Below are 560,324 nucleotides of genomic sequence, written 5' to 3' on the forward strand. Positions count from 1 at the left end.
CTGCTCCCCATCAGAACAGTACGGCCAGGTGCTGCAAGGGTTGCCTTCAGGGCCCCCCCTCTCCAGCCCTGTTTCCTTCCCAGGTCCCCAGCTGGCCCCTGGAAGCCCCGACCCTGGTTCCGAGGCTCACGGGGACCTCTCCCTCACTTGCAGAGCAGTATCATCTTGAGGATTAAATGAGCTAGTGCTGTAGCACAGTGACAGGTACCCCGCCCGTCAGGGCCATCACCCTGGCAGGCCTGGGGAGCCCACGGGAACCAGACCAAGCCCAATCCTGGCGTTTGGGGCCTTCCCCCTTGGTGTGGCACTCCCCACAGCTCCCAGCTGTGCAAACAGCCCTAATCCCCGGCCACCTTTGGTATTATTTTTGGCTGGGCCCCCTTCATCAGCCCTTCCAGCTCAGATCCACCCTGTTGGCCACTGCCCACTGGGGGTCACCCTCTATTCTGGCCCAGACTCTGGCTTTCCCAGGGGGGGTAGGTCTGGCCTCTGGCCTCCGGGAGTGGAGTCTGGGTGGGGGCAGCACTCACTTCCTGCTAGAGCAGGCCAGGCAGGACAGTCCCTCATGCCCTGGAGCACGGAACAGACTGGCCCCACCAGAGTGCCCAGGACGCAGTGCCTGCTGAGGCTGTGGGCTGCAGCTTCTGTGGGGCTTCTGTTCTCACATTTCAGACTCTCCCACACCCTCTACTTATAACTTGAACAGGTCGGGTTAGTTTGGTGGGTCTCAGTCTTTCCATCCGTAAAATGGGGTAAATAACTCCCATTCCCAGCAGCTACTGTCTGGATCACGCATGCAATGCAAGGATGAATGTTTTGTAAATTATCAGCTTATTTTCCAAATGTTTGGGCCTCTTTGGGTCCAGGACACATCTTCAGGGCAATCAGCCTTGACAGGCTGTGGTGGGAAGGCTCCTCCTCCACGGTGGAGGGCAGAGGGCGGCATTCCTGGCAGCCAGTGTGCATGGGGGCAGGTGTCTCCCCACCCCACCCAACATTGTGCCGGCATCAGGTCGTATGGCTGACTTCATGGGAAGGAAGCCTGGAGAGATAAGCAGACGGCCATCCCAGTAAACAAGTCCGCGAGCTCCTGGGACACAAGCAAAGTAGGTCGGAGGCCACAGAGGAGATAGTGCTAGGAGGTGCGGCCGGTGCCAGGTCCTTGCTGGTGGCCAGGAGGGGTCAGCAGGTCTCAGGCACGGACGACCCGGTGGGCGGAATCCTCACGGGCGTTGGGTGGCAATGCTGTGGGCCTAGATAGGATCTCGGCACAGGGGAGTGCGTGTGGGCCCCTGCTGGGCAGGATGTCTGGCCTAGACAAGCTGGCCAGATTTGGGCTGCAGCCCAAGCCTGCAGACTGGCCATGGGGCAGGGGCAGGTGGCAGGGCAGAGTCTGACCGATTCGAGCTCCGGGCTGCTGGCTGAGTTCGTGCGCTCTGGCTTAGCTGGCATCCGGGGCATGTCTAGCCCCTGCGGAGGGCTGGGGTTAGCTGTGCACACGCCGGGCCAGGCACAGGCTGGGGCACCAACACTGCAGCACCCCAGGTGGGACTGGGGCCATACACGGGGCAGCCTGATGCAAGCCTCATGGGGTGAGCTGCCTGGGGTCTCCGTGGCACTAAAAGAGGGATGTGGGGTGCAGGAGAAGCTGAGTGGAGGTTTCCCAGGCAGAACTTACGGGAAGGGCATTTGGCCAAGGCCCAGCATTAGAAAGGCATGGCTGCCAGGACAGAGGTGAGTGAGGCGGCCGGGCAGCCATCACGGGAGCTGTGAGCTCAGCCTGAGTACAGAGGGCTGGGTCGCCCTGGCCTTTTGGAGGCTCATGTTGGCTGTTCTGCTTGTTGCCTTCACAGCTAGCCCCTGAAGCCCCCACCAACGCTTGGCACACAGCAGGGTCCTGGCAGTGTGCTCGGATAGGGTTTGACACCCCCCGGCCCCAACCCTCTCCCCATCCAGCCAGCTGCAGGAAGCACACGGCCTGACAGCGTGGCCTGTATTTCATTTCCTTCTTCCCCTGAGCATATGTGAGGGGCCCTGCATTGGCCAGGCCCCTCCTCGGCCAGGCCTGGAGCCACAGGCCCCCCCAGTGTGGAAGGCCACTGTATTACTCCACTGAGGCCGCAAGCCACCCCAGTCCACGTGGCTTAAACAAGAGAGGCTTATTTTCTCACAGTTCTAGTTTGGAGGCAAGGTCAAAGTGCTGGCATGCTGGTTTCTGCTGGGGTCTCCCACCTTGGCTTAGAGACCGCTCCCCTCTCACTGCCTCTTCATATGCTTGACCCTCTCCTGGTCTCTCTGTGTGTCCAAATCTCCTGTCGTAAACACACCGGTCCGATCGGGTTACGGCCCGCCCATCCACCCTCATTCTACCTTAACCGCTTCTTTGAAGGCTCTGCCTCCAAGTGCAGCCACCACACCTGAGCTCCCTCCTTGCGGCCTCATCAGTGCTTTGGCATTGATGCTACGGTCTCCCCCACAGAGGTGGGGTGTGAGTCCTTTCTGGGTTCCCACTCCGGCTATAGCCTTTATGAGCTGCTGTGCGGCATTAAAGGATCTCTAGATGAATAACCTGGGAGGGGCAGAAGGAGCCAAGCCCAGGGAAACCACAGGAGGCGCCCCGGCAGGGAGGCTGGCATTTCTGAGGCCCTGCCCCCCCCACCCGCACTTTCCTGCCATGCTCCTTCTCCGTGCTGCAGTGCTGAAACCAGCCCCCGGCAGGCGCTGACGCAAGACTTCCAAGGAAGTTTTGTACCCACACTTCCCGGGCCTCAGAACACCAGCCCAGCCGTGGGAGGGAGGCAGGGCAGGCCTTCCTTTGTCCTCCCCCCCTGGGCTGGAGATCAGGGATGGCTTGCCCGAGGGCGGGGTTCGGACTCACACCCAGCCTTCTGCCCTCTCCTCTCTCTCCCTGCACCACGCCTGAACAGGGGCTGGACTCCTGGTGAGGAGTGCATCGCAGGGAGCTGGTAGGGTAAGGCCTGTATTTGTGGCTACCCAGTGCCAAGCACAGGCATGGGGCCCGCCCTTCTGCCATCTGCAGGGGAGGTTCCTGCGGGAGGAGTCACGGAGAAGCAGGGCTGGACAGGGAGAGCTGAGGGGGAGGCAGATGGCTCACTTGGGCCCCTGCAGTTGGACCTCTGTCACTTCTGAGCCCTGTGCCTTTAGACAAGTTACTCAGCTTCCCTGAGCTGCAGCTTCTTCATTGATAAATCGGGGACAGATGCAGTCATGGGCCAAGTACTGGAGTGCTTCCTATGCACTGGGACTATTTTCAGCGTTAGAGCTACAGGATAGACATGTCCATGTCCTCCTGGAGCTGGGTGGGGAGGGGCAGACATGCTCTGAGTGCAGGGCTGGAGCCCTGCTGGGGTGGGCTGCCATGGTCCATTTAGCTGGGAGGTCAGGGAAGGCCCCCCATATGGCTGAACTGGGCCTCTGATGAGGAAAAGAATCTGGGGCACAGGAGTCAGAACAGCACCTCCCTCTCCTTGGGCCGACTCAGGAGGGGAGGGTTCAGCTGCCTGTGCCCCCCCCCTTGCTTGATCCCAGGCCCCTAGGAGGAAGACCTCCTCCAGCAAGCCTTCCCCGCCACCAGCCCGCAGGCACCCCCCTCCCCTCAGGCTGGCCATGAGTGCCTGGGGTAGGGGTTGCAGGGGCTCTGGGACCCCTAGCTGCTCTCTGAAGTCCCCAACCCAGGCAGGACACATAGTCCAGTAGGCAGTAAAGGACGGCTGGACGCTGATAGCCCTGTGAGCACGACATGCCTCTTCAGGGGCAAATCTCTCTTCAGCCTGGGTGTGCAGGGCACAGGGGGCCCCTTAACCCAGACTGCCCGCTTCCAATGCTTGTCCCATCGCTTCCTTACTGAGTCCCCAGTGCCTAAAACTGCTCCCCTCAGCAACGTGGGGAGGGCGGCACCTGCCCCCCCCCCCGGGGGCCTGTAAGCAGAGGACCCTATGGTAGTTTGGGGGGGGTGGGCAATGGGGCCCGCACAGGCTATGGGTGCCTGTCCAGGCCTTCGAGCTTACTTCTGAGACGAAGGCAGGGCCAGCCCAGCTCTGGAGAGGACATCTAGCCGCCCATCGGCGCCGCACCTGGATTGGCATAGGTGCCCCTCGCCCACCTGGAGGGCCGGGCCTGCCCGCCACCCCCGCAGACCGCCCAGGCAGCATTTCTGGGCCACCTGCCACCCCGACACCACCTGTCATTACGACCCACCAAGGAGGCCTTACTGAGCTCCAGGCCCGGCAACTGTGACCCGGTCCCTAAGACCAGGGGCGAGGGGAGGCCACCCCCTCCTGGGCCTGCGCCCTCAGGACGATCCCGGGACAGCGCCCCGGGTCCGCGCGGCCCGACTCCTGCCCCCTCCTCGCACCCCTAGAGCCCCCTCCTGGGTCCCACGCCCGCCCCCTTGTCTCCCCCCAGCCGGCCCCTCCTCGGTCGCCCCCAGCCCTGCCGCTCCCGGCCCCCCTCCCCCGCCCCGCTCGCGCTCCGGCCCCCTCCTCAACCCCACCCCCGCGCCGGCCCCCTCCGCGTCCCCCGCGGCCGCCCTGCGTACGGGGTGACGCAGCGCCGCCCGCCCCGCCCGCCCCGCGCGCCCCGCCCGCCCCGCGCGCCCCGCGCGCCCCGCCCGCCCCGCGCCGCCGCCGCCGCCGCCGCCGCCGCCGCTGCCGCCGCCGCCGCCGCCCGGGCTCTGGGGGCAGCTAACGGTCCCGCGCCCCTCGGCGTCCGCGCCGGCGCCCCGCGCCCCCGCCCCGTGCCGCGCCAGGCCGAGCAGGCGGCGCCGGCGGGCGATGGGGGCGGCGGAGCCGCTGCGCTCGGTGCTGTGGGTGAAGCGGCAGCGCTGCGCCGTGAGCCTGGACCCCGCGCGGGCGCTGCTGCGCTGGTGGCGGAGTCCGGGGCCCGGAGCCGGCGCCCCCGGCGCGGGTGAGTGTGGCCGCGGCTCGCGGGCTCGGCCGGGGAGCCGGGGAGCCGGGGAGGGGGCACGGACGCGGCCCGGCACCCGGGGGCGGGGGGTGTGTGCGCTCCGGGAACCCGGTGACAAAGGGCGAGTCGGGGCGGTGCGGGCGGGGAGGGCCGGAGATCCGGCGCCCGCGGTCCCCTGCGCGGATGCGCCCCGGGCGGGCGAGGCTCGGGCCGGGCGGTGTCGCCTGGTCGCCGCTGCATCGCGCAGACCGGCCCCCGGGGACCTGAAGGGCACCTTCTGGATGAGATTGGTCACGGATGGATGCCGAGGGGTGCGGGCGCCCTGCACTCGGTTTCGGTTTAAACCAAGTACGGACGCTTTTCTTTAGCGGGGGCCCCAAACCGAGAGGCAGCCTGCAGGGTAGGGGATTCCTGTTGTAAAGAGGAGCGAGGGGCTCTCGACCTTCCGTCTGGGATGTGCTGGGGGGGCGGGGGCCGTGGGGAGTTGATTTTGGTACAACAGGCTGGACACATGACCTTCAGAGGCCCTCCGGACTCGAAGAAGTGTAATTTGGGTAAAAATGGAAAGGGGGACACACCCGGCCCAAGGGACATTCTCTCCCCAAGGAGAAGGGGCCAGGGGCTCCTGGGCAGAGCTGTCTGCTGGCAGAGGGGTGGGAGGAGGCTGATGAAGGAGATGTCCTTTGATCCTGGGGTGGAGGGAGGAGAATTGCCCAAGGGGGGGGTTGGACAGTGGGAAAGGGAAGAGGCTTCCAAGGCAGAGGAAGCCCCGGGCTGACCAGTGTGGGCGTGTTTCACTTCATTCATTTGTCTTGTGCAAGTTTTTATAGAGGGCCTGTTGGGGAGGGTGGGTGGTATCCTAGCCTTGGCCCAGTGCTCATGGCAGAGTCCCTGCCGAAATGGATCATTTTCCCTGGAAGGGAGACAGAGGGGTACACGTGCAGAGACATGTATGTCTGAGGAGAACACCGTGACAGGTGGAGGCAGGTGGCTGTGGTCCAGGGGCAGCCAGCAGCCCTCCCTTAGGTGGCCACATTTGACTGCAGACCTGGAGGGACCATGCACAAGGGGAGAGGTGGTGCAGGTGGGGAGCACCGCAACGGCCCTAAGACCAGCCAGGAGGTGGGGGAGAGGAAATGGGGCCCTGTGGATCCCCAGGGGCTGAGGTGGGACTTCTCTTTTCCTGTGAGTGCTTGGGAGCCCCCAGGAGGGCTTTATCCAGCTCAGCCTTTCTAAAGGATCCCTGCAGAGTGAACCGAGTAGGTGCAAGGGAGTGCAGTGGGGAGGCTGCTGACCCGGTCGGGGCAGGGGCAGGAGTAGGGGTGAGCTGGCAGGGTCTGCATAAAATGCAGAAGCTGAGCGAGGAGAGCATGGTCCAGGTTTGCAGTCCATTGAAGTCACGACAGGAGACTTGGGGATTTAATGTTTTAATTATCGGGGGTGGGTGTTGCAGAGGTTGGAATTCTCTCCTGGGCAGAGTTTGGGATGCCTTTTAGATGCCTTGGGGATGGTCAGGGTGCTGCAGGAGCTTCCTGACGCTGAGGATGTGAGGCTCAGAAGGTTGGAGAAGGGGTGGGCAGAGCTGAAACGTAGGCGGGGCCAAGATCAAGGGTGGCCTCCGACCCAAGACCAGCACTTGGTTTCCGGCTTCTGCAGAGAGCCTGTCTGTGGCATGGTGGCTGAGAGTCTACTCCTGTGTGATCTTACTGAGGTCCCTTTGGGAGAAATGTCTTGCCTCAGATCTCATCCTCGGGCCCCCTCGCACCACCCACCAGGGCCCTCTGTCTCGCTCTAGCTCTCTCACGCTGCGCTGAGTGGTGCCTGGCCTGGCCCCAAGGGCTTTGAGCTGTTCTGTCCATCTCAGGGCTCCAGGATGGGGCTCTCCCATGCAGCCATGCTGCTGCTGTTCTGTGTCCTATCCGCACATGACCCCTGCGGGGTAGCTGTTCCCACACTTTACTGCTGGGGAGACTCAGCTACGGAGAGTTTAAGTCACTGCCCGACCCGTGGTCCAGCTGCGAGCTTGGTGGGTCCCAAGCCAGCCAGTGGCAGTGTGGCCTCCTGTGGGCCTCAGCACCCCACCCCCGTGGGTTGTCCAGGTGGGAAGTCCCTCAGTGCCTGCTTTCAGTGTGGGCACCCTCTGCTGGCTCCCAGTGGTTTCTGGTCACCAGACGCAGGGGGTTGTGGGCCTGCTTGCTTCTGCTGGTGCTCACAGCCACGGCCGCCAGTCCTCTTTCTTGGGATGGTGGTTGTTTGGCTTTTATACACCGTGGAGGCACTTCAGTGGGGGCTCAGCCAGAGCTTCTCAACCAAGAGCTTGGTTCCCTCCCTGGAGAGGCCGGGGGCTGTGCAGCCTGGGCCGGTGGGCCTCCTCCCGGAAGGGTCCTGTTCTCGTCACGCTGTGTGCTTCCCAGCATGTGCAGAGCACGGTGAGTGGCGCAGAGGGCTGCACCAGCTCTTTGGGGTTTCCCCATTACTTGGCACCCCCAAAAGGAAGCAGGCCCGTGGAACATGATTGCATGCTGGAGATCAGGAGGGTTAGCAGCACCCACGTGGACTGGCCCACGGGACATTTCATTCAGTTCGCTCCCAGGGACAGATGGGGAAGGAGTGCGTTGGGCATGCCGCAGCAGGGGGTCAGAGAAGGGGATCAGGGCCACTGTGTGCACTGGGCGGGGTGCGGCCGCTCGGGTTATGTCACCTGACCCTCCTGTGTCTCGAGAATATCACTGCCGTTTTCAGACACAGAAACTGGAATTGCTCACAGAGGCAAAAGATGTGCCCAGGGGAGCTGTTCTTTAATCCAAGCCTGTGTTCTGCGGGTCACTGTGCCGGGAACGTGGCTCGGTGTTGGAGAGCCAAGTTAGGACGAGGAATTGGGAGGGGCAGGGTTTTCTGGTCCCAGAGAGGGCCACCCTGCCCCTAAAGATGCAGTGAGAGCCAGTGCCCCTGGGTGCCGGCCTGGTCGGAAGTGAAGCCGACCGAAAACAGGAAACCCCACAGAGGTGTCCTGGCTCAAAGTGGGTCATGCTGAACTTGAAACAGACTGTAGCTATATGACGTTATACCCTCAGACTCTGAATGTGTTCTTTTAGGGTCGGGGCTGGCAGGGGTGTGTGCGTCTGTGCGTGTGTCCGGGGTGGAGGGGGGGGGGGTAGACACTGCGGCCCAGGCTCCACCGTCGAAGGAGAGCCCTCCCCTTCCTTCCACCAGCCCCACCTGGAATGCCCCACCGCTGGTGGGGAGCTCCTTGGCCAGGTCACGGCTGTATTTATAAACAGTGTGTCTAACACCACCGGTGCAGTGCCAAGCCAAGTGTAGGCAAACCACAGATAACTTACAGAAAATTTAAAATCTAGAAAACACAGAAAAGCAGGTACATAGAATTCACCCTTAGTCTCACCCTTAAGCAGTGAATACTATTTGGTGTTTTTGCCTATGTAAACATGCATGAAGGAAGAGTTAGGGAAATATACTGCAGAATGTTTTCCAGGGTACTATTTACTCACTTAAAACGTGACTTTTTAACATCAGTTTTATCGTCTGATGTCTGGCGTTGGCTCAGGTCATGATCCCAAGGTCCTGCCCTGCATCAGGCTCCCTGCTCAGCAGGGAGTCTGTTTGTCCCTCTTCCTCTGCCCCTCCCTGCAGCTTGTGTGTGCACATGGGCACGCGTGCTCGCGATCTCTCTCTCTCTCAAATAGATAAAATCTTCAAAAAATAAAGTCAGCGTTACTGAGGTATAATTTGCAGGCAGTAAAATCCACACATTTTAAGGGTATAGTTTGGTGAATTTTGATAAATATATGCACCTGCCCAAGCAACGCCCCGTCAAAATATAGGACATTCCGATCAGCCCAGAACTTTCTCCCGAGCTCCATCCCTCCGTCTCTGCGTCTCTGCATGGCTCCACCACCAGGAATAGAGTCGACCTCTAATAGAATTTCCTCTAAGTGCAATCATGCAGTACATGCTCTTGTCTCTGGCTTCTTTATCTCACTTAATCTTTCTGCAATTCATCATGTATCAGTGGTTGGTTCTTCCTTGTCACAAAGTAATACTGCATTGTATGAGAAAACCAGTTTGTTTATCCATTCACTTGATGGACTTCAGGACCATTTCCAGTGTTTGGCTGTATGAATAAAGATACTGATCATTTGTGTACAAGTCCTTTTGGGGGCATATGCTTTCTTTTCTCTTGAATGCATATTTAGGAGTCGAAAGCTAGCATAAGAAAGCTCATGTCTTTTTTTTTAAAGATTTTATTTATTTATTTGACAGAGAGAGTGAGAGAGCACAGTAGAGGGAACAGTAGAGGGAGAGGGAGAAGCAGGCTCTCCACCAAGCAGGGAGCCCAATGCGGGGCTCGATCCCAGGACCCTGGGATCATGACCTGAGCCGAAGGCAGATGTTCAACCATCTGAGCCACCCAGGCGCCCCCAGAAAGCTCATGTCTTAAGACGTGATTTTTCTCGGTTGTGCAATCTTTTATTACATGAACACTACAAATGCCTTTTTTATTTATTGATGATATAAAAGTTCCTCAAAATCAGAATTGGATGGACTGAAGATTTTCATGTAAAGATAAATTAGTACAAGAAAACAGGATAATTGATAATTTTGGACTATGGGAAGACCTCACTAACCAAGATGGAATCCATACAAAAAGAAAAATCTAGATTATTTCAATAAATAAAAATCTAACAGTTTTTTTTTGGTAAGACTCCATAATTTTAAAGATGATGGGAGTGATATTTGCAACAGATATGACAGTCAAAGGATTAAAATTAAGAAAACATTTTGGACACAGAAAAATGGATTTAGGGGCACCTAGGTGGCACAGTTAGTTATGTGTCTGACCCTTGATTTCTGCTCAGGTCGTGTTCTCAGGGTCGTGGGATCTAGCCCCTCATAAGGCTCTGCACTGGGCGTGGAGCCTGCTTAAGATTCTCTCTCTCTCTCCCCCCCTCTGCCCCGCCCCCCTCCCTGCACACAGATGCTCTCTTTCAAAACAAAATTGATTTTAAAAATCCACTGCAAAGAATACGTACAGGCTGTTGACAGAAGAACACAATTCAAGGATGGGTGATGAGTGTCTGGGGAGACCCTGAAACCAAAGCAGCGTGGAGAGCGGAGCAGCTTGCGACAAGCTGGTTTGGGACATTAATCTGGCAATATTTTGACAGTGTTTTTTAAAAAAGGGTCTATCATTTGACCCATCGACCCTGTTTGATCCTCTGTGTCAAGGAAGAACACTGGTATCTAGGAAGGGTCTTTCGCGGTTTAGAAGGGCATCGTCCGTGTGTTTGTTAAGACACTCTGCTACCACGATCGTGTTTGCTTTCGCCCCTCGCCCGATTTCTGCTGCTTCTCTACCAGCCCAGACTTTGGCATGTGGGCTGTCTTACGGAATGTGGTCGGTTTCTGCCTTCGGCATGTGTTTCTTGAACGCGTAGATTGGGCCAGAATAAGGCGCTCTTCGCTCTTAGGGTCATGGGCTGACTTCACGGGCAGAGTATCAGCACCATGTGGGCCTATGGCTTTTGCTCTGCTTCGTGACTTCTCTTGAGCTTTGGTTCCAAGTCTCGAACGACACCTGATTCCGCGCTGGATTTGGCCAGCCTCTCAGCCTCGACCGGTCAGCGGTGGCTTCTCCGCTTCACTCCTGGGCCTGGGTACCCCCTGCCGGCTCTGCTTCTCCCGCGGCCTGCCCCCGGGTCATGGCGCACGCCTCTTGTCGCCATCCCCCACGCACGTGCTTCTCCTTCTCCGCACACGGCTTCTGATGCCTTCTGCCACCGCCCGCCTCTGGGCCGCCCCTTTCCATCTTTCTCCTTCTCTGTCGCCTCCTCAGAACAGTCCTGTGACGACTGAACCCTGGTTGTGGGATCAGAAGTCCGGAGAGCACCCTGAGCCCTTCTAGAGCGGCCCCGCACAGGAAGGAGCCCGCAAGGTGCAGCGGCACTGAGGCTCTGCTAGAAAGTTCTTCCACACGCGCCACTCGCCAGCCCCACAGGCGTCCTGTTGCAGGTGCGTGGCTTGCACTCAGCCTCTGTGATCTGGCCCCATGGTAGCTGCCCCACCTGCTGCCTTCTGATTCAGCTCAGTTTCCCTGCTGGACGCTTTTCCTCCTGTCCCAAGTTCGAATCCTACCCTCCTTCCAGGTTCAGCCCTGCTGGGGCTTTGCCCTTCAGCAGCCTTCTTCCTCTGAGTTTTGTATAGCTCTGTTTCTCTCTGCTTTGTGTTGTGACTTCTGCTTTTTAAATTTTTGAATGTGTTTGTCTTCTCTACCCTGCATTCTCTCAGAGGGCAGACTCCACTGTCAGCTCGTCCCCATTCTCCGGAGCTCCCCCACCAAGCAGCAAGGGGAGAAGGCATGAGGCATTGCAGGTCCCACGGCCCCTGCAGGGGAGGGCAGTGGGAGGAGCGTCCAGGGATCTCTTGCTCTGTTTGTTGTTAAGCACCCTTGCTTTTCTCTGAAAGGGCATGGGTTTGAAACCATCAGGAGTGACTAGTTTGTGCAAAGCCCACAAATTCTCCACAGTCCCAAAGAGTAACACCGCAGATCCTAAAGTGCCGCGTACCCAACGCCCATCCAAGGTGACCCGTGGAAGTCTTATTAATGCCCCATTCTGAAGCCGCAAGTAATGCAGATAGTCGGACTATATAAAGCTCTGACCTGCATGTTCTGATAGGGAGGAATCTCAGTACATCTGAATAGGGAATAAATGGCAATCCTATCTACCTTCTCCAGAAAAGAAGAGAATCTCTCCAGATTTGCATAAGAGCCCTTGTAGTAAGACGCGCTCAGCCTCTGAGGTCTTAGCAGATGCCGGAAAGAGTAGACACTCCTGTGGTGCTGCCTTGGGCACTTGCCACCGTTATTATCAGATTCCCTGATTTAGCAGTAGCCCAGCATGGTCAGAAACATTGTGATTTTTCTGAGGTTATTCAAGATTAACTTTTATTTGTAATTCTAAAACATGCCTCCAAACATTTTCTTAAAGGCCAGATAGCAAATATTTTAGGCTTTGTGGGTAACAATTCCTCAACTCTGCTGTTTTAGCATAAAAGCAGCTACAGACAGTATGTAAATGAATTCATGAGGCTGTGTGCCAATAAAACTTTATTTATAAAAGCAGACAGCTGGCTAGATTTGGCCTGCAGCTTGCTGACCCTGCTCTAAATCATTATTTGTGAAGAGGGAATAACCATGTGATGTATTGTAAAAGCAGCTAATCCAGATGACTAAAAATATTTTGACCTTCAAAACAAGCAAGCAAACAAATCTGGTCATCTGGAAAAACTGACACTGCAATTTGGGAAACACACCCATTTAGATTCTGGTCCCATCATGCATTGGTCTGTAAGTAGAAAGCCCATCCTCCCTCTGAGGGATAGCATATCCATTTGCAGACTGGGCTCAGGCATCAGAATTGGTCCAATTCCTTTCTCTCTGACCAGTTTCACACAAACCTGTCTATATCCCCCAGTATGTGAAGTAACTTAAGAACAGAAGGAACGTGTTGAACTGATGTAGCCTATAGTGGTGTATGTTTCATAGTCACTTGATATTCTATTGTTCTTGGAGAAATGTGATGGATCCTGTTGGCTGATGATGGTGTTGGTTCTTAATATCCTGTTGATCTGTGTAGTTGTTCTATTGATTATTGAAGTCTCCAACTATAATTGTGGACTTCTCTATTTTGCCTTGTAGTTCTATAAATTTTTGCTTTATGTATTTTCCTGCTCTGTTGTTTGATGCATACATGTTCAGGATTGCTATGTCTTCATTTGGGGTTCACCCTTTTTCATTATGTAATGTCCGTCTCTGTCTCTGGTAGTTTTCTTTGTTCTGAGGACTGCTTTATCTGTTAACAAGCCACTCTTCCTTCCTTCCTTCCTTCCTTCCTTCCAGAGAGAGCAAACACGCACACATAAGCACACATACACAAGTGGAGGGGGAGGGACAGAATGAGAGGGAGAGCGAGAATCTCAAGCAGACTCTGAGCTAAGTGCAGAGCCTGACAAGGGGCTCGATCTCACGACCCTGAGATCATGACCTGAGCTGAAATCAAGAGTTAGAAGCTTAACCATCTGACCACCGAGGCACCCGAACTCTTGCTTTCTTCTGATTAATGTTTGTGTGACATGTCTTTTCCATCCTTTTACTTTCTACCTGTTCCATTGTTAGATTTGAAGTGAATTTAGACCACATATGGTTGATCATGTTTTTAAATCTCCGTCTTCTTTTTTCCTTACCATCACTTGCCTCCTGAGCACACAGAAGGCTCAGACTTTGACCCAGCACATCAGGCCACACCACTGGGTGCGGGAAGGGGGTGTGCAGCGGTCCGCTCCTGGCCTATCCCATCTGCTCCCTCTTGCACAGGGCTCCGGTGTGTGACATTGTGTCATGGAATAGAACTGTGCCCTTGATCGTGAACTTGTTTTTGTTCTGGTCCTGTGTCGGACCTCCTGGGTGTCTGTGGAGGCCCTGCGGAATGGCCTGCTCCAACCGTCTTGACCCCAGCCCGTGTGTGTGTGTGTGTGTGTGTGTGTGTGTGTGTGTGTGTGTGTGTGTATTCACGCCCACGTACCATCCTTATGACATACAGAGTCCCTCTCCTGTTGGACACAAGGCCACTGTGGGCACTCAGGTTCGTCCAGGAACTTGGAGCAGGAAAGCTGATTGTCGGCAGGCACTGTTTCTCATCTGAGTCATGACTGTGGAGCAAGTTCAGTCTGATCAGGTCATGACGAGCATGGAAGGGCATACTGCAGGGACCTGACACGGGAGACAGCAGAAGGCAGAGCGCTTGCAGCTGTCCCTGGCTGGCTCTGCCCACATTGCTGTGGAGCCAGGTCTCCCCGGCATCACCTGTGGCTTTGCTGGACTGTGGTGGCCATTTGGTCCTCACCTTTATCGGAGGGTTAATTGCTGGGCAGCACAAGTCCCCCTCCTTGTGAAGGGGAGCACAGGGGAAGTGCACCCGTTGTCAGCAAAGCGCTCGCACTTTCAGCTGAGATTTGGTTGCAACATTTCAGACCCTTTTTGGGAAGGACTTTATTACATGAGAACATTTTTCCGAGTTTGTATTAATTGTAATATTTGAACCAGTACCAGTGGCCCTTAAAATGGATTGCTTCATTGTTATTACAAGATGTCACCATGAGCTTGAACACACAGAGATGTGTCCAAGTCCGGCTGAGGTCTGCTAGGGAGAGCGGGGGGATACTTGTGGCAGCCACACGTCTGGCTCACGTGAGCTGCATTCTAAGAAGAAGGATTCTTTATAAAATGTACAAAACCTAACAAAATGACCTACCCTAGTGTAGTATTTATAAGGATATTCTAACAAATGAAAGTTTAAGTCCTTCGAAATTAAAGATGCTTGAACACAGTGTGCTGAACTTGCTGCTTGATTATTGTTTAAAAAAGAGTATTTTCACCAATTTCTGAATGGTTTGTGGCTGTTCACGTGCACCCCTTGTGGCCTGTCTCGGGCTCTGGGGTTGAGGTGGGGGGCCCTTCGGGACCGGGCATTGCGGGGACGGCGGAGAGGAACATGTTTTGGTCGATTTGCCAGTCAGTTCTGGGCCTGCTGCTCACCGTCTGGGGCTTGGACGAGTTGTCTGACTTCCCAGAGAAGTGGGGATGTGTGAAGTCTCCTGTTGAGTCCATCTGTAAGGCAAGGATCACACTTACCCCTCACGGTGTCGTGAGGATTATCTGCACTTATAAATTTAGCACAGACCTGCACTCACAACGGCCGGTATTGTTACTGCTGTTACGTGCATCCCACAGCGGGAGCGCACCAGGCCCCTGTGAGGTGGTGGCCCGTGGGGACACAGAGGCAGGTCCATCCTCGGGGCCCTGTGACCTAGCAGGGAGGCAGAACAATGGCTGGGTGTGTGCCTGTGTGTGCGTGTGCGCAGTGATAACAGACAGGGCAGGGGCGCTGGTGGCGGGGTGCTGAGCGGGCAGAGTTTGGGCTGGAAAGTGGGGGAGACCCTGGGTGTGTGTGTGTGTTGTATGTGTGTGCGTGTGTCTGGCAGTCTGTCTGAGGGACAGCGGCAGTCTCCATGTGAGTCTGAGTAGAACGGACTTGACGTCCCAAGCAAGTTATGTGTGCGTTACACACGTAAACCTGTAAACCAGTAAAACCCAATCAGTTCATTCCGTGCTACTTTGGAATTCATAACGCGTTAGATAAGTGGTAGAATTTATTGTTGATGAGGAGGAGTGAGTATCCTATCTTGAGGTTGGTTTATAACATGTTTAATAGTATAAAATAAAAATATCAAATAAGTATTCAAAATGTATGGTTTTCTTTTTCTCATTTGGTTGAACATGTGCCTCTTCTCCTGTATTTTTCTTTCTTTCTTTCTTCTTTTTAAAGATTTTATTTATTTGACAGAGACACAGCGAGAGAGGGAACACAAGCAGGGGGAGTGGGAGAGGGAGAGCCAGGCCCCGCGGAGCAGGGAGCCCGATGCGGGGCTCGATCCCAGGACCCTGGGACCATGACCTGAGCCGAAGGCAGACGCTAAACGACTGAGCCACCCAGGCGCCCCACTTTATTTTGAATTGGCTCAGTTTTTACTGCATTGCAAAAGTTGATGCTACTTAAAATTTCCATCGTAAACTTCGACAACATGACCCTACTAGACTAGGGCCCACGTCCTGACGATGCGGGACGGACGGGCTGTTTCTTGTCCCAGGTACGAGAGGACGAAAGGAAGAACACACTTGTAGCAGAACGCGTGTGTTTTCCTCACACGGTTGTGATTTCTCCTACCTCGTACATGGGCTGTGTCTTCAAACCCAGCGCTGCCCTGGGCGCTCCCTGCCCAGAAACTGGTGGTGACCGTCTGGGTGTCAGGACCCACCACCCCATCTCCCCATTTTATTCTTTGAACACAAATAGCTCTTCCTGTACTTGGACTGTTTTTCTTTTTAAATACTCTTACTCTGGAAGCAGAGGGAGAGTCTGTTGTCGTTAATACAAGCTTCTCTTTAGTTCTGTGTTTATGACCAACTTCGCCTGAACATCTGTTTCTCAAAATCTGTAATATCTGTAGAGAGTAATAAAACAGTCTGTTTCTGCTGGATTCCAAATCAAGTCTTTTCAAGACCAGAAATAACTGCAACCATAGCAGCCTGAAGAGAAAGAACAGCTAGGGGGAGGTCTCCAGCATTCCCTGACGTGCGTGCAGGGCCCCTGCAGGGGGAACCAGGTAGAGGTGTGTCTGCCTCCTACCTACCCCTGCACACACGTGAGGTCGCGTGCCGCGCTTCTGTCGGGGCAGGATGATGTGTTTCGTAAGTATTGAAGACTGGCTCAGCGTGTTGGTTGGGCCAAGCCCATGATGGGATGCTAATTCCTGGAGCTTCACTGACTTACCTGGCAAGTGTAGACATCTTCTCAAACGCCAGGCTTTGAGTTGCTGTGCACGGCCCTGAGCTCAGGTGTCCCCAGTGTAGCAGGCCCAGGGAGAGTGCGTCCTTTGTTTAAAACTTTTTTGTCTGGTGGCATAGCAACACATTCTTAGGAAGTTCAGTGTGAGAAGACAGGAAAATATTTTCGTGGAAGTTACGTCAAAGCCTCATGAGTGGGTCGGTTTTCTCGATGGTTTTGTGGGACATTCTGTCACCCTCTGAAGCACGAGGCTGTGAGGTGAGCCAAGGCGAGGAGGCCTGGGGACGCTCTAGTGAAGGGACAGAGCTGGGCTGGTGGCACGAGGTGGCCAAAGCCAGTGTGTCCCGTAGAGCAAGTCCTGTGTGTGTGTGTGACAGCCCAGTGTCCCCCAGGGGTGGAGAGCAGGTGGACAATGAGGGCCAGAGGTCAGGGTAATGCACAGGTGACCTCCCAGCAGGGTCCGCTCTACCTGGATCACGCAGCAGGGCAGCGTTTTGCCTCCCCCAGCTGCGTGGGCACGCACACGCACGCACGCACACGAACACGCACATGCACACATACGCATGCACACGAACACACGCACATGAACACGCACATGCACACGAACACACATGCACATATACACGCATGCATGCACACACATGTACACATACACACACGCGCGCACATACACGAACACAAACATGCACACATACGCGTGCACATGCACACGAACACATGCACACATACACGCACATGCACACACGCGCGCGTGCACACATGCACACGAGCACACATGCACACGAACACGCACACATGCACACGAACACGCACATGCACACATACGCACACGAACTCGCACATGCACACATACGCGCGCACGCATGCACACGAACACGCACGTGCACACATACACATGCACACGAACACGCACATGCACACATATGTGTGCACACATGCACATGCACGCATACGCACACGAACATGCACATGCACACATACGCGAGCACACGTGCACACGAACACGCACGTGCACACATACGCGCACACGCATGGACACAAACATGCACGTGCACGCGAATTCACATGCATGCACACGAACACGCACATGCACACGAACATGCACATGCACACATACGCACATGAAAACACGCACACGCGCACGCAGAGCCCAGAGAGTTCCCACAGGGCCTCCGGAGCAGGAAGAACGGGCAGGGTGGTCTGTGTTGGCAGACAGGCTGCTGGGAGGGGGTCAGGTGGCACTCGGGACATACGATGCATCCATTGTTCTCTCTAATCTTGTGAGGAGACCCCCCCCCATGGCACCCCATTCAAGCCCACCCACGGAGGCAGGGCTCCGCCAGCCTGGGAACCGTCCCTGAATTGGGAAGAGCTGGCCCTCCCTGGGCGCCCAGGTGGCTGCGGACTCGTGCGATCTTACCTGAGCTGAGAGGAGACGGCGCGAGCCCACTTCCTCTTTCCTGCAGCCCCGGAGCGGGGACCGGGAGGACTGTCACGCGGTTGTGGCCGGCCTCCAGCAGCCGGGTCAGGTCGCGCCCCCCGTCTGTCCTGTTAGGGGGGTGGCGCTCACCCCGATGGACTTCCTTTCCCTGCTCAGGAAGTTTTGCATCACCACTAAAAAGATCATTTCAGCATGGTAACTGAGTATCAGAGAGAGGTTTCACAAACGTACCGGTAACACCACGACATTCCTACAGGGCTGTTTTATGATTTGGCTGAGCTCTGGATGAAAATCTCCAAGTTCTGCTGGACGCATCGGTGCTTATTTATTCTGACAGTCGTTCTGAGTGTTTGCTGTTTCGGGGCAGCACGTGGGCGCCAGGACGAGAACCGGGGGAGGTCCGGGGGGCGGCTGCCACTGGGGCCTGCAGGCTTTGCCAGGAAGGCGGGTGGTGGGAGGGGCTCGTACAGCCCCCCAGCCCCCGAGTCTGGGGTGTTGATTAACCTGCGTGGTGAGCGGCAAAAGATTCAAACAGAGCGATGCCACATCCACATTTGTGTCTTTGTGCACTCGGGGGGCGGGGGGGTCAGGCTGGGAGCCACCCCGAGGCAGGGAAGGAGTCAGGCAGGACTCCTGGGTAGCTGGGCAAATGAGCACGAGGATGGAGCACTCTTTGCAGGCTGGGGATCAGCAGGGAAGGAAGCTTCTGGAAAGGGGCAGCAAACCAGAAAAGATAGGTTTAGATTTAGAAGGTTGGGTGTGAGGCACCCATGGGGACAGACACACACATACAGCAGACCCACCTTTCCCCTGTGCCCCCAAGACTGGCCTTAGTTTCCTTCTGTGTTTTCTGTGTAAAGAACAGGTTGCTAAGCATAGCGACCCCCTAGGGCAATGGTTTTCTGCTGGGGACGGTGCCCCCAGGAGACACTGGCCAATGTCCGGCAATGTTGGGGGTGCCCCCGGCATTCGTGGCTGGAGCCCAGGGATGCTGCCCAAATCCAGCAATGGCCAGGATGGCCCCACCACGAAGAGGTGCCCATGGTTCCAGTGAGAAGCCCCGGTCTCAGGGAGTTTTGTGGTTTGCAGCATCTTTCTGTCCGTTGGAGAAACCTGTCTAGTCCAGAAGCATACTTCACTAGGAGGTTTTTGAAGATTTTTATTTTTTATTTATTTATTTGAGAGAGAGAGAATGAGAGATAGAGAGCACGAGAGGGAAGAGGGTCAGAGGGAGAAGCAGACTCTCCGCTGAGCAGGGAGCCCCGATGCGGGACTCGATCCCGGGACTCCAGGATCATGACCTGAGACGAAGGCAGTCGCTTAACCTACTGAGCCACCCAGGCGCCCCCTAGGAGGTTTTTGAAAAGAGGTGTCAGGTTGTTACTTTTATAACGTAGTAGGTGACTCCTGTGAGCCTTGGCCGCTGCTCCCTCTGCAGACGGGGCCGCGATCAGCTCCAAGAAGGCAGTGATGCGGAGTAAGATCCGAGGGTGATTTCACCGGAAAGATGCGTCGTGCGTCAGCAAGGAAAGCACAGACTCTGGCCCGGGTCAGGGCGACTGCGCCCCTGATGGCGGGGCTCGGCCGGGGGGCAGCCTGCAGGACGGACCAGCACGTGCCCTGGGCCCCCGCATCCACGTCTGGGGAGCCCTGTCCAATGACGTGGCCACCAGCCAGGTCCAGTGTGGCCTGGAAGTAACCTTTCCTCACAACAGGACATCTGACCTCTCAGCTCCCTGCCTGCTCTTTTCCAGAAGACCGGTCGTCTCTTCCTAGTCTCACACGCAGTGTGAGGTCATGCAAAATGCAGGCAAATGTTAGAGAAATGCTAATATCATGTAGAAAATGGAAGTGCCTCCAAATTTCCACTGTTAACTCTTTGCAAGACACTCCTCCGTTTTCTGTACACGCACTAATGTACTGTTGTTCCTGCTTGTGCTTGGCGTGTTTGCACAACACGCTGTCCTTCCCGGAGGCCCCTCCAGGCCAGCACGAGGAGGCGGGCACAGGGCAGTTGCACTTTACCCTTGGAGGACCTCAAGCGGTCCCCACTGCTGCCCCCAGACCCTGGCCTCGGAGGAGACTGATGGAAGCCAGGTAACATGTTCTGTGTCCTGCAGGGGCTTGCTGTCCGTCTCCTCAGATTCTTGGTGGAGCTCTTTGCCTCCTAATTAGAGAGGAGAGTTTTGACAAATAGGGCCTTCTGCTCATGATTTGCACACGTGCAGTGAACTAGAAAAGAAAGGAGTGCCTGGCCCTGAAGCCTCCGCGTCCGCTTCCCCGCCTGCATCCCCATCCCCATCCGAGCCCCGTCCACCAAGCTTCCTGTGCTCCTGGGGCAGCCCCCAGGCCAGGCCCGGCCCTCTCTTCCTGACATTCCTCAGACGGTAGGGACTACTTCCCTGCTCATCTGGATCCTTCTTTAGAGAAGACAGTTCCCACTTCCTGCACGTGGGGAATACCACGTCCCGCTTCCACGTGTTTGTCTTGTTCTCACCCGAGGACAGAGGACGCGCTGGGGAGGCGGACTGGCGACAGACACGAAGCTCCGTCCCCGAGCCCCTCCCTTGTGCTGTGTCCCTTGTTCTGTCCCTTACATTTCTGTTACGCAGGAGCAGACCCGCATCAGCCCAGGCCTCCCGCTGCCTCCCTCTGCCCAGAGCCCCCTGAGCCCACCTGCAGGAGAGCTCCACCGGCCTCCAAGTCACAAGCCCTCTGTCCCTCTGCCCCGTACCCTTCCACCCCTGTCCCTCGGCTTCTGCTCTCTCCCAGGCCAGCTTCTGAGCAGCCTGTCCTGGCCTCAGCGCCGTCTCCGCTCAGACCCTGAGCCCCCCCACCCCCAGCCCCTCACTGCGCACCGTCACCCCAACATCGCCTCCACGCACTCCCTCTGCGGCGGGAACAGCGTCCAGCGCCCGGTGGGTGCCCCAGTGAGCAGGGGCTGTGGGGCTTTCAGACGCGGCCCTGGCTGCGTGCAGTGTCATGGGTGAGCCTGTGTGTGGGACTTGGGGACCACAGCACTGGGCGCGTGGCACCGGGGAGCAGGGCGCGGGGCCTCCTGACATCTCCCGTATCCTCCTTCGGTTCTTCGAGTTTGTCAAACCAAATTAGCAAGATTGGGAATTACTAATTTATAGGCTCTCTCAAGTGGGTTATCCCGTGAGTCATGTGTAACTTCTGATTTAATAGCATAATATGACTATTGTGTTAGTCTCTTGTGCAGTTTCTTAAAGCAGTCCATCGTTTTGTTTGAATATTGAGAAGCACATCACTCCTAATTATTGTGCGCACTTAGCTTATTGTAATAACCTGGCTGTTTCTTATCAGACAGGCCCAAGTGTACTGATTGCCCCGGGGTGCAGGAGATCCTGACATTTATTCTCAGGGGTCTGAGATCACCATGTGAGCGTGTGATCCTGAATCAGATCCCTGACTCGTCCCGCCGTGAGCCCGGCCCTGCTCGGTGCCCCAGACGCAGACACCGGACAGCTCTTCCCCAGGAGACGGGGCAGAGGGCCAGGAAACGCTGGTGCAGACTCGGTGGGGCTCCAAGGAGGCAGGCCGGTGCCCCACGAATTGAGGATGTTGGGGGGGCAGGCTGTGGGATGGGAGCTGGTGGCGGGGAGCCCGCGTGGCTGCCCTGAGCAGAGGCTGCTACGGGGGGAGAAGGCAGGGCGCCCTGGAGGGAGCCCTCGGTGACCGGCTTCCCCGAGGGCCCTGAGCCACCCCTCCCCAGCCTTCCCCTGCCCCCCGCCCCGGCGCGCTGGAGCCCACGCTGTCCTGAGACCCACTTCTGGTTCCTCTGCAAGAGTATCCCTGCCCCTTGCTCCTGGCCAGTATGACCCCATTGGGCACCGCACCCTCCCCGCCTTCCAAGGCTCCTTGGAGGCCCACACCCCTCCAGGTCTTACGTGACCTCCGCAGGTAGTGACTTCCAGACCACGTGAAGCTGCCGAGGTCACAGCAGTGGGTTTCTTCGAGCTGTTACTAAAGCAGAGCACTTCAGCTCCATGGCAGGTCTTAGAGCCAACCTGGGACCAAACCACAACGTACAATGCTCTTCTATGTAAAAATAGATCGTAAATCCTAACAGCAGTTCGCGGACACGCTTCCAGAACGTAGCCTGTGCAGACGGGGGCTCGCTGCCCTGGGTCTCCGCTTCCCGGCCCTCGGCCCTGTTGGTGCCTGGCTTGCCTGTGCCATCCGGGCAGTTCCGCGGAGTGGCATCCTCCTGGGCTTCCCGCGGTGGGCATCGGCCGCTGTCCGCCCCCAGGCCCACACAGGGCTTCCCACCCACCCCTGGCCTCCAGCTCGGTGGGGCCCTGGCTCTCCGGGGCTCACGCGGTCCTGGGTCCTCCTTGTCCCAACGGCTCGCCATGTTCTTCCTTCCCACTTGGATTCCTGAGCCAGACTAAGGACAGACACTGTGTCTTGAACACCTCTGCCCAAATTTAGCACAGTAGCTGGCCTGGAAAAGTCAGCTGAGCAGATCATTGGAAAAGTTGGCAGTCTACATTTGGTGACTCTGTTGGATAAACCGTCCCATCTTCTGATAACACTGAGTTTCCCAAGTGTATTTATCTCTGAATTTAAAAACTGCATATGATTTTCTTTGTACTTTTGGATGTCTAATGAGAATATTAAAGCAGAACGGTCCCAGCCTTTTGGAACGGACTTCTTGTACTTACGTGAATTCTATGAAATTCATCTGATGTGAGGATGTGGTCTTTACAGATGCGTGCTCTCTGCCTATTTCTGAGATTATCACCGTGGAAGAAACAGACACTCATGGGAAACGCTCCAGCAGTGGAAAATGGCAGAAGATGGAAAAGCCCTTCGCTTTCACAGGTGAGGGCACGGACTCCCTCCCGTCTTCACCAATTTCACGCAGTGGAAAGGTGACATTTTTGCCACTTGTTTGACAAGCTCAGTGTCTCTTTTTTTTTTTTTTTATCTTTTAAGAAACTGCCTTACGTAATTTTTTCCAAGATCGTCTTTTAGTTAATGTTTTGATCATCTCGTTTCGTACTTTCTTTGTTTTTTCTTTTTTATGTGGGTTAAAAGGACTGAGAAGTAGGTCTTTTTCCTAATGCCTTGGAAGTGGCTCACCAGCCAGGAGGCGGGAGCGGCACGGGGCCCCACACGAGCACGTGGGGTGCGAGACTGCGCCCTGACCCGCCCACGCTCTGTCTTGCAGTGCACTGTGTGAAGCGAGCCCGCCGCCACCGCTGGAAGTGGGCGCAGGTCACTTTCTGCTGTGCCGAGGAGCCGCTGTGTCACCTGTGGCTGCACGCCCTCCAGGAGCTGCTGGGGAAGCTCAGTACGTGCGCTTGTGTACCCCCAAACCCAGAGCCGCCGCCATCGAAGCTGTTTCCCCACCTTGGGCACAGCTTTCCTGTAACCGAGTGTGGCGGTCAATCGGTGTGACTTTTAAAAATTGACCAAATACCAGTTAGAGGAGCAGCCTAGTGTCGTGGGCTGTCCCCCACGTGGCCTCCCAGGGCCGGGGCGCCTTCACTGACTGGCTGCGAGACGGGGCGTGGGTGCCTTGGCCTGCTGAGCCTCGGTTTCTGCTTGTGGGCAGCGGGCATGGTGATCCCTGCATTGCAGGTGAATGCGGGGCATAAACCAGGTAGTGGGGACGCACCTCCCACATCTGGGGTGGGCCCCGACATCTGAAACGCCGACGGGTTGCTGGGTGACGAGAGTCTGTCTCCCTCTCCTGTTTCGTGCTGTTCGGTTATAATCTCTATACATAATCCGGTCAACTCGGTACTGGCTTTAACCACAGAATACAAACAGCGTGGGTGGAGGGTGGTTTTTGGTCTTTTTAAGTTAATTTGGCATCTGGATCAAACAAGTGAGGGACAGTTTATTTGAAGATGGTGTGGCCCACATACGAGCTTCAGAGAGACTTCCTCCCCGAGAAGCCTCCTGCATCTGACCGTCTCATCCTGCGGGACGCGGCGCATGCCCCCGACGGATCCTTACGGGCCGCGCTCCAGGGCCCCTGTCCTGCCTGTCCTCTCTGTTTCTCTGGACTCCTCCTCCTTGTCCTCAGCGGCTCCTTTCCTGCGTTCTCCGCCCCCCTCCCCCCAATCCTCCCGCTTTCTTGAGACTTTGCGTCTCTAGATTAGGGCTGATTCTGTAGGTTCTCCTAGAGGAAGGGCTCTGGACCTGCACCCCCCCATGAAAAGCTGGGGGGTTATTTTCTGCAGAACTCGTACGAAAGCCTCCAGTTACCAGCTGCCCCAGGCCCCTTGTATCTGCAGGTATTCGAGGATTCTGTTAGTTCAGCTGCTCCGTGATTTTAACTCTAACTGTGTTGTCTGTTTTATTCTCCCGGAAGTAGCACAGACTCCAGGAAGTGCCCACATCCCGTGCGTGCGGCTTGGGGAGCTCACCCACCCAGCGCTCCCGTGTAACCAGCATCCAGGTCCCGAACCAGAACCCTGCCAGCCCCCCAGGGCCCCTCGAGCCCCTGCAGCCACTCCCCCGTGGGCTGATCACTGCCAGCTTCATTTCGTGCTTCATAGACATCAGATTATACCGCAGAAGCCCCTGTGTCTGGCTTTTTGGCTCAGCGTTGATGTTTGCGAGGCTAACCCACGTCGGGGTGTGTGGTGTCCACTGCTCATCCGGCTGGCGGCACGGTCCTCCACCTGCAACCATGGATTTCTCCACTGTACTGCTGAAGGTCACTGGGCTAGCTCCTGGATGTGGGCAGACAATGCCGTCCTGAACATTCTGGCGCCTGCCTCGTGCTGGGCACTACTGGCCTTTCCCTTGGCTGTGTACGTGGGAGAGGGATTTCCACGGGGGCACGTGTTCGGCCGCAGTAGACACCGTCAGACTGTCTTCCAGACTGCGGTGCCAGCAACACCCCCCCAGCAGAACATCAGAGTCCTGGTTGCCCCCATCTTTTCCACACCCTAAAAATTATAGCTGTTTGGATGAGTGTCAGGAGTCTTGCACTAGGGTATTAATTTGCATTTCCCTGATAGCTGCTGGAGGTGAGAAATACGTTCCTATGTTTATGGGCCACTTGGAAATCCTCTTTTGTAAGGAGTCCATTTAAGTCTTTTGTCCATTTTTCTGTTGGGTGGTCCATCTTTTCTTCATGTCATGTAGATACTCTTTGCGTATTGTGGATCTAGATCTTTCATTGGATTTATGAATGACAGATACCTTCTCGTTCTGTGGTTTGCCTTTTTACGCTTATTGGTGTCTGCTGATGAACAGACGTCCTCGATTTTAATGTAGTCCTATTTCTCTCTTTTTTTCTCTATGGTTCCTTCGGATCCTATTCGACGTCTTTGTCCAGGGCCCTAAAGATATTTTCTCCTCAAGGGTTTGTTTTACCTTTCACGTTTAGACCTAAGGTCCGTTTGGAGTTGGTTTTTGTGTGTAAGGTGAGTGGTCGAGGCTCATTTAAACACAGGTCTGGGCTCGACGCCCCGGCTGGTGGGCCGGCCCTCTCCCCGCACACGCCGACCTTCACTTCTTGCTTCTGTGTCGCACTTGGATTGAATTTCCCTCTGTATCCAATGACTTCGCTAAACTCACTTACTAATTTTAATGGACTGATGATTCTTTTGGATTTGCTTTGAGCAGAATCATGTCACCTGTGAATAATGGCACACCCCTGTTCCATTCATCTTAGTTTTTTTACTCTTTTCTCTTACGCTTCTCCCCTGGGGCGGGTCCCAGTGGGGAGGATCATCTCAGTCCAGCTCTCCGGGGCAGTTTCCAACATTTCACTGTCAAGAATGATGTTTCTTGGGTTTTTAAAAGATTTTTTTAAAAAAACATTAAGGGTCATCTGGTTGGCTGAGTCGGCAGAGCAGTTGACTCTTAATCATAGGGTGGCGGGTTCAAGCCCCATGACAGGCATAGAGATTACTTAAAAGATAAAAATAAAAAGTTAAAAGTCAGGGAAAAAACATATTAGGGAAGTTCGTCTCTAATTCCTAGCTGTCTAGACTTTGTGTTTTCTTAAACCATGGCTGATTGAGTTTGATAGATGGTTTTTCTGCATCTCTGGAGGTGCCTCTGTGATTGCCTTCTTTTTGAGTTACTGTGTTAAGGACATTGGTTTCTCTTGTATAAAAGCCTATGGATTCCTATGAAATCCACTTGAACGAGACCTGCTAACTCTTTTTATATGTTTCTGGAGTTGACTTGCTGATACTTTGCTCGGGATTTCTACACCTTGGCTCAGGGGAGAAGTGGAACCATGCGTGAGTCTCTTGACTGGTTTTGCTGTCAAGCGTTGGTGGCCCCATGCAGGGAGCTGAGAAGCGTTCCTTCCTTCTGTTCTGTGGAAGTGTTTACGTGACATTGGGGCTGTGGTTTTCCCTGAGTCCTTGGAAGCATTCACTGTGAAACCATCTGGGCCTGGGGTTTCTTTGTGAGAAGGTTTTCACTAATGACTTCGGTTTCTTCATTAAATATCAGACTATTCAGATTTTCTATTGCTTCTGCCAGGTTTGGTAAGTTGTATTTTTTGACAAGATTTGTCCATTCATCCAAGTTTATAAATTCATTATTAAGAAGTCCTTTCACTTCCCTTGTAGTATGTGCAAACTCTGGGGTAACGTCCCCTTTCTTATTCTTGATGATTAGCAATTTGTCTCTTCTCCTTAGTTCTGTAGCATCTTTATTAGGGAATTGTCAATTTTATGAATCTTTTTACTTTTACTTTTTGAAAGATTTTATTTATTTGTCAGAGAGAGAGAGAGGCAGGCAGTGGGAGAAGCAGGCTCCCCGCTGAGCAGGGAGCCCGATGTGGGGCTCGATCCCAGGACCCTGGGATCATGACCTGAGCCGAAGGCAGACACTCAACCGACTGAGCCACCCAGGCGCCCCATTTTTATGAGTCTTCTTAAAGAACCAACTTTCGGCTTTGTTGATTTTCTCTACTGTACGTTCCTCCCGGTATTTTATTATGAAGGTTTTCAAGCATCTGGAAAAAGTGCAAGAATTGAATAATAAACAGGCACATACCCACCGCATAGATGTGCAGTGGTTCACGGATTTCGAGCTGTGCTTTGCCAGCGTCTGTGTATCTGTCCATTAGTTCACTGTATTCTCTGCTGAGTTTCAGAGTAAGTGACAGACGTGGGGCACTTTAAACACTTCGGCGGGCACCTCGTGAATTAGAGATCAGCATGTGTGTACCATTCTGAGCTAGAATCCCCATACGGTGGAGCGGACAGATCGTGAGTTTAAATCAATGGTATCGGAACATGCAGACACACAGCTGTCGTCGCCCAAAGCCCTATGAGACATAGATCACCCCAGAGTTTTCTCGTGCTCCTTCCTGTCGGTGCAGAGACAGCCACCACGCAGATGGAATGACATCACGGGGGCCCCTTCGAGTAGGGCTGTAGGCTCTCCACGTGATGGCATTGACAGGGCCCCACGTTGGTTAGTATACCAGTAGTCGGGGCTTTTTTGTTGCCGAGTAGTATTCCATTGCGTAGCTGGACAGCATCTGGTGTGTCAGCAGCCAGCTGATGGACACGTAGGGCGTTTTCTCTCGGGGCTGTCTCGAACAGTACTGTTGTGAACTTCCGTGTGCAGAATTTTGTGTGGACTTAGGTTTTCCATTTTTTGGAGTATATACTTTCTTGCTACTTTTATTGATTTGTTGGTTAAGTTTGTTTTTGAGTGTCAGAATCTATTTGAACTGACCCCAACAACGATGTTGGGAGTTGCTATACAAACATAGTTGTGAGCCAGGTGAGGAGGCTCTCTGGACGGGACTGAAGCCAGGGGCTGACGGGCTGTCTGTGTCTCACTGTCCATCTGTCCGTCCTCTCTGTCTCCCCTAATGGGCCCTTCTGTACATCTGTTTCTTCTTGTTCTCTGCAGACTCACCTTCCTTTACTTTCCAGAAGTCACATTTTATAGGACTCTTCATCAGGAGACCGTGTCTATCTCGGTCAGAATTCTGAATTCTTGGGGATTTGCAGATACACAACGCTCCTGCCCATTCTGATAGGCTGTCACTTTTCTCTTTTCATAGATTAGGAAACTCTTCAGCATGGTTCTTTAACTTAAAGATACTTTTTTCAGGCAATACTAAGCAGAGTTCTCAAACCATAGTCATTAGATATTCTTCAGTAACACAGTCCTTCCTGTTGATATTTGTTGCATTCACTGTGATTTACACATCGTTGTTTTATAGCATCGAGACCAAAGCATTTACTGGTGTTTATTAATCCGTTCGGAGGGAAAGGACAAGGCAAGCGGATCTATGAAAGGAAAGTGGCACCGTTGTTTACGTTAGCCTCCATCACCACCGAAATAATTGGTAAGGTATAAATTCTGTTAAATATATGGAGTAAGTGTGAGAATGATACAAGTGTGGTTACTAGACGAGATTTTTATCTTACAGGTTATTTTAAAGAAAGTAAAATGTGTTGTTTTATATACCAGAACAAGAACAATACAAAATAAAGAATGTATACTTTTCTAGCCAGGTCTTAGCGTAAACAAAAAGCATTCGAGGGGTGCCTGGGTGGCTCAGTCCTTAAGCGTCTGCCTTCGGCTCAGGTCATGGTCCCAGGGTCCTGGGATCGAGCCCCACATCGGGCTCCCTGCTCAGAGGGAAGCCTGCTTCTCCCTCTCCCACTCCCCCTGCTTGTGTTCCCTCTCTCGCTGTGTCTCTCTCTGTCAAATAAATAAATAAAATCTTAAAAAAAAAAAAAAACACTCGAGAGAAACACTAAGAAGATGAAAGGGTAAAGATCAGGGACAGAAAATTCTTGCAAGAAGAGATACAAGCAATTTATAAGGCTTAGAAAGGATTTCACCAATAAGTGACACCTGAAGAAACGTAATGTGGTGCCGTGTTTGTGGCACCAAGTTTTTAGCACAAATTCTCAAAGCCGGGCGGGGCTCGGGGACGCTGTTCTCCTCCCCCGACCCCGTGCCCTGAGGTCTGTACACACTTCCTGAGGGGCCACCAGCAGTGTGGGCAAAGAGCCTTAAAAATGTGGGGTGTTCGCCTAATATCCCAGTTTCTCACTCTTTCCTGGGGTGACAATCAGGTGTACAGGGTGATGCGCGCAGAGGTGCGCGGCCACATTTTATAATAGCAAATGTTGAAACAACGTGAGCGCCCACTGGCAGGAAACGTGGGGCTACAGTTGTGCCCCTGTGAGTCCGAAGGGACAGCACGTGGACCTTTAACGTGGTCTTTCCAGAGAACTTTTCACTGAAAAAAAGTGGCTGTGATAAAAGCTGGGAAGTCAGGGGTACAAGACTCCACGCACAGTAGCTTTTCTGTTCTGTTTTTGTTTCTTACGTTGAATACACAGCCTGTGGACTCACGTTTTCTTTTTCTTACACCTTGGGATATTCTAAAGTTGAATTTTTTTAAGTTTTATTTTATTTTAATTCAATTAATTAAAATTTTCAGCATAACTGGGATAATAAGAAACTATAAGATGGAAGACATAATCTCTTTCCAAAAAGTTACCGTGTGTTGGCAATTAGATGCCAAGTACGTGACATCTTACCCTGAGCATGTCACCTTCCACTGAGGTCAGTGTCCCCTTTCTGTAAGAGCGACTTCTTGCAGGAAATCCTCCTGAAGATGTTATAGGACCTCATGTGAAAGGAAGTGTTTGCTTGCTTTTTGTTTTAAATTGGATTCTCAGATTTGAATGTAAGCTCTACAACGTAATGTTATTCTTCCCCACAGTAACTGAACGTGCAAACCAGGCCAAGGAGAGTTTATATGAGATCAACATAGACAAATACGATGGGTGAGTACAGTTCCTTTCATCTTGACTCCTACATAGTGGACGCTAATCAGGCTTTACCCATCTTAGCGTTGTTCACTCCCTGTCCTTAGTTTTGTTCCTAATTGTCATCGGAGAAAATGAGAAACAGCAGAAAGTTCCGTCACACCCCCTTCTACGACTTAGAGACAACCACTGACCGTTTCCTTTTCTGTCTTCCTACCTATGAATCTTCTCTGGATCATTTGAAAGTCCATTACGGACGTGATTCCCTTTGTCCCTAAATAGTTGAGTGCACATTTCCTAGAAACAAGGCTATTCTCTTACAGAACCAAATACCATGATGACCCGGGAAACCACATGACACCAGGCTCTTAGCTGCTTGCTGTCCCGTTTCGGGCCCCGCCTTGTCCCCTCTTCCTTTACAGCAGGAGACCTGCCTAGCCCTCGGGCTCTTGTGAGCACTCTAGTCTCAGATCTGGAGCCGTTCCTCAGCCTTTCTTGGTGCGGCTGAGGTTTCGGGAGCATAGACCAGGAGTGCGTCGTGCCCCTCGGTTTGGGTGTGTCTGATGTCTCCTCTTGGTCGGCCCCGGTTGTGCGTGCTTGGCCGTGTGCCACGGGGCGGGGGGCTGCTGCGTGCAGGGCTGCGTCTGTGCCGTGTCTGTCTCTGCTGGCGTGTCAGCCCCTGGAGCGCCAGCGTCCTGGGCCCTGTGCTTAGCTCTCCCCCAGCACCGGGCACAGGCCTAGCGCGTGGCAGGTGCTCGACGAATGAGCGCCCGAGACCTGGGGAAGGGTGGCTGCCTCCTCAGTGGTGAGGACCCAGGGGTGCTCACAGACCGGTGCCGAGGATCAGGTGTGTTGGAAGGGCCCTTCTGAAGGCCATGGGGCGAGTACCGATGCGGTGGGATGGGGCCCGGAACGGCTGCGGGAGGCTGGGCGCTGTAGGCAAAGCCGGCTGGACAGCAGCAGATGACACACGCGGAGGGGGTGGTCTCCAGGACGTCTGGGGGAGAACTGACTGGTCCCGGTGATGGAATCCTACAGGAGACACGCAGGGACTCGTAACCCAAGTGACAGTGACGTTACCAAGCCACGAGATAAGGAGCTGCAGTCGGGTTTGGAGACCGTGGTGCAGCCAGCGTGGGGAGCGTGAGCTGAGGGCTCGGCGGGGCGGGTCAGCCCCCGGAGTCCAGGCAGCGTGAAGGTTAAGGGCGCGGGGCTGCCTGCCAGAGTCTGGCTGGTGGAGGGCCGTGGAGGGAGAGGTCTGTTCTGCTTTTGTCTTGTCGGCTTATTTCTTAGCGCTGTGGCCTGAGGGGAAGCACCTGGCTTGCAGACTGAGGAGGAGGGCCTTCTCCGTGAGGAGCGGGGCCCCAGGGGAGAGTGCAGCATTGTGGGGGGATTGTGGGGGTAGCAGAGGGACCCTAACAGCCCGTGTCCCTCTGCAGAATCGTCTGCGTCGGTGGAGACGGCATGTTCAGCGAGGTCTTGCACGGCCTGATTGGAAGGACGCAGCAGAACGCCGGCGTGGACCAGAACCAGCCCAGGGCAGCGCTGGTGCCCAGCCCGCTCAGGATTGGCATCATCCCTGCAGGTAGGGGCGCCGCCTCCCCCCCTTCCCTGGGGGCATCAAGCTTGGTTTTCCTTCAGGTTCATTTTGTTGCTGAAACGGTGATTTTTATCACCACACGGGTGCAGACTTGGTTGAGACAGTTTACGAGCAAGTAAAGGACCCCGGATGTGTGTTTGAGGGGTTCCTGTCCCGCTTCCCACAGGCACTGAGAAGCCGGCAGCTGGGGGACTGTCTGCTCTCAAAGGACTGACCAGTTGGCGGGGGTGGGGGGCTGGGGGGCAGGGGACCCCAGAGCACGATCGAGAAGGAAGGAAGCCAGGGAAGCAGGTGGTTTTCTGGAAGTGGCTTGTAGCCCAGACCGCGGTGTGGGGCATGGGAGCTGGTGGGGGGGCTCATGCACTGGGGCGGGGCGCCCTCCTATATAAGATGGGGAGGGATGGGGACCAGGGGCTGTTCACCCCGTGGGCTCCTGGGCTGTGTCCCAGAGAGGTCTGGCTCAGTGTGTTGTTTTGTTTTGTTTTGTTTCAGATTGATTTATTTATTTGAGGGTTGGGGGGAGGAGGGGCAGAGAGAGGGAGAGAGAATCTCAGGCTGACTCCTCACCAAGATTGGAGCCCGACGTGGGGCTTGATCCCATGGCCCTGAGATCACAACCTGAGCCGGAACCGAGAGTCAGGCGCCCAGTGGACTGAGCACCCCCAGCCGCCCCTGGCTCAGCATGTTTTGTGTCTGTAGGAGGTGCCTGGTTCTTTGAAAAATTACCGTGTTGAGCTAAGTAAAGCCTGTGCATTGTTGGTTCGAGGCTTCGCAAGCAGTGCCACAGGGAGGCGGCGCCTCTGCCCAGCACCCCGGGTCTGCCCCCGAGCGACAGTGACACAGGCCAGGCAAAAATCCCACATGGCGCATCATGTCACGCCGTTTACAACCACTGTGAAGGCGTTGCCGTCGTGGTGCTGCTTTATGGACCAAGATGAGCGTCACAAGGCCCCCGAGGGACCGCTCTGCCCCGCCCCACAGTCAGGAGAAGGCTTTTCCCGACGGAATGACGTTGTTTATACAGTAGACGTATTTATTCTTGGTTGGTTACAGCTCACAGCCTCTTTCCCAAGTTAGGCTTCTGTCTTTTGAGTTTGCATGTGGTCTGTTCCGGACGACATGAATTTTATTTTTCTACCGGCTGAACTACTTTTCCGTGATGTCTTTTATGGCCATTGGCCCACAGTAGCGCTGATGCTTACAGCCCTAAGCTGTTAACGTTCAGAAGCGCAGCGTAGGAGCTGCTGCAGCTCCCACACGTCGGCAGGGTCGTGGGGACGGGCGGAGTGCGTGCTGTGGGTGTTCGGGGCCCTGGGGTTCGGCGGAGGACAAGATGGGCGTGGCCTCTGCCCACACAGGAGGCCCCCACCGCACAGGAAACGTGGGCACAGAAGGGTTTTCCATGGCGGGCATGCTGTGGAGGAAATGGGTTCAGGGACAGTGGCCAGGAGGGGCTTCCCTGTGGGGAGCCCAGGGCCCTTCCTGAGAGGCGACAGGTGAGGGGCCGGCCGTGCACGGACGTGGGTATGCCGAGGGTCAGCTGGGGCAGGGCTGTGTGCCCAGGAAAGGGGCCCGCTGGCAGGGGTGTGCCAGGAGTGGAGTCACCGAGGGGCCTGCACAAGGACCCGGCTCGAGAGGGAGGATGTCGTAGAGGCCAGTGGGCAGTGTTATCTGAATGGGCTGGAAGACCACCCCCTGCGCTCTGTTCTGGGCGGCGGTGCCCGAGCCCCGGGGAAGACACCAGTGCTTGGGCCGGTGGCCGTGTGGTCGGCTGTGACGCGGGCATAGCTTTGCAGCAGAGCCAACAGGCATCGGATGGACGCATAAGGATGAAGGAGGCAGCAGGGTGACCCTGTGATGTTGGCCTTGGTAACCCGGGGGCACGAAGACAAGGCATCGGGGTGGGGGCAAGAGTTCTCATGGAGACTGGAGACGGGGCTCCTTGGGGGCCATGGGGCCAACACTCGGCAGTAGATGGCCAGCGCTGCGGGGGAGCCGGCTGCGGGGTTCTAGCCGGTGTGTGGCAGCCTCGGGGTGGCTGGGATGGTCCGAGACAGAGTGTGTCAGAGACCAACTCGCTGCTCCAGTGCTGATGCTTTGTAAATTCCAGTCTCTTACCACTTGAGGATTTAGAGGAAGGAGCCAGGCCACAGAAGGAAGGGGGCCCTCTGTCCTTGTTTCCGTGGGCACACCAGAGCCCCCGCGCCTCTGCGGACTTCGTTGTGGAACCCCATCCTGTCGCCTGGTCTGAGCCAGACTTTGCGTTTCCAGCTGGGGCTTCCTCTTGGTCAAAGCCTTGGCCACACAGATGTCTGAGGAAATGCCCGGCGAGTTAGGTCACATCCGAGGGATGAGCTGTTGAAGCACACTCAAAGTTAAAAGGATGGAACAGTGTTTGGGGGACTTGTCTGCTGCCACCCGGGTCTCTCCACCTGCGCCAGGCTGGCCTCTTCAAAACGGCAGGTGCCAAGAGCTGAAGCCTCCCTGGAGCTCGGGCAGGTCACTCGTTCAGTCAGTGATCACACACGCTCGCAACACAGGCTTCCCAGCCCCGCTGTGGGCCCCAGAGTGAGTGAGGCGGGGCCCCCAGGGTGCAGGGAGGCCAACTGTGGGTACAGAACGCAGAGAGCCGAGCAGTGCGGGGTGGGGGGGGCATGCCATTGCAGACAGGGTGCTCTGGGAAGCCTCTTGGGGTGACACTGGTCCAGGGCCCAGAGTGCGGTGAGGACAGGCCTGCCTTTGGGCAGCAGTGGTCCTTGCAGGGGCCCCAGGGCAGGATGAGCCTGGCTCTGGCCAGGAGGCGTGAGCGGGGAGCAAGAGGTGGGGCGCAGGGGGAGCTGCAGGCAGAGGGCGGTGGCCCCAAGGAGGCTCCTGCGGAGGGAGTAAGCTGAGTGATGACCTCCTTTAAAAATCTGACTTTTCAGCAAAACCATCCCCGAAACCTGTCAGAAGCACAGGTCGCCTGCCTGTCCAGGGGCAGGGCCCTGGGAAATCCTGGAACGCAAGTACACGGGGGCCACACCCCAGCCCGGCCAGGGCCTGGATGCCTGACCAGGAAGGCCGGGCGCCTCGCCCTGTCCCGTCCACACCTCCGTGGATGAGACGCCTGCAGCAGCTTGGGAACGGCGCGGTGCCACCCCGGAGATGGGTCATCGCCACAGCCCACTTTGCCGTGGCTCTGCCGGGCGCCCCAGCACGCGCACACCTGAGCCCTGGGGAGTTCCATCCCGAGACTCCGCTCCCGTCGTGTGGTGTCCGGCCCGGCGAGGCCTCGGGCGTCTAGACCGCGGGGTGGGATTAGGGACCAGACGCTCGCTGCTTCGTGCTTACTGGGCTCCTTGCGGAGTTCCTGCTGGGGGTGCAGTCCCGTCTCTGGGAATGCAGGCGAGTCTGGGAGTCCGGGCCGGCGTGCCGGCAAAGTAAACAAGGCTTGGGGCATGCAAGGGGAGCAAGTGGGCTCCGCGGACATTCCGGAAGGTTCTGACGATGGGAAGAACTACCTGAGGGCATAGTTCAGAGTCATTAAATAGCTCTTTCAGAGTTTGTTCTCTTAGAAATGTTCATGCTGGTTATCCAGGTACCCTTCGTTACAAAGATGAGGGTGTGGGAGACTCTGAAACCACACGGGTTCTTAGATGCTGTTGCTGTGAATTTTTAATATTTTAAGACTTACTCCTATGGTCTTAAATGTTTATTTAAAAATGTTTACTTTTTGGCTCATTTTTGGAATGAGATACTATTGAAGTCTTCAGGTTAAGATTAACAAAAAAAGAAAAAAAAAACCCATATTAAAAACATACGTGTGTGTTTATATAACTTACCAGCAATCAGAAGCCATACGGGCACTTGGATGAAATAAGAGCCTCCACTCTGATGACAAACTGGACCGGGTTCTGTTACTCTGAGACACAACACAGGGTGCTTGCAATCCAGCACGTCTGTGGGGAACCACGAGTTTTCCGGCTTCAGGGAACATCACTTATGACGGGAGAATCAATTGATTGTTTGGGGGCCCGAGGGCGGGGCATCTGGGCCCTGCCGACGGGCAGGCTTCTGTGCCTGTTAACTCCGGTTATTCCCTGATGGGTCTGGGTCTGTGGCAATACGGTGCAATTCTAGATCCTGTCACGCACTTTACTCTTGGGAAATCCACGGTAGGCTTTTTCACCCAGTTAGCAGACGTGTTAAAATTCAGATTGCTCAGCCCCATCCCAGACCTGTTGAATCAGAATCTCGGGGGAGTTGGGGTTCAGGAACCTGTGATAAATAAGAGCCCAGGAGATTCTCTGCCCACTCAGGCTGACAACAGTCACCTGGATTATGCCCCAGTTAGAAGCAGGACAGACGTAGGGATGGTCCGTAGCATCATCACCATGACCCGGGGATCCTGGCACCAGCTGGGTTCCCTGAGGTTACCCTCAGTCTACGCACGAGCATGTCAGTGGGAGGCGTGTGCTCGCTGAGCTCCGTGGGGTCCCCTCCAGTCTGTTAGGTGGCAGCTGCCATGCATCTTTGAGCAGTGATGGGCCCCAGAGCATTCTGTGGATCAGGCTGCCGGTGTCGGGGTGCAGGCTGTGGACCAGGGCCGCCGGTGTCGGGGCGCGGGCTTCCACGGGGCTTTTTCTGGGACGTCCACGGGTTGTTCTTGTTCTGCACCCACATTCCTGCTGGTGATGACTCTGCATATGCCCGTGGGTCCTGTGGCCGCTGGTGTGTGAAGGGGGGACATAGACGCCACGCAGAGTGCGGAGCGACGCCCTGGCCGCCGCCACTGCCCACACGTCTCGGGCTCCGCTCCCCAAGACGGGGCAGCAGTGTCTGAAAGCTCGGTGAGGAGTTAGTGGGATTACTGCAGGCAGTCTCCACATGTCTGATGAATTAATCTCCATTTGTCCAGTATTCACTTTGTTTGGCTCGTGTTTAGTCCTTGTGTCCTTACTCCAGGGCCAAAAGGAAGAGCGGGTCACTCCGTTGGAAAACCTGCTGCAATTTTAAATTATTATCATGATGTCCAAGACCTTCCTTTCCTTTTTCCTTCTTTAGGGTCAACAGACTGTGTGTGTTTTTCGACGGTGGGCACAAACGATGCGGAGACGTCCGCTCTGCACATCATCGTGGGTAGGTCCCTGTCCGTGGCACTGGCCGTGTGAGCAGTGCGGACCTCCCTGGGCCTCCTGCCAGCTGGGCTCCCTGGGCCCTGGTTCCTTGCCACCTCCCATCTCGTCCTGTCTTCCCGTGGCCGTTGCGGGGGATGCTTCATCAGCACAGACCCTGCTCAGCGCCGTCTGGGGCCCCCGCTCTGCAGCCACACCCTGTGACCTGACCAGCTGCCTCAGTGTCCCCGTGTGCGGGCCAGGCCGACCCTCTGGCCCCAACATGCCCCACACTCGCCCGGTGCTCTGTTCTCTGGAGCTGTGTCCAGGGCACGGCCCCCGTCCCCATCAGGACAGGCTTGCCCAGGCCCGAATCCATGGCACCTGCGACACCCCTTCCATGTGGCATTTACCGGGCACCTGCGCGCTCAGCCCCAAGGGCGGGAGGCCACCTGTGTTGCTAGTTGCTGGCTCAGAAAGTCAGGAATGGCCACGGCCCCTGCTCCATAAGCACGTGGCTCCCTCCTTGTCCCCAGCGACAGTGCTTCTTCCTTGTGACCGGAGCCATTCAAGTGCTGCTGATGAGTCACGCAGCGATGATTGCCAGTTTTAGAACGTGGGTGCCTTTTCTTCCTTTCGCGGCACGGCACGCGCTCCGTGGGGCCGTGGGTGTTCTGTCCCGACAGGACAGCTTTCCAAACCTGTTTTGGGAATGTTCGTGAAATTCTGTCATTTGAATGAAGAGCAGGCACCCGGCCCCCCGGGGCACAGCCCCCTGCCTCCCTCCCGTGTTAATCATCTGCGTCGGCACGTGCCCACCAGGCCCCGTCGGGGCGGGAGGAGGTGCGGCGCGGGAGTGGACAGGGGACCGCTTCTCTCCGCAGGGGACTCGTTGCCCATGGACGTGTCCTCCGTGCATCACAACAGCACGCTGCTGCGATACTCTGTGTCCCTGCTGGGGTACGGCTTCTACGGGGACATCATCAAGGACAGCGAGAAGAAGCGGTGGATGGGTCTCATCAGATATGACTTCTCAGGTAACTCACAGTAACGCTCCCGTCACCCGGGTCTCGGAGCACGCTGCTGGCGTGTCCTGGGGTCCCGTGGCCGGGAGGTGCCGCTGGGCTGATGGCTTTGCACTCTGCTTTCAGGTTTGAAGACCTTTCTCTCCCATCACTGCTACGAGGGGACGGTGTCTTTCCTGCCAGCACGGCACACGGTGGGGTCTCCGAGGGACAGGAAGCCCTGCCGGGCAGGGTAAGCGCATTCTCCCGCGTGTCTGCTGCTCGTGCCGTGAACGAAAGCCGGGCTCTTTGGGGCTGTGCTCCTGCCGCGGACGCGGGGCATCTTCGGTGTTGATGGGAGAACGTGGTTCTCGCGTGCCCAGCGATGGCCTAGCTCGGTGCGGGTTCACGTGCACCCGTGTGCGTCCCTCGTGGAAGTGAAGGATTTGAGACCATAAATCGGAACGGTTAGAGGCAGGAGCTGTTTTACCGTCGTGTTGCTAAGCTGAGCTGCTGAGCTAATCTCACCGGCGTGGGGACAGTGAGGGAGTCCAGTGGTGCCCAGGGCCGCAGGACGCTCCCAGCCGTCTACTTGCTTGTCAGCGACTAGAACAGAGCCACAGCATCACTTGGCCTGTGGATTTTGTACCCTTCTTGGCCTTGACTCCTGCCGGAGCGCCGCTCACTGGGGGGCCAAGCCGACCTGGCTTCATGGCCTCGTAGGACTCTCTGTTCTTGTGATGCTTACACGTGTGAGAGCAGGGCTCGCGGACATGTGTAGTTGTTACAAGATCTAATTTGGAAAATTCAAGTTGGTGTGCAAAGGAAGTATTGTTAGCTAAGCCTCTGAAACCGAGCTTGCTGTCACATGGGAATTACCGCAGTCCCGTGTCCGCGCCGAGCGTCCGCGGCCCGCGGTCCCGTCTGCGCTCCGCAGGGAGGGTCGGTCCTTGTCTGTCTTTCAGATGCTTTGTGTGCAGACAGAGCAAGCAGCAGCTGGAGGAGGAGCAGAAGAAGTCGTTGTACGGCTTAGCGAACACGGGTAACGTCTCAGAAAACACAGTCGTGAGCGTGTGCAGAACTGCGCGCTTTTGAATCTTGGAGGACATCGCGTCTTCCCGCGGCCGGTCTCTCCCTCCGCCGGTGCCGCACGGCGCATCCCTTTCTCCTGAGCTCCCGGCGGCAGCAGATGGTTGCCATTTGCCAGCCTTTGGGGAGGCGCAGATGGCAGGGGACGCCGCTTTTGGGGCGCCAGCCGGGCCCCCGTCCCCCACGAAGCTCTGCCCGGGGCCCAGCGAGCGCCCCTGCCACCCGCTCACACGCGGGCCTTTGGGCTTGGCCCGGCACTCCCGAGGGAATTGGCGCCCCCAAACCGCTCCTGATGGGCACTGAGAGCTCCACAGCATGTTCACGTCACAACATACCATTCCTCTTATTTCCAACCATTTAAAAATGTGAAAATGACTCTTAGCTCACAGGCCACACAAAATCAGGGGCAGGCCAGACTGGGCGACCCCTGTTCTAAATTGTCCAAAAGTGCCCACGGGGACCAGCGCAACAGCTCTGCCTTTGGGAGGCAGCCCTCTGGGCCCGGCGGTCGGCACAGGATTCTTTGTGCTGCTGCTGGGGGGTCAGTTGCGTGGGGAACTTGTGGGGATGGTCTCGGGACGCCCGGCGCGTCTAACGTCCCATCTGCAACGCCCCTTTCTGCTTCAGAGGAGGTGGAAGAGTGGAAGGTGGTCTGTGGGAAGTTCCTGGCCATCAACGCCACCAACATGTCCTGTGCTTGTCCCCGGAGCCCCCGGGGCCTCTCCCCGGCCGCCCACTTGGGGGACGGGTCTTCCGACCTCATCCTTATCCGGAAATGCTCCCGTTTCAACTTTCTGAGGTTTCTCGTCAGGCACACCAACCAGTACGACCAGGTGAGTGGCGGGCTCGTGCCGCGCCCCATGGTGGCCAGTGGGGTCCGTGGCCCTGTCCCCGCTCGCGGTGCGCTGGGAGCGGCTTCCCGGGCCGGGCCTCACCTACCGGAAGCGCCTAGTCTCAGGGCCTCCTGGTGAAGGCTCGCTAGCAATACATAGTCTCCTCCAGCAAACGTGTCCGTAGTCGCGGGCACCCTTGTCCACACAGCGGAAGACCCCACGTCTCACGGCATCGAGAGGCCCGGAGCTGTGGGTCCGTCTCTGATTTTACCCAGATTTGTGGGTTGTTTTTCGTTTTGGGGTTTTTTTTTTTACTTAAATTGTATTTAAGGTCTAGTCTTAATGGTGTTTTTATGTGGCTTTTAAAATAGTGCTTGTGAAAAAGGTAAAGAATTCTACAAGTTATTGCTAGGGAACCACCAGAATTCTTTTTTTTTTTTTTTTTTTAAGATTTATTTATCTTTTAGAGAGAGCGGGGGGAGGGGCAGAGCCCGACGTAAGGCTCAGTCCCACGACCCTGAGGTCGTGACCTGAGATGAAGCCAAGAGTCGGACGCTCAACCGACGGAGCCGCCCGGGCGCCCCTGCCGGGACTCTTCAGAAAGCGCTCGTGGCTGTGGACGCAGCCGTGGTCGCTGCCCACGGCCCGGCCTCCCCGGCTCAGCGCCTCTAAGAACACGACCCCCTGCTGTGTCTCTCGGTAGTTTGACTTCGCTTTCGTGGAAGTTTATCGAGTCAGGAAATTCCAGTTTCTGTCGAAGCAGCCGGAGGACGAGGAAGGCGGCCTCAGGGAGCGGGGGAAGACGCGGTTCGGGCCCATGTGCAGCGACACGCCCGCCTGCTGCGGCACCGCGTCCAGCAGCTCCTGGAACTGCGACGGGGAGCTCCTGAGCAGCTCCTCCATCGAGGTCAGGTGCGCGCCCGAGGTGCCTCCCGCGGCCCCGTGAGCCCCGCGGCCCCCGGCCCAGGAGCGCGCTCTGGGGCTCAGCCCCCGGCGCACCGCCGTCTCGCTCGCTCGGGATACTGGGCTACCACCACGCGGGTCACAACACGACGTACTCGTTAGACAGACAAGCCGGCCACCTTGGCAGACCCTTCCTGGGTCCCACGTCACCGAGTCCACCGACAGCCCCTCGGGGCCTCAGGGAGCCCCACCTGTGGCCGGAGCTGGGGGTCGGCTCGCGGGGCGGGGGGTCCTCTCCAGACCCACAGGCATCAGAAGACAAGAGGTGGCCACGAGGCCGCAGGAAAACCTGCCAGGACAGTTGTGTATGCAGGGGTTCAGCTTCTGCAATTTCACAAGTTAAAGACATGGAATCATTTTTAGTCGTGGCTTAAGGATTTACTTAAAAAGTAGGTTATTTTGAAGATTAGGAACAGCGTTCTTTTGTCAAGTATACTCTTAGGTATCTTGATAATACTACCATGCCTTAACCGGCGAGTGGCTTAGTTAGGGGGTTTTTCTTACTGAACGTCGTGGAGGAGGCTGCAACGGCATTAATTAAGGGGGACAGTGGCCCTGCCGGTGGGCTGGTGGCCATGCGGACCACTGAGCCCCTCGGCTCTCGTCCTCATGCTTGTGGGAGGCAGGGTCTCCAGGGCACCTTGGCCATGCCTCGGGCCCCCGGGCCAGGGCTGGGGTGGAGCCCACTCGTCCTGGGTGACCAGACATCCTGCACATCCCGTATGAAGGGGGTCACCCCCGTGGAGCCCTCCCCGCTGCCCTGAAAGCTTGGAATATGGTCATCTAGAGGCTTGTCACGCTGCTGAAGGGCGGGTGCTGGATATGGAACCGCGTCTGCAGGGCCCTCAGCTCCCTTTACAAAACAGGCTTCTCAAGAGCGTGGGTAAGTCACTCTGCGCCCCTGACCTGTCCCTGCGGGGTCAGGCCCAGAGCCGGCCATGAGGAGACCCCCACCCTCCCCCAGCCTTGACCAGCTGTGGGGCCAAGGGTTAGGGGGCACTGGGGGTCACACATGGCCCTTTGTCTCTGCAGGGTCCACTGCCAGCTCGTTCGCCTCTTTGCACGGGGCATCGAGGAGGGTCCTAAGGAAGAACCGGACAGCTGAGCCGCCCTCGCGCATCACCTGCCTTGCTGTGCTTGGGAAGCATGAACGTTATTTAAGAAAATTTCTGCAGAACAATTACATTGATATATACATTTAAATTTAGAAATTTATTTTTGATAGTTAGATCTTGATTTTAGACAGAATACCTTTGTCAACAATTTCGTGAACATACCTGGCATTTTCAGCTCTCTGTGAACCTGTGGGTTGCGTTTCACATAACTTATTCTCAGCAAACGGCACTTGTCGGTTTGGGGTCGCTGCCTTCTTAGATTTTATGCCAACGGCGCAGTTTTGAAGGGCCCATCTGTGGCTCTACCGCAGTCATTTTAGGGACAGTGGATGTGAGGTCACAGCGTCTGGACAGGAGGTATCTAGCAGCTCACTGATCCACTTTGCAGGACTTACGCGAAGGTTTTGGAAAATACTGGATTGCCTTCAAGTTATCTTCACCTTAACTTGTGCTTGGAACGCGCTTACTGGATCCGGCGCATCCTGGGCGGCTTCGGTGACCTCGGAGCGGGACCATTTTAGGGAGAAGGACTCTACTGACAGGGGGGACGCTGTTTCTTTCAAATCCCACCAGCCCTTGCTTTCATCGTGCTAGTGCTTCTGGGACAATCCAGCTGGTAGCAAGAACAATCATGAGCTCTGGACCTGGCACCTATTTTAAATGTAGAGTACTGATGCTTCGTAGCGACCCAGTGGGTGACAGGTGGGCTTCGTGGGGAAGCGGAAGGAAGCGGGTGTGCAGGACGTACAAATTCACTTCGTGAATTCTGTGTTCACTTCAAACCCGAGTGCCCGAGCCCCGTTGGGGGTGGGGGTCCCGAGTTCCCGGGGCCCCTTGGGTGCAGGCCCCAAGTTTACATACGTGGTCCAGACTTGTGCTTTTCTTCACACTTGATTCTATATATTTATTGAAAATGATGTCCTTTTCAACCCGAAGACTGTACAGTGTCTCCGTGGTTAGTGCCGTAGATGTCTGCTGATGTGCTGGAGCCGCAGTGGCCAGGGGGTTCCCTGTAGCTGTGACCCCCGGTCCCTGGGGCGGCCCTCGTCTGCGCTCTGGCCTCATTTTCTTTGTACTCACACTTAGGTATACGGAAGATGCATCGAAAATAGCTCTATTTTAAACACAAGCTGCAGCCTGAACTCTGGTTTGCAGAGACAGGAAGCCTGACTGTTACAGGTCATTTACACGCCGTTGTGCGAGGAGCAGCTGGTCCTGTTGGCATCAACAGGCATCATACATTTTTAGAATTCACTTGCAGCGTTTGTATTTTGAAGTATACATGAAATCTCCTATTTTATCATTCAGTCCCATCCAGGTCAGACAAAAGGGCAGCTTTAACAGTGGTTTTTTCAATAGACCATATCATCAAGTAGTTGTACACACGGCAGGGTCTGCTAAGTCGTGGGTGGTGCAGAGTCTGGGTACGGAAAGTAAAGCTACACTGGCCGTTTGTGAGTCTCAGTGCTCGCTGCTGGTTGGAAGAAACCAAAGAAGGACGGGCGGCTCCGTGCGGGAGCAGCGGCCGCACATCAGGGCCCGGCCGGCCAGAGCCACGCTGTGGAATGTGCTCCTTCGCAAGGTTCCCCAAAACAGTACTGGTCTGTCCTAAAACCCACTGCCAATTTTAGAAAAACAGTCCAGGCCACGGTAAGCATTCTCTGTTCCCCGAGAGAGCCGGCCCCGCCCTGGGCTTCCCGCACGGCTGCCCGACGTCCAGAACCGCAGGCCTTGGGGCTCTTCTCAGGGCACGTGTGATCGTCGGAACCCCCGAGAGCTCTCGATGATCCGCACACAGGACACGAGGACCGTTCGGACATTCCCACCTGGGCGAGAGGCGCCCATCTCCAGGAAGGCCCCACAACACCCGGGCTCCAGGGGCTTGGGGGGGGGGGGGAACGGAACTGATGGTGGGTTAGTGAAAACTTAGGCTCATTTAGAAGGTTAGTCTATGTTTTAACATCCTTTGTGACTTATTGGTGCAAAAACACCATGGCAGCCATTACGCTCTGACTCTATTCCTGCTTAATTCCTCACCAAGTGAGCACCTGGCGCGCAGTGCCTTGCGGCTCGCTGGGCGGGCGCTGCGACTGTTCTGGTACAATCCTGTGTAACCGGCAAGTACGGACTGAAAGGGTGGCTTCATTTTCTTGTAATCTTGCTGGTTTCAAGATTGGAAAATGGCATATTTGCTCTGATTTGTTTGGGAAGACAAAAATAAAGTTACTTTGGGCAGAGTTTCTTTTTCACTTTGATAAATTCTTGTTCAAAGTAGAGCATGTTTTGTGAAAACACATGCACATTTTTTTTTAAAGATTTTATTTATTTATTTGACACAAAGAGATAGAAGGAACACAAGCAGGGGGAGCGGCAGAGGGAGAGAGAGAAGCAGCCTCCCCACTGAGCAGGGAGCCGACACAGGACTCGATCCCAGGACTCCAGGATCATGACCTGAGCCGAAGGCAGCCGCTCACCCGACTGAGCCACCCAGGCGCCCCATATGCCCATTTTTTTATTACTTTTTTGAGAGCAAGCAGGTGCATGTGAGCAGGGGGAGGGGGAGAGGGAGCATCCCAGGCAGACTCCCTGCTGAGCACGGAGCCCAGCCGACCACAGGCTCAATCCCACAACCCTGAGATCATGACCTGAGCCGAAATCAAGAGGCGGACGCCCCATCGACCGAGCCACCCAGGCGCCCCCACCTTTTTAACAATTGAAAGAACAAGAATAAAACGAACGATGTGTAGCTACCACCCAAAGAGATGGAACTTCACCCCAAAGTCCGTGTTCCCCTTGGGGGGGGACCCCCGTTTCCAGTGTATGATTCCCTTGTTTATCCATATGACGGGGTCAGAACAGCTCACCCTGAAATAGGCCACTTTGGCATAAGGATTGTTTTAAGCGGCAGACTGTCAAGAAGCAGCAAATGCAGGAGGCGCCCTCTGCCCCCCACCCCGTCTGCTGAAAAGCAGGACGTGAACTTCCCCTTGAGAAGGTGTGTCTTCCTCTCTAGCGCCAGGAGCTGAACCGCCTCCACCACTGGGACGGTCGGCGCCGAGATGGGTCTGCACAACCCTTAACCTTCCATCACTTCCCCACATGAAATTACCCAATAATGTCCTGTTACCTTAGAAGTCCAAACCCCTTTTCCTTTGTCTTGTCACATCTTGACAATTTGCCCTTTTGTTAAAATGGTGCATAAGCCCCAGGGTCTAACTGCTTCTTTGGGTTTTCCGATCTTTTTCTATAAATGTCTCCATGTACAAAAAATAAGCTATTAGCATCAAATAATTGTTTGCCTTTTCTCCTGTTCGCCTGCCTGCTTACTCGGCGGGCCACAGCCCCCAAGCCCAAGCGGGCACAAGAAAGGTGCTTTCTTTCCCTACACACCGACATTCCCTGCAACGTTCAGTCTTATTCCGCAGGTTTTGCTCTTCACCTGAAAGGAGTCACACTGTGTGTCATTTTCTGGAACTTGCTTCTTAATTCTGCACGTCTGAGAAGACGTTTCCATCATGAAGCTGAACTTTCCAGTCTAGGAACACTGCATACATTCCCACTTGTAAGTCCTCACTCAGGTCTTTCGAACAGTTTTTTTTTTTTTTAATATTTTATTTATTTATTTGACAGAGAGAGAGGGAGACAGCGAGAGAGGGAACACAAGCAGGGGGAGCGGGAGAGGGAGAAGCAGGCTTCCCGCGGAGCAGGGAGCCAGACGTGGGGCTCAATCCCAGGACCCCGGGATCATGACCTGAGCCGAAGGCACACACTTAACGATTGAGCCACCCAGGTGGTTTTATAATTTTCCCACAATCTCTGAATTGTTTAGATATATTCCTAAAAACTGTATTTTGCGACTATTCTAAAATTTTGTTTTTACATAGAAATGTGATTTTTAAATTTTTTTTAGTGTATCATCTGGTATCCAGAAAACACGCCTCTTACTATGAAAACTTACCTATATGGGATGCCTGGGTGGCTCAGTTGGTGAAGGGTCTGCCTTCGGCTCAGGTCGTGGTCCCGGGGTCCTGGGATCAAACCCCGTGTCGGGCTCCCTGCTCATTGGGGCGGGGGGGGGTCTGCTTCTCACCCCCCGCCCCTCCCCCGTCCCCACTTGTGCTCTCTCCGTCAAATAAATAAAATCTTAAAAAAAAAAAACACCTTACCTCCAGATCTGGGGGTTTTCTACTGTACCATCATCTACAAGTAGGAATAGTTGAGTAGCTCCCTTTAGGACCTTACCCATTTCATCTCCCCCCATCTGTGCCAGCAAGCGCTGACTCCCAGTACAGAAGGGACAACAGTGTCTCTAAAGGAGCAGGGCCCAGGGTGCCCGCCCCCCACCTCTGCCGCCCACATGCTGGGAGCCCTGCACCCCCAGCACGATGCCAGCCCGTGACGGAGGAGGTGCCGGGACCCTGCAGGAGAGGGGCGGGCTTCCCAGCTCCGGCGTGTGGAGGGGGAGCAGATTTCAGCAGCCGGGCAGGGGCTCGGTCTCCCCAAGAATAAAGGCCCAAGTACCATAGGCCACCAAGGCGCTTCCTTTGGTTTCACGGACGCCCCAGGGGGAAGCCAAGAGCTTCAGCTGTTGCACTGCTGTAAACGCACAAACTAAAAATATATAGACTGCCAACAATACCGATTCTACCAAAATACAGTCCCCAAGTAGTTCTTACAATAGCAATTAGACTTATTTGTGCTACTTTACTGACACATTAAATACAGGCAAACCGGGAGCCCCATCCGCAAGGGTGGGCAGGGAGGGGCCCGTGCTGCCCACACCCTGAGCTCCGACCCCTCCTCACCCGTGTCCATCCCCAGAGCAGGCGTCCCTGCAGGGCCAGGAGCTCGCACGCCTGTCTTCTGGGGCTGTGCTGCAGAGGGGCTCGTCATCAGGAGAGTCGGGGTGGGGGGGTGCAACAGTCCCGAGAGTGTTCACTGGGTGCCCGGTCCCCCAGGGACCACTGGCCCGTCACAGCAACGTCCCAGCCCCTACGACAGTGCCTGCAATGGATGGGTGGGTGGCCGGGTGGATGGACAGATGAAAAGACAAACGGAGGAATGGATGAACAGGTGCACGGATGCAGTATTCAAAGGCCACACTTCTGAGCGCAGGGCTGGCCCACCAGACCTGGTTTCTGTTCAGCTCAGCTCACTTCGTGGGACCTGGGTGGGGCTCCTGTGGGCTCGGGGTGCAGGAGGCTGGGTGCCCTTAGCTGTGCCCAGCTCAGCTCCACGCAGGACTAGTGGTTTCAGACGTCAGCAGGTTCCTGCATCCCTCTGTCCCCACTGTCAGTGTCTAGACCCGCTGAGCCACGGGTGCCACCGGGGACCCCTCTGCCCAGACCCCAGGGGGAGGGCTGCAGGTAGCACCTGGTCCCAGAGACGCCCACCACTCCCTGGGAAGTCATGCCCAGGTGGGGCCAGGACCTGCACCCCAACCCCAAGGACCCTTTCCCAGGCTCCTCCATATCCCAGCAGAGTGATGGCCCCACGGCCTGGCCACCCAGCACCAGGCCCTGGATGCCCCAACCTGGCCCTCCAGTCTTCAGGAACCGGGGCCCCTGCCTCCCCTCGATGTTCATGCCCCCCCCACCCCGCTTCATGGCCCCACCCCACAGCACACCCCCCCCGGCACCCACCTCACCCCTCACCCAGACAGCGTTGGAGCCCAGAACCCCGCTACCCTCCAAGCCCTGGCGGCCACGGGGGTCCTGGGCCACCGGGAGGGGTGCCCGCCTGCCCCACTCAGCTGCCTGCGACGCACAGGGGCCTTGCCCTGGAGGCCGAGCGCCCCCACCCTCCCTGAGCACAAAGCATTTCAGATTTATTTAAATAAAAATTATAATTTATACAAGACTTCTTTAAACAAACAAAGTTTTCTTAAAAAAATGTTATGGGGGTTTTTCATCGGTTCTTCATACAGTACAATCCTTTTGTTGAACAAAAGTGACAGCAGTAACGATTATTTACAGATCCAAAATAGACTCAAGCTTCGGACATAAAAAATGTGACATTCATTCTAGTTCAGTGATTAGTCATAGAAATTAAATATCTGCCCAGATTTACACCATTTGATAGAAACTCCGGGCTCTCTCTGCTGGGCCGCCGGGAGCCCGCGCAGCTGCGCTCTCCCCAAGGGCCCGGCCACTGGCGCACGACCCCCCAGGGCCCCCGCGGCCGCGCCCCGCACGTGGTCAGTTTTCATCTCCCTTTCTCCTCAGAAGGGACTCGAACCAAACCACCCGCTCTGCTGAGGAGGGCGAGCCCCACCACACCGACCCCTTGGCGGCCCCAGGGAGGGGTGTAAGTGGCACCCACGGGCGTCACCCTGAAGCCTGTCCCCGGGGGCCGCTCAGGGCCCACCCCACCTCGCCTCAGGCACCAAGGGAGGTTCCCCAGGGGTGCTTGAGGCCTCCGCGGGGCCCCCGGGAGCCGGTTTGCCTGCACCCATGGTGGGAGCCAAAGCCAAGACTTAAGAGTGGGTTCTGCCTTCAGTTTGACGGAAGGCCGGCCCGCAGGATCTTGCGAACACCAGCGCCAGCCGGACCGCGGTGGTGGGTGCCGCAGGTGCCCTCCGATCTCACCGACCGGGTGGGGTGTGTGCTTCATCAGGCTGGTCGGCGCGGCTCCCCAGGAGCGCGGCCCGGGCCCTGGCATGTGGCCCCCATGGCCCCCCATGAAGGGGGACGTGAGCAATGCCACCAGACTCACCCAAACCAGCAAATTAGGATTGGAGCCAAGGTAAAAATTACATCTGAAAAATGATACAAAAATAAGAAAAACAGCTTGCTCTCTGTAAAAAATAGAATCTTCTGTTTCTTCAAAAAACAACAATCTCCGTGACACCCAAAGGACTCAGGACAAGCCGAGGAACTGGAGTGATGGAGTTGGAAGTGTGCTGACCAGGAGGGCGATCACGCTGACCGCCACAATCTCAGCCTGTCCTTCACAGAGGTCACAGGCCTGTCCCCAAGTGAACCCAGCCTGCAGACGGCAGCCTCCAGCCTCAGCCACAAGTGCACTGGTGTCCCGGGCAGGGCCCAGACTGGTGCTAGGTGCAGGGAGGGGGGCAGCTCGCTCCCACCCCAGGGTGTTGCTGGCACAGGGGTGGGCCTGCCAAGACCCTGTCAGACGTCAGGGGTGCGGACCGTCCGGCCCCAAGCCTCTGGGCTCCGCTCACGGTCACTCCCCGCAGCCGGTGACCTCCCGAGCACCCCCCTGCGCAGCAACCACGGGCAGACCGGCTGCAAGCCTGGCCCACCGTGTGTCCAGGCCACTCCCACCCCAGGCCCCAGGGCCCCCTCCCTCACCAACACAGGTGGCTTCTGCCGCGAGGCCAGCGCCAGCCATGCTGCGGTTGATTTCCATCTGAGAGCAACCCAAGTTCAGAGTGCCCCCCAAAGCCTTGGTAGATGGTCTACGGGGCTTTCCAAAGAGCAGAGTGTGAAAAAGATGTGCTTCTACCTGCGCACCACTCCACGGCCGCAGGGGCCGCCGACTCCGGGCCTCCTGGCGGCTGGTGAGGCCGAGATGGCCGCTGGCCTTCGTGGCGGGTGGGGCCCAGCCCAGCCCGCCTCCCGGCCCCCGCCCCCTGCGGACGGTCAGCACAGAGCCGGAGCCAGATCGAGCCACGCCCCTGCCCCGCCCCCCCCCCCCCCCCCCCCCGGCCCCCAACACGCAGCAGGAGGCCTCGCTAGAGGAAGGAGGAGACCCACTGGCCGGTTCAGGGCGGTTGGTGAAGGCGCCTCTGAGTCGCTCATCACCGACATCCTTCACACCCGGGAAGAGGGACCACCAATGCTCCTCAGCTACGCCTTCGGTGTGGAGCTTCGGCCTCTGGAGGGCTGGGTGCGCGGCTGGGGCGGGCGTGTCCTGTGTGTCCTCCCTTCCGCTGGCCTCCGAGGGTCCCCTGCCCTCCGTGTCCACGTGGCCGTGAGACGCGCCTCACCCGTGAGATGGGCGGGCACCGCCTGAGGGCCCCAACCCCTGCGTGAAGGGGTCCGTGAAACGCGGGGTGAACACAATAAAAACCACAGATCGAGGGGAATTATTGCAAAAGATCAGGAGGATGTCCAATTGTTTTTCCACTATCAAATTGTTTAAAAAAAAAACAACAAAAAAACCAAAACCAAAACAAAACCCTTCCAGCATCGTCCCGGGAGAATCAACACTAGCTGTCGCTGCCAGATGCCGCGGCCGCCGTGATTTTCATGTACTGGCTGAAAATGGTCTCGAACGCCTCGTCTCTATGCACCATGGCCCCGAACACCAGCGGCTGGCGGGTGGAGATGCCGTGGGTGACCCCGCGCAGCCAGGAGGGCGTGAGGACAAGACGCCCTGACACGCAGGCCTTGCCCGGCCCCAGGCCAGGTCCGAGCGGAGCCCCACAGGGTCCGGTGCCCAAGGGCAGACCCCCCCCCCCCCCCCACGGAGGCCAAGCCCCCCGGCCCCACCCACCTCCCCGCAGGCCTCAGCCCAGAACCTGACCCGGACTCGCAGTGGCAGGAGGCTCTGGTGGCCACAGCGAAGGAAAGAGGAAGAGAGGGGGCCCCTCGGGTCCCCAGCCGGTCGGTGGCTCCATGTGCCCCAGGATTTAGAGCCACACCCCCGGCCACCCTGCCATCTCCCCGGATTCCCGCCCAGCACTTACTTTCTGGGTTGAGGGCGTCGACACAGCGATCCCCATGCCCGAGCCCGGGAGGACAGAGAGGACCTTGTACTAAGGGACACGACAGCACACGGTCAGCCTGGGCCCCTCCCGGGATCAGGGCCAGGCCTGTCCCCAGGCCCCAGGCCACTCTCCCAGGGGCCCACAGCCAGCCAGCCCCACAGAGTCCCGCCTTCGTGACCACGAGAGGACAGACTCACTTCCCGACCAAGACACCAGACCTACCCCTTCCCCATCCCATCCTCTCCCAGCAGGCCTGAGTGAGACGGGGTCTCCCCGAGGGGCAGTGCGCGTCGGGGGGCGCCTCCTGTCCTAATGGCTGCACATCTCTCTGTGGGGGGAGCTGGGGCCCACCCCCGGCCCGGGCTAGCCTGTACCCGGACGCTCAGACCCCGGAGGCAGGGAGCAGGCGGACCCGGCCACCCTTTCCCAAGTGTGTGTGCCAAGCCCTCCTCTGGGTACCGCACATGCCCTGCCCGCTCCATGTGACCACACTCGAGGAACATGGGCTAAGGACACACCCGAGGTGGGGGGGGGGAGCGTCTCAGGGCCGAGGGGCGGATACACAGTGGTGAGGGGGCCCAGGCGCCTGGGCGGGCCCACCTTGCTCTGCTCCCCCCTTCCCCCTCTGTGGGAAGGCACCTGGCGCTGACCCGTGAGGACGTGGGGCGGCCCGTGCTACACAGACACTGACGGGAGCCAGGGGGCTCTGCATGGAAGCCTTCTAGAAGGGGAGCCCTGACGTGGGTACCCCAGTGTCTCCAAACGGCATCACTCCCTCACTGTGAACACATCTGACTTCCAACTGAAGCCCATCAGCTCCGTGGCCCTGTGGCCCCTCTCCTCCGGAATCCTGAAGGCGTCACGGAGAAGGGGAGGGGGGGCCCACACTGACCTTCTGGATGTCTGTGATGTCCACCAGTTTGATGACCTTGTTTCTCTTGGAAGAACCGGATTTGGAGCTTTCGAAGCACAAGTAACTACGAGAGGAGAGAGGGCAGAGGCATGATCCAGCCATGGCACAGGGACGCCAGCCCGGGCTGCGGCCACCACGGTCCCCTGTGGGGCGGGCAGCGGCCCCGAGCAGAGAGCCCCTCCCACCTGTCACCACGCACTGGCTTTTTACAAAGGATTTCAGTCTGAGAGAGGGTTTTATCGCTTCTAGAGCTGACTCCACGGCCTACACCACATCTGACTCGTGTCCGCAGGCGTCACACATCCTGGGGCGTCCAGCGAGAGCCAGGACCGTCCCTGAGGCCCGTCCCTTCAGCAGGAGCGGCAGGGGCGGCGCGGCCCGCGGAGGCACTCACTTCTCCGTCACGTACAGAACGCCATTGCGGATGTAGTCGGTGGGCATCTTGCGGTCGCGGTTTATCAGGCAGCAGCGCCAGCCATTCTCACACACTAGCAGGGACAGAGGCGACCCATCAGCCCGGGCTCCTCAGAGATGCACCAACACGCTCCCCACCCCCCGATAAAACCCGCGGGAGGAAGGCAGGGCGCCTTCCGCCTTCCTGGAAAGCTGGGGTTTGCTCCGGCGCGTGAGTCGGCGGGGACTTTCGTCCCCTCAAAGGAGAAGCACATGGCTCCGGTTGCGCAAATGGACTGAACCGCGGCCATGACAGGGACGCATTTGCACGCCCTCGGTCAGCAGGAGGGGGGGCAGGACGAGGTCAAAGCTTAGCTCTTTGCGGCTTCCTTCTGCGGCCCGCCAGGCGGTTGGAAGAGCCCAGCTCCCTGGGCGCCCAGCTGCCATCCACCAGGTCACGGCCGGGTGCGCGGGGGCCGCACCTGCTCGTGCGAGGCCCCAGCTGGGGAGCAGCTCTGAGCCGCGCTCTGCGGGACCCTCTGAATTCCTGCAGCGCAACCATCCACTGCAGAAGGATGGGTCCCCCCGAGCGGCCCAGGAGCACACCCGGCTCCTCCCGCCTGCCTGCCCAGAGCCGGCCCCTGCCGCCGGGCCCAGCATAGGGGCGAGCCTCCCACCCGGCCAGGGCGGGCCACAGACTCCGCGCACACGTACCCGGCAGCGGTCGCTCATTTTCCGTCAAGTTAAAGATCTCGTGGAAATTGCCTTTCTTGGTACCGTGGAAGCGGCCAGTGTCTTCATCCTTGTTGAGGCTGGCGGGCGCGCTGGAGACGTAGCTTCGGGAGGAGGCCGTCTGTAGCTGCCAAGAGCACGCGTGTTGCCATCAGCCACGCCAGCCAGGGGTGGGGGGCAGGGGGCCGTGTGCGTCCTCGCCCAACTGTTCACACAGACGAGTGACGCACGGATGCCCAGATGCGGTGTGCGGACCCCTACGAGCCCCTGCCGGGGGCCACTCCTCACCCCACGAGCCCCGCTTCCTCTGGCGCACGGAAGCCTCACAGCAGACGGGAGGGCCCCTCTTCCCCCAGCAGCGTCCCCACCCCAAATGGCCGTTCCGGAGCCTGCACCCCGGACCCTGGGCCGCCAGGTGCTCGGCACAGAGGCCATTGCAGGCAGTTCCGAAATCGGAACTGGCCGGGACGTGGGCCTCGGAAAGTGACATTGAAAGGTCAGAGTCACAACGCAGCAATGCATAGCATCAGGTCCCCGTGGAGAAGAGGCTTCCACACGGACACCCTACCATGTCATGGCCTGACACCTGACCAGAGAGGAGACAACAGACACACCGTGACCAAGACAGGCGACGAATGGGTCCACGTGGTGCGAGCTCACACAGTGGCTGAGCCGAGCTGCGAGCACACACCCCTTGGCGGGGTCTCCCTCGCCCGCCGCCCCCTGGGCTGCCCACGGCCTCTCTCCCCTTCAGTCTCTCCTGAGTCTGGCCAACACTAAGTGGTCTTAACGCCCCGGAAGGCCCTGTCCCGACCACCCCTCCCGCGCCCTCAGGGAGCCAGGCTGTCCACCTCTGCACCGCCTCCCTCAGGCCCACCTCCACCTGCGTGACCAGAGCCCACCTGCTGGCTCACAGAGACCCTGCTGATGAGTGTGGGCTTCCAATAAGCTTTGTTGTCCCAGAACCTGGGGAGCCTGACCCACACCTGACCCAGAGCTTCCCTCCCATCACCGGGTCACTGGACACCCTCTCCCGAGACGACACTCACACAACACAGCAATCTAATGTCACCTCCTTCAGGAAGCCTTTCCGGACCTCCCCAAGGGTCCTACAGGAACCCAGAACCTCCTGCGCTCATCTGAGACCCTGAGGAGAACACCTAGGCCAGCTTGTTCTCTATGTCCGGGTTTGCGGCCCAGGGCCCGGTAACCACCCACAAAGGCCTTCCACCATGAATAAAATACAGGCCCAGTACCAGCCTGTGGGCACGAGGTAGGCCCGAGCCTCAGAGCCGGGGAACAGAGGGCCGGATGGTAGCTCCCAGGGCTCCCTCAAGGCCCCCAAGCTCTGGGCAGTCATGGCCAGCACTCCACGCCCTGCCTGCCCTTGGCCTGGGGGCCAGCATGGCTCGGGCAAGTCCGTGGGAAGGTCTGAGGGGCTTTGAGGCGGGACGAGGCCTCCAGCCTGGCTTGTAAGCACTGCATGGCCTTCCCCAGTGGCCACCTTGCGCCCGGGGCTGCTGGGCCCTCCGAAACAGCAGTGCCAGGCAATGGGGAAATCCTCGCCGCACTGTGTCTGTTTCAAGGGCCCCACAAAATCGGAAAGACACCAGCTTCCCCACGCACTGGGAGCAGCAAGTGTGGGCCTGGGGGCCACTGCCCCAACCTGAGGCCAGCCTACCCGGCGCGACACGGCGGTGCTGGAGCGCTCCTTGAGCTGGGGGTCCGTGGGCAGGCTCCTCCAGATGATGTAGGGGGTGTCATATTTGGCTCGCAGTCTCGGGCAGCGTTTGAAGATAAAGTCAATGAGGAAAAACTTGATCCCAGCGTAGAGCCCTGGGGACAAGAGCAACAGTCCTGTTCTGCCCAGGGCACACAGCCAGCCTCCCTGAACCCGGGTGTGGCCAGCGCAGGGCAGGGGAAGCAAGAGGGTGAGGCGACCCAGGCAACGGGGGGGGTCCACTTACATGTCTCACCACCCAGGACCCTCAGGTGGCTCCTGTTGATCACACCAACCTCGCAAACAAGCCCACCACTTACCACCCCCCCAGGATGACATGAAGGAAAGCGTGAGAGACCCACCCCCAGCCTGCTGCCCTCTGAACTGATGGGCCGGGAGCCGTCACGGCCGGGGCCCCCCCCCCAACCCTGGGTCAGAGAGCTCGTGTGCCAGCCTGGGCCCCCCGAGAAACAGGATGAGGGCATTTCACTTTGGTTGGTGTCAGTCCTTTCCCCCAAGGCCACGCTGTCTGCCAGCCACTTGTCCTGGCAAGGTGTGCAGGGGGAGGGCCAACCGAGGCCCCAGCTGCATGCCAGGGGTGGTGGGCAGGTGGGGACAGCCCCCACGCTGTGCGACCCCCGAGCACAAGGTCCTAGCTCAGATTAGCCCTCCACCCTCGCCCCCACCCATGCAGTCCCCTGTGCCTGCTCCAGGCTGGGGACACCGAGGCCCCACAGTGGGTCATTACTCGGGGTCTGGCCTGGAGAGAAGGGTGCAGCTTCCTGGGATAGGTGACCACGTGGGTTGGGGCAGCCACAGGACCATGGCCTTGGCCTCAGGGCAGCCTCCACACCTGCTCACGCCTTCTCCCTACCCTGTAGAAGCCCCAGACAGGGGTTCAGTACAGCGGTTCCACGAACCCATGGGGGAGTTCAAGTCATCCTGCCACCCCATGGCTTGAAATACAGGCAAAGGCCACGTCCCGCACATTCAGACCTGTGGCCGGCGGCTCCCTGAATTCTGCATGCTCCCCACCCCCGAATTAGCTCTGAACACCCCGCCCCCAGGCTGCCCCTCCCATTCCCTGTGGGCCCCGGATGGCAACATCACCTACGAGCCCTTCAGGGCAAACCCTGAGCCCTCCAACTGTCTGGTCCATCCACGACTGGGGGGGGGGTCGGGCTCCAACCACAACCCAGGGCCCCCACCAGCCCACCCACCGGCCTGCCTCACGCCCCTCACTGCCCTGCCCACCCCACCCCGACCAAGGGCTGTTCCTGACCTGCCCGAAGCAGACTCCGCAAACCTCAACCTCTGCTCGGACCTCACCCCGCAGAATTGAGGCCACCGCCCCCCGTGACATCTCCACCGCTACGTCACTCCTCCCTCGGCCTGACCCCTCACAGCCCGAGCGGGCTGGCTGTCGTCCGTACCCAACGCCTACCAGCCCCTCTGCTTTGGCGGAAAAGCGGGGAGTCTCTTGGAAGCGGAGGATGAGCTTGTTCGAGGTGTGCGCTAAGCCGGCCTCCGGACGCCTGTGCGTCTGCGGACATTCTGGTGGGAAGCAGGCCGGGACCCCCGCCTCACTCCCTCGCCTGTGCGGCAGCCCTGGCCCGGGGCGCGGCGCCTCTTACCCACGGCCAGTCCCACCAGGCGGTAGGGGAAGAAGCAGGAAGCGAGGAAGGCCGCCCACAGCGCGACGTACAGCTTCTGCGTGATCTCAGGCTGGACCCACATGAACAGGCTGGAAGGGAGGGGGGGGGCTCAGCCGGGGACGGGGCCGCACCCCTGACACCGCGGGCTGGGGGGTCAAGGACTTACTTCTTGATCTTCTCCAGGATGTCGGCCATCTTGCCGAAGAGGTTCTGTGTGTAGAAACCGCAGTCACCACAGGCCCCGGGACCACGGTCCACACGGTGACAATGTCAGGGGGCCAGAGGTGCCGCCGTGAGGCCACAGCTGGTGGGGGGGGGGGAGCGGTGGGCACAGAGCCCCGCTGTCCTGCCCAGCCACTCGCAGGCTGAGGGCGGGGTGGTGGGTCCCCACGAAGCCCAGGGAACTGCACGCATGCTGGACCCAGGCTGTGCCCCTCCCAGCAGCTGGCTCGGCCCCGGCTCGGCAGGTCTCCCCACCCTCCAGGGTGCCAGCCGTCGGCCTAGACCCTCCCGCCAATTGGAGCCGTCCTGGGTGCTGCCAAGGGATCGACGGGCAGGCTGATGGCCGATCAGCTGACAAGAGACAAGCCAGGCCTGGGGTTTGGGGGCCAGGGCTGGCGCAGAGACGTCCCCGGGCCGGAGCCCAAGAGCAGCACCTGGGCTTTCTGGGCGACATCCAGCACGAGCTGGAACTTCTCAGACACAGTCAAGTCTTCCTTTGGAGGCTCCTGCAGCCAAAGCGGAGAGAGAATTTCCACCAGAATTTAGCAGCCTCGCAGCCCCAGGAGCAGGTCGCTGTGCTCCCCCCCCCCCCGCCCCACAGCAGGGGCCGGCTGTCCCAGCGGACGCCCCCCTGGTGCCTGAGAGGGTGGGTGGGCAGTGGCAGCCCCCAAGCCAGCGGGGAGTCACGCTTCAATGGCTCATCTGCAAAGGTGCGTCCGAGACCATGTAGCCCTCTACCCCTCACTTTGCATGTAGAGAAAATGAGGCAGAAGGGGGGCGTGACCTCCTCCTGTTTGAGTTCATTCAACGAGAACCTCCCAAGGGCCTCCTGGGTGCTGGGGCCCAGCGGACCGCAGCTGAGCCCTGCACTACTCACCCTCCGGTCCCGGAGGCCCCCGGGTGCCCCCCGCAGCATATCATCCCCACTGGGAGGGAGGACAGGCCAGGGCACGGCGACCTGCTTCCCCTGCAGCCCAGCTGGGGCCAGCAAGGGGCACTGGGGGTGTCAGCCGGCAGGGGGTCAGAGTGTGGCCGTCCAGGGCTCCGTGCTGGGGGGCGGCTGGCCTTCTGCTCCCTGACTCTACTTGCCAGGCAGGGCTCCCCCGGGCACCCACCCAGCTGCATCCAGATGCTCGGGGAGGCTGACCGGGTGAAGACAGAGACCTTCACCCTCCCAGGACTTACCACTGGTTCAGAGACTTCAGGCACGATGCTCCACTGTATCCTCCAGCCCCTGCAAGGAGACCGTCACACTCCTTTCACAGAGGGACGACATCGAATCCCCAGCCCTGTGCCCCCGACGGGAAGGAGCGCAGGACAGAAGGGGCTTCAGAACCCCTCTGTTTGCAGCCAAGACCTCCAGGGCTGCTCCCTGGCTCTTGAGGATGGACAGTTCAAGGTCACCCTCACGGGCCCCTCCCCTGGGGGCCCAGAGGTGGAACAGATAGGTCTTTCAAAAGAACTCAGCAAAATAGTAATGGCGAGTACTTTCACTAATCACACCTGGTCTGGGCACAGATAACCCCTTCCTGGGTATGTAAAGATATTCTTCCCTACAAAAAACATTTTCAAATGAAGCAACTTAAGCAGGCAGAAAAACGCACCCAGGAAAATTGTATGTTAACAGTGTGACCTGGGGAACAGCTGAGTACAAAGCGGACTGCAGGAGGGGCGCCTAGGTGGCTGAGTCGGTTAAGTGTCCGTCTTCAGTTCAGGTCACGATCTGAGGGTCCTGGGATCCAGCCCTGTGTCGGGCTCCCTGCTCAGCAGGAGTCTGCTTCTCCCTCTGCCTCCGCCCCTTCCCCTGCTTATGCTCATTCTCTCTCTAATGAATGAATAAATAAAATCTTAAAAAAAAAAAAAATCGGACTGCTGGGGCCCTCCTCAGGCCTGCCGTGGGGCCGAAGTTCACTGCTGGTGCAGCCGCGGGTGCAGACAGACCAGGCAGCTGGGGACGAGGGGTTCTCCACAGAGACCCCCGGAGGGTGCTCACAGAGCACGGAGAAAATGCTGCTTGGGCTTGGTGATTTCAAGGACGCTCCCTCTGAATCCCAGGGCCTCCCAGGGCACAAAGACTCTGCAGCCCCAGCAAGCCGAGGAACAGGAGCGGCTGGGGTGACCCCCTGCAGGTGCACATGGGCCTCTGAGACAAACAGCCGCTGGGGAGTCTGATGACCACCCACTGCTGGCTCCCGCAGACCAGTGGGGGTGGGCATCCTCCTGGGGGCTCGGGAGCCTAGCCTATCAGAGGACCGCTCCCCAAACCCCCGTGTGAGAGGCAGCCCCGGCTCAGGAGTGCCACGGCTGTGTGTGTAGTAGGGAGACAGCCCTGCAGCATAAGCAGGACAAAGCAGCTCACCTACCTGGCTATGAGGTAATTGAGGGATAACCTCAAAATTGCTAGAAACAAGAACATGGGGATGGCCCAGCCATGCCACACGGCATTCATGTACACCTGTGGGTTCGCAGAGAAAGCCGGGGGGAGAGAGACAGTCAGGCAGCCTGACAGGCCACATCCCTCCCCGTTCCCCTCCGCCCCCCGCCCTCCGCCCCACCAGGCAGTCCAGCCATGCTGGGAGGTGGGGAGCCCAGGCCCCCAGCGTCTTCGCAAAGGAGGGAACGCATGACAGAGAAGCCCTGGGAGGAGCTGCTCTGGGAGTTTAGGGAGGGGGCCACCCCAGGGAGGCAGCCACTGGATGTGGCCTGGAAAGGGCAGAGGAGAACAGAGGCCCCTGCCAGCCCCAGGGGCGGCTCCCGTGTGCTGGAGCCCGCAGCACCACCAGGACTCAGCACAGCTGAGCAAGGTGACCGACCGCCGGCTGAGAAGCCCCTACGTGCCGTGTGCCAGGCTAAGTGCGGCTCGGGCCCCTTCCCTCAGGGCCCACCAGCCTGGCACAGAACTGCCGGCATGGAGCAGACGCTCAAAAAGGGGCAGAGAAGGGAATGCAGTGGGGTTCAGGCCGAGGCCTGGAAGGTGGGTCTGAATGGTGGGCACATCCCTTGGCGAGGACAGGCAGGACCCAGGTACCCAAGGCCTCAGGGAGCAGAGGGCTCCTGAAGGGTGAAGGTGGGGCCTCCGGGGGTAAGGGCGGGGCCTCCGGGGTGAAGGCGGGGCCCCGGGGTGAGGGCGGGGCCCCGGGGTGAAGGCGGGGCTGGGGCCAGGCCACTGAGTCCTGCTCTAAGTGTGTGCAAAATGCCCGTCTCCCCCTGGGGCTGGAGCCAGGCTGGGGGCTCTAGGGTGGTCTCAGAACCTCCAGAATGCAGAAATGGGGACTTTGGGAGCTGTGGTCACCCCTCTCTGGCCTCAGGTCCTGGCAGGCAGGTGGGCAGCCTGTGTCCTCCTCCCAGTAACAAGAGGGTCTCCCTGTGCGGGGCTGGGGATGGCGGCCACGGGACCATCCAGGCAGAGCAGCGCCGTCTGTCTTCCCCAGAGCACACCCCGATGCCGGGCACTGCTCTCCCACCCTTCCCCAGGACTGCTGGCTCGCAGAGGCTCAGCTCGGCCTCCAGGCCACGGGGCGCTTGCAGGAGCCTCCCCCAGGCACCCAGTGGGAGGAGCGCACACAAGCCCCCCCACGGTCCTCTCCCTGACTCGTCCAGCAAGGCGGACTAAAGCGCGGACAGAGGCCTGTTCCTGAGAACGCTGCCATGGGGCTGTATGCAGACACGGGCCGGCCCCCGGAGCGCCCAGTGCCCTTGCCTGTTCCTTGCAGCAACCCCTCGACTGGGTAGCGACACGGTACCCACTTTCCAGACAGAAGCTAAGGTGCGTGTGTCCCCAGGAACTACCAGGGTACACGGGGGCACTCACGGTGAAGGCAATGGCAGACGTGTAGACGGAGTACCAGTCGGATAAGGCAGAGAGGTTCTTCACGAAGCTGGTGACGGGCTTGGCGCCGCGCTCTAGGGACAGAACAGACCACGATGAGGCCAGCGCTCGGGCACACCCGGAGGGCAGGGGGGGCAGGAGCGGGGGTGGGGGAGGCACCAAACGAGCAAAGGGAGCCCCGAATGACTCAGGCTCCTCGTGTGCCTGACCCTCTGCTGGCACTCCCCAGCCACACCGGGTGCTACGCGCCGTCCACTGTCGCCGTGGGGACACGCCAGCTATCTGCTCCCTGCCCCCCATGCCTGAGCCGCAGACACAAGAAAGGGGAAGCTGGGGCGGGGGTCCTCGGCATCGCCTGGGCTCCGGCAAGTATCTGGGAAAGCACCACCTTCACGGGGTCTCCCAGGCCTGGAGGGAAACTGAGCCCCCGGCTCGGGGCCGGGCGGGCAGTGCTGGCCCCATCCTGTCCTGCTCAGGATGGACAGGGCAGGGCCCTGGACACGCTCCCAGCGGGAGCCTTCCTCCTCAGAACTCCCCGGGAAGCCCTGTCTGAAAAGATGTCCCGTTGAGCTCAGGACTGCAGAGCCCCCCCCCCGCCCCCCGCCCACACGCTCGCGGCTCAGGGGTCCCCCCAGCTCCCACGGCCGCTCACAGACGCGCTAGGGACTCACTTAGTCGTCTCATGTTTTCCGTCAACCTAAGAGAGGGAGAGAGAGAGGTGAGCACCAGCTCCTGAGCCCCGCGTCCCTGCTGCCCCCACCACGGAGCTCTGCTGGCACGTGGGGAGCAAAGCGCGACCGGAGACGCAGGGGCCACGCCAGGGGCCATGTCGCCACTGCTCCCTAACTTGGGGCAGGGGGTCCTCACCTACAGAACCGTCCCTGGTCTCCTGCCCACGTCCCCTGAACCTGAGTCCCCCAGAGCCTACAACACGGCCTGGCACAGGGAGCTGTTCACTGAGAGGGTGTGGGACCCACGAGGAAGGCCTGGGCCGTGGGCGTTGAGCCCCCAGACCACCGTCCCCACACGGCGTCGGTCACAAAGCACAAGCAGGAGCGCTGAGCGGGGGCACACAGCAGTGCCGCCAGCCACGGAGCCCTGCCAGCTGCCCTCCCCGCCCCAAGGAGGCCCCTCCCCCAGGAAGGTGGCTCGGCCGGCCCCAGGAGCAACCCTGGCCGCAGCCACTTGGACACTCAGACACGGGCCTGGCTCTGACGTCCCGGTGGCCGCCCCCCCCCAAGCTCCGCGAGGGCCCCCACCTCCGGGCGCTGAGGGGCTCCTCCGTCTCCACGGTGCTCTCCTCGGGCTGGAACCGGAAATCCTCCACGTACTCCCCAAACTTCTCGTAGAACCACTTCTGGACACGGGGGCACAGCCCCTGGCTGCGCCGGTCTGTGGGGATGAGGGTCCCGGTGAAGCCAGGAGGGTGGGGGCAAACGAGCACTGACGGAGGGGTGCGAACACGTGCTCCCTGACACGGAGCCTGAACCACTTCCACGGCGCGGCCCGGCAGTCACCGCAGACCACACGGGGTCTCCGTGGTCACACCCACGCCGAGCTGCCCTCCGCCGGATCCCAGGCCCTGGGGTCTGTGTCACCCTCCCTTTCTCTGGCGGGGGGGCTCACTCCCGCGAACCCCGCGGGAACAAGAGGAACAGCCAGTGGGCATGTGTGCCGCAGGCTGTGTCCTGGTGGGGGCCCCAGTGAAGGAAGTGGCCTCTGCTCACCACAGCCAAGACCTTCCGAGAGGGACCCGCATCACAGACTCAGAGCAGGTGCTCTGCAGGGTACGGCGTCGCCCGCAGGGGGCGCTGCCCGCCACGAGTAAGGAGAGGGAGGGCACAGAGGTGGTCACGTGCTGGTGCTCGCCAAGGGGCTGAGGTTTGTGCACACAGAGCCGAAGAGGCAGACCTCTCAAGGAGGGAAGGAACAGGGAGGGCCTGGGGGCTGCTCACCCCTACCTGGGGCGCGAATGTTTTCAGCGCGGGGCTGGGCAGGGGTGGGCAGTCACCTCGATGGCCGCAAAGCAGCCGTGGACAGGACGGAATCTAACAGGGCTGCCCATGCTCCCATGAAACCACACTATGGATGCTGAAACGTGAAACCCATATCCTTTTGATTTCCTCCGACCATTCAGAAATGTAAAAACATTTAAACACGTGAAGTCAGACAGGGCTGCAGTCTGCTTCGCCCCAGGTCTAGGCCAGGCGTGCTGCCTGAGCAGACAGGCTCCAGGCACCACGGACCCCCTCGGCCGCCCACCCTGGCTGCAGGGTGGGGAGCATCGCACAGAGCACCCGTCCTCTCCCTCGGCCCATGCAGAGCTGACCGCACCAGTGACCACCGCTACAGAAAGGACCTCAGCCTGGGCACCCGGAGAGCTGGGGTCTTCCACCCTCCATTCCTCTGACACCTCCCACGTGTGCAGGAGACTCATCAATCAGGGGGCACAGCGGGGGCCTTGGGGTCTCTTGTGCTGCTCCTGGCATGGATCCTGGGTCTGGGGCATGGAGCCCATGACCCGAGGGGCACAGCTGCCAATCCCTCACCTGCACCGGCCGGCCTGCTGGTCCCGCACCGGGGTCCCCAGGAAGGGGCCACCTCCCCCTGTGGAAGGCAGGACCTGCCTGCGGTCCAAGCTGGGCCTCCATGTGGCAGGTGCCCCTTGAAGAGGCTTCGCCTCCTGGGTCTCAGTTTCCTCACCTGTGTATGAGACGGGCTTAATCCTAAGGCCCTTCTTGTGTAGCTATGAGCTCCCGGCACAGGCAGGGGGTGCTCGCGAGGGGTTAGCCTGTGGGAACGAGCCCTCGGTCGGGAGACGGGAAGGCCAGGCCCACCACAGGTCGGGGCCCCTAGAGAGCTGGACAGAAAATCCAATTTTGCTGCCAGGACAGCTCTAGGAAGGGCAGACGGGGGAGTAAGACAAAGAGCAGGCGCAGGGTGACAGGGAAAGGTGCAGAGAAAGGGGTTGTGCGTCCTGACCCGGGGAGGTCCAGGGCACATCCTGACCACGGATGGCGACCCCCACTGCCCACTCGTCCCTTGTCAGGACCGCCAGTCTCTGGACACGGGCCACCAGGTCAGTAGCCACCAAGCCAATGTGACGAGGGACACTACGTCTCTGTCGGGAAGGTCTGCAAAGGGGGCCGTGCGGTCTTCTTACGGGAAAATAAAACCACGTCTCGCTGAACGACTGTGTTCGCTGTGACAGCTCGCCGACTCACAGCTGCAGACGCCTGTGCCAGCCCGACGGGCGCTGGACCAGCACGCACCCCACCGCCCGGCCCGGCTGCCCGCGGGGCCTACCTGCTCCGTTGTTGGCCTGGGCCTGCCCCTTCAGAGGCTGCTGGGCTGTCTGCTCCTCAGATCTTAAAGACAGGGAAGAAGAAGCAAGAATCCCGTTACTTCCAAAAACACTGTGAGTGCAGGCTGTGGAAGGTGCTAGCATTCACAGGGAGCCTGCCGCCCACGAGTGTTTGCTTCAGCTCACGGGGCCCCCTCTGGGGGCTCAGTGCTCCGACACTGCTCACGGGGCAGGCCAGGCAGCTCAGAGCTGCATTCACGGTGGGCACGCTCTCTTCTGATTTTTTTTAATAACCAAATAAAAAAATCTCATAAATGTACCACTCTTTCCTCTCCTATGAACACATCTGCTTCTTCATTGTTAAGTTCAGAACAGTCCTTATACTAACTAACCAGCCTGTTGATAAAAAGATGCTCATCAGTGGACACGTTCAGCAAGCAGCACTCAAGACCACAGGCTGGGTGACCCCTTGTGCTGGACAGCTGTGCCCAGGTCCCAGCTCGGCCCATGCCAGCCACCTGCCTGGCTTCCTGCCCCTATGGCCCAGCCACCACAGACCACAGCACTCACCGGTCTCAGAGCGCTCTCCTGGAGTTTCTGTCCACCTGCCAGGCCCCAACTATTGAACCGGCTTTCAGCTACAGAGCCTGATACAGCTGGCCCAGCCCCCGGCCCCTGGGTGGAGCTTTGGCCAGGCCACATCTCATGCCACAGCCGACCCTCCTGCCTTGTTCTGCACTGGCCCGGGCCACGGACGCACCACACTGTTCCTGGGGCTCCCAGTCCAGCAGGGACCCCAGGATGCGGGAAAAGCGGTGCCGCAGGTAAACCTCAGCAGGGTCTTGCAGGGCCACAGAAGACTCTTCCAGGACACAGATGGCAGGGCTGGGAGACCCCTGGCCCGAGCGCACCCTCAAGTGCAGTGAGGGAGGGGGCGAGGTTTCTGCTCTACTCACACAGCGGGATTTCATGCCACCCTTCTGCGAGCCAACCTGATTTGCAGGCCTGAAACCCGTGACTGTCACCTAGAGCACGGAAGCCAAGCTGGGGACAAGCAGGGTGGGCGAGCCTGCAGCCTCACTAAGCAATGGACGGGGAAGACAACACAGACGTGGAGTCCTGGAAAAGGGCGCCACGGGCCAGGGGGAGGGGGCCAGGACTCCACGCCCGCCCCTCCCTGTGGCCAGGCTGCCCAAGCAACTGTCCACACCCAGAGCGACCACCGGCAAGTGGGGGTTTACTGGGAACAGGAGAGGGGCCCAGGGCACACAGGAGATGCCAGGACCCAGCTGAGTGCCTCCCATTCCCAGGCAGGAGTCACGGCCTCCGGACCAGGATGTCTGTGCCCAGCTTGGAGGTTCTGGAAGATACAGCCCACCTGAGAAGCACTAACAAACTGGCCCCACAACCCAAGCCTGGGGCTTGGGCACCAAGAGGATTCGCATGCCTGAGGGACACAAGTGGGGGCTTCCTGGGGTCCTGTGCTTGTTACTGTTTGGTGTGCACGGTCACTGGCTGTGTTTTTTCTAACACAATTCCTACTAGAGACACACAAGTATTTAGACCTTCTTGGGCTGCAAGCTGCCTTCGGGGAAGGAAGTCTGCAGGACCTGTACCCCCTTCCCATCATCCCAAATACGGAATGTGTAAGTGCCTGTTCCATGTGCTGAACAGAGGAGACAGACAGGCAGCAGGGCAGACGGTGCGCCAGGACATTCCAGCCCACGACACTCGGGGCGTGCAGTCCCAACTGCAGCTCCCGAGGAGGCAGGAAGTGAGCAGGGTGACCTCACTGAATCAGAAAAAAGGGGCCTTGTATTTCCAACAACTGGATTCTCTGAAATGTTTCTCAACAACCTACGCTAATGTTCAACGATCAACCAAACAAGCCTGGAGTGGAATGTGCCTGAATTGCTTTTTAAAAGTCGGATTTTCTGGCCTACAGTCACCCGAGGCCAGAGGGCACCGAAGCCTGCAAGGAGCATGATGCCAGGGCCGGGCGCCGGGGTCACTCTGCCCCCGACCCCTCTCCCCGGGCTGGGGGCACTAGATTGTCACCAGGGTCCCTTTCATCCCACACCGTGGCCCCCAGTGAGGTTCAGTGCAGTGTGCCAGCTGAGCCCAGGAGCGGGACGGGCAGAGGGGCGGTGGCAGGCACGGCCCGACCACAGATGGTTAAGTCAGAAGGGCGGTGTTTCCATGCTGCTTTTGGACCCCTAATGAGAAAAGGCCTTTGCCTACTAACAGATAAGCTCCAATCAAGATGATTTTCCGGGAATTTTCTTTAAAACCAAAACAAAGGTTTACATAAACTCTAATGACCACGTTTCAATTCTGCAGCTCACCTGCAGCTTGGGGGGGGGGGGGGGGTGTGTGCATATGTGTGTGTGTGTGTGCATGTGAAAGGGGTCCCCCTCCATATGCTCACCTGCCGGGGACAGCCCACGGCCACCCCAGACAGACATCAAGGTGACAAAGGAAGAGGTCATCACTTGCATGGAACCTGCTTCTCCCTGTACTTTCCCCTTCAGGTCTCCATTTCGAGAAGGTTCCTAAACCCCACCCCACGTACAGCAGGGAGCAGCCCCACAGTGTGCCCCAGGACCTTCAGCTTCCTCAGTCCTGGCCTGTTCCTTTACTGTGACCACCCAGCTGGTCCCTCTGCATCCTCAGAACTGGAAGGGGCTTTGGAGTGAGGAGGCTGGGCTGGGCAGGAGGGTGAGAAGCAGAAGGCGTGGGCCCTGGCACAGAGAGAGGTCAGCTCAGGGCGAGCACCTCTCAACACCAGAGGGGATGTGCCACCTCTGGCCAAGGGCTCTGGGCAAAGCTGGACAGAATCACACATCGGCACCGGACAGAGCGACTTCTGTGGGGGACACGGTGCTGAGACATGCCACGGAAGGCTGGCCGTGGCTGGCGGGTGGAGAAGGCACCCACAGCCGGCCACACACCTGGGACAGCGCCAGTCCCTGGATCTCTCAGCATCCGTGGGTCAGGTCCCCGGCTGCACCCCTTTGCATAATGAAAACATCCACAGATTTCCACGTGTGAAGGATCATCAGGTAATGTGCGGGTTGAGGCCCATGTGCTGGGGTCTGGAAAGGGCTGCCGGCCTCGTAGCCGGGGAGGAACGTCAAAGTAGGGTGCGTCCCTCCCCTACCAAGTTCAAGGCCCCCACATGGAGTCCCAGAGAACCCCACAACAGCCCTGAGGGGACAGGCTGCCCAAAAGCACACAGGAGTCGTCAAAAATGCCTCCAGAGCACGAAATAAAAGAGCCCTCCTCCAAAGAGAACCAGATGTCACCAGCTGCCGGGGCTGACAACCACGGGTAAGACCTGACAGGAAGCCAGCGTCTGGCCGTGAAACAAGGAGGCACTTCCTTTCCACCAACTGAACCCCATGCATCGAGGCGCCAGAGTGTGGGTGTCCTCAGAGCCAGAGCCGGAGACTACACTGGAAAGTAACAGTGCCCTCGTCCACCGCACAGAGAAACCAGCTCTGGCTGGGCTGTCCCAGCAGTGGCCTCGTCTGCCGGGCCACCAGCCTGCAGGCTGTGTGGACGGACAGGGAGCCCCCTGGGGGTTCTACCAGGGCAGGGAGAGCACGGCTCTCAGAACCTACTAATACCCTGCGGGAAGGACCCGCTCCTCACCGGCAGCACCGTGAGGCAGCGGCCCAGCTCGTGCCGGCAGAGGCGTGGGGTGCAAGAGGCGGCCACACACGGGGACAGCTCCATCCCACAGCAGGGCCCACGTCATGCCCTCCAGAAGCTGGGGCGGCAGCTGCCACTCCCCAGGAAGGAGGGACCCTGCGGGGAGGAGGGTGACCATTTGTGGTGGGCGACCCCGGGGGTAACTGCGTGCGGCGGGATGGCACAAGAGGGGGTGCCTGCATCCTGTGGGGGGCTGGCAGGCAAGGAAGTGCCTGAGCGGGCAGTGGGGGCCTTGGGCCCCCCCTCACCTGGCCTTCAGCACTTCCTGGACCTTCTGCTCCAGCTCTATCCGCCGCTGCCGCTCCCGGTCCAGCTCCTGTCGAAGCATCTCTGAGTTGGTTTCTTCTCTCAGCTTCCGGAGCTCCTCCTCTGTAGGGGACAGAACCGCCAGGTGACCTGCGCTCCGCTCCGCTCTGCCCCTCCAGCGGCACAGGTGCCGAGGGCAGGCTTGGTGTTCAGAGCACTTGGACAGAGGGCGCTGTCTGCACCTGCTGGGCTGTAGCAGCTCTCTTGCTCCTCTCTGGGGGGACACCTGCAGGGAGACTATTAATCGGGGCTCCTCTTACACGGTGGGGGTGAGGGCTGGGGCGAAGCAACAGTGAGGAGTCCTGTCCTAAACAAAACGGGTGCAGGTCACGTGCATGAAAGGCATCTCACCACATCACTGCCACCACCAGGATGCCCCAGAGAAAGGGATCCTGGTGGCACCTGGTCACCCAGTGGACATCGCCGGGACACACATCCGCACCAGGTGTGGTCCACAGGCCTCAGCCACAGAGCCGAGCCCCTGCCAGGGGCAGATGGACAGCTCCCACCACCCGGGTGCTGATGACCCAGGAGCACAGTGGGAGGGCAGGCAGGGGGCTCCTGCAGTCCGAGTGGGGACCTGGATGGGACAAATATCAAGACGACAGATCCCTGGGGAAAGCAGGTGGCAGGCTCAGCAACAGCCTTGCAGAGGCCCTGAGACAGGAGGGCCCTGGGAGCTGAGGGGAGGAGTCACAGATGAGAGGGGGTGGGGGGCGGGACGTGCAGAGCCAGAAGGACCTGACGTTTACTCCAGGAGAGGTGGAAACCAAGGGACACACAGTTGTAGTTTTTAACTGTAATATGTGATACTGATGGTCCCCAAAGAGGTCCCAACCTAATTCCGGGGACCTGGGGCTGTGTCCCCTGCATGGACAAAGCGACCCTGCAGACGTGATCAAGCAAAGGACCTTGAGACGGGGGGCTATCCTGGTTACATCCAGGCCCAGCGTAATCACCATTATGTAAACTCCTCAGACGAGGCAGGAGGGTCAGAGGTCAGGGAGAGGAGAGACTTGTAGGTGCCAGGCTGCTGGCCTCGAGGGTAGCAGAAGGGGCCCGCAGCCCAGGATCGCGGGCGGCTTCTCGAAGCCAGACAAGTCAAGGAGACAGATTCTCCCTGAGATCCTCCAGGGGGGACAAAGCCCTGCCAACATGTGACCCTCAATACGCGGGACTTCTGGCCTCCGGAATTGTAAGAAAATAAACACACTATTTTAAGGCCCTCGGTTTCTGGTGCAACAGCAAGAAAGAACTCCCACAGAGTGGAGCCCACACGGGGGCTCAGGTCTAAGTGGATGCCTCACTGCATTTGCACACACTGGACACCCAGATCCAGAGACAGCACACTGCAGGCCACGCAGAGGCCCCTACGCCTTCCATCTGACTCCAGCCTCCGTCCATCCCGGGGGTGACCACCAGTTAGCATCTGCGCGCAAGTGAGGGCTCCCGTTTCTGACACCGTATATAGTGAAGGTGGGTATATCTTAGTTTGTGCGGCCAGCACAAAATACCACGGACTGGGGGGACCCGAACAGCAGACCCTGATTCCTCCCAGTTCCGGAGGCTGCAAGTCAGGGGTCAGGGGGCTGGCCAAGCCTGGTGCGCGCTGCTTTGTGACGGCCTCACGCGGCAGGGAGAAAGGGCTCGGGTGTCCCCTCCTCTTCTCCTGAGGGCACTCACCCCATCCTGGGGGCCCCACCCTCACGACCTTGTCTAACCTTGATCACCTCCCGGGGTCCCCACCTCCTAACCCCCCATATGCTTTTGAGGGCACACAGACATCCGGTCCACAGCAGGGCCTGAGCTCAGGGGGCCGGCCCCAGCCAGGCTCTTTGCTGGGACACCGTGCTGACAGGCAAACTGCCTGCCCCACTTCAGCCTTTCTTGGGTGTCCCCACACTGCCCAGCCAGCCTTCCTGCTCACCCTGCAGCCCATCCACACCGCAAAGCCCACACACACACTATTCCACGCAGCTCTTACGTGACCCAAGGGCCGCTCCGAGGCTCCGACCAAGCAGCTGTGCTGGGGGACGCGGTAGCCGCAAGCAGGCCCTGCCTACCGCACCGTTCCTAAGGCGCGAACCCTGGTCAGTGGGCACCGCCCAGGGGCACAGGACCCTGGCTGTCCTTGCAGGCAGATCCTTTGCCCCCGCCACTTGGTCACCCCACACTCAGGGAATGACAGCTGGCTGCGGGCAACTTTTTCAATTCTCAAGGACTATGCTGAGTCCTCTGCAAACCCAATTACCGAACGTTTATATCAAGATAAAATGCAATGGGGTCCATCTGGAAATCCTAGGCCATCTCCTCCGGGCCTAAGGCTCCTGTAGATGGGAACCCAAGTCACACTGGGAATGGCTCTGTCTTGTTTCTAAACCGGGCACGCAGTGGACCCGCTCTCGTCACAGCCCGACGACGACATGGGGCTCACCCCCTCTCTGCTCTGCCCCCCATCCCGCACCTTCTGGATGTCAGCCCTGACTTCTGAAGGTTCTCTATCATCTCCTGGAGGGGTCACCACCCACGGGGAACAGATGGACCATGAAAGCGTAAGGGGCAGAGAGCCGGCTGCCTCACTGGGCTGGGCTAGGCTCCCCATGTCCAAATAGGACACAGGTACCTGGTGAGACGCCCCGACTACCCTGCAGGGAGAGGCAGGTGCAGGGGGGATGCGGCCACAGCAGCGCCGGATACGTGCCACGGCCCAGCCATGAACCCCCACGGAGAGTAACACAGCCTGAACAGACACCTCTCCACACTGGCAGGGCTGCCGAGGGCCAAGACTGTGGACCAGCCTCCTCCACAAGCATCTGTCGGAAGCTGATGATCGCATTTCCCCTTTTTAGCAAACAAAGTCGCCAAATGAATCTGCGGGGACTGGCCCACTGGGGCCCAGGCGGGACTGAAGCAGGCTGTCAAGCCCCGGGTGGCCACAGTCAGCGGTCACCCGTGACAGATCTGCGTCCCGCCGCTCCACAGCCTCGTGCACCGGGACGCTTGTGATGAACAAGCGACCCAAACAAAGCCCCACCCTCCCAGGGACGTGGGCAGTAAGGACAGCTGGCTTGGAGGGAGCCCTGCTGGCTGGGAACCTTCTCTCTAGGGTGGGGGCAGGGAGGTGCTCGGGGGGACCCAGCAGCTTCCTTTCTGGTCCTGGCTGCCTCATCAGACCTGGGGACACAGGGCTGAGCCCGAGCCCCCGAAATTCAGGCCAAGGTCAGTCCGGCAGCCAGAGGCCCCAGACACAGACGGGCTTACAGCACGACTGGGCGTGAGCAGCAGGTCTCCCTGTCCAGACAGCACAGGGGGAGGCTGAGAGGCCCAAGGTCAGAAGATCCTCCTGCCTCAAGAGAGCCTGCACAGCCCAGGCCACACCACCTGCCTGGAGAGGTCGTGGCTTGCTGAGTTTTGTCACTAACCAGTGAGAAGCACTGAGGGTTGCTGAGTGCTGGCATCCACTGGCTCAGTAAATATTTGGAGTGCTCAGGGCCCTCCTGTGCACCCACCCTGCGGGGACCCACCCCGCTCTGGGCACCTGCACCCCAGCATCCTCCAGCACCCTGCTGACCCTGCGGGGGGCCTCTTCCGGAGACTCATCGGGAGAAGGCCCTCTCCAAACAGGGGGCCTGGAGGATGCCATGCCAAGCCCACAGGGAACGGTTCCTCCTGGCTCCCACAGCATGGTTTCCCCCCGAGATCCCCTCCATCCTGGGGTGAAGCAGGGTGGCCTCCCATGGCCACGTTTCCCCTGGGGCACTGAACAGGGTCCATAAGGGGCCATGTAAAGGGGAGATCTGAGAGGAGGGGGTGGCCTCTGCCCAGTTAGACCCAGAAACAGAGCCCAACCGGCCAGGCAGCAAGGGAAGGGTGGCCAGGGAGGCAGGTGACAGGAAGGGCTGCGGGAAGCCCGGCCAAGGCCCCCCAGCCCTGCTGACAGAGCTGTGTGCCCCCACCCCTCTCACGGTAGCCAGCCAGGCTCCTTTACGGCTAAGGGGACCTGTGTCAGGCACGCCACCACACAAGCTGGGATGTCCTGCAACTACCCCCAAACCCATGTATTCTGCTGGTCTCTGCTCCTACCCTGATTCCCAGCTGCCCCCTAACATCCTCAAATCTAGCTCCAAACGGCAGTCAGAGGTTCCTCTGAAAGCCTAAGTCAGAATCTGCGGCTGTCTTGCCTCAAAGTCAGCAGCGGCTTGTGATGAAATCCAACCACTCAGCAAGTGTCCCCACTCCACCTCACCAGCTGTGTCTCCCTCTGTTCTTCCTTCATCTTTGCCGCCGGGACCTCCTTTTAGGGCTTCAAATGCCCACGGTCTGACTGCCCCAGGACCTTTGTACGTGCTGATGCCCCTCCCCCATTTTCCCTGAGGAACCTCCCTGATGCTCCCCACAAACTGAACGTAGCATCTTGTCACGTTCTCTCATGGGTCTTGCTCTTTCCTGTCGGGGACCTCATGGGTCCTCCTCAGGGTGCTGAAAGGGCATTCTAGAGGTGACACAGGTCTACAGGGAAAGGCTCAGCAAACATGAACACTGTGAGTCTACATTCATCTGCAGGCGCCACTGACGCAGGCCCAGAGCCCCCATTTGCTTTACTGTCTATGGCAGCCCAGGACCCAGCCTGGCCCCAGGAGCAGCCCCTGAAAACATGGGGAACGGTCAGCAGGTGAGCAAGGACAGTGCACCAGGTTGTCACGCAACACGCCCGGCGGCCAGAGCAGAGGACTGGCCCTGAGCTGGACGGCGAGATGCCGGTGGCGGGGAAAGGGGTCGGCATCTGAAGGACCTCTGCACCCAGCCCCCATGGTTCAGGCCTCAGCCTTCCCCAGCCTGTGCCAGGGCCCCTGGGGACTCTGATCCTGACAAGTCCCCGCCTGTGATGCTCCTCGCATGCACAGCGTCTGCTGGGAGGCAGCAGGCGTACTCCGGAGATGAGGGACCCACAGCCCTAACATACTGTCAGCCCAAGAGCCCCAGCCCCTGCGGGGCCTTCCACTCAGCCCCCTGCGGGGCCCAGCTGCCTGGAGGGGTCACCCGCTCGCACACAACTTCCTCAGCAAACGCTCACGGGGCAAGTATCATGCACTGGGCCCTGTCAAGCAGGAGCACTGCCTGGCAGAGCAGCCACACCCTGGCCCAGGCAGACATCCCGGCGCGCCCCTGTGAACACAGCTCTGTGTATACCGGCCCCAGGGGGCGAGCCTGGACACAGCTCCCGCTGGATCCTGGGCCCCCTGGGAGGCGGGTCTCCTGTCCTGACACAGGCGGGGCCCTGGGACCCTCTTCCAAAAGGGCAGGCACCCCCTGGCAGTGGGAAATCTCTGTCCTCCTGGGTGGACATCTCTGTCACCCCTGCAGGGTGACGCTCCACCTCCTCCCATGGGACTCCTTTCTGCTCAGTTTGACCCTCCTGTGGTGGGCCTGGCATAAGCAGGTGCTCAGCCGAGACTCACTGGAGTAGCCCGTGGATGAACCTCAGAGTGAGCCTCACAGTGACCTGTCAACCAATTGCTCGTGGGCGGACAGCCCTGTAAAGGGGTGGGAGCACTCCTCTCCCAAGGGGGTGGTTACGGCTCGGTCAGGTGCCCTGGGGATGGGCTCTGTGAGCCACCTCACGAGGACCGGGCTCAGGTGAATGTGCAGCCAGCCAAGGTGGCTTCCATCTCACTGTCTGCTTCATGTGGGGACGGTGGGGGGCGGCGGGGGGCGGTGGGGGTCAGTGGGGACGGTGGGGGGCGGCGGGGGGCGGTGGGGGTCAGTGGGGACGGTGGGGGGCGGCGGGGGGCGGTGGGGGTCAGTGGGGACGGTGGGGGGCGGCGGGGGGCGGTGGCTGCCTTCGTGGGGAAAAGAGAGGTGAGGCGCTTCATGTTACAACAGCCTTGCTCCTGGGCGCCCCGGCTGGGGGCTCTGGTGCTTCCCCGTCCGCTCCTCTGAGGGCCAACACCCACACGCAACCCCAGAGCCTCCGTGGATCTCAGCTCCGTCTGAAGGTCAAGGCAGCCCCAGACGCCTCCTCCGTCACAGACCCTCGGCCCCCCCGCCAGCATCGGCGAGAAGCCACACTTTCCTTAACGTGGCCACCCCCAAACTCCCTTCCCCGTGACGCTCACCTGCGAGAGCTCCGCGTGCGGCCGGGTTCCACCACGTGGCGGCCTCCAGCCCGGCCCATGGGAACACGTGTGGACACACAGAGCCCCTCCCCGAGCCCCCCGCGGGGGCGCTGAGCAGGCAGGCTCTCAACCGCAGGCAATGTCAGAGACGCGGGGGCCCAGGCGGCCAGGAGCCGTGTCCCCTTGACCGGGGCCTCCCCGACGATGCCCCCCGGCCCGCCCAGCCCTTCCCCCGGTGGAGGCCGGCACCTCAGCCCCGGAGCTGCCCCCCCACGCACCGGCCGGAGCAGAGACGGACGCCCTCCTTCCCCCCCCAGACCCCCCCCCCCGCCCTCACCCCCGTGCCCCCGCCACGAAGCCCACCCACCAGCCAGAGCCAACCCGAGGCCGCAGCCCTGCAAACGTGCTCGTCCCCCTTCCGGGCGAAGCCGCAAGGAGACTTCCTCCTTTTCCGGAGTCTCCTTTCCTGGTGGCACAGCCAGCCCCAGAAATAAAACCAACTGGCATTTCTGGCCGGTTCCCTCCAGAGATGAGTTCTCGCTTTTGCTGAGCAAACGGCTCGAGGCCAACGCCTCCCTCCCCAAAGCCTGGGACCCCCTGACTCGACCCAGTGACAGGCATCCTGCCCGCTCCCCTCGCGGTGACGTGTTTAGTCATCGTGGTGCACGGAGCACAGGATGAGGCAGCACACGGCCCGGTCGTCGATGTCTCTCTCCTCTGACGCGGGAACAGGGGGGCCCACTTCCTGCTGAGCAGAAACTGCGCAGCTAGTCATTCAAAAGGTGGCCGGTCCCACCGACCTCCCACCCACGGGGGCAGGGACACGACAGGGACGGGGCGGGAGGGGGGCGGGAGGGGGAGGGGGATGGGGATGGGAGGGGGAGGGGACTGGAGGGGGGCGGGAGGGGGGCGGGGAAGGGGGGGGCGGGGATGGGAGGGGGAGGGGGACGGGAGGGGGATGGGGAAGGGAGGGGGCGGGGGCGGGAGGGGGAGGGGGCGGGAGGGGGAAGGGAGGGGGAGGGGGACGGGATGGGACGTGGAGCTGTGGCGGTCGCCCCTGACCTCCGGGGCTCTTCCCGACCACTCCCGCCGCAACACTCTGACCTCAGAGCCCAGGCTCCCCGCTCTCCAGCGGTCACCAGCCTTCTTCCTGCAGAGCCTGGGCCTGGACACTCCGCTGCCAGAGCGCCGGGCTCCCCGTCCCAGCTCAGGACCGCCTCGCGCCCTGAGCGCTCACAGATGCCGTGACGCGGGCCAGGCAGAGCAGCGCCCACCCCACGGCCTGCCTGGGACCGCGTGCACGCCCTGCTCCCTGGGTCGGGGGGCCCAGGGCATCTCCAACAGGGGGCGGGGGGTGGGGGGCGGCAATAAAGCGGCTCAAAGAGCCCCCATATTAATTCCCTATTGCTGCTGTAAAAAAAAATACAACACAGTGGCTTAAATCAACCCAAATTTATTATCTTAACAGTTCTAGAGATCAGAAGGCCTAAAACCAAGGTGTGAGCAGGGCTGGCTCCTTCTAGGAATATTCCAGGGAGAGTCTGTTTGCTGCTTTTCCCCACTTCTAGCAGCGCTGCCCTCCTCGGCTGGTGACCCCCAGCCACGATGACTCCACAGTCACATCTCTGACCCTCGGCAACCCCCTCCTCGCACTCACGGTAAAGCCAGGAGAACTCCCCGCTCAGATCCTCAGCTCAGTTACAAGTCCTTTGTGCCAAGCAAGCTGACCACAGTCAGTCACAGGTTCTGGTGACCAGGTCGCTGACACTTTCGGGGGGGCCAGGATTCTGCCCCCCACATTCCTCCCTGAGACAAGACTCTGCATCCACGGAGGCCGTGCTGGCCCCAGGAGAGGGTGATGAGCCCCTCCGCCCACCTGGCCCAGAGAGGGCCTTCTTGCCCCTGGGAATCCACCAGCTCTCGGGCTGTTCTGAGCCCCTCTGTGCCTCCACGTGGGGCAGGCTGCACCCAGCCTGCCTCCTGGGCCCAGGACACCCACTTGTCCACATGTACCAGCAGCTAAGTGACAGGCGGGGTCCCCAGCACTGGGAGCCCTGGGTGGTCCCATCAGACCACCAAGTCACAGCCCCGCAGGGCGGAAAGGCCGCTGCATGAGCGCTCACCAGGCCAGCCCAGGGCGCACAGCGAGGTTCCCAGCACAATGACTCACTCCCTTTCAAGGACGGGTGTGGCCGTGAGGGCCCTGCGGCCTCTGCTGACCTGGCATAGACAGCCAGGGGCAGTCGGAAGCCTGTGGGAGACTGCAGAAGCCAAAATGCCTGCCTGAGGAATGAGTCTGAACCCCCAAACCTTCTAGGATCCGAGGGCGCCCCTGGGAGAGAGAATCAGCACTGTAATTCATTAATTTCCTCCCTGAGCTCCTGTTGAACGGGATTGCCAGGTATGTGGCACCGAGGGAAACCAGGGCCGGCTCTCCGGGCACACAGCCTCTCGCCACCCACCTCCCACCAGAGCAGCTGGGCAGCAGACTTTCTTTTTTCCCTTTTTCTTTTTTTTTTTTTTTAAGATTTATTTATTCATTTTAGAAAGAGAGAGAAAGGGAGCACAGATGCATGTTGGGGGGAGGCGCAGAGGGGGAGGGAGAGGGACAAGCAGTCCCCACGCCGGTGAGGAGCCTGACACGGGGCTCCATCCCAGGACCCAGAGATCACCACCTGAGCCGAAATCAACAGTCTGACGCTCAACCCCTCAAGCGCCCCCGTCTTGACTGTCTAATAGGGCTTGGTGTCCTCATCCAAAATGCCCCCTTCCTGCAGCCCAGGGTCCCGCTCATGGAGGAGCTTTCAGGGACCCTAACAAGGAGAACACCATCAGGTCGTGCTCGCAGCCCATTTCCTCACAGAGACCGCGGACCACTGCTTTCGAAGGGACACGGCAAACGAGCCACAGCCACGGAGCCCCGCGAAGAGGCAAACAGCAGCGCTCTGTGGCAAAGCGAGCCATCCAGGATTCACCTGTGCGCCCCAGCCGGCTGGCCTGCCCCGGTCGGAAAGAAGGGCAGGGTCGGCACGCTCACCGGTCACTCCGGGCACCTCGTCTACCACCAGCCCACCACCACCCTGGCTTAGAGGGAGAAAGACGGGACGGTGTGGCTCATGCCCACCGCACGCCCAGACAGCACGGGCACCAGCCCAACCCAGCACCCCAGCCACCAGGGAAGTCACTGGGAGGAAGAAACCAGCTTCCAGGCTATTTTTAAACCTGTAAAAGTAGAACTCTTCAAGCAGGAGTCCTCTTGGCACATAATTCAACAGGCCCAGCCACAGCCAAAAATAAAAATCAAGTGATAATCCTTAAATAAAACGCCTTCCCACCGGCCGGGCCTGCAAACACAGGGACCACTGGAAAAGCTAAGCTGTTTCTGCCACCCGGCCAGGTGCGAAGCCAACACACCTGGGGGCCCCAGGCTCCACCCCCTCACCTCCCTCCCCAGGCGCCGCCTACCAGCCCAATTCACCCCTCTGGCCATCGCCAGGGGCCTTTCTAGAAGCCAGGACCACGTGCTCCCCACTGCGACAAGTTACCAGGTTCTAAGGCAAGGGCACAGCTTTACTTTCAGCGACCAGTGAAGAAGCGGCCACGACAGCTCCCTCCCCCCACCCTCGGCCACTCTTTGAAGAAAAACGGTTCCTGATGGGCAATGCCTGGCTTCTATGTAAACTTCCACCCGCACATTCTCCCTGATGCTGGCTTCCCTCCTGCTATGCTCCTCACCACCGCGGACGGAAACAGCACTGCCTCAAACACCTCACCCCTTCAAGATGGCCTGCTGAGATACCGGCCTCTCATGGTGTTTGCAGGGTGTCTTAGGAAACCGACTGGGGTCTGGGTGAACAAGTAGTGCGTTACAAGTTTTTCCATGTAAACTAATAAGAAACAGGATCCCAGCCTATCCCAGGAACCGACAGCCCTTCAGCAGAGATGGTGTGCTTCATCTGGCCGCCCACGGTCTGGACTCTGGGACCCTGGGCCCAGTTCTGGAACAGAGCATGTGTGAGCGCCCAGTCCCCCCCATTCACAGTCCCTCTCTCTTTCCAACCCAGCACTTAGTGCCAGCAGCTGAGCCCTCCAGGCCCCTGTCTGTCCCCACAGCAATGAGCTATGTTTAGCTAAGCACCTGCTCCCCACGCAGTACTGGGTGGGGGCAGCAAGGGACTCTGCTCCCCAGCAAGGTGAGACCAGGCCGAGTCTCTAAGTGGGAGAGCTCACTGGACAGCAAATGTGGCACACACAAAACATGTGCTTATGGACCAAACACCCAACAAGACGGGAGCAAGAAAGGACGTATTTAGAGGATCAGAGCTCAGGTAGGTACCCAGTAGGACCTTGAAGGATGTGCAGAAGCATGCTCAATAAAAGGAGCAGTCCATTTGTTCATCCATCCATCTACTTGCCCACCCATTGAGTCATCTATCCATCTACCCCCACCCACCCACTCACCTACCCACTGACCCATCCACCCATCCATCCCCCACCCACCCAGCCACAGATAACGTCCACTGAGCACCCGCTGCCTGACCGCAGGCCTAAGCTGTGGGAATGTATACATAAGGCAGCAGCGACCTTCATCTTCACATGAGAATCTAGCTCAGGAGAGGAGATGAAATGTGGATAAGGAAGAGCCCCCTTACAGGGCTGGAAAGTTGGGGCAACCCCACAGCACAGGACAGCCCATCTCTGCCAGGTGGGCCTCATGCACACCGACAAGGGTCTTAGCAGGAGGGGACTGGCTGGCAGGCGGCAGAGGATGGCCCTGTGCACACAGAGCTCAGGTGTGCCACCTGTAAGTGGGGATCCCATCCTCACAGCGCAGGGAACCGGTGAGGTGTTCAGGGGGCGGATGCAGAGCATCAGCGAGACAGGTCCCAGAGCTCAGTGCGGCTCCTGACTTAACACTCCCCATGGAGCTCAGTTCTGTCATCTTCCAAGGGGCCCATCAGAAGACACTGCCAGACCCCGGACACGGAGCCATCTAACACACAGGCAGGCGTGTGCTAGCTTCCTCCCCGACTTCACCCCTCACCCCAAGACACCTGCAGCCCTCGGGAGCAGGCCTGGCGCTGGCAGGATGCAGGGGTCTCCCCCCTGAAGTGTGAGCTGGGCAGGCGGGGTGCCCGGCTGGCGCTGGGACGACACAGCCTGGGGTGGTGAGCTGGCCTCTCCATGCTCGGCATCCGCAATGAATAATTAAAGGACACATTCTCACCCGGCAAAGGAAGGGATCTAGAAATTTGGAATTCTGGCCCGCCCAGTGGGTCGTTCAAGTCATTTTCTTCGGGGCCAATTCCGTTTCTTCCGAAATAAAGCTTATCTGATCCGCACATCCAGTCTCACCTCTGTTACCTGTCTTCACCTTCTGCTTAACATCAACAAATTAACAGCAGGAACAGAGCCAAACAAATAAGCAGCCAGACCCCAGATGGACATCTGCAGGCCGAGATCACCCTGCCGCCCGCAGGCCTTGAATGGCCGTCTCACCTCGTCTGGACGCCCGCCCCCCAGCAGCAGGCCGCGGCAGCTCCCTGGGCCCTCCTGTCTGTAGGTGACTTTGTCTGTGAGAAAGCTCTTCCTCACCCTGAATCACCCGTACTGGCTGCTCAGAAACTTCCCTTCACTCCAGGGCCCTCCTGCTAAGTCTAGGCATTCAGAGACCTGCTGCGGGCCACAGGAGTGGATTGCTCGCCTCCCTGGCCAGGCTCTCTGGGAAACCCTCTCACGCAGGTAGCAGAGAGCTACGCTGACCCGCCACGTATCAGGGCAGGAAAGGGAGCTCCCAGCAGCACGGGGGCTCATAAGCAAGGGGCACCCTCTCCCCGAGAATGTTCTTCAAGAATTACTACCTCTGCTGTCCGCCCACCTGTGTCCACCAGGAACCCACACGCGCCTGGCGCCAGGTGGGTGTCGGTGGCCCAGTGAGGACGGTCCCTACCCCGAGGGCTCAAGACCCCAGAGTGTGGCCCCCTGGGACAGCACCTTCTAGCATGTCCAGGGAGGATTCCATGGGCCTTTACCTCAACACGGGAAGAAGAAACTGCCCGGCAACACAGAACCTGCACTCAGGTAAGGGAGCCTCAGGCTCAGCCTGGCCACCAGGATGACCCGGAATCAAGGCCCCATAAGCCCTTCCTCCAAGATCCAAATTCCACACCAAGTCACTTCTGGGGAGAGCCTGTGTGTGCTGCTCACCATGCTGGAGAACCTCCTTACCCAGCAGGAGACGGAGAAATGCACAGAAACGGGAACAGTGCGCATGAGCTCAGAAAGCGGCAGCTGCTCAATGAAAAGGTATGATGCTTTGAACTCGTTTATGGGCCTCTTTAACAGATTCGGGCTCCTGCCTCCCATCACGAGCCAGAACGTGCTTCCATCTCACGTTGCCCATCCCGCGTCATTCCTCACAGGAACATTTGTACTGTTCAATATTTCATGGTGAAGCGAGCCGCTGCACACTTGGGCTATTTCCTCCTCCCCACGAAGAATAATCATCTGCTTTCGGAGAGAAAGTACTACAGGTAATTGAATGGAATTTTAACACTGAGCACTGGGGCATTTCACAGATGGAGGGACTGAGGGCTCAAAGGGGTGAACGTCCCCAGCTGACCGCTCCCCGGTGGACAGCAAAGCTGCCCCTTGCCCACGTCAGCACCTCTCCTGCAGACCTGGAGCAGGCAGGGCGGCCACGCCGGCGCACGGAGGCCGGGTCAACAGCAACCACAACAACTCTGGGTGTCAAGAACGCTGCAGATCCTTTCCTACACACTATGCTCCCCTGGCTACCAAGACGGAAGCAGCAGTGGAGAAAGACAGGCTCTCCTGGGCCGCTCGGGGTCTAAGAACAGGCCCAGCCTGGGCACCCACGGCGCAGTCCCGGGAGAACCACCTGTTACCACGTTAAGTGGCTGGCGGCAATGGATTCACCGTCACAGGACGCAGGTGGGTTAAACCGTGCATACGGGATCCACATGGCAGACAGGATACGGAACACGTCGAAGGACCGTCTGGAGGGACCTCCGGGAGGCAATGTAAGTGTGGAGAAAGTGAGACCAGGACAAGATTTATCTAAGGGGGAAGGTAAGAACAAATGTACAAATTTGCTTCTACAAAAGAGTCAGGGAAGGATAAACTGCAAAATCAAAAGACAACTGGTTGTCCAGAGAGAAGGAATGAAGGTATTCAGGAAGACAAACTCCATTTCTCTGACTATACCCTGACTTTGCAACCACGTAAATAATTGTAGGGGCGCCTGGGTGGCTCGTTCTGTTAAGTGGCTGCCTTTAGCTCAGGTCATGATCGCGGGGTTCCTGGGATCAAGCCCCATGTCGGGCTCCCTGCTCAACGGGGAGCCTGCTTCTCCCTCTCCCTCTCCCTCTGCCCCAACCCCTGCTCATGCGTGCACACTCTCTCTCTCTCTCAAATAAAAATTAAAAAAAAAAAAGAAAAAAAGAAAAGAACTCTTTACAATACATGTCAACAGGACGAAATGACATCGTGCACCTCCTGACGGAGGCACTGAGGCTACAGCATCACTCCTGTGACGTTCCTTATCTGATCTCCCCATGGGGACGTCAGACACACCCAAACCGAGGGACCTGCACTCTTGGAGAACGTCAACATCCCTGCTCGGTGACAGGAGCCTGAGAACACAGGACACCTGCATGTAACGTGTGACCGGGGACCTTCTGCTAGAAATTCCAGGACACGACTGCACGCGTTGCAGTCTCAGGTTAGATAACTGTCTGGCATCCACGTTCATTCCGGAGAGTGATACCTGGACTGTTAGGTGAGAGAATATGCTCGCTTCTCAGGAAACACACAGAAGCAGGCAGAGCCCAAGGGACATCGTGTCCGCAGACGACCACAAACAGGGTCAGAAAATAAAACACACAGGTGGACGGAAGGAAGGGTACGAGGCCGACAGGCAGACAAACGTGGTAAGATGCTACCCTTGGGAACACTCTAGCTGAAGACTAGCTTGGCATTCTTCTTGGCACCCTCCTGTGAATCTGAAATTGGGTCAAAAGAAAAAGTGAACCGGAAACAGAAGTGATCTCTCAAGATCTCAAGCGACAAGAAACACACAGCAAGTCTGTACTGAGCTGGTGACGTAGCCGCAAAGGGGAAAACTCAGTCGCATCACCGTACGACCCTCGTGGGATCGGTTCCCCTGAGCGCAGAGGAACCAGCGAACACAGCGGGGCCGTGCGGGGGCCGCATCCCGAGGCCGCTGCGTGTGTGACCTGGGGATAAAACAAACGAGGCCTTGCCCGTGTCACTCACGAGAACCAGGATGGGCAGCAGGAGAGGCTCAGAGAACAGTCTGATGAGGTCAGGTGAAGCCCTCGGGGTTTGAGAGCAGGGGGCTTGAAGAGAAAACACACCCCGACGCTCACGGCAGCCACACAAGGGCCCACTGCCAGATGGACAGAGGGACACGGTGTGGCCCGTCTGCACAGCAGAAGGAAGGAGAGGTTCACACCTACCACGACCCAATGAACCCGGAGGACACTGCTCTGTGAGGCCAACCCAACACAAAAAACACAAATACCATAAGGTTCCACTTACACGAGGCCCCTGGAGGAGTGAGATTCACGGAGACGGATGGTGGTGCCAGGGGAGGGGGACCTGTGGTTTCACAGGAACAGGGTTTCAGCTTCACGAGATGGCCACACAGTGGTGACGGCGTCACAACACCGTGAACAGGTCAACGCCACTGAAGGGCACACACCAAAATGATTAAGATGGCAAATTTTAGATCGCCTGTATACTTTATCATTATTTTTTTTAAAAGAAAAAAAACCAAAAACCCCATGGTCTTGGATGTGAATTCAAACTATCTGGATGAACTCGGGATGCCCTACCTCTGCCCGCTGGAAAGGTCTAGAAACACTGACAGCAGTGAGTACCCCCAGAATCCTTATTTATCTTCTAAAAACCACTTTCGACCAACAGGAGCCAGGGGAAATGGCTAATTCCAGGACAGGGGCAGGAAATGTTTAAGAAGAACCTGGCCGGGGGTGGGGGCTGGGGGAGGACCTGGGTGGCTCAGTTGGTTGAGCATTAGACCCCTGATTTCGGCTCAGGTCATGATCTGAGGGTCCTGTGACCGAGCCCCGCACCGGGCTCCACACTCAATGGGGAGTCTGCTTGGGATTCTCTCCCTTTGCCCCTCCCCCACCTCCACATGCACGCACTCTCGCCCCCCAATAAATAAATCTTAAAAAAAAAAAAAGGAAGAAGAGCCCAGAGTGTCTTGTCTCACCAGAAAGCAAGGGATTGCTCACAGAGGACTGGCTCATGTCAAAGGGACTCAGAAGCAAACTGGAGGAGGCCCCCGCCGCCCAGAAGTGGGTCTACCTAGCACCAAGGGGGCAGTGGCCACAGCAACTAAGACACATCAGCTATGTTCAAGGCCACGATCTCGTGATGACACCAAAAAGCTCAGCACCCTCACTGGTCACCTTTGGAGGATGCTGAGTACGGAATCGGCTCCTGATTTTGGAAACCGGACAATAAAGGGAAAAATTCAAGCCTGTGTCCTGCCTCCGCTCTAGGAGCCATCCCTCGAGCAACCAAGTAGTTAGGTTTTCAGAAATAGGTCAGTGAGCAAATGGAGAAAGAATGGAGGAGTGGGAAATTATCGTTCTGTAACCTCCAGCGGGACGACGGACTGAAGCCACGTGACCAAGGACGGAAACCACCGCAGGGAAGCCACCACCGAGGGAGTCCTCCCAGGGAGCGCTCTGTGGGGAGCCCACGGGGTCGCCCCCGAACAAGGTCCGGGGTGGAGTTGCCCCCAGGGCGGGCCTGGTTTCCTCCACGAAGAGCAAGGGACACAGAGAACCAGCACCAGAGAGAGCCTGCAGAGGGCACCAGCCACTCGACGTGGGGCCTCGGGGGCTGCTCTGGGAGGTGCAAAAAAAAGGAGACAATTGGGGAAATCTGAGCTCCGGCTGCAGGTCTGAAGATTCGAAAGGACTTGATGTTTTCAGCTGTGATATCAGACGCGTGGCGTTCATTTTTAAAACACCACGAGCTGCCAACTGAAACGTACAGATGAAGGACAGGAGGCTGGCAGGACCGGCTTCCCACGCCGGGGTGGTGGGGGCCACCTGCCCGCCGCCGGCCACCGCCTGCCAGAGCTGACCGTGAGCATGTGAGACACTCTGCTTCTGTATCTGCTTGAAACGTTCCGTAGTTTAAAAGAATGCCCGTCACTGCCACTTGTCATAATTGCACCTCACGCTTCTACAACATGAGCTGCCCAAGAGTAAAAGAGACGCTCCTTGATGTAATATATGGTGATTAACACAACAATAAAAAATTAAAAAAGAAAAAGAGAGACGCTCCTTTGGTAAAACACTGAGGACAGACCACGAGGACGGACCGAGGACGACAGCCGCGCAGCGCCGTGGGGGGTGGATGCTTCTGTTCAACGCAGAAAGGGTCGGCCCAGAGAGTCGCCCCTGCAGGCCCCAGCGATCCTGCCTGCCCGTCCGCCTGGTGGGTACCTGCGCCCCGCCTGCCCCGCCTCTGCCGGGTAACCTGTGCTCCCGGGGGCCTGCTGCCCCCCTCCCCGGCTAGGGCTCCCCGGTCAGACATGGACAGCACTTGGCTCTGCTGCTTCATCAAGCCCCCATGAAACCACCCGTATTTGGCCACTTGATCCACAAAGGCAACTGCACGAGGCTCCACCAGCCGATGCCTCAGGCAGGGTCTGTCCAGCTCTGTCCGTACTGGCCAGGCAACCAGTGGGGCAGCCTGCCCCTCTGTTCATGCAGAGCCTCCCCACGGGACCTCAGCACAGGCCAAGGTCACAGGCACCAGGTCACCAGGACCTAATCAGGCGGGCCCATCACCGCCTGTAGCCCCGGGCTCACCCAGCCCGGCCCTGCCTGTCCGAGCTGCCCGGCGACGACCTTAGACTCGAGCGGAGACCGAGTCGCTCCACAGCACTGTCCTCAGAACCACGGGTGCTCAGGCCCAGCTGGCAGGGGGAAGACACCACACAGAGTCGATGACCCTGTACACACATACGTGCACACACGCTGGTGCCGAGGGGAGCGTGGTGCACACACGCTGGTGCCGAGGGGAGCGTGGACAGGCTAGAGGCGTTCTGAGGGAAGGCAGGGCTGCACCCCCCGGGTGGCAGGACACTGTGCAGAAATGCCGGGACAGCCAGGTCCCCTGCTTCCCAGGAGAGAAAGGCAGGGCCAGCCCCCAAGGCTCCCCACCACGGCACAGACACCCGCTGTCACGTGCAGGTGAAGGGCCCCACATAGCTGCAGGGCTGGGGGGCCCATGGCTGGAGCCCCGAAAACCCCGAGTGCGTGGACGAGGGGGGTGGCTCCCGGAGGGACACGGAGGGAGTGGTGTCTGTGGGCCCTTCCTCCTGGCCCCGCAGCTCTGGGCCGGCTCTGGACACGCGGGGCCAGGAGGCTGCTTCTCTCTTCTTGTGTCACCCCAGCAGCTCTGCTCTGGCCCTGGTGTCAGTTGTGGAAGCTCCGCATGACGCAGCGGGGCACGCGTGCGGGCGCCACAGCAATCCGCCTGCTCTAAACCCCTTCCCGGCAGGGGGGCTGTCTCTGCGGCTCTGGTCCAGAGAGCAGGGCAGAGGGTGAGAGAGCCAAGGCCGGAGTCAGATGAGGTCACCTCCACGAGGAGCTGGCAGACCCCCCACGGCAGTCTCTACCATTTGCACCCAAGAGGCCAAAACCACAGCGGCAGGGAACGGCCCACATACCAACGCGGACAGCCACCCAACGAGGAAGCCCTCGGGCTCACCCTCCCTCCTTGATGCGAAACTAAACAGAACACAGTATGAAAGCCAACTGCCGGAAATGCAACACCCCAGATCCACCAGAAGCAGCAAAATCCCTGCCTCCCGGGGGACAGCCTCCCTTACCCCAGAGTAAAGACCTTGCAGCATGCGGACGAGAGCGCTGGTCTTGGTGGAGCGGCACAGGGAGCTTCCGCTGAGGACGTCATACGGGGGCCACACGTGTCCGCAGCACGAGTGAGCCCAGTGACAGCCAGCACGTGGCTTCACCAGCCCCAACACCCTGCTGCACGTCTGCGGGATGGCATTCCCCCCGTCACCCCACCCAGGGGTACTCACGTAAGAAGTGTTTTTCCAATAAGGCGATTTCCAGATGACCTTTGATCTCATTTAATCGATCAAACTCTGTCCGGTTAAAGTCCTGGACTCCTGCAGCCATGATGAGGGTCCCCGGACCAGCCTACAAGAGGAACACCAAGAGCTCAGAGGAGCCACCTCCAAGCACCCCGCTTCTCAGAGGCGAGCCCCAAGGACCCCTCCTTGGCAAGGGCTGGGCCCACAGAGCCCCTGCTGGGCAAGGAAGGCGCCGTTCTGCCGGAAGCCCGCATCAGTTCACCTCGGCCTCGCCTGCCACTGGAAGGGACATCTCGGACAACATGGACATCCCTGGAGCCCAGCGAGGTCAGCTTAAATTAAAGCCAGAAGCGCGACGCTAAGTCTCTTGATACTCACACCAGTCTCAGGCTGAGGAGGGAAGGCAACCATCCAAACCTGCGCTGGCCCCCCAGGAGGAGGGTGAGCCCAGACGCAGGCCCTGTCCCCCTCGCAGCCTGGAGCCGGACTGACACGACGCCAGGCAGCCGGGGAGGGCATGTCCGCAGGCCAGGCTGCGTAAATCTGAAGGAGCAGTGGCTCCCTGACGTGAGCAAACTCCAAACGGGGCCTGTCCTGTTGCACAGAGGGCTAAGTAAAACCACCGCCTGACGTCCGAGGGGTGCAGGGCAGGCTCCGGTTACCGCTGCCCGCTGCCGCCCGCCCAGGGCCTTGGCACAGGCAGCCGCTTGCGTCCGGTGGACAGGAGGGGAAGGGGTGCGGCACAGGCCAGCACTGCCACGCCTGCCCAGGCGCACACACCGGACACTCCCACGGCCACCCCACAGCTGCACGCTCATGCTGAGCTAGCGAGAAGGGGCACCCGTGTGCCTCCCCAAGCGACAAGGGGGATCTGACTCCCAGTCTGGGTTTCCATGACCCCCCCTGCAGGCCAGGTGAGGGTAGAAGGGGACACACAGCCCAGAGAGGGTGCAGGACAGACCCCTGCACATACACGTGTCGCCTGCTCTGAGGCCACATCTCAGGAAGGAGGAGCGGACGTCGGGAAGCCAGCAGGTTCTGGGAAGACCCTCTGGCCTGTGGCTGCCCGGACCCTTGCCCTGTTGGACTCTGAGCTCCTCTGGCTGCTGGGGCGAGTTCCCATGTTTCCCTGCAGCCCTGGGGGCCAGGCAGCAGTGGGCACAGGGACTGGGGGAGTGGGGTGGAAGGCAGGCGAATTCTACCTGCCCTGCCACGGGGCAGATGGCACATGCTAGACCCAATCCCCCTGCGCACAAACTCATCCCTCCCCTGTCCATCCCCCACCTTGACGACCAAGGCGGTGGCCACACGGCCGGGGGCAGAGACTGGCCAGGAAAGGCGGCTCTGCATGGACGTGGAGGCAGAACACTCAACCTCCGTTACAACTGCCAACTCCTCTCCAAAAGCAGGCAGGACGCCCCCCAGTTCACGGGGCCATGTCTGAATGCACGAGTCCAAGTCTCTAGGATGCTGGAACAAAGTCCATCTGGAACTTGCCCTAGAGCGTCAAGAATCCCTGCAGAGTCCCCCTGGATGGGGGTTCAGGGTTCTGGGTGCTTGGTGCTGAAGGCAGCTCTGAGCCAGAGCCCCGTGGACCGCAGGGAGGCGGAGGGGCTGCTCCAGGGTGCAGACCAGCTAGCAGGGAGCACCGATGGGGATGGCGGCACCCCGGAATTCTGAGGTCTGAGCCCCTCTGTGAGCCCCTCGGGTCCCATCAGTTGAGCAAACCCCCAAGGCCACAGCACCACCATAAAGCCACGCAAGTGGTGGCCTTAGAATGGTGGCCTCCAACTCCCCACCTCTCGGGCTCCCCTGCAGCCCCTCAGGGCAGGACCTCCTGCCCCTCGAGGAGTCTGCCCCTCGGCGCCCCCGTGCACGGGGCCACTTGTCTGTCCCCAGCTCCAGGGCTCTGGTGCCCTCCCTGTCACACCTCTCCTCACTGGCCTGTCGGTGACCCACCCGGTCGGCCCTGGCCTCCGTCCCCCTCCTCATCTGCCGCGGCCCTCCCCACCCCCAGCCACACCCTGAAGCTGGGTATCACCCCAGCTGCGGCACCCTCCCCCCACACATCCCCCCGTCTTGGGCCTCCTCAAGCCCGTCTGCCAGCCCAGGACCCCTCCCCTGCCCACGCCCTTCCCCCCACCCGCTGCGCCCACTCATCTCTGCCCAGGACCCAGAGACCAGCCAGTCACGAACCAACAGGTACCACAGGACCGTCTCGTAGGTCGCTGGACCAGTCGGTCCACAGAGATGGAAAGTAGGTGTGGGCACCAGGGGCTGGGGGACGGTGTGGGGGTCAGCGTTTAATGGAGAAGGGGCTTCTGTTGGCGCTGAGGACGATGTTCTGGAGACGGATAGGGGTGTCGGTCGTATGACACTGTGAATGCACTTAATGCCCTGTACACGTACCAGTGGCCAAAACGGTGAGTTTTAGCTATATTTTACCACAATAAACAAGAAATAAAGTAAAAAAAACCCAAAGCCTAAGCACAAAGATGACCAGCCTCCCTCCCAGGAACAACCAGGAATCACAGCCATGCTCTTCACCCGCTGGGCCGGCAGAGCAGAAAGCCGTGGGGATGACACCCCGGGCCGTGGCAGGGCGGGCAGGTGACCTGGTAACAGCCACCAGGACAACAGACAGCACGGGCCCAGCATGCCCACCCCAGGGATGTGGGCCAGGGGAGAGGGTCCCTCAGTGGGGAGTGGTCAACGCATCGACCGCACATTCCAGCGCCGCCACCACTCAGACCTCCCTGCAGCCTCAGACCCGACCTCAGTGGGGCACGGGCATGGCCCTGCAGACCCTCTGGACCTTCAGCCACCATCCCCACGCAGGGGGCTGCGCTCCAGGGCAAGTCCAGGTTTCTGCTGAGACAGCACCCACAGCAAAGTGGCTGCCGCGGAGTCCTAGAGGGATGGACAGACAGAGCATGGCGCCAGATGAGTCCACTGCAGGATCCCTGTCACACCCCGCAGTGAGCTCCATGTGGGGATTCACGCTCCTCAGAAGCCATGGCACACTCAGCCCAAGGACCACCACGGAGAACCGCGGCTCATGGTGCCCCTGGCTGCCACCGGCCCGTGGCGCTCTGCAACACACCGTGCCCTGGGAGACCCAGCAGCAGGGCTCCGCACCCCCCCAGACCCCGAGGCTGGAGGACCAGCCCACCTGTGCCAGGGGACAGCAGCCAACGCCCAGGCAGGCTCCGCTCCCACCTTTGCAGCGCCCGACCCACCTGATCGGGCAGCCTGGCTCCTAGGAGGCAGTGCCAGTAAATTATTCATTCTTGCCAGGAGCAAACTCGTAGTCCCTGTTCTAAGGCATTAATAATATAAGAAACCAGAGAAGGCGAGCGCTCACAGGCCACACCAGGGAAGAAAAGCTGGCTCGGGTGCTCAGAGAGGAAACCAATGGACCACCGACTTCGGTCATCCACACCGGGTAAGATGGCTCTGGGCTTCTTCACTGGCAAAGGGGAACACTCGGGCAGCTGTGCCCACAATGGTGAGCCTTGCAATCACATCTGGCCAGAGAGCCTGCCCCGCCCCTGCCCCACTCCCGGGTGAAGAGGCACAAGCTTCCGGAAGGCAGGGCCCACTCCAGCCCGGTCCCCACCACAGCCACGCTGCCTAGCTGAGGTGCTCAATGGATATTTGCTGCCCCGTTAAAAAGAGCCCTGCAGACCGGCCCACAGGGGCCAGCTCTGTCTCCACATGGCATGATGAGGGCCCAGCCCGGCCTCAGCCAGCTGCCAAGGGCTCTGTGCATGACTCCCCCACGAGAAGTCTGCCAAGGAGGAAGGAAAAGAAATCCAGTGGCTGGACAGAGGCTCTGTGATCCTCGATCAGGGGGACAAGCACCTGCCAGTGAGGTCCGGTGGGGAGCAAGGCAAGGACAGAGGGGAAGCCGGACCAGGCGGGACAGGGCTGCCAGGTCCACGCTCAGCTTGACCATCTGAGGACGGGGGACGGCCCCTCGCCCACTCGGGGCCGAGGCCCAACAGAGGAGGAAGACATTCCCACTGCTGAGGCCCGCACGGCACACTCACAGGGTCCCTCAGCTCCTCGCTGTCCCGGGTCGAGGTCCGAGGTATTTTCAGGGGCACTTCATCTCCACATTCGGTGTCTGAGGCATTTGGAGACTCTGCTAGATCGAGGAAGTCATCTCTCTTGTGACCTCTGAACCTGATTTTGTCCAGCCTCTTTAGCATGTTCAGCACTGAGCCCCTCTGCTTTACCTTAACATGACGGTCGGGGTCCCTGCAAGAGAAGAAAAGAAGAGGCTCGGTCACTCGGTCACTCGCCCACTGGCCACCCGTCCCCATGGCGCACCCACCCGCCCGAGCACACGGTTCTCCTACACACACTTTGGTCCTGTGGCCGAGCCCTGCCCTCAGGAAGTGGCCAGGCTGGCTTTTCAAGGAAAACTCGGGGCCCACTGGCTCCCACCTGGCACCCACCAGCCTGGGCCCCTCCACCACTCCCCCTCCGCTGGCCAAGCTCCTGCCCCTGGCCCCACCCAAGTCACCTCCCCCCATGTGCGCCACAAGGCAGAAGGAAGCCAAGTCAGCAGGACCTTCCCGGCCATAAAGACGGCCAGCCTAGTGCACGGGGAGGCCAGAGAGCCTGGGGAAAAAGCTAGGGCAGAAAAGCTTCAAAGAAAAGGGGAGGGCGACCGACCACTGCTCAGAAGCCCCCTAACAAGCCAACCGTCAAGGGCACAGTCAAGGCTGTAGCTCTGCACACTGCTCAGACAGCAGCCAACGCCCAGAAACCGCTGGAATGCTCGGCATTAGGGTGTCTCAGTGGATCCCTTCTGAACCCAGCAGTGCCCTGGCTTCGCGTCCCCTGACTCGGCCTGGTCCCCCTCCCGGGGACACAACCCAGCCTGCTCTGTCTGTCCAAAGCAGCTCCCTGCTCGCCCGACCAGCCCTCACTCAGCTTGCTGAGGTCCTGCTCAGAGAGGTCTTCCCACACACGGGCTGGCCAGGAGCCCAGCGCTCGCCCGCCTGCTGGCCCGGCACAGCCCCAGACCACGGGCACAGAAGGAAGGCTGCCTGCCTGCTCCCTCCAGCCCAAAACCACTGCAGCAAAGACCTGGCGTGGGTCACAGGGAGGGGAGGGGGGGACACGCGGGAGCGCAAACATGAATGCTCACCCAGAGACGGACATGGAGTGAGGTGCCCCGTATCTCCGCACCGGCCTGGCCAGGAGAGGCCAGCCGACCCCCCCAAAGTGCCCAGAGACGGGCATGGAGTGAGGTGCCCCGTATCTCCGCACCGGCCTGGCCAGGAGAGGCCAGCCGACCCCCCCAAAGTGCTCAGAGACGGACATGGAGTGAGGTGCCCCGTATCTCCGCACCAGCCTGGCCAGGAGAGGCCAGCCGACCCCCCCAAGCCCCGGGGCAGAGTATGAGTGGCTCGTCTGCACGCCCAGCCAACCTCACTCCGCAGTCTACAGCGGAAGCCACAAACCGCACCCAGAGCCCCAGGCACATAGCCCCTGGGCCTAGGGCTGCACGTCGGGGTCTCCCACAAGCCCCAGCCCCCCAACTTCTACAAGTGGCCCTGGGTCCCTGCAGGAGGGTGGGGACTCCGGACACAACAGGGCTCAAAGCCTGCTCTGCTGCTTACCACCTTTCCTGGCCTCGGCTTCCGCCTCTGAAGGACCACCACCCGTAAGGCCAGTGTTCTGGGCGCTCCAGATGACGCACACCAGGAGCCTGACACTGGCCCCAGTAAACACACAAGCATCTCCACGCAAGGCAGGGAGGGGGCTGCACAGGATGGAATCCGTCAACTTGGCCCTAACTGTCCCAGTTGGGATGTCTCAGGGAAAACCACAAAATCAGGGAAAAGTACTTCCTGTTTGGGACTGTGCAGTCACAAAAACTCTCAAAGGACTCTCAAATCACGGCGCAGGGTGTCTGCCCCACCCTGTAAGGTGGGGGCCCCCCACCTCCGCCCCCCTCAGCAAGTGTTCCTGCCCCAAGCAGTGATGCCAAGAGGGGGACTCCTAGGTCTCCAGCCAGATGGACCAGAACGCGCTCTGGTCTACGAGAACAGAAGGCTGTGGGGCACGTGGAGGGAGGAGCTGCAGGGGCTCCCGGGGCAGGTGCTTCTCCGAGCTCGCTTGAAGCACTACAGGGTGGCCCGGTGTAGCCCTGGTGGCAAATACGACAGGACACCCAACGCCCAATGCCCCCAAGACCCAGGAAAGCCCAGAAGTGCATGATGCCGAGGGGGGCTGTGGGGGGCCGGGGTGGCCTCAGGGGGAGGGCTGGGGTGGCCGTGCAGGGCTGTGGTGGGCCATGGGCAGTCTTGGGGGGCTGTGAGGGGCCGGGGTAGCCTCAGGGAGGCCAGGGTGGCCGTGGGCAGCCGTGGGGGGCGGTGGGGGGCCAGGGCAGCAGGCTGCTTGCATGTGCGCGGGGGTGCGGGCCGGCCACCTGGAAAAACAGCTGCTGTGAGCTCCACATAGATGAAACGGATAAGAAAACTTAAAAAGAAAAAAAAAAAAAAAGAAAGAAAAGACACCTAAAGAAAAGAGAACTTTGTGCCGACCAAGTCCCCAGAGCGGGGTAACAGTCTGTTTAAGAGAAATGACAAAAATAATCACAGCATGAAAGAGTAACAGTCAAGTGGACAGAAGCAAACTTCCACTTGTTTTTTTATAGACTTATTTATTTATTTGAGAGGAGAGAGAGAGCATGCGCATGAGCAAGGGGGAGGGGTGGAGGGAGAGGGAGAAGCAGGCTTCCGGCTGAGCAGGGAGCCCGACGCGGGTCTCAATCCCAGGACCCCCATGGCCTGAGCCGAAGGCAGACGCTCAACCAACGGAGCCACCCAGGTGCCCCAAACTCCCACTTACTAAAAACAAATGCAGCGCCACCAGGGTGTGGCCAATGTGGTCCATGAAGGACTCTCTTCGCTCTGAGACTGCTCCAGTAGTGGGCAAAAGCTACAGGACCCCAGGGCACAGGTAGGCGAATTCCCTGAGCACAGGAATTCGCAGCCAGAGGAAATCTACCCACCACTCGAGCACAAACCTCCAACTTCCCTAAAATGGAAATACAAGCCAGTCCGCATGGCAGAAGGCAGCGGGAACCGTGAACGCAGACGCCCTCGGAGCCGGCGATTCTGCCTCTTGAGCGCGAACCCAACACGTGGGGAGTGTGTCGCCCCCACGGCGGGATGGGACCCAGCAGCACGGCACACGAGCCGGCCACCCCTATACGGGCAGGCACGGCATGCTGAGCATCACGTGGCCTCACACAGGACCCCGGCCCCGAGTGACAAAGGCTGCCGCCCCACGCACCATGATGGCAAACAGGTATCCAGAAAGACCAAAGGTGACACAGGCCCCTGCATGGGGTGGTTTGTAAAACTCTCTCCAGATGTCCTATAATGCGTTCCTACTGCTTTTTTAAACTACGAAAATAAAAACCTGGGTACGGGAAGTACAGCAACATAAAACCTATTTCCTTTCATTTCCAAAAAGACCCAAGGGATTCCTTGGCATCCGGCATCAGAGGAACGTGGGGTGGAGGGGGTGGGCCAGGCAGGGACCACAGCTCGGGAGCGGGGACACCTAGCTGACTTGTGCCCAGAGCAAAGGGCTCAGGGCTGGCCTCACACCAGCCAAGCTCTACACCTCCTGCAAGGCTCTGGCTGGGTGGGTTCTCACCGTCTGGGATTCTCTACAGGCCCTGGAGCTGGGGCTGCCTTCCTTCCCAGTTCAGCTCCAGCAAGCCAATGAGGTGGCAGCAGCAGGATAGGGGACAAAGCACCAAGTGTCCAGCCCTGCACCATCAGAACGCAATGCACGCCTTGGTGAGCCAGGGGCGCGTCCCTCCAGCCGCCAGCTCACCCCAACCCTGGACTCCTCCTGCCGGCTACTCACGTCAGCCTGCGGTGGGGGGTCCAGACACAGCCCACCAGAGCGAGGGGCTCCCAGAGGCCCAGCCTGTCCCTGTCCCCCCTGCTGCCCCAGGCTCCCTGGGCCCCTCAAAAGGATGAACTATCCACGCTGCTGTCAGCTCAGGACCAGACACCAGGACTCCCCACCCACCCTACCTGAGGATGGGTCCAGGCTGCGAGGGTCCAGGCCTGCGCTGGGCCGGGTGTGGCGCATCCTACAACAGAACTACCACATCTTGATTACATCTGCAAAGTCTCTGTTCCAAGTAAGGTCACGTTCACAAAATCTGGGTGGACGGGAATTTGGGGAGGTTCATCCCCCATCTGTCAGATGGAGATGGAGGGCAGTACGGACCATTGTCTCAGACACAGAAGAGACCGGATCTCGGACACCAAGTGCGACCCAGAGCAAAGCTTTCCATGCGGAGCCCATGTCCAGTGGGTGCCCTCTCGACAAATCCTACCTTCACCTTGCATTCTGGTTGCGGCTGCCATGCGTCCCCTGGGCCCCACCAGCCCCCCACTCCCCAACCCTACCTCCTCAGACGCCCTCCACAAGCACCCAGAGGCCCAGCCCAGGCGGCTCAGGGCAGCTCCCGTAAGCCCCCCACCCCAAGGGGAACCAGCCGCTCAGCGCGATCTGCCACCAGCCGGCCCTGCCGCTGTCGGAGGGAACCCCCTCCCCGTACCTCCACGTGGAAGCAGACGCTCGGGGAAAGGCCCCCTGGCCGTGGTTATTCCAGATCCCTGCTCAGAGCCAGGGCCTTCTGCAGGACTCAAGGGGACCATGTGCGATGGGGGCACCTGGTGCTGTGGCACGGGGTGCAGGGGCTCGCCTGGCTCCAGGCAGCGCCCGCCAGGCTCCGCGTCCCCTGCACGCAGGACTGAGTCCAGCAGAGCTGGCCTGGGGACACAAAGCACGCTGCTCTGGAAACCCGCTGAATGGCTTCTGGACACACAAAGGCAGCAGTGTCTAGGGAAACTGGACTTGGAAACCACAAAGGGCTTTATCTCCCTTCCCAGCCAAGATTTTTTAAAAGAGTGGTTCCTGGTCTCCAGCGCTTGCAGCGCCCCAGCCAATCTGCCTCGACCCGCAGCGCACACCACTCCCCGGCCTGCCTTCATCTCCCGATATCTGTGGCTCTCCTGCTCATCTGAGGACAAACAGTGTCCACTTTCCCACAGGATGCCGGCCCGTCCTAACCTTCTTCCTGGGGAGTCACAGACACTGAGAACGGCGCGCCTCCCCCCTCCCCCCAGGCCAGTCCCAGAGACGGCCAGGTCCTCTCCATCCTCCGGGAAGACAGCCCCGGACCCCGCAGTCAGAGTGGCTGGGATGGCAGCTACAGACTCTGAGGCTCTGCAGGGCCAACAGGAGGGACGGGGAGGAGGCGCAGACTCGGGTGTCCTAACCAACGCCCCAAAGGCCTTGCCCCCAGAACCCCAGTGCACACGCAACTCCCATCCAGCCCTGCGGGGCTCCGTGCTGGGCACTCCCTGGGAGCAGTCTGACACTGGAGACCATTGACCCTGTCCCCAACCCCATGCCAGGCTCAAGACATGGCTGACAGCGGATGACCCCCAGGTTTCCCCAAACACAAGGCTTGTGTGGGATCCACTTCTCTCACCCCAGATTCACAGCTCAGTCCTGCCAGACTTGGCACAGGCAGCAGGACCCCAAATGCTCCCAGCATCCACACCCAGATGTCCTGCTCCCGACCTAGCACCTGCTGGCTTCCCTGGGAGTTCTGCTCTGGCCGGCTGGACATCTCATTGGTAGCTTGGTTCTGCCTGGCTTAGCGCGGAGCTGGAGTCTCAGTGCGCCCTCCCGCTGGATGGCATGTGTATCCACCAGCTGCCCAAGCCACAGCCCTTGAAGGAGCCCTCAATCACAGGATCACTCCACGACCACCCGCAGCAAGCACGGCCACCCTCTCCGAACCAGGCCCCACACCGGTCTGCCTCTCCGCCCTGACCCCACCCTCCTGCCCAGCTGGGCCTGGGGCGGAGGGGCCCACAGCACTTCATGGAGCCCCTTCTCCATGTGGCAGGAAACCAGACCTCCCAGCGCTTCCCCTGTCCAGTCCCTGGGGGTCCTCTGGCCACCGCGTATGCTCCTACCGTGGGGCCCAGCACCTCTGGTTCTGGGGTGTCTCCCATCCCGGAGCCTTTTTCTCCAAGTACCCCACCTTGAAAGCCATTCCTGGAACTTCCAGCTAACTCCCTTGTTTGGGATTTGGGCCCCCAGCCCCATGCTGTAAGAACACGGGCCCCAAGGGCGGAGGCAGCCGTGGCTCTTCAGGTGATGCCCCAGTAGGCCTGGCCCATGCTGGGGTCACAAACCCTCCTCCGGCCAACGAAGGAATGATGCATAAAGGCGGGGCCATGCTGAGCGGTGGAGCAGCAGGAAATCCTGGGCCCTACACCGGCTCCAGGCCACCCAGCCACAGCTGCAAAGGGCTGTCCTCCCAGAGAGCCCTCAGAGCAAAGGGCCATCCACGGACTTTGCTCAGGAGCCCTGCTGAGGTTTGCAGTCCCTAAATCCATAAACACTTGTGGAAAACTTAACGCCAAGTTTTCAACAACCTGGGGTGTTTCTCTGGGGGTGGGGGGGGGGAGGCTTGAATTTCTTCCCGTGGACAAGGATCTTCAGGGGCTGTCTGTCCCACAAAGGTCAAGCCAAAGCCCCCAGTGCAGTGAGCCAGGGAGGATAATGAAGGCCCAGGTCCCACGAGCTCAGTGACTCTGACCGACGGTCCGGGTGGCCCTGGAAAGCCAGAGAAGACTGGGAGAGCTGGGAGGGCCCGGTGTGAGCTGCCACCCCCTTTTCTGTGACCTGGGATCACGCCCCCGGGCCGGAGAGCTCAGGACCGCACAGGGAGCGGCCCCGGGGACCCGTGTGCAGAGACATAGGTGGAACAGCGACTGCAAACCGCACAGATATACAGCCGCACGCACACGCTCACAAACACCAGTAAAACGTGCAGCACACTTCGGGGGAAAGCCGAGCGGCCGGTGCGGCTCACAGATGCTCTGACTTCTCCTGAGCACCCCCCTCCCTCGTCCAGCACGGTCCTAACAGAAGACGAGTACGGCGCAGGCAGGAACACCGGCCGACATTCTGTTCCGTGAACAAGACAAGGTGCACGTGGGAGGCACGCATCAGAGCCCCGCGCTGGTCGCGGACGGGGGACGCCCCTGCCGAAGGGCAGGGCAGCTGAGAGTGGAGGAGTGTTGCCTCGGCTTTTCTGTGCCCCTCACGGTGAGTGGCCTCCACACGTCCCACACGTGGCTTTTCCATCGCTGGATTAAGCCAAGATAATCAACAAAAAGAGAAGCGAAGCCCCGATTCGTAGCATCTGCCCGTTTCTGTGGCGTGGCTGCTCCCACCATGGCCATTCTCAAGCCACCAAAGAGACGTGCAGGCGTGGGCGCGTGATTGGGGCCGACGCAGTGGCCGCCGTGACCCAGGATTTCCACCTTCCAGACACAACAGACGCAAGCCACCTCGCGATCATAAAAGTAGTGACGTAATTCAGAAGGGAGAGCTTTCCAGTGAATGCCTTTGCTGCGACTTCACCTAACTGTAAGTTTACAGACTTTCATTTTTATTACTGGCCAGCTCCCCAAATCCCTGCCAATGTTAGCGGTGCCCGTGAGCTGGTCCGAGCTGGTTCCAGGACACCGGCCCTGCTCCCTCCCCTCACACTGCACAGCCGCACGAGAACGGGGCTCAGGAAACACCGGGGAGCCCAGCGCTCCCACTCCCCCTTCTTCCCCCGCAGGGCTCAGGGACAGAGGCCCGAAACAGGAGCCAAGGTCAAAATGCAAAATTCAAGCCCCTGAGGGGGCCAAAGGGAGCAAAGACAGCCCTGGGAGGTGGGACCCAGACAGCGTGGTCACTGGGCCTGCACCCCGCCCACCGTCCTCACCGCCCCAGCCCCTCAGGTCCCCAGAGGAAGTGCCAAGATTCTCCCGCCCCCCTGAGCCCCGGGCCCCCGCCAGGGACATTCCTGCTGTCTGAGGCATTCCCAGCCACCGAGTGACCACTTCACTCTTCCCCCCTCTGGCTCGGCACCACCCGCCCACCCAGCCAAGCGGCTCGCACCGTCCGTGAGGTCAGCCCCACTCGGGCGTCCTGCAGCACGATGGTCCACGCAACAACCACAGCTGAGGGGGCACAGTCAGGGGACGTGCGCCTGTCCGGGGCAATTCCCACCGGAGAACCCACTGGGAGCGGACTGTGTGCTGAGCTCAGACCCGAGCCACCTCTCCTCACCATCCAGGCGTGAGTGCAGTGGTCCTGAGCGCCCAGAGCAAGACGCTACCTGCCACGTTGTGTGACCTTGTGTGGGTCACACACCCCCTTCCCCTGTGCCCGGTCTCTGGTTCTGAGAGCATGTTGACGGTAGCCCCTCATTCAGCTGTGCGTGGAATGACCCTATGGTCATCACCTGGCGAGCAACAATGAGAGCAAAACCCCAGATCCTGCTTTCCAAAACCACATTCAACAAATGTCACTCTCCCTGCACGCTGTCACTTTACCTGGGGCGCGGTGGTGACATCACTGCTTGACAGATGGGGGAAGCCACAGTAAGGGGGTCCAGGACACCTGAGACCCCCGCCCCCCTCCCAGCCATCAGCAGCTTCCAAACCCTCCACAGGCGGGAAAGGAAGGGCCAGCGGGTGAGCGGAGCCTGCAGGCAGTGGGAAGCAAGGGCCATAGTGCCCAAAACACCAAGGGAGGGTTCAGACCAGACCCCGGGCGGGGGGGGGGGGGGGGGCAGGCAGCCGATTCGGAGAGGACACAGCACCCCCCGGCCAGCACTCCAGCACCAAGGTTCAGCCCTGCCACCTGCCCTGCACAAACCAGGCCCGTGCCCTTTGACCCCCAGCTGGAGACCAGCCCCAAGGATCAACAGTGAGTTCTACAGAAGCAGGCCAGCCAGGCCCAGCCCAGCCCTCCTGGTCCTTGAAGTGGCATTAAAGAAGAGCAGTACCTGTCACAGGTGTGAGCCCGGCCCACCTGAGGACTTGTCTCCAGGCCCCTGGGCCTCAGCACAGACACACACTTGGAGAGGAAACCCCAGGCGGGGGCTGGGAGCACCTGCTCCGGAGTGCTCACCAGGCCCCAACACAGGAGAGGACAAACCCCCAGCACTGTGCTTTCCCTATCCCCAGGCCTCCTGTGCACCCCAAAACCTGTGCAGGGCCCCAAATCGCAGGCAAGAGTGACAAGCTCCCGCATCCCAGGTGTCCTATGTCCTGGTCACAATGCTGTTAAACCAAATGACAGAAGGGGAAACTGAGGCTTGGGGAAGCAGCATAAGAGAGAAGTGGCACATCAGAAACAGAAGCCAACATCACTGGACTCCAGAGCCCGTGGTTGCCCTAACCCCAGCAGACCCAGCCATCCCACCCTCCCTAGCACATGCCTCTATTAATACATCCCTCACTGTATGACAGCTCCCAGGCCCCTCTGCCTAGCATATTGAGTAGTGAGCCTGGCAGAGTGGCCACACTGATGTTTATTTAAACAAAACAAAGCTAGCAAGAAAATCTAACGTTTAGGAGCAGGTAGACAAAAACCTCTGTGTCACGTTAGCAAATAGAATAAGCTACTAGAAACGCACACAAATTCATTTCAATTTCTCTCCATCACTCTTTACAACAAGGACCTGAGAAGATCCAGCCAATGAGACAGCTGGTAGGAAGCACCTTCCAAATTCCGGGCACTAGGCATGACTTCGTGCCATGGCCCTGGCCCAAGTTCCTGAAAGCAGAAAGGGGCGTGGCTCGCAGCTGTCTGAAAACAGGCTGCTCTCCAAAGGCACTGCACCATTATGACACTGCAACAGGCGAGGCGCCGGGCCGGGCGAGCCTGTTCTGCAAGGGGCCACGTCGGAAATGTCGGGCTTGGCGGGCCACACGGCCCATCCTAACTTCTCAGCTCTGCTGTACCACAAAATGGGCGTGGCTGTGGGCAAATAAAACAGTATTTACAAAAGCAGGTGGCAATGTGCTAGGTTTGGCCCGTGTGCCATGCTCTACTGCCCCTGGTCTTACGGCGACAGATGCCTAGCTGAACAAGAGCTCTCAGAAAGGTCACAGTACTTAACTGGCCCACTAACAGGGAACCTGGGCCCTCGCTAAGCACCGGGGTCCCAATGCCAGTGGCCTGAGCATCACACGCTTGTGCGTGGACCTCACCCCCATCCAGTCTTCTTAAGGAAAGGGGTGAGGGGCAAGGTGCTCTCCATGGCGAGGGTGGGGCAGCCTGGACAGTCTCTAGGCTCCCTGGGGCCAGAAGGATCTCGGTGAGGGAAACCGACCCGTCTCCGTCCACCTGAGTCGTGGGCCAGGGGCTTCTCCCCACATCCCTCATATCCCATTTGAGGCAGGGAAGCTGGAAGGAGAGGAGCTGTGAATAGCCACGGGTGGAAGGCACTGCCCACCCGGAAGGGCCACCCTTTGGCTCTCATTCAGGGTAGTGTCCCTTGCTCTGCAGGGACAAAGAGCACAATGAAAAAGCCCTCATGACACCAGGAGCCAGCCCCGGGCCCCACCCCCTGACTGGAACACCCCAATCTACGTTCCGTGGCTGAGCACTGCCCCCCTCCCCAGGGCCACTCAGCTCAATCACCCCAGACCCAACACAACCCGGTCACCTGGCTGTCACCTGGCCGTCACCTGCTCCCGGCAGCCAGTCAAGGAATGGGTGGGTGAGGTGCATTTTAAAGACCTTCCGGGACCCCGGGCAAATCCAGCACCAGGTAAGCCCACAGCTTTAAACAGCCCCTTAGGTGAAAAGAGCTCCTGTGTGCCGCCAAACCACCTGCCCGGAGGCCACTTTGTTTCTGTTTTATCTCAGCCCAGCCCAGGCCCAGGGCTCTCCTGCCAGGCCTCTCCCCACCCCAGGCCAGGCCCCAGGATATTTACAGGCCCTCCGCTGGGTGTCAAGCATCACAGGCCACAAAGGTTTTCCGTGTTTAAAACAACACACAACGAGGAGGAGGTGGAACCCACATTTCCTGCTCAGCAGGCCAAGAAAGGAACACAACCCAAGCCAGGACAAGGCGTGACAGCAGAGGGGCCGGCTGGACGGCGCTCGGCAGCCCTCCCTCCATGGGCCTCTGCTACAAAACTCACATCCAGCGTAAAAGAGAAACAAAAACAAAAACAAAAACAAAAAAAACCCGGAACCCTCAAAGTTGTCTTTGCACCTGCCACCCGGATAACCACTGACCTCCAATGTGGCCGCCGGACAGTCTGGTCTTTACTCGGGCTGTCCTGGCTGGCCTGGCGGCAGGTGGGCTCTGCAGGCGGAACGAGCCATCTACACATCGGCTCCAGCACATGGCCGTGGGGACTCGGGCTGCACACCCTCACTGTACAGCAGGGGTCATGCGGCAGAGGCTACGGAGGCAGGGGTGCAACTCATGCACCGCACCCTCAGGAGTCACAGTGACAAGCGATCCGGTCAACGGGTGTTTAATGAGCACCTACTAAGTACCAGACGCAGTGCGGGAATGCAGAGGAGGCACACTGACGGCCCAGGCGCTTCCTAACCACGGAGAGGAGGAGCCGGGTGATTAGGGGACAGGGGGCCACGGGCCAGGGCAGACCACTCTGAGCTGCAGGAGCCAGCCGCGGGCTGCAGAGGGAGACACCCCAGGGAAAGGGAGCAGCACGGAGCCTCACAGCAAGACGGGCAGAGGAACTGGTAGGGCCATGGGAAGCAGTGGAGGCCAGGCAGGGGCTTGGTCCACTCTGGGGGCGCGCCCGGGGAGGCCCACCTGCAGCAGCTGCACGGAGAGCCACACTGACATGGCCCACGGCTTCACACCTCCCCGTCCCCCCCATCCAATCCCCGCCTGCCCGCCTCTGGGAGGCTGAAGTCCTGGCTCCTGCACACCTGTCTCTGGGCCAGGCCAGCACGAAGGACTCCGTCAACATCAGCTGCTGGGACTCTGGGGTCCTGCCTGCTACAGAGAGGAGGGCGCTGAGGTTCAGAGGGACTCGCAGGCATGACGGGGTGGAAGATCGTGTCCAGGCCACTGTAAGGTCCCCGTCACTCCTGCACTGCCCCCCTCCCCTAGGACGGCTCACGGACCTGCCTGGGGAACGAGGGCGGCCTGGCTCAGAGCAGTCCATTTGCCAGATTCCCAAGGAAACACTCGGCCCAATTTCCAGCACCCACGGCCAGAAAATAAACACAGGGCTACCAGAGGACCCAGCAACCCCGCTTCTGGGGATACACCCAAAGTACCGACACCTGGGGCTCAAAGAGGGATGGATGGATGGATGGACAAACAAAATGTGGTCCTCGCATACAACGGCGTATCATTCAGCATCAAGAACATCGGGAATTCTGACCGGGGCTACAACACGGATGAACCTGGAGTACGCTGTGCCCAGTGAAAGAAGCCAGTCACAAAGGGACCAATTCTGCATGATTCCACTTAGATGGTCCCCAGGAGGGTCACATCCACAGAGACAGAAAGCCCATGGTGGGCACCAGGGGCGGGAGGAGGGGGACGGAGAGTCAGTGCTCCACGGGGACAGAGTTTCAGTTGGGGAAGATGACAGAATTCTGGAGACGGATGGTATGATGGGCTCACACAACATAAACGTATCTAATACCACCAAACTGCATACTCAACAATGCTTAAGATGGTTTTACGTCATATAGCTTTTATCACATTTACAAAACATATTATACACATCATGTTGTGTATATCTCATCATGGTTACATATACACAAAGAGAGACAGCCTGAGCAAAACTCTCTAAAATAATCTATAAACCCAATGTGATTCCCCTAAAAAAACTAGAAAATGATTTTAGAGAAAGCAAAACAAGCTAAGTCTAAGGTTTATAGGGAAAAACAAACAAGCCAAATAACCTGGAAAATTCTGGACAGCAAAAGTGATGAGGGGTGACGAGCCCTATCACGTAGCAGAACATGGTGCAGCTACAAGCCATTCTGCAGACGTGGGGATGGCGCGTGAACAGACAGCAGGGCCACGGAACAAACTAGAATGTACAGAAGCAGACCCAGCCCCCGTCGGGATCAAAGTGGCATTTCACAGCAGAGGGGAAGAGACACACTGATATCTGGTTAGTTGTGCGGAAAAAGGTAAGGTTGGAGCCACACCTCACACCTTCCCAAAAGACACTGGAAGTAGCCTGGGGGCCACATGGGAGGGTCCAAGACCTCAGACCAGACTGGGCCTTTCCAAGCAAGACATGAAGCATGATAAGAACACAGATTACTTTCAAAACAAATTTTTGCAAGGTAAAAACCTCCATCAGTAGTCAAACAAATGATAATCTAGGAGAAAATGTTCAGCACAGACTACAAAGGATTAATCTGTCCGACGTTCATAAACAGCCCAGTAGAAAAATGGGCAAAAGATGCAGACAGCTCCCAAAAAAGGCAAACAGTTCTTAAACATATGGAAAGACAATTAATCTTCACTTAATAAAGACAGAAATACAAATTGAAATTACACTGAGAGCCCCTTTCCCTAGCAGACCGGCAGACACGTAGCACGTGGGCGTGAGGACAAGGAAAAAGGGTCCCCTGCTTGGAGAGCGGCGCCCAGGGCCATTTTGCAACATCCAGTAACGGTACTATTTCATTTCCAGGAACCTCTCACGCTTGCAAAATGATGTATAGGCAAGGTCATTTCACGGCCATGTTGTTTTTGTAATAGCAAAAAGAGGCTGGGTGCACCCTCATGTCCACCCATGGGCGACAGTCACACAGGAGAGCCCCCACAGTCTGAACAAGAAGTGAGGACCCCCCCACCCCCCACCCTGCTGGAGACCTCGCAACCTGGGCTGACTGCTACCTGCCAGTGCGTGCAAGCCAGCAGCCATGGAGGACTAGAGCGGAGGAAGTAGGGAGGGGGAAGGGGAGGAGGCAGCGAGGGGGAGGAGGCACCGGAGACCCATCCTAAGCTTCAACCCCTTTTGAATCCTGAATGTGTTGACTATTCCGTAGCAAACGTTTTAAAATTAAACGTTTTAAATAAAAGATAAGATTTTTTTTTTGATAAGAAGGATTTTAAATAAAGCAGAAAAAATGGGAAAAAGGACCTTCATTCACCACTTCAGGGAAATCTCTCCCAAGGCCAAACCTGCGGCTCTCATAGTGTGGGCCAGGAACCCCTTCTGGGAGACCCACAAGGTCAAAACTAAGGCTCGTTTGCTTTCCCACGCTTGCTCTCACGCCACGGCGGCCGGGACAGGACCCAGCACCCCAGCTGTGTGCGACCACAGCCCGCCTGCGGCGGCCTGCAAAACAGGCAACACTCCCTTCACTCATTTCTTTTTTATCTGGGGAGGGAGGTGCAGGGAATGATTTTTAAAAAATAAAATATGCTCCTTATGTGAATACGTGATGGGTTTATGGTTGGCAGTTTTTGATAAATTAATAAATATTTTTAAATGTCTCAGTTTAACTTTCTAATCCGGTAAAGAGCAACAGAGACAACCCTCACACATAAGGGCCCTCTGGTGACCTCATGAACTAAAGATATAAAGGGGTCCTGAGATCAACTCTGAGACCAGGCAGCCTACCCCAGTGATTCTGGAGAAGGGGTACGGGGCCAGGCCAGTGGGCCCACGGCTCCCCCTGACCCCGGTCTAGGCCTTGGGGGTGGCAGCTGGGCCCCGGCTGGGAGCTGTGTCCACAGACACAACCAGAGTGGTCCTTGGGCAGGTGTGCAGCAGGCTGGGCCGCAGGCCTGGCAGGGGCGGGGGGCAAGGCCTGAGCGCTGCCTGCTCTGGGTCACCAGGTGCGCAAGAGGAACCTCAGGGGGGCAGGGCAGAGCGCCCTCACCTGACAGGTAAGGAGACGTGGCACAGAGCCGGGAAGCAGGGGTGAGGCAATGCCCCTGTGCCCAGCCAGGCCAGCGGCTACACCTCCCTCCTTCTCCACTTCCACCTCTTGCTCAGGCAAGAGGAGGTCCCCAAGCACACCCCCATTTCGCCACCCCCTCTGCTTACACACACCCTCCCTGTCTCTGGGTACCATGCACCTTTCAGGGGCCACAGAAGCTTCCTGCTCCAGGAAGCCCTCCTTATGTCCTTGTCCACAGGTGTCTCTCAGTTCGTGCACACCCCACCCCGGGGCACCTGGGCTGCCACATCAGAGTGTGCATGCACGCACCTACCCACCGTGCCTCTGCAGCCCCGTGCACACGGCCTCTGTGGTTCTCAGGCCTCAGCAGCCCGTCTCCCGACCCCCCACACTTGGAGTGCAGCTCAGCAGGCAAATCGATGCCTTTTTGGTAACAGGACTGCGTGAGTCCGGAGCACACAGGTGCTCCACTTACCAGAGCAGAAAAGGCCCAAGCGTCTCGCTCAAAGTTTCATCAAAGTTGGACCCAAAAAAGGCCCAACGCCAAATCCTTAACCGGCTAAAAAAAACAACGCAACTAATCAGAACATGCCACCTTCTGCACTGAGAAGGGAACGTGTGCGAACAGAGGACCTATACAAACCCACATTCCATGCAAACCTGCCCTCAAAGATGCCACCACCCTGTTTCTGTCCTCACGGAAACGTTGCGGGCACGTCACCTAAACCATGAGGCAGACGTCACTCAGCAAGTCCCCTGGACCCAAGGACGGCCCCAGCTCACCACATCATCTCATGCCCACAGGCCGCAAGGCTCCAGGGAACCAGCACGCGGTCTCTGCCGCAGCCTGGACCGCACCGTGTGTCCACACCTGGCCTGGCGGCCGGCACCCAGCTCTGCGATCCCGCCGGAGCCACCTCCCAGCGCTCGTCCCAGCCAAGGGGTCTGAAGGTCTGGCTGTGGATTCCCAGGGGAGGGCAGGACGCACCAAAAGCAGGCGTGGAGACCTGGCTTAACCAGACTGACAGGTTGGCACAGCCAGAAGGGTGGTTTCCCATCCCGCCCGGGGACGGCAGCTGAGTCCATCCCACAGCCTCGAGATGCTGCAGCGTGGAGACCTTGGGGACGGTAGGAAAGACCCAAGAGGACAACAGAGGTCACCTGTTCGGGCCTGATCCCCAAATTCCAAAAGGAAACAAGATTCCATCAACTGGTTCACTGAGCAGACAGACCGTGGGCAGCGCCCACCAAGCACAGCACACCGTCCTGCCCGGGGGAGGCCCGGCTCCACCCACACACAGATGGTCAGAGTCCCTCACCTGTCACACAGGTGACCCCACAGGAAAGACTACCTGCATCGGTCCTCCCGAGCACAGCCACGCCTGCGGAAACCGCTGGCTCTGGCCTCACTGGGGCCACCTCACCGGTAAGACTCCAAGCCTGGGTCTCCCTGCGGGGAGCTGGGCCCCTCCCCCACGTCCTCCCCGCCAGTTCAGGGGGAAGCTGCAGTTACATAGCCCTGACCTCCCCTCAGAGCGCTTCACCTGCACACAACGATCCCACCTCCATCCACAAACTGCCTCTGGATAAAGCAGATCCACCCGGTATGGTGGGTCAGCCCTTGGAGCGAGGAGAGCACGGCGGTGGCCGGCCCCTCTCTCCGGGACAGCAGGCTCGTGCTGACCCACTTCGAGGACCCTCACTGGCTCCCACTCCTTTCCAGCTCCCTGGGAGAGCCCATCAAGGGGGCAGAGGAGGAAAGAGTGCCACCCGTACGGACAGGAGAGCCGGAGGACCCAGCTCGCTGCTGTGGACGTCATCCTCGGTCCCCACCCCGTGGGACAGGGAGGCACCTGCCTGCGGAGTGCGGCTCGAAGGTTCCTGTGCACTTGCTTCTCGGACTCGCTGATCCTCGATGACTTAGAGGACGGTCACTGGAGCATCATGGGCTGTGGGGTGGGCACAGGGAGGGTGCAGGGGTGTCAAGGCAGGAAAGGGGTCCCTGTGGGATGGACTCAGCTGTTGTCCCGGGCGGGATGGCCGACCCTGGCTGAGGGCTGAGATGCCTGACAGGAGCCTGTTTCCCTCTCAAGGTTCTGCACTTGGGGACCCCAGCGCCTCCAGCACAGCCAGACGTCTGGGGCACTGCCACACTTGCCCAGAGCCCAACCAGCTCCTCCCCGGGACTACAAGATGAGGGGCCCCAGGGTGCGGAAACCCCTTAATAAAGGCGGACTCACAGCCCAGGACACCGAGGTCAGAAGGGGCAGCCCCCTCCCAGGCGACTGCATGAAACCCGGTCCCAGTGGCCAGCTTCTGCCACACCGCCTCTGCGCTTGTTCTGGAAACCCGAGGCGCTCAGTTCCCCCCTGCACCTCACTTCCCAGGAGGCTGCCAATACCCTGCACGAGGCTGTGGGCTGCAGGGCGCCTTCTGCTGGGCCTGGTCTGCGGGCTGCAGGCCGCAAGCGGGTGCAGAAGCCCCTTCCCTCGATGCTTCGCCTCATGGCGGCCCCCTCCGGGCCCCAGGGCTCCCTGTGCTGCCCCTCCCACACCCCCCCCTGGGGTCACGGGGTGGGCTCCGACCTTTCCCTCCACGCCAGGGCGGCCCCAGCCTCCATCCACCTCCAGCCCCTACCTGCTCCCAGCCGCGGGTGCCCCTCTCCCATCCCGGGCCACTTCCCCACTTGAGACTCTTCTGGAAAGACCTGCCCTCCCTGGGCCTCACCCCACAGAGGTTCCTCACCTCCCACCTCCCTCACCCCAGCTCCGCTCGGCCCCACCCCCCAGCACACCTGGGTGCTTTCATGCCTGCCCTGGCTTAGAATGCTCAGTACCGCCTCCCCGCCTCCCACCCTCTCAGTCCACCCGGACCGCTTCTCCCAGTCCTTCCAGATTCAATCACACAAAGAGGGGCAGGGAGGCGGGACCCTCCGGGGCCGAGGTCAGGCCCTACAGATGAGGGGCAGTGGCAAGACAGTGTGGTGTCAGCCCAAGAGAGGCCTACACCAGGAAACGAGGAACGAACGCCGTGCAGGGAGCTGGCGCCCGCGGCTGGGAGAACACCAGTGACACGGGGTCGTCATCACGGTCCCGGCTTCCCTCCCTTCCCCAGGACGCTGGCAAGAACGGAGTGAACAGACAGGGTCCTGCACGAAGGCTGACCGCAGCACCTGCGACCCGAGGGCGGGGCGTTCTCTGGCTCCACACGCCTGAAGCCCAAAGCGAGAAAAAGACTCGGCCCGTGCGTCTCCCCTCTTAAAAGTCTCCCCCAGCCCCACGCACGCTGCCGCGGACACTCGGCCCCACACCTGCCTCCCCACCAAAGGGCGCACCACCGGGAGGGCGCTGCTGGTACCAACCCCCCTCCTCGTCCCAACGCCTCACCCCAAGCCTGCCACAGCCAAGAGCACCTGCTGGCAAGCGTCCGGCTTCAACCGAGGTTTAGGGGGAAAAGCGGGGCCGGTGGGAAGCCAGCCACGGTTCAGCAGCCAGAATTCACGAGGCCTCCGGAAACGTTCCCGTCAAGTTTACCTTCCTGCGGCTGGTGAATGAGAGGGTCTGCAAACGGGACAACCGTCAACAAGGCCTCCAGGTTGCTTACGCAGACGTGCGATTTTCAAGCCTTTGAGAGAACAGTGTAGACGAAATCAATTCCTTTGATGTTTTTGTTAAAATGGCTTCTTTTTTTTTTACAAAACCTACACGGGGAAGGTTCTCATTTAGGTTACGCTAGTGCACAAAAATAATCACGGAGTAAGGTTTATATCTCCTAATTATACAGAATTTAGGACAAAATACTCGTGTTAGTGATTCTGAAATACTTTATAAATAGGTCACACTAGGCTCTTTGATTGCCAGGATGCCTGCAGCTCACGCAGCAGAGCCCAGCCTCCATGCACAGAGGGACCAGCGGCAGCAGGGGGTCCCCACGCACGGGAGGCTCGGGATTCAGGGACTCTAGGGATGGAAATCCTGCCTCGGATTCGGGCGTCCTGCAGGTGTGGCAGATGTGGTCCCACCCCAACCCCATCCAATCACAATCGGAATGGGAAAAAGATGCGGAGAGACCAGGAACCCGGTCGTGAGGGAGAGCGAGGGATAAGGGAGGCCGCGGCTGAGCTTTCGTGCGAGGACTCGGTGCCGACACCCACCAAGCTATGTTCCATCACACGGTTAAGCAGTCAATTGTTTAAAAAGACACACACCTGCCTAACTTAAAAAGGAAGCTGATCTGTCACGTGAGTCAGCTGGGGGGGGGCGCGGTCCCAGTGCACTGCCCGACCCGGCCCGGGGAGGATGGACTCGGGTGACAGGCATCACCTCCTCAAACACGCCCAAATGCCCTCGGCCAAGTGACGGGGATGCTCCCTGCACGCCTGGGGGGCCTGCAACTACGGGCAACGGCACCTGATACTTCCCATCCCTCCGTGGGCCAGGGCTAACTGTACAGTGCAGGCGGGCGGGACATAGACCTTTCTGGGGCGTGGAACCTGGGTCAAAGGTACAACTCTGGCAGCACGCGCCTCCTCCGGACTGGGTAAATGTTGGTAAACCAACAGTCCATTTTCTGATGCAGCGGCAAGGTTAATTTTTTTAGGTCTGGGATGAGAGAACGTTAAGATAGAGCGGGATTTCGCAGTCATGTGCTAGGAAGAGGGAGGGCACAGTTACCTGCCTCGTGGCCTGTGGGTTCTGGGCACCCGGCTCCCTTTCTGGGACCCGCGCCTTCTCCAGCCGTGTCTCTAAACTGGAAACCTCAGCTCCTGTCCTCAGACAGACGCTGCAGGCTCTCCCTCCCTCCCTTCAGACCTAGCCCTGCCCGGCCCTGGCCCCTCTCTCCTGAGCGCTTGGCCTACACTTGGTTCCAGCCCAGGCTTCCCCTCCTCCCCTCACCCTGCCAAGCCGCATGAGCAACCAGCACCCACCGCCTCAGCATCCACAGCAGCTGCCTCAGGCCTGGGTCACACACACACAGACGGCACCACCTCCTCGGACGGGCACCCCCACCACCCCCGGCACCTCCTCAGCTCTCTGCCAGAAGACAAGGTGTCCTGCAGCGCCTGGGGGACACACAGCCAGCAGACAGAAAGGCCTGCACTCAGGGCTGCACCAGCCACACTCCGGGCCCGAGGCCTGTTCGGGCCACCATGGCTAATGTAGACATGCAGGGCCCTGGTTGACAGTGGCCTCTGGAATCACCCAGCCTCACATGTCTCTGGCTGTGTGATCTTTTCTGAGACACCTCACCTCTCTGCGCCAGGCTCACCGCTCTCCCACGGGGCCATTATCGATGGAGACCACGGGTATGAAGCCTGGGCCACCCGGGGTGCCTCCAGGATCACTGTCCCCATCATCAGGCGGCATTTCTGTGGGAGCCTTCTGCTGTTCTTTCCTTTATGGTTCCTGCCCCACCCCCAGCGAGGTCCTGCCCCTCTCAGTAGGTTGTGACGGACGCCAGGGGGAGGGGCAGCCCAGATCATGGAGGCCTCCGTGGCCCCACCCCACCACGCCCCACCACGCCTCTGCTCCAGGCACCGCCCACTGGGCTGGCTTAGCCTGCAGAGCTCAGGGCAAGAGGGCGCCAGACCCTGAGCAGCACCCTCCTGCAGATGCCCCCTGCGCCCCGCCCCCAGGCTCCGAGGGGCAGACAGGAAGGGCAGGTCACCGCAGAGAGCACCAGCTTTGGGCCCCTTGCCGCTCCAGCTCTCACCGGCCACGTGCGGCAGGCACCTGCCCGAGCCTGCCTTCAGGCCAGCGGGAGAGACCACCCCCTCCCACCCACCGAGTGCCGGGTGGTGGTGCTGGGGGGGACCGTTGGGGGCTGGCTAGGTGGGTCGGGGAGGAATCTGACACCCGAGCCTCCCTGAGAAGGCTGGGGAGGTGGAGGGAGGCCTGAGGTCTGTGCAGAGCGAGGGGGGCCTTCGTGCACACATGCATGAAAGGGGCGAGTCACCCCAAAAGCAGAATTTAGGGTCTACATGAGGCCCATAAGGGGTAGCAAAGAGGACAATTTCAACCCTGTAAAACCCCTAAGTGGACACAAAAGGTGTAGTGGGTGGGACACAGATAAGGGCACAGGCCCTGGGGGCAGCAGAGGGGCTTAGCCACTTACAGGACCTCTCCAACCCCCACTGAACTCATCTGCAAAGTGGGGACGATGAAGACCCCCCCGCTTTGTTGTGGAGGGTGGCACCCACCCGCTCACCCTCTCCTGGGGGACCCTCAGGCAGCCCTCCCCAGGCCCCCCAACCCCCGTTCAGACCACCCCCCAGCATGCCGTCCATGCTTGAGCCACGTGAAGTGGGGCCCCTAGCATCCAAAGCTCCTTCCCTAAGAGGCTTTCCCAAAAACGACAGCGACCCTGGGGGGGAGGGCAGGGGGGCAAGGACGCTGAGACCAGGGCTGTAGCTCCAGAAGGATTCCTCCCTGGAGCACTCCTCGCTCATCGAACACCCGTGTGCACTGATGCAGCACCTGCTGTGTACCCAGCCCCTGCCCAGCTCGACAGACCCCTGTGGTCCCTGCCCTGGGTCAGCAGGAACTCTGCTTTAGAGGAGAGGCTCAGTCACCAGACCCACGCCTCCTAGCGAAGCCATGATCCAGGGAAAGACTTTAGCACCAGCTGGGCCTGGGCCACATCTAGGCTCTGCCAGTCTGTCCCCTACGTCTTGGGATGAGAAAGGCCCAGCCCATGTGACAGCGGTGTGGGGTTCAGCAGCCTGACAGAAGACCCCAGGGAGAGGAAAGGGCCACTTTAAGAACTCCAGCCACCTGTTTCCCCACAGGGGAGCATCTGAAGACTCCCCAGGCCCCCAGTGCAGCAGGGAGCTATGTGGCTATGGAAGACCCGGGATGGAGCTTTTCAAAGATGAGAAACTGGCTGGTGAGAGGCCACGGCTCCCCTTCCCTGGGCTCCATGCGGCCTGGCCCCCAGCATGAATCCCAGTTCTCCCAAGAACCAGTCGGGCTGCCTCACACAAACACTAGCAGACCTCAGCACCCAGGCGGCCCACCGACTCCCTCTGGACGCTGTGCCTTCCACACACACTGCGGAGATGCCCAGCGGCCCCTGCCGCTCCCCCCGTCGGAGGGGGTGGCGATGCCAGGCAGTCCTGAGAATTCCACCCCCACTTCTGTGCTTGCCCTGGTCAGACTGTTGGGACTGATCTCCCAGAGGCCCTCCCCCCCCAGCCAGCGATGGTGCTAAGTGTGGCTGAGAGCTGCCTGCGCCACTCCTGACCGGCACGGACCCCTTGCCTCCACGATCTCCCAGCAGGGGCTCGACCTTGGGACACAGGCGGGCAGGCAGGACACAGGCAGCAGGAGCAGGCTGGCCCCTCCAGCCCTGCCTCCCTCCCAGTCCTCACTCCAATCCCGCCAGGAGCTCCGCCCAGCCTGGATGCCCAGGGCTTTCTGGTGGTTGACTCACAGCTCACTTCCTCTCCCCCAAACACGCTCAGTAGCCACCGAATCACTTATCTGCAGCCCCCACTGTGCGGCAGGCTGGGCTCCAGGGACCAGTGAACCCCACGCCTTCGGGTCTACCTTCTGATCCAGCACCTGTGGGTCCCTACCGCTTTCCCGCCTCCTCCACACCAACCCGCCCACCGCCCCTTTCACGCGCGCGCACGTGCACACGCGCACACACTTAGATGCTTACACCTTATTTTAACTTCCTCACGGAATACTTCTGATGTGATTCACACATCTCCCTGCGTTCTTAAGCACTGGCTGCTGAACAAAGTACTCCTTTTCCTTCTGATCTGGGATGTGCCCAGCATACCCGCTATACGCTCAACCCATCTGGCAGGACGGGGCAGGGCCCGGCAGCATGCACCGCTGCCCCCTGCCCCCATGCAGCAGGCCACACACTTTCTTCTCTGCAAGGAACTAGAAAGGGGCTACAGCACAGGACCTGAGGCCAGCCCAGGACCCCCAGGACATGCCCAGAGGGGCCTCGAAGGGGCGCACAGCACAGCCTCAACCCCCTGGAGCCAGTGGGCAGCGTCGCTTGGGCCAGCTAGGCACCCCTCCACCCCACCCCACACAGGAACCTCATAGTTCTGCTTCTGGGATGCAGGGCCTGAGGTGGTTCACGCCCCTCACTGCCACAGCGCACACCCACTGGCGTGTAACCCTTTTGTGGGAACCCTGTGGATGGTTCGTCAGCCTGGTTCTTCTAACAGTGAGAGTCTGAGTTCGGTGATATGAAAGATCTGTGTTTCTCACTATTGAAGTTGCTTCAGCATCTTAAATGCCAAACTCCCCAGCCGGGGGCCGACACTGACCCGCATCCTCCGGTCTCTGCCACGGAGCATCCTCAGAGTGGGGGAAGCCCTCCGCTCCCATCCCCTCTGCTGTGGGCAGGGGGCTGTGGCCAGGCCGGCCTTCACTGGTCCCGCCACGCTCACCCCAGTGGTGCAGCTCAGGCTCCCCTCCAGGCAGACAGAGGCCACCCCATACCACGGTCACCAGGCAGCCACGCCGGGCAGCCATGACCCCCAAGCGATTCCAGTCACCCCAGAGCTCGGCCACCATCGCCAGGCCAGCATCACCCCGAAGCCGTCTGTCACACGGGACCTAGCAGACCCCAAATCTCAACCCGGAAAGAAGGAGTGATGCGGGTGCAGCACAGCAAGGTCCTGGGGTGGGGGCACCCAGTGGGGGAGCCAGGCGAGCAGGCAAACAGGCGGCAGAGGGTGGCACGCTGGTCCCCCATCAGGTCCCAAGAGCCTCACTCTCAGGAAGGGCCCCTCAGGGACAACAGCACCCCCAGCCCCACAGAGCCCCCGCTCACTGAGGCCCTGGCCTGTTCCACCAGCTTCCTCAGCTCCCCACCGCCCCCCGCGCCCACGGGACCACAGCGGGGAGACAAGAGCTCTGAGGAGGCCCAGCCGGGGGGCACAGGCAGCCAGCCACACAGCCCACAGCACCCCGACAGGACCCAGGACATGGCAGGGGTACAGGCACACATTGGCTGGGTCTCTAGGAGCCTTGCACAGGAGCTGGCCTTCGGGAAGCTGACCCCGCAGGTGCCCACGCCACCAGAGCTGGTCCAGGGAAGGGCAGAGTGGAGGCTGGAGGCCTAGCCCGGCCTGCTGCCCCTCCTCAGGCTAACCCCCCTGAGTCCTGCCAAATGGGCCCCTGTGGTCTCTTCTCTCGCCCCTCCGGGGTCCTCCCTGACCCCCAGGCAGGGCCGGCTGCTCTGTCCCACAGCCCCTACCTCTGTCGTCCCTCCCGCCTGGCCTGGTCCCCCTCCCACCATGCGCTCCATCATCAGGCCCTGCTGCCCAGCGCCCGGCACAGAGCAGGTCCTCATCAACCAGGTGAGGACAGACGGGGCTCCCAGCGCCCGCACAGAGACCAGACGCAGGCCGGGTGGGCGGGCCGGAGACACCCCTGGCCCCTCGGCAGGAGCTCACCCAAAAGCAAGAAAACAAGACCAGCTCCTCTCGGAGCCAGACCCCACTGCATGGGACAGAGCACTGTGACGGTGCAAACAGGACGGTGGGCACGGCACCCCCACCCAACCGTGCGCCCGCTCCAAGCAGCGGTCCTCGCTGGTGCCCAACTCGCCCCCTATCCTTCCCACCGTCCTGCCCCACTTTCCCTCAGCAGGGACAGCTGGCTGCTCCCCTTTTCAGAAACCTCCCCCCCGGGGCGCCTGGGTGGCTCAGTTGGTTCAGTGACTGCCTTCGGCTCAGGTCATGATCCTGGAGTCCCGGGATCGAGCCCCGCATCGGGCTCCCTGCTCGGCGGGAAGTCTGCTTCTCCCTCTCCCACTCCCCCTGCTTGTGTTCTCTCTCTCGCTGTGTCTCTCTCTGTCAAATAAATAAATAAAATTAAAAAAAAAAAAAGAAACCTCCCCCCCCAACCCGTGGCTGCACTCGGGCCTCCCCAGCCCGGGGACCCCGGTGCCAACCCCTGCCCAGCCCCTGGGGCCTGCAGACCGTGTGCAGGCCCCCAACTTCGGGGCACCTTCTCTGCCTCCCAGCCTCCCGCCTGGCTCCGAAGCCTCCAGCGGAAGCCCTCCTCCCTGCCAACAGGACCCACACGTGCCGCACAGACCCCACACGGAAATGGAAGCCAACACACAGCCTTGCTTCTCTCCTTTCCAGAAAGGAAACTGGTCTCAGGGCACGGCTGGGCTCCACAGAGCCGCGTGCGGACCTGTGCTCTCCTTTCAAGGGCTACCCCCTGCTCAGGTGTGAGTTCAGAGGTGGGGAGACGCCAGGCCCCGCCGGGATCGTAGTCCAAGATGTATCCGAAGAGTCTGCTCGCAGTCTTTCTCCTCATGCTGCGGAGGCCAGACCTCTGGGGCGTGTTCAAAGTCAGCCCCGCTTTCACATTTCAAAGGGATGCCAAGTCTGTGCCCATCCCTGGGGGGCTCCCCCCGCCCCGCTCTCCTCCTTCCCTCTCCCCGCAGGCCACAGGCCTTCTTGGAGATGTGACGCCCCGTAAACCCCTGCGGCCGGAGCTCTGACAGCACGCCAGGGCCCCGCAGAGTGAGAGGGACTGGACACGCATGCTGCGTCCAGGCCCATAAAGCGGCTTCCCGCAGCCAGGGTAACAACGGTGACCCCGCTCTGCGCGCACACCGGAATGGAACAATTACGGAAATGGATGGCAAACGGGGAGCCCGTTTCCCACTGCAGGATAGGAATTTATTGATCAGCGAGAGGCGGAGGCCAGATCCACGTGGTAGCGAGCAGACTGTATCATCAGGATGAACTCATTTCACTTAACACGGACACAGATGGTTACTCACAGAAGTCGTCAGCGATGCGGGGAGCCCCATGGTTAGAATACTCGAGTGTGTCTCCCACTCCGCCAGATGACAGTGCGCCTGGCACCCCGACCCCAGCACCCAACCCCGGGTCCTAACCCACCACGCTCCAGGAGGAGCAGCCGCGCTGGGGCAGGACGTGGGAAGGTGAGCCTGGAGCCGCCTGCAGGGCCGGAGAGCGGGACGCACTCACCCCCCACCAGGATAGGGGCCAGAGCTGGAACAAGACCTCCAACAGGATAAATAGCTCTAACACTGAATCAGACAGGAATCCGTGCTGATATAGGAAAGACTGAATACATTAGTAAACGGGGAGAAGACAAGGCTCCCACACAGAAGAATTCCAAATAAAGTAGGAAGAAACTCTGCCCTGGAGGAGCCGGGGCAGGACCCCCACTTGGCGTGTGCCGGGCACACAGGCTCCCCTCAGAGGGCAGCGCGGACGGGAAGGGGGGGGCTTCGCGGTGGAGAAGCCTGACCGGCCCCGCGACCGCGGCCGACACCGTGCGGGTCAGTGAGGCTGAGAGCAGGTGCCCCGACGCGGCGGGCTGAGGGGGCGCTGCCCCTGTGGGCTTCCTCCCAACCCCGCGACCCCGGTCCAACCCCCGAGGAAAACATCCAAATTCCAACAGAGGAATTCCAGTTGTCTAAACAAATTCCAGTGCAGAGGGACCCTATCATATATCTAATACTTCTCCAGGCTGTCGGGGTCTTCAGAAACAAGAAAAGTCTGAGAAACCGTCCCAGCCCAGAGGAGCCTCTGGAGACGTGACAAGTCATGTATACGAGCCCAGATGGGGTCCTGGGATAGAAAAAAGATTTTAGGTTAAAACTAAGGATATCTGAGTAAACCCGGACTTGAGTTAATAATGTGTCCACACTGGTTCACCAATTTTAACAATGTTTCACACTAACAAGATATTAACAACAGAAGAACCTGCAGAACCAGTGAGTATGTAGAAATATCTGCCTTATCTGTGCAATTTTTCTGTATATCCAACACTGATCTAAAAAACACAGTCTATTAAAAAGCAAACAAACAGGCATGCCACGCGGCGGGAGGTGGGGCGGGGCCGGCGGGGCCTCCGGGCTCATGGCAGCTCGGCCCCAGCATCCCGACACCCACAGCCAGACCAGCCCTGCCCTGGAGGCGCTCCAGAGGACACAAACAGTGAAGTTTCAAAAGCAAGTGAGCGCACAATCATCATCCAGGAACAGAAACAGTGGGGAAGTCAGGGAGAGAGCCTCATGGACCCACCCCCACCAAACCCCCTACCTGCAACCATTCACCCCCAGACGCTGTCCCCAAAGAGGCCAGCAGAAAATGAAAAGCAAGGCCCCTGCCCTCCGGCAGCTCAGAAGGCAGGTGGGTAACCAGGCAAGCCCGGGCAGGGTGACCAGCACAAGGGCATGGTGGCCCATGAGGTCTAACCCTGTGGGAAGGGGAAAGCCAGGAAGGCTTCCTGGAGATGGCAGGTATGTGAATGGCTCGAGGTCCCTGCACACAGTGGGTACGCCAGAGCGACCGAAGGGACTGCTATGAGCTCAGACCCTGGTGCCTGGAGAGGCAAGGTGAGCCCACGAAGCCTGTAAGAAAGGTGGTCCCGGGCCCTGTGGTGCCAGGGAAAAGACCACACTTCAGAGAAGGCCCCCACAGCTACACACTGCCACACAGATGAAACATCCTGCTCAGTGCGCAGACCCCACGCAGGAGGCAGGGATGAGGAGGGACACAGGGTTTCTTTCTGGGGGGACGGAAATGTTCTAAAATCTGATTGTGGTGACGGCTGCACAATTTTGTGAATATGCTAAAACTCCGTGAATTGCACACTTTCAATGGGCGGATTGTACGACATGTAAATTATGACTCAAAAGATATTTTAAAAACAGCCGCCTCTCTGCCTGCCCGACCCTGCCCCCTCCCTGTGGAAGCCCCGCCTCCCCCAATCCCACAGCTCCCCCAGCCAGGCTCCCCGGAGAGCTGGAGCGCCCCCACCCCAGGGCAGAGCACGGCACCCCAGCCTGCAGGGACTGAGGACAGGGATCCCATCCCTTCCTTCCTTTCCCTAAGTCTTAACAGACCTGGGAGCCCAAGCAGAGAGGGCCAGGAGAGGCCCGGGAGGGGTGAGGTGGGGGAAGGGGTGGAGGGAAGGGTGCACTTCTCTAACCAGGGCTCAGAGGCCGCCCTGCCTGGGGGGAAGGGAGCAGAGATGTGCCAGACACAGGGCTCTGGCAGCCCTGCAGCCTCCGCGGGCAGAAGAGGGCGGGGAGGGAGGGAGAAGGGGGGGACGGGTGGGTGAGAACGGGGGCTGCACGCCTCTCCGTCCCAGGAGGTGCTGGGGCACAGGATGGGCTCAGATGGGCCCCCCACCTGCACTCCACGTTGGCAGCACTGGGGAGGGCCTCCTGCCTCCTCACGCCATGTGCTCATCCCCAGACAGCGCCAAGCCCCTGCTGCCCACAGGAGGACGGGCTAGCAGCAGAGTGCTTTCCACTGAGGGTGGGGAACCCGACCAAGAGAGGGGGAGCTGTTTCCCCCCCACTTCTGGGGCCCTCAATGGTGCCCAGCACATTTGGTGTCTCCCACCCACAGCTTAACCTGGGTTTGGTGGCACAGAGGAGCTCTGGGGAGAGCCCCCTTCCCCATCCCTCCTTCCGGAGGAACAGGTAAGAACTCACTGAGCGCAGGGCTTTACGGTTTCCAAGCACCCCCACTTCAGAGGGGGTGCAATATGGCCCCCAGTGTCACGTATCTTTCTCCCCAGATCCGGGACGGAGCCCTGAGACAGCCAGATGCCCTGACTCCAACCACGGCCACTCACCACCAGTCCGTGCTGGGGATGGCGAGCACCTGCCCACTTGCTCCACCATCTTCCCCATACCCCCCTCCCTCCTCCTCGGAGAAGCTGGCCAGACCTTTCTGTGGATGGCAGAGTGCTCTCAAACCTCTGGCTTCCGCATCCTACACCAAGACCCTTATTTACAGGTGACCAAACCGAGGCCCAGAGAGGTTAAGCATCTTGCCCAAGAACACACAGCGGCAAGATCATGTTTTCTCCACCTAACCCCCCTGCTACCAGTTAGGAACAGAGACCACCGGTTCACGGCTGGCTCTGCCACTCACCAGCTTGTGGCCTCAGGGACATTACTTAACTTCTCGGAGCTGGGGCTTCCTCATCTGTGCGATGGAGCTAATAATAGCCCCTACCTCCAGTTGTTACAAAGATCAATCATATAAAGTGCTTAGAAGGCTGTCAGGCCCAGGGTAAGGGACGCTCTCACTACTGCCGCATGTTTGATAGCAGAAAGACTTCCTACCACGACTCTACTTTTACTGTTCACATCTCTCTCACAAGCCCCCAGAAATGTTCCTGAACTTTCCACAGGGGTTATCGGGGAGGCAGTGAGGTCAAGAACACAGCCTTAGGGGCCAAATAACCCAAGTTCCAATCCCAGCCCTGCTACTTCAGTAATGGGAGCATAGGCCAGCCCGCCTCTCTGTGCCTCAGTTTCTCTCAGTGGGAAGCGGCACAATGTGTGGAGAACACCTGTCCCATGTCTGACGCTACACTGAGTGATTTCCGTCACTATTACTAAAGTTTCTTTGAATGGCCGGTACTTCCTGTCTTCCAGTGGAACCGCAGGGGGACTTCGGTCCCAGGGCTCAAACAAAATCACAACCCGGTTAGAACTCAGATGCCCGACAATCTCAACAACAGCCCTCAGGAGGCGGCGGTCATCAGCGGAGGAGGGGCCCAGAGTCTCCCCCAGCCGCCCCACCCCCACCCCGTGCGGGTCACACGCAGACACCAAAGGCCGAAAGAACACCGTTTTCTCTAATCAGGGAACCCTCCTTCTCTTGCTCCATCTCTGTAAGAAAAGTCGGAGCGACCTGCCTTCGAAGTTCTCAAGTTAAGCGATTACGTTTCTTGACCCCGCCAGCCAACTCCAAACCCGGGCAGGGTTGTGCCTTCAACACGCGCTGTTCACTAAATGACCATCATCTTCAGGGACCCAGGCCTCCTCCGAGCCCGCCCACCAACCGGACTGTTGGGGACTTGAACTCTTACCCCCTCTACGTGGGGTATTTTCAGGATTGTGCCCGGGATGAAGACTCAACCAGAGTCCCCACTGCCATGCCACCAAAAAAGCCACGGAAAAAAACCAGCCTGAACCCACAGCAGTGCCGAAGAGCCTCCGAGTCAGCTTCCAGTCCCCCCGCCCCAGAGGCCTTCCTCCAAGTGCCATGGGAGTGGACACCTTCTCCCGGAGCGGCTTCCCACAGACACCCCTGTCTGGGCTGAGCAAACAGAAGCCGCTCCCCAGCAAGGACATCTGTATTCCTCCTACTACTCACTTCCACAGCCCACGTCTCATCTCCCCCAATTCATTTCCAAATTCTTTAAGAGCAGGGACGCACTGCTACAAAGCCCAACGCGGTCAGAGCTCCCACGGGGCAGCAAGCACGCACGGAAATGGTCCCCCGTCCTCCCAGCAACAGGTGCCGCAGCGACGGGAAGGGAAGGAGGTGGAAGCTCAGAGACAGGGTGACCAGGCCACACAGCCGGCCACCGGTGACTTCCTTCCTAGCCAGCACACGCTTTGCACTAACAGGTGCTCCAGAAACGCTCATCAAGTCCCCAGCACGGCTGCTAGGCAGGACCCCCCCATCCTGACGCACAGAGAGCCAAACACCAGAGGTGAGGGGCCGGGGGAAACATGCCAGCGCCCCAAAAGGGCCACCCCCGGAAAGGGGCAGCTGGCTGGAGCCAGGCCACGCCAGGATGGGAACGCCATCCCTCACACAGCCCGGGCAGCTCCAGCTTCCGGAGGGAAACACCCAAACCACAAAACAGGGAAAGCTGGAAGGGGTCCACGGCGGGTACCGAGGGCACGACCACGGGTCACACCACGGACCCATCAAGGGGGCCCCTCTGTTCTCCGATTACACAGATCCCATCAGGAGCGGCCCGGGTTCGGTGCTGGCATCTCTGTCACATCTGTAACATAGCTGTCACACAGGGAGGGTGGGCTGGGGGCTCGCGGCCTCCCCTGGCAACATGGTTCGCTGGGATCTAACAGCACTTTGTCTCATCGTGCCTGAACCACGATTCTATTCTGTTCTGTCGTAGAGCAAAAACGGTGATTCAGGAGAAACAGGCCTGATTCTCCTCCTCGTTTCCAGTCGGTGAAGGTGAGGCCTAGGGAGCACAGGGAGTGGGGGTCACCCAGAGCTGGCAACCACTGGTCTCCGGACACCCACTCCGGGCTGGACTTGACAGATAAGAGTAGGGCACGGAGGGGGGCCTTGCAGGCTGGCGGCCTGGGGAGAGACCAGCCTGGTTCCTGCTCCAGGAGGGGTCCCTCGCCCACCTCTACAGAAGACACAGAATAAACAGGCTGCCAGGGCCAGAGCCAAGCAGACCACAAGTTTAAGACTTTCCCAGCCAGTTTCCAGGAAATGCCCTTCCTGAGTGCAAACACACAGACATCACAAGGACAGGCCCTGTCCGTCCCCAGGCCGCACCACCGGGGCAGCCACACCCCACACCCCATCAGCCAGGGCAGCTGAGAGGGAAGAAGGGCAGAGGAGGTGTGGCGCCCACCCTCAGGCCCTGCGGACCCCCTACCTCCCAGTCCCCAGGACCAAAGTGGCACCCCCAACGGCCTGCCACGAGTCCAACACTGCCAGACTCTGGAGGTTCAAGGCCCCTGCCCCATGGTCACAAAGTGCTAAAGCAGGACCAACACCATGGCCAAGACAGGGAGAAGGCCAGCCAGGTCAGGCCCCCTACCCGGGCCAGGCAGAGGGTTTTTGAGGGTCTGCAGCAGGGAGGTGGGGCAGGTTTCCCTCGGTCCCTGATCCAAGTGTCCCAGCTAACAATGGTGGGATGTGCTTTCATCCCAGCGCAGGGCAGGGGAAAGAGTGTCTCCCAGCCAGCTGGGAGATATGTCCTCAGATGTGCCTGGGACACAAGTGGGGCAGTCAGGGAAACTGGCTGCCTGGGTGCAGAGGACACCGCCAGCCTCACCGGGGTGTTCTGATCTCTGCCCTGGGCGTGCCTGGCCAGTGGGAGGCCTACATAACCTCAGTTAATACTCTTACCAGCCTCCCTTCCCTTTACTGGGGGGGAAACGGAGGCTGAACGCCTCCCTGCCCAAGGTCACAGAGCAGAGGCACAACAGAGAAAAGACTCCAAAGTTCTCTCTTAACCAGCGCGTAGCCCTGCCCCTGCCCATCCTGCCAGGCCCAGACTTAAAACAAACCCCCCGAGCTGGGTCACTATGGGGCCTGGGACCCAACAGCCACAATTTGCGTGTGTGGGAGAGGCTCAGAACTCTGTATTTCCTCCCCAACCTGCATAGGGAAGGCAAGAAGAAAGAGATTCCCATTCTGCAAAAGATCTCCCCCAAAATGGATTTTCCCTGCCTCTGGAAATTCAGGGCTGGCAACAACCCCAAGAGCAACCTGGCTTCAGGGGACGGCGACGGAGGTCCCCAACGCTGGGGCCCGCGGCTCCTCCCACCACAGAGCCACTGTCAGGGGCAGGGGCGCCCGCCCACCTGTCTCTGGCTCTCCTTCCTCCCCAACTGTAGGCCTGGACAGGGGTGCTGGCTCTGCTCTGGGCAGGTGGGGGCCCTAGGCTGGGGGCTGCCACACTCCACTCCACCTCCTGGCCTGCAGGCGGCCCTGGGTCCCGGCAGAGCCCCACTACTAGAAGTCACAAACAAAGGGAGAGCAGACAGGGCAGAAAAACGGGTGCAGGAAGGGGCGAGTGGCTACAACTTTTTGGCGGGGTCGTTTCTAGGGTCGCGGGCTCCCTCCTCCTCTCCTGTATCCCCAGGGATCGGGTTCCAGGACGACGTTCGCCGAGCCGCTGTCCCCACCTAGCTTCGGCGACCCCCAACTCGGCAACCAGTAGCACCCCAGCCCGGGCCCCGCGTCCCCGGGACGTCCTCCTCTCCCAGGCCGGTCGGGCGCCAGGGACCGCGGGGCGCGCGCTGGAAGGGAGGGGGGGGGTGGCCGTGACGCGCGCTCCGGCCCCGCGCGGGACCTGGGGGCGTGTGTGCAGGGCGCGCCCGCGCGGGGCCCTTCTAGGAGGGCCGCTGGCCCCCGGCACGGGAATGAGCGTGGCCGAGCGCGCCGGGTCGCGGCTCGGCCGGCCAGTGCCGGGATCGTGTCCGTGTGCCCGCGAGGTCCGTGTGGGCGTCCGCGCGCGCGCCGCTTACCCTGCGCGGAGATCGGGGCCAACTCTCATTCACCCGCTGCCGCGGCGCCCCCTTCGCCAGCCGCCCGGCCGCGCTGCACCTGCCGCCCGCCCGGGAGCCCAGCGAGGCCGGGGAGCCCGGAGGAGGCGGCCCCGCGGGTCCGGGCCACGAGCGCGGAGGCGGCGGCGGCGGCGGCGGCGCCAGGTCGCGCGCTCGCGTCCCGTTGCGCGGAGTCTGCGCGCCCCAGGCCCGGCCTGCGCAGCCGCCGCCCCGCCCCGCGCCCCGCCCCGCACGCCGCCCCGCCCCGCGCCTGGCCCCGCCCCGCGCCGCGCGCCGCCCCGCCCTCCCGGCGCGGCGGGCTCCAGAGCCCGCGGGGGGCGCGCCTGTCCCGGCGGGGCCGCGCGCGCGCGCGCGCTCAGTCACGCGGCGCCACCTTTGTTTGGGTGGCCCACGTGCGTCCCCGCCACCTGCACCCACGCGCACGCGCAGCGGCTCCTCCGCGCGGAGGCCCGCCAGTCGCGGCCGCGGCCAGGCGTTCCCGCGCTTCCGTCGCGGCGAAAGTCTCGGGTACAGCCACGCACAAGTACGCACGCTGCTGTCACCTCGCCCGCGGCCCACACGCTGGACAGCCAGGGGACGCGCCGGGACCGCCAGTGGTTCCGAGATGGTGACTGCTGCCAGTGGCGACCCGCATCCCATAGGCATACGCCTTTCCCGTGACCGCCACTGCTTGCCCACGGTTGGGGTGGGTGGGTACGTACCCCCTCTGGACTCCAAACACCTGGCAGGGGCTCCCCCTATGCTCAGCCGTGCTGCCTAGCCTCAGGATCTGGGCCTCGGGGCTCGTCCCCACTTTCTCCTTGTCATTGAAGGGAGCTGGCCGCCTCCTCTCCACACTACTGCATCTCTCCGGGCACCATACAATGGGGCAGGGCAGCAGAAGAGGGGTTCCACTCTAAGCGCTCCTGCCCCTGGGTCTGGGACACCACCACCACCCCCTCCCCCCCAAGCGCTCCTGCCGCCAGGTCCTCCAGGACCAGAGGCTACCTAACTCACAGGACGGTGCTGAATGGACAGATGGAGGAAAATACCCCTCAGAACCCAGGCCCTTATCCTGGGCTGGGGGTACCCACTATCGGCTCCCCACCCAGGTCTGACCAGGACATGGCTACCGGAGATTGGGCTGGGAGGGTGGGGGGAACCCAGAGAATATAGAAAGCCTGAAGGCTGTCACCCAGCCTCCTCGGCATCCCCTGCCCAGCTGGGTCCTCTGGGCTCGGCCCTGCCTGTCCCGCCTGCTGTCTGCCAAGTGTGTTCCCAGCCCACTCTCCCTGCTCTGCAGAATCCTACAACCGTGGGAGTTCTGCAGGCGCCTCCCACTCAACAAATCCAGAACTGAACTCCCCTCTACCCTCCTGCCCCAACCCACCCCCAGCCTCCCTGCCATCTGGGAAAGTCCTATCCATTCCTTCAGGGGCCCTAGGTCCCTGAAGCACTCCCTGGGGCAAGATTTGGGGCCCCCTTTTTTGTCCTTCCCCAGCGTTCTCTGCCTGGGGAGGCAGCCCTGATGGGCCAGGGTCAGAGGCAAGCATTCAGGTGAGCTCCTAGCAGGAGACGGTTCGTCTCTGTGACTCAGTCTCCTTTCTGCACAATAGGGAACCAAATGACTTCAGACTAAGGGAGCTAACATAACCCGCATGGCCCAGCTCCAAAGCCCCCAGCTCCACAGTGCACCCCTTGACCAGCCTGGCCCGAAACAGTCCTGGCCTCCCGTGCACCCAGAGCTCCCAGGAGGCCCCACCTAGTACCTGCCACCCCCTGCCTCCATCACTGTGATTGTTTGCAGTGTTATTGGTTATGTTCTTGCCTCCCCGAACTCTCCCCACGGCCCAGCGGGGGAAAGACCCAGATTATTTATGTGGGAGCCACCCCTCCCGCTCCCCCCACCCCGCCCTCACCTCAGGACCTTGGCCAGGCTAAGTATAGTTGTCAGGACCTTTTTGTTCACAAATGACAGACATCCACCTCCAATTAGCCCAAGAGGGCACCTATTTGCTCATGAAAGTGGCAAGCACAGCTGCACGTGACAGCTTGCCACCCTAGCATGGCACAGAGCAGGTGCCCAAAGAATGTGTTTTGAAGGCGTGGACCGGGTTGGGGGGAGCAGGCAGGGGCTGGAGGGGGCCTGGGGAGAAGGGAAGTGGTTGAACCAGACTCTGCTGGGTCCGCCCCAGGATCCCTCACGTCCAGGGCACCCGACAGACCAAGGCCAGATGTGGTCCCACCCGGTGGATGGGCCCAGACCAGATACCCCTCGAAGCAGGTGCTCGATACGGCAGGACGCTGCCCTGCTCGACGGCTCCTCAGAGCTATCCTATCACCTCATTTCCAAGCGGGGACTGCTCCAGGCTCACCTGCGTCCAGCCCCCAAATTAATAGGCTGAAGCCTTAACCCCCAGTAACCTCAGAATACGACAGTGTTCGGAGACAGGGCCTTTATCGAGGTGATTGTGTTCAAATGAGCTCCTTAGGATGGGCCCTAAGCCGGTCTGGCTGGGGGCCTTACAAGAGGAGGAGGTAGGACACAGACCCACACGGAGGGACCACCGTGTGAGGAGAGGGGGAGAGGACAGCCGTCTGCACGCCCGGGACAGGGGCTCGGGAGGAGCCAGCCCACCTTGTTCTCAGATTCTCAGCCTCGGGAACCGGGCGGAAATAAATCTCTGTCGTCCCCGCCTCCCCTCCTTCCCCGTCTGTGGTATTTACGCTGAGCCAAGTCCCACAAGGACCAGGCTCAGAGCAGCCTCCTGGCCCCTCGGGGCCACACCGCAGGTGGTGGGCGAGGTCACCACTAGCTCCCCACCCCTCTGCTCAAATGAGTGGGCGTTGCCAAATTCTGAGTTGTGTTGGCAGCTCTGAGAAGGCGGCCTGGAGTCCCCCGACCAGCCTGGAGCCAGCCGAACCCGCAGAACCGGTCTCCTGGCCTCAGAGCCCCAAAGAGCATCCAGGGGGCAAGATGGCTGGACTCAAGGGAGCCCCTGGGTGATGAGCAAAAGCAGGGGATGTTGGTGGCCAAGCAAAGGCATGCAGAAAGAAGTCAGGGGGGGGGGGGCCTGGGCAACTTGCCTCAGACCCCGCCGTGCCGTTTCCCACTCCCCTGCGCCCTCGGCACCCCCAGAGCACCCTCCCCGGACCCCTCCATCCTCAGGCCTTCTCCCACCCTTGCCTCCGCCCTGTGCTCTGTGCCTGGCAGCACTCTCCCCGGGGGGTTGGCCGGACACCCCCCACGCCAGGCCCCACACCTGGCCTCGCCCCTGGGCCCGCAGGTGGGGCCCCGAGTCCTCACTTCAGAGCCGCCTCGCCCCACCCCGACCTCCACACCAAGGCAGGTGGGACCCATAGACTCCCCGCCAGGCCCACCCGCCCCCACGGCCACCCCAGCTTCTCTGACCCAAAGTCCTCGTGCCCACCTCCTTGCCAGGCCACCTGCGGGCACACAGCCCCCCCCACCCAAGGCCTCTTCTTCAGGGGTGCGCTCAAGTGCCGCCCCCTCTCTGAGGCCCACCCCGCCCTCCTCTCCTTTTCTTTTCCTCCGGGCACCAAGGACTTCATCATACACACCAAGGGATGCTCCTGGTCAGCCAACCGGGAGCCTCGCCTCCCCCCATTCCATCTCAGCACCAAGACCAGCACGTGGCCTCGGCCTCTGAGACGGCCTCTCTTGCCAACCTGCGCTCTGCCTGAGGACAGGGACCATGGCTGACCCCCTCCAGCCTCCCAGCCTAGGGCCTGGCCCACAGCAGGGCCGTAGTACCCCTCTCTGCCAGCCTGGGGGTGGTGGTTCTCCTCTGGCCCACTTCCCTCTCATACTCCCGTGGATGGGCTCTTTTCAGGCACACCCATGTTCAAGTGCCCTGTCTTTTAGGAAGCCCTCCCTGCCTGCTCCTTTTCTCGGAGCTCCTGTGGGGCCACTTGTCCATCCTGGACTTCTCTAGAAGAGCCGGCCTGCCGAGAGGTCCCTCCCGGCCAGAGCCCACTGCCACTGGGGACTCCTCTGTTCCCTTCCTCCCAGCCACCCTCCCCCCAGATACCCGACCCTTTGGCCTTGGATACCAGTATCAGAGCTGCTGCCCCACCTTGGACCCTGAGCACTGACTCTGGCCCTCAAACATCTCTCTTGGGCTCTCTCCCCACCAGCTTCTGGTTCTGACCTGTGGCCCCAGCCCCATGAGACCGTGAGGGCCCTGCCCAGAGAAGGTTGGGACCACGCTCCACGTGCTCTTGACTCTGTGTCCTTGGACACACCACCTAACCCTCTGAGCCTCAGTTTCCTCATCTGTAAAGGGAAGAGTAAGATGCCCACCACCAGGCTGTGGCCACCACCACCAGAGAGGCAAGAGGCAGCCTGTAGGGGAGGCCAAGGGTGGGCGAGGCCTCCAAGGAAGGGTCTGCAACGGGATATACTGTGCCTGCCTGCCGGTCCAGGGGGATGAAGGTCTGATGGTTCCGCGTGTCCCATGGGAATCGACACGTGTTTATACTTCAGTACACGGGAGAGCCTTGCACATAGTAGGCACTGAGCAGATGTGGTATGGATGAGCAGTCAGGTGACCCCCAGAAACTGTCTTTACATGTTTCCTTGACTTTAAAATGCTGTTGAGGGGCACCCGGGAGGCTCAGTCGGTTAAGCGTCTGCCTCCGGCTCAGGTCATGATCCCAGGGTCCTGGGATCGAGCCCCGCATCGGGCTTCCTGCTCAGCGGGAAGCCTGCTTCTCCCTCTCCCTTTCCCACTCTCCCTGCTTGCGTTCCCCAAATAAATAAATAAAATCTTTAAAAAAAATAAAATGCTGTTGTGTAAGATGCACCATCAACTTAATGACAGCTTTTCGGGAAAAAATGGACCACCCACCGCTGTATCAGACGCGCTCCTCCGGTAAGAGCTGCATCAGCGTCTCAGCACAGGTGAAGATGGGAACAAATGAGCGTCTCTGAGTGGAATTAGCACAGAGCTAAACGCAAGGTGTGAAGGGCTTTTCTCGGCTTGTGGCCCTGGGGAGATTGTGTTCTCTGCAGAGGGGGGGGCCCTGAATACACGGCTCCTTAGCAGGGCTTAGCCAGGCCCTGGGGAGGCGACAGAGCACCCCCCCCCCACCCCCAGCCACTGGCCTGAGACAGACACAGGGGCTTGCTGCACAAACTTGGGCTTCTGGCTTCTGAGACTAGCGGAGCGTGCCACCTCGTGGCAGCAGGCGGCAGTGCAGGGTCCGGGCGCCTCGCCCCCTGGGCCGGCCCTGGAGGTCCGCCCAGCCCCCGCCCCGCCCAATCCTCGCCCAGGGGCCCTGCGTGGGCAGGGTCTCCCTCCTTAGCGGCCCCGCCTTCTGCCTCCTAGTGGAAGAAGGCTGGGTCAGCTAATCTGGATCCGGACTCTGTCTTACCGGCTGTGCGACCCCGGCAAGCCCCTCCCCACTCTGTGTGCCTCCGTTTCCCTACCTTTCAGGGTGCTGGTTAGGCCTCGTTCCTTCTCACCCCTCACCTACTCCGCAGCCATGCGGGGTCCCCCCATGGAGGGACTGTCAAGGGTAGACTGGAGGAGAGTGACGGTCGGACCCTACCCAAGTTTGTTATAAGAACAGGAGAGTAAGGTAGAGAGTTAGGATCCTATGGACCAGCTCTGTCTGATAGAACTTTCTAGAATGACGGAAATACTGTATATTTGCACAGTCCGGTAGTTATGGAGCACTTGAAATGTGGCTAGTGGCCCTAGGCAGTGGGACAGCACTGTATGGAATATGAAAGTGTGTCAGAAAGACGTGCCCGCAGAGCCAAAGAAAACTGGAGCCTCGTACTTCCGATCAAGGCCGGGTGATGACGAAAATGATAGAAATCACAAAAGAACGACATCATTCAGAATTAGGAAAGCTCAGAAAATCCATGATTAGAGAGGAAAAGAATCGTTGAGCGTGAAGTGTGTGGAGAATAATTAGAAAAAAATGAGAACGTAAATTCCAGGAACGAAGACAAAACTGACAGGGAATCAACACAGCTGGCAGGAGATGAAAAGTAGGCAACTTTTTCAAATCACAAAGAAATGAGACAAAGAGAGAGAGAGATTAGGGATTAGAGGAAAGCGAGCATGGAAGGCAGGCAGGAAAGATCTAGCACAGGACTGATGATAGCGTTCCTGCCCAGAAAGCCGGGTCAGTGGGCCAGAGCCAACACCGAAACTGTAATTCAAGAAGGCATTCCCGAAATTTAAAACAAATGAACAGCTGTGAAATTACATGTTGGAAGAACATACCCCACGCTAGGAAAATGGGCCTGGAATGACTAACTCTGAGATGTAGGGGAGTGAAGCCACTGAATTTTAAAGAAAAAGAGAATAAAATCCTTTGGACGCCCAGGTGAGAAAGTTCCCGTCCCAAGAAAAAATAGCGGATCGCCACGGACTGCTGACGGCCGTGCTTTGTGCCAGAAGGCGTAGTTCCCAGGTCCAAGGAGAGAAAATGCGCGCCCGGAATATTGTGTCCGGCCGAACGGCGGCAGAGACACTGCTCTTGCTGAGGGTGGGCTTCGACGAGCCTTTACTGAGGTTATAGCTACTGGGGAGCGAGCATCGGGAGGTGGGGGTGGGCACAGCAAGGTAAGGCTTCGCGGTGAGCGCTGAGTGTGTTTTATCTGCAAAGTTAAACATAACTGGATGGTTCCTGGGGAAGAGCAGGGCGAGGGTGTGAAAGGTGGGGTCAGCTTCCCGCTTACCTTGCGGGTGTTAACTGGACGTAAAAATATGATTTTGAATCAGATTATGGAGAAAAGGAAGAAAAGAGAAGAGGATCCAAGGTCACCAACTAATTTCGTTATTGTCTTTGCTGGGAGACCAACAGACAACTGAAGAAGAAGGAGGGGGGAGGGCGGGAGAGGAGGAGGGGGGAGGGAGAGGAGGAAGTGGGGAGGGAGAGGAGGAGGTGGGGAGGGAGAGGAGGAGGTGGGGAGGGAGAGGAGGAAGTGGGGAGGGAGAGGAGGAGGGGGGAGGGAGAGGAGGAAGTGGGGAGAGGAGGGAGTGGGGAGGGAGAGGAGGAGGGGGGGAGGGAGAGGAGGAAGTGGGGAGGGAGCGGAGGAGGGGGAGGGAGAGGAGGAAGTGGGGAGGGAGAGGAGGAGGGGGGAGGGAGAGGGGGAAGTGGGGAGGGAGAGGAGGAGGGGGGAGGGAGAGGAGGAGGGGGGAGGGAGAGGAGGAAGTGGGGAGGGAGAAGAGGAGGGGGAGGGAGAGGAGGAAGTGGGGAGGGAGAGGAGGAGGGGGGAGGGAGAGGAGGAAGTGGGGAGGGAGAGGAGGAAGTGGGGAGGGAGAGGAGGAAGTGGGGAGGGAGAGGAGGGAGTGGGGAGGGAGAGGAGGAGGGGGGAGGGAGAGGAGGAGGGGGGAGGGAGAGGAGGAAGGAGGGAGAGGAGGAGGGGGGAGGGAGAGGAGGAAGTGGGGAGGGAGAGGAGGAAGTGGGGAGGGAGAGGAGGAGGTGGGGAGGGAGAGGAGGAGGGGGGAGGGAGAGGAGGAAGTGGGGAGGGAGAGGAGGAGGTGGGGAGGGAGAGGAGGAAGTGGGGAGGGAGAGGAGGGAGTGGGGAGGGAGAGGAGGAGGGGGGAGGGAGAGGAGGAAGTGGGGAGGGAGAGGAGGAGGGGGAGGGAGAGGAGGAAGTGGGGAGGGAGAGGAGGAGGGGGGAGGGAGAGGAGGAAGTGGGGAGGGAGAGGAGGGAGTGGGGAGGGAGAGGAGGAGGGGGGAGGGAGAGGAGGAAGGAGGGAGAGGAGGAGGGGGGAGGGAGAGGAGGAGGGGGGAGGGAGAGGAGGAAGTGGGGAGGGAGAGGAGGAGGTGGGGAGGGAGAGGAGGAGGTGGGGAGGGAGAGGAGGAGGAGGGAGGGAGAGGAGGAAGTGGGGAGGGAGAGGAGGAGGGGGGAGGGAGAGGAGGAGGGGGGAGGGAGAGGAGGAGGGGGGAGGGAGAGGAGGAGGTGGGGAGGGAGAGGAGGAAGTGGGGAGGGAGAGGAGGAGGTGGGGAGGGAGAGCAGGAGGGGGGAGGGAGAGGAGGAAGTGGGGAGGGAGAGGAGGAGGGGGGAGGGAGAGGAGGAAGTGGGGAGGGAGAGGAGGAAGTGGGGAGGGAGAGGAGGAAGTGGGGAGGGAGAGGAGGGAGTGGGGAGGGAGAGGAGGAGGGGGGAGGGAGAGGAGGAAGGAGGGAGAGGAGGAAGGAGGGAGAGGAGGAGGGGGAGGGAGAGGAGGAGGGGGGAGGGAGAGGAGGAAGGAGGGAGAGGAGGAGGGAGGGAGAGGAGGAGGGGGAGGGAGAGGAGGAGGGGGGAGGGAGAGGAGGGAGGAGGGCGAGAAGGAGGTAGGGGCGGATGGACGGGAGGAGAGAAGTAGGGAGGGAGGGAAAAAGAAAAGAAGGAAGAAAGGCAGGCAGACAATGGACCAAGGATATTATATAAAGGTTTAAACGTAAAGTAATTACATGTATAAAGCATAATAAAAAGAGTAAATAAAACTACCTGGGGAAAGACAATCATTTATCTAAAAAAGTGAGCGGTACAAACATTATTTTTTAAATATTCTTAAAAAATTAAAAAGTAATTCAAAAAAATGTTTAAACAGTTACCTCAAAGAAGAGAGAAATAACAGGATACTTCTTTGAAAATACTTTGGCAGGGGCGCCTGGGTGGCTCAGTCGTTAAGTGTCTGCCTTGGGCTCAGGTCATGATCCCGGGGCCCTGGGATCGAGCCCCACATCGGGCTCCCTGCTCAGTGGGAAGCCTGCTTCTCCCTCTCCCACTCCCCCTGCTTGTGTTCCCTCTCTCGCTGTTGTCTCTGTCAAATAAATAAATAAAATCTTAAAAAAAATAAAAAAAACAAAATGCTTAAAAAAAAAAGATGTGTGGCTGTTCCAAATTAATCAACATTTAAAAAAAAAAAGAAAATACTTGGGCAGATCAATTGGAGAAATGATGTTAAATTTTTAAAAATCCTAAAAACAAAAAATGAAATAAATGAACCTAAATTGTGTATTTAGATGGCAACATAACCATACAGAGGAGAGGTATTCCAGGTAACCTTAAATACAGTAATTTGTCTGCACATGTCTGGTGGTCTGTAGCTTAAGGACAAAAAGAAGTACAAAATATTTAACTCCTTTCAAGGATCATGTTGGTGCTGTTGTTGGTATTGGGTATTGTTTTTCTGAGATGGTTGTGTACGCAGGGTGGAATAAAGCACACGAGAGATTATTTTCTCCATGTGCTATTTGTAGTTCAGGTGAGAGGAGATAGAGGTCAATGAGTTGAAGTAAAAATGCTCTAGTCCAGACTCTAAGTAGGAAGTGTCAGTGTAGACTCAGGGTGTTTGTCTGCTCTGTCCAGTGGAAATGCCTTAGAAACAAGGATCAGTCCCCTGGAAATGAGCACCCGTAGTGGGATATTTGTGGTCTCTAATTTCCCCTAAAAGGAACCAGAACTTCTTGGAGAAAGGCTGGTTCCAGGTGTGGGATGGGAAATGTACAAGGTGAGCCTGGAACATCTTGTCACACCCAAAAAAGCAAGAAGCTGTCACAGACCACTGGGGTCATGTCAGAACCACCCAGATGCCACAGAACAGTCTCGCACTGACCGGGGATGGGAAAATTAGAACACCAGTAAAGATTGTAACTGCACTGGACTGAAGCACACTCTATATACTCAAATCCATCAGTTCATAATGATGCCAAAAAAAAGTCGACAGTCACAGGATACTAGGGAATCAACTCATTATTTTGAAACTTGTAAGTAAAGGAGAGGAGTCAACCATTTATCCTACCTTTCCTATGTGATCTGTAACTTAGGGTGATCAAATAGTTGATAAGGGGAAGTTTCTCTTGACAGGATTTCAGCCAGTGATTGAAGCAGCAGTGGTAGAATTGGAGTATCACCATTTTGCACCTGCTGGTAGATGAAGGGGTCCAGGGCAGTGATGGGCAATGACCAGCAGTGGATCCTAAACCACAAAAAGAGAGAAATCTGACATTATGGTTACTTCTAACGGAAAACTCACTCCCCTCCCCAGGAAGTCATCTTGCCAAAAAAATACTGAAGCTGAAGCCCCTAAATCTGTCCATTATGGTGGCCAATACCCCCCCACACAGCTATTTACATTAAAATTAAAATTAATTAAAATGAAAATAAATGAAGAATTTGGTTCTTCAGTTGAACTAGCCATATACCGCAGGTGGTGGGATGTAGGGGGTCAGGGTGGTGTCCCCCTCAAAGTGTTCCCTGCTTCTCCCAGAGGCAGCTGACCCCATCCCTCTCACACGGGTTCAAGTACAACCCTGAAAGGGGCATGCCCAGAAAGAGAGCGGAACCTTCTCCTGGTGCACAGGAAGGTCTGTCCAGAGGCTTTCTTTTCTTTTCTTTTCTTTCTAAATAACATTTTCCAGAAAAGTTAGATTTACAGAAGAATTGCCACAATTCTTCAGAGTTGCCTTATACCCACCCCCCAAGTCCCCCAGTTGTCATCCTAGTGCATTTCTTACAACACGCGAATCAGTGTCAATACATCAGTATTAACTAAAGTCCATGCCTTATTCAGACTGACTTATTTTCCGAGACCCCACCTGGGACACTGTATGGCATTCATTGTCGTGTTTCCTTGGGCTTCTCTGGGCTGTCACTGCCTCTTCATTCCTTGTTTCTGCCGATCTTGATGGATTTGAGGAGGACTGGGCATTTTTGTAGAGGTCCCTTGACTGGGATTTGTCTGATATTTTTCTCGGGGTTGGACTGGGGTCACGGGTCTGGGGAGGAAGACCGCAGAGGCCAAGTGCCCCTCCTCATCTCGCCCCTTTAGGCACATGCTGTCAGCCTGATGGATCCCCATGACATTGACCTCGATCACTTGACTGAGGGTCCCTTTTTCAGGATTCTCCCATGTAATTTTCCCACTTTCATTCTGTACCCTTTGGGAGGAAGTTGTGATAGTGACATTGGTCTTTTTAAATTTTTCTTTATGTAAAACACCATGAGAACTTAATTTTATTACTTTATGCAGCTAACATTTGCTTAAATTTACCCACCCATTTATATAATTTTATGGTCGTGATATATGCATAGCAAAATTTACCATTATAACCATGTCTAGGTGTACAATTCGGCAACCCTAAGCCCATTCGCGCTGTTTTCATCTTGCAGAAATTAAACTGTCCGCAGCAGACACTCACTCCCATGCCCCTCCCCCAGCCCCTGACAGCCATCATCTATGGTCTGTCTTTATGATTCAGACAACTCTAAGTAACTCATGTAAGGCACAAAAGGACTGGCTTACTTCACTGAGCATGTCCTCGGGGTTCATCCATGTTGTAGCAGGTGTCAAAATTTCCTCCCTTGTAAAGGCTGAATCATATTTCATTGTATGGATGGACCACATTTGGTTTATCCATTCATGGACACTTGGATTGTGTCCACCTTTCAGCTATTGTGAATAACGCTATCAATGTACAAATATGGGTGTACAAATATCTCTTCAAGTCCCTGCTTTCAGTTCTCTTGGGTGTATACCTAGGAGTGGTTTTGCTGGATTATACAGGAATCCTATATTTAACCCTTTGAGGAACTGCCAAACTGTTTTCCACACCGGAGGCACCATTTTACGTTCCCACCAGCGATGCACAAGTGTTCCAGTTTCCCCGTGTTCTTGCTGATGGAATGCTATTTTCCGTTGCTGTTTTTAAAATAATAGACATCCGTGGGGCACCTGGGTGGCTCAGTCAGTCGGGCGTCTGACTCCTGATTTCAGCTCAGGTCATGATCTCAGGGTCATGAGGTTGATCCCCCACATGGGACTCCGTGCTGGGCGTGGAATCTGCTTAAGATTCTCTTTCTCCCTCTCCCTCCGCCCCCCCACCCTGCTCGTGTGCCCTCTCTCTCAAAAATAAAATAAAATAAAATAAAAAAGTAAAATAAAATAAAATAATAGCCATCCTAAAGAGTGTGAAGTTGTATGCCTTTACAAATTTTTTTAAATTTATCATTTTTCAAGTGAGTGGTATGGACTGAACTTTGTGTGCCCCCTAAATTCATATGGTGAACCCCTCACACCCAATGTGATGGTGTTTGGAGGTGCAGCCCATGATGGGATTAGTGCCCTATAAGATGTGTGAGAGAGAGAGAGGAGAGAGATCTTTCTGTCACTGGTTTGTAAGCACAAAGGAAGGGCCACGTGAGGACACTGCCTGAAGGCGGCCCAAGGAGAGAGCTCTCACCAGGAACTGAATCAGCAGCACCCTGGTCTCAGACTTCCAGCCTCCAGAACTGTGTGAAACAAACGTCTGCTGTTTAAGGCCCCCGCCCCCATCCCCTCAGACTGTGGTATTTCTCATGGCAGCCAAGCTGACTGAGATAGTAGGTAATATATTCACATGGTTCAATATTCAAAAGGCACAAAAGGCATCTGGGGAAGCCACCTCGTTCTCAGCCCCAGCCATTCGCACCCCTGCAGGGAGGTAACATTTGAACCGAGACCCCGTAATGAGACAATCAGTGAGAAAAGTGTTCTAGGCAGAAGGAAGAGCCCGTGCAAAGGCCCTGAGGTGGGAAAGACGTTCAGGGAGCTGAAAGGTGGCCCAGCGACTGGAGACAGGTGACCAAGGTGAGCCCAGGTGGCTCGATGGGGACAGAACCTTGCAGGGGCTTTGGAGGCAGACTGGAGTCTGATTCCTGGTCCATCAGCTACCATGGCACAAGACCTTTCTCTCTCTCTGTGCCTCCTTCCTCATTTGTAAAATCAGGATAGTGATTGTGCCTACCTCACGGGGTGGTGAGTATAAAGCCCTTAGAACAGTGCCTGGTATGGTCAGCATCTACCCTCGAGGGCCCTGGTCATCCCCAAGCACGTACACGGGCCAGGATGCAGGGGTGACAAGAGGCCTGTCTTGCTGTCTCCCTTGTCTCCCTTCCCCGATGGGCCAGAGCTGCGTCCACACCCTCCGGGGCCAATCACAGCCCAGAGGACACACGAAGCAGGAGGCAGGCAGTCCGCTCTGGCCTGCCCTGTGATGAGCAGCTTGGTCAGGACGCCAAGCACCCACCCCACACACACTGCCTGGCTCCACTGAACCATTTTCCAGCAGACTTGTCCAATGAAGGAAGCAGCAGGTCGTCTACACACATTCCGGCATGAGCTCCTGCAGCGCTGGGACCAGGTGCTCTGGGCACAGCTCTGAGGAGGCTGAAGCCCCGCCCCGCACCCCCCCCCCCCCACCCAGGACTGGGCTTCTGTATGGAAGGAGGAGGGCAGGTGGTTGCAAATCTGGGGCAGGTCAAGGAGGGCAGGGTTGCTTTTTTTTTTTTTAAGATTTTATTTATTTATCTGAGAGAGAGAGTGAGACAGAGAGAGAGAGAGCCTGAGAGGGGGGGAGGGTCCGAGGGAGAAGCAGACTCCCTGCCGAGCAGGGAGCCCGATGCGGGACTCGATCCCAGGACTCCAGGATCATGACCTGAGCCGAAGGCAGTCGCTTAACCAACTGAGCCACCCAGGCATCCCAGGGTTGCGTTTTTTTAAAAATCACTCTGGCTGCTGGAGAAGAAGAGATTGGAGGGACCAGGGCAGGGGCCCCACCCTGGACGAGGGACCAGCTGGAAAATTCCAGCATTATCCACGGCAGGGACGGTGGCCTGGACCAACGCAGCAACTTTGGGGATGGAGAGAACTGGAAAGACCCACAGTGCAGGCCTGAAGGTGGAGTCCATGGGTCCGTGGTGGACAGGAGGCGGCTGGGGGTGCAGGAGACTGCACCATCCACGGGCCCAGGAAGGGGGCCAGGTCTCAAAAGCCTTTCAGGAAGCTCAGCTCTGCCCATCCCCACCCCCAACGTCCAGCTGTCACCAGGACCCCGGTCAGGCCGTGTCAGCCTCCCCCAGCAGCCAGCACCAACCCCCTGAAGGACTGAGCCCACCCTGGTCACGTCAGTGCCTGGCCGGAAAGCCTCCACGGCCTTGGAGAGACCATCTAAGCTAATTGAGGGACTCTCCCACCTCACCTAGTGTCCAGTGTGAGAGGAACTCTGGGGTCAAGGAGACGCCTCCTGCAGTGGGCTGTGTGCCAGGAGTTCGTTCCCCACGCCCCACAAAACCCGTACAACCCACAGCCTCCGTGGGTGCGGGAAGTGGGTTTGTGTGGAGGGGGAGTGTGTGCGGGGGCGGGGGCCTGGCCTCAGAGCATCCCGACGTGACAGCTAGGAAAGGCACGGGGAGAACGGGGCCAGTGCCCTTTGTTCATGTCAACCTCACGGACTTGGGGCGGGCCTGTCATCTTCCCATCACAAGGAGGGGAGCCAGGGCTCCCAGGGGTGAAGCTATGTGCCCAGGCCACAGCCACCGGCATGGCCTGGGCCCTGAGGGGGCTGCTCCATTCCCCGAGCCTGCCCAAAGCCCCGGGGCCTCTCAAAGTCCCCTAACACCCCCAGCTCCCTAAATTCACGAAGATTTCCCATGGTCTCGCAAGATTCCCAGGTCCCCCAAGGCCCTCAAAGACCCTCAAGGCCCCCCCACGCTCCAAGACCCCCACGACCCCCAAGGCCCCTAAAGACCCATCAAAGACCCTCCATGGCTCCTCAATGCCCCCAGGCCATTCAGAGCCCCCCCACCAGCCCCCTGAGGACCCAAAGGTTTCCCAAGGTCTTCCAAGGCCCCCAGGACCCCCCCAGGTCCCCCAGGCCCCAGATCCCCAAGGTCTCCCAAGGTCCCCTAGGCCCTCCCAGTTCCCTCAAGACTTCCCCCAGGCCTCAGGCCTCCCTCTGCCATCCCCAACCCTCCAGGAGACTCCCTCCGCATTCGCCTTTTTCTGGGCCATCCAGCTGGGGTCCCCAGGGGGTGAAGCCAATTGGTCAGCTGCTCACTCTACTGTCAGCCATTGGTCCTGGGCTGACCTATGGGGTGCCCCCTCTGGGTCATGTGACCGCGGGCACAGTCACGTGGTGCCAGACATGGCTGCCTGCAGCTCTGCTGCCGGCGAGGCCGCAGGAGGTGTCTCACAGGGTCCTGAGACGCCTGCTGCCCTGGGCCCCCCGCTCGGGCATCAGAGGCCTCGCCCAAGGAGGAACACAGCGCTGGGTGCCGTGCAGAGGGCTGAGGGCCGGGTCTGAGTCCCTGAACAGGCTCCCAGGCCCTCCTGGAGCCCCGCCCCACAGCCTGCCCTGCCCATCAGTGTGGGAGCCAGCACCCCACCCACATACCCTTCCCCGGGCCGGGGTCTCTCTCAGACCTGTAGCAGAGCCAGGGCGCAGCCCTGCGTCCTCTCCATCCGCCCTGGTCTGGAGGCCCAGGGCCCTGCGCAACCAGCCTCTCTCCAGCTCCTGTTCCGGCGCCCAGAGGCTGAACCCATCAACCAATACTGGCAGAAACACACCCACAGACCGTGACCCCAGCTCCCCACCGTTGCCCTCAGGTTGTCGCCAAGAGAAGGGAGGAGGGGCCCAGAAGGGCTCTGCCTCTGTGGGGAAGGAGCTTGCCTGCAGCCTCCAAAGCAGCCTGGTGAACAGACGAGTGATGCTCGAGATCTGAGGTCCCAGGCTCCCGTTTTAAGGAGGGAAGAGCCACACAAGGGGGCAAGAGGGTTTGGGCACTGGCAGCAAGTGCCTTGGCTTTCCTGGTCCTCAGCGGACTCGCTGCACACGTGGGGCGATAAGATGACGGGTAGTGGCCGTGGGGCTCAGAACAGGGACTCGGAGAGGCGCTGCCTGGGCTCAGGTCCTGGATCTGCTGCCTACAGGCTGTGTGATTCTGGGCAAGTTACTAGCCTGCTGGTGCCTGAGTTTCCTCACCTGTTAACTAGGGATCAAACATAACACACCACCAAGCATCATTATGAGGAGTCAGTGAGTTAGTATTTATAAAGATTTAAAACAGTGCCTGGCACATGGTGAGTGCAATGTGAATGGAAACTCAAAATTTCATCCAACTATTCATTGTTCATTTAGCAAACATGTACCCATCAGGTGTTCATCCTAGGTCCTGGCTGGACCCTGGGTTGGCAAAGATGAACCAAAGGAAAATACAATGAATGTACCAGTAACTACATACCACAATAGCCTGGAACTGGCAATCTGTGAGGGGTCCCGGGTTCAAAGGGATGTGAGAGTCAGGATGGAGCCCTTCTGGGGTGGTCAGGGAGGGCTTCTTGGAAGAGGGGGCATTTAGGTGGGGCATGGAGGCATGGGCTGGCTATGGGACAGACAGAGCATGGGCAGCCCACTGATTGCTGGTTGGTCCGCAGACGTCTGAACTGTGCTGGCTGCTAAGTCGGCTGGGACCAAGGGCCTGAAATGACTTTATTGCACAGCTCGGTGGACCCTTAAATGCACTTGGTTGGGTGACCTGCATATTGCACCTGCCTGGCGCTTCCCCCAAGGGGCATCCGCGGCCCTGGCCAAGCTGGGGCCTGGGGACGGACAGGTGTGGGCTAAACGACTTCCCCACTCGGCTCCTCTCACATACCTTGGCTGAATCCTGAGGTTGGGGTTTTGCACACCAACACTACCCATGAGGCAAGGCCCCTGGAGGCCTGGCCTGCCCCACCCCCATGCAGTGCTTCTGAGGCGTCATCCCCTTAAGAGACCTCCAGCCCTTGCCAAGGCCCAAGGCCATAATAAGGTGCTGTTAAGAGCCAACTTGGGAGCCTGGGGCCTGCCTGGGCAGAGATTTGGCCCAGGAGCCAGTGAGCTGCCCTGACTCCCAGGAAGACCGGCAACACCCACACCAACCTGCCTGGGCACACCGCTCTCCTGACAGCTCACTATGACACAGCCATCAAGGCCTGGCCCAGCCAGGGACGGGAGGAGACTCACACAGCACGTGCATGTGTGTGTGTGTATTTGTGTGTATATTTGTGCGTGTTTGTGCACATGGGCTTAAGACGGGAAGGTTTGGTCCGCCCTCTGTGCATGCCCCAGCCCTTTGGGTGTCCCCTGCCACAAGTTTGGGTCCCCTTTCCTCTCCATGCCCCCTTTCTCGCTGGCACTGGGCTGCGGGCAGTTCCTGGGAGCCCCTGGTCCCCGGGGGGAGGTGCAGGCGGGTGGAAGGAAGGCAGCCCGAAGCCCTGGGCGTGCACCCTTGTTCCTCTGTTAACTGCCGCTGATCCTCTCTGGCACAAACCGGACAAGGACAAGTCATCTGGCCCTCGCGGTGGGGAGGGGAGTGGGGGCTTCCAGCTGCTGGGTTTGCCACTTGGCAGCCTCCCTGCCTTCCTGTGGGAAACCAGAGCTAAACCTGACCAGAGACACTTGAGTCTAGTCCACACAGAACCTGCAGCAGGTAAGCCGTGCGTGGGCAATCTCACCACGCTGGCCATTTGCCAAACTTTCCGAGGGGTCCTGGGCTCCGGAGTGGTCCCGGGTGGCAGGGAGAGAGGGGCTTCGAGCCAGTGCCCACTGCGTGTCCCTTGGCAGGCTGCCTGGCCTCTGTGAACCCCTTTCCACGTGGGTGAGGCTCCCCACCAGGCAGGGTCATCAAGGTAATGGAGCTGAGCCGTGGTGAGTTCTTAGCGAGAGTTGGCAAAAGCCAAATCAGACACGCTTCCGGTGGAAGAGACAGAGATGGAATCCCTCCCTGGGTGCACAGCCGCGGAGCCCGTGGAACTGGAACCCAGATCCAGGCTGCTTCTGCCAAGTCCAGTTCTCCGCCCGCCACCGCCACGCTGGTCTCCCGGAGGAGCTATGTTGCACCGTGGGCTCTAGAGCAACATGCTAATCAAAGGAGGGACTCTCAAATGCCATAATTTTTGTCCATGGAAAGACAAGAGAGCAGAACGCTCCCGGGACAGGTCACCTCCTCCCTGCTCCAAGGAAACTCCTGGCTGGGGCTTTGGGATGCGCCACCTCTCACCTGTGCCAGCCTGGTGGCTCCTGTACCAATGTGAGCACCACCCTGTCAGCCCGGGCTGTGCCGTCTGCCCCGGCACTCCCTGGGTACCTCCTCACCAGGGGCAGCTGGTCTTTTTTTTTTTTTTTTTTTTTACTTTAAATTCAATTAGCCCACATAGAGTGTATCCTTAGTCTCAGATGTAGAGGTCAGCGATTCATCAGTTGCGTAGAACACCCAGTGCTCATCACATCACGTGCTCTCCTTCATGCCCATCACCCGGGTACCCCACCCCCTACCCACCTCCCCTCCAGCAACCCTCAGTTCGTTTTCCGGACTCCAGAGTCTCTCATGGTTTGTCTCCCTCTCTGATTTCTTCCCATTCAGTTTTCCCTCCCTTCCCCTGTGGTCCTCCGAGCTGTTCCTTATGGTCCACATATGAGTGAAACCGTATGATAATTGTCTTTCTCTGCTTGACTTATTTCACTCAGCATAATACCCTCCAGGTCCATCCACATCAATGTAAATGGTGGGTATTCATCATTTCTGATGGCTGAGTAATGTTCCATTGTACATATGAACCACATCTTTATCCATTTGTCTGTTGAAGGACATCTCAACTCCTTCCACAGTTTGGCTACTGTGGACCTTGCTGCTATGAACATTGGGGTCCAGGTGCCCCTTTCGGGTCACTACATTTGTATCTTTGGGGTAACCCAATAGTGCAATTGCTGGGTTGTTTTAGGATATTGAGGTATGTTCCCTCTATCCCTACACTGTGGAGAGTTTTAATTAAGAAAGGATGCTGTATTTTGTCAAATGCTTTTTCTGCATGGGTTGAGAGGATCATATGGTTCTTGTCCTTTTATTAATGCAACGTATCACATTTATCGATTTGTGAATGTTGAACCAGCCTTGCAGCCCAGGAATAAATCCCACTTGGTCGTGGTGAATAATCCTTTTAATGTACAGTTGGATCCTATTGGCTAGTATCTTGGTGAGAATTTTGGCATCCATGTTCATCAGGGATATTGGTCTGTCATTCTCCTTTTTGAAGGGGCCTTTGTCTGGTTTGGGGATCAAGATAATGCTGGCATGGGCATCTGGTCTTGTCCATGCATCTCCTCCCCAACCCTTGCTACTCTCCCAGCCACCCCTGACCATGTCCCTCTACAGCTTAAAATCCACATCACCTGTAGCGTAAAGGCTAGATCCCTTAACCCATCCCCTGCCTACCTGGGGCCTCACCCCCAACCCCTGCCCCCCACATCTCACCCTCAGTAATACCGAACTGCTTATACTCTCCACCCGCCCCAACACACACACACACACACACACACACACACACACACACACACACACACACAGTGTTCTGTTCCTCTATTATGCTTTGGCACAAGTTGTTGCCTCCAGCTAGAATTCCACATTCCCATCTAGCTGGTGAACTCCTACTCACACTTCAAAACCCGTCTACCCCGGAAAGCTTTCTCAGACACCTTTCTCCCTCACCATGGGGAGACAAAACTTTCTCTTTGGAGTGACCCTGTCCTTTGGTTTTATCCCACAGTATTTTGACGAGTATGTGTTAAGTAGGCTGAACTTGGTGAGAACAGGCCAGCACATCTGATTAAACGGGCCCCACATCCAGCACAGAGCTGGGCATGGAGAGGCGCTCAGCAGTGGTGTGTGGCCCAGATGAAAGGCAGAACCCTGGGGCACCTGGGTGGCTCAGTCGTTAGGCGTCTGCCTTCGGCTCAGGTCATGGTCCCAGGGTCCTGGGATCGAGCCCCGCATCGGGCTCCCTGCTCCACGGGGAAGCCTGCTTCTCCCTCTCCCGCTCCCCCTGCTTGTGTTCCCTCTCTCGCTGTGTCTCTCTGTCAGATAAATAAATAAAATCTTAAAAAAAAAAAAAAAAGAAAAGAAAGGCAGGATCCTCCCCTGAGTCTTGGCTGCGGGAAACATCTCTGTAGAAGTGTGGTGAAGGTTTGAGGGTCCCGGCGGAATCTCTCAGAGGGCCAGCCTTCCCCTGCTCCTGGCCTCCACTCTGGAGCAAAGGCCTCCTTTCTCTTCCAGGAACACCCTGGTCAGACGTGACTGCTGATGAAGGGATGCTTCGGGCTTCTGCGGACATCACGGCCCCATTCTTTGGCGTTGATGGGCTGTGTGAGCAGGGCTTCCCTGCAGAAGCCCCCAGCTCAACCCCCACCACCCTTGATCATCTGGGTGGGTCCAATATAATCGGATCCTTAACGCTGGAAGGGGGAAGCAGGAGAGTTGGCTTCAGAGCGCCGCGATGTGAGAAGGGCCACTGTGGGCTCTGAACCCGGAGGAAGGGCCACGAGCCACGAGCCACGGGAGGCAGGCAGCCTCAAGAAGTTGGGCAAGGCAAGAGAATGGGTTCTCCCCTGGAGCCTCCAGGAAGGATGCGGTGCTGCTGACATTTTGATTTAACCCGCAGGAGAGTACGTGTGTTGTTTTAAGCCATGGAGTTTGTGGGATGCTGTTACATCAGCCGCAGGATATGGGTACAGCCCATTTCACAGAGGAGCAGACTGAGGCCCAGAGAGGAGAAGGGGCTTGCCCAAGGCCACAGCCTGTGGCACTGCCAGGCCTCTGACTCACAGCCCGGTGCTGCTGGCCCTGCCCACTCTCCTCGAGTGACAGGGCACAGCCCCCAGCAAATACTCGCTGTCGATTCTGCACAAGTGTGAGGCTGGAAAAAGCATGCCACGTTCATTTTTCTGGGTGCACCAGCACATGAGCGAATTTGGTGGACAGAGATGCATATGTGCCTTGAGACCTGCAAAGCAACCAATTAACCAATTTTGGCAAAAGTTGGAACTTGCAGGAACCGAGGGCTCTGCCAACAGCCCCTGCTTGTCCTCCCGACCCCCTGCAGCAGGCGGCGGCCAGCCATGGATGTCGACGAGAGCTGCTATCCTTAGCTTCGTGGGCGCCCAGACCACGCACCTCCCCAGGGCACCTCCTGTGTCCGGAGCCAAGCCTGGTGGCTCTTGCCTATTTATGGTGTTCTCACCCATCTCTTTTCCTTTTGATCAGGGCAGGGTCTGCTCTCCTTGACGAGTTGCAGGTCTCAGCATGCACACCAAGTTCCAACAATGCATGACTCATCACCCCTGCCCCTGAGAGGGCCCTCCCCTGTCAGCAGGGCTGGTGGGGCCCCGGGGCTCCCCTGTTGCCTGGGTGGGACCCAGGTCCCCGGGCTGTGTCCCTGCATCCCCCAGATGACTCCCAGAGCCTCCAGGACCTCAGGCCAGCTTTTTCCCTAGGGATCTCGGTTGACCCCTCTATGAAAAGAGAGTTTCCCTTGGATGAGGGAATGCCTTTTCTCCCTGGCAGGTCTGGGGACCAGGAGCCCATTGGCACTGGTGGCTCCTCAGGGCTGGTACCTCTTGCCTTAAGGCCACATGGGCCTTTTTTTTTTTTTTTTAAGATTTTATTTATTTATTTGTCAGAGAGAGAGAGAACACACAAGCAGGGAGAGTGTCAGGCAGAAGGAGAAGCAGACTCCCCGCCGAGCAAGAAGCCCCATGCAGGACTCTATCCCAGGATGCTGGGATCACGGCCTGAGCCGAAGGCAGATGTCTAACTGACTGAACCACCCAGGCGTCCCTGAAGCCACATGGGTCTTAGATCCCCCCCACCAGGTGCCAGATGGCCGAAGTTCCCATGCTTCCTGGAATTTGGGATTTCCTTGGAGACCGGATGACCCCGCCCCCAGGCTCTGTCGGCACAAGAGGTGGGGGGTTCCTTCAGACTCAGGGTCAGGTTTCTCTGCTCCATGTTCTGCCCCAGCATCCCAGAGTGGCCGGCTCCCTCCCCTGGCCTCTGAGCAACTGTCCTTCCCTCCTCCTCTGGGGAACCAGAGCCAGGAGGCCTGTGTAGTGTTCCCAACACGTGCACGTGGCAGGCGGCTGGACTCTGGTGTTGAGTGCTAAGGAGCTGGGGTGAGCAGACAATCATTCCATCATGACAATGGCAAAAATAGCACCGGTCTTTCAGTCACTGCTCACAGGAGCTGGTCCCTCCCGGGTGGAATGTCCCTCCCTGCTGTATGCTTTTGTCTCTCAGACGAGGACATAGGACACCAAGGTCCCTCCCGGGGAGGGGACTCATGCAGGAAGAGGCAAAGCGACAGGGTTAGCTCCCAGGCTTTGCCGTCCCGGTGTGGAAAGCTTCCTTTTCATTTTTTTCTTTTTTAATTTTTAAGAAGATACAATTGGGATTTGGGGACTTTCTTTACTTCGTCTGTAAAGTTCCTGTAGAGTCACTGATGAAATCATGCTTGCTCACGGTCACATGCTCATCTTCCCTGCACCCTGGGAATGTTTTGCAAGCTGAGCAAGAGAAATAAACAAGGAGGGGTGCCTCCCAGATCACTCTCTTCCCTCCAAGAGGGACATGGGGAGATAGAAGCTTCCTGAGGGAGACATGGGGGCCTTTTCCATCTCTGCCTCCCCACAGCCCCAGGGGGTGCTGCACACAGTGCTTCTCACTTAAACACTGGATCCTGCACATGCGGACCCTCTGTTGACAAAAAGGCTTCAAGGAAGAAGGCCCCGGGGTGTGCTCCCCAGGTGAGTCGGGGAAGGAGACCCTGGCGGGGGGGGTGGGGGGGAGGAGTGGGAGGAGCCCTGTTGCTGGGCTCTGTCGCCCGGGGGGGGGGCGGACCTTGATGGTTCTATGTCCCACAACCCCACTTTTACTCCAAGGGCAAGTCCTGCTCACTCCCTCCCAAAGCTCAGCCCAGCTCTGATGACTTCTCCCACCTCCACGGCCACACCAGTCCCATCAGGATGCCTGGACTGTGGCCCTGGCCTTCCAAACCCACCTCCGATCAGCCCGGGTGACGGTGGGAAGGCAAAGATCTGCATCACTGCATCTCCTGTACTCGCTGCCTGAGGTCTTCCCATCAGACGCACAAGAAAAACCCAAGTCCTGGCTGGGGTCCACGTGAGCCCCTGCCACTCACTGTCCTCCACCCCCGTGGCCTCAGACACCCCTAGCACACACACACCTGCCTCAGGCCCTTTGCACTTGTTATCGGTCCTGCCTGGAATGTGCCTCTCCCAGATGTTCCCCAGGCCTGTTTGTCACCTGGCCGGGAGGCTTTCGCAGATCACCTCACCTCAAAGAGCTCTCCCATCACTTTGTCCCCATTACTCCACTTCATTTTCTTTAAAAAAATAAAGAATAATTTCAAAACAGATTTTGTGTGCAATTTAAAAAAATTTATTTGTTTTTTTTAAGATTTTATTTACTTATTAGACAGCGAGAGAGACAGAGCAGAAGCAGTGGGGACTGGCCGAGGGAGAGGGAGAAGCAGGAAGCCCAATGCGAGACTCGATCCTAGGACGCTGCGATCATGACCTCAGCTGAAGGCAGATGCTTCACCAACGGACCCACCCGGGTGCCCCTGTGTGCAATTTCTTTAGGGAGAAATGTCTTGCCTTTTCTTCCTCCTTTTAAAAGGAAGGGAGGGTATTCAAAAAAGTCAAAAAGTGGAAACAAACCACATACCCATCAGGTGATGAATGGCTACACAAACATGGTGTATTCGTACAACAGGGTATCATACAGCCATAAAAGGAACAAAGTCCTGATTTGTGGAGGATCCTTGAAAACATGCTGCTTAGTGAAAGGAGCCAGCCACAAAAGGCCACAGATTGTAGGGTCCCATTTATAGGAGATGTCCACTTATAGCAGAGGCAGAGAGTAGACAAGTGGTTACAGGGAGGTGGGGGGGAGACTGCTAATGGTATGAGCTTCTTTTCAGGGCGATGACAACGTTCTGGAATTTGACAGTGGTGCTGGTTGCACAACTTTGCAAATATACTAAAAAACACTGAGTCGTATACCTTAAAATGGGTGAATTTTATGCTGTGTAAAATATATCCTTTTCTTAAAAAGACTTTATTTTATTTATTTGTCAGAGAGAGAGAGAGAGAGCACGAGCAGGGGGAGCGGCAAAGGCAGAGGGAGAAGCAGGCTCCCCACTGAGCAGGGAGCCCAACGCGGGACTCGATCCCAGGACCCAGAGGTCATGACCTGAGCCGAAGGCAGCTGCCCAGGCGTCCCTGTGTAAAATATATCCTTAAAAAAAGAAGGGAGATATGCAGAGGGAAAAAGAATCAAGGAAGACGATGTGCTTCCCCACACTGGCTTCGAGATGTGGGTGTGGGGGGGCAGGAAATGACAGAATTAAGTACCTCCACACTGTGCGGGCCAGCCAAGTGCTGAGTCTTCGGGGCGGCACCGGCATCCCCCCCTCCCACCACCGAAGCAGTCTCGGCTCAGCTCCATCACTCCCTTCTGAGGCCTTCCTCGGTCCTTGGGAAGCCCCCTCGGGCCCTCTCCCTTCCCTTGCAGGGGCTCGGACTGGATTGTCCCTTCCTGGTCTGCCAGCTCAGGTCATTCTCTGGGGCTTGGTGACCAGATCAGACCCGAGGTGTTTGAGTTTGAATTCCAGCACCTGCACCGCGCCCCCCAGCCGCATGTGCCATGCGCTCTGAGCCTCAGTTTACCACGTGTCCAGCAGAGGGGGAGGGGCCCCCCCTAGCCTGCGGAGAGCCTCAGGAGCCCCAGCTTGGCCGTGTGGTCAGGAGGCTGTGTGGCCCAGCAGGGGCTGCGTGCTCCCCGGGCTGCAGCAGCTGTGTGCGCACCGGTGCCCACACTCGGGCCTGTTGCCATCTGGCCATCTGCTCCCTGAGGGCGCTTGCTGGGCCCCTGTGCAGGGAGGGAGGCGGTGGGGCAGCGACTGTGCTCGGCCACTAGAGGCCAGTGCAGCCCGAGGGGGGCCAGGTGAGCCTGCCAGGACTGGCTCAGGGCTCTCAGGGCCAAGGGTGGGGCCGAGCAGCCCGGACCATGTGCCCACCACCCTGTGCTCATGGTACTTCCAGTCAGCCTGGAGCCTGGGACTGCAGGGCCTGCCCAGCCAGCTTGCAGAGGCTTCCAGAACCTTCCTGGAGCTGAGGCCTGGCCAGGGACAGGCCTGGTGCAGACTGGTCAGGTGCTGGCCTCTCAGGGAGCACCTGAGGGAGTCAAGCTCCCAGGAGGGACCCTCACCTAGGGGCCCCAAGGGCCCCAAATCCCAGTCCAAGGGCCTGGGAGCCTGAAACAAACTGCAGCATTTCTATTTAGAAGGTTCTGGCAACTTGCAACCAGGACAACAATTTGATTTTTTGTCATAAGGATATCTGGGTCGTTCAGGGAAGCGCTAGTACATGAAAGTTCTTGACTAGGTTCCAAATCCCCTTCACCCTCCTGCTTCTACCAACATTCTGATTCAGTCAAGGTCTCCTCTTTGTTCCCTGTTTTGACTTTTGGGATTTCCCACCAGTCAAACCCCACAAAAGGCGAGGGCCACTTGGGGGGGGCGTTGGAAGAGGGGCTTGACCAACTGTTTGTAAGAGGTTTTTCCCTCTGAATTCCAAAAAACAGAGCAAAGTGGGGGGTCCCAGCTTTTCGGCTCTCCCCACTGGGGTGTTTCTTTGATCTCCTCACCACTTAAAGGTTGGCTTAGGGATTTTTTTGTGCAAGGAACAGATTCTGGAAGTCACATGAGTTCTGGTTTGAGCCCCTAGCAAAAAATGTTTCGAGATGCTTTTTTTTTTCATTTTTTTTTTAGATGCTTTTGAGAACATGAACAACACTAGAGATCCACAGCTTCTGCCTTAAAAAAAAATTTTTTTAAAGATTTTATTTATTTATTTGAGAGAGAGAGAATGAGAGATAGAGAGCACGAGAGGGAAGAGGGTCAGAGGGAGAAGCAGACTCTCTGCTGAGCAGGGAGCCCGATGTGGGACTCGATCCCAGGACTCCGGGATCATGACCTGAGCCGAAGGCAGTTGCTTAACCAACTGAGCCACCCAGGCGCCCCCCAATTTTTTTTTTTTTTAAAGACTCACTTTGGTGGCTCAGTTGGTTAAGCAGCTGCCTGCGGCTCAGGTCATGATCCCAGGGTCCCGGGATCGAGTCCTGCATCGGGTACCTTGCTCAGCGGGGAGTATGCTTCTCCCTCTCCTTCTGCGGCTCCCCCTGCTTGTGCTCTCTCGCTTTTCTCTGTCAAATAAATACGTAAAATATCTTTAAAAAAAAAAAAGTGTAGAGCACTCACTTCCCGTGCAGCAGTGCAGGGGTGTGTGCAAAATATAAACGTCAATTACATTCCCTGCGCCCCTGAGCCTGAGGAGGGGCGGCCGCCCCAGGCACAGGCACCATTGCTAACCTCCAAGCTCCTCCCGCTCAGGTGTGACCCCCCTGCCAGCCCCAGAGGGGCCCCAGAGTCAATGAGTGGGCGCTTGGTCCGCAGAGATGGTGGGCATGTGGGGGAAGGGAGGAGAGTGCTTAGAGCCACCCCCTGGGGGAAGGGCAGGTGAGCTGGACACAGCCCCACAGGTGGTGCCAGACAGGCGACTTGGGAGCCCCTCCCAGGCACCTGCCTTCCCCGACCCCAGCGAAGGGGGATTTCTGTGAACACAGAGTGGACTGGAACAGGGGCTGAGCACAGACAGCCCCGCCGTGCCCCACCCCCACCCCGCCCAGGGAAACTGGATGAAAGTCCCAGTCTCTGCCTCTCCATGAGCAGGCACATGGGCATGCAGCCTTCAGCTCACGATTGCAGCCATGAGCACTGAGACAGTGATGAAACAGTCATGACCCATGACCTCGTGCTCAGTGACAATGACACAGTAGCAGGAAAGGTTAGCCCCCTGGTAGATCTGCACCCAAACCAGGCCTGTGCCAGTCTCTTTATGCAGTCTTTTTTTTTTTTTTTTCCTTTTTACGTAATCTCTACACCCAACGTGGGGCTTGAACTCACGACCCCGAGATCAAGAGTTGCACACTCCACTGACTGAGCCGGCCCGGGGCCCCTCTGCGGCCTTAATAATCCTGCAACAACACTAGGAATCTAGACTACTCTTGTCTCCAGTATCTCCTCCAGACTTAGGCCCTGGTGAAGGTCACACAACTACTTAGTGGCAGAACTGGAACGTGACCCCTGCAAGGCGCCAGCCCTTTGAGATGTATGCTGTTCTGCTCACGCAGCTGGAGTCCCTGCGTCAGGGCCGGAGCTGGAGCCGTTTTTACCCCCATCCCCACTCTTTCATGCTGTGGGCACTGCACGCGTGCACATAGGACGGTGCATCAAGCATGTGTGCAGAGTTCAGTGTATGATCATAAAGCCAACACTCCACGAACCCTTGTGTGCCCTGCTCCCCAGCGCTTCTCCTGACCTGGCTCAGGTCACCCCCTTGCAGTTCCCGAATCTTTCGCCTGTTGGTGTGCATTACTAAACATACAGTTTGGGCCTGCTTGGGACCCGTATGTGACTGGAACAGCGGCGTCTCTCGGCCTTTCCCGGGACATCACGTTAGGGAGATCTGTCCATGCGTTCCTTCCTTCCCCGTCCCTGGGACCAGGAAGTGGCACAGAGCAGTCCCTGCGGTTACCTTGCAGCCTGCAGGTGTCTTATTCCAGGAAGGCATGCCCACACCCAAACTCCTTCACTGCATTTGAATTTTCAAAAACCAGCAAGCACAGTGCAACAGAACCTTTTGTTTATATGAACCCAACCCAACCTGTTTAAAGTCCCATTGAGAGAGAGGCACTCTGGAGTTCTCTCAGCCCAAGTCCCCCTGCTCTCCCCTCACCCTGGCCTTGGAGCTTTCCACTGCAAAGCTCTAGCCTCCAGGTCCTCACTGCACTCCCCACCCTCAAACTCCTGCCCTTTGATCCTCCCCATCTGAGAGGAAGGACAGACCCAGGATGTCCTGGACATTCACACTTGAAGGATGAACTTTTCTCCTTCCTCCCCCTCCCTCCACGCACACATTTCCCCCAAAGGGCTTGCCAGTGGAAACTCCCAGATTAAAAGATTCTAAAGCAAATCTACATTTAAGGCTAATAAGCTCTTTAAGTCTTGCTAATGGGAAGAAAATGCTCATATTTGCCTTTGGCCTAAAGACACTGTAATAGGTAACTTTGAGCAATATTGTTTGAGTTAATTTTTTGCCGCCCCCCACCCCCGTCTGCACTCAGCTCGGAAATGCAGCGGCAGGAACCTCCCGGGTCCAAAGGACCTGCTTGAACATCTCTCACCCCTATCTTTCTACCGGACCAACCCGGTGGAGCCTTCCGGGATAAAGAGACTCCACTTGACGGGGCCGAGGGGCTGGAGAGGGGTCCTGGAGCCCCGAGCTCTACCGAGGGCAAGGGCATCTTCCCAGCCGGGGGTGGCACAGTCCTAAGGCCCCTCGGGAGGTGGGGTGTCGTACAGTCCTAACCCCCGTCCTCCAAGCCGTGCTCCGCAGGAGGGGGGTCCGCTTAGTATAAAGCTCCCACCCCCATCTGTTTCCCGCAGAAGGCTGAGGTGCGGAGGTCAGTTTCAAAGCCCCCCCCCCCCCCGCCCCGGTCTTCCCCGCAGGCGGTGAAAGGGGCGCTGCCACACTTCCTAAGTCTCCCGCAGGTGGCTCTCCGCTCCCGGCCGCCGCGCTTCGGGAGGAGCCGGGAGGCCCTGGGACCCGGACCGCGCGTCCACGAACGCTCCGGCTGGTCGCCTCCAATGTCCCCACTCCAAATCCCAAATGTCAACCCAGGCTGTTTTCCTTTTCGTTTCTTGAAACCCGGTGGGACCCGATCCGGTTAGTTGCCGATTGCGTTTCAAAGTTTTGTCGGGGTGAAGCATTTTAGCCTCCCGCGTCGTGTTGTGAATGTGTAACCTTCCTCCAGCCGTTGCCGCAGTCCCCGACCCGGGGCGGGCAATCAGGCCCCCTCCCGGGCACTTCAGCACCCGCCCTCTTCCCCCCCCCCACCCCCCGGGTCCAACCTGCGCGGCGGCCCGGGCGGCGCTCTCCGCGGATCAGTTCTGCCCGCCTGGTGGTGGGTGGGGGGGGTTTCGGGCCGCGCCCCGCCCGGGACCAGCAGAGCCAACGCCCCACTGGTAGCGGCCGCCGGGGGGCCCCCCTGCCCCGCCTTTCCCGGCCCGGCTCCCTCGGCCCCGCCCCCCGGGGAGGTCCGGTGGGGAGGCCGCAGGGGAGTGGGCCCAGCCTCCAGCCCCCGCCCCGGCTGCGCCCCCGCGTCTCCATAGCGATCCTCCCGGCGCGCACCTCCGGGCAGGCTCCCCCCGGGGCTGAACAATACGCGGCTGGGCCGGGGGCGGGGCCCAGCTGGGCCGGGGGCGGGGAGAGCGCGGGCAGAGGGGGCGCCGGCCGAGCGCACCGCCCAGGCAGCAGCCGGCCGCCCGGGTCCCAGCGGCGCGGTGCGGCCCAGCTCGCTACGGGTGCGCTGCCCCCGCCCTGCTCCGGGCCCGCCCCGCTTCCCACGCCGCCCGGCTGAGCCCGCGCGGGAACCACCTGGAACCGCCGGGAGCCGCCGCCGCCGCAGGTTGATGCGCGGCGCCCTCCCGGGACGCGCAGAGGAGCCATCTTGAAACCAACTTCGCAAACTTTCGCAAAGTGCTCTCGAAGTGGAAGCTGCGGGGGAGACCGGGAGCGCGGCCCCCGGTGTCCCCGCCGGGGCCCCCGGGGAGGCAGGGCGCGGGCCGCCCCGAGGGCCCGGCGCGGGGCGCGCAGGAGCCCTCCCCCGGCCGCGCCGGGTGGATGCGGAGCCGCGCCGGGTGCATGGATTGTGCTCGGGCGCCCAGCTCGGGCTCGGGCTCGGGCTCCGGGCCATGGCGCCGCCGCCGCCTCCCGTGTTGCCCGCGCTGCTGCTCTTGGCTACGGCTGCCGCCCTACCCGCGCTGGGGCTGCGGGCGGCCGCCTGGGAGCTGCGCGTGCCCGGCGGCGCCCGCACCTTTGCCCTCGGGCCAGGCTGGACCTACGCGCTGGACGCCGCGCGCACGCCCCGGGAGCTGCGGGAGCTGCTGGACGTGAGCCGAGACGGGCGACTGGCGGGGCGGCGGCGCGGGCCGGGCGCGGGGCCCCGGGGCTGCGTGCGCCTGGGGGGCCGCCCGCTGCCGCTGCTCGTCCGCCTGGCGGCCCGCGGCGCCCCGACGGCGCTGAGCCTCCGCCTGAGGGTGCGCGCGCCTGGCCCCGGTTGCGGCGCCCGGGTCCGGCGCCGACGTGCCACCAGCGCGGAGCTGCGGGCGCGGGCTGTGCTCACGGTGTCGGGGCCCGGCGCAGTGCTCTGCTTCCCGGCCCCGGGCGGCGGCGACAGTGGCGGGGCCCCGCTGCACTCGGCGCTCGCGGCCCTGACCACCTTCCCCGCCTGTAGCTGCCCGCCGTACCCCGGATCCCGCTGCCCACGCCGATCCGTTTGCCTGCCGCCCGGGGGCTCGGCCCGCCTGCGCCAGCTGTGCGCCCTGCGGCGCGGGGCCGGCGCCATCCAGGTGGAGCTGGCGCTGGAGGCGGCCGCGGGGACGCCCTCCCCGACGTTGTCGCTGTCGCAGTCGCCGCCGACTCAGCCCCAGGCCGGGGCCGTGCCGGCGCGGCGGGCTCGGCGGGGCGCTGGCGGCAGCACGACCCCTCAGTTCCCGCTGCCTAGCTACCAAGTATCTGTGCCCGAGAACGAGCCGGCGGGCACCACGGTCATCGAGCTGCGCGCTCACGACCCGGACGAGGGCGAGGCGGGGCGCCTGAGCTACCAGATGGAGGCACTGTTCGATGAGCGCTCCAATGGCTACTTCCTCATCGACACCGCCACCGGCGCGGTGAGCACGGCCCGCGCACTGGACCGCGAGACCAAGGACACGCATGTGCTCAAGGTGAGCGCTGTGGACCATGGCTCACCGCGGCGCTCGGCCGCCACCTACCTCACCGTCACAGTGAGCGACACCAACGACCACAGTCCGGTCTTCGAGCAGTCCGAGTACCGTGAGCGCGTGCGTGAGAACCTCGAGGTGGGCTACGAGGTGCTGACCATCCGTGCCACCGATGGCGACGCGCCCTCCAACGCCAACATGCGCTACCGCCTGCTGGAGGGCGCGGGTGGCGTTTTCGAGATCGACGCCCGCTCGGGCGTGGTGCGCACCCGGGCGGCGGTGGACCGGGAGGGAGCCGCTGCCTACCAGCTGCTGGTGGAGGCCAACGACCAGGGCCGCAACCCGGGCCCGCTCAGCGCCACCGCTACCGTCCACATAGTGGTGGAGGATGAGAATGACAACTACCCCCAGTTCAGCGAGAAGCGCTACCTGGTGCAGGTGCCCGAGGATGTGGCAGTCAACACACCTGTGCTGCGAGTGCAGGCCACGGATCGAGACCAGGGGCAGAACGCGGCCGTCCATTACAGCATCGTCAGCGGGAACCTGAAGGGGCAGTTCTACCTGCATTCTTTGAGCGGCAGCCTGGACGTGATCAACCCACTGGACTTTGAGGCCATCAGGGAGTATACGCTCCGCATCAAGGCCCAGGATGGGGGCCGGCCTCCACTCATCAATTCCTCGGGACTGGTCTTGGTGCAGGTGCTGGACGTGAACGACAATGCCCCCATCTTTGTGAGCAGCCCCTTCCAGGCAGCTGTGCTGGAAAACGTGCCTCTCGGCCACTCCGTGCTGCACATTCAGGCGGTGGACGCAGACGCAGGTGAGAACGCCCGACTGCGCTATCGCCTGGTGGACACCGTGTCGACCTCCCTGGGCGGTGGCGGTCCTGTGTCCCAGGACCCTGCCTCTCCCCCGGACTTCCCTTTCCAGATCCACAACAGCTCTGGCTGGATCACCGTGTGCGCGGAGCTGGACCGCGAGGAGGTGGAGCACTATAGCTTCGGGGTGGAGGCGGTGGACCATGGCTCGCCGGCCATGAGCTCCTCGGCCAGCGTGTCCATCACGGTGCTGGACGTAAATGACAACGACCCGGTGTTCACGCAGCCCGTGTACGAGCTGCGTCTGAATGAGGACGCCGCGGTGGGGAGCAGCGTGCTGACCCTGCGGGCGCGCGACCGGGACGCCAACAGCGTGATCACCTACCAGCTCACCGGCGGCAACACCCGCAACCGCTTTGCCCTCAGCAGCCAGAGTGGTGGTGGCCTCATAACCCTGGCGCTGCCGCTGGACTACAAGCAGGAGCGGCAGTACGTGCTGGCGGTGACCGCGTCCGACGGCACCCGCTCGCACACCGCGCAGGTCTTCATCAATGTCACCGACGCCAATACCCACCGGCCAGTCTTCCAGAGCTCACACTACACCGTGAGTGTCAGTGAGGACCGGCCGGTGGGCACCTCCATTGCCACCATCAGTGCCACCGATGAGGACACAGGTGAAAACGCACGCATCACCTACGTGCTGGAGGACCCTGTTCCACAGTTCCGCATCGACCCAGACACTGGCACCATCTACACCATGACTGAGCTGGACTATGAGGACCAAGCCGCCTACACGCTGGCCATCACCGCTCGGGACAATGGCATCCCTCAAAAGTCCGACACCACCTCCCTGGAGATCCTCATCCTCGATGCCAACGACAACGCACCCCGCTTCCTGCGGGACTTCTACCAGGGTTCCGTCTTTGAGGATGCGCCACCGTCCACCAGCGTCCTCCAGGTCTCTGCCACAGATCGGGACTCAGGTCCCAACGGCCGTCTGCTGTACACCTTCCAGGGTGGGGACGACGGTGATGGGGACTTCTACATCGAGCCCACGTCCGGCGTGATCCGTACTCAGCGCCGGCTCGACCGGGAGAATGTGGCCGTGTACAGCCTCCGGGCCCTGGCTGTGGACCGGGGGAGCCCCACACCCCTCAGTGTCTCGGTGGACATCCAGGTGAGCGTCTTGGACATTAATGACAACCCCCCAGTGTTTGAGAGGGACGAGCTGGAGCTGTTTGTGGAGGAGAACAGCCCTGTGGGGTCCGTGGTGGCAAGGATTCGTGCCAATGACCCCGATGAAGGCCCCAATGCCCAGATCATGTATCAGATCGTGGAGGGCAATGTGCCCGAGGTCTTCCAGCTGGACCTGCTGAGCGGTGACCTGCGTGCCCTGGCTGAGCTGGACTTCGAGGTCCGGCGGGATTACGTGCTGGTGGTGCAGGCCACCTCGGCCCCGCTGGTGAGCCGGGCCACCGTGCACATCCGCCTCCTGGACCAGAATGACAACCCGCCCGTGCTGCCCGACTTCCAGATCCTCTTCAACAACTACGTCACCAATAAGTCCAACAGTTTCCCCACGGGCGTGATCGGCCGCATTCCGGCGCACGACCCTGACCTCTCAGACAGCCTCAACTACACCTTCCTGCAGGGCAATGAGCTCCAGCTGCTGCTGCTGGACCCCGCCACGGGCGAGCTGCAGCTCAGCCGGGACCTGGACAACAATCGCCCGCTGGAGGCGCTCATGGAGGTGTCTGTTTCTGGTGAGTGGCCGCCCGGAGAGCCGCAGGGACCTGCTGGGGGCCTGCCCAACGTGCCGGGGCGCATTTGGGCAAGGCCCAGGCAACTGTTTGGGGATCCGTGGCCTCCAGTTGGATGGTTGGTGCCGTGAGCCGGGGGCGTGCTCCCCACCTAGGCCAAGGGAGTGGGAGGGGTATGACACTGCTTCCGTCAGCACTTTTGCTGGGAGCAGGCCTGGGCTGCTTCAAGTTCAAGACTGGGGCGTTTTTTTGGCGCTTTCCTCAGCGGGCTGTGCTCCCGATTGTGCTATTAAAAGTTGGTCTCCCGGGTTATCTGAGTTGTCTGGTTTGCCTGGCGATGCTCTCAGTCAGCCCTCTGCCTGTCTGGAAAGATCAAAGGTCACTGCCCACCCCGTGTGCTGGATGGAAATTGCTGGATGGTTCCCTGAGTCACCCTGTAATATGGCTGGAGTTCGGTCCTGTGGTGTCTCTTTTCTGTCTCCTCCAGATAATAACAATCCGACTTATGTGTGCTCGTCTGTCGGGGAGCTCTTTGAAAAGCATAGCCTCGTTTGATCTTGGCTTCTGCTCCTGGACACGGGCTTATAATTTGGGTGTTACTTAGAGGCCTGCCCAGTTTGGTGGTGGAGCCAGTGTGGGAATCCAGCTGGCCCGTTCTGGGGCTGGAGGTGAGCAGAAGAGCGAGGAGGTCTCAGCTCAGCCAGCCAAACGCTTGGCAGCAAAGTGTTGGTGCTCCATGCTGCCGACCCCCGAGTGCCGGACAGGGCCTGCAGGGCCAGGGAGAGGGGACAAATAGGGGGTGTGGGAATTGGGAGACACAGTGGCTCCTTAAGGGGGCCTACCTGTGGACAGGGTCGGCTGGTGCAGACAGGTGACCTTAATCATGAGACCAAACTATCACCAAGAAAGGCAATGTTTCGGTTGACGTATTTAAACAATAAATTATCACAACACAGTATCACTGTGGGAGCCCTGCAAGAATTAAAACATAAATTCTCTGATTTGTTTTGTTTTCACGGTTGGTTATCAGTCGTTATATGCCAAGGGTTGGGTAGCAAACAGGTTCCTGTTTCAGCTGTTTGCTTATAAGATCCGGAACTTACAGGTCCAGTTTTGAAGTGATGCAATCCTTCACCAAGGGTTTTGGCAGCGTAGTCTGTCTGCAGGTGAATATTTTAGGTTTTGTGAAGTTGTGAATATGCGTGGGGAATACGGAAGAGGCCCTTAGGGGAAATTGTTAACCAGGGTTATGGGTATTCCAGGCAATGACCAGTTACCAAAAAAAGTCTCTTTCCTAAATTCCCATTTGCATTTGCTTAATTTTGTTTCCTCATACTGCTTTATCTGCTAGATACAACAGCATGGGAAACAGCCCGTGCAGAAACGACGTGGCAACATCGTGGGGTTTTGATTGCACAGGGGCCACACGGGGCTTTAGTGGGAACCGTGCGTGTGGAAGCAAGGATGTTGTGTGCGCCTGAGGCATCAGGAATGTGGGCCCCCCTGTGGCAGCCGGATAACAGGGCTTAGGGTGGATTTCATTCACCAGAGGGTAGTTAACTGAGAGATGGCTTGCCCACCTGGAGGGCTCTGGGCTGGGCCCACAGTCGAAGGTGGGCTGGGGATCCATGCTACATATAGGGGACTGTCTCGATGGTCTCAGTGACCCAGGGCCAGGCTCCAATCCTGCGGCGACATAATGCTTCCGCCACTCAGGCACTGGGCCTCCTGTGGGGATCCCGCCAGGAATAGATGGTTCCTTTTCCTTGGGCTCTGATCGGAGAGCAGGCAGTTTTAAAAACTCTAGCACTTACACAGACACTTAGGTGAGCAGTGTTAGGCTTCTTGCCTCCAGGAAGATTCCCGAGGAGTGCGTTGCTGCATTGACTATTCCGGTGCTCAGTCCGCGCTGGGGTCTGAAGTGGGCACCTTGGGGTGCACTATGACCCTCAGACCACTTGACTGCTGCTGAGTGCTCAGGCGAAGCCCATGGCTGGAAACTCAAATCTGTGATTCCAAATAGCAGAGCATTGCGTAGAAACAGAACAGAACAGAAAGATCAGTCTTTGAATGAACCCAGGTGGATTCTTAGGTTTTGTAAAGGAACAATGGAGAAAGCTGTTGTTTGGGACTCACACACCCTGTTTTCATTGAAGTGTTATTGGCTTTTCGGAATTTACAGCCATGCCCTAAAGCCTCTGATGCATTATTACCGCCCTCGAGGTGCTGGACGGAGGGGTTCTGTGAGAGCCAGACCTGTGGGAGCCAGGCCGGTGGTGGGAAGGGCTGCGTGCCCCCAGCAGAGGAGCCTGCTGGGAAGGTGCACAAGGGGGAGGGCCTGAGATGGCCAGGCAGGGGGGAGGGCCTGCAGGAGGGAGGGCTGTGCCGGGGAGGGGGGGTGGTAGGGGGTGGGGGTGGTGGGGTGGTGGGGGGTGGTGGTGGTGGTGGGAAGGGCTTTGCAAGGGGGAGGGCCTGCAGGGGGAAGGGCTGTGTAGGGGGGGAGGGCCTGCAGGGGGAAGGGCTGTGCGGGGGGGGGGGCTGTGCAGGGGGGAGGGCCTGCAGGGGGGAGGGCTGTGCAGAAGGGAGGGCTGTGCAGGGGGGAGGGCCTGCAGAGGGTGTGGCTCCAGGAGAGAGCAGCTGAGGGAGGGGCCGGGGGACTGGGAGGGCCTTTCCTTTTGCCAGGCCAGGGGTTTTAGTTGGCAGGAGCACTTGGACTGTAAGTAGATAGTACTGATGATTTTACATAGCCGTGGGGAACAGAACACCGTTTGAAAATGTTTTTGAATTCAGAAATAGTCACATTCAAATAACTGCCATTTTTGGAGGACATCCAGCATCCAGCCATACAAAATGCTCATTTTCTATGCGACGGTTTTTGAATGAGATTTAAAATTCTGTGACTGAGACCTTTTTATGGATGTTGTATAAAAGCCGTGTTTGCGTTTTTCAAAGTGGTATGGCCGCCGACCTAGTGGGACCCTTCAAGCACCAAATGCTTTTCTCTAATCTTTCTAGATGTCAGTTTTTAGTAACATCGTCATTTTTAATCCAGCTTGAACATGTGTGTGCCTGTGGGGTTAGGGCCTTACGGCGTGCATTACAGAACGTGGCACTTGGTGGCAAACGACCCCGCGTTTGTGGGCATTGCCGACTGGTGGATGTGGGAATGTCAGCATGTGTGGGGTAAGAACGACCAGTCGGCGAGTGGCTCCGACACGTCGGAAAACAGTGCAACGCGGTGAAATGAGATTGAACAACCTCGGGGCGCCTGGGTGGCTTAGTCGGTTGAGCCTCAGACTCCTGATCTCAGCTCAGGTCTTGATCTCGGGGTCTTGAGATCAAGCCCCGCGTCGGGCTCCTTGCTGGGTGTGGAGCCTACTTAAAAAAAAAATAAAAAAAGATTGAGCAAGCTTTCAGTGATTTACCTTGGTGGGGAGTGTATGGCATAAAGCCGCCTAGGCCTGATGAAGCTTTAGAAAGTATTTGCCTTGTTAAATACAGGATATCGTGCGGACTTTTCCACAGGTGATTGCAGACGAGGAAGTAAGGGGTTGGCCGCCGTACCAGGCAGCACCTGGATGCTTGGTGTTAGAGTTCGTCCCAGATCTCACGGGAGAAAAGGGTCGACCAGCTGAAGCCTTTGAAGCTGTTGAGCTGGATTCTCCTGTGACGCCCAATGCCCCGGGAGAGTTCGGTGCTTCTCACAGCTGGTTAGCATCGAAGGGCTTTCCGTACTCTGGGGGTAGTCACTTGCTAGCACACTTTCAGGAACACTGGCTCCGAACCTAAAAGTGTATTTATTGTTTCACTGAGCACCTACTCTGTGCCAGGCCCTAGAGAGCCAGTGTGGCCCTGTTCTCCCGGAAGTTGGCCGGGGACAGAGGATCGGATGAACGCGGAACACAGAAACTGAGATGGAGGGGAGGGAGGTGCAGGCGGAGGGGGGTGTGGGGACTCCCGGTCATGCGCACGAAGCGCCTTCCTGGGTGGGGGGGCGGGTGTGGTGGAAAGCCCCTGACCTGCAGAGGGCTGACTCTGGAGGCTTTGGTGACCTTTCTGGGAGATTTGGGGGAGAAGCGGGCGTGTCTGAGCTGCCGATGGGGAGGTGGCTCTAGGCGGTGAGCTGGGAGGGTGGAGGGAAGCGTGGGGGTGGCCGAGGAGCGTGGGTGGACAAGGTAGGGTCTGTGAGCTTAGACGGTGGGATGTGGGGGCGATGGTGGGCTTGATCGGCCCATGTGCTCCGTCCACCGGGGCCTCCCCAGGCACTGCCTGTCTGCACGTGGCATGATCCTCCAGGGGTACACCAGGCCCCCCGGGGCCTGACGGCAGCTGCTTGTGGGGGCAGTGCTGGGATCTGAACTGGCATGGTGGCTTCCAAGCCATGTTCTCTCAGAATACACCGGCTCCAGGAGCATGAGAATGAGGTGAGGGAGGGACACTCACTGAGCCAGGGGTCCTTGCAGGGGAGTCTGGCCTTGGGGGCGGGGGAAGACCAGGAGACGATGCGGCTGGGGCACCTTTGACCTTTGTCACTTCGGACACGCAGGTCTGGGCAGGAGAGGCCAGCTGGAGTCCTGGCCAGAGGTGGTCAGCAGGGCCTCAGGGGTGACAGAGAGAGGACAGTCGTGGCAGGGGGTGCTCAGTGACCCGTCCGCAGGGGTGTGAGGGCATTCGGGCAGGGGGTGCGTATGACGGGAATGGGACGCAGGTGCAGCCTCGAGGAGCCATGGCCCAAGTGGCCCGTGGGCAGGGACGGATCAGCATCAGAGCTAGAGCAGGCATAACTGCACGTGAGGGAAGAGCTGGAGGGTCTGGGGCTCTGGGGACTGAGGGTCCCGAAGTGGGTCACCCGTGGGGGTCGGGGAGCCTGGGGGACAGAGATATGGCTCGAATTAACCAAAGGGAGGTCCTTGGTGGCCTCCATGAGAGCCCGAGTGGTGGGGCGCTGGGCGGCCCCTCTGAGGAGCAGAGGAGAGGCTCACAGGGGTGAGGGAGCAGGGCCGAGGGCAGGGGGTTGGCCACGGGGACGTGGAGCCTGCACTGGCCCAGGCTGGGTTGAGGGCTGGGAGGACTTGGCGGGGTAACACGCACCACCACACTGGCCGTGCGGTCCCTCCACCTGCCTGCGTGGGCATTCACCTAGTGGGGGCGCTAGCACCTTCCGGGGGCACCGGCACTGAGGGAGACGCCTCGATGGCAATGCAGTGCCCGCTGTGGCCATGCTGAGTGTGGACAGGGCTGCCCGGGAGGGTCGCTTCTACTTCTCTTTGACTCACAGGACCTGTGATGGGGGAGCAGGGGGTCAGGGGGCTGGGGCAGCCCGCCTTAGCACTGGTTACCGGGCGACATGAAGTCTCCTGGTGGTCCCACCTACCACCTAGAGCCACAGGGAGACTCTTTAAATGTGGGAAGAGCCACAGGCAGGTAGGCCCTCGGAAGGAGGACGGGGGATGCAGAGCTCATGTTTGGAAGTCGACTGACATTGTGGTTTGTTGGTGACGCCCAGGCTCCATCCAGGACCCGGTGCCCCTGTTGGACAGCCCGCTCGGGGCCGGGCGGGCGCACACACCTGCCCCTGGTGACGCCCGAGAGCAGAAACCTGTGCAGGAACCAGGTTGGTGGGACGGGGGCTGCCTGGGCCTGGCAGCCACGGCTGTGCCCCGCGGAGCGTGTTGTGTGGCACAGGGCCACGGGCCTCCACCCTGCCAGCACTCGGATGCAAACAGAAGTAGATTTTATCGTGTGGGGCAGAGCATATGGAAAATATTCCTGAATTTGGCATGATTCTTCTCCGCTTCACAGCCTAGAGGGTCATAGTTTTCTGGTGTTTCTTCTTGTCCTGTAAACTGAACATGCAGGTTTGTATGAAAGCCAGAGGATTCCTGGATCCCAAAGGGATGGAGTGAATGACCTCCCGCTTTCTGCGGTTTGTTTTGGGAGGCTCACTGGGGTGACCTGAGGATGCGTGGCATGGTTGGGGTCCCACATTGTCAGGGTCAGGGAACTGGCCTTGAGTTGATGATGGGGACCCCCTCTGCTTTTCCCCTGTGAGCCTGAGCCTCGTACACAGTAGGTGCTCTGCAGTGGCTGTGGGTTATTTATGGACTGAGCCAGAGGGGCCTAGGGGGAGGGTCCCCCTGCAGAGACCGCAGTGGCTCTTCTGCCCTCTGTCGGGACCGGGGGAGGAACACAGAAGACAGGTTACCCCCACCCACCACTTTGGGTTCCTCTGTGCCTTGCCTGGGGCTTGGCCCTGGGGGAAAGGTCTACTCCCATGGCTGATTCTCGTGCTTTTGCTTCAGGTAAGGACTTGTGGATACCTTGGTAATCGGTTCCCCTTTTTGGGTGTGAACATTCCAGAGCTGGGAAAAGCCTGTCGCCAGCCCTTCATCATTCTATCACTCCAGCGAGCGTCCCCTGACGTCCTGGAGATGGGCCATGATTCTTTCTTAAACACGCACACAGAAATGTGTGCACGTGCCCACATGCATGCACACACACATGTGGACACACATGCACGGCACAAGGCACACATATGCACAAACACACACACGTGCACACAGAGACACATGCACACACGTGGACATGCACACGGACACAGGTACACATGCATACATGCACATACACACACACGTGGACACACATGCACACAGACACAGGTACACATGCACACACGTGGACACATTCACACGGACACGGGTACACATACACATGCGCACACATGCACACGGACACAGGTACACATGCACACACACGTGGACACACATGCACACGGACACGGGTACACATACACATGCGCACACATGCACACGGACACAGGTACACATGCACACACACGTGGACACACATGCACACGGATGCAGGTACACGTGCACACAGACACATGCACAAACACGCACACATGCACACACATGTGGACACATGCACATGGACACATGTACACATGCACACACACGTGCACACAGGCACGCACACATGCACACACATGGACACGCACATGGACACAGGTACACATGCATACATGCACAAACATGCACACATGGATAATGCACACACATGCACACACGTGGACACACATGCACACGGAAACAGGTACGCACACACGCACACACATGCACACAGACACAGGTACGCATACATGTAGAAACACACACATGCAAACACGTGTACACATATACACACGACAGGTACACATACACACACAAATACACAAGTACGCATGTGTATACACACACACACACACGCACAAATAATACACAGACACACACACACAGTTTAACCGACTACCTTGGAGGCAGACCGTGTAGCATACGCTTTCCATCCAGCCACCCCGACCTGACACACCGTGTCCACCTTTGCAGTCGCGGTGGGGTCACGGCTGGTCTGGTGATCCCTTGGGGCCGGGGCCGGGGCCGTGGTGCCGGGCTTGAGAGTGTACCGTGGACCATGGGCCTCCCGTGAAAGGGGTTGCGCTAGCCTTTAGTTTACGGGTCAGCCACCAGATATCGAGACAACAAGTGTTCCAGGTGCCTGGCCGGTCCTCCACAGTGGCCGCTGGGATAGACCCCGTGGCGACTTTGCCACAGCTGCGTCCACGGTGCGCCATCGGGGGAGGTGCACAGCAGGCGAGCCCTGGTCTGCTGTGCTTTCTGCACTAATCTGTGGGACAGGGAATGGTCCCTCCACCTTCCAGGTGGGAAACGGGTGGGAAAGGACACACCACCTGCTTTGTCGTTGTGTGGAAATGTTAGAGGGGACACGAGCTGGCCAAGCCCCCGTCCCTGCCACCCCCGTGTCAGATTTTCAGGCCTGGCCCCCAGTAGCTGCGAATGATGGTGCCGGTTTGCTCTCTTGGGGTGTTTGGATTGTTCCCGACCCCCCAAGGTGGCCCAGGGGAGGGGGGCTTCCTGGCCTTGAGGGGCCTTGCTGGCTTCCCGGGTCCTAACCTCCTCTCCCCCTCCCCACAGGGCACTCCCCGCAAGGACATGGAGCAGGGGCTCTGTGCCTCAGTTTCCCCTGGCACAGACTAGCAGACGCCATCTGCGGGTGTGGTGAGGGTGCCCTGGGTCTGCTTGTGTACTCCGGACGTGGCAGGAGTAGCTGGCCTTCTGTTCCCTTTCCTGTGGCCTGACTTTTCCCTCCGGCTCTTGGTTGAGCAGCTGCGAGGGGCGAGGGCGGCCTCCTGTACTGCCTGGGGGAGGCTGTTCCTCCTCCGTGTCCGTCTGTCTGTCCTTCCTGCCTCTCCTCTTGCTTCCCACACGCCGGATGGTGGGGGAGGTCTGTCTGCTTTGGAGGGGGAGGCAGGCGACTCAGGAGAGGGGCTTGGTGCTGTGACCCTCCCCCACCTACCCTGACCCCGGAGGCAGAGGCCATGGGTCTGGCAGGACGTTGGGACCCCAGAGCCTTGGTCTAGGGCTTCAAGCGCCTGTGAAACCTTGAGGGGACAGTGTGGTCCAGCGGTGGGTGGCCTCCTGTCAGTGGGCCTCCTGCGCTCAGGAGGCAAGAGCTGTGTGAGTCCAGCCGAGTCCCTGAGCGGTTGTGGACCAGCCGCGGGGCCCTGAGCTGCTGAGTCCCAGCCCCGCGCCGTCGTCCGGCCGCCCCTCCCCTGCCGTCTCGTGTCTGCTGAGAGTGCCCAAACTTTTGGTCCCTCCACCCCTCCGGTCTTCTCCTCTGCCCGCCTCCTTCTCTCCCCTGGGGCTTGGAGGCCAGGGGGTCAGTGCCTGACCTCTGCAGACCTGGGAGGAGACTGGCAGCCTCTGAGGCAGGACGACGCCCCGAGCGGTGGCCGTCTAAGAGCCTGTCACCCCGCTGCCTGGGTCTGTGTGCCCCCTCCCCAGAGTCCGCCTCGTCATCTTGCTGGAAACCTGAGAGTCCCTATTTCCTAGGCAAAGACACAGAGGCTGCAGAGCTCCCAGTGGTAGGTCCCAGTCTATAACCACGGGGACCCCGCTGCCGGCCAGTGGCCAAGGCCTACGAGGAGGAGCTGTGTGTGACACTAGCCCTGGGGACCCAGGTCTGGGGATCACCCAGAACAGGAGGGCTGTGCGTCACGTGGGCATCATGCCTGATTCCATGGCAGCACTCTGGTGAGCAGGGGTGCAGCCGCTGCACAATGAGGGAAAAGGGGGTCCTGGCCACTGTCCCTGAGTCTTTGAGGGCCTCCTGTGGTGGAGCTGTGGAGCGCAGGACCCACGTGCATCAGGTGCATGGAGGGACCTGAGCCAGTGCAGTGGTCAGGGTCAGAGGCAGCGGGGAGGTGGACAGCATTTCGGAGCTCATGCTGAACTGGCTGACACGCCCTTGGGGGCCCTCCAGCTTCAAGAGTACAGATTCTCCTGGCCAGGGACTGACCGACCTTCCTTCCTTCCTTCTCTCCTTTCCTCCCTCTATCCAATAATCAAGATTTTTCCTTCTTTTTCAATAGTCTGTTTTCACTTCCAGTTCTGTTTGGTTTTTTGTTTTTTTCTAATTTAAAATCTATCTAATCTAAGTGATACTCGGTTAGGGTAAACCTCGAGCAGCTAGTTCAAACAGAGTCATGTGCTATTTTAGCATTCAGAGATAAGAACTCTCTTGCAGGGCAATAAACTTTTATCAGCGAGTTGACTGTTGAAGGACCGTGGTCACAGAGTGAAGCTGTTCTGCGGGGCAGCCCCACTTTGGAGCCAGCCATGCTCGGCTGTGGTCTCTGCAGTCGTCCCTTGCTGCGCTCTGACGCCTCGCCGGTGTTGGACAGAGCATGGGGTTTCCCTGGCAGTGAAGCCCAGATGGCACCCTGAGTGCTGATTGCTAACGCTGGTCAGGTCAGCCCCCTCTGGGCCTTGGTGTCCCCACTGGAACGAGGTGTTGGGATGGCCATCGCCCAGGACCCCTGTCCTGACTCCAACCCTGGAATCACGCTGTCGGTGAAGGATCAGAAGAGCAGAGACCCAGCGTGAGGGTCTGGCTGTGTTTGGGAAACCTTTTTTTTTGTCACGAACACTGAAGGTGCTGAGAAATTACTTCATTTAAAAGCTGTTATGAAGTATTTGCGAATCACATATCTGGTAATGGGTTACTATCTAGAATATGTAAAGAACTTCCGCAACTCGACAGTGGAGAAATAAAGAATCCAATTAAAAAATAGACAAAGGACTCGATTAGACATTTTTCCAGTGAAGACGTACGCACGGCCAACAGACACATGAAAAGATGCTCCACATCACTCAGCCTCAGGAACAGGCCAATCAGAACCGCAACGAGATATCATCCTACACCTTTAGGATGGCTGTTATAAAAACAAGAAGAGTAGAAAGTAAGACATGGCTGCAATAGGGAAGAATTGGACCCTCATGCCCTGTGGGTGGGAAGGAAAAATGGTGCAGCCACTGTGGAAAACAGTACGGCGGTTCCTCAAAGAATTAAACCTGGAATTAAACCTAAATCCTATTAGGATCCAGGAGTCCCACTTCTGGGGATAGACGCAGAAGTAAAAAGCAGGGCCTGGACCAGATACTTGCATCCTCATGCTCACGGCGGCGGGTTCACGATAATCAAGAGGGGGAGGCCCCCCGGTGTCCACGGGCGGATGACTGGGTAAGCTGTGGCGGTGTATCCATGCAGTGGGATTTTATTCAGCCTTGAAAGGGAGGAAGATTGGGGCCCGTGTTACAACATGGGTGAAAACTTAGGACCTTGTGCTCTGTGAATAAGCCAGACACGAGAGGACCCACGTGGTAGGAGACAATGAAGATCCCAGGGTAGTGGCGCTCGTGGAGACCCAAAGTAGGATGGCAGTTGCCAGGCCTGGGGGGAGGGGGGCACTGAGTGCCTAAAGGGGGCAGGGTTTTAGTTCTGCAAGATGAAGAGAGTCTGGAGACCCATGGGGGTGATGGTTGTGCAGCAGCGGGGATGTGCTTAATGCCACTAAACTGTACACTTAAACATGTTGACGTGTTAAATTTTGTGTGTATTTTACCGCACACACACACACACACACACACACACACACACACACACAAGCTAGTAAAACTCAACTGTTCTGACCACTCCGGTGCTGGACGTGTGGGAGCAGGCGCCGCTTGCTGTGGTTTCAGGCGCTGTTTCCACCGGAGCTGAGCAGCCCCACCCGGCCCCCTTTTGTCCTGTCCCCGTTCTGTGCATTTCTGAATTCTCCGCTGGTGTCCTGACGTCGTCCACAGCCAGGGGGGTGGGCACTTTAGTCTGATTTTTGTGTCTGAACATGTGTGAAATCTCTCTGGTGTTTGTGTGCTGGAAGCTACAGGATGAACATGTACCTTGTTTTAAAAGCCCTGGGTGAGAGGAAGGGTCCTCGGGGTGCTGGGTGCAGCCCAGCCTCGGGGGGAGATAGATGGGCTGGGGGCTGGGGATTCAGGCCCGCCCCCACTGCCTGGGGAGAGGAGGACTGTGAGGGTGTGCGCCGGACTGCTGTGCGTCCTTGCACATGGGGGGCCCTCTGCTCTCACCACCAGCCTCACCACGTGACCGGGTCTTGGGTCTTGGGTTCAGTACCACTTGGTCCATGTGCAGGTTTAGGCGTATTTATTGGCATTTTAACATGTTTGAGCAACTGGGCTTGATCTTTCTCCTCTTTCATTTTTTTTTAAAGGATTTATTTATTTGGCAGGGAGAGACATGGTGAGAGAGGGAACACAGGCAGGGGGGAGTGGGAGAGGGAGAGGGAGAAGCAGGCTTCCCGCCGAGCAGGGAGCCCGGTGCGGGGCTCGATCCCAGGACCCCAGGGTCATGACTTGAGCCGAAGGCAGACACTCAACCAACCGAGCCACCCAGGCGCCCCTCTCCTCGTTCGTTTTTATCAAGGTGAAACTCACCACGTTAAAGCGTATAGTTCTGTAGGCATTTGGTGCATTCACTGCTCCCACCTCTGTCCCCTAGAGCCCTTTCGTCACCCCAGAGGAGACCCTGGACCCATCCCAGTCACGCCCCAGCCCCTGGGAAGGAGCAGCAGTCAGCTTTCGGTCTCCGTGGCTGTCGGAGCGGCAGAATCGCTCCCCCCGTGCGGGCTCCCGTGTCTGGCTGCTTTCGCCGAGCGCCTCGCCTGCAGGCTCACCCGCCTGGTGGCCTGCATCAGTGCCTCATCCCCTGCCTGTCGGCTCTTTGGGGCGAGCAACCTGGGACGCCCCGCTGGAGCCACCACAGCCACCAGACTGCCACGGATAGGTCACTAGAGGTAGTAGAGCAACCTCGGAAAACTGGAATATTCCATGGGAAAGGTGGGGGGGGCAGTCATTTGGGAGCACCGGACACAGTGTTAGCTCCGAGGATGATGCCCTGAGAGGTGAGGAGCCACGCGAGGGTCACAAACATGCACTCCCTTTGTCTGTAACTTTATAGCTCCTGGGAGTTCCGGGGTCTTCTGTGACTCAGCCCTGTTTTCAAGTCACCGGTGCCACCTCCGTGAGAGAGTGGGGTCACCAAAGGAGGTACCCGGATCAGGACAGGTAGCAGCCCCAGTCCCACAGGCCCGGGTTTATGGGATGCAGGGGGAGGTGACTTCTACGTAAGCACAGCAGTGAACGTTGCAGGTTGGGGAGACTTAGGGAGCTCAGGAGCGAGCAGGGTCGTGGGTCAAACTGAAGGGTGGGGCCAAGGGGCTGAGTGCTGGTGAGTGACCCCAGTCAGGGGCTTGGAAGCTACAGCTTCTTGCGGAGGTAGGTGAGGCCTTCTCAGGAACGGATTGAGCTCATTGGTGCTGAGCAGAATTATCCCGGGGCCTCAGGCGCTGGAGTCTGCAAGGCGGTAGGGTCAGGGGTCCTCCGAGTTCTGAGGCAGAGATGAGGGCAGTGTCTTGGGATTGCTTTTGGCTGTGCTTTGTGAGATCCCTGCTGGGCCCATCCTCTGCCTCTTGTGCTGATTCTGGAGCTTGTGTGCAGAGAGGGTTTGAATTTCGGGTTTGTTGCCCTGCGCAACGTGAAAACGTGGAACACAAGCTCCCTCTCTGTGCACTTCCCGGAAGGTTCTGCTTCCCCTACAGATCTTTACAGGCTTCCACCTGGGCTCAGTCCAGGCTTCGAGGGAGCCGGAGGAGCTGCGAGGGAACGGAGGGGAGGTTTGGTGAGGGGCCAGGCCCAGTTCTGTTTGGCCCCGTCCCTCAAGGCGACAGGCTTGCTGCGTCAGCTTCCTGGGGCTGTAACATAGCACCCCAAACCAGTAGCTCAAGACAACAGAAATTTACTCTCTCACCGCTCAGGAGGCCAGAAATCTGAAATCAAGGTGTCGGCAGGGCAGCCTTCAGAGGGAAGGCTCTAGGGGAGGCTCCTTCCTGCCTCTTCCAGCTCCCGGTGGCCCCAGGATCCTTGGCTTGCTCAGGCTCACCTCAGCTAGGCTTCCGTTGTCACCTGGCCTTCTCCCTGCGTGTGGCCTGTGCGCTTTCCCTTGTGTAAGGACACCAGTCCTGCAGAATTAAGGGCCCACCCTACTGCTCTCCAACCCCATCTTAATTGATCTCTCTCTTCTTCTTCTTAAGTAGGCTCCATGCCAAGCGTGGAGCCCAACGCGGGGCTTGAACTCACGACCCTGTGATCAAGACCTGAGCTGAGATCAAGAGTCAGACGCTTAACTGACTGAGCCACCCTCCCGCCCCCTTAATTTATATCTTCATTACATCTGCAAAGGCCCTATTTCCAAATTGGGTCGCACTCACAAGTACTGGGGGTTAGGACTTCAACATCTGTTTTTGGGGCCCACAGTTCAACCCACTGCAGCACCTGCCTTCATGTTCAGGCACATAGCTTGTGTTCGGTGGGATGACGGAGCTCTGCTTTGCCAATGGGACCCACAGCTTGGCCGCCGGAGCGGTCTCCCCCGCCTGTGATGCCACGTGACCCATCGGGTTCCTGCCCCTTTGCCCTCTTCTCTCCTGGGACTCCTCCCAGGAGACTGAGCAGTGCACCGGGTAGGGCTCCCGACTGCCCGCATCACTTGGGGGATGAGGGGGCATTGGCTGAGTGCTCTTGCCTCCGGGCATCACGTAGGAAGCAGCAGGGTGCGGAGCGTGTGTGCAGAAATAAACAGCAGCACAGAGGTGCGTGGGGCAGGTAGCAGGGTCTGAGGTGACCGCACACCCTGCCTCACCCTTTACGCCTCGACGCTACGTGACACAGCGGGGGGGGAGGCGCCTTTGCAACTTAGCTCTCTCCCCTAAGCATGGAAAATTCTCTAATGTGTAATTCAACGTTCCCCAAATCTTCAAAGAGGAAAGAATGGAAAATATTAAGGTTTATTGTTCTGAGCGGTTTCCTACGCATCCGGCACGCGGCCGTCGGGGGTCAGGGGCGTGAGCGTGTGTGTGAGCGTGTGTGTGTGTGTGTGTGTGTGTGTGCAGGGCAGGAAGCCCAGCGATGAGTTAGAGTGTGTTGACCAGGGCGCCGCGCCGTGCAGCAAATACGCCCGAGAAAGCAGGCAGGGGCTGGGCCCGGGGGCCGGGGTGGGGGGCGCACGTCAGCGGCTGGGCTCTGCACCCGGACAGCGCCGCTTTTCGCCAGGTAGAAAGTGACCAGTGCTAGGGGAGTCTGTCTGTGGGGAGAACCAGGCGGGGCGGCCCCGGAGGCAGGAAGCCGGGGCCTCAGGGCCGGCACAGCTGTCCGAGAGGCCCCGGTTTGGCCTGGGAAATCCATCGTGTTTGTGGCAGGGATTCTGTTTCCCCTCCTCTTGTTTGTGCTGCCCGTTGGCCTGGCGTTTTTTGACCCAACAGTGAAGTTGGAACAGTGTGAAAGTGGGCCCAGCTCCTTTCCCTGCAGCCGGGGGAACTGAGGCCGGGGAGCCCCCGGAGGGGTTGTCCCCCGTCTGTGCAATGGCCCATCCAGAGCGGGCCTGCCTCGGCCAGGACACTGGATTCTTCCACAGAAACAGCATCCCCGCCTCTGAGCTCCTGGAAGCTGACAACCCCAGCCTCCGAGTCTCCCTTATAACCGCTGCTTAGAAAACCCGAAAAGAGCGTCTTGTGGCGTGCCTGGCCGCAACACGGGTTTCGGTGGGAGCCCGGGGCTCGGGGGCAGGTGGATTTGGGAAGCAGGGAGGGACGTGAGGTGGTTAGCGCACAGCTTCCCGTCCCGGCCCTCGGGGTGTTGCCTGTGTTCCGAAGAGTTGTTTTTAACGCCGCGCCGCTGCGTGCAAACTGGTGGGAGCCCGAGAGAGGGGGCTCTGCTGCCCCGGAGCCGAAGGAGCACGCGGGCGGGAGGTGGCTGGGAAACCCCCGGGGGGTGTTGATGGGCCCAGAAGGGGCTCTGAACCTGTGTCCTGCCCTGTTTGGTTTGACGAGATCAGACCGGGGCCGCGGGCCTGTGGCGTTCTGTGGGTCGGCTCTGCAGCACTCTCATGGGAAGCGTCGTTAACGGACCCCTCAGCCGCCTGCGTTTCCGATTCCTGAGGGCAGGCTTGTTCCCTTGTGCTCGAGACAGGCCACTGCACACACACGAAATGCACCCACTTCGCCGTCTCCAGGTGGACAAGCCGGTGGCGTTTAGGACATTCACACAACCTGCACCCCCATTGGTGCTGTTAAGTTCCAGAACGGTTTCCTCACTACCCCCTTGTCTGCTTTTTGGTTTACTTTGTTGTTATTTGAAGAGATATGGTCAAAGGACAGAACTTATCTGTGCCAACAGATCGGGATGGGTTGCTGTCAGCAGCGTGGTGGGTGCCTGTCTGGCGGGAAGGGAGACGGGTGTCCCCCCTCATCCTCAGGGGGCGTGGGGTGGTGCGTGCCAGGATGGGGGAGGAGGGGCGGCTGGAGGGGCCGGCTGTAGCCGAGGGCCAGGTAGTTCTGTCTGTCTGCACAGGGCCTGAGCCTGGAGCTTCTGCCTCGAGAGCCGGAAACACAACCTTAGGGTCTTTGCCTCCATCCCTTGCGTCCGGCCCCTCAGCCGGCACTGGAGTTGCTGGCTGTCCCTGTTTGCGGGGGCCCCGAGGGGCCTCAGACTGTGGAACTGCAGTTCTGAGATGGGGAAGGGCCTCGGCAAAGCAGGCCGGGTGGGTTTCCTCGCTGTTATCTCGCTGGACGGTCCCTTTCACCTGATGCCCTGGACTCCATCAGAGCCTTGGGCCTTCAGCCCAGGTGCCCCCAGCTGGTGCTGACCGGGCCCCTTCCTGAACTGCCAGACTGTCCGTGTGACCCCTAAGTGTGGCTCCACCCTCATCTTCTTCACCTCTGGCCCCTCCACCTGAACTGGACAGATATGTCTGGGCCTGGGGTTCTAGTCAACCTTCACACCCTCTTCCTAAATGGAATTCTGCCCCCCCCACCCCCCCAGTATCTCACTTCCCCCAGCGGCTCTGACAGCACCAGCTTGGAGACTTGGTCCCAAGGTGGTGGTGTGTCCCAGTGAGTTCCTGCACTAAGAGCCCCCTGGGTCGCCTGGGACCCTTCCCTCGGGGTGCTTGTTCATGGGATGGATGCCTGGTGGCAGCATGGCACTCAGGGTGCTGGCCCAGCTGCTCCTGCAGCCACCTCGTTGTCTAGTGTGCAGCCCCGGGCCCCGCTGTCCCCATCGCCCCACGTCAAGGCCTTGCAGCCTGCTCTAAGCCAGGTGTCCTTCCTGTGACCTTCTGGCAGCCGTCAGCGTCCTAGAGCTTGGCCCATGTGCCCACTGGCTTGCTCAGGAACACCTAAGCGCTCTGCACAGGGGGGTGAGGCCAGGCGGGGTGAGCGGACGTGCAGAGGGGAGGGTTGAGTACTTCACCCGGGACAGTCTGACTCTCCGAGGCATTCCCGATACTCTCCTGCTTTTCAGAAACTAGCTTTCTGAACCAGATGAACCAGGCAGCGTCCGCTGGGGAAACAGAGCCACCCGAAGGCTTTCAAGCAGAAAGGAATCTGAGGGCAAAGGAATCAGGAGGGAATTGGGGCTGGATGGGCAAAAGGAGTGCCTGCTCCCACGTCTCTCCCCCCAGTCTCCAGCTCTGTGCTCTGGGCACGGGTGCTGTCACCCTCTCTGGGCTGTCCGTGCCCCCCAGGGCTTGGACTAAGTCAGCAGAACTCTGCGAAATCCGAGATAGAAATGAATCTGCTGCACCTCGGTGCCCTGGGGGTGGCGGGGGCAGGGCTCCGGCGGGAGCTCACGGGCAAATGTTGGCATTCATGGAGATGCAGAGCCGAGAGCTAAGTGTGGAGCTGCCTGTGTGAGCCCCCCATCCCATGGGGTCGGGCATGTAACAGTGACCCCGAGCTCTGAAGGTGACACGGGCTCTGGGTGTGGGACTTGAGCGGGTGCCAGGAGGCCCAGAGCGGACCGGGGTGCTCACCTGCCAGGCTCGGGGTGCTGCGCGTGCAGGCAGGCATCCCTGGGTGGGCGGGGCCTCCAGGCTTTTCCTGCAGGGGCTTGCACTTGCCGGAGGCGTGGGGAGGACTCAGGTGGTGATGCCGGGGCCGCGGCTCGTTTTGCCGCACAGCCGAGCTGTGAGCCGGGCTCCTCGCCGCAGCTCTGATCCCCGCGAGGCAGAGGGACTTTGCAGGTCCTGCCGCTCTTGACGCTGGGAGGGGAACGTGGGAGGGAGCGGCAGGGCAAGTGGCCATCGTCCTGCCTCCCTGCGGGGATCTGGTGATGACCGATGCCCGTGTGGTGTCCTCGAGCCATATGTCCCCCCAGGACTGGTTCTCACTGACTCGTAGCCCGAGAGGCAGGGCCTCAGGCCCCCGGGATCAGAACGTGGGTTGGGCCTCAGAGATGGGACCCCGGGGGCCTGTTTCAGGGCAGGGGCTTCTGTGTCACACAGGTGAGCAGTTCACATGTGGCTTAACTAGTACAGGCAGGAGCCTCCCTGGCTGGCCCCTGGCACTGTTGTCTTGGGGGTCTTGGTCCCCCCCCCCCGCCCCCGGGTGGGGCAGGGGCCCTTCTGGGTAGGGGCCGGTGCGCAGTCAAGGTTAGAGGCAGTTCCATTCTCAGGGACTTACGTTTGTTGGCGGCTGGGAGGTGCGAGTAAGATGGAGGAGCCCGGGGGATCGCCAGGAGAAGCTCTTAAGTAGGACATTTGCAAGGCCTTTCTGTGGCTTTCAGTCCCCGGGCCCCTGTTGGAGGGGGCATTCGTTGAGAGGTCTGTGCGGGGTGAGTGCGGGCGGGACGGACTGATGGAAGTGCGCTCCAGGCCGTGGCCTCCCGGCTGGTGCGCAGGGGGTGAGGGCCAAACAGAGCAGCCCCCTAGGCAGGGTCTCATTACGGCAAATATGAAGCCCCCCCAGCCCCCCCGATCTTTGCTCCCGATGATTACGGGAGAGGGTGTGGCTGCAAGTGCTCAAACTGGAACTGTAGTGAGTTAGGATCACCTCCATGTCCTCGTAGACGTCTCTGGGGAACTGCTTCAGCCCTGTCAGTGTGGAGCCGGGTGCGGGCTGACCGGGCTTCCCAAGAAACCTGACTCAGGACCCTCCGTGGGGGAATGGTTTTGAACGTGGATTTTAGCTCCTTGCCAATTTACAGACCTTTTGGCCTGCAGGGATCGTGCACACAGTTTCCCTTGTACCGTCTGATTTACGGAGGATTACAATCAGCAGTGAGACCCTGCGGTTCCCCGGAGGCAGGGGGCCCCGGGCTCAGGGCGGGGATGTGCCAGCTCGGGGACCTCAGGACGGAAATGACTTGTCCTTCCCCAAAGGCAGCAGGATGCCAAGCATGTCATGGCAGAAAGAGCTGATGTTGGGAAGAAAAGGGGAGGAATCCGTCACTCCACAGTTATGTGGTCCGGGCAAGGGGACGCGTTCATTCAATGCCTGGGCTGAGTTTCAAGAAGGGAGGCGGGTAATTGGATCTAATTATCCGGAGACGCTCGCCGGGCTGGCAGCGCCTGGACACTGAGGGCGCCCGGGGCCCCCTGACCCTCCGCCTGCCTACCTGCTCTTTCCGCTCCCTCTGCCCTGCACCCTCAGTGTCACCCCCAGGCAGCCCCATCATGCCTCAGGGGTCCTGGGGGACCGTGGCCCCACAGGGTGTCAACCGCTCCCTGGGTGTCTCAGGCCCTGGCATCTCCTGGCTCTCGGTGCTGCAGAGGCCCAGCCCGAGGTGAAGACATGGTCAGTGTATTTTGAATGAATGATTGAAAGCATGCCGAAGAGAGCACAGTTCATACTGTGTTATAGAGTAGAATGAAAGGAAAGATTAACTCCGGGTCCTGCTTGCCTGGGGGAGCCGTGACACTGTGACCAACGGTGGGTTCCGTGGACTCTCAGAGCCTGGGAGGGGCCTGGGGGGAGGCCCCTTGGCCGCATGGTCTTGTGGTTTCTGCCCCACCTTCAGTGCCCCGGGTGAAAACAAAACCAGAAAAACTGCCGAGCGGACATTCCCTGAAGAAGGCCGGCACCGTCTGGTTTTAGTTTTTTAATAAAGCTTTCTTAGGGAGTATTAATAGAAGTTGCTTTTCAGAATCAAAAACATGTTAGGTTCATTCACAACGAGAACCATGCTCATTCTAGAAAATTCTGGCAGTACAGAAGAGCGTAAATACGGAGAAAGCAGGAAATCACCCCAGAGCAAGTCCTCACTGACGTTTTGGTTTAAATCACAGTTTTTCCACTGCTTGTTCGGACCTTTCCCGCCGCCGAGTGCTGCCAGGAGGAAGGTGGCTTTCCTGCTTCTCAGAAAGTGACCGTGGGGCTCATCCTGGACGGGCCACATGCCTCCCTCCGGGCCCTGGAGGGCAGGGCTGTCATGGCGACGGCACTCCCTGAGCTTTCGGGAGGCACCTCTGGGGCCGGTACACTGAAGGGCCGTTCTTTTGTCCCGGGACAGTGGGGACCTGAAGGACCATTTGTGTGTCCAGCTCACTTGAATTACCTTGGAGGGATGCCCCGGGAAGGGGAGCTGCCATCCCCTTGGGATGAGCCCAGCAGCCAAGGGGTCTCTTCCGTAAGTGTTCGGCCTTGGATCCCTCGCTTTGAAACAGTCATCGGGTTGTTTCACACCTGAACCCCTTAGCTTTTGTGGCTTCACCTTAATGGACGGACCAGAGGTAGACTCTGAGGACAGCCGCCCAGAGGCCCGTCCCCGCGTGCTGGACGGTTCAGGGCCAAGCCTGGCTCACTGCTTCACCAGCCAGCTCCTGTGCATCTCTGGGTCCTGTCACCAACTGCCCTGGAAGGGACACATTCCCTCTCCTGGGCTCTCTCTGCTCCCTGGCCCGTGTGCTGCACATGAAGAGGGGCCTTCTGGAGGAGGTGGCAAGCTCCGTGCCCCCTGAGAGGGATGTTGTCGGGGCTGAATGGAAGAGAGAAGGGCTCCGGGCTCCTTCATGCCTCCTTGGATGGGCCCAACAGCTTGCTGTGTGCGGGTGAGGACCAGCCCTTGTCTGGGGCTGCCCCTGGGCCGTCCCCTGGTCAGCCCCCGAAGGTGGCCCTTCCTCAGAGGGCTTTCCCTGAGCGGGCTCCCTGAGGCCAGCCCCTCCCCAGGAGCCACAGAGTCCCTTCTCCTCGTCTCTGTCCGTCCCCCAGAGCCGGCCTGCCCCCTGGACCCTGTTGACATTTGTGGCTGGGACGGTCCCTGTGGTGGGTTGTCCCGAGATGGTAGGATGTGGAGCAGCATTCCCGGCCTCCACCCACTATGTACCAGTCGCTACCCCCCGAGTCGTGACAACCAAACATGTCTCCAGATGTCACCACGTGTCCCCAGCCCCCCAACACCAAGATGACTTGAGCCGGGCTGCCCGTCCAGAGGGCCGGCTCCAAGTCTGTCGCCCTGTGACTCCTCTGTACCTGGCATAGCCTCCAGCACTGGGGGGCCCCCGGGAAACCTGCGGGGGTCACGGTGTGTGCGGTCTGGTGGGTTTGGCCTGGGACTGGTTGCCTTAAGACAGTGGAGCATGGTAAAGGCACCAAAGAGAGGTGCAGCCCGGGTCCCGGGTCCCGGGTCCCAGTTGGAGACACTGGCTCAGCCCCTCCCCACCTGGCTGTATGATTTGGGGTGCCCATCACCCTCTCATCAGTAAGGGAGTGTGATGAGTGCCACTGTGCGGACATCCTGGGTACATGGATCCTGCAGGTCCTGCCCCCCCTGTGCCCCCGACTCGTCCCTGTGATGGTGGACAGCCTGGCTGTCTTCGGACTCCCAGGACCCAGCCCGGAGGCTGTGCTGCCCCGGTGGGGTGTCTGCAGCTTCCTGGCCCCCAGCCCCTCCTCACCCACTGCAGGTCCTGGGGGGCACTGCTGACGGAGCAGGGCTGGCAGGGGGGTGCCAGACGCAGGGACAGGGCACCCGGGAGCTGTTTCACATTAGGATGATGCCTTTAAAATGGCACAAAGAAGACGCTGGACACTGTGCTGTCCTGCCTGGACAGAGGCTGTGGTGGCAAAAGTGACGGGAAATGAAACCGGGAGAGCCCGGGTGTTCTGGAGCCTTCCGGGGACACAGAGGTTGTCTTCGCGCTCTCCGTGGCTGGTGTGGCAGCCTGAGGCAGCTGACGCCTGGCAGGCCTGCCCTGAGGTCGCCTCCGGGTCCCAGGTCCCCAGACGCGGTCCCGGAGCACACTCAAACGGCAGGGTCTTCCCAGCATGCCCCATGGGGCATGTGCTATTTATAGATTGTGGAGCATACTCAGTCCTAGGATCAGCCAAACCGAGGCTCATGTGGATCCTTGCAGGGAAGCAAGCTCTGGAAACAGGGCCAGTGGGAGAGACCCAAGCAGGCAGCCACGGTGGGGCAGGGGGGCCGCGGTGAGGGGCATCGGGGACACTCGGAATTTGGCAAGTAAGCGATATGCTTTAGGGGGGAGAGGGGCCCGTGCATGTGAGAAATGCCACACGACGAAGGCTCTTCCAGGACGGCTTGGAGGGGCTGCGACACCAAGCAGGTGACAGGTCTGACCCGATAGGTGCCCCCTGCCCAGCTCCCCCTGCACGGGCACTTGTAAGCACATGCCCTGCACCTGAGGAGGTGCACCTGGCTTGCCTGCTAGAAGCTTCTCTCCAGGAGGCTAGTCAGCTCCCAAGGTCAGCTCGTGCTGCGTCTGGAGCTGCAGAGGTGACATTCGGGCGAGAGTGGGGTGGAAGGGTCTGTGGTCAGGGGCTGAGAATGATTTCCGTGTTGGGGCTGTCGCCTCGACAAATGCCCGTGGAGCACCGTGGGTGTCTGGGCAGAGGAGGTGGAGGGCTCTGCCCCTGAGCTTCCTTTCTCCTCCTGGAAGTGGGGGGGGGGGGATGAGGGTAGGCCACATGCAGCGGGGATTCTGCACCACATGTGGGTATCATGACTATGGGGGCCAGGCCCCCCAGCATGGTTGTTCTAAGGGGCCCACAGCCAGGGGACTGGTAGACAAATGGACATAGCTCAAGACAGTGTGTTGAGGTGGAAGGCAGGTACTAGGGGGTGAGCGTGTTCATTTCTCCATTGGGTCAGCCTGCACATCTTTATTGATGTGCCAGGCTGTGTTCTGTCCTGAGGACCGGGCAGAGACTGGAACAGGTAGCACACCCCCTCACGGCGCTTACCCTACAGTGCAGACGCGCCCGACTGAACGGGGGCACCCAGCACTTCGGGGCAGGGTGGGGTGCCAGGGGGCACAGCCAGCCTGTTTGGGGGCAGGGAGGGCCCAGAATGCAGCCTCTGAGGCCTGGGTGGAGGGCTTGGAGTGGGGAGGAGGGTCAGGCACAGGTCATTTGGGCTGAAGGGCAGTGAGTGGCCTGGTTGGGGGGGACGTGGGAGGAGCGACTGGCGGGGGTCTACACTCCTGCTACAGGCTGTGTTGGGGGCCGTGGGGACCCAGCTTGTGCGAGTGGGGGCCGCTGCAGCCCCCCCAACCTGGGGCCACTCAGGAGGCTGGTGAAGTCAGCCCTGCGCTCCGTGTTGGGTGGCAGGGTCAGCGTAGGGACCCCTCCCCACCGCCTCAGTGCGAATTTGCCCACCTACGGGGAGGTGACTCCTGGTCTCCCCCCAAACTGCAGCGGGCACTGGGGAGCTGGACAGAGGCCCCCCGACAGGCCTTTCCAGGGCCCCTGGTTGCTGCCCTGAGGGTCTCCATTGGCGCAGAGTTTCCGGTGTTTGGAAGACGTGCTCAGTGTGCGTGTGCACGGTGCATCCAAGTGGAGCAGACGACTGAGCGGGAAGCCCCCCGCCCAGCCTCTGTTCCCTGTTACCGGGCATCTTGCGCAGAGATCTTGGCGTCTGTCTGCACGTGGACGGCGGCACAGAGATCTGAAAGTCAGAACACAACTCCTGGTTGTGGCCAGTCTGTGCGTTGTCAGCTTGGCGCGGCTGCGACACTTCACGGGGAGCTGTGCGCCCTGAAGGCTGTTCCAGATCCTAAATGTCGCGTGTTCTAGGGACATCCTCCCTGAGGCAGTGGTCTTGGAAGAGGGTGAGAATTCCAGGGGGTCGGACACCTGTCTGCACTTGCTGGGCTTGGGTGGGGCGTGGGACAGAAGGGGTTGGCTGGCCCCTGGTCAGCGGGACCCCCAGTGGTCTCAGATCTGGGAAGGGAAGGGTTGAGCTGGGGTCTGAAAAACGGAGGGGAGCAAAGGTGTCTGAGGAGGAAGGATGGGCTTCCTCCCTGGAGCCGCCGGGCTGTTGGGACTGCTGCTCTTTCAGGTGCCAGGTGCTCAGAGGCACTGCCCCGGCGGAAGCTTATCAGACCTTCCAGAACCAGCCGTTGGCGACGTCTTTTTGCGGGGAGGGGAAGGGTGGGTGACAGAGATTCATTTTACTTTTAAAAAATTCTTAAGAATCTTACTAATCAAAAAAGTAAAATGACCTGTGAAAATTCAGATGATCAGAAATGCAGAGTAGAAAACCAACATTTTCTGCGTGTCCTCCATACGTTTTTCTCCAGGTATAAACGTGTAGTATTTCTGCATTTCCCCCGTGCACCCCCAAGCACAGCTTGCTTTGTAAATGAGCCAGTGGACCTTCCATCCCAGCGTAAGTATGAGGATCCACCCTGTTCTTAATCCTTGTGACAGTTGCCATTGTGTCAGTAGAATGTGTTGTTTTCAGCCAATTCTCACTTACTGTATATTTGTGTCGGGATTCCCCTTTCCTCTAAGACTGTTGCAGCAAACATTAGCGTGGCGTGTGTGTTTTTAAGTTTGAGGTTATCCTGAATAATAAATTTCTAGACATGAAATTATTGGTGCCAAAGTTCTGCTCACTGTATTCTGATAACCTTGGTCAAATTGCCTTTGGAAAGTTTGTACTGATTTATACCAGAATGAGCAGTGTTTGAATATCATCATTGCAAAGGGAAGTCTTTCTTATCTTTTCTAATCTTACGGGTAAAAAACGAATGTCTTTTCTTGACTTGTGTCCTTCTTTAGGGAAAGGGGGCAGTGTTTCATGTTCATCCATCCTCCCTAATCCTTCTGAGAATTGCCAGTTTATTTTCGCAGTTACATTGCTGCTCTTTTGATTTACAGGCACTCTTTGTAGATTTAAAATATATCTACAAGTACATGGATTTATATTGACTTACATTTACTCTTTATTTATGATACATCTTTATATTTTTTAACTTATTGCAACTATTTTTTTTTTTGCAATTTTGTATTTTTCTTGTAACTGATGGTATCTTTTCAACCCGACCATGTGGGTCTTAATGTTTTTGTTGTAAATCCAGTCATTTTCATTTATGGCTTCTGCATGCCCTGGGACAATGTGCACAACCTCTCTGGGCCCCAGTTTCTGTTTTTTAGAACTGCCGACCCCATAGGGTTGCTTGAGGATTAGATGAAGGAATGATAACGATGTCCAGCCATCAACCCCTCGCCTGGCCTCTGGCCCCTTGGTTGCTCCTTGTTAGGGAACTGACCGCTGCCGCCGCTGGTCGAGTTCTCTCCGGCAGTGACCACTGGTGGCCCCGCCATCATGGGGTGATGGGGGGACAGGGAGCTTCCGGCTGACTCCCTACCTGGACAGATAGCCACTAGGAAGCAGACAAAGTCTGGTCGTGGCTCCTGGCCTGAGCCTCAGTGTCCTCTAGCTGCCCAGTGGCATCTGGCACGAAAGGGCCACTAGAAGCAGATGGTGAATCATCTAGCACATTTCTCTGGCTGACCTCCTGACAGCAGAAAGCCCCAGTGACTGATTAAATACCACCAGGCCACGGGCAGGTGGGATTCGTGGGGTCAGGGCTCCGTTCCAGGTGTGCAGGCTCTGAGCCTGCTGGGTTCTTCGGTCCTATCCCTGCGAGGGTCAGAGGCTGCTGGGTGTTGTTAGTAGCGCTGGTACATCCAGAGCCACTATGTCACCAGGAAAGAGCCTCTCAGGGACAGAGACGGGAGAGTGTCCTGGAGTGGCCTCTGGAGTGGCAGGTCCAGTGAGAGTCCTTCGGACGCTAACCACGTGCCCTGGGGTGCAGGTTTCCCGGGGAGCTCCGAGAAAGGTACCTAACCTAAGCGCTCCGGGTGTGAGTGTCCACGCAGGTCACACTCCACGCCAAGTATGTGAACGTCACTCCTCCCTGTCCTACCTCCGACGGAGCGTGCGTTCTGTCAGAAACATCTCCCTCCTGATTTGTTGTTGTTCGGTACTTAAAGTTAAGGGGGGGCAGTCAGAGAGAGGCAGGAGAAGGAGGAGATGGACATGGGGTTCTCATGTCACTTACCTCGTGACCTTGGGCTTGTCACATAACCTCTCAGAACCTTGATTTTCTTGTGTGACAAATGGGGACCGTGGTTCTTACTTCACAGGTGTTTGCAAAGCATCTAGCAAAGTATTGGCCATGCCCCATGCCGTCAGGGCTCCGGGAGAGTCACCCTTGTCATTAGTGATTTCTAGAGCTTATTGCCCAATAAAACATCCTGTTTTCTATGAGTGCTTTTCTGCATCGTGATAGAACATGTCAGGAGCTTGCCCTCCTCCTTCAGCGTAGAGGCGAGTCCCAAACCGCTCTGACTCTGTGTGCCTTCACCGGTGCTTCTCCGAAGGATGATGACCAGATGATTTGATTTTACCTTCTCTCCAAGTCAAGGAAGCTCCCAGTTATGCCGCAGGGGGCTTAAGAAATATTCAGTAATTCTTTCTGGGCAGCTAGTCCCTGAGTTAATGGAAAGAGGCATTCAGTTATTTCTCATTGGCGATGTTCAAACATCAAAGGGTGATGTTGGTTTCAACATGACATTTCTGGGGCGCCTGAGTGGCTCAGTCGGGGGAGTGATTCAGAGTGGTGAGTTCAAGCCCTGCAGTGAGCCTGGAGCCCACTTAAAAAAATAATTAAAAAAATAATAATAAAATAACGTTTCAGTTCTGCCTTTGTAGAGAGTCGTAAACGGTTGGCGGTGTTAGGTATGTGGCCCGGGAAGGCCTGGTGATTGGGCTCTGACCGGCCCCCATGCCTGGCGAGCACATGGGGCCACTTGGCCTGTGTCACGCATGGTAGCTGCTGGGGCTCCGGGTGACCCTGCTTCCCCGGCCAGTTTCCAGTCTCTCCGACACCCAGCGAGGGGCCTGTTGGGGCGTTCCATTGTGCATTTGAATGCCTACGGGTCGCCTGGAATATAGACCAGGGGATGGTTCTAAAATACACTTCCAGAAAAGGACAGGGCGCCTGCAGAGTCATTGTTGTAAATTCCCCCAAAGATCAAGAAGCCCAGGTGTGGGCCACCAGGGCCTCTCTTCTTTTGTGACAAGTTATGGCGTCATTTACACCCCCTTTGGAAGTGGGAGCCCGCCTCACTTTGCCAGTGGCCTTTGTGCCGGGCTCCCATTCAGCCCGCCCAGCCATCTGAATAGGCACTGAGCCGTGGCTGTCATTGTCCCCGGGGTTACTCATCAACGCGGGGCTGCCCGTTTCCGTGGTTACCGCCGAGCTGTGAATGTGACCCCAGCCTTGGGGGAGGGGCCAGGGCCGCCATATAAAAGGGCACCTCCAGCCAGAGTTGAAACCCTGCACCGGGTTTTGCTGCTGTGATCTGAGAACTCCCTTGTGTCCCCTACATCCCTCGGGGGGCCGTGAGCCCAGCTTTCCCGTTAGAGCAGCACTGTGGGCCTGGGCAAGGGGGTGGCCCTGAGGAGAGGGAGCAGGGCTTTGCTCTAGGAGGGGCTTCAGCCATGGCACCTGGCGGCCTGGGGGTCTGGGAGGCGAAAGCAGAGGGGGGGCCAGGCGATGGGCCAGGGGCGCAGGGGGTGCTGACTCGCCCGGCTTGAGAGTTCCCGTGTAAGGAACACCCCGTGCTTGTGCTTGGGGGGGTCGACGGCGGCCCCGGCGGGCTGTGTCCCCGTTCTTGCTGTTGTAACGAAGGCGTGAGTATCCTTGGACAGCAGTCTTTGCGAGGGCTTCCTGAAAATAGACACATACAAGTGGGTTCACTGTTCGGAGCGTATGGGATGTTTACATTTTGATCAGATCACCAAATTGTCTTCTAAAAACACTTCTAAAGACTTCTAAATTCTTGCCACAGAGGCTTGCTAGTGTGTGTATCCCCCAGACTTGATGTTGTTGCTGCCTGAGATGTTTGCCCATCTGCTGGGTGAAATAAAATAACCCACTGTTCCGTTTTTACCTTTCTCAGATTCCTTTGAAGGGGGGCTTCTTTTCTAACGTGTGTGTCGGTCATTGGCGTTTCTTCTGTGGCCTGTTCCTGGTCTTTTTCTAGGTGGTTTCTGGTTGGGGTTGAGCATTCCAGCCCTAGGGTCACAGAATTGTCCCACATGTTCAGTGTTTTGCAGTCTTATCTCCCTGTCACGCCTGGCTCTGTTGTGGGTGAGATGGTGTGAAGCGAATGATGTTTTTCCCAACTCTCTCAACACCTTTATTTGCGGACCGCACACCCCTCCCCTTTACCACAAATGGCAGCGCCCCCGCGGCGTCCCACGTAGCTGTTCCTACCCCGCACCACCACGCTGTTTGAAGTACAGGTGCATCATAGCATGTTCCGAAAGCCGGCTGTTTTTTCCATAATTTTCTTGGCCATGCTTATGGATTTTCTTTTTTTTTTTAAAGATTTTATTTATTTATTTATTTGTGAGAGAGAGAGTGTGTGAGAGAGAGAGCCTGAGTAGGGGGGAGGGATAGAGGGAGAGGGAGAAGCAGACTCCCCGCCGAGCGGGGTCCCAGGACCCTGGGATCGTGACCTGAGCCGAAGGCAGACGCTTAACCCACTGAGCCACCCGGGTGCCCCGTATTTTCCCGTTTACGTGAACTTAATACTTTGTAAAAGTCTTTTGAATTAAAAAAGAATCCCCAGGAAAGTTTTTAAAAGAGATTTATTTATTTATTTGAGAGAGAGAGCATGGGCAGGGGGAGGGGCAGAGAGAATCTCAAGCAGATTCTCTGCTGAGCGTGAAGCCCAATGCAGGGCTCGATCTCAGGACCTTGAGATCGTGACCTGAGCCGAAATCAAGAGTCTGATGCTTAACCAACTGAGCCACCCAGGGGCCTCTCCCCTGGGAATTCTGGTGAGAATCACATTATGTTTATGGATGATTTTGCACCGTGGGTTGAAGAGTGATCCTCCCAAAAGATACATGTATCTAGAACCTGTGGATGTGACCTTACTTGGAAAAGGGTCTGTGCAGAGATAGTTAAGCCAAGGATTGCAAGAGGAGATTTTCTTGACTTAGGGTGGGCCCTAAATCCAGTGACAAGTCCTGAGAAGAGGAGGGGAGGGGGCACAGAGGGAGGAAGGACCTGTGAGGGCAAACTCAGGGATTGGGTGGTGCAGTGCCAACCCGAGGAACCCAAGGATTGCCAGCCACCACCGGAGCTGGGAAGAGGCAGGGAGCAGATTCTCCTTCGAGCCTCCAGAAGGAGCCAGTGCTGCCAAGCTAGCGCCTGGATTTCAGACTTCTGGCCTCGTTGGCTGTGAGAGAATAATTTTCCATTGTGTTATGCCACCTCTAGGAATCCAATACACCGTGGAACAAAGTGGTTTCTTTACAATGTTTTTCTTTTTAGAAACCTGGCACATTTCTTCATTCCTTAACATCTTTCGTTGTGGTAAAACAAACCATGGTTTCCGCATATGTATTTCATTTTAGGTTCATTTCTAGGGATTTTATGGGTTTTGCTGCCTTTGCGATAAGGACTCTCTTATTTTCAGTTGCACTTTCTGACTGGCTTTTGCTGGGTGTTGAAAAGTAATGGAACTTTTGTCTTGTGATTTTGCAACCGACCACCTACTCAAGCTCTCTTGTCAAATCAAATAATTTCTTATTTGATTTCTCTAGGAGAGCCGTCATGTTGGCTCCATGTAATATAGGTCTTGTTCCTTTCTTTCAGCTCTTTTATGCCCTCCCCCCTTTTCTCCTGTCTCCTTTCATGGTCAAGTAGCCTTTACCCTCTCAGATCCTGTGCAGACCCCGCTTGTTTGTTCACAAGCAGGTTAGGACCTCCTGGCGTGAAGTCCAATAGCGACCTCATGAGCAGAGAGAGACGTGCTGATGCTAGTTTTTGGTGATTGGTTAGCTCAGTTCTGGCAGCTTGTGAAAATTTAGGTTATTCATTTTCTCAGTCAGTATTCATTTAGTTTCTACTGTTTGCCAGACTTTGTTTTAGATGCCAGATATGCAACATTGTATTAGAAATCTTAGCCAAGGCAATAAGACAAGAAAAAGAAAAACCAGATAAAAACATAATACTGCTTTATTATAAATGATAACACTGCTCTTATACACAGATGATATGGTTACATACAAGGAAAACCTAAAAGAATATGCAAATAAATGATAAAATTAATAAGTGAGTTCAGCAGGATTGCTGGATACTTGGATAATATGCAAAATTAAATGTGTTTGTGTGTACCAGCAATAAATAGAAAATGAAATGACATGTATTATTTTCAGTAGCATGAAAAGATCAAATAACCAAAAATAAATCTAATAAGATTAAAATGTTGTTGTGAGAAATTCAGGAAGACTTGAATAAATTGGGGCGGGGGGAGTGGTTAGGCATTTTCATGGATTAGAAGTCTTAATATCATAAAGATGTCGTTTCCCCCCAGACAGTTGTACTGGTTTAGTGCGGTACTAACCAAAACCCATTTAAGTTTTATATGTAAGTAAAATTGTATGTAAATTTTACATGTAAATAAAATTGGCTGAGAAGAGCCAAGGCAATCTTGAAGAAAAACAAGGTGGGGGGACCTGGTCTGCTGGATGCCAAGGCTTATTAGAAAGTCCCTGTAGTTAACAGAGTCTGTCAGTGGCCAAGGATAGCCAGATCAGCTAGCAGAGTTGACTAGAGAGCCCAGAAAACAGACTCCACTGTTTAAAAGCACAACTGATTGGGGTTAATTGGTAGAGCAGGTGAATCTTGATCTCAGGGTTGTGAGTTCAAGCCCCATGTTGGGCATGGAGCCTACTTAAAAAAGAAAAAAATCAAAAACAAAAACCACAGCTGATCAAGTAATAAGGAATAAATGAAGAAATCAGAGTTGAATTACCAATGTCCTCCAGCATGGAGTATCTTCGGAGGGGTCTTTTTTCAGAGCCCCCCTCACTCCCATCCCGCACGTGTGCGCTCTCCCGCAAAGGCAGCTCTGGAAACGGGCACCACTCCTGCTCGCAGGTCCTCTCCCTCATAACCAAGATGCAGCTGGAAGATGGAAGAGTCCCCTCGAATGTAACTTGAGAGGACTGTGGGGTATGGGTTTCCACGTGCGGGTGTCAGATTCCATGCTGTTCTGCCAAAGGAGCCCTGCGTGGGAGAGAGAAGGCGCACCACCCTGCTCTGTGCTGTGCCGACCTTGGGGGAGCTGCACAGACCTGCAGAGCCAGTCCCCACTTGGACTGGCGGGCCCCACACCTGCAGGCGAGGGGCCCTTGTGGTGGTCATGCATGGCTCTCCCAGGCTCCCAGGCACCCAGATGTCAGAAGATCACCCCCAGTCCAGGTTACTGCTCTGTCCCATAACAGGTGCTGGGGCCTAACAAAGTCTCTAGAGGAGCCACCCCCTTGGGGTCCTGAGAGTGTGTACACGGGGGGGGAAGGCTTCTGCGTGGATATGGTGCCCAGCAGGCCTGACTGGCTGCAAAGCAGGATTTGGTTCAGTCTGTTTTCTTATATACTTTTCTCTCTGCCAGAGAAAATTTAAAGATTTTCCATGTTCACTTTGCCTTTTAATCCTTCCTCCTGTTACCAAAAGCCCGATTCTAATGTGGAAGAAAATACATCGATGTAAGAACAACACAAACTGTTGGTTTTGAAAACCAAAGGGTCAGTTGTAGGGAAGAGAGAAAGGAAGGAGGTAATTTTTTTCCCTGGTTGGAGTTAAGCCAGGAAGACTGGGGAGTTAGAACAGGACTGTGGTTTTGAGTGAAAATTACTTAAGCTCCTTGTTGCTTGTTTATATAAACACAACAGACCCATTAACTGAGACCACTAATGGCGGACACATTTATTTAAGTTTTTAAAGATTTTATTTATTTATTTGACAGAGAGAGACACAGCGAGAGCGGGAACACAAGCAGGGGGAGTGGGAGAGGGAGAAGCAGGCTCCCCGCCGAGCAGGGAGCCCGATGCGGGGCTCAATCCCAGGACCCTGGGACCATGACCTGAGCCGAAGGCAGACGCTTCACGACTGAGCCACCCAGGCGCCCCTGGCAGACACGTTTTAAAGTAGAATTTTATAATGGAAAGTGGAACTTGTGTTTTGCAACAAGGCTAGCCTGTGAGCATGGAGATCTCTGGCAGCACCTGGCATGCTGGTTGGCTTCATTCCTGGAATGAACGGGGGGTGCGTGCACGCCAGGATCTGCCTGGAGCCTGGGAAGTGCCTGGAGTGGACATCCAGCTCTGGCCTTCACGTGTTGCAGCGTGTCCCAGCGTCCCCTTCTCCTCCCTTCTGCCTTCGGAGTTGTTCAACATAGCCTCTCACAACTCACAGACACTGTGACGGCCTTGCCTTACTTGCTTGCGACTATTAACAAAATAGAGTGACTTAGTATTTTTTTTCTCCTTTTCTCCTCTTTTACAAGAAAAACATCTTTAAAAAAACTTTTCTGGCTGGGTTTCTTCACTGCTCCTCAAATGGGGGCGATTTTGCCACCTGGGAGACGTTTGGTGGTGGCTGGAGACATTTTGGCTGTCACGGGATGGTGGTGGTGGTGTGCGTGCGTGCGTGTGCACCTGCTTCAGACATCTCATGGACAGAGGCCAGGGATGCTGCTCAGTGTCCTTCAGTGCAGAGGACAGCCCCATGCAGCAAAGAATGATCCAGTCCGAAGGTCCAGAGTGCTAAGGCAGAGAAGCCCTGCTTTGGAAGATCCACGGAGCGTGATTTTCAGCAGAACCCCTTCCCGTGCCTGGAGTGTGTCTTGATCCAGTGGTGTCAGGCTTGCCCAAGGAGCAAACTCCCTGCGTGCGAGAGGCAGCGGGCTTGGTGGGCAGGGGGCCCCTGGATGGATGTGGGTTTGCATTTTGGCGTGTCACTGACCAGCCCGGTGATCTCATTTAACCTGCTGACCCTCGGAGGCCTGGTCTCCAAAACAGGGGAATGGAGGCTGCCCGGCAGGACACAGCCTGCAGGACAAGGATGGAGCATGGAGCTGGGTTGGGCCAGGCTGGGCGCTCACGGTGGGTGGGGCTGTCGACGGGAACAGCAGGGAGACGGCAAACGGGACCCGAGGAGGAGCAGAGGCAGCGCCTGCAGGACATTGATGTGGATTCTTCTGTTGTTTACAAGTGAACCCCAGCCCCCCCACATCTGCAGGTTGCAGCTGGTGCCACGTGAGGGGGGCAGTGTTTTGCCTCCAGGTCACGTTTCAGAGGTGTATTGTGAGTAGATGGTCATGACCCTAGAGTGCCCAGGCGAGTGTCTTTGCTTTGTCTGTCATTGTGACGTCAAACCTTTAGATGGGCAGAGAACAGGAACCTGTGGACAGAGGTGGCCACAGGTGTCCCCACCTGTTTCTGGAGCCCAGCTTGGCTCAAAGCTCCTGTCTCGACAGACGTGAGTTCGTGTGGGGACCCTGTGGGTCTGAGGGCACATGCCACGCAAACTCGGGGCGCTCTGTGCTTGTGCAGGGCGGGTCTCGGAGACTGTCTCACACGGCCAGCTCAGCCCTGCTGGGCATGAGGCCGAGCCCACGAGGGCAAGGAGGAGCCTGCTCTCACGCTGACCAGGCCGGGCAGCGCTAGTCTGGGCTGTGCTTCTGGGTCCGAGACCTTGCTGTCCTTGGAACCTGGAGGCCAGAGAGTGTAGGAAACACTGGCATTTTCCTGGACAGCCCGAAAGCTGTTCTCAGGCGCTTGTGAGAGAGTAACCTAGGCCTGCTCCAAGCGCTGGCCTCTGTGGGCCTGTAGAGGCCTGGGCTGGGGACCATCTCTGAGGGTGGGGAGGCTGGGGCTGCAGAGGTCCCTCAGCAGCTGAGCAGTGGCTGCCCCCTCTTTGGAAAGGGTGGGACAGCCCCTCGGCTCCAGCAGAGGCCGGGGTGCCGGCGCTCGGCCTTTCCTGCCGTCAGTACGCCCTTCATGGTGGTGGTGATGGTGGGCAAGCCGGGCCTCGGGTTAAGAGTCACCAGCACCAGGTCAGACAGCATGCCGCCCACCCCCACCAGCGGGCGGGGAAGAAGACCCCCAGATAATTACTGGCTTGCACTTTTGGTGTGACAACTTGAGGAATTGGGTACAACAGCAATGGGCTGGTTAAGAATTCTGAGCAAAGAGAAAGCACTCAGGCCTCCCTGAGACTGTTCCAAACGGAAGACTGTTACTTGCTTTGGAAGAACCCAAATCCTGGCCATTCTTATTTAGGTCAGCGTATAACCAGCAGGAAAGTGGCCTGGCCCTGCTGTGGGGTGTGGGTCCTGCTGGGGATCTGAGCTGAGTTATCCCCCCCAAGCCACTGTGACCCCAGGTGTCACATGCTAGGAAGTGCCACCGAAGTGTAAAGGAGTAGCCTCCCCTCTGCAGCAGCAAAGGCTGTTCCTGGAAACTGTCCTGCTGTGGGACTGGGGGAGCCGCTGTTCCTTCTGTGTCCTTCGGTGAGGCGTGTGGGGCTGCCCCAGGAGTCTCACCCCCGTGCCAGGTGCAGCCACATTTGCACACCTGCCCTTCTGAAAAGCTGCCTGTGGGGGTGGGGACTCGGGCAATTAAAGTCACGTCCCCCTAATGGCCCCACCTGGTCCACACGTGTGCGCACGCGCACACACACACACACGCAGGCAGGGGCACATGCACACACACGGACACACATGATTCACTGGTGCCTCTCTGGATGCTCCACCTGCTGCATTTTCTGTCTGCCACACTTTGGTCCTGTAGGTGACTGGCACGGGCAGAGGCTCAGGGCAGGAAAGGTTGGGCAGCCATGACCCGCCCAACACCTGGTGCTTCAGCCTCCCAGGCCATGCTCGTGTCCCTGCCGCTCACCCCGTCGAGGCCACCTAGGGAGCCGGGCCTGTGGTGTAGCTCTGCTGTGAGTGCCTCTGGGACAGAGCACTTTGTGAGTGAGAATGACAGTGTGGAGGAGAGGGGTGTCAGGGTGCTGGGGGGCAGGGTGTCCAGGTGCTGGGGGGAGGGGGAGGGGTGTCCAGGTGCAGTGACATACGGGGACGGATACCAGCCCTGGGTGTGTGGTGACCACAGGGCCTCACCCAGCTGCTGGTCCTGCCTACAGTGCCCTGTCTTCCTGCAGCTGAAGCTCAGGGGGGGCCCTCCCCCACAGCCCTCCTCCTCCCTCCCCCCAGCGCCCTGACACCCCTCCCTCTCCCCCCAGCACCCTGATATCCTCCCCCTCTCCCAGCACCTGGACACCCTCCCCCACCCCTAGCACCCTGACACCCTGCCCCCAGCACCCTGACACCCTGCCCCCCCAGCACCCTGACACCCTGCCCCCCCAGCACCCTGACACCCCTCCCCCTCCCCCCAGCACCCTGACATCCTCCCCCTCCCCCCAGCACCCTGACACCCCTCCCCCTCTCCCAGCACCCGGACACCCTCCCCACTCCCCCAGCACCTGGACACTCTCCCCCTCCCCCAGCACCTGGACACTCTCCCCCTCCCCCAGCACCTGGACACCCCTCCCCCACCCCTAGCACCTGGACACCCCTCTCCTCCACACTGTCATTCTCACTCTGAACACTCCCCCATGGCACTTTCCACTCCCTGTCTGTGGCCCCAGCTATCACCCCTACCAGGCTAAGAGGGCAGCACTGGTGTTTTCCTCTTGGCAGTCCTGGATCTGGGCCTGGCACACAGACAGCTGCAAATATTTGTTGAATTAATGAGCGACAACAATTTTAATTAGTTAATTTGAGTTTAGGTTGCAGATTAGGATCTTTAAAAAGGTTTATTATACCAAATAATTCCTAATTATAATTGAATTTGTGAATGTAGTTGCTTGGTAATTCCTGAGTGAACTTCTATATCCTTTTCAGGACCCTTGGGGTACCGTATGAGGGAAGTCCACTTTGTTACTTGTAAGTCATCTTTTAATCACTTAATAACAGGATATCTGATATTAGATTAATCTCTTCATCTGCTCAGACCCACGCTAAAGGCGCCAGAGCAAACTTGGAACTGGCGTTCTCCTGCCGAACCTCGGACGTGTGAGTGTGTCTATGAGTGTATCGTGTGTGAGTGTGTAGTGTGTGTGTGGGATGTGGATGTGTGTGTAGTGTGTAACATGTATGTGTGTAGTGCATGGACATGTGTCTGCATGAAGCGTGAGTGTGTAGTGTGTGTGCAGTGTGAGTGTGCAGCATGAGTGTGTAGTGTGAGTGAGTGTATGGTGTGTAAGCGTGTATGTGAGTGTGTTAGAGCATGTGTATATGAGAGCGTGACGGAGGCATGGTGTGGAGGAGGGGCAGGGCTGCATACAGTAGGTGTTCAGTGGACAGCCTGCAAGGATTGGGAGCAGAGGTGAGACCCGCCGGCCTCGAGGGAATGGGGCTGACAGGTAGGGGTGGGGAACTTTGGGCCCCGGTGCCTCTCCACGAACATTGCTCCCGGGCCGTGTCCCGATGCGTGGCTCTGGGAAGTCTGTGCTCCACGAGAGCATCCTGAGAGCATAGTCCAGGGCCGGCGTTGCGAGGAAGGCCAGCTGTGGTTCCGTGTTCTCCCTCTGTCCGGAGGTGGCCCTCACTGCTCCGGTTCCAGCCATTCCCCAGACTGTTGGGCCACGTGTTCGCCCCGGGATTGCGCGGAGCCTGTCGAGCCCCCGCGGCGCAGATGTGGCTGGAAGTGGACGGGGAGCCGGGCCAGCCTTCGGGCCTGGAGACGCTCAGACACAGGGCATGTCACGAAACCAGTGTGTCAGCTGGCCCGGTGTGACTTTCGGCTTCCCTTGAGACGTTCCCTCCCCTCGAGGCTCCCCTGACCTGAGTCTGATCCTGAGCCCTCTGCCCGCGCAGCCTGCTCGCGCACCGGCCTCACCCCGTCCAAATGGAGCTCTGAGTCTTCCTTGGATCTGCTTCCTCACCACCTTCCGAATAGGCCTCCAGCTCATTAATTTCAGGGGCAGGGAGTTCGGGGGGCCGCTAACAAAGGCCGCGGAGGGGGACCCACCAAGCGAGCGAATAGGAGGAAGGAGGCTTGTCTCCCACCAGAACCAAATGCGAGGTGGGAAAGACATCTTTGTCCTGCCCTGTGAATACTGGAGACTAATTTCACCATCTGGATGGAGGGGAAGGAGGCCCAAAAGAAGTCATTAAAAGACTCAACTGAAGAAACACACGTAGGACATAATGAAGACAAGAAGAAAGGCTGCTAACGGCCCGTTTTCTGTGTTTGCTGAAAGATTCATGTCCACCGGGAGGGTTGGTGTGACGTCTCTCCTGCGTCCTCCACAAGAGTCGCTGGCTACCAGTCTAAACCACGGCGTCCTACCGTCATGCTAAAGCAGACTCTTGAAATTCAGGATAGGAATTTCCTTAGCCAATATTTAACCAGGAAAAAAAAATCCTTGCTCTTCTGTTCTCAGCCCTTGTGATGTAAGTTGCAAATTAATAGACGTCTGGGCCAATATTTGATCTTTTCTCCACAAGAAAATGATTTGTCAGCTCTTCACTCAACTGGAGGGAAGGGTCCCTGGAAGTAGCAAAGATGATGTGCTGCTGTTGGTGGGTGGCTGTCCCCACTGAGGGCGGGTGGCCAGGCTGGCTGTTCGGTCCCCCAGGCAGCATGTTGGGGGAGGGCGCACAGCAGGCACTCACTGCAGCATCTCCCATGGGGGGGGACACTGCGAGCAGTACCCCCCCCCCCCGGGCCTGGCCGGAGCATGGGTAGCAGGGAGTGGCCACAGGGCTTCTCAGTGTGTGAGGGCAGTTGCCCTCGGCCCCCAGGGAGGCCTGAGCTGGCCCCTGCCCTCTGACTTGAGGAGCTAACCCATCAAAAGGTCAGGGGTTTAATATAGACTTGCAGTGCTATTTGCATTTCAAAAGAGGTGTCAGTAAAATGATTCTGGAAGGGACTTCAGGGCCCCTGAGCAGGGAGACATTTGGGGGCCAAGAGGGTGGCCCTTCTAGTCCCTGTCAGATGCTGTGCAGGCTCTTAAGGAAGGCTAACCCTATGGCAGGCCGCTGCTACCCTAGGCTGGGCAGGACGGAGGGCCTTGTGCCCTGCAGGGGCTGAGCAGCCAGGGTGGGAGGGCCGTGTATATTCTAGTTCCCCTGACCAGCTCCCCACCACCTCAGCTGGCCCACCAGTACCTCCCTTTCTCTTCTCCCATACCCCTGGACTTCTGGACTGAAGGCCCTCAGGGGCTCTTCCCCACAGGTGTGTCAGTGCTGGGTCGACTCTGGAAACTGCAGGCACATCAGAGCTAGACCAGGGTCTGGGAGCCCACAGGTGCATCAGAGCAGGGCCAGGGTCTGGGAGCCCACAGGTGGGTCAGAGCTGGGCCGGGTCTGGGAGCCCACAGGTGCATCAGAGCAGGGCCAGGGTCTGGGAGCCCACAGGTGGGTCAGAGCTGGGCCAGGGTCTGAGAGCCCACAGGTGCATCAGAGCAGGGCCAGGGTCTGGGAGCCCACAGGTGCGTCAGAGCAGAGCCAGGGTCTGGGAGCCCACAGGTGGGTCAGAGTGGGGCCAGGGTCTGGGAGCCCACAGGTGCGTCAGAGCGGGGCCAGGGTCTGGGAGCCCACAGGTGCGTCAGAGCGGGGCCAGGGTCTGGGAGCCCACAGGTGCGTCAGAGCGGGCCCAGGGTCTGGGAGCCCACAGGTGCGTCAGAGCGGGGCCAGGGTCTGGGAGCCCACAGGTGCGTCAGAGCGGGCCCAGGGTCTGGGAGCCCACAGGTGCGTCAGAGCGGGGCCAGGGTCTGGGAGCCCACAGGTGCGTCAGAGCGGGGCCAGGGTCTGGGAGCCCACAGGTGCGTCAGAGCGGGGCCGGGTCTGGGAGGCTGGGGTGTTCTGACTTCTGTCTTGCTGTGGGCTCCCTGTGCTCACTTGTCCTTACCTGGAAGCAAAGGAAGGAGTATCTGATGCTGTTGATTCCACTTGCCTTTGTTGTTTGCACATTTGCTCTTGAATAGGTACAAATTATTGGTATTAGACATCCTTACAGTTCCCTCTCCTCATTAAGCCTCTGCAGTTAATAATTATTTTCTCTCTGTAAAGTGTTGGTGTAAAACAGCAGGTAGACACATGGAGGCTGCCAGGTCTCTTCCCTGTGCCATGGCAGGAAGATTGCAACCTGCATCCCCATCACTGCAAGGCTGTGTGCCCTGGGCACAGTCCCTGAGCCTCTCTGGGCTCCCTGTCCCTCGGCCTTGGGGGAGTGGAATCTATCAGTGTGTGGCTCTGGGGGAGCAGGAGATCCCATCACCCTGGTTTTACTGGGGGGGAACTGAGGCACGGGGAGATTCAGGAACCTGCCCAGGGTCACAGAGGTGAGTGGCAGAGCAGGATTGTCTCAACAGTGAGTGTCTGCGAGTGCCAGGCAGATGCGTGGGGCCTTTCCTGACCAGCTATTTGTGACCCAGGCGTCACGTGGCAGCACTCTGCCCTCCTCTGTTGGTTGAAGCCGTCGAAGCCCACCTGGACTCAAAAGGGAAAGGACCCAGGTCTCGCCTGTCCATGGGGGTCGTCACAGTACCTGTGGCCATTTTTTTAAACCACCACACTCTTGAAGCCATCAAGCCCCAGACAGGGAAAACCTCACGTCCTTTCTGAGCTTCCTGTCTCTGGGAACAGTGTCCGCATTCAAGCCAGAAACCCTTCTGCCTCTTTCCTTTTGTGCTTAATCCTCCACGCCACCCCCTTCCCATCTAAGGAATTTTTATTGTTCCGGAAGAGTTCAGATATGATGTGGAAATGAGATAAAATGCATGTATGTGTTATATAAAGGACAGCAACGAACGTGTGTTACATATCTGATTGCGGGATCTACGGCTTTGTACGGCCATACACATGCCATATTTCAGATTCGAAATCCCAGAGCCATCTGATCCCAAGGGTTTCAGATAAAGGATTCTGGACCTGTCTCGTTCTGTTCTGGCCATTTCTGGCATTTGTACAAATGGGACCATCCTGTATGTCCTCATCTACAGCCACCTTTTTCCCTTAGCGCCCATATTGGTGTCCCCAGTTGTGGTCGGGTCATTTTCACTGTTGCATTGTGTTCCATCCTGTGGACATACGGTTGTTAGTCCATCTGTTCAGCAGCTCAGGTATTCTTGGGTGCATCTCCTGGCCCGTGAGACTACGTCTCCTCCTGATGTGTATTCCCATCGGGCGTAGGAATGTTACCCACTCTTAGCTAACTTCCAGTGTTCTGCAGGGTGATTGGACCAGTTGCTCTTCCTTCCAGCAATGGAACAAGCCTTCCTGTCCTTGCTTATCCTTGTCATTGTCATCACTTGTTGGCGCCTGGCTTCTTAATTTTCGCCAATCTGGTGGGTGTAAAATTGTATCTCGTGGTTTCAGTTGGCATTTCTCAAATTACTAATGATATTGAGCATCTTTTTATTTGTTTCAGCGTCAGATATGTTCCAGTTTGTGGCTTGTCTCGTTGTTCATTTTTAAAATGAGGTTTCTAGAAAAGTACTCGTATTTACTGTTGAAATTATACATTTTCCTTTTAGGTTGTGTTTTATGTGTCCTAAGGAATCCTTACCGACCTCAAGATCATCAACATAATTTTGTAGGATCTCTTCTAAAATTGGTTTTGCCTTCACACCTAAGTCTTTAATTCACTGGGATTTATTTTTGTGTTCGGTGTGAGGTAGGGATCCAATTTCATCTTGTCCTCCATATAGATAAGCAATGGTCTCAGGACCCTTGATGGAATAGTTCCACGTTCCCTGCCACCAGCTCTACCTGTCAGGTTTGCATGTGCATGCAGTTCTGTTCTGGGCTCTCTGCTGTTGATAGGTCTGTTGGTTTGCTCTGTGCCCATACTCTGGTTGCTGTAGATGAAGCCAACTCCTGCGTCTCATAGACCTTGACCCCTCCCTTTCTTCAGGAGCACCCTGGGCTGTTCCTGGCCTGTCCCTCTTCCATGTAGATTAGTCTGTGAAGGACCCTGTAGAGATTTTTGGTAGGAATGGCTGTGCATTTACAGTTTCAGAACTGCTACATTTTCCACCTTGGCTCTCCATATCAGTGATTGTCGGTAGTTCTTTATTTCTGTCAATAATATTTTGCAAATGTCTATTTTTATTTATAAAGGGCTTCTATGTCAGTTATTAGATTTATTCTTTTTTTTTAAAAGATTTTATTTATTTTAGCGAGAGCTTGAGAGAGAGCACGTATGGGCAGGTGCGCATGAGTGGGGCGGGGCGAGGCAGAGGGAGAGAGAGAATCTCAGGCAGACTCTGCATTGAGCAAGGAGCCCAACGCAGAACTCGATCCCATGACACTGAGATCATGACCTGAGCTGAAATCAAGAGTCGGACGCTTAACTGACTGAGCCACCCAGGCTCTCCATGTTATTAGATTTATTCTTAAGTGAAATGTATTTTTGCTGCTCTTATAAAAGACATATTAAAAGTTATATTTTGTGAGGCTGGCGTAAGGAGTGCATTTGATTTCTCTGCATTGCTCTTCTCTCTAGCTGCTTGCTGAGTGCGCCTGTGCGTTCGGACAGGTTGTCTGTAGAGCCTTTGGGGTTTTCTATGCTGACAGTCGTATCTGTGAATAATGATGTTGTGTCTTCCTCTTTTCCATTCATTCATTCATTCATCATATCATTCATTCTTTCTCCTGCGCTGACCTCAGCCTCCAGTACAGTGTGGGATGGGAATGTTGATGGTGGGTACCACTGTTGAGTGTCTTATTTGTTGTTGGGCTCTTGTGGATGCCCTTCATTGGTTTAAGGAAGTCTCTTTTGTGTTTGTCAAGAGTCTTTATTATGACGGGTTACAGAATTTTATTGAATCTTTTCCTCTACTTACTGAGATGCAAATATGTTTTCTAAAAAAGTTGTGGTGTTGCCTTAACACCTTCTTTCTAGTGCTAAATTCCTGAGATAAACCCAGTTTGGTCTGGATAGCTCGCCTTGTCTTATATATTATTAGATTTATTGACCTTTTCCTTTTTTAAGGAGGTGTTGGTTTGTGTTTAAGAGAAAGTTGGCCTGTAATTCTTCTTCCTCACGCTCTCCTTGTCTGATTTTGGCGTCCCGGTTGTGGTAACCTCACAGAATGAGGTAATAGTTTTCTGTTGCTGCTGTCACAAATCACCACGGACTTGGACTTGGGGGCTTGAGACAAACCCAGGTTTCTTCTCATGCAGTTCAGGAGTTGAAGGTCCTGCGTGGGCCTCCCTGGGGTGGAACTGAGGCGTGGCAGAGCTGTGTCTCGAGGCCCTGGGGGAGCCAGTTTCCCAGCCTTTCCAGCACCTGCAGGCACCCGAGTTCCTGGGCTGGTGGCCCCTTCCTTCCTCTCCACAGCCAGTGGGCCCTCTCTCTGAGCCTGCTCTGTCCACAGCTCCCTCTCCACCTGTAAGGGCCCGGTGATTACATTGGGCCCACCCGGAAAATCTGTGCTGCTTCCCCTATTTTAAGGTCTGCTGATCAGCAACCTTAACCTTTGCCACGTAGCATAGCATTCTGGCAGGTTCCAGGCTTTCGGACCAAGCCTCTTGGGTAGGGGGCATGATTTTGCCTGCCACACGTGGCCTTGGTAAGATTTCTGTAAGTGCCCAGTGGCAGCAAGAAGTGTCCTGCCCATCTGTCCCTTGGAGCCGCCACCAGCGTCCACATCTGCTGCCCAGAGGCAGCTTTGGCTCCTGCGTCTTTCAAACCTCCCAGGAGACTGTGGGCGGTGTGTGCTTGCTGCTCGGCCATCAGAGGACGTTTTCCCCCAGATGAGGCGCCTGGTTGGGGAGCATGAGGCTTCTAGAGCCAGGCCCAGATTGTGGTCCCCCCACCACCCTGGGCAGCCGCTATGGCCTTCCCGTTCCGGAGGGACTGCGGGGCTTGGGGCGCCTTAAACTTGGTCACCAGTGGTTCCCAGGGCAGTCCGAATTTCAGAGGCACTGCTGGTGAGCGTGAGGGTCAAGGGTCAAACGCGAGTCCAGCACAGTGTATTGGGGAAATAGAAACTTCCAATGTTAAATGATGCTAAGGGAGCATTCTTAAGCTAATACGTGCATGTGTGCGTGGGCAGAGCTTCAGCTCAGGAGAGGTGCAAAGAAGGAGGGAGGAATGGTGCATGCGTGCACTCACCCATGTTACCCACCTGCAGGGAGGCCGAGGGTCACCCACCGCTGACCATCCAGGTGGCTGGAGGAGGAACTTGAGGTGGGTGGTGGATGGCACAGAGCCTGGGATGTTCCAGACTGTCCCTCCCAAGTCTGTGGGCTAGCGGTGGGCTGCGCAGGCCCCTGGGCTCCACGGCGAGCAGGCTGGGTTGCGCTGGTGTGTTTGTTAGAAATCTTGTCTTTAAGGCTCACAGCTCTCTTGGGCTGACAGCCGCTCCTTGACGTGTCCAGGGCTGGAGAATATGGGGGTGTCCCTGGGCATGTGTCAGGGACCGTGTTGTCTTGCTGGAGGGTGTCGTTTGAGAACAAGGTAAGGCTCCCTAGCTCTTTCAGATCCAGTCTGGTGTTTTGCCTCAGGGAACTTTGCGGGTTTTCCTAGGACGGGGCACAAGGGTGGTCTTTCTGGCTCCCCAGGGAAGAGTGAGGCTGGACCGGCTTCCTCCTGGCCCCGTTGTCAGAGGGAGGCCCCGGGCCGGCCCGGCAGCCGCACCCACAGAGCACTAAGCCCCGAGCCCAGCCGCTTCCTCGCCAGAAGAAGAATCCAGAAACATTTATGTGGCTTCCTCAAGCGGGCTTGTTGACGGGGGATGACCTGTCCCCGGCGGACGTCCACAGTGTCTGGAGCGCTCATGGTTGGGGCAGCTGGGTGGGGTGCTGCGGGCACTGGCGGTGGAAGCCGTGTGCCCAGGGCGGCCCTGGGCCCCTGGGTCAGGGCACGGCGGCCGTGAAGCTTGCCTGGGGGCTGGAGCCCCTGCATTGCTCCTTCTCTCCTGGTCCCAAAACTTCCTGCTTCAGGCTGGGCGACCACCACACATCCCAGCCAGGGGTTCAGTGTCACCAGACTTCTAGATCTTGTCCAGCAGAGATTCCTATGCATCATGCGGTCGGTCCTTGAAATACAGCAGGGACAAGAGATGTTTCCTGGGGAAACTCAGTGTGATTCCTGTGAAGCTCGAGAAGCCTTACCACCCCTGTGAACGCCCCCTGGGGGAGGCTCCTATCCGTCAGTAACCCAGCAGTTCCACGGGAGAGGGCTCCTTCCAGCCAGTGGGCCCGGGGCGGCTTCCCCTCTCCTCCAGGTCCTCACGGCCCTCCGCGCATCTCCGACTCTGTCCATGGCATGGCTTTAGGAAAGTGTTCTTAAAATGTCTTTTAAAATATTTTTTCCCCCTTTGGGTGACGTCATGCAAAATAAAGCAGATTTTCATTGAGTCCTTAACTCTTCTTTCCTCTTGTTTTCATGGAGGTGAAATTCACACAATATAAAAGTATCCATTTCAGAGGCACAGCCATAAAAGTGTCCATTTCGGAGCGCTAGTATGCCCGCAGAGCCTTAATACGGCCGCCTTCACCTCATTCCACATGTTTCCTCACCCCAGAGGAGGCCCGTGCCCATCCAGCACTCACGGCCTGTTCCTTTGGCAACCCCATGTTTGGTTTCTGCTTCTATGGAACCCCCTGTTCTGGACATTTCATATAAATAACATCATGCAATACGAGCCTTTGCTGTCTGACTTTTTCACTGTGTCTTTGAGGCTTACCCATGTTGTAGCATGAATCTGTTCTTCATGCCTGGTTAGGGCCAATTAGTATTGCACTGTAGGGATGGACCACACTGTGCTTATCCACTCCTCTTTTGATGGATGCTTGGGTTTCCGCTTTTTGGCTCTTGTGAATAATGCTCTTACTCGTGTACTGTCTTTTTGTGTAGATTTTCGTTTTCAGGTCTTTTGAATTCTGCCAGGGAGTGGAATTCTGGGTCATCTGTTAATTCTGTTGAACTTTTTGGGGAACTAACCCTTAACTCTTAACTGGAAGTTCTTGATCTTGACAAGAATGCACTTGCTCAGAGTCTCAGCCCACGGCTTCTGTAGCCCAGGCTTCCCGTGGGGTCATGGGGCCTGTTAGGATTTCACCTTCTGGAGGGTTCCATCAGCATAGACGTGGTGAGCGAGCTCAGGGTTGGGGAGGGGTTGTGAGCTGCGGCAAGGAGCGGTCAGTGGGGCGTGGGCTCACAGATGGGCTCGGCTGAAGGAGGGGACCAGAGGAAGGGGCGAAGGGGGAGCCCAAAGTCATTTCAGGTGAAGGCAGAGTGGGCTGGGGGACGCCCGTGGTTAACGGGGTGGTTAACGGGGAGGGTGCACGCTGTGACCAGGGGCCGGGCTTGGAGCCCTGCAAGAGTGTGGCTGCCCCCCAGGTAGGAGTCCAGAGATGAGCCCCAGGGGCTGTGGGGCAGGGGCTGTGAAGACCCGCCTCCAGCAGTTGGAGGGAAGGTTCCAGTGGTGGATTTATAGAGTGAGGAGGACTGGGATTGCAGAGGAGAAACCCAGGTGTGGGCTGCCTTGGGAGGTCATGAGAGACTCTCCCTGTTGTCAGGCCAAGGTCACATGGGGCGGGAGGAGGGGGCTGCTGGCTCTGCCCTCTTTGACCTCCAGCCCCTGGTGCCAGGCAGGGGCGCATCGGCTGCTTCAGTGCCTTGCAAGTTCACTGCCAACCCTTGGACGTGTTGAGAGCACGTGTGAGCGGCGTGCGGGTGTTGGTGGGACACCTGAAGGCCTCTCCTCCGTGGACGGGGCAGGGGTGCAGCAGCTTCGCTGGTCGAGTGCACGCTGGGTCTGACACACCCTGTTCCCACGCAGTGAGCCCACATCCCTAGATGCAGGTTCTAGGTTTGGCTTTTGTTGCCCCAAGAGGAGAAGCCAGACGCCCTCCAGGTAGCAGATCAAAACAACACACCTGTTGTCTGCACTCAATGTGGCCTCAAAGAAACAACAAACCCCACAGAGGAACGGCCGAAAACCCCTTCAAAGTCCCCGGGCTTTGGGTGGGAGCCCCAAGCAGGCCCTGCCTGCCTGTTTTGAGGCCGCAGGAGGGGCGGGATGAGGGACAGGTGAGCAGCCTTTGTCTCAAAGAAAGCGCCCTGGGGATTCAGCCACTGCTGGTATCACGGTCAGGCCTGGCAGGCTATTGCCGGTACCAACTGGAGGTGTCTCCCTGTCTCCCTGAGACCCTGGGGTGCATTGGGGTGAGGTGGCAGAGAACCATGACAAGTGGCCTTGTCCCCTCCTGGCACCGGCTTGGTCTTTAGCTGCTTGTCCCCAGCGCCCCAGGCGTTCAGAAACTGCCCTCTCCTCCCCTGTGTGCTTGGCAGACCCTCCTAGGCCAGGTCCACGGTCCTCTGGGCCCTCCATGCACCGTCCGATGGGCTGGAGCCCTGCCATTTGCTGCCCGAGTGACCTCGGCTGGGCTTGTCGGTCAGCCTCTCTGTTCCTCAGGGTCCTCATCTGTGGAGGGCCAGCAGGGGTGGTGCCAGGGAGAACGTTGGCGTTGAGTCACTGAAGGCAGCCGTGGAGCCTGTGGGCAGGCCACACCGTGAGGATGTTTCTCCTGCATCCACCCCCCACCATGAGCCCGGAGGCCAGCAGCGTTGAAGACCTCTATGTGCCTCTGGAGCTTTGTCTCCCCGCCCCCCCCCCCCCCCCCCCCCGCCCCATACATTGCCATCTGTCCTGGATGGACGAACATGCCCTCAAGTTCACGTTCACCTGGAACCCCCGAATGCCAGGTTATCTGGAGATAGGGTCTGTGCAGATGTGAGCAAGGTAAGCTTTGAGATGAGCTCATCCTGTATTGGAGTGGGCCCCAACCCAACGACTGGTGTCCTTTTAAGAGGGGAATTTGGACACAGACACACATGGGGAGAAGGCCCCTAGACGACCAGGCAGAGATGGGAGAGATGTACCTGCAAGCCAAGGTTTGCCCGCAGCCGCCGGCCACTGGGAGAGAGCTGTGGGACAAACTCTCCGTTGGAGCTCCAGGTGGAAACCACCCTGGGACACCTGATCTCAGACTTCTGGCCTCCAGACCGAGAGGATTAATGTTGGCTAAGCTGCCCAGCCCGTGTGCTTTGTTACGGCAGCCCCAGGACCCTGACACACCCTCCCGCCCATGACGTGCCAGGCCTCGCCTCTGTTTTGCTTTTTTTTTTTTTAAGACTTTATTCATTTATTTTGAGAGAGAACAGAGGGAGAGCACAAGCAGGGAGAGGGAGAGGGGACAAGCAGACTCCTGGCTCAGCACAGAGCCCCAGGACCCTGGGATCATGACCTGAGCCGAAGGCAGACACTTAGCCATCTGAGCCGCCCAGGTACCCCTGTTTTTTGCTTTTAGTGCCAGGAAGGAGTTTCCTCTCCAACTGAGTGACGACCACCATCCCTCCATGGATACCCCACCTCCCTGCTGCCTCCTAGGGTCGTGTTGGCACCAGGTCTTGCAGATGTGGCTCTGTCCCCTGTCCCCTGCAGCCTCCCGGCTCCTTGGAGACCACAGTGTGACCTCTCGCTGCAGTGTCCCAGGGGTGGGCCCCCCACAGGGGGCAAGGTCGTGGAGGGTGGCTTCCACGAAGACCCGCGGAGCAATACCTCACTTGTATTATCTGTGGCTTTGCGGGAAGCACCTGCTGGTGGGCGTCCCGCCGCCATGGCACATTCTGCCATCTGTTCTGTTTCCTCCTTTGACTTGGGGACAGCGAGGTGACTCACCTCTGCTGAGGAAAGCAGTGGGAATCGCACTGGCCTGATTTGGGGGCGCGCAAACCTGGCTCGTAGCTGTTGTTTACAGCCGCAGAAGAAATGCCTGCCCAGAGGCTGGGGAGAGCCCCAGGCAAGCTCCGCGTCTTCCGGAATGCAAACGGGCTTCTCAGTGATAAACCCGCTGGGTGAAGTAAAATGGTACAGGAAAGTATAGAGAGGAAAGTAAAAGGCACCTAATATCAGCACCCTGACAGCCATCCTCAAAACTGTCAAGGTCATCAAGACCACTTTCTAAATTCGGCCCTGCCAGCTTTTCTTGAGGACGAGATGGAAAAGCCGCAGAGCGCTCGGTGCCCGGCCCCCTGAGCTGGGCTGCTGTCAGTGTGGGGCGGACCCGGGCCCCCTCCGGCTGTCAAATGGGGGATGCCGGTTTTCTCAGAATCTGAGGGTCTCAGGTCTGCCGTGGTCGTCAGATGGAGCACCCGGAAATACCGTGACTTGGGGAGCAGTTACATTTTCTTTCTTTCTTTCTTTCTTTTTTTTTTTTTTAAAGATTTTATTTATTTGACAGAGAGAGACACAGCGAGAGAGGGAACACAAGCAGGGGGAGGGGCAGAGGGAGAGGGAGAAGCAGGCTTCCCGCCGAGCAGGGAGCCCGATGCGGGGCTCGATCCCAGGACCCCGGGATCATGACCTGAGCCGAAGGCAGATGCTTAACGACTGAGCCACACAGGGGCCCCAGCAGTTACATTTTCTTGTTGTTTGGGCAAGTTTTGTGACTCAGGGTCCCTCCCGAAGGGGCTCGTGGTGCTCCAGTGCCCAAGAGAAACAGTTCCAGTGTCCACAAACTTCGGTGCTTCTGTCCCCCGTGATTCTGGGCTTTGTGGGGACTGTGCTGGGGCCACAGTGACAAGGTGGCCCCCGGGTTTTGTCGTGTGACTTGCCCTTTCAGTGATCCCGGTTTTCCAGAAATAAGTGGGGAAGGGTCCACCTGTGGCTTCTGCGCCCTGGGGGAGCACCCCCAGGCTGTGAGCTACGAGAGGGTGGGAGGGGCCCCCCCCAGGGCTCACTGGCCTGCACAGATGGCTCTGTGCCCCATGGACCTGGGGGTGCATTTTGGGGGGCACAGGCAGGGAGCAGGTTGGGGGAGCAGATGGGGAGGATTGGGCAGAGCTGCAGGGACGCAGAATCTATGTTGAGCCAGAAGGATGTGAACTTCGCCAGGTTTTTCTCAGGGTCCCGTAGCACATTTGGGGTGAGGCCTGGGCGGCAGGTGAAGGCCCCCTGGGTGGGGTGGCTGCACCTGTCAGGGGTGCTGGGCAGGCTAATGGTGCCACCCCAGAGCCACCCTGGGGAGAGCCCCTGTGGCCAGCCCTTGGACAGCTCCTCTGATTCTGGGCTCAGAACCGATGGTGCGCCCAGCGTCATAACCAAAATATTCCACTCTTTCTGGTCTCACAATCCTAAGTACCTCGATTCATGGTTTGCTTACCTGTGTTGGTGGAGGTGCATCCTGTCTTGTGGGTGTCTTTCTAAAGCGGCATTTGCTGAGCGTCTCCTATGTGCCAGGCACATAGGCATGCATAGCTTACAGCCAAGGAAAGAAAAACCATCACCGTAGTATAGACCAAGGCCGTACCTGGACGGCACCATCCTGGACACTGTGGGGTCTGAGCGGGGCTGGGGTTGGGTGGAATCAGAGTGGATCTCCCGGTGTCTGGAACAGGTGTGGAGGTGGTAAATGAGGCTCGGTGTCCCCATGGGTCTGGAGCAAAGTGTGTGCGGTGGGGGACTCGGGTGGCTCAGGGCTGGGTTGCGGGTGGTCCTGGGATGTCCTGCCGAGCGGTTGGGGGTCCGTGGGGTTCTTTTGAGCAAGACAGACTCAATGGGAGCTGTGTTTTGGGAAGCCGGGTGTGGAGGGAGAACGGGGGCTGGAAAGCAGGGGTCAGGGGGCTGGTCACTGGTGGGGTAGGGTGTGGGGCTTGGGGGTGCTCAGGCTCACTTCTGCCATGCTGAGTGCCCCCGAGGCCGTTCCCCCAGGTGGGGCTGGTGGGGCCCAGGAGACCCCGAGTGACCCTGACCCTCTTTGTGTCCCCAGATGGCATCCATAGCGTGGCCGCGCTCTGCACCCTGCGGGTCACCATCATCACGGACGACATGCTGACCAATAGCATCACTGTCCGCCTGGAGAACATGTCGCAGGAGAAGTTCCTCTCCCCTCTGCTGTCCCTCTTCGTGGAAGGGGTGGCCACGGTGCTGTCCACCACCAAGGACGACGTCTTCGTCTTCAACATCCAGAATGACACGGACGTCCGCGCCAACATCCTGAACGTGACCTTCTCGGCCTTGCTCCCTGGCGGCGTCCGCGACAAGTTCTTCCCGTCGGAGGACCTGCAGGAGCAGATCTACCTGAACCGGACGCTGCTGACGGCCGTGTCCACCCAGCGCGTGCTGCCCTTCGACGACAACATCTGTTTGCGGGAGCCCTGTGAGAACTACATGAAGTGTGTGTCCGTGCTCAAGTTCGACAGCTCGGCGCCCTTCATCAGCTCCACCACCGTGCTCTTCCGGCCCATCCACCCCATCACCGGGCTGCGCTGCCGCTGCCCGCCGGGCTTCACGGGCGACTACTGCGAGACCGAGATCGACCTGTGCTACTCCAGTCCCTGCGGCGCCCACGGCCGCTGCCACAGCCGCGAGGGTGGCTACACCTGCGAGTGTCCGGAGGACTTCACCGGTACGTGCCGGGGGCTCCCGGGGCCGGGCGGCGGGCAGGCCTTCTCTGTGGGGTGCCAGGCCGCGGTCCGCACGCTGGGGCTCTGACCGGACTTCTCCGTCCACTTCCCTGCCTGGGGAGGTGGCCAGGGGCCAGGCGCGGGCCCGGTGCGGCGTGGCGCCTCGTGTGATGCGGTGGCAGCATCCACTTAGTGGCACGCGGGCAGGAGGCGGGTTTCCCACCAAGGCCCCGAGGTTGCGGTGGACCCCAGGTGATTGGAGTCACTCTCTTTTTTTTTTTTTTTGTTTTAAGATTTTATTTATTTATTTGTCAGAGAGAGAGAAGGAGCATGAGCAGGGGGAGGGGCAGGCAGAGACTGAGGGAGACGCAGGCTCCCTGCTCAGCAGGGAGCCCGATGTGGGACTCGATCCCAGGACCCCGGGATCATGACCTGGGCCGCAGGTAGATGCTTAACCGACTGAGCCACCCAGCCGTCCCTGGAGTCACCCTCTTGATGAGGAAGATTGTAGCGTGAGAGCCACCCAAAAACCCACTTGCGTGAAGCAACATGCACTCCTTTAAAGTGGCTTCAAATTGGAAGGACTTTATTCCGGCTTTCAGGTTTCATTGGTTATGTAAACGGCGTCACCGGGGTCGAGTGCTGAGCCGTTAATCGTTTGGGTCTGGAAAGACGGTGTTCGTTTTTCATGCCCCGTTGTCCCTGTAGAGATGACTCGCTTTCTCTGCCTTGAAGGTACACTTGCCTTGAGACATCCTGAATAGTCGCAAAGATGAATTGCTCCAAGGGCAGCCAACGATTGTCTTTGCAAACATGTAGGCAGAGCGGGATAGAAATGCACGACCTTGCCTTGGCCATCCATCGCGGCTTACGTAAGATTATGGCCCGTTTGAGAAACAGATTTCTAGCGGCCTGATGGTGAGCAGCCTGGCATTTGGGAAAGCCGTTTGGGATCATGTGGGACCTCACTCATACCGGAGGTGGCTTTGCGATTCTAATATGGACCGTGGCCTCGCCTATCCTGTTTAGTATCAACAGCCGAGAAGCCGTTCTCTGCTTGTGTGGGACAGGACACAGTTCACCGGGCTTAGAACAGGGGCTTACGGTATTAGCTGGTATTTATGAAGGAGGAAGCGAGAGTAACCCGGGGGTGGGGGAGGCACAGAGAGCGGAAAACGGCTGTGCCCGGTGCTCTGCATCAGAAGAGGAGGGAGAGAGGACGTTTGGCAGCCGGAGGAGATGGGCGTGCGCGCCCCGGCGTGCGGGGTCTGAGCCCCCGCCTGGCTGTAATCGGTGGTACAGCACGGTGGGAAAGGCACCTGCTTGCCCGCCTCATGTCCTCCCCTCGCCTGCCCATCTTGGCTGGCTGTCCCTCTGTCTGTCCCGTCGGGGTCCCGAGGTGTCTCCCCCGTTGTCTCTCTGGGTGTTAGCCCCGAACTCCTGGCCACGCTGGGGTGTGGTGGTGAGTGGGGAAGGAAGGCTAGGGAGAACCCTGGGCCCCCCGGTTCCTGCCGACGTTGTCGGGACTCTGGTTGTGCTGTGAGGCCTGGACCGAGCGCCCCTCTCCCCCACTCCTCCCTGCCCTGGGTTGTCGTGGAGCCCCGTGGAGCTTCACCACATGGTGGTGGCAGGTGCCTGCCTCTCCGCCCCCGTTCACTGTGGTGAGCTGGCCTCTCAGCCTCTTCTGAAGTGGCTGACGCGGTGTGCCAGTGGCTGGTGATGGGGAAGCCTGGACGTAAGCGTGGGGCCATGTCTGGGCTGGGTAAACTGAGGCTGCTAGGGACCTGTGGACCCCCAAGTCCCTCCTCAGAGGGTCTGACCCGCTGGGTGGAAGGGCCTTCCAAAGTTCGTAGATTTCGTTTTCATCACGGGAGTCATTGCTACAGAAGTAAGGACCGGGAATGGCCCGGTGTGTCATTGCCAGGAGGCCCGCTGAGATGCCGTGATTGGCAGTGGCCTCGTTTGAGGGTCTCTGGCCCTCAAATCATCACATGGGCTTCCCTCAGAGATAAGACGGGCTCAGGCTGGTTGTTCTCGGTCCCCCTTCCTCTGGGTCTCCCTTTCTCCCTTTGAACCCTCCTTCTCTTGCGGGCGGTAATTGCGCTCATTTGCTGGCGCTGAAGGCAGCCCTGTCATCGCGAGGGTTTCATTACCTGCTCCCCGGTAAGCTGAGCCCCGGCCGCGGCGGGGAAGCTGGAAGCAGCCCAAGGCCCCCGGAAGACCCCAACTTCCCGTGCCGCCGCCGGACAGGAGATGGGCTGGGCAAGGGAGGGTGTCAGTTAATCTCAGGAGAAGCTCCATGAGTTTGGGGAGGACACCCCTGGCAGCTCTCCTGCGTTATTCTTCGATGCACGCTGGCCCCAGAGCAGCGGCCAGGCCCCGGGGACGGATGCACCGTCGTCATGGGGGAGGGCGGCCCCACTCCCAGAAGAGCAGGACAGAATGGCTGAAGTTGTCGTGGACGCTGCCTCCTGGGTTCCTCCTGAGCCCGGCAGATGCCACCGAACGAGCTGTCCCCTGCTCCGGGAAGGTTCCGGAAGGGTTCCCAACTTCCTCGGTGCCGTGCTTATGTGTTGGTTGCTCTGCGGTCACTTTGGGTGTAGATCCCCTTATTTCTGTGCCTCTCAGGACAGCAGTAACTTGCGGCCAAGAGTCACGCGCCTCCGGTGTGCCGTGCTGTTCCAGGTGACCCCACGTGTGGTGCCCCAATCCCCGCATCAGCAACAGGCCCCGTTTATGAGCGGGGAGACTGCGGTGCAGCACGGTACAGCGTCTAGCCCAGTGGCTCTAAACGAGGTGATTCTGCCCCCGGGGACATCTGGCGCTACCTGAGGACATTTTTAAAAATATTTTATTTATTTATTTGAGAGAGAGAGAGAGAGAGAGCACGCGCGCACGTGAGTGGGGGGAGGGGGGCAGAGGGAGAGAGAATCCCAAGCAGACTCTGTCCTGAGCCTGGAGCCCTGTGTGGGTCTCCGTCCCACGACCCTGAGATCATGATCTGAGCCGAAATCAAAAGAACACTCGACGTACTGAGCCACCCAGGCGCCCACCCGAGGACACTTTTGGTGCTGGGGGGTGGACGCCAGGCATGCTGCCCGGCGCCCACAGCGCCCAGGACGGCCCCACACAGAGAGCCGGCCTGCCAGCGAGTGTGTGCAGGAGTGGAGGAGTCCGCTGACGCCGGCCGCGTGGTGAGGCAGGACTCCGGCCCAGTGCTCTGCTTCTGGGCTCCGGCTCGCCCACCCGGTGGACTCGTCGGGGGCAGCACGGCCGGGCCGCCCCATTTCGCTGCTGACCTGGCCCTTCCTGCAGGTGTGTCCCAGCTTCTTGCAGGAAGCGTGATGGCGGTGGAGTGCGGTGACACTGATTGGGCCAGCCGCTGAGAGCTGTCACCCCACTGCCCGAGGGGCCGGCAGGATGCTGTTCCTTCCCGGAGACACTGGACCTGATTGAACCAGGGCCTGACTCCAAATCGCGGTGCTGTTGCCTCTGCGTCTGTTCCCTCACCTGCTAACGTAGTGGCGCTCGCCGACGGCGGCGGAACCCTCTCCTGTGTCTCCGACAGCCCCATGAGGTGGGGACAGTTGTCACCCAGTTTTCCAGAACACCAAGGGGCAGAGCTGGGTGGGGGGACCAGGGATCTCGGGCAGGCCAGGCTCGTCCTCCCTGGGCTCACAGGAGACACCCCCCCCGCGCCCCCCATGGCTCATCGGCAGCCATGTCCTGACGATTGTGCCTTTATGTCCTGTGTCCCCTTCTCAGCCCTGCTTCTCCCGCCCTGCCAGTCGCTAGTCGTGGAGTGCCCGGACAGGCCGGTTACAGGTGCCCTGGTCACGTCGACGCCACTTAAGGTTCCTAGGGCCCCGCTGCTCTCGTGCATGGTCTCCGACGGCCCTTTGCTGGCCTTCCGGAAACATGCTGTTCTCACTGCAGGCCCTGTGTGTGGAGTGCACCTTCCCCTGACGTCTTCCCCCATCTGTGCCCCCTCATCACAGCCCCCGCCCCGCCATGTCTGCTTGGTGCAGTCTGCTCCCTCCTCGGTGCTGGGCACACAGAAGGTGCTTAATCAGTGCTGGTGCACAGATGATGGAGTCAGGGGTGACCCGGCCTGGCCCGTTCATCCACGTAGGCCAGAGAAGACATCCTGGGGTCCCTTCTGTATTGTGCTCAAAGCAGTATCTTTGCTACTTTTGTCACTGAGCTGGGGGGGACAGGAGAGTCCCTTCTTGGGTCGGGGGGAGGGTCTGAGGTATTTATGACTCTGTCCTGCTGGTGTGGCGGCTGGCCAAGCTCCTGCTCTCACCGCAGAACCACGTGCTAATGCATATGCTCCCAGGCTTCTCCCGCACGAGCTTCTTGTGGAGAACTGCGAGGTGATTTATCGTCCCAGATGAACGTCTGCCCGCAGGGTGCATTCCTGAGAACGCGGCAACTTTGATATCACGGGGGGGGGGGGGGGGGGGGGGCGGGGGCAAGGGTCTCCTGGATGTTCAGCACTCCGCCTGTCGGAGGGGAGGCCTGGTGGTGGCCGCGCCTGGACCAGGACCGCCGGGGTGCTCCCCCACCCCTGATCGCTCTGGCCGGGTCTTCTGTTTAGGGTCCTGTTTATTCTGGAGCATATGATTTTAGATCCCTGGGCTGCTTGCCTGGATTCAGAGTGTGTTTCAACGAATCCTGGAGAAGAGCCCTACCTCTGAGCATGAAGCCCGTGGCTGTCCCTGGGCTCCGATGTCCATGCTGTGGACACTGCCTCACAGTGGGGGCTCCTCATCTGAGATTTAGACTGGTCTGGGGGTCAGTGGGTCAGCAGCCACTTAGGAGAGTCTCAGTGATGCTGGCTCTTTGTGCTAACTGCCCCGGGGTGGAATGTCTCAGTTGTCCTGCGTGAGGGCCTTCCAGGGACCCTGACTGTCCCCCATGGTGGCCTCCCCAGGGCTGGGGGCCCTGTCCCCTATGGGGAGCTGTCCAGGGCCAGGACATTCTGTGTAAGTTCAGGGCCAGAGAAACTGTTGGTATAAAAACCTAAACATCTTTTCTGCTAAGAAAAATGTTTAAAATCAATTCTGGCACTTCTTGGATTCTGTTGTTAAAAAAGCGCACGTTACTCCAACCGCACGTTTTATCTTGAATTCTGTTGTCAGAGTCATGATACTGCCATCACCATGCGATACATGAATGTGCCACGTGGTCCCACCCCGACTCCGTGGGAGGCTGTGGCCGTCCACTGCGCCGCGAGGAGCATCCACACAGCGCAGGGGAGGGGGTCGCCGGCGCCAGCCGCAGTCCGCGGGATTAGAGGCCCCCTTCGAAGTGGTCATCAGCAAGGCGGGTTTGGGCCCAACGCCAGAGGGTTCATTGTCACTCAGGGAAAATCGTGGCCTAGCCCTAAGGAAATCTCAGAGCAAAAACGGAGTCCTTCCTGAGGAAAAGGTGCTTTTTTGGGTAGTTGGGGTCGCTGAGAGGGCTGTGCCCATGAGCTCCTCGCCCTCCCGTAGGTCTGGCCCTTTCTCCAGGTCCTGGGTGTGGCTACCCAGCTTTTCTTTCATCTGTTATTGCACTTCTGGGCGACTTCGTCCTCCATAAAGTCGTGCCCTGGGACCCCGGTGTGGGGAGATTCTGCCAGGAATCTCCACAAAATTTGTAGCGTCCTGTCCCAGGCCCCGTGGCCGTGGGGGGCGAGGACCATCCTCAGGCCCACCCTGCCTTCCTCCTTGGGCTCCTGTTGGCTTCCTGGGGGGGTGGCCGCACAGAGGAGCTCACCCCGGGGGGCTGGGAACCGCAGAAACACGTTGTCGCGCGGTCGTGCCGGCCCCAAGTCCGGCACCGAGGTGGGGGCCGGCCCGCACTCCCTCTGGAGGCTCCGGGGGAGGGTCCTTCCTGCCTCTTCCCTTCTGGCGCCCCAGGTGGTCCTCGGCATTCCCTAAACTTGTAGATGGCGCCTCTCCCTGGCCTTCCGCCTGTGTGTGCTGGGTCTGTGCCCCAGTTGCCCGCCCTTTGAAGGACAGCAGTCCTTGGGTGAGGATCCTCCCTCGTCTAGTGTAAGCTCGTTTTAACTTGATCGCGTCTGCAAGAACCTATTTGCAAATAAGATCACAGTCACAGGTGCCTGGGGGTCAGGACTCAAACCTATGATTTTGGGGGGGGGGCGGAATCCCACATGCTTCAGGGCTGCTGGTGATCGGCAGTTGGTGGCCCCTTCTTGTCAACCTGCTTGTCAAGAGTCCCCTGGGGCCAGAGGACCCTCCTGGGTGGGAGACTGGCTCCTGTGGTTTGTTTTCCTCTTAGAGACCTAATAAGCCCGAGAGCCCAGGAGACACAGTCCCTCCTGCCCAGCCTCCAGGTGGGTAGGTGAGCCGGGCGTGGGGCACGAGCTGGAGAGGAGCAGAAGTGGAAACCAGCATGTCCAACTGCGGCTAGCGACGTGGCCCGAGGACGTGCCTCCTGCAGGCCCAGCCCCCCTGTGCCATCACACTGCGCCGTGGGAGGGGGACGAGGCTCTGGGAGCGCAGAGGCTGGGCTCACCCATTCGCCCCTCAGCCAGGGTCCCGCAGCTGCTGCCCCAGGTCCCACAAACAAGTGGCTTAAACGGCACGGGTTTATTCTCTCGGGGTTCCTTCTGGGGGCCGGGGGGAGAATCTCCTTTTCCAGCATCTAGAGGCTGCCTGGACTCCTTGGCCCCTTCCTCAGCTTGCTCCAAGCCCCGCCTCCGTCATTCCAGCTCCTGCCACTGGCCCTGGGCCCTCTGACCCCTCCCTCTCGTGGGGACCCTTGTGATCACCACAGCCCCCCCTGTGATCCAGCATGGCCTCCCCGCTCAAGCTCCCCATCTGAACCACACCTGCAACGCCCCTTTGCAGTGTGAGGTCACATATCCTCAGGCTTCAGGGGTAGGATGTGGATATCTTTTTTTTTTTTGTTAAGATGTATTTATTTGAGAGAACGCACTCACACGTGAGCAGGGAGAGGGGCAGAGGGAAAAGGGGAGAGAGTAGCAGCCTCCTCGATGAGAACGGAGCCTGATGCGGGGCTCGATCTCACGACCCTGAGATCATGACCTGAGCCGAAATCAAGAGTCGGATGCTTGGGGGCGCCTGGGTGGCTCAGTCAGTGGAGTGTCTGCCTTCGGCTCAGGTCATGATCTCAGGGTCCTGGGATCGAGCCCCGCATCGGGCTCCCTGCTCAGTGGGAGTCTGCTTGTCCCTCTCCTTCTGCCTGCCGTGCCCCCTGCTTATGCACTCTGTCTCTCTGTCAAATAAATAAATAAAACCTTAAAAAAAAAAAAAGAGTCGGGTGCTCAACCGACTGAGCCACCCAGGCACCCCAGGAGGTGGACACCTTTGGGGGTCCATCGTTGTGCTGACCATACCCCTGCCCCCCAGCAGCACCTGGCACCACTTGGCCCTCAGCAGACGTTTGTGGCAGGGATGAGTAGGTGAGGCCTTTGCCATGGCGCCCCCGTGGCTGCTGGCTGGCCCTGCTGTCTCTCTGGACATGCGGCATTGGCCGAGGGCCATCGGGAGTTGCTGGGAAGTCTGGTTTGCGTTCCTGACCCGAGTGTGGCAACCCCAGACGTCCCCGGGGAGAGTGGTTTCTGGTGGCAGCCACTGCCCGTAGCCCACAGCTGAGCCCTTTCCCTGGGGTGGACAGACAGCCGGCTCTCTGCTGTGCCCCCTGCGGGGTCTGCAGGGCCGGATGGTAAGTAAGGCAGGACTCATCACGGAGCCGCTGAGCACAGCTGGAGGGAGGGAGTCTGTGCTAACCAGGACGGTCGGGCTCTTCTGCTGGCTCCGAGCCACGACTCAGTGGGTTCTTTCTGGACATCGGTCTGTCCCAAGGAACTGTCCCACCTCCCCAGCACCCTGCAGGAAGTGGAATTCGAACCATCTGGGGGCTGAGCGGCTGTGTGTATGGACAACTGAGGTTTCCCTCAGCATTCCAGCTGAGTTTGGACACGTTTGCTGTTTGAGAACTGGCACGGTTTCCCTACAAACTGATAAAGCGGGGGGACCCCCCTCCCAGCCTTGAGGCGTGCGGAGGCCAGCTTTACCTTCCACCACCAGGTTCTGCCCCCTGGTCAGCAGGACTGTGCCTGAGCGTCAGCCGTCCCTCCGTCCCTCCTTCTGCCCCGCCCTCACCCACTCACCACTCTGCCTGGGCAGGCCCTGTGCCTCTGTCCCCCTCGGGTGCAGGGCCCCACCCGCCCCACCTGCATGCCTTCTCTCGAGGGGACCGCCCCACGCCCAACCTCACTCCCGTCCTCGGACGTCCCTGTGTGTCATTAGCGCTAAATCATAGTCCTGTGTCCGAGATGTCATCTTGGAGCTGGTTCTTAAGACATCGCAGACAGACGCCCTGGCCACAAGGCTGTCTCAGGGCCTCCCCTAACAACCTCTTCCGAAGCTGGGGGCCTCCCAAGACGATGTTTCCAGGCCCAGCACCACCCCAGCACCCAGAGAGGGGCAGCTGCGGACGCCCAGATGGGCACACGGGGAGCCCCGGAGGCCCCACCACAGGGACTGTGGCTTCTCAGTGTGTGAACGTCCCTGGGGTGCTGTGAAGGCTGTGTCCCACCAGGACCGGGGGAGGTTGTCTGGGCCCCAAGCTGCCTGAGTGAGGACCCTCATTCCAGGGGTCCTGACACCTTCAAAGCTGCCACCAGTCTCCTTCTGAGCCCACATTCCTGGCCCAGCGCTTGACTCGGAAGGACCATGACTTTGCTTCAGGGGGCTTGGAAGTGCCTTGTTGAAGGGGCCAGGATGGGGATCTGGCACTCAGGTCCTGGTGGTCAGCTCAGCTGACCCCGGTCACCATGTGCGGGCATCCAGCGCCCTCTGCTTGGCCTCCCACACCAGTCTGGGCAGCCCAGCTCCGTGAAGTTCACATGTGTTCCTTCAGCACCTCCTGGGGCCTCAGCCACTGCCAGCGAGGGCCACCACAAGGGCCTGGGGGGCAGAGGGCACTCTGTGTTCAGCAGCTCCTTGCCCACTGAGACTCAGGGAGATGCTGAAAGGTTCACGGGGCTGCACTGTTCTCTGGGGACCAGAATCTGGCCGGTCCCCTTGGTGTGATTAGGATTGGCTCAGGGCGTTTCCCTGGGGGCCTTAAAGCAGCAGGAATGCATTCTCACCATTTTAGAGGCCAGAATTCTGAAATCAAGGTGTCACGTCCCTCTGACGACTCTGGGGAGGGTCCTTCCTTGTCTCCTGCAGCTCCTGGTGGCCTCGGGTGGCCCTGGGTTTGTGGCCACAGCCCTGGAGTCTGCCTTCGTCCTCACATGTGTGCAAAGGACATGGGATACCTGCGGTTTTCTTATCTCAGGAGCCTTAATTTGATCGCACATCTGCCATGTGAAGCAATGTTCACAGGTTCTAGGAATCAGGACATGGACATAACTTTCGGGGGCCACTGTTTAGCTGACTTCAGGGTCACTTACTTCCTGTGTCCCCCCATCCCCTCGTGGGCATGAGGAGAGGGAGGGTGGGGAGAGCACCCCTTTACTGAAAGGAGGGGTCCTCAAGTGTGGCCCGCAGCTGGGACTGGCTGGGCCGTGTGCTGCTGGAACCCTTCTGTTTTAAGCATGAGGAGTTTGAATTGCACACTGATTATTCCGGTTAGCCGGGTTTCAGCCCTCAGATGTGTAGGTGACTCCGGTAAGCAAAGCCAAAGCTGTGGATAAGCCAGAATCGTTTTTCTTTCCTGCTGGAATGCAGTTTTTTATTTATATTTTAAAAAATGGGTGTGTCTGGGGTTCTGGGAAATTATTTCAAAGACAATAATGAAGTCATTTGAGAAGGCCCAGAGAAGGCCCAACCCGGACAAGCCTGCAGTGGTCTGGGGTTCCGGCTTTCCCTCCCTCCCGGAGGGGGGGCCTGGGGGGGCAGCAGGTGTCCAGGCTCTCTGCAGAGGCCTTTTCTGGCAGCCTTGCCCCATGGGGGAGGAGGCTCCAGGGCAGAGCCGGTCACCGCGCGGTGAGAAAAGTCAAACAGCGGAGGGGGCGGGGGGGGAGGGCTGTGGGGGGCGAGAGGTGGATGGATGAGACCTCCAGTCTCAAGAAGTCAGTTAATAACGGCGGAGTCAGCAGGAACAGCGGGCCGGGTGCTCAGCTGAGAGCTTTACAGAATCAGCTCATTTCAGCTTGACACCTGCCCCCCAGGGGCTAGGGATCGCTCCAGGGCAAGAAATGGAAATCCTGCCTTCAGAGAGGGATTGACAGCAGGGGAAACTAAGGCACTGGTCAGGAGCTTGCTGGGGAAAGGTCTGTCCCTGGCAGGGGCGGTTGGTGGAGGGCAGTGCCAAGGCCCCGGGTGGGCGGAAGGAGGGATGGGCAAATTTTCCCAGGGTTTAAGCATTTCGGACGTACCCTCCCCTTTTCAGACACCCTGAAGCGTCCCTTGTCCCTTGTTCTCTCTGCTCCTGGGAGTGAAGCTTCTGACATGAACCACGCTGTTGTGTCATGTCTGTTTTGTTAAGATGCACGACCCCTTTCGGTAACCTGGTCTCCACTGCGAGGACGGGTCGATGGCCTTGGGGTTGGCTTCAGGTTCTGTGTCCTGGTGTCTGAGGACCTGCCTCTGAGGCTGTCCTGGGTTGGAGAGTCTGGGCCCTGCACCCTCTCCTGAAGCTCTGTCCTCTGCATGCCTTGCTGATCTGCAGTTCTGCCTCAACTTCAGGCTTCCAGAGTTCCTTTTACGCTTCATACCCGATGCCTTCTCCCCTGGCTGCCTTTGGAAGTCCTCGTATTTCTAGGTCAAAGCCCTTAGCTAGATCTTAGGACTAGAAGGGGATTGTCATTTTGTCTATAGAACAACGTAAGTCGTCCGATTTGTACACGCCCTTGCCCTCGTGGGGCCATGCCCAGCCCTCCTCCAGTCCCGAGGGTCTCCGTCTGGCTGCACCCCCCTTTCCTGGCTGGCTGGGACCCTGTCGTCTCTCTGTCTCCGGCCCGGAGCCGCCCCGGGTCAAGTTCGGAATCCGGCTCGTGGCAGGTGCTGGTCCGGGTTCCCATCAGCATCTCCCTGCATCCGGCCCTGCCTCTCCGCTCCTGTCCTGACGTGACCGTCACACGCATGTATGCACACACACTGTCCACATCACGCACATGGCACACACGTATACACATACACACGCATCACACTCGCACACATCACACGCCACCCACACCTATGCAGTGCACACATACACATATGCGCACCACACACACACACACACACCACACTCACACTCACACTCACACCCCACTCCTATGTCATCTGTTTCCCCGTCTTGCTCGCCCGCTGGTTCTCTATATAGTGAGGCCGAGGTGCCTGGCTACCCCTTCCTCATTTACAGACCTCCTGCCCAACCGTGGTGTCCCAATGCCCAGGACCGGGCCCTCCTGTCCTCTGTTTGGGCCCTTTCTGGGGCTAAGTGGTCACCCTGCCCCTCGCACCATGACCCCCTGACACTTGGACAGAGCCCAGCTCAGAGGCTCCCGCACCTGGGCACCATCTCTTCCTTGCATTTGCCTTATCTTTAAGGAATTTTTTTGTTACGTACAAAAAATGTTATGTTTTATACCCTGTGCCAGGCGTGGCCTCAGTTTCCCCATCTGCAAGATGGTGTCACAGAAGAGTCCCCATACCTGGTGCTGTGGAGTTTAGAGCAGTAAGGAAGCAAGTGAGGGGCTTGGCCGGGCCCCCACACCCTGCCCTCCATAACCCTGTGTTCCTAGCTGTCACCTTGCAGGTGAGCCCTGGCCTTCAGCCCTTTCAGGCTGGGGCTTCTCCAGGGGATTCAGCCCCCTCAGACGGAGGGCCTGTGGCTCTGACACCGAGGGCTGGGGGCCCTGGGCAGGCAGGCACGCAGTGTGCCCTCACTCCCAGCCTCAAGCCTGGTGCGGGACAGGTATCCCATCGGGGGCGTGTGCATGAGGCCATGGGGCTGGAGGGACCTTGACTCCTGGGAGCTTTGGTTTCATAGTTAAGAATGGTTTCGGGTGGTGGGGTGTCCTTTCCAAAATTTCTGCTTGGGGTTCTGCATTTGTGGCTGTGACCAGGAGGCTGAGCCCTGTGTCCCTTCCCTGTAGGGGGCTTGTGGTGCCGTGCATGTGCAGCTATCTGTTTGCTCAGGTGAACCTGATCCTTGGCGTGGGGGTGGGGCTGGCAGTCGTCTTGGGAGGGGTTGCACAGGAGGAGGAGGAGGGAGGATCGCCCCAGAGTTGGAATGGCCCAGAACAAGCATTTGACTCTAAGCAGGATGTTGGGATGTGAGAAGCCCACACTTCGTTTGAGAATTCCCAGAAAAGGGAAGGTGAAGTTAACTCTGGATAGGAAACGCATCTGAGAACACTTGGATTTCATCTTAATAGTTGTTTCTTATAAGAGCTGTATCAAAAGTTAAAGATACGGGGCTCACTAAATTCAATCCATCTTCATTACCTAAAGTAAGATGATTTTTAGCATTAAAAACCATCTTATCGCATCTCTTCCGAGCTCAGTAATGTCAAGTTGGTAGCTTGAAGTTGGCCGTGGGGGGAGTGTGCACACCGTGGAAATGGGAAAATGCTACAAATCAGGGCTCCCCCGACCCAGGGCTGGCTCCTAGGACTGGCCAGCACCCCACTGCGTGGGACAGACCGAACACTCAAGAGTTCTCACTGGTCTCTTCTAGAAAAGGCGTGTTTAGCTATAAAAGTAATTCTTTGTTCATTACGTCAGCATCTTCCCAACACGGTTTGAATCAAATACGTGAACTATGTAAAGTTTTATAATTTTGTGCAAGCATTAATCACTGGTTTGGACCCGGGGAAATCCTGGAATTTCATGACTTCACTTCAGGAGCATTTGCCGCATACCTGCTGCATGAGGGGCATTCGTCGGGCGCCCCCCCTCTGTGTCTGGCACCCTCTCTGTGCTGGACATTCTTAGGCTTGGCTCCAGCAGCCCCTGTCCCCACCCTGGAGCCAGAACACACTCTCTAGAGGGAAGCTTCTGGGCCCTTTAGTGTCTGTTGTGGGACCCTGGTCCTGGTCAGGCGTGTGGGTGAAGTTTGCTAAGGGCAACATGCCTGAGACGGGGCTGCATCCAGGCCCAGGGAAGCCACCCACGGAGGCCAGAAGAGAGGCCAGGCCCCAAGGAAGACGGTCACTGTTGGGTTATGCCCAATGAGAATGTTGGGGCCCCCTGCATTAACCTGTTGCATCCCCTGACAGCCCTGTGAGGAGGGAGATCATGTGGCCAGAGTGTGGGGCGTGCAGTGGGCGGGTGTGGTGTGCACGGGGGCTGGGGGTGTGGCTAAGGGCCAGGCCCCGGGGCCGAGTGGGGTCTTCACGGAGCCGGTACCTGGCAAGGCCAGCATTCTGAAAAGCTCTCTCTGGTGTTCTGTGAAGCACAAGCAGGTTTGTAAGCCAGTGGGTGGCGGGCCTGGGTTCAGGGTGTCCATGGCGAGGTTGCTGTTTGTGCAGATGGGGCTGCATAGCCGGGGGTGTGGGCAGCCGTGGAGACGAGCGACACAGGACCCCAGGAGGTGGCTGGGGGGTATGGATGGGGATGAGGGGGATGGAAGGGGGTGGCTCTGGGCTCTGGGGCTTGCCTGTCCCGGACAGAGGGTGCAACCTTCCCCAAGGAAGGGGACCCTGAGGAGAACAGCTTTGGCAAAAGGAGGATGGGGTTTGAGGTCTGGGCAGTGGTTGGGTAGGTTGGGGGGGGCCCAGAGGAGAGCGCCTGAGGCCTGGCCGTGGGGGCGGGGCACCGGCCCCAGCTGGCCCGGGTGCTCCACCCCTCGCTGGCCTTCGGACCGGGTTGGGGAAGAGCGCTCCTGAGGGTGGAGACACGAGAGAGTTGCTCAGAAGCCGGAGGTGCAGCCCCACAGGGTCGGATGCTCTTCCCTCGGCACTACACACGGAGGCCAAAATCTACTGTGCTCGTAATTTTAGGACAAACACGGAGAACTGCTGTAGTAGGTTAAGTAGTGTCCCCCCTCAAATTCGTGTCCAGAACCTCAGGATGTGTCCTCATTTCAAAATAGGGTCTTTTGAGTTGTATTAGTTGAGGCTCTCAGGATGAAATCATCCTGGGTTTGGGGTCTGCCCTAAATCCGATGATTGGGCGTCCTTGTAGGAGAAAGGGGGGGTGGGATTTAGGACACAGGGCAGATGTGCAGGTGAAGATGGAAACAGACACTGGAGGACCTGACCACAAGCCTAGGAGCACCGGGAGCCACAGGAGTCAGAAGGTGCTAGAAGAATTGGGACCCTCCCCTGGAGCCTCAGAGGAAACCAGCCCTGCCCACACATTAATTCTGAACTTTTGGCCTCCAGAGCTATGAGAGAATATAGTTTCTGTTGTTTTAAGCCACTGAATTTGTTGCGATTTGTTGCAGCAGCTCTAGGAGACGAATCGTATTGGAAATTAAAAAAAAAACAACCACCCAAAAACTTTACAGTTCAAACAAACAGCTCCATGGAGACTTAGCTTTATTTACAGCTTATTTAAAATAGCATGATCTACAAGGAGAGGGATGGGGATAACCCCCTGGTATCTGTCTCGACTTTTCTGTGGACGGCCGGATGGTCCGAACCCGCGAGTCGCCACGTGGCTATCCTTCCTGCTCCTCCTGAGGAAGGAGGTTTCCGGGCAGCCACGGAGAACTGCTCTGGAAGCAGGACTACTGGGCAGCAGAGTCAGAGGTCTTCCAGAACGGCGTAGCTCTCTGGCTGGGTGCGGGGGGCCTTCTGTCCCTGGGCCGCGGAGGACGTTGGGAGGCCGGGTGAAGGGTGAGGGCCCTCGGGTGATGGTGACGGGGGGCGCGGCCTGAGGGCAGACCTCCGTGGTGCACGGCCACGCCGAGCTCGGGAGGGGCTGTGGCAGCCAGGGGGGCGTGGGCTTCACACTCACCCAGGTGAACGTGGGAGCGCCTGGACCAAGGCCCGCGTGGCTGATTCTGGAGCAGCTCGGGGCGGAGCGCGGTGGGAAGGGCCGTGCCAGGCCTCCCTTTGTTTGCCGTCACGATTTGGGGAGCACACCCCGCCCTGTCCCCTCGCGGCGCCTCTGTTCTGGAATACACTGTGCTTGGCCACCGACATGCCCACCTGGAACTCGGAGAGCAAACACTCCCAGATGTCACCCACATTTCTAGAGCGGAGATTAGAGAATTTGAAGTGTATGAAGGACAAACACGCTGTAAGCTGAGCATTGAAAGTGAACGCAGAGAATTTAAGAAGGCCGCAGGCCATCCACCTGGAGGAGGCCGGGAACACTGCTTCGCCAGTGTGCGGGTGTGAGTGTGGGGGGGACGGTGTGTGTGCGTGAGGGTGTGTGTACGAGCAGGTGTGCGACTGTGTGGATACATGTGGGGTGCACACGTGTGTGCATGGGTGTGTATCTGCATGTGTACGAGGGCACACGTGCGTGAAGTTGTGAGGGTGTGTAAGCACACGTGAGGCGCAGATGCATGAGGTTATGAGTGTGCACACGTGTGAGGGCCTGCGTGTGTGCACAGGTGTGTTAGCACGTGTGAAGTCAGTGTGCGTGTGCGAGGACACGTGCACGGGTGTGTGAGTGCGTGTGTGAGGCGGCACACATGTGTGTACGGGTGTGTGAGTGTGTGCGTGAGGGTGCGCGCGCGTGCGCAGTTATGAGTGTGCATGTGTGAGGGTATGTGTGCGCACTCGTGAGCGTGTGTGCACGAGCACAAGCCTGTCTGGCACCTGGCGGAGCCCCGCACTTTTACCAGGAGTCGGCTGGGGGACATCAGTTTCCATCGAGGGTGGCGCCGCAAGGGGGTCTGGGCGGGTCGGTGGAGAAGCTCTTTTCCTTTCACTTCGGAGCTGGGTGCAAACCAAGCCTCTCTGTGAACACTCGCCTGGGGGGCAGCCCCTGGCGGGGAACAGGTGGTTGGGCTGCCCGGGGCTTCTAGCCTCAGCCTGCCCAATGAGGCTGGAGGGGTGGGCTCAGCCCTGGGGGTGGGTGGGGGCGTCCCTGGCCTGCTGTGGCCCCTGCACGGTCATGGGACTCGGTGAGACGTCAGCAGCGTGGAGCCCCCCTCCCCTGTTCTTGACGGGGCTCAGACTGGAGTCACCTTTGCTGAGCGAGTTGTACTTTCTTGGGCTGTTGCAACCACGGACGAAGATTGGGGGATACGGCGGGGAAGGAGAGGGAAAGCGCACATTTTTCAGGAGTACCATTTGCTTCCAATGTTAATCACAGGTTTGTTTCGCCTGTGCCCCCAAAATAAGCTCCTTTGGAGCGTTCCGTCAGGTGACCCAAAGGCTTTCCTTACAGTGGTCAGTGACCTGCGCGTTTGAGTCGCGTCCCTGAGAAACGCTCCGAGTCTCCACGACGATCTGCCTTCTCGGGAGCCGCGCCTGGGGGGTGGGGTTGGGGGTTGGGGTGCAGGGCTGTCCCTCGGAGGCAACAGGGTCCCCTGCTGACTCGTGTCCCCGCTTCACTGATGGCCAGCGCTGGGCCGTCTCCTTGCTGACCGGTCGCGGGCTGTGGGCGGTCCCAGCAAGGGCGGCTTCTCGGGCTGAGGGCTTTGGGGGGAGGACCTGGGTGCAGAGTTCCGGCTATGAGCCGTCGGCACCCGGCACACCGGGGCCTCGGTAGGATCGGTGTCCTCACACGCAGAGACACGAGAGAGCTCGACCCGCACACACACACCGGCGACGGGCCGCGTGAGCTCCCGGACACAGCGCTCTCGGCAGGCGCTCGGTTCACGGCACCTTGATCGTGGACTTCCAGCCTCCGGAACTGTGAGAAACAAGTGTCTATTGTTCAAAGCCACCGGGTCTGCGGTATTTTGTTCGTTGGCCTGGCCAGCTGAGACGAGGCTGGAAGCCGCTGCCACGTGAAGGCTGCTGTCTGCGGGCACCGCGGCTCCTGTGAGGCATCTGGGGAGTTCTGTGTCCCGCACCTCGTCCTAGCGGCCTCGTACTAACCCGAGGGGACTAGCGTCACCGAAGGGAAGTTGATAACTGTGACCGCACGCGGATGGAACGTTTCTTTCTTTTTTTTTTTTTAAGATTTTATTTATTTAATTGACAGAGAGAGAGACAGCGAGAGAGGGAACACAAGCAGCGGGAGTGGGAGAGGGAGAAGCAGGCTTCCTGCCGAGCAGGGAGCCCGATGCGGGGCTCGATCCCAGGACCCCGGGATCATGACCTGAGCCGAAGGCAGTCGCTTAACCAGCTGAGTCACCTAGGCGCCCCGGATGGAACGTTTCTGTGTGGCCACAAATGCATAAACAGAGGTGAACCTCAAGCAAATGGACGTTGCCAATAAAATGCAAACAGTTTGATGCTGACCCTCCCCTAAAATAAATGCACATAGAACCCCTCTGTCGTTGGCCCGAAATGGAAACGCTTGGAGAGTGCTCACACCTGGTAATGGTGGAGGGCGTGTACGTTCTGCCTCCTTTCGTGGACGGCAGTTTGGAAATATTTATCAAAATCTAGACTGTGTCCCGTCTTTCTCAGGAGGCATGCTCCTAACACACAGCATGGATGCATACTGGAAGTAGTTTGCAATAGAAGAAGCTATAGAGGCGCCTGGGTGGCTCAGTCGGTTAGGCATCTACGTTCAGCTCGGGTCATAATCTCAGGGTCCTGGGATCGAGCCCTGCTCAGTGGGGAGTCTGCTTCTCCCTCTCCCTGCTTTGTGCTCACTCTCTCTCTCTCCCTCTCAAATAAATAAATAAAATCTTTAAAAAAAAGAAGAAGCCATAAACAGCGTACGTGCACTTTGACAGTAGAGCTGATGGGTCCTCCCATGAGATACTGTGCAGCCGTTAGCAGGGGCAGAAGCCCGGGTGCTGCCGGAAGGATCTCCAAGGAAAGCCCTGAGCAGAGTGGACAGAGGCCGGCCAGCGCGAGCCGGGCATCCAGCATCCCTGACTTGTCCCTGGGGGGTGTGCAGGAGACCACTGATGGCTTTCACTCTCTGTGCCATGTTTTTGTACAGTGATTTTTTTTTTTTTTAGACATGAATGTCATACTTATATTTTAAAAGGTATTCATTTAAAAATCTGTAACTGGCAAAGAGTGTTGGTAGGAGCTGGGGAGTTTCTGGTCATTAGAAGCTCCCGTCGGTCGGCGGGCGTTGGGCGTTGCTGGTAGCGTCCACACCGTGTGGCAGAGGCAGGCCTGGGCCATGGGGCCGCCAGCCCTGTACCGGGCAGCAAGGATTGCCCAGGCAAAGTGCTGCTGGCTGCCACAGAGGCCAGCTCAGGATGGACCTGTGTCTCCCTGAGTGTGTCCCCCCGTTGGTGAGCACGGGGATCCTCCCAACAGACAGGGTCTGACAGGCCTCCAGGGTGGAGGCAGTCTCTCTGGGGAAGCTTCCAGAACCCTGCTGTCACTGAGGTTTAGACTTCTGCCCTTGGAGAGCTCCAGGGCCAGTGGGAAGGCCGGACAGGTTACAAACACACAGGGACCCAGCGTTGGCCAGGCTGCAGGGGGCTCTGCGTGAGAAGCAGCGGGGGCAGCCCAGGTGCATGCAGGAGGCTCCGCGTGCTCCCCAGTCTGCCCCCGTTCGGACTGCAGAGCCGCCACCCCGGCACGGGTGTGTGTGGGGGGCGTGAGGACCCCTGTCAATCTCCTCATTTCCGGGTGATTCTCTCCTAAGAGAGAGGTGTTCACGGCTGCACGTGACGCTGCCCCCCAGAGCGTGGGGACCCCAGCAGGGCTGGGATGGGGACAGGCCCCCTGCGGAGGAACCCCCGGGGGTGCCACTACTCTGGACGACTGTGACACGGTCCTGGGAAGGCCCAGATCCTGCAGCGTCTACATTGCACCTTGACCCTCAGCCCAACCTTGCAGCACCTTCAGGCGGTGGCACTGGCGGCTCGGGTTCCAGGGTTCAGGGTAATGTTCCCCCGTCTCTGTCTTGTCCTCCAGGAGAGCACTGCGAGGTGAACACGCGCTCGGGCCGCTGCGCCCACGGGGTCTGCAAAAACGGGGGCACCTGCGTGAACCTGCTCATCGGTGGCTTCCACTGTGTGTGCCCTCCTGGCGAGTTCGAGAGGCCCTACTGCGAGGTGACCACGAGGAGCTTTCCGCCCCGGTCCTTTGTCACCTTCCGAGGCCTGAGGCAGCGCTTTCACTTCACCATCTCCCTCACGTGAGTGTGGTCCCGCGCGTTCCTGCCACGGCTCCTGCCGCTAGAGCATCGCAGGTCCCTGCACCATGTCTCTCCAGGTGCCCTCAGCAGTTCTGAGGCTCGGGTCACTGGGAGGCCACGGCTGGTCAGGGCTGGCTGTAGGACTGGCTAGCTGATCTGGGAGGCCCCCTGCAGGTCGGCAACAGGGGGGGGCCCTGGCTCAGAAATGAAGACTTTCAGGACGGCGGCAGCGGAGGGTTGACCCCCGTGTGGGCCCCTGACGACGGCCCAGGTCACTCGCCGTGAAGCCAGCCCTCACCCTTTGGGTCCTGCCCACTTGCTGACACCCCGGTGGCTGGAAGTGGAGGGCGCAGGGGCCCGCAGGCTTGGCGCCAGGCGGGGGACTCAGCTTGGCTTCCTGCTTTGTGGCCCAGGGGCCGGCTGCCCGGCAGTCCCGCTCCCCACCCGTGACCCAAGGGCGTATCGTGTGCTGAGCTCACTGTTTCCGCTTCTGCTTCTCCTAAACCTTAAATTTAGGTTTAATTTAATTCTAAAAAAATGTCATTTCTACTTTAAAGATTTCTATCAGGTTTCACTTAGGGAAGTGGGGTGTATTTTTTATTTCATTTAGTGCCATTGTTTGGGGGCCCTTCAGGTGGTCTCCAGTGGGAATGCAGTACCCCGTGTCCTTCGAGCAGGCACCCCAGAAGGTGGCTGCCCTTGCAAGCTGCCCTTTGAAGACAGGCTCCTCTCTGGGGGTCCTGCCTCCTGAACGGGTGAGGGGTGCAGTGCAGCCAACAGGCCCTGGAGAGTGCAGTTGGGACCTACAGTCCAGAATAGTTGGGAGTGAGGCCTGATCTTTTTGGTAAGTGGCCGCGACGCACCGCCATTGGCTCAAGCCAAGTGGAGCCAGTACCGGGAGCTGGCTGCCTCAAGGAAAGAGCTCTCCCTGGGAAATGCGGTGCGTGTGCTGGGAACAAGGCGGGACGGGCCCAGGCGCACGAGCTGGGAGCCGGCCTATGCCGTTGTGAGGGCCACACAGCGCGTTTGCAGCGCCGAGCGGTTGGGGCCAGCGTGCGCTCAGTTTGCTCCGGCGCTTACTGAGCACCTGTCGTGCACGAGACGCTCTGAGGTGAGTCAGAAAGGATTTTAGAAATGTCCCTAGGGATCTTAAAATCCAGTAGGAGGGACCCTGGATGTCAGTGCTGGGGAAAGGCCCGGATCACGTGGAGATCCCAGGCGAAGCCAGCTCTGCAGGTCTGGGCCACTGGACATGTGGTTCAGGCCCGCTGACCTCTCCGTGTGGGCGTCCCCGAGCGCGCCTCCAGACCCGAGAGGAACCTCTCTCTTCAGAGCTGCTTGAGGCACAGGCCCCCCCTTGGCCTCTCCCCACACCTCTCCCTCACGCAGGTCCTGTGAGCCTCCCTCCTGTCCTCTGTGCAGACTCTTCTCCCTTCCCGGTGCCCAGCACCTTGGCCCTGTTCTCTCTCCCTCGTGACTTGGTGTGACAGCGCCGGGCTCGTCCGCTTGGCCTGAGTCAGCCTGAGTCCTGCCGGGCCTGGCCCACGGCCTGGGGTAAAGCCCATACTTCCTAGTAGGGCGCAGGTCCTCTGTGGCCTGACCTGTGGCACCCCCTGAGTCTGGCACCTTGTGCCCTGTGATGGGACCGCCCTCGCTTGCTTGTGGTTCTCTGGACCTGCCCAGGCTCCCCCGGGCGTTCCCACCTCCTGCTAGCCCGCCCACCCCCACTGCTTCCTCCAGGAGGACCCCTGCCCAGGCTGGACAGCACAGTTGGTCACTGCTGCTTGTCTGCCACCCTCCCCTCTGGCGTCCTTGCCTGTGGGTTCAGGCCGCCATCGACCCTGGTGCTCTGTCCTTGCCTGTCCGCTGCTGGCCTGAAGCTGCTCGGGGGCTTTTCGTCCTATGTCCTGACACACCCCAGACGTCCAGAGGTCAGTAGGCGGCCGGCCACTGCTTCCTGGCCTGTAACCCCAAGACTCCAGCTTTAATAAAATAACAAGAGTGTCGTGAACCATGGAGCCCAAGTAGGTGCTCGAGGCCCTGCCATTTCCTGGGGCATCAGCGGGGAGGCAGGACACTGGACCCCCACTTGGCCCTCCAGGCCTGGACGGCAGCTTCCTTTGACTGTAACAGCAGTTCTGAGGCTCGGGTCACTTGGAGGCCATGGTTTTGAAGTTGTTGCTGTTTTATTTTGACGCACAGCCCGTGGCTCTGCCACGTTCTGTTAGAACAGTCAATAGGGGTCCCTGCCTGGGGCGTGCCGTGAGGGCTCGGGGGTGCAGAGGACATGCCTGGCTCTCTTGGTGCTTGGCATTACCCACCTGTTCCCCAGGCTGCAGCAGGTATAAGTGGTGTCCGCCTTCAGCGTGGACGGCTCAGTGGGGCCACGCATGCCAGGCGCTGGGTCCTGGCTCTCTGCCCTCTGCCCACAAGACCTGCGCGCAGCAGGCCCACCCCAAGGGCACAGCCTCCAAAGCTAGGGCTCTGCCGTGGGATTCCTCCTGGCCACTCTGTGCCCCACGTGGCTGGAGGTTTAAAACACTGTGCTTCTGTGGATGTCTGCCCTCCAAGCCAGAGGCGTTTTATGTCTTCTGGCAAATGTGTCCCTGGCATGTGACAGGCGCTGGTTTGGGGCATGTGATCCTGACATCTGTATAGCCGTCGCCACCCGCCACCGGGGCGTGGCTGGCAGCCTGCGGTCACACGCTGTGCAGTGACCATGCGCAGCGGATAAGCCGCAGGTGGGGGTCCCTGCTGGAGGCTGACCTATGAGGTGACCGGAAGTCCTGGTGCGGGAGGCAGGCAGGCCCATGGCAGCCCTGCCGGAGACCGACAGGAAGTCTGCTGGCTCCAGACTCAGAGAGAAGCTAGAAAATAAAGCATTTAATTAAATGGGCGAGGAACATAATGGGATGTCTGCTTGCTTGCCCAGCGTAGCAGTTTTAGATGATTAAGTTTGGCGGCCATACGTGGGCCGTTTCCCACTTGGCCGGCAGTGGCTGGGACATCAGGGCCCCGCTAAATCAGTGAGCAGTTTGTTAGGGAGTGACTTCGACAGCAAAAACCGTGAAAAGTCCTCCCAAAAGTTGAGCAGAGCAGCTGCGCTGTGGGGGCTGTGGTTGCTGTGGGGGGGCCCCGCTGCCTCCTGGGGGCGCGCCGCGGGGAAGGGGGGCTGGGCAGCAGTGAGCAGCTTGTTTCAGGTGATTTCGACTCTCTCCTCTTCTGGTTCCTGTTTGCCAAGCGGCTGGGTTCCCAGGCGGGCCCCGCGTTCCCAGCTGCCTCTCTTCCTCCACCCCTGCCCCCATCCGCTGTTCTTTGCTTCTCCCCCGGCCGCTCGCCAAGTCTCGGTCGCTCTTTCTAGTCTTTCCTTTTTCTCTTGTGCTATCCGGACCCTCCCCTTGGCCCTGGGTCCCCTGTGAGCGCTCCGTGTCCAGCAGTGGACCTCTGGGTGCCTGCGTGGGGTGGGGTGGGGCCACGCAGCACCATTTGATGCCAACAGCCCGTACCAGCTCCCAGCTTGGTCCAAAGAGAAAGCGACAGCAGTGCAACCTGCTGGGGAGAATTAGGCGTGTCCCAGCGAGCATCTGTCGTAACCGTAATCTGTCCCCTTCTCCCACCTGTTCACTCCATACCCCGAAGTGTCCCCTTCGCTATATGGGTGTTTTTTCTGTGCAGTGTGTTCCCAGTTCTCACTGTGTCCTAAACAGAGGGGGTTCGAGGTGAGTTACATTTTAAGTAACTCACAGGAAAGCCTGGGGTCGCATGCCTGCAGCTGGTTCTGATAGACCCTTGCTGCATGAAAACGGATAAACCAACCTCGAATCCAAGGGAATAATCCCCCCCGGCATCCAGCCCACTTGGGAAACCGTCCCGAGTTCATACAGGACACTTTCCAGGGTGTCTGTAAGCAGGGCATCCGGGAGGCCTGGCTGTGACTCAGGGATCCCTGGCTTTCCTTGGACCACGGGGTTGGGAGAAGGATCTCTGAAGATGTATCTCTTGTTGAAATAAGTGGTTCTTAATGCTTCAAATGCGTGAAGTCTGACAGGTCTGTTCATTTTCACGAGTCTGCTTTTTCAGGCATGCTTCCATCCATTCGTTTATTCAGCACACCATTATTAAGCTCTTCTATGGGCCCTGTTTTGGGCTCCAGGATGCAGCGGTGAATGAGAGTCATTCCCTCCCCTTAAGGATCATAGGTTCTTTTTTTTTTTTTAAAGATTTTATTTATTTGACACAGAGAGAGCGCGATAGATGGCACAAGCAGGGGGAGCGGCAGGTAGAGGGAGAAGCAGGCTCTCCGCTGAGCAAGGAGCCCGATGCGGGGCTCCATCCCAGGACCCTGGGATCGTGACCTGAGCGGAAGGCAGCCGCTTAACCGACTGAGCCACCCAGGCGCCCCTAGGATCATAGGTTATTAAAAACAAATAAATCAGCAGGATAATTTCAGAAATAGACTGATGTGTTAGATTCGATGGAGGTGGGGGCACAGTGTGGATAAAATGAGTTGTGGAAAGTGCGGTTTGAGTGTCTCTTGAGGGGTCTGCAGAACCAGGGAAGATTGTTTCCGGCAGAAAGAGCAGCAGGTGCAGAGGCCCTGGGGCAGGGAGGAGTGTAGTGTTTGGGAAGAAAAAGACCTTGTGTAGCTGGAGTCCGGTGGTGGAGACAAGGGACAAAGACTACCCTGAGGTAGTCATCAACACAGCCTCCCTGCGTGGCAGGGGACCGCGTGCCTGTGCCCTGGGGAGCACGCGTGGGGATCCGTTTCCAGGTGCAGAAGATGCACCGCGCGTTCTTCTCTTCAGACATCTCTAATTGGTTCAGTGCCTTTTAGGACACCGTTCAGATGTCATCTTTTCCTATTCTCCAGGCCGTGGAGACCAGATTTCTCTGTGCAATCCGGTTTGCCATTTCCAGAAAAGAACATCGCCAAGCAGGTTTTATGGGCTGTCAACTGCTGATGAGAAAAATGAGTGCCCGGGGACCAGAGTCTTCCCTGAGTGTGGCCCCACGCTGTCGGGCGTGTCGCGTCTGGGCAGCCTCTTGCTTCTACACCCACCACCTGCAAACCTTCCATGCAGGGGTCATTCGTTCTGTGATGTGCCTCTGCTTGGCCCCACAGGTTTGCCACCCGGGAGAGGAACGCCCTGCTGCTCTATAACGGCCGCTTCAACGAGAAGCACGACTTCATTGCCCTGGAGGTTGTGGGTGAACAAGTGCAGCTCACCTTCTCAGCAGGTGGGCCCCCCCCCCCGGAAGGAGCGGCCCTCCGAGCCCCTCACGGGCACGTTGTCAGTGGGAACCACCCCAATCCCGGGCAGCGCCTTTAGCTGCGCTCACCTGCCGATCCCCTAATTCTACTAGGAATCTGTCCTGTTGGGGGCTGGGGGGGGGATCCAGAATGCACAGAAGTGTTCCTTGTGGCGTTCTTTAGGATGCCGAAAACACGGAAGACAGCTCAAATTTCCACGTGGGGACTCACTGTACATCTGTCGATTAAAAATATTTAAGAAGCCATTCACCGCGTTATCCGTGCGGTCGGAAGAGAGCGTTTATCCGGACTGTCTTATTCGTGGCCCACTAACGTGTGTTCTCTCTGGACCCCCCTCCCCGCTGCCCGCAGGTGAGACTACAACCACAGTGACACCCCAGGTTCCCGGGGGCGTGAGTGACGGGCGCTGGCACTCGGTGCGGGTGCAATATTACAACAAGGTAGGACGGGGTGCCCCCCCCCCACGCCTCCTGCCAGCCTGGCAGCTTTTCTTTCTTAAGTCATTTATACTCCGAAGTTTAAAAACGTCTATACTGGCTGGAAACATGACTTAGGCAATAAGCATTTGTAGAGGGTCCGTGTGCTGGGGTGGGGAGACTCGGGGACCCCCAGGGATCACCCCGCGGCGGGGAAGGCGCAGAAGACGTTCATGCGTTGCGGCGGCCTTGGCTCGAGCCGTTACTGGCGGCTGTGATTCTAGGCCATTCGCACGCGACTCCAAAGCCAGAATTATCCGCTCTGACCTGGACGTGACCCGAGCAAGAGTCAGGAGGGTCTTGGAGGAAATGCTGCGAAGGTGTGGGCAGTTTGGGTTTCGTTTTATTTTGCTGTGCACGGGCTTGTGAGGAAACAAGTTTTTTCATCAGAATGTTCCACTTGCCCTCGCTGTGGTTTTTGCAAGCCGCTTTTCTCTTTCCCGGGGCACTCCAGGGCCCCCCCACAGGTAGGTGAGGGACAACAGCCTACTCTTGGGCACAGGGAGTAGACGGTGCCCCTGTGTGCTGGAGGGTCAGGAGCCTCTGAGGACAGGGCTGTGTCTCTGTAGCGTGGGGCACACTCGCTCTGAGCTCAGGGACTGTTCTGTCTGCCTGGATGCCAGTCCGCCCGCTTAGGCCCAGGGACCCCCCCAGAGCCCATGCTCTGTCAGGGAAGCAGAGAAGGCACACCTGTGACTTTTCCTTCCTGCTTATGTGGGAGCCCACCTCCCCAGGCCCGGCTGAGGGCTTTCATATTTCCGACCGTGTTGGCCTTGGCCTCCCCATCAGCGTGCCTGCACGTAGCATGTTCTAGAATCATCTGTGGATGGCCCAAGTAACTGAGCCGGGTCGGGAGGGGTCACCCCTGCTTAGGTCCTAATGCATCATCCTCGGCCATTGCCTGCACGCAGAGAGCATCCACCAGGGGCCTGCCTGCTGGCAAATCCCCCCGCGGAGGCCCCCCGCCGGAATGTTCCAGAAGAGGGAGTCTCCCGCCAGGAGACGCACAGGGGTGCATCCCTGCAGCCTGCCGTTTCCGTTCCCAGGGCCGGCTTTTCAGCAGTGCTGAGCCACTGAGCCAGACCCTCAGCGCGGGATTAGGCTGCTCCTTTCTGGGGCTCAGCCACTTCCTCTCTTGCCTGAGGTTATTCCATGTATGTCTTAGGCCTCTGCGATGGGGCTCGCGGGTCACACGGTCGGGAAGTGTTCGGTGCACATCTGTCTCGCGGGGGCAGGGCGGGGGGGGGAGCGTGTTGTTTCTGTGTGACTCAGCGCCCCAGGCTCTTAACGTCTCCAGATGCGGTGACGTTCTTCGGCGTGGCCTGCAGCTGGGCTGGGCTCAGCAGGCACGTTGGCAGGGGTGGGAGGGCTGCTGGCCCCGAGGCAGGGCACCCCTGGGATAAGGGGTGAAAGTGACTCAGGAAGTGGTCCGTAAGGGCTGGTGGCTCTGCCCTCCGGACCCTTGTTCTGTGGTCCATGCCGACTGTGGTCCTTGGTGCGGCCCTACCTGCCTGGGCTCCTGAGCACCTCAGCCATGGGCCCCTTCACCTGCGCTCTGTATACGAGACAACGTATCTGAATAATTCAGGGCGGTCTGGGAGGGAAGAATGGTGGAGAGTCAGAGGTCCCCTCTTGCATCTCTTGCATCCTGCACTCTCCCACTGCCCGGCTCTGGCTCACATGCCCTCCCTGGCCTCCTGTTTCTCAAGGTGTGGTCTGCTCTGCATGTCTTGCATCCTGCAGGGGAACCCGTGGGGGCCCCTGCAGACCCTCCCCAAGTCTGTCCGGGCTGTCTTATCAGGCAGGGTCCTCACAGGAAACAGGGAACCCTCAAACAGGATGTTCTCAGCAGGACTTATTCCCCAAACAGGGGGCAAGGCGTGGGGTGCCCACGGGGACTAGTGTGTGACCCCGGATGGTGGCAGCAGCAGGGCTGTGACCACCTTCAGGCCTGGAGGAACGGGAGGGCGGAGCCCACAAAGACAGAGTCATGGAGAGAAGCAACTTACGTGGGGCAGTGACCTTCCGCGGAGGCCCTCCTGGTGGTTCACCCTGCCCTCCCTCTGATCTCCTGTTGGGCTCCCACTGGCCAAAGCCAGCCAGAAGCCAGATGCAATGAACCCTTGATGAAGTCCATATGGGTCGGCCTCCCGTGCAGGGAGCAGGCCAAAGTCCATTTACTTTTTCTCTGCTTAATGACATTGTAGACGAGAGGGTCTGTTGGTGTCATTTGCCTTCCATGAAGGGAAGATGCACGAGAGCTGGGCTTTCTCCTGGGAAGGTGTTTTTGAAAGCAGACACTTTGCACAAACATGTTGGACTTTGTCGAGCGCGGCAGAGCCCCTCCCATGCCCCCCTGCAGAGGTTTGGGGCCGATCTGGAGGATTTGTGATCTGACTCCATCGCAGATGTGCATTTTTTTCTGAGGCTATTTTGCAGGATAAACTTTCGCATCACCAACGTGCAGAAGCGTGAGCGTACCTGATGGGGAAGGTTATGTCTTTCCCACTTGGAACTCAGGCTTGGTCACGGGGCAGCCGGGGGACAGGGAGAAGCACGCTCCCTATGGAAACGGCTCTCATGTGGCCGTCTTGTCTCTTCGCTCTTCCTGGAGAGGACTCTGTGAAAGGGGATCTCTCACTTCCTGAGCACCTGCTCTGTGCCTGGGGCTGCTCTCATGCTGGGCATCTGCAGGGGTCCTGTGGAGGCCTCTCACTTTGCTCCAGCATCTCTCAGCCCAGGGCTGGAGACATAGACACGTCATCAAGGAAACGTTTAGTAAGATCCTGGGGAAACACGGATGGCTTGTGTCTGCCTCTCCCGTGGCATCGGGGAGTGTCTGCCCATGCCAGCCGTGCCCACTAGGAGTCTGCAGGGCGATCTCCCGACCGCTGGGCAGACATGGACCATGCAGGGCGTGGGGCTCGGAGAGAGGGTGTGCTGGAGGTGGTGCGTGAGGCAGGACCACACCGGCTGGGGATTTGGATGTTGGGCAAAGAAGAGACTTAGGAGGAGGTGAGGTGTGTTGGGCAGGTGTCTCCACCTCGGCACTGTTGACACCTCTCAGTGGTGGCTCATTCTTTGTTCCAGGGGCCTGCACAGTGCTGAGCAGTGTCCCTGGCTTCTGTCCGTTGGCGCCAGCAGCACCCCCAGTTGTGACAACCAGAATTATCCCCCATTGTTGTCATGTGTCCCCAGAGGCCTCAGCAGGGGACACTGCTGCATTGGCCGGCCACACGTGCCTGGACGAGGGGGTAGAGCCCCTCATGGCTGGGCTGGATGTGCCAGCCTTGGTGGGCTTGGCCTCTTCTGGCTCAGGGCCATTCTGGGATGATGTGGGCTGCCTTTGGTAAGTGCTGGAAATGTTTTCATAAAGACAGGAGAGGTCCGGCTGAATGGAAACTCCCCTCCAGCATCAGTGTCCTCTGCTTCTAATTGGGTGGAACATCCAAATGCCTGAGGTTTCCATGACCTTGAGGAAAGGGGGCCACCCAGAGCATGGGTCATTTGAAACTACTCTGCCCGGCCACACTTCAGACTCTGTGTTTCTTCAAGTCACTCCTAACCTTTTGGGTCTGACCTCACATTAGAACTCCAGGTGTCCCGAGGGAAGTGGGCGATGTGTGGGCCAGTGCAGAGTAACGGCCCCACAGGCTGCACTCTGGGGTCAGATGGGGGGGAGCCTCCCTCCGCTTTGCTGAATGTTCCAGAAAACTCAAGGGCTTCAGAGTGATAGACGTACTTCTTTCCAAAACTGTGCAAATGGCAGCATTTGTAATTGTTGTTTTTTATAGGTGGGGAGGCATCGTTCTCTGGTAGAGCCCAACCTACAGAAACTGAGAAGTTATTCAGTAGAAAGGAGGGTCGTTCATGCAGTGCAGTGTCACACAGCCATGAAGAGTAATGAGGTCGCGCTCTATGTGCTGATGCGGAAAGATCTCTAAGAATGTTGTTCATAGGTTTAACAAGCGCATTGAAGACCTAAAGTTGTAGACCGTACACTTTTTTTTTTAAGATTTATTTATTTATTTGAGAGAGAGAGCGCATGCATATGGGAGAGCATGAGCAGGGGGAGGGGCAGAGGGAGAGGGAGAAGCAGACTCCCCGCTGAGCACAGAGCCCAACTCAGAGCTCAGTCTCACAACCCTGAGATCATGACCTGAGCCAAAATCAAGAGTCGGACGCTTAACTGACTCAGCCACACAAGCGCCCCGGACCATACACGTTTTAATTTCAAATTGCAAACTTTCAGAAAAGTTGCAAAATTAAAACAAGAACTCATATTCCCTTTGCCCTGATGCCCAATTGTTGACATTTTTCCATTTTTGCTCTATTATTCTCTATCCCTCACCCCCCCATATGTACACTCCTCCTATTGAACCTGCTGGTCTGAGCACCCTCAGTGGTCACACCTGTGTCAGGTGTCACTGTGCTGAATGTTGGTTGTGTTCTAATTCCATCAAGCTCTCCACATGTATCAGTTGGCTTTCTGCTGTACAAGGAGTTCTCTCTTCTTTCTGCGTATTTATATTACTAGGGTTTCACAAATTCCTGTTTTATTCAGTGGACCATAATCTATTGCTTTCTTTTTTTTTTTTTAAAGATTTTATTTATTTATTTGACAGAGAGACAAAGAGAGACACAGCGAGAGAGGGAACACAAGCAGCAGGGGTGGGAGAGGGAGAAGCAGGCTTCCCGTGGAGCAGGGAGCCCGACGCGGGGCTCGATCCCAGGACCCCGGGATCGTGACCTGAGCCGAAGGCAGACGCTTAACGACTGAGCCGCCCGGGCGCCCCTATTGCTGTCGTTAATTTGACGTTCAGATTGTTTCCTGTTTGGCCCATATCTCAGATTTGGCTGCTGGGTGTAAGTGCTAGAGCTCTATATAGCTCTGGCCTTTGGGCACCCCCACTGTTTTTATTAGCACTCCTTTGCTTTTTGGCAGAAAAAGATATTCCAGGCTCATTTTGTACTTTTTCTGCCCCAGCCCTGGAATGAGCCATTTACTCACAGAACTCTGGATTCTTTTTGCAAAGAATGGCATTGAGAAATCAAGATCTGGGTGCCAAGGGTTCTTGCCGCTGCTGGGGTGTCTCACTCACCAGGCAGAACGAGGACACGGATGTGTGTAGGTGTGTGTGCACAGACGCGTACGCACATCCCGAAGGTCCTGGTGGTTTTGTCCGTACTTCTTGAAATCCTTGAATTCCATCCCGACACGACAGAGTCAATCTAGTTTTTCCTGTTTCATGTTTGTAACTCTTTTCTCTCAGTGAGAAACCCGTTCCCATTACCCTCAATACGGTTATTTATTTTCTCACTCCACCGTTATTTAAACAACGTGCTGACCCACTGGGCCACTGGCTTGCAAGCTGCTCCCTCCTTGGGCCTGACTCTACCACTAACTCTAACCGGTGCTAAGAGCTTTGGCTGATGTAGTAAATTATTGAGAAAATAGAGGAAGGAAAGAAGGAAGGGAGTTTGCTTAAAATTTGTTATAAACTTAGAGGCAATGAAAATACAAAATACCAGAATACGTGTGATGTAGCTAAAGCATTGCCGAGAAGAAAAATCATAGCACTAAAAACACTATGAGGAAGAAAAGGAAAGTCTCAAATCAGTAATCTAAGCTTCCACCTTAAGAACTTCTAAAAATAAGAGCAAAATACACCCGAAGCAGGTAAGCAAAAGAAGGAAATAATAACGATAAGAGTAGAAACCAGAAGAGTTGAAAACAGAAAAGTAATACAGAAAATCGATGAAATAGCTTTGGAAAGATCAGTAACACTGGTAAACTTCTAGCAAGACTGAGGGGAAAAAGAAAGACAACACAGTTCCCACTGCGAGGAATAAAACAGGACATCAGAACAGACCCTGCGGACACCGGTGGGCAGCGGAGGAATTTCACACACAACCTACCTGTGTGCATTTAAGGCCCAGATGGAACGGTCCAATTTCTCAAAAACACAAGCCGCCACAGCCCACCCAATATGCAATAAATAATCGAATGACCACATTGCTGTTAAGGAAATGGCATTTGTAATTTAAAAACTCCCCCAAATGAACTCTCCAGGCCCAGATGGTATCACTGGAGAATTCTGCCAAATGTTTAAAGAATCACATCAATTCTAAATGGTCCCTTCCAGAAAAATAGCAAAGGAGGGGATGCTTCCCAGGTCTCTGGGATGTTCGTAGTACCCCGATAGGAAAACCAGATGAAGACTGCACAGAGGAAGAAAACCAGAGGTTTGTGTCCCTCGTGACTTGGTGCAGCTCTTGTCCCCACGGAGGTCTGCACACGGGTGTTCACAGCAGCCCCAGACCGGAGACAGCCCAGTGGCCTCCGTGGGTGAATGGTGAAGCGGACCGTGGTGCATCCCTCCCACGGAAGGTGGACTGTGACTCCGGGTGCTCGACAGCAGAGACATATGCTGAGTGACAAAAGCCGGCCTCGCCCCCTTATGTACCGCATGATTCCATTTATAAAACATTCTTGAGGTGTCGAAAGGACAGAATTGGAGAAGAGATTAGTGGTTTTCCGGGGTCGAGGTGAGGGCAGGAGGGAAACAGGCGTGGCTGTGGGGGGACAGCAGGTGAGGTCCCAGGGGCGATGGAATGTTCTCTGTCCTGCCGTTTCGGTTGTCCACACCAGGCTCTGACACCTGTGACGCTCCTACCGTTTTGCAGGATGTTTACCATTGGGGGAAACTGGGGAAGGGCCCACGATATCTCTGTTGTTGTTGACAATCGCATGCACATCTAAAATGATCTCAAAATTAAAGGCTTCGTTAATGGAACTTTGCAAGATAGATAAATAGGTGCTGGCATATGCATATTTTTTTTCTGAAAGGTTCCCTCCCCTGCCGCCCCAAGAAACTCCACATCCATCAACAGCATGTGTCAGAGACCTTCTGCTCTAGGTCATAAACCACCCCAAAGTGTGGTGTATTAAAACGTCAGATATTTATTATTTCTTGGGATTCTGTGACAGAAACACTGTGGCTTTTTTTTGTCCACAGTCTACCACATGGTGGAGGACCCTGGGGAGAAAGATGGAAGGGATGTCTCTTGTGTTTATTTTGTACCTTTCTGTGATGTTTTTTGTATCTTCTGTTTTCTCACGAGTGTGGCAGAAGTTACCTGGGTGATGGGGCTATGAACCAGGTGTTTTAACGTTTAGGTAAACTTTTGCCAAGGACGTCAAGGCTTTGGGGGGAAGGAGGGGCCAGGCTGTTGTCCCTGCCTCGGCACCGGAGGTCCCACCGGCTTTGCTTCGCCCACTGACAAGGAGCCGCGTGATTTACTGCTCGGCAGCTTCGCCGGTTCAGCCCGAGCCTCCAGTCTGGAGCGCGAGTGCTTTTGTCTCTCTCCCGCCGCATTTCCGCGGATGCAGCCCGTTTCTCCAGGACCGGAATGGCCTCTGTTGCATCTGTGCCCGTGGGTAGTCCGTAAATACCGACCATCAGGGCTCTCGAGACCGAATCGGAGGGCCATGTCTGCCACCGCTTTATCCTGGGCCTGGAAGGTTCGGTGCCTCCCTGGGAACCCAACGGGCAGAGAGAAAAGCCCGATGAGCCGCCTCTGTGGGGGTCCGGGCCAGCAGTCCCCGAGAGACTCTGGTGAGGGCCCCAGCCTGTGGGCGGCCCAGGGGCTGGAACTCACATGCTTCCTCTCCAAAACACGGCCTCATCAGATGGTAGACAGTCACCTGGTGTGGAAACATAATTATTGCCCGGGACTCACACAGCCCCACCCTGGGGCCTTTGTGTTCCACGGCCTGGTGTGGAAAGTCAGCCTCGGGCCTGGGCTCCCGGTCTGGCACCGGTCACTGTTCTGCACCTGCTGCCTATCTCACGCCCCCGTCCCTCCCAGCTTTCCCGAGGGGCCCCTCCCCGCCCCAGGCTTGCTGCCTTTCCTTGCCTCTGCCCCCACCCCGGGGGACGAGGACATTTACTGACCGGGGTCCTCATGTCCACCCTTGGAGGAGGAAGCCGAGGCCCAGAGCAAGGCCCTGGGGGCCAGAGGTGGGCCGAGCCAGGGTCCAGTGGCTCTCGCCCACTTGTGGGCTCCGCGGATCCAAGGGCGACACGGATTCCCAGACCCTGGGGTTTGTGGGCGGCCTGGAGGAGCCAGGGGCCTGGGGGGGTGTCTGTGCTGCTGTCCAGACTCTGGGGACTGAGAGAGGCCTGTTAGGGTCCCAGCGGGAGCAGGCGAGGCTTTGCAGGAGTGTGTGTGTATGCACGTGAGCACGCGTGCATGTGCATGCTAGTGAATGTGTGTGCTCACATACGCGTGAGTACGTGTGTATAAGTGTGCACATCTCCTATAAGCCTTTCTCCCTTCGTCTGAGGAGGCTTTTTGAAAAGGTGACGGTGGCCTGTAAATCTGCGCAGGCGGGAGTGACTGTTGTTGCCGGGAGCCATCCATCCTCTCTGTCCTGGGAGGGGTGGGTTGAGCCCAGAGCCTACCTCGGCGGCCCCAGGAGCCCCTCCCAGGCGCCAGGGCCCTGTGCCTGGGACCCCGCGGGCTACTGCTCAGGGTGCTCCCTGCCCCACCTCTCGTGCGGTGGAAAGTAGCCGACCGTCAGATCTGTAGACCCCACCTGTGGAGGGACGTGAGCTTCTCATCCGGTGCCCGAAGGTCCCCCCAGTTTGCGTCGAGTAAAGCCCCCAAGAGAAGGATCATTACCCCAGCTTTCCAAGAGGTGCTCTTTAAACATCAGGAACCCCTATTTTGAGCCCCTCATTTGTCATTGGAGAAAAAGACCCCCTCGGAGCAAATCTGCATAAACTCCCTGGTTCCCAGAAACCCGGGGAGCCTGCTGGCCAAGCTGGCCGCAGAGGGGGGACCTGACCCCCTCCAGTGGGGACGGCAGTGGAGACTCCTGGCCCCTTACAGACCCTGGGAGCTTTTGTCTGGTGAAGGGCCGGGCTGGTGAGGGGCTGGCGCCGTGCCCCGTGGATCTCGTCCAGAGCAGAAGTTGTCCCCACGGAGATCACTGGGGCCTGCAGGAGACGCTTATTAGTACCCAGAGCTGAGCACACAGGCCTTCCAGCCCTCGGCCCCGACGGACCCCCGTCATGTACGTCCACCAGAAGAGCACAGGGCCCCTGTTTTATCCATGGCTGGGGTCGTTCGTGAACTAGGCTTGGCCACCTAAGGAGACGTTAGGTCCACCTTGGCCTGAGAAACGGAAGGCGCTGGTGTGATTTTTTTTTTTTTTTTTAAGAAACTCTAGAGTGAGCACTTGGTTCTGACCCTTGTTGAAAATCTTCTCTTTTTAACGCCCCCAAACACGGAGCATCTGTTGGCACCATCCAACATTTTCTGGGGCCGCTCTGGAGAAGAACAGGGGCTGAAGACACAGTTACGTGCAAGGTGCGAATTGCTCCTTTTTTCTTTAAAGACGTAAAAAGAATTTTTTCTTTTTTAACTACAAGAAAATATTAGGACAGCAACAATATAGGGAGAACGGCCATTTGCACCTTTTTTTTTTTTTTTTTTTTTTGGCTTTTCATCCTATCTTTTTAGCAACCACAGGGCAGCAGCAAGCTTTTGTGGGACGTTCCCCTCACGCCTGGGGTGCGGTGCCAAACCCTTCACATTCATTCTGCATTTCATCCTACAAGGGAGGTGCTATTTTTACCTGTTTTATAGATGAGTCTGGCGGGCACGGAAGTCAGGTGACTTTGCCCTGTGGGGTCAGGATGTGAGCGCTTGGCCTCCGGGAGGCGATGCTCATCAGAGGCTGTGGACATGCTGTCCACGGCTGGGCCTCACGTTGGCGTGAGACCAGCTTCAGGCACTCTGCAAAGGGGCTCAGATCCACTTTTCTGTTTTGTTCCCAAAGGACCCTGAAGGTGGTAGCCATGAACTTTTCCAGTCTCTGGAAGAGGCCGCCCAGGCGCCAGGTGGTAAGGACGCTGCCCCCGGCCACGAGCGGGTGAGGGAGTCAGGAGCACCTGACCGCTCCTCAGCCGCAGCTGTGCACAGGGACTTGGCGTGTCTCCTCGTGAGAATACGCAACTGTCTGCCCCACCTGGTGGCCAGTAAGTGGCCTTGCCTGACTGGCGGGCAGCTGTTTGCTGCCAGCCCCCTAAGGGGGATGCTGTGTCCTCAGGACAGAGGTTTCTAACGTCTTTACAGAAAAACAATCAAGAAAGGTCTGGGCTTTTTTTATCCATTAAGGATAAAAGCTTGAGAAGTAAACACTTTTACAACTTAATTTTGGGGAGCTTCTGCTGGCCACTGAGTTGACTTTTTACCCCAGCCGCCTGACTGCAGATGCAGGTGACGTGGGACAAGGGAATGAGCCGTTGTCCAGAACCGTCTCCGGGCCTGGGCCGTGGGCACCAGCTCCACACGGAGGGAGGGGCAGCCGGGTTCTCGGTGAGCAAGCCATTTTGTCCTCATGGAGACACAGAATCGTGTGCCAAGTTCCGAAGACGCCTGGCCAGTTTCACGGCCTTGGGGAAGCCTGTGTAGTCTGTGTAGCTCTTGGGTTCCCCCCGTGTTTACTGTGTGGCAGATCCGGAGTGCAGGTGAGCCTGACGTGCATGGCGTCCGTGCATTGAGTCTGATGTGGCCAAGCCTTGTTGTGGGATACAGTATGAGCGGGCAGGTGGGGTTCCTGCAGCAGGGACTTGCTTTGGGGGGGACGGGGAAAGCAAGGCAAGTTAGGACGAGAAAAATCAAGTAGCCTGAGGTGCCTGGGGGGCTCCGTCAGTTAAGCATCTGCCTTTGGCTCAGGTCATGATCTCAGGGTGCTGGGATGGAGTCCCACGTCAGGCTCCCTGCTCAGCAGGGAGCCTGCTTCTTCCTCTCCCTCTGCTGTGCTCTTGCTCTCTGTGTCAAATAAGTAAATAAAATCTTTAAAAAAAAAAAAAGTAAAAGAAAAATCAAGTAGCCCAAGTGCCTTGAGAAGAATCAGAAGGGGTGAGGTGATAGCAAGTGGTTGGGCCTTGAGGTTAAACCCCCATGTTCCTTAACCTGTCTTTCCTACGTTCCTTCTCCTACCGTCTCGTGTGTGGTACTGGTGGTGAATCCCTGCAAATAAGGATGTAGACTCATCAGCACCTCACTGTCCTGGGGTCCAAAGCACCTGCGTGCAGGCTTGCCTCGGGAGCAGGGATCCTGTCTGGAGGGCAAGCGGGAGTCCACACCCACGTGGTACAGGTGGGAAAACTGAGCCTCAGAGTGGTTTCCAGCTAGACCGTGTCCTGCTACCTTCCTACCAGCGTGGGCACTCCATGCAGGCCCGCTTTGGGCCTCCCTGGAGTCAGCACCTTGGTCCCGTGATTTGAGCTCCCCCAGCGCCCCACTGGAGGCCCCTTAGGAATTTGGTGTGGATCCTGGAAGCACGTGTGCATCTGGATGTTACTCTCCTCATGACCCCATCTTCCAGTTTGCTTCAAAGAAATGCCATGCCTGCTTCCTGGGGAGGGCTGGTCACCTCTGTGCTGGGACCGGCGGAGTCTGGCCCACGTTTCCTGGGGCAGCGGTTGTTGCCCCTCGGGCCCTGTTCAGCAGACCCTCACGTCCGGTCTGAGCCCCAGTGCGTGTGAGAAGTGACAGTCGGTACACGTTCAAGGCTGCATTTTGACTCCTTAGGACATTCCCAAAGTCCAGCCGTGTGTGAATTCTTTGATGTGAATTTTGGTTGATCATTTCTGACACAGAGCATGAATCCATTTATTTCCCAAGACTTGCTGCTCCTGGTGTCTGGTTTCGAGGCACCCCCATGCTGCCTTCCCCCCACATCCAGCATTTGAAACCGAACCCCATCAGCCTCCCTGATGAGGAATTGTTTGCAGCAGCGTAAAAGGCTGTAGAAATGTGAGTACTTCGTAAGGACCAAATGCTTTTGTGCACACAGAAAATCTCCACCAGCTGCTTGAGAGCATCTGAATGGAGGCGCATGGGGAGGGTCTGCACATAGAGAAGAAAATAAATTGAAGGAAAATAGAAAGGGACAGACCCTAAGTGATGACCTCTGAGGGACTTACGGAGAATCAGGAACCTGGATCTGCACAGAGTTGCAAAGCTTTTTGCTTTCGGATCCCCCCTCAAAGCACATGGCAGCCCTCTTGGATTTCTCACTTGGCGGCAGGGGTGAGCCTGGTGGGGTCTGTCCTTGCTGGCCCCAACCCCACCTGCCCCGTGGCGGGCTCTGCTCAGGAGGGGTGCCGGCGTCACCATCTGCAGGCCCTGCCAGCTGGCTCATGCCTCTGGTTTTGCCCGCTTTGCTCGGACCCTGAGTGTCCAGGCCTGGCTGCTGCAGTGCGGGGCCCCCCGGGGCCTGGCTGGCCCCCTGACCAGGCGAGCCGAGCCCAAGGAAAGGAGAGGCAGGGACACCAGCCTTCGCCCTGCCTGTGTCCAGCCCGCTTCTAACGTGAGAATTGTTGCCACGTGACCTCTTTACTGCCCGCGTCTTTTTCTTGTGTGCAGATGCATGGCACACGTTCACAGTTCTTAAGAATATTAGAGACCGTTTGTTTTGTCTCGTTCTTTCTCTTGTTCTGTGCACCTGTGCCAGTGGTGCTCCGGCGAGCTCTCTCTCATCGCCTGTGCCAAATCCCCGCATCTGCACTCCGAATGGGCAGCTTAACCCGCTCTCTCTTCTTCAAACACGAGAGGCGGACACACAGAGGTAAGCCCGGGGCTGCCACGGTCCTCCGATTTCTGCCCCGCGGGGGGCTCCTTCTACGTGCTGGCCGTGCGCGGGAAGACACGCTTTGTCGTCCCTCGGCAAGAACACGTGACCTGAGCCCAGATCCAGCGCACCTGCCCGTGTGTTCATCTCGCTTCTCTGAGCTGACTCGGGCTGTCTGCGCGGCGACCTGCACACCTCCCGCCTGACGGAGAGCTTTCACTCTCTTCCTGCGTTTTATTGCTGGTGATGGTCTCAACACGAAGGCCTCGCGGTGCATTTTATCCCCACTTTCCGATCAAAATGGGAAGGAGCTTCCCAGCGGTTATCCAGTGGACCGTGGCCACGGGGGTCGAGGAGGGCGGATGCCCATCCAGACAATGGCAATTCACATCACGGAAAAGGAACCGTTGTAAAGTGAACACCTCTGCCGTTTAGCGCATTCACGACATGGTGCAGCCTTCCCCCCCATCCAGGTCAGAGATCTTTCCAGCACCCTAAGAGGAGACTCTGTAGCCACTAGCACTGCCTCCCGATCTACCCCCCACCCCAAAACCACCAGGCTGCTTTCTGTCTATGGATCTGCGTGTCCTGGACGTTTCACATAAATTGAATCCGTGCAACACGGGACCTTTTGTATCCGGCTGCTTTTCCTTAGCGTCACGTTCTGGGGGCTCATCCACACTGTATCAGCTGTCGCCGCCCCATCCCTTTTAAAGGCTGGATTGTAATTCCGTGGAATGGAGAGACCACATTTTGTTCACCATCCTTCTGCCCACGGACATTTGGGTGGTTTCCACCTTTTCGCTATCGAGAACGGTGGTGCTCTGAAATCCGTGAGCAGGTTTTTGCGGGAGTCCCTGTTTTCAGCTTCTCGGGTCTGTCCCCAGCAGGGGAGCTGCCAGGTCCTGCCGTGACTCTTAGAGGAGCCCCCCCGATGCATCCCCAAGCCCCCGTGCATGCCTCTCCCGACACGTCCCTCGTGTTCTCCTGCCACGGCTGACCACGCAGCGGCTGTCGGCGCGTGAGGCGGACGTGGCAAGTCGCTGTCCCGCGTGCTACGTGTTCTGGGGCAGCCTGAGAAGGGGTGGGACAGTGGGGTGCTCTGTGGGGCAGGGGTCCCCCCAGATACTTCACGGTGTCTTTCCTGCTGGTCCTTTTCGTTCCTCATCTGAGAATGTTGCTCTCACAGCCAGAAGGGCCATCACTTCTGACCTGACCGCCCGTGGGTGCAGGGGCAGGAATCGAGAAGCAGGTGTTGGACGATGTCGAGCAGACACTGTGTGTTCTCCTGAAAGCCGACGGGCTGGTTTGATGACGTGCAGGCAGGCTCTGACGTCTGTCTTCACGGTGGGCTGCCTCCAGCCAGCAAGTGCTGCTCTCACTGCAAGTGCTGGTGTTCGCGGGGGCTCTTGCCTCCCATCCTCCCTCCCTCGCCACAGTGCTTGGATCCCAGGACCCTGGCCCGTTGATTGCGAGCAGCAGTTTATAACAATTGCAGTCTTGCTAACAGCAGCTCTGCTTCATTAGAGCTTTCCAAGGGTAAACGTCGTTGACGTCTTCCGAGAAGGCTCCCACCCAGCCCCAAAAATGCAAATTATAAGTCGTAAAGATAACGCGGGGCTTGCACAGCCGGGGGACGGTTCTTCCCCCAGGATGGCGCCTAGCACTTAAGTAAACCCATAATAGGCACTTGTACATGTTTTTCCAAAGCAGGCTGCCGTAACAGAGGGAGAAAACAGATGATTTTTTTATACTCATCTAACTGTTGCTTAACGGAAGGTGAACTCTTTGAGGATGTAGCTTATCAGATCTTGTGATCTCATCAACTGATATAAAAGAAAATGAAGAAGATGATCCAGGAACCGGGGTACGGGGTCACGTGGTAAAAGCCTCCCTTGGATTTACCAAAGAAGGATTCCCAGGAGAATCATGTGCCTTATATTAATGTCACTTTTGAAGTCCCTGTAATATAGAGAGGACAGGTATTCTAATATGAAATCCTTCTCTTGTGGGCAGAGAAACCGAGGTTCGGTGATGGGCATTGTCCATTCAGATGGTTGGCCAAGAGGGAGTGGAAGGCTCAGCTGAGGTCACCATGTACAGTGGTGTAGGCTGTGCACTGCACAACTTGGGGTTAGGGGGACACCACCAGGGTGAATGGGGTAGCCCCTGGCATCACGCAGTTTGGCCACCTGGCTGAGCTCCTGTTACCAGCAGCAGCTCCTTGTCCTGCCTTCCTGCCCAGTGTCCTCGATCGAGTGGATACTTCTCTACTCCTCTGAAAACCCGAAGATTTCTTTTTAAATGAATTGTGAAGTTGTTATTTCCCTATTAAAATTAAGACATGGAGTTGATTTAATCAAATTCTCTGTATTTTTACCACTCCCTGTTTCCAATACCATTATAAAGAAGCATAAAATTGCAGCATTTTATAAACTCAGGCAGACCCCAGGGCTCTCGTGTGGTGGCACTGAGTCTTGTTTTTAGGGGTGAGGGGAAGGGCTGCTGGGGCCGGGAGAGCGTGTCCCCTGTGGGGAGGAAGGAGCCCTGTGTGCCGTGAGCTGATTGAGAGGCCCGGTGGTGGTTTACACACACATTGGGGTTAATCCAGGCGGGCAGGTCTTGTCGTCATCCGGGTTGGACTGATGGGGACGATAGTTCAGCTACCTGGCCCAGCCCGAGCCAGCTCTCTGGCCGCCTGCTCCGCTCCTGGAACTTTGAGACCTGCACACGCACATTGTGTGGTGGCATGAGCAGGCTCCCAGGCTCGTGCCAGAAGCATGGCTGAGGGCTGTCTGGGTGCATGTGTTTGGGTCCTTAAGGGGCAGGCCAGGAAACTGGCACGGGGGATGCCCAGGGACAGGGGCCAGGCTGCCTGGTGTTACTATCATTGGACACTAACCAAGGCCTCCTTGAGAAGGGAACGTGCTTCTTAAGAAGTGAGCCAGCTCTACCCAAAGCCACCAATTCCAGGGTGCTGGGTGGGGAGACTGTGTGCGTGAGGCCCTCGGACGGGCCAGGGGGAAGAAGCTCGAGGCAAGTGGGGCTTGGTCTTGGGGCAGGAAGGGTGGTTGGCTTCAGGCCAGTAAAGGGCATGGGAGGGTCATCCCAGGATGAGGAAAGGCCTGGGTCCAGGAGTGACTGGAAGCCCCTGGGGGTCCACACTGTAGGAACGCGGAGGGGTGGGCCAGACCCTGGTCAAGAGGTGTGCAGCCGCGGGTCCAGTCAACGCTCGGGCTCCCAGGCAGAATATTCGGAAGGAGGCATCTCAACACTTTGGTCTTGGCTGCTATAACAAAATACCACAAACTGGGTGGCTTAGGACACCAGAAATTTGTTCCGTCATGGTTATGGCGCCGGAAGTCCAGGATCAAGGTGTCAGCAGGGCCGAGCTCCGTCCGAGGGCTCCAGGGGAGGGGCCCTCCTTGTCTCTCCAGATGAGGGTGGTGCCGGCAGCCCCTGGTGCTCCTTGGCCTGGAGCACGCCACTCTGTCTGCCTCCATCGATCACCACATCGCCCTGTTCCTGTGGCTCTGTGTCTGGGCCTTGTAAGGTCCCCAGTCACATGGGATCAGGGTCCACCCTACTGTAGTGTGACCTTGTCTCAGCTAATTATACCTGCAGACCGTTCATTTCCCCGGAAGGGCTCATTTCGAGGTTCTGGGAAGGACATACATCTTAGGGGTACCCGGTACAGCTTAGGGGTACCCGGTACAGCTGTTTTGGGGAAGTAATTTAAAACAAGGCTGTCCACATGTGGTTTCCTGTGTCCTCAGAGCCTGTGGGCGGGCAGCATGTGCCTGCTGGTGGGAGCACATGCTCATGCCTTCTGTGCTTTCTCTTCCCACAGCCCAACATCGGCCGCCTGGGCCTGCCCCACGGGCCATCTGGAGAGAAGGTGGCCGTGGTGACTGTGGACGACTGTGACACGGCCGTGGCCGTGCGCTTTGGCAGCCTCGTCGGGAACTACAGCTGCGCTGCCCAGGGCACACAGAGTGGCTCCAAGAAGTGAGCATCCCGGGAGGGGCGAGGCCTAGGCAGCCCCCCGCCCCCGCATGACTACTACTCCCCAACAGGGTCGTCCAGGGCAGGACCCCGATGCAGGGCACCTTGGGCCCAGCACCCTGGCAGCCCCAATCCAGGCTGGAGTCACAGTCCCTCCCATTGTTTGGGGCACCTTCCCCCTGACATGTTAGAACCTTCTAGAATAAGTCCCCTTATCACTTCTGCCGAAGTAACGGCCAGGTCAAACCCACACCTGTGACAGCTGGCTTGCGGGCCCCAGAGACTGTGGGGCGGCTGGCCTCGATCCCTCGGGCCCAGGTCCCTGCGGGCCAGTAAACGTCCGTCCGTTAGATCCTGGAGGTTTTCTGCAGATCATGCTAACTCCAACCAGACTGACGACGCAGACAGCTGCCACGCCAGTCTCCTGAGCCAAAGCAGACGTTCCCGTTCCTTTCTAACCGTGTTTTGGTGGAGTATTCAGTAAGCTTTGGAAGTCCACGGTTAGACCACCTGATCCGTGCTGAGCATCTGGAGCAGCTATGGTGGGGCTGGGACTGTGCCCATTTTACTGATAAGAAAGATGTCGCCAGAGAGATTAGGCCCCTTGCCCGAGGCCATGCAGCTTCTCCTGCACACCCAGGGGTCTGGTTTGCCGTGAGCTCTTCAAGGTCATCAGAGGTCGGAGGCGGGTAGTGCCACTGGTTGGCATGGGCTTGGGCCTGCTGGGCTACTTGCTCTGCGTGGGCTGGACTGGCCCAGGCTGTGGGTGGGGACTCCGTCTTTCTGGATCTGATGCAGGGTCGAGGGGCCGGGGATGGCCCTAGAAGGAGGACCTGCCCTTTGTGTTCTGACCTATTGGCCGGCAGCCTCCCTGTTCAGTTACTGACCTTCAAGAGGATGGGTGTGTCTGGTGGCGCATGCCACCGTGCCGTGACGGCAGCCTCAGGAGCCCCGCGCCGCCTCTGGCCACCCAGGAACAGAGGCCAGAGGGGTTGGCTTTGCATCCCCAGGTCCCTGGATCTGACCGGCCCTCTGCTCCTGGGAGGCGTCCCTAACCTGCCCGAAGCCTTCCCGGTGCACAATCGGCAGTTTGTGGGCTGCATGCGGAACCTGTCTGTGGACGGGAGGAACGTGGACATGGCTGGCTTCATTGCCAACAATGGCACCAGGGCAGGTACGGCGTGGGCGGCCACGCAGGGGATGGCCACCTCCACAGCCCAGGCAGTGACTTCTTCTGGAGCCGAGCCTGTGTGCGCCTAGCCGTGGGCCTCCAGGAGGGGGGCCCTGGCTCACAGATGTGCCGCTCCCGGGGCCTGGGTGTTCTGCAGTGCGGGGTGCGGGGACGCCACGGGGCTGGGCTGGGCAGGGCACTCGGGCCTGTCACGAGGGGACCCGGCCAACGGGCAGGACCGGTAGTGCGTCCTGTGCCACTCCAGGTCTGACACTCTTACTGCTGCCAGAGGGTCCCGGGCTGGCCTGCCTCCCCTCAGGGCCGCTGCCCCCCGGGCTATCTTCCCACCACATGGGCCGGTGTTAGGGAACAGTGACTGGTCCCCCGTGACCGACGCACCGTCTACTCGTGTTTCCCCACTCTGTGTTCCCAGGCTGTGCTGCTCAGAGGAACTTCTGTGATGGGACCTGGTGTCAGAATGGGGGCACCTGTGTGAGCAGGTGGAACACTTACCTCTGTGAGTGCCCGCTCCGGTTTGGCGGGAAGAACTGCGAGCAAGGTGAGGGGCTGGCCCAGGTGCCCATCCGGCCTCGGGGCCTCGGGGACCTCACTGCCGGGCGTCCGGGCTCACACGGGCCTGCACGTCCAGAGCCGCGGCCTCTGGTGGTGCGTGTGTCCTCAGGCGTGGGCCCTGGTGGGGCTCAGGAGCACACACAGGACCCGGCTGGGGTGAGAGGCTGGGGGGCACGTGCAGGAAGCTGGGGCAGCAGCCGGATGGACACCCGCCCACGCCCAGAGTTCCTGTTATGGAGGCCGCGAGCCCAGAGAAAACAGATGCCACCGTTGGGTTCATAAGAGCAGGAAACAGACAGCCCAGGGCGCACGAGGTCGTCACCCCCAGAGGCAGCCCCCAGCTGGTGTGCCCTGTGCTGTTGGCCACTGCGGCTCGTCTTTAAAGCCTCGTATGAGGACTGGGCCGCCCCGCCCCGCTCCTCTGTGACACACGGGGTCTGGAGACGGTGAGGCCCGTCTGGCACCCAGTTTGTCCAAGTGTAACAGACTGCATGAGGCTCTCGATCCACCCATTGCCACCTCCCTGGGCCCCCCCCCCAAAGTGTCTCGGAGCCCTCGGCTGGCCAGCAGCCTCCCCACTCCCATGCACATCACCAGGAATAGAGCGACAGTGGCCTGCGTGCCTGGGGGTCGGAGCCCACCCCAGGCACAGATGAGGGCTGGTCAGGCTGCGGGGTTGCAGTGGGGGTGCACACGTGTGTGGTATTCACTGCGGGCTCACACTGCCCCACGGGCGTGGGGTGGGACAGGTGGGTTGTGCCCAGAGGGCCCCCCAGCACCCCATCCGCTGAGCCCCAGGATTCTGAGCCACCGCACTCTGCCTTCCATCCAGCCTGAGAGCCCCTTGTCATGCCCTGGCCAGGACTGAGAACCCCACCCTGCCCCCGGTCTCAGCCTCCCCCGCCCAGGAAGGTGGCAGGTGCCCCAGGGAGTGGGCTTTTGTAAGCCTGTGGCTCCTGGACTCAGGATTAGGTGCTGGACACATGGCAGTCTGAGACCGGCTTTTGAATTGAAATGAAAAATCCCCCCCTCTCCCCGGGAGCCCGTCCTGCCCTCCCTGCAACTGAAAAAGGTTCTCCGAGGCATGTCTGATGTCTGGGGCTCTGCATTTCTGTGTCTGCAGTCATGCCTCATCCCCAGCGCTTCAGCGGGGAGAGCCTCGTGTCCTGGAGCGACCTGGACATCACCATCTCTGTGCCCTGGTACCTGGGGCTCATGTTCCGGACCAGGAAGGAGGACAGCGTGCTGATGGAGGCCACGGCAGGCGCGTCCTCCAGGCTCCATCTCCAGGTGAGCGAGAACCACGTCCCCCCGGGGCAGTGGCAGGGCCGGTGTGCACCCCAGGGGTGCAGCCAGAGCTGCATGGAGAGGGCGGGAACCTCGCCTCTCGCCACCCCCACCTCTGCCCGCACCGGCCCTGCAGGGTCCCCAGTGTGAGGAAGAAAGGGAACATGAGCCTGCTTTCCCAGCCGGCCGCACAATCTCGCCATTCATACCTGGGGAGCGCGCGGGCAATCCAGTTGCAGCTGCGATTCCCCCGGGGGCGGTCGATTCCGGCGCTTTGTTCCTTCCTTTATCACCGACATGGACTACATGCAGGGCTGGCTGGACCCAGTGGCCCAGCTCCTCAGCGGCAAAACTCAGCCAAGGTGTGTTTTAGACCGCGGCTGTGGCCCCCGGGCATTTCGGAACTGCAGGGGGCGGCGAGCACCTGCGGGTGGGGACAGGGGGTCCCCGAGGCTGGAGGCAGACTGTGGCCGCGTGCTCGAGGGGGCCACGCGCACGGGCTGGCGCCCCGAGTTTACGCTCTGCCGGGAGGTTCCTAAGGGTCCTCCTGAACTTGGGATCTCCTTGTGCGTGTGCTCTCTTAATCTTTTTGGAGTTTACCGTTTTGTTGATTGAAAACGTTGGATAAGCAGTTCCTAAAAACCTTGAAAGCGTGATTTTAACATGCTGTATTCCCTAGTTTTTGCTCCACAAATAGCTCCTCCTTGCGTCTTCCCAGCTCTGTAGAGATTTCATTTGGGGAAACAGGGGGCGTTCCTGCAGGTTGTGAAAGTCACCCAGCGACCCCAGCGGGCTGGCCAAGTGCAAGCAACTCTCACCCTCGCTGCCAGCCTGGGGTACTGGTGTATGGGAGGGTTCAGGAGACTCTGCCCCCGGGGGGCTCAGGGGGCAGGCCTGCCATCGTCTCCCGTCTCCAGGGGCTTTCTGTCTGCAGTGATGGCGGCGATAGGAGGTTCTTGTCCAAACCCTCCACCTCGGAGTCCCCTTGACCGGGGGGCCACACTTAGGGGTTCTCCCCCCTAGAAAGTCCACCTCGTGACCCTTTTCAGACCTGATCTGCCGCCCGACACAGCAGCGGCCTGTGGGACCCAGGATTAGAAGGAATTCCATAGCCAGGTTGTTTTCTCCTGCCTTTTTTCGGGAGTTTCCTTTAAGTATGTATACGTGTGTACGTGTGTGTGCATACGTGTCTGTGTGCATGTGCGTGTCGGCACATGTCTGCGCGTGTGAGTGTGATGCAGGACCTGGGTGCATGTGACCCCCTTCGCACGGGTCATTCACAGTCTTCAGCCACACTGAGTGTCCGTCTAGACCAGCCTCATCTTCCGCCTCGGGGCTGAGCCGCCCCTGAGGACCCCACTGGCTCCCAGGACGACCTGCCCAGCTGTGACGGCTCTCCTGGTGGCGGGGGGTTCCTCACGGAGCTGTGTGTTGGTCCTCTCCACTGCCCTGGGCCCGGGGACTGCTCTGCCCGGTGTGGAGTGGACTTAGTTCCCAGGCAGAGCGGGCTGTGCTGGGGTCAGAGGAGGTCAGACGTGAGACGGACCCCATGGAGCATCCACCTCAATCTCTTTTTGCTCAGGGGAAGCCCCGTTCCCTTGTCACCTGGGCTCTGTGGTGTCCACAGGGCCCCCTTCCATTGCCCCTGTGGGCTGTCCTCCTGGAAACACTTGTGAGTGGCAGGGACAGCGGGCGGGGACAGAGGCACTGCCCAGCGCCCCATGTGAGCTCCGTGTCGGAGGTCAGCAGGGGCTGGACCCCGGGGGCTCCCAGTGGACGGACAGGCCCCGGACTTGCCCACAGACCAGTGAGGACCGGGCCCCAGGGGGCTGTGACTAACCCTGTGTCGGCAGGGAGCCCCTGGCGGAAGCCTCTCCCTCCCCACCTGCCCTGCTGCCCTGCCTCACCGCTCAGCAGCGGCCCCAGCACCGGCCCATTCAGGTCGGACCGAAGGTGCAGTCTGTGTACCCCGTAATTACAGCATCATTGTGTTTCCCTTATTATCTTGCGCTTTCGGAGGTTTACCAGCAGTCCCAGAGGCTAGCTCTGGGCCAACACTTGGCAAGCACAGGTCTGCCTCGGGATGGTATTTTTTCTCTGTGGTTGTTTCAGTGTTGGAACAAATTAAATTGGCTGTTTTCGACTCAGGTGATGGATTGGAACTTGCAGGTTGTCATTTGGCAGTGGGGGTCTCTGTAGGAAAAAAGTACGCTTTCAGGAGGAGCAACAGTGAAAGCCACAAACACCCGTATCGTTTGAGTAATTATGTTATGGGTAGCTAATCCAAAAATTTAGGGTTTTTTTTTTTTTTTTTTTTTTTTTGCCAGGGACTATGGGTGGCTCCTCCCCATTGAAGGCTGGGTGGCAAGACTAGTGGCCTTGAGGGGGGGAGGATCCTCCAGACCCCGGTGGCCACCCCAAAGGCCACTCCAGGGCCTGAAGGGTGGTCAGCTGGGCGCTACAGGGATGGTCTGTCTGGGTTATCTCTAGGTGGTGTGTCTGAAGGCAGGCCTCCTGCAGGCTTGTGAGCTCTGTGAAGCAGCAGCATAGGTGTTCCTGGTGTCCGTGGCAGGCCAAACCAGCTTCGTAGTCATCCTATAGCCCACACAATTTGGGTAATTGCTCTCAGGCGCCCTCACTCCGCCTGCATTGTCAAGGGGGATCACCTGGCTGTTGTTAAATACCCCTCTTAAATCCGACAACAGACTGGAGGGGGCAAGCAGTCACTGCGCGTGGGCCTGGGATTCATTCTATCGCCTTTGTCTGTAGACAGATGTCATTTTTGTTGTTGATCCACTGGCCTCGGGCTTTTGTTGGCAAGGACGGTGAAAAAGCATAGCCAGGGAAATGAAGCAGGTTGACTGAAACTTCCGTGGACAAAAGGAGACACAGCATAAAATGGTGAAGTCACCTTCTTGATTTCACTCTCGGTTAAGACTAAAAACCAAAACACGTCATTAGTTGTGTTATCTTTATAATCAGTTAAAAATATCTTCTATTTTTCATCATTATTTCTTTTTTGATCCCTGGAGTGTTTAGAAGTATGTTTTGGGGCGCCTGGGTGGCTCCATCGGTTGAGCGTCCCACTCTTGATTTCAGCTGAGGGCATGATCTTGGGGTCTCAAGATCGAGCCCGCATTGGGCTCTGCACTGGGTGTGGAACCTGCTTGGGATCCTCTCTCTCCCTTTGCCCCTCCCCCCACCCGGGCTTGTGCACACTCTCTTCCAAAACGAAAAAAAAACATTTTTTTAAAGATTTTATTTATGTATTTGGCAGAGAGATAGAGAGAGAGCACAAGTAGGCAGAGAAGCAGGCAGAGGGAGAGGGAGAAGCAGGCTCTCTGCTGAGCAGGGAGCCCGATGCAGGGCTTGATTCCCAGGACCCTGGGATCATGACCCGAGCCAAAGGCAGCCGCTTAACCGACTGAGCCGCCCAGGCGCCTTGAAAAAAAGATTTTTTTTTAAAAGATTTTATTTATTTATTTGAGAGTACGCACGCACACAAACAAGGGGTGAGGGGTAGAGGGAAAGGGAGAAGGAGACAATCTCGAGGCAACCGTGCGCTGGACATGGAGCCCGAAGTGGGGCACGATCCCATGACCCTGAGATCAAGACCTGAGCCCAAATCCAGAATCAGACACTTAACTGACTGAGCCACCAAGGCACCCTTCAGAGTATGTTTCTGAATCGGCAAACAGGTGGCATTTTCTAGTAAATCATTTTGTTGTTGATTCTAGCATAGTTGCAGGTCAGAGAGGCGTTCTGTGGGATTTCAGACCTTTGAAATGCATTAGACTTGCTTCACAGCCCAGCATTTCGTCTTTTTTGCGAATGTCCCGCCTGTACTTTGAAAGAATGTGTGTTCAGCAGTTGTGTTCTATATACATCAAGTGAGTGAAGTTTGCTAACTGGGCTGTTCAGACCTTCAATGTCATTACTGATTTTTTTTTTGTCTCTCTGCTCAGTTATTGAGAGAGATGAGTTTAAAAAGTTTGCAGCCCTCATTGTGGATTTATCTCTTTACGCTTTTAGTTCTGTCAAGTTTTGCTTTGTACATTTTGAGGCTGTGTTATTAGGTGCATACAAGTTTAGAATTGTTTTATCTTCCTGGACAAGCAACTCAGACATCATTATGAAAATCACTTTTATTTCTAGAATTTCTTTGTTTGCCTTCAAGTCTACTTTGTCTCATTAATAGAGCCACACCAGATTGCTTTTGGTTGGTGTTTAGATGATATATTTTTTTTCTAGTCTTTTACTTTCAACACTTCTGAATCCTTGTATTTTAGGTGTGTCTCTTTTAAACAGTGCATTAATAGTTGTTGTTGTTATTGTTTTTCTAAGCTATTCTTTTGCTTGAAACAATCTTTCAACACAAGTATCTTAGGTGAGTTGCAGTGCTATTTCCCCACCTTCTTACGTGTCTTTGCACTGGGTAGCTTGAATCTTATCTCCCGAAATGGAACATTTATTTATCCATAAAAATCAGAGTCTAATGGTCACCTGAATCTGTTTCCTTGGAAGTTCTGTGGTTCCCATTATTGTTATCAAGTCTGTGTCTGATGATTCTATTTTATGGATTCCCTGGGTGGTGGGGCGGGGGATGGTCTGTTTCCATCCACTCTTTCTTGCTTCTCTTGGTTTTCATGCTCACTGTCTTATCTCCTCCGGTACTTGGTTATTTTTGATTGCTGAACATCATATTGAAAATGCAGTGAGAATTTGAAACTAGAATGGTGTTGGGGCGCCTGGGTGGCTCAGTCGTTCAGTGTCTGCCTTCGGCTCAGGTCATGACCCCAGGGTCCTGGGATCGAGTCCTGCATCGGGCTCCCTGCTCGGCCGGGAGCCTGCTTCTCCCTCTCCCACTGCCCCTGCTTGTGTTCCTGCTCTGGCTATCTCTCTCTCTCTGTCAAATAAATAAATAAAAAATCTTTAAAAAAAAAAAAAAGAAAAGAAAAGAAACTAGAATGGTGATGTCCCTGTCCCTCATGTTTGCTTGCAGCCAGCACCCCCACACACCCTGGCTGGGCTCTGAATTCCAGTTTTCGTCATCCCAGCCCCAGGAGCCTGGAAAGCGTTGCTCAACGTCCAGGCTCAGCCGTGTCTTCCAGAACCAGCTGTCAACCGTCAGTGGGAGCGAACACCAAGCTCACTTCTGCAGATTTCCATTTTCTACCTGGTTGTGGCTCTGTAACTCTGCCTTGAGTCATTCTGATGCCTTCAGACAGCTGTGCATTAGTGTTTATCTTGTGTTTCCAGGTGTTCTCAGGAGGAGGGTTGGTCCAAACTACCCAGTTCCTTCATTAGGGGAAATAAGATCTTGGCATTACTCCTGGCTATGTTTTCTTAAAACATGAACGTCTTGGGCGAGTTACTTTGCCAGCGGCTGTTTTTTTTTTTTTTTTTTAATAGAGATATATAAACGTGGTGGCCTGAATCCTGTGTCATAAAGTGAAACATATGTCTCCAAAAATAAGAGCTCAGTACTCACCTGAATCTGTGGTTGTTCCCAGTTATTAAGTCCAGTGGGCTTTATCTTACACGCCCTCTGTCCACATTTGACACTTCTTGCCACAGAAAAAGGCATGTAAGTGCAAAGAGTAATACAGGCAACAATAAGAAATTAAACTTGGCCTCATTTTTAAGTCTGTCTTTGGCCCAATGCCCTATAGTAGGTCTGTTTGCATGGCTTTGTTATTTCAGTGACTGCAAAGCATTTTCTGTTCTGTTGTCATCACATCAACTGATAGGTCTGGCTCTCCCTGTCCTCCAGATCCTAAACAGCTATGTCCAGTTTGAGGTGTCCCATGGTCCCTCAGACGTGGCATCCATGAGGTTGTCCAGGTCACGTGTGACTGACGGGGAGTGGCACCACCTGTTGATAGAACTGAAGAGCGCCAAGGAGGGCAAAGACATCAAGTACCTGGCGGTCATGACTTTGGACTATGGGTTGGACCAGGTGAGTTGGCACCTGTACCCTCTTTGAAACAGACACCTTCACTGGGCCCATGGGAGAACAGAGTGACCCCTCCATGTGCCAGGATAAGATTTGGGGGCCACACATTCTGGGCCCCTCTGAGTTGGGGTCTCAATTCTGCCTTATGCTATGGTCACCAGTATCTGTACCTCAGCCCCTTTCCCGATGGTCAGCTCCTGGACTCAGGAACTGGGCTCTATCTGTGTGTCCCATCATGGTGCTGTTAGCGCCTTCCGCAGTGGTTTCTTTTAGCAAAGCTGTCCTGAGTAATGACTGTGTGCTCGGTGCCATGCCTCTGGGGTACAAAGAAAAATAATGCACAGGTCCTTTCCCTCATATGGGCGGTGCGTGAAGGTGGGTGAGAGATGAGCCCTGCGTAGCAGAGGGGGCCGAGGGATACCAGACAGGTGCGGGGGCACCTGGATGGGCAAGTGGCATTCCAGGCAGGGCTCACTGAGAGCATGCTTGGTGAGCCACACTGGATTTCCACGGTTTGCACACACTAACAAGAGGCCTTTTTTTCTGGGATACTTCAGGGGCTCCTCGTGATTTTTGTGCCCCTGGAGTCTAGGCTCATCTCCCACTTGGTTCTGAGAATAAATAGCTGTCGTGTTCAGCGTTCAGCCTTCCAGGGCCTGAGGGTCCATCAGGGACTTCCTTAGATTCCTGCCATGGTGGATGTATTTTAGATTTGCTGCCATCTCCCTAGTTCACCAGGGTTGTCTTGGAGTGACTCATTAGTGGCGCCCGTTACGGAGGTGGTAGCATTGCCCATGTCCCCCCAGTTTGCCATCTTGGCTGTGCTGGGATGTGGACATGTGTCCTGCGACCTGGTTCTCACTCCTGCCCGTCACACACAGACACCCTGGCTCACCCCCCTGTTTGGAGGCCCAATGCCCTCGGGCTGTGGGGAGTTTGCCAAAGTGACCATGTTTTAGCCTTTGAGCATGTTCTTCCCAGAAGATATTTTCAGCGTGGTGGATGTAGCCCCCCTCTCTTTGCATAGGACACGGTGCAGATCGGGAACGAGCTCCCGGGGTTGAAGATGAGAAGCATCGTTGTGGGCGGCATGTCAGAAGATAAGGTCACGGTGCGCCGCGGTTTCCGGGGCTGCATGCAGGTACGGCCGAGCCGTGGGGGCCGCCCGCGGTGCCGTTGGTCAACCTGCTGGTCTTCAGTAAATGAATAATTTGTCTCGCAGCCAACCCCGCCTTAGCAGATCCTGCTTCCGACTTAGACCCATGTTCCCCACAGTCCCCCTGCATCCCCATCACCGCGCCACGGTCCGTCAGCTGCAGCTCTGCCTTCATGTCCTGTCTGGCATGTGGCCCCTCCCCCCACGCTCGCCTGAACGAGTGCCACCGTTGTCCCCTGGAGCAGGTGTTCCAGCGGCAGCCGGAGTGAGCTGTTTATCAAGTAGCTCCGCTCGTGTCCCCCTGGCCTCCCGGGCAGAGAAATAAACTCCCTACGTGCCTTCCCCTTCACCGCCCCCACCTCCCCAGTGACCGCCTTCCACCTGTCCGCCATCCTCCAATGTGGAACTTGCCGTGGGCGGCCCCACGTGGTCCCCATCCTCTGCCAGGGTGCCCCCTCCTCCCACGAGGCGCCTCGCCTCCCTCCATCAGTACCACGCCCTCCCGCCACCCTCATTTACTGTTTCTTCATGACACCAAGCATGGACTTACGGGATCGTGGACTCACGTGGTCTTTGGTTCCGGGCAGCCGGTCTGCGTGCCTGGAGCACGTGCCCGAAGGCAGCAGAAGTGACCCTGCCCTTCCCCACGCCAGTCCCAGCTCTGCACATAGATGAGACGTTGCTTTTGGGGGACCAGAGAGAATCTGGGGCTCGCTTAACCCCTGGTTACCTTTTGGTGTTCCTCCAACTCCAAGACGCTGGACTGAATCCGACTGCCCCCTTTTTGACTCAGGGAGTGAGAATGGGGGAGACCTCCACCAACATCGCCACGCTGAACATGAATGACGCCCTCAAGGTCAGGGTGAAGGACGGCTGTGACGTGCAGGACCCATGCGCCTCCAGCCCCTGCCCTCAGCACAGCCGCTGCCACGACGCCTGGGACAGCCACTCCTGCATCTGTGACAAAGGTGGGAGCCCCGTGCCCGCACCCCCTTGTCCTGAGGCCCGTCCAAAGAGGGCGGTGCTTTGGTGTTGCGAATACATCGGGAAGGTGGAGCTGGAGCACCCCGTCAGTGCTGTGGGTCTGCGGAGGCCTGAGCCTTGTTTTGTGACCAAGGGGAGGGGCCCCTCTTCTCAAAGTTCGTTCCCACGTCTGGCCCTCACTTGGGACACGGGGACACTTTAGGCTTTATCGTCAGGGCGCATGATGAGGTGAGGGAGAGAATTCGTGAAAAATCCACGCTTTCAAAGATTATACTTTCAGTAGTCGCCCCTGGATTTTGAGGTGCTACTATCCTGCATGGCTGGTACCTGTCCACCGTGTGACCTGGGGTGGCCAGGACTCCCTCCCCCGCACCTCCTGCGGGGGACCCGGGAGGCCCTCATCTCTGCGTGTCCAGGTCCGACCCACCAAATGCTGGTGTGTCCTGCGACCCCGAGCGTCTCTACCACGTCCCTCCATGGTGGCGGAGCACGGGAAGTGGAGTCTGGGGAAGACACAGATGGCCCGAGACGTCTTAACCTGGAGGCTCTGGCTCTGCCTCTAGAGGGGGGGACATGGAGTGTCGCAGGCAGGTTCTGGGGTGGCAGTAACGCTGGCCTGTCCCCACAGGGTACTTTGGAAGGCAGTGTGTGGACGTGTGCCATCTGAACCCCTGCGAGCACGTCTCGGCGTGTGTGCACAAGCCTGGCTCCCCGCGGGGCTACGCGTGTGAGTGCGGGTCCAGCCACTATGGCCAGTACTGCGAGAACAAGTAAGAGCGCCCCCTTGTGGGGTTCGGCCGCCACGTCTCCCCTCACGTCTCTTCCCCTCTTGGTCATTTCACGCAAAGACAGAGAATTGTGGCTAACGTGGGCGTAGTTTTTTTTTTCAAATTTGTCATGAAATGAATAAGAATCTCACCGAGCATCTCAGACTAACCCAGTTTGAGCATGTTTCCCCTCCAGAAACATGCGACATAGCGTCTGCATCTGCACGGAGCAGGCGGGCGTTGAGGTGCGGGGACCTGCCCTGCACGCCGGGAACAGAGCGTGGCTTGTGGAGGCCGCGGCAGCCCCGCAGAAACACGGCAGCTGGAGGCCGGGTCTCGGGGGGCCCCGGCTGCCGCGTGGAGCGCGGGAGGAACAGGCGGAAGCTGGAGGCGGGCGTGTCCTCAGCGGCTGGCACTGCAGGCACAGAGGGCTGAGGAGGCCGTAGGGAGAAGGGGTGCACCAGAGCTCTGGGGTCCCCCCCACTGTAAACGCAGATCCGTGAACGTCCGACTGGAGCCCCCGGCTCAGCCGGTCTGCTGTGGTTACTTTTATGCCCGTGCTGCGTACACCGTCAGTACATAATAATTGCTTGCCTGGTGAGCGAGTGAGTACGAGTGGTTGACTGCCGGGCGGGCGTGTGGATGGATGGAATGCCATTAGCCGAGACAGTAAGCCTAGGATGGCACTTCGTTTTGAGGTGCCTGAAGGATTTGGTTGGGGGCGTGCGTCCCACAGGTCGGTGGTCTGCAGGTGACACTCAGGTGAGTGATCAGGTTGAGAGTGGGTGAGGGGTGACAGCGACAGGCAGTGGCCAGAGCCTGGGAGGGGCGAGCCTGACCTCGGGACCTGCTGAGCTCTCGAGAGCAGGACTGGGCCCCTGTCCCGATCCTGAGCCCACCGGGCCCAGCCCCTGGCTGCACGGAGATGATCATGGCGCCTGTCCCGTCTGCGGAAAGGCAGCTCTGGGCGTCTGGGGGGGCGTGGACAGTGTTTGCCTCAGGGCACCCGGGAAAGCATGGATGCCGCAGAACCCTGTGTTCAGGAACCGCCCGCCGGGGACCTTGTGTTGACAGACCCCCCGGGTCCTGTAGGAAGGTGGCCCAGGGCAGCCGGGTTCCGGGGGCTCCGCCGGGGCAGCGGCTGCGGCTGGCCCGGCAGTGGGCTCACCTGTCTCTGAGCTCCCCCACGAGCCAGGCGCTGTCATGTGGGCGCGCGGACAGAGTGGGCACAGATCAGTGCCATCCCCACTGCAGGGCGCGTGGCGAGGTCACGCTACTAGGAAGCCCAGGTTGGGGTACTCACCTGTGTCTTCCAGGTAGAAGGAAAACATGAGCAAACAAATCATTTTAGAAATAAGTTTTGTAGGAAAAGCCTTCCAGACAAGGGGCCCCTGGAGTCTGGGATCCTAAGAGGTCATGGGTGAGTGAGGTTGGGAACCAGCAAGGGGGAAACGGGGGCCACTCCAGGGGGAGGGAGGGGCCCAGAAGCAGGTCAGGTGAGGCTTCTGGCCTCCAACATCTTCCTCTGGCTCTGAGGACCGTTACGCACACCTTCCCTCTGCTATCCTGTTTCCCCGACAGGGTTGACCTTCCGTGCCCCAAAGGCTGGTGGGGGAACCCTGTGTGCGGACCTTGCCACTGTGCCGTCAGCAAAGGCTTTGATCCCGACTGTAACAAGACCAACGGGCAGTGCCAGTGCAAGGTGAGCGTGGCTCGCGGGCAGACGCTGGCCGCGTCCCCACCCCCCCTCAGGTGGCCACCCCGAGAGATGGCCTTGTGCTCGCCCACGTGCGCACGCACGCGCACGCACGCAGGTCCTGAGCCCAGAGACGTGGCTGCTCACCGAGGCACTGAGTGCTCCGGACCGGTCTTCATGTGGACACCGGTTTGGACCCTGAGAACTGGGTCCTCAGCCCCACGCCCAGTTGGTAACAGGAAACAGCAGTTTCTGTGAGGTTAGCTCATCCTTAGCACCAACCTACTTACTGTTTTCCTGGGGGCTTTTGTCAAACTGGCTCTCGATGATGGCTGAACTTTCTAAACGATGAAGAACTTCACCCACACCCCACCCGGGGCATCTGTGGTTCTGTGCGGCACGGAGCCACCGCCTCCTGGCGTCAGACCTGCCGCCGTGCTCCCGGGCCAGGCCACAGGAAACTGTCCCCCGCGGCATCCTGGGAAAGGCCACGGACCTTCAGAATCGTGTCTGCATGGCTGTTGAGCTGTCGGTTCTTTGAAACCCAGAAGAAGGATCTGTGTCGCTGGATCAGGGGCACGTGCTGTGAGGCATAGGTTTGCTGGCCCTGGAACGGAGATCGCCGTCACGGGCACCCTCCGCGTCCCCGGCGGTTTAATACCAGGAATGTCCCACGTGTGCCCTATAGCACTTCCAGAAACAGAACATTGTCTGCTGAAATGCTTAAATGAAAAACCTCCCGGCTGCAGCAGATCGGGACTGGGCAAGCCACGGAGCCACACGGTGGTCGGCGCATCCGTGGGCGGCAGGGGGGAGGGAGGCGTGGAGGCGATTGGGGAAATTGTGCCTCCAGTTTTCTCTCATCAGAAATTACAGAAAATGCAGAACGGTGTCTAAAAGGTGACAGCGAAACCCATCTGCCCTCCCAGGGTGACTGCTAACGTGTTAGTGCCCAGGCACTCAAACACACGCGGTTGGAGCCCCCTGTGGGGACAGTTCCGTGTTCCTGCCTGACATGGGGGCTGGACACCGGCCGTGGCTCTGCCCAAGTCACAGCCCATCCCACTCTTCAGCAGGGGACGCTTGAGTCACCGGCAAGGGCGGTGTGGCCAGAGATGGGCACAAACCCAGGACTTTGCAATCCGAAGCCCATGCTCTTGACCATCACCCTGACCTGCCCAGTGGTGGACCTTCAGGTGCCTTCTAACTTCTGACAATGAAAAAACACACTGCAAGGGCCATCCTTATACATAAATCTCCATTTAAATCCAGTACTTTTGAGGACAGATTTGCAGGTGGCCCCCGACAAGTATTAACTAAGAAGTCAGGGGGGTGCTTTCCCGGAGAGTGCACCTGCCCCGTCTGGCACGGTGGGCGCCCGAGGAGCCGCCCGCGGGGGGAATGTGGGTGGAGGGCGGCGGGGAGAGGCCCAGGAGCCCGGCCGTAACCTTGATGCGGCTGGGAGGCATCCCTCGGGAGGAGAGCCTCTGCCGGCGCCTGGAGTCCCACGCACTGCTTCTGGCTTCTGCAGGAGAATTACTACAGGCCCCCAGATCAGGAGGCGTGCCTGCCGTGTGACTGCTTCCCGCACGGTTCCCACAGCCGGGCCTGTGACGTGGACACTGGGCAGTGTGTCTGCAAGTCCGGCGTCATCGGTCGTCAGTGCAACCGCTGTGACAACCCTTTCGCTGAGGTCACCATGCTCGGCTGTGAAGGTCTGCACTGCCCCTCGATCCCTTGGGCCGTGTTGCAGGGACACACTGCTGGGCTCCTGCATGCGTGCCCGTGTCTGCGTGTGCACCACGCACTCCTGGGGCTTGGGGAGCATTCGGCAGCCTCGTGGTCTGACAGTGTGCACTTGGCCTTCTCTTGGCCTGGCCCTCCTGGAGGGCACGGGTCAGAGCCTGGGTCACCCCCTCCCCAGTTCTAACACTGACGGGAGGATGCAGGGGTCCGGTTCCTGGTGGGGGTGGAGGACGCAGAGAGAGCCCTGCACCTTTGTGGGCATGGCGTGCCGGGCTGAGCAGCCTTCCTTCCCCCCCCGCCCCGTGACCCCAGTGATCTACAATGGATGTCCCAGAGCATTTGAGGCTGGCATCTGGTGGCCGCAGACCAAGTTCGGGCAGCCGGCGGCGGTGCCGTGCCCCAGGGGATCCGTGGGTAAGTACCGTGGCCTGTGGCATCCATCCTAGGCAGGAACTCAGTCGAGGCACGCAGCTTGCAGGAACTCACGGGATGTTCTACGTGGACAATGTTTCTTTAGCCAGAGTGTTGGGGGAAAATAAAACCTTGTTCCTTAATAATAAATGGCAAAACCTGGAAAGGCTATAAGGCAAACATTAAAACACGCCTAGTGGCCAGGACGTGGACAGGCTGCTTCGCCGCTCCCAGCGCCGGGTTCTCTTTGTAAAATGGGGGTGGTAGCTGTGTCCCTGCCCTGAGGGGTGGCCGGAGACCCAGGGAGACGACCCACCAAAGCACACGAGTGCGAGTCGGATTCGTGGCAGACGTGCAGGGCCCATGGAAGTTGTGGGTATTTGGCAAGCGATGGAGCTGATTTCTCTTTTCGTGGACTTGCTCACGTGTTTGCTCACGGTGGCCGCATGGCTCAGGCAGCTTCAGACGTGGCCCTGGGCGTGTGGGGAGAGCGCTTGTGGCCGTGGCACCTGCCTGGCCCTGGGCTGGCCGAGGGGTGCACATTATGCCTGGGGTTCACACCTCCGCCGGACACACTGGGTTCAGGTACATACAGGTCAACGAGCATAATTAACAGTTGGGATTCCAGGTTTTCCTCCGTGTTCCCCGTTCCCTAGGAAACGCAGTTCGACACTGCAGCGGGGAGAAGGGCTGGCTGCCCGCGGAGCTCTTCAACTGCACCACCGTCTCCTTCCTGGAGCTCAAAGCCATGGTAGGCCCTCGCCTTAGGGAGCCGTGTGCGTGGGCGGGGACGGGGTCGGGGCGCGAGGCCCCCGGATCCCAGTGGTCAGGGGCTGGACCGTCGCTGGACCCCACATCTGTTCCGGGCACCCGCGGCGGAGCGCAGCCGCTCTTCCCGTCAGGACCAGCGCTGCGTCTTGATCTGGAAACTCGGGGGTCCCCATATTCTGGCCCGCCACCTCCGACCTCGCCCTTTGTCACTGCCTCTTCCCCTGGTGTCTCTTTCCAGCGCTTTCTGGCCTGACAGTCCCTCCTTTTTGGTGCCAGAGTTAAGAGCCAACACTCCTGTTTGGTTTTGGGGTTTTTCAAGTTCTTGCCTGAGAAGGAGGTTTCTACCAGAAAGTGACAGATTTCTGAATCACAGGAAGGAGCGAAGCAGCTGCGGTAGGTGTGCAAACGTCTCGTGTGCTCCTCCTTCCCAGAACGAGAAGCTGAGCCGGAACGAGACGCGGATGGACGGCGACCGGTCCCTGCGGCTGGCCAAGGCGCTGCGGAATGCCACGCAGCACGCGGGCCGGCTCTTTGGCAACGACGTGCGCACGGCCTACCAGCTGCTGGCCCGCGTCCTGCTGCATGAGAGCCGCCAACAGGGCTTCGAGCTGGCGGCCACGCGGGATGCTGACTTCCACCAGGTCCGGGTGTGCGGCGGGTCGCCCGCAGGGGGCCCCGCAGGCTGAGGCCGAGCTGTGGGCCCCGTGGTCCTGTGGGGGCTTGAGGGTGGCCGGGGGCCCGCGCTCAGCTGAGCGAGATCGCTGCTCCCCGTGTCCTCAAGGCAAAAGGTCACACTCTGCCCCTGAGCCGGGCCAGCGTGGTGACCGGCGAGACTGAGTGCAAGTGTTCGGGGAGGGCACCACGGTCTTGTGGTGGAGACGGTCACAGTCACTGACAACTGACCCTTAGTACTGGCCAGCGGTCTGCGTGGCTTACATGAATTAGCCACTCACTCCCCACACGTTCTGTGATGGTGTGTGGTTACTGCCCCATTTTACAGGTAAGGAAACTGAGGCAGAGAGAGCCTGGGGCATGTAGCTTGCAAGGGGGCTCCAGAGTCTCTGCTCCCACCTCAGGGTTCTGCTTTCAGAGACCATGATGTCTCCTGAGAAGACTATCCTGTTTTGTGTTTAAGTAATTGGTCCCTAAGAAATGTCTGTTTAGAATTGTTGGTGAGGAGACGCTCATTTATCCTGACGTTTGTAAACTGCTGGGCAGTGAGCATTGTCAGCCCGTGATTCCTCTGGACTCCCCTGCAGGCCTCCCCATCCACACAGACCCCTGGGAGAATTCTCCATCCACACAGAACCCACGGAGCTTCCTGATCCATGCAGACCCCCAGGGAACCTTTCCATCCACACACACCCCCAGGACCTCCCCATCCACACAGAGACCCCCAGGGAACCTCCCCATCCACACAGAGACCCCCAGGGAACCTCCCCATCCACACAGAGACCCCCAGGGAACCTCCCCATCCACACAGACTCCCAGGGAACCTCCCCATCCACACACAGACCCCCAGGACCTCCCCATCCACACAGAGACCCCCAGGGAACCCCTCCATCCACACAGAGACCCCCAGGGAACCTCCCCATCCACACAGACTCCCAGGGAACCTCCCCATCCACACACAGACCCCCAGGACCTCCCCATCCACACAGAGACTCCCAGGGAACCCCTCCATCCACACAGAGACCCCCAGGGAACCTCCCCATCCACACACAGACCCCCAGGGAACCTCCCCATCCACACAGAGACCCCCAGGGAACCTCCCCATCCACACAGAGACTCCCAGGGAACCCCTCCATCCACGCAGACCCCCAAGGAACCTCCCCATCCACACAGAGACCCCCAGGGAACCTCCCCATCCACACACAGACCCCCAGGGAACCTCCCCATCCACACAGAGACCCCCAGGGAACCTCCCCATCCACACAGAGACTCCCAGGGAACCCCTCCATCCACGCAGACCCCCAAGGAACCTCCCCATCCACACAGAGACCCCCAGGGAACCTCCGCATCCACACAGAGACTCCCAGGGAACCCCTCCATCCACACAGAGACCCCCAGGGAACCTCCCCATCCACACCGAGGCAGGGTCCCCTTGATTGCATTTCCATCCAGGCCTGAGTTTGGGCCGATGGAGTTTGTTCCCATTTTGGATTCTTTGCAAATAGACGTTCCTGTCTTGGCTGTCATGTTGGAGCCCCTGCCAATAGCCCGGTTCACATACAGCCTGAGACGTGTGGGTGGGGGGTCAGGCATGTCACCACAGGGTAGCCCACAGTGTGTCCTTGGGCTGTGTCCCTACCTGGTCAGCAGGGGAGGCGGCAGTGGGGTTGGGGTTCTGATGTAACCAAGGGCCCTCCACGTGCCTTCTGCCCTTTGCGTCTCGAGTGTACGTGGGGAACCCCCAGCAGAGCCTCTCTCTGACGTGCGCACCTGACACCAAGGACCCGACCCCCTGTCGGACTCTGCCCAGCCACGTCTCGGGGCACTAGAGGCTTTCCAGAGCCTGGTGCGCACCCTGCCGCGTCGGCTCAGTCTCCTCGGGCTGGCCTCACTCACCCGCTGAGCACCGTCTGTCTGTCTGAGCAGGACGTGGTCCACACGGGCAGTGCGCTCCTGGCCCCGGACACACAGGCCGCGTGGGAGCAGATCCAGCGGAGCGAGGGGGGCGCGGTGCAGCTGCTGAGGGGCTTCGAGGCCTACTTCGGCAATGTGGTGCGCAACGTGCGGAGGACCTACCTGAGGCCCTTCGTCATCGTCACGGCCAACATGAGTAAGGGCCACGAGCCGGCTGGGCTGGGGGCACCGGACCCCTGGGGCCTGTCCGGGGGGGGGGGTGGCCCCTGCTGGGCTGTCTTTAGGAGAGGGTCACCAGCTCTGGCCTCTGGTTCCTTGTCTGCAAATAGGGAGACAGGACCCTCCTTGTCCAGCCTTTCAGAGCTGAACCAAAGGAAACCCACACATCACTCCCAGGCCCAGAGAATCGGGGGCCGATCAGAGGAAGAGCTGCTGGCTCACCCTCAGTGGTCTGCAGGCCTCTCAGGCCGTGGGTGTGAGGCTGTCCAGGGGAGCAGGCCCGGGGTCTGGCTGCAGATCCAGCCCTCCAGGCTCACTGGAAGAGGCGCACACCCCGGGGAAGGACAGGGGACAGGCTGCCCAGGTACCTGGGCGGCAGGGGGATGTCTGCCCTCCCTGAGTCAGGGGCTGAAGGTCAAACAGAGCAGATACCTTGTGAACCAAGTCACCCCCAGCACCCAGGAGGCACCACCATGAGGTCCAGGGGTTTAAAGAATCAGGTTCTTTCACGGGGAGGAAGCCCCAAATGGTAGAACCAGCCCCCACCCCACCCATCCAGACAGAGCCGGCCAAGTACCTGGATGGGGGTGGGCCCCTCCTACAGGTGAGGGCCTTGCTTTCTCCTCTTGCAAATGTTTATTAGGCACCCAGACGGGGGATGCTCAGGCAGCACTGGGCAACTGCTTCATGCATACCCATCACTGGAGGAGCCCGAGCCATAACCTGGAAGTGGCGGCCCTCACGTGCCCCCTGCAGCTGACGGGAGGTGCCCTCCCGTGCAGGCCAGAAGATGTTCAGGCAGTCTGCGCCTGGGCCCTTCTGGAGCCCCCGACTGGGCCTGCCCTGTGCCAGGGTGGAGGTGGGCTCAGGGCCCCGTCATCACTGGGGGCAGGAAAGAAGGATGAGCGTGCTGGGCACTCCTGCTCCTGTCCTGGAGGAGGGCCTGCGGAGCTGGCCTCAGGGCCGGACGGGACTCGGACATGGTGCAGTGTGCACCCCAGTCCCTTCTGGAGCATTCAGGCAGTTCCAAGTGTCCTGCTGGCCTCTGCCTGCAGCCCCTCTGGTGTGGTCCCTGATGCTCTGTGACCGGGAGCATCCGTCCTGCGCCGGACGCCCCGTCTGTCCTCCCGTGTCCTGTGTCCCCTGCTCCAGGGCTCTCACCCATCCCTGACTACCCAGCATATCGGGGTGGGAGCCCGGCCCTTGCCCGTGTAGGCAGCTTGCGGGCACCCTTCCTACTGGGGGGCGGTGTTGAACCAGTCAGCTCAGTGGGAGGACTTTGGGGGTCACCCTGGGGCGTGCAGGGGTGACTGTTGGCCTCTCTGTCACCAGGCCCCTCAGAGCAATGGCGGTCAGCGCCAACAGAGAGGTAGGTGCCCGACAGCCTCCGAAAACCAACAGGAGTCAGGAGCCCCTTGGGTCAGTCCGAGCTCTACTCTGCCGGACAGGGCGTGGGTTCCTGCTTCTCTGGCCTTCTCTCTCTCACACCCCAGCCGACCGTCCCCGATGCCGCCGTGATGTCTCCCTTCACGCTCAGCGCCTGCGCCGTGCGGCTCTCGGCGGGTCCAGGGAGCGCGGCAAAGTAGAAGTCGATTCTGTCAGGAAGGGTGTCGTCGCTCAGGGCGGCGGCTGTGGTTGGCCCGGACACGGTGGTGCTGATGCAGGAGGCTCTCGGTGGGGGGAGCTGGGGGATGGATGACGAGGGGGACCTGTCCCCACAGTTCTGGCCGTTGACATCTTCGACACGTTCAACTTCACGGGAGCCAGGGTGCCGCGATTTGAGGACATTCGTGACGAGTTCCCCAAGGAGTTGGAGTCCTCGGTGTCCTTCTCGGCTGACTTCTTCAAACCACCCGAGCGCAAAGGTGAAGCCCCGTAGACGGCACGGCTGCCCTTGGGAGCCCCACCGTTCAGGGGGGTGGGGGACCCTCCGAGGGTCCTGTAAGAAGAAACAAAACGGTTCTTAGTAGCAGAGCATGTTGTGTGGGTGCATGTCACCTGCGTGCCCTGAAAACGGGGCCAGTTGTGGGGCGTTAGCTGACGTCAGACCCCACCGCCGTGCTGGGGCATTTCTTTCGGGTACTTGGCTAACTCATGGCATGACAAACGAGGGAGCACTTAAATCACCTGTGCACTGGTCTTGCCCACTGTGCGGGGGAAAGCTGTCTCTATGTGTGGGTAAAATGTGAGAATCCACCCCCCCCACCCCGAAAACAAGCCAGTTCTTCAGTCCTGGGTTAGGATTATATTACCAAATGGCTTAAACATTTGGAATTTTCTTTTTTTTTAAGATTTTATTTATTTGAGAAAGAGAGAGAGTGAGAGAGCACGAGGAGGTGGGGAGATGGAGAAGCCGGCTTCCCGCGGAGCAGGGAGCCCGATACGGGGCTCGATCCCAGGACCCCGGGATCATGACCCGAGCTAAAGGCACACGCTTAACCGACTGAGCCACCCAGGCGCCCCTGGAATTTCTTAAAGTGTGTTTTTCACAGATCCACTCCAGCTACTGAAAACGTCTCAAGATAAGGGGGACTTGAAAACATAAAATTCTATAATGGACAATTTAAAATTTGAAGCGTCTTTAGTAGGTTTTGTCAGCTATGTGGCATTATTATTCAAAACCTTTTAAAGAGGATTTCACTCCGATGTGGGATCCATTGGGACCCCATCTTTCAAACTGTGATTTGGGGCCGATCTGGGTTTCCAGCACATGCAGCCGTGTTCACAGCCACTGTCAGCAATGATGTATGTGCGGTCCCTGCAAACGTTGCTTCTTATCCTGACCTAGAAACATTGTCCGTGCTTCTGCTTCTGAACTGACCCCTGGGTCCTCTGTCTCTGAGCCCGAGGCACCAGGAATGGACACACTGGAGTCTCGTTTGCTTTAGAAGATCCCATGAGAGAAGCTTCTGGTGCTTCCCTCAGCCCTGCATGTGGTGCTTCATTCAACTTGTCGGTTAGCTAGAACTATCACCACAGAGTAAACCCCGCCCGTTCTTTTATTGATGCAAAGACTCGGTCCCCTGGCTTCAGTGACCCCCTCCCCTTCCAATTTCCCCAAACACCTGACTCATCACATGGCAGGGAGGCAGAGGAAAAAGCATCCTAAGCTCCCAGAGCCGAAAATCAGGGCAAGATCTGGGTGGACGAGCTTGCAGGAGGTAGAGGGGGTGCAGTGTAGCCCCTCAGCCCTTTGGCATCCCACCACCTGCTGGTGTCCCTCCTGGAGGACCTGCCTCTCTTCCCCGCCTGCAGGGTGATGACATAGAGCCCTAGGGCTTGGCTCCGAGGGCTGGCCTCTGCCCACCTCTCACCTCCCCCCCTTGCGCATTGCCGGGCTGGTGCAGACACTGACCTTCCCATCTTGGCCCCAAACCTTCTTTGCCCTGACTGGCCTCTAGAGAGGCTTTCATCCCAGCCCTGGCCTGCGGGCCCCTCTCCTCCCCACGCCCTGCCTCACCCTTGGCCCAGATAGTGTATGTGTGCTGCCTGTTCTACTGAGGTGAGGGGCCTCTGCATGCCTTCCCCAAGGGGCGCCCCTGGGACCAGCTTGCTAGCTGTCTGGTTAGTTGGGGATGGTGGGCCAGTCGAGTCGTGGAAGAAACTAAGGCTTTGTCCCCAGCCATTCACTGGGGCTGCGAGCAAACACCGAGAAAGGCCAGACTCTGGGGTTGTGGGTGCTCCAGAGAGGCCACCGTGCCCCAGGACGTTGTCCGGTGCGCCCACCGCGGCCTCTGGTACCAACGAGGCTGCCCGGAGCAGGCGGCCCTGCTGGAGGAGGGGCCCTGGCGAGTGACCGCTGGGAGTCAGACCATCGCCCGCTTCCAGAGCAAGTAGATGAGAGGCAGCAGGACCCGGGGGGACTGAGTCAGCACCTTATTGGGCCCCCACTCTGTGGGGTCATCCGGGAGTGAAGAACACGTAAATGTCCTTGCTGTGTGGAGATAGTTGCTTCCGTCCAGGTCACGTCTGAGCCCTTGGGTGGCATCTGGCCCACGAGTGGAGGCCTGAGCAGGATCACCCGGCCTGGGGCAGCACCTGGCCCTCTTACTCAGGGCAGCCCACAGCCTGCGCCGCCTTCCCCAGGAGGAGAAGCTGGGGGCGGATCGCTGACTGACCTGAGTGTGGCTGAGCAGTGTTTTTGACCAGTCATCGGTCAACCCTGAGCAGGGTCAGGAGGACGTTGAAGGTGCGCTTGCCCGCCTCAGAGGGGCAGGCACTGGTTGGTCACACGGCATTTTGCCGGGACCAGTGAGCTGTTCCGAGCTGGGGCCTTTCAGTGTGCAGTGGCCCCCTGCACGGGGGGCAGAGATGACCCCCGCCCCCACCGCACCTCACAGCCCCTCCGCAGGCTCATCTTCTGGGCCCTGCGCCTCCCAGAACCCCTGGCCCTCAGGGCTCAGCCCTCCCTGGAGCCCGTGCTCAGCAACCCGTGCTCGGCGCCGAGTGGTCGGTATTTGCAGAGGTGACTTCTAGGCAAGCATTTCTCGAGCATTTTGTCCATTCTTGAGAACATGGGTGAGAGTGGCCAGGTTAACAGAGCATCGGAGGAGAGTGTCCCTCTGCTGGCAGGACGGGGAGGACCAATACCCCCTCCTGTGACCCTGTGTGGACACAGGGCCTGGGGAAGGTTTCAGCCCCAGTCAGTGGCAAGATAGTGTAAGCATCTACATCCCAAAATATGTGTACTGACGTATTTACAAGGGCTGTGTCCAGCTTCTTGCATCCCTAGGACGCGTACAACTTCAAACACACCCGTGATTCACACGGGATGGAAGCATGGGGCACAAACCCACGCGAACGGTCCCCTGTCCCCCCCGCGTGCTGCCGGAGCAGCCCTGGGGCAGACCCCCGCCTGGGGTGTTGGAATCGGCCGGTCAGCCCCTAACAGCTGTTGGTTTTTCCCGAATCGTGCCGAGATGCACATGACCAGCACCATCCTGACCACTCTGGGGGCGGAGTTTAGTAACGTTAGGTCGGTCCACAGTGTTGTGCAGGCACTGCCACCATCGTCCCCAGGACTGACAGTCTGTGCCCCCATCCCCTCCCCCAGCCTCTGGAAGCCCCTATTCTGCAGTTGCGTGGGGGCTCCGTGTTTAATCTGTCGGGGGCTCCACAGAGCATCTGTGATTTCAGGAGGCACTTGTTTCCGCAAGAAGGGTTTGCTGGGAATGCAGGCCCCTTGCTCACGCTCTGCTTGCGTTGCAGAGAGCCCCACGGTGAGGCCGGCTGGTCGGAAGGCCGCCCCGCAGACGGCGCACCCGGAGCCCGGTGCCGAGAGGGAGGCCCCGTTCAGGAGGCAGAAGAGGCACCCCGACGAGCCCGGCCGGTTCGCCGTCACCCTTGTCATCATCTACCGGATGCTGGGGCAGCTCCTGCCCGAGCGCTATGACCCCGACCGCCGCAGCCTCCGGTAAGGCCTGTTTCCGGAGCATTCCGAGGGGCTTTCCCAAGGCACAGCCTCCAGCACCCGAGCATCCGTGTGAGGACGTTCCCTGTGAGCCTGGCCCACGGCCGCAGACCACTGCCCTGACAGCTCCCTTGGACGAGGTTCTGGGCGTCCAGGCGGGCCCTTCCCTGGTGTTGCTGCCCGGCCGCCCCCTCCCCAGTACACGCCCCCCTCGGCCTCCACGGGCCCTGTCGCCGCACGGGGCCCAGCGGTGTCATTCCCGCGCCGAGGGGCCGCCCCCCACACCTGTCCCACACCTGTCCCACATCTGTGCAACTCAGGCGGCCGGTGGCCCCACTAGCTGCCAGGTCAGCACTGGCCGGAGAAACGAGAGCTGCTCTCAGGCTTTGTGGCCCCCGCAGAGGTGGATGCAGAGGTGGGCACCCACCAGGGCTTCACTGGTCAACCTGCGAGTCCCTTTCCACACCCGTCCCTGGGCCTGTGGTCTTCAAGTTCCTCCTCCTTCATGGCTGCATGAGATTCGGCCGCGAGCTGTGTGTACTCTACCCTCCAGTGGTTTCCAGGCTTTCCGCGGCTGTATGTGACCAGCGGCGACACCTTCGCACACATGCCTTCTTTCTCTTCCTTTTAAATTTCCGAAGTCTGCCTTTGGCCCGGAGGTGACCGGTGCCGGCAGCCATGGAACCGCCGCCAGGGCCGGGGCGCTTCTCGGGAGCAGCGGCTGGGGCTCTAGGCCTGCTGGAGAGATGTCTGCGCTGCGTGCTCCTGGCGGCGGTGCACGGGCTTGAGACGGGTGTCTTCTAAGCGCGCCTTTCCCCCTGTTCTCACTTCTCCACCCCAGGCTGCCTAACCGGCCGGTCATTAACACACCAATGGTGAGCACCGCAGTGTACAGCGAGGGGGCTGCCCTCCCCAGCCCCCTGGAGAGGCCCGTCCTGGTGGAGCACGTCCTGCTGGAGACCGAGGAGCGCACCAAGCCCGTCTGCGTGTTCTGGAACCACTCCATCAAGTAAGGGTGATGCCCGGGGTGAGGGGCTGTCCCCCCGCCCCTGGAGCTCTGCGCTTGTGTGGGGGATCCTTGCTGCAGTCCCCAGCACACTGTTGGCACAGTGTCTCATGGGGCGTCCTTTTGTGGTCTGTTGCTCCCTTCCGGCCCCTCGTGGGGCATGAGGCTCACCATGGGGGTGTCCAAGTCTCCTACACATGGTTACATGTGAACACGTGCACATCTGTGTACATGCACACACGTGCAGTACGTGTACAGGTATACATGGCTAGGGAACAGACACGCACACATGGGCACACACGTGTACGGGTGTACATGGCTGGGGAACCAGACACACACGCATGGGCACACACGTGTACGGGTGTACACAGCTGGGGAACAGACGCACGCATGGGCACACACGTGTACGGGTGTACACGGCTGGGGAACAGACACGCACACATGGGCACACACGTGTACGGGTGTACACGGCTGGGAAACAGACACGCACACATGGGCACACACGTGTATGGGTGTACACGGCTGGGGAACAGACGCGCACACATGGGCACACACATGTACGGGTGTACGTGGCTAGGATAACAGGCATGTACACACGTGTACGGGCGCTCATAGAACCCTCGAGAAGGTCAACGCAGACATAGGGCCGGGCACTGGCGGCACTCCATGATGCAGCAGCTGACACGTGCCCATTCCCCCATCAGATGAGGCAGGGCTTGTTCAGCATGCGCACGAGGTAGCACCCGGACACTCAGGCCCAGGGGCCCTTCCCCCCGCAGCAGCAAGTCCCAGATATGTGTGTGGGGTTGCTTTAACAAACAGGGGTCCATGGCCTCAGGCACCTGCCCATGAGATCAACCCAGCAGCTGCTGGGGCGGTTTTCCCCCTCTGAGGCCGTGCCCACTGCCCCTGCTTGAAGCTAGGATGGAATTTTGTGCATCTGGGAGTTTCTTTCTGGGCAACACAGACGTTCCCTCACGTCGTGCTTCAAACGGATTGAGTAGGTGCCTGCCAAGTGGGGTTTCAGCTCCGCGCTGTGCTGGACACCCAGGGGGAGCGTGTGGAAGCCCGGCTGCTGGGGCCTCACGCTGGGAAGCAGGCTTGGCTGGCCAGAGATCTTGCAGCTCCTTTATTTTCCAAATTCTAGTTAATGAGCAAGCAGCATCATGTCTGCAAGTATAATAGACACTTGGCTTACAAAAGGACCCACTGTCACCGCGAGGGAAGTGTGAAGGGCTGTTTGGCGTGCGTTAGGCACGGCTGTCTCTCATGGGCACTTGATTGGATCCCAGCAATTAGCTATTGCCTAATTATCCTCCCTGCTTCCTTGGTGCCTATCATCCCCAGATCTTAGAGCTCTTGGCAGACACGTATGAGCCTTCACATCCCATTTTACAGATGAGTAAACTAAGGATCAGAGAGAAGTTACTTGATTTTCCCAGAGTCCGGGAGGGCAGGGCTCTCTCTGAGCCCGAGACACACCCGTAAGCAGCTTGTCATTTGGGGCTTCCCATCAGTATAAAGGAAGTCATAATTGGGCCCTGCTTCCAGGCATTTGCCATAAAACATGGTGCAATCTGAAGATGAAAGTGCAGAACGAACGTGAGATATTATTTCTTGAAACACCTAGACTCAAAAGACTGAAGTACAAAGCAACCACGTTAGCAACCGAGTGCTTCTGACTAAAGGGGGATGTGGTCGGCCTGAGACATCCCCGTTTAAGTTTTACTACGAGATGACACAGAAACCATGAACTTCAGAGGGTTGCTCTAGGGCACTCCCCAGCCACGAAAAGGAAGGGAGAGTGTCCACAGGGTCCTGAGGGCTCTTGTCCTCATAGCGGGCGACAGCGGCACTGGTCTTGGGGATGGCGGCGGGGCCTCGGAGACCCCCCGGTGGAAGGGGTCCTCTCACGCCTGTCTTTTCCCTGCAGCATCGGGGGAACGGGAGGCTGGTCGGCCAAGGGCTGCGAGCTGCTGTCCCGGAACCGGACCCACGTCGCCTGCCAGTGCAGCCACACGACCAGCTTTGCCGTGCTCATGGACGTCTCTAGACGCGAGGTGGGCGCGGACCCCGCGGGCAGTCCTGCCCTCCCAGCAAGTGTGTCCAGGGATGAGTCCCTTTGGGAAGTTAGCCTGGCTCAAACCTGCCCCGTCCCACAAACCGAATCCACAATTAAAACCTGTGTTCAGGAGGGTTGGCCAGAGTCCGCCAGGATTTCCAGAACAAAACTCCCTGGAAACAGCGTTCAAAGAGGCTGGGTTGTAAATTAAAAACCCTGGTGGCAGACCCCAAGCCTCAGCCCGAAAAGAAAGCCCTGGAGAAGCCTCACTTCAAAGCAGCATTCTCAGTGTTGTTAGATGGTGCTGTGTCTACCCCACTTTAAATTTTAAGGGAGAACAGAGCCGGCTGGCCGGGACAAAGGGAGTGTCTCCTATTAGCACCACACACGCTGGCCCAGAGACACAAAAGAGGGGGGCTCGGTCGGGAGCCACCGAGGCCTGCTAATGTTTAACCTCTGGCATTTTCCCGGGCCTGGGAATGCAAGCCAGCCTCTGTGAGCCTGCGGGTGAATAGGGCGAACAGGGCAGTGGGCCCCCAGCGGGCGGGCAGTGAAGCCAGCCTGGGCTCGGACGTGTGCGGATGTTGGTGTTTGGGAGCCAGAAACGAGGCCTGGCGGGGGGGGGGGCTCACCTCGCACATTTTTTTCAGGCCTGGGATGTGTCCCAGGAGGCCAGCTTTTGGTCCCTCCCAAAAGCTCTCTGGTGTGCAGGTTTCTGTCACATTGTTGAGAGGGTGATAGCCCCAAGTTGCTGCTCATGGCGGCCAGGGTGACAAGAGGAAAGGGTGTGCCCTCGGGCCTTCCCCTGACCGCAAAGCTTCCGTGGGCAGGGGGCACTTTTTGAGCCGGTTGCCCCAGGTCCTGACCTACAGGGATTAGTTATTAGTGGGGCGGGATTGGGGTTTCTTCCCCTAGCCAGGGAGCTGGGCGGTGCCGGGAGCCTGCGGGGAACCTGCCGGGAGCCCCTCCGACTCACAGGTGGAGGGAGCTGAAGTTCGGGGAGAAGTCAAACTAGAAGAGGGCTCACTGCTCCCTGCCCCGGGGCCTCGTCCACCAGCAGGAGGCAGCCTCTGGGCCACCGGAGTGCAGTGGGAGGGAGCCCTGAGCCCTCAGCCTCCCCTCCTGGCTCCCAGACTTTCCCCAGTAGCCCCCTCACAATCCCATGCAAGTCGCTGAATTCCAAACGGTGCTTTCTGGGGCTTCCCGGAGAGCTGGAGCTTAGGTTGCTTCCTAAGTGGCAAGGCTCCGCGGGGTCCTGGACAGCTGTCCTGTTTTGCAAAAGCACAGGGGACGGCAGCAGCCCCGTGCGGCTGTGGCCCATCTGCCTTCTGTATGCTGAAAGTCTGTGTGCAAGTCCCTCCCGGCTCCGAAGTTGGGGCACGCAGGCTCAGCATCTCCTGGATGGTAGCCTTTATGTCTGAGGTTTTTTTACATTCTTTTTTTATTGGGACAAAATATACAGAACACAGATTCACCACCCCAGCCGCGTGTCAGTGGACAGGCCATTCAGTGTGGTGCAGCCACACCACCACCATCCCTCTCCAGAACTTTTCTTTTTAACCCCGCAATAATTCATTTGGAGTTTGGTTTTGGTTTTTGGCAGCCTGAGAACCGTGGCACCGTCGTGTCAGCTCTGCCCATAGTAAGCTCGACCTTAACGTGCTTTCATTGTGCAAGAGCCCCATCAGAGCAAGTCCTCACATCCTCCTGCCTTACCCGCCCCCCTGCCCGCAGCACGGAGAGGTCCTGCCCCTGAAGATTGTCACCTACGCCGCCGTGTCCTTGTCGCTGGCCGCCCTGCTGGTGGCCTTCATCCTCCTCGCGCTGGCGCGGACGCTGCGCTCCAACCTGCACGGCATCCACAGGAACCTCATCGGGGCGCTCTTCTTCTCCCAGCTGGTGTTCGTGATCGGGATCACGCAGACGGGAAACCCGGTGAGGTCCCTCTGCCGCCGCCTCGGGGGTGCGCGCGCAGACCGTCAGACCCCTCTCCGAGGCGGAGGCAGTGCGTCGTATTTAAAGTGTAACTTACAAAGGAGCGAGGGGAAGTGACCGCGGTGGAGACGTGAAGTGGGTTGGGCTTGAGGGAGGCGAGGACCAGAGAGGTGAGCTGCTGCTGGTGGAGCTTCTGTAGGAGGCCAGAGATCTGAGCCCCTGCCGCATCTAGGGAAGGAAGGAGGGCGGGAGGGGCGGCTGATGGCCGGGGAAGGGTCCCTGGGGCGTGGGGTAGGGAGCAGCCTTGGAGGGGAGGTGGTGGCACAGCCGAGGGGACGGGTACAGGAGAAGTGCACCGGGAGGCTGGGAGGTTTGTGGCTTTGGTGGTGCCTGACTGGTGGCAAAGTGATTTAACATGTTTACAGTGGGGATTTGCAAAACACAAGGGTCCCCAGCTGGCTGACCCCGGTGGGGAGGGGGGCAAGGTTGGAGGTGCAGGCTGTGTCCCCAAGGCTTGGGCTCACTGAATCCCTCCCCGGTGAGGCGCCCAGGACGGGTGAGAATGAGGGACCGCCCGAGGCACACAGTTCCTTCCGCGTGGGTTCCCTTATGCGTCCATCGCAAAATGGGGACCCTGTAGCCCTAGGGGGCCTCGAGGCCAGCTGACCAGCACATGTGTGTGTGTCGGGACTCCGCGAAGTCCGGAGGTTACTCTCACGTCATCCCGCTCTCCGAAGGTGAACAGGGGACTCTTGGTGGGCCATTCCAGTATGGCCACCAAGTGCTGTTGACAGAGCTGTCGTTCCCTTCCATGCTCGTGCAGCGAGGACCTGCTGATTGTCACTATGTTCCATCTACCCAAGACCCAGATCCAGGAGGCCCTCCCATCTCCACCCATGGAACCCCTGTTCCTGACACGGACACACGTGGCAGTTCTTGAGTGTCACGTGCCAAAATGGTGCCGTGGTGGCAGGTGGGGGAGCTTGCCTGGTTAGGGAAGGACCGACCATCCAGTGGGAGGGCTCCCCGATAAGTCGGGACAGGTTGGGGAATCTGGCCCCCCAGAGCCCAAGGGGCCACACCAGGCAGCGCCGCGTTCCTTCTGCAGGCAGTGCTGCACCACGGAGAGCCATGGCCGGTCTGCGTGTTAGGAAGATGCCCAGAGGGCGGAACTGCTCTTCTTAGGCAGGGTGCTATCTTCATAGGTCCCCTGGATGGAGGCGAGGCCTAGGACCGAAGTCAGGGCGGCGGGCATGAGGAGAAGGGCAGGGGTCAGGGCTAAGTGGGCATGGAGGGAGGAGGAGGGCTGCCTTAGGTCTCCAGTAGGGGGATGAGTAGGTGGGAACGCCGCAAAGTGAGATGAAAACTGAGACAGGGTGGCTGGTCTGGGTGTGGCTGGCCAGGCCGTGGGAGGCCGAGGGCAGACGTGGAGATGTGCAGGGGGAGGCATCTCCCCCTCGTGAGGAGGAAAGGTGTCTGTGGGAATGGGTCAGCCCTAGGAGAGGAAGTGGCATAAAAGGAAATAGAATGTTCTGGCGAGCTAGCCGCTCAGGGCCACTGGCATACTTGAGCTCTTCCTCCTCATTTGTTGCAAGCAGCGGGAACCCCTTGAGAGCCTCTGGGGCGGCCAAACCTCCTCCGGAGGAAGAGGGTAGGTAGAGGCAGGGTGTCACAGGCAGACGGCCCTGATGGCCTCAGGGGCTTCTCAGCCATGACTTGGGGAGCACCAGGCCTGGCAGAGGACACGCACAAGGGCAAACCTCCTTGCTGCCCTCCGGGTGCTCCCCGCGGCGCTGGGCCGGCGGGGGACGGGAGAGGGGCCGTCCCCATGTGGGGCCCTGCAGGGGTTTCTGTGCATCCAGCCAGGCAGGTGCACCTCTCCCTGCGTGTCCTTATCCGCGTATCAGACAGGTGAGGCTCTCTGTGGGAAGCCACATGACTCATTTCAAAAAGCCTCCCAGTGGGCCCTTGAGTGGTCTCAGCAGAGGCAAGCCGCTCCTTGCAGCTACATACCGACTGTGCAATGCAGAGAGGCTGTCCGCTTCTTCCAGGCACTGACTCATCTGCAGCTTTCCAGCCTGCCGCGCACCAGTGAGCACCAAGAGAAGGAATGCCGGCCGCACGTAATTCTAGGGACTTGGCACCTCGCCTGCATTTTATGGGTTTTCTGTAAACTCACAATCCCATCTCGGGGCGAGGTTTTTCATCTCCCAGATTACTGGCAGGTTGAAATGATTTATTCGTTAGCATTTTGTCTTTGTTCTGTTTCTGGAAAAGGTAGTACGTTTAGTGCAAAAGTCTGTGCACGTACAGCCCCATTAAATTTTAAAGTGTATCTCTAACACTTTTTTTTCAAAAGGTGGTTTTTTGGGTTTACTTTTCACATGATTGAAGGCAGCAAGCCAGCCAGCCTCCTCACTGTTCTCCCTTGTCTAAGCCCACCGTGCTTTGCATGCAGGGGACCCTGGGGGTATGGGGGCGAACGGTGTGGGGCTCCCCCAGCCCCAGGCTCGCCCTTGGCACCCAGGCTGACGGCTCTGCTCATCGCTAAGGGCAGACCTCCCGTCTCCCGACTGTGGAGTCAGAAGCAGAGGACAGGTTGTCCAGTCATATGTAAGATGCTGTCTTGTCTTCTGCTTGAGTGACTGTTTTGTCCTGTATTTGACAAATGTCAGTGCGAGAGTTTCCGCCCACGTCTCTGGGGGTTTGTTTCTGGGGAGAACCTGGCCTGTGCAGGCTGACCTGGCAGCAGGTGTCCCTTACGTTCCCAGCCAGCCCGCGCTCTGGTCAGCTCCCCGCCAGGTACAATGGCCTGGCACCGAGCAGAACAGCCTCCAGTGTGGGTCAGGGTGGTGGCCCTGTGTCTTCTACTCCTGTGTCTGTTGCGTGGGGTGGGGGTGCTCCTGGGTAGGGACACTGAGACCCTGGGAGGTTGTGCTGATGGGACGGCAGCCAGGACTGGACAGAATGTCTCGAGCCTGTGGGGTGTGGCCTGGTGGAGGGGTAGCTGTGGGGTCGGGGCCTAGGTCTGGGGTGTGACTGGGAGGGGCGGGGCCTAAGAGTGGGGTGGGGCCAGGAGGGCTGGGGCCTGGATGTGGCTGGATATGGGTGTGGCCAGGAGTGGGGCTGTGGTCTGGAGGGGGCCTGGATGTGGGTGTGGCCAGGAGTGGGATGTGACCCCCCCCCGGAGGGGAGGGGCCTGGGTGTGTATGGTGGGTGGTCAGGAATAGGGGATGGGGCCGGGGGCGGGGGCTGGATATGGGTGGGGCTAGGAGGGGCGGGGCCTGGGTGGGGTGTGGCCAGGAGGGCTGGGGCCTGGATGTGGGTGTGGCCAGGAGTGGGGTGAGACCAGGAGGGGTGGGGCCTGGCTGTGGGGGTGGGGCCAGGAGGGGCAGGGGCTGGATGTGAGTGTGGCCAGGAGTGGGGGTGTGGTCTGGCAGGGGTGCGGGGGTGGGGGGCTGGATGTGGGGGTGGTCAGGCGTGGGGTGGGGCCAGGAGGGGCAGGGCCTGAGGCCTCTCTCCCTTCCCTGCTCCTCAGAGCTTGCCCCGCCTTTTAGGACCTTGCAGGGGCGCCCGCTCACATCTCCCAGCTGGGCAGCCTGGGGAGCCCTGGCCAGAGCAGCCCCTGCCAGTAGGCCCCCTGTGAGGCTGCTCTGGGCCAAGGCACCGCGCTCCTCCAGGTCTGGCCCGGAGCACCTCACACTGGATTTGCACTCATGGCCGCAGAGGCTGGACTCCCTGTGACCCCACCATGTCCCCAGCCCCTCCCTGACACTGCCTTCTTCCTGTTCTCAGGGACACAGGGCTGGCTCACCAAGGCCTGGAGAGGGTGGGATGCTGGCCCTGTGCTGCCCTGTGGAAGTTGGTTTTCTCTTCCAGCCACTTGGCCACATGGTGCAGCCCCGCCCTGCTGAGGACAGGAACAGAGCAAATACTCTCTTCCCTGTTCTGTTTTTGGCGGGAAGTGGGAGGCTCTGTTAACTTGGTGCAGGCAGGAGGAACTTACTCGATGGCAAAGTCACGAAGCGTGAGGCCTCCCCCTCCCTCTGGCCACACCTGCTGGACCCTGCAGACACCCACACGGGTCCTGCGTCGCTGGTGGAGGCCAGCACCACAGCCTGGGGCCCGCAGCCTGAGCAGGCCGCCTTCAGACTATTTCTTTCAACTTTAAATGCCTGTAGGTAGGAATTTGGAGCCATGACATGAAAATACAAGTTTCCAGCTCCTAATGAAAACATTAGAGGCTCTGCCTACCCTTGCCCTGTGTCTGCATTCACTCCAGGCGCTGATCTGGGGTTGGGGAGGGGTCCCCGAGGCCCCCAGCCGCCTCACTCCCCATCCTCTCTCCTCCTTTGGGAGCCTGAGACACTGTGGCTCAGTGCCCAGCTAGCTATTCCTGGGTGAATCACATAGAACGAACCAGCTAACTCGATTTCCTTTCCCAGACCTGCATACCCTCAGGTTTGCAAAGTGGTCTGATTGGTCCCTTCCCTCCCCACCCTGTGCCCATCTGCCCTCGGCCTCCGGGGCAGCGGGGGTGGGTTCCCGCGGGGCGGGCGCTGAGCCGAGCTCCCTGCCCTCACAGTTCCTGTGCACGGTGATCGCCATCCTGCTGCACTACGTCTACATGAGTACCTTTGCGTGGACCTTTGTGGAGAGCCTGCACGTCTACCGCATGCTGACCGAGGTGCGCAACATCGACACCGGGCCCATGAGGTTCTACTACGTCGTGGGCTGGGGCATCCCGGCCATCATCACAGGTGAGGACTCGAGGAGCAACCCTGGGGGGTGGCCTGGGCCGGGAGCCGACCACCGCTTGGGGAATCCACGTGACACTGCCCACACAGCAGCCCACGTCAGCTTAGCCCACGGCCCTGGGCCCAGGCGGACGAGCTCTCTGGCCTCCTCTGTCTTTGGTACCCAGCGTGACCGGCCCCCAGCAGAGGAGGCCCTGCCCTGCACTTGCGTCTGCGCACATGAGCCTGATCGCTCAGTGCCTGCTGGGGGATGCGTCTCCTGTGAGGTGTGGTGTGGACTCCTTGAGAGCTGGGTGCGGGTCTGCTCAGGGTTCTGTCTGTGGCACCTAACAGACAAAAACTCCGCGTCTGCCCGGCGTGTGGGTGGATGGGTATGCGTGCACGTTCATGTGTGTGCATGTGTGTTCTGTCTGTGGTGTGTGTGGTCTGTACGTGGCATGCGTGGTCTGTACACAGTGTGTGTGGGACGTGCGGTCTGTATGTGAGGTGTGGGGTGTGTGCGCGTGGTACGTGAGGTCCATATGTGGAGTGTGTGTGCGCGCAGGGCTGGGAATGTCACTGTGGCCATGTACCGCCCAGGCTGGCCCTCAGGAGGGGCCTCTCCTGGGGTGTGGCCCTCACTTCCCTCCCTGTCGTCCAGGACTCGCGGTGGGCCTGGACCCCCAGGGCTATGGAAACCCTGACTTCTGCTGGCTGTCCCTTCGAGACACCCTGATCTGGAGCTTCACCGGGCCCATTGGAACGGTTATCATTGTGAGTCCAGGAGTTTTGCAGAGCCCACGATTCTCGGGGATGTGCGAAGCTGGGTGCGTGGGCTGGGAGGGGTTTTGGGGGCCGGCGGGGTCCTTGGCTCCTCAGAGCGGCCTGTTGGGCAGGAAGGGCTGATCTACTGGGGCCTCGCCCTTGGACCTGCGGATTCGTTCCACGTCTGCATCCTTGTCCACCGTGAGGCAGCTCAGCGTCCAGCCGCCCGGAGGGTCCCTGCGGGCAGGCGGGCTGTGTGAGGCCTTCTCGTTCCAGCCACACCTCGAGACGCAGGCACAGACCCTCAGAAGCGTTTGGTCTTCAGATCTGTTGTGATACTGAGAGCCGGCTCCCTGACTTTGGTTTTTTAAAAATGTTTTTTCAGGTCAACACAGTCATTTTTGTCCTGTCTGCAAAGGTCTCCTGCCAAAGAAAGCACCATTATTATGAAAGGAAAGGAGTCGTGTAAGTTGGTGCCAACGCTGATGGGCGGGTGGGACCCCCCCCGTGTGGGCTTGCACGCCCGGCAGAGACACCTGAAAGCGCCTGTCACCCCGTGGCCAGGCCCTTGGCCACCCCCCAGCTCGGCCACTGGGGAGGTGACAGACGCACCGGCAGGCCACAGTGCGGAGAGGCCAGAGCACCGGGGCACGTGGGGGGGGGGGTGCTGGGCACAGGGAGGCCTGGGGCAGGGAGAGGGACGTTGGGACCCCCAGAGATGGTAGGGTGTAGGCTCTGCAGCATCCGGTGGTAGAGTCGCTGAAGGGAGCAGGCTTGGGCTCTGTCCTCCTCGCCAAGTCCTCTTAACAGATGGGTATAGAGGAGGAGGGGCGATGACAGCCGGGGGTAGGGACGTGCTGAGGTGCCTGGATGCAGCAGAGTGGAGTCAGGCAGGGTGTTGGGGCGCAGGGGGCTGGAACTTTCTGGGTTGGTGGTGACGGTGATGTTGTGGCCGGAGGAGTGGAGAGTTTTCTAGGCGCTTTAAAAAAGTGTTGGGAAGGAAGGGAGGAGGGGTAGATAAATGGCTGGATGGCGGGGGCGGGTGCAGGGGAGGGAGGGGGCCCAGAGTCACTCCCGCCCCTGCGCCCCTCCGCCAGCTCCCTGCTCCGAACCGCCTTCCTCCTGCTGGGGCTCGTCAGCGCCACCTGGCTGCTGGGGCTGCTGGCCGTGAACAGCGACGCGCTGGCCTTGCACTACCTCTTCGGGGTCTTCAGCGGCTTGCAGGTGGGCAGCTGTCCCGGCGACCCGGTGGGCCTCCGCTGGGGCCAGCCTTGGTGAGGTCCTGGCCACTTGTGCTACCTCCTGTCTGGAAGGCCCGGGGGAGGTCCTGGACCCAGGGTCCAAGGACAGACGGGGGCCTGGGCGTGGCTGTCACAGTGTGGCCGCAGCGTGCTGGGGGTTCCGGTGACGGCTCTCCGCACGTGGTCCTGCCCCTGACAAGGAACCTGTGGTCCCAAGCACAGCTCTGTCCAGGGCCTTCCCGGGGCCCCCCGGGACACTGTCCTTTGCTCAGCTGGTGCCGGGGCTCGTCCTCCCTCCGCGGGGCAGAGTGCATCCCACTCGCGTCCGCAGGGACGGTGTTGGCCATTTACAGTTCACCCCGAGGGTCTTCCCAGCAAGTGATGTCATGTTGGGGACGCAGATGGCCCGAGAGCCCTCCTGGCCTCTGGCGTGCTGGCTGCCCTGCCCCTGCTCCCCTGGGCAAGCAGAGGCCCCAGGGAGGGGGTACCCAGGGCGGGCCCCCGCGGCCAGACTGGCCCTGGGCACTCAGCGGCACATGGCGGTGGCACCGCTCTGTGCTTTCTCGGGCAGGCGGGCGTGCCGTCCGGCGGCCACAGGACCTTGGCTGCTTTCCTGACCACCGGGCCCTGCCCTGACCAGCCGCCCTTCCCTCCAGGGTCTGTTCGTCCTCCTATTCCACTGCGTGCTCAACAGGGAGGTCCGGAAGCACCTGAAGGGGGCGCTCTCCGGGAAGAAGCTGCACCCGGATGACTCGGCCACCACGAGGGCCACCCTGCTGACGGTAGGCGGTGCCGGGGGACCCGCATGGCTGGGGGGGGGCGTGTGGGTTTCTAGATCAAGCATTCGACGCAGCTGCCCAGTCTCTGGGACCCAGGCATCAGAGACCCTCCTTGGAGAGTGGCATTGAGCCTGATATCATTGCTGATATCTTGGGAAGAGAGCAGCATTCACCAGGTGGGGTCTGTCCTTGTCACAGCCCCATTGTTCAGGGTCGCAGAGGACAGGGCAGCGGCAGGCTAGAACCCCTGACCAGAAGCCGTGGCTGTGGGCAGGAAGCTGTCCTCGGACCACCGTGAGGGCTGGGGCTGCTCTCCTCTAGGCCGCCACGAGGCCCCTGGGCTCTGCCGGGCAGGGCCTCAGTCAGGGTGCTGGCACCGGGGCTTGCTGTGGGGACAGAGCCGTCCTCTGCACCCCAGGGGCCTCTGCTCCGGCGGTAACCACTCCCCTCCCACAGCGCTCCCTCAACTGCAACCACACGTACAGCGAGGAGCCCAACATGTTCCGCACGGCCCTGGGCGAGTCCACTGCCTCGCTGGACAGCACCATCAGGTCAGGCTGGAGCCGGGCGCCCTCGCTCGTCCCCAGGGAAGGGGGGAGGCCCAGCTCTCAGGGCGGATGCGGGCTGCCAAGCCAGCTGGGGAGGCGCGAGCGGTGTGCCCTGCTGTTCTAGCTGATGTGTGGTTCCCCATGTGCTCTGGGAGTCTTTCGTGGCAGTGAACCTTCCAGAGCTCCATGGGGCCATCTTGGCACATGCCAGTGGTGCCCGGTGATGTTGGGTGGTCATGTCATGCAAACCCCTAAGTGACGGTGCTGAGCCCCCCCTCCTACCCTCTCTAGGGACGAAGGGGGCCAGAAACTCAGCGTGTCCTCTGGGCCAGCACGGGGTGGCCATGGGGAGCCAGATTCATCCTTTGTCCCCAGGAACACCAAGAAGCACCACGGTATGTGTCCCCTGGAAGGTGATCCCCCATCCACCTGGGCATCTCCCTCCTGGGGGGCCATGGTGGGGAGCTTCTTGTAGGCTCTTGTCTGGCCCGTGGGCCTCTCGGTCACTGGACGTACCGCCTCAGAGAGGAGTCTGCGGCTGCATCCCATTCAGAAGGTCAAAAGGGAAACGATTGCTCCCCAGTGCCTGGGGCCCCGCTGGCCCCCTCCGCCCTTGGCCTGAGCCTCCGTCCCTCCTGCCCACCCTGTAGGCCGCGATTCAGACTCCGATAGCGAGCTGTCCCTGGATGAGCAGAGCAGCTCCTATGCCTCCTCCCACTCGTCAGACAGCGAGGATGATGGGGTGGAAGCTGAGGACAAATGGGACTCAGCTCGGGGCCCCGTCCACAGCACCCCCAAAGGTGAGCCAGTGTTGGGCTGTGGAGTGTCTGAGGGCCTGCCTCCCTCCCAGGATGGAGAGCAGTGGCAGCATAGAGGGACAGCAGGTGGGAGGGACAGCGGGTGGGAGGGACAGCGGGTGGGAGGGACAGCGGGCGGGAGGGACAGCGGGCGGGAGGGACAGCAGGTGGGAGGTGCTGGCTGGGGGGAGGGACAGCAGGTGGGAGGTGCTGGCTGGGGGGAGGGACAGCGGGTGGGAGGTGCTGGCTGGGGGGAGGGACAGCGGGTGGGAGGTGCTGGCTGGGGGGAGGGACAGTGGGTGGGAGGTGCTGGCTGGGGGGAGGGACAGCAGGTGGGAGGGACAGCAGGTGGGAGGTGCTGGCTGGGGGGAGGGACAGCGGGTGGGAGGTGCTGGCTGGGGGAGGGACAGCAGGTGGGAGGGACAGCAGGTGGGAGGTGCTGGCTGGGGGGAGGGACAGCGGGTGGGAGGTGCTGGCTGGGGGAGGGACAGCAGGTGGGAGGTGCTGGCTGGGGGGAGGGACAGCGGGTGGGAGGGACAGCAGGTGGGAGGTGCTGGCTGGGGGAGGGACAGCAGCTGGGAGGGACAGCAGGTGGGAGGTGCTGGTTGGGGGGAGGGACAGCAGGTGGGAGGGACAGCAGGTGGGAGGTGCTGGCTAGGGGGAGAGACAGCGGGTGGGAGGTGCTGGCTGGGGGGAGGGACAGCAGGTGGGAGGGACAGCAGGTGGGAGGTGCTGGCTGGGGGGAGGGACAGCGGGTGGGAGGTGCTGGCTGGGGGGAGGGACAGCAGGTGGGAGGGACAGCAGGTGGGAGGTGCTGGCTGGGGGGAGGGACAGCGGGTAGGAGGTGCTGGCTGGGGGAGGGACAGCAGGTGGGAGGGACAGCAGGTGGGAGGTGCTGGCTGGGGGAGGGACAGCAGGTGGGAGGGACAGCAGGTGGGAGGGACAGCAGGTGGGAGGTGCTGGCTGGGGGAGGGACAGCAGGTGGGAGGGACAGCAGGTGGGAGGTGCTGGCTGGGGGGAGGGACAGCGGGTGGGAGGTGCTGGCTGGGGGGAGGGACAGCGGGTGGGAGGTGCTGGCTGGGGGAAGGACAGCAGGTGGGAGGGAGAGCAGGTGGGAGGTGCTGGCTGGGGGGAGGGACAGCAGGTGGGAGGTTCTGGCTGGGGGGAGGGACAGCAGGTGGGAGGTGCTGGCTGGGGGAGGGACAGCAGGTGGGAGGGACAGCAGGTGGGAGGTGCTGGCTGGGGGAGGGACAGCAGGTGGGAGGGACAGCAGGTGGGAGGTGCTGGCTGGGGGGAGGGACAGCGGGTGGGAGGGACAGCAGGTGGGAGGTGCTGGCTGGGGGGAGGGACAGCGGGTGGGAGGGACAGCAGGTGGGAGGGACAGCAGGTGGGAGGTGCTGGCTGGGGGAGGGACAGCAGGTGGGAGGGACAGCAGGTGGGAGGTGCTGGCTGGGGGAGGGACAGCGGGTGGGAGGGACAGCAGGTGGGAGGTGCTGGCTGGGGGAGGGACAGCGGGTGGGAGGTGCTGGCTGGGGGAGGGACAGCAGGTGGGAGGGACAGCAGGTGGGAGGTGCTGGCTGGGGGGAGGCCCCGGCCGGAGTATCTGCAGAGCAGAAGCAGGGAGGTCTTGGAGGGTCTCTCTGGGGACCCTCACTTGAAGGACCCCACAAAGCTGGCCCCGATTGCTGCTGGGGGAGCCAGTGTTGAGGCTCGAGGGCGTTGAGGTAGAGTGGGGGGATTGTAGCCTGGGCCCCCACTGTCAGGAGCCTGGAGGGTGGCACCCTGTCAGGCCTGCAGCTCTGGGAGTGATGAGTCAGGGCCACTAGGAGGCAGCCTCCCCACGGCGGGACACTAGGGAACCTTTTAGGGGGTGTAGCTCCAAAAGTGGGGAGTCTCCCTGCTGTTGACGGTTGGTCTTGTGCCTCAGTGGATGCTGCTGCCAACCACATCCCTGCTGGCTGGCCCAACGAGAGCCTGGCTGGCAGCGACAGTGAGGAGCCTGGCGACAAGCCGCGCCTGAAGGTGGAGACCAAGGTCAGTGTGGAGCTGCACCTGGATGAGCAGGGCAATCACTGCAGCGAGCGCTCCCCGGACCAGGAGAGCGGCGGCCCGTTGAGGTCTGCGGACGTGCTCCCCAACCAGCCCCCGGAGCAGAGAAAAGGTGCTTTGGGAGTGGCGAGGGCCGCGTTGTTCCCGGGAAGCTGGGGACCAGAAAACCTCTCAGCGAGGAAGGGGGACAGAGGCGGGGCCGTTTTGGGAGGGGCGGGACCCGGGTGGGCAGCGTGCGGAGGAGGTGGGGGCGGGGTCCAGGAGGGGTGGGGTGGTGGGGTGGGGTGGGGTGCAGGTGGGGGCAGGACGGGGTGCAGGCGTGGAGGGGGCGGGGCGGAGTGCGGGGCTGGGGGCGGGGCGGGACGGGGTGCAGGCGTGGAGGGGGCGGGGCGGAGTGCGGGGCTGGGGGCGGGGCGGGACGGGGTGCAGGCGTGGAGGGGGCGGGGCGGGGGGCGGGGCTGGGGGCGGGGCGGGACGGGGTGCAGGTGGGGGCGAAGGGCGGCTGGGGTGCAGGCGGGGCGGGGGCAGGACGGGGTGCAGGCGAGGCCAGTACAGGTGGGTCAGGGTCTCTTGATGGGGAGGGGGCCCCCCCTGCACAGAGGCGACCATTTGGCCCTGCCGCGTGACGCTGAGACCCAAGGAGGGAAGAACAGGGGCTGAGGGGTGCTCCGGTGGGTCCACAGGGACTGTTCCTCGAGTTCCTGCATCCGGCAGCGTCAGCCTGACCGTGACTTTATCCATCTCTCCACCTCCAGGCATCTTGAAAAACAAAGTGACCTACCCGCCGCCGCTGACGGAGAAGACTCTGAAGTCCCGGCTCCGGGAGAAGCTGGCCGAGTGCGAGCAGAGCCCCGCGTCGTCACGCTCGTCCTCCCTGGGCTCGAGCGACGGGGCCCGCGCCCCCGACGGCACCATCACCATCAAGAGCCCACGCCGGGAGCCGGGGCCCGAGCACCTCAACGGGGTGGCCATGAACGTGCGGGCCGGGAGCGCCCAGGCGGCCGGCTCTGACTCCGAGTGAGTAGCCTCGGCCTCGGCTGCAGGGCAGCGGGAGCGGCCCCAGCCAGCTCCCCCTCCGCCTCCTGCCCAGGGGACAGGTGTCCAGTCCAGAGAGGGCCGGTGGTCAGGGGCCTGAGCACAGAGGGGCCCAGGGGCTGTGCTGGGGTACTCTGGAGGGGAGGGGCTTCAGCAGGGTCAGGAGGAGCCCGCCAAAGATGAAGTGGGCTTCTGACCGGGTGGGGGAGGGCTGCCAACATTCACGCCCTTGCAGGGGCTACCCTGGCCAAAGCCCTAAAGTCCTGCCCAGTCCTGAAATTCTAGGACTTAAGACCATGCAGGACTAAGCACTTTGTAAGGCTCTTGGTCCAGATCATCACCACCGCGTGTTGTGGTTGAGGAAATCGATGCTCTGGGGCACCCCCTGCAGATGAACAGAGCCGGGGGCTGTGGGCCCGTTGGCCTCTCCCGGGGCTCCTCCCTGCTACAGACTACTAGGGAGGAGCAAAGAATGGGCGCCAGGTCTTCTAGAATGGCTCTCTTAAACCTGAGTGAATTCGGTTGCTCCGAGGCAGGGCTGGCTGTGTGGACGCTCAGATGGGCGTGGCCCTCCAGGGGGCCCTGGGTGTCAGGGTGCAGACTCGACCTTCCCCCCTCTCCTGCCTAGTGTAGCTCTGTCCACATGTGAGCTTGTCCTCCTCCGAGCCCCCTGACTGGGGGATTCTGCCCCCCACCTCCCGTCCCCTGAGTTGGGGGGGGTGTCTGCTCCTGCGTGACCTCCAACCCGGCCCAGCTGCTGGCTTCACGCATAGCAGGGGCCGTTCTTGCTGATCTCCGCCTGCCTGACGGCTTCTTCCCACGCACAGAGGCAGTAACGAAACTTCAATCTGAACCAGGAAACCGAGACAAGCCCACCGCCTCCAGCCAGGCCTCTGTGCTGCATCGATGCACCCTTGGACCTTGGAGCCCAAGGGGCCGCTGCGCTGTCAGTGAAGGGGCCCTGGTGGTGGGGATCCCTGCGGTGGCAGCCCCATGACTGGTGTGACTGACAGTCCAGACACAAAGCCCCGGGCTGCCCCCGGGGGCTCGGGGCCCAGCCGACCTGTGACAAGTGCCAAAGGTCACGGGCTCAAGGATGGGTGGGCTCCCGGGCCGGCTCAGCTGGATGCCGACTGCGGACGGAGGCAGAGCCGCACACTGGCAGGCCAGGAGTGGGCCCAGCACAAGAGCTGGCAGGGCCCCAAACTGCCAGGCCTGGCTTGTTGGGGCTCGGGGGTGCCAAGCGTAGGTGGAAGACGGAGGTCCCTCGGCCATGCGGGTGCCCCCATGGAGTACAGGCCCCTGGCCAGGGGCCTTGACGGCCCTTTGCCTAAACATCCCTTGTCTTAAAGCAGATCACTTTCTTTTGTTGAAAAGGTGTAGATACTTCTATATATATTTGTATGGGACTCTGAGAAGGTGAAAGCCTGTGTATATTTTGCATTTGTACTATTGATACTGGGAGACCCGTGGGATGATCTCTATTTTTTTTATACAAGGAAGATTGCACAGTTGTACTTGAACCTGGCGTGCGTTGATGCAGCTGGTGTCCCGGCAGATCAGAGTGGGAAGTGCGTGGAGGCGAGTTGGTCCTCGAACAGAGGTTCCTGCCGCGGGGCCCGGCCAGGAAGCAGGGAGCGTGTGGGCACCATGCGCAGCCGCCTGAATTCCCAGCGCATGTTTCTGAGATGTGTGCCCCCCGCTCCCAGCCGCCCCGACCGTGGTGGATCGGAGACAGGGCAGCCTGGGACGGGGCAGGACTTGAGGAGCCCCCCTCGCTCCCGCCCCGCTGAGGCTGGTGGAGAATGCGGGTGCCCCACGGCCATGGTGGAGGCACTGACCGTGACTTAGCACTGGCCCTTCCCTGGCCGCCCCGCCCCCACCCCGGGCCCACGCTCGGCCTGTGGGGCTTCCCTGGCCCCTGGCCCAGTTGGTGTGGTACCGCAGGTGGGGACGTCTTTTGTTCCCTCTGCTCCTGTTCCCGGTGGGATTGTACAGTGTTCACAACTTTCCGATCCAGACGGAGGTGTGAGGTCTTCCAGGATGTCACAGTCCTTCCTGCCAAATTTTCCAGCTCTTTTAGACTCTGAGGATCCCCAGGCAGGCTGGGGCCCCACCCCCCGAGGCCGACCAATGACTTCATTTTGCTTCAAATGGCCAATTGTGCAGAGGGACAAAGCCACGGCCACGCTTCTCAGTGGTTACCAAGCTGTTTTTTGGAAGCTCGTACTGAGGAGCGGCCGTGCCTGGCCCGCGGTGGGCAGTTGGTGCGGTGTGGCCCCAGGGGCTGTGGCATGGGGCCCAGAATGACTCAGACACGTCTCGTTCCAGTGTTGCCTTTGTTCTTCAAATCAGGCACCCAAGTACGTGACTAGCACAGCTGCTTCCAAGTACGAGAAACCATAAAATAGGAAGAAAATCAAGTCAAATGTGAAGATTTCTGCGCCATATTCGGATGGAAATGTGAGCACTGTTAGGACCACCCCGGGAACAGCAGCTGCAAGGCGGCTCTGAGGCCACACACCTCACACGGGAGTGAAATGAGACCCCGGGGTCCGCATGCAGGAATGAATTATAAATGTGCCTTAGTGGGTGAGTGGCCGTCTGAGGATGGAAGAGGGTCTTCAGATGTTTACCCCTGACGAGACCTCTTCTAAGTAAAAAAGTTTGAATACCGTCGAGTCAGAAGCCCCCCACCTTCGCGTCCTCACTTCTGCAGCTGGGTCCTGCCCCTTGGGGTGCGGTTTTCAATCTGATCAGAATTGTTACCAAAAAACAACTGTCCGTTTTATTAAGACAGGAAAATACATTGTAAACCTATTTTTGTGACTTAAGACTTTATGAGAAATGAGACACTGGAGATTTTTTTTTTAACAAATGTCTATTTATTAATGTTCGGAACACTGGAATTACAACACAAGAAAAGAGTCTGCAATAAATTAAGAGCTTCGAGTTTGTGCTTCTCTGTGCTGTTGCCCCGCCCCCTCCCTGAGCCAGCCGTGACGGCCGTGAGCGGGAGGCAGAGCACAGGCCCCGGGGAGAGGAACTGTCCCGGAACTTTGTGCGAACCCTCCCGACGCAGTCGGGATAAGCAGACCATTCGGGGTTCGGGATCTTCAGCTCTCACCGTGTGTCCGGCACCAGCCCTGGGCCCTTCCCTCGGGATCTGGGCACGTGGGGCAGTGGCGGGGCCTGGCAACGGGGACGGGGACACGTCTCACTCCTCAGCTCCAGCCCCTCCGGCCTGCCCCAGGGTCTCCTGAAGCCCGAGGCGCCAGCACAGGGCAGTGGGAGGGGCCAGAGTCCCAGCTCACGAACTTGGCCCTCTGGCGGACAGCTGATGCAATGCACCAAGTGGCCTCGCGCAGTTGGCTGGTGGCCCCAGGGGCACGCGGAGGGCCCACCAGGGGGAGGGTGGCGCCGCCGGCTGGAAGGCTGCCATGGGCCCCGCCACAGGTGGAGCCTGGGTGACCCGAGCGGCCGCCGGGCCAGCTGGGGGCCTGGCACTGGGCTGGCAGGACCGGCGGCCTCCCCTCCGCCGCCCTGTGCTGGACACTTCCACCGGGCTGCCCTTCCCCCCCGTTCCCGCTGCCATTCCCCAGGGTCAGCCTTGCACGGAGCAGGGTGGGCGCTGGGGGGCCTTCCCAGCAGGACGAGAGGCCCAGCCACCAGGGCGGTGAATCGGGAGCCCTGAGGCCCGGGAGGCTCCATGCTGCCCCGTGAGCCGGCAGAACATGGGCGGGGTTCCAGCCCCTCCCTGCCTCCACGGCCAGCCTCGCCAGCCTCCACCGCCTGGCACAACGTGCAGAGTGATGCAGAACAGTGGCTGGCCTCCCAGCCTGGGCAGGGCAGGCCCGAGCCCCCCCACCTCGCAGGGTCTCTTTATCTGGATCAGCTGCCACGTGGCAGGCCAGAAGGCCCGACCCTGGATGCTCGGGCCCCCTCCCTGCTCCTTCCAGCCCCGGAAGCCTCCTGCTGGGTGGGGAGAAGGCAGACCTAGGCCAGGGCTAGTGTAAGGAGCAGGGACGGGGATCCTGATCGTCACTGAGAGGGACCACGTTCATCCTGCCTCTGGAAAGGGGGGCTGGCACCTAGTTCTCAGCCCCACACAGCGGCCTAGTCTTAAAGCCCCCAACGGTGCAGCCTGTCACCCCCCACACAGGGTCCCACTAAACCAGCGGTGGGGCCCAGCCCACCTCACGCCCTTTGCCCCAGGCTGGCAGGGATGGGGTGCCAGTAAGGCCAGTCTCGCTGGCAGGCTGCAAGCACCACACGAGAGCCGAGGCAGGTGCCAAGTGGGGTGAGCGGTCCGGGCCTCCCTTCCTGGCTGCATGGGGCGGGGGGCGGAGGGGCCCGCTCTGCTCTTCGGAGCACCGCGTGCTGATGCGCGGGGAGATCCAGGGCAGCAGGACCCCATCTGGACAAAGGTCTTAGTTGTCCACTCCTCCTCCCAAGCCCGCTGCCCAGGCCAACGCTTGTCCGTGCCTCTGCCACCATACCCACCCCACAGCCCGCGTGGGCCCTCGTTCCCTCCCACCTGTACCTGAGGCCGGAGGGATTTTCTGCCCAAACCACCTGCCTCCCTCCTGTTCAGAAGGAAGTCCTCCTCCCACTGTAGTGCTCTGGGGCCGTGGTGCCCGTCATCCCACTTTGGGCTCCTCCCTTGTGGTCTGGGGCCCGTGACCTGCCTCTGGGGGTGGGGAGGGGGGGCCCTGGATGCCTGGCACCCAGACCCAGGGCTAGCACTGTCACCATCAGAGGCCTTGAAGGCTGGGGGCCACGGACAACCTTCCCAGGTGCTCCTCCAGCAGCACTGTGCCTGGAGGCCTAGGCTACTTCTGGTCTAGAACCTTCTACCCACAGGAGACAGGGCACCACACTTCTGGCCCCCACAGAAGCCTGGCCTGAAGCACTAGCAATGTGCTGGGTGTGAGGCTAGTGAAAGAATGCAGCCCAAGCTCTGTCCCCAGCACCCAGCCCCCACCTTCAGGGCAGGCGAGTTGGAGGCTGTGGGGCATGCAGACACAGCCTTCCCAGGAAGGCCAATTTCCTGTCTGACCCAGACGCCACCCCCAGCCCCGGCCCCACACGCACTGAGGAGACCGAGCCCGTGCCTCTGCGTACTGCCCACGGCGAGGCTTGGCGGAGCCCTTATGGGGCTCCGAGGCGTCACTCAGGGACTCCGCGGCTGCGGGGCCACAGGGTGCCGCCCACGCAGCACAGCTGGCCCTGACCTTCTGCATCCTCCTCTGCCAAGCAGCTCCCAGCCTGGCCTGCTGCCCTCTCGCCACAAAATACACACATGCACACACACCATGCTGGGGGCTGAGCATCCCCCCAACACTCCTACGGGGAAACCCTAAATCCCTGATGTGATGGTGTGAACACAGGAGCTCTCTGGAAGGCACTTGGGTCGTGAGGGTGCAGCCCTGGGGGATGACACGGTGTGAGGCCCCAGAAAGACCCCTCGCCCCTCTGGCCGTTGAGGACATGGCGAGAAGATGGCCATCGGCGAACCACAGGGGGAACCTCGGCTGACCGCGCCGGCGCCCTGAGCCCGGACTTCTGGTCTCCCCGGCCGTGAGACACAAACGCCGTGGTGTGTAAGCTGCCCCGCAGGGAACGGACACACCCGCCGAGCCCCACCGGACTGGGACAAGGCCCCTCAGTCCTTCTGGTTTCCCTGTGACCGCAGCCAGGGCACCGGGCACTCTGCAGGGGGAAGAATGGCCTCTGCGCGGCCGCACCCCCTCACACACCCACACTGCACCCCTGCGGGCCGGGACTCGCTCTCCGACACAGGTGAGCGAGGGAGGGCATGGCGGGAACGGGGGAGTGGGGCTGGCGTCCCTCTGCCCAAGCTGTGCACCGGAGGCCGGCTCCCTCCCCAGGAGAGTCCGGCAGACTCTGTGTCCCAGACACTCGTTTTATTGGATGCCGGCCCTGCAGCCTCCTCCGGAGTGTGCCTGTGTGCTTGCGGGTGGGAAGCCTTCCCTGGGGCACGAGAGAGCAGCTCTACAAACCCACCCACTAGGCAGCAAGTCCTTCTGGACAGAGCACACACGGTGGAGAAGACAGGGCAGGCCTTTCTGGGGCTCTCCCAGGCTCGGGAGGCTCGCTGGAACCCTGGCCAGGCAGGCTGGAACTGGGGCAGCAGACTCAGCCAAGCTCCCCCCTGCTGCTCCACCCCAGGCTCTGCTCCTCCGTGTCTGCTCCTGGGCGCTCGGCAGCAGCTCGGCCTCCTTCAGAGCGTGGGGCCCAGCCGTGGGCCATCGCTGGGGCCATCGCCGGGGCCCTCGGTGGCCACTCTGGACTTGCTCTTGCCCTTCTGGAGTATGTAGGCGGATGGCCCCAAGCGCAGGATTTTCCCGCTGCCCAGACACTCACCCGCTTTGTAGAAAACGGCAAACTAAAAAGGAAAGAGGCCGTGTCACCACAGTGGCCCCGGCGCCGGGTGCCCACCAGCAGCCAGGAGTGTGGGTCCGTAGCTGTTGGGCTGGGGGGGGTGGGGGGCAGGCCCAGACAGGGCAGCTGGGCCCTCCCAGCATCAAGCAGGAGCAGGTTATCACTGGTGCGGCTGGGAGGGGCATGCCGGGTGCGAGGGGGGGGGGGGCACAGCTTCCACCCTCGCTGGCTGTGTGAGCCGCACACCCACAGCGCACCTCAGCGCCCCCCCACCCCGTAAACTGGGTGCTCTGGTGGGGAGGAAGTGCAGTCCGTCCTTCCAGAGCACAAAGCCCACTGACTAGAGCGGTCTCTCGGCCACACAGGCCCTGGCGAGGGGCAGCTGAGCACATGCTGAAGCCCATCTCGTGCACGAGGCCCGGGCTCCAGGCCACAGACAGACGTGGTGTGAGGCCTGGTCCGACCTTCCAGCCGGGCTCCCCCACCCCCCTCTGCAGCACGGGGCACTCACCTGTCCCGGGGCCAGGGCCCGCACAGCCTTCACAGCCGTCACCCACACGGTGCCGTCTTGATTGAGGGTCAGCACACAGGGCACTGGGTGGAAGAGAGGGGTCCTTGGCGGGGGCACTGGCCTTTCCACGTGCGGCCAGCCCCAGGCCTCGCCCCCCGGGGGGATGGGAGGAGCACCAGGCAGCAGGGGGCCACAGGCAGAGGGGCTCCACCCCACTGCTGCCAGGCCTGCACCGCCCGGATGCGCCCTGCACGGCGGACGAGGAAGGCCACGCGGGCCTCAGCGCCTCCCAGTGCCGGCTCCCAGAGAAGGCAGGCGGAGAGGGGGTTACGAATATGTTTTGCAACCTGAACAGTGGGGGACGCTCCTGCCCCAAGTCTAATGACTGCTCCTACCCTGGCTCCTCTGGCCTCCTACCAGGCTCCCCTGAAGGGGCCCTCCCGCTCAGTCACCTAGCGCCATCTGGTGGCGGAACCGGAAGTGGCACTCCATCATTTTGTCCCGGACCAGGGCGGCGGGCGGCTCCTCCGCGATCCAGTGCACGCGGCTGGTCCGCAGCAGGTCCCTGTACAGAGCCGGGTGGTCTGTCCGGGGGGCCTGCGGAGTGGGATGTGCACGTCAGGACGGGGAAGCCCTCAGCGGAGGGGCCCCCACCCCAAGCTGCCCGGCGGCGCTTCATCAGTAGCAACCCCAACAGCAGGTGGCTGCTAGGTACGGTGTCGGCCCCAGAAACGCACGGGACCGTCCCACGGCCTCTGCTCCCCGTTCTGCACACAGGAGGAAACTGAGGCACAGGAGGGAAAGGGTCTTGTCACGGTCCCCAGCACTCGGTCTGCCGCACCTGCCCAGGCAGGGCCCACCACGCTGCTGGCCTGTCTCAAAAAGGTCACCGCAGGAAGCCCATCAAACACCAGTGGCCGGGGAAAGAAGGGACAGTGTTGGCTCCCCGGGGCTGTGCTGCGGCCATCTGCCTCAGGCCCCCGTCCCCAAGGCCCAGGCAGGGATACCCACACATGGGGACAAATGTCAGGTGATGACCCTCCTGGTTTTTCTCAAGGCAAGAGACACCACTGAAATTTTACACTTTAATCACTTTAATTCATGCATGACCACAATCCCTGTCCAGGCTGTGATGCCCACGGCTCTTCTTGGAAGGAGATGTCCCCGAATCAGTAGGTGAGGTGTGCTGGCCACTCTGTGTCTAAGAGAGGATCCTCCAGCTTTGTGAGCGAGCACCCAGCTCTCCTAGGGCAGGGTCTCTCAACCTTGGTACGACTAAGATGGGAGGCTGGGTCGTTCTGTTCGGGGGTGGGAGCTCTCCTGTAGGATGGCAGCAGCCCCCCGGCCTCCACCCATCGGGTAAGTGGGGACACTGCCGAGTGTCCCGGGGGTGGGGGTGAGGGTGGGGGGACAGGGCCAACTCACTCCCTTAGCGAAGCCCTGCTCCAAGAGCCCAAGGATGGGATTCAGGGTCACAGGGGTTCAGGTCACTGGCCCGCAAACGGCTCTGGTCCCGGCTCGGCTGCTTCCGTCTGTTCAGCAATGGCCTGCTGGAGCCATGAGCCAGCCCTGTCCTAAGCACTGAGGGACCTTCGGCCTCTTGGCGTAAAATCAGAAAAATAGGATCTATTCACAGCCGTTAACATCATGATCACCAGAGTGACCAACGTACGGTAAGACCCTGATAAGTACCTTCAACAAAATCCTTCTGGTACCTTGGGGGCCAATCCCAGGAGGACGCAGAGGGAAGGCAAGGCTGGTCCATCAATCACTGCTGTTCTGTAGGGCTCCACCAGCCCTGCCTGGTCTCACAGACACTGCTGGCTCTGCCAAAAACAGACCTCCGTCACCTGTCTAAAAGGCCAGCCCGACTCACCACAAACACGTCGCCCTTGGTGCCGTCCTTCTCCGCCACATACCAGGGCTCCCGTAAGCCGCCTATCTTGGCTCTCTGGCCCAAAGTATACAGGAACCAACCTACGGAAATAATGGTTTCTCAGGGAGCCGGCACCAGCTCCATCTCAAACATCATCCCCCTCTTAACGGGGAGCAGAGCATGGGGAGCAGGGGGCAGCAGTTGGGAGGCCACCGAGGGGTAACAAGAGGGGCTGTGTGCTCCCCCCGCGAGCCTCGGCCCTGACCTTGTCCGGGACAGGTCAGGCTGCACCTCGCACCCTGCCAGGAGCCATGCCAGCTGCCGGGCCACCTAAACCATCGGCCGCAGGGACCACTCCTGCAGACCGTGGACGGGGCATTGTTCAAAGCCCTAAGCCCCCTCCTGTTGAGCCTCCAGGAGCCCCTCTGACGGACGAACCGCACGGGGGCTGTGGCATCACTTCTCTGCGCACCCCCGCCCCCAGCCCAGAGGAACAGCCCTATAGCACAGAGGAGACAAGCTGAGGGGAATCTCATCCTGCTGGAGACAGGCTGGGAGCACCCCGCGGGCCTGTCCCCAGCAAGGCTGCCCCCTCCTCCCGTCTCAGAACACCTGGAGCTTCTCTGCTTGGCTCCCCAGGAGCCCAGGACAGCCAGTCCAGCTCCCCCAACAGGAAAGAGAAGCCGTCTGCCCAAACTGGGCTGGGGGTTCCAAAGAACCATCTGTGAGACTGTCCATGCCTGCGTACCAGCCCTTGTCCCCCCAGCAGGCAAGGCACGTTCTGGGTCAAGACCTACCTGGCCACCAGCCCCCGAGGGCTTCTCCGATGCCCCGAGGGCAGGGGCCCACCACTCACCAACCCACCACCTGCCCTCCCGCTGAGCTGCGAATGCTTGGGCCTGATTTGTCGCAGCCTCTCCACACCAGCCCAGGGCAAGTTCATGCGGTACGCCCCCCCCCAATATCTGCGAACAATCAAGCAGCACCCCAAGTGCCACACCCCTGCCTTATGGGGACACCCTCTGGTCCTGTCTCTTCCTCGTCCTAGATCTGGAAGCTCCCATTCTGAAATCAATCAGTCATGCTTCTTTCATCAGGTGAACCTTTCTGTGTCCTCATGTTTTCTTTTTCTACAGCGAGAGAGTAATTTTATTTGCAGGAACACAGCACTCAGAGATCAAGGTCTTTCTGAATCGGAGGGCATCCCTCTTTATGAGCTTCCAGGCTTCACGGAGACCACGTACAACACTGGCCACCACGCTCGCTCGCGCTACCCGCGACCCCCACCCACAGGCTTCTCAGACTCACTCGCGGACACGGAAGGAATTACAGGTTTCTTGTCTGAAACTCACGCCACGACTCAGGAAGTTTAGGACGAAAAGCAGCCTGAGGTTGTGTCTCACCTTTGTGTGTTCCCAGAACTTTATTGTCTTCTATAGAAATAAATTTACCAGGTCGAGGCTGTAAATACTGAAAAACAAGCATTTCCTTACTAATGGATGCAGGTCCAGAGCAAAAATGTGGCTCCATTCTTTTGCCTCAAAGAACACACTCACCTGAAGGATGAAATTTTCAAAATTTCTTTTACCAACGAAACAGATGCCCATGCTCTGAAACAAAAGGAAAGCCGACAGTGAGGAGAGTGAACAGGCAGGAGGTTTCTGCACGAGAACAAGCCAGTGCCGGGAGGACAGGCTGCGCGTCCCGGCCTCCCCGGGCCTCCCCACGCTCCTGGGTCGCAGGCCTGGCTTTCCTTGGCCAAGGGACCACAGACACCAGCCGTGCCCCACCAACGGACCTCGAGGGGTTTCAGAGCATCTCAAGGGGTCTGCTTCAAGCCCCCAACCTGGGATCTGGTGAGTAAGCAAGGCCACCCCACGTCTACCCCGGCAGGAGAGAGAGCCAGAGCTGTGCGGGCCCTTCAGACCACCGTCAATGAGCCGCGGGCTGGGAAGGAGAGGAGCTGGGCCAGACCCGAAGCATCCGCACGAGAGTCGGAGGGAGAGGGCTCCCTCAAGATGATCTACTCTAGCCCAGAAGACGGGCCGGAACGCACACTCCACCACTGTTGTTCCTGCCATATGGAGCGCTCACCTGCCCTGCTTGCGTCTCTCAGCTCCCAGCGCAGAGCCACACCCAGAAACCGAACAGGTAGACAGAGAGACAGACATGATGGGTGGATGGATGCGAGAAAGGATGTCTTCCTTGGGGACAATGACTTGCTGATAAAAAAAGCAAGGTCATGCTCGTTCCCAGGAAGACAAAAATGAAGCAGCAGCCTCAGCTGAAGGTGACCCAGTCCCTAATGTGGCCCGACCAGACGGAGCACGCCTGGACTGTCCTGTAGCACCAGACCCCCAGCACGCGGGCTTCCCCGTCATCCCAATGCCCAGGCTCTCCCTACCTCGGGGCCTTCGCACACGTCTTCCCGCTGCCGGGACAATTCCCCAAAACCGTCTTTGTGACACTAAATCCTATTCATCCTGAGGCCTTACGGTGGATTAAATGTTAACTCCTCGGAACCCATCTTTTTCCCACGGTACGTTTTGTGTCTGTCTCTCCCTCCTGAGACCTCCAGGAAGGCAGGAATGAGGAACCCGTGCGCTCCTCGCCCTATCCTCAGGGGCCAGCAGCACAGCACCCAGTACGGGAAGGCCCTCGACAAGGAGGGGCTGGACGAACGTGTGAAAACAGCAGATCTGCATGCAAGCAGCGACAGAGCACGGGCTGGGGCGTCTCGGGGCCCGGTCCTTCCTGCGCCGCCCTCCCCCAGCAGGCTGGGCCAAGAGCACCCCAACGAGCTCGCCAGGTTCCTCTGAAAGCTGCTCACCCCAGAGCAGGGCCGAGGAGGGGACGGGGGGAGAAATCGCGTCGGAGCGGTTCTCAGCTGCCAACGGCACGTCCTACCGCGTGCGTCAGCCGGGCTCTGTCCTGACGCTGGCTCCTGGGGAGGAAGTGCCCAGACAGGGCCCCGCTTCCCCGCAGACCACAGCCACAGTGCCGCAAGCACACCCCCTCCGTCCTACCTCCTTCTTCTGAAGCACGTGATGGAGTCTATTCTCAGCAGCTATTTTCTTGACAAAATCTTTCGTTAGCCCCCCCAGAGGGAAGAGGGTTCTCCTCAGGGCATCTTGGGAAACCTGGCTGAGAAAGAAGGTCTGGTCTTTAAAGCTGTCAGCTGCTTGAAGAAGTTTTACCGCTGCCAAGAGTAAAGAACAAAAGATGTTGCGGGCGTAAACATAACGGTACTTGGCTCTGAATCACGTCCTTCTATTACATTACCCCTGGTTTGTCAGAAGCCGAAATCAATACTCAGAAGCAGACCACTAGGAAAAACAAACAATCCCCCTGCTTCAGGGGAGGAAAGTTCTCACCCCCAGTTTATTTACTGGTAAGAACCGTTTTATGTGATCAGGAAGCTAATTCTAATTCCCACCGTGGGTCACAGTATTTTACAGACGAAACACCGCACACACCTGCTCTGAAGAGGGTACGTGAAAACCAGCCTAAGATACATGCAGCCGAGCGTGAGAAAGCTGGACAAGAGGACCCCCAAAGAACCCTGGGACCAGGGGCAGCTGCTCCCCACACCCCCCACCTTCCCATGTCCGACTCCAGCTACAGTGCCTCTCAACTGGTTTCCTTTCTCAGAAAAACGGGTTTTGTTCAGAGTCATGCAGACGTCTGTCTGACTCTCCCCCGCGATCTCCCGGATGCCCACCTCCACTGTAAAGAACCACTTCTGGCTCAAAGGCCACGGTGCACAGGTGTGACTGACCTTGGCCCTGTGACACTGCATCAGAGAAGGCCCGGCTCCACCGCTGGGCAACATCAGACCTGCCTGGCCTGCACGCGCCAGGTCGGCCACGATTGCAAGCACCGGGCTCCCCAGTGTCAAGTTCAATGAGCCACGGGAAAAGCCATGGGGGCTTTCAGTACCGTGGCTCCTTCCAACATCTCTCGGATGCAGTGCTAGGAGAGGCCACCGCACGGCACCCTCAGAGCGTGCTGTGTGTGTGGTGGGGTCCACACGACACACGTGTGCCTGTCAGCTCGCACCGTCGCGTGCGGAACATGGGCTCTGGGGAGGGAATGTTCACCACCCGTGACCTCAAATGTGATTCTCACTCTAGCAACGGGAGGTTTCATCACCCCCATTTTACAGACGAGGAAACTAAGGTTGAGATCGTTGAAGAGGCTCCACAGAACAGGTGCGGCCTAAGTCCTAGTTGGTCCCTCCCTATGTGCAGAGCAACGCGACCAGCCGAGAAACGGACAACAGCCAGTCATCAGGCAGGCAGACGTGTCTGCCCAACGCTACTTTTTGTTTCAAAAGGAAGCCCAGTCAAGCAGCGCGGATGGAGGCCTCAAGACACAGTTTAAAACAGACTCCAAATCTGGGGCGTCTGGGTGGCTCAGTCGGTGAAGCGTCTGCCTTTGGCTCAGGTCGTGATCTCAGGGTCCTGGGACCGGGCCCCATGTCGGGCTCTGCTTCTCCTCTGCTCCCATTCATGCTCACTCTCCATCTCTGTTGCTATTTGTCTCTCTCTCTCTCAAATAAAATCTTTAAAAAACACATAAATATAAATAAATAAATAAATAAATAAATAAATAAACAGATTCAAAATCTTTTTTTTTTTTAAAGAGGCTGGCAATCTTTTTTTTTTTTTTTTTTTAAAGATTTTATTTATTTGACAAAGAGTTAGGAAGAGCAGGAACACAAGCAGGGGGAGTGGGAGAGGGAGAAGCAGGCTTCCCGCGGAGCAGGGAGCCCGATGTGGGGCTCGATCGCAGCGTCCTGGGATCATGACCTGAGCCGAAGGTAGACGCGTAACGACTGAGCCACCCAGGTGCCCCAGGAGGCTGGCAATCTTAAACCATGGAAAGGACCTCGCTCCGGGGGCTTCATTCACACACCCTCACAGCTCTGTCCGCGGTCAGGTCGGTGCCACGCCCCCTTCACACACCCTAGTCAGGCTGAGCCTGACTAGGCCGCCAGGCCCGGGCCCAGGAGGGCCAACCAACCCAGGCGGGCTCTGTGCTGCCCCGTGTGCACTGCCCCGCCTGCCCTCTGCCCAGGGATCCAGGCCCAGGCCGGGAGGCCCTAGTCCAGGTCTCTAGCGCAACTAAGTAAGAATTAAATAAAAAGCTCTCGTGTGCCTAGAAAACATGCTGAAAACAAAGACACTGTTGTATTACTACCACAACTACACGTTAAAATGACTCAACAAAACATCCGTCAATGCGATGAGAGAAGTTTCAGAGCACCTATGGCCTAGCATAAAGGTCCAGACAGCTCTGGAAAGCAAACCATTTTCTAGAAGATAAGCATGTCTATTCAATATGGAAATAAATCCTTTAGCCACTCAGGACCCTTAAATCCGTATTTACTTGGTGCATCCTGCTGCGGAGTTCTCAAGTGGCAGGACTCTGCATCCTTCCTGACACGGAGAGGTGGCCCCCGGGAGCACCCGGGAGGGAGGCCGAGGAAACCTGTCCTCTCTCCCTGCATCTGTCCCTGAGGCCCTGGCAGCAAGCCCGGCGGCTAAGGGCCCAGCGCCCCACAGGCAGCAGAGGGAGACCTTCCCACCAAGCAAACACTGTCCCTGTCTGTGCTCAAGGCGGGAAGGTTATCTGAGCACCCTCTGCTGTGAAAACAGGGCTGGGGACGAGACCTGGGCAGCCGAGCGCCTGCAGCACCCTCGGGGCTCCCGCAACACAGCGGACTGCACAACCAGGCTTAGTGACGCGGAGGACAGAACTCGACTGGGGCCTGGCCCGGCAGAAAGGGCACAACTATGGAGCTGGGCCAAACTGGGCTGAGAGCCAGCTCTATGGCCACATGGAGCCCAATCAAATGACTCCATGCCTCAGTCCCCTCACCTGTGAAGTGGGGCGAGTAGATCCAGCTCCACGCTCAGATGGGCCAAGCAGAACACGTGCCTGTCACAGCCGTGCTCAGGGGAGAGGGGCAGGTGCCATGAGGCAGGCGGTCAGCAGGCCAACCCTCCGGCGATCCCACAACAATGGAAACTCCTTGCTCAGACGTGGCTCTGAGCTCCCTTCACAATGATGTGAATTCCTCTCTCCTACACACAAACGTACACCGGACAAGCCAGCAGCATCCCTGCTGACGGCTGGGCATTTTTCTAGAAAGGTGAAACTTGACTCCCTCTAACACCGAGAAACTGATTTGTATCCATAATCCCTGTAAACATGTTTTCCAGTAGGCCTGAGTGTCAGGCCCCGGCAACTGGGTGACACTGAGGTACATACACCTCAGTGTCGAGCCCTCAAGAACTTGATGGTAAGCGACAAGGCCTGTGAGCGCTCCAACGATCAACAACTGTGTCCTCAAATATAGGAACCTTCGAGTGAGTAGCAGAGTGTAAGGAGCTGGGTTAGAAATCATAGATGCAGGTTCCAACCAGGCTCTACGGGGAGGTGGCCCTCCTGGTAACTGTCGTTTTCACAGCCAGCAAGCTAGTGCGGAAGACACAGAGACGCGGAGGGAGCGCTCGGCCAAGGACCCACTGCCGCGCTCCAAAGCAGTCTCCTCTGCACCAATCCTGAAGGTCTGAGCCGGGTGCTCTAACTTACCGTTTCTAACTTCAAATCGATTTCTGAAAAGCCCTTCTGGCCTCCTCATGTGCTTCTGCTGAAAGACTTCCTCATCCTCCAGGGAGGTTCTGGCGTAGTGACCTGTGGCGACGGCGTCTGCTCCTGTCAGGTTTTTAAAAACACAAGATCAAGCTTCAGACCTGCACGTGTGGCCGTGGCCACCTCGGGCCTCGGGAGCTCTCAGAAGCGGGCAGACACCAAGCCTTGTACTGGATGCCCCGCACCGATTGTCCAGCTCCCTCTCAAATACAGAGGTCCAGGGCGGGGAAGCCGCCCCCAACATTCTGATCAACAGGTGGCCTTGGATTCGCCATATACATGGATACAACCTCGCTACAAGGTTTCACTGCAGCTTTATGATCCTTTCAAAAGTTAGTATCCACCCACTCATTCACTCTAGCTTAAGGAAACAGGCACACAAAGATTTAAGTGTAAAAAGCTCACTTCAGTGTTTCCTATACCAAGGAAAATTGAGAACACCAAAATGTTCACCACCTGGAGAACATAAAGTTAAAAATGCCACTGCCCTAAGAACAGCACCACTTATGAGGAATTTTTCACGATGTTGTTAAGTAGGGAAAAAAATATGTAACACTATGATCCCACTTTTTTTAATGTACAGAAAAAGATTAAGAAAAATATGAAGGGGCGCCTGGGTGGCTCAGTTGGTTAAGCGACTGCCTTCGGCTCAGGTCATGATCCTGGAGTCCCGGGATCGAGTCCCGCATCGGGCTCCCTGCTCGGCGGGGAGTCTGCTTCTCCCTCAGACCCTCCCCCCTCTCGTGTGCTCTCTCTCTCTCATTCTCTCTCTCAAATAAATAAATAAAATCTTTAAAAAAAAATAAAGAAAAATATGAAAAAGCCCATTTCTTTGATTCTGGGAAGTGAAATGATAGGCGGTATCTCCCTATTTTCCCTCTGCTGTCATTTTGAACTTTCTCTAATAAACACACATTATTTCCACCGCAGTGAAGGACCATCCAGCATATTCCATTTCTTCTCTCCCCTTTATGCAAAAAAGCAAAAGAACCTACAAAGGCACATATAAGCTCATAACCTTTCCCTGTGTGAACATTTCAGATATTCAGTATTGCAAGAGACTTGTTCCTGGAAGGGGCAACAAACGGAGTCTGTGCCTCACCCACTAGACTAGCTCAGTGTACGACAAAAGATGCAATGAAAATTAACTGTTGAGGGCGCCTGGCTGGCTCCGCTGGAGGAGCGCGTGCTGAGCCGGGTGCTCTACCCTACCACTGTCCTAATCTTGGGGTCATGAGTTCAAGCCCCACGCTGGACGTAGAGGCTTACTTAAAAAAAAAAAAAAATGAAATAAAGGTTTTACCTATTAAAAAAACAAACACAAAAAGGGAAGTTCTAGTAATACTGGTCTGACATGGAAGCCATCAGCCCCAGCTGAAACAAGCAGAAACCACCTCTGCACAGGAGTGGGCTCTCCCGTTGGCCATATGCATTCCCCACCCTGAGGCAAATTCTTACTGGGAAGGTTAAAAAAAAAAAAATTACCTTGTGTATGAACTACCAGAAAAGGCACATTTGGGAACACATTATTATATCTTGATTGCTTTTCAGAGAGAGGAAAAAAAAAACAAACCTTCCTTAAATCTATTTCCTTAAAGAACGACCACTTACCCTGCCAAGCACTGAGTCCCTCTGGGAGAAGCCCCAGGATCTCAGGGTCTAGGTTTCATGTACTTTCACTCCATGCTGCACTGCTCACGCGGGAATTCAGACGTGGAAATACTCCCTGTGCAACCTCCTTCTGAAGCGAACCCAACAGACGGCCGCCTAGGGCTGGCTCCCTGAGAAGCTAAGGCAACCGGGAGTCCCTCTCTCCAGAGGGAGGTGTCACCCCTCCCGCAGAGCTGGCTGCGCCCCATCCAAGTGCAGTCCTTCTCCTGCACAGCCAGGCTCTGTCCTGCGTGGCAGGCACGCAAAGGAGGCCACTCACCGGGCATGAGGACCCCCCGTAATCGCACGGCTCATCCGAGGTCCTGTCTCCTAACACCGAAAACCAAAGTCACTGCCCAAGTCATGAGCCTGTCACTCCCTTCCTGAATAAATGGGAGCTAAGTGTAAGCCCCCCAGACGTGGCCCCCCCAGAGCAGGGCAGGTGCCTTTCTTTCCTGACACCCCCGACCACCAGGTCATGCCAGACCGCAGGCAGCCGGACCCCCCAGATCTGCTCCCCAAGCTCGGAGTATGACCTCCCTCGGAGTATGACCTCCCTCGGAGTATGACCTCTACCAATGCTCAGTTCTGGGGTCAGTCATTCAAATGCACCCAGACTTCTGGAGCCTTCGTCTGGCAGGTGTCAATGTGGTCTGTGGCCCAGCGTGTCCCCTCCCCATCGGCAGGGCCCTTGTGCACGGGGTCTGCAGGCCTAGTGGGGGCCTGCCTCTGTCACTGCGGCAGAGCTGACCGGACAGAGCAGCGAGCGAGGCAGCGTCAGGGAGCCCCACCAAGGACAGGGATGCCCCAGCAGGCAGACAGAGAGGAGAGAGAACCAGCAGGACAGACAAAAATCTGCAGGTAGCTGTCAGTAGGGAGCAGGGCCTCGACGGGCTTTGAGAACAGACCACTAGGGGCACCAGGGGCGGGGGGGGGGGGGGGTGGCTCAGCCAGTGAAGCGTCTGCCTTCAGCTCAGGTCCTGATCTCAGGGTCCTGGGATCGAGCCCCACATCCGGCTCCTTGCTCTGCAGGAAGCCTGCTTCTCCCTCTCGCTCTGCCCCTCACCTCCACTCATGCTTTCTCACTCTCAAATAAATAAAATCTTAAAAAAAAAAAAAGAAAAAAGAAAAAGAACAGACCACTAAACCATGGCTTCAAATCCTGGGAAAGAGAGGCCCAGAATCCAGAATCAAGTACAGACTCAGACCTGTTCTCGGGGCAGAGCAGAAAGTCACCTTGGGAAGCAAGATAAAAAGCAAAAAGGATGACTCGTAAGAAACGGAATGCCGACTTTCCTGAGCTCTAAATAGGGCTCGTGAAACTTGCGCTAAATATAACTCTGCCAGGAAATGGAGCTGCTCTGGGCAAAGCTGGACCTGCAGGCAAGCCCTGGTGGCCCCACTTTGGGCTCTCTGCCCGTGACCCCTTTGTTTCCTCAGGATGTTCTGAACTTGGTGCTCCTGAACCTACAGCACGGTCCCTACACCTGGGAGGGCCATGATGAGGAAACACTCCCTCCTCCCTGGGACCCTGTCATTTGCATATTGCCAGAAAATTCTTTCTTACTCAGGAAAATACAGAATATGATCGTTTTCACTGCTTCTTTTCCTTCTGAAGATGAAACTGTTTACCAGCATTTGGCTCCTGGCTATCTCTGAAAACCTTATGATTTTAAAAAGATTAAATGGAAATGACAAAATGACTTACCGAGATTATCCACAGCATAATGGAAAAAACAACTGAACTTGATGTGCTTGTTGCAGACTATGTCAGGATTGGGAGTCCTTCCTTTTTCATATTCACTTAAGAAATCACTGGAATAGAAGAAAAAGATTTTCATTCCTAAGTGTGAGACAGTCCTCAAAAAAATAAATCCGTAGGGGCACCTGGGTGGCTCAACCAGTTGAGTGTCTAGCTCTGGATTTTGGCTCAGGTCGTGATCTTGGGGTTGTGGGACTGAGCCCCGTGTCTGACTCTGCGCTTGGCACGGAGTCTGCTTGAGATTCTCTCTCTCTCTCTCTCTCTCTCTCCTCTCCCCCTCCCTTCGCCCCTCCCCCCACCCAGCTTGAGCTCACATTCTTTCTCTCAAATAAATAAAACCTTTTTTTTTTTTTAAGATTTATTTATTTGACAGAGAGAGACACAGCGAGAGAGCGAACACAAGCAGGGGGAGTGGGAGAGGGAGAAGCAGGCTTCTGCGGAGCAGGGAGCTCAATGCGGGGCTTGATCCCAGGACCTTGGGATCATGACCTGAGCCAAAGGCAGATGCTTAATGACTGAGCCACCCAGGCGCCCCTCAAATAAATAAAATCTTTAAAAATAAATCGGTTAAATTACTTGAAGTTAGCTTCTCCCCATCTTACCAGAGCTACAATTTTCTATAAAACGGGGGAGCTTCATTAGACAGCCATGTCAGTGTTTTCAAGCATTCGTGTAAAGCCAGCCGCCCTTTCCATCTGAATCTATGATAACGGACAAAGCCGAACAGAAAGCCAGGTATCACCTGCCATTCCGGGTCCACAGCCGTTCCGTCTCCCCAGAGGCTCACAGGGTGTGAGGGGAAGGGATGGGACGGACTCATTCAACTCCAGCTTCCCTTAACTCCACCAACAGAGGAAGGCTTGGGTGAAGAACATGCCGGAGTCAGAGCAGGAGCCCTATGATCCTGAGCCACCATTTTGGGGCTCTATTAGCTATTCCACAGTCTCAGCCTGGGGACCCAGGTCACTGGGCGAATAAATGTACCAGTACTGGTACTGATACTTTTCTAATGTGACTCCCATACTTCTAAGGACCAGCAACGTCTGGATGTTTTCAGGGCATCAGGCAGCCTAGCTGACCCAACTCTGCTCTAACGGGCTGGCTGACTGGACACAGGAGAAGGATGGTTAGGCAAGAAGTTCATGGTCTCAGAGTATTCACTTTAGGAGGATTATGATGACTGTTCCAGGAGTTTAAAGTGAGTATTAAAGGGGAGTTTAAAGTATTAAAGTTGGAGGAGCAGGCGACTCTTGATCTTGGGGTAATGGGTTTGAGCTTTGAGTGGATGTAGAGATTACTTCAAAATAAAATCTTTAAAAAAAAAAGTGACAGAATGTATTTGGAGTATCTGTGATCATTTTTCATTGAACCTAAAGCACTACAATGGTGACAAAGAACAATGCTGACCAAGAGGGTCACATTATGAAGACAGACCAAGAATCGGCATAGGGTCATAGGTCACACATGTATCTCTAACTCCAGCAGGCAATGCCAAACTGTCCCTACCACCTCTCGGTCCTCCCAGGAAGGGAGAACAATTGTGTTACTCCACATTTAAACTTTTTGTTAGAAAATTGTCAAGAGTTTCATTAAACCCTTGCTTTACTCTTTCTCTGTGTCTGCAGCCCCCAGAACGTTTTCTACGTAACAAGTGCTGAATGAATGTTAAAGAGGTTGAACGTTTCCACTGGCTTATGAAAATCACGTCAACCATTTCCCGGACGGCTTAATGAAGACAGGTCAGTGGCATCAGCGAAAATCACGGAGCACGGCCTGTTTGGTGAGGGGACAAATCCCATCTGCAGCCCAGGAGGGAGACGGCAAGCAGAAAGAACATCTGCACTCTGACCCCTGAAGGCCAAATGGGCCTTGAACAAAAGAATTCAGAAGAAATCTCGGAGCTAGAAAGTGCTATCAGAGCGGTGAGCGTTCAGGGGCGCCTGGGTGGCTCAGTCAGTAAAGTGTCTGCTTTTAGCTCAGGTCATAATCTCAGGGTCCCGGGATCAAGCCCCGCATCGGGCTCCCTGCTCAGCGGGGAGTCTGCTTCTCCCTCTCCCTTTGCCCTCCCCCACGGCTCATGCTCTCTCTCAAATAAATGTTAAAAACAAAACAAAACAGAGTGGTGAGCGTTAGTTCGAACAAAAAGCACAGTCACAACCATCCCCACAGGCAACCAGGATGAAACTAGGGCAGAGGGCAGACTGGCCAGAGCCTGCCTGGCCTCAATTAAATGTGAGTTAACCTCCAAAAGATCACATTCGCTCACACACTTTCCAAACCTAGCAATAAAGGGTGAAGTTTAAATTCGCCTGGATTTCTTGCTATCACCTTAAACCCTGAAGTACTCAAAGGAATTCCCAAAGCAGCTTTCCCCACCCACCCAGATTTGACGGTGAAGCTACCCCTGACTCCTTTCTCCCACTCCTACACCCGTCAGGCACCAAGCCCCACGGCACCGCTTCCAAAGACCCGGCGGATCCCCCACCAGAATGAAGTGCTTGTCACACAGTGCGGGTTCCAGGGCTGCCATCCCAGGCCCCGTGCAGGTGGGTGTTCAACAAGCACCCCAGCTGACTCTTCAGTCTGACACCTGCTGCCAATGGGCCTGTCCTCTGGGGCCCTCCACAGCCAGCCCTCAGCCCCACTCCACACTCCCGTCATCCCCACCCTCTAGCAGCGGCTCTTCCCTAGCTTCTCCACCTCCGATCTTCTCCCATAATTTACCCTACGCTTGGCTACCAGATCACTCTTTTCAATAATACAAATCACAAGAGCTACATTTATTGCTTACCAATATGCCAGGCACAGTGCTGACAGCTTTATGTCTCATCTCATTCTTACGATAACCCCATGAGGCAATATCCTCGTTAAAGAGATGAGAAAAAAGGCTTAGAAAGCCAAGTGCATTGCCCAAGGTCATGCAGAAAGTAGCAGGATCAAGACTGGACCCATGGATTTCCTGAGGCTAGAGCCTGCCCCACACCTGTGCACATCGCTGCTGCCCGGGACACCTTCGATGGACACCCACCGGGCAGAGCCTAGTTGGGCTCCCCAGACCCCAGCGCAAGCAGCCTTCCTCCGCAGTGACAAGAGTCCAGCCGAAGCTGTCAATGCTCCCCCCAAAGTGATGGGCATTTCTCCTCCTCTTCACCACTGCTCTTGCTATCCCGTTTAGAAAATCTCTACTTCACTATTATTTTCAAGAGCAGATCCAACTTCACCTCTTCCACGAAGCCCTCCTGACTGCTCCATATGACACATTTCTCCCTCCTCTGAACCTGCAGCATTTTAATGAAATCACTAGTACGTCTTACATGCCGCTCACCACTGTGACCTCTTTTGAAGGTAACGTCCTCCTCCCCACAGGCTGCAAACCCCTGCAGAATGGAGCCGCAGCTTATACGCCTTTATGTCCCCAAACGCAGCACTGTGCCCCGTACAGAGCAAGCACTTAAAAGATCACCGTTGGTGTGTTACATTTTAAAGTCTTTGTGTTTCGTGTTTTCACGAGGCACCAAGGAGGGGTGCCTCACCTAATTCTTTTTCCCAGAAGCCCCTCATCACTGACCCGCACAGGCATCACTGCATGGCACCTCTCAGGGAAGACCTCAGCCTTAGTTCCCTCACCCAAAGTTAGCAGCAGGAACAACTCAAGGTTCATGAAGGCATTAAGGAGACTTCTAGCAGGTGGCACCATAAGGAAATATGAGGCCAGGTGCTCTGGGATCTCCCATACACGGTCTCCGGCACCACTGCCAAACAGCACTGGCCACGTGTCACTGGCCCGGGCGGCTATGGCAGTCCTTCCCTTGGAAAGGTGGTACAGCACATCAGGAAGCTTTCTGCGTCTCCGAACTGGACCCACCTGAACACGTCATTCCAATACTCCTTCACATAGGACACTTGGTGGAAAGGGATGTCTAGGATCTGGCAAACTCTATAAGCATCTTCACAGTCTCTGTCAGCAGTGCAAACTCCATGTTCATCCAGTGTGTCCCAGTTCTTCATGAACACCCCTGTCACTTGGTAGCCTGGGGGAATGAGGGGGCACGAGTTGGAGTCCATAATCAACCCGGGGTGAAAGCAGTTGCTGAGTTCCCAGCAGCTCCCTGACACGCCCCATTCCCACACCACCATCCGCTGGGTTCACCTGGCAATGCCTGCTTTGCTACATGGCCTTCCGAATGACTCACATCCGAGTGCAAGCCACCTGACTCGCTGGCTGCCCCAGACGCTCCCTCCCCTACACTCCCACAGCACTTGTAAACGCCTCCATCATCACAGCGCACTGCGGGGCTGCAACTGTTGGCCTGTGTCCCCCAGGTGAGCAAGATGGTGTATTTTCATCTCTGTATCCCCACCCTGTGTCCACACAATGCCTAGCACGCAGGAGAGGCTCAGCAAATGAGTGCTGAATGACAGAAGAGCAAAAATTTAACATTTTTCAAAGCAAATAAAAACCACCAGTCAGTTATCAAAAAAGTAAACTAATTTCAAAGACTGTTTCCAATTATTATCTAGAACTTAGACTCTAAGTCATCAGACAAAAAGACAATTAAAATCTGGGCTATTTTATTATAGAGGCTGTACTAACTATAACTATATATTTTATGACCTTTTTTTTTTTGGTCCTCTTCTATTATAACAAAGTACCCAACCAAATACTGGAAAGACCAACATTAGCTCTGCCTCATCTTAGGGAACCACTCAGGTGCCTACCCTGTGGGAAAAGTGTTTGAGAAATGCTTCTTAATGGGTAGGCTCAGTGTAACAAAAGCAAAGACATTTGACTAAGAGGCTTTTTTGTTTTGTTTTGTTTTTTGTTTTTGTTTTTTTTAAGAGGTTTAATAGAGTACTCCAAAGAACAGAGATGCAAAGTCAAAGCTCTGCCAGACCACGCCGCCCACCCCCAGTAGTTCATCAGGCCCTCCCCCACTCCATTTCTCTTACAGGCACGCCTCACTGGGCTCTGCTGGGCTTGGTGTTCCAGTCTGCCCCCTTCAGCAATTCACGATAGCGTGGAGTTCTTCAGAGAGCAGGGACTACACCTCATTCAACCCTCTGTCCCAGTGCCCTGCACAGAACAGGAGCTAAAAAAAGGTCCTTGTAGAAGAGACAACCCCACACACAGCTTTAGAAATCTCCTCTTCTATAACCTCAGCCTTCTTCTCATGGAGATGGACCCACTTAGGGGCACAGGCTCAGGCACTCCAGGATGGGACCTGAACTTTCCAGGGGGCACAGGATAGGACCTGCACCTCCAACAAGCCTGGGGAAGCCCGTGATGCCAAGGAGAGGACCACGCTTCTCCTTCGCTAAGTCCATCAGCTTCCCCCGCTGAGGAGGAAACCCCAGGGAAGGCTGGAATACGGAGTGGTCATCTGGATCCTGGGGAGAAGGGACAGCTGACCTTCCCGTAGAGTAAAGGTAGTATACCTGGTCTGCCCACGGCTAGTCTGCCACATCTCTCAAAACATGTCACACACATCATCAGGAACCTTCAAGGGCTCTGCACAGTCTACCCAACACAGCCTAAAGTCCCTAAAATAACATCTTCCATAATCACTTTTTCTCCTTTCTCCAGCCACCTCCTTCCGTCCAAACCCAGCCAACATTTGCATGCCTCTGACCTTTTGCTCGGGCTGCTGACTCTGCCAGGAGCACTTTCCTCCACAGTTCACGCCAATTCTCTGCTTAGTGAAATCCTACTCTTCCTTCAAGTCTCACTTTAAACACCATCACCCTCTGTGATGCTTTGATTCCCCGTTCTCAAGTTATAGATGCTTAGTGTGCCTACCTTTTTAAAAAAGATTTGAGAGAGTGAGGGCGCACACACGCGCATGAGTGGGTGGGGAGGAAGGGAGAGGGAGAGAGAGAATCTCAAGCTGACTCCCCGATGAGTGCGGGGCCCTTGCCGGGCTCTATCCTAAGACCCTGAGACCATGACCCCAGCAGGAATCAAGAGCCGGAGGCTCCACCGACTGAGCCACTCAGGCACCCCGTGTGCCTACATTTCTATTTAAAGCTAATAACCACTACTGTTTTCGGAGGGCCTAGTATGTGCTCGGGGCTGGGACAGAGGGCTGAATGAAAGCTTGTGTAGGCTCGTGTCAGCTAATCCTTCCAGTAACCCAGCGAGGTAGGGGTTCCCTCCACTTCACAGAGCAGAGCTGAACTAACTCAGGAACCTCTCAGCACCCCTGCATTCCCGGTGTTCACAGCGGAGGGTGCACACATGTCACCCCGTGGAGGCGGCCTCACAAGGAGAAGCGACCACACACATGGAGAACGGAGCTCAGCTGGGCTCCCGACCCCAGGCACTCTCCAGACCCCGGGAACGGACGCTGGCGCTCCCGCCCAGGGGCGTCATCCGTGAACCGAGCGCACGCACGTTCCGTGGGCATTTCGGCCGCACGGGCCCCGGCAGGACCAGGACCGTCCCCGGGGTCAGCGCAGACCCCGCCGCCGCCGTCACCCCCGGTCAGAGGGCCTCGGGGTCCCCAAAGTCGGGGATGCCCCCCTCCACTGCGTGGGGAACCGGGCGCGGCCGTGGTCCCCGAGAAGGGGTCGCTCACCTCTCCGCCTCAGCAGTAGCGCGGCCACGGCGCTGTCCACCCCGCCGGACAGGGCGACCACGACGTGCCGCGCCGCCTGCATCAGCTCACCGCCAACCTCCCGCGGCCTCTGCCACCGCTTCCGCGCCGCGCCGGAAGTCCCGCCTCCGCCGCGGCGACGCAGACGCGGCCGGGCCGGAAACGTGCGATCGGGCGGGCTTCCGCTCCCGAGGCCCCGCCCACGCCCCCTGCGCGCGCCCCTCCGCTCGGGCTCGCGGCTGCGGCTGCGTGCGCGGCTCGGGGGCGGGGTCAGCGCCTGCTTAGGTGCGCGCCTGCGGACCTGCTTACCGCCGGCGAGGCTGCGGAGGTCGTCCCGGAGGGTGTGCGGCGAGGAGCTGGATTCTAGGAGAGGGGACCTTTAAGCAGGGGAGCGAAACGATCACATCTAAATTTCGAAAGATTTTCCTGGCTGCCCTGTGCAGAGGACGAGCTGGGAGCCTGGTTAGCAGCCCGTGACAGCCACGTGGGGAAGGGGTGCATGTGCAGGTCGACTCTGTAGCCCTTGCCTGCGGGAATGGATGTGGGGGGATGAGAGAGTGTGGAGGACTTGATGTGGCCCGCCAGGTCAGCTCCAGCGGGTCAGGTGCCTTGGGCCCTCGTCGTCCAACCGGAGATGTGGCTGTTCCTGAATGCTCGCGCGCGGGAGCGCACGCGCCGGGGCAGATGACCGAGGGCAGGCACGTCTCCGCGGGAGGGGAACAGCAGAACCGGGAGACGTTCGCTGGGCCTAAAGAGAGTGGGGAGGTAGGAGGTGATGAAAGCAAAGGGGGAGGCCCGGATAAGAAACCTGGACGGAGCAGAGCCTGCCGGCTGAGGGGCTGGGGGAGGGAAGGGGTGGTCAGTGCGGAGGGCCAAGGCAGGGGATGGCACGACTCCCCGGGGCCCAAAGGACAGATTTGCGCTGACACCGGAAGCTGTGGTCCACACAAGCAGCATCAGGCATCCTTTAAGTCAGCAATTCTGAACTTTCTTCACTTCAAACCCCGTGTCACATTTTACAGGGTGGCCCAGAGGACACACCAACCTACACATAGAAAGCATAAAAAGAAGCCTCTCTAAACAGTTTTTATATTTGCAGCGTGCCATGTACTCCGTTATTTTCCATTTGGTTCTCTTTCATTTTTCAAAACCACGGGCGAGTCCACTAGATTGATTTCATGGAGAATCTGGACCATGGTTTGAAAGTGCAAGGGAGGAGGTGCCACGGCAGATGCAAATATATGGGAATCAGGCCAATAACACACACACCCTGAAGCCTCAGGTTAAAACTGTGCTAGTTCCTTAGCAGTTTCTTAGTAGACTGGCAGTGGACCAAATGTTTAAACATGGATAATTATTAAAGCAAGCCATTTTCCTGAGGATGGGAAGACCGTAAGGGTCTGGAGAGAAACGAGGAGGGCCCCAAGTCTCCGTTTCTGAGAAGAAAAGCAGGACTTGCCAGCTAGAGAGTCGTGGCCGCTGGTGCCAAGGGCGGGTAACGGGGTGAACTCTCTGACAGAAGGGACGGTCAAGGGCCCCGTGGGGAAGCAGGGGAATGACAGCTTTTTCTGAAGAATAAGGTATCATCCAACACAACATCCAACGAGAGTATCTATTTCATCTCACACTTCCCAGAAGAGATGAGCAGACACAGCAAATCTGGGGGTGAACCTTTGGTGGAGTCTGGCAGTGGCCGAGTTGAGGCCACTGGACGTTTTGGCTCAGTCTAGAGGACCACGCCCTTCCTGGGTGTGGCAGTTTGGTACAAGGTTAGGGTGGAAGTCCAGTTTTCTTGCCTAAGCAAAGGGGTTTGGGTTTAGGTATGCTGCAACCCACCCCCACAGTGGCGGGACCATGATCACGTTTGCAACATTTTCTGCAGCTTTTCAGTTAAAGATCTAGCATTTCAGCTACTTTGGATGGTTCAGCCATGAGAAGGAAAATGACATCCCAGGTGCCATGTGCCAACAGGGATATAAGATTTCAGAGACGTGCCCCAGGAGGTTAATGAAATATGTAAAAGTGGCGTGAAGTCAGACCTCTTAAACCTGGGAGCGTGGCCCTCCAGTGGCCGCCAAGTCACCTCACACTGTGCAGAGAACATGGCCAGCACTCAGGGAGCTCTAGAGCATCTGTCTTTTTTAATAGAATTAAAATCCTATTACTTCTGTCCTGCCTGGGGGTGCCTGTGGATTGGGTGATGCCCCTGAGCCCCAAGAAGAGCCTGGTGGCTCCCGAGGCAGCCCAAGGGAGGGGAGGGGCCTTGGATGAGAAGAGCCAGGGAGCAGGCCAAGGCCCAAAGGCCCAGCTCATCCCCTCGGTTTGGATGGGATGGCCAGAACCCCACTTAATGATTGTATATTAGCTAAGAGTTTAATGTCCCTCCCTCCCACCAAACTGTAAAGCCCCCAGAAGGTAGGGGGGGATGCATGAGCTTTGCTCCCTACTGCATCCCTGGGAGCAATGCCGCCTGCCTATATTAATCTCCATCAATATGCAGGGCGCCTGGCTGTCTCAGTAAGAAGAGTGTGCGATTCTTGGTCTCGGGGTCATGAGTTCCAGCCCCATACTGGGTGTGGAGATTACTGAAAAATAAATAAAACGTAAATAACATGTGAATGAATCAATTCAATTCCAGGTTTGGGGTTCTCCCCTGTGAACTGAGGGGCCACACCAGACATCAGAGGACCCTTGCATTAATATTGGATTCTAACATTCTTGCTGCCCACAGGAACAGAGACGAGGGAGGAGTGGGCCGCTGTGATTCCGGTGGGTTCTCTGCTCCCCTGGCCAGGGAGTGTACCTTGAGCAAGGTGCCCTGCTTCCAGAGTCAGCACTCATACTCGCAAGCATTCCTGCCTTTAAATGTGAAGCTTTTCTCTGCAGGTGAAATGCTTGCCGTTTCTAGACAGCATAGGAATCACCTTTCCATTTGAGGCCTTAACCAAAGAAAGCTCAAAGCACAGCCCCCGGCTTGCTTCCCTCAGCGCTCTGTGAGCCTAGGTTTCCTGGTCTCGGCCAGCAAACACCAGATGGGAGCCCAAAAAAGCAGGTCCCATGACTACTGTCTGCTGTGAGGCCACTGAACTAGGACTGAGAAATTTTCTATACATTTCTGTACATTTCTATACTATAGAAATGAGGTATCTATATAGATCAGCGGCTTCCAAGCCAGCTAAGTTTTAGAAAATATTAAATTAGGGGGCGCCTGGGTGGCTCAGTTGGTTAAGCGTCTGCCTTCAGCTCAGGTTATGACCTGCTTCTCCCTCTGCCTCTGCCGCTGCCCCTGCTTGTGCTCTCTCTGACAAATAAATAAAATCTTAAAAAAAAAATAGTTTGGATAACTTAAATCTGATAGTAATAAAAATAGTTACACGTTTGAAAATCAAGATAACCTTAAAAACCAAGCTGTGTTTTAATACATTTTCATTTATTTTACAATTTAATTTAAATCTAGAATTATTTAACTTTTCATACAAACTTAATTTTAAAAACAGTCACTTGCTATTTTACATACAAAAGATTCAAAATTCTTCACCTGGAGCGACTGCAACTCCACGCTCCAGCCCAGTGCTCGCTCCAGCCCAGTGCTCGGGGCAGCACAGAGGGGAGCTGACAGGCACCAGTGGCCTCGGGGCCCAAAACACCCCCCAGTCCCGCAGCACTCCCTCCAGGCATGGGACCTTCACTGAGGGTTGTTTTTTCCCCCAAAACAACTTCTCCTAAGATTTATTTCTAAGGGTTGAAAGCCACCTTAGGACTGACAGTTCTTTTAGAAATAGTGAAACACAAAAAGGACTGTATTCTCCTCAGAACTTGAGAAGTGGAGAATCCATGTTTTCCTTGTCAGCCTCGGGACTCAGCTGGATCAGAGGAGAAGCCAAGTCTATCAGCTGCAAGAGAGAAGCGACAGCAGGTGAGCAGCGTGGCCACATTGCCCCTCGCACAGCCCGTCGGCTCCCTGAAGACCCGGCTGCCCTTGAGTCCTCCGGGCCACGGCTCAGTGCTACCAACCGCTTGGGCACAGGGACATTGCAGCCGTCCTGTCTACGCAGATGGACGGAGGAAGTGCCACACGAAAGAAGTCGGAGTTCCCTCGTCACACAATAGGCACGGGGGAACCCTGGAGTGGTGGCGATGTGACACCCGCCCTCAGAGAGCCCCGGGCTTCCCGGGCAGAATCCCACAGCAGGACTTGGTGAATTCCAAGCTCATGCTACCAGTGGAGTGTGCCCTGAGCCGTGTCACTTTGGAAACCGCCCTGGCCACTCTCGAGGGTCACCATGAAGCACTCTGGGATGAGGAACAAACCCAGAACGGAGCCCACCCAAGACAAGGCCACCACGGAGCTTCCTGCTGCTCCTCACCTGTCCCACCTCCTGGGGAGGCTTGGACGCAGTGTTTCTGTTCATGTCTGGAGTGTTTATCAGCAGGTCGATCAGAGGTCTACTCTCAGATCCCAGAACCACATGTCCTTCTGGACTATTGCAAAAGTCAATGAGAGGGATGTCGATGAGGGCTGTGCTTTCAGCTTTTGGAGTGATGGCCAGTTGGTCCAGTTTGATATCCACGAGAATAGCCTAGACAAGAACCCAAGACTTAAAAGCAGTTCTAGCACCTTTTTGTCAACCATGTTGAGGAAACATAGGAACCCCAGGGAAGGATGGGCCTTAGCGGGCTGCTGGCTGTGTGTGCCCGTGCTGAGTTCTCTCTTCTCTGGCCGCCTCCACACAGCCCCAGCCCATCCACCTCCCTCCGGCCTGCAGCCCACACAGGAGCTCCCACCGAGACTCCCACTGCTGCCCTGTTTCCTACTTCCTGTCCTCTGAGCCCCGGCCCTCTCTGGTCAGACACAGGGCAGGGGTGTGGCTTCTGCGCCTGCTGCAGGCTGGGGGTCCTCACTCCCTCTCTCTGGCACGGCTGGCCCCGGAGGCCCCGAGCACGACGGACCAAGTCCTGGAGAGCGACTCTGGGGACCACCGTGCCGAGTCAGCCCGCGGCGGGGGCAGGCTCCGCTTATCCAGGGTAACAGGTGTACCTCACTAGTGGGTGTGTCTCCAGGTGGCTGGGCTGCATCCAGCACGACTTCTGTGCTGATACTTCCTGAAAGAGTCAAGCCAGTCTTTTCTGGAGAAAAGTTAAGCGCCTGTGGTACAGCCGACAGAGGGGAAAGGGACCCGTCAGGAGACGAGTCCTCACGCCTAGAGGTAGCCTTGCTGTGGGTCTCCCTCGTTGGTGCAGCTCTGCCAGACAGAAAAATGGGAAATCTTAGGAGGGGACTTCTGTCCGTCTTAGGATTCTAGTTTTGGAGGAGGCGTGAAGTGCAGCGTTCCAGCCCCATCTGTGACAGCTCTGAGCGACAGCGACCGCAGGACTCTCCCAGGGATCCAGTCACAAAGACCACACCAGACCCCGGAGCTCTGGATGTGAGCGCACCTTACGGAGCCCTCTGTCCAAAGGGCTCCTCCCAGTGAGAGGCTGTGGCCCACAGAGACACGGGATTGAGGCAGAGGCTCTCCCGCCTTGCCCAGCTCAGCAGCCCACCTGGGATAGGACGCTCAGTGGGGACTATGATGACGGATCAAGCAAGTGCCCTCCCTCACTTCAGAGGGCCACTGACAGGCTCCTGTGGCCGTTGCCGAGCAGACGTGATGAACCTCGGCCCGGCTGGTTCCCGACAAGTGACTCACCCACCAGACCAGGCAGGCTTTCCAGTGTAAGAATCACCTGGGGACTTAGGAATCTGAGACAAACTTATTGCAGCCTCTACCTCTTACCTCACTGAAGACTTTTTCTGCGGCTCAGAAGAACGCCACCGAGCAGGCACACACAGAGGCGAAGCCAGAGCTCTGGGCACGGTTTTAGGGGTCATGAATGGGAGGCCAGAGAGCCGACGGCTGGCAGGTGTGGGCAGGGCTGACACGTGCTTCGTACTCGTGGGGGTCCTCGTACTGCTTACAAGGCTCTGTGGGGCTGCCACTGATGAGTGTCTAGCAGGAGTGTTATGGACAACAACCCTGGAGGAACAAAGTTGGAGTCTTCAGCAGACATGACTAAAAACCAAACCAAACAAACACACAAACAAACCCATTCAGCCAATATGCTAATGAAGTAAAAAGTCCTATGATCTCAACGTAGGAGATAAAAGATTCAAGCCCACCAAGCCTGTTGGAGGTCCGCTCTGGGAAGGAAGGGCTGCCCCAGCCCCCTAGGAGGCCCTGGTGTGGGCCTCTGGTTCCTCAGCGAGTGGCCTCTCCACACTACCAAACGTGATGGCACCTTCCAGGTGGTGCCGCGCAGAGGCAGAGCGTGGGAGGTTCAGAGCACATCTGGAAGTCACCTTCTGATGGGGTAGGTATTTGCAGAAGGAAAGGCAGACCCACACTGGGGCCTGGCCTGGACTCACGAGCCTGTCTGCTCATTCCCAGTGGTAAGAGCACCCGGAGCACCCGGAGCACACGTGAATAAATCAGGGTAGCTGCTGCTGATTTCTCACACCTCCCTCCTTCCAACCTTGGCAATACACGTGGCTTCGACGGCCAGTGAATCCTGCCCATCTGTGTGGAGCCAGCTGCTATTTTAAAATAAACAAGCCAAGGCCGTCCCAACGCGCAGCCCGCAGGAGGGCCGCGGGTGACACACCATCCATCAAGGACAATCTTTACGTGCTTCAGAAAGAGTCTGAAAACAAACTTTAATTAACATTAACTGGAAAACTGAATCACTCCAGGGGCACCAGCAGGAGGGTGGGGTGCTCTCAAGCCGAGCAGCCACTCTCTGCAGTTCTGGAACCACTGCCTTACTCCCTCTACTGCTGAACTCCAGTGAGAACAGATAAAAATGCAAAGGTAATCTTCAGAGTAACCCTGGGAGGCAGGAACTACTGTCCTGTTACACAGGCGGAGGACCGAGGGACAGGGCTAAAGTGAGGCAGGCTGCAGCCGTCTGGCTATGGGTGTGAAGGGAAAGACTCACAGCATGGCTAATGCTGTAAGGGGAGGCATCCGCCCAACCCAGGAAGCACCTCCCAAGTTCACACTCAAGTAAATGAAAGGCCGGGGTCAAGGAAAGACTCGCAGATGGCGCAGGCTGGCCTGTGGCAGGGCCGGGATCAGGGCCCCTGCTCAGGCGTCTGAGTCATCGCTTGTCTTACCACCTATCCCAGCCCAGCCCAGCCCAGCCCACACCCACATGCAAAGCAGCACCCCCATCCTGGCCGCACGCAGGCCCTGGAAACACTGCTCCCCTGGGTGAGCGTCCTCACTTCCGCCTCTGCTCGCAGCGGATGTGCACAGTGGAGCAGTGCTGGGACAGCGTCCTGCCCTGGGACAGAGTGCCCACAGCCGCGCTGGGGCCAGGCCATCAGAAAGGGCCCTCTGACCCTAGCAGATGGCAGTAAAGGGTGGGCAGGGGGAAGACGGTCACTGGCCTGGGCCCCTCACGCGCGTGTGTGCGCGTGCGTTCTTAGTGTTTGCAGTATCTGCTGTGCTGAGTGTGCCCCGTCCCCACTGCACAGCTGAGGAAACGAGGTCAAGGCTGTCCAGGAACCTGCACTGGGTCACAGACCAGGGACAGTGGAGCCGGGGATTCAAAACCAAGTCTGAATAACACCACCACACCGAGGGTTTGCACCCATGACACAAATGAGAGCCCCCTTTTACAACAGTGGGGGTGGACGTTTCTGCCACCAGGTCAGGCCTGAGAGTTGGCACGCTACACCACAGATGGCAAGTCTTCGACTATTGCGAGGCAGATGGAAGTGACACTTGCCCTCGGGAGCCCAGGCCACACCCCAACAGACCAGGGCTCAGGCCAGTGGGGCCAGGCTGTGGGGTACCACACGCACGCTTGAGAAAGCTCGGAGAGACGAGCAGGTTCCTCCTCAGAGTGATGTAAAATCAAAGGACACGGTGACTCCTCACCTCCCCGCCGACGTGCAGGACTGCGGTCTCTGGGCCCGGCAGGACTTCGGCGTCGCACTGTCCGGGGGCTCACCTGGGGCAGGAGAGGAAGCGTGTACAGTCAGTCACATGTGGGGCAAGTGATAAACCCACCACCTGGGGCTCTTCACCAGGGGCAACTCTCCTCAAACACTGAAGGCTCCGCTGCAGGGCCCGGTTCATATGGTCCCCGTGCCGTGTCCCCTCAACAATGACAGCTGGTGTCACGCGCCCACCAGTGCCTGTTCCCGAGGGAGCACGCTGTCACACCGTCGCAGAGCGGGGGTGTTCTGAGCAGCGTGGTGGCTCCCCGCAGCCTCGCCAGCCCTGACTTCCTGGGAACAGTCTGACGCAGGGCCAAAGACGAAAGGTGCTCGTGAGACAGCCCTGTCCCTGACACTGTGAGGAAAGGAGAACCCAATTCCAGAGGAGCTGGAGGTGCCATTAAGGGCACGAACGGGCAGCAGAGGGTAGCAGCTGATAGGCAGTGGGACTGGCACAGGACAAGACCGGCAGACAGATGTTGCCGAAGGAAAGGCAGCCATGGCTCTGGGCAGCCAGCAAGAAAGGAAGCAAACGCTGCTGAACGCAGTCCGCGCGCCCTGTGCCGTGGGGTACCCTGAAGAACCCACTTCTGCAAACACACTGAGCTCTCTGCCGGAATCTACATTTTATCTCCAGGTGTGGCTTCTCCCTTGGGATCCAAACTCATACATTCAACCACCTGCTCAACACAGCCCACCGGAGCCCTGTGGCATCTCTAACTCAACAGGTGCAAACTGGGCCCGTGGGCTCTGCCCCAGGGCTGCTCTTCCTTGAGCCCTCCCCTGATGTGGGAGGCGGCACCCGGGTGGCCTGCGGAGGCCCCCCTCCACACTGCCGCATGCTCTCCCGCCACCACGATCTCTAGTCCACATCACGGCAAGGCTTCTGCATGGCTGGCCCCGCTTCCATTCTTGACCACGAGGGCCTGCTCGTCCCTCAGGAGAGGCAGCTGTCGAGGGCCTAAAGCCCTGTCCCGTGGTGCCCCCTGCACTGAGAACTACTCTGAACCATTCCTCAGTCACGAGGCGCTACGTGAGCCGGCAGCCGCCTCTCACCTCACCTCACCTCCCACCTTGTTCGCTAGCTTGGCTGAGGTTGCCAGTGTTTGTTCAATAGCCACTCTCCTGTTCTCAGTAAGAGACATTAGTGAGGCGGGAACACAACATGTCTCTGCATCCCTGGCAGGCGAGCGCAGTCACGTGCCTGAGGCCTGAGCGATGGGACGGAGATGGAAGCGGCATATGCAGCTTCTGGGAAGCACCCTGCTCCTCCTCACCGACCCCGTCTTCGCTGCTGACGGGTGGGAAGGCTGGAGCGGGGGCAGCCGTACTAGAGCACGAGGAAGAGAGGCTAAGAACAAGGCAGAGGAGGCTCCGGGGCAGTAAAGGCCACCTGCGCCAGCCGGCGGTGCTGGAAACTTCAGACAGCTGCCTGGAAAGCACATCCACTTGGGAGAGGCTACAAGTACCCTCTCCCTTGAGTCAGCTCTGTACAACATTCCACATCATACACATTTCTGAGATTAATTTACCTCGACCAAACATCCACCCGCTACCTGCCGGACACCATGCTGGTGCAGACGGGGAGAGGCCACGCCAGCCCGGCAGCCTTACTGATCAGAGGAGGCTGGGGGGCGGGGCGAGCATTTGGGGGGCAGCCCTAGACAGGTGGGAGCTACAGAGGAAGAGCTCCAGAAATGGGGAGGGAGCCAGAGTCCCCGGCTGCGCAGGAAATAGCAGCACGCGAGCAGCGTGAGACTCTGAAAGGCCCCGATGAAGACAGCCACCAGGAGCAACTGCCACCACTCACACAGGGCTGGGGGACTGCCACGTCCTTCCAGCCAGAGCAGAAACCTCGGGAGCACACAGCACGTTTGGCAGGGACTCGGACAGGCTACGTGTTCATAGCCGGGCTGCCCGGTCCCCAGGGTAAACAGCTACTTAAGACCTGCCCCATCAAAGCTTATAAAGAATCCTCTAAAGGATCAAGTTGACCCACAATTTAAATGCCTTTCAGGGCAAGATTCAGCTCCTTAAAGCAGGATAACAAAACCCAGATATTCAAAAATTCTGAACTTACACCATCTAAGAGATGATCAAAAATTATTAAACATGGGAAGAAGCAGGAAAATGTGACCATCACCAGAAAAAAACTTAGTCGCTAGAAATGGACCCCAAAGTGACAGGGAAGGTGGCATTAGAAGAAACAGTTTAAAACAACCATCATAAATACGTTCAAGAATTTAAACAAACACAATGGGGCACCTGGGTGGCTCAGTCGTTAAGCGTCTGCCTTCGGCTCAGGTCATGATCCCAGGGTCCTGGGACTGAGCCTCGCATCGGGCTCCCTGCTCAGCGGGAAGCCTGCTTCTCCCTCTCCCACTCCCCCTGCTTGTGTTCCCTCTCTCGCTGTCTTTCTCTCTGTCAAATAAATAAAATGAAATCTTAAAAAAAAAAAGAATTTAAACAAACACTGTTAGGACAAACATGGGGAAATTACAATATCAGAAACGAAAAATTAACCGGATGGGCTTAATCGCATATTAGACACACTGCCGAGAAAGATGTGAATGTGAAGACATGATCTTGAAACGTCCCAACTGAAACACAAGAACAGGTGGGGAAACCCAGGGCCTCTGTGACCTACAGACCACATCGAGAGGTCTGGAATACTTGTAATTAGAGTCCCAGGAAATGAAGGGAAGCAAGAAAAAGAATCTGAAAAAAGAACAGCAAAGTTTTTTTTCCCAGAATACAAATATCAATCCACAGATCAAAGCAGCTCAAGAATTCCCAAGAAGGATGAACCCAAAGAAAGCCACCTCGAAATTCATAATAGTCAAAATGCTGAAAAGAATAAGAGGAATTTCTGAGAGAAGTGCAGGAGCAGTGATGGGACAAAGGGTAGTGACTGCGAGACAAGAATGCCACCAAGTTCTCATCTGAAATGGCGCAAGCTAGAAGATGCCAGAACAACGCATTTAAAGTGCTTTAAGAAAAAAGAAAGCTGGGCGCCTGGGTGGCTCAGTTGGTTAGGCAACTGCCTTTGGCTCAGGTCATGATCCCGCGGTCCTGGGATCGAGTCCCGCATCGGGCTCCCCCTGCTGTGTGGGGAGCCTGCTTCTCCCTCTGCCTCTGCCTGCCACTCCCCCTGCTTGTGCTCTCTCTCTCTCTCTCTCTCTCTGTATCAAATAAATAAATAAAATCTTTAAAAAAGAAAATAAAAAAGAAAGCTGGGCGCCTGGGTGGTTCAGTTGGTTAAGCGACTGCCATGGTCATGATCCTGGAGTCCCTGCTCAGCAGGGAGTCGTCTTCTCCCTCTGACCCTCCCCCACTCATGCTCTCTCTCTCTCTCTTTCTCAAATAAAGTCTTTAGAAAAAAAAAGAAGAAAGCCAAAAACCTTCTGTAGAATCTGTTCAGTATTTTAAAACCATATGAAAAATGACCCACTCCTTACCAGTAGCAAACCTGGGGATCTTAAATTGACTTGTAGGGGTGGGCACGGCCTGCGTCCTGCGGAGTAGGTAGGAGTCACGCCTTCTCACACTCCCGGCTGTATTCAACTGAGAGGGCTGGGACCAGATGGAGCTGGAGCTCCGCCCCGGGCCTCCCTGTTCTGGTGTCCGGGCTTGGGCAAGAGCTGCTGGGGTGGGCGCCTTGGCAGCCTCCACCTTCACCTCAGCCACCGTGGCCCACTTGCTCTGCTTGCAGGAGGCACCCACAGGGCCTGCCTGCAGAGGCAGGTAACTGCCCGTGGGAACACTTGCAGTTTCACTGGATCTAGCTGGAAGAGAATACACAAAATCTGGCTATCACTCAAACTGATGTCATTTTTAAATTATGAAGTTACTTAACAAATACTTAAAAAGTTTTCAAGTGAGGAAAATTATTTATTTCGATCATGATGATTTCCATATGATGAAACAGGACCTGTGAGCAACATTCTGTACGCCCGTCAGGTAATGTCCTCAAACACAGGACAAGCTTGGTTGCTCATGGCTTATCTGAGTGTGTTCTAAGGTACGAATTCTAGACACACTATGTATGTAAGTATATGTAAATTCAAGCTCATCTGTCTTCCCTGATTTGTCAACAGCAGACATCTACCCTGGCTGAGCATCCAGGAATGGACAGTGTAGTCACATGCCCCACCCCTCTAGTCAGGGAGGTGGGGAGGGTACAGGGAGAGAAGGCGCAGTCAAACGGGTTGGTTCCTTCAAATCCCAAGGAGGCTGGGTCATAGCAATCACGGGCACTATTTAAAACAGGAAGAAGGGGCGCCTGGGTGGCTCGGTCGTTAAGCGTCTGCCTTCGGCTCAGGTCATGATCCCAGGGTCCTGGGATCGAGCCCCGCATCGGGCTCCCTGCTCGGTGGGAGGCCTGCTTCTCCCTCTCCCACTCCCCCTGCTTGTGTTCCCTCTCTCTCTGTGTCTCTCTCTGTCAAATAAATAAATAAAATCTTTAAAACAGAAAGAAGATAAACCCAGGCGAAAAGTACTCAGGTGCCAATATGCCCCCACGAAGACGTCAGCCTGGGAAGACTCCTACAGAAAACCTCGAAGAGAAAGGCTGATGCCATAGCTCATACTACACCACGCACACTGGCTTTACAGCGCTCCTCCCCACATGCTGTCCCGTCTGTGCATAATGCAGGAAGACACACATACACCCTGTCAGGCCCACTCAACGTCCGCCTCACAGCCTTTCCGAGTTAGGACTGCAGCAATCCTTAGTAAAAATGGTGCTGATGCCCTGCACGCGGCAGCCACACAACTTTACCGCCCCTCATCTGACAGAACTCCCTTTTCCCCCACCCCCGATCACGGGCCAAGTGCCAGAGAGGCCGGGGCGGGCCCTTCGAGCACTCCTTCTAAAGCCCGTGACAGCATGGCAGGGGACACCGTCCTGCCGTCTGTCCAGTTACAGAAGCAACATCAGGTGTCTTCACCACCACCGGGCAGTCGGGACTCCAAATCACATCAGTCTGATTCCAGAATTGACATTTTCTGAACCCGTCACATTTTGTGAACAAAATCCACACACGTCTACACAGCAAATAGCACAGGACAAGAGGGGTGAGTCCTGAAGGGACTGGAAGGTGGCCTTTCCCCACCGCGCACTAGGGCTTCTTCCCTTTACCACTAGATGGCGCCCACGGCTTGCTAAGATGACAACTTAGCCTGCTTTTCATCAGGTTTGGGTGTGGGGATTTAAATAAATGCCAAGTTTACAAGGGTCATATGCTCTAAATGATCTGGAACAGTCCTATTTTTAAAACCTGTGTCTGATTACATGTCCACGGGCCGGTCTCCGTGTCCCTGTGCATTCGCGGGCACCGGGAGCATACACCAGCTGGGGCACCGTGCGGGCCACCCTAAACCAAAACCCCCAGCCTGAGAGCGTCTCTCCTCAGAGGAGCAGGAGCGCCGTGAGGGCAGGGACCCTGACCCCATGGCCCCTGCCGCACACCACAGCAAACCCTCCAGAACCTCCTGTGGAGGCTAAGTGCTCTGCGAAAACGGTCTCAGAAGGATATCAGCACTTGGGGCCTGGCGTCGCTAGGCATGGGTGGGTCTGGGCGCAGAGATCCCCACTGGCCTTACCTCTGCCGGCTGCTGGGGAAGCACACGCCCTGGAAATCACAGCCGAAACGGACCCAGAGGAAGAGAACTTTCTTGAAAGACCTCCAGCACAACCAGGCAGTTTCAACAGTGTTTTCTTCAGCCCCAACTGAAACAAAATGTTAAAAAAAAAAAAGAGTCATCAAAGAGTTCATGATCTACCCATGACTTTTTAATGCAAAGATAGCGTTTATAAATAATTGTTAATAATAATGATCATCTTGAATGTACAGGAAAAGGCCAAGCAGTACTGCTCAAGGGGTCTTCACAGCCCTGCCTGAGAAACACGTGGGACCTTGCTGAAATGCAGATTTTTGGGCTCCAACCCCCGCCCACGGAGTCCAAAGCTGTAGGGCCCAGCTTCTGGCAATTTTAACAAGTACTTCGGTGGTTCTTACGCACAGCTCAGTTTAACCACAACGCCAGGAAAGAAATAGCAGAGCTGTGGGCGGTTGTCCCCATGCCTGTGAGTGTGGTGTTGAAGCACTGACTTCCCATCTCGTCTGAGGGAAGCAGGGAGTGAGGCATAGACACAGATGCTCAGAGATGCTGACTTTCCTCAGTCTGCGGAGCCCCCACCGCACGCCAGGCCGTGCTGCCTTTCATCAAGCTGCCTCACACCAATCCCATTTTCAACCTTCCTAAACTTGATTTTGGTCAAAGACACATTATATGTATACAGCGCTGCCCCTGTATTGGCTTTGCTCACAAGCCACGCCTGCCCGCAGCCCTGGCCGACCCACCTTGTTTGGAACAGGGAGAGATCGCTTGCCTTGGACCAAGTGGCTCCCACCAGCTGGCAAGCTAGCGAGCTCCCGGGTGGCACTGGATTTGTCAGGGGGCACATCCCTGTGGGATTCCTTTTCATTGAGGATTTTCATATTGGAAGGACTGGCTGGTATCCTTTTCCTAGGCTGAAAATTTTAAGATGAAATGTGAGAGCTGTCTGGTCTTTTAACAACATACAGAAGCACCAAGGCTTTGATGCAGAGCAAGCACCATCTACCTTCCCCATGCTATTCACGTTCCTCCATTCATCAACCAGATTGAAGTAAATATAGCAGCTCACTTCCTGCACCAAACTACCAGACAAAACTGATGATGGTGTTTGCTTCCTCATTAAAAACAGAGTAGAATAATACTAAGACCGATCATTAACAGGAGAGAGATCCTCTAAAGCTATTCCTCAATCAGGATTCTTATGTAAGGATGATAATGAGGAAACTGGTTCTAGTAACAAAAATTTTAAAATGCTGTATGGAAAGCAATCACTCATTAAAAGGTCATTCCTTCTAGCAGAGACACTGCTCAGTTGTAATAAATCTTCTTGGAAGAGTACTGGAAGCCGTTTTTCTTTGGACAACAGAGTCAAAGAATACATTTCTGACAATATTTAGATACAAGGGCATTCATGGAACTAACCCATGTTTATGTAAATAACCCCTTATAACAAGGGCAGCTATTAGGAAGCAGTAGCAGCTCATAAAGTCATAGTGTTGAAACAATAACTTTTTTTCCTTTACAGCATTTCCTTTAAAATTGATATGCCTCACATAAAATTCACCTTTTTAGATGTGGTATACATATACGTATACATATATACAACGGAATATTATGCAGCCATCAAAAGGAATGATGCCATTTGCAACGACGTAGATAGAACTGGAGGGTGTTATGCTGAGTGAAATAAATCAATCAGAGAAAGACATGTATCATATGACCTCACTGATATGAGGAATTCTTCATCTCAGGAAACAAACTGAGGGTTGCTGGAGTGGTGGGGGGTGGGAGGGATGGGGTGGCTGGGTGATAGACATTGGGGAGGGTATGTGCTATGGTGAGCGCTGTGAATTGTGCAAGACTGTTGAATCACAGACCTGTACCTGTGAAACAAATAATACATTGTATGTTTAAAAAAAAAAAAAAAAGAAGATAGCAGGAGGGGAAGAATGAAGGGGAGTAAGTCGGAGGGGGAGACGAACCATGAGAGACGATGGACTCCGAGAAACAAACTGAGGGTTCTAGAGGGGAGGGGGGATGGGTTAGCCTGGTGACGGGTATTAAGGAGGGCACATTCTGCGTGGAGCACTGGGTGTTATACACAATGAATCATGGAACACTACATCAAAAACTAATGATGTAATGTATGGTGATTAACATAATAAAAAAAATTCGCCTTTTCAAAGTGTACGTGTCAGTGGTTTTTAGCATATTCACAGTGTTGTACAACCAGCACCAACCCGAGAACATTCTAGTTGTCCCTAAAGGAAACTGCTAGCCACTAGCAGTCACTTCCCACCCCCATCAACTTCCCCGCCTAGCTAGACACTAACCTACTCCCCTCTCTACAATTTGCCTATCATGGTCCCGTCCTATAAATGGGAGCATATAGTATGTGACCTTTTGTGTTCGGCTGCCTTCACTAAGCATGTTTTCAAGGGTCATCCATGTTATATGTCATACTATCTACTAATATTGCATTTCCTGATTGCCTGAGTCCACCTGTTTGTTACATACAGAAATCCCTACCTGGGTCCATGTACTACACATAAGACCCGCGTCACTCTCATTCTAGACACATCACTTTTAGAAATTTACATCCAAATGGTGTCCAGGAAAGGGAGTTTGTATGATTAAAGGAACAGCCCCGGCTATTTAGGGGAAGAGAGAGCTGGCATACCTCCTGTTCAGGCTTCAGTGTGGCAGACAAGCTTTGAGCTCGGATCAGCTCTGGGTTCTGAGGGCAGAAAGTCATGCAGTACATGAGATGGGCTTGTAGAGGGAAAAGGAGCTCCTAGGCCCTTGCTGGGTGGTTTGCACTGACCCCACAGAGCACCATTCCTCCGTTAACTGTCTCATAGAGCGGAGGCCTGGGGCCCTGGTTAGCAGCAGAGCTGAGAAATGGCACACGGCAGGCTCCGACCCGCTGGCTCTCCTCAAAGCAGGGGCTTCCTCCCCTGAGCAGAGATGCAGCAGCAAAGCCTGGAAGCAGCCGCCCTCTGACACCTTCCCTACCCGAGTGCCCTACCCCGCAAGCCTCCGGGAGCCCCAGTGCACCAGAGTTGACTAGCCGTCTCCCAAAGGCCTGCCTGCCCACTGCCACTTCCCAGGACAGCTCATCTGTTTAATTCCTGGGAGGAAAGAGATCTAAACAAATTCACAGCTAAGGAAGATGACTAGTGGCTGTTCCAAGAGGGAATTTTTGGAAGTTGCTTGTTAATGCACACGAAATCCCTATAAGTAGAAAATGCAATATTGTAACAAAGCAAAAGGAAAAATTTCAAATGGCATTTAGGAGGAGGTGTTTTTCAGTCATCACAAGAGGAAGGTAGCCCCGCCCCCGTCCATATCCACCCCAAACCCAGCTCTCCATGCTGTTCCTGCTCTTCATGGACTTGCTGTTCCTACACTTCTAAGCCCTCAGCACAGCTACATTTCCAAGTTTCTTCCCGTCTCACAGTTCCCATTAGGGCCATAAACCAAATGGGCTAAAACGCAAGGGGGCACCTGGCTCTCCAGCCAGATGTTCTGGGACGTGCATGTGTCTACCTGCTCCGCGGCCACATGAATGTTTTTCCCTCTCACAGAAAAAGCTCGGGGCCGCACCAATTTGCTGATGACCTTTTTCTGAGTCCCTGCCTGGTTTGGAGGGTGAGCAGTACTTGGTTCCACTGGCAAAGAAGAGTGGGGTGAGTGTGGCCGCCCCTGTGTCTGGGCGGGAGCGCTTGGCAGGACCATGCCCGAGGGTGTCTGGGTTCCCTGAAGTGGCGGGTCCCTCAAGGGGCTGTCTGACAGGTAATAGGTCTCCCTCTTAAGTGACTTGGGGCTTTTCTTCATTTCATTTTCTTTCTCAAATAGGCTTATTTTTAACTTTGATTCCTGTATAAATCTCTCCACGCCCTGGCTCCAAAGGTCTTCAGCTGTGACATCTTGGGCTGCCTTGTTTTTGCTCTTGCTTTCTATCTGTAAGGCCAATAAGTGAGCTTCTTTATACACTTCCACAAATTTCTCCCCAGGGAGAGGACTCCAGATGAAGTGACTTTCCGAGGCTGGCACAAGAGGCTCTTCGGGAATGTGATGATTTAATTCCAAGCTGGCAGCAACGCATCTTTCTTTATGGCCAAGGGGTCCAAAGAAGACTTCATCATCTTCATTTGCACTGTTTTAAATAAAAGGATTATTAATGACAATGGCATTTAACTGAAAGACTTTACCGAATGTGATTAAACCCAAGGCAAGGGAAAAAAACTCATCTATTTACCTTGAAGAAGACAATGAAAGATCGAAGTCAAATTTTTCATCAGCTAAGAGAAGAATGTCTGGGGGGAAAAAGTCGAGCATTATTTGAGGGTTGGAGCTGACAAAGACAAAACATTACCGGTCTCTACAGCTATAAAAACAATGACAATATTTCACTCTCCAAAGTGTACCTTATCATTATTTCAACAGTCACATTATCATAGAGGGCTCTAGATTATCAAATTTTTTTGTTTTCTTTTTAAAATAGCATCAGCAATTCTGTGTTTGCTAAGCTGACCCAAAAGTTCAACTCCTTATCTTTAAGATATAATTTAAAATGCATTCACCAAGTCATTCAACTAGTTTTTCATTGCTAGATAAATCATCTTCAGATATAGACCATTTTCAAAAGACCATCTGCTTCAGGTCCCCCAGAATTAAATTCCTTGCTTACAGGGGCGCCTGGGTGGCTCAATCTTTAGGCGTCTGCCTTTGGCTCAGGTCATGATCCCCGAGTCCGGGGATCGAGCCCCCGCGTCGAGCCCCGCGTCAGGCTCCCTGCTCGGCGGGGAGCCTGCTTCTCCCTCTCCCACTCCCCCTGCTTGTGTTCCCTCTCTCGCTGTGTCTCTCTCTGTCAAACAAATAAATAAAATATTAAAAAAAAAAATTCCTTGCTTACAAACTACATAACACCTACTCTTCTTTCAAAAACAAATTCAGTATTATTCAAATGCACCGTTGGGACTCCATCCGTATTTGCTGACGACCATCTCTTCTTAGAGCCCACCTTGAAACCCCAGATGAAACTGCGCTTTGTACCCCCCATCTACACTTCCACCATAGTTCCTTCACCAGCCAGGCCTGTAAGCCTGACTCCCTCTAACAAACCTTAGGCTCCAGGTTAGCGGATCTCTTTCCTGGGGCAACCGCTTCCTCCCCTAGCTCTCACACCCCATCCACCCCCATTCCTCCCTAGGGCCTCCCCACATCACCTAGACCTGACCTCTGTCACTATACTCCCTTGCTGTTCTGTAATGTCCCTTTACTCTTCTGGGCTCCAACTAGATTGTAAGCTCCTCCAAGCCAGAAAATGTCTAACGCTCTCACAAATTCCCTTATGTCCAGCTAAGGGCCTGGACACTTAGCAAATAATTATCGAAATGCGCTGAGCGGATATTTCCATACTATCAAGTTTATACAGCACTTTCACAAATCACTTCTTATTTGATCCTAAAAAACAATGCAGCATGCTTATTAAAATTATAAAAATTTAAAATATACTAATATCTTAATTAGGTCCTAATTAGTCGCTTCAATTATTCTTAATTACCCAATCCAGGAAAAGGTAAAAGCACAAATGCACAAATGAAATAAAAAGAAATAACGAGAGAGAGGAAATTAAAAGATTCCTAAGCCAGCCTGCTCAGCTCCATGCCCATAAACCTAAGAACTTGGCTGAAATGCATAATTTTCTAGAAAACACTATTTTGTGTATTTGAATTACTTAAGGGGATTTATTTATAAAACTGACTCCAGAAGAGAGGGGAAAAAATCTTAATAGTTCAATTATCATAAAATAACTGCACACATTTATTCAAGAGCTGTTGTCCTCAAAAGAACACAAGTCCCAGATAGTTTCGCAGGATAATTTTGTCAAGTCTTTCAAGAATGTATCATCCCAAAATGATTGAGATTGCTCCACAGGATAGAAAAAGGAAACCTTTCAACTTACTTGTATGAAGCAAGCATAACCGTATCCCAAAAGCTCTAGAGTTAGCTCAGTAAAGAAAGCTACAGACCAGGCTCCTAACATACAAATCCTAAATAGGAATATTAGGTAACAGAATCCAACACGTTAAAAGAAGAAGAATATATCATGACTAGGTGAAGTTTGTTTCAGGACTTCAGGACTGTAGGATGGTTTAATTTTACACAATCTAGTAACATGATTGTCATATTACTAGATCTAAAAGGAAAGCCCTACATCATGTCCATCTATGCTAATAAGACATATGAAAAAAATGCAAAATACCTTGTTGACCTTAAAAGCTCTTCATAAAAAGTAACAGATATATAACAGATACATTTGATCATACAAGGAAGTATCTCTCTCCAGCCAAAAGCCAAAATTAGGTTTAATGGGATACTATCAGAAGCATTCCTTCTAAAGTCAGGAGCAAATATACTTTCTCAGTCAGGACAGGCTAACTTGTGCTGAAGTAACAAGCCCCGAATCTCAAGTGGTGTATTTCTCACTCAAACTCTCTATCTGCTGAGGCTTGGGCCCTGCTCCACGTCCTCCTCATTGCAGAACACAGGCTGATGGAGGCTGGCCTTTGTGCTAAAGAAAGGGGAAACAGCAAATTCCATACTAGTTCATAAAGACCTAGAAGTGACACATATCACAGCATTCCCATTTCACTGGCCACCTTTCAAGTCACTTGAGACGAATCCAACTTTAAGTGGGCAGACAAGGACAATTATACCATGTACTCGGGAAAAAAAAAAAAAAGTAGAAAAGAGGGGAAAAAAACAGTGGAAATATTGATAAACAGCACCAAAACTACCACCTATTTGTAAATTAACTCGCAAACCAGCATGAGGCTTAATGGAAATCTAAAGAGGAAATTCCATGAAAGCCGGGCACATGGCCATGACGTCTGCTCTCACAACAAGCCCAGACACTGTTCTGGGTACACTAACCAATACAATCAGACAAAGTAAAGAATCTGGAGGTAAAAGTATCACAGTACATGGATGCTATGATACAGACACAAGAAAATCAAATAAATACTGTTACAAGTAGTGAAAGGATAAAAGCAGGTGCCTGAGGACAAAATTATCACACAGTAATCGACGGCATTCATATCTACAAAGAACAGTTCGAAGATATGATGGAAAAAAAGACCTCATTACAATAGCAGCAAAACCCACTAAATACCCGTGAATAAACCTAACAAATACGCAAGACAGATAATATAGAAAACTCAGTATAACGTAAAAGTAGCACATCAAATTAAAGGGGGAAATGGTGTATTCAAAGCGGAAAATACATATAAAAGGAACAAGAAGGGGCGCCTGGGTGGCTCAGTGGGTTGAGCGACTGACTCTTGATTTCGGCTCAGGTCGTGATCTCAGGGTCGTGAGCTTGAGTCCCACGTCAGGCTCCGCACTCAGTGCGAAGTCTGCTTGAGATTCCCTCGCTCCCTCCCTCTCCCCTCACTCATGTGCATGCTCTCGTGCACGCGTGCTCTCTCTCTCAAAACAGATAAATAAATCTTTAAAAAAAAGGAACAAGAAGAAACCATGAGGAAATTATTTTATAACCTGGAGACAAGAGGTTTAACTGTGAGACCAAACTGGAAGCCATAAAAGACTAATAGAACAGTATATAAAAAAAACATTTTAAATCTCTGCATGGCAACAATCACCATGAGCAAAGTTAAAGAAACAATAAGCAGGGGGAAAAGTATTTGCAGCTCACATCTCAAAGGGCTCATTTATGAACATTGCCTACAAACTGCTAAGAAAATAACCAATGATGTAATGGAAGAACTGACAAATGACAGGAACAGATAAAATAACTGATAAAATAAAATAAAACAAAAATAACCCCGAGATTCCACTTTTCACCTATCAGGTTGTCAAAAATCAGAGAGTTTGGTAAAACGTGCTCAAGGCTGTGGGGAACAAGACAATTCACACAGCGTTCAGGAAGGTGTCACCAGGTGGCCCGGCAGCACCTACAAAATAAGAGGTGCACGTGTCCTCCCGCCCAGCAAGAAGACCGTGTGCGGACATCCCACAGTCGCAGTGATGTCGCTTCAGCAGCATTTGAAAAAGCAAGACACTGGACACACACGAACATGCACCCACAGCAGATGGGAGAAATTACAGCCCCCCCCCCCCCAAAGATGGACCACTACATAGGTACAAAAGAGAACAGCAGGGGCGCCTGTGTGGCTCAGTCGGTTAAGCATCTGCCTTTGGCTCAGGTCATGATCCCAGGGTCCTGGGATCGAGCCCCACATAGGGCTCCCTGCTCAGCGGGGAGTCTGCTTCTCCCTCTCCCTCTGCCTGCCGCTCCTTCTGCTTGTGCTCTCTCTCTGTCGAATAAATAAATAAAATCTTTAAAAAAAAGAGAGAGAGAGAACAGCAATAGTGCATGCATTGATATATGAAGATCATCAAGATAAATTGGTGCCAAAAGCAAGATGCAGCAAAGGGTTCCATCTGCTATAAAAAAGGGGCAATCGGCTGACAATGTACACATACTGGTTTGCTCTTGCACAGATCAGGTTTGGAAGATCAAAGAGACCAAAGACATTGATGGCCTTTGGAGGGGCAGCTGGGTGGCTGAGGGAGAGGCTGCAGGAAGTGGAAACAGGTAGGGTCAGATCCTGGAGGGTTTGCAAGCCATGGCAAGGAGCTTCTATTTTATCCTAAGTGCTACAGAAAGCTATGGAAGGTTTTAAGCACAAGAGTTATGATCTAACTTGTGTTTTTAAAAAGGTTACCCTGTGTTGGGAAAATTGGACAGCCACATGCAGAAGAATGAAACTGGACCATTTCCTTACACCACACACAAAAATAGACTCCAAATGGTTGAAAGACTTAAACGTGAGACAGGAGTCCATCCAAATCCTAAAGGAGAACACAGGTAGCAACCTTTTCGACCTTAGCCGCAGCAACTTCTTCCTAGAAACATCGCCAAAGGCACGGGAAGCCAGGGCAAAAATGAACTATTGGGATTTCATCAAGATAAAAAGCTTCTGCACAGCAAAAGAAACAGTCCACAAAACCAAAAGACAACCGACAGAATGGGAGAAAATATTTGCAAATGACGTATCAGATAAAGGGCTAGTATCCAAAATCTATAAAGAACTTATCAAACTCAACACTCAAAGAACAAATAATCCAATCAAGAAATGGGCAGAAGACATGAACAGACATTTCTCCAAAGAAGACATCCAAATGGCCAACAGGCACATGAAAAAGTGCTCAACATCGCTTGGCATCAGGGAAATCCAAATCAAAACCTCAATGAGATACCACCTCACACCCGTCAGAATGGCTAAAATTAACAAGTCAGGGAACGACAGATGTTGGCGGGGATGTGGAGAAAGGGGAACCCTCCTACACTGTTGGTGGGAATGCAAGCTGGTGCAACCCCTCTGGAAAACAGTATGGAGGTTCCTCAAACAGTTGAAATTAGAGCTACCGTTCGATCCAGCAATTGCACTACTGGGTATATACCACAAAGATACAAATGTAGGGACCCGAAGGGGTACATGTACCCCAATGTTTATAGCAGCAATGTCCACCATAGCCAAACTGTGGAAAGAGCCAAGATGCCCATCGACAGATGAATGGATAAAGAAGATGTGGTATATATACACAATGGAATATTATGCAGCCATCAAAAGGAATGAGATCTTGCCATTTGCAACGACGTGGATGGAACTGGAGGGTGTTATGCTGAGTGAAATAAGTCAATCAGAGAAAGACATGTATCACATGACCTCACTGATATGAGGAATTCTTAATCTCAGGAAAGAAACTGAGTGTTACTGGAGTGGTTGGGGGTGGGAGGGATGGGGTGGCTGGATGATAGATATTGGGGAGGGTATGTGCTACGGTGAGCGCTGTGAATTGTGCAAGACTGTTGAATCACAGATCTGTACTTCTGAAACAAATAATGCAACATATTTTAAGAAAAAGAAAAAGAAGAAGATAACAGGAGAGGAAGAAAAGGGGAGTATGTCAGAGGGGGAGACGAAGCATGAGAGATGATGGACTCTGAAAAACAAACTGAGGGTTCTAGAGGGGAGGGGGGTAGGGGGATGGGTTAGCCTGGTGATGGGTATTGAGGAGGGCACGTTCTGCATGGAGCACTGGGTGTTATGAACAAACAATGAATCATGGAACACTGCACCAAAAACTAATGATGTAATATATGGTGATTAACATAACAATAAAAAATTAAAAAAAAAAAAATAAAAAGGTTACCCTGGTTGCTGTGTAGACTGTATCAGAAAGGAAAAAAAAAAAACAGTGTCTATTGAAATCACAAATGCACACATTGGCCAAAGTGAAAAATGCACAAGGAGGTGGAGGTGAGCTAATGGGGCTGAGGCAAAAGGTGGTGGCTGGCATCTGGGTGGAGCTGGAAAGAGATAGATGGATCCAAATATATTCTGAAGGTGGAAACAGCAGTAAAGGATGATTGAATGAACCTGGCTGCTTCACAACCTAGACAGCTAGGTAAATGGAGGGGCCATTTACTTCCATGAGAGGACAAAGAGCAGGTTAAGAATGGGGTGGGAGGGGGAGCACATTGAGTTTGAGGTGCAAGACACTCAGGTGAAGACGCCAAAGAGGCAGGTGGATACAGGAATCCAGAGCTCTGGGGAAAGATGGTGCTCGAGACAAAATGTGGGCACCACTACAAAGCAGATTGCCGTGGGAACGTCTGAGGGCCCCTGGGGTGTGCGGGATACAAACAGACCCTAGACCAAGTCCTGGGTAAGATTAGCTTCAGAAGACAACAGAGGAAGAGCAGCCTGCAAAGAGATGGATAAGCCAGCCAGAGAGGTGGAAGGATTTCTATTTGTATGCCAATGATGAGCATGAGCAAATGGACAGGCGCAAAGCAAGGTTACGAAGGCTGTTGGGGGTGTGACAGAAGGGGTGAAGTCCTCAAGAGCAGCCAGTGGGAACTCTGCACGCACATGGAAGGGACTGGTATTCGAAAGTGAGGATACGGACAGGAAGGAGAAAGGGGCGCATCGGCAAATAGCTTTCCAGATACAAGGAAGAAGTGAAACTGGCAAAGTCCCTAGGACCGTTTTGGCAGAATGGAAGTGTCAAGGATATCCAGTCCACCGGCCTCACATGGATGTTGTGAGGAGCAAAGGATACACGGATGTCAACACGCTGTAGGAGAAAACCGAGAGGGTACGGCCCTTCACTCATCTCCTGAGGCTGGATTCTCACCCCGGCGCTCCAGCCAGACAGGGACAGAACAAGACGGGAAAGTCACAAAGCTTCTAAACAAACCGTGGCAAACAGGAACCAGCAATGAATAAAAGAGGAAACACCAAATTCGATCCCACCAGTATCTGAGTGCCCACAAAGTGCCAGGCAGGGTTCTCGGCACGGGGTATACGCAGCAAGTCGGCCTGGAAAGAATCCCTGCCATGATGGAAATCTGAAGCTGCGGCGCATGGGAGGCAGAAAACCGAAAACTAAAGAAGCTAGATGGATGCAAACCTCTTGAAGACAGGGGCCATGAGCTTCACTGGCACCGAGCACGGGGTGCGCGCTGAATAAACACAGGACTACGTTCTCACAGAAGCATGAACTCGACCTACGTCTTCACCGAGCTCCCTGAACCACGGCGCCGCAGCGCGGTTGGCACGAGGACGTACCATTCTCCTTGGGAACGTCCATCTCGGCTTCTCCTGGCTGGCTGGCTGGCTGGCTGGCGCGTCGCCGGCGTGTCCTCCCTCCACGGCGAGGGCTGTCAGCGAGTCTGCGGAGAGCACGGGGTCAGCACGTAAGCAGGTGTCGGGGCCCGGGCCCCCCGGCTCCGTCGCTCCCCGGTGCCGACGGGGGCAGAGGGAGCGGGCGGCCGCGGCCAGGTCAGGGAGGGGAATGGCGGCCGGAGGCCACGGGAGGTGCAGCCGAGACCCTCCGCGTCGCACCGCCCGCGGCCGCGCGCCCCCAGGCCGTGGGCTCCGGGGGCCCGATCGGGACCATACTCCGCGGCCGAGCACAACGGAATTCCCCGCGCTCGGGACACAGCCCCCACCTGACGCGCGAGGGGAGCCCGCCCGAGCCACCGCGCCCCTCACCCGAGCGACCGCGACACCCGGCGGCCCCACCCCGGCCTGGAATTTAAACGCGGCGCGGCGGGCGCGGCGCGGCCGCCAATTGGCCGGTTTGAAGGCGCTGCGCAACGACGCCGCGCCCGGTGCATCCTGGGGGCTGGGGGCGGAGCCGCCGGGAGGAGGAGCTCGGCGCCGGCGCTCGCTGCCTCCGCGCGCAGGTGGGCTGAGCAAGCCCGGGGTCCGCCCCGCGCCTGCCGTGGGTCCGCAGAGGCCCGCCGGGGTTTCCTTGGAGCGCCGTACTGTGTTCTCGCAGGCTTGGCCTCAGGGTAGCTGCGCGTGCCAAGGGACGTAGTTCCGATCCCAGCTTTCTGTCTGTAAGTGCAGAGGCTTCGATTCCTAGCGTAGATGTTGATGGGAAGACCAAACGAAATTAAGTGCACCTGTCTGCTTTGTAAAGCAGTACGCGCCCGTTGCTAATACAGTAAGAAGGCCCGGACCCTGCCCGGACCAGCGCACAAGGTGACGCCGGTTTGTGCCCTTGCAGCAGGAGAAGCTGAGTGGTGGCGGGGGACAGTGATGAGGGCCTGAGCATGGCCAGAGACGTGGCAGAAGCCTGCCCTGGGCTTTAGAGCCGCTGGGGAGCTGGATTGGTTCTGATGGCAAGATGGGAGGGGGGGGGGTTGAAGGGGTGCGCAGGTCCGGTGGCTAGGTGATGGAGTCTGCATGGGAGAATGCACACGTTGGAACAAGATTCCCTATCTGAGCGACACGGAGGACTGACTGGTGAATAGGTCAGTCAGCGGCAGCTTGAGATCGACCTCACTTGAGCCTTGGAGTGTGAACCAGGTATAAATAATACCCACCTCATGGCCTGGAGTGTGAAATGAGGGGCTCCGTTCAGGACACAGTGTCATGAAGCCGTTGCCCTAGGTATCTGGGGACCGGTGGCTGTAGGAGGATGTGGGAAGGAGGAGGCTGGGATGCCCCGTAGAGTCTGCTCCGGGAAGGTCAGAACTCCAGAGGGAGAGCACCATTTTCAGGGACAATAATGAGCTATTTATTTGGGGCAGGTTGGGTGGAGAGCTGTCCAGGGGGCAGCCATCCTGGGCCCAGGACCTATGCCAAGAAGCCTTCTATACAGGCTGGCATCTGGACTCCCATGTCTCTGGTTTCACACCATCCACACCAATCACCCCATGTTGTTGTGGTCCCTCTCCACTTATGCTCCTGAGTCCAGCTCCCTGTGAGACTGTGAGCCTCTAAAAGGCAGGGTGGGGTCTCCATTATGTGATGTCCCCTAGCCTCACACCGCCCAGGGATGGGCCCCAGGCAAGAGCTGAGAGAGTGGGAGCTGGATATCCAGCTCACATAATGGAGACCCCACCCTGCCTGAGGGTCTGGCGGGGGGAATCTAAGCAGCTCGGAAAGAGCCCAGCCTCCCCCCTGCATCCCCTTTGTCTCCTGGCATCCCCAACGCCTCTTCTCTATCAAAGGGCTCCCTCTGTAGACTTTGGCTTTCCACTGTTCTCAAATGTGCTGGGTCCCTTGGACCCTGCCTTTCCCACCTAAGTCTCCGTACATGGGGTCCCTTCTGAATTCCATTGTCTTTGGGGCTTTTTTTTTTAAGATTTATTTATTTGAGAGAGAGAGAGAGAGAGCACAAGCAGGAGGGAGAGAATCTCACGCAGACTCCACGCTGAGCACAGCCTGACATGGGGCTCCATCTCACAACCCTAAGATCACAACCCGCGCTGAAACCAAGAGTCGAACCCCTAACCAGCTGTGCCACCCAGGTGCCCCATGAGTTGTCTTTTGCTCAGGTTCCTGCTTAACTAGAGAAGGTGGTGCCAGGCAGACCCAGCAGCAGGTATCCGTCAAGAGCCTTTGGGTTGTAAGAAACAGAAAACCAGCTTCAGGCTGGCTTTAGAAAGAGAATTTACTGGCTCCAGGAACCAGGAAGTCCCTGAAAGAGGGGCTCAAAGGAGGGCACTGGGTTAGGTCACCTCCTAGCTGCCTCTCTCGGGTCCTGCTCACCCTTGATCAGGCTGGCTTTACTGGGCCTCCCAGCCCGGGAGCTCCAGGCTTCCCTCCACTTAGCAGGGCCTCCTGAAGACAGCAGCTGGTTTGGTGGTGCCCGTGCCCAGTCGATGGTCCAAAGGCCTACGCTTGCCTGACTTAATCACAGGGCAACTGCAACAGGAGCTGGGGGGAGGGGGCAGGTCTCGGCCCAGGTCCCCACAGCCCCGTGGATGTTGCCGGGGGTGAGGGTCCCCAACACCCACTCCCAATGCTCCTCTCCCTCTATCCTGTCAGCACATAGGAGGTCAGTATCTGCATTGATTATGAATAGCTTGTTGCTGTTAACTGAACAGTACCTTCATCCAGCTGTCCTATCATGGGCCTGCTCATCAGAGATTCATTTCTTCCTCCCCGCAATTTATGCCACCCTTCATGAGTTCATTCACTAACGTCCTCTGACAAGTCCTCAGTGCAGGCCGTGTGCCGGGTGATGTTGGGACCAGATGCCATTCCTGACCTGAGGTCACAGCAGGAGAGAAGGGGGCAATAGCAAACACAGGTGCCAAGGCCTGGGGGGCAGAGGGGGCACCCTCACCAGCCTGCAGTGGTCAACAGGAGGGCTTCGCAGAGGAGGCCACAGGGTTCCTGCTTCCGTGGCCAAGCTGTGTCTTCCTTGGAACCAGGAGAGGGAAGGGCAGATGGAGTGTGAGCAGGCAGCAGGAGGGGACAGCTCAGGATGGGTGGGCAAGCTCCCCTCCGGCATGTGTCCTTAGCTTCTGGGTAGAGACAATACCTCTCTTGAAATCCTATTGTAATTACCCATTTTCTTGACTCACTGCCCTGCCCCCACTCCCAAGTTCAAGGAGAAGCCTGTCTCCCCAGGACCCAGCCCAGGCCTGGCACGTGGGAGATGATGAAAAATGACACCAGCAACGGTCAAAGGAACCAATTAACTGATTTATTTTAATCTCAGAAATTTGTCTAATCAGTTTGGAGGCCTCCACTGCCCCCTGCCTGAGTCCCTACCTAATTTCAGCTACACTGACAGAACCTGAGAAACATCTAGGGGCTGAGATCGCCCCTCATGAGCGCGTGCCAGGGAAATCAGCAGCTTGCTCAGGACTGGCACTGGGGCCAGGTTAAGAAGATGGGGAAATAGAAAACTGGTGCAGATCTCGGTAAAGCTCCATGCCACAGTACTTTGGTTTTTGCCACAACAGGGCAACCCTGAGCTCAGTCCACACACCCCCCCAGAAAGTGTGCCCGCTTAGTGCATGTGCACTTGTGTGATTAAAGTCAGTTGACAAAGGAAACCACATACCCGAGGTTCCCTTAATCGGCATCACCAAAGCCCCCCAGGGAAGCTTGCAGACCTCTCCAGAGACAGCAGAGGGCCACCCCATATGCCTGTGCTTCTTTGGGGGCGGTGGGTGCAGCAGCTGGGGGACCCAAGGTGAATCTCAGCGGGGCCTCTGCTAGCTGTGACCCTGGGCAAGTCGCTTCCCCCCATGGGTGCTCTCACCCAAAAGATGGGACAACATATCTAGAATATGATGGGGAAGACAAAAGGAGAGGGTTTATCCCAGGGGCAGCCTCGGGGGGAGGACGAGCCGAGCCGAGCCGAGCCAGCCCCCAGCCAACCCTGCCTTCTAACTCTTGAACACCAGGAGGTGTAAGAGTCCCCTGGGAAAACAGTTTGCTAGGCAAGTGGTAACAGCACTGACCACATCGGTTCTAACGGCTTGCAACTGTACCTTGACCCTTAATGATTACAAGATTCTGAATCATGTCTAAAATTGATTTGTGTCCCTACTTCCTGTAATGCTGCGGGTTACAGGGCTTTCTGCTTAAAGCTGCAGACTACTCAACAGCCCTAACTAGCAGGCTCTTGCTGCTTCTAACCCTGGTAGTCAGGGGGCAGCTGATCCGACGCTGGGGAGGGGGCCAGGCCCAGCTTACTGCAGGAGGTGGACAGCAGCGGCCTTTCGGATGAGCCGCTGGGTCAGGGGGGAGTTGGGCTTCAAGGCGTCACGTTCCATCAGAAGGCTCCTGTGGAAACAGGGACAGGGTCTGCGGTGGAACTTCCTAGAAGGATGTGGGGCCCTGTGGTCCCTGAGCCCCAAGGTGGACAGGAAACTCGGGCTGGGGCTGAGATGGGCAGAGAGGGGACAGCATCACTGCAGAGACAGGAGGGGCAGAGCCCCACAGCAGGAAAGCGGGGCTCGGCAGGGGGGCCAGGGGGAAGGCAGAGCGCTGCAGGGGGGGGTGGGGGTGGGGGGTGGGGAGTGGTCAACGGGGGAAGGCAGGGACTCCAGTACGTCACCAGGATGTCCAGTGTTTGGAGAACATGTCGACACTGTCCCCAAGACACACAACTGGGTGAGCACATCACTGTGGCCTCATCTGTCCCGGGAAGCTGGGGGCCCACCCACCCACCACACAGGAGGGTAGAGCCTGTCTAAGGGGGTCAGGGGAAGCCACGCCTGAGGCCGTCTCGGAAGGTAAGTGGCAGGAGACAAGGTATGGAGAAACCCAAGTTTAAACCAAGCCAGTATTGTTTAAGGCAAAGACCCCAAACAATTGGCAACAGTGATTCTGTGGGGTGAGGGTGGGGTTAATGGGCTATAGGCCGCGCTTGGGGCAGGGACACCGTGGACAGTGGCGCAGGGTTTCCGCCTTGGAGGGGAGGGGAGGGGAGTGAACTGCCTGTCAGCCCCACAGCAGCAGGTTCCCCTCTGGGGTCAGCATCTGCTCCAGGCTGCCCGCAGGGCCTGTTGCCCGCCCCAGCACCCCCACGGGCAGACCGCCCAGCTCGGAGGGTATCCCCCACCCCCCACGGCACGCCCCCACCCGCACCTGCCCCAGCTCCCCTGCCCCTGCTCTCAGCCAGCCTCCCTGTCCGAAGGGCCCCGCCTTCCCTGCCAGCCTGAGATGCCAACTCACACCCTCCCCGTGGCCTGGGGCTCTCTAAGTGATGCGACCACTAAAGAAAGGTGTGTCGCTTCTGCGTATGGCCATGGAGGGGTGAAGAGTGAGGGGGGTGTGTCCAAGATGCTTCAGAGTTTCAGCCAATTGTAGAGCATCCGGAGCACGCACAACTGTTTCATTCATGCTGACAACACCTGCACTGCTCGGTCTGGAGATGCTTTGGGGACAGCTGAGTCTCCTGTGGCGTGGGCCCCCTGAGCCTGCACTTAGACCCTGGGCCTTTCCACCTGACCTCCAGGGCTCAGCCAAGGGCCACCCCGGACTTCACTGGATCTCCCAACCCCTATTCTACCCACCAGGCACCCCGCAGCCCCTCCCTTCCCCTTTCCCCTTTGGTGTTCCATTGGGGAGCAGGGGACCCATGAGGAGGGGTCGTGTCTCAGCCCCAGAGCACAAGCCAGCACAGAACCCAGCCGCCCCACGCAGGGCAAGCTGAGCCGGGGTGTGGGAGCTCCCCGGCTGCTGGTGAGGCCTGGGCTTTTCAGAGCTTTCTATTTGAGGTGCCCCTCCCCCAACATCCCTTACCCCCCAGGTCCTCCTCCTAACGGACCACTGAGCCTGGTCAAATCTACTGGTTTTAGGCTTCCTCTCAACTGTCTCTTCTTTAGGGCACCCTCCCTCCCTGAATCCCAACCAGTTCAGCCTCCACCACAGCCTCCGGAGCAACGCGCCCTGCCCACCCCCATGGCAGGTTGGGGTGTGTGTGTGTGTGTGTGTGTGTGTGTGCCTGTTGGGTAACTATAGCTCAGCATGGCGAGACTGCGCGGAGGGCCGGGCTGGGGACCGGGGGACTGGCTTGGAGTGGGGTGGACCCCGGTGGTCAAGTCGAGATGCTAACAGGGAAAAACCAAGCACCCCATAGCCTCACGTCCTCACAACCTCAAAGGTGGGAAGCACCTCAGGCAGAGGGAGGTGGGAGCCTCGGGCAGGCTGGAAGCCCGTGGGGAGACCCCCGCCGGAGAGGGGCAGCTCTGCTAGAGATGTCCCCAAGCCCAGCGTGGGTGTGAGCGGGGAAGTCACCTTGCCACGTTCTTGTGGACACCTGACGTGCAGTTCAAGGCTGCGTGGATCAGCAGCTGGTTGAAGACGTCTCTCTGAAAGGTCAGTAGAACAGGTTGGGCCCCTGTAACGTGCAATGAGGAGGGATGGGAGCCCCCACCCCGCTGCGGGCAGGCCTGTTCTCAGGGACAAACTTCCTGGGGGTGCGAAAGATGAGGACGCCCCCACACCTGGGCACCGGCCCCGAGAGAGACTGCCGGGCCCAGGCCTTCACGCTCCGGCCGCGCCATGGCCCAAGGCTGGGGGCCCACCTGCGCTTTGCTGCCTCCGATCTGGACGATCCGGTAGCGGATGGGCAGGAGCAGTTCCAGCACGCGGTCAGGGTTCCCGTTCTCGGCCTCCACCAGGGCCTGGCACAGGGGCAGCCCCACATCACGGGCCAGGAGGTGCTGGTGGTTCTCCCCGGGGGCCCTGCCAGCCGAGAAGACGTCTTCGGTCACCTGCAGGGCCCCTTACACTGCCTGAAGGCATACCTGCCTCCTTGGCAGGACTCGGGCTTCCTGAGGGAACAGACTGCTCTTCCCCTGGCTTCCCCCTGGCGCCCCTGGCTCCGTGCCTGACACGGCAGGTGCTTTGGTCAGGTGAGCTGACAGGAGAGAAGCAGCCAGGAAAGGGAGAGAATAGGGTTCTCTCGACCCCTTCAACAGGGTTGAATGGTGCTGTTCCCCTGGCCTCAGGCAGGTCTCTCAACATCTGGTCCCTCAGTTTGCTCATCTGTAAAGGGTGGGTATCAGTGCCAACCTCACAGGGCTGTCAGGATTGCACACAGTGCAGGTAAAGGCCTGGCACTGGAGTTGACCCCCACACCGGGGCAAATGGTGGTCACCACCTGTGTCTGCCTGCTGGCCCGCGAGGGTGGCGGCTGAGCTGGGTCATGGGGACTGCGGGCAACAGCCTGCTCCAGGCCTGTCTTAAAAGAAGAATCAAATACTCGAGTGCTTGGCGGGCTCTCCAGGCCTTCCCTGTGCTGAAATGACCACCGCCGAACCGTGGACCCTTCACCTGAAGCTGCCTCCCCGGCCGAGGCCCACAGATCCTGCAGCACAGCTCTGGGAGGAACGGGCAGGCAGGTGGCTGGGGTGGTGGCCAGCTCAAGCAAGGCCCCCAGGACAGACCACCAGGGGTCATGGCTTCCACAGCTCCAGCCCTCCAGTGGGGAGACGAGGGGCGGCTGCCTCCCTGGTGGCCCATGCCGTGGAGGACCCTGCCTCTCCGGTCTCCCTCCGGCCTCTCCTGTGATTGAAACCGGCTCCCACCAATGCCAGGGAGCTGTGTGACCACGTCACCGCACGTCCCTCTCCTGCCAGCCTGCCTCGGCAGAGACTCTATCCCCAGTTGGCAGATGAGAAGGCTGAGGCTCAGAGCAGAGAAGCACTTTGTCCGGGATCTCAGAGGGGAAGCAGCAGGGCTTTCTGGTTCCAGAGCCTCACCGTGCCCCCCGTGGGAGGCTGCACCCACAACACTGAGGCTCCCACCCCCAGCCGGGGGATGGGGAGGCGACTCTGTCTCTTAGGGGAACAACCGTGCCCTTGCAGGATATAACATGGGGGAGCACACCCCGGTGGGGCGCCTGTGTGGCAACAGTTCTCCATGGGTGTCCCCGGGGCTGCGCTCACCAGTGGGGCCTCCACTCCCAGCCTCCCTGGCGGGTCAGCGCAGGGACGGAGCAGACCTCGGCCCACCCCCGGCACCCCGTCGCGGCCCTCCCAGCAGGGCCCTGGCCCCTCCGCGTACTCGCTGGCGTCCTGCAGGGTGGTCAGGAGCTCCTGCGTGGTCTGGGGGTCCCGAGCTCCCAGGGACGCCATCAGGAAGTGTGCGTCGTTGAACAGCAGGATGTGGTCACGGCTGTGCTTCTGGGTCACGGGCAGGATGTTCTGCCACCGCTCACCCACAGACACCCCTGAGGACACGGGGAAGAAACCATAGGCCTGGCGTCCTGTGTGTACGTGTCCTGCACACGGGCCCCCTTAACCCCACGCCCCACAGAGGCCCCTGTGTTCCAGCTGAGGAGGCTGTGCAGGTGAGTGAGGCTGGCAGGTGGCCCCTGGCCTCATGCTGAGGCCTTTGAGCCCAGTTTATGTTAACTTTGTTTAATTATAAACGCAATAGATGCATACGGTAGAAAACAAATTAAAAAAAGAACTATCGAAGGGTATTGAAGTTTCTGGCCCCTTTGACGAACCCCAAAACCATTTTTAAAATTCTTCCCGGAATTACCACTGGCATGGCACCTGATACCTAACAGGTGCTCAATAAAACTCTGTGGAGTTAATAAATAACATTCTCTCACGTTTGTGTCCAGATTTCTCAGCGCTACACAGTCCCGAATTCCGTTCTGCTTCCCACGCCCCCCACCCGCTTCCTGTCCCTCCTGATCCCTCGAAGGAACTACCTTCTTCCTACTTCTCGGGGGCACCCCCTGCAGTAGAGACGTTGCCCTTGACCTCTGTCTCTCAGCGCATCAAATCAGACAGGTCTCTCGAGTCTCCACTCTGGATGGCGAGGGAGCGAGCAGCCTTTCCCTTCCCTCCATGTGCCCCTGGCACCACCACTGTGCCTCCCAGCTTCTGTCCCTCCAAGCCTCCTCCGACGTGCCCGGAGGCTCGAGGCTTCAGGGTCCCTGGAGAGTTCCAGGCAGCTTTACACTCTGCCTCTACAGGTGGAGGGTTCACTGGGTCTCAGGGTCAACAGGATTCCACCTTCCTTCCAGGCCCCTCAACAAACAGCCCGGCTTTCAGTTTTGCAGCCCCGCCCTTTGAACACCATGAGCTGGCCCAGAAAGCGTGGGCCTTGGCCTACCTGAGCTCAGCCCCACGTCTCAGAGGCAGATGGGAGCCTGCCCGGCCCTGCTCTAGGATGCTCCCCGCAGACCCGGGGAAAAGCCAGACTCTTTACCTGCCTTTCTGGCACGTGGGCTCCAGCTGCCCACCTCTCATCCATCACCACAATGACCCTGTCTTTGGTCACTCGTCCTGTAACAGGCAGCTGGTTTCTGCATCCTGGGGGCACTGGCCAGGCTGCTCTCTGCACATCACATCCCTTCCCACCTCTGCCTGGCAAAACCCTACACATGCTTCCATGGCTCACATTTCACCACCACCACCATTGGGAAGCCTTTCTGGAAACAGCTTGCCCTGCCCAGGCCCTTATCCCTACACTGTCCCGCCGACCCAGGGCCTAGCGTGAATACAGGTTTGGCTCTGTTGGGCCTGAGGGAGGGGGGAGAACCATCTGGCACCTGGGCTGCTGGCCGGAAACACCAGAGCTGTGGTCAACCCTATGCAGGCTACCTGCAGAGCATGGGGTGACAATGTTGAGAAACCTCTCTCTCTGAAATCCCAGGGAGTTGAGAAACGGTCACCTGAGAAAGGAGGCAGCACCCAGAGCGAGGTGGCCAGGTGTCAGCCGTGCCCTGCAGGGCTGGTGGGCAGGTGGTGGGAATGGCACGGAGCCTAAGCTTACCCACCCGGAGATGATGAGAACTGGAAGAAAGGGGAGTGGAGGCTAGAGCCCCTTGGCTTCAGGCTGGCTGGAAGGCGGCTGCAGAGCCGGGACCCAAGGCCACACACAGGCAAGCGCTCGGGTCTGCAGCAGGACAAAGAGCTCCTTCCCCTCATTCTGTGGGAGGACAGAGGGCAAAGGAGCCCGGGGGAGTGCACAGGTCAGGCTACCTTCCATCTGCAGCCGGTACAGCATGGAGCAGCTGTCCACCACATCCAGCATCGCTCCGCTGTCCTTCAAGCTGGGGAGGACCTGGAAGACAAGGGTGGGCAGGTGCCAGAGGGGCCTCAGGGAGGGGCCGTGTGGGGGGCCTGCACAGAGCCAGCCTCAGCCAGCAGGATCCACAGCCATCGCCCCTCCACCTCCACTTCCAGGACGGGCCCGTCACCCAGGGCTCTGGCCACACCAGACGCCAGACCCGAGGAAAGAGGCCCAGCCCTGAGCACAGGCCAGGCGCTGGCACCTGTCACTGCCCCCACCCCCCCGCCCCAACCACGGCGTCAGACCACGCTGGGGGGAGGCCGTGGGGCCCGCTCCCGGTTCTGCATTATCCCTCATCGCACTGGGGAAGCAGTCCTTCTTTGTCACCCCACAATCCTGACATAATTCGAAGTGTTTTCCTGGGGTTTAGAGCCCAGGGCTCCAAGCATTTTTGTGACCCTCGGCCTTCTATTACAAAGCATGCCCAGGGGCTCCCAGGAGCTGTGAGTCAGGCTCCTTTTCTCTTAAAAAGCTGCCTGGGGGCTGGAGGAGGGGGAAAGGGAGTCGTGTTCAGTGGGTGTGGGGCTGTAGTCTGTTCCAGAGACAGACCGTGGGGATGGTGAGGGGCCTCAGTGCCACGGAACCCTCCACTCAAAAATGGTCACAGTGCAAATGTGTGTTTTACTAAAATAAAAAAAAAAATTCCTGTGGGCACATCAGTGGTTCTACCAAAGAAGAACCATCTAAAATGACTAGACAAAGGGCGCCTTTGTGGCTCAGTTGTTAAGCATCTGCCTTTGGCTCAGGTCATGATCCCGGGGTCCTAGGATCGAGCCCCGCATCGGGCTCCCTGCTCCGCGGGAAGCCGGCTTCTCCCTCTCCCACCCCTGCTGCTTGTGTTCCTTCTCTAGCTGTGTCTCTCTGTCAAATAAATAAATAAAATCTTTAAAAATAAATCAGTAAATAAAATGACTAGACAAGGGGCGCCTGGGTGGCTCTGTCCTTAAGCGTCCGCCTTCAGCTCAGGTCATGATCCCAAGGCCCTGGGATCGAGCCCCGCGTCTGGCTCCAGGCTCCGCACGAAGCCTGCTTCTCCCTCTCCCTCTCCCCCCTGCTTGTGTTCCCTCTCTCTCTGTCAAATAAATAAATAAAATCGTTAAAAAATAAAATGACTAGACAAAAGTCGGGGATTTCAGAAAGGACCAACATAGATGTGTCATTCTACTAGCACCCACACTGAACAGTCACTGAGTGTCTTCACTCCGTCCCGGTTACACCACCACTTGGGGCAGGAAAGAACCCCTGAGGTCTTACGCAAGAAGGGAGTTCTTGCTCCAGGTGTTGTTTCTGGCTGCGATGATACTGACGGGCTCAGGTATGTGCTAGAGATTAAAAGGCCAACGTTTGCAATCAACCGAATTGGGTGCAAAAGTAGACTTACGTGGTTATCGTAAATGGTCAGGGCGGCCTCGTATTCACCCTGGAAGAATCAAGTTCCCGTGATCAGCATGTGGCAAAGGTCAAAGGTAACACTGAGAAATGAGCTGAAAAGCCAATCCCCAGCCCCAACTCCACCCCCAGCACCCTCCATAGGGGATAGGGAGTGCCACCTGGAGGGTCTGAGGATGGCCCAGCAGAAGCCCCTGTGCTCTGGGAGAGGCAGCGCCGGCCCCTGCTACCCAAGGGACAGTTTCTGTTGAGGCACGAATTTCCCCATCATGCTTGTCAAACAGTTACAAGCTTTCTCATGTATTTACTCTAGTCTTTCTTCCCTCTATTTTCCCTATGGTACATTCAGTGGGGACCACTGCTTCCCTCCAGACCCTGATCACAGTGGGCCCTCACCTTCCAAGCATCTCTCTTTGGACTTTTGGAGAGCTTCTAGATTTTCTCTACAATTAAGCACCATTGCAAGAAGCTCCCTTATAAATGGGACCCAGTGGCAGAATCACTGGGGGCAAGGGTGCGCCCCCCACCCTCGCTGCCACTGGGACAAAGCCTTCGGAGGGTCTCATGGCTCCTTCGGGTACAATCTGGGGGGTGCGGCCTTTCACTCCAGCAGCAGACGACGCTCAGTGTAACCTGTCTCCATAGATGGTATACAAGATATGTGATTTTCACATCCAGACGGTGAAAAATGCCTAACGTAGTTTAAGCCTGAAAAGCTATTTGAAAACATGAACGCTCCATTACATCCAGACACTATTTAAATGTGCAAACACAAAATATTATCCCCGGGATACAGCAAAAGGCAGAAAGAGATTTATTTCACTGGACATCTATACAGGATAAGACAGCAGGCCCTCTCACCTTTTCAATCAGATACAGAGCCCAGTGCCAGTAATTATGACAAGCAAGCATATCACAGTCCTGGGGAAAGAACGAGAGAATTAGAGAAAAATCGGACAACCTGTGGGACAAAACTTACTGACTATGGTTTTTGTGACAGGGCAGAGGCCCCCCCACTCCTCTCTGAGTGCAGGAGACATTGCCCGGGCCAGCTCTGAGGAACGGTGACTGGGGACTTGCCAGCCCTGCAGCTAGAGTGGGAGCAGCAGGGCCGACATCGAGGTCAGCCCCCTCCTCAAGCCTCAAGCCCTCCTTATGCATGGAGTGGAGAAAACGGGTGATAAATCCATCCCACAAATGGGTGCAGAGGCCCACTGGGTGTGCAAATCCCAAGAAAGCCGTGAGGGTCAATGAGCCCAGGGTTGGACTCCCCACAGCTACTGGGGAAGCCCACAAATAAGGGGGCGGGGTTGACATCTGGACAGTTACTACTGGCACCCTTCAGGCCCCATCGTGAATGCTAGCCCTTCCTTCTATGAGGTCACTGCAAATGCTCCCTCCTCTGCCTGGGCACTACCTTCCATTTCTTGGAAAGAGGAACTGACAGTACCTCCTCGCTGACCCATGTCCACCTTGCACCTGTGCTTAAGGACACCCCTCTTCCTCACAGGCCCCAGCAGGCCTTAGTGTCTTTGCTCAATCTGGTCCTTGGCTGGGATACCCTCCATCTCCCTACGCTTCACCCGGGAAACCCTTACCATCCTTCGATACTCAGCTCAGAGGTTGCCTCCTCCAGGAAGGCTTCCCTGACCACTTCCCCTCAAGTCCAGTGGGATTGAATGCCTCCTCGGAGTTTCCACATCCCTGAGAGTGCCCCTATCATGGTGTGGTTCATGGGCTACTGGGAAGCTGCTCACTCCTCTTGACCAGGCCTTTTGAGGACAGAGAAGTCTGGGCTGGACTCTCAGTGGGGTCCATAGCGTGGGATCTTGACTGAACTTCAGTCTGGGGCAGGAGCAGGAGGAAAGGGAGCCCCAGGGCACACCGTCTACCCTAGGGCTGTCCTGTCAGGCCAGAGGCTGCCCGGAGCCATGGCAGGGGACAGATGCAAACATCAGGGGATTAGTGCCCTTTGGGAGATGAGCTGGCCAGCCTAGGCGGCCTCATTTGTACATGTCTGGAACCAACACCAATGGGAACTCATTTGGGGCCAAGGACTTCACAGTTATTACAATAGCAGGTGTACCGATGAGGAAACGAGGCTCAGAGGAATCGCTTTCTAGCCCCAGGGTCCAGCCAGGCCTCCAGCACCCAGTAAAATCACAGCATCTGGGGGGGGGGGACGTGAATGGAACACACTGGAAGGCCCTGGCCAGGCCTTCCTTGGCCTCCCTCGGGTCTGCCTGGGAAGCCCCCGGCCCTCAGCCGGAGGGCGGCCACATGGTTGTGCCCCCAACCCCAGACTCAGTGCTCTCACAAGAGCTGGCCCTGTTCTGCCTGGGGGAGCCCGAGGGCAGGGCTCCACCCCGAGCTCTGGCTCAGGCTGCCCCAGTCCCTCTCCCATCCCCAGTGTTTGTGGATCCTCAGAAAGATCTGGGTGTGAACCTCACGGGATCGCAGTTCTCAAACGCTGTCTCACACCTGTTCACCTGCTCTACCTCATTCCACTCCCACTTCCCACTGGGATGTGCTAGGCCAGGGGGCAGCTCCACTGGGATGTGCTAGGCCAGGGGGCAGCTCGGAGGCACGCAGGGGCTGTACCATTCCCCGCCTGCTCCCTGCCGGATTCCGGGTCTCTTCATGGTTCCCTCGGGCACTGAGCATCTGCTGCTCAGTACCAGGCAGAGGCTCACCGCCTTGGCCAGCAGGACCTTGGGAAGCCCACCAGGGCACAGAGAAGGGCAGGGCAGCAGACCACACCTGGACGGGTGGCCAGGCTGGGTGCCGGAGATAAGCCTGGAGGCCAGTGATGCACACAGAGGAAGGAGAGCTCCCTGGTGCTGCTGTTCCCCAGGAGTCGGCTGAGCCGGTCGGCAGCTCAGGGCCCTCCAGGTCCTCACCGGGGCCAGGCTCTTGTGCCCCTGGTAATTTTCTGCTCCGTTCCTTTACACCAAATGCCCCAGCCCAAAACCTATTCTAGAATCACCTGCGAAACACTGGCAGGTTTGGGGGAGCCATGTGGCTCCCAGGGGACTCCTGGGCTTGACAGAAACTCCTCTAAGCAGAATTTTCCTTGAGCTAAGCTGCACCCTGGAACTGCTGTCTAAAAGCCTTGGCTTAACTCAAGGGGGATGCACGGGATTTTCCAGGCAGATGACCCATGGACAAAAATCGTACCTTCCAGTGGGTTTCTGAGTGCTGCATGAACTCCAACCCATCCTTGATTTCTGCTTTCATCTCGTGAATATGGGCAATGGTGTGCACCGACCACGCGTCCGTGGGGTTAATAGATAAAGCCTACACGGGGAGAGAGTGGAAGACTATTGGCGATAATGTGGATTAGTCAGGCCGCCTGGTGGCGAGGCATCTTCAAGTGACGCAGGGACGCGGGGCCTGCGTTGGATGGGCGAGTGTGCGGCTGGCACAAGTGTGAGCGTGTGAGCACTGGGACCTGCCTCAAAACAATAACGATCCCCAAGTCCAGCCCCACTGACCATCTACGCGCTGCTCCCAGGGAGGCTATCACTGCCCATTTCAAAGGTGAGGGAGTGAGCTCAGGGAGGCTGGATGACTGGCTCAAGACCACAGGTGGGTCTTTCCAAGGCCAGGACTCATCCTCAGGGCCCTGTGGGCTCCTGCACATGGCTGAGTCACCTGCCATATGCCGACCAGCCTCTCTGGTGAGCAGTAACCCCACCTGGTGAGAAGTAACGCCGCCCTCCTCCCGGGCCGCTGTGGAGGTGAAGTGGACTTGGAGTGTCTGAAGGCTAAGCCGACCGCCCCGGACTCCGCGGGCTCCTGGCAGCCCCTCCCGGATGACCACACGCCGGTGAATGGCCTTCTGGGCTCATTCTGATGTTCTTACTATTCATAAGAACAGGCCCTTACATGACCAGTGAGCTTGGCAGTGACCCCCAAGGCAGGCGGGACAGAAGGTGGGAAGTTTTCTTCTTCTCCTGGGTTCAGCTCACGTGTCCTGGGCACCTCTCAAGTGCCAGGCACAGAGCAGTAGGCTGAGGCTCGAAGCGGCCCAGCGGACAATCCACAGGAGCCCAGGTCCCCCACACCAGCTCACGACACCCCCAGCCCCCCCCGCCCCCGCCCCCGCCGCTTGCAGGAGCCTACCCAGGCCACGTGGGGACGCTGTAAGAAAGGGGGCGTCCCGAGAAGGGACCCACTAAGTGTGCTGGTCTGGTGCAGGGCGGAGGCGAGGGGTGCAGCTCAGGGCAGGGAACAGGTGCAGCTAGCAAGACGAGGGCCCCACCCTCTGTGAGGGGCTCCGGACCAGCCTGCTCCCAAGTCTCCCGGGAGTCAGAGTCACGAGGCCCGGCACCACCGCCCAGCGGGTCCCCCAGCCTTTGCCCCCAGGGCCTGCCCCGCCCACCTCCGCCCCAAGCCTCAGCTTATCCAGTGGCTCCAAGCTTCCTGAGCGCGGAAGCGGGGCTAATCCCCGCCCCGGGGCCCTTTGCTCTTCCTGCCCCTGGGGTTTGGCTTGCAGATGCTAGGCCCACCCCGCCCCCCCCCTCCCCCCCGCCCCCCCCCCCCCCCCCCCCCCCCCCCCCCCCCCCCCCCCCCCCCCCCCCCCCCCCCGCCCCACGCACCCATCACCACCGCCAAGCCTCTCCAGACTCCAGCGGGGCTGGGTGCAGCGCACCCTCACTCTCCTGGAGGCCTGGTGGTCACTGTCACTGTGGGGCCCTGCTCAGTAATCACCTCTGGTGTCCTAGCATCAGGGATAGAGCGTGGTGCCTGCAGGAGGGGGTGCAGCAGGAGAACGGGCATGGAGGGTGCAAAGAGGGGCTCCCCATGCACCACCTCCTGTTCCCAGTGGGGCGTAAGCCTGCACCCTTTGTCCGCCCTCCGGCTTCTCGAACCATCCTGCCAGCCCTCGGGTGCCCAGACCGACACCATCCAGAAAAAGGGTCCAGCTGCCATGGTCTCTGGGGCATCTTCCTGTGGCTGAGCCCCTGGACGATGTGGCCTGCTCACCGAGGCCATGGAGCCCAGACGCCATGAAGCATGGAACCATCACCCTGCACTCAAATCCGGGCTCCAACTCTATAACCAGAACAGATTTCAGAAACCTCATGGCCCTTGGGCCCCCAGAGGGTGCTGGCTGCCTCCTGGGGAGGGGTACTAGAGGCCAACTAGGGCAGTGTCTCAGGGGAGGAACACTGGCTGGGATGCTGGGAAGCCGGGTCTGGTCCAGGCAGCCTAAAGGATGGTGGTCCAGTCAGGTGGCCTGGCTGAGCACCAGCTCTGCCCTCCCTGAGCTGCGTGGACTTGAACAGGCTCCAGCCTTGGCCTCTCTCTGAGCCGTGACCACCTCACTGGGACAACGACAAGATTAGTGCTCGTGGTAGAGGGAATGAGCAGACCAGAGTGGGTATATATCAAGTGCTGGCACCCGGCCAGGCACAGGAGTGCGTGACAACCCCTCCCCCGGCCTCAGTTTCCACTCCCATGAGGACACCCCATGCCCAAGTCCACCGCCGTGGCCTGCTGCTTGGTCCTGGGCCCCTGGTGAGGGGCGCCGACCATGCACCCGGGTACCAGCCCGCCCACCAGGCGAGCATGGCTGGACGGCCCTGGGCTGACAGGAAGCACTTAGCGAAACCACACTGCTCGGCGGCACCCTTCACCGGGGTTCCCTCCCTCTGGAAGGAGGCAGAGGTCCAGGGAAGGGCTGGCTGGCAGGAGCCCAGCCCCCAGGTAGGGCGCTCCCGGAAGCAGCCTTTGTTTGCAATCATGGGGCAGCTCCCTGAAGCTCTGGACTGAGACAGACAGAGCTGGGGGAACCTGGAGCTGCCTCCCGTGGGGCCCGGAGGGAGAGGTGAACATAGCCTCCCTGGGTCTCATTCACCTTCCCAGCCCGCGGAGGCAGTTTGCGGAGGGAGCCCTGCAGATTGCGGGAGGGGAGGCTGCTTTCGCTGCTAATGCCGGACAGGGAGAGCAGTGGGGGGCCGTGTGCTCTGGCCCCACCCGACGCCCCTCCCTAGGGGTCGGCCCCTGGGCAAGGGCCCTCTCACCTCTTTGGCCAGCTTCTCTGCCTTATCGTAGAAGTTGGTTTCCATCAATCCAAAAGAATAGATGCCTTTCACATAGCTGAAAACAGAGGAAACAAGTCTTCAGGAAAAGTGGGCTGTTCAACCCTCGGTACGGACAAACTGTGTCCCCCCAAATGATGCTTGCACATATGCCCTAATTTGAAATTAGGGTGTTTGCAGATGATGCAGTCCAGATGAAGTCCTACGGGGTGAGGGCGGGCCCGCAATCCAATGACCGGTGTCCTTACAAGAGAAAGGGGAGGTGGGCTTGGACACACACGCACACGCGCGGGCACACGTGCACGCGCGGGCACACACACACACACACACACAGGATGGAGCCACATGAACACAGGCAGACGCTAGGGTGGTGCAGCTCCAGGCCAAGGAGCGCCAAGGACTGCCAGCTACCGCCAGGAAGCTAAGGAGAGGCGAGGGAGTGTTCTCCCCTAGAGCTCTCGGGGGGGAGCACAGCCCTGCTGATGCCTTCATTTCTGCCTTGTGGCCTCCAGAACTCTGAGAGTATGAATAGCCATTGTTTGAAGCTGCCCAGTTTGCGGCAGGGTTACAGCAGGTCCGGGAGACTGACCCCCTCCCCCTCACCAGCCGGTGGTGGCCCTGTGCCGGGCACCCCCCCCCGAGCACCATGCTTCCTAGCAGCTGGATGCTCGGGCTGGTGAGGAGCACTGTGACCTTCATCGTCGGCACAATCGTCTGACCCCCAAACCCTGTCTCTAGAGTGGGCCCCTCTGTGATTCACCCCCCCCATCAACACACGGCCTCCCCTGAGGATGCCGGGGCCCTCTCTCTCCTGTCCGGCTGGGGGCACCCACCTAGAGGCACAGCCCAGAACACACCTCCCTAGGAAGCACCAGGGAGTGCAGGCTGGCGGGGCCTTCTCTGCGTGGCAGCCCTGTGCCCACCCCCGGCCCAGCCTGACCTGCACCCCCTGGACAGTTCCTCCCCAGACCCCAGCTCCTAGAGTCCAGGACCCCGTCTGCCCAGCTCCCTCTTAGCCCAGGCCCAGCCCTGGATGAGCCTGAAGACACTTCACTGAATAAATGCACCCTACGATTTCTCGCTGGCATGGAGTACCGGGCTGAAAGAGGCATCCTTTCCTGCGGTTTTGTGGGATTATGGGAAAACATGATAAAGCGATGGAGTTCCTATTTGTGACTCAGATGTTATCTTTACTACCATGCATACAGACAAAGTCTAGCTCTCATTATTCATAGAATCCCTGTCCTAACACACTGGCTTCCAGACTTTTCTTTCAAATATTTAGTTCTTTCAAATATTTCTCTTAAATATTCAAATATTTCTCTTGAATATTTAAATGTTTCTTTTAAATATTTATTGAGGTCATTTAACCTTCAACTTTACACATATATGGTTTACCTAGTACCGTTAGGCTCTTGTGATGATATAATCTTACGTACCAACGTGGCTGGGCTATGGTACCCGGTTGTTCGGTCAGACACTATCTAGATGCTTTCGTGAAGGTATTTTTCAGATGCGATTAACATTTAAATTTATAGACTCTGAGTAAAGTACATTACCCTCCGTAATATGGGTGGGCCTCATCCAATCCGTTGAAGACGTAAGAGAAAGGAGTGAGGTCCCCAGAAGAAGGAATTCTGCCTCCAGATTGCAACACAGAAACACTGCCTGACTCCCCAGACTGCTGGCCCGGCCTGTGGATTTCAGACTTCCTTGCCAATCCCTGTAACTTCATGAGCCAATTCCTTAAAATCAATTATCTCCCCCCATATATATCTGTAAATAATACAGCCATAGATTTTCATACTCTCTTGGTTCTGTTTCTACAAAGAACCGTGACTAACACAGCTTTCCAATCCATGAGTCCGTCTGACCTTCACAACCATCCTGTGATTTTTTTTTTTAAAGACTTTATTTATTTACTTGAGAGAGAGAGAGAGAGATCAGTGGGGAGAGAAGCAGTGGGGAGGGCAGAAGGAGAAGCAGGCTCCCCGCTGAGCAGGGAGCCTGATGCAAGACTCCATCCCAGGACCCTGGGACCATGACCTGCCTGAGCCAAAGGCGGACACTTCACCGACTGAGCCACCCAGGCGCCCCCATCCTGTGATTAGACATGATGGAGGCCATTCTGTGTAGCGGTCACTAGGGCCACTCAGTACTCCAGGCCTCCCTCTCCTCCCAAGCACAGAGCAGAGATGCACTTCCTGGCCTCCCGTGGGTGGGGGACCAGCTCCAACCGATGGCTTGGAAGTGGTAGAGCGTGTCCCTTCCTCTCTGAGTCCTGCCACTGTGAGTCCCCCAGGGGTGCTCTCTTCTCTTCCTCAGTGACCTGCTAGATCCTCTGGGTCCCTGATGTGGGATGGAGACAATAAGAGGGGTGCAGAGCCCTCAGCCCTCCCTTAACAGGTGTGTAGTGTGTGTGAGAAATGAGCCTTTGGAGAATCAGATCTAGAGGATGTTTGTTACCGTGGCAAAAACTACCCTGGGCTGACCGATACACATGGTACCGCCTCACTCACAGGATGGGATGGGATGAAGAGCAAACGGAGAGATCTTTTCACTTGCAAGGACGAGGAGAATAGCCACAGCAGACTCAGTATTTTTAGGGCAGGGCCAGGACAGGTGCCATGTTTTCAGGGCAGAGGAGAGAGAAGAAGAAAGAAACGATGTGATCTCCAACTGGCACCTACCTGCTCAGGGGGATGCTGGGTGTCCAGAAGGGGTAAATTCGAGCCACAGAATCTCGCATCTGTTCCTGGTAGCCCAGGTAAAAATAGGCATCGTGGGAAAATTTTAGGGCTAACATGTCTGTTGGGTGGTCGCAGAGAATCTGTTCCCATAGTTCACAGGCTCTGGAAAAGTTCCTGAAAGCCAAAGAGAGATTTCTCAGCCACTGAACATGTAGTTCAACCACATGAGGCATGCCAAAAGCCTCGCTTCTTGCCAGAGTCGGAACTGGTTCAACAGAAATATATATAATATATAAAGAGGGGAGGGGAGAGGGAGGGAGGGAGAGAACTTATTTTACACACAGCCCCACACAAAAGTTTCTGTGTTAGGTTGTGGCTCAGAAAATTGAAAAACCAGGGGGATGCTTTACTCTGGAATTCAAACAAACCAAAAAACTGGTTTAACAGGTTGCCAAAGGCAATTTCCCTGAGCTGGTGAACCCGGCCATGTGAAGTCTGTAGTGGGGGAAGCTCACCCCGGCCTGACCCCGGGCACCGACCCAGCAGGAAGGACCCGGCACAACTCGGTTACTGCGCCATCCGCTCAGGTCACCTAGCCGTGCAGGGGATCTCCCCTGCCTGAGCAGATGTAGGGGCTGTCCCCGAGAGGGGCTCCAGGACCACGACACACTCGGGGGGGCAGCTGTGGGGACCACCTGGAAGGCTATGAGCAGATGCTCACGAGGGTGTGTTAGGGCAACGAGCATCGGGTGAGTGCTTTCTTCTTTTCTTTTATGTATTTCTGTAACGTGGTCCTATTATTTCTGTAACAAACATAATAACTGATTCAGTTAAAGAAATAAAGTAAGTTGCTTTGAACGCTAGACTGGAAATCCTGGCCGACTGTTTCCCAATTTCTGCAGCCAGGTGGAGACAAAGCAGCAGGCAGGGAGACGGCCCTGGGAGGCAGGGCGAGAAGCACCCCGAGTCCCCCTTCCCAAGGGTGTTGGGCAGCCCATGGCACCACCCCGCGCGCTCTCAGGGTGCCAGCCCCAGCCAGGGAGGCCCTCACCCCTTGGCAAAGGTCTCCACTGCAGACACGTGCAGCCGCTCCCGCTGCGTCAGGGGCTGTGTTTGGGAAACCTCCACCATAGTCTTCACGGCCAAGTCCAGCTCTCGGTCCAGCCTCACAGAGCTCCCAGTGCCGATCAGCACGAGGCCATTCGAGATGGCGTGACCCAGCGCTGGTGAAAGGTTGGAGAGCAACTGGTGATTCCGACGGCCCCGCCCAGCCAGCCCAGCCAGAGTGTGAAATAAATGCCCCGCTCCCCCCAACCCCGCGCCAGGAGGGCCGAGCCAGCCGGCTGGTGCGCTGTGCGCCGGGCCCCCGAGGCAGTCCAGGGCTCAGTTGGGACCCCCACCATGCACGTGAAAGAGCAGCAATCCCCAAAGCATTCTGCACCTCCGCCAATGTTTTTCTAACAAGGACCCTGTGGTGAGTGCCAGTGTCTGGAGCATGTTCCCCCCCACACTGGTTGAACTGTTTAGGGCTTGCCTGTGGGCTCCCATGGCCCTCCACCCCTAATTTCCCTCGTCAGCTGACACTCACTACCACCCACACAGAGACTCCAGGGAAGAGCTCAGCAGATGAGCCAGTGCGGGGGGCTGGTCTCTGGAGCACGGCGGGTCTGAGCCACTCTCCTGCACGGACAGCTTGCGGGTGGGGGGGGGGGGAGACGGGAGGGTATATGCCTGGGGCCCTTGTAGCAACCTTGCTCGCAGGTCTGCGGAACCCCCAGGCCCTACTTAAGCTTCCTAGCCCCCAGCCTGACAGCGGTAAGGTGTCTGCTGGCATTTAGAGCTCTGTCACTGGCCCAGGCCCGAGACCGAGGACCCAGCTGTAGTGTAGTTTTGAGACCACCCATGTGGCCCCTGCTTCTATCGTGGGGCCTGAGGTCTGCTCAGCGCGCCTGAACGCACTCCTGGCTCCTGGTCCCCTATAGGCTGGGCTCAGCTTCCTTCTTCCCCCATTCTGTGCACCCCGTCCTCAGCAGGTTCCAGAATGCACTGGGCTGACCTCCCTATGCCTCCGTGGCTTCTCTGTGACGCCGGCCTGTCACTAGGCCTCTGTGGCTAAGGCCTCACCAGTGTCCTGAAAGGCTGCGGTAGCCACCTCTTGGGTTCCAGAGGCAGGTCCGGGATACAGAAAGCCTTATGTGATCCCAGCCACCCAACTACCGGCTGGGTGATTTTGGATGCATTTCTCATTCCCTCTCCTCCTCTGAGAAATGAGATCAGTGTCTTCCATGCAGAACTGACAAACAATTGAGGGAAAAAATTAGGAAGATGCCTTCTGTGGAACCCAGCATCTCTATGAAAGCAGCTGTTACTCCAAGCCCAACAGCAGCTGTTGCCTTCCCGCCCTCCCTCCGCACAAAGGCCAGCCCGGTCACTGCCACCAGTCTGCCCTCCCCGTACCAGCCTAGTCTCGAAGTCAGGGAACCAGAGAGGTGCTGGACACACAAGATGGGGCTCAACTCAGGGACAGCATCACTCACCGAAGGTTGGATCTGCAGCTTTGAGCTTTGACAGGCAGGACTCAATGCCACCAAGATTTTTGTCGTTGGTCCATTTTACATACTGAAATAGAAAAGGCAAAACAAAGTTGTCCCCAGGGAGTCCTAAGTTTGTGTTGAGGAAGGCGTGTGTCTCAATCTGGATTTTCTCTCTAGAGAATTCAGTATTTCAGTCTGAACTCTGAGGGATCACACCTAGGTTGGTCTCCTGTGAAGAGACTGAACACTCATAACTGAAGGCACGTTTTCTTTTTTTTTTTTTTAATATTTTATTTATTTATTTGACAGAGAGAGACACAGCGAGAGAGGGAACACAAGCAGGGGGCGTGGGAGAGGGAGAAGCAGGCCTCCCACTGAGCCATTGAGCCCGATGCGGGGCTCAATCCCAGGACCCCGGGATCATGGCCTGAGCCGAAGGCAGACGCTTAACGACTGAGCCACCCAGGCGCCCCTGAAGGCACGTTTTCTAGAGCTGATCAGGTCACCATTTTCAGAAAAGAAACATCTAAAGGAAGCTTCTTTCTGACAGATGACCTTCCCAGAACATCGGCTTCTTTAGCCATAAGATGGGCCTTGAAATCAGGCACCACAGTGGGAACCTTCCTACTTTTTATTCATTCCTTCCAAAAAAGAACTTTGCTAAACATTTTTGACAAAAAGTTAGGAGGAGACATGAAAGCCCAATGATCAAACTCTATCTCACCCCATTGCCATTTTTGACAATTTGGTAGATCTGTTTCTAATCCTTTTTTCAAAAATGCTTATTTTGGGGGACACCTGGGTAGCTCAGTCGGTGAAGCATCTGACCTTTGATCTCAGCTCAGGTGTTGATCTTAGGGTCATGAGTTCAGGCCCCGTGTTCAACAATAGAAAATAAATAAAATAAAAATAAATAAAAATGCTCATTTAAAAAAAATCCTAAAACCATAATAATGCACTGGATTTTAAAATGTGTCTTATCAGATGTCTAACCTACATCTACAAAGAACTAGCGGAGTGTGTTTTACTAAGACAGAGGGGAGGCGGTACAGAGATTCAGAGGTCCCACGCTCTAACACAGAGCAGCACAGAGACGCTGATCCATGGGATAGGCCGCGCAGGGGTGGGGGTGGACCATGCTACATTGAGGAACTGGGCTGTGTAAAAAATCAAGGGCTCTACCAAGGCCAAAATGTGCAGGAAGAGCACGAACAGAGCTCACGTGCACACAGTGGAGTCCTTTGGCAAGCTAACAGAATTTCACTGGCTGTTTCTTCTACTTAGGTTTCTAGAAGCCTTTTTGGTCCTTACGTTGTGTGGATGGAGTTAGCCAGCAATGTTCTCATTGCTCATGATAAAGAACAGCTCTGGGGTTTTCCATCGGCATATACAGACCCAGGTGCATCCTGCTCCTGCTCTACCTGAGTGCATGAGCCAGCTCAGCTCCCTGGGCCTCAGTTTCCCCACCTGTCAAACAGAGTTGTTGGACTCCACCTCTGAGACCCTCCTAGTTCTAAAACTATAGGCTCCTTCAGTGGTGTTAGAAATTGCTGGTAACATGGTGGAGGGTCGTGGAACAGCCAAGGTGAGAGCAATATATTCAAAGATTAGCTCCAGCACAGGGCCTCAGGCCCGCAGTGGAGGGGGCCCATATCAAACCCTCAGCAGGCCACAGGGGGATGCCTAGGGAGGAGGGTCAGCATCCTCATAAACATCCCATGGCTGTCGGCCGGCCACTGGGGGCGCCTCTCAGCTGTGCCATGGGTTGGCAAAAATGCTTCCAACACCAGGGCCCAGAGTACATAAATCCCACTGTAACCGGTTGCTAAATTCATCGTGAAATTGAAAACAGCATCCACCACTTTCCAAGCTGTTGGCTGTGGGGCTTCAAAACATGATGAAGCATGTTTGTGTCCCCAAGATGCCCTACTGTACCCAAGTCGACCAGGAGATTTGGTAGCCACAGGGCTGATGGGCTTCACTGCTTATAAAACCGGAGTGCTGATAAAGGTGTAAAGCTTTAGAAGCTTCAAGTATTGTGCCTGCTTGTGGTCATCATTCAGCAACTTTGCGTGGAGAGTACGTCAGATGATACATGCGTCTGGCTAGAAATGGAAGCCAGCCGTGTTAGATGGGAGTTCGGAGCACAGCTGCATGCTTGCATAAGTACTGTTTATTTTGTGGCATAAATAAATGTAGCTGCTGGATAGGCCAGAACATTTAAACATGAAAAATATATTACCTAAAAGCCTTCAGTAATTTTAAACACCGCACCATGGGCCTTCAGATCAGAGACCACCACATTGCTCGGTAGGCGTACCTGGGTCAGGGTAGCATCAAACAGCTTGCAGGCCTCATTGCTTGTGGTTGAGAGTGGGAGCCCTGCATCCTTCCAGGCCTACACACAGCGAGAAAAGAAGATTCATGTAATCCTCCAAATGTAAACATAAACCCCAACCCCGGAAGATCTCCAAATGCGGATTATCACCCGGTTTGGGTTTCCATAAGCCCCAGCCTTGAGGGCATGGACTCTCAGATTTCATAGATCCGTGAGATCGGTGCAGAGCACATGAAGCTGAGCCCTGGGTGGGAGAGCCTCATGTAAATCCCAGGGGTCTCTAAGTAGCTGTGTGCCTCCCGGCAACATCCTCCATCAGACCCTTAGCTGGCCCCACATGGGGCTCCAGAGGATGTATGGGGCAACTGTGAAGTGTCTGCCAGGGGAGCAAACACACAGTACTCGGAAGTCCCTGAGAAGGCTTAACGGAGGTCTGGGAGGGCAGAAAAGGGGTATAGCGTTAGCACTCATGGTGGGCAAGGTGGTGTTTCCATCTAGCTGGCAAGGCTATCTGCCAACCACCAAAACAACTCCTCTCCTCTCTCAGCTTCATCAGACGACTCAGACCTGTTAACCCTTAGGGCTGCCTTTGGTGTCCTACCAGGGCCTGTGACTCCCCTGGGAGGGGAAATGTCCTCTACTCCCCCAGCACCAATTGCCTATTGCATGACTGGGGGGCAAGTCCCCTGAACTCCAACTTCCTCATCTGCAAAATGGGTTCGGGCTTCCCACCCTGGCGGGTCCCAAGCAAGCAGACGTCCCCGCTGTGCCATGCCAGGGCTAATGCTTTTTAGGTCCCGGGGTCTCCGCGGGGCCGAGAAACGCGGCCGGGGTCCCACGGGAGGGTGCTCTGGTCCCTTCCTGCACCCAGGACGCACGCCAGGACCTCACGGCCGGTTCCCCGGCTGACCTCGGGTCCCGCGCAGGTCGGTCCTTGCCCCGCCGCGGGCGCCAGGCCATCCCGGGGCCGTGGGGGCCGGCCGGCTTCTGCCTCCACGTACCTGACAGTCGCGCAGCGGAGCGGGAGCGGCCATGGTGCCTTGAGGATGGCGGGGCCGGTATGGGGTCCGGGCACCTCCCCAGCCTTCCCGTGTGGGGGCGGGGGACGGACACCGCGGGGCGGAGCGGCCGCGCTTCCCCGCTCGCTCACTGGTCAGCCGCGCCGGCCCCGCCCCGGGGCGCTCCGAGGGCGTCTGCGCCTGCCGTGCCCGGGTTGGGATGGAAGGGGTACGCCGCGGTGGGAGCTTTGGGGGGCGCACCTGCCTCCCCCATCAGACACGGATGCTGGGCGACAGGGCCGGAGGGCGGTCCGGGATTCGCTGACCGTCACAACTCCTTCCCCACCCCCGCCAGGGGCTCTTCCCTGCTGGGGACTCTGTTGGGGACGCAACTGCAGAGTCCCTTGGGAGGCAGGGGACCCCTAGGGCAGCGGTCACTTTCAAGCTCTTCGGAGTCCCATATTAAGCCTTGCGCGGGCGCATGCCTAGAGGTCATTTTTTGAATAGAATCAAACCGAAAGGTGCTCACAACTACAGTCTGTAAAGAAAATCTGAAATATGATCCCATTTGATAACATTTAGTAATATACAAAACAACGTGTTGCTAACGGTCTGGTTCCTATGTAAACGCTAAAGGAAAACGAAATAATAGCAAAACTGAATTCAGATCCATGGGTGCCACCAGTGGTGCTGAGGATTCTCTCTTGAAGGGTACACTGAGGCGTTGGACTGCATAGGATGGTTCTACATCCGTAGTAGGGATGTGGGCACATGGTGGATCTTTGTCATTTTTTCTGTCTTTTCACAGATCTTAGATCTTTTATAATACTCCCATTCCCCTCTGCTTCCCGTCCCACTTCCCTATTCTACCATGTCTGCAAAACTTGCCCAGAGTTTTCTGTGGTTGTCCACACCAGACACCAAAGACCCTGACCTTATCAAGAACAGTAAAGGTCTTCCTCCTCCAAACCCAGCAGCTACCTTGGCGACCTCTAGCACCTCCTCTTCCTGATCTTGAGCCGCTCTGACCCAGCAGGCCACGCTGCTCCTTTCTTGAATCCCCTCTTCCCCTGGCTTTCAGGACAGCACACCCTCCTGGTTTCCCTCCTGCCACCACCACTTCTCCAACTCTCTGTCCGCCTCACCTCTAAATACTGGAGGGGACCAGAGTCTGTCTCCTTCTCCACCTGTGCCTCCTCCCTACATGCCTCCGATGACCCCAATCTGAGTTTTCAGCCCTGACCCTTCTTGTTGTCTTGGTCAGCTCAGACTGCTAAAACAAAATGCCATAGATCCGGGTGGAGTAGGGGTGGTGTCTGGCCGGCAAGCATTTATTTCTCACAGCTCTGGAGCCCAAAGTCCAGGGTCAGGGCGCCAGCACGATCCGGTTTTCGGTAAGGGCCATCTCCCTTGTTTGCAGATGCCTGCCTTCTTCTGTCCTTACACGGCCTGTCCTTGGTGTGTGGGGCACTCAGAGAGAAGGAGAGAGAGAGTGGAGAAGAAAATAAAATCCTATTAAATGTTGCCTGCGAAAGACCACTTTAAACATAAAGACATAAATAAGTTGAAAAGAAGTGAATGAAGACAAAAGATATGCCATAGAGACAGTGAGCATAAGAAGGCTAGTATGGCTATTTTATTTCCCAGTTTTATTGAGATACAATCAACATATCATCCAGCATTGGAATATCAGGTAAAATAGACTTCACAACAAAGATCATTACTAGAGATAAACAGAGACATTTCATCATGAGAAAAGGACCAGTTCATGTGGACATAACCACAAATGTGTATCCATCTAACAGAGCCTCAAAATACATGAAGCTAAAATGGACAGAATTAAAGGGGAAAAGAGACAATTTCCCAGTCACCATAGGAGAGATTAACAGCCTCTCTCAGCAGTGACAGAAAAACTAGAGAAAAATCCGGAAAAGACACGGAAGAAGGGACGGGTGGGTACCAACTATCTTGATGGAGTCGACATTTGTAGGACGACCCACCCAACGACGATAGGATACCCGTAGTCTTCAAGTGCACGACTTGTACTGTGCACGACATGTGTTGTGCAGGACAATGCACAATACAAGGCAGACCACACTGCTGTGTGAGCTTTCAAACAGTCTCAATCAATGTAAAGAGTTCAAAATCATATCGAATGTATTCTCTGATCGCGACAGACTTAAGTTCGAAATCACTGTACCCGGTAAGATTTCACACAAACTCCAAATACCTGGAAATTAAACAACGCATTTCAATGGATGGGTCAAAACCCAAACAGGGGAAAGTAGAACTATTTTTAATTGAATAACAACACTACCACAAATATGCAGGAGGCAGTTAAGCAGTGTTGGGTGGGACGTTTAGAGCATTAAATGCTTCAATGAGAAACGAAGAAAGATCTAAAAGCAAGGACTCGGGGTTTCAACCTAAGAAAGTAGGAAAAGCAAAGCAAAGAACGAAACCCAGAGTCAGACGTCCCTGGACTCTCAGGGAGCTCACAGTCCCTCTGGTTTTTGCCCAGGGGAGGGGGATTCCAGCTAAGGGGCCTTTGCAGGCTCTTGGGAACCTGGGCCGCCTTAATTCCATTAGCAGTCCTGGTCGGGGGCTACAAGGGCGTGGGACCCCGGAAGCCCACCCCATTCGCCGCATCAGGGTCGTGACCCCGCGGCCCGCGCCCTCCCCCCGCTTCCGCGCCCCCCCGCGGCGGTTGGCTGGACCCCCGCGGCCTGCGGCAGCAGCTCCCAGGTTCCCGGGCAGGCGGCGCCATGGGGCCCGGGCCCGCGCTCCTCCTCTTCCTGAGTCTGGGCCCGGGCCTGGGCCTGGGCCTGGGCCTGGGCCTGGATCGCGGCCTCCTCCCGCAGCCGCCGGCCCCTCGCAGGGCCCGGGCTGCCGTCCTCGTCTCCTGGGCGCCCGGCGCGCCCGCGTCCGGACCCCGCAGCTCGGATGTCGCCTCGGCCCGCCGCCCCCCGCCTGCCGCCCGGACCGGGGGCCCGGCGCAGGGAGACGCGGCCGCGCCGCGCGGCTGGAGGGGCGGCCCGGGCGTCGGGGAGCCGGCCGGCAGCGCCCGCCTCCAACTGCGGCCCCGCGCGGCCCCTGGCGGCGGCGTGGTCCTGCGCGGCGGCGGCCGCCTCTGCCTGCCCCGCGGCCCCGCGCGCCCGTTCTGCGTCCTGCTGCGCGTCGTGCTGCGCGCCCGCCTGGCCGCCGCGCCCACGCCCGTGGACCTGCGGCTGTCCGCGCGCCACGGCCGCCTGTCCCTGCTGTGGCGCACCCCGCTGCAGCGCGCGCTCGGGCGCCCGGAGTGGACCTTCCGGCTCGTGCGGGTCCCGCCCGCCAACCTGCGGCGCCCCCGCCGCGCCGCCTCCGACCTGCCCGCGGATGGCCCTCGCCCCTACGCGGGCTTCGTGGCCCAAACCAAGTGTCCCACGGACGGGCCCACGCCTGTGGTTTTGGAAGCTGTCAACTCGGACGGTCCTCAAGCCATCGAGTCTTCGGTGTCCTGCCAAGTATCCGATGAGGCGACCTGTGAGGTGACCATGGTAAAGATCAATAGGAACAAAGATGGTGTTCCCGTGGTGTTGACCAGGAAGATGGAGGATACCTTCAATGCAACATTTAACCACGAATGTCCGCACTCCACGTTAATTGTTCCACAGTGGCAAGTCTTTTCCGTGCCCTCCGTAAATGATGTGCCAAAGTGGTATAGACCTTTGGATGTACCAACCATCAAATCAGGGCATATTCCAACTATTTTACATATTCCCCCAAATTCTCTATCTTGGGGGGTGTATGTGTTTAGATTCACAGTCAACATCTACACTAAACGAAATTGGCCTCGGGTCTCAAAGTCGGATTTCATCTACGTCACCATCGTTAGAGGTGACCTAAAGGCAGTTATTCCTGGGGGTCCCAACATAACAGTTAATTTCACAAGTAGGCTGGTTCTGGATGGAACGAATTCCTCGGATCCAGAGTCAGACAACCCTTCAGAGGGACTCCTTTTCTCCTGGTACTGTACCACAGATCCAAAAAACTACCAGGGAGCTAAGATTACAGTGATGAGCAACAGCGTCTGTCACCCGAAGCAAACTGATCTGAGCTGGAGATGGGCCCCTGGCCCTGTCCTAACACTTTCACCAGGAATACTTAAAGGTGGAGGTGTGTATTTTTTCAGAATGGTGATCCGGAAGGGAGGTAGGACAGCATATATTGATAAAATGGTACACGTGCTCAAAGGACCACCCCCCGCAGCAAACATTTCCTGTATTGAAAATTGTGGTGCCGTTTTGGTCATTTCAGACAGATTTTCTTTGTTTCTAAATTGCACAAACTGTTCAGCGAGGCAGGATGTCTATAAATGGTCGATTCTGTCCTCTTCAGGTGATGAGATAACATTTGATTGGGTGAAACACACCACAACAGGGAGGAATGGTGCTTCTTTGTCTATAAAAGCTTTTGCTTTTAAGGATTTTCCTGAAGCTGAGTTTTGGATGTCTGTGCATCTAGCAACTTGGAGTGGGGAGACCTTGGACTTGAGGCACCCCTTGATTATTAACTATGTCCCTCAAAGCGGAGAGTGCACCATTAATCCAGATAAGGGAGTTGCATTTTTTACCAGGTTTGTCATCCGGTGTAATAATTTTAAGGACAAGAACATCCCTCTTACATACAAAATGGTAGTCTCTGATTTGTATGGTTTTGGTCAGATCAGTTCTGTAAAAGAGAACCCCTTGGGGGCCATCCTGTATTTGGGGAGTGAGTCCACATCGCCCCCTTCCTTTCTCCCTGTCGGCGTGTTGGCCAGTCGTTACGCCGTGAAGATCCACGTTCAGGTGTATGACGCTCTAGGCACTTTTTCTCAGGTGACTTTGTACGCGACTGTACATGCTCCAACGGACAAAATCTCAGGGAAGGATGTGCTCGATCGCTTATTCAACTTCACCATGGGACCAAATTCATCGCTCTCTACTTTGCTTGACAACCAGGAATTTCTACCTGCAGGTTATTTAATATATATAGCAGCTTCTGTTTTGAATAACATGAAACCTGAATTAACTTTGCACGCTGAGAGAACCAGACTCCGGGAATACCTTGTCAACCAGACTTTCGTTCTTCCCAACAGCACTCTGGTGGAAGTCAGCCAGGTAGTCATGAGTGTTACTAAATTAACCCAGACGACCTCTGGATTCACTCGAATGGCTCAGAAACTCGCCACAGTGAGGATCTGGCAAGCAAATCGAGCCCTCCAACAGTCTCGACAGAAAGATCCACAGTTTTACTCTGAACAAATAGAAATCGTGAGCACTGGGATATTAACAACTTTGTCTAATATCTTTAAACTGACCGTTAGCTACGAAGTGGTTGATGAGCCTTTCTACGAGTTGGAATTACTAGCAGACACAATACTGGAGGGTAAAGTGCCAGGGAATGAGACCACTGCAATGACATCCTCCAGCTTTAACGTGTACGTCAGGAAAGCTGAAAAGTGGGACGTGACTGACGTCTTCAGCAATGAGAAAAGCAGTCGAAATTATTTTCGTCTGACGCTAAACGTGAGCAGTGTTCCAAGTTTGCCCCCAAATGCCCCGATTTCCACCATGTTTTGTGAATTTGCAGATGATCCCTTTCCTTGGATGAATGATCAGGAAAGCTGTTCTGCAGAGGTGGTTGGATTCAGAATGACAGGAAGCACACCTAACGGCGATGTGATCGAGATCCTGCCTGATGTAGCCGAAGTGTACATCGCCAGAAAAAACTTGAGCTTTGCGGCTTTTAATCTCACAGTGGGACCCGAGAATGAGCCCGAGGGAGCTGAGGAGTCTTTCTCAATGACGACAGGGGAGTTTAGGTTTGAGGTGGACAGCAGTGTAGTGAAGGAGTTGCTGGTCCACATTGTGACCGAAGTGACCGTGTTGTTCACGGTTTTGGTATACGCCGGCAGTGAAATGACCCCCACTGCTCTGGTCGCCACCTTCCTCGTGCCCCATGACATCCCTCCCATGGCCAACCAGAGTGACCTGTTTGACTCGGCCTGTACAGTTAGGGAGGCCCGCGTGGTTTGCCTTCCAGCATCCCTGCTGCAAGTCATAGCTCAGCGAAGTGGCTCGTCTGAGTGCACCTTGATCATAGTTCTGCAGGCACCCCATTTTGTCAAGAAAGCCAGTGAAAAGCTGGTGAGAATAGCTCTTTTCAGCGCTCACTGCCTAGACATGTATGGGATCCAGAGCGATTGGAGAGAAGATACCTGTGTTCTCGGAGAGAAGACCACCTGGCGTAGAGTGCACTGTATCTGCGCAAACACGAGGAGGGCCCGGCGGCAGCTGGACCTAATAAAACAAGCCAGCACCCACCTGCAAACCCATTTTCTGACGGCCAAGGTGATTGTGGTCCCTAATCCTGTAGATCTACGGTTGGAGGTCATCAAGAACGTTACCCAAAACCCTGTGACGCTCTTCACCGTACTTTTCATTATGCTCACGTACATAATCCTAGCTTTCTGGGCCTTGCTGAGAGATGACGTGGATCAGTATCTTCGGCTACATGTGGTAATTCTACTTGATAACGATCCTTATGATAAGGTGTGTTACCTCGTCACTATTTTTACAGGAAGCCGTGGTGGGGCTGGGACCAGGGCCGATGTCTTCATCCAACTTAGGGGGACAGACGGTGCCAGTGATGTGCATTGTCTGAGCCATCCTTATTTTAAAACCCTCTACCGGGGAAGCATCTACACTTTTCTCCTAACGACGAAAAGTGACTTGGGGGACATCCATTCCATTCGTGTGTGGCACAACAATGAGGGCAAAGCCCCCAGTTGGTATTTAAGCAGAATCAAAGTGGAAAATCTGTTCAGCAGACGCATCTGGCTGTTTTTATGCCGGGAATGGCTTTCTATTGACACTTCTTTGGACAGAACGTTTCATGTTACGGACCCAGACAAGCCTATAAACAGAAGGGACTTTTTCCTGACAGAATCGAGTTACAAGATGGGGAGAGATCACACGTGGTTTTCTATTTTCTCCAGCGTTAATTCTAGTTCATTCACTAGGCTTCAGAGACTGTCCTGCTGTTTGGCAATGCTGATGGCCTCCCTTCTGTGTAATATTATGTTCTTTAATCTCGACAGACCAGAAGAAACAGAGTCAGAAGAGGGGAGGTACATCAGGTTAATGATGATAGGACTGGAAAGTGTCTTATTTACACTCCCTCTGCAACTATTGATCACTTTTCTGTTCACCTACTCCCAGAGGGAGCCTCGTGTAACTCTAGAAAAGGTATCTCCCCGGAAGGATTCCTTGGAGCTAGAAAATATATACTGGGAAGAATTTCTGAAAAAGTGGCATGCTCATGAAACTGTGCATGCACCCACCAAGGAGCCTTCGAATCTTCCATCTGGGAAAGGTCCTAGACTTCAAAAGACAGCCAAGGTGCTCTCTGCGACTCCGCGCCAGCGAAAGAAAGGAGAGAGCAAGGTCTCACGCACCCAGGGAAAAAATATAAATGCCAGTAAAGCAAAGACAAATAACAATCAAGATGTTGCTTCTGGAGAGCTGCCTTCCCAAACGGGTCCTGTAGAACTCAAGGAGAAGAGCAGTATCACTCTGTCCTCATGTTGCATTTATATAGCGTGGTTCTTGGTTTTCGCCATTTCCATTATATCTTCGTTCTTCATCATATTTTACGGGCTGACCTATGGCTATGAAAAGTCAATGGAATGGCTCATTGCATCGTTTTGTTCATTCTGTCTGTCCATTTTTCTGGTGCAGACATGTAAAATTATACTCCTGTCATGCTTCAGAACAAGTAGGCCCAAGTTTTGTAAAAACCTTCCATGGGCAAGCGGGTACCAGTATACCGAGATCGAGCTGCGAAGCAAGTTGAGCCCAGAAGAAATGCAAGAGCGACACGAGCTGATCGTGCAGCTCCGAAGATCGAGGATGTACCAGCCCCTCACCGAAGATGAAATCCTAATATTCAAAAGAAAGAAGACAATCAAGAGAAGGGCTTTGCTGTTCCTGTGTTACATTCTGACCCACTTCATCTTTCTAGCCCTCCTGTTGAGCCTCGTCGCCCTCCTGCGCCACACGGACAGCTTTTACTATAATCAGTTTATTCGCAGTCAGTTCTCTGTGGATCTCGGCTCGGTGACCAAGCTGGCGGACATCTACAGGTGGCTGAACAGCGTGCTGGTGCCTCTGCTCCACAATGACCCGAATCCAACGTTTCTTCCCGACAGCTCCTCTAAAATCCTGGGTCTTCCCCTGCTGAGGCAGGTGAGGGCAAAACCTGGCGATAAAGCCTGCCTGCCTGCCAACAACTTTGCGCAAACCGGCATGGAAGGAGAAGTCCATTGTCATCCCAACTATGGCACTGACCCGGAAGACACGAGAAACTACTCTAGCCTTTGGACCAAACTTGCGAAGAGGTCCGAGGACAAGCATGCCAACGGGTTTACTTACAAGCCTCCGGAGAAGACATGGGGCTATTTCTCCCACGGACTCTTACACACCTACGGGTCAGGAGGCTATGCATTCTATTTTTTCCCAGAACAGCAGCAGTTTAATTCCACCGTGAGGCTCAGGGAACTCCAGAGCAGCGGCTGGCTTGACGAGAAGACGTGGGCCGTGATTCTGGAGCTGACCACCTTCAATCCAGACGTCAGTCTGTTCTGTAGCGTTTCTGTCATTTTCGAGGCGTCTCAGTTGGGAGTTGTGAACACGAGTATATCCGTGCACTCCTTCTCGGTTGCTGATTTCGACAGGGAAACTTCAGCGGAAGTCTACTTGTATGTGGCCATTCTCATTTTTGTTTTAGCCTACATCGTCGATGAGGGCTATATCATCACGCAAGAAAGGGCCTCCTACGTGAGAAGTGTGTATAATCTGCTCAACTTTGCTTTAAAATGCATATTTACCGTGCTGATTGTGCTCTTCTTCAGGAGGCACTTCTTGGCCACGGGCATAATTCGGTTTTACCTGTCGAACCCTGCAGATTTCATTCCCTTTCACGCAGTTTCTCAAGTAGATCACGTCATGAGGATCATTTTGGGTTTCCTGTTATTTCTGACCATTTTGAAGACGCTCAGGTATTCCAGATTCTTTTATGATGTGCGCCTGGCTCAGAGGGCCATTCAGGCCGCCCTTCCCGGCATCTGCCACATGGCGCTGGTGGTGTCCGTGTACTTCTTTGTGTACGTGGCCTTCGGCTACCTGGTGTTCGGTCAACACGAGTGGAACTATAGTAACCTGATTCACGCCACGCAGACGATATTCTCCTATTGCGTTTCAGCCTTTCAGAACACCGAGTTCTCCAACAACAGGGTTCTGGGGGTCCTATTCCTCTCATCGTTCATGCTGGTGATGATCTGCATATTGATCAACTTATTTCAGGCAGTGATTTTGTCTGCCTATGAGGAAATGAAGCAGCCCGTGTATGAGGAACCATCAGAGGAAGCGGAAGCAGTGACCTATCTGTGTCGCAAGCTAAGAGCTATGTTTAGGTTTCTGACCTTCCAACCCAGGGACAAAGATGAACCAGAGTTCTTTGTCAACATGCTGTATGGGCAGCCGGAGAAGAACAGCCGCCGGTATCTGGGGCTGAAGACCAGAAACGTCAATGGGAAGAAGATGGTTTATCTTGTTGTGTGATCAGTGACAGGGTCAAGAACCATAGGCAAGAGTCCCCCCAGGTGCTCATTCTATGGGTATAAGGAATGTTCAATGGCTCAGTAGTGCTCTCTACCCGTGTCCTGGAACACGCACACCCCACATTCGGAGGTATCTCCACCTTTGGCCTCTACTCTTGAGTGTTGGGGTAAAGGGCAGGTCTGCAGAATGGAACCCAGGGCTGATTTCCCTCTAGAGGGAACTTAGTGTCTTTGGAGCACACAGCAGTTTAGAGACCCAGATTTGGTGGAGAGAGAGCTAAAGAGCCCCCACTCCACCTCTCCAGGGCAGAGCATTCTCCTGCTGTGACTGTGTCCCTGGGGCTGGGAGCCAGGAGCCTGTGGCTCCCTCAGTCCCTCTGGGAGTTCCCTTTGCAGACCAGGGCTGGGGCACACCCCTAGCCGCCCCCTCCCCAGCCCCAGACCCCACAATCCAGCTGGGCCAGGGCTTGTAGGGACAGTGGTGAGTTTGGGATCTGTCCTCCTGCTTTTGAATTCAGGGATGGGACCTGAGGGTCAGAAGTCTGAGCTTCCCATCTACTCCTTTGGGCTACTGCCAGTTAAAGTTAAATGTGAAATTTAATAACATTTTCCGGCCATTAGACATGAATTTTGTTCAACAACAAAAAGGTGTGTGTGTGTGTGTGTGTGTGTGTGTGTGTGTGTGTGTGTGTATGTTTTAGGGGGGGAGTGGATTCACACTGAAAGATAGTGAATGTTCTATATGTTGACTGTAACAATATGTCCATCCAGGGCTTGGGCTTTGGGTTATTCACAGCATGGTGGATTATTTGTAATAATAAAGAAAATGTGGTTTATTGTTAAAGAGCCATATGGGCTCATAACTCTTATAGTTCTGCTCAGAAGCATGTTCATTTACGTAGATGCCACTTTAAGCTTTATCAGAATTAAATGTGAGATTTCTCCTGCGAGACCTGCTGTTATTTCTGGGCGAGGGGCATATATACAGACGGCGATGTGGAAGGCTCCAGCCTTCCACATCGAGAGCCAGTGAAGGGGGACAATGCAATCAGGTGGGTGACAAAGTTGTCCCAAGGCCTTGCTACTCACTCGGTGCCCCTGTGGTCCTGACTGTGCTGAAATGGCTTACACGCACACACACGGGAGTTCCGTGCCGCTCACCCAATAGCGTCTGAAGGTCCGATTTGGATTTTCTTTTTTTTTTCTTTTTTAAAATTTTATTGATTTATTTGAAAAAGAGATAGAGAGGAGGGCAGAGGGCCAAGCCAACTCTCCGCTGAGCAGGGAGCAGGGAGCAGGAAGCGGGACTGGATTGCAGGATCCTGAGTTCATGACCTGAGGGGAACATAGAAGCTCACTGATTGAGCCACCCAGGCGTCCCTCTCTTTTTACCTGTAAATATGTGGTTTCTTTTGGGAAAAATATTTTCTTTTCTTTTATTTATTTCTTTTTAAAGATTTTTATTTATTCATTTGCGGGAGAGACAGAGAGAGAAGAAGCAGGGGGAAAGGCAGAGGGAGAGGGAGAAGCAGACTCCCCGCTTAACAAGGAGCCCGATGTGGGACTCGATCCCAGGACCCCGGGATCATGACCTGAGTCGAAGGCAGACGCTTAACCATCGAGCCACCCAGGCACCCGTTGGGAAAAATATTTTAAAAAATATTTGAGATATTGTTAATCCTTTTGGATTTTTTCTTATATTTTCTTATATTATCAACTGTGGACAGCTCAAATTCAAAATTAACTCTATTTTCTGACAACACCATGTTTGCTCTTTGAAGATTTCCCTTAGCTCTTCTAGTCCATCTCCTAACTTGTCTATCCTGTCGAACAGCTTTAACACTATTCAAGAGCCAAGGTCATATATCTGGGTGGTTATAGGTCATATATGAAATGCTTCATCCAGATGGCCCAGTTTTGGCCAGACCCAGAAGAAAAAGTCAAAACAGTATATAATCCTGGCACGGATCCAAAGGATGCCTTTGCTGGAAGCACCCAGAGGTCCTAGCCGCTAGGAAGAAAGTCAGAGCACTTGTTCAACTCCCTGGAGTCCAGGTCCAGGAGTAGTTGCTATTGCCAGGATTACTAAAATGCCTTGTATATTCCTTCTTTCTCAGTTTCCCAAAGGAAAAAGGCCCAGGCCCCAGGCCTGCTGGCTTCAGGGGCAGCACAGTGCTTGGCTTACGTAGGTGCAGAGGGGCCTGGAGAGGGGCAAGGTGGGGAGGCAAGAGGGAAGAGCAGGTCTGAGACAGGGGACCCGGCACCCCGCGGGCCAGAGGGCTCTCTGGAAGCTGGAGCAGGGCAGGCTCGGGGCAGGACGGTGGGGCTCAGATCCCAAAGGGCGTCGCAGGCCACGTTGCGAGCAGCACAGCGACGTGTCCGGAGTGCACAGCGCTTTATAAAGGCCTCGGGGAAGGACAGGGCTCCTTTGGAACCCATCTTGTCTGCTGCCTAGGTTGGACATAGCCACTCCGGCCTGCGTCGCTGGCCCAGGCCCAAAGGATTCATGTCCCAAAAGGGTGACGGGGGGAGACAGGGAGTCAGCAAGCTAGGACCAGGGCGCCCCAGCTTCCTCATCTTGAGCTGCTCTGACCCAGCAGGCCACGCTGCTCCTTTCTTGAATCCCCTCTTCCCCTGGCTTCCAGGACAGCACACCCTCCTGGTTTCCCTCCTGCCACCACCACTTCTCCAACTCTCTGTCCGCCTCACCTCTAAATACTGGAGGGGACCAGAGTCTGTCTCCTTCTCCACCTGTGCCTCCTCCCTACATGCCTCCGATGACCCCAATCTGAGTTTTCAGCCCTGACCCTTCTTGTTGTCTTGGTCAGCTCAGACTGCTAAAACAAAATGCCATAGATCCGGGTGGAGTAGGGGTGGTGTCTGGCCGGCAAGCATTTATTTCTCACAGCTCTGGAGCCCAAAGTCCAGGGTCAGGGCGCCAGCACGATCCGGTTTTCGGTAAGGGCCATCTCCCTTGTTTGCAGATGCCTGCCTTCTTCTGTCCTTACACGGCCTGTCCTTGGTGTGTGGGGCACTCAGAGAGAAGGAGAGAGAGAGTGGAGAAGAAATAAAATCCTATTAAATGTTGCCTGCGAAAGACCACTTTAAACATAAAGACATAAATAAGTTGAAAAGAAGTGAATGAAGACAAAAGATATGCCATAGAGACAGTGAGCATAAGAAGGCTAGTATGGCTATTTTATTTCCCAGTTTTATTGAGATACAATCAACATATCATCCAGCATTGGAATATCAGGTAAAATAGACTTCACAACAAAGATCATTACTAGAGATAAACAGAGACATTTCATCATGAGAAAAGGACCAGTTCATGTGGACATAACCACAAATGTGTATCCATCTAACAGAGCCTCAAAATACATGAAGCTAAAATGGACAGAATTAAAGGGGAAAAGAGACAATTTCCCAGTCACCATAGGAGAGATTAACAGCCTCTCTCAGCAGTGACAGAAAAACTAGAGAAAAATCCGGAAAAGACACGGAAGAAGGGACGGGTGGGTACCAACTATCTTGATGGAGTCGACATTTGTAGGACGACCCACCCAACGACGATAGGATACCCGTAGTCTTCAAGTGCACGACTTGTACTGTGCACGACATGTGTTGTGCAGGACAATGCACAATACAAGGCAGACCACACTGCTGTGTGAGCTTTCAAACAGTCTCAATCAATGTAAAGAGTTCAAAATCATATCGAATGTATTCTCTGATCGCGACAGACTTAAGTTCGAAATCACTGTACCCGGTAAGATTTCACACAAACTCCAAATACCTGGAAATTAAACAACGCATTTCAATGGATGGGTCAAAACCCAAACAGGGGAAAGTAGAACTATTTTTAATTGAATAACAACACTACCACAAATATGCAGGAGGCAGTTAAGCAGTGTTGGGTGGGACGTTTACAGCATTAAATGCTTCAATGAGAAACGAAGAAAGATCTAAAAGCAAGGACTCGGGGTTTCAACCTAAGAAAGTAGGAAAAGCAAAGCAAAGAACGAAACCCAGAGTCAGACGTCCCTGGACTCTCAGGGAGCTCACAGTCCCTCTGGTTTTTGCCCAGGGGGGGGATTCCAGCTAAGGGGCCTTTGCAGGCTCTTGGGAACCTGGGCCGCCTTAATTCCATTAGCAGTCCTGGTCGGGGGCTACAAGGGCGTGGGACCCCGGAAGCCCACCCCATTCGCCGCATCAGGGTCGTGACCCCGCGGCCCGCGCCCTCCCCCCGCTTCCGCGCCCCCCCCGCGGCGGTTGGCTGGACCCCCGCGGCCTGCGGCAGCAGCTCCCAGGTTCCCGGGCAGGCGGCGCCATGGGGCCCGGGCCCGCGCTCCTCCTCTTCCTGAGTCTGGGCCCGGGCCTGGGCCTGGGCCCGGGCCTGGGCCTGGATCGCGGCCTCCTCCCGCAGCCGCCGGCCCCTCGCAGGGCCCGGGCTGCCGTCCTCGTCTCCTGGGCGCCCGGCGCGCCCGCGTCCGGACCCCGCAGCTCGGATCTCGCCTCGGCCCGCCGCCCCCCGCCTGCCGCCCGGACCGGGGGCCCGGCGCAGGGAGACGCGGCCGCGCCGCGCGGCTGGAGGGGCGGCCCGGGCGTCAGGGAGCCGGCCGGCAGCGCCCGCCTCCAACTGCGGCCCCGCGCGGCCCCTGGCGGCGGCGTGGTCCTGCGCGGCGGCGGCCGCCTCTGCCTGCCCCGCGGCCCCGCGCGCCCGTTCTGCGTCCTGCTGCGCGTCGTGCTGCGCGCCCGCCTGGCCGCCGCGCCCACGCCCGTGAACCTGCGGCTGTCCGCGCGCCACGGCCGCCTGTCCCTGCTCTGGCGCACCCCGCTGCAGCGCGCGCTCGGGCGCCCGGAGTGGACCTTCCGGCTCGTGCGGGTCCCGCCCGCCAACCTGCGGCGCCCCCGCCGCGCCGCCTCCGACCTGCCCGCGGATGGCCCTCGCCCCTACGCGGGCTTCGTGGCCCAAACCAAGTGTCCCACGGACGGGCCCACGCCTGTGGTTTTGGAAGCTGTCAACTCGGACGGTCCTCAAGCCATCGAGTCTTCGGTGTCCTGCCAGGTATCCGAAGATGTGCCCTGTGTCTTAAACACGGTAAAGATCAATAGGAACAAAGATGGTGTTCCCGTGGTGTTGACCAGGAAGATGGAGGATACCTTCAATGCAAGCTTTTCGTTTAACTGCGAGAACGCATCCTTAGTTGTTCCACAGTGGCAAGTCTTTTCCGTGCCCTCCATAAATGCTGTGCCGGACTGGAATGCACCTTTGGATAGACCAAATGTCCATTTAGGGGAAACTCCAGCAATTGTGTATATCCCCCCAAATTCTTTATCTTGGGGCGTGTATGTGTTCAGATTTACAGTCAAAATCTTCAAAGGAAAAAAAAAGACACTTAAGGCACGAGGCTCAGATGTCATCTACGTCACCATCGTTAGAAGTGACCTAAAGGCAGTTATTCCTGGGGGTCCCAACATAACAGTTAATTTCACAGGTAGGCTGGTTCTGGATGGAACGAATTCCTCGGATCCAGAGTCAGACAACCCTTCAGAGGGACTCCTTTTCTCCTGGTACTGTACCACAGATCCAAAAAACTACCAGGGAGCTAAGATTACAGTGATGAGCAACAGCGTCTGTCACCCGAAGCAAACTGATCTGAGCTGGAGATGGGCCCCTGGCCCTGTCCTAACACTTTCACCAGGAATACTTAAAGGTGGAGGTGTGTATTTTTTCAGAATGGTGATCCGGAAGGGAGGTAGGACAGCATATATTGATAAAATGGTGCACGTGCTCAAAGGACCACCCCCCGCAGCAAACATTTACTGTATTGAAAATTGTGGTGCCGTTTTGGTCATTTCAGACAGATTTTCTTTGTTTCTAAATTGCACAAACTGTTCAGCGAGGCAGGATGTCTATAAATGGTCGATTCTGTCCTCTTCAGGTGATGAGATAACATTTGATTGGGTGAAACACACCACAACAGGGAGGAATGGTGCTTCTTTGTCTATAAAAGCTTTTGCTTTTAAGGATTTTCCTGAAGCTGAGTTTTGGATGTCTGTGCATCTAGCAACTTGGAGTGGGGAGACCTTGGACTTGAGGCACCCCTTGATTATTAACTATGTCCCTCAAAGCGGAGAGTGCACCATTAATCCAGATAAGGGAGTTGCATTTTTTACCAGGTTTGTCATCCGGTGTAATAATTTTAAGGACAAGAACATCCCTCTTACATACAAAATGGTAGTCTCTGATTTGTATGGTTTTGGTCAGATCAGTTCTGTAAAAGAGAACGCCTTGGGGGCCATCCTGTATTTGGGGAGTGAGTCCACATCGCCCCCTTCCTTTCTCCCTGTCGGCGTGTTGGCCAATCGTTACGCCGTGAAGATCCACGTTCAGGTGTATGACGCTCTAGGCGCTTTTTCTCAGTTGACTTTGCACGCGACTGTACATGCTCCAACGGACAAAATCTCAGGGAAGGATGTGCTCGATCGCTTATTCAACTTCACCATGGGACCAAATTCATCGCTCTCTACTTTGCTTGACAACCAGGAATTTCTACCTGCAGGTTATTTAATATATATAGCAGCTTCTGTTCTGAATATCATGAAACCTGAATTAACTTTGCACGCTGAGAGAACCAGACTCCGGGAATACCTTGTCAACCAGACTTTCGTTCTTCCCAACAGCACTCTGGTGGAAGTCAGCCAGGTAGTCATGAGTGTTACTAAATTAACCCAGACGACCTCTGGATTCACTCGAATGGCTCAGAAACTCGCCACAGTGAGGATCTGGCAAGCAAATCGAGCCCTCCAACAGTCTCGACAGAAAGATCCACAGTTTTACTCTGAACAAATAGAAATCGTGAGCACTGGGATATTAACAACTTTGTCTAATATCTTTAAACTGACCGTTAGCTACGAAGTGGTTGATGAGCCTTTCTACGAGTTGGAATTACTAGCAGACACAATACTGGAGGGTAAAGTGCCAGGGAATGAGACCACTGCAATGACATCCTCCAGCTTTAACGTGTACGTCAGGAAAGCTGAAAAGTGGGACGTGACTGACGTCTTCAGCAATGAGAAAAGCAGTCGAAATTATTTTCGTCTGACGCTAAACGTGAGCAGTGTTCCAAGTTTGCCCCCAAATGCCCCGATTTCCACCATGTTTTGTGAATTTGCAGATGATCCCTTTCCTTGGATGAATGATCAGGAAAGCTGTTCTGCAGAGGTGGTTGGATTCAGAATGACAGGAAGCACACCTAACGGCGATGTGATCGAGATCCTGCCTGATGTAGCCGAAGTGTACATCGCCAGAAAAAACTTGAGCTTTGCGGCTTTTAATCTCACAGTGGGACCCGAGAATGAGCCCGAGGGAGCTGAGGAGTCTTTCTCAATGACGACAGGGGAGTTTAGGTTTGAGGTGGACAGCAGTGTAGTGAAGGAGTTGCTGGTCCACATTGTGACCGAAGTGACCGTGTTGTTCACGGTTTTGGTATACGCCGGCAGTGAAATGACCCCCACTGCTCTGGTCGCCACCTTCCTCGTGCCCCATGACATCCCTCCCATGGCCAACCAGAGTGACCTGTTTGACTCGGCCTGTACAGTTAGGGAGGCCCGCGTGGTTTGCCTTCCAGCATCCCTGCTGCAAGTCATAGCTCAGCGAAGTGGCTCGTCTGAGTGCACCTTGATCATAGTTCTGCAGGCACCCCGTTTTGTCAAGAAAGCCAGTGAAAAGCTGGTGAGAATAGCTCTTTTCAGTGCTCACTGCCTAGACATGTATGGGATCCAGAGCGATTGGAGAGAAGATACCTGTGTTCTCGGAGAGAAGACCACCTGGCGTAGAGTGCACTGTATCTGCGCAAACACGAGGAGGGCCCGGCGGCAGCTGGACCTAATAAAACAAGCCAGCACCCACCTGCAAACCCATTTTCTGACGGCCAAGGTGATTGTGGTCCCTAATCCTGTAGATCTACGGTTGGAGGTCATCAAGAACGTTACCCAAAACCCTGTGACGCTCTTCACCGTACTTTTCATTATGCTCACGTACATAATCCTAGCTTTCTGGGCCTTGCTGAGAGATGACGTGGATCAGTATCTTCGGCTACATGTGGTAATTCTACTTGATAACGATCCTTATGATAAGGTGTGTTACCTCGTCACTATTTTTACAGGAAGCCGTGGTGGGGCTGGGACCAGGGCCGATGTCTTCATCCAACTTAGGGGGACAGACGGTGCCAGTGATGTGCATTGTCTGAGCCATCCTTATTTTAAAACCCTCTACCGGGGAAGCATCTACACTTTTCTCCTAACGGCGAAAAGTGTCTTGGGGGACATCCATTCCATTCGTGTGTGGCACAACAATGAGGGCAAAGCCCCCAGTTGGTATTTAAGCAGAATCAAAGTGGAAAATCTGTTCAGCAGACGCATCTGGCTGTTTTTATGCCGGAAATGGCTTTCTGTTGGCACCTCTTTGGACAGAACATTTCATGTTACGGACCCAGACAAGCCTATAAACAGAATGGACTATTTCCTGATAGATTCGACTTACAAGCTGGGGAGAAATCACATGTGGTTCTCTATTTTCTCCGGTGTCATTGGTAGGCCCTTCAATAGGCTTCAGAGACTGTCCTGCTGTTTGGCAATGCTGATGGCCTCCCTTCTGTGTAATATTATGTTCCTTAATCTCGACAGACCAGACGAAACAGAGTCAGAAGAGAGAAGGTACATCAGGTCAATGATGATAGGACTGGAAAGTGTCTTAATTACAATCCCTGTGCAATTATTGATCACTTTTCTGTTCACCTACTCCCAGAAGGAACCTCGTGTGACTCTAGAAAAGGTATCTCCCCAGAAGCATTCCTTGGTGCCAGAAAATGGACACTGGGAGGAATATGTTGAAAAGTGGCATGCTCGTGAAACTGTGCATGCATCCACCAAGACGGCTTCGAAGCTTCCATCTGTGAAAAGCACTAGACTTCACAAGGCTTCTGCCAAGATACCCTCCATGGCACAGCCTATGCGGAAGAAAGGAGAGCGCAAGCTCTCACACACCCAGGGAAAAAATATAAATGCCAGTAACACAAACACAAATAACAATCAAGATGTTGCTTCTAGAGAGCCACCTTCCCAAGTGGCTCCTGTAGAACTCAAGAAGAGCAGGATCATTTTGCCTTCATGTTGCATTTATATAGCGTGGTTCTTGGTTTTCGTCACGTCCAGTATATCTTCATTCTTCATCGTATTTTACGGGCTGACCTATGGTTATGAAAAGTCACTAGAATGGCTCTTTGCTTCATTTTGTTCGTTCTGTCTGTCCATTTTTCTGGTGCAGCCATCTAAAATTATACTCCTGTCAGGCCTCAGAACAAGTAGGCCCAAATATTGTAAAAACCTTTCATGGGCAGGCAGGTACTGCTATACCGAGATCGAGCTGCGAAGCAAGTTGAGCCCAGAAGAAATGCAAGAGCGACACGAGCAGATCCTGCAGCTCCGAAGATCGAGGATGTACCAGCCCCTCACCGAAGATGAAATCCTAATATTCAAAAGAAAGACGACAATCAAGAGAAGGGCTTTGCTGTTCCTGTGTTACATTCTGACCCACTTCATCTTTCTAGCCCTCCTGTTGAGCCTCGTCGCCCTCCTGCGCCACACGGACAGCTTTTACTATAATCAGTTTATTCGCAGTCAGTTCTCTGTGGATCTCGGCTCGGTGACCAAGCTGGCGGACATCTACAGGTGGCTGAACAGCGTGCTGGTGCCTCTGCTCCACAATGACCCGAATCCAACGTTTCTTCCCGACAGCTCCTCTAAAATCCTGGGTCTTCCCCTGCTGAGGCAGGTGAGGGCAAAACCTGGCGATAAAGCCTGCCTGCCTGCCAACAACTTTGCGCAAACCGGCATGGAAGGAGAAGTCCATTGTCATCCCAACTATGGCACTGACCCGGAAGACACGAGAAACTACTCTAGCCTTTGGACCAAACTTGCGAAGAGGTCCGAGGACAAGCATGCCAACGGGTTTACTTACAAGCCTCCGGAGAAGACATGGGGCTATTTCTCCCACGGACTCTTACACACCTACGGGTCAGGAGGCTATGCATTCTATTTTTCCCAGAACAGCAGCAGTTTAATTCCACCGTGAGGCTCAGGGAACTCCAGAGCAGCGGCTGGCTTGACGAGAAGACGTGGGCCGTGATTCTGGAGCTGACCACCTTCAATCCAGACGTCAGTCTGTTCTGTAGCGTTTCTGTCATTTCGAGGCGTCTCAGTTGGGGAGTTGTGACACGAGTATATCCGTGCACTCCTTCTCGGTTGCTGATTTCGACAGGGAAACTTCAGCGGAAGTCTACTTGTATGTGGCCATTCTCATTTTTGTTTTAGCCTACATCGTCGATGAGGGCTATATCATCACGCAAGAAAGGGCCTCCTACGTGAGAAGTGTGTATAATCTGCTCAACTTGCTTTAAAATGCATATTTACCGTGCTGATTGTGCTCTTCTTCAGGAGGCACTTCTTGGCCACGGGCATAATTCGGTTTTACCTGTCGAACCCTGCAGATTTCATTCCCTTTCACGCAGTTTCTCAAGTAGATCACGTCATGAGGATCATTTTGGGTTTCCTGTTATTTCTGACCATTTTGAAGACGCTCAGGTATTCCAGATTCTTTTATGATGTGCGCCTGGCTCAGAGGGCCATTCAGGCCGCCCTTCCCGGCATCTGCCACATGGCGCTGGTGGTGTCCGTGTACTTCTTTGTGTACGTGGCCTTCGGCTACCTGGTGTTCGGTCAACACGAGTGGAACTATAGTAACCTGATTCACGCCACGCAGACGATATTCTCCTATTGCGTTTCAGCCTTTCAGAACACCGAGTTCTCCAACAACAGGGTTCTGGGGGTCCTATTCCTCTCATCGTTCATGCTGGTGATGATCTGCATATTGATCAACTTATTTCAGGCAGTGATTTGTCTGCCTATGAGGAAATGAAGCAGCCCGTGTATGAGGAACCATCAGAGGAAGCGGAAGCAGTGACCTATCTGTGTCGCAAGCTAAGAGCTATGTTTAGGTTTCTGACCTTCCAACCCAGGGACAAAGATGAACCAGAGTTCTTTGTCAACATGCTGTATGGGCAGCCGGAGAAGAACAGCCGCCGGTATCTGGGGCTGAAGACTAGAAACATCAATGGGAAGAAGATGGTTTATCTTGTTGTGTGATCAGTGACAGGGTCAAGAACCATAGGCAAGAGTCCCCCCAGATGCTCATTCTGTGGTTACAAGGAATGTTCAATGGCTCAGTAGTGCTCTCTACCCGTGTCCTGGAACACGCACACCCCACATTCGGAGGTATCTCCACCTTTGGCCTCTACTCTTGAGTGTTGGGTTAAAGGGAGGTCTGCAGCATGGGAACCCAGGGCTGATTTCCCTCTAGAGGGAACTTAGTGTCTTTGAAGCCCACAGCAGTTTAGAGTGTTAGAGACCCAGATTTGGTGGAGAGAGAGCTAAAGAGCCCCCACTCCACCTCTGCAGGGCAGAGCATTCTCCTGTTGGGACTGTGTCCCTGGGGCTGGGAGCCAGGAGCCTATGACTCCCTCAGTCCCTCTGGGAGTTCCCTTTGCAGACCAGGGCTGGGGCACACCCCTAGCCGCCCCCTCCCCAGCCCCAGACCCCACAATCCAGCTGGGCCAGGGTTGTAGGGACCTTGTGGTGAGTTTGGGATCTGTCCTCCTGCTTTTGAATTCAGGGATGGGACCTGAGGGTCAGAAGTCTGAGCTTCCCATCTACTCCTTTGGGCTACTGCCAGTTAAAGTTAAATGTGAAATTTAATAACATTTTCCGGCCATTAGACATGAATTTTGTTCAACAACCAAAAGGTGTGTGTGTGTGTTTATGTTTGGGGGGGAGTGGGTTCACACTGAAAGATAGTGAATGTTCTATATATTGACTGTAACAATATGTCCATCCAGGACTTGGGCTTTGGGTTATTCACAGCATGGTAGATTATTTGTAATAATAAAGAAAATGTGGTTTATTGTTAAAGAGCAGTATGAGCTCGTAACTCTTATAGTTCTGCTCAGAAGCATGTTCATTTACGTAGATGCCACTTTAAGCTTTATCAGAATTAAATGTGAGATTTCTCCTGCGAGACTTGCTGTGATTTCTGGGCGAGGGGCATATATACAGACGGCTCCTGCCTTCCACATCGAGAGCCAGTGAAGGGGGACAACGCAATCCGGTGGGTGACAAAGTTGTCCCAAGGCCTTGCTACTCACTCAGTGCCCCTGTGGTCCTGACTGTGCTGAAATGGCTTACACGCACACACACGGGAGTTCCGTGCCGCTCACCCAATAGCGTCTGAAGGTCCGATTTGGATTTTCTTTTTTAAAATTTTATTGATTTATTTGAAAAAGAGATAGAGAGGAGGGCAGAGGTCGAAGCCAACTCTCCGCTGAGCAGGGAGCAGGGAGCGGGAAGCGGGACTGGATCGCAGGATCCTGGGTTCATGACCTGAGGGGAATGTAGAAGCTCACTGATTGAGCCACCCAGGCGTCCCTCTCTTTTTACCTGTAAATATGTGGTTTCTTTTGGGAAAAATATTTTAAAAAATATTTGAGATATTGTTAATCCTTTTGGATTTTTTTCTTATATTTTCTTATATTATCAACTGTGGACAGCTGAAATTCAAAATTAACTCTATTTTCTGACAACACCATGTTTGCTCTTTGAAGATTTCCCTTAGCTCTTCTAGTCCATCTCCTAACTTGTCTATCCTGTCGAACAGCTTTAACACTATTCAGGAGCCAAGGTCATGTATCTGGGTGGTTATAGGTCATATATGAAATGCTTCATCCAGATGGCCCAGTTTTGGCCAGACCCAGAAGAAAAAGTCAAAACAGTATATAATCCTGGCACGGATCCAAAGGATGCCTTTGCTGGAAGCACCCAGAGGTCCTAGCCGCTAGGAAGAAAGTCAGAGCACTTGTTCAACTCCCTGGAGTCCAGGTCCAGGAGTAGTTGCTATTGCCAGGATTACTAAAATGCCTTGTATATTCCTTCTTTCTCAGTTTCCCAAAGGAAAAAGGCCCAGGCCCCAGGCCTGCTGGCTTCAGGGGCAGCACAGTGCTTGGCTTACGTAGGTGCAGAGGGGCCTGGAGAGGGGCAAGGTGGGGAGGCAAGAGGGAAGAGCAGGTCTGAGACAGGGGACCCGGCACCCCGCGGGCCAGAGGGCTCTCTGGAAGCTGGAGCAGGGCAGGCTCGGGGCAGGACGGTGGGGCTCAGATCCCAAAGGGCGTCGCAGGCCACGTTGCGAGCAGCACAGCGACGTGTCCGGAGTGCACAGCGCTTTATAAAGGCCTCGGGGAAGGACAGGGCTCCTTTGGAACCCATCTTGTCTGCCGCCTAGGTCGGACACAGCCGCTCCTGCGTGCGTCGCTGGCCCAGGCCAGGGGACTCGCGTTGCAGGTGGGGCGGGGGGGAGCGGGGCTTTGGGTGGAGGGTGTCAGCGACTCAGGACCGTGACGCTCCAGCCCAGGCGCGCTGAGAGCGAGGCGATGCGGGACGGCGCCACAGCCGCCTGGACTCTGCGAAGCCCGGTGGAAAACCAAGAAATCAACGGCGAGGTTTGGAGTAGCCATTACAGAAGGCCCAGCGGGACTGCTCTGCCCGAGGAAGGCCCGCTCTTCCCCTTCCGCTGCCGGGCCCCAAAGGCGGAAGTGCACCGTGCAGTCTTGCCCAGGGCTTCCGGTGTGGGGCCAGGGCCGGTCCGGGACCTTGGCGGGTCCGCGCACGCGCCGCGGTTCGTCGCTGCAGGGAGGCGGGCCCGCGCACGCGCTCCGGTTTGTTGTTGTCGGGAGGCGGGGTCGCGCACGCGCCGCGGGCTGCGGGCCGTGAGGAGGCGAGTGGCGCACCCTGGCGGCGTGGCGGTTCCCTGCTGCCCGCGGCTTTGGCGGCAGGGGCCTGAGGGGCTGGAGCGGCGAAGTCGGGGCGGGGGCGGGGGCGTGGGGGGCAGGCCCGCAGGTGCGCGGCCCCCCAGGGAACTGAGGCCATCCGGCGTAGGGGCGCGGGTAGAACAGCGGCGGAAGAAGCCTGTCGGGCGCGCGTCCGTCGGCTGTCACCCGGGACCGGAGCGCAAGGGGAGGGAGAAGGAAGCCCAGCCGGAGTCTGCGGCCGGCACCGGCAGGCCAGCGTGGGGGTCGCGCGGGCTCGCGGCCGGAACCCCCGCAGCTCGGGGAAGAGGGCCCGAGAGCTGTCTGAAGTGGTGCCGGTCGGGAATTGTTCGGAGTCAGTGGAAGGCGCCAGACCACAGGTCCAGGGCTTTGGTTAAGGAAGGCCAGGCCGGTGACAGAAAAAGGGAAACCTGTGGTTGGGTAGGTAGGTGGGTAGGTGGGTAGGTAGGTGGGTGGGTGGGTGGGTGGGTGGGTACAGTAGATCCTCCGACTCCTGAGAGCCCCACGTAAGGGAGAACCGTGGAGGCAGCCGGCGGGACGCTCCGGAAGTGGCGCCTGGGGAACGCAGCGGGGGCCACGCCGGGCGGCGCGCGGCCAGGCAGCGTGTGCGATGGGGCCTTGGAGACGTGCGTGGTTCTTGGTGCTGAAGGTGCCGTGCCGCGTCTCTTGAGCTTTGCAGATGGAGGGGGCGGCAGAGCGCCGTCCCCTGGGTGTGTTTACGTGCCAGCTCTGTGCCCTGACAGCGCCATACAGCTATGTGGGACAGAAGCCCCCTGACACCCACGCTGTCATGTGAGTACCCCGCACTTTTTGGGCTCCTGGCCCAAGAGGCCGCTGGCTGAGCTGCTTGGCTCGTGCCAAGCCTGAGTCTGACATGGGGCCTGGGCGTCGTCTTTTAGGCCCATCCCTCCCCAGGCTCTGGACGCTGCAGGAGTGACCTGCGGAGGCACAGGGCAAGGCTCAAGGGCCTTCTGGCTCCTCCAGGACCTCCAAGCCCCTTCCTCCCCACTCAACCCAGAGACCAACACCTGCTCCAGCTATGAGGCAGAAGCCCTGTGGCTGTGGCTGGAGCAGCTCAACATCTGGAAATAAAAGGCCCCGTGGCAGCCTCCTCATTTGGGGCTGCGCCTTGTTGCCGTTCCTCCTGGTTCCTGTGGATGTACTTTCTTAGTGGGAAGCCTGCCTGCCCTCTTGCGCTGAGGGAAGTGGGTCCTAAGGACCAACTGCTCATGAATCTGCCCAGAACCGACCTTGAGTAGAGCCAGTGGGTTCTGGAGCTTGACTCTTGACCTTTAACTTGTCCTCCGTTGAATGCCATATCGTGGGGAACCTGACCAGTACATTGCTCACCCAGCATGTTACTCACATGGGATATAGGTGGCAGGGGCCAAGGCTTTCTCGTGGTTGGGTTCCTCTGCTGACCAGGAACACCATCATCACGGACCCCTGTTGGTCTCCTTTGATGTGCAGGGTGAGGCCAGCACCTTACGCAGGGTGTAAGGCGCCCTGGTTCTCCCTGCATGGTGGGAGCACGGCTTGGGAGTGGGTGTCACCGTGCTAGGACTGTAGGGAAGGGCTTGGAGAGCGTGGACGAACCTTGTGCTCCCTGCCCCCATCCCAGCGGGGCAGGTGGTGGTCTGGGGCCTTGCATCGCAGCAGTTGGGGAGGAGTGGTTCTCCCCACCACGCTGTTAGAGCTGAGAGCAGCTCTGATTTCAGTTCCAGCCTCTCCCCGATTGCTTGCCTTTCTGTTACTACTCGGTGGCACAAGGAGGACCAGCCCCTCCTCCCATGAACCCACCCAGGTGTGCGGGGGGCCCGGGGGAGGTCCTTTCCATGCAGCTTCCGAGCTTCCGTTAGTAGAAGTTCAGGCCGTTCTGACCTCTGGTGTCACTTACTGTGCTGCAGCCTCCTGGAGGAGAGTTACGTCATGAAGGATCCGTTCACCTCACACAAGGACAGATTCCTGGTCCTCGGCTCAAAGTGCAGTTTATGCAGCCGGCTGGTGTGCGTGGGCCCGGTGGGTAAGCTGCGTGGGCTGGGGCCGCCTCCCCGCCCTCTCTCCCTCCCTCCCTGTGGCTGGGACCCCACACATGATCGTGGGAAAGGTGACCTGTGAGCCTTCCCCGAGGATGGCATGAGCGTCAGCCTCTCTTTGTGGCAGTGATCCTAGGAGCCCTCTCAGTCACATGGTGGGGGGCCCGGGGATTCTTGGAGGCCAGCTGGTCCACCTCATTATGGATGGGTGGGCCAGCCAACAGAGGTGAGCAGACAGGCAGAGGGGCGAGCTGGGGTCAGTTAGAGGGTCTCAGTGTTGGCTGCGGAGTGGGTGCTGACAGTTCTCCCCCTCCCAGCCATGCCGATGGCCATTGTGCTTCTCTCCATGGGACGGTGACCTTCTTCCTGTTGTTCTTGGAGGGACCTTCCGGAGGAAGGAACTGTGCTTTCTTGAGCATTAGCTGTGGGTCAGGCCCTGTGCTCGGGGCCTGTTTTCCCAGTGTAGTTTCCTTCAATCCTGCCCCAAGCCTCGCTGTGCAAAGCAGTATTGCCCCCATCTGATAGGTGAGGACACAGGGTTGAGGAGGCTGAGCGGGTCCAGGCCACCAGGTTAGTGAGCCTCTTGTTGGACAGCCCAGGGGTGAGTGGAGGTGGGGCTGCGTGGCTGAAGCGCGGCCCCTGTAACCCGAGCCCTGCAGCAGGACAGTGGTCCCTGGGCATTCTGCTCGGGGGCAGAGTACAGGCCAGAGTGCTGCATCACAGACTGGGTTTAAACGTCAGCCTCTGTCCCTGAACGGTCAGGGTGATGAGATTTGACGGGGTGTGACGAAGCCTTAGCAAGGCAGAGGCCTGCGTGTTCGAGGACATGGGACGGCTGGTGAGGACTCAGCAGGAGAGAAGCAGTTGGGAAATGAAGACTGGAAAGGGGGGTTGGGCACGGGGGAGGGGAGAAGCCTTAAATGCCACACGTACACATTTGGGCTGCACTTGGTGAGCAGGGGAGAGGGTGCTCCATATGGTATCCGAGAGCTCCAGTGTTCTTGGAGGAAGTGCTCGGTTGGTGGCGAGTCCCCTCTCTCACACGGGAACAGATCCCTTCCGACAGCTGCAGGAAGGACAGCCTTGTCTTAGCTGAGGCACACTCTGAGCTGCTGGAACAGAGACCCCCTAAATACAGTGGCCTGATCACGACAGTCTTCACTTACTTTTTGTATGTGTAAAGAGTCCAGAGCAGGTGGTGCCACTGCCATTCTCAAAACACAGCATCCCCTGGGTCCGCAGTAGCTGCCTCAGCTCCCACCACCATACCTACGCTCCTGTCCGCCGGAAGAGACAGGGAGCACATGCCTGTTCCTTCAAAGGGCACAACCAGGAGGCGGCACAGAGCTGCCGGTGACACAGACCCAGTCCTGTGGCCACACCCAGTTGCAGCAGGGGCTGGGAAAGTAGTCTTTGGACAGGCCCCTGGGCAGCGAGTCTCAGGAGTTGAGTGGCAAAGGATGGGCACAGGGGAGAATGGCCGCGGTTGGACAGATCTGACCTCCCACGCAGACCGGCCACTCACCAGTGGCCTTTTTGGTCTGTGGGGCTGTGCCCAGCACCGGTGGTCACCAAGCCCCTGTCACACTGCTGTGATAACCAGCAGGGGGAGGGATCTAGAATCTCTGACAGTTGAGGTGTGGGCCCGGCTCTAGCTTTTCATTGTTTCCATGTCCCCCGTGATGGAACATGGCAGTCCCCGGAGTCTTTCCACGCCATCCGGGCTCTCTCACCCGGGTTGACCCAGGCCTGCATTGCCTTGTTCTCTCTGACACCTTCGCCAATCTTACTGGGTGATTCCCACATGCTCAGAATCCCCCGATACCCCACTGCCTGCAGGGGCTGACACGGGTCTCTTGCCTACCTGCTCTCTCCTCCCTGGCGGCCCTCCATTGTGTCTTTTTCTCTTAGGTGATGACCGCATTCTTGGAGGTGGCTGGCCAGCCCTGGGCCCTGCTCTCCCTCGTGCTGTTCTGGCCCTGGCCAGCCCCTGCCAACACGACCCCCCAGCTGCCCCTGCCTAGCACCCTCCCCTCCCCACTGCCGCCCTGTACGGGGTGAAGGACTGGCCTCTGGGAGAAGCTGCACCCCCCGCTCTGCGGTACTTAGCCCCCATCTTTCCCCCATTCTCTTTCAGGAATGCAGTTTATTCTACTCCAAGAGGTTTTGCCTCCCCTGTGTCCAGGAAAACATGGATGCCTTCCCTCAGGAAATCCGGCAAGACTTGGAGAAAAGGAAAGCTCCATCAAAGAGGCCAGCCAGCCAGCCTGGCTCTCGGACATGAGTGCGGCCAGGCGCCAGGTTGGCATCAGCACCTAGCACAGAGCTTCTGGGCTGGCAGAGCGCCTGCAGCCTGGGTCAGGGATGGGGCTGAGCTGGGACCTGTCGTGCCCTGCCTTGTTCCGGGGCAGGTGGGAGCCGCGTGTGCAGCTGGAACGGGCTGGGGCCCAGCCTGCAGCAGGAAGGTGATCGGGAGTCAGGCAGAGAAAGCACTCAAAAGGCAGACCTCGGACCAGATATCCTGCAGACGTAACCCTGTCCAGAGCCTCCTTGATGCTGAGACTGCAGGGCAGGAACTGAGAAATGGCTCAGAACTGGCACAAAGGGAAGCTGAGGCTGGGCCTGCGGGCCCTTTTGCTCTACTCCTGGACCTGGGGCTGTAGGCCTTCCTGCAGGGTCATCCCCTGGCTCCTGCTTACACACGGCCAGACGTGGAAGGCTCTTTGTGCCCTTTGCACGATTCATCGGGTCCAGGAATTGCCTCCAGGTGACATGCTACTCTGCCTGGCCCTGAGGACACAGGAGTGAAGGGACAAAGCCCACTGTCCTGGTCTAGTGTGAGGAGGCCCTCTGGTCACGCTGGGGGGTCATGCTGTCCGTGCTTATGCGGAGGCAGGACGGACGGCTGGGGTGGGGACTCCTGTCTTCCCCGTCCTAGGGAGTGAGTGCTCATGTGGTGAAGATGTCACCTGTTGGGACGGTTCACAGGGAGGTGACCTGTGGGAAGGTGCCTGAGGTGTGTGGGGAGCTGCAGGCGTGATTGGGGGGCCTGGGGGCAGTGGAATTTTACTTCACATCCTTGTGCTTGGAAAATGTTTTAAATCTTGACCATGTGTTAGATCCATAATTAAATACCCAAAGAACCAGTTAATTTTTTGAAAAGTAATCCTTCCTGGAAACATTTGCGAGGCAGATGTTCTCCTTGGCATCCTGGATCCGGCTTGGGTTGGGGGCTGGGGTGTTGCCACGTGCAGCCTCTTCCATCCTATCCGGCCTGCGGACTCCAGCTCTGGCCGCTATAGGCCTGGTCCCATTCCAAGGTAGAGCAGTGCCCTTCCCATGCCTTCCCTCTCCTCACGCAGGGGCTCACAGCTTGAGGTGCTGTCTTGCCCCTCTCCACGGGGGACCCCGCACCAGCCCTGCAGGCTACTGTAGGCGGCCCTGGGGCACTCCTCCCCCATGGACACCCCTCCCGCGGGCTCCCCTGCCCCCGTGGCCCCCACCTTCGCCGTGGGGGACACACTGAACGGCTCGTTGGCCTCTGTCTGCTGGCTCTCAGGGCCGGAGCGGCTCTGTCTTCACCTGTAACTACTGGGAGGCCAGCTGACGCTGCCCCCGGGGCCGGGGTCGGGGCGGGGGGGAGGGGCAGACATGCATTTGAGGAAAGAATGAAGAAAGAGCTTTTATTGGCTGATGGGCGCACTGGGTTTTATTTTCAGATGCTTCCCCTGCATCACATTACTTTAGACGAAGGGCTGTCATTTGGGGGCCACATTGTCCTAGGTCCATTCGAACCGAAGGACAGAAGGACCAGAGGTGAAGACCCCTGGGGAGTGGGGCGGGGGCTGCCCTGGGCTGAGGGCAGACGCTCTAGCCGGGGATTTTCAAGCCAAAAGTTCATCTCACGGCATCACTCAGAACTCACCAACCAATTTTAAAAAATAGTTTTATTTTTTAAAACCATTAAGGCAACACTGTACCCTGAAATTAACTCCTGACATTCATCAGTCTTACAGTAGGACATTCCAAACCTGTACATTCCCATAAATTCAGAATATTAAAATATGTGATCAATTCAATCTCCTAGCAGGAAACAGAATAAGACCGAAGATTTTTTTAAAAAAATTAAAGTTATAGTCATTTTTTAATTGCTTGGAACCGCTATCGGTTAATGTGACTCGGAAGATTCCATTTGCTCTTCTGTGCACACCCCTGCTCCCTGAGGCCCTGGATGGATGCCCCCTCCCAGACCCAGAGAGAGAACCCCAGAACCTGCTTGCTCTAAAAGATCTGCTTTGGAACTGCTCCTGTTTAGTATGAAGACCAGGGGTCTGTCAGCCCCTGAATACTTGGAGAGTATAAGGCACCAGAGTGGTAACAAACACACCAAGAAACCAAGCTCAGTCTTGCTTTGGAAATCTGCATCCATCTGATGTTCTGACATGTGTCAGTCAGACACTCTCAGTGCCATGGCCCTGTGGACATCAAGAAGTTCTGCTGAGATACTGCGAACGACCCACGGGAGCCTCACGGGGTCTGTGGTTCCTGTTGTATGCTTCGGGCTGGGCCATCTGGGGGCTGCCAGAGAACCACCGGTGCAAAATATGCCACCCGAAGATTTTGGATTGCCTGAGTGCTTTGGTAATAACCCACAGGTAATAACTCCGTGAAGAACAGACTGTGACCCACAACCCAGGAATAGTTCAGGTCTTCAGCAGGTCACTGCTGGGAGCAGTTAGTGACTCCGGACCTGGGTCTCTGGCCCCCTTGCCAGAAGAGACGGTGAAGACAGACTTGCTTGTGCTCGCATGTGACTCATGACGAAGGTAACAAAAAGCTGTGTGTGTGTGCACATGTATGTGCAACTGTACGTCACTTATATTCCAGCATCCTTTGTGTTTCCAGTAGGTTCCATGAGCCAGGCTACTAAGAGTATATGTCAACTAATACTGATTTCAAAAGAGTCCAAATCTTTGTTATTAGATGCACGATTGTAAGTTAGTAAAATACACTAAAATTTTTCTTAAACTTGAATCACAGTATTTAAGATATAGATATTAACATAGTTCATTTTACCATACAGTGTAGGAAAAATGACAAACACAATGACTGTGACCTTACTGGAAAGGGTACTGAGTGGTATTCATCTATTGTGAGGTACTCTTTTTTTTTTTTCCTTTGTTTTTTTTTAGGCCTGAAAAAAGGAACAGATATCTGTGCTTTTAAAAAGAAAAGATAGTTTCCAAAAGTGAATGATTTTACTTTGGAAAGATTGGTCACTCACTTGTCTTCAGGGCCCGAACCTTGACCTTCCTGCCCTGAGGAGGCCATGCTGAGGCCGGAGGACCCCCTGGGGCCAAGAGCCCTCACCTCGGGGCTCATGGTGGAGGGCGGGTCCCTGCACTGGTCTCCACGGTGCCCCAGTTTGTAGGATTAGCAAAGTTTAGATGTTGGGTGTGGGGAGAAGGGTTAGGGAGGAGGAGCCTGGTATATTCCCTTCTCCGGAGAAGCACTGGGGGAAGTACTTCACATTTGACCCAAACTAGCAAACATATTTTAAATAAAAAAAAAAACCTGATCCAGGTGTTAACCCTATCTCTGATGTTAAAAAAAAAAAAGTTTCTTAGTTTTTTTGTTTTGTTTTGTTTTGGCAAATAATGAACAGCTGGGGGGGGCCACAGGCGTCCTTGACGTTCTCCATTGCTTCAGTCAAGATGTGACATTGAACGTGGGTGCAGTTTGGTCTGTTCTGTTTGGCAAGGAATTCCAAAAGGTTGTGGCTGTATGTATTTCAGCTGGGCCACGTTATATGGTCCCCGTCCCCCCCACCCCCGTTTTCCCGAGGTGGGGCAGTACACGGTGACACTTGTCTTTGTCTCAGAGTGAAATGTCCAGAAGCAGATGGTCTGCTGAGAGCCCCATGCTAGACCTGAGAAGGTGTCCCAGGCCTCAGGCTGCTAGCCTCTCAGTTGCTGTCTGGATATGTGGGCCACACCCACAGCCTTTATGAGTCTCACTCCACAAAAACAGCATAATGGAAAGAATTCTGCAGTTCTTTAAACTAATGCATGAGGATTCATTGTCTTTTCCACTTTCAATATCACCTCTAATTTGCATTGTGGTTTCCAGAGAAATGTAATGGATCTCCTCTATCCTGAGTCAGAGGAAGGTTCACTGCCTTTATTCTTAACTCTGGTGTGTGTCACAGGCTGGGGGTCAATGACCATTTTCCTGAATTCTATTAAAATGGCATATATATATCCCAGCAAAAAATGTAGACTCAACCTTTGGAGCCTGGCAAGAATCTTTAATCCCAGGGGGAACCCTATAAATCAGCTTGGACCAAGAGTTAAGAGAAGCTGGGCCACTTTTTTTTAAAAGGAGAAGAACAAGTACAGAGAGCCTGGCTTTGGAGTCACCCGGTGCCGGGCTGTGCCAGTGCTATAAAGACTGGGTACGAGGGGAAAAAATTCCACGGACACTTGTTAATAAGCCGTAAGCCCTCGGTGGCTGGCACCGATCGTAGTTGGTGACTTCCACAGAGTGGGATGTCCTCGCTGTCCTGAATGGACACACTGCTGTGGACTTAAAAGACAGGCTTTAAGTGACACCCCAAGGAACACCTGCAGTGCAGGTTGGTCAAAACAGTGTACCCCTCTTGAAACAGGCATTTGTAAGACATTCCAGAGATGGGTGTGGCCGCTGGGTCGAGACAAAAACAACCAAACAAAAGACCACCCTCCATCATGTATGCAGTGGCTAGGTATCAAATGTGCTTGGTGCTGCTGTGGCTTGAAGAAGGAAGCGCGAGGAAGGAAGTGCCCAGAGGCAGCAAGGAGGCCCAGATGCGCCCCGCTAAGTCGGCCTGGAGGCATCTGCTTCCAGCTTCATCTGGCAGGGTCTCTCCCTGAGCAGGCTGCCTCGGCCAGCAGGTGCAGCGGAGGAGCAGGGGAGGCCCTCCACAGGGCGGGTCACCGGGGCCGGTGACTGTTCCCACTTCCAGACCTGGGTCATGCTCCAACTCACCCAAACTGGGGGCAGCAACTTCTGCACATGTGTGTCTTGGAGGCTCAACCAAAGTGCCTTTAAGAAGTCACATGACCTTCTGCCTCTCAGTGTGCAATCAAAGGTGTTTTAACTTCTGAATCTTATTCATAAATGATCTGACTATAGATGCTCCAAAAGGACCCCTAGTGTTTCGTGTACCTTAATTTTAACTGTGCCTTTTGATGTATCATATTGAGGTAGCTGTTATGCTGTAGATTTGGGGAAACAGTAGTTGCTAAATTAATAGTTTACTTATCGCACATTAAACAAAGGATTTTACTTGTGCCTTGAGCTTCTGCTCAGATCTTAGGATGCTGCCCTGTCTCTGGAACCCCCACATGATCCTTGAGGTTGTTCGTTCCCTTAGAGTTTCAGATGGCCCAGTGTAAGAAATGCATCCAAAATGCAGAAGGATACATGCTTGCTCTTAAAATGAAGAGTCCCTTTAAAACAAGGATAGCTCTCACAAGCATTCCTGAATGCACCATGCACCAAGGTTCTTCTCCTGGACTTCACATTCTTATTGACATATGTACACCTACTCTTCAGGGAGATGCTTGGAGTGCATCTCATCCGAGAGTTATAGGAAGGCCACGGAAACTCGAGAGCAAGGCGGGAAGAAAGGAGCGGCTCACTGGCGCTTTGATGATTCCCAAACTGTCCCTGCCTCTCACTCGTGCTGATGCAGTTGCCAGCATACTGGTTTTGATGATGCTGGGCTTCCCCAAGATGGCCACTGGTGTGTGCAGCCCTCAAGGTGGCAGGGGCAGGATTCTGCGTGTGGGACACCCAGCTGGAAATGCCCGGGAGGACGAAGGGGAGGGACCCTGTGGGACTGGGGAGAGAGGGCCAGGCTGGCCCCTGAGCTGGAGCTGCCTGCTGGGTTCAGGACTCGTTCCTTGTCAGTCCTGCAGACAAAGGCTGTTTGTAATTTTGTGGTCTCTGAGGCATTTGGGACTTGTGGCTACAAACAGTGACTTGCTGAAGGGCATCAAGGTGGTGGTGAGGGGAGCTGCACCACCTGCCGAGTTCCCCAGCAGAGGAGGGGCTCCGTGCTCTGGTCTGAGGCTTCTCGAACCTGTTCTGTCATACCTACCCCACTTCATGCTGACGTCTGCTGAAGTGCAGCAGGCAATAAATGCGCTTTAACAAGCCTCTACTGGAAACGCGACAGTATTCTGAACTGGTGAATAATCTGTCCGTATCTGACTATCGGTGGTCTGAGAAATCTTTGATTAGATGGCCCAAACATTCTGCTTGGCAATCAGTGACTGTTACTTAAAATGAACGGGAATCTGTGATTTTCTTCCCATCCGTACCAGTGAACGAATTCGAGTGACTTTCGAGCTGTGCTCTCTGCAGCCTCCTTCGTGGCCTCACCGGGAACATCGCTGGGAGTCTAGCCGGGCCCCAAGAGAGCCAAAGGCTAACACTAGCACTACAGAACCCGTGACTTTGGTGGCAGAATGCATGAAACAAGGAGCTTTTAAAAATAAGTTTTATGAAAACAGAACCAGAGTGAGCGACTTTTCTGAAAGCCTGGGTCTTGAGGGTCCCTTTCTGAGGCCACATCCACGAATGGCATCTGCCTGGGACACCTGAGAAGAGAGGCCAGTGGTTGCCAGCGGCAGCAAAGACGTGGCAGCGGCCCGAGGGGGCCTTGTCTTAGGGAAGAACGCCACGTGGACGTGCGTGCCCTCTGACTCTGGACGACCTCTGGACCGGTATCATTCATACGTGGAAATACTTTTATTTGCTTCCAACAGAGCCTTTGATTGGATCTCTCAACAAAATAAAAATGAAAACTACCACTAAGGTTTGATTTTGAGGAGGATGTGCCCGTTTTCACGTTCGCCTTCTCTAGTTGAAGCCTCACAGTTTTATCGTTCTCTCTCCTGTCGAATTTCCATGATGCTGACCTTGGGAACTTTACCAATTTCAATCCTAATCATTCTTCCAGAGCAAGTAGTAGCGACCTTCTAGAGCCCTGTTTTCTAGAGATGGGGGCGGGGCGCCAAAGGCACAGCCAGGTGCTACGAGCTGCCATGAGGCAGGGGGTCAGGCAGGGGCACGTGGCCAGCGACCGCCCTGCGGAGGTGTCAGCTCTGGCAGGCTCAGGCCGGGGTGGCCTTGAGGGCGGGGCTGCTGTAAATCCCCTGATGGGACATTTACGTACCACGGTGGACAGACAGAGAGAATCTTCCCAGGTCCATATGCTCTGGACGAAAACCACTATCAACACCGCTTTCATAACCAGACCGGGGTTGAGAAATGATCTTTGAGGCTGAAACAAATATTTCAGATGTTGGGAAAGCCGCCTTCCCTATGTAATTGGAAAACTGCCCCACGAAGGACTCTGTGCCTGTCCCGCTCATTCTCTACGTGGTCCCCTTGGGGCCCATGCTCCAAAGTCCTGTTCGCCTCACCTTCTACACCCTTGGGAGCAGCTACTACCACCGATAGTTAAAAAAATAAAGCTGCGTATTTTAAAAAGCAACACAGGAAAAGGCCAAGGAGCTGCCTTGACACATGGGGCCCAGAGGAACACTGACAAACAACTTGTCAGTTTGCCCCCGAAAACGCTATCATGGCCCCCAAACAATCTGACTCGGTTGGTTCCGATTTGATAGGAAACAGGTCAGAGGGATGGACAGCTGACATACATTCCGTTTGTCTTGCTCCTGCTGACTCCAGATGCCAGCTCGAAACAGGCAGAGCATCGAGTCCAGGGGGAGTCTTGAGATGCGGCTTTCTGGGATCTTCTACACAAACCTGGAAACAGGCCCTTCCGCCCTATTAAGTCACAACCACGAACACAATGAAAACCAACCGACTGCTGCGTTCGGATAGCTTATCAAAGAATCCTCTGAAATTTTAAATCCTATGATTAAGAAACAGCATGTTGTCTGTCTTCAAATTCAAGAAACAGAATTAGAGTCTTCCCAATAAATATTTTGCTGCTTTTTAAAAATACCTAACCTTTGGATTCATCTAGATTTACAGGATTATAAAAGTTAAAAAGTGCTGATTAGTTTTTAAAACGATAAGGGAGCGCAACAGTCAAAAGGCAGCAAAAGGCAAAGACAGACCACGTATTTCGAGGTCACCAGTTAATTCAGCGCTATGTTACTCATGTGATATCAAGAAATCTGCATTGATTAACATCAGGTGAGTTAAAATCAGACCGCTGGGCATCATTCCCCTTAATTTTCTAAGAACTGCCTATCAGCTACCTGTCACCAGCATTTTAATACTTCGCACGTTCTCAGAAGTACTGGTGTGAAAAAGAAGGAAATGTGGTCTAGGGTTCCGGTTACCTAGGGCTCATCCGTCCCATTCTCTGAGGTGAAAATGGTGGAATTTGTGCAAAGCCGACGTTGCTCCCGTTTCCCATCTGTAGTGCTGTTGACTTTGGAAGTCCTTGGCACGTGGCTTGTGTGTCTCACTTTCAAGCCCTCAGTACATGTCCCTGTAGATTTCTTGCAGCAGCGGGTGCAGGGCGGCGTCAGACTCCGTCTTTTTGATGACCTGCACGAGCTGCGCGTGCTCCGTGACGAGCTGCCGGAGGTCTGCCATTTTTTGAAGGAGTTTTGGGAAGAGGAAGGTGTTGTCTGGGTGGTTGGTCTGCAAGTGAAGTTTGAGCACGTGCACAATGCCCTCCTGCATTTTTTCAATGTGTCCCACGTTTAGAAGGCCGGGACGATCTATTCTCAAAAGAAAGAAGAGATGTTTGTGATAATCACTCCACTGACGCCTCGTAACTGTTTATCGGTTGGGGAAACCAAACATTCTTATTTTATGTGGCCTTTCTTTCTTATTCCGCCTTTGACTCGGCTGGAAGACAGAACTCCATTCTTCCAAAGTCACTGGGCCTACTGGGCAGACAGGACAAATACTCGGTCCTAAATATTTGTGTACCACCTTAAATCGACCAGCTGCCCTGCAGCATGGCCCTTTCATTTTGGGTTTATCTGATTACCACCGGTCAGGGGAAAAACCCCAAAACATTAGGAGTAACCATATATTCCAATGATGATTCAAACAACCAGTTTTGCATGAGATGAAATGAAGTACTTCTTCTTGAGTGAAAACCAGATACTTGGTTTCAAGTTTTCCATCACCATGTGAAGGAGTGTGACTGTGTTAGACTTGGTTTTGCGGTATAAAGCGCTGTGAGGCGTAGGGATGCTACAGCCTTCTGACACGAGCCGGCTGCACAGACTGGGGAACGGGACGTGCGTGGCGGGTGCCAGCTGCACAGGGTGCTGCCGAGCCCTGGGGAGGCCTGAGACCTGGTGCCGGCAGGTCAGCGAGCACACCACATGCCCTCCCTGCGGTAGCTCATCCGCAGGCACCGGCCCTCCCAGGACAGCCTGAGACCACGTGTCCTGCCTTGGGTCCAGAACACACCCTGTCCCTGTCCCTGTCCAATAGGCAGTGCTCTCTTTTAAGCCCCGTCCTTACTAGGATTGTTAAAAGTGTTGCTAAGGGTGTGGATTTTTTCATTGCTTTTTTTGGTTGTAAAATGAATATAATTACTCACTTTTTAAACAGATTAAAAAAAAAAACAGAAAGTGAATCCCCCTCATGAGGTTTAATGTGTATCACACCAGACCCTTTTCTATATATAGGATTGATACATGATTTTTTTTGAGAGAGAGAAAGAGCCAGCATGGGGGGGGGGAGGGGCAGAGGGAGAGAGAGAGAATCTGAAGCAGCTCCCCACTCGGTGTGGGGCCTGATACTGGGCTCGATCTCACAACCCTGAGTTCATGACCCGAGCCGACACCAAGAGTCAGAGGCTTAACTGACTGAGCCACCCAGGTGCCCCAGGATTGATATATGATTATAATTTCTTTTAGAAAACTGTGCTCCTACCACTCATAAGGGTGGTGCAATTGCTTTTTACCCACAACACTACATCTTGAGCATACAAAGGACAAGGGTGGCTTACGTACAACTGTTCTGCATTCTACATTTTTTGCCAGAGCATAAGGACTCCCTCCACCTGGCCGTGCGCAGCTGGATAGTTACAGGCACAGGCCTTGTGGGCCTTCCGGAGTCTGGGCGGCTGTGGCCAGCCTCAGCTCCACAAGTCAGCCAACTGTGGGGCATAGCACAGCTTCTAGCAGTTTGTGGTGGCGGTCGGTGGTCGCCCCATCGGTCTCCCCCAGGCTGGGTAAGGTCAGCTGAGTTCACAGTATACGGGTGACCTTCTTCTACCAGGACAGGGTTATTTAAAGGAACAGGACACTGAGCCAAAATTCTGGGAGCTGCAGAGCCAGGTCCCTGCAGAGAGGCCCAGATTTTCCTTCACTGGGATCCATTTCCTTTGGCAAAGCGAACTGCAAACACTGCCAGTTAGCTACTGATATTTTTCATTATGAAATAGAATAAATATACCAATAGTGAGATAAACTCTACTAACATCTGTATGGCATTTCATAGAATACTGTCTATGATATGGATATAATACTATAATAATAGAATTATATAACAACAACAATACGCACCACATATCATGATTCTAATATGTATTAGATATTAGATATGCTAGATAAAATTATATTACCATTGCACCTAAAATATTTGATAGTTATACTTAGAATATTATGTATGTAACATAATTATGAATGGAACATTTATATAATGTACAAACATGTATTTATATATAATAACGTATGCTATACTATGATACAATATGATATAATTCTCACTTAATTCCCAGTGGTGGTGACGCAGGGGCTCAGACGCCCTCCCGCCTGCCAGTGTGCACTCCACTGTGCACCACTCACGCACAGACCAGATTTACTGCTGTCCTGCGGGATAGGAGGCTGCAGGTGACGTGGCACCAGATTCGGCCAATGACTTACCTCCACAGCAAATTATAGCAGCCACAAAAAGGGAGATATCACTGTCGTCCAGCTCTAGCGCGTTGAACTTCATTGCAAAATCAAACTTAGGTTCCATGATATCACAAAATGGTTTCCTTAGGCTCTTTAGGAATTCACGAGTTATAAAACCATTTCCATATGCTACCAGCATCCCGTCTTTATTCATCACAGAAGACAGCATGGCAAATATGGCCTCATAAACTCCATATTTCAGCAAAGTGACCTGATCATTCAAGTCCAAGTTGGCGAAGCCAGGGATGGACTTGGCGAACTCAGTGAGCTCAGTGACGGTCTCCACGGACGTGCACTGGCAGCAGTGGAAGATGCGGACTTCTGCCTCCTTGTTCTGGATGCCATTGGCCACCAACTTGGCCACCAGAGTCTTCTCAGCCATACACAATGTCTCCATGTCGTGTATGACAAAGGGCTGCAAAGAAAGACATGGAAATGAGCCAGGTCACTGGTGACAGGCTGTCCTCTTAATTATCAATGAACTGATGAGCAGCCACTGTCTGTAGGTCACCTGCGGAGAAGTGCAACATGAACAAAATGCAGTCTTCGTCCTTAAATAACCTCAGAATTGGTTGGGGACACAAAGACATTCATAGGGAACTAGCAATACAAATCAGTAAGATAATAATCATCAGTGCCTGACACTGGGTGGGGATTTCATTGTTATGAAAGGTAAGTCCTGATTTCGGCAATAAAGCTAACGAGAATATTCGCAAAGCACTTTATTAATACTTTATGACATTCTCTGAACTCCTAAATACCTCTGCAATGGCCCTAACTACAATAACTTTGACATTTTTATCACTGAAGAACAGTTGACACACAATGTTACATGAGTTTCAGGGGCACAGCATAGCGTGACTCGTGATTCGACACGTCTGCACATTAGGCGGTGCCCGCCCCTCGAGCGGAGTCGTGACAACGTAACTACAACATTACTGACCGTAGTCCTCCTTTTCATCCTCAGGGCTTATTAATTTTATAACTAAAAATGTGTGCCTTCACCTCTTTCCCTCATCCCTACAGTAATTCTTAATTTTACCATTTTATGAACTTTGGAGATAACCATTGTTACCTGACACTGCCGCATGAGTAAATTTGGCACGTAAATAGAACTTGGAAAGTTGGTGTTCATGTTTGCGTAGCAATAAGCAAACAAGCATTGTTAAGCCCTTGCTCTCTGGGGGTAACCTGGGCAAATCTTGAAGGACCCTCACCTCCTTGAGTGTAGGACTGAGATCTGCACTTCGGTGCTCTGTGTTCTGGAACAAGTGCAAACCCGTGGACCAGCAGCCTACATGTGGCCATATACCATTTGCTTCTAAGCCCACGGGTCCTGCCATTTTCTAAGTACCTAGTGGAGGAAAGAAGAGACGGTTGGCCCTATTATTTGAAGCCAGCATGGCCAGAAGGGATCATATATCTGGTGGGGCACAGGGGAACAACATGAATGTTTTGTGCTGCTGGCCAAAATGTACACCGGATCTGTGCGTGGAGCAGAAGAAATGACAGTCTCTCGGCTATCTCTCTGATTTATAATGTGTTCTATAGATCAGTAATGAGGTGGGCCGAAGCATTATTTTCAATTCCTACCAGGATACACAAAATGTAGAATGCCTAAGCAGCTCATGATTTTAAGACTCACTCTGCCAATGGGCAAAACATGTCACTGACACTCTATCTGGCCCCACGGCACGATGTGTCCCCTATTCCTGGGCTCCCAAGAGCACCTAGAGGAACCACAGCAAAAAAACATCTTCAGGGCACCTGGAGGGTGTCCTTGTCTCAGACGCAAGGCAAGCGTGTTGGAACAATGCAAGGGATTGTCTTAGAAATGTTTAAGCAAAATCAGAATTTGCAATGCAGCGTTGGACAAAAAAAAAATAATTTGATTCTAAGTCTGAAGAAAGGGGATACTCGAAAAATTACCTGTGCGTGAGTGAAAACAATCTGAATACAAAATTCAAAGCCAAAGTCCTGACTATCTCAAGTCTGGTTAAGGAAGACTAAAACCATCTCCTTCCAAACACTGTAAAAGCAGGCCGGATTACTGTTGTTTGGGGAAAGTTTGGGGGCAGTTCTGTTTTCTGGGAAGTTGCTCACATTGAAGGAATTAACATTCTAGGGATACGCAGCAGTATCCCTTCAATTCCAGAAAATACACTAGTAGGCCACCTTGGCTGTATCCCTGGCTTTGTAACCTTCGGCAGAAACAAAGGCATTAAAAACAAAAGTTGTGTGGTCCAAAGAAATTTGGGAAACGCTGAGTTAAATGATGTTAGCGCCTTCCAGACTCTCTACCGCAGCAGGTGTGTGCTGGGGAAGCTTCAGGAACAGGGACAGGCTGGGCATGGGTTCCCCAAATGTGTGATCCCAGAGCACTTGCGTCCTTTGCTGAAGATTCTCATGACCGGCGCGGGACCGGCCATGGAATTTGCAGGGCTTGGGGCAAAATGAAAACGTGGGCCCCCTTGTTCAAAAATGATGAAGAATTTCAAGACAGCAACAGCAGGGAATGAAATCCCAATGCGGGGCCCTTCCAGGCAAAGGGCCTTGTGAAACAGGACACACGCCCGTGAAACCCGCCTGGGACTAGTTTTATGTGAAACATATTCTCGTAAATGGGGATGTATCTGGTACAAATACTTCATTTCATTTTTATAAAATTATCACTTGGATTTTAAGAAGGCAGGCCCTCATTAACAGACAAAATTAGAAACCATCTCAATTCAAAACCAGTGCTAACATTTAGAAACCAATGTTTATGGAAACTCAAGAGAAAATGCATATACTAACACGCTTGATAAACACTGTTGATAGGACTATTTAAAAAAATCCATGCTGCTTATATTTAATTATGGAATGCGCCTTTTATACTTAAGTTTGAATATGAATGTATCTGACATCACAGGTGGTCATTTCAGATAAATAAAGCATGTTGTCAGGAGTTTAAATAGCACGAGGCAGAAAGCTGCCCAGCCCCCACCCCCAAATCACTCCCCACCAAGACCAGAAGGTTCTCCTAACTGACATCTATCACTCGTGCTCACGCCTGATGGTGTTCTGTGTGTGTTAATGATGCTACTGACAAGAACTCATCTTTACATACATCTAAATAGCATTTTCTACATAAAATCAGGCAGCACCATCTTTTAGGAAAAAATTGTGATTTATTGGTAGAATTGCTTTGGATGAAACCATTTAATAAGCTTTTGGTTAGATTTTACTACACATTTCAAGAAACGGTATAAAATATTAAGTATGTTTTTTAATCTTAAGGCAACTTAAGTTGTCGGTGTAATACTTCAGCATAACACCGCGGGCAAAACCCCACCACGTGGCGCATCATCCCCCCAAAGCCATTTCAGGATGGTGCCCAGGGGGCCCCTTGTCCCAAAGATCTTGAAACGCTGAGAATAATGTTGAAGGCCCTTCCAAAACGCATGTTAGAATCTATTCTCGGCCACGTGCCAAAATCTCATCCCCTTGCTTCATTCATTCTTCTCAGACAAGACACTTGACTGTTAACTGACTGGCTACAAAGCACTCATGATTTTGTCTAAAATTCAATTATCTTCTTAGAGGACACAGATTCTCCATGACTGAAGACATTCAAAGACTCTAAAGATGATTCCTGACGATTTTGAGCAATATGGGAACCTTTGAGATAAACATGTGCCGTCCCCTTCATTTGAATGAAGGAAGTTATGACGGTCTGTGACATTACAGAATGAGAGTACTCGTGCATTCTTGCATTCCCGTGGACTTCAGTGCTCCTCACCCTCTCACTGCATGTGGCCTCCTGGAGAGGCTTCTTGTATTTTTAACACCTCAAGCGTCAACACACCAACTTTTTAAGATGCTGTTGAAAAGCACGTCTTTTGGAAGCCAAGTTCAGATGGGACCGATGTACCCCCGTGCCTCCGCTCTGCTTCTGTTTCTGCTACCCTCAAGTCACAGGGCAGCCGGGGCCCTGACGAGCTCCGACCGGGTCACTAAGGGCCCTGGTGGTTGTCTGGCCTCCGGTTCTGAAATCTCCGCAGCTCAGACCGGCCCCAGGCCCAGACAGAAACGTTCAGTACCTCTCCCACCACCCTCAGCCCTCAGCTAACACCCATCTTTTCCCAAAACAATGGGATCTACAGGCTTCCGGCAGCTTCCTTCCTCCTCCCAAGACCCTCTGTCCACCGTCTCCCGGCCACCTTCCCACAGCATCCCCCTTCTGGCCCACCCAGCCCCTAACCGGTTCGAGGTGAGCTGTAGGTCTTCGTGCTATATGATCTACAGGCCACGGAAAAGAGAAAAGCAGAGGCTGTGTCCCACACTGTGAGCTCCGAGCTTGGGCCAAGGGGGACAGGGCTCCTTCCAAGAGTGTGCAGATCTCAGTGGGGTATGCAGAAGGGTACTCCGTGGAAATGAGACTGATACTAAACAAGAGTGTTTGGTTACGAGTAAAGTTGACTTTTAAGTTTCCTTTAAATTCTAAAACCCCAAGAGAGAAATGGAAGGAAGATCTCTCCTAACCATTTCCAGGAGAGAAACTCAAAATTAAAAGGTTACTTTGCTTTCACCCTTATGATCCAGAAAGGGTCTAATTTATAAAAGCCCCTGGGGCCTCCCAGCATGGGTGTGGTTTTACCAATTTAATAGAGTTTGCTTGAGCCCTTCTGAAATGTCTCAGCCTATTTAATTGGAGAATTTTACTGAAGAATTAAAGACTCAGTAAAAGAGGTTTGGTTTGTTCATGAAAGTAAATAGCTTGTGAAATACTTCATTTTCCTGTGACTAAAAATTCCAGCTTGTAATTCCCAATCAGGATCGCTTTAAGCTACTCATTAGTACGAATTAAACCTGTTTTGCCATGCTCGTAGGAAAAAGGTAAAAATATCTTCATTAGCCAACCCTGGGCTGGCCCCTCTTTGAAGTAGCTCTGAGATCAGTTCTGCAATGAACACAGGGACTGAGCCGACCGCGGGGCTGGGGGCGGGTGGCAGAGTGCACTACAGAAAAGGCCCAGAACGGTCCAGAAAAGACAACAGAGTTTCTGTGAACAAACAGCCCTTTCTAAACCCAGAGATGTCCTTGCCTTTTCACTGAAGAAACAGGGGTGGGATGGGTGGGGGGCTGCAGGGCAGGGGGGTTGGAGAGGACGGAGGAGATTTAGGGGAAGGAGCCGGAACACTGTTGAGGGAAAGAAAATGCTTTCATTTTCTGGCATTAAAATAGAAATTTAAGAAAAAAAATAGAGGTGTTTAAAAAAATGCACTTAAGAGATGACCCTAAGCTATTAACCAGATTTTTTTCTTTTCTTTTCTTTCTTTCTTTCTTTCTTTTTTTTTTTTTTTTTTTGGTTTATTAATTACACAGTCATTGTAATGACCTCGTTGCTAGGAGCTCTGAGGTGGAGGAACCTGAAGATCGGAGTTGCTGATAAGCTGCCTCGGCCTGCTGCCTCGGGGCCCACAAAGCCGTCCTGCCTTCCCGCCATCCAACGGCTGTTTCCTTAGCCCCTCCCTGCGGCCAGGGGGGCACCTCAGGCAGCAGCCCAAGCAGCAGCGAGGTCACCTACCGGGTTATTGCTGGCCTTCCCCGCGAGGATGACCCGGGCCTTGACCTTGTTCATGTTGAAGTTCTTGAGGTAGGCCTCATAAATTCTCTTGGCGAGGGACTTCAGATCTGCCGTTTCTGCATCTTCTGGGTCATGTTCACAGGTGAGAATTTCCGCTTTCAGTTTTGCTTTTTCAGATCTTGGCATTCGTCCAAAGCGAATTGCTGGGGGCGGGGAGGGGGGGACATGGGAGAGAATGGGAAGGGGGCAGAGGTGAGCACTGGGGCGCATGGCAGGGGACCGGCCGCTGGGCGGAGAGTGCGCACCGAGAACTCGACCACCAGCGAGCGCAAAGCTGCCCCTCGGGACTAGTCAACGTTCTATTCCGGAGAGAGGAAAATAAAACTCAACTCTCCATCAATTTTGGACTCTTTCAAAAGGTTAAAAGGAAAGGCAATCCCTCATTTCGTCAACAGGATCGGTTGAAGGTTGTTTACTGTCATGAGGTCCCAAATTGACCCTTAGTTCAAGGAGATGGCAGTTTCCCCCAGGGCGAGTTCATGTGACACCTTTTTCTTTGTCCAGAAGGTGGACATGCAACTGCTAGGAATTAGTCATTTTAGATTTACCCTCGCGTCATCATTGGCACGTTCTAAAAGGACAGTAGGTTTCAGAATAATGACATTCGCCATGTGGGATGGTGTTTGCAATGGCACATGCTTCGTGCAGACTCTGGGACCATTCTGGCGTCCTGGGGGGCGTTTCCAATCGGGCTGAAAAGCTTCCATCAAAGTCTTACCGTGAGAAGTGTCTAAGTGGAATTCCAGGAGCTCTGCTGCGTCTCAGCTATGTGACACTGCTCCCTTTCTGGGCTATTCTGGTTGCAAAATGATCTGGGCACTAAGTGTTGCCACACATTCATTCAAAACACAGTCTGTGGCGGCCAGACAAGGGAGGTAAGCTGAGGCACGGGCTGGGGAAGTACACTAGACAACCTTACCTACCGTTATGGGACATCCCGACCGAAAGGCACTTGTGGAAACGACAGTATTGGCACTTATTCCGGTTCTTTTTCTGAATCTTGCAGCTGCGGTCACATTTGTCATAGGCCAGCTTCAGCCGGATGGTCCTCCGGAAGAAACCCTGTGGGACGGACGCACGGTTGGGGAGGGGCTGCGGTGGGCCGCTAAGTCAGCATCGCGGCTTTACTCACATTTCTGGTCGTTCACTTACTGTACTTCCCAAGTGGACTGAAATTAGCGAAATCGTTCTAAGAAGTCTTACTTAATTGGGACAAATTGAAAAATTTAAATTTCATTACGTGTAAGATGAAAAACTAACAAAATGAGGCAAAATTCAAAGTCGTTTCAAGACGTCCTCATCTGGCTTGGGAAGACCCGGTTATGGTCTCCCAGAGTCACTCAGTCCTGTCCCCATTCATACAAGTGTCACTTTCCCTCCCCAACTCACGTCCAGATTTGTGACTACACAAATCTCTACGTAAGAGAATACTAACTCCCTGAAAGACAAAAATTATAATAAACCAATAAAAGGAAGCCACCTGTTTGTAAACAACGCTCGTGCTTTACAAAAGCACTAAACTCTACCCAGTAAGAAACTTCAGGACTTAGTCCACGAGAAACAAAATGTAACAACAGGAACTCAGGCACAGCCAGGTAGGAAAGGCTACTTTACAGGTTCATGGTCAGAAGGCTTGTGAAGGCGTCTGTATTTGCTCTGGTTCTTTTTCTGTTTGCTTCCCACTCATTCCTGCATATTTCAGATGGGCAGGTCCGGTGGGCCTGCGGCAGCGGGGACAGCAATTTCTTGGGGCCCTGGCCTCCAAGGCCAGCCCGGGCTCAGGCGCGGCATTGCTGTGTCAAGGACGCGGGTCGTGCCTGCACCAGGAGAGGCTGTGGTATCTTCCAAAAGTCAGTAAACTGTCTCAGCACGCACAGGGGAAGGAGATTTCTGATTTTAACCGAACACTGAGATAATGCGATTCCCCCACATATCAGGTACATGAAGTACCAGAGCTGGAGAGTGTACACAAAGTCCTAAAAGCATGATGTGGGGGCCTGACACCTCTGATGGCCAGATCTTTTTAGTGATGATGAAAATCTGTGTTTAAAATAAAAGGAAGCACCCGTCGTCCCGAGCAGGGACTCTCCTCCCTGCCGGGGTCCACCGTACCTTGCAGCCTTCACACGCATGAACTCCGTAATGGTAGCCTGAGGCTTTGTCCCCACAGATTCTGCATTCAATGTTCAAGGCTATGCTGGAAGGTTCATCAGCACTACCGGGAGCCACTGGGTAAGTGACCGACGAGGGGCTTGAAGCTGGTGAGAGGGTGTCTGAGAACAGAGGAGAAAGACTGATGAGCATTCCAGACACCATCATCGATTCTATACCAGGTTTACGAGGACATGATTGCGTTGTGGGGAGGCGCCGGCTAGTGGGCAGAGTTCCCAGCCTGGGCTGGCCCCTGTCCTGGGCTGTCCCACCCCTGCCTGGGTGCCTCCAGTTACCATCGTGGCATCCCCAAACCTGCCGCTGGGCCGCCCCCGGGTTCTGGACCCACACACCCAGCTGTCTCCCCTCCCCCACCCCGGCTCGGCCTACACACAATTTGTACTCTGCTTCCCTCCAGCTCTTCTGCAAATGTTAACTCAGTAAATCACACCAGAACACAGGATAAAAATCCGTGTGGGCAACACTAAAGGCAACAATCCATGAAAGATTACCAAAAAAATTAGGTTGGACTTTCTTAAAATTAAAAAACTTCTTTCTGCTCTGCAAAAGACACTGCCAAGAGAATGAAAAAGACAAGCCACAGGCAGGGAGGAAATATTCGCAAAACACACATCTCATAAGAGACTTGTATCCAAAATACACAGAGAGGTCTTAAAACTCAACGATAAACAACTCAATTAAAAAATGGGCAGAAGATCTGAACAGATACCTCACTGAAGAATGGTAGCAAATCAGTATCACTTGTCATTAGGAAATTGTGACTTAAAACGAGACATCACTAGGCACCTATTAGACTGGCTAAAACAAACATGAGCGCCTGGGTGGCTCAGTCGGTTAAGCGTCTGCCTTCGGCTCAGGTCATGATCCCGGGGTCCTGGGATCGAGCCCCGCATGGGGCTCCCTGCTCCGCGGGAACCCTGCTTCTCCTCTGCCTCTGCCCTTCTCCCTGCTTGTGCATGCCCTCTCTCTCCTGTCTCTCTCTCAAATAAATAAATAAATAAATAAATAAATAAATAAATAAATAAATAAAATCTTTAAAAAAAATTAAAGAGACCCCTGACGACACTGCATGCTGGCGAGAATGTGCAGCGACAGGAATGCTCGCTCGTGGCTCCTGGGACGGTAGAATGGTGCAGCCGCGTTGGACGACAGTTTGGCAAAACAGTCTTAAAGGGATTGCACTCCTAGGTACTTACCCAAGTGATCTGAGGACTGAGTTCACACAAAAACCTACACACGGATGTCTATACAAGCTTTAGTGTTAATCTCCCCAAATCAGAAGTAACCAAGACGCCCTTCGATAGGTGGAGGGATAAAAAGAAAGGCCGGCCTGAAAAGGTTACAAACTATACAATTTAAATACCTGACGTTTGGGGAGGCTGAACTATAGGTTCGGTACAAAGGTGAGTTGCTGGGGGCAGGGTGGGAGGGATGCTGAACAGGCGAAACAGAGGTTTTTTTGGAGACGGTGAAACAATTCATATGAGAACGTAATGGTGAAGACACAACATGATGCGCTCGTCAAAACCCACAGAACTTTACAGCACAGAGCGAGGCTTCAATGTGTGCAAACAAAAATCATTTAGGGGGTTGGGGGTCCCCCGGGGGAGTACAGAGTATGACGAAGCAAGCTCACCGTGTCACACAGGTACGGAACGGCCTCCCTGAAGGAGGCGTGGAGAAGACGCCACCCGAGGAAACTTGGAAACGAGTGGCCTCTGTGGGACCAAAGGCGTGTCAGCATGGGGTGTCTGCGGATAAAGCGGCCCCCACAGGGATACGGGTTAGCCACCCTGACGCCACCATTGTGTAGACCGGAGACAGACCATGAATGGAAGGAATGGTGGCGTGGGAGCTTGCAGATCAGCTGGGAGAGGTGAGAATGGCCCACGTGGTGGCCGGTTGGCACCGCAGGCATCGGGGCAACAGACAGAGATACCGAGGGCTACATACAGAAATATTCATGGACCTGTGTATGTACGTGGATTAGTACAGGCCCGTATCTTTTTGATCCATCAGCTAAAAGAGCCTAAAAGAAAAGACACTGCAGCAGCGGCCAGGACTCTGACAAGGCTGGACAGAGCTCTGGGACCACCACTCACAGTGAAAGCCTCGGAATCCACCAGCCGTCAGGTAAAGGGACTCAAAAGGGTTTTGCCTCAGTACTGGGGCACACTTAAACTGTAGGATCAACACTGTTATGGTTCCATCTAACACAAGACCTGAAAGGTCAAACATTTTCCAAGTAACTTCACTGTGTCTCAGGACAAAACTCAGAAGTATTTATGGGAATACAAAAATATCCATCATGAACAAAGTTCATAATGCATGGCATCCAATAAAAAAAATTACAGGGGCGCCTGGGTGGCTCAGTCGGTTAAGCGTCTGACTCTTGATTTCGGCTCAGGTCATGATCTCAGGGTCAGGCTGCACCTGAACTAACACAGATGATTAAAGTTATGACTGTATCCTAAGTGTTCAAGGATCTGGATGAAAGACTGGAGACTGGGCGGAAAAGAACCGTGTCACACTTCTAGTGAGTTAGACTACACCACCTGGTGTGAGAAGTACACTGGATGGGATCAGAGCCAGCTTAGACACTGCAGAAGAAAAGATTAGTAGACTTGAAGACACAGCAAAAAAACTATCCAAAATGAAACACTGAGAGAAATAAGATGGAAAAAAATAGCTTCATAAGTGAAATCTACCAACCAGTTAAGGAAGAAACAGTATCAATTCCACAGAAATACTTACAGAAAACTGAAGAAGAGGGCGCACTTCCTAACTCATTCCATGAGGCCAGCATTAATCTGATACCAAAACCAGATAAAGATTTTACAGGGAAACTAGAACCAATACTCTTCACGAACACAGACTCAAAAATTCTTTTTTTTTTTTTTAAGACTTTATTTATTCATTTGACAGAGAGAGACACAGCGAGAGAGGGAACACAAGCAGGGGGAGTGGGAGAGGAACAAGCAGGCTTCCCGCCGAGCAGGGAGCCCGATGCGGGGCTCGATCCCAGGACCCTGGGATCATGACCTGAACCGAAGGCAGATGCTTAATGCCTGAGCCACCCAGGCGCTCCCAGACGCAAAAGTTCTTTTTTCTTTTTTTTAAGATTTTATTTATTTATTTGACAGAGAGAGACACAGCGAGAGCGGGAATGCAAGCAGGGGGAGTGGGAGAGGGAGAAGCAGGCTTCCCGCCGAGCAGGGAGCCCGATGCGGGGCTCGATCCCAGGACCCCGGGATCATGACCTGACCTGAAGGCAGACGCTTAACGCCTGAGCCACCCAGGTGCCTCCAGATGCAAAAATTCTTAACAAAATTTTAACAAGTCCACCATGTACAAAAAGGACAACACATTACGACAAAGTAGGATTTATTCTGGGAATGAAAAGTTGACTTAATCTTTGAAAATCAAATAGTGTAATTTGCTGTATCAACCAACTAAAAAAGAAAAGCCATTTGATCATCCTACTGGATGAGGGAATAGTATTTGACAAAATCCAACATCACTTTCTGATAAAAACTCACAGAAAACTTAGGATTAGGAGGAGAACTTCCTCAACCTAGGAAAGGGAATCTATGAAAAACAGTTATTGTCATACTTAGAGGTGAAAGACTGAGGTCAGGAATAAGGCAAGGGTGTCTCCCCTTATTCAACACTGTGCTGGAGGTTCTAACCAGTGTAATAAGGCAAGAAAAAGAAATAAAGGCATCCAGCTTAAAAAGGAAGAAGTAAAACTGTCTTTATGGACAGATGACATAATCCTCTGTGTAGAAAATGCTAAAAATCTATAAAATATGAAACACTCAGCAATAAACCTGACCAAAATATATGAAATATCTGTACATTAAAAACTGGAAAACATTGCAGAGAGAAAATTTTTAAGATTTTATTTATTTGAGAGAGTGAGCAAGAGAGAGAGCACACAAGCTGGTGGGGGGCAGAGGCAGAGGGAGAAGCAGACTCCCCGCTGAGCAGGGAGCCCGACGCGGGGCCCCACCCCAGGACCCTGGGTCAGGACCCAAGCTTCAGGCAAACACTTAGCTGACTGGGCCACCCGGGCGCCCCTGCAGAGAGAAATTAACGAAGAGCTATCTAACAGGGGAACTAAGTTCACGGCTCGGAAGGCTCAGTGTTGGCAAGATGTCAGTTCTCCTCACGTTGACCTTTTGATTTGAGGCAAATCCCGGTCAGAATCTTAGCAGGCTTTTTTGGTGGAAATTAAAAAACCGATTCTAAAACTAATCGAATACCCAAAACATCTTCAGAAAAGAAGAATAAAGTAGGAGAATTTAATGCTACGTAACTTCAGGCGTTATTATAAAGCTACAGTACACAGAAATTAGTGGCACTGGCGTCAAATGAGACAGGCAAATGGAACCGATACAGGCCCAGGCAGGCAAAGCCAAATGATTTTTGACAAAAATATAAAGGCCGTATAGTGGAGATAGCAGTCTTTTTAATAAAGTATGTGAGAACAGTTACAAATGCAAAAGAGAGAGCGAGAAAAGAAATAAGTTTTGATCCATTTATGAAAACCAATTCAATAGATCTGGGACAAAAATGTAAAACCTAAAAAATGTAAAACTTATTGAATAAAGTGACTTCGGGTCAGGCAAATATTTCTTAAATATAACACAGAAAAAGCAGGATCCACGAAAGAAAAACACTGACAAATTGCACTTCCTCAAAATTAAGGACTTCTGTGTTTTGAGAAACACTGCTAAGGGAAAGAAAAGACAAGCCACAGATTAGGAGAAGCTACCAGAAATCACACATCTGATGAAATACTTGTATCCAGAATATATGAATCCCTCTCAACAGTCAAGAGCAAGGAAACCACTCACTTTAAAATGGGCAAAAGGTTTGAACAGAAATGTCACCCAAGAAGATGTGTACATATGAGGTACAAGCTTGGAGTTATCACATAAGCAAGTCATGCGGAAGACACATACAGCATTGGAGGTATAGTCTGAACTATCATAGTAACATTGTGCGGCGACAGATGGTGACAGCGTATAGCGGTGAGCGCTGGGTCATGCACGGAATTGGGAAGTCACCGTGTTGTACACCTGAAGCTAATGTAACACTGTGTGTCAACTATACTTCATTAAAAACATTTTAAAAAAGAAGATATCTGGCAAAAGAGCCTCAGCATCATCAGGCCTTGGGTAAATGCAAATGAAAACCACCACCGTGACATCCCATTACACACCTGTTAGGGTGGCTACAACCCAGAAGACTGACCGTATCTGATGTTGATAGAGGGTGTGCATGAGCTGGAGCTCTCACACTCACTGGTGGGAACCTAAAATGATATAAAGCTCAGGGGCGTCTAGGTGGCTCGGTCGGCTCAGGTCATGATCCTGGGGTCCTGGAATCGAGCCCCGCATTGGGTTCCCTGCTCAGCGGGGAGCCTGCTTCTCCTTCTCCCCCTCCTGCTGCCCCTCGCTTGTGCTCTCTCTCTCTCTCTCTGTCAAGTAAATAAATAAAATCTTTTAAAAAAGTGATATACCACTCTGGAAAAGATTTTGGCAGTTTCTTAAAAGTCAAACATACATCTACCTTAGGTCCCAGCCATTTGCTCCTAGGTATTTAGCAGAGAGAAGCTAAAGCACATGTCCACACAGAGACTTGTACGTGAATGTTCCCAGCAGCATTATTTGTAACAGCTGATACCTGGAAGCAACTCAAATGTTCTTCGACAGGTGTATGGGTAAATAAACAGTGGCGTATCCATACGACACATAAAAAAACCTGAGCTATTGATATGTGCTTCGATGCAAATGAATCTCAAAAGAATTTTGCTGAGTGAAAGAAGTCAGCTGAAAAAAATACCTACTGCATTATTCTTTCTATATAAAATTCTAGGAGCTACAGACAGATCTATAATGATAGAAAGATCGGTGTTGCTCAGGAGGGAGAGGGAGACCCAGGGGTGGGGAAGAGGGTTTATAAAAGGGCAAGTGGGGCGCCTGGGTGGCTCAGTCGTTAAACGTCTGCCTTCGGCTCAGGTCATGGTCCCAGGGTCCTGGGATCGAGCCCCGCATCGGGCTCCCTGCTCGGCGGGAAGCCTGCTTCTCCCTCTCCCACTCCCCCTGATTGTGTTCCCTCTCTCGCTGTCTCTCTCTCTGTCAAATAAATAAATGAAAGCTTTATTTTAAAAAAAAAAAAAGGGCACAAGTAAATTTGGAGGTGACGAGTTCGGTCACTATTTTCATTGTGGTGATGGTTACATACTCAAAATGTGTGTGTACACATCAAATTGTACACTTTAGCTATGTGCAGTTTACTGTATGCCAATAAAGTCGCTAAGAAAAATCAGGGGCGAAAGAGATTGGCCGTGCAAGCAGCCTCGCCCATCTGTTCTCCTGGGTGTAAAGTTTAAAGTGAATACATTTTATAGACGGCCCTTCCATAGGAGCCATTTACATAATGCAGAAATACCCCCTGAAGGATGGAAAATCTAATTTACAAATAAGCGATAATCTTATCTCAAATTAGCTAGTCACACGAGCACTGGAGAACCTGGAAAGGAAACAAAGCAAGATTTTAAGAAGCAAGAGATGATGCCAAATGACCCAAAGGATCAACAACAACAGTGAGGAGAAGCTGGAGAAGCTATGGACAGCTGACCGCATGCCCAGGGCCCGGAAGGCCAGGGGCCCAGAGTCGGGGGTGTGCGTCGAGTACATTTCAATGTGATCACGTTTTGTAAGTTCCCCCTCTTTTGTTTTTGCCACGAAGTCCCTTTGAAGGAACAAGAACTACTCTTGTGAAGACCAGGGTGGTACTCTCTCCCCCAAAACCCTTGCCCTTACTTTATTTAGATGCGAAGCGCATGGCAGCCCGTGGACTTGGGTCCAGTGTGGCTTTTGATGAAGCATATGGACCATGAGGCTAGTTTATATGACATTTCCAAGTCTTATGTGTCAGAGCTTTCAGATGGCTTAGGAATACATTTTAGATCATAGTTCTTGGCAATGACCTAAAAGACAACCTTGAGACAAACTGGAAGAACGTAATTTCGGATCCCTCCTGTTTGAGGGTGAGGACTTGGGAGAAAGAAAATCCAGGCCGAGTGGCCACTGTGGACTCTACCTTCCTGGAGAAAGTGGGTGTCTGAACACTATTCCTGTCCATGGCTAGAACAGAACTTTCCAGAGGTTTTACAACTGAACGCCCACCCTGCTCACGCAAGTTCCTTATTTGAGAACGACCTCGAGAGTGTGTGTGACCTGTAGGAAAAGTGTATCCTTGAATCTTTCATCATAAAATGAACAATATGTTTTCCAAAGAAGGGTGGGGGGGGGAACTGCCTTCTTTAAAAAAAAAAAAAGAAAGAAATGGACAGAGATAAATCTTCTCAAATCCAGAAGAAAAGAAATTTCTGGTAGTCAGTATAACCACAAATAGTACATGAAAACAACTGGACAGCATGTGGTGTGTCTGCAATGTGCTGAATCAAAGACCCATGTGGAGGGGTTGAGAGCTGGGTTTGACCCTGGGTTTTCTCCTACTCTGAGCTTGTCATCTCCAGCATGTCCCAGCTGTCTGTCTCCCTACCTCTTAACTCAAAGAAACAGAATAACGAGCTCAAACGTTGCTCTTGGGGTTCAGGGAGACAAGGCGTGCACAGTGGCTACCATGGTGCCCAGCAGCCTGGGCTGTCACTGTCCCGGACAGTAGCACAGGTCAGCCAAGAGGCGACCTACCGAGGCTCTGCAAGGTGATCCCACACCCCAGAGGCTTTTCCTTGTCTCCCCTTCCTCGCTGTTTCTGGAAGCTCCCATCACCCTGGACGTCTGCTCCTTTCCCTCAAAGCTCACTCCCTCAAAAACACATCATGAGAAAGGCAGTCAAAACGCAAACCACTGGGGCGCCTGGGTGGCTCAGATGGTTAAGCATCTGCCTTCAGCTCAGGTCGTGATCTCCAGGTCCCGGGATCAAGCCCCACGTTGGGCTCCCAGCTCAGCTGGGGAGTCTGCTTCTCCCTCTCCTTCTGCTTGTGCTCTCTCTGTCTCTCTCTCTCAAATAAATAAATAAATAAATAAATCATTTTAAAAAATCTTAAAACAAAAACCGCAAACCATTTATAAAGGTCTGTTCGGGTCACTACAAAGGCTGTTCAGACAGGAAGGCCACAGAGTCCATTAACTCGTCATCTCAGGGTCTCGCTTGGATCGTGCAATGCCTGATTTTCTGGGTCAAGGACACTGCTGCCAAAACGGATGTTCGTACGAAGAACATGGCTTCAGAGCCAGCTGAGGGGCATGGGCTCAGGTCTTGGCACGGTCTCTTTCTAGCTGTGTGACCAGGCCACGTTACCTGATATCTGTGAGTTTATTTCCACTTGTAAAACGACAACAGTCTTCTCACTGAGTTTTTACAAGGATTATGTGAGGCTTTGCGCAAGATGCTCTTTCCTTCTGCCAGGAATGCTCCTTTCTGCTGCTTTTATTTTTCTTTAAAGTATCTCAAACATACAGAAAAATATACAGTAGGACCCCTGCCGCCCAGATTTACAAAGGTAATGTTTTATCACATTGCCTCATGCCTTCTGTCTAAAGTGCAACCTACGGGAGCTAAGGTCCGGGTGGGACCCTCTGCCCAATCCCACCTTCCTCTCTGCAGGGGACCAGCATCATAAAACTGGCACGAGCTTTCCCAGATGTGTGCCCATACCCACCGACCACATTCAGCGCTGTCCGGTGTTGGAGATCTTACACGAATGGAATCATACAGAATGTATTGTCAAGCTTGTTTATTTTCATTCATTGTTGCTTCTTACGTGGATTCAAGTTGATACAGGTGGAGCAAATTCTTTCTCTTAAGTTATGATAAAGAACTCTGCTGCAGGAAGCTTTCTCAATCTATCTGCTTCCCTTGCTTCTCATTCGTCCCCAACGTGAAGGTCACCACGGCGCACGGCAACAACATATGTCACGCACCGCATGCACAATCCCAAATACGGCTGCCATGTGTCTCCTTTTAAAACGATGTCTGTCCCCAGCGGGCCTGCTGGGTTGAGAGTGCATGCACCTTCCACTACTCTTGCTACAGAGGTTTCGTCAGTGTACAGTGGTTTCGTCAGCGTACACCGTTCCCAGCAGAGCGTGAACCTCCCCTTTCCCACTGTCACTAAAGTCAGCGCTCCATCATGAGAATCATCTTCCTGGAGCAGGAATAAGCGAGGAGATGGTGGGCGGAAATGTGCTCCAGGGTAAGGACTTGCCACACAGGGAGCCTTGTCCAATTGAGGGCACAGTTGACACCCCATTATCCCGGGCTAGCTTCAGTGTTGCCTGGAAGGATTGTGCGTTCTGCCGTTTCTCCTCAGTGATAGCAGAGGTTACCTGAGTGGACCCCATGTTTTATTTCTTTGCATCCGCCCTGCTGATACTTGTTGCAGTTCTTTTTTTTTTTTTTTAAGATTTTATTTATTTATTTTAGAGAGAGTGCGCATGAGCAGAGGGAGGAGCAGAGGGAGAGAGAATCTTTAGCAGACTCCGCACTGAGCACGGAGCCCAACATGGGACTCACTCTCAGGACCCTGATATCATGACCTGAGCCGAAACCAAGAGTCGGATGCTTAACCGACTGAGCCACCCAGGCGCCCCTTTCCTGCAGTTCTTAATGCAGTGTAGAAAATAGGGAGGTTTCCAGATTTAAAAAAAAAATCGTCCTTTTTATTATACTAGGAGCCTCTGCTTTAAAGAAATAGAAACTCAGAATTTTTTTTTAGAAATGTAGCTGACTGCCTTAACTGAATTTCAAGCATTATTTGATTTGTGTATAGCTTTTAAAAGGGGGCATACTGTGTATCTCACAATGTCTCCTGAAAGCCCTCCAGGCCCAGTGGACTGGGTGTTATGCTTTATCATGTTTAAAGAGTTTATTGCACAAAGATGTGACTTCTTTGTCAGCTAAAGAGAACAGTTTTCTCTGCAGGAAAAAACAAAACAAAACAACACAAGAACTTTTCTAAATATAGCTTTTTGGGATAACAGCACACTTACCTGTAATAACAGATCCATCAGATCCTGGACCGCTTCCTAAATACTGGTATTCTGTGAAACTAAAGCTTCCAGAACTGTCCTCACCAATGGATTGAGAAATCTCCTGGATGTTTCCCATTTCTTGTAGAAATTCTTCAGATAATGGGCTTTCCAGATCATCAGCCTCGAGTGGGGAGAGGGGGCAAATCGGACTTTCTGTGTCTACCATCTTGACTAGATGGTTCTGGAAATGTAGCTGAGCCCCAACCTAGGAGGAGAGAGCAGTAACCAGTGAGACAAACACAGAAGAACACTTTTCCTTCAGTGAAAACATCCTTTACCCATGACGACCCACTGAATTCATAATCTAAGAAGGAACAGTGTTGACCACCTTTTCTCAGCATGCCTCTTGATAAGCATGCTCAGAAAATGAAAATCTTTCAACACAAGCTGTTTAAGGAGACAAAGCCGATCCTGTGAGAATCATTCACCTGCTACTGAGTGCACAGGGTGTGTTCAGCTCAACCCACCGGATCTGAGCTGGAGAGAAACGGCAGTGGGACACAAAGTCCCCGCTTGCTTAGAACACCTGTTTCGGTGGGGACATAGACAGTTAGCAAGTAAACAAACACACGTGTGGACTGAATGGTGATCCGACGGCACAGTAGGAGCAGATGGAGAGCGGACACTGCCTTACAGGGGGACACTGCCCGGCCGATCCGGGGACAGCAGGCCCTGAGAGGGTGAGCTGCGCAGAGGTCTCTGGGGAGAATGTTCCAGCAAACGAATAGCGAGCACAAAAGCCCCACAATGAAAGCCTTCTAGGAAAAAGCAGGCCAGTGTGGCTCAGCAGAGGGGCACAGAGAGAGCAGGAGGGACAAGTCATCAGCACACGATACCCTGGTGCGATATTCTAGGTTCTCCTTGTACCCCAGGGGTAACTCACGCAGGTTTTCCTTAAAAAATGATTGCGCACTTGCAGATACATCATAGAGTTTAAAAAACCCAACTAGGTGAGTCCTTGACAAAGCTAGACTGTTTCAGCCAGCAAACAACAGAATCCTCCCCGGGTGGGTACTGTTATGAGCTGAACTGTATCCTGCCAACATTCCTGTGTTGGAATCCTGACCCTCCAGACCTCAGAACGTGGCTATATTTGGAGAGAGGGTCTTGAAAAGGCACTTATGTTAAGATGCGGTCTTTTAAAGCGGGCCCTGATCCGATCTGATTGGTGGCCTTATAAGAAGGGGAACCTGGGACACATAAAAAGAGACACCAGGGGCGTGCGTGCACAGGTGCGTGGCAGGTCCAGTTGCCTGAACTGCCCTCCCATCTCTGCCCTCCTGAGGTCCTGCCTCAGGTCCATCCCTGGGCCTGGCGGTCATGCATCGCTCAGTGACATTTAGCTTTTGGGAACTGCTTTCCCATCTGAAGTGGTCCCAGTGAAGCCCACGGCTAGTGGCCCCAAGAGGCCCTGAGAAAGTGCCTGCCATCAACAGCCAGGGCTGACCGCGAGGGGCTGACCGCGAAGCGCTGCCCTCACATGGTGACCACAGGACGCCAGGCTCGCCCGGCCGAGTGAGAACACTATTCCAAGGCAAATCCGCGGAACATACTCTTCTAAAACATTTTCACAGTGCAGCCCTGCTTCAAGTAAATATCTTTAAGTGCAAAGATGAAGGGATGTTTTGACTTCCTTTAGGAATGAAAAATGGGTACAATTCACACATTTTTGTGAAAGTCACATCTCATGCTTAGAATTCGGAGAATAAGTTCTCATGGTTGACAATAACACACAGGAAAAATAAAAGAGAACCATCAGCCTTTCATAAGATTTAAAGGACTTTCTATGTAATCTGTATTTCTATAATCAGGCTGTGAATCTGTGCATTTTTTTCTATCATATTTCATTCTGCATTATATCTGAAGGCAGGTTTCTTCAAAAGGCAAGCAAGACAGTGGGGTATTACTTAAAATATTTTTCACCATGAACAAAAGATTAAAAACTGTATTCACTAGAGTACAATATTAACCATAAAGTTGAGCCCAGTACGTATCAGCTAGCCGGGCAGAAGCCGTGCGGTCAGTGGGGCTATGACCACCTCCTCATCAGACCCCCAGTGCTGCAAGGGAACCCGTGTGTAGACAGTAGCCTTTTTCCCCTTGCAAATATTCTGTCTTCCAACCAGGAGTGTCAAAGCTGGAAGAACTGATCTTTGATTATAAAATGATGTTCGTTTCCTTGTCATTACACTCAGGGAGTTAGAACACTCTTAGCGTTTTACTATTTAGTTGCTTTTAAAGCATACCTGAGACTTACTTAGGGGAACGTCGGTCTTGCTGTTAATGAAGAGCTAACAAGATAAAATCCCTCTGCAGAGTGAGGCAACACTGTCCTGAACTCTGGCCAGAGGACTGGTGTTTGCACAGATCACTGAACACACTGGCCCTTTCTTGCTTCTGGCTGGAGCAGATAAGGCAGGGCTCCCTTTGACGGCATCCCCAGGTTGAGAGCCCAGGCAGCTGGGGACACACCCCAGCCCACCTGCCCTGTGGCTCCCGGCGTGCCCCGGCTCCGGGCCCTACCCCCATCACTGTGGGTTCTGCTCAAGCAGCAGAAATATCACAGGAAGTCTGGCTCTAAAGTCCACATGGCACGGCCACTGCCCAGTTCCTCGAGGAGAGCAAACCAGATGCCGGTTATGGTGTCCTCCACCCCGGGTGCTCTGGAGGGACAGACAGGCACATCAGATGATCTCTTTTCTCAGCCGCTCCCAGGCTGGCCAAGGAGGTGAGACAAACGGCTGGAGGAAAAGCCGAGAAGGCCAGCAGAACTCCAGTGGGTCTTCGGTTTCCTCACGCAGAGAGGCTTCCACGGGGGGCCGAGAGTCTGGGGAAAGGATGGCGGAGCTCCCCGCCCGGCTCCCACCAAGATGCATGTTCCGTGTAATCCTGACAGTCCTTCCCGAACCCGAGGCCCACCGGCGCGCTCTCTCAACACATCTTTTCTTTCTCACCCAACTTAAGTGTTAGAGCTGCATCTTGTTATTTCAGAAACTCGAATGTAAACTGCTGAAATTCTCCTTTTAGGTCTCAGTAGAGCATTTACCAATCAGAATATTCCTTTGAGCAGAGTATCCAAAAATTATAGAACATTAAAAAAAAAAAAGAAAGAAAGAAATGACAAGAAAGAAGGAAAGAAGGGAAAGAGAGGCAGCAAGAAGGAGACGTAGAAACTATTACCATTTTGTGTCACTGAGGGCAGGTGAAGCACTGGAAGGATTTCAACAGTGACCCACAACCTTCACCATATAGTACTTTCAAATCACCAACTCTTAGATGGCATGACTTTTTAAAAGATTAGGCTAAAATGAGTTGCTAATGGCATGATGAGCTCTTACTCTGTGAAGCCAAGCAGGGCCCAATATACCCTCCTCTGGGTTCCCGCAGCACCTGGGCTGGATTCTGACAGAGCCCCAATTATATGTAGCATGAGAACGTTTCACATCTGCCTTGAGGGCAGAGAATGTATTTTGCTAATCCCTGTATCCATAGTTCTTGCACAATCCTTATGGTGCAGGAGGTGTCCAGTTTCTGTTTCCAGCGCTTAGCTAAGGTGGGCATAGCATGTGCCCCCGCAGGTTACCCCAGCAGTAACTCGGTGAAAGTCTGTGAAGACTCCCCGGGCTCTGTGTTAGCAAGTGCGGCCTGCCATCACCCAGATGGCACAGACGAACCCAGCGTGTCCAAAGACAACAGCACGTAAGGATATCTAGATCAGAAGTCGGCATGGTTCTGCGTTGGGAAAGTGATCAAAAATTTGCACATCAGAACTTAAATACAAAGCATATAAGAGGGAAACGTAAGTCTAAGCTCCATAGTGAACAACAAAGTTCCAAGTTGGCAGGAAAGAGCTTGTGTCAAACAGGGATGGAGGGAGCGGGGCTGCCAGCCATCAGCCCCTTTACCCCGAAGGAGAGGCCTTGGGGTTAGGGCATGAATGGATGATCAACTGACTTTCCACCTTAGAAGCAACAGAGAACGTGGGAGAAGTTCTGTGCTAACATAAAGTAGGGTGCTTTGACTTTCACCTCATCAAATGCTTGGAATCAAAGGCCAAGGAAGAATCACGTCCTTGTTGGCTCCTGGGGCTGTGACAGGGTCTGACCCATCTCTGCACCCCTACATTACTAATGGAGTTTCTTGGACCTGCCAGGCCCTTCGTAAGTATTTTCTGAAATTAAATACTAAATAACAGCTCGATATTGGCCCAACTGTCAAAATAGTTTTACATGCTGTGGTATCAGATACTCAAGAGAAAGAACAGATGGAGCTGGGCTTGAATTTCCCCTACCCAGCACTTGTATTTGACACAAAAGTGTCCGAATACATAATACCAAACCTGGGACTTCTACTTTGCTACTACTTCTCTTTCTGTAAGCAACCCTAACTTATTACACTGTAAAACCCCCTCGAATTATACTTAATGTGCTTACTAATGCCACCTTATAGAAACCTATTTACATTTTCTGTTGGCGAAATTGTCTGATAAGACTTCACTTAGTGGTCCTAAGGCAAAGGATGGGATTTTTGTCAGAGCAGTACCATTTCCATGAGCTATCAGGCAAGGAATTTTTCCATTTTCCACCAACTGTAATTCAACACCTTGTCAGATTCTTTATACTTCTCTGTATACCTTTTAGATCTTTAATATTTAGAGCTTTCAGCTGAATTTGTTGGGCTAGCATTTAAAATAACATTTCAAAATAAACAGAGAAGCACTACAAAGCCCTCTGTACCTTCACCCAGCACCAAAAGTTCATAGACATTGATTAACCACTGCCACCTGCCTAATGATTAACGCGCTTCCAAAACCAGTGCAGAAAATGCCTCCGATAGAATCTGAAGCAGAGCACCGGAGTGTGGCAGTGGGTGTTTTAATGAGTTAAGCCAAAGGCGGGGTAATTAGGAGTAGTTTGCACACCACACAGATTTATCTGGGGACATCTAAGATCTTCCCCAACGACACCTAATGCATCAGCATTTTGTAATCAAAAGAATTTGGTGTGTGAAAATGGCTATGAGTCTCTGCACCTTCATCTTTAAAGGTCCAAGAAGAGGGGCGCCTGGGTGGACGGGCCTGAGTGTCTGGCTCTTGGTGTTGGCTCAGGCCATCATCTCGGGGTCGTGGGATCGAGCCCCGCGTCAGGCTCCCTGCTCAGCACAGAGTCTGCCTGAGATTCCCTCTCCCTCTGCCCCTCCCGCTCATGCTCTATCTCTCCCCCTAAAATAAATAAATAAATCTTTAAACAAAGAAAAAGGTGCAAGAAGAATGTTCCCAAACACTTTCAAGGAAACTGCCAGTTTCCCACAAAGCTCACACTGGATGATAGTATCTACCTTCACTTCAAACCCGGCAAACTTCCCATTTTCCTGAAACCGGGGCTCTTGTTTTTAAATCTCATCTTACTTTTGGTGGTGGTGAAATTAAAATAATTACAGGGAAAGCTGTAACTTCACACACATCGTGTGCCTGTTGCAAAATGAAATCTGAGCTGAAAAGCTTGTCGAAAGAATTGGTAGTCACTGGAGATGAGACTCGTGTTTGCCACACAAAAGCTCTGCTCTGATGCAGACAGAAGCCCAGCACTGATGCATGTACCCAGCAGGGGGCAGAGAAGCGAGAGGACCCTGGGCCTCCCCTGGGACAACACCAAATGATGACATTTGGGAACAAGGGAGGCCCTGCCTGGTGAGGGCAGAACGACATCAGACACCCAACAGCCAACTCTGTGAGGCTGAGCCTTCATTTTTTGGGCTCAACCGATGCTGGTCACCTTTGGGTGGGGAGACCATGTTTTATGAACTTCCGGAAACACGTGAGGGTCCACCTGAGCTGGTGACTGGCTTAACCCTGGACAAGACACTGGAAGAGGCAGTCTCAGCCCAGGAGGGACCCCCAGCCCCAGGGCAGAGAGGGAGCCAGAAGCACTGGCTGAGCATCGCCCCAGTAACAGCCAGATGTGCTGTGCTAAGTTCCCCAGGACCCGGGCAGGGCAGGTGGTATCCGCCCCATTTCCAGAAGAGAAACCCAGCAGTTCAGAGAGGTAAAGAACTCATCCCGCTCACAGGGGAGGAGACACGAACAAACACGCCTGCAGAGGCTGAAATGTGGGGAATCCTGGGGGGGGCAGGGTGAAGGGGGGTCCAGAAAGGCTCCTTGAAGGAGGGGATGCCCGCGTTGAATCCTGAAAGATGACGAGAAAGCAATGCAGAAAACAGTGACAGGAACGAGGCTAAGGGAGCAGCCATGTGCGCGGTGACCTAAAGCATCATCAGTAAACAGCTGAGAAGGGCCACACCATCCGCTCTGAGACTTGTCAGTTCCATGCTGCTGCGTAACAAACAACCTGCAACATAGTGGCTTGAAACACAACCAGTATACGTGCTTCCCAAGTTTGCGGGTCAGCAGTTTGGGCCCCGTCTTCAGAGTCTTCAGATGCACAGTACTCCACGGTGAGTGTGGGGACTGCATAACCACACGTGTAAGCCCTGCAGTGTTACTTCTGTGTCACTTCTGCCACGTGCTGTGGCTCAGGGCACGTCACAAGGCAAGCTCGGATCCCAGTGACGGGGGAATGCATCCTACCCCTGAGGCAGGGGGACACAGAGATTTTGTGACCATTGCCGATGCAGCACAGGGGGATGTGGCGAGGGATGATCAGCAGAAGCAGGAGAGGCGGGTGGTGGCGGTGCATCACAGCTCATCGCGGGCAGGGATGTGGTCCTCGGCCTCTGAGCCGTGGGAGTCAGGGCAGGGTGCTGAGCAGCCGTGGGGCATGGCAACACCTGCATTACAACGTCCTGGCCACAGGGTGGTACCTGCTTTTAAGGGGGACGGGATGAGAAGCAGCCAGAGTCCTTACGAGACCAACCATCCCCAGGAGGGGTGTTGGGAGGGAGGACCGGCAGAACACATGGGGCTAACATGGTGGCTCCCCGCAGCTGGATGCGGGACAGAGTCAACGATAAACCTATGCTCTGGCTCAGGCACCTGGGAGCATGAGGTCACATCCATGGAATCCAGGACAGCAGGAGGAGGGTAGGTTTCCCAAGCGGAGGGAGCTGTGACCGGTGGAAAGACAGAGAGGGCCATGGTAAAGCAGCCGCAGGGTTTCTGAGGGACACCCAGGCTCGACCCCTCTAGTCTCCCCACCACCTCTGGGAAGTCACCGGGCAGCCAGCAGCGTTCTCCTCTACGGTTCTTGGCAGCGGCTAGGGAGGATGCAAGTCCCACCCTCAGGGGACAGGGCAGTACAGTGTGTGACCTGGGATACATGACCACACTTCTTAGAGTCAAGGTTTCAGTACCCGTGGTCAGCGTCAATTCTATCTGTGCAGCAGGTTGTTCTGAATGTTTGCAGAATGACGGGCACGTGGCCCTCCCCCAAACAATACCATCCCCAGAGGCAAGACCAGGCCTCATTCAAGTGTATGCACAAAACACACCCTTGAATGCACTGAGCTGAACACAAAAGTAAGGGGGGAAAGCCCTACCAGTACCTAAAAACAGAGGCCTGAGACCCACAAGGATTCACGTCCATCACTTAAACCAATGACTCAGACTGGAGCAGATCACACAGGGTGACCAGCAGCGTCCAGCCTACGGATGTATTTCTGTCCTGCCAACCCTGTAGCCTCTAGAGTCTCAGCCAGACATGCAAGACTAGCTTTAAAGAAAAAAGCCCTTTTATCTTTAACTCCTAGGGGACAACTCAATGGAAGTCCAATTCGCTCAAGATCAAGAGTAACTGAGTAGAAAGACAATTACTTCTGGGGTAGTGCTATGTCCTGGAGGTTAACTTTGGTTTTATGATTTCAGGAAGTTGATAAAAAAAGATGTGCCCATTTTTAAACCTTTCTCCTTGGACTTCCTCCTTCAGTTTTCAGATTAAGGCCATGGTGTTGTGTTTTGCCAGAGCAGACAAGTTCTGTATGCATTTCCACTTCTTCCAAGTCTGGCAAAAAGCAGCATGGGAAGAGGAGAACGGGGTCAACAGTAGAGTTCTGAACTAAGGGAACTCCAAGGAAAAACACTTCTCACTCTATTTATAAAGTTACAGGAAATGGCCAATGCCAGGAGTCTCTGATGAGGGCATAGCCTCTGCAGCAATGCTCTGAGCACGCAGCACCCACTCGCCCGTGGAACCATTTCCAACATCCCTGGAAAGAAGAATGACTTTTCCAATATGGGTCAACTTTCTGCCAGGTGAGAACTGCTTTCATGACAACTTTGTAAATAATGCTACGTAACAAAGACAGTAAATGTGTCTTCAGAGTTTTCTGCTTTCAGCTTTTTTTTTTTAAAAGATTTTATTTATGTATTTGAGAAAGAGAACGAGAGAGAGAGAGAGCATGAGAGGGGGGAGGGCCAGAGGGAGAAGCAGACTCCCCGCTGAGCAGGGAGCCCGATGTGGGGCTCGGTCCCGGGACTCCAGGATCATGACCTGAGCCGAAGGCAGTCGCCTAATCAGCTGAGCCACCCAGGCACCCTGCCTTCAGCTTTTCTGACTAAACTGAACGACGGGTGTCTGCTCGTTCTCATTCTGTGTTCCGCTCTATGGCAAAGTAGACCAAAGTAAGAAAAAAGCCCCAATATGGGGTAGTTCATATAATGTTTTCGCTGGTTTCATCCTTCTCCATAAGCATAGAGGGAAAGGAAACACTTCCTCTCTGCACTGGTTCTATTTACATAATAGACATATGATACTAGAATTGTATTTCTTCTGACACCAAGATGTTGTGTCTCTCTGCTTTATCAGTCTGTGCGTGGACTGTAATGGGCATTTAAGACACAGCTGACGAGGACATCGCTCTTACACTTGAGAAGTTCCTCGTAACTGGGGAGGGGTAGAAGGGGCAGCCGGACCACAGCCCCGCCCCCATTCTGCTGGGCGCCTCCCACCCTCCACCTGCCCCCATGGCGGGGGCCTGAAACATCTCACCTGGGAAGGTCTTCCCTTAAGGGGGAACGCCTGCAGACGCCAGCCATGGGCACAGCGGGGGCTGTCCCCTCCCAGGCTGACCTCTGCAGCAAGCTGGCTGTGACCCTCCCTACCCTCTGCCCACGACCCCAGCCAACTTTTAAGCTCCTCACTTTCACATGGAGGTAGACAAGCCCAAAATACCAGACTTTTTCCGAGGAAGGCCTCAGACAGGAAAGCAAGAGCCAACCAACCAACAAATCCGGAAAGATCGACTTGGAGAAACAGAATACAGGAGGAAGAAAAGAACAAAACCAGGGGAACTGGTATTAATATCCCTGGAAAGATAAGACACCGCCTTCGTGGGAAGAGAGGAATATGCCATAAAAAGGAACAGTCAGAGAACTGAAAGCTCTCCTGGGAATTAAAGAAGCACCATCACAAACTTAATCAAGAGTGCTCAGATGGAGGCTTCTGAGATGAGGGAGAAAGCCAGGGGGCAGCCAGCAGGCCAGGCGAACAGCAGGAGGCCCGGGTGAGGGAGGTGAGCACAGGAAAGCAGTGGCAGATGAGCTCAAGAACGTTTCTCAGAAATGAAGGCAGTGGGAGAGTCCACCAGGTCCACCACAGCGTGGGTGAACACAGACCCACCCCAAGCTCATTGCAGAGGGCTCCAGCACACACTGGGGACAAAGAGAAGCTCCTACAAGATCCCACAGGCTTTCCAAAGAGGGAGGACATGTCTCGTGCAAAAGATCAAATACCAGATGCTTTTGGGTTTCTCAAGAGTGCTAGAGACGAAAGAACAGGTCAAACCTTCTAGAATGCCGAAGGAAAATTGCTTCCAACTCATTACTAAATCTTCAGATAAGCCATCCATCAGGTGGGCAGGTAGAAAAGATCCTATGCATTCTTTTCATGTGGTGGCTGTGTCTCTGGGACTCTGGACTCTCTCCCTCCGTAATGCTTGGCACTTGCCTTGTTCTGGGGGGAATTCTTGGTGGACATGGTTTTTTGTACAGGTCTGGAGTTCAACTCTGGAATGACACATTTTCCAGCCGTCTAACTTGTCGAGCAGCAAATGTTGCTTGTACGCTTCAGGTCAGCATAGTTTTACAGACCCCTTTGGGCCAGCTTTAGGACCTGGTCATCGTTGGCCATTATCCGGACACAACACCACTATCCAGTAGAGATTCTGATGACGTTGACGATGGCAGGAGCACTTCTGGGACCCTTATTGCGTGCCGAGACTGTATGAACGCACTTCAGTCTCCAAACAACCCCATAAGGTGGACACTCCTAATATGCTTACTCTACTGACAAGAAAACTGCAGGACAGAGTGGTGACAATAACATGCCCAGGGTCACACAACCAGTGAAGCTGCGGTTCGAACCCAGACAGGCTGCCTTGGTTTCTGCTCCAAAGCACCATGCAACTGTCCTCTGCGTTACGTGTCCCAGAGCTAATGTTTGTGGCTTCAAATCCTACTACCAGTGATTTCGAGATGTGATAATCTGGTTCCTGACTACCTGCAAGGGCTCCCCTTCCCAGTTCACCTATGCTGAGCGCACGCTCCACTGTGCCAATGTAATCCTTTGCTAGAGTCCTTGTAAAGTTTAGAGGTGAGAAAAAAACAAGCCAGCATTGCTCTAATTTGTTTTTAAAATAAAGACTGGAGGAGTCCCTGAGTGGCTCAGTTGGTTGAAGCGTCTGACTCTTGATTTTGGCTCAGGTCATGATCTCAGAGTCCTGGGACTGAGCCCCATGAAGGGCTTCGTGCTCAGCGTGGAGTCTGCTTGGGATTCTCTCTCTCTCTCCCTCTGCCCCTCCCCCTCCTCTCTCACTCTCTAAAATAAATAAATCTTTAAAACATAAAATAAAGAGTAGAGGTTTCAACTGAAGGCAAAATGAAATGTGGGGCTTACTGGAATCCCCAGTACTTAGGCTGCTAAATGTTTGCATAACTAGTGGAGAACCATCCTGTCAGCCAGCAGATGGAGTCTCGTCTGTAAGTATCTTCATGTGGGGCCACTTGAGGCTCAAAGGAAGACCTCAGAACTGACGCTTCAGGGCTAGTGCTGACCAGGAGCCAGTTGCTTTGTTCTGTTTCTAAAATCAGCTTTATGAATGTCATGTAAGGGGCATACAACAACCTGTACATATTTAAAGTATTCAGTTCGGTAAGTTTTGACATATGTATTACACCTGTGAAACCACCACCATCTTCCAGATAATGAACGTATCCATTACCCCAAACGTTTCCTTGTGCCCTTCGGTCATGCCTCCCTTTTGTCCTCCATACTCTGGTCCCCACTGACCTGCTTTCTGTCACTGCATCTTCCTGAGTTTTATATAAATAGAATCATACAGTATATGCCCATTTTGCCTGGCTTCTTTCACTCAGCATAATTATTTTGAGATTCATCCACGTCGTCATGCATTATCAATTGCTCATTTTTCTTTATTGCAAAATAATATTCCAATATACAGCTAGCCACAGTTTGATCACCCATTTACCAGTGATGGATGTTTGAATCGTTTCCAAGTTTGGGCTGTTATAAATAAAGCAGCTATAAACACCCACACACAGTCTCTGGGTGGACATATGCTTTCTTTCCATTGGCTAAATATCTGGTCATGGAATTGTTGCATCATACAGCAGGTGTTTGTTTCATCTTTTAAGAAACTGCCAACGTCTTTTCCAAAGTGTGTGTGTCATTTTACATTCCCACCAGCAGTGTTCGAGAGCTTCAGTCCCTCCACACCATAGCCAACAGTTGACGGTCTTTCTCTCTGAGTTGTTCTAATGGGTAGATCGTGGTATTATACCATCACCGTGAAAGTCGTAAACGAATGATGTGGAGCATTTTCACACTGCTATCCATACACCTTCTTTGGTGAAGTGTCTGTTCCAATCTCTTCTCCATTTAAAAAACTGGGTTGTTTATTTTCTTGTAGGTGAATTTTCAGAGGTTGTTTCCCCCCCCTCCCCCCCCCCCCGTATTCTGGATATAAGTCCCTTATCAGGTTTATGCTTTACAAAGATTTTTTTTCTCAGTCTATAATTTGTGTTTTCATTCTCCTAAAACTGTCCTCTGAAGAGCAAACGGTTCATTCCAATGAAGTCCAATTTATCAATTTTTCTTTTACAGATTGTGTTATTGGTGTCATATTTACAAAATCTTTGCCTAACCCACGGTTATGAAGGTTTTCTCCTGTGCTTATTTTAGAAATTTTAGAGTTTTAGATTTTACATTTAGAACTATAATCTACTTTGGGTTCATATACAAAAATGGTATGGATCAAAGTTCATTTGGGGCATATGGATAGCCAATTATGCTGGCACAATTTGTTGAAAAGATAGTCTCAACATAAGATTTCTTGACAGTATTGCCTTTGTACCTTTGTAAAAAAAATCAGTTGTTTTATTAGTAACAATTGTGGAATTTTAGCAAATATGTTTTCTCCATCTATTAAATAATTATACAGTTTTTTTTCATTCTGTTAAAATGGTGAATTACATGTTGTTGTTGTTGTTGTTTTTTTTTTACTGTCAAACCATCCTTGCATTCCTGGGCTGAACCCCACTTGGCTATCATATAACATTCTTTTATATATCATTGAATTCACTGTCCTAAAATTTTGTTTGGAACTTTTGCATCTATGTTCATAAGGGATATTAGGCTTTAATTTTCTTTACTTGAAATGCCTTTGTCTGGTTTTGGTATCAGATAATGCTGGCCTCCTAGAATGAGCTGCACAGTACTTCCACCTCTTTGATTTTCTGGAATATTTTTGTGTAGAATTTGTATTATTTATTCCCTAGATATTTGGTCGAATCTACCAGTGAAGCCATCTGAGCCCAGAGTTTCTTCGGGGGAGGGTTTTTAAGTACAAATTATATTTATTTACTAGATGTAGGGCTTGTCAGGTGATCTATTTCTTCTTGAGTTCAGTTTTGGAAGTAATTTGTCCTTTTCATCAGAGTTGTCAAATGTACTGGCATAAAGTTGTTTATAATATTCTCTTGTTATCCTTTTGATATCTGTAGAATCTGTGGTGATGTTGCCTCCCTTGGTCCAGATATTGGTCCGTGACTTTTCTTCCTGTTCTGGATCAGCCAGGCTAGAGGTTTATCAATTTTATCAATTTTATTTATCTTCTCAAAGAACCAGTCTTGTGTTTCATTGATTTTCTCCATTGTGTTTTGGTTTTCTATTCATCAAATTCCACTTGGATCTTTATTATTCCCTTTTGTCTGCTTACATTGGATTTAATTTTCTTTTCCTAGTTTCTTAAGGTCATTGTTTGAGTCCTTCCTTCTTTTCTAATATAGGTGTTTAGTGTTATAAATTTCCACTTAAGTACTGCTACAGCAGGATCCCACAAATTTCCATATGTTGCTTTTATTTTCATTCAGTCCAAAGTACTTTCTAATTTCTTTTTTGATTTCTTTATCGACCCATGGATTATTGGGAAGTGTGTCAGTTCCCAAATATTTCTTGATTTCCCAATCATGTTTATGTTATTGATTTCTAACTTAATTCCATTACAGCCAGAGAGTCTACTTTGTATGACTTGAATTTATTTAAATTTATTGAAACTTGTGTTATGGCCCAGAACATGATGTATCTTGGTAAATGTTCTACATGTGTTTGAAAATCGTGTCTATTCTGCTGTTGTTGGGTGGAATGTCTTATAGATAAATGTCAGTTAGATCCAGTTGGTATTGCTCAAATCTTCTGTATCTTTGCTGATATCCTCTATATTTGTTCTATGAATGATCTCTGACTATACCTGCATATTTGTCTATTTCTCCTTGCAGTTCCATCAGTTTTTGCTTCATGTATTTTAAGGAGCTGTTATTAGATGCATAAACTTCTAGGATTGTTAAATCATTCCAATGAATTGACCCCATTGTTTTTCAAATATTTTTTCTGTCCCCCACTTTTTTCCAGGGTCTCCAATTATACATATATTAAGCTGCTGTTCTACTGTTCATTGATGGTGTTTTCATCTTTTTAAATTATTTTTTCTGTGTGTGTGTCATTTTATTTTCTATTGCTATGCCTTCAAGTTCATGAATTTTTTCTTTTGCAATGTCTCCTCTGCATCTAATCCTACTTGGTGTTATTTTTAATCTCAGATACTGTAGTTTTCAGTGTAGAAGTTCAATTTATATCTTTTGTTATATCTACTTAACTTTTTGAATACCTAAAATACAGTCATAATAACCATTTTAATGTACTTCTTGGTAAATCTAATATCTTTTTCAGTTCTGGATAGATTTCAATTCATTGATATTTTTCCCCTGATTATGGGTCCTCCTTTCCAGTTTCTTTGGATATCTAGTAATCTTTGATTAGATGTTAGGTATTTTTTTTTTTAAGATTTTATTTATTTGACAGAGACACAGAGAGAGGGGGAACACAAGCAGGGGGAGGGGGAGAGGGAGAAGCAGGCTTCCCGCTGTGCAGGGAGCCCGATGCGGGGTTTGATCCCAGGACCCTGGGATCATGACCCAAGCTGAAGGCAGACGCTTAACGACTGAGCCACCCAGGTGCCCCGATGTCAGGCGTTTTGATTTTAGTTAGTTCAGTGCTGCACAGTTTATATTCCTATAAATATCCTTGAGCTTTATTCTAAGATGCCATTAAGTTACTTGGACAAAGCCTGATACTTTTGTATCTGATTTTTGAGGCTTGTTAGGCAGACCCACAGCAGTATGTACTCTAGTGTAATTGTTCCCCACTACCGAGGCAAGATCCTTCTGAGTACCCTATCCAATTCCCTTTGAAGTATGAGGTTTTCCAGACTGGCAGGTGAAACAGGCTCTGTTCCTGGCCCCATGTGAGCACTAGGCACTATTCCTGGCTCAGTGTGAGTGCTAGGCACTGTTCGCTGTCATCCTCTCAGATGGTTCTTTCCCTGGCCTCCAGCAGTTCTGCTCACATGCATGCACCGATCCTCACCTCAGCAGATCGATGGAGTTCTCTTGACGTACAGCTTTCTCCTCTGGTACCTTGCCCTGGGAGCTCTAGACATTTCAGTCTCTCTGGACTCTCGGCTTCACCTCCTCACCTAAGGAATGTTCCTCCTCCCTTGTCATTGCCTGTCAGCTCTTGAGTCACACCTCCCACCTTGGCTGTTTTCCACTCATATCAGTACCATTCATTGCCTGATTCCATGTCTTGAAAAACACTGCTTCATATGATTTGTCTGGATCTTTGGTTGTCTCGGGCAGGAGGGTAAACCAGTCTCTGTTATTCCACTTTGGGCAATGGAGCCGATCATTTTTACCCCCATAGAATGAGTTGGTATTACGGCCACAGCCAGTATTTCTCCATTTAAAAAAATCCATGTCCCCTTCTGATACATAGAAATATCTCATATCCTCTTTTAATAAATTGTTTTAAGTTTTTAAGTAAATTATTAGACTATAATTTTACAATCCACCCCCTCCTCAGAGATCCTGCTAAGCCTCCTTGGGTCTATGCCTGAGATTCTGCTATACCTCCTTGGGTATATACCCATGATTCTGACATATCTCCTGGATATACTTGAGGTCCTGATATAGCTCTCAAGACTCTGGAACATCTCCTTCTCCTCACACATACTCAAATCCCTGCTTAGACTCAACACTGAGCTCTACCTAAAAATACTATTTCTCAAGAATACTTAAGATTGGGGCACCTGGGTGGCTCAGTCATTAAGCGTCTGCCTTCGGCTCGGGTCATGATCCCAGGGTCCTGGGATCGAGTCCCGCGTCAGGCTCCCTGCTCGTTGGGAAGCCTGCTTCTCCCTCTCCCACTCCCCCTGCTTGTGTTCCCTCTCTCGCTGTGTCTCTCTCTGTCAAATAAATAAATAAAATATTTAAAAAAAGAGAATACTTAAGATTGTTCAGAAGTCATTTTGAATCTTGCAGAGCATAGTATTTTCAAAATTTCACATACAATATTGTTGTCACTTCTGACACAATGTTAAGATCAACAAATGCTGAATAAATAGGGAAGGCAGAACACTAACAGGCTATTAAACAGATTTTTAAAAAATGTACTAAAGGGACCACGAAACGATAAAATGATTCATCCACTAGGAAGTTACGACAATCCTAAATATGTATGTACCAAACAGGCAAACCTTAAAATACGTGAAGCAAAAACTTGTAGGACTGGCAGGAGAAACAGATGCCTCCACCATTACAGCAGGGACTCCAATCTCCCTCTTAGCAACTAATAGGACTGCTAGAGAGAAAGCCAGCAAGGTTATAGATCTGAAGAACACAATTGACCAGTAGGCTCTAACTGACATAAATATAACACTCCATCCAACAACAGCAGAATACAATTTTTTTTTAAGCATCCACAGAACACTCACCAAGACAGATCATATCCTGGACTATTAAACAAACTTCAACAAATTCAAAAGAACTGAAAGCTTATGGTGTGTATTTTCTAATCACCATGGAGTCAAAGTAGAAGTTAATAACAAAGACAATATGAAAATCTCTAAATATGTGAAAATTAATCAATATACTTCTGAGTAATCTATGGGTCAAGAGAAAGTCAAAAAGGAAACTTAAAAATACATAGAACTGAATGAGAAAGTAAAATATCAAAATACATAAGATGAAGTGAAAGCAGTGTTGTGAGGGCAATTTATAACATTAAATGCTTACAATAGAGAAGCTGAAAGGCCTAAAATCAATAATCTAAGTTTGTACCGCAAGAAACTAGAAAAAATAATAGCAAAATAAATGCAAAGCAAGCAGAAGGAAGAACATAATAAAGGTAAGAGCAGCAGTCAAAGAGATTGAAATCAGGGAAACCACAGAGAAAAGCAATGAAACAAAAGGCTGATTCTTTGAAAAAAAAAATCAATAAAATCGATAAACCCCTAGAAAGACTGACAAAAATCAAAAGACCAGATACAATCACTGATATCAGAAATTAAACAGGATATCATTACAGACCCTGCAACAAGTAAAAGGTTAATAAGAAACTACTATAAATGACGTTAGGCTCATAAAACCGACAACTTGGAAGAAATGGATGCATTCCTTGAAAACTACAAACTACCAAAACTTAACCAAAATGAAATAGACAATCTCGATAGCTCTATAACCATTTTAAAATTGAATTTGTGATTTGAAAAAAACCCTGAAAAAGAAATTTCCAGGCCCAGCTGGTTTTACTAGAAAATTCTGTCAAACATTTTTTTTTAAAAAAGCTTTTATCGGGCACCTGGGTGGCTCAGTTGGTTAAGCGACTGCCTTCGGCTCAGGTCATGATCCTGGAGTCCCGGGATCGAGTCCCACATCGGGCTCTCTGCTCAGCGGGGGGGTCTGCTTCTCCCTCTGACCCTCTTCCCTCTCGTGATCTCTGACTCTCATTCTCTCTCTCTCAAATAAATAAATAAAATCTTTAAAAAAAAAAAGAGATTTTATTTTTGGGACATTTGGGTGGCCCAGTTGGTTAAGTGTCCAGCTCTTGGTTTCAGCTCAGGTCATGATCTCAGGGTCCTGGGATTAGGCCCCAAGCTGGGCTCTGTGCTCATTGTGGAGTCTGCTTGAGGATTCTCTCCCTCTCCCTCTGTCCTTCCCCTCACTCGTTCTCTCTCTCTCTCTCGCTCTCTCTCAAATAAATAAATCTTAAAAAAAAATTTTTTTTAAATCTTAAAATTTTTTAAAATCTTAAAAAAAAAAAATTTTTTTTTAAAATCTAAAAATTTTTTAAAATCTTAAAAAAAAAAAAAAAGGATTTTAAGTAACCTTCACACCCAATGTTGGGCTTGAACTTAGAACCCCAAGGTCAAGAGTTGCATGCTCTACTGACTGAGCCAGCCACCTCTGTCTACTTAGTCTACTAAGCCAGCCACTAAGCACCCCTCTGTCAACCATTTTAAAAAGAATTAACACCACACCAATTTCCTACAATCTCTTCCAAAAAATAGAGGAGAAAATTCATTTTCATGAAGCAAGTATTACTCTGATACCAAAATAAGCAAAATCAGTACAACAGCAACAGACAAAAAACTATAGACCAATACTGTCTGTGATCTTGGACATAAAAATTATCAATAAAATAGTAGCAAACCAAATCCCAAAATATATAAAAAGAATTGTACACAATGATCAAGTGAGATTTATTCCAGGTATGCAAGGCTGGTTTAAGATTTGAAAATCACTCATTGTAATCCACCATATCAGCAGACTAAAGAAGAAAAATCATATGATCATATTAACTAGTGCAGAAAACATATTTTATAAAATCTAACCCCCATTCATAAAAAATTCTCAGTAAGTTCGGAATAGAGAAGACCTATTTCAACTTGATAAAGAATATCTACAAAAGTCCAACATCTTACTTAATGATGGAAGCTAAATGCTTTTCCCCTAAGACTAGGAACAAAGCAAGAATGTCCACTCTCACTACACTTGTTCAACATAGTGCTGGAGGTTCCAGCCACTGTAATAAGGCAAGAAAAGGAAATAAAAGGCATACGAGATGAAAAGAAGAAACAGAACAGTTCTTGGGCGCCTGGGTGGCTCAGTTGGTTAAGCGACTGCCTTCGGCTCAGGTCATGATCCTGGAGTCCCGGGATCGAGTCCCGCATTGGGCTCCCTGCTCAGCAGGGAGTCTGCTTCTCCCTCTGACCCAACCCCCTCTCATGCTCTCTCTCTCGCTCTCTCTCATTCTCTCTCTCAAATAAATAAATAAAATCTAAAAAAAAAAAAAAAGAAATAGAACAGTTCTTATCTGCTGATGACATAATTGTCTAGGCAGAAAATCCCCCAGGAACCTATGAAAAAACCTCTTGGAACTTTAAAGTGAGTTCTTCAAGGTTGCAAGATCAACATATAAAAATAAGTTATATTTCTATCTAGTAACAATAAACATGCAGAAGTGAAAATTAAAAACAATGCCACTTATAGTCACTCCAAAGAAAATAAAACAGGCATAAGCTTAACAAAACATAGAATCTGTATACTGAAAATTATAAAATGCTGATGGAAAACATCAAAGAAGACCTAAATAAAGAAGAAACATGCCATATTCATGAACTGGGAGACTCAACACAATAAAGATGTTAATGCTCCCCAAATTATGGGTTTAATATAATTCTATCAAAATCCCAGCAAAATATTTTGTAGACAGAGACAGGTTTACTCTTAAATTTAGATGGAAAGGCACATGCCCTAGGTAAGCCTAGGATAATCATGAACAAAGAAGTATAAGGTGTGAGACATGACTCTACTTAATATTAAGTAATCAAGTCAGTAGTCAAGACAGCGTGGTACTGGTGGAGGGGTAGACACATAGACTGAGGGAACAGACTAGAAAACCCGGAAATAGACCCACACAAATATACCCCCCAATTGATTTCTGACAAACAAAAAACAAAAACAAAAAACAATTCAAGAGAGGAATGACAGCCTTTTAACGAATGGTGCTGGAGCAAGTAGACATCTGTGAAAAAAAAAAAAAAAAGAAAAAGAATTTCAACCTAAGTCTCACAACCTAAGTCTCCCACAAGAATTAACTCAAAGTGAATCATGGACTTAAATGTAGCATATAAAATCATAAAACTTTTGGAAAAAACACAGCAGAAAATTTTCTGGATCTATGGCTGACTAAAAAGCTCGATACCAGAAGCATGATTCCTAAAGCAATTGATAAATTGGTCCTCATAAAAATGGAAAATGTTTGGTCTGTAAAAGACTCGATGGAGAGCCTAGAAGACAAGTACATTCTGAAAATATCTGCAAACCACATATCTGGCAAAGAAGTATCCTGAATATATAAAGAACTTTCAAAACTGAACAATAAAAAGCCAAAAATCCAACTAGAAAATGGGTAAAAGACAGGAAAAGACATTTTACCAAAGAGGATGTAGAGATGACAAAACAAGCATATAAAAAGATGCTTCGCATCATTAGCCACTAGGGATATGCAGATGAAAACCACAATGCGATATCAATGCACACCTATCAGAATGGCTAAAATAAAAAATAGCACCAACACCAAATGCTGGTAAGGATGCAGACAAACAGGATCACTCAGACTTTGCTGGTGGGAACATATAAGGGTAAAACCACTTTGGAAAACAACTGGCCAATTTCTTTTTTTAAAGATTATCTATCTATCTATCTATCTATCTATCTATCTATCTATCTATCTATCTATCTATCTATCTATCTATCTATTTGACAGAGAGAGACACAGCGAGAGCAGGAACACAAGCGGAGTGGGGGGGAGAGGGAGAAGCAGGCTCCCCGCGGAGCAGGGAGCCAGATGCGGGGCTGGATACCAGGACCCTGGGATCATGACCTGAGCCGAAGGCAGACGCTTAAAACGACTGAGCCACCCAGGCGCCCCTGGCTAATTTCTTACTAAACTAAACACACAACTACCATATGACCCAGCAATTGCACTCCTGGGCACTTATCCCAGTGAAACAAAAACTTTCGTCACACAAAAACCAAAAGTACAAGTGGCAAAAGAAAAAAAAAAATCAGCTTGATATCAAGACTCGAAATGTTTGTGCTATAAACACTACCAGTAAGAACATGAAGACAACTCACCAAATGGGAAAACAGATTTGTGAATCATATATCTGATAAGACACTTGTGTCCAGAACATACAAAGAACTCTTGCAACTCAACAATAAAAAGATAAATATCCCAACTTAAAAATGGGCAAAGGATCTGAATAGACATTTCTCCAGAGAAGATATGCAAATGGCCAGTAGACCCATGAAAGGATGCTTAACGTCATTGATTATTCGGGAAACGCAAATCAAAACAATAGTGAGAGAGCGCTCTGGGCACCCGCTAGGGCTGCTATAATTAACAAGACAATCAGAAGTCTTGGTGAGGAACAGAGAAGTCGGAATTCTCGTACATGACTAGTAAGACTGTAAAATGATGTGACTGCTTGGAAAACACTTTGGCAGTTCCTCAAGGAAGTTAAACACAGAGTTACATGTGACCCAGCAATTTCACTTCTAAGAAAATGAAGACCTACATGTACACAAAAACTTCTATCTAAGACAGCTTGACAGCATCATTCATCACAGTGCACAAGTGAAAACTATCCAAATGTCCACCAACTGATTGTTGGATAAACAAAAGGTACTGTATACAATGTACTACATATCTATATAGTACTTTTGGCAATAAAAAGCAATGAGGTATGACGGATAGTATTATATGAATGACCCTTGAAAATACTATGCTACATGGAAAAAGCCAGTCATAAAGGGCCATATTATAGGATTCTTTTTCTGTGAAATGCCTAGGATATGCAAAGTATGGACAGCAAGTGGATCTGTAGTTGCCCAGGGCTGGAAGGGGCACGGATGGAGGAGACAGGGAATGACTGCTGATGGGGATGTGGTTCCTCTCGGGGTGATGAAAATGTTCTAAAATTAGATTGTGGTAAGTGGTTGTAGAACCCTTTGAGTAGAACAAAAACCATGTACTTTTTGGTACACTCAAGCCGGTGTTGTATGCATCTCAACAGAGCTATTCCAAACGAAAAGAGAAGCCCTGAACACGAAAGGTCACAGCAGCTTTATGCATAATAACTCACAACTGCGAACTGCCCAGATGTCCTTCTGTGGGTGGAGGGTTCCACAAACTGTGGTACCACCATTCCCTGGAACATGCCATAGCAATGAAAAGGACTGAAACCCAACGACGTGGATGAATCTCATGGGAACTGTGCTGAGTGAAAAAGCCAGCCCCTGAAGGTTACATACCCCAGGATGCACTGCATACATTCTTGAAATGACAAAGTGATAGAAATGGAGAAGAGATTGCCAGAGACACAGGAGGGGCGGGGGTAGGCGGGATCCGTGTGGCTATATCATCGTGAGGGATCACTGGGTGACGAAGGCATCCTTTATCTTGTCTGTATGGATGCTGATATCCCCACTGATATCCTGATTGGCCCACTGCACTATTGTTTTGCAAGAGGTAACTGGGTAAAGGGTACCGAGGTTCTCTTTTATTTCGTACAACTATATGTGAATCTACGATTATCTCAGAAGTTGGTTTGTTTGTTTTTCATTTTAAGAAAGTACTAAAAGGGAGGTAAATTAAGACTGATTAAGAAGATGTGAGCTAGAGCTCATATTTTCTGATCTGTAGCTCTCAGAATCCAAATGTGGCAGTAAATGCAGCTGAGATACATAACGTGGAAACCATGTTTTGTGTTTGTGTGCTTTTTAACTTTGTACTTGGAAGTAACTGCACTTGCAGAAAAGTTGCACCTACACAAACAAAACAAAACAAAACAAAAACCAGCCCGAAGAACACTGTACGCCCTTCACCTGTATCCCCTTATGATGATCACTCTACCCAACTGCTCTGCCCTTCGCCTTGTCTCTACGCGTAGGGAGCCCCAGAGCGTGTGTGCGCACGCGGGTCCGCAGGTGTGTGAGGCGTGGCCCGTCTCCCTCAATACTGGATGAAGGATGCGTTCGGAAGAATACGGATATTCTCTTGTACCGCAGTACACTTATCAACTGCGGTAAATTCAAGAGATACGATACTTTAATCTATGATTCATGGTCCAATTTTGTCACTTGGCCCGATAACGCCCTGGAGAGCGTTTTTCCCTCCGGTACAGGATCCGGCCTGCAGTCGGGTACAGCACTTTGTGGTCGTTTTGTTTTAATCTGAAACCGCTCCGCAGATTTTTGTAGTGTCATAAAAATACACGTCCCTCTCTCCTCCTGTTTTCAAACAGAAGGTAGAAATGGCGTGAATACCCGCGTGTAGTACTAAATACCTCCTCTCGGTAGGTCTCCATGGGGGAGCCGCTCGCGGGAGGAACCGCGAACCCAGGCGTCCGCGGGCCCCTCCTGAAGCTGGGACCTTCTGCAGGCTCCGAGCCTCTCTGGCAGCTTCCACGCCTTCAGTTTTGTCAGGGTGCCGGCTGGAAGGGCTTGCAAGGCTTTCTTACTTGGAACTAGAGGTTCCCTGAGCTACATAGTCACCATAACACAGAAAGCCGAAAACATAATTATTCTGTATATTCCCAAGTAAGAAGGGAGTGAAAGGAACACAAACGGAATCCACCTCACGCTGATGGGAAGCAGCTGGACGTAATTCAAACATTTAGCGAACCTTTGTAACCGTAAACCGAGGGCCTTCTTCAGCGTAGAGCGGACGCGTTCCTAAAGGAACGAGGAGAATACAACTCAGCGAGCGAGACGAGAATGCTAAGGGCACAGGAGCAATCTGTTTAAGGCGGGGGGGGGGGCGGGGGATGGAATTTTCTGCTCTAAAGTAAAGCTCTGCATGAAAATAAGAGAAAGGGGAGACCTAAAGGGTTGACTCATAAGTTCCAGCGCTGGGGACCTGAAGCGGGGGACCGTCCTGTTTCTGGGGTAACTGATTTCTGCGCTTGCGCCGGGCGGAGGAACCTGTCAGAGCAACGATGCTTTATATGCAGAAGGCTCGGCACGGCCACCCTGCCAGCAAGAGGGCACATCTGAGGCCAGGGACAGCTGTCACCGTGCCTTGTACCCAGCACACCCTGATGTAACCTTGGTCTTCTACGTCTGCACAAAATTCCGGCTTAGGGTCCTTTGGCCTGTCTGCTCTGTTTGTTTGTTTGTTTGTTGTTTTGAAAGACTGTGTCCTTCTTAAGTCACTTGCACCCAATCACCAGCCCAGCGCAGGGCACCACTCCCTCCGCCGGGACTCCTGCAACAGCCTCCCAAAGGGCCCCCTCGCCACTTGTCTCCCTCTCGCAGGATCTCACTGCCAAGCGCGACCTCGAGGACAGCCCTGATCATACCACCCCCAGTTCCAAATAACTGCTTTTTTAGTAAGGACACAGCCCAAGGATAAGCATCGTCCAAGGGCACATGGCTACTCAGAGGCCGGGCTAGACCTAAAGTTGGGGTTTCCCTGCCCCGCGAGAGGTGCAGGTCTCTCCTCCATGCCACCTTGCTGGCCCCAGCCGCATGCCTCCAGGCCCTCCGGAAGCCCTGTCAGCCTCAGGACCCGCCTGCAGCTTCTGTCCCTGGTCCCTGGTGACAGCAAGAGGGAGCCTCTAACAGCTAAATCAAAGTGTACCACACCCCCACTCAGCGGTCCCCTCCCCTGTGGCTGTTTTCACATAGAGTATATAACCTTATCATACTCCCAAGGTCTCCACGGTGACCTGCTGCCACCTCTGGCCTGGGACCTCACGTCCTCCTCCTCTCTGTGACATTCCTCCACAGTCACACCTCCTCGTGCCCCTCCCCCCACTCTGCCAGGACATTCCCATTCTGGTGTCTGCCCAGCCACCCTCACCGTCCAGTCCTTCCTCAAACGCCACCTTCTTGCCAGGACGCCCCTGGCCACCCTCCCTGGTGCTCCTGACCCACTCACCTACTCCACACGTGTTTCCCCCTACACTTAGCATCCTCTAGCACACCAAGCCACATACTCGGTCACAATGCTTATCACCTGTCTGTCCCTGCCGGAGGGCCAGCTCTAGGAGCAAGGGGATTTTGTGGGTGTTTGGTTGCTCATGTATCCCCAGCACTTAAACCCATGCCTGACACGAAGAAGGAGCTGGGTAAATATTTGATTTTTTTTTTAAGATTTTATTTATTTGTCAGAGAGAGAGAGAGAGAGCATAAGCAGAGGGAGAAGCAGGCTCCCCGCTGAGGAAGGAACCCGATGCGGGACTCGGTCCCAGGACCCGGGGATCATGAGCTGAGCTGAAGGCAGACCCTTAACCGACTGAGCCACCCAGGCATCCCAAATATTTGATCTTGAGGAATCAATCTTGTCTTCACTTCCCTCTGCAAACCCTGTATTCTGGCCAAAATAAACTGCTCATCGTTTGCCAGACTCAACTCATGTTGACCAGCTTCTATACTTTATCCTATTTCTTTGCCTGGAATGCCTCCCATTCCCACACATTTTAAGGGAAGCTCCAATACCAATTCTTCCCCAAAGCCTTCCCAGACCCACCCTCTGCACCCCCACAGCTCACATCCCAGGGTCTGACTAGTGCCTTCCTGCCCAAATGATCTGTAACCTAAGGCAGAGTTCATGTCTGCCACCGCCCTCTGCTATACAAGCAAGTGTTCAATAAATATTGACTGAATGAATCTAACATTGGCACTAAATTATGAATACTGTTCCCTTGCTTACCAAACAAAACAAAACCCTCAGATCATTTTAAGTAACAAGCCTATGAAAGGAACACCACCAGTATCTACAGGGCAAAGGCTTTGTGTGGAGCTTTTCTAAATAAAACAAGGAGACTGCAACTCCTGGTGACAAGAATGCTAAGGGAACAAGATTGATCCGTTTAAGAAAAAAAAATGGAAATTTCTGCTGTAAAGTTCCTGAAGTGCACCCTAAGACATCCTGGGAGGGGGTGCACTTGGGGGCCTCAGGGCCATTCAAACTGTCTGTGACCAGTTCTGAGAGTCCACACTGTTCAGCTGATACCTGCAAGATGCACGCACATGCTTGGTTTCAGATAGTGGTACCCCTGCGTGGCACACGAAGCCTCTCCAAAGAGAACCTATGCCTTTCCAACACTGCACGTCTCCTCCATGAACATGGTATAACCACTTACTCATTCGGGCTATGTCTAATTTTTAATGTCATTGGTTTTTTGAGTGAGAGGTCTTGCATACCTTTTTCAGATTTATTCTTAGGTATACGATATATACATTTGAAATTTAACCTTCAATTAATAGACTTTATTATTTAGAGTGGTTTTGGGTTGACATAAAAATTGAGTGGAAAGTACAAAGAGTTTCTGTAATACCTGCCAACACATACACACCCTAAATAGTTTTCCTGTTAGTAACATCCTGGTACTTTGTTACCATTGCCGAGCCAGGATCAATATACTATTGTTAACTAAAGTCAATGGTTTACATTAGGGTTCACTTTCGTTATTGTACATTCTGTGCATTTTGACGAATGTACAATGACATGTATCACTATTAGAGTATCGAACCGAGTAGTTTCATTGCCTAAAAATCCTCTATACTTTGCCTATTCATCCCTCCCTCCCCCCAGCCCCTGGCAACCACGGATCCTTTTATGCCTCCATAGTTTTGCCTTTTTCAGAATGTCATATGGTTGGGATCATACAGTATGGAGTCTTTTGATGTGACTTCTTTCAGGTTTATGATTTTTTTTTCTTTTTTTCTTTCTTTCTTTCTTTTTTTTTTTTTAGGGAGGGATTGAGGTGTCGAGGGGGAGAAGGAGAGAGAGAGAATCTTAGGCAGACTCCATGCCCAGGCTCATGACCCTGAGCTGAAATCAAGAGTCAGACGCTCAACCAACTGAGACACCCAGGTGCCTCTCAGGTATATGACATTTTTGATAATAACGTCAGTGATATCAGTTGGAAAAACGTCTTCCAAAGTGGCTGCACCATTTTACATTCCTGTCATCAGCGAAGGAGAGTCCCTGTTGGTCCACATCTTCAGCCACACTTGGTCAGTCTTCTAAATTTTAATTTCAGTCATTCTAGTTGGTGTGTGGTGATATCTCTCCGCTTCTGACAGTGACATCTACTGCTAGCAATCTCCATTTCCCTAATGATAACGATGCTGAACATCTTCTCATGTGCTTACTTGCCATCTGATGCCCTTTGTTGAAGAGACTGTTCAAATCTTTTGCCCATTTTTGCTTTAATTCTTAATTGGGTTGTCTTCTTATTGAATTATAAGAACTTATGGGGCGCCTGAGCGGCTCAGTCGTTAAACGTCTGCCTTCGGCTCAGGTCATGGTCCCGGGGTCCTGGGATGGAGCCCCGCATCGGGCTCCCTGCTCGGCGGGAGGCCTGCTTCTCCCTCTCCCACTCCCCTTGCTTGCGTTCCCTCTCTCGCTGTGTCTCTCTCTGTCAAATAAATAAATAAAATCTTTAAAAAAATTATAAGAACTCTTTATATATTCCAGATGTAAGTCCTTTGTCTGCTGTATGTTTTGCAAATATTTTCTCCAAGTCTGTGGCATGCCTTTTCATTTTCTTGTGTTGTTTGATGATCAGAAGTTTGTAATTTTGGTGAAATCCAACTTATTCAATTTATTATTAATTTGTGATGAAATTTTTTTCATAGTTCATGCTTTTTGAATCATATATAAAAGAATCTTCGCCAAACCCCAAATCACTAAGATTTCTTCTTTATTTTCTTTTTGGAGTTGTATAGTTTTCACTCTTACAATTGGATCTAAGACCCATTTCAAGTTCCTCTTCACTCTCCACCTCCTCCTCCTCTTCTTTAATATGGTGTTTGATGAGAGTCAAGATTTGTTCTTTTGCATACTGCTATCCAATTGTTCCAGCACTCTCTGTTGAAAAGATGATTTTTTTTCCCATTGAAATGACTTGGCACTTTGTTGAAAACCCATTGTCCATACATGTGAAGGTCTGTTTGTGGACTTGCTATTCTTTGCATTATCTATTTGTCTGTTTTCATATCAATACCACACTGTCTTGATTACCGTAGCTCCATAATAATTCATGAAATCAGGTAGTCTAAGTTTTCCGACTGGGTTCTCTTTCAAAGTTGTTTTAGCTGCTCTAGGTCCTTTACATTCCCATATAATTTTAGAATCAAGTTGTCAAATCCTACAAAAAGGCATGCTAGGATTCGATTTTGATCACTCTGAATGTGTAGATCATTTTAGGCAGAATTGCCATCTTAACAATACTGAGTCTTCTGATTCAGGAGCATGGTATAACTTGCCATTTATTTAGGTCTAGGTCTTTTAAAATTTCTCTCAGCCATGTTTTGTAGATTTCTTTGCACACACCCCATGCATTTTAGCCCCAAGCATTTCATAGTTTTCTGATGCTTGATTACTTTTTAAATGTTAAACTCACCTTGTATTCGTGGGGAGGGGAACCAACTTTCAGCACGCTGAAGACGTCTTTTCATTGTCTTCTGGCTGAGAAAATTATCTGTTTTTGGTTGAGAAATCTGAGAATTTGGTTGAGAAATTGATCTCTGGCTTGTTATTCCTTTGAAGTAATGTCTTTTTTGGTTGTTTTTAACCTCTACCTTCTTTTAAGATGGTCTCTTTGTCTTTGTTTTTTAGCCGTTGCACTACAGTGTGTCTAGATAGGGATTTTATTTGTTTTGCCTTTAATTTTGCCTGTAGCTCTGCAGGATTCTTGAATTTGTGACTTGATGTCTTTCATCGGTGTTAGAGAAACGTCAGTCCCTATCACTGCAAATATTGCTTCTGCTCCATTCTCTCTTTCTTGTCCTCCTAGGATCCCAATTATACGTACAACAGAATACTCAATATATTTGTATTTTGTCCTTTTGTCTCTTTGTGCTTCGTTTTAGGTATTATTTTCTGACCTGTCTTTAATTCCACCTTTCTCCCAACAGTTGTGTCTACTCTGCTGTTATATCTATCCACAATGTACATCATTTCAGTTTTTGTATTTTTTACTTTTATAATTTCTACTTGGGTATTTTTCAAATCAATGTCCTTTCTAAATATATAATTTCTAGTGTCTACCAAAATTCCCATCCTTGTTGTTTATCTTCTTGAATAGGATAAGCAGGCTATTTTATTTTTTAAAGATTTTATTTATTTATTTGACAGAGAGAGAGACAGCGAGAGAGGGAACACAAGCAGGGGGAGTGGGAGAGGGAGAAGCAGGCTTCCCGCCGAGCAGGGAGCCCGATGCGGGGCTCGATCCCAGGACCCTGGGATCATGACCTGAGCCGAAGGCAGACTCTTAATGACTGAGCCACCCAGGGGCCCCTTCTCTCTCTTTAAAAAAAAAAAAAAAAAAAAAAGGATTTATTTATTTACTTTAAAGAGAGAGGAAGCGTGCCGCAGGGAGGGGCAGAGAAAGTCTTCAGCAGATTCTGCTCTCTGAGCGTGGAGCCCGATGCGGGGCTTGATCCCAGGACCCTGGGATCATGACCTGAGCCGAAGTCAGACGCTGACGATTGAGCCACCCAGGCGCCCCAGCAGGCTATTTTAAAGTTTATATCTCATAAGCCTAATATTTAGCGTCTCGTGGGTCTGTTTCTATCATCTATCATTTCTTTAGTTCATGAGGTCTTCTCATATGCTTGGTTGGTTTTGTTGTGTGCCATTCTGTGCAAACAATCGTGCCTGACCAGGAAAAGGATCATATGGGCAGAAATTGTGCGAAGTGATTTTACCAATCACTGGTGAAAATTACCATGCCCTTTAAAAGTTTTCGGCAAAACATTAAAAACTCTCTTATTACCACTTATAAATGAACAGGGGAACAAAAAAATATATATAGTGAAACTAATATGCATTTAGTACCCTGTAACTTAAAACATTAGAAACACCGAAATCCCAGTGTTTCACTTCCTTGTAAAAAACTTACCACAAGCAGCGTCAACCGCGCTTGCCTTCCTCTTACTGTATAACTCACGATTTGGAGAGAGCATCTTTTCTGGGCTTTCGTACATTGTCAAACTCCTAAGTTTGGAGTGTCTTCCAGCATTTATTTCACGTTCAGTGTCGTGAAGTATCTTGGAGACCTCCTCCAATGTGAAATGTTCCACTAGGATCACCTCGTCTGTGACCTCTTCATCTTTCCGTCACCACCAGGGTCCTCGTTTATGCGGTTAAGTCAGTTTTGCCACATGCCTCTGGCTGCCCATCCAGAGTCTCCGATTGGCAGCAACCCCACTGCCGGCTGTTTTCCCTGTAACTCCATGTATGTTCGATTCTAATCTCACTGCGGTGTTACCACCTTTCATTTATTTGCGGTACCTTTTTCTCTGTTGCACCTATCTGGTGCTAGAAGAACATCGTCAAGTGGGTTTGCGGCTGGGAGGCAAGGGGGCGGGCTGTGCGTGACCCGAATGACAGCCGCGCAGGGCCAATCACAGACCGACTTTGAAAGGAGAGATGGGATTGGCCACTGATTCTTACATACATCTGTTATCTGTATAGTGATTTGCGGACTTCTCGCACCCACTTCGTTCCGGTACCTGGTCGTGTTGTTTACACGTGTTGCTTACAACACACCTGAGTTGTGTTGTAAGGAGGCTGGTGGTATTTAACTGTGATCATTGGGATTCCTGCATATGGAACCGCACAGTGAGCCCTGACTATGTTTGAGAACTTGCTCCTAGAAATAGAGGCCGAGGATGATGCTCTCTTCCTGCAGGTGTCTGCCAGGGTCCTGGCAATCTGGGACCACCTCCATCCAGCTTCCAGGACTGAGATTAGTTAGAACCGGGCTCGGTTCATGAGCAAGCTCATCGATTTCCAGGTTACCTGTTTTCCTAGAGGGCAGCTTTTTGGGTCCCAACCCAAAGTTTGGGCTGTTTCCCAGGATCTTCCCTTCTTATAGGTTTTATATCCCAAGTTTTTACTCTCAGCCATAGAGATGTGCTATTTAGCTTTTTTATTGCTTCATCCATAAATTGGCCGACACACCAGGGACAAAAATGACCTGAAGGTCAAGTGCCCATCCTCTTCAGTCCTCAGCCTGACAACGGTTCACCGGCTGGCGAGTTCTGCAATGTCATGGAACACGTTTAAAGATTTCATCCACCTTTTTGAGTCAGCTTTCAAACTACTAAGCCATTATCAAAAGTGGAGCCCCCATCTCAACATTTTCGGACCGCTTAATAGTTGTGAATATCAGCTCCACAGTTTGAAATCGCTGTTTTTCTCTTTATTTTTTATTTCCAGAGCTCCAGAGTACTTCTGTACCCTTAAATAAACTCCGTAGACTGGCATATGACTACATTTCCTTAAGGTTTTCCTCATGTTCAGGCAATCTTACTCACATAACATCTTTCTAGTAAAATGCCAATAAAAGTTTAGAACAGAAAAACTCATCTTTTAACCGAGCACGAGGGCATAGATTATTAAGTAGAGAGGGAAGCTTTGTTCATCCCACAGATATTTTTAGGAGCCTTCTACGCTGGGCCACGTTCTAGCCACTGAGGGTACAGAAGTGAAGAAGAGAGACAGACACCCCTGCCCCCGTGGGGATCTCCATGGCAGGGTGGCTCCCCAGCAGCTGCAGCTCCCCGTTCGAGGGACAGGAGGTGGATGCGAAATCAAGGAAGCGTGTCCTCTGTTGGGCGGCAGCAAGGCGGGCAGGAGCAGCTACAGCTACACATAGGGGGTCAGAGAAGAGCGCCCCCTACGGGGAAGAAGCACAGTCAGGATGTCCTTCCTTCCTGTAAACAGGGACGCGGAACTGGGAGAGTCCCGTGGGGCCAGGACCTGCAGATACTCCAGCACCCTCCACGGCTCACACCCTCTGGAGCTTTGCCCCTGGCCTCAGGCTGATGGAGGGCAAGAAGGAAGTCCCCATGCTCTGCCACGCTAGCGCTGTGCTGTTACACGCGTCCCTCTCCGACTCTCCCCGCTTGCGTCCACGCGACCTCCCCTACCCTGACTGCCTCGTGCACCTGCAACTCTGGGCCCAGCTTCTTGTCTTTGATATTCTAGATGTCTTTCATCAACGGAGCTGGACACTAAGCAGGTCACTCACATTTGAGTATGAACAGGAGAGACGGTGAATCCCACGAATATGGGGTCGTGGTGTGGTGCCAAATAATGTCCCCCAAAGATGTCCGTGCCCCAATCTTGGAGCCTAGGTGATCTTGCACGGCAGAGGGGGTTCTGCAGATGTGATTGAGGGTACTGCAATGGGTTGACTCGTGTCCCCCCTGCCAAAAGATATGTCCATGTCCTACCTCGGTACTTCAGAATGTGACCTTATTGGAAAAGGGGTCTGTGCAGCTGTAGTTATGATGAGGTCATATGGGAGTGGGGTGGGCCCTTAATCCAATACAAATGGTGTCCTTATAAAAAAAAGGGGGGGACATCTGGACACAGACACACACACATGGAGACCACCATGTGATGACAGAGGCAGACACTGCACTGATGTGTCTACAAGCCAGAGAATGCCAGGCTTGACAGCCATTGCCACAAGGTAAGCAAAGGAAGGATGGGTTCCACTCAGAGTCTCCGGGGGGGGGGGGGGAGGCGCAGCCCTGCCCACACATTAATGTCAGACTTCTGGCCCCCAGAACTGGGGGGAAACACACGGCTGTTGATCATGCTGCTTTGTTACAGCCACTGGAGGAGACGGACACAGGCCCAGACCCTGGCAGAGGATTAGCCTGGGTCATCCAGCTGGGCCCGATGGGAGTCTCCTGAGCCCTTACAAGCAGAGGGAATGCTCTCTGGCTACAGGGAGGCAGAAGGGGAGGTCTGAGAGATTCAGAGTGTGAGGATGACTCAACCCATGGTTCTGACTTTGAAAATGAAGGGGCCACGAGCGAAGGCATGGGGGCTGCCTCTCGAAGCCAAGAAGCACCTCCGGCTGACTGCCAGCGAGGGAACAGGGACCATAGATGGCTCGTCCATCTGAACAGGTGAATTGTACGGTATGTAATATACCGTATACCTCGGTAAACCAGACTTGAGAAAAAAAACCCCGACCTCAAACCCATCTGTGTCACCTGATTTGTAGGGAGCCTAACAGAAAGAGGGACGTCTGGTAAAATGGGTTCTGGAAGCCAGCCCAATACATCATCACGCCCATGGAGGAAGGCGGCCAGGATGATCTCCCAGGCACTCCTGGGAGCCAGCCCTGCTCCCACCTGCCCTTGACGGCCCCGGGCAGGAGGTAGCTGCCTCCATCTCCACCACCACAGCCACAGAACCAGAAACCTCCCAGTCCTCGAAGGCCTCAACATCACACATCACCTATAATCCGAGCAAAGGGGCCTGCCTTTGCCTATGGAATAATATGCCTCATTCACTGCTATCAAGCCAAATGGTGTCAAGCTAACGGCACAGAATCCAGCTCCTGTCCCATCAAGTTTGCCTTTTGGGGAGCAATTACCACGCTTACATGATTAAGACAGGCTCGCTGCTCGGGGGGCTTGTCTGCTTTTAATGCTGGAAGTGTCGGTGACAAAGAGAAGGCAGACCCCGTAACTAAGGGAACAGTGCTTCCTGCATTTAGGTCATTAGATGCACAGTTAGATTTAATATTCACCTAAGATTTAAATTCTGCTGAACTAAGTGGGTCAAAAGGATTTCAACTGAGCACTTAATGCCTTCAAGATAATAATCAGAAGAACTAAAATGGGTTCTGAAATCTCTCGGATAATTTTTGTTCACTCTTGCCTCCTTCCTGACTTATTTCCTTTTAGTGAAAGGAAGTTCTGAATTTTAAAGACAAATATTTATTGAGCCACCCATTCAGATCACTGTTAAAACTCTGACATCATTTGCTTTGGGACCTGCGTCCCTTCTTTGCCTGGGAGCCCTACTCGTCATGCAACCCAGTGCTTTGTGACGGCAGGTAACCATGCCCGTTGCCTTTCCATGGCTTCCCCAGCACCTAGAACACTGCTTGGCACAAAGTAGCACTCAGTAAATATTTGGTGAATAAATGCACGAGCTCGGAGATAAACGATGGAGGCATTTGGCAAACGGCTGTGGTGCAGGCGGAATACGTTGAATCAGAGAACCTTGCAACTGCCTGAGGGACAAAATCTTGCATCCGGTCTGGGGGACGGTCCTGGAAGGCGTGATGGAGGAGGGGGCACTTGATTGAGCCTTGAGGGACTCTCCACGGGAGGGTGGCCCCACAGCAGCTGCAGCTCATGACCCGGTCGCATGGCCTGAGGCTGAGCCGATGGTGAGCAAGGCTGCTCTGGCTCCGGGCTTCTGGGGTCCACGTCTCACGGGGACAGCAACCTTCATCAGGAAAAGCACCCAGGCGTCGTAAGAGCTTGCGTCAGGGAGGTCCAGGTGGGGCAGGGAATTCAGAGAGGCTCCCCTAAGAGGGTAGCTTCAAGCCCGGGGCTGCAGGGTAGAGGCTCTGGGGGCGAGGTAGGGGCTGGGGTGGGGGTAATGGAGTGTCCCAGGCAGGAGGGAGGGAGCTGGGCGCGTGAAATGAACTGGTGGTGCAGGAAGAATGTCAGCTCCCGAGAGGAGGGCCAGGCCTTCCTGCTCACAGGGAAGCTGATGAAGAAGGCTGGATGAGTCAGTATGAAGCCCGACGGAGAAAATAAGCCAAGAAACATCTACAGAGTTCTCACTATCTGGCAGGGACGACCACCCTTGGAAAGCACTGGTATCCGCCCCACATGTCGACAAGACCGAGGTGCAGGCCAGAAGGGCCCATGTGAGGCCCAGAGCTGCGGGGCAGGACCCACGCTGGTCCTGCATCCAGAGCCCCAGCCGGAGGCCACGACCTGGGCCGGGAGGGAGGGCTGGCCACTCTCAGCGGGAGTCTCCGGGGGGGTCAGGGTGAGGTCAGGAGGCCGGTGGGCGTCAGGCCTGAGGTCACGCGAGCCGGCTGGACCCGGAGAACGGCGGGAGAGGGGCGCCGAGGGCCCCAGACCGGAAAGTGGGGGTCTGTGTCCCTGGTCCCTTGGCAACGCAGCTGCGGGGGTGCACAGGTGACAGCCGAAGCGGTCTTCCGGCGACAGGCAGAGGGCGTGCCAACACCTCCGGCTGGGACGTCACTTTTCATCTCTGAAAAGCAATCCCTTCACTGAGCCCTAAGTTTGGATTCTTGCTCTTGTCCTTCAGAGCTCTCGTTCTCGGAGACCGTGCCAGTCCTGATGTCATAACTGGCCGGGCGTCTTTCCCAAATACCTTCTAGAAGAGGACTCACGTGGCTCGGAAGGCCCACCTGCGAATGCACGGTCAGTACGGGCCTCCGTGCTTCCGTCTTCGGGGTCGGGCCGTGAATGAGCCACAGACGTGTCTGCCTTCCTGGCTATCGTTTTCCTTCCAGAATCTTGTTTCTTTATTGTCTTGTGCCCGGTGAGTTCTAAAGATTAGCGGCTGTCCTTGAATGTGGTTAAATATTCACCTCCATCTAGCCTTCTGACCTCGACGCTAAAAGCCAACTTTGTTAGATCATCTAAGTCAAGAGAACGGAGCAGAAGAAGGTCGATCATTTTCAGTCTCCGGGGTGAAATCAAAAGACCACCTTTTCCTCTTCTTATATTGACATCCTGCTACGTACTCTGTCCCCGTCTTCCCACACGGAGCCCGGAGCTTTGAGAGAATGACTACTGTCCTTCACAGAAAGTGTCCCGCTGGAATCTTCCCGTCACCCCAGCCAGGAACTGTGACCTTCCTCTCTGGCGTGGCCTTTACAGGCTCTCCCCGACCCTGCCCCTTCTCCACGCGCTGTCCCCGCATCTAGAGCCTCCTTTCTCTGCACCTGACTGATGCTCCGGGCACCAGGGCACCAGCATTTCCACCGGCCCCAGCACACAAGCTCCTTTAACCCCGTGTATGCTGGTCTTTTCCTCTTAAGGAACACCAGCTTCAAATGCTTCTGAACGCTCGATATCTTTCTCCTCACGCCTCTCATTGTCCAAAGCCTTCTCCTTGGGGTGTTGCTCCCCACGAAGCCTGGGCTGGCAGCATCCTTGCCCGGCTCAACTTGTTCCTTAGCTCTCGGGACTCCTGGCTGAGTAGACCGGATTAGGTTTACCTTCCAGATTTGAAAACTGCAACAACAGAATGTCTTCCTTTCTGGAAAACTCTCTCCACACGTGGGTGCTTCTTAGGAGAAGAGGGAAGTAGGTGTTTCCCTGAGCCTGTGTGCACTTGGGACTGGGGAACCCTGCAGGCGCGGGAGGGAGGCCCGTGCCCAGACCGCGACACTGACAGAGGTGGGGACGTCTTCTAAGTGGAGAAAGGGGGCAATCATCACGGGCCAGCAGAGTCTTCCCCCTGCAGATCCGGACATCTGAGGACGGCACGAGCCATTCAAATGCTCCGGTTTCAACCAGATCTCACACTTCTCTGAACAATTTTCCTTTTAAACGTCTTTCACATCATTCCCACCCCTGACATGCAGAGAAAAAACCAGAAATGGAAAGTTGAGTGCACAGCAAACGGATAAGACTCTGGCCCAGTTATCAAGCTGTCCCATAAAATGAGCCAAAAGGAGACTGTCGAATTTATCAGATATCCTCCTGATCCTAGAAAGAGGGAATGTGCTCTGCATGTTGGCAGCCTAGTCAACCTGTCCGATAATGAAAGCTGCCAGAGAGGCTTTTTAAAAATTCTTCTGGCCAAAACATATCCCATTTAACACCCAGGTAATAGGAGAAACAGGCTTGCAGACAATCAAGATTTGATTGCAGATTCATCCAGTCTTTTACAAGCCATGTTGCTTAATTATAAATTATATATAAAAAGTCATATAAAAATATATAAAAAGTCACGTCAGGCTGACAACTAACTTCTAAGAATATTTCAGAAAGGACATATCCACATGTCAGCCTCTACATAACTGGGTCCCTTTTACTGGAGCTTGGCAATTTGTCACCTTAGTGTGGTTATCACATGACCGCAGACTCGTTCAGTTATAAATGGCTGTAAGAAAGCTTGGGGCCTCACTCACTCGTAAAAATGGAAAAAATAAAAAAAAGGAACCACAATATACTGTTCAGTTAACTGTATTATAATTTCAAACCATTCATACGAAGCTTCATAATCTTTGAGGTGATTTGTCATTCTGCATTTGCCTTCCGAGCTTTGACTATGCAAAGTGATGCTTTCCTAAAGGTGTACTTGTGGTCTCTAAGCTAAAAGTGTAAAGCGAGGACATCGGACTAGAAACCCTCACTCCTCTTTATTTACAAATCTCTTAAAATAGAGCAAAGCCGGAGCAGTCAGGTGAGGGCAGCTTCCTGCAATAGAGAGACACGTAGCCGGCACTTTCTCCAACTGCCCCTGCGCCTATCTCACCCCCACACCTGGAGTGTCTGCTGGACCCCTGCCCTCGCAGAGATAAGCGCTCCCGAACTCACACCAGGGTAAAGATACCCCTTTCCTCACCCCCACACCTGGAGTGTCTGCTGGACCCCTGCCCTCGCAGAGATAAGCGCTCCCGCACTCACACCGGGGTAAAGATACCCCTTTCCTGAGGAGCCAGTTGTTTGGAATCTGAATCCATGATCTTGCAGAAAGAAAGAGCATTCTATTTAATTAGATTCTCAAGCCAGCTCATAAAAAGTACGTCTGACACATAACATGCCCCAAACCTAGTGACGATCATGGTCGGAATCATTTTGACTACAACTATGGCCTTTATGATATGGATGCCATGGGCACTGCGCAATGGGTCCCGCCTGGATGCAGCAACTCCCCTGTCTCGTGGCAGGAGCGCCGTCTCGCCATCCCAGGTGGGAGGGAAGCCACAACATGCCAAGGGGGTGTGATGGGCCGGCCTGCTGTCTGCACTGCTAAGCCAGCTCCCACCCACATTGGTGGCAGGTAGAAAACAGAGGCCCACCAATCAATCCTTGCCAGATTGAATTCTGCTAATTGCTTTGTTCAATGACCATTTGCAAGGACCTACTCAGGATGTAAGACCAGCAGGGCAGACATGAATGGACACACACTGCTCTTAGCAAGTTAGACCCCCGGGGGGAAAGTCAGGCCAATGAGAAACCGTGACGCAGGGCAGCGCCTAGGTGCCGCCCAGCAAAGCCCGGCCTAAGTCCGGGAGGCCTTCACCCTCCAGGGATGAGGGACAGCCTCCCCAGGCTCTAGTAGAGTGGAATAAGGGCCAACGCACAATATACGAGCACCACAACGGGAGGGGCACGTCCGCATTCAGAGAAAGCACGAAACACTCGTGACAGGTGTAGGTCTCTTGTTTATGTATTCAAAATCAGGGGACAAAATTTGTAGTTATGTGGGGGTGTTGCTTTCTGAGAGCCTTTGAAAATTCATAAAATGGCCAGAGCAAAAATAATGTAGGGATCAGCTGTGGCCCACTGAGAAGCCGAGGCCAGGGTGAGGCTGCTTCCTTCTAAGACACCCCTTGGGCTATGCGCACATTTTCATATTGTACAGGAGTCTTCATGTAAGCCGCCACTTTTGAGCTTCCCAAGCCCTCAGAGAAGTGAAACAGGATTTTCCGATGAGAAGAGAGTGGTAGAGCCATCTAGAGAGGAAGACCCCGGGCCTGGCGGGCTGCAGCCAACGAACAAGAAACCAAGTCTTGAGCTTAATGACCCAATGCATTTCCACCGTAGCGAGCTGCTTCCAACGCAAACCGACATGTCCGACTGTTTTTTCTTATACTACGCGCTGACCTCAAAACACAGGCAGCTCAACCACAAAAATAATTCTAACAGAGCTGACCCAGCAGGGACTAAATTCTTCACTTTTCGGAGTGCAGAAACTCTTCCAGACACCACACTATCCGGACGACGAGATGCTATGTAATTTAATACTCCAGAGGCAAGGAACAAACACACCTCCCAATCACGGCAACTGTCAGACTAGGTCACATCTGATTATCCACAGAACCAGTCGGAAAATCACATGCATGTGCCCCTTTCCATTAGAAGCTCACGGCATGTCAGCGTTAGGAATCCTTGGAAGAAGAAACAAGGTCTTTCACATACAGTCCACTGGGGCTTCTAGGGCTTTTCCTCCTTGGTTCTTACTTTAAAACTATCTTCACACCAACTTGGAAATTAAAGTTCACTGCCTCATTCTCCCTACCCACATGACCTGGCCTTGGAGGTGAGCTCGCTTATTCTGTGTCCCTAATAAGGCTGAAGTGACAGATACAGCAAACGTCTGCCCCACACACAGAAACTATGCCTTTCTTTGGAATATCCACGGAACATGGGAAAGACTGACTGACTCAATATCAAGCCACCAAAACCAGAGATAAAAACAGGGGTCCTTAAATTCAAAACCAGCAGAAATCATATAGGTCACATCCTCTCTCAGAGCAGTGCAACAAAATTAGTACAAATGTTCAACAGGAACACCAGCCACTTGGAAGGTGAGACACTCATGCTATTTTCCTTTAAGAATACATGCAGGGATGCAGGAGGGGAAAAGGAGAAAAGAGAATTGGGGGTGTTTAAAATCTGTTTACACTAAGCTGAGAAACATTTGATTTTTTTTTTAAAGATTACTTAAAGAATATTTGTCATACAAACACAGATGCTCATAGGCACGCAAGAAAAAGAGTGTTGGCTATCAATCGAGAAACAGCAAGATGTTTTGGCAAAAACAGTTTCCCTCTTTATACTCCAGTTCCACCTTTTAGGATGAGGAGGACAGTATTCTGGTACAAAAATCAGCTTCACAAGCAGATCCATAGTTGTCTTGCTCCATACTGAGGACCTTAGCATTTAGCAGCTACTCAGCAAATAGTTGCAGAATGAATGAAATTATATATATATATATATATATATATAATACACAATTATATAGATACATATATGTGAGCTCACACACACAAACACACATTAAGGGATTGGCTAAATGATGACTTTACCTAGACACAATGGAATATTACACAGACATTCAAAACAAAGCAGAAACACATTTATTTCACACGGCAAGATTTTCCACTACCCAATAGTCAACGAAGCAGAAGCAGATTACACAGTGACTTCTATGGAAGAAACATGCCTTTTCTCTGCTCTCTCTCATTCTCTCTCTTACACACACAATGCTTAAAAATCAGTTTGCAAGTCTGACAGACATGAGCTAGTACAAACTATTTCGTGATTATGGGATGCCTCTCGTTATATGTCTAAGATCTGAGAAAAGAGAGAAAACACATTTTTCTCTACTGTCGGTTAATTTACTTTTGTCTCAAAGTTGTCCAGAAGTGTCTCGTCCCCCCATCTGGCCCCTGGGTGACAGGGACCTCTCCCGTCCAGCCACACCTCCAGACTGTCCCTGTCCTGGGTAATGACAGTTCCAGACCTGACCTACTACCCCAGCAAGCTATCTGCTTGATACTCAAATCAGCATGGAAACAGCAAGAAGAATCTTCATTCATGCCGCTCTGCACTTGCTCCTGCAACTTCAGTGTCTGTCAAAGAATAACATCTCTCACAGTTCAGCTGTCCAGATTTATACTCCATGGAACCGAGCCCCTATAAAGCAATGAATCTCTCAGCGAAACCCAGACAAGAACCCGCCACTTAGCAGTATCCACGTTCATCTGACTTTCAAAGCACTGAACATACACCTAACTTTGCACCACAAAGTAATAACTCACCCCAAATGCCTAGTTTGTACGGCAACAGAAGTAAACACTTAAAAAATATTTCGGTCTGGAAACAGGAGCGAATCAAACCTTCTATTTACCTGTGATGGCAACGTCTTACTTCCTTCCGAGCGGGTCTCACCACCAACGGTTCCTCGCGGAGGCAGGGCCCTTCCCTGCAGCCTTGGCAGTAAGAAGGTAAAGGAGGAAATGATTACGATATGTCCTCTGGATTCTCCCCAACTCTCCACCACCTTGGAAGAGGAAAGTCACCGTGACCCTGCTTCAGCAGGAATGGAAAACCCGGTGCCCCCCTGCCCTGCCGGGCTCCCCGCTCCGCTCCCGCCCAACGCACCCTTTCCCAAGCGGCCCTGAGAGAGGAGGGGGCTCCCTGGTTTGAGGAGGGGCTGCCGGGGTGGGGGTGGCCGCGCAGCCCCTAAGGGCCCAGAGCAACCCGCAAAATCCGACACATGACACAGCCGCGGACTTTTCTTAGAAAGACGTTTGACACTGACATTTGGGGCACGCCATCCCTCCTTTAAACTTAAAAAGGCGAGGAAAGCACAGGCATGCAGAACTGTCAGTCTGGGGTAGGCGTGAGGGCAGAACCCGGCTTCCGGAGCGCCGCCGGCACCGCCCTGTGCCCCCCGGGCCCGCGCGGCCGGGAAGCGGGGAGACCCGGGCGCGGAAGCGGCGCGCGGGACCCGCAGAGCCGGGCTGGGGAGAAGCGTGGCGCCGCTGCCCTGGGCTCGGCCGGGTGGCCGACTGCGCTCGGGCGCAAAGTGCGGCAGTTCCTCAAAGCTGCTCCGCGGGCGAGTTTCTCTCGTCCGACCGCGGCCGCCGGGCGCGCAGCCTCGGGGGTCCGTCTGTCCGGGCCTCCGGCTACCCAGCCTCGGGGATCCCCAGGGGTCTCGGGAAACGCCCCCCCCGTCGGTGACGCCCCAAATCGACCGGGCCGAGGGAAGGGTGAGCCCCAGGCCCCAGCCCCCGGGCCTTCCCTCCCGCGGGACAACCTGTGGACCCAGCGTCTCCGAGGCCCCCGGCGCTCGGAAGGAGGCCGAGCAGGGGGCGGCCCCCTGGGCCCGGGGATCCCCCGCATCAGACCCAGCGCGCTCGGCCCGCGCCCCCGGATCCCGCGCATGCGCCGCCCGGCCCCTCCCCTGGCCGCCGCCGCTCCGCGTCCAGAGAAGTGGAGGCCCGGTTCTCGGACCCCCGCGAGCGCCCGCCCGCCCCTGGGCACCTGGAGCCGGTCCGCCGCCTGCGGGTCCGCCGGACGAGCGCGCCGAGGGAGGCAGCGCCGGGCAGGGCGCTAGCTGCGGCCGCCTCCGCCCCTGCCGCCCGCTGCCCCCGCCGTGGGGCCGCCGCGTCCCCTGCCCATGCCCGGCGCCGCCTCCCCGCGCCGGTGCCAGCCGCGCCCCCCGCGGCACGCGCCGCCCCTCTGTCCCCCGCCCCGGCCCGGCTGCGCGGGCGGCTGGCGCGGATGGCCGCCGGAAGCCCCGCCCCGCCCCGGGCCCCTGGCCTGGCCCCGGGCGGGACACACCCCCCTGGCGGCGGCGCCCGATTGGCTGCCCGCGGGGCCGGGGGCGGGGCCGCGGCCCCGGAGGCTCCCATCTCGTGCCCGGCTGCTGCTGCACCAGGGGGGAAACTGAGGCCGGAGGGGCGGAGGGACTGCGGAGGTGACCGGGCTGGCGGGTAGAGAGCCACGGTGGGACAGCGCGTGCAGCTGGGCGTCGGCGCGCGTCCAGCCCCGCGCACCAGGAGGGGCTGCAGTCGGGGCGGGGGCGGGCGCGAGGCCGCGGGACCCTGGGGGTTCCCGTCGGGCGCCCAGGCCACGCTGGCAAGGCCCCTCCTCCCTGGGGAGCCCTGCTCAGCTGGCCTAGGGCGAGCTGGTCTCTACCCGGGCCGAGGTGCGAGTGCCCTCGTAGTCGCGGGGTGCGCGGGGTGGGGGGCGGTCGGGGCAGAACCAGTCCCAAGCACCCCAGCATCCAAAAGAAGGAGAAAGAGAACACTAGCTGAGAGGACGCGTCAACAGGTGGCCGAGGTGCCCGGGCGGGCGCCGCGGGCGGGGACCCAGAAGGGTGAAGGGCAGCGGGGACAGCGTGGGCACCCGCTGCCAATTCCGACCACCCGCCCCACACCCACATCCCTACCCCGGCTGCGGGCGAGCCGTGCCCCCTCCCGCCGTGCGTCAGGGGTGAGGGGCTGACTTTGTGCCTGGCCAAGGCGCTGGGCCGCTGCCAGCGCAGGGGGAGGTCGCGGCCCGGCAGCCAATGACAGGAGGAGGGGAGAGAGCTGCAAAGCTGCTCTGTTTGCCCGGCGACGAACGGAATGCACAAAGCCCCCGGTGCCAGTGCATCGGGACACCCCTCCCTTGGGAACGAAATGTGTGCTATGCCAGCCTTCCTCCCTGCCCTCCCGCTGCTCCTGCCACTGTTCTATTTGTAGCAGCGAGCGCCCAGGAGGACCTGCTCAGAGCAGGAAGCGCAGCTCCAAACAAATCCCCGTATTTTGCAGAGACTCTGGAGCCCGAGGGCCGTACCTGGCCCTTTCACCCTTGTGGATTGGCCCCTACCTATGGTGAACTTTGCCCTTCCCTGCAGACACCCACAGAACCTTCCCACTCGCACACCGACAAGCCCAACTTTTATTGCACATCCTAGCAATAACCAATATTTGTATTATGTTCCAGTTTTCAAGGTGATCCATGCACATTATATCCTGGATATGGCATAGGCTGGGCAGGCTGAACAGTATGCCTTACTCACGCAGCTAGGAGCCATATACTGTGCTGGGTGTCACGGATATAGCAGCGGAGGAAGTACAGAGCTTATGTCCTCATGAGGACATCCAGGTTCAAAGATGTCATCTGACATACTCCAGATCCCGGGCTGTGAAGAACCAGGAGTCCAAATGCAGGGGTGTTGGCTTCTTTTCCTGTATCCGCTGTGATGGTCTGCCATAAACCCAGTTCAACCAGGCGGTTGGAAAGACCCGGTAAAAATTGTTTCGAATGAGGACAAAGGAAGCCGCATAGGGTTCCACAGAGTAGTGTAGACTCTACCTAGCAGACAGAGAGAAATTATATTCTTGGATTCTTGGGGCTCGCAAGGTTTTAGGGAGAGAAAATTTATTTTCCATGCATGTGTCCGAAGCTGTCACTTTTGAACAAATGCTTTCAGCCAGCTGAACCCTCCTGCCCCCATCCAGGTAGTGAGGAGGAAGATGCTCGGGACACCCGGGAGTATCCAGGAGACAGCACCACGCATGCTGCCCTTGTCGGGGGGGGGGGGGGGTTCCTGTTTGCCGTGAAGAACCTGTCACAAAGAACACCCCCCACCCCAGCTCCTGGAAGTCTCTCCCTCGCTCTCTCCTTACCTGCAGCACTGATGGAATGTGGGCAATGCCACAGAACAGAGACAGCCTCCTGTGCAGGGCTGAGCAGGATCTATAACGTCGGGGACAAATTAATGCTCTTGACAATGTGTCTGACCACCTGGATCATTCTGGAGCCTTAATAAATACTAGGAGCCTTTGGGAGTACGTGTATCTTAGTCCATATCTTCCATCTATTTGGGGCTGATGCTGTTTCAGCGTTTCTAACCATGTTTTCTAATCTTGAAGATGTTCGGAGACATCGTTATTATGGTGCCCACGTTACAATCGAAACCGAGGCACAGAGAGGCCGCTTGCGGCACCAGGTCACAGAGGCCGGTTGCAGAGCCCAGGCTAGGACGGGGGTCTGTGGCACCCACACGTGCTGAGCCGCTCCTGGATGCACCAACTCGCCCAGTGTCACCGGAGCTACCGAGGCTCTGCCCTCGGCCTCTGGGGGAGAATCAGGATGCTGGGATGTTCAGAGAGGAGGGGGTAGCTGGAGGGTCTCCTGCCACTAGGCACCAGGCTATGGGTTAGACAATGAACTTGTAAGAAGGTGATGTCCGCCATCTGTGTTCAGAAAGAAGGTGAGACCTGACCGCCCGGCCCGGGCCCTGCGGGGGAGGGAGCAGGTCCCACGGGGCTGGGGGCCCAGGCCAGAGTCTGTCTGTTTGCCCTACGGCTTAGGTAAGCCATTTTCCAGGAACCAGTGCCTCTACAGGTCACTTCTTTGCCCTTTGCTGGTCTGCAAAGCCTCTGATGAGATGGATTTTGTGCTCCCAGGGTGTCATCAGCCAGGGCAGTGGCCTCTGATCTCCTGGAAGCCTGCCCTCAGGTCAGGTGGTAGAAATCGATGGGGGCAGGGAGTACAGGCTGAGCAATGGAGAGTTGGCTGTTGGCAAGGACAGAGCCGCCCTGTGGCCCATGGCTGGCCCTCAGTGGGAGCTGACGGAGGGCATGTGCGTGGCTGCCATCCTAGTAACGACAGCAGAACCTCCTGGGTCCAGATAACAAAGTCTTGTCACATTAGGGCATGGAGCTCACAACAATCCTGCAAGGCAGCTGGGTTCATCCCCATTTTACAGATGAGGAAACTGAGGGCCAGAAATGACATCATTCGGCTGAGACCTCCGAGAGGGAGCAAGAACCAGGCTGTCAGAGTCCAGATCCATTTCGCCACCTGCACCAGCCCCAGGGTACCCCCAGAGGTCTGGTCCAGAAGCCGGTGCTCCCCTGGCCTGCTAACCCGGTGGTGTCTGGCAGGCACAGGAACACGGTGTCAAGGATCAGTCTTGGCCCCAGCACTGTGGGTTGACAGCAGCACGTGCAGAAGCCTGTGGCAGGAGCGAAGGGCCACGTTCAAAGGGAGAGATGGAAATGGTGCAAGGTGGGCAGAGGTGGCCGAGTGGGGAATTTGGCTTGATTCCATCAGATTGGTAAAAAATAAGAAATGATGCATGCTAACTGATTGTTATTACTGAAGCAGAGGTGGTGGTGGTGGTGGTGGGTAAAGCTAGGCACTCACATGAGGCCTGCAGGTTCTGGAACCTTCTGTAGGCCCAGCCACTCCTGCTGCCCTAGACATTCTACCTCTTTGATAATTAACCTGAGATAACCAACCGTGCCTGAGAAGCCCACGACAGCCCACCTGTAGCAAGGCTGGCCATCTTCTCCCTTCCCAAGAGTAAGATACCCTCCCCACCAGTACACGCTATTCCATCCCCGGGGGGCTTAAGCTCCTTAGGACAGGGGCTGCATCACTGACGTGTTTTGTCCAGTTTAGGGCATGGGCTTGGAGCTTCAGGACCCATGTGACCCAGTAGGTGAGAGCCTCACCGTAAAGCATGATGTAGAGATGCATTTGGTCGATAAGGATAGTCCACTCTGCTGAAGATGGGATTCGCAATTCTCTGACCCGGGTAGGGATCCCAACTGTGAAGTGTACTCTTGCTGGGGGGCAAGGTCAGGGGGAGTGTAGACAGAAGACACAGCATGTTCACCCACAAATGCATAGGAAATACAGATATATAGGCCCATCACTGTCTCTGCCTGGGACACCCCCAATTTCCCTCATGAAACTAGGAGGCAGAACCTGGGATTAGGAATCAAGCAGACGTAGAGTCAAAACCTGGCTCTACCTTTGACTCATACTATATAGAACCTTGGACAAATGACCTTTTGACTGAATTTCCTCATCTATAAAATGGGGCAGCGGTGCTTATCTCCATGGGCCCTGGGGAGAGAATTAGCAGGGAGCCTGTAGGAAGTGCAGGGAGAGGACCTGATAGGTAGGTCATAGTCGAGATTTGGTGACCACCTGCCCGAGGGCTCTGCCAAGGGTCACCTCCTCTAGGAAGCCTGCTTGGCATCCATCCCACCGGCAAAGCCGCCCTCCTTCTTGGGTTGCCACCTTCTCCCATGTAGCATTTGTCTAGTTGAGCACTGTCTTAAAAGGTGCCTCTCCCCTGCCTGCCTCAGCACTCAGATGAGCCGGCCTCCATTGAGGCCTCAAACCTCTCTGACACCAGGCAAAGTGCTTATTTGTTGCTCACTCATGCGACCCTCAGGTCTACCCTGGCTTCTGCCTTTTACGGATGAGTCCTTCCAGCTCATCGAGGCAGCATGAACTTGAGCCCGAGTAGTCTGCAGGCCCTCGGCCCTGGCTGTGAGCCTCCGGAGAGAGCTCCTTGGAACAGGGCCGGCCTCCCTCAGCTCGTCATTCCCGGGTGCCCAGCACAGGAGCCAGAACCCACGAGGCTCCATAAATGTGCAAGGTATGGGCCGGGACGTTCTATCGGCACCTCTAGGCCCTGGCTTTAGGCCCTGGCTTTCACTAAAATGAGGGAGTGGACTGTGGTCCCCACTCCCCTGCAGGGACAGGCCATGCATGCCAAATGTCCCTGTCCCAAAAAGCAGGGATTTTGAGCGTGTCCCTTAGGAGCGGTGCTGGTCCAGAGCAAAGCAGCTCGCTGCCGATCTTCCCCGGGCAGAGGGTCTACAGCAAGATGGGGAAGAGAAGCAAGGACCTTGTGTTTCCTGTAAAGGGTCAACTGGTCAATTTGAAGAAACATCCTTTTTCTCCCTGAGAGTATGTCCTTTACCTTCTTGGGTTATTATTGAAAATGCCTTTTCTTAATAAAAATGTCTTAGGTGAGGGGCGCCTGGGTGGCTCAGACGGTTCAGCGTCTGCCTTCGGCTCAGGTCATGATCCCAGGGTCCCGGGATCGAGTCCCGCATCCGGCTCCCTGCTCCGCGAGGAGCCTGCTTCTCCCTCTCCCTCTGCCTGCTCCTCCCCCTGCTTGTGCTCTCTCTCTCTCTCTCTCTCTCGGTGTCAAAAATAAATAAAATCTTAAAAAAAAAATGTCTTAGGTGAAGTGCTGATAATGGTTGATAGGGACTGGTGTGTTTTGACTCGGCAGGCCCCAGGTCCATCCCCAAAGCTGTTGAACATGTTGTCGGTTTGGAAAGCCCAAAGTCCGGGACCTCCTGGCCCCCACAAGCTCTGTTTACTGATAAACACACAGCACGTTGCGAAGGCCTCCTGACATTTTTCCAGTCTTTTTGTACCCGGCCAGCTCTCTCCTCCAGATTTACTTGTGATATTTATTTGCAAGTCAACATTCCGGTTTGTGTTGAGACTTGCAGCATGGAATATACAATCCTCCGCCAGGGCCCGATTTTGATCTTTGACAAATCGACAGAGCAGGGTGTGGGTGACTGCCTTGGGAGCCTGCAGGAGTTACACCCACATGGGGGCCGGCTCCCATGCCATCGGGCATCCTGGGGGTAGGGGAGCCCAGCCTGGGGGCGGGGGGGGGAGTTCCCTCTGCCTGGGAGCCTGGGGGGTGCAGGGGAAGGAGATGGCTGGGGGCAGAAAGAGAGCTGAATTCCACACATATGTGAAGGCAGTCACTGGAACGATCCCTAGAAGGGGATGGTGGCGTGGGGCAGGACACCAGACCAGCAGCCGGGCGGGCGGTCTTCTTAGATGGCTGGTGGGAAAGACAGACGGGGGTGGGGGGGGTGGGGGGGACTGTAAACCCATCGCTTCTTTTCTCCAGGTGGAAGCAAGTGTTAGTGCTGAGTTTAATTTTACAACCACCCTCCCTCACCCGGAAAACACACTCTAGTGATGGCTAGGTAGGTGCCGAGGACTGAGCTGGCCCTTTGCAAACATGACTCCTGTTTTACCAGCTAGCGACCCTGGCGCTGATCTCCTCCTCCAACCCCTGCAGAGTTGCCAGAAAGTTCCCCCACGCCTCCTTTTTCCCGAGTCCCTGGTGTGTGGCCTTTGGGCCTCCAGCCTCACACGAGGGGGAGTCTCCCATTAGAAACCTGGTACCTTGACTTCTATCCTCACATGCCCCTCCCCGTCAAGGTCAAGGCCCAAACTCTCCAAATTGGCCAAGGGCCTCAGGGCAAAAGTGGCCGACCCACCCAAGCTTGGCCTGGAGGTTCTCCACTATTTTGGCCACTTGTAGAGGTTTTTATCATCATTTGAAAGGGATTTTTAAAAATACAAAACGTTTTACTTATTTCAAGAGAGAGAGAGAGAGAGAGAGACCTGCTCCTAATACCCTGGTCTGAGCTTAGACACAGAAGCTTAAATTGTTACTTCAGGTCATCGGTGATCCTGGTCTGTCTTCTGGTTCTGACGTTAAGCACGGGGACTTGGCCGTCCCTGATGCTGGTGTGTCCCCACTTTGCCTGGCACAGGGGCAGTGGTCCCTCACTAAGCAGGGATTTTGAGCGTGTCCCTTAGGAGCGGTGCTGGTCCAGAGCAAAGCAGCTCGCTGCCGATCTTCCCGGGCAGAGAGAGGGTCAGGCGCCTATCTCCCTCCCTGTTTGGCCACCTAGAGAGGTCGGGGATGACGTGCCCGCCGTGCACAGAGCACTCTGCACTCAGCACTGCTCAGCCTCAAGTAGGCAGCTTGCCTCTCCCCGGCTCCCGGTTGCGGAAACTGAGGTTGGAGGGGCTGAGCCATCACCCCGAGACGCAAACCCGGGAGCCCCAGGCCCCACCCGGGTGCCCAAAGGGCCGGCTCACGTGTCCTTGCTTTTTCCACTGTGCCCCCGACTCCCCTCCTGGGCGCCGTGACCTTGGACAGCCACGACCGCCCTGCGTCCCTTCCCAACTGTAAACTGAGAGTCTGGGCTGGCTGGTCTCAAACGTGCACTGCCAGCCGGGGACTCTGAGTTGTGCTTGGGGGTGTGACTGGGACATGTCCCAGGAGCCAGCTGCCAGAGCCCACGAGGGAGGCATTTTTTCCTGCCTCGCTGGGGGAAAGCAGACACATGACTCTCTGGGCTGAGCACTTGCGGTGAATTATGCTCAGCGGGGCTCGTGCTCTGGGCTTTGGGAATGTGTTCAGGACCAACCTCCAGGACTGGTATCAGCAGAGCTCAGGGCCTGGGGGGAACCAGCTCCCCTTCTCAGCCGGAACATCCCAGGCCGAGGCAGAAAGCCGCCCACCTCTGCCTTCTGCAAACAGGGAGTAGAAGGGTGGCTCCGTGTCCCGTCCCCACCACCTCCCAGGGAGGGGACACTCACCGTGGTCTCCCACCCTCCAGCTTGCTTCCAGTGGCCCTCCCAGTCACTTGCTGCTTTGGTCTAGAAGTGGGCTCTGGCTTCTTGTTGGCACCAGCGAGGTGATAGATCCTGCATCAGGTGAAGAGGTTACTGGATGGGGCACGCTTTGGCAGACGGACAGAATGGCGGGCACCGGGGCCTGGCTGTCTCACGTGTCCTCACTCATGCACCATGATGTTAGGAAACCAGGCGCCCCGTTCCCACCCAGACCTGGGCCTCCTTGCCCAGTCGCTCCTGACCCCTTTGGAAGGGAACCTGAGAGGTCGGCCGGTGGCGGGGCAGGGAGGGAGAGGCTCTTGGCAGGACCTGAGGTCCAGTTGGAACTTTCTGGACTGGGGGAAAGGGCAGGACCCCATGAGATCCTCACTGGGCCCCCGGGGCCGGGCACACGCTCTGAAAGGAAGACTCAAACAGCTGGGTGGGTGACGCAGGGCTCACCGCGAGAGGCTCCCTGTCCCCATCACCCTTTTTTTCAGGGCAGTAAAGTTGTGCTGAGAGTCTGAGCTCCAGTCCCGGCTCTGCAGGGGGCGTCTGGCTCATCCCCTCAGCCCTCAGCTCCCCCGTTTCCTTGTGCGGAGTACTGAGGCTGCCCCGGACGGTCACTGACAAGAGTCAGAGATAATGAAGATCTACAGGAACCAGTCAAGAGGCTGCCGGGCCCTGACCCCTCCCCCACCGGCCTGCACAGTCTTTTCACACGGGGCCTCCAGTCTCACTTCCCTTATCCACCAGCCACCAGGCTCTGTCCCACCCTCTCCCCACCCCCCTGGGGTCGGCCAGGGTCACACCCCCCTCTCTCTGTCAGCCTCTCCACTTGCAATCTGATGTGTCACACTAGCTTTCCCTCGTGCGGGATACCGCCTCTTCCGGGAAGTCCTCTCTGATCTCCCCTGTCCGGGCACTCGTCCTCTTCCGTGCTCCATCAGCCCCGGCACCTCTGCTGATCTTCCTGGGTCATACGTGTCTGTTTACTAGTCTATCTCCACCAGACTGGAAGCTTCCTGGGAATTAGGATCTTATCTGAGGTTATAAATACAAATAACAACAGAAACGATGGCATTAAAAAATTACCCTTTTTTGGGTATGTTACCTCCTACATGTTTGGATTTAACAATGCCCAGCTATTTTGTGCATAAAGCTCTCTAGTGATTGTGTTTATTCATACTGCAATATTATTTTATAGTGAAATGTATCACATATGTGCTCTGTAATTTTGCTTGTTTTTATTATGATGCATATGCTACTATGTTTGAATACACTTTTAATTTATTTTTTACATTGTAATTTTTTTGTTGTTGTGGTAAAATAAACATAACAGCAAATTTCCCATTTCTAAGTGTATGGTTTGCTGTGAGACCATTACCATGGTCTGTCTCCTTTGCTCTTTCCCAGCAGAAACTCTGTACCCCTGAACACTAACCCCCCAATTCCCCTTCAGGATTTTCAGGTGCTGCAAGAGATTTTGGAACATTTGGTGGAATCAGAATGAGATCTGTAGCCTAGGGTCCCCTTGGTGTTAACTTCCATCGAGTGGTGGTTGTGTAGGATGACCGTTCTCAAAGATGTTGGTTTCATGACTCCTTTCTACTCTTAAAAGCTATTGAGAACCCCAATATATTTTGCTCCTGTGGGCTATACTTGTAGATATTTCCGGTATTAGAATTAAAATTGAAAAAAAGCTTTAAATATTTATGAATTCATATAAAAATAAGAAGCCCTGTATTTGGGAACGTATACAACACTTTTACGAAGTGATTAAATTTTCCAAAGCCCCCTCCAATTTTTTAAAACATTTTTGCAAGGCTCTTGAACGTCTGGTTTAATGGCAGGTGGCTGGCTCCTCGTCTGCTTCTGCATCTGCATCTGATCTGCTGCAAACGTGTGTGAAGAAAACCTAGCCTCCCACCGGAAGGGGGAGAGAGAAAGCATTTAATAGCGGCTTCAGGTTAATCGTGAGTATTCTTTGACATTGCACCAAAATTCTGCAAATGAGTGTTTCTTTTCTTTTTTTAATATAACAGCTTTAGGGCAGTATATTCACGTGCCATAAAATTCATGCTCTTAAATTCTAGGGTTTTTAGAGTCTTCATCGAGTTGCAGCCCTCACCACCTCCTAATCCTTCCTGGGGTCTGGGGGCGGGTGTTTGAAGGGAGTGTGCTCAGACCAGGGTAAAATTGGGTCCCCCTCCCCACCTGATAGGAAGACACCATGGAAGGGGAGATGCCAGGCAGGCAGGGGTCCCGTTAGGAAAATCCTCAAGCCTTGCAGACAGGTGGATGCTGAGAGACCTCTCCCCCTTCCCCTCCTCCTGAGGGCTCATGGGAGGAGGAGCTTGGGTAAGAAAGCCTAGTCCCATTGACTGCCCTACACGGTAGTGCTCATTTTGTATCCACGGAGATGGGGGGGACAAAGCCCCTGGAGAAACACGGAAAGGAGTTCAAGAACCCAGTAATTGTATGAGTGTCCTGTGGCTGCAGTAACAAATGACCACATTTTGTGGCTAAAAACAACCCAGACTTAATGTTCCAGTGCTGAGGTCAGAGTCTGATGTGGGTCCCGTGGGGTTGGCAGGGCTGAGCTCCCTTTGGCGTGTCCTGACCTTCCCCAGCTCCTAGAAGCTGCCTGCATTCCTGGGCTCACGGCCCCTTCCGCCACCTCCCAAGCCGGCAGCCTGACCCCATCCAGTCTCTGACTCTGGCCCCCTTCTTCTTCTCATGACCCTGGCAACGACACTGGACACCGTGAGGAAATCCACCATCCTATCCCCATCTCAAGATTTTTGACTTAATCACATCTGCGACGTTCCTTTTGCCACACAAAGTAACTTCTTCACGTTCTGGGTCTCAGGACGTGGACATCTTGGGTGGGGGGCTTGTTTTGTGTCATCACAGTGGTCGAGATCACGGCCACGGGAGCAGACTTCCTCTGCCATTTGAGGGGCCATGGGCCAATCATGTCACCTCTCCGTGCCTCAGTCTCCCCATCTGTAAAGAGGGGATAATGATAGTACTGCCTCGTCAGGCTGCTGGAAGGGTCAGTGAGGTAACATCTGAAAGTTCCTCGGGGTGGGGCTTTGAGAAGGCTTACATCTGGGAGGTTCTCCCAATTCCCAGGGGGTCAGGCTTTCCTGGCCACGGGCCTGGAGGCAGGCCCTTCACAGGCCCTTCGCAGCCCAGCAACCCCGGCCTGACAAGTCACCAGGCAGCCTCACGCCACCCTGCCTGGGGCTGCTTTGCTGGGGCTCCTTATGGTCCATATGCTGCCCCGGAGGGGAGGCCAGTCTGTACCCCAGAGCCCCTGCACCCAGCCTGCCGGGAGGAACTTCCCGGGACCCCACAGGCTCCTGCAGCACCAGGCCCCAGGGAGATGGCCTGGGTCAACACCCCCTGCCCCTTTATGTAGGTGAGGAGACGGAAGCCCAGAGGGGGACCAGCCAGCTGGGTGGCCTCGAAGCTGCTGGGGCCCCGCCTCCTGGCTCACTGCTCACTGTTGCCACGATACCTCCTGGCCAATGCTGGGTGATGTGGGTCGTGGCAATGTTTCTGGAACCTCCTGTGCAGCTGAGGAGGGTGTCAATGGGCAGGACGCCCTCCACCCGTCCATCACCCTTTCCAGAGCGCAGTGTGTGTTGCACACGCAGAGGGCACCCAGGGGCAGCCCGGCGGTGGGGGATGGGAGGGCAGGGGGGTGGGGCTCTCCCACCATGCTACCACCGGGCTTTGCCGTGGATTTCACTGCTTTACAGGAAAGAGACTTGAGTTTTCTTTAGGGTCATGTCCTCCCCGATCCTGGGAAGACAGAGATGCTGAAATGTGCACTTGTTGGATAGTGAGTCATCCACTGGTCGACTAGGTGGACTAGAGATAGAATCAGAATTTCTCCCCACCGGCTGTCTCAAAGCCTCCATTTGTCTCTGTCAACATAGAATGGAAGGGGTATTTCTTTCTTTTTTTATTTTTGTTTAAAGATTTTATTTATTTATTTGAGAGAGAGCGTGCACAGAAGAATGAGAGGGAGAAGCAGATTCCCTGCCGAGCAGAGAAGCTGACACAAGGCTCGATCCCAGGACCTGGAGATCATGACCTGAGCCGACGGCAGATACCCAACCGACTGAGCCACCCAGGCGCCCCAGAGGTATTTATTTCAAAACAACAAGAACATTGGCTTCAGCAGGCCATGTGACCTTGAGCCACCTCTCCCCAGCTGCCGGGGTGGGCACAGTGAGCCCCCCGCGGCGGGAGGGAGATGCCCTTGGAAGCCAGGCACTGCACCTGAGTGAGCTCATCCTGCTGGGGTGAGCTGGGAGCTCCCCAACACCCTGGCTTACTGCTTCCTCCAGCAGAGGCGAAAGAAGGCTGGGAGGGGGCTATGGGACTCAGCATATGGGATAGGCCCCTGGTAGAGCAGGGAGCAGAGACCACACACCCTCTCTGCTCAGGGCTCCGCCTGCCACCGCGTGCATATGTGTGTGTGTGCATGCTTGTGACCGTGCATATACGTGTGTGTGCGCGCGCCACCCCGGTGACTGTGTGTGGTGCACTTCCGAGTGCAAACATGCACGTATGTGAGTGCATGTGTGTGCTCGCATGTGTGCATCAGCATGCACAAAAGCCTGTATGCATGAGCATGCACACACGTGTGTGCACGTGTGTTTGCTTCTGTGTGTGCATCTGCATATAGTCGTGTGTGGAGCACGTTCACGTCTGCGTGTGTGAGCCCATTTGTGTGTGTTCATGTCCCTGCGTGTGCACGCATGTGAGTTTTCACGTCCTCTCTCGGGCAACGCTGTGGAGAGTCGAGGTAGTGGTGGAGGTGGAGGCAAATTCAGGCCCGGGGAGAACTGCTGGCTTGGGCCGGGTCCTGCCTTCTGCTCACCCATGGTCTGCTCAGATCAGAAGACCTTGGGTGCAAAGCCAAGGTCAGCAGGGCAGGAGGCTTCCCAGGACAAGGCTGCCAGCACCTTTGACCGTCTCTGTTGCTCATTTCCCAACTTCTCCCCCTTGAGGGCATCTTGCCTGTGTTTCTTGGTTTCTAGCCCATTCTGAGAGCCTGCTGCCATGCTGTCCTTGGGGGAGCTCCATCTTCCAGTTTCCCAGGTAAGTGTCCCCACCCCAGCGAGGGTGCCTGTTCCAGGCCAGCCTCTGAGGGATGCCCTCCCCTGGTGACCCGCCCCCCCCCCCCCCGTTTGGCCACCGAACTCACAGCTGGCGCCCTTCCCCCACCCCCCAGTTCTGGGGGGTTCCTTTTTAAGGCTCCCCCATAATGCGAACAGAACAGCCATGAGTCTCTCTACCATTTGCTTCCCCGGAAACAAAGCCAGAATTGTAAGCGCTCGTGGGAAAGGGCAACAGTTGGTGCGGCACAAAGAATTTATTTTTTCCTTCCCTGATCTGAGCCCTATCACCAGGCCCAGGCCTGCTGGGAATTCGGAAGCTCCCTCTGGGAGAAGGCTGGGGCAGGTGGTGCGGGTGGCCAGCCGGCCGGCGCGGGTCACCGCCCCTTGCTGTCCCCACTCTGCCTCTGTCCTGTGACTGCCCCAGTCCCCTCCCGCAGGCGTGTCTGGGACACCCTTGGCTTCTCCTTCCTCACTCCGGACACCGGCCTTTCCAGACCTCCTTCTCCAGGCTCCTCGCTGGGTCCTGGGCCCCCGCTCTGGCCTTCAACACTGGCCCCTGTTGCTCCAGCTGAATTTGGTCATCTTCTCCATCTTGGAGGAGATCCAGGTTCGTGCCCAGACTGCAAGAATTTGGGAATTCTCACAGCTTTCTCTGGGAGGAGGTCACCGAGAGGAAGTGTCCACCGGTTGACTCTCCAGGTAGAGGTGGGAGACGGGAGGCTCCCTCCTGTGCCCTTGGAATGTACACTCTGCCTGCTGTTCCCACAGTGGGAGCTGTTTTAAAAGACACAGCCTTGAGGGGCACCTGGGTGGCTCAGTCAGTTAAGCGTCTGCCTTCGGCTCAGGTCGTGATCTCAGGGTCCTGGGATCGAGTCCCGCATGGGGCTCCTGGGGCTCCCTGCTCAGTGGGGAGCCTGCTTCTCCCTCTCCCCCTGCTGCTCCCCCTGCTTGTGTGTGCGCTCCACTCTCTCCCCCTCTCTTTCTCTCTCTCTCTTTTTTTTTTAAGATTTTATTATTTATTTATTCATGAGAGACAGAGAGAGAGAGAGAGAGAGAGAGAGAGAGAAGCAGAGGGAGAAGCAGGCTCCCAAGGAGCGGGGAGCCTGATGCGGGACTCGATCCCAGGACCCTGGGACCATGACCCGAGCCGAAGGCAGACGCTGAACCATCTGAGCCACCCAGGCGCCCTCCCCCGTCTCTCTTTCTCTCTCTTTCTCTGACAAATAAATAAATAAAATCTTAAAAAAAAACAACAAAAAGGCACAGCCCCGAGAGAGTAAGGTCCTCAGGCTCACGCTACCTCCTAGCCACTCCACACCCTGGCCCCCACTCCCACAGCTAACACAGCCTGGGGCTGGCTTCCCCATAACAGTAGAAAACCACAACCTCATACTGGCCCAGTCCTGAATGCTGTGGCCTCCTGCCGGGAAGGGGGCTCAGCATGGCATAAGAGCCCTGGCTTCTAGCCCCGGCCGGCCCTGACCTTGACCCGGCCTTTGGACTCTTGTGGCCATGTCACACGGACATTGAGTGGGGCCCTCAGCCCAGTGGCTCCAGGGAGGGCTGTTCCCGTAACAGTCTGTCCGCATCACCTCCCGACCCCGCTGCTCCCCTGACCCTGAGCGTCTCCAGTCCCCCCCAGCCAGGCCCTGGCCGGTAGCCAGCCCTTGGGCAAACAGCTTCACCACGAGGCCAGGTCAGTGGTGTGTGCCCCCAGGGCTGTGTGAGGCCCAGCTCCTTCTGACAAACCCCTGGACCTCCAGCCTCCCCAGGTGCCAGGACCCCACCGGCTGCGGTCAGAGAGACAGCTACTGCTCACAGCTCCAGCCAGCGCAGACCAGGCCCATGGAGAAAGTCAACTACAAGATGAAATCCCAGGTTGGGTCTGGTTGGACATCAACAGACCAAGGTTGAGCCCCTCTGAAGGGTGGGGAACACCGGGTCCCTCCCTGCGTGCAGCCTCACAGGTGATCTGGACCCAGACGCCAGAGCTGAGGGTGTGCAAATCTCCTGTCCTGTGGGGGGGTTGGCTGTGGACCCCGAGGCCGCCCAGGAGTCTGGATCCTGCTGCTGGACCCGAGGCCTCAGGTGCCAGACACACACAGCCTAGATTCCAAAGCCCCCCCCGCCCGACTCAGGGGCCTGGACTTACCTTCCCGGCCTGCCTGGGGCTGGGCATGGATGTGAAAGCAGGATCCAGAAGCCAGACGAAGATGCTTCTGGCACGGGCCCTCTCCTGGCCACCCTGGCCACTGGGGCCACTCACACTACCTTCTGAATTTGGGACCTGGCCCCGGCCCTGGCCCCCAAAACCACACTCATGCTGGACAACTCCTTCTAGAAGCATCAATGTCCCCAAACCACGTACCCCCACTTCTCCTCATCTGCTTTTCCCTGAACGTAGGGATTTCCTTGCAATGCTCCCTGGTGTCACTCAGCACCACAGTCCCTGAAATGGGCCTGCAGGGCCACAGGGAGAGCTCAGGGGATGTCTCGTGATGACAGCTGTGGCTCTGGATTACTCTTCCCCATTTGACCCACCACGACTTCTGTGCCCTGCAGGTATCAACCCCGTCTTCTCAGCTGCTCATGGACCCTTGACGCACCTCCTCCCCTCCCTGCCTAGAGTTCCTTCCCTCCCTCCATGATCTATACTGACTGCAAAGCTCTCTCTCTGAAGCCGAGCTCCCCAGGGGCTTGCCTGCCCTGGCGGGCTCTATGCCGCTGCCATCACCCCACGATGTAGTGTCTTCCAGATAAAGCTGTACACTCCTGGTTCAGGCCAGACAGAGACACCCGCTTGCTCTGGGGGTGGGGGTGGACTATGGAGGCCCACATCCAAAGGCGGGGTACGCGGGCAGGAAGTGCTGGCTTTGAGTCCATGACCCGGCGCTCTTCCTGATCAGCGCTGACCTCAGGAACTGCTTCTTCCCGGGCTTCAGCTTCCTCCCCTGTGAAATGGGGAGCCATCTCCCCACACAGGGGCATCGGGTGTCGAGAGGAGAATGCAGGCTGGGGCCACAGATGCTTCCAACCCCAGCTCTGTCACTCACCGCCGTGTGACCTTGGGTTGATCTTGCCTAGCCTCTGTCTCCTGGCCCTGAAAACACCCAGAGGCTGAGACTAAGGGGGGTGATTCGGGGCAGTAGCGCCCAGCCCACTGGGTCAAGTAGCTGGCACAAGGTGGGTCCCGGGGGACGGGGGGGGGGGGGGCGGCGACTGGTCAGGAGCCAACAGGCATGCTTCTGGCCCTTGTCTGACCGGCTGCCCTGGGAAGGTCATCGGCCCCCTGAGCTGACTGCCCCTCGGAGGCCCTACTGCGGGGCCAGGTCCCGCGTCTGTCCCCAGGCCTGGGTCCCGGCCTAGCGGCCCAGCTGTGCCTGGGAAGCTGGCTGCTGCCGAACACGGTGCTTCTGCGTGGGCTGGCCAGGAGCCCCGGATCTCCCTTGCCCCATGAGGTGGAGGGGCAGCTCCCACTCACTCTGGGGCTGCCACCCAGTAAACGGCAGGGGGCTGGGAGGCTCGCTGCCGCGGGCTCACGGCCTTCCGGGCCCGTGGTCAGAGAGACAGGACAGCACGGAGAGCCACAGGTGGGCATGGGTGGACCCTCTGCTGCTGGGTGCCCAGCCTCCCAACCCCCGCTTTGGGCCTGCCCCACGCCTGTTCTCGGGGAACTGCCCAGAGACAGCCGTGCCACAGCTGGAAGTTAAGTGCTTGGGAGTGGGGGCAGGGCATGGTGGCCACTGGCCCGGCCGTGAGGGGCGGCCTACATGGGGACGAGCTGGAGGGGTGGGCCAGCTGGCCGGGGCTCTCCTGGCAGGGGATGTGGGCCAAAGGCAGGGAGCCTCAAAGGGTCTGCTGTGGCCAGGGGGCACAAGATGGAATGGTGACACAGGCAGGGGACCTGACACAGGGCATCAGTGACTGGGCAGCCAGGCTCCCCCTCCCCATGGGGGACGTGGGAGGGGGTGACCCAGCTTTCTCCTTGGCAAGTCTCCTGCAGCCCTAGCCAGGGGAGAGGCTAGAGCCCAGGGGATCGGGGGAGGGCTGCTGGGGCACTCGAGGTGGGGGGGGTGCTCTTCCAGGGGCCTGTGGGCCGGGGAGGGGGAGGGCAGGGGGAGGGGAGGGGGCAGCACCGGGGGCCGCCTGGCTGTGTCACTCACCAGGGTCTTCCAGGGTCAGACCAGCGCTGGTCCCTGCACGGGCATCCAGCCTGAAGGAGCTGTGTGTCATATTCTCGGGGTTGGCCTCCAGTTTGGGGCAGAGTAGGGTCGGGGAGTGGGATGGAGGTGTGGCCTTCTCCGCCTTGTCAGTGGGAGCCGGCCTGAAAGGGCTGGCACAGGGAAGAAAGCAGGCAGCAGAAATGGGGGAGGCAGAGTCCTGAAGACACCCTTTGATCCAGCCATACTGGATGCCGGTCCAGCTCCTGGAGTTTTGGTTGTCAAAGGCTATAAAACCCCCTGGGCCTAAGCTGGTTTGGCTTCAGTTTCTGTCACCTGCAACAACAGCTTCCTGATTAATTCTGAGACTGACTCTAGGAATGACCTGCCTTATTGGGTATGAGTGGTCCCCGGTGCCCACAGAGGGTCCCTCACTCTTCCACCACATCAGCAAACCACATAGCGACCCCCCAGAGGCCCCCAAACAAACACGTATAATCACAGAGTGCGAGGGCGGGGCTCCTCATTCCTTTTCCTACTCTGTAGCTAGCAGACTCCTACTCATCCTACAAAACCCAACTCAGGACTTACCTGTCCCAGGAAGCAATCTGTGAACTCTCCTCCATCCCACCCCTGCTGTTTCTTTTGTGCCTCCAAAACCCCAGGCAGCCCCCCGCCAACCCTACTGTGTAGCTGCTGCCCGTTCCAGCTCTGTCTCCCAGCTGAAGGACCTTTGGAAGGCAGCACCCCCCCAAGGCAATCCCTCAAGTGATAAACATCCTGTTCTGGAGAGTCTGCATTCGAGGCTGCCCTGGGCCATGAACCGACGCCCTCCACTCCCAGCCATCTGTGGAGCCCAGGACCAGGACTTAGGAATGTCTGGGTGCAGGTGTGAGGCCGAGAGGAAAGATTGCTTCCAGGAAGGCTCCCTGGAGGTGGAGCGGCTGGACCCTGGCCTCCAGGGCAGCTGGTGGAGGCAAAGCCAGGCCTGCTCGTGTTTGTGCAAGTGTGCCTGGAACCCCAGGCAGGATGTGCGTCTGCCAGGCTGTGGGACCTTGGGCAGATTTCTTCTCATTACGATGGGGGAGGGGAGAACACCCACCAAAGGGTCGGAAGACATCGGCAGTGTCAGGCGTGTGTTACCAGAAGCTGGGGGTGGCGGCTGTGATGGAAGCCTCGGGTGACGGTGATGGGGAAAGGGGGCAGCAGGAGGGGTGTCCTAAGCAGAGGGCCCGCCGTGAACAGAGGCCGGGTGCCATGTGCTCTGGGGTGGCGGACACCTCCCGTGGCTGGAGGGAGAGGCTCCCCCCTGCTGCAAGTGAGCTCCCAGGAGCTAGAGATCAAGCCGAGGCTGCAAACCAGGTGGGTGAGGACTAGGTGACGTCTGGCCCCTCCAGGCCCCACAGTTGCTCCCTCTGGGAGGCGGGCCCTGCGCCGGGCAGGACGGGAGTCTGGATTTGGTCTCCTCAGGACCGCCTTGCCCAGGCCCAGTGAGGCCGCACAGCCCATGGCCTCCCAGACAAGGCTGACCCGCTAAGCACCACCTTGGCTGTCGGGGTCTCGGAGAAACGGAGCCCACCGGGCTCGGCCTGACTCCCATTCTGCTTCCCCCACACCCACCAGGTTGCCTCAGGGTCAGGCCAGCCGCTGCCCCTCACTGGGACAAGGGTCAGCCCGGCTGGAAGGGCCCGCGGTACCCAGCTCCTGTCAGTGGCCAGGGGTGACACTTGCCCGACCGCCCACGGCCATACCCACGCTCCCTGCCCCCTCTGCCACCAGCCTGTCCTTGTGAGTCTAGAACTTTGGGGGTGGGCCTCTGGGGGGGCCGAGGGATACCTCCAGGATTCCCTCGGGACGGGCCTCCCCGAGGCTCTAGGAGGCTGCTGATCACCCAGGGGCGCCAAGCAGTGACCGAGCTGGTGACAACAATCGGTGTTTACTGCTCACTGCCTCCATGCTGGGCTCAAGGTATACGGAGGGGAGAGGGAGACCCCTGTCCCCAGGAGACACTGCTCTATGACCCTGGACGTGATGCTGACCTCTCTGGGTGTCAGTGTCCCCGCCCCAGGCACGGGGATGGGCAATCTGATTCAACCCCCATTGTGGGATCAGACGAGACCCAGGCCTCTGGCCATCTGGCAAGTGGTGGATGACGGGGACTTTTGCCCTGGACCCTCCCCTGCCATCTCAGGTGCTGCTGACTGTGACCTCGGGCCACACAAGCCACCGGCGTGGAAGGCATGGCCAGCCTCACCCACCCAGGGTTAGCTTCTGGCCTACAGAGGGGAAAACTGAGGCTCAGAGAGACACAGGTAATGTGGCCCAATGCCACGAGGTGGGGGTGGGGTGAGTCCCGACAGACATGGGGTTGGACGTCAGCCCAGAAGTCAGGCCCCCCCCACCGCCCGCACAGCACATGGGAGGGGCAGTGGCTGGCGGTCCTTCCGGTGGCTGGAAGGTGGGCTGTCCCATGTCCCCCTCCTCCCCCCTCCCCTCCCCTGCCTGCCACTGGAGCACTGGACCCACCCAGGGGGTGTGCTGAGGGAAGAAGGGGCCTGCCTCCCGCGGGGGTGGCCTGGCTGATACTGAATCCGCCCCCCGTCCACCCCCCCTCCCCCGCTGGTGATCCCACAGCCTAGTGGGCCCTGGGACTGGGGGGGACATGGCCTCCCAGAGGCCGCGCGCGGCCGTCCGCCAACAGAGGCTGAGCGCCGCCCTCCCCAGCCCACGCTGCCTTCTTACCGGGTGCCGGGTGCCACCTGGTGGTCACCCCAGACCTTACAGCGGAGGTTGGACCAGAGTGGTCCCGGGACCCTAAAGCTCAGGTCCTCCTCGTCGTGTAAATGGGGAAACTGAGGTTCACAGAGCGGTCAGGGAGAGACAGAGGCCAGGGCTCCTGAGGTCGTCAGTGTCTGCTTTCTTTCTGGGTGAGCTCAGGACCCCTGGCTGGGGGGCTGCTGGGTCAAAGCGGCTTAAGGCACATGGGGACCCCGGCCCCACCCTGCAGGGATTCAAGTCACAGCTGGGCTTGTGCAGACCCCTGCCGGTGGGCCTGGTCTGCGTGCTCCGGCCAAGCCCAGGCCCTGCCCCACTGTCGCCAGCAGCGTCTCAGAGCCCGCTGAGTGACCATGAGTGAATGGGAGCAGGTCTGGGCGGTGCACCAAGACCAGCCTCCGCCCAGTCCCGAGGCCCACCTTGCATGGCTGCCCACCTTGGACCTCACAGTCTGCCTCAGCAAGAGAGAAGTGGCGGCTTTGCCTCTGCCGGGATCAAGGCCTTGCCTAAGATCAGAAGCACCAGGAACTGTGTCTCTGTTCCCGTCCTTGGGTGGCGGCGGGGGGGGGGGGGCGGAGGGGTGTGTGTCCCGGCCCTGGGCCTGCCTCAGGGCCCCTCAGAACACTATGGTTCACCGTCTGGCTCTAAGCCCCATCCTAGCCCCCGCCAGGCCTGGATTCTTGGGGACCCTGCTGCCGTTCGCAAGCCGGGCCTGATTCCCGTGGGAGCAGGGTGTGAGGCGTGCTTCCCGACCCTGAGGGCCTAGGACCAGCGGGTGAGGAAGTCTGAGGTGTCTCTTGGATGCCCCTCAGGCAGGACGGACAGGGAGCGAGGTGCACAGTACCGATGTCTGGCTTCCTGCAGGGCAGGCCCAGGTGGCCCCCAAGGTCCGTCCCCGGAGTTCCTCACATGTGTCCTAAACCTCAGCTGCTGCGGACCTGTCCCCAGCCTGACTCCTGTGTCTCAGTGACTGTCCAGCTGTCCACTGGAGAGGCCTGGGCCACCCAGTCAGCCCCCAGTCCATCCCATGGTCAGTGTCACCTCCCAGTGATTCGCAAACCCACACAGTTCAAGGTGCTCCTTGGTCACCACAATGGTCCAGGCATATCTGTGTTGGTCTGAGCCTGGTGGCCGCCAGCTCTTGGGGCCCTTCCCCCTCTTGGTGGCCAGAAGAAACACAGAGTTGCCAGGCCAGGCTGGGCTAGAGCTCCCTGGCTGACTCCTGCTCTGGGGGGCGGCCACTGGCGTGACTTGACCAGCTTGGCGGGTGTGGTCAGGCCTATCTGAGAAACTGTGGGTTAAACCAAGTCTAAGAGGTCTGTGTCCTCCATGCGGGCCTTTGTCAGAGCCTTCAGAAGGCTCACCAGTTCCAAGAGAGGACATTCAAGGCAGCTGCTCTGGCTGTATTTGTCCAGGGAGCCCTCTGAGTCCAAGAGCATCTCAAGGCCTTTTTAGGGGACAGTACCCAGGGTCCCCAGGTGCTGCTTCCTGCCACCCACTTGCCCGACTGCCTCTCCTACCCGTTTCCCTCCCAATGCTGGGCTCCATGCCAGCGGACCATGTGCTCACTCTAATTCATTTCTTCAGTCACTGGGTGTTTCTTGAGCACCAACAGTGTGCCAGGCGCTGGGCTAGGTGCTGGGGGTACTGCAGGAAGAAGATACCACAGGAGCCCCAGCCTCGTGGGGGTGGGGGCCGGGAGGCCATAGACCGTGGGGGTGGGGAGCGCTGAGAAGGTGGACCAGCCCGGCGGCCGGGAGCCAGCTGGGACATCATCTGGGCCTGGTTGTCCTCCCAGGAACCCAAAGAGCTTCACAGAACACCAACACTGGACGGGGCCGCTCTGGGACCCCGACGGGTCAGGACAAAAGTGAGATCCCCAGAAATCACAGAACGTGGGCGACAGCGTGAACCCCCTTCAGGCCACAGAATGGCCCTGTCCCCTGCTGGCCCATCTCAGCCCCCCAGCTGTCCAGGACCCGACACGGGCAAGCTGGCTGCTCCCACCCGCTCTGCTCCGAGAGAGAGAGCGAGGCTGAGCACGGCACCTTCGCCCAGTTGCCATGGGGACTCCCCAGGCTCCCCCCCGCCCCCCGCCCAGGCTCCCGGTCCACTCTGGCCCTTCAGACCCTGCCCGCTCCGGGAAGCAACAACATCAAGGAGATTCATCTCTGCTTGGGACACTGGGTGGGCATGAGGCTTCTGCCAGGGGGCCACGGGCATGACAGCAAGACGCAGGCCTGCCTCACCCCCGAGAACGCATTCCTCTTCAGCCACCGAAGCCCCAGCTTTCCCTTCAGGCTCCTCTTGCCGGGGGCCACCCCCACCTCCAGGCCTCCAAACAAGCCAGTGTCCCCAACCTCTCGTGCCGGGGGGACCTCGCCCTTCCTGCAGGGAGCCTGGGCTCAGGCAGCAGGCAGTGCCTGGGGACAGCTGTGGCCTGAGTCCCCGCAGCACCCTCGGATCCCCGCATGTGGAGGGTGCCCGCGCCCCTCGCAGGTCTGCTCTGGGTGTGGCTGTGCCAGTGGGGGGGGCAGTGATGCCGAGGCTTCAGTGTCGGTGGACAGGACGCCACCAGCTGTGTCACCTGGGTCTCGGCGCCCTCTGTGAGTGGGGCCACGGCAGGGGTGACAGGTGCCCCCAGGGCACGGAGGGCCTGGAGGGGGCTACGGGGTACACGCTGCCTCCGCACGCACCGGAGGGGCAGAAGCGGCCCCCTCCCCTGGGTTGACCTTGAACCTGAGGCATCTAGCCCAAGAGCGGTGGGGACCCCTTCCACAACCTCCGGGCCCACGGCCGCCACTGCCTCGTGCTGCCACACGGTGTCGCTGTCGGCAAACGCAGGGCCTGCGGGGCCGACCGAGGCTCTGGCTGCCGGGGCCGGGGAGGGGGGCACTGCCGGGGCGACAGCGACGGCGGGCGGGACAGAAGGGGCGCCCACCCTCTGGGCGGGGCAGTGCAGAGGCCACACTGGCAGGCGGACCCGCCAGCGCCGTGGGCCGGGGCACGTGCCCTCCCTGGGTCCTTCCTTCGTAAAACAGATCACAGAACGCCCTGCCTGACTGGGGGGTACGAAGGGAATACACCCCAGGACGGGCTCATTATCGCAGAGGCCGTGCGTTGAATGCCGTGCACGATTGGAGGATTCACTATACAGTGTGTGTGCATACAACGTTTTCAGAAGTTCATGGTTGGCCATTTGGCTTTTACAAAAGACCTACATTAGTACCTGTTTTTGCTAACTGAAAACAAATCCAAACAGGACTTCTGTTTTTATGGGAAAGTAGGAGGGGAAAGGGAAAACCGCATTCGGCGGAGCCGGTGCAGACGCAGTGCGCGCCCCGAGCAGCGGGACGGCGAGCGGCCCCGCCCAGCCCCTTCCCCGGGACCCCTCAGCATCCAGCCGCCACAGCTCTGAGCCGTGTCTGCGAGCATCTGTGCTTTATCTCAAGTTATTTTGTGCAGCCGTTAGCAGGACGTGTCCTAAGAGTATCAGAAATGCCTAAGAGAAGTGATTTATTAGGTCTGGGAACACTGAGACATTTTTTTTTTCCATATAAATTAATGGTAACTGCTTCTTTGCTTTATGCCATTTCGGTTTAGGGAAGTTTTCCTAGGGAACGTTGTACTTTTGGATAGTGGGGAAAATCTGTATTCATTTTTCCTTCGGATTTTAAAGGAAACTGAAATGAAACCTCTTTGTGGGCTCCCAGCAGTATGTGCCCGCCAGGGAGATGGACAGGCCAGCCCTGCCCCATGACCCCGAGAGTGAGGCTCCTGAGATGCTGCGCCTCTGCCACCTCACGTTGTCCCGGCCTTGGGGTACCGCCCTGTCCCTCAGTGCCATGTGGCCCTGGCTCCACTCTCAGCACAGTCCCCGGCCTGCTCCCCTGCCCCGGGGAGCTCACCTGCTGGCCCGCCCCAGGCCAGAGTCCCGCCGGGAGCCCGGATCAGGCGGATCAGGCAGTAGGTGGCGCCAGACGCCCAGCCGCAGTCGGGGACTCGGGTCCTCCCGCCCGGCCCCACCCTTCTGGCGTGCCACCCCCCCCCCCGCCCCCCCCCCGCCCCGGCCCGTGCGCCCCCTCCAGCCGCAGCTGAGTTCTCTGAGCTGCTGTCTCCTGACATCAGTAGGTGGGATGGGGAAACCGAGGCTTGAGGAGAAGAGCTACCATCCCGGGCCTGTGTCCCCAAAGGTGGGGCCCTTTCCGCCGCCTGGCGGGGCATTCCAGCCCTGGGCGAGGGGACAGAATGAACTAGCTGCTCTGACCAGGCTGAGGACACCATATGGCGTGTTTCAGGACCGAACTGCTTCCATATACCGCTGATGGCCACGCGATGGGGAACCACCCTGCCCCAAGCCTCCCCCTCTCCCTGAGACGCTCAGGCTCACATTCTGGTGGGTTCTGACGCCCTCGTCTCTAGGGATAGCCAGGTGGGCAGAGCAGGGACTGGAAGTTGGTTGGCTGGAATGTGAGGAGGGACCCTGGGTAAATCACCTCCTCCAGGAAGCCGTCCCTGACTACAGGGCTGGGTCCAGGGCTCCTTGGGGCTCTCCCAGCCCCCGAGCCGCCCCCAACCACAGAGCTGACCACAAGGAGCGGCTGCTGCATGTCCCTGGCTGCTCCCCACCGGGCTGTGAGCTCCCACTGCAGGGGCTGGGCACAGTGGAGGTGCCGGGAGGAAAGGCTGGACTCAGGACGTCCGCTTTGACACAGACCAGTGCGGTCAGAGGTGGCGCCCGAGCTGCGGACATGCTCGGGAGGGGGCTGTGCGTTCAGAGCCCCCAGGAGCCGGACGGAGCAGCAGGGGTCCAGGTGAGAGCATGTGCAGGCGTGAGCACGGGGCTGTGCACAGGAGGCCACGTGTCTGGAGAAAGGGGTTAGGACCCGCACGAAGCTCCGAGGGCAGAGGGAGTGGGGGTGCAGAGAGGGCAGGGACAGAAATGACGGTCAGGGGACGCAAGTGGCCAGACTCCGCCACTGCCTGACCATGGGTGAGGAGGGGGGAGTCAGTGCCCGTTTGCCACCCACCCAGCTGCCGGAGGACAATGGGAGAAGGGATGATGGGGCACTCCACCGGGACGGTCTCTGCTCTGTCTCCAGTTGCAAACTCCTACACAGCCATCAAGACCCAGCTCGGATGGCCACTGGTGTTGGAGGACTTCTGCTCTGGGCTCCCACCGTCCCCGACCCAGGGTGTAGCAGAAGCTCCTCGGAGCAGGCAGGCCGCAGACGGGTGTCGAGCTGGAAAACCTCAGCAGGAGGCTGGGGCCAAGACGGTAGCTTGGGGACAGTCAAGGTGGGAGGGCCCAGGGCACCAGGAGGAAGGTCCTGCCAGGGTCTCAGGCTGCTGCACACACGACCGAGCAGTGCCCGTCTTAGCCGGCTTCTCTGGGGCCCCTGGCTTGGTCAGGAGCTGCCTCTGGTCCCTGATCCCAGATCACTGAGGCCCGTCCACGTTTTGTCCGTTGTCGGGCTGGCGCACTGGAGGATTGTGCTGATGTCCACTTCGGCGTACCCTGTGCTGTCGGCAGGAGCCAGCCGGGAGCTGCCTCTCACGGGGGGGCCGTGGGCAGACTCGGGGGGCTGGCGCCAGCTGGGGAAGGTGCTCTCTCCTCGGGTCTGCGCCAGGCACCACGGCACAAGGGCAGGGCGTGGACTCAGCCCGGCCAGCGCCTGCCTCCCTGAGGGGAGCGCTCAGTGCTCCGCCGCATCCCTATGCGGCGGCCGTCGACGTGAGGCTCGAGAGGCCTCTGGGAGCAATGTGAGTGAACTCTTAGGAAGGCAGCTGGCCCGTGGATGGACACCAGAAATGAGGGCTACCCCACAAACCGTCCTGAGGGGGCGCAGGAGATGGGAACCTCCGGGCTCAGACTGAGCACCCGGTGCTGAGGTGGCTGTGGAGGCCCCGGCCTGGGCCTGGAGCTGCTGACTGGGGGCCACGCCACCTGCAAGGAGTTCTATGGGGGGTGTCTCCACAGGATGGGGGCTGAGTGACACGTCTGGGGCCTGGGGTCCAGGACTGCACCCACGGGAAGGGCCCATGGGCCTCTACGCCTGGGCAAGTGTGGTGACCCCCAGAGCCCGGACAGGGCTCCCCAGCCGTGCCCCACACCCCGCCACGGCAGATGCGCCCCACCACCACCGCCCATATGCGCACACCCTCCGTCACCTAGTTCCCAGGGCTTTTGGAATGAACAAGGCAAGACTCCAGATACACGTCAGAACAGCTTTTATTGAAGTCGAGGTGTGCATGCTGCAGCCTCCCACCCCTCCGGCCCGTGGCTCGGGGCCCCCGGAGTCGCCTGCTGGGCGTGGGGGCGGGCCCTCCCGTGGGGATGTGTCGCTGGGCTCCTCAGGGAAGGCAGTAGGTTGTATAGTTATCTTCCGAGGGGGCAACATCACTGCCCTGAAACCACACAACCTACTACCTCACCCCGCCGGTGCCCGGGGGTGCGGGAGGGTCCGCTGTCCCGCCACTGCCCCACGCCCAGGCCCGGCCCCTGCCCGGAGGTCGGTGGCCACCAGAGCCGAGCTGGAAGGCCGGGCAGGCGCGGGGCAGGAGGGACAATGCAGACAGCACAGACGGTGCAGCCCACCCCGTCCACCTGCACGTCGTGGTGGCGGGGGGGGAGTGGAGGGGGCTCGTGTCCCCGAGGGGCCACAGAGTGCTCAGAGAACCCCCTCTCACTTCCCGCCTGGAATGGTGAGCGGCGAGGGATGGGGCAGCCTCAGCCCCCCTCTCCAGTGGAGGGGCCATCACTGACCAGAGGCCTGACGCTGAGCTGGGCAGGCCGGTGAGGATGCCGGGGGGGCATGCTGAGGTTTCCCAGGGGTCTCCCTGGGGGCCTGCCCTGCCGCCCCAGCCTCGTCCTCTGGGTCCACGGCCGCGCCCGCTGGTGCCCACTGCCGGCCACAGGGATGGAGCTGCGGACACAGTCCAGACGCAGGGGGCGGGAGGGCGGGGAAGGGAGGCGGGCGGCAGAAACTGCCCCAGCGGTCCCCCGGCTCTCCGTGCAGTGTAGGGGCACGGAAGGGTCAACTGTGAGCCGTCCCCTGCTCTGGACGCTTCACACAGTATCGTCTTCAATCCTCATTTGTCCCCATTTCACAGATGAGGAAAATGAAGCCCAGAGAGGTCAAAGCACCTGCCCAAGATCACACACCAAGTGGAAGGTAGGCCTGCAGACCTACTGCATGGCAGCCCCCGCCCCACCCCAGCAAGGCTGCTGCCCGTCCCCAGCCTGCCCCTGTCCCCTCCCCAGCCAGGGTCCTGGACGCTGTCCATCGGCGATATTACAGCCACTTCAGGAAAGACAGTAGATTGTATAGTTACCCATAGCAGGGCAGAGCCCCAAACTATACAACCTACTACCTCACCCCAAAGGGCCGTCAGTCGTGGCGCAGGGACGGACTCCGTGGCTTCCAGAGGCACCTCCTGGAGGCGGGCCGGGGCGCTGCGGGGAATGGGGGCCGGCAGGCGGGGGGACGGGCCGGCCGGGTGCTAAGGGCTCGGGGATCCCGGCAGACAGGTGGGCAGGGCCCCTGGGAGTACAGACGCCCCAGAGCAGCCACGCAGAGGGGGCCACACAGGAGAAGACCACCAACCCGAGGGAAAGAGAGAGGGGAGAGAGACGGAGGGAGGGAGGAGACAGGCATCGCAGTCTGGCTTTCGGGGTACTGCTCCCGTGACTGGATCACTCCCATCGGGACAGGAGTGGCCATAATGTTCCCAAGGGACATCTGCACTGGTGACACCCGGCGGAAGGCCATCATTTGTTGGAACGCGTGTCACATGGGTGCTGCAAGTGACCCCCCCGGCCACCCACCCTCCCCCTCTCTGCTGCCCCAAGACACCTGCTCCCTCTGCCCACTGGACAGGCGGGGACGCCCTCCCCATGGGCTCTGGTCAGTCTCGTCTTGCCGTGCAGGGTGACCTGAGCTGTCCCCACCTCGGGAGAGGCCCGAGGATGCTGTTCTTCCTTTCAGACAAGGAAGCTGGCTTCCCTGAGGAGGGCAGCTGGGGCAGAGCTGGAGACCCTGGAGGGCTCTGTGCTCCGTGCCCGAGGGCACAGTCAGCCTGGATCAGTGTCACCACGGCCACCACCTTCCTGGGGGCCCCTGAGGCGAGTGCTACTGTCAATCCATCTTAGAGGTGAGCACACCGGGGCACGGAGAGGTAACATCGCCTTTGCAGGGTCACACAGCCGACAGGTGGCAGGGCGGAGGTTAGAACATTCTGCTTTCCGCCTGGGGAATCAATCGTAGAGAGCGCTCTGAGCTCTCCAACCCCCAGACCGCCTTCTACACAGTCCCCTCCCCCAGGCAGGCCGCCTCCTCTGGGCAGGCCCCAGGCTAGGCTGGGCCGGGCTGTGCAGTCCTCACATTCCTCGTGAAACTGGGCACACTGACCCCGCTCCACAGTGAGGAAACAGGCTGAGATTAGTGGGCTGGGGGGGGGGGTCCCTGGCCCCCTGCCGGGTTTGGGGGGGGTTTGCTCTTGCGCTCTGCTGGGCTTGGCCTTGCCCTGGCCTGCCGAAGGAGGTCTCACGCGCAACCCCATATGCAGGGGCAGCTACCACTCCCCGGATGGGGTGTGGGCGTCCTGGAGGCCACCCGACCCTGTGGGGTGACTGGCTGCCGTGGGCCTCATGTTGCTGGGGAGAAAAGAGCTAAGGACCTGGCTCCCGGGCCAGGGCCCCCCTTGAATGTCTCAGAGGACTCTGGGGGAGGGGCCCTAAGCACGGCCCCTGGGCTTTAGACTTAGCCGCTGAGACCCCAATGCCCTCAGGCTGTAGGGACCCCCTGACAGTGACTGCTGGCCCTCTACAGGCCGAGGGCGACACGAGGCAGGGGAGCCCAGCAGGCGGAGCTGGCTGCAAAACCAGGCTGGTCTCCTTGCTTGCGTCCCTGGGCACATCTTATGCCCTTGGGGGCCTGGACGTCCTCACGGAGATGTGGGGTCAGTGCTGGAGCTGCCCCTCGGGGCGTCTGGGTAGCACCAGGCCTCCCTTAGCCGGAGTTGGCATCCACGTGTGCGGGGCTATGCGGACTCCGACAGCCCCTGCTGTCCCCTAGGCCTGGGCTTTAGCTCCTGCGCTTGCAGGGCCAACCCCAGGAGGGCCCCAGCCCCAGCTGGGAGGCAGAGAGCGCACACCGGGCCAGCCCATGCGCTGGGACCCCTGAGGCAGGGCGACAAAGGGAGACACTCACCCTGGTCCACCCTATAGCTGTCCCCACAAGCACCCCTCCCGCGGCCTCCAGCCTGGCCTGGGAGAAGCCCAGTGACTTGGCTTCCTTCATTTGGCCTTTGTTCCTGCTCAGGCTGGACCCACCTTGTGGCATCTCGGGGTGATGACAGGTGGCCTGGGTGCGTTAGGGCTGAGCTTGAGGGCTGGTTCCCGGCTGGGCAGAGAGAAGGGGCTAGCTCCAGGATTGCTGGCCCCAAAGGGCCCTCGAGGCAAGGCGAGCCCAAGGGCAGCAGGTGCACCAGGCGAAGAGCCCCAGGGACAGGCGAGTCCTCGAGGTGCTGAGCGGGACTGGGCTGAGCACTCCTCTTCCATCCAGACTCCCTGCAACAGACCACGGCTCCTTCAGGCCACGTCCGGTCACGGGGGGGGGAGGCCAGAGAGAACTGTGAAAGGTGACCGGGGTCACAAGCGCAGCCAGGGCGCCGTGGGCCTCAGCTGAGGGAGCGTGCTGCGGAGCCGCAGGAAGCGGAGAGGTGTGGCTGCGGGTGGAGGGTACTCCTTGGGCAAAGGTTTGGCAGCGGGACCACTAGATCCCCATCTAAGGGCCCCCACGCCTGATGGCAGGACCTGGAGGTGCACGGGAGGGACACAGCTCTGACCACGTCCCTCCTCGAGCGAGGACAGCAGGGGAGGGGAGCAGGGGTGCCAGAGGCTATCCTGCGAGGCACCCAGGTGCGCACCCACATGGAGGCTGGGGCGGCAGGCCTGTGTCCTACAGGATGACAGAGCGAGACCTCACGTGGGCTCAGGCTGGGCTGGCCAGCGCGGGGCGGGCGGAGGGGGGCCCTGCAGGGTGCAGCCCGCTTGGACCCAGAGTCCTGCCCTAACGTGCACATGCTGTGAGGAAGGCCCACCACGGACAAAAGCTTCTTGACCTGTTCGGGATTTAGGAAAAGAGTAACAGGCGTCAGGTTTGGGAGAGAGGCAGCCACGCCAGAGCTCGGACCACTGCTCCGGGCCTCCTCCCCGGACGCCCCCTGCCAACCCGCACATCCGCATCCCTGAGCACCTCTCGCCAGGGACGCACTCCCTGCAAGGGCCCGGAGAGGGGCCTCTGTGGCCACCCTGAGCTGGACAATTCTGGCTCAAAGACCACTAAGACCCAGGCTTTATCTCTGAATGGTCAGGGCTACTGACATTCCCGGGCTGGGCGGCGAGCACCATGCCAGGCTCGCACAGACGCCCTGGGGCCTGGAGCCGGTGGGACCCAAGAGGGAGGAGCTGAGGTCCCCACTTTACAGAGGAGGCTCTGGCCAGGCTGAGGCTCCTGCCCCATGGCAGGCGAGGCCTGGGATCTTCCCGAGAGCAGAAACCCTGAGGAAGGGGCTCCCGAGACCCGCCCTGAGGCCTCAGCCAGGGCTTGCTTGATGGCTCACCATCCCACCTGGCTCTGGCCCATTCCAGCCGGATGACCGGCCAGGACTGGCATGAAGGAGGGGAGCCAGCCACACACGTCCTCCAAGGAAAGGACACAGATATGAAACAAGCACAAGGCCGGACCGCCGACCACCTGGAGGGCACGGAAGCGGAGCCCGAGAGGCTGCCCTTGGAGCCAGACACCCCCCCCCCCCAGGCCCGTACCTCTGCTTCTTCCCACCCAGGCCCTGCCCAGCCCCGGCTCCCCTACGCCAGCCTCCCGGAGCAGAAAAATGCCCAGTGCAGGCTGCCTCCGACCCTCCCCGGCCCATCTGTCTTTGTCCTCGGCCGGGGCGCCCGCCCCCAGCTGTTCTAGCTGCATGCCCACGAGGGCCCTGTCTCCTGTCTGTGTGGGCCTCTCCAGAAGCTGAGAGAGGCCCCCCCCAGGGGAATCCCAGCTCTGCCCCAGCTCTGGGGCCAGCTGTCCTCTCGGGGGCCCCAGGCCTCCTGTCTGGAAGAGCCAGCCCTGTGGCAGGTGGCGGGGCAGAGGGGAGAGGTGCCCGGCGGCCGTGATGGCATTCTTCTCTCCCGAGATCTGCTGGGCCTCCCTGCCCCACAGTCCCAGGGGTCACCACAGGCCTCGGCCTGGGGGGAAGGCAGGCCTCCTGAGACAGACCAGAGGGACCCTTCCCAGTCGGCCCGGATGAGGCCTGGCAGCGGGGCGCTGGCAACGCACCATCAAAGGGACTCCCCGAGCAGGGCTGCCGGGCAGTGAGCAATCGGCGGTCACCCCACCAGCCGCCGGCTGCCAGCACCAGCCCGCCCGGTTCCGCGGCGTCTGCCTGTGGGCAGGGTGCTGGGCAGGGCCGGGTGGGAGGAGCCAGGCCAGCCAGGGACAGGTGTGTGGGAGGCCTTCGTGGGCAGGTGGCCCTTTCAGGGCTGGGCGGATGTCTGGAGCGAGTGAGGCAGACAGACAGTGTCACCCCGCAGTCACCTCGGGCTTGGCTCGGGGCCACCGAGAGCCGGGAACCCCCCCCATGGCCACCCGCCCCCCCCCCGCCGCCCCGATTAGGTTTCTCCCCATAAAGCGGCCAGTGTTTCTGCTCGGCAAGCCGTGCCAACAATGGAGTCTGGGAAAAAGACGCGGGGGTGGCATCCGGGGGCCTGGGCGGGGGGTGGGTCTCCCTGCAAACATGGCCCATCGAGTTAAGGAGATGGCAGTCTGATCGACCTGGGCCGGGGGAGGGGGCCGTGTGCCCACCATGGCCGGGAACTAGGGAGGCCGGCCAGACCCGCACCTCGGGCACGCCAGTTCTGGGGCACCAAAACTCAGCATTCAAGACAAATATTTTAAAGTAAAATTCTTAAAAATGAATGCAAAATTGTCCATGATATAAAAACACCAACCTACAGACAGAACGGACCCAGCTTACTGACTTCTCCTTTTGCCTCAGGCTCGGGCAGCCCAGGGAGTACACGGCCCAGGCGCCTCACCGCCCCCAACAGCACACCCTGGAGACGGAGCGGCAAAACCGGATCTGGAATCCAAATTTCCCTGATGCGAGGCTCTTTCCACAGCCCTGCGTCCCTCTGGGTGGCACAAGCCACGCAGGTGGGGAAGTGGCACCTCCAGATAGGAGCCGCTGCCCCAGCCCCATGGGTCTGCACAGACCCCAGCCCTCCTTCTGTCTCCGGGCCCTGGCGCGTTCTCTGTTCACACCCTCCCTGTCCGGCTGCCACCCCGCCTCCCATGACGGACACCTCGGAAGCCTGTGTCCTGCTCCAGCTCCCTGCTTCCCGTGCCCAGAGACCTGCAGGCGGACACGGTGCAGGCAGCCGGGCACTCAGCGGAGGCTGGACTCTCAACGCCACGGATGTGGGAGTGTGGAAGCCCACAGAAGTTAACACTTGGCAGCCCTTGGGAAGCCAGGTGCAGGCGCTGGGCTGGGGAGGCTGGCCGGCTCTGCAGACACACCTGCATCCACAGGGGCCACCGACATGGGAAGGAGGGGACAGCGGGCTCTGAGGTCCACCAGGTCATGGTTCTGAGCCTGCTCTGGCTCCAGGCAGTGATGAGCCTTGGGCAAGTCAGCACCTCTGGCCTCAGCGGCCCGCTCTGTCTAGTGGGACAAGGGTGCCAGGGCCTTCAGGAGGAAGGCCAAGGGGCCTCTGTGCCCGGAGAGGGTGTCAGCGGGGAGAGTGGGTCTTCACCACTCCAGGCTTTGCTTGGACTCCAAAGGCAGAAGCAAGGACGCGGAGCCCTCTCTGACCCTGTGGGTGTCTCCATGCGGTGTTAGTCGTTAGGCAACGGTGTTAACCTCAAAGGCACGCGTTTGTCTGAAAGGTTCTCCGTTCAAGCTACGGTCTGGGTCACAAGGCGAGGAGCAAGGGTAAGGGAGAGGACCGGATGCACACCTATCATTAAAAATGCCCATCACGAAAGCCCACCCCGCGGCAGCCCCCGCTGGGACAGTCCCCTCCGAGACAGTCATTCTGCTGTGGCGCTCTGTGTTCCCCCAAGAGGTGCTGGGTCTGGCCTGGCACGGGGCCACCATCCTGTCCCACAGGCTTTCCCCACAGGGAGCCTGGGCGTGAGTAAACCTCACTTCACGGTGACGGAATGTTCTCTCTGGGAACCGCAAGGAGAGAGCGTCTGGGAAGGGCCTGGGGCAGTGTCCAGCAACCCTCCCACCCTGAAGGGCTTGGCTGGGCCACAGGTGTCTGGGGAAGGCCTCACGCAGCTCCCGAGACCCTACCCTGCCACACATGCGCTGTATCTGGGTGTCTGTCCCTTGACAGTGCGGGACTGACCCTCAGCCGTGCAGAGAACACAGGTCGGGCCGGGCCCCCAGGTTGGCCTGACATTACTCCACGCTGTCTGAGAAACAGCATCAGCCCCTTTGAAATGCACACACCTCAAATGCCATGCCCTGCTTCTGTACAAGGACATTTTCATGAAGTTCCTCTAGGAGGTACGCTGCCCTTTGAGGACCTCATGGCTGGACATTGCGGGCAGATGCTGATGGCTGGCAGGCTGGCTGCTCCCGTCCACCTGCCAAGGCAGGTGTGGCACGGTGGCCCACAGCGAACGGCCCGGCGCTGGCTCCAGAGACATTGGAGTCTCCTCCATGTGGCTCCCCAGGCCCCGCGGCCGAGACTCCCTGGATGCCGGGCAGCCTGCTTTTGCGCGACCGTGTCCCCCCGTACCATGCTACCCCTGATCCACTGGGCACTGTCCGAGCCGTGGGCTTGTTAACGCTGAGCACAGAGCAAGAGGCACAGAAGGAGGCCCCTGACGCCCAGCTGCTCCCAGCTCCGGAAAAATCTCTTCAGGGTAGCCAAGATCTAGGGGATGTGGGTTCCACAGAAGACAGGACCATGTAGGGCAGTGGGCTGGGCCGGAACGGGCTCAGCCCAGCTTTGTTCGATGAAGAATCTCAGCTGGCTCAGGCGCCAGGGGAAGCCCAGCTGCAGAGCGGCACCCTAGTCTTTTGGCACGGAGCTCACCTCCTCCAGGAAGCCCCCGTCCCAGCTTCCTGAGGACAGGCAGGACCTGCGTCCAGACCGGAAACCTGACCGACCATCGGGAGCCAGGGGCCCAGCCCAAGGCCCAGCCAGGGAACCCGGAGGCTCCCCAGGCAGGTGAGGGTGTGGGGTGGCAAGTGGAGAGCTGAGCGTGCTGCTCCTCTCCCCAGCGTGGCCTAGAAAAGACCCGGCCCTGTCATGGTCTGGGGAGCCCACCCCCACCCACTCGGGTGAGCGTCATTTCTAGAACCGTCCATGCCGGCCCTGTGGCTGCCAAGGACTCCCTCCAGAAGCATGGCTTTAATTATAGCTCTTCTGGGCTCTGCTTCGCAGCATCTCCGTCTGCTCGTCAGGGAAGTCTGGGGGGCGGCGAGGGGGCTGGCCAGGCTGGGTGAAGGGCCGGGGTTCCCGGACGGCCTTGCCAAGACGTGCGCTGGTGCCAAGCCCAGGGCAGCCGCGGCCAAGGCCGGGCTGGGGCGGGGGCTGGTGCTGGGCTCTGTCCAGGCCACTCGGGGCAGGCGGGCGGGCAGTGGTCTCCCTCCCTCCTCCCCTGCCCGGCCACCCGCTCGCCTGCCTGCCTCACACACAAAATGGCGGAGGGCTGCAGCGGCCATTTTGTGCAGCCCCAGAAAGACAAAGGCAGCCGGCCGCCAGGGGCAGGAAGGAGGAATGTCCACTCTGGAAGTGTGGCCGCCTGTCCTGTGCAGAGGCCCAGGAGGGCCTGGCCAGAAAGACGGGGGCAGGCGGTGCCCTCTCTGGAACCTTCTTCCTCCTACCCAGGCCCCCGGCCACCCTGAGCTGCCAGAGGCGCCCTCACCCCTTCGAGGGGCTCTGGGTGGTCGTGGGGATGGGCCCTTGCCCGGAGCAGTGGCACGGATGCCCTCCCGCCTTACAGAGGGGGCGGCCCAGCTCGAGGCAGTGACACTGAGAGGCAGGGGTGAACATATAGGCTCCTGGCCTCCCAGGCCCAGGCTCCTTCTGGATGAAAATCCTCCTCTGCCCCAGACCCTCCAAGGCTGGTCTTCGCTTGCCCGGCGTGGGGCGGCCTCTGTCCAGATGGCCCGAGGGCTGCCCTGCATTCCAGGGACATCCCAGCCCATCCCACCCGGGGTCCAGGCTGGCAGCTTCACACTGCCTGCTGTTGGCGGGTACAGGGATGGGCCATGCCAGGACAGCGCCAGGGCGACACCAGCAAGACCAGCTCCGCGGATGCCTGGCCGCGTCCCCCCCACACCGAGCTCCTGCAGCACCTGCCTCATGGGGGCCCCAAGCCGGACACAGCCCACACCCCGAGGCTCCTGAGCTGCGTCTGTCCGGTGACAGCCCACCCCCTTGTTTGTGGCCCTCCGGGGGCACACGGAGCTGCCCCGGCAGATACCTGCTGGACCGCGAGGCTCTCCGGAGCAGAGCCTGTTAGGCAGTGGGTACACCCCAAGAGCTCGCATCTTTCTGACTCTGCCCTGCCCGTGGGGTCTCCCTGTCTTTACCAGATCTCACTCAGAACCCCAAATGTATAGCAGAGACAAGCAAGACTACTCTGGGGGCCACGGGGCCAACCCCAGGCCCCCCTCCCCGTCGGTGCCGAGTGAAAACCCAAGACCAGCAGACCGAGGCCCAGGGGGTTGCCGTGCCGTGGCTCTGGCTGAGGCCAGCGGTGGGGGGCCCTCAAAGGGCACTGGGGCGGGGAGACGCAGCTGACGCAGCGGGGCAGAGCCCAGGCCCTGTGCTCTGATGGGGATGGGCTGATCCAGAGCCAGGGGCCGGGCCTGTGTCAGGAAACAGGGGAGTGGGATTGGGAGGGAAGCCCCCTGCCTCTCCTATAGGGTGGGTGCTGCCATGGTGGCGGTGTGGCGGGCAGGTGCCACGGTCCCCGTTGCTCGTGTGACCACAGTTGTCCTGACAACTTGCCGAGCGTGAACAAGGTGCTGTCTTCACGGAGGACACGGAGGACCTCTCCCAAGAGCCCCCGTTCAAATCCCCATTTGCCCAATGTTGCCGCCAACGTGTGTGCCACTACCCGGGCACATGCGCCCCATCGGAAACGGGGCAAACGCCAACACCCCACACCGGCCACACGCCAGGCACCAACCTGAGCCCGTCGCAGCGAGTGCCCCCATCCGCCCCCATTACAGCCTGATCCACAGAGGAGGAAAGAGCACAGAGAGGCTAAGTTACTCCCCCACACTCACACAGCCAAGACAGGCGTCCCCCCCCTCCCGTGTTTTAGGCACGAGTGAACAGAAACCCACAGACGTCTCCATTTTCCAAGCCAGGTCACGCCGCTGCTCAGGAGGACCAGACCCCTCTGTGCTAGGTGACCCCAGGAAGCCCCATGTCTGAGACACTCACTTTCTCTTCCTCCAGGTGACAGCAGGGGTGTTCGGGCTTCCCAGGCCTCCAAGGCTGGCCAGGCTCGGTGGGTATGGTGTTCTTGGAGAAGAGCAGCTCAGACGCAGCCGTGCTGGGGCAGGGACCTCTGGCTGCGGAGCAGCGTGCGAGCCTGTGCTTTCCCACCAGAGCTGGCCTGTTGGCCTTCAAGCTCCGTAACGACTGGGCAACAAGGCCTCCAACCAGGGAGATGTCTGAGGCCAAGCACCCCACCGAGCCCAGACCAGGGAGCCCGGACAGCAGCCCCGGGCATTCCCAGCCGCACTGGGTCTGGGTGCCGCTTGCTTTTACTCCAGCGGGAAGAACCCTCTAGCCTACCCTGTGCACCACTGCACAGAGGGCCTGAGCTGGAGGCCCTGTCCCCAGCCTCCTGCCCGCAACCCGGGGAGACTGTCTCTTAGGATCCCGTAGCCTGACCCCTCAGCGAGGCCACACGGCCCTGGAATCCAGAAGCGGTTCTACGTCTGAGCCGGCTGGGGCCAGGCCCCTGCTCTGCTGCTGCTGGTTGGCTTGGTGGTCTCTGGGGCTGGCCCCTGGACCTCCCCGAGCCTCTGCCCCCACAAGGCATCCACCCAGCAGGGCTGTCAGCAACAGCGATGGCTCTCATGGGAGGGGCGTCCAGCTCAGGGCCTGGCACAGAAACGGGACCCGAATCGAAAGTGACTTTGTCCGATGCAGCTCACAGGGCAGGCTCTCCTTGCAACCCATCCCCAGAGGGTTTTCTCGTCACATCTCTCCTCACGTTTCAGGGTTAACCATCCCCAGCCAGAGCGCTGCTCAGAACCGAGAAGTAAGCACTGAATGAAGCTCGTCCTGCATTTTGTCAATATTTGTACTGGGACCAGAAGATCAAACGCAAGGTATTTTTAAGGCCTTAATTTCTACCTGGGTAAACAAAGGCTATCTGGACGTTTAGCATTAGACTAAATTTCTGTGCCTCCTCGGCTGTGGGCACCAGACACGGGCCGGCCCTGGAGCAGGCAGACGTGGTTCCTCAGCACGGTTCTGTCGTGCGGTGTCAGGCCTGTGCACACCAACTTCTGAAGAACAGGGCAGCCCGTCTGTCCGCAGGAACCCAAGGTGCTGGGGCAGAGCAGGGCCAAGTCCCTTCAGGGAACAAGCCACCGCTGGGTGCTGAGCAGATGGGGGAGGCACCAGGGGCTCAGTGCAGGGGAAGGCACTAGAGACGGAGGGAGCCTCCCGTGCCCAGACTTCTCCCCATCCTGGGCCAAGTCTGGGCAGACTTCAGGGAGGACAACACTGAGTCAGTTCAAGAACAAATCCCACCAACCAAGTCACTGTCCCCCATAAACCTTTGGCACCTCCCAGCCCAGCATCCTAAAGGGGACTCTTGGACCACAGGTGAGGCAGGAGTTGAGCTATTCCCAGCCCCCAGCCTCCGTTTCTGGCAGAACAGAATGGAAATGATGAGCCGCACCTCGCTGGTAGTCCTGGGGCTGCAGGAGGGCATGTGTGCACGCAAGAGGGGTGGCCCTCCCCTCTGGCCCTGAGCACGTCCTCACCCCTGCAGCGACGGCTGTATGGTCATCCTGCTGACTACTCGGGCTCAGGATGAGCACAGACTAAGCACCGACTGCGTGCATTCCGTCCACTGCACAGTAGGGGGGATACGGGTCCTGCCGAGAGAGCCCACTCCCCCAGGCCTGTCCTCTCCACGCACGTCACTCCCCACATGTCCTGGGTCCCAGCTGCTGTGCACGGGCCCCGCCGCCCTGGCCCAGGAGCCCCTCTGGCCTCCCAGGTGGGCTGGCCCTGCCTCCTTGGACCTCCACCTGTGTTCCTGGGGACCCACCCTCGTGGCTCCCTGCATGTGTATGTCAGGGCTTGGGGTCCCAGGACCCAGGTGCACGTTCCGGTGCCCGAGCCCGCAGGAGGAACGTACCTCCGAGGGCGTGGGTTTCACGGGGACGCCGGAGGCTACCACAGCTGCCAGCGGGACGCTGCGGGATTTCACAGTGCGTGCCCAGGAAAGCACCTGGGCTAGATGGCCTTGGGCAGAGCCCAGCAGGCCCTGGGGACATCGGGGACCAGCTGCACCCTCAGGCCCCGTTTCCCCAGCGACAGCTCCCGTCACTCTGCTCTGGGTCTCCTCTCTCCCCGTGCCCTGCCCTGCTTTCTCTCTGCCTCCCCTCTGTTCGATCCCTTCCTCTGTTATCCCCCTCTCCAGGTCCCCCTTCCCCTCTGTCCCACGTCCTCTGGGGGCCTCCCCCTCTCCCCACCCATGTTCCACCCCCGCCACGGGCACCGGCTGGCGCACGCTCTGCGTGCAGACACAAAAGCCCTGGGGGCAGTGTCTGCAGAGTCTTGCGGGCAAGCTGGACCTGTAAACACACGGGCCCCAGATGGCAGAGGGTTCCTGAGCCCAGACACAACAGCCTGGGGTCCTCTCCACATGGACCTGGGAGGCAGGCCTGCCCCTGGCCATGGCAACAGCGGGGGAGGGGGGCGGCGCCCGTCTGGCCCACACGGCCCCGCGGACTCCCCAGGAGGCCAGACTCAGCCAAGTGGGCCCTACAGCCTGCCCTGTGGGCCGGCTCTCAGGCGAGGAGCAGGGTGTGGTTAGGGGGTGCTCTGGGCATGACCGGCTCCCGCCAGGGCCACAGCGTGGCTGGGCTAGGGAGCGGCGGGCCGAGGACCTTCTCACCCGCTGAGCCCCTGAGCTCTGCCCACTCCACAGACACTTCGGACCGTCCCCAGCAGCTGGCCCAAGCCCTCCCACCATGGACCCCCGAGACAGATGGCTCCTTGCAGAAGGAGCTTCACTCAACTTCTGTGCGGAAGGGAGCCAGAAAGATGGGCCCGAGTCCAGCTTCCTGGGGCAAGAGACCTGGGCAAGCCCCTGACTTCTGACAGACCTTGGTCCCTCGGGCACAGAAAGAGGCCGGTGGCAGGTCAGGGCTGAGGCCGGAGCAGGCCCAGCTGAGCCTGCCCGGCTCCTCAGTGCCCCCACAAGCCGTGTGTGTGCATGTGTGTGCGTGTCCCACTTCAGACAAGCCCAGACCAGGGTGGTACCTGGGGGGAGGGGAGAGCCCTGACTTTCAAGGTTCAAAACGCAGCACTGACCTGAGGGAGGCAGAGTTGCAGGGGTCCCCTGCAGAACGAGGAGGCAGGAAGAAGGCGTGAGTCCTGGAAGGAGAGAGATGCTGTGTAAGTCTCGGGAAGGAGAGCCCCGGTACGCAGGTGTGCAGGCCCCGTCCCACATCTGTACCTCCAGCCCAGGCCCACCTGCCCTGACAGCCTGGGAGGCCACCTCAAGGACCGCAAGGGCCTTGAAGCTGCCACATGGGTGTGCCTGTGTGTCCCAAACCCTGGGAATGACTCCCCGATCTTCCGGGGGCACCCGTCTCCCGGGGGGCAGGTATAGCTGCAGGTACGTGGACCCGGGGCCCCTCACTGCCTCTCTCCACTGGGGTCTGAAGGGTTGGGGAGAATCCGATGACTCCGTGTGGGAAGGGTTCAGCAGGATGAGAGGAACACAGCTGTGCTGAGCGTGAGGGAGCGCCCACCCCCCAGCCTCGCCCAGGGCTTCGGGACGTCCCGTCGGCACCAGGCAGCTCTCAGTTCTCTCTCTTGGCATCAGCGCTGCAGACGGTATGCCCCGAACACCACTTCCTGCAAGGGACGGTCTTCTCCTCTTTGCTTTTGGCTGCTAGGAAGCTCAGAGCTGAATTTACAGGTCATTACCAGCAACTAGAGACTTCTACATGATGTGGCTTCTTTCAGGCCTACCTTCGATTCTCCCTTTGCCCTAATTTCTTGTTTACTTTTATCTTTCTGCATCGTCTGTGTTCCTCTAAGCTTTAGTATCAATATAAACATATGTATTTTTTATGTTTACGTTTATCTATTTACACGGCAAGACGTATATGTAACATATAACACCTTAGTTCCCACTCTGCCCATATGATCAGCGGCAGCTGTGTGTGTAGGCTTCATCTTTGCAAGTAGTGGGTTAGGACTGATCCCAAGCCAGATACCGCTCCCGGCCCATTTCTTGGCCAGAAGAGGCTCCCTGTTCTGCTCTTACTGGTACCTGGGGAGGGGGGTGTGTAGGAAGAGGTCTGGACGCCCCTTTTGCAAATGAGAAACAGAATCCTAGGGAGAGGCCATGGCCTCCCCAAGACCACACAGCAGTGAAAGCCACATAGGCCTGGGACCCAGGAGGTTTGATCTGGGTCTTGTGGCTTAGTCCCCTGCCATGGTGTGGCCATTCCCATGAGCCCTCAGAGTAGTGGCTGCCCCCAGGCCAACACTGGGTATGGAGTGCTGCCCCGGGACACTGACAGAGAGCCTCGGGGTCTGGAATATAACCAGGCCAGACCCCTGGCAGGCCCCCCACAGCACCTGCCCTGGGCAGGTAGGCTCCCTGTCCTGCGGTTGTGCAAACAGACCCATGACCACCACACAGAGCTGCTCGGATCTGGAGGTCGGGGTGGAGACCTCTCTCCACTTGGCTGTCTCCCCAAGGCTGTGAAACTAACCCATGGCCAGAGCAGGTCTGGGTTCCTGGGGTGCGGAGGCCCTCCTGTCTGCCTCAGAGATGCTGCAGACAAGGTCCCTGGCCACCCCAGGCCCCACTCTGCCTCGACCTACTGTCTCGTCTCGCATATTAGCACCAGCACACATAAAACCCGAAATAACGGGTGTAGGGAACTAGACCCTGCTGAGCTCCAGCGAGGACAGCAGCCAGAAGAGTGCCAGGGTGGCCCAAACACCTGGAGAGCTGTCTGCTCTCCAGTGAAGCATAAAGGACTGTGCTTCTTGGGGACCCACTGTGTGCAAAGACTTGTGTCCCGTCCCCTGGGCCTCTCACGGAAGCCATATGTGCTCTGGGATTCACGGTGCGTCCCCAACACTCCACCAGGAGCCACTCCGGCCCCAGCCTCCTGGATGAGGAGACTGAGGCTCTGAAGAAGCATGTCCAGGAGAGTGGCTCGCAGCTGGGGGGCTGGGCGTGCCCATCACTTGGCACCGTGTAGGTGGCTGTGACTCGGAGCTCTCTCAGGAGAGTCTCTGTGCCAACAACTCAGCCCTCCCTGATCCCATCTGCTTCGAGGAGGCGATCAGAGTCTTTAGGCCACAGGGCAGGCGGACGACTCAGGGAGAGGCAAAGGCCCACGGCAGGCCAAGTAATCCTTGCCCTGCACCTCACTCCTGGTCCTGGAGTGGGACCTCAGCTGCCTGCCAGGGACCAGGCCTAATCCCTCAGGAAGGGTGGGCCGGGCTGCCGGCTGGGGCCTGAGGGGCTGGTGCTGGGCTCTTCTGAAAGACGGGCTCACGTTCCCTTCCTGGCCAGGCTGCCCACCTCCCGGGCTGCCTCCCTGCCCTGGCCCAGGGCAAAGACCATCTACCTGGGCTCTGCAGTCCTGGAATGTCTCCCGAAGGCCACGGTAGGTCCCGCTTCCTTGGGGGTGCTCTGGGATGAGTCATGTTCTGAAAGACGAAAGGTGACCAAGGAATCAGCTGGGCAGGCCTGGTGGCACGTGACCCTGAGAACGGGAGTGGGCTTGATGTGACCCTCCCCCGCCTCTCATTTACCCCACACAACCACCGCAGATGGGCGGCCCACCACTCAGAGCAGGCAAGGTGCCCAAGTGCCCAGAGGTTACAGACTGCAAGGGAAGCCTTGTCTGACCGCCTGACTCCCAGCCCTGGTCTGGACTCCCACCCCAAACCAAACCCCAACCACCGGATTCCTTGTCGCCCAGCCACACGTATCTTCCACTCTTGCAGGGATGCCGCCTGAGTCAGAGTCTCCCCAGCTCTGGTAGGAGGCTGGGGGTCCCCTGAAATCAGCTCACAGATTCTGACACTGCCCACCCACGCCCCCAGCGCTGGCAGGTCTGTGGCAGAGAACAGGTCCTATGCAGCTGGGTGCACCCTGGCCCAGCACAGCGCCCGGGATGACGGGGAAGTGTCCCCCGCTCTTGGAACCATGTCTCTATCTGGGACCCGTAAGTGTAGACCTGACTCTGGTCTTTTCCCAATGAGCACATCAGAAGACACCCCAGGACCAACTGAGCAGGAACACTAGGACCTGGGGGGGCTCTGAGAGCACTTGGCGCAGGGTGACTCAGACGGAGGCCAGGCTCTTGCCCCTGCCCCGCCTCCAGCTCAGGCTTGCATCCGGGGTCCAGGCTCCCCCAAAGCAGGGCTGGCTCCCTGTCCGTGAGGACGGAACAGCAGACCCAGGCCCAACGCACTGCAGAGAGGAGCCGGGCTGCGCCTTAGCCGGACCCACTCGGCCTCTGCCCCAGGCCGTGTGTGAGTGGGTGGGCGGGACAGCAGGGTTCCAGCTTCCACACACTCCTCCCCTGCCCTTTCTGAGTACCCCCAGCTTCCGGAACATGCCCACACAAGCTGGGAGGCTCCCACAGGCCCCCCAGTGCGAGAATGAGGCTGCTCTGTCCCCCCAGGAGTGCAACCTTCCCCGGACCCCATCACTGAGAAGGTCCCACCCAGAGCAGGAGCCACTGGGGCCAAGAGCGACCATTTGCCACTAACTGGCTTGTAGTCCTTCCCCCTCAGGCACAGGCCCCTGACAGTGGGGCTCAGGGGACTCAGAAGGCCCTCAGAGGCCGGAGGGGACCTGCTGGTGGGCTCCGAAGGATGTGCTCAGACTCCCAGCCCCAGAATGTTGGCTGGAACCCCAACACCACCCCTGAAGCTGGGGACCTACAGGAATTTGTGAGCCCGATGCACTCTGTACACAGCATGGACTCAGGACCACGAGTCACCCAGCTCTGGGTTCTAATCCTGTTCCCCTAGCTCTCTTGGCCTAGAGCCTCTCTTAGCCTTGGTTTCCCTAGCTGCGGGATGGGGCTTCTGGGCCGGAGCACCTCACTGCCCTGTTTTATAGGACGGGAGCACCCTCGAGATGGGACTGCCCTGAGGCAGCACAGCCCTTGCCTCGCCGGCCAGGATGCCCCCCTGCCTCTCCTCCCAACAGGATGGAGCCCCGGCGTGCACTGATGTTTAAAGACCCCGGGCCCGTCTGCCTGCGCCTGTAAGATGGGCAGGTTAGGAAGTCCCTCAAGCTGGGGTATCTCTGATACCCCAACCTGGAGCTGATGAGACAGCGCCCTGGGGCTCGCCCAGGAAAGGAGAACCCCAAAACAGCCCAGGGGAGCCAATGGAGCATGCACCCACTCCTCCCTCTGGACCAAGAGCACAGCCTGGTTGGGGCTCAAAGAGGACCACTTCCATGGGCAGCACACTGTGGTGCCCACAGGCCCAGCAGCCGAGGCCCCCTTTGTGCACAAACAGCCCTATTCAATATAACCAGTTGATGTCAGCAGCAGAGATCAGGCTTCCAGGGAGCTGGAGGAGGTGAAAACTGGACAAGGCCACCCCGTGCCTACTCTGGACACAAAGGGTGTGGAAATTCTGTCCTGACAGGTGAGCAGAGCTCCAGCTGTGGGAGCAGGCTTGGCACTGGGATCCCGGCCCAATCCCTGTACGACACAGGAGCCACACGGAGCCGTGGCTGAAAACTCACAAGGACGGCTGCCCGGGGCGGGTGATGTGAAGCCTGGGTGCCCCTCCAACTTCAGAGCAGCACTGACAGCATGCTCTCCCCCGGGACACTCTGTTCCTCCCATATCCTTGCACCCACTCTCCTGGTGACAGCACAGAACAGCCAGGTTAAGTGTCCCCTGGGCACTGGCGCACAGAGGCACTCCCTCGGCCTGCCCACATTCACTCTCTGCCTGTTTCCAGTCGCTGCACGCTGAGCCAGACTACCGTCACGTGGCCTGCCCTCAGAGCCCTTACAAATCTTGTGAGTGCGTTGTCCCCGGTTGGGGCTGCCTGAGCCTCCCGCAGCTGTCCTCCCTCAAGAGGCCAGCCCACGTGGTGTGGGGGTGGGAAGGAAGGCCGGGGCCCCTGTCTCAGGGTCACTAATGAACTTGGGCCCCTGAGTCCCAGAGGTCACAAGGCAGGCTGGGGGAAACACGGGAAGCTGGCCAGACCCACGGCCTCGGCTTGCTGTGCGGCTCCAGGCACAAGATCGCCCTCTCCTGCCTTCCCTCCTGTGATGTGCATTTCAGGTGTGGCTGGCCTCCCAGAGCTGTGGCGGGCGCTACCGGTGACAAAAGTCCACGTCCCAAGCGCAGGGCTGGCTCACGATGATGCCTACCACTGCTCTCAGTGCTGGGCCCCCGTTCCCTCTCAGAGCCTGTGCCGCACGGTGTGGTCACTTGGATGACAGGGTCAGCCGGGCCATCTTGGCAGCTTCCCCCCCACCCCCCTCCATGCAGTTCTGTCCTCTGGAAGGCTTTGGCACAATGAGGCTGGTGCTTCCATGGTCAGAACCAACCCTGGGCCCCGGCAGGATGTCTCAGAGCTCAATCCCCACCTTGCCCAGGCCCACGAGTAGCCTGGTCTCCGCAACATTCCTGTGTCTATCTGTAGGGTAGTCCAGGGGCCACTGAGGTCCCATTTCAGCTCTGAACAAGCCCCTCCACCTCTCTGGGCCTCAGGCTCCCAGTCTGTTACACAGGGACAGCGACACCTACCTCCTCAAATTTACACGCAAGATTAGAGATACCTGCTGCACACCCAGGCCGCATGAGGCTCACTGGACTGCACGCCCACTGCCGCCCCCCTGGGGTACTCCGAGGACGTGTAAGAACCCACCCTGGGCCTTTATCCTGGAGAAATTCCTCCTCTACCTCTTATCTTATGAGGGACTAAGTCTCCGGGGCCTGAGGCCTGAGTGGACATCGTGGGGCAGGAGCTCGGAGCCCTCAGCAGGAACCCTGATGCTGGCCAAGCTTCAGGACCCAGAGCCATGGGAGCACGGATCCCCAGAGCTCTCAGCCTGCTTTGTCTAGACTTCTCTTCGGCATTAAACTTGGTCTTCTCCGAGGTCACATGTGGGAGAAACAGCCTACAAACTGGAAAGAGCCAGTTGCTAATGAATCATGCACAGAGCTCACCCTCAATTTATGTGCAGAAATGCCCTGCAGAGGACCGAGGCCTGGCCCTGGGGTCAGGCTGTGTCGGACACCCAAGGCCTCAGGTACCCAAGAAGTGTCGGGAGGCGTCAGAAGTAGGCCGTGAGCTTGTGGGCAGCCACGTCCTCCAGTGAGAGTGCCAGATGCACACCCAGGGGTGCATCCCCAGCTCGGCTGCTTCATCTGGGTCAACGCGGCCCCAGCAGGGACTCAGGGAGCCGGGACTTGGGGAGCAGCTGGCATGGTAGGGCACAGGCCAGTTCAAATCCCCAAGGACACGGCATCCAGTGGCAGGGCCACCAGCCCCGGGCCGGAGCCTGGGCTACAGACCCCAACAGGCTGAAGAGAATCTCCTGGGTTGCGTGGCCTTCAGACCCTGGCCTCTCTGAGCCCCAGTTTTGTATCTTAAGAAGCAGCCATTCACACCTACTGGACAAAGCTGACATCGTAAACACGACAATGAACACACTCCCACCAGCTCAGCCCTGCACACACAGTAGGCGCTCTCGCCAGACAGCGGCCGACGCCACGCAAGTTACCAACTCAGGGCCAGAAAAGCGAGTCACCGGGGGCCAGAGGCGCGTCCGTTCACACACCCGCCTTGAGCTCTACCAGGTCGGGGGGCGTCACAAGGGACATCCATACCCCTAACAGCAAAGGAACAGGCCCCAGCGCCAGCCTGACAACAGGGGTCCAGGTCTCCACAGATGGACGTCACCTCTAGACATCAGATTCCAAACACTTGGGACGTGAATGGAGACATCAGGGTGGGCCCCGCCCCAAAGCGGCAGCATCACCCCACCATCGGCCTGGAGGGGCCTCAACATGCTCCCCACCCTCAGGGGTTCCCTTTGCCCCCCACATCTCCTCTGCTCCTTTTAAAGGGCCCAGATGCGCCCTGGTGACGGTGTGGCCCTCATGGCAACACCCTGTGCCTTCTGTCAACAGCTCTTCTTTTGGGGGGAGAACGTGCAGTGAAGATTCGGGTGGGTCAGGGTCACTCTGGCTGGGTGGTTACTTTTGTGATTTAAAGGAGTTTTTCCTCATTCAACAAGATCTGGACAACCGAGAAAAGGAGAAAAAGGCAGCCAACAGTCCTCCTCTGCTGAGCCCAGCCCGCGGCGGACTCCCCTCCAAGGAGGGGCTCCCACAAGCACCATGGTGGCCGGCCACAGCCTTCCGTGGCCCCCGCCGGCCATGTCTGCTGAGCGGCCATGCAATATGCCGTCAGACAGCGTTGTCACAAGTATCTGACCCAGACACCGCACCCCAGACAGCGGCCGGCTGCTTCGTTTCTCTCCTCCGGAGAGACATTAGGACGCACACTTCTGGCTTTATGCATAGATCTTTCCCCTTTCCCAGGGGAGACCCCGCTCAAAGCCCAGGAGCACTTTCACACGCCTGAGGCAGCCGCCCCAAGCCGGTCCCTCGGAACCTTCCAGAGACCCACCAAATGGAGGTGGTGGGGAAACGGAGGCTCAGAGTTGGGGAGGGAGTGGGCCGAGATCAGACAGCAGGCCAACGGCAGAGCCGGGGAGGGACTGGAGGCCCCTGCCCGCTGGTCAGGCGTGATTGCCCCGAGGCACACTTTTCAAAAGGCCTCAGTGGAAGCTGCCTCAGGCCTGTCCAGGGCCCTCAGAAGGGTCCGGGCACCAACGCCCTCGCATACCACAAACCCGTGAAGATGAACGACGGGAGAGAAGAGGGGTGTGGCGGGTGCTACAGAGGGGCTGGGCAGCCCACTGCCAGGGATATGAGGCAAGAGGGCTTTGGAGTTTGTGAGGACTTCCTGGAGGAGGAGGACCCCCATAAGCCACAACATGGCAGCAGGGCCGTGCAGGAAATTCATGAACGGGAAATGTTTGACCTACATTAACAGAATGTGCCACTACTCACCAATGACATTGGATGGGCCGAGAGAGTCCGCCTTTCACACCCACTGAGCTGAGGGGAAAAGGCCCCAGAGCCTTCCAGGGTACCTCTCACAGCTGGTCTTCCCAACCGAAACCCGGCCCCAAAGCAGCAGCCGTGGTTTTCCCGTGGCCTGGAGTTACCTGGCGTCCTCTGTCCGTGGGCCGCAGATGCTCAGGGCTCAGGCCTGTCCATCGGGCACTGCCACGCTGTCCCCGATGAGGTGGGCTCACAAGCCCCTCGGGTTAGTCCTAAAAGGGAACATATTGGTGGAGGTAATAAAGTAAGCTCTGTCCCCTTGTTTCTCCGAGCGTCGTGGCCAGGTGACGTGGCCAGCATGGTGGCTCGTGCTGCCGCACCGAGTGCAAGGTTCACAGCCTTCCCTTCTTCTCTTTCAGCCTTGGGATTCTGTTTCATTCATTCATGAAACGTCCCCCCAAGAGCCCGCCCTGGGCCAGGCTGGTGATTCTGGCTGGTCCTTCTGGAGATGCTCAGTCTTCCAGGGCAGACACGTGCCGTGAACTGAGCAATGGGCAGGCGGGGAGCAGGGAGGGCCTTCAGGAGGAGGTGATGCTGGGCTGCAGTCTAGAGAAGTGGGAGGATGGCAACATGGAGGGGGTAAAGCAGGCTGCTGGGAGCCTCTCGAGCCCCAGGAAGGGGAGACTGGACTTCCGCCTAGAGCTGGAGAGGAGCCCCACAGGGTGGAGGTCAGGGCAGAGGTTTGCATGGTGATCACACGTCCCTGGATGGGCAGGACTCAGACATGCTGAGCAGCAGCAGAGCTAGCAGGACTTGGGCACAGACTGGGTGCGGCAGGGAGGGGGGCCAGCGATGACCCAGGTCAGCAGCTGGGGGACAGCCCCCAGGAATTATAGGGGGGCTGGAGGGGACAGCTGTGGTCATAACGGAGGAAATCCCCTAGCAGGGGCTGCCCACAGTCGGGCCCCAAACGGCGCAGTGTCCAGGCGGCCCACCGCGGCCAGCCACGGCCTCTCTTGCACCCTGGCCAACGTGGCGAGCTGCGTCCTCATTTCGTTTTAGAGCGCACCCCAATCCCAAGCCAGAGAAATGCGCCTCCTTACTTCTGCCTGACGCCATGGCCCTGCCCCGCCTCCCGTGGCACCAAGAATGAGAGGTGCTGCCTCCACCCTGACCATCACCGTTCTAATGGGCCGGCCGGTCTGGCTGGGGCTCGTCCTTGAAGAATCTGTGCGGGGGGCTCAGCCTCCCCGACCTCAGCTTCCCGGCTGACAGCCTGTCAGTGCCCCGCGAGGCTGCCCCAGATAGCAGACGTGAGGGCTCGGCACACAGAGGGGCTCTGTCCCCAGGACACAAAGCAGAGCTTGGGTGCTGGGCGGCGCCCGCTGGCCTCACAGCCTCCCCCACCAGCAGGTCTCTGGGGACACAGGGGACCAAGACGGGAGGGGCGGTGGAGACCGGAGGAGCCGGCCTGCCCGCCATAAATCACCACGCCAGGCTTTATAATTATCTGGGCACTTAAGCTCCTCTTTCTTCTCTTCCCCCTTTCCCTGGGGAAATTTCCTTCATTTCCTACATTACCCTGGTCTCCCCGCATGTCTAAATCAACCTGGGCCACGTCACCACCTACTCGTCTGAGCCAGCTCCCTCGGCCTACTTTCACTGGGGAGGGCGGGCTGGAAGGCAAGAAGGAGCCCTTGCTCAAACCCAAGTTCCCTCCTTGCCCAGGGCAGAAAGCTGAAAATGCCACCACGCCCCGTCCCTCGAGCTGGGGTGGCAAGCATGTCCCTGTTGTCTGCTGTCTGTTGGCTGCTGCTTCCCACCCCCAGGGATCTGTCGGCAAACCTGGGGGCGGGGGGGCGTGGAGGAGGGCGGTGGGCTTCCCCGGGGATGCAGGGGGAGGTTGAGTGGGGTCCCAGACGAAGAGGAAATGTCACTGCACCAGCTACCTTGGGCTTTTCAGCAGCCATTCCAGGTGACCTTGACAAACAGCCTTCCCTGGGGCCAGGCTGGGCCAGTGTCACCCCGCCAGAGTCTGGGGCAATCTGGAAGGTGCAGCCTGCTTCTGCCGTGGGAGCGGTTCTGATGCCACCATCTACCGTTTGTCCAAATCTCACCTAATTCCCATGTGCCTGCAGGCCTGTGTTACTCTCCCCATTTCACAGATGAGAACACTGAGGCCCAAGGAGGAAAGCAATCTGCCCGAAGGCCTGCCACTCCCGAGGTTCTGCTCCTTGCATGTAAGCTGGAAAGGGTCCCCATAGGGCAATGGCAGGGCCCAGCGGAAGGCAGGTCGGGCACGAGCCCTCAAAGGGCCGCTCGTCATCTCCAGTAAAACTCCCACCTCCTGAGAGGTGGAGGGAAGGCAGCACCTCTGCCAGGGCATCAGGCTGGGGCCAGGGGCCGCTGCTGTAGACCAGCCCTGGGCAAGCATTTCAAAGTCAACAAGCCGCAAGGCTCTCCCAGGCCTCCCTCCCAGGAGGATGAGCCAGCCGGGTTTTTTTAAATCTGGATCTCATTTTCTGCCCACATTTCTGACCTCCGGAAGCCTCTTGGGTAGTTTTCCAGAGCCCTCTGGATTCTGTCACGGGCACGTTTCATGCCTTTGCTCACTGCATTCACAGCCAGGGCACTGGGCACCCCACAGATGCCAGGTGGAGCCTGCGGGCACAGCTGCCCGGGCCTTCCCAAGCCCTGGGTCCACGGGCTCCAACTGGCTCTCCAACAGCCATCTCCGGTCAAATTCCATGACTCCTTCCCTTAAAAAAAAAAAAAAAAAAAAAATCCCTCTTTGAAAACAAACAAAAATCCCAGCACTGTGAACCCGAGAGATTTGGCTTTGCCTCAGCTGCATTTTCTGTTTTGTTCCGTCCTGTTTGGCACGGCAAGCACCTGGAGAAGCCGTGCATCCCTCATTCTGCAGATGGGCAAACTGAGGCCCAGACAGAGGAAGGGGCTTACTGAAAGCCCCCCCGCCGATGAGTCCATGGCCCAGCCGGGATGGAGCTGGGGGGAGGGGGGCCCTCAGCAGCTGCTGGTTCTGGGCAGGAAAGGACAGGGTCTGAGCCCACAGCAGGGTTAAGGTAAGGGCAGTCATGGCCCTGGGCCGGCCCCTGGGCACGGGGCAACGCAGGCCCCTCAGGCCCTCGCTCCACTCAGGTGCTCCCGGTCCCGTGGCCCAGAAGGCTGGTGCTCGGTACATGTGAAAGAAACCTTGGGGCGGGGGGAGCCTTGAACTTCGGGGACAGAGCTCAAGGAAAGCAGGCTGGCTCTAATGGAAACCAGTCAGCGGGCCAAATGCAGCAGGAATCCCCCCCACCCCCAGCAGTTTCCATGGGGACGGAGCCCGGGAGGTGGAGCTCTGGCGCGGGCTGCAGCAGCAGATGTGGCCTGTGCAGGGCTGGCGTGGGGTGGCGGGAGGGGCGGTGCCGCGCCTGGCAGCACGGCCCTGAGACGTGGCAGGCCCCGGGCTGGAGGTAAGAGTGAGCCCAGCGCTATGGGTCCGCCGCCCCCGGAAGGCTTCCTGGATCCCTCAGGCGGGCACTGGGTGCTCCTGGCTAACTTTCTGCTCCCTAGCCAGCACCAGCAGGCCTGGGGCCGGGCCTCCTAGAGGGCGCCCGTGTTCGCTAAGTGAGGTCCCCGGGCCTGTGAGTGGGGGACACACACGGCCACCTGTCACGGCTCCAGCCCTCTAGCAGAGGACCCGGTACTCAACAAGGTCCGCCTGGTCCAGTCACCGGATGGTGCTGTCGGTCTCCCCCTGGCCCCCGAGCCAGGCCCATAGCAGGCTCCCCAGCCCTTCCGAGGGGCATGCTCGAGGATCAAATGAGCTGAGCAACGCTGGGACACGAGCGCCAGAGAGGGAACCCCATGGACGGACAAGGCACGGTTTCTCGAACATGACACGGCCCTGCTCACCTGCAAAGAGCTGCTCTCACATGCAGTTACCCTGGCCTCTACATGGCCCCCCAGCACCTCTGTCCTGCCCTGAGCTGAGGGATCCCGCCTCCAGCTGAGACACTTGCCTCGGAGCAGACCTCACAGGGGCCGTCCGATCCACCTCGTGCACCTTAGCACAAGGTATGCGTATCTCCACGAGAAAGGGGTCCAGGCCCATCAGCTACAACCAGCCCCCACGAGGAGAACCTGTAAAAAACCGCAGCTCGTCATCTGCTGCAGGCTCCCGGCACCATGGAAGGGTATCAGTTGGGCACAGAGCAGAAAGGGCCATTTGAGAACATCAAAGGCTGCAAAATGGTCTTGCCTGTTCCAGGGTTTACAGTGTCCCCCAAAGGCCGTTATTCCCAGTGTCTGAGTGATAAACTCTGTAGATCACCTGGGCCTTGTGTGTGTTTCCCTGCCGTGGGCCAGAAGAACAGCGAGAGCAGGGATGACACCCTGGCCTGCGGCCACACTGCGCACCATCTGGCTCCAGCCGGCACCTTGAGCCCTAGCAGCCTGAAGCCCTCACCCCAGCAGGGCACTGGAGGCTTTGCGGGCCCAACTGCCAGGCCCCAGATGCTGGGGTCATGGCAACCCAGGCAGAGACGGGTCCTTGGGGGCCCCGGAACCAGCACGACATGGCCCCTGGGGGGAAGGGATGGAGGCCATCCTGGCTCTCCCTGGGGGCGGCAGACCTCCAGCGCAAAGGACAGGGCCCTCCTGGCACTGCGTGTCTGGGGAGAACCCACCAAGGTCAGCATCCATGACAGGGAAACGATAAAAAGGTGTCTTGTATCCAGCCATTTCCACAGAGCATGGGGACAGCGTGGGGAGAGCGCAGGTCCTGTGGTCAGAGACCTGGTTTGGGCGCAGGCTCTGTTACTCCCTCGCTGTGTCTCTGGGAACTTGGCCTCTCTGAGCCTTGGTTTTCTCACACAGAAAACTGCTAACACCTTCCACACAGACAGGGCCTGCAGCCATCCTGTCTGCACCATGCTCCAGCACCCGAGCAGCGCCGGCACACGCTGGCTCTGATGGGATGTTAGAATGAAGCAGAATGGGCCGACTGCATTTTCAAATGGATGTTTAAAAAAAAGGGAGGGGGGCGCCTGGGTGGCTCAGTCGGTTAAGCGTCTGCCTTCGCTCAGGTCATGATCCCAGGGTCCTGGGAGAGAGCCCCGCATCGGGCTCCCTGCTGGGCAGGGAGTCTGCTTCTCCCTCTGCCTCTGCCTCTCCCCCTGCTTGTGCTCCGTCTTTCAAATAAATAAACAAAATCTTTAAAATAAATAAATAAATAGCATCAAAGTAGCCGGCCCTGAGGCTGGCGCTTAGTAGGTCAACAAAGGGTTGCTCCCCCCAACTGCAAGGAACTGAGTCCTGTGCGCAGCATCTGACATGTGCTGACCCTCCCTTGGGGGAGCCAAGTGTGGCCCCCAATTCTCCACTGGGCCAAGGCAGGGGTTTCTGCTTCTCTAGGTCCCTTCACTGGTCCTGCCTGAGCCTGTCTTGCTCACTCGTCCCCGGCAGTGGGATGCTTGCGGTGGCAGCCATGCCTCTCCGCGGTGGCATCCGCTAAGGCTGTGGTGGCCGGCCACACCGCCCGGCCCGGGAGTGCCCACCTGGAAGCTACTTCCCAGAGCCGCGATCGGCACCCGCACGTTCACACAAGCCATCTGAGCGTGACCGCATCTTGCGGGGCAAGGCTCACCTCTGGAGCTAGAGCACCCAGGACTGAGGCCCGAGACCCTCGAGGCCCACGCATCCGGGGCTGAGAGCCTCCACAGGTCCTGGCATCAGGCGACGTGCTCTTCGGGTGATCGTAACCACAAAGGCTCGAGCCGGAGGGCACCTTCTCTACCGCGGTCAGCCCCTGCGATGCTGCTGCAGGCCGCCCCGCCGTGTCACCTGGGCCCGGGCACGGCCAGCAGGCGGGGGTGGGGGGGCCACCCCCCTGGACCCCGCATGCCACGCTCAGGTGGGGGTCCTCATCCCATCGAGCCAAAAGAAGCTGCACAACCAGGAGGCTCTGGCGGGTGGGGAACTTCGCTTGCCTCGAGGACCCCGCCGCCCACGCCTGGGCCGGAAGTGCAGACCCACCCACTGCAGGAATCCTGGGGCAGGGCTGGGCTCCCAGGAAACTGGGCCAGAGGTTCCCCAGCACATGCTGGAGCAGCCCGGCCCCCACCGTCCCCACCCTTCTGTGGGTCTGCGGGCCTGGCCTCTCCCTCCCTCCTCGTCCCTCAAGAAACTCAGAAGCCAGAGTCCTGGGGACCCGAGGCTGGGGACACTTTTCCAGGGCCCACCCACAACTGCTCCCCATTAAGGGGGATGAGTGGGGAGTGACCTCATCACCAGGGAGGCTACAAGAAATCTGTGGGTAGGATTGATCCCCTTGCTTTATGGATAGGGAAACTGAGGCTGGGATGGGCAGGCAGCTCGCTTGAGAGTCCACGCCTCCGGTCTCTACCTAAGAGGCCCCAATGAGGGGACACACAAACCACCCGGGGCCTCCCAGACAGGCTCCCATCTGCCATGTCGGACCGTTTCCCGAGTCTCGTGCTGTTATAAACGCTTTAAAGACACAGAACCCAGGCCCATTGTAAAGATTCTCATCAAGGCTCTTTTTTTGTCCAAAGGCGCGCTGGGCGTTCACAGGACCTCATCAAATCCCCGGTCCCCACCACGTTACTGATGAGCTAGCTGGGCCGCTAAAGCTGTTCAGTGGCCGCTCAGGGGCCCGAGCCCCGCACGTAGGTGCACGCACGCAGACCTGCCCAGGAAGACTAGCCCCGCTGGCTGCTTCTCGAAGGACGGGCCGCCAGCGCACCAACCGGCCCACCCTGGGCTTTCCGGCCGCTCCCCTCCCTCGGCCGCCTTCCCGGATCCTGTTCTGGGCCTGCCCGTGCCGCCATTTCCTCTCCCAGGCCTAGAGGCTCACTTCCACTCCTCAGCGTTTGCAAATGGCCGGTGCCTGGAACAGCCTGCCCCTCCGGGGAGACCGCACCACGCCTGGCCAGGTCCCAGCGTGTAGCCAGCCCAGCCAAAGGGCACTTCCTTCACCTCCCAGGGGCCTGGCAGCTGGGTGCCCTGTCCAGCCTGCTCTGGCTGGCCCTGGGCTGAGGAAGACGACCCATCACACTGGGGCAGCTGAGTGCTTGGCAAGTGTCCCCAGGGGTGGCCCATGGGCTCCATGGCTCACTGAGAAGCCATGAAGAGCACCTGCCCCAAGCCGGCACAGTGCCTCCAAATGCCCATCCACCTCTGGAAATCACCGACGTACCAGGCAAAGCACAGGACACTGTGCGTGCCTGCACACGCCCTGGCGCTCATGCACGGGCAAAGGTGCGCCGTCCACACCTGACCACCGTGTGGACATGCAGAATGAACGTGGGCTTTTGAGGACGGCAGGCCCAGGTCTGAATCCCATCCCTGATCTTCATCAGCTGGTTGAATCTGGGGACTCAGCTTCAGGCTCAGTGCCTCCTCTGGCCAAATGGAGCCGGTGTTAACCCCCGCCTGGCAGGCATTTCCGAGACTCAGAAATCAACCAAGGATTAACAGCGGGTATGGGGTGCTCTCTGGGAACTGAGCGCTGTGCTAAGGGCATTCCGTGTGTGACTATGAGGTGGGGACACCTACTGGCCCCATTTCACAGATGAGCAAACAGGGACACGGAGAGGTGAGATGACCTGCCTTTGATCAACAGGGCCAGGAACTAACACCGACTCAATCTGAACCCCCGCCTCAGTCCCGGAGCTCCCGCTCTTCTGCACTCTGCTTGGCCGACCGAGCAAGGCGCCGGGCTCTGGCTCTGAGGGTGGTGGCCGCTCTGCCTTGCCCACTCTTTCAGAGCACCCAGCCCAGCGCCATGTTCTCGGGGCTGCTAGTAAATACAGGTCTGATGCCAAGACCAGGGTCAATAGGCTGAAAGACCAAATGGGAAAGGAGGAAGTGGTTAAAAAAAAAAAAATGCAAGAGCGGGACCGCCAGGGAAAGCGGCTCCCCAGGAGCTCCGGCAAATTTCATCTTTTTGCCCTTCCTGATATTCCCAAACATCTCCACCAACAGGTATGCGCCTTCAGATAAACAAGCCACAACAAAGCACTTCCATTAACAGATGGAAGGAGACTTGGGAGGCTGCAGGAGACAGCAGAGGGAAGCATCCCTGTCTCGTTCAGGGTCGGCCACAAGCCCCGGGTGTGAGCTCCGGGCCACAGCGAGGGAAGGCGGCCTCAGAGGCTGGGAAGGGCAGAGCCGGGATCCAGAATTCGGGGAAAAGCAGGAGCGATCACTTAAAAATGGGGGGGGGGCACGGGGGGAGTGGGGAAGAACCCTCAGAATGGATGACGTCATCAGGTGAACAAATTCACAAAATAAACAGTTATCGCGTGCAAATTATTTGTGCTTGTAAAACTTCTCTGTCCTCATGTGTGATGACGGCCAATAAATTCTGCACCTTGTTATCTCGGTGAGATAATTTTTTTTTTTTAAGTTTATAGCTACTCTTTCTAGTTTACCTGTTGATATATATATATATATATATATATATACACACACACACACACACACACATATATATATTTTGCGGCGGGGAAGAGGGAGGGATTTAAATGTACCTTTAAACCACACAAAATATTTGTCATCTGATTTTTCATAAACATCTCAAAATAATTTCATGTAAGCCTATACAGAACAGCTAGAGATTTAATGAAGATCTCAAAATCTTAAGTCCCAAACCCCATAATTTTGAATTTAAATCTAGCGTTAACGCTGTTCATGCTGCCAAACAACATAAAAATTGGTCATTAATTAAAACATTTACGGTCCTTTAACGTAGGGCACTTGGAGTCTTAAAAGGCAAAGACAAAGACCAACATTTAAATTCTAATCTAATGAAGGTGATGGTGGTTCTTCTGCCAAATTGTTCAAGGGATGAGAAGATCATAGGACTGTTTTTATACACAAATGCAACTTGTTTATTTTGACCTCAGTTCTTCGAAATTGTCGACTCCACAATTGAAATATGCTGTGTGTTCCAACAAGGACCCAGCAGTCGTAATGACAGACCAGCCCATCTGTGCTGTGAGAATGTATAATTTCAGTCTATAGTGGAATTTATATAGAAGCAATGATGTGAAAACTGCTATGCGTGGTACTTTCTTAAAAAAAAAAAAAAAACCTGCCGAGAAGTATTGGGTGCCATGGAGAACACGGATATTTTCCCTGATTCAGAACACAAAAGATTCCATGGCATTTTCCTGATTTGGGGGGAGGCAGAACGTCATTGCCCAAGTTAAAAAACAAACATGGTAATTGGTCACATAATAACCATCCCAGCTCTAGAAGGTGTATGCTGGAAAATGTGTTATCCGTAGACATTACACCCATTAGGTGAACATAATCTCGGTGGAAAATACTAATTTAGAATGAAAATGCTCATTTATGGAAATTAATTGATTTTATGCTACTTGCCCTTACCTCCAAAAAGAAGAGGAAGTCATGCTCCGGGAATGTGACTATCACTCCAGGATTTAGGATTAAAGGCCTATTTACCTACACTAATTATACCAAAAAATAAAATTTTTGGAGATGAGGCATGGGCAGCTACTAAAAGCATAAATTCTTTAAATAAAAACTCCTTTCCTCCTACCCACCTCTCTACACTCTGGACTCTTTTGCTTTAGAATTTATGGCACTCTGTTTTTTTCCTATTACTTCTTTTTTGTCACCAGTGTTTTATTTGGTGCTTGCTAAATATTTGGGTAGAATGATCCTCCAGCTTGCGGCAGCAGAATGTGGCTGTCACAATCATGAAAATGTTTTAATTATCTCTGCTATATACGCCTGTCTCTGCAGCCCCAAACCCCCAGTATCGACTGCTGTCTAATCTAAGAACAAAAGCAGCCGTGATAGTCCTTGTGTGAGCTGAGCTCACTTTTATGTTTGGTGGTATCTGCCCAGGCCGGCTGCTCAGACCCACACAAACAGGGCCCAGCGCCTCCAAATCAGGAAAACAAAGATGTATTTACGTGGGAATTTTCCTCTCCGTTGCAATTTAGAACTTTCTGGGCCTGATTTTCCATTTTCCATAAATCAAGACCCCAGCTACCCTCCAACATGGGGAAAAACCAGGCCGCATCTGTGGGCGTTTTTGTCAGCCTGCCAGGGGACGGAGGTAAGTCGGAGCTGAACTCTGCAAAGCCCACCTTTTATATGAAAAGGTTCAGCCCTTCTGAAGGGTCAGGGACCATCACAGGAACTCGGGCAGCCGTGTAGGGTAGCTTTTGGGCTGCAGCAGCAGCGCGGCCTGGAGATGCAAAGGTCTTCGAGGGACTCCCACCCCCGTTGGCCACGGTTCAGGCCCAGGACGGTCAAATGTCTCGGCCCACAGTTCTGCAGATGGGAAACCAGGACGGGACCCAGCACAGGCCGGCCGTGGACAACTCAGGCCCCCAGAGGGTCCGTCCGGTGGACGCGCCCACGTGGACCCCACGCACCGTCTGTGGGCAGGGCAGTTACGAGCTGGACACGGCACCGTTGGGCGGAATCCCCGGGCTTAAATAAGTGTTTAAAAAACAAAGCACAAAACAACCAAAAAGATTTTCCCTATACTGAGCTGAAAGCCGAAAAGAGCCTTTTTTTTTCCCAACACCCCCCCCCCACACACACACACACCCGAAATAAAATAAAACGAAAGGGAGAAAAGAACTGGATCCCTAAACTGTGGACATGGCAGCATTAAAGATGCCGGATAAAATAAAAGGGCCTCTGTTTCTCAATGCAGAACCCACCCTCCCGTGTGCCAGCCCAGCCCTGCCTGCTGAGGAGTTTGCTGGGAGGAGCATGGGCGCTTTGGTGTTTTTCCCTCTGCCACTCCTGGCACCACCAAAAATTAAAATAATGATGATGATGATGATGATGATGAGACCCCCACGACAAACCAGCACAAGTGAGCAGAAACAAGTAGGCCGTGCCTATTAATACCTCCCGGAACATTCGTTCAAATTATAATTGAACACACAGCTACTGTGAAATAACAAACATTCATTTTTATTGTGATTCCCAAAGCCTATAGCTTTGGATCTTAAAAATAAATGGGCTTGGCTTCTGCGTTTTCCCTGCAGTTTTTGGAAAGGCTTACTTCACTGAAGGTGGGGGGGGGGGGGTCGGAAATAGAATTTTGAATTTCGGATAACCAATTAGAGGGAAGGAAACGTAACAGGCATCGAGCACAAGATGGCAGAGCCCTCGGCTTGTCTCCAGCAAAAGAGAAGGGAAGAAGGTGACTTACCCAAGGTGCAGGAGGATGAGGAGCTTTCTCCAAAGCAAGGAAGTGAAAATGGTGCCCCCTGGCCCGGCCGGGCACAGTGGCAGGAGGAGGAGGGCAGGTCCCGCTGGCCAGCAGGCCGTCCCCAGGTGCCAGCCCCAGTCCGACGGGCCCTCAGGCGTCCTGCTCTGGCCACACTCGACCGTCGGTCCCCTCGGTCCTGGCTGGCGCGGCCTGGGCCTCGGCCACCCCGGCACCCAGAGGCAGGGCTGCCAGGAGCCAAGTGGTGCTGGGGGAGGCTCTGCTGCCAGCCCAGGAGGACGAGGAAAATGCTACTTTTGTCTCCTGCTCTCATCTGGCACTGGCTGCCCGGGGAGGGGGGGCCAGAGGCGGCCGCTGCGGCTCGGCCCCGCCCACCGGGAATTTTTGAAAGATGCTCCTGGGTGCCGGGAGGATGGCAGACGTGGCAGAGGCGGGTGGGCCGGACCCCCGAACCCACCACCAGGCGGGGGCGGCGGGGGGGGGGGGCGGCCGAGTGGGAGAGGGAGGAGGCAGCAGGCGCGACTGGCCACTCAGCGGCTGGCCCGAGGAGGACGGGGGAGCCGGCCCGGCCCAGGCGCCAGCCCTCCCCGTGGCCAGGCGGCGCGGCCCTGGGCGCCATGTTGCTCCGGAGTCCAGGCGGCCCGGGCCCGCTCCCGGCATAGAGGCCGCATTGTTCCTGTGCCGGGCCCGAGGAGGATCAGGCGGCGGCGGCGGCCAGCACCCGGCGTGCTCCCCGGGGGGGGGGGGGGGGAGCACGGGCGAGGCCCAGGGCCCCCACCCCGGCCGCTCCCTGGGCCCCGGCCTCGGAGCGAGCCCGTTCCAACGGATGCCCCGAGAGGCCGTGCCGCCAGGGCTCGGGGTCGGCCTTGTGTCCGAGGGGCCACCTGACCCTGGGCCACAGCAGCTCTCTGGGCCTCAGTTTCCCCATCCAGAGAAGGAACGGGGATAACGGCTCCTACCACTCAGGGCTGCTGGATGACAGAATGAAAAATGCACACAGAGGGCTGAGCACCAGGCCGGGCACCCTGCTGGCCCTCTGGAGCCAGTCGCCTTGCCCAGAGGAGCTGCAAAGCAGCCGGGCCGCCATGAGGGCACCGACGTCCAGAGTCCAGGCATGTCACCACACCCTCTCAGATCATCACAGACTCTTCAACTCCACCAAAGCCAATCCTGGCTAAGGTGGAATGTGCCCGGGCTCCGGCCCTGGGACCCGGTCAGCAGGCCTGAGGGTTTATCGTGGAGCTTTTATTTGGAGATTTATCAGATTTGGCTGTCCTTTGCTGAAGGCATCCGGGCCACATTTGTGTGGCCATGCTATCTGCCCAAGTCCCTCCCTCGGCCCTTTATGTGGCCAGGCACTTGCTGTCCCTGTGCACGGTGAGCCACAGGGCTGTCAGTGTGAGCCAGGGGCTCCCCAGGCAGGCAGGGCCGGCTCTGTGCTGGAGTGGAGGGCACTGCATGGACTGAGCGTGGCTGGGCCTGCCGTCCGGCTAATGGGCCCTTCTGTCGGTAAGGACTGGGGGTAAGGGACCGTCTAGACACCTGAGCATCTGGGGACGGGAGCTCAGGCTCAAATACGGTCATGCCCATAAAGGAGGGGGTGGGAGATGGCAAGGCGACCGAGCAAGAAGGAAGCAGCCCTCTGGTCCTCGGGCTCTGGTCTCACGCACACCGCCACGTGACCAGCTCACCAGCTGATGCCAGAGACAAAGCAGGTAGGATTCCGATGCCATGCGCCTGACCAGGAACGCCAGGAATTCCATTCCAGGAACGGCTTGGTACACCTGCCAACAGCCTGGCCCCTGGGGAGGAGAGGGCTCCCCCCACCCCCCCGCCACGCTCCACAAGGAAAGCCACTGAAGACCAGGTGGCCATTTGGGGGCCAGCCCCTGACCAAGGAGAGGAGGCAGAACCTGGGTTATGGCTGCAGAGGTGGTGGGCGCCCCTTACCCCAACACACACGCACACAATATAGCCACAACCAGAAGTGGCCTCGGCTGGGCCAGCTGGCTGCCCAGGAGATATGGTCTCCGCCCCAGCGTGGGGCTCAGGACACAACACATCAGTCCGGTGGCAGAGCAGCCTGGCCCGAAACAGGTCCTTCTCGGTTGCAACCCTGGGCCATGAGCTTTGGCAGCATCGCCACTGTGTCTCTGGGCCAGAATCCCCAGAGACAAGCCCTTCTCCTCCTGGTCAGGCGGGGCGGGCTCCACAGGTGACACGCACAGAGCCTGCCATGCTCAGGACACATGTCTGTCCCTGCAGGCCAGAACCCGCATGTCTGGCGCCTCCTCGGAGCCCAGGCAGGTCTGGGTGACGTGATGTACACCCGAATGCAACTCACAGCGGCAGCCAAGACTGAAGCCCGGCACCATCGTTTTATTATAATTTAAAATGTAATTATAAAGGGCTGATTTGGATGTAAATATCGCCGTTAAACACATGAAAGGCGAATGGAGATTTAAGAGCCCCAAATCAGCAGGTAAATATTTCAGCTAAACGCTCTTCCTGCCATCTGAGATGCCAGAATTAAGGAAGGGCGGTTCACCGCCGAAAAAAACCCAGCCCCAGCTCTAGAAGCCAAAGGGATCAGGGACAACATTCCTTTTTTAATCTTAAGGGAAAATTCTATCACTCCCTAAAAAAAAAAAAAAAAAGACGAAGAAGAAGGCTGTTTCACTTTGTACATGCCATGCACACATTTCCAACCACAATAATAATCATTACCTCGGCTGCTCACATGTCTGCTCAGAGAACCAACCTCTCAGCCACCCATGGAGCAGCAGGCCTGGCCGGCGGCTCAAGGGCTGGATTACTGCAGCCACGCGGGTTTCTGACCCGTCCGGAATCCGGCGCCAACAAGTCCGCCATCCAGAGTCTCACAGCGAGACCCTAGGGCATTTACTTGTGGAGCTGCCCCAGCTGCCTGAATAAAAGCCCGTGTCAGAGGGTTTTCTGCCTCATGACACACCGATCCAGCCTTCTCCACTTCGATTTTACCAAATCTATACCCGTGGCCTCAGACGTTGTTTTGGTCACCCCCAAAAGAGAGCTCTCTTGATGGCATTTCTGGGGGGCAGTTTAGAGAGACCACAGCGAAGGAGTTCCAGGATCCAAAAAAAAAAAAAAAAAAAAAACCCAAAAACGACCCCAAACTGAAAAACCCCATGTAAAAGCAGTTTTAAAAAACGAAACCTCATTTTTAAAGCCAAATGTTATCATTTGCCAACAAAGACTTATGGGTGAAGGGGAAGCTTGTTGGGGAGGGGACTCTCATCCCTCACCCCCATCGGGGCCACTCCCTCCCTGGTCCTCACCCGCTTCGCAGGGGCGTCCAGACTGAGGACCCCCTTAGTTGGCAGGGATCCCAGGCCGATTCTCTGCCGCAGCCTTCCCCACGTCCCCCCAACGCCAGGGAGACGTTCTCAGTTCTGGCCCCAGGCGGCTCAGTTCCTCCGAGTCCCTAACGTGAGCCTGGGAGCCGGGCCCTGCTTCATAGGGCGCCTTGCTGGCTGCGTGGAGGCTGTGGGTTTAGCGAGAACGGGGCTGAGCACTATCCACCGCAGCAGAGCAGGGGAGACGGAGACGGCTGGTGCATAAGCCTCAGAGTGAAATTCTGTTCATTTCAGTAATTCAGAAGACATCCATCCAGTGCTAACTCTTGGGCCAGTTTGTCAGGAGTTACAAACACACCCTCTCCAGCCAGGAAGGGTATTTGAGGGTTGGCGTGTGGCTTCACCCCGGCAGGCCGGGCTCTCTGATAACCTGCACATCGCTCCCAAGCGCATCGCACAATGGGCCTCGGGAGGAGCAAAGGGCCCCAGAGAATCACAAATTTGTCCGAAATCGCTCTTGATGGCCTCCCCTTCGGAGGACGGACCCTTCCTCTTAAGAGTCCGGGTTTTCTTCACTTCCATTCCACGACTACCTGCCCCCCTGCAACCGCCCAGCAGACAAAGGCCCATCGGGTCTGGCCCGTGGCAGGGCCCATCCAGCTCACCATCCGAAACCTGGAAACCTGGCTACCTTTCTGGTGCTTACGAAGGCGCCCCCGCAGCCTCGTGAAAGAGATCACAGAAGGAAAAAATTAAACTTGAGAAAGTTTAGCCTCCACTCAACAAAGAAAGCCAGACGTTCCCACTGAATTTCCCAAGAACCATGGGTCAGGGGACTTTCTTTTCTCCCTTTTTATAAATCTCTGTCCCTGACTGGGTTCTCAGGGCCCGTGACACCCAGAAACTCGAGCTCCGGCACCCCAGCCAACGGGACACTGGTCAGCCCTGAAAATAAGTATTTCATATAAAAGATCCATTGTCTTTGCTTGAAGACAGTTGTTGCATTTTTCCCCTCCTCTGCTCTGTAACATCAGCAAGCACAGCCGATGCCCAGGCTCCTTTCTCGTTCCGATAACTTGTTTTGAGAAAGGGCCATCTTGCTGGGTCCTCCTGAACCATCAGCTAAGAGAGAAAATCCTCAACGAAGTGTTGTGGGAAACGTATGCTTGTATGTGGCCAAAGAGCAATTAGCTCATCAGTGGTGAAACCCTCCCACCAAATCGCCCCCCGCGTTGCCAGCTCCAATGCTGGCAGCTGGTGTGGCCACTCTGGACCCCCAAGTGGTGATGGCCTGCCCTCATGCTTCCCCTGGACCCTGAAGAGGTGAGAGGCACAGGTCAGACCCCGGGGTCAGCACCCGAGTGAGCTCAAGTGCCATTCTGGGGGGAGGCTCCACTCCTTCCTCGGTGAACACGTCCCAGGACCTCACGGGGCCCTGCTCCCATCTAGTGTCCCCAGTGCCTCCGAGCCAAGTCCCCGTGACAAGGGAAGCCCGGCTCTGCAAGCTTCCTGGCATTCCACCTGAGAGAAAATATCAAAGTTCACCTTGCACCACCACCTGTGGGGGGTGGGGGGGAGGGGGTAAACTCGTAGGTGTCCTTTCGGATGAAACCAAAACTGGACTCTCTGTTTCTTAGAAACTCAAAAATATAATCATCACCAGCGGTAAACATGGCGATTATCATTTACAACACCAGCACGCTTTATGGCGTCCCTGCCACGTGCCAGGAATGGTGCTTTGTGGGGAGAGCGCTGTCTGGACCCTCCAAACGCCCCTCTGATGTTGCTGTCATTTCTCCTGTGCTAGGGCTCAGGGTACACGCCTGGGGCGGTAAGGTGCCTTGTCCAGGGTCACACAGTGAGCCAGGGGCAGGGGCCAGATGGGAGCTGTGCGATGGGAGCCAGGACACCCCCCGGCCCCCGTTGGTGGGGTTCCTGCAAGAGTATTCTCCCTTCTCCCCAAACATCCAAACATGCAAGTACACCCTCTAAGCCCGAGGAAAACCAAGCACGACGGTTGTGAGATGTTTTCCTGGCTGGCCTGCAAGGGCCTCCCTCCCTTCCCGGACACTGTCCCTCACTAGAAGCACACATTGGTTTCCCTGGACACCAGGGAGCACTTGCTCTGGCTGAGGGCCTGTCAGGGTGGCCAAAGCCCTCGGGCCCCTCTCTCAGCCCCAGGGACTGCCTTCCAGTCAGGCCTCATCCACATGGGGGCAAAACAGGCCCCAGCACCCTTCTGAGGATGGGAGCAGGCGAGACCGGTTCACAGACTGTCCCATCAGGTGCAAACCACACAGACCCAAAAAGTAACCCTGCCACAAAACTCCCCGCTGTGCCCCTGGAGCAAAGCACAGTGCCATCTGCACCTGTTCAGGTGGTGTGTGCAACCAGGCCCCAGTGGAGGCCTCATCACCATATACTGCCTGTGCCAAGCAGCCGGACCCCACCAGTACCCTGAACACCCCTCACCCAGGATCTGGGGCTTCAAGTGGCCAAAGGCTGGGCATGACTCAGCCCCAAGCGCAGGCAGGGAAAGACCTGGGGGCTGGCCCTGGTTTTAAACAAGAGCAGAAATACCAGGGCCATCCTCCCACGAGCCCACCTCAGTCCACGAGACCCTGTCCCCCTGCCTAGCACATTCTTTCTATTCAATCCAGAAGTGACAAAAAGCAGGCAGGCGCCAGTTCATTTTCAGAACCTCGACTTTGGTGTGGATATCCTCAAAACTAAATTTTGCCTGAATGGGATATCCCAACATGGTAAGAAGCACCCCCCCGGGGGGGGGGGGGGCAAGTCTCCACTGGAACTGGGCTGGCTCCAAGGAACAAGGACAAAGGCAAGACCGGACGGCGTTGGTGCCGAGGCCGTGCCTCTGTGTGGGGGTGGGGGGGTGGGGGGCGCACTGTTTACTAGAGACTCTCAACCCCATCACCCTCTGTGTGCCAGGGGCACACTGGGGCCGGGGAGATGGGCCTCTGGAGCTTTGGCAAATAGCCAGCCCCCACTAAGTGGCTCTGGGGGTGCTTCCTTGGATGCCCAGGCCTTTCCCTGCTCCCATAGGCCCGTGGAGAAGCAGCAACGGATACCCCTTGTTTGGGGGTCAGCAGAATGCCACACCTTCCTGCCCATCACGAGATATGTCACAGGTCATCTGTGGACCCGGAGAGAGCATCTCCCGCATTTTGCAGGCGAGGGTCGGCTGGAACTTGAGCTTTTCCTGATTACGAAACCGGTCACTGCCAATGCCAAGCAACAGCTCCCGGCTGGAGAAGCAGGCCTTCGGCAGCGGCAACCCCGTTCCTGAGATCGCTCTTGAATGTCCCACCCGGGTTTCACGTCTGCTAACTGCCTCTGATAGACTCATAAATAAAAATTCAAACCGTGGGAGGTGAGGATGTGGTATGGGAGGTGGGGGACATAGCAGCTTAGCAGAAGAGACTCCCCCGGGTCTCGTCCGCAGCACCTAAGCAAACTTTCAGCCTCTGTGCCTGGGGGTTGGCCAGATCTCAGGGAAATGGTCTCCTTTTTCCTCTGGGCTCTTCCCAGGGCTCTAGGGAACCAGGCAGCCCGGGGCGAGGCTGTTGTCAGGCAGGCCTGGGCTACTTGGGCCTCTGTCCATGTTCCCGGAAACATCGCCTTCAGGTACCAGCTCACAACTCTGGGGCGTTAGGGAAACACGGCCCCCCTTGCCCATTATTTTGTGGTCAAAGCACCCATGAAGGTTCTCCAAACCACATCAGTAAGATGGGGAGAGCAGAGGGGAAATCGCACCTGTGATAGGATGGTATTAAAAAGCGGCCTTAATCCCGCCCCCCCCCCCCCCAGGATGGGTTTCACTTTAACAGGATAGGTACCCGCGAGTACAAACATGCATTTTAAAACCCCAAATGGCTAGAACCAACGAACTAAAATAAAACGAAGACAGGGCTGGCCTGCAGAGACCGCCCTGGCTTCTGAAACCCAACTTTGAAGAAATTAATTTCAGCGTTACCTTACAACCCTGTAATTACGGCAAACGCGCATTCCTTCACCCATTTCTTGCTCCCCACAAACTCCCCAGGGCCGCCGGCTGGGCCTGTGTGTGAGCCACCTATAAAGGGGGATTTATTACGAAAAGTTATGAGTTGTTTTTCGTTTTATGCCACCATAAACAAGAGCCCCACACAAGGGCCTTTCACTCAACCGGCCCGGTGGCCGCCAATGCTTGACTGCGGGCCCCCTAAGTCAGCTCTCCATAAATGCTTGACCAGCAGGAAAAAAAAAAAAAATAAGAGGCGCTTTGGTTGGTTTAGTAGAAGGGAATGAAAGATGTCAATTTTTCAAACAGGGATTGTAGCTTCCAGATAACCCTTCCGAACACATCACAGCTAAAAACAGATGCTTTCTCTCTTTTTTTTTCCTATTCTGCTGAAGATACCTGCTAGCGCTATTTTATGTGTCCAACAAGATTCTCTCTGGCAAATGGTCCACACACCACACAGATCAGAAACTGTATTTCACAAATCACAAGTTCCTGAATTTTAACGACGGCCGTGGAGTTCTTGCCAAGCTGGACGGGCTTCAGGCTCAAGAGCAACCTCCCTCCCGGGTCTGTGGAAGGCCGGCCTGCCCTACAGGCTCTTCTTAGAAATCTCTTCATTAATATTTAAATACTCACTACGTAGCGAAAGTGAGAAATGCACTTACCATCCTCAGGAGTCTCCCGGAACCCGATCGTGACCCGGGACACGCAGGTCGACTGCCCTGCCCTTGGCGGAGGAACGCGCCTGGACGCAGGCAGCGCTGCGCTATCGTGCCCACACGCCACAGGCCCTGGGCCATGGGTCTGAGTCCTGGGTCCCGAACGCTTCCCTCCTTCACGCGTGTAAACCGCAGAGTGCAGCGCGGTGCCATCTCCCGCAACTCTTCGCCGGGCCGGACGGCCCCGGGACGGAGAGACAGCCGGGCGAAGCGCACCGCCAGGCCCCACTCTCCAGGTCCCGCACCGCGCCGCTCCTCCTCTCCTGACTCCAGCTCGCCCGTATGGAACCACCGGACCTCTCCGAGGAGCGGCCGGCCGAACCCGCTCTCCGCGTCCGCGACTAGCGCCTCGAGGGACCTTTGTCCGGGACGAAAACGAAAGCGCGCCGGGCCGGGGGCGTCCACGCCCTGCCGCGGAGGTCCGGGCCGGCGCACTCCGCGACTTTCTCCAAGTTCACGTGCTTCCCGGGCAGGCGGGAGGCGCGGGCCCCAACTTGCAGAGCCGGGCCGTCGGGCGCGCTGAGGGCTGCGGGCGGGCTCGGGGCGGCCCCGGGGCGGCCCGGCGGCGCGGGCCCGGCACAATGGGCGCCGCCGGGCGGGTGGGCGCGGGGACAGCGCGGGCCCGGCTGCCGCGCGGCCGCTCATCTGGCGCGGCCCGGGTGCCGAATGCGGCGGCGGCGGCTTGGCACAGACGCGCCGCGCGCCCGGTGCATGCTAATGGCCGGCGGCCGCGCCATGAATTATTCAGCAGCGGCGCGGAGAGGGCGAGCGCGGCGCGGAGGGCGGCCCGGCCCGCGCGTCCCCCGCCGCTGCGAAGCCGCGGCGGCGACTTCCCAAACTTTCCCCGGTCGGCACCGAGGATGCGGCCCCCGCGGCGCCTCCGTCCCCGCCCGAGCGCGCCGGCCGCGCTTCCCACGTTGCCGCCTATTTTATGTCTTTTGTCTCGGAGTTGGCACCTGTCCCAGAGAGCGCGTTTCCCTGCCCACCCCTTCGCCGCCGGATCGGGGCGGGGGAGGGGGTACGGGGGACCCGGAGAGGAGGGGACGGGGAGGTGGGGGGAAGCAAGGCGCCTATGGGCCCCGCAGCCAGGAGAGACCTCCCGGGGACAGCGGCCGTGCCCGCGCGCCCGGACGCCTCTGTTCCGCGGGGGAGGTCAAGGCTTCGGCTGTGCCCGGAATACCAACGAAGCCTCCGGGAGCCCCCCCGGCCGTGCCCGCTGCGGGCGAAGACGGGCCGCGGCCCCTCCCCGACTCCCCCCACCCCCTCCGCCGCGCACCCTCCTCCCAGGGTCGGCGCGCGGGCGGGGCGGGCGGCGCGAGCAGCGGATTCGCCGCCCGAACCCCGCGCCTCGCCCCGCAGCCCCGCGTGCGCGCCCCCGCGGGCACGCCACCCCCGGCGCTCCCCGCCGCGCGCCCCCGGCCCGCGGCCCCGCCCGCCTACTGGCGCGGTCAGGGGGCCCCGCGCCGCGAGGACCCCATCCGCCTCCAGCTTCGCGCCCTGGGGCGGCGCGGCTACGGGGGCGGACAGGCGCGAGCCCTGGCCCCTGCTCGCCCGGCCGCCCTGGCATCGAGGCGGCTGCCGGAGCGCGCTTGGCGGCTGCGTTCCGAGGCGCCGGCTGCCATGATTGCGGGCAGCGGGGCGCGCGCAGGCTCGGGCCCGGCTCGGGGGACCCCGGGCGGACCGACGGTCTCCGGCCTGCGCGCAGAGCCGTGCGCGCCGCGGACAGCGGCTAGGGTCGCCGGCTCGGCACTGCAGGGGCCAGCGTGTGCCCCGGAGCTCTAGACGAGGTCCTGGGACAGCGCTCGGGGTCGACGGCGGCGGCGGGCTTCCCTCAGGGCAGGGTGCGCGCCAGGGCGACCCCGCGGCGGCTTTGCGGACAGCGCTCGTCCGGCGGAGGGAAGGGCCCGGTGCCAGGTGTGGTGGGGGGCGGGATGCACGGGATCTGGTGAAGTGGAGAGGGGCAGCGCACTGAGCTCAGAGATGGAGGGGGTGCGCAAGGTGCCTGGCGGAGGGGGGCTGCCCTCAGGGTGCCGGGAAGGCGTGGGATGGCGGGGGCAACGTGCCCAGGGCCGCTGCCCAGCTCGGAGCTCGCTCTCTTCCTTCCCCGCAGAAACAACTTCCTGCTCCCCTGGCCCAGGGCGTAGGAGCTGCGGGGAGAAGTTCTAGGCCGCAGCTTGGTTCTCTCGGAGCTGACTATACTGCAACACCCCGGGGCCGCGCGATTCTTTCTCGCGCCCCCCCCCCCCGCCCCGCCCCGCCCCGCCCCGCCCCGCGGGGTCGCGACAGGCTGTGCTCCAGGGTCCCGACGCTGGTTATAATGATAAGAAGGCCGCAGCAGCTTTTCCTGCCGGCTCCGCAGGGGCGTCCAAGTGGTTTCCCCGCAGAGAGGTCGGCCTGGGCCTCTGGCGCTCGGGGACGACACCGGGGCCACTATGCTCGGACCCCCTCTCCCTGTCCAGGCATGAACCTCTCAGAGCCAGATGGACCTGGCTGTCCCCGGACGCCCGCGACGGGGGCCCAAGCGGAACAAGGCCTCCTGGGCCCCATCCCAATGTCTCTCTGTGCCTGTCTCCCCCCCACCCCCCAGCCGGCCTTGGCATTCTAACCAGTGTCCCTTGACGTCACATCTCGCCATTTCTGTCAACCAATTGAAACTTGCTCGTTGTCATAAAAATATATATACTTTTTATGCCATTGGTACATTCAAAAGTTCCTCGTGTGCCCTGCTTCCCAGGAAACTCCATTCCATATTGGATTGGACTGCCCAGAAAGAGGGAACTGGCTGTGCGAGGCAGGGCTGGGCTGGGGGCAGCTGGAGCAGCCCTGCCAGGGCCTGGGCTGCCCACCAACCCAGTTTGGAAGTTCTCTAGACCCCTATGACCTTGGCCTTGAATTGTGGCTGGACAACCCCCATGACAAACATGGTTTTGTGGGGAGGGGAAAGGCCCAGGACATACTAAGGAATCTTCCGAAATGGTTTTCCTGGGGGTTAGGCTCTGACTGTGGCCTCTTTCTAGGGGCAGCTTTTCTTACTCCTATGAGAAAATGGGAGTTTTATAAAATGGAGTAGAAATGTTTTCCGGTTAATCTTTTCACCGAATCGCTGACCAACTTTCACTTTTCACAGCTGCTGACAACAGGCGGAGCAGAGATAGCCCAAGCCGGGGTGACTTCACAATGGGGTGGGTTTCACTCTTTCCCGGAGGAAGGTCCAGGGTGGCCCTCCCAGACTCAAGGGCTGTGGGGTGCGGAGCTGGAAGCCCAGGAATTCTGGGTTCCTCCTTCCTCAGAAAAGGACGCCCTTGTAGCGGCTTGAGTCGGGGGAATGCTGTGCCCATGTTATAGCAACACGGCAGAAGGACAATCTCTCCTGTCTAGCAGAATCCTTGATAATTTTCTTCCCTATTACAATTCCCGGCCCTGACCTGGGCTGTGGGGTAAGAGAACAGGTTCCTACAACTGAGTACGTGCAGGGCAGTCCCAAAATGCCGCCCAGAGCCTTCTATCACCTCCCTCTTGCTCTGGCCACACCGAGGAAGAACCCAAGCACCAACTGCTATTACACACCACCCTTCTTGTCTCCCCATCTCTACTGTATGGTTCAACTGCTTTAAAAAACACATTAGACATTCTGTGACTTAGCAACTTTGGGGACTCCAGAACAACAAAATGTTTTTAGAGACTGGCTGAATGCAGACATCTAAACACACTATGTCTCGGGCCCTTTTAATACCAAATCTTGTTTTTCCAAAATAATGAGCAAGCTCGGTTAATGATCGAACAGGGATTTTGAAAATAAATATATGGTTACTATTTTCACACAAAACCGTTCTCAAGTGTAAACCCTGGAGATGTGCATACCTTTGTGATAACGTTCACATACACGCACACACACTGCATCCAACAACTATGCTCTAATCTATTTATAATCACTCCCTAAGCAGTATAAATATTATAACTAAAGTGATATATGTTTCGTGATTAAATTGGTGGATTAAAACATTGAATTTAAAAAGCCACAAATAAAAAGAGATGATCTTACATTACGACACTTACAACTTTTGTTCCTTTGGCACAAATACAAATTTGACAACTATATCATTACTGAAGGCGATGAGCAAATGCTAGCATATTAACTTTGTAATTTTCACCTGAAATCATTGTATAATCATACCAACTTGCTAACCTTTTTATTAGCTGATTTTTTTCTTGCTCTCACACACAGTAATAAGTTAATGCCATTTTCCTCCTCTCAATTTTTATTTGGTAAAACAAGTAATTGGATGAATCAGAACAATATTTGGGAACACACAATTTTTTTTATCCCCTCTATACTTGGCAAGGATTTACATATAATTTGGTTGCAAATTCAGAAATCAAATTCTGCTTTATTCAGGGAAAATAATAGCACTCAGGTAATTCCATTGGGCATTATTCAGGTTGGTTTTTTTAAAGTCTTTTTCCAATTTGCTATAAAATTACATTCTTCAAAGTAATTAATATTAAAAAGTGTGCCCATATTATCGAAAAAGAAACCTAGAAGATTTACTTTGTTGGTGAGTGCTAACGATGCACAGTTTTCCTTGAAGAAGAACGTGGTCTGTGCCTGTGGGCCACACCAAGCCTAAGGTCAGATGCTCGAAAAAATAAGTCCTAGGAAGGCTCTCGATATACCAGGATGTTTATAGTATCAGCCTTATACAGTTATTTTTTCCTGATTTCTCCCCAGATCAGCCTAATGGGAATGCAGCTGGTGACTTCCTGCTCTGCCCCTGAGCCCCTGTGTCCCTGACTCAGCCTCAGGCCTCAGACCAGCCTAGGAAGGCCGCGGGCACTCCAGTTTACTCTCTCTTTTCTCAATGCAGTGACTTTCCAATAGTTAAAAAAAGTCAGTATCCAAGGCATTCCAAGGACTTAGTAAACAGATGCATTTAATCTAATTAAAGCAAGCGGGATGCGTGTGAGTGAAAACTTACATTTTCACTTGGGTTTTGAACATTCAACTTGCACACTCAAGAATAATGATGTTTTCAAAGCTGAGATTGTCAGAGCGTGGCGGCTCCTGGGTAAGATGCCCCTTCTTCAGTCATCCCAGACAATGTGCCCTTTCGAGGAGCTACTAGGAGGCTCTGGGTGCTGCCTGTAAAGGCAAACCAGGCTTATGATTTTTTTCTTTTCTTTTTCTTTCTTTCTTTCTTTCTTTCTTTCTTTCTTTCTTTCTTTCTTTTTTTGTTGTTGTTGTTGTTGTTGCTTTTGTCTCAAAGTAGTCTGCCAGTTTGGGATTCCATTTCTATCTGCCTATTTTGTAATAATGGGTATACCATCTCTACGCAGGCTTTATTTGTACCCTCTGATTTGCGCACAAACCCATTGGCATCAATTTACCTTGGGTAAGCATTTTTTTTTTCTTACGAAGATAGTTGAGGAAGGGGCGAGGGGAAAGAAGCCTGCTAGTGTACCTACAGGTAAACCAAGGGAAAGATCATTGAGTGAGGGTCTTGGGCTGGGTAAGGAAATGTGAGCAAGCACCACAGAAAGGATTCCTTCCTTGCGAACATAATGAAGCATTTTCAAAATCTTTTGCTTTCGTTCACCCCATTTCATGTCAACCTTGGCGTTAGTTCACTAGCAACCAAAATAAAACTCTAGCTATAGGACAAGCATGTTTGAGAAAGAAAACAGAGGGCAGAACTCTATACTAGCAGGCTCCCCCCCCAAAAAAAGACCCCAGCATGCTGGCAGAGCATTTCTGTATCTTCTTTCCTAAAATATATATATATATATATATATATATTATATATATATAAATACCCACATATATGTGGAACAGACTTAGTGTGTCGGCCCCGACGATGATCAATAGCATGCCCCATGCTCTCCTGACTGATGGGTAGTAACTCCCTACCCATGTATTCACATGTCTGTTTAGAAACATATGAGCAGCTGTTTTGCAATATTTAACACACTTTAGAAGTCCACAAATACACCTTTCATGATGTGTTACCTGTGTATGTATATTAAAAAAAAAAAGTCTAACAATGCTGAAAGCACTCTTAAGAGGTTTTTTTTTTTCAAATAAAAGGAGACCATAAAACAACCAGAAGCCTGCAATAAATATGTGTTCGATCACACATTCATATATATATATATATGTGGATATACTGTATATAATACATACATGCTGGTATCAAAAATTTCCCCTTACAGATGAAGAATCACAATGAATCTTTTTCATTCCCAAGTAGTAACAACACAAATCAGAAAAAATGAATTAAGGATGACAGGCCAATACCCCTGGTGATACATGCATACACCAAATGCCAAAGTGAGGTCCTCAGCATTATATAAGGAATGAGAGAGAAAAAGCAGAGAACAAACTAAAGTTTTTAAAAATCAAAATTAACTCTCAAAGAGAAGTGGGCACTGAATTTATTTCAGTTGTTCAATTCTGCAATCTCTAAAATGGAATCATCACCAATTGGGAAATTGACACTTTCCTAAAGTATTTAGCGTGCCACATATAGCAAATTTGTATTACCAATTAAAGACAGATTGGAATTTGGAATTTAACAGTTTCCAGTAGACAGAATTACCTGTTTCCATGAAAATGAAAAACCATCAGAAAATCTGAATAGAATTTCTCTCCCCAAATATCCAAGGAATGCCTTCGTTTCAGTTGAAAAGCCTTGATTTATTTGAAATATTTTTGCATCTTATCAGTCCTTCATATGGAGCCTGAAATAGTCATTATTTCAATAACTACATAGTCTTTTTGAATCACATCTAAGCAGACTTCAGCTATTAAAGATTTAAAGCAATTTTAAGCTTTAAAAACTGTCACGTGTTTATTTTTAATTTTTTTTAAAATACTGCTGAAAGTCAGTTTAATTTTTTTCTTTCCCCCAGATGAAAGAAGAACTTTAGTATCATTTCTTAGCCATACAGTTCGTCAGTGAGCTAGGTAAATTATAAGCCCTTAGAATAAAGAAGAAGAAAAGAAAGGAAATAAATCCTGATTTAGAACTCAAAAGGCTCATTGTTAAATTGCAAGGGACAGCAGGAACGTGTTTTAAAATCAAGATTTCACAGACCCGTTCTTTAAAATGATTGCGAAGAACCCAAGCTGCCTGCACAGTGATCACATGCAGAATGAGGGATTTTTGAGAGGACAATTTCAAGTTGTTTCAAATTTGACCATGGTGGTCTTACTGAAAGACTCCCATTTTATTTTCTTAAAATCTAATATGATTTCACACCACACAGGCAAGTAATTTTCTTTATATATAACGACAGTTTCATTTTCCTGAATGTGTCTAAATATCACAGCTTTTAGGTCTGGTTAACACAAAGACAAGGTTAAAGCTGAATTTTTCATATATGCCCTTTCTACAAAAAGTCAAGAAATGTTTTAGCTAAATTTATCACTGCAGGACAAGATAATATTTAATGGCTGCAAAGAAAAAATACTCAAAAAGAAAGCCGATGCTTTTGTTCTGTTTTGTTTCTTGCTATTTATAGAGCAACTTTTGGTGTAATTCCTAATATTAAAAGGACACGAAGTTCATTTCTCTTAACCAAAAGAAACTGGTAATGTAAGCAATCAGGTAAGGGGTGGCATGGATCTTGAAAATATGAGTCAACATAATTTTTACACGAGGAACCTGTATTTTAAGAATCTATTTCAAAATAAGGAGAGATGTGCACAGGCTTGGTTCTCCACAAGGCTCCCAGGGCTCGTGCTATGGAAAGATACTTCGCTAGTATCTTTCCGTTAACCAGTTTGTCAACTCTGTATTCTAAATTTGCTATGCGATCCAAGGTGGCCCCTTTTGCATCTTCTTGTCTGGGGGGAGTGACTATCGCCACCTTCCCGCACACTGACAACCCGAAATTGACAGTCTCTCACACGTAGAACACTGGAAACTTCTAGGAGGGCTCCAGGGCTCACTGGGAAACTTCTCTCGCTGCAAAAAAAAAAAAAAAAACTTCTCACCGCACACCTGGATCTACAGATTCGGAAAAACTAACCAGCTGTGGCCAAAAACCAAAACACTCAACCACCCGAACATGGTCTGCAAGAAACACAGAGCCCTTTGACGCCACGCGAAGACTTGTAAATAAAATAGCTCCAAGGCAGACAGGCTGAATGAGCCTCTTAAGACAGCCAGTTGGTGCCTCAAAATTTAAAATTAGAACATTAAATGTTAACAACACGAGGATATCCTGGGATACGTGTGTGCGCGCACATGTGCACGCAATTGCCTCCGTGTGTGTGTCTGTGTACACGCGTGTGTATATGTGTATGTAGGAATACAAGTTTTGCCACCCTACAGCTTGGAGCTGATTTGAGGTCCTGCTGGAGAGCCCCTAAACCAGGCAACGGGCCAGCCGTCCCCGCATTCACTTTGGGCCACTTCCTTTTTCATTACACATGTGCAAAAACCCAAAGCCAGTGAAAACATAACCTGCTGTAGATAACAAGGACCGATCTCAGATACAGTAAAGTCTTTGCCTGGAATAAATTGTGATTTGTGGATGGCAATCCAAGTTGACCTCATTCTTTGTCATTCGGACAAAAGCGGCAAGGCCGGCACTGGGGAGTGAGGCAAAGGGCTGGGGTTGAGGTGTGCTCTCTGCACCGGCAGCTCTGGGAGCCACGGGGGGGGGGGGGGGGGGGCGGATCCCTCTGAGAGAAGGTCACGTTTCGTGGGCTGGGCTGCGGTTTAGGCCCCGCAGACCCTCACCCTAGCCAGGCTGGGCACGGCTGCAGGCGGAGTCTGGGCTTGAACTTTGGGATCAACACTCAGGGCTCCCGGGCGCCCGTGTCAGAAGGAGGAGGGTCTCCAGACTGTCAAATCCAATCCCCCAAATTGGGGGCCATCTTGGTGTCTTGTCCAGAGGCCTTGAGGGGACGGGGACGTTCTTTATCTTGCTCAATTTCTCACCATGCTTGGCCCACACGTCCTTCTTAGGGCTAATGCAGAGGGTTTCGATATCGTTCAGGTCAACAGAAACAGCCGGAGCCTGAAGTCCGGGCCAGGCACCACAGGAGTTGCTAGGAATTTCAATCACGAAAGAGCTAGGTATATAGCTAGCTACTATAAGTAGAGGGCTTTTCCTACGCTAATAAGGATAGCACCTCGGGTGTGTACAGCAAGCGCTTCATAATTTACACAGTGTTCTCCCCTGTCTCTGTCTCATGAAATCCTTGCAACCCAAGAGGAAGACAAAACAAAAATTATCATACCTCCCTATAGGTCAGGGAACCTGAGGCCCAAGCGGGTGGAACAGTGACTTGGCCTGATACCGCACAGATCTGGGACCCTAAGGCACACCTGCCACTTTGTTATTTTGACTTTCTTTCTTTTTTCTTAAACATCACCACCCACCTCTTCCTACTCATACACACATAGGCTTATTTTATAGGTAAGAACAGTTCCCAGGAAAAACAGAGCCCCATTGAAATCTGGGTCCCAGAACTGCCTTAAGCTGGCCAGCTTTGGTGATCCCCCACCCCTGCAGCCAGATTCGGTCATCTGAGGCGTCCACCCTTCCCAGCCAGGTGCATCCTGATCTCCCCCTCAAATCTGGGCTGGGATGAGTCTACCTCTGGTGTAAAATCGCAGATGCAAGGTTTGCCGCTGGGCCTGCCAGAGTTCTTGTAACAAAGTAGCCTCACCTGAGCTCAGGGGTTGTGATGCTCTCTGCCCACCACCCTTTCTGCTGGCGGGGGGGGGGGGGCAGAGGGGGGCAGCATCCTGACAGCAGGGTCTCCCCAGCCATGCAGCCAGGGTGCCTCGGAGCCCCACTGAGCCTTCCCCTTGCTTTCTGCCCTCTGTGAACCTGGCAGGCCCATGCCAGTCGTTTTGATATAAAAGGCCAAGCAGGTGACCAGGAAAATCTCCAAGTCTCACATCAGCAAGGAGCACTGATGCCTGGCTGCCTGCAGAGAGGCTCACTGTGGCAATTCTCTCCAGGAGTGGTGGCCAGGGGCCCGGGCCTAGACATCAGTATTCTGCAGGGGCACACATACACTGTTCAGATGAACTTATTGCTCCTGAGAACAGAGAAAGGACAGGTGCGTGCTGCAGTGGTGGGGGACCGACAAGGAGGAAGGGGATAAAGAAAGAGGAAACTGGGTTCTTTAGGAAATAGTACTAGGGAAGGTGGGCCTAGCAGGGCATGTCTCCAGGGGGCTTCCCTTTCCGGCAGAGACCTGCCCACATATAGAAACGTACTTAGCCCCTGCCTCGCTCCCAGTCCCAGCTCACATGCATGCAGGGCACCCACGTCAGCTGCGTCCTCACAACAGCAAGGCATGGCCCCACCCCACGTCAGCTGCATCCTCACAACAGCAAGGCATGGCCCGCAACTCTAGGACACCAAATCTTCCTGAAGACAAATTCCAAGTTAGAACGTTCCACCCCACAAACAAAAAGCTCAGAAACAAGCGTAATATTTTAAAGAGTCTCCCTAGCAAAGCCAAGCAAATGCAAGTATGAGATGAATGAGGAGTGGGCCTCATTCATCATAAGCAAGAACTAGAGGCCACTCTGCTCCTCTTCAAAGGCAGAGCCTCCCAAGACGCCTTCCTCTTTCCTTTCTGCACCTCACTACAGGAGAAAGTGCTTTAAAAAAAAAAAAAAAACAACGACAAAAATCTCAAAAAAAAAAAAGTTACAAGGAACTACGTCTCAAAATCTTTGGGGGATAAAAAGTACAACTTTGTCTAGAATTTGAGGGAAGAACAAAGAACAGAGAAGACATAGAATGGCTAAGGCCCGGCCTCAGCATCAGCTGCCTTACTAACACCCCCGCGCCCCCAGCCTTACCTAGAGCTACCCGCAGTCTCCACCGAGGCTGCGAGGCCTGGTGGGGGACAGAGCCCACCAGCCAGAGAAGGGTCTGGAGGTTCCTATTTTCCCTCACATGGAACTCGGAATTCTGCTTCCCTGGATCTTCTTTTCTTTCCCATCTGCCGGATTCCCAGCAGAAATAAAAAGAGCAAGAAAGAAAAACAAGGCACAGTAAACCTTTCCTCTCTGCACCTCCACCTAGCCTAAAGGGCCCTGCCTAGAGGTGTCTCGTGTTGGGGTGCTGAGGCCCTTCCCGCGGGGCCGTGGTGGCCGCCTAGGGTCTGTCCGCGGACCAGGCTCATCAGCCACCCGGGGCTAGTCTCATGCAGCCCCGGGAGCCAGAGTCCGGGCTGGGCACGGGGACACGACGGTGCCCGCACCAACTCTGGTGGTGGCTTGGAGAGGCCCGCGAGCGCCTCCACCAGGCAGCCCCCGGGCTCGCAGCTCAGGACGGCGGGCCCGGTCCGCACGGGCATGGGCGGGCCCGGGCGGCAGCGGTCTGCGGCCTGGGGCCTGGGGCCCGCATCCCGCGCGGAGCAGAGCCTCAAGTCTGAGGCTGCGGCCGGGTCGACCTGGGGTCCGCAGCGCGGCAGGGCGGGGTCCGGGGTCCGAACTGAGTCCTGGAGTCTGAGTCGGAGGCCGCGGCCGGGGCTGCGGAGGGCAGAGATACGAGTCCAAGCCGGGGGTCCCGGGTCCGAGTCCGAGTCCTGAGCCGACCTGGGGTCCGGGGTCAGGGTCTCAGTCCGCGTCCGGGTCTGGGTCCGAGTTCCAGGCCAAGCCAGGGTCCGGGGTCTGAGTCCGCGCGCCGGGGACCCGGGGTCTGGGGTCCTCCTCCGGGTCCGCGTCTGGGTCTGGGTCCAGGTCCCAGCCAGGGGCCGTGGTCTGGGGTCCACCTCCGCCTCCGGGTCCGAGCCAGGGGCCCGGGGTCCGCGGCGGCGGCGGCGGCGGCGGCGGCGGCGGCACGCGCCCCAATTAGCCGCGGCGGGCGGTGGGGCGGCCCCACTGAGGGCGAACAAAGGGCGCGACCCCGGGGTCAGGGAGTCGCGGGCCGGGCGGCCGCCGCTTTGTTCGCCCGCCCTGTTTACTTTGCCGAAGTAAAGCGCACAATATATTGACTAAAGCGGATTAGAGGGTCGCGCCCCAGAGGCCGGCGGGACCTCCCAGCCGGGCGCCTCCCGGGCCGGCCGGGCCTACCGCGTGCAGACCCCTTCCCGCCGGCGTCCCCACCCGCAGAGGCAGCCGGGGAAACTGAGGCTGCGCCCGCCAGGCCCTGACGGGGGGCGGGGGCCAGGAAAGCGGGCGGAGGGCGGAGGGCGGGCCCGGGGCCTGGAGGGGGACTCTGGGGAAGGCTGGCGGGTCCTCGGGTCTTCGCGGTCCCTGCAGGTCTAGGTTCACCTGCGCCACGTGGCAGCGGGAGCAGAGTAGCCGAGTCCCTCTGAGCGCGCCCCACAGGACCTTTTAAGCCGACGGGGGGGGGGGGGGCGGGGTGGGCATTGCGTTACTTTCCAGACCCCTGCGTTTTAAAGATTCTACCCTTCCCAGCACTGCTGGTCCTGAGAATTCATTTTACGGGGGGAAATGACACTTGCTTGAAGGCTAAGGTATTTTAAATGGAAACGTGGACTGATTTTTCCACATCACAAAATCCTGTAGCATTGTGGTTAAAAAAGAAAATCCTCCCCTGGTGTCTTGACACAAGAGATGCTCCCCTGTCTCTCCAGCTGCCAATCAGCAGGTGTCTTAAGATTGCAGAATAATATTTTGAGATATGGAAGTCCTGCAAAGTACAGCCGGCGAAAGAAAAGTGTTTTCTTTCTTTTTTCAAAGACAAACAATGAGTATAAATAAACCAAGATTTCCACGCAAAGACCGCAGTTTATCATCTGGCGTTATGAATCCAAAATCTATATGCTTCTCCAGATAGGAACTTGAAGAAACTTTTAAATTGCCAAGCAGTAGAAGCAGAAAGCACAACCCCCCAATCAAGCACAGGGTCTAAGCATAGGTGGTTAGACCAAGTGTCGGACCAAGTATCTAAGAAGAACAAGAATGCCTTTTTTCCCTTCCTGATGCTTTTGCTACGGGGGCAAAAATATTTCTCCGTAAGTTCACACAAAATCTGAATTGAGATTTTTATGCCCTGGTTGTGCAAGTATACATGTTTGGTTAGCAAACGCATGTAGTGTTTGATTAATAAGCTATCAAGGTATAAATCTTTTATAAGAAACGAATAGTATTTACTTACTATACGTATTTGTTGGTCTAACGAATATTTCTGCTACATGCCATCTATTCACAACTACTGAAGGAAAATATGCCATTTGTCTATATTTCTACTCACAAGCCTTTAAAAATTATTTATTTTCTGCTTATAAAAATACTGTGTGTTTAGAGAAGGGACAGCAAGGTCTAAAGCCTGAGTAATTTAAAGATAGATATTTAAGATAGAGATCATTTAAGTAGTAAGCATAAAATATAAATAATTCAAGTATAAAATACATGGAAAAAGGAAAAAGGAAAATTCACTGACATGCCATTATTCAGAAAGAATATTCTATTGTACTTTCTTCCCAACAGTAAACATGTACATACAATTACATCATTTACATACATATTTACTGTTTGCAAAATGTTGTATCCATTCGTCCCCATGCCTTACAAGCTCTTTGTCAACAGCATTTTAACAGGGACACACTATTGCCTTATTTTGTTACGTGATAATTTACGCCACCGTTCCCTATTATTCCAAATTTCATTTCTTGCTAATATTTCTCTGTTGTAACTAACACGACCACCAGTGGCCATGCCCGCGAAGTCTGTCTGCAAGGTCGGTTATGAATAAATCTCTAATGCTCTGCTGTTAGGGTGTTGAAGGGTGCCTTCTTCTAAGGGGGGTTAAGGCCGACCCCGTAGACTCCACTTATCCTATCAGAAATGAACTTGGAAAGCCTAGAATTCCCTCCGGATCACAGTTACCCCAGAAAGCAATATGGGAATCAGTTTGTTCCCTCTCCGGAGGCCTGACGGATTTGCGGGACCAGCCGAGGCACATAACTGATTGCGACACGGCGTTTGGCAATGGTGCCCTTGCACTAAAGTGCTGGCCTATTTCTGCCTACCCAGCTACTTGGCACGAACCCCCCACCGCGTGGTGGGTTTAAGTCAGGACCATAAAGCTGAACACCTTGGAAACATTATCTCAATAGTTTTGACGAAACTTTGCGCGTCTAAGGAGTGATTTGGCTCCAGCGGCTTTCTTTGCCGAGAATCCAGGACTCAGGCCTGCTCTTTCACCCGTTCCCCCTGGTTGCTGCTTTCCTTCCGCCCCCCTGCCCTGTCCTGCACGGGGAACCGCCTAGCCCAGCTCTCCCCCATCTCTGCGGCCTGGGCCTTGCAAGGGGCCGCGTCTTAGGCCACTCGCCCCTTTCCGCCGACACCCTGAGTCAGCCGCGGCTCTGCCATGGGGGCCGTATTGGCCGTCTGTCTGGCCTGCCCTGACTTGGCTCCCAGAACAGTGGGGGAGGAACGCTGGGGGCCATGGAGCCTGAGGTCTTCTCCCTGAACACCGGGGTCTGCACGGGGGCCTGCCTGAAGGAGGCAGCCCGTAGGCCAGGGAAGAGTTGCCCCTGAAGAACAGCAGCATAAAGAGGACTCGAGGCCACAGCAGAGAAGTCACCGAGTTATTCCGAAAATAGGTGCCTACAAGAATTGACACGGCAGCAGCGAAGAAAGCCTGGAAGGAAATCCTGGAAATGTGACCGAGCTTCAGTGGGGACAAGGATGAACAATTTTTCCCTTACGTGCCTTTTTCTGTATTTTCCAAGTTTTCTGTGATGAGTGTATATTGCTTGCATACGCAGAAGAGGATCGTATTACTGATAACACTGTGTTTGTTACAAGTCAAGTAGATCTAATTCGTTACCAGAATGAAACGAATTACTCTTAAATAGGTATGAGTTTAACATAAACAGTAATAATCCTTCATTGCCGGAGAAGTTACTAAGATGATAACAGCCATTCACGGGGCTCCAGCCCTTTACCCTTTAGAAAAACACTTTGAAACAGAAAATGAAACTGGGCAGGTTTGCCGTGCAAATATTCGCTGCTGTTATAGTAGTTCTGCAACAGCCCTTGACCGTGGGCTCGGACAGACACTATTCTTCTCCTTTTAAGTCTGGGAAACAGGCTTGAAGACGTGATGAGCCCCAGGACGGGAACAGAGGCTTGGAGTCTCCCATGTGCCCACAGCACTTGCCACACCTCGTTCCGGTACCTTTCTGCGCGGGACACATTCTCCCCGGGGATCGGCTGTGTTTCCCGTTATTCCAAAAAAAATTTTTTTTTCCGTTACTGGAGGTGGTGCCAGTGGCCAGGGCGGAACTGCAATTAGTGAAGATTTTCTTGGGTTTGTGTTAAAATACTGGTATTTGCACAGAGTCTGTTTATCACTTGAGAGGGATGGGCTGCACTGGGACGTGGCCGGCGGAGGTGCGCGGGTGCCTCCGCCGGGCACGGACTGTCTTTGTCAAAGGGAGATGTTAGAACCGAATGCCACACTCCCCCTGGGAAGGGAAAACACATGCGTAGGATGATGACTCACGTACATGTCTGTGGAACCTCTGGGGCTGGAGTCCACCCCAGAAGAGCTCATGATGCCCTGGGTGGGAACACGCCTTTTCCTATCTTATTTTTTAAAAGGGGGCCATTTCCAGCCCCTTGATAACAACAGATGGGAACAAGTCTACGAATCCAATGTATTTGATCTTAAGTCTCTTTCTTTCACAGCGAGTTAAAAGGCGAACCAACATGCTGTCTTCTACTCTAAAAGGCAATTGCTAAATTTGGATTTTGGGGGAAAAAAAAATTTGTACTCCAGCTTGAAAATCCAATGGCTCTCGGAAAGCAAGTAAGATATACCACTCTTTGTGCTAAAATCATCTTAACTGGTTTAAAATAAATCAGAACAAAATGATGTGAGCTGAACATATGTCTTCCATCACTTGTTTTCAGAAGGCAGCGGTGGGATGAGCCACAGTGCGTGGACCCGTGTGCCATCCGGAGAGTGGACTGGACCCGGATTGGGCATTGGGTGATTTTTAACACAGAGGTGTCAACAGACCTAGGCTTTTTACGTTCCCAAGACACCTCCAGCTTCAGACAAGGATTAAATTATTTAAAACAAATAATTATAAAACATAATCAACAGGTAAGAGGAATAAATCGGAGACCTTTATTTCCTCCAAGGAAAACGTCTGGCACTTGGAATTTTTAAGCTGTAAGTAGATGGGCACATTTTCAAAAGACCCTTTCTTTCACTTCTCCTCACACAGGGCACAGCAAACCATCCCTGCCTTCTAAAATAAAAACACATGCCGCTTTAATTTAGCAAAGAAAATCCAACAGGCAGAATCTCTGCACAGATAATTTTTAATTAAAAAGAGAGAGACTGTTTGCCGTGCTCTCTACCTTTTGGAGGGCAGTTACCTTCTCCACGTGTTAATAATTTAACTGTCAAATCACAACAAACAGCTAATTCCATCTTGGAGCCGTGAAGATTGCAACCTAGGAGTGAGATTTCGGTTATAACCACCAAGGCACAAAGGCTGACAGAAGTCCTGCTTCCCGAGGGTCCCCCAGACAGGGCTGGGACATGACTAATTTATTTTATCTTATCCATCATCTATGCGCAGGATTAAAATATTTATATCAGTCTGTTCACTTTAAGATGTACGGTGCAGGCGCCCGCTTCCGGGCCACTCCTTAATTTTTCACAGTTTTGGCTTTTCATTGTTTCCAGCGATGCACAGCCCTTGCATGGGAAATACTCTCAAATGCTGACTGTATCTTTAGGTGGGGAGCCGGCACACACATACGGCTATCCAGCTTGGACGACAACCTCTCCTGAAATGCTGCGGAACCACAGTGACGGAGCTGTTCCGACACCTCTCTCCCAAGAGATGCCAATGAAATCATGCAGGCCCAAGCTCTGCTTCTAGAAGGAGCTTGCCTCTGGCCAGGCTGGCTGATGGAAACCAGAGCTTAGTCAGGATGCCCCAGCTGGGCGGCCAGGTAGGCAACGGGTAGCAGGGGGTTAATCGGGGAGTCGGGAGGGGTGCAAACAAAAGGCCACGGGCAGAGCTGGGAAACCAGCAGGGGAAACCGGGCTGCAGGGCCCAGCCGGGCCAGGCGCAGACACAGGGAGCTCTGTGTGCCTGCCCGCTGCCCGGCACTGTGACTAACCGCCCCACTATTGTACCCTGAAGCCAGCCCTTTGTACCGTCCCCCTGGCGTCTGGGAGCACGGCCGAAGAAACCCTTTCCAGCAGTCCCCCCTCATCCTGGAAGCTTGCAGCCCCAACACCCATTCTTTCAGCTCTAGGGGATGCTGGGGGCCTGACTCACCACTGCAAGCGTCCTTGACCCTGGCCAAGAAGGGCCACCCGCAAAAAAAAAAGAAGCAGAAAAACCAGTCTCCCCAACTCTGGGGTGAGGGGGCATGGGGACCTGCTAAACCTGCGTTGGCCAATATAGCACATCGTAAGGCCACGTGTAGCTACTAAGCCTTTGAAACTCAGGGAGTCCGTCCAAACTGAGATGAATGTGAAAAATACACTCTGGATTTCAAAGACATATCAGTATATATATATAAAAAAAGAAAAAAACCTCATTAATAATTTCATATTAATTTCAACACTGAAATATACTACTTCGGATATATATTCGATAAAATACATTTTCTTTTTTTAGAGTGAATTTCACCTGCTTGTTTCCACTTTTTAAAAAATGTGGCTGCTCAAACATGTCAAATTACAGATGTAGCTCCGTTTGCAGCTCACGTTACGTGTCTACTGCGCAGGGCTGGGCTAGGCTGGGAATGGGCCTCGTAGAAGCCTGCTCCCTCTCAGGAAAACAATGGCTGAGAGATACCACTGTGGCTCCCGGCCCAGTGACCACCCCTAACCCAAGCGTTGGACGTACCAGGCTCTCATGACCACACCTGACCTCAGTCTTGTGTTCACCTGTCTCCAGAAGTGAGTCTCACACACTCATGTGCCTGAGAATCCTTTATAGAACACACACGTGTGCAGAGGAACACACACACACGCGCACACACACACGCACACACGAAGGGCCTGGATCCTCTTCACAGCTGGCTGCGTCAACCCGGTGCCTGATTCACAAGGCACCCCAAAGGCCCCCAAAGGCCTCCCTGGAGCCAGACATTTGACCCTTTGTCCCGGGACAGACTGGACCAACCTAGGGCCCCATTATGACTTTCATGGCCCCCGACATCTTTGCTTTCATGGCCCCTTCCTCCGTACTTAATAAACATGATATTTTATGACTGCTTTGGTATAAAGATGAATATAATCCAGACTGAATTCATCACTATATATTCATTATTATTAGAGTCATTGTTGTCTTCTGATTTTAAAAGACGTTACAATTAAAACATATTCATGGGTCCTAGGCAGGCACTGTGCCTCCTGGGACCACCAGCCCACCACGCTCCTGCGACTGTTCCCCACATAGCGTCCTCACCCTGAGGTGCATGGGCCTCTCCTTCTGCACTGGGAGCTAGCCTGCTGTTCCTCCAAGGACCAGACCACCTCCCTCACTCTAGAATTTGTTCCTTAAGTCCCGCCCTCAACTGACGGTGGGTGAAGCCCCCACCAGACACCAGAAAACTTTCCGTATTATTTTTTAAACACAAAAATTGGTCATGAGGAAGGTCCAGGATCCCAGAATGGCAGAAGGCCCCAAGTCAGGGAGGACCAAGGCATGATGCCCCAGCGATGTGCGCGGGCACCCTGCTCAACACCAAGAGACAAAGCCACCAAGCACAGATGACGTTGGCACCCCAGGCCGCCATGCCTGCCCACGCGGCCCACCACGTGCCCCATGACCTCCAGTCCTCACGCCCGCACACCGGGCCCAGCTTCTGGCCGGGGATGCCCAGGGGGCCTGGCTTTCCTGCATCTCCCAGAAAAAGGCATCTGGCGCCCTCACATTCCACCCTCCCTCAATGCCCCGGTGCCAGGCCTGGACCTGGACGCTGCTGAGGAAGGCCTGGGTGCAGGAGATGGTTAAAAGTCTGCATCCTTTTTGCATCCGCCTCCAGAGGAAGCGCTGCTTTTTTTTTCCCCTCCCAAGCAGGAGGAGGAAAAAAAAAAAAAAAAAAAAGCTGAGAGCAGCAATTTGCAGGCCTTGGGATGTTTTTCTCCTTGACAGCCCCGGGCCCCGCCTCGCTCCCGCGGCCTTCCTCCAGCCACGGCCACGGCCTGCCCGGGCCCCATGCACGCGCGGCCTCCCCGCGGAGCCCGGCCCCGGAGGGAGGGAGGGAGGCCGGGGCGGCGGCGGTGGTGGTGGTGGCGGCGGCGCCTGGCACTGCCCGGCTTTGTGCCCCCGCCTCCCCGCCACCCCCACCCCCTGCCGCTCTCCACCCCACCCCACCCCACCCCACCCCCTCCTCCGGCCCACTCGGACCCGCCGCCCCGCCTGCCGCCGCCCAGTGCCCACCCTGCGCCCACCCGGGGTGCCCTCACCTTCCGGGCCTCGGTCCGGCTCGCGCCCGGGGCGCCCGGCCACGTCCTCGGCGCCGCCTCCGCTCGCCCCACCCCGCTGCCCGCGCTCGGCGGCGAGCCTGGCACGGTGCCAGCTGCCTGGGAGCCCGGCCCGGGCAGGGGAACTTTCCGGCCAGGGTGTGTGCGGGGAGGGGTGCGGGCTCTGGCGGTGCCCGGGGAGGGAGAGGCCCAGATGCCCGGCGGCCGCACCCCCCGCCCCCGGCCCCTCTCCTGAGTCCCATAAAGGCACAGACAACACGGGCGGTTTAGTCAAAACAGTCATGTGCAGGAGCCGGCGAACAAACAAAAGCCCTTATTTATTTATTTAGTTCACACACTCAGATAAGGAGACGCCTTTTGTGCACATAATTTCACACACACCAGAAAGGAGGCGATGCCGCGATGCTCCCCACGGCCCGGGGCCGGACAGCCGGCCTGGCCTCAGGAATAATTGCATCGCTGGGGCCTGGGCATTTCCATATTTAAATTGGGCAGCAGCGTATGATTAATTAAGAAGGAAAAAGGCAAAAAGGAAGAAAAGCTGTGGGGGTGGGGAGCCGGACATTCTGGGCAGCTCTGTGTGCCAAGGTGCCCGCGGCAGCTTAACTCCTGCCATGCCAGGCCCAGGCCCGGGCGGGATGGGCTGCAGCAGATGGCCTGGAGGGAACGCCACCCGTGCCCTCTGCACAGTCCCAGCCTTGGGGGGCGCACCCTGCCTGCCTTTGTGTATCGAGTGCCACCCCAGCTTCAGACACTGCCCCGGGAACATTCTCTTCCTCATGGCCTTCCTCAGAGCAAGTTTGCGTTGCTTGGGTCAACGCCTTGTGCTGGTGCGGGGGAAAGCGACGTCCCCAAGGCCCTCGGTGGGACCAGGAAGAGCTGCAGCCCTTCCGGCCAGGACAGACAGACCTGTCCTTGGCCATCCACACCTTGACCCTACCAACACACAAGCTGCAATGAGGCCCTGCCGCCCGGGAGGTTCCTAGATCCCTCCACACTCACACAACCCCCCTGCCAAGGGCTGCCCTGCGGCCTTTCTGTCCCCAAGAGCAGCCTGCCTGTTCTGGGAAAGGGACAAGAAGGCCCGCCACCCTTCTGGAAAGAATCAAGGGCTGTGGTTAAGTGAGAACCCTCTGGAAGTCTGTATTCCTAGAGGCAGGGGGCAGCCACCGTGGAGCCCTGGATTCAGGGTCTGGCCATTACCCAGGGTCAGCCCTGCCCCTTGCCAGCTGTATGGCCTTAAGCAAGTTGTACAGCCTCTCTGGGTCTCAGTTTGCCCACCTGTAAAATAGGGATAATGGTGCCCACTCTGCCTGCTCTATGGGGTTGGGTGAGGAAAAGCAGCTCCAGGTTGAGCAGAGAACCTGCCTGAGCTCCCAGAACCTCTGTCCTTACGGTAGGCAAAGGGTGGGGCCAGCAGGGCCTCCGACAGGAATTTGCTCAGCCCAGCAACAAACCCAGAACTGTCCAAATCCACATTGCAGGTGGATGAAGTTAAGGGCCTAGGGCTGGGACAGCATCCTGGATTATCCACTTAGGTCCAATCTAATGATGTAAGCCTTTAAAAATGGAGACCCTGGCCCAGCTGTGGTCAGAGAAAGAGAGATGTAATGTCTCTCTTTGAAGATGGAGGAAGGGGCCACAAGCCAAGGAATGTGCCTCTAAGAAGCTGGAAAAGGCCAAGAAAAGGATTCTCCCCAGGAGTCTCCAGGAGGAACCAGTCCTGCCAACACCTTGACTTTAGCCCCGTGAATCATTTCAGACTCCCAGCCTCCACCACTGCAGGATCCTGAACTCGCACCATGTGAGCCACTAAATCAGGGAACTTTCCTATGGCAGCAGTAAACCAATACACGCCCCCCCCCCCCCCACATGTCCAGATGCCTCTGAAGGAGACCGGGGGTGCAGCCTGCCTACGTAGTCCCTCCACACACGTTGCCCATCGGCGGTGGGGAGTGCTGGGCTGGGGTAGGTACACCTCCTCGCCACTCTCAGGAGGCTTCAGTCAGGTGCCCTGCAGAGCCCTCTTGTCCTAAGGGGGCTCTAACCTCACCTCCTGACTGCTCTTCTTCCTCCCCATCCCCAACCCCCTCCTCCTGTTCTTCCTGCTTCTCCACCATTTCTTGAGCGTTGCCCAAGAGCAGGTACCATGCTAAGCATATTATTCCATCCCCAGCCTTTGTGACTAAGACAGCCCAGATCCTGAGATCCTGTCCACAGTTCGGTGGGAGGAGGGACCATCTTCTGCTTCGTTATCATCAACGTGTCCTTCTCACAACACATCAGGCAGGAAGTCCTTGGGCCAGTGCCTCTGTTCGCCGGGCCCAGGGTCCTCATCTGTGAAGGGGGCTGTGAAGGCGATCAGTTGGCGCTGCACGTGCAGTGGGGGCTCAGTGCTGCCGAGGCAAGTTGGCTGCGGGAGGGGACTGGGTTTTCTCTGAAAAGAACAACTAAGATGCCAGGCAGGGCTAGCCCCTCAGGACTGCGGGGGAGGGGGGGCAGGGGGCTCAGGCCCTGGCCGAGGTGGCATTTCAGAGAGACCCCAAGAGCCTTCTGGAACCTAAGAGTCTTCACTCCCCTTGGAAGGGTGCAGAATTGTGCACACGGGCGTTCCTCGAAGTGCTGTTTGTAACAGAGAGAGCCGGGAATTACCTGTGTCCGATAACAAGGGTTGTTAAAGAGCTGTGTCCAGTGGAATAGTAGCCATTAAAAATCAACTGGCAGAATAGTATCTTCTGACTTAGGAAGGAGGGGTGATAAAATATTTAGTGAAACAAACAGAAGATAAAATGATACATACTCTAATAAGAAGCTCAGATGCTGATTTTGTTTCAAAACATCAAAGTTGGAAGATGGGTAAAGTGCTCCCACCAGCTATTTCTGAGTGTGGTTTCACAGGTGATTGAAAATATTTTTCTTCTTTTGTGAGGATCCAAAGTGTTCTAAAATTAGCATGTAACATCAGTGATGGAAAAGCGAATCAATGCGGGAGAGGAGTCATGCTCCTTCGAGGGAGCTGCCTGTGGTCCCCCCGCACCTCGGCACGCAGCTTAAGCACTCGCCAGGAGCTCGGCCAGCCTCGTGCGTTTGTGACCTACCTGCGGCGAAGGGCCGGCGCTCGGGAAGGCCCTGTGCCCAGAGGCGCCCACACTTAGCTTAATGCTATGTGGTCACCATGTTGAAATTCTCAATCATTTTGAATAAGGGCCCCACGTTTTAATTCTGCACCGTGCTCTACGAATTATGCAGCCAATCCTGGCAAAGAAACCCGAGGCCTCTGGATGCCTCGACTTTGCTCTCCAGTTTCCTGAGTGAGGCGGCCAGCCTTCTGTACAATGTTTGTTTAATTTCCCACGCAGTGACTCTTTCTCTTCGCCTTCTCCTTGCTACCTAGGCTGTTGGCAGAAGTGGGAGACACGCGTTCATCCCTTCTTCTGGAGACTAAAATTAGCACCTCACCAATCTTTTTAGGACCTTCTTACCAGGTGTGTATTTTCCCCGGTAAAACCAGGTACCTTGGACCCAGAGCCACTGCCATAGGCCTGTCCTCCATCTGGTCCTAACGGTAAAGTTCAGGGATACCTACAAGAAACACCACCAGAGAGGTGGTGAGCTGCTCATCTCTGGAGGCATTCAACAAAGACTGCATGGCCGCCAGCAGGAGCACTGTGCAGGAAACATCTTCTCTGGATGGGGAGTTAGCCCAGAGAACCTCACCCTGGTGTTAAAATTGCACAGGGCAGCCGGCAGCTTCTCAAATTACGGCCTGTGTCAGACCCACCTCTTGATCCCCAGGGCTCAGCACAGGGCTGTAGGCACAGGGAAGGAAGCTGAATATAGGGGAGACTAGGTCAGTCTCCCAGCGCCTCCACGCACCACAAGGCAGTGCTGGGGTTTGGGCGCAGGCCTGGCTTTCTGCAGCCGGCCCTTCTGGGCAGCAACAGACCCAGGTTTTCATACCTGGAGGTGGCTCTACCGCCTGAGACAGGAAGAAAGTTCAAGTTCAAGTTCGCCTTCTGCGTGCTTCCGCAGCTTTGCTGCACACCGAACTTTGTGGGCACAGCCTGAGTGGGCACAGAGGCTCCTCAGAGGATCTGGGGACGGTGCAATTCTGTTACCTGGTTTACAGGGAGATTTTAACTTCAAACCAGCTCAATTAAGCAGATCTGATCTGAAAGAGGCAAGCCAGCCCCCGTCGCCTGGAGCACTCAGCATGTGGAGGCCTGGACTTCCCTGAGATGTGGGGTAAATGGGGTGCAAACTGCCTCTCCTCCCTGTTCTCCAGATGTCTCATCAGAGATTGGGCTGGGGCTGGGGTCACTAGGATTCCTGCCTCCTTTTAACGCTAAGTAGCTCATGTGTTCAAGGGGTTGCAAAGTGGGGGGTCTACAGGCTGGGTTCAGCCCATGATATTTTCAAATTCTGGACATCCCATGCACAAATATGGATTTCCTTCTCCTAAAGAGTCTGAAGCTCTGGAACCCTAAGCCTTTACCCTCTTGGCAGCGAACGGCAGGCCTGGGGTCTCTGTTCCATCAGTCCCTGAAAATTCCCCACGGTGCCCCACGTGGCCTGCCTGAACCCTGCAGGCTGCCCATTCAAGGCCGCTGCTGGAATGTCCCGGGTACTGAGGGTGGTGACCTGCCCAATCCCCAGCTGGCCCAGGCCTTCTCACTCCTGCATGAGCGCTCTACCCACTGCCCCTGCAGCCTCTCACGGAGTACTTTGGGCTCCGGGAGCCCTGGGCATGGAGGTGAGGTTAGCGATGGTCTCTAGAAGGTTGGGGACCTGGCCACTGCCTAGAGCAAGGCCACGCACGCAGTCCCTGCTATGGCTGGGGAGCACTGAGTCAAACTCCAGGCCCAGACCCAGGGGAGAACTCTGAAATTTTCAAGGCTCTAATTCCCTACCCTGCAGGTGGCCCCCAGGGGTCAGGACACTCACAGGCCCGTCTGTCGCAAAAGGACAGGTGTGGAGGAATGGGCTGGAGGGGCTGCTGGACCTGGGCTTGTGGGCAAAGGCAAGGGGGTGGAGGAGACACCAGTGTCCCCCCCCTCCCCAGGGACAAGGTCCCACAGGGCCCAGACTCCCTCTCTTCCACAGGCCCTGACCACAGCTGCCATGTTGTGTACCCAGGACCCGCCACGGTGGCTTGGCACTTCGGCTACCCTGGCACAGCCTCCCCAGGCAGAGCGGATCGGGAGGTTGTGGCTGGGGGTCCTGCTCAGGACGGTCACCCAGGATGGGGGCAGGGCAGCTGCTCAGGCAAGTGGGGTGGATCAGGAGCAGTGTCCACCTGGACCCCCAGGACCCACTCCTGTTGCAGGGGCTGCCTCTCCCTGAAATGCTGGGGGTCCCTCTCCTTGGTAGGCCCTAATCTGAGTGTGGAGCCCCCGGGCAGGCCCCCGCCTGAGGGAGTTAACACCTGAGAGGTGGAGTGGACCCCCCCCCCCCCCCCGCCCTTCTTCCCTCAGCCAAAGGGGGAGCATGCAAGAACGCAGAGGAGAGAAGAAAGCCAGAGTGGTCTTCTTTCCCCTTTAAGAGCCCGGATGGCCGCCGCCCAGACCCAGCAGCCCCGGGGGAGGGAACATGTCGGGAAGGATTCCCTTCCGAACTTCCCGAGGCTTTGTTCGGGAGGAGGCCGGGGAGGGCACACTTCGTGGGGCGTGGGAGGGCCGTGGCTCAGCGGTGCCTCCTATGGCGGCCACGGCGGCGGCGCCCCCTCTGGGACGGAGACTCGGGCCCCGCTCCCCCCACCCCCCGGGCCCCTAGACCCACCCACGGCCGCGGACCCTGAACCCCTCGGCCGCGCTCTCGGACCCCGCCGGCCGCGGAGCCCCTGCGGGGCGGGGGCAGGAGAGCGGGCGCGCTTACCAGGTCCTCCCGGGGAGCCCCCGCGGTCAAGTTCACGTCCGGCCCTTGGACTGTCCGAGGTCCCGGCGCGGCCAGGAGGAACGAGGCCGCGAAGGCGGCGCCCCGGGTCACCGCCGCGCCCGGCCTTTGGGGCGCCGTTGTCACCCCGGCCTTGCGACCCCAACTTTCCGCCTAGTCGGGGAGCTGGAAGTTTCCGGGCTTCGCGGGCGCTGGGCTCGGTTTCAGCAGCGACGTCTGAGCTTGGCAACAAAGAGGGAAAGCAGGCCCGGAGAGGGGAGGAAAGAAAGAAATACGGTGGAGAGGGGGCTGGCTACTTAGAAATCCCACAATCTGAAATTCCACCCAGAAGCTGTTTTGGGTTGTTTTTTCTTAAGGGGTAAACAAGCCCCCCTCAGCTCTGGAGGGGGCTCTGTACCCTTGCTCTGGTCCCGTTGCTTAGGCACCCTGCTCTGGCACCTGTGTGTTCTATAACCCACTCCAAAGTGCCTTGGGCAAATCTGGGGAGAGGCAAGCACATGGAGAGACAGGCCCAGTATGCTTCCTGAAAGGGAGTGACACTGATTCTGGGTGCCCAGGACAGCAGCAGCCCCCTCCCCAGGCTCTGTCTCGTCTTGTCCCCTCAGCAAAGGGCTTGGGTCAGCCACTGTGGGCAGCCACCATGTGTTGCTGTCCTGAGAATGGAGGGACAGCTGGGACCCGTGGTGTCCAGGAGAGGACCTGGGAGAGGCCCACCTGCTCCCAGTCCACATCTGCAGCAGATGCAGGACCCTGTTCCTGCCCTTCAGGCCGAAGTTTCGTGTGCAAGGCCTTGACATGACCTGGAAGCTCTACCTGCTTTTCGCAGGAGCTTCTTGGCTGCCTCCCTCCATTTTCTGCCCTCTTGCTCTGCATGGCTTGGAACCGTCCCAGGGCAGGGTCTTGGGGACATATCTGGACTGGGGTAAGCAGCCGAGTGGCCCCAGGCCTGGGAACCTGTGCGCTGGCCAAGCCCACTCCCTTCGAGAGCCCTGTGAGCACTGGGACAGGAGCTGAGGGGCACAGAGCAGCCAGCTGCCTACCAGCCTTGGGATGCCCCTGCACCTGCCCCATTTACCCGTTGGTCTGTCCAGCCCTCCTTGCAAGACATGCTTATGGAGAAAATATTCTGTCCCAGGCCTGCTCCTCCAGAGTGGCTAAGAAAAACTGAAAGAAGTGGGGTGGATTTTTTGTAAAGAAAAATGAGCAAGGGGGCTGTAGATAGCAGGGTCGGGGGGAGGAGTATGTTGTCTGTGGTCCTGCGAAAGCGAATGGGGCCTTACCGGGCCGGAGCCTCTCTGTTCAGTGGGTATCTTGCCCTTCAGATGACTTCTCCACCGTGCTCCTTGCCGTGGTTGGTCGTGCATTTCCACACACTGTTCATGGAAGGGGCTTCAGCCACCAGGGCACCCAGTGCTGCTGTCTATCCATCTGAAAACTGCCAGAACTTGACACGGGGCTGAGGATACAGGGGTGGTGGAGGTGGGCACACTGTGCGCGGGGCTGGCTGCAGGGGGATCGTGGAGCCGGTCTTCCGAGCTGCAGATCGTCCTCGACTTACACGCGTAGGCTGCCAGTTTGTCCCCAGCACCCCCAGTCCTCCTCTGGGGGTGAGGGGAAATCCACCTGCCCTGAAGCCCGAGATCCTTTCCCAAAGTAGGTGCAATGGAGTTTCTCATCGCGTCTTCACTGGAGCAAGCATGAGCACTGGCTTTTGGCTTTTCCTCATTTCTCTCCAAGACCTAGGCTGGCCAGCTACGCACACTCCAGCAAAGCCATGGAAATTCTATCAAGGCTCGGTCGGGGAGGGGGGCAGGAAGGTGTGACATTTCGCAAGAACATGCAGTAGGTGTCCTTTGCTCTACCTGAAAGCTCCTTGTGCAAGGGCCCAGCCCTTCCCTGTGGGGGGTGAGGGGGGGTTTTCTCCGGAGTCCTCCCTGATGACTCCTCTCCTCACTTTGTATTTCTAGGACTGGAAAATGTATCAGGAACTATGTATATTCCTGAAGCTCGAAGTCATTTGTCTGGTGCTCACTTTGTCCCCAGAGCAGATATCACTGTAACTCCACCGAAATCTGTCCAGACCTTGTCGGGGGCAGGCTTCAGGGGCCTGTGGCCGGGGCACCTGCTCTAGGCCCGATGCTCTGTAGTCCCCATCGTAAAATTCGGAATCCTTTTTGAACAAGGGGGCCCGAGCGTCCTGGGCTCTGACGTGATGGAGCTGATCCTTAGTTTGGCTGCTTGTGGACAGTGTCATAAAGTAAACAAAATGAATACAGAAACAAAAACAAAACTAAATGACTTTTATATTTCTTTTACTAAATTCTGTTTGCAGAAATCATTCCCAATTCTATGTAAACAAGATAAAGATGTTCTCATCAAAGACCATTGTATTTAGGAAAAATGTTCACCTTGAAGAGGCAGGAAGCTATTAGGGAAAGAGTACAAATCTGAGAACCAGAATCATCCCTGTTCAGCCCCCAGCTCTGCCACAGGGCCTCGACTCCCTGGGCTGGTGGGGGACAGCTCCCACCCGCGGGCAGTTCTGAGGAGCCAGGATGATGGGAGACGTTAGCAGAAGATCTGGCACGTAGCAGGTACTCAAGCAAAAGTGCCCTTGATCGTCATGGTTATCATTTGATGTGAAGGCTCAGGGGCAGTCTGACTGCATTTAATATAATCGTATTCCACCTCTTTTTAATATAACTTTATTTCTTCTCATTATAAAAGTAATACAACTGTAGGGGCACCTGGCTGGCTCAGTCGGTGGAGCGTGAGACCCTTGATCTCGGAATTGTGAGTTCGAGACCCACGTCCGGTGTAGAGATTAGCTAAAAAAAAAAAAACTTAAAAAAATACAACTGTTATAGAAAGTTTGAAGAACATACAGGGAAGGAAGGAAAGGAAGGAAGGAAGAGAGGGAGGGAGGGAAGGCAAGAAGGCAGGAAGGCAGGAAGGAAGGAAGGAAGGAAGGGGAGAAAATTTCCTTCCTTCCTGGTCCTTTTACTCTAAAGCATTTGGCCACTCGCTTTACAGTTAATTTCTTTACAGTTCTATAAATAAACATACAAATACCTTACATTTGTTAAACTTTTTTTCTTTTACCTCATTAACTGATTTTTACATGGAAACCCTGAAGGAGAATCAGAGCAGGACCGATGCCCCCGCGCTGTGAACTAATGCTAAGCGGCAGCTTCACAGGCAGGTGTAAACCGTCTGCACTGCCTCCCGTTCACAAGGACCATCCACTGTGACATTTACAGCCGGGAAAGTGCCGAGTGATAAAAACGCTACATCACAAAATGTCCTTAACCTGCTGTTGCCTCGTCTTTCCCATTTGTGACTTGGTTAAAAAAAAATTTTTTTTAACAGTTTCAGGCTCTTATTTTTAATTTCCACAGTCTGTTATAGAATCTGCTCACCGAGGAAGGAAAAAGAAACCGAATCGATCAGGCCTCCTCCTCGGAACCTTTGTGAGGCCAGCTGGCTAGAGGGAAGGGGTCTTCCATCGGGGGGTGGGGGCGGTAGCACTGGGCTCCCAGCAGCTCTGCGTGCAGGCGGAGCCCTGCTCTCAGAGAAGCTCACGTTTAAGTGCTGAGCCCAGCTGACTGGTCCACTGACTATGCAGAAGATTATAAATCGCACAGGAACACAGAGCAGACAACAGGCACAGGAGAAATACAGCCCCTGACCCCCAAACCCACACTGCATTCATGAGCTATCTGGGGCCCAGAAGCTCCTGGGAAAAGAAGCTTGAATCCAGTGAGAATCCAGACCTGGGGCCAAGTCTGAGCTCCACCAGCTACCGGCTGGGTGATGTCAGGCAATCACTTCTCTCAGTTTCCCCAAATTTGGGGAGTGTGGTGGTGGTAAACGATAGCCCCAACCTCCTAGAGCTGGCGGGGGGAGGGGAATGGCAAGGGTCTCCCACCCTATCACCCTGACCAGTCCCTTCAGCTCTCACCAAGAAGGACTTCTTCCAGCAGGGAAAGTGGCCCCGGGGTGGGGGTAGGGGCAAAGAGACTAGAACTCCCACCCCACCCCTTGCTCAGGGCAACACAGGAGACTAGCACATTCGGAAGAGGAGCCGTAGGGCCCCTGGCACCCCAAATGGGAGGGGCTGACTTCTAGGCCACCTCAGCCAATGCAAGGATAACACTCTTCCCTACATCAGCGGTGCCAGTGGGCACGGCAGCCCTGGAGAATGACCCAGCACAGAAACTGGGCCAAAGGACCGGGGAAGGGGGCCCCACCCCTCCCACCCCCATCGTCTGCTACCACCTCCCAGGGAGTTCCCCTTCGCCCGACAGGCGCGTCCTTACCATCTGTCCTGGGGCCCAGGACCATATTCCTGGGCTGCTCTAGCTGGAAAAAGGGAAAAGAGATATGTTTGTTCTTATTTAATTTGTTTATGAAAAGGAAAGCGTTTGTTACAGAAAATTTGGAAATACAGAAAAGCACAAAATAGAAAACAGAAATTACCCATGAGATAATTACTAGGTACATTTTGTTGAAAGTCCTTCTGGAATAGTCTCCAAGCTGGCTACATATATGTGCTGATATATGTGTGTGCGATTATGCTATAGGTCATTTCAGAAATCTTTTTAATATGTTGTGAGCATTTCATGTCATTAAATATTAATCTCCCTAGGAATCGGAAAATAAATACCAATCATTTTAATATTAACTTTATTGGGGTACAAGTTCCATTCAGTGAGATCCCTTTCAACTTGTACAGTTCGACGAGCTTTGATAAATGTATACACCCATGGCCCCAGCATCCCAATCAAGAGAAAAAACACTGTCACCACGCAATGTCCCCTAGTCCCAACTTATAGGCAGCCCTGCCTCTTAGGCCCCAGGTCACCACTGATCTGATTCATATCACTATAGATTCATTTTACCTTCATTGAATTTAATACAAATGGGATCACAGAGTATGAGCTTTTTTTTAAAAAAGATTTTATTTAATTTATTCTAAATTTGGGGGGGGGGGAAGGGCAGAGGAAGAGCGAGAGAAAGAATCCCAAGCAGGCTCCACACCCAGCGTAGAGCCCCATGTGGGGCTTGATCTTACAACCCTGAGACCATGACCTGAGTCGAAATCAAGAATCTGTTAAGCATCTGCCTTCAGCTCAGGTATGATCCCAGGGTCCTGAGATGGAGCCCCCTGCTGGGCTCCCTGCTCAGTGGGGAGCCTGCTTCTCCCTCTTTCTCTGCCCCTCCCCCCACTTGTGCTCTCTTTCGCCTCTCTCTCAAATGAATAAATAAAATCTTTAAGAAAAAAAAAAGATTGGGTGGCTCAGTCGGTTACGCGTCTGCCTTCGGCTCAAGTCATGATCCCAGGGTCCTGGGATCCAGTCCCATGTCGGGCTCCCTGCTCAGCGGGGCGTCTGCTTCTCCCTCTCCCTCATGCTGTCTATCTCTCTTTCTTTCAAATAAATAAATAAAATCTTAAAAAAAATTATCTTTAAGTAAGCTCTATACCCAACCTGGGTCTTGAACTCACAGTCCTGAAATCAAGAGCCCCATGCTCTACCAACTGAGCCAGCCAGGCGCCCCGTAGAGTATGAACTCCAGCCAGGCGCCCTGTAGAGTATGAACTTCTGCTCAGCATAACTGACCTTCATCTATGTCACCGAGTCCATCAATAGCTCATGCTCGCTTTTCCTGTTTTATGGTATCCCATCATATGCCTATCACAGTTTCTTTACCCATTCAGCTGGTGGTGGACAACTGGGTTGTTTCTGATGTTTTGGCAATTGTGAATAGAGCTTTATGAATGCTGATTTATTTATGTTTTTAAATTTTTAATGGGCTGTGTCACTAGCACTATGTGGGCATGGCCTGTGTATCTCCTGCCTGGAGCACCTCTGAGAGCCGTGGAGTAGTCCATTTTGCCCCTATTGTCAGACGTATAGTCTCTTTAAAGTTTTTGCTATTATCAATAACACTGCTGGGAACATCTTTACACGGACATTTTAATGTATGGCTGTGCTGATTTCCCTGAGGATAAATTCCCAGAAGTGGAAGTGTTAGGTCAAAGGGTGTCCATGT

General features: G+C 56.3%; 11 protein-coding genes across 29 annotated transcripts; 5 read left to right on the forward strand and 6 right to left on the reverse strand.

Moving 5' to 3' along the window:
• The first annotated feature begins 976 nt into the window (after positions 1 to 976).
• Positions 977 to 43,478, forward strand: CERK (ceramide kinase). 3 transcript variants are annotated; one of them, XM_027593272.2, is made up of 13 exons: positions 977 to 1,106; positions 22,525 to 22,638; positions 22,988 to 23,110; positions 27,983 to 28,108; positions 29,504 to 29,567; positions 30,989 to 31,134; positions 36,193 to 36,267; positions 37,127 to 37,279; positions 37,394 to 37,499; positions 38,212 to 38,288; positions 38,963 to 39,168; positions 39,872 to 40,080; positions 41,164 to 43,478. In XM_027593272.2, the coding sequence occupies exons 2-13, from the start codon at positions 22,614 to 22,616 to the stop codon at positions 41,234 to 41,236; spliced, it is 1,383 nt and encodes a 460-aa protein (XP_027449073.1). In that variant the 5' UTR covers positions 977 to 1,106; positions 22,525 to 22,613; the 3' UTR covers positions 41,237 to 43,478. The 3 variants fall into 3 exon arrangements, with proteins under 3 accessions (XP_027449073.1, XP_027449072.1, XP_027449071.1); XM_027593270.2 differs by lacking the exon at positions 977 to 1,106 and adding an exon at positions 4,696 to 4,926; XM_027593271.2 differs by lacking the exons at positions 977 to 1,106; positions 22,988 to 23,110 and adding an exon at positions 4,695 to 4,926.
• A 1,874-nt stretch (positions 43,479 to 45,352) lies between these two features.
• GRAMD4 (GRAM domain containing 4) lies at positions 45,353 to 121,974 on the reverse strand. 6 transcript variants are annotated; one of them, XM_027595009.2, is made up of 20 exons: positions 121,783 to 121,974; positions 107,298 to 107,388; positions 89,028 to 89,238; positions 84,961 to 85,081; positions 66,651 to 66,771; positions 62,691 to 62,752; positions 60,644 to 60,776; positions 60,056 to 60,081; positions 59,367 to 59,458; positions 57,919 to 58,010; positions 56,741 to 56,789; positions 55,990 to 56,061; positions 55,500 to 55,543; positions 55,313 to 55,422; positions 53,640 to 53,794; positions 51,941 to 52,085; positions 51,228 to 51,321; positions 50,813 to 50,897; positions 49,900 to 49,968; positions 48,924 to 49,524 (listed from the first exon to the last, which is right to left on the reverse strand). In XM_027595009.2, the coding sequence occupies exons 3-20, from the start codon at positions 89,187 to 89,189 to the stop codon at positions 49,420 to 49,422; spliced, it is 1,737 nt and encodes a 578-aa protein (XP_027450810.1). In that variant the 5' UTR covers positions 89,190 to 89,238; positions 107,298 to 107,388; positions 121,783 to 121,974; the 3' UTR covers positions 48,924 to 49,419. The 6 variants fall into 6 exon arrangements, with proteins under 6 accessions (XP_027450808.1, XP_027450810.1, XP_027450809.1 ...); XM_027595008.2 differs by lacking the exon at positions 121,783 to 121,974 and adding an exon at positions 109,014 to 109,124; XM_027595010.2 differs by lacking the exons at positions 107,298 to 107,388; positions 121,783 to 121,974 and adding an exon at positions 93,584 to 93,693.
• Positions 121,975 to 150,736: 28,762 nt separating this feature from the next.
• On the forward strand, positions 150,737 to 290,817 carry CELSR1 (cadherin EGF LAG seven-pass G-type receptor 1). 3 transcript variants are annotated; one of them, XM_035729133.1, is made up of 35 exons: positions 150,737 to 154,908; positions 204,044 to 204,682; positions 223,555 to 223,777; positions 228,900 to 229,015; positions 229,401 to 229,489; positions 246,028 to 246,185; positions 247,193 to 247,356; positions 247,787 to 247,912; positions 249,050 to 249,216; positions 254,987 to 255,172; positions 256,197 to 256,310; positions 257,119 to 257,293; positions 257,938 to 258,079; positions 259,658 to 259,778; positions 261,304 to 261,487; positions 261,831 to 261,932; positions 262,586 to 262,680; positions 263,132 to 263,341; positions 265,299 to 265,482; positions 267,227 to 267,370; positions 270,714 to 270,918; positions 271,757 to 271,924; positions 273,855 to 273,981; positions 275,718 to 275,918; positions 280,504 to 280,678; positions 281,316 to 281,428; positions 281,805 to 281,884; positions 282,517 to 282,643; positions 283,317 to 283,442; positions 283,896 to 283,990; positions 284,279 to 284,382; positions 284,638 to 284,787; positions 286,712 to 286,945; positions 287,589 to 287,850; positions 288,642 to 290,817. In XM_035729133.1, the coding sequence occupies exons 1-35, from the start codon at positions 151,299 to 151,301 to the stop codon at positions 288,658 to 288,660; spliced, it is 9,135 nt and encodes a 3,044-aa protein (XP_035585026.1). In that variant the 5' UTR covers positions 150,737 to 151,298; the 3' UTR covers positions 288,661 to 290,817. The 3 variants fall into 3 exon arrangements, with proteins under 3 accessions (XP_035585026.1, XP_035585027.1, XP_035585025.1); XM_035729134.1 differs by having other exon boundaries at positions 288,645 to 290,817; XM_035729132.1 differs by having other exon boundaries at positions 150,738 to 154,908; positions 288,696 to 290,817.
• Positions 288,738 to 313,430, reverse strand: TRMU (tRNA mitochondrial 2-thiouridylase). 2 transcript variants are annotated; one of them, XM_027592276.2, is made up of 12 exons: positions 313,308 to 313,430; positions 311,683 to 311,806; positions 310,598 to 310,763; positions 306,679 to 306,785; positions 303,261 to 303,383; positions 299,687 to 299,859; positions 298,217 to 298,270; positions 298,064 to 298,130; positions 296,661 to 296,761; positions 295,237 to 295,381; positions 294,785 to 294,867; positions 288,738 to 294,277 (listed from the first exon to the last, which is right to left on the reverse strand). In XM_027592276.2, exons 3-12 carry the CDS (start codon positions 310,738 to 310,740, stop codon positions 294,113 to 294,115), a joined length of 1,161 nt encoding a protein of 386 aa, XP_027448077.1. In that variant the 5' UTR covers positions 310,741 to 310,763; positions 311,683 to 311,806; positions 313,308 to 313,430; the 3' UTR covers positions 288,738 to 294,112. The 2 variants fall into 2 exon arrangements, with proteins under 2 accessions (XP_027448077.1, XP_027448075.1); XM_027592274.2 differs by lacking the exon at positions 311,683 to 311,806.
• A 3,313-nt stretch (positions 313,431 to 316,743) lies between these two features.
• GTSE1 (G2 and S-phase expressed 1) lies at positions 316,744 to 341,494 on the reverse strand. 5 transcript variants are annotated; one of them, XM_027591729.2, is made up of 15 exons: positions 341,378 to 341,491; positions 339,866 to 339,950; positions 339,303 to 339,398; positions 338,601 to 338,704; positions 331,193 to 331,250; positions 330,481 to 331,090; positions 329,612 to 329,668; positions 327,675 to 327,845; positions 326,914 to 327,040; positions 324,768 to 325,094; positions 321,248 to 321,320; positions 319,103 to 319,342; positions 318,364 to 318,568; positions 317,693 to 317,905; positions 316,744 to 317,218 (listed from the first exon to the last, which is right to left on the reverse strand). In XM_027591729.2, the coding sequence occupies exons 2-15, from the start codon at positions 339,868 to 339,870 to the stop codon at positions 317,135 to 317,137; spliced, it is 2,370 nt and encodes a 789-aa protein (XP_027447530.1). In that variant the 5' UTR covers positions 339,871 to 339,950; positions 341,378 to 341,491; the 3' UTR covers positions 316,744 to 317,134. The 5 variants fall into 5 exon arrangements, with proteins under 5 accessions (XP_027447530.1, XP_027447535.1, XP_027447531.1 ...); XM_027591734.2 differs by lacking the exon at positions 324,768 to 325,094 and having other exon boundaries at positions 341,378 to 341,494; XM_027591730.1 differs by lacking the exons at positions 339,303 to 339,398; positions 339,866 to 339,950; positions 341,378 to 341,491 and adding an exon at positions 339,027 to 339,079.
• Positions 341,495 to 341,964: 470 nt separating this feature from the next.
• On the reverse strand, positions 341,965 to 364,939 carry TTC38 (tetratricopeptide repeat domain 38). The gene is made up of 14 exons (XM_027595409.1): positions 364,830 to 364,939; positions 363,811 to 363,888; positions 361,494 to 361,575; positions 360,008 to 360,179; positions 358,957 to 359,130; positions 356,249 to 356,324; positions 353,397 to 353,516; positions 351,081 to 351,140; positions 350,212 to 350,250; positions 348,740 to 348,821; positions 346,803 to 346,968; positions 345,320 to 345,479; positions 345,030 to 345,103; positions 341,965 to 343,070 (listed from the first exon to the last, which is right to left on the reverse strand). Exons 1-14 carry the CDS (start codon positions 364,860 to 364,862, stop codon positions 342,977 to 342,979), a joined length of 1,410 nt encoding a protein of 469 aa, XP_027451210.1. The 5' UTR covers positions 364,863 to 364,939; the 3' UTR covers positions 341,965 to 342,976.
• Positions 364,940 to 367,591: 2,652 nt separating this feature from the next.
• On the forward strand, positions 367,592 to 375,412 carry LOC118357328 (polycystic kidney disease and receptor for egg jelly-related protein-like). The gene has a single exon (XM_035729156.1). The coding sequence runs from the start codon at positions 367,592 to 367,594 to the stop codon at positions 374,468 to 374,470; it is 6,879 nt and encodes a 2,292-aa protein (XP_035585049.1). The 3' UTR covers positions 374,471 to 375,412.
• A 3,384-nt stretch (positions 375,413 to 378,796) lies between these two features.
• Positions 378,797 to 386,595, forward strand: LOC113922671 (polycystic kidney disease and receptor for egg jelly-related protein). The gene is given in 5 exon segments (XM_027594849.2): positions 378,797 to 384,566; positions 384,569 to 384,712; positions 384,715 to 384,918; positions 384,921 to 385,421; positions 385,424 to 386,595. Coding segments are annotated over 5 exon segments (6,870 nt in total). The 3' UTR covers positions 385,675 to 386,595.
• A 2,272-nt stretch (positions 386,596 to 388,867) lies between these two features.
• On the forward strand, positions 388,868 to 393,590 carry CDPF1 (cysteine rich DPF motif domain containing 1). The gene is made up of 3 exons (XM_027591610.2): positions 388,868 to 389,195; positions 390,311 to 390,422; positions 392,577 to 393,590. The coding sequence occupies exons 1-3, from the start codon at positions 389,083 to 389,085 to the stop codon at positions 392,721 to 392,723; spliced, it is 372 nt and encodes a 123-aa protein (XP_027447411.1). The 5' UTR covers positions 388,868 to 389,082; the 3' UTR covers positions 392,724 to 393,590.
• Positions 393,591 to 400,716: 7,126 nt separating this feature from the next.
• On the reverse strand, positions 400,717 to 462,626 carry PPARA (peroxisome proliferator activated receptor alpha). 2 transcript variants are annotated; one of them, XM_027591609.1, is made up of 8 exons: positions 462,467 to 462,626; positions 461,328 to 461,409; positions 421,225 to 421,471; positions 411,134 to 411,294; positions 409,945 to 410,083; positions 408,962 to 409,164; positions 403,360 to 403,807; positions 400,717 to 401,190 (listed from the first exon to the last, which is right to left on the reverse strand). In XM_027591609.1, the coding sequence occupies exons 3-8, from the start codon at positions 421,430 to 421,432 to the stop codon at positions 400,943 to 400,945; spliced, it is 1,407 nt and encodes a 468-aa protein (XP_027447410.1). In that variant the 5' UTR covers positions 421,433 to 421,471; positions 461,328 to 461,409; positions 462,467 to 462,626; the 3' UTR covers positions 400,717 to 400,942. The 2 variants fall into 2 exon arrangements, with proteins under 2 accessions (XP_027447410.1, XP_027447409.1); XM_027591608.1 differs by lacking the exon at positions 462,467 to 462,626 and adding an exon at positions 462,240 to 462,358.
• Positions 462,627 to 488,469: 25,843 nt separating this feature from the next.
• Positions 488,470 to 529,604, reverse strand: LOC113922469 (translation initiation factor IF-2-like). Of its 4 annotated transcripts, none has more exons than XR_003519950.1 (5): positions 528,906 to 529,604; positions 504,135 to 504,216; positions 501,847 to 501,909; positions 491,578 to 491,814; positions 488,470 to 489,390 (listed from the first exon to the last, which is right to left on the reverse strand). XR_003519950.1 is itself a non-coding variant. In XM_027594369.1 (4 exons), exons 1-4 carry the CDS (start codon positions 529,602 to 529,604, stop codon positions 491,666 to 491,668), a joined length of 993 nt encoding a protein of 330 aa, XP_027450170.1. In that variant the 3' UTR covers positions 491,440 to 491,665. The 4 variants fall into 4 exon arrangements, 2 of the variants coding, with proteins under 2 accessions (XP_027450170.1, XP_027450171.1); XR_003519949.1 differs by lacking the exon at positions 488,470 to 489,390 and adding an exon at positions 489,631 to 490,492; XM_027594369.1 differs by lacking the exon at positions 488,470 to 489,390 and having other exon boundaries at positions 491,440 to 491,814.
• Positions 529,605 to 560,324: the final 30,720 nt, after the last annotated feature.

Source organism: Zalophus californianus, chromosome 9, assembly GCF_009762305.2.
Source record: "Zalophus californianus isolate mZalCal1 chromosome 9, mZalCal1.pri.v2, whole genome shotgun sequence".
Lineage (NCBI taxonomy): Eukaryota > Metazoa > Chordata > Mammalia > Carnivora > Otariidae > Zalophus > Zalophus californianus.

What these genes read in the sequence shown, in the direction of transcription:
- CERK (XM_027593270.2), top strand. Translation starts at nt 4,794, where the DNA reads ATGGGGGCGGCGGAGCCGCTGCGCTCGGTGCTGTGGGTGAAGCGGCAG. An exon ending in AAAGCCCTTCGCTTTCACAG is followed by an intron (nt 22,639 to 22,987) that starts GTGAGGGCACGG and finishes TCTGTCTTGCAG; the next exon opens with TGCACTGTGTGAAGCGAGCC. An exon ending in AGGAAGCCCTGCCGGGCAGG is followed by an intron (nt 37,500 to 38,211) that starts GTAAGCGCATTC and finishes TCTGTCTTTCAG; the next exon opens with ATGCTTTGTGTGCAGACAGA.
- CELSR1 (XM_035729132.1), top strand. Translation starts at nt 151,299, where the DNA reads ATGGCGCCGCCGCCGCCTCCCGTGTTGCCCGCGCTGCTGCTCTTGGCT. An exon ending in ACACAGAGTGGCTCCAAGAA is followed by an intron (nt 246,186 to 247,192) that starts GTGAGCATCCCG and finishes TTGCATCCCCAG; the next exon opens with GTCCCTGGATCTGACCGGCC. An exon ending in GTGCCCCAGGGGATCCGTGG is followed by an intron (nt 261,933 to 262,585) that starts GTAAGTACCGTG and finishes CCCGTTCCCTAG; the next exon opens with GAAACGCAGTTCGACACTGC.
- GRAMD4 (XM_027595009.2), bottom strand. Translation starts at nt 89,189, where the DNA reads ATGCTAAAGAGGCTGGACAAAATCAGGTTCAGAGGTCACAAGAGAGAT. An exon ending in CGTCTGCCATTGCCTTCACC is followed by an intron (nt 58,011 to 59,366) that starts GTGAGTGCCCCC and finishes GCGAACCCACAG; the next exon opens with GTGTACATGAATGCCGTGTG. An exon ending in CTCAATTACCTCATAGCCAG is followed by an intron (nt 56,790 to 57,918) that starts GTAGGTGAGCTG and finishes GTCTCCTTGCAG; the next exon opens with GGGCTGGAGGATACAGTGGA.
- TTC38 (XM_027595409.1), bottom strand. Translation starts at nt 364,862, where the DNA reads ATGGCCGCTCCCGCTCCGCTGCGCGACTGTCAG. An exon ending in AGCTGCAGATCCAACCTTCG is followed by an intron (nt 360,180 to 361,493) that starts GTGAGTGATGCT and finishes ACCTTTCACCAG; the next exon opens with CGCTGGGTCACGCCATCTCG. An exon ending in TGACCATTTACGATAACCAC is followed by an intron (nt 348,822 to 350,211) that starts GTAAGTCTACTT and finishes CTTGTCTTCCAG; the next exon opens with GTCCTCCCCAGCTTGAAGGA.
- PPARA (XM_027591608.1), bottom strand. Translation starts at nt 462,325, where the DNA reads ATGCGGGGGATCCCCGGGCCCAGGGGGCCGCCCCCTGCTCGGCCTCCT. An exon ending in CGGAGACGCTGGGTCCACAG is followed by an intron (nt 461,410 to 462,239) that starts GTTGTCCCGCGG and finishes CTTACTGCCAAG; the next exon opens with GCTGCAGGGAAGGGCCCTGC. An exon ending in ATGCGTGTGAAGGCTGCAAG is followed by an intron (nt 410,084 to 411,133) that starts GTACGGTGGACC and finishes TCCGTCCCACAG; the next exon opens with GGTTTCTTCCGGAGGACCAT.
- CDPF1 (XM_027591610.2), top strand. Translation starts at nt 389,083, where the DNA reads ATGGAGGGGGCGGCAGAGCGCCGTCCCCTGGGTGTGTTTACGTGCCAG. An exon ending in CCTGACACCCACGCTGTCAT is followed by an intron (nt 389,196 to 390,310) that starts GTGAGTACCCCG and finishes ACTGTGCTGCAG; the next exon opens with CCTCCTGGAGGAGAGTTACG. An exon ending in GGCTGGTGTGCGTGGGCCCG is followed by an intron (nt 390,423 to 392,576) that starts GTGGGTAAGCTG and finishes ATTCTCTTTCAG; the next exon opens with GAATGCAGTTTATTCTACTC.
- LOC118357328 (XM_035729156.1), top strand. Translation starts at nt 367,592, where the DNA reads ATGGGGCCCGGGCCCGCGCTCCTCCTCTTCCTGAGTCTGGGCCCGGGC.
- GTSE1 (XM_027591729.2), bottom strand. An exon ending in CACTGAAGCCTGAACAGGAG is followed by an intron (nt 327,846 to 329,611) that starts GTATGCCAGCTC and finishes TAAAATTTTCAG; the next exon opens with CCTAGGAAAAGGATACCAGC. An exon ending in CAGAAAAAGTCTTCAGTGAG is followed by an intron (nt 318,569 to 319,102) that starts GTAAGAGGTAGA and finishes TCTGTCTGGCAG; the next exon opens with AGCTGCACCAACGAGGGAGA.
- LOC113922469 (XM_027594369.1), bottom strand. Translation starts at nt 529,604, where the DNA reads ATGAGCGGCCGCGCGGCAGCCGGGCCCGCGCTGTCCCCGCGCCCACCC. An exon ending in TCCAGGACTGCAGAGCCCAG is followed by an intron (nt 501,910 to 504,134) that starts GTAGATGGTCTT and finishes CTCTCCTTCCAG; the next exon opens with GACTCACGCCTTCTTCCTGC. An exon ending in TGCAACTCTGCCTCCCTCAG is followed by an intron (nt 491,815 to 501,846) that starts GTCAGTGCTGCG and finishes GGTCTGTTGCAG; the next exon opens with GGAGTCTGGATGGAAGAGGA.
- TRMU (XM_027592274.2), bottom strand. Translation starts at nt 313,389, where the DNA reads ATGCAGGCGGCGCGGCACGTCGTGGTCGCCCTGTCCGGCGGGGTGGAC. An exon ending in GCTACTGCTGAGGCGGAGAG is followed by an intron (nt 310,764 to 313,307) that starts GTGAGCGACCCC and finishes TCATTCCCCCAG; the next exon opens with GCTACCAAGTGACAGGGGTG. An exon ending in TTGAAAATTTCATCCTTCAG is followed by an intron (nt 298,131 to 298,216) that starts GTGAGTGTGTTC and finishes CTTGTTTTTCAG; the next exon opens with TATTTACAGCCTCGACCTGG.